The sequence below is a fragment of the Leptodactylus fuscus genome, chromosome 1 (assembly GCF_031893055.1).
Source record: "Leptodactylus fuscus isolate aLepFus1 chromosome 1, aLepFus1.hap2, whole genome shotgun sequence".
Classification (NCBI taxonomy): domain Eukaryota; kingdom Metazoa; phylum Chordata; class Amphibia; order Anura; family Leptodactylidae; genus Leptodactylus; species Leptodactylus fuscus.
The window spans coordinates 281,975,401-282,552,116 of NC_134265.1; the positions used below are offsets into that span (position 1 = coordinate 281,975,401).

At 41.2% G+C, this 576,716-nt stretch overlaps 1 protein-coding gene and 1 non-coding gene across 3 annotated transcripts; both read right to left on the reverse strand.

Annotated features, from left to right (window-relative positions):
- Positions 1-37,794: 37,794 nt before the first annotated feature.
- NR3C2 (nuclear receptor subfamily 3 group C member 2) lies at positions 37,795-332,072 on the reverse strand. Of its 2 annotated transcripts, none has more exons than XM_075288112.1 (9): positions 331,519-332,072; positions 320,603-322,376; positions 153,258-153,397; positions 115,296-115,412; positions 91,042-91,392; positions 89,228-89,372; positions 75,678-75,808; positions 70,268-70,425; positions 37,795-40,580 (listed from the first exon to the last, which is right to left on the reverse strand). In XM_075288112.1, the coding sequence occupies exons 2-9, from the start codon at positions 322,372-322,374 to the stop codon at positions 40,425-40,427; spliced, it is 2,970 nt and encodes a 989-aa protein (XP_075144213.1). In that variant the 5' UTR covers positions 322,375-322,376; positions 331,519-332,072; the 3' UTR covers positions 37,795-40,424. The 2 variants fall into 2 exon arrangements, with proteins under 2 accessions (XP_075144213.1, XP_075144206.1); XM_075288105.1 differs by having other exon boundaries at positions 153,246-153,397.
- Positions 332,073-551,734: 219,662 nt separating this feature from the next.
- Positions 551,735-551,816, reverse strand: TRNAS-CGA (transfer RNA serine (anticodon CGA)). Its single transcript has one exon. It is a non-coding gene; the product is annotated as a tRNA-Ser (tRNA).
- Positions 551,817-576,716: the final 24,900 nt, after the last annotated feature.

The window sequence follows — 576,716 nt, forward strand, 5'->3', positions numbered from 1 at the left end:
CTGTTTTAAACGTAGGAATCACCTTTATAAAGGCTATATATCCTTACCTTTATCTTGAAGGTCCACACTGCCATTTTTGAATCTTTTTCTTTATGCTAATAGCGCTCAGACAGCACATGGGGCGTGCCCTCTGTATTATGAGTGCAGCATTCTTGTGCCGCCTTTCTTCTGCTCTGTCCGGCATTCTCCTCCTCTTCACTCCTCTTCATGCAGGAGACTACCACAAAATAGCCGCCAAAACAGCCAACTGCACATGTCCGTTGGGCCATTTTGCAGTGGTCTCGCGGAGAAGGCAAGAAGGTGGAGAATTAAATGTACCCTTTTTCCTTTCCTATCAGAAAAAATGACCAGAAGACAATGTCAGATGTGCTGTCACTCCTCTCCTCTCCATAGACTTAAGCCATCATCATGCGACCTGTAATCTTGAGACAAGGATTTTATCAATTAAAGTCATTTTTGCTGAGGAAGGGAGAGCATAGAAACAGTCTGGTAATAGCAGAAAGATGTATTCCTCTCTGATGAGATATATGACAACGTTTTCTACAATTGCCCGTTCATTTATGCAAAGTTGGTGGAAACAACAATGCCGCCCCTGCATATATGTATACAAGTAAAAGAAGTCTACCGTAGTCATCCTGTTTCCAAACTGATAATCCTGATTTTTGTAGCCTTTATAAGAAATCTCCTTCTCCCAGCCTTTATACCATTACTAGCTTTCCTACATCCTTTTCAGAATGAGGACTCCACAAAATGAATGTGATATTTATAGCAGGACAATATCACTTGACTTTTTATGTTTTGGTTTTTGTTTTTGTTTTTTTTTGTTTTTTTTATATATAAACTCTCTAAACTTGTGTTTGCTTCTTGGCATTGAGTGCTGCTCCCTGACTTACTTGTATCCAGAATACCAAAATCTGTTATCCCCACTGTTCTCCATGTAAAGTATACACATTTATATGGTAACTGTAGCCTAGTACATTAACCCCTTCCCGACATGCGCCGTAATAGTACGGCGCATGTCGGGTCTGTAACTATGGCGGCCGCCATAGCCGCCGGGTGTCTACTGCTTTAAGCAGTAGACATCCGGCTCTAATGCCTCCGATCGGTCCCCGGACCGATCGGAGGCATTAAAACCTCCGGCGCCGCGGGCAGAGGCGCCATTTTCCCGGCGGCGCATGGGCGCTACCATTTTGGCCGGGATCGCCGGCTCCTGGAGCATGCTCCAGGGCTGACGTCCCGTTGCCATGACAGCCGGGAGCCTTGTACAGGCTCCCAGGCTTGTCTGCAAAGCCTCTCTTTTCAGGCTGGTCTATGCAGCCTGCAAAAGAAAGGATGCTTTTTTGCAATGCATTGCATTAGTGATCAGACCCCCTGGGGTTCAACACCCCTAGGGGGTCTAATAAATGCAAAAAAAAAAAATTAAAAAAGTTAAAAAAAAATATAAAAAAATATAAAAAGAATTAAAAGTTCAAATCACCCCCCTTTCCCTAGAACACATATAAAAGTAGTTAAAAACTGTGAAACATATACATGTTACGTATCCCCGCGTCCGAAATCGCCCGCTCTATAAATCTATAAAAATATTTTTCCTGTTCGGTAAACGCCGTAGCGGGAAAAATAGTCGAAAGTGCCATACCGCCGTTTTTTCACTGTTTTGATTCTGATAAAAATTTGAATAAAAAGTGATCAAAGCAATAACATTTCCCGAAAATGGTAGAACTAAAAAGTACACCCGACCCCGCAAAAAAAGACGCCCTATGCATCCCCGTACACTTACGTATAAAAAAGTTACGGCCGTCGGAATATGGTGACTTTTAGAAAAAAAAAATTTAACACCGTTTTGGAATTTTTTTTAGGGGTCAAAATGTAAATAAAACCATATAAATTTGGTATCCCTGGAACCGTACCGAAACACAGAATATAGGGGACATGTCATTTTGGCTGCACAGTGAACGCCGTAAAACCAAAGCCCGTAAAAGTCGCAGAAATGCATTTTTTCTTCAAATCCACCCCATTCTGAATTTTTTTCCTGCTTCCCAGTACATTATATAGAATAATTAATGGTAGCATCATGAAGAAAAATTTGTCCCGCAAAAATTAAGACCTCATATGGCTCTGGGAGCGGAGAAATAAAAAAAGTTATGGGGTTTAGAAGGAGGGGAGTCAAAAACGAAAAACGAAAATCAAAAAATGCCATCGGCGGGAAGGGGTTAATAATGTAATCTTCCATGGCCTTGCCCATGCTGCCAGATTATCTAGGGCTTTCTGTTATGTTTTATAATCATGTTTTAAGTGTTTCTACAAATTTTCTATTGGCAAAAACTGACCCTTTACTCAAACTCAGACACAATTATTATTAGAGATTGAAAGGAATTGTTCCTACACACATCCTTGTGGTATCCTTAGTCATACAATAGTTACATAATAAAGGCCAACACTGGATTGTCCGTACTTAATATACGTTCTTCCCTGAGATGAATACTACCCGCTGACTTACTGGTTTTTAAATATGAATGTAGAAAATGTCCTATTTTATGCCCTTTCTGAGCCAGAGAACAGACTGATCATTATTAGCTAGGCAAGGGATATGACACAAGCTCGGTTGACGGGGTACTTTTAATGACACTCATAAGCCAGTTCTGAGGCATATTCTTGTACATGTGACAATATACCTCATGCACTGAATATATCATTATTAATGGATGTAAGTACAGAACATGGAATTGACATCAACCATCTTTCTCTCAGTTTTTCTGCAAGATTTTCATTGTCATAACCCTTACACAACAGATACACATAACTGTCATGTTCTGATGGGCTCGATAGGAATAATTATACTACTGTATCCAGACTATAAATTATGCATTTGGTGCAAGGGATTAAGTATTTCTTGTCTTCTAATCATTTGTGACCTCTCAAATAGTGGCAGAGATAAAACCAGTTGCCGGTGGTGTGTGACTTACTTTTCAATGGGTTGGAGGACAACATACGTCTGAAGACCGACAATACTGTACAGAGCGGAGCAATAACAGCTAATAAAACTTCAGAATTTAAAGAGGACCTTTCGCCTCCTGGGGCACATGTGGTGTAATACACAGCTAGAAAGCCAACAGTGCACTGAATTCAGTGGCTTTCAAGCAGTATATAATACCGCACACCCCTGAAGACATGAAAGGTTCTCTTTAAATGCACTTCACCTGCATCAGTTTTCTGGTTGTCCAGAACCATCGTCCAGCCAAGAACCTGCAGAGGTGCCATGTATGTCATTGTAAGGTGCTGGCACTCAACAGTGAGTAGTACACAGCTCCTAGGAACAACCTAGCAGCGTATTATTACAGTGCAGGGCAGGAAGAGGTTAATTGCTGGCTGGCATTATGAGGGGCATCTGCAAATAGAAGGGGGTAGTTGTGTTCTTCATATGGGGAATGAAGGAAACTGTGCTAGTAGTGAAGTGTTGAGGCGCTATGAGGGGGACATTATACAGTAAAAGCAGCTATTTGTGGATTGTATTATGAGAGCAGAGGGGAGTCTGGCAGTAAGTGGCTGATGTGACAGTATTTAGTCCTGGTATAGCGGTTAGTGATTGATGTGACAGTATTTAGTCCTGGTATAGCGGTCAGTGATTGATGTGACAGTATTTAGTCCTGGCATAGCGGTCAGTGGGTGACATTACAGTATTTAGTCCTGGTATAGCGGTCAGTGGGTGATATGACAGAATTTAGTCCTGGTATAGTGGTCAGCGAGTGACGTGACAGTATTTAGTTCTGGTACAGTGGTGAGAACGTGACATGATAATATTTAGTCCTGGTATAGCAGTAAGTGGCTGAGGTGACAGAATTTGGTCCTGGTACAGCGGTCAGCAGGTGACATGATAGTATTTAGTCCTGGTATAGTGGGAAGTGGCTGATGTGACAGTATTTAGTCCTGTATAGCAGCCAGTGGCTGATGTGACAGTATTTAGTCTTGGTACAGCGGTCAGCAGGTGACGTGATAGTATTTAGTCCTGGTATAGAAGTCAGTGGGTGATATGACGGTATTTAGTCCTTGTATAGCAGTCAGCAAGTGATATGACAGTATTTAGTCTTAGTATAGCGGTCCTATTTGATAACACTGTATATAAAATATTTTTTTAGTGTGGGGAAGAGCATATGCCTTGTTCCTTGTGCACCTGCTCTTTAAAGATAAGGATCACAAGTTTGACTAGGCAATTTTTTTTTACAAACAACCTTTAAAAAAACATTAAGAACACCCCTGTAGGTGGTGTTTGGATTGGATTAACATAATGTGACTATGTGGTAGGTACAATATTTCAGCATTTGGGGCCCCACTTTTAATTTTACCCAGGACCCCATTTTGTCTAAAACCGGCCCAGAGTATAAGCAGGAGTGCAAGCACAGTCCAAGTACATACTCACCAGCGGAGGCTATGGCCATATGACCCTGGGTATTTGAGGCCGTCTTGCACGAATATACTAGATAGTTATATATTTCATTAGAGATTCACATTGAAAATGTCTTCATGTCCTCTGTGCTAGACTGAGATGAGCCTAAATTATTAAAGGGGTTGTCCGAATCCCAGGTATCATGGATACTCATGACCTATACACGGTATCAAATTGGTGGGGGTCCGACACCGATCAGCTGACTCAGACACTGGAAGTTGTTTACAAGGGCCATTTAGATGAATAGGAGCAGAGCTGCAGTTCCTCAGCACCAAAAGCTGCAGCGGCCATCATTATCCTTCATGTCTGGATCTCAGACAACCCCTCTAACAGCCTCTTAGTAACTCAGGTAAGTTTCTATGGCAGCTATGTGTAGGACTACATTTCAGCTATAGTATACAAAAGTTTTTGGCATAAATTATACTAAATTTGTTGGACTACAGGAGTCAAAAATTTTTGTGCCCATTTTTTCAAAATAGCGCTGTGGCCAGTAGAACATGGCAAAATGGTGCAAATGTTTGTGCAAAAATAGGTTTACAGCAATACTTGAAACGTTTTCTTCCATTCTGATGTATGGAGAATGATAAATTACCCCCGAGGTCTATTGGTAATGTAAGTATGACTTTGTCATTGTCTAGACATTTCCTTTAGAAACACTTTTTTACTGGCAGAATAAAGTCTTTTCTTTTATGTGTAAATTCACATGTAACATATTTGTATAATATGAAAAGATCCTTCAGTAATATATGTGCTTACACCATAAACACACAGAACATGAATATGGGTAAAGACACTCGCTCAGGTTTATTGATGAGGTAGACAAAACCTTCTCTATATTGAAGATACTCAGGAAATTACCATCTGTCCTTACTAGGTTCCCAGGTCACATCCTTTCTTATCCATGTCTAGTTTTGGCTTCAGAAATTGCATAAATATAAACTGCAACTACTTTGGGAAGAAATGGTGAGGAATCCTCTTATTAGAATATAAGGAGATGACTGTGCCAAGGGCCACCATAAGAAATCCCTGGGCCATGTACAGCCAAATGACCCAGAACTCTATAATATGTTCTTCAGTCTCCATCTTGTACAGCATTGTGCACATGTGCTGATACCTATAAAGGCCGACAACCAGATATACAGAACATTTCCTTATCATGTAATGACTGGTGGACAGGTGAGATATAACCTAACACATAGGTGAAGAATCTCTCCTAGATGTATAGGACGTGCACATCTTGACTTTTGGAGAAGACGACATTAGGGACGATTACTCATTTATCAGAATAATATATGGACATCTAATAGCAATAAAGACACAGACACAAAGATGTAAGTGGTAAAAATAACATTATATTTCTAGTTAGTAGTGGAGGGGGGGTTGAGGCTGAGTTATAGCCAGTACTTAACCTATAGTAATGAAAATAGGGTGCCTCTGCATTTATTTTTTTTTACTGATATTATCTAATACTTTAAGAAACTAAACCTAAGAAAAGATAAAAAGAACAGGTAAAACGTTTTTTGATATTTTTTAATCAATTATTTTAAGAATTTTTTTTTTTTAAAGCTCAACCTGTTTGTTTCTTATTTATATCCATTGACATTACTATTTAGATAATATATAAGATAAAACACAACTTATTTTTTTTCTTTATTTTCAGTATTATATATGTTAATTATACTATGTTATTTATGTACCGTATATACTCGAGTATAAGCCATGGTGGAGGGACCAGTTCTCGAGCTCAGGGAAGGGGCAGTCAGACAACCAAAATACCCCCTCCCCTTCCCCAGCAGCTACTGCACCCAAAAACTCCGACCATTTTAATTTTTGAAATTTTCCAGTAGCTGCTGCATTCCCCCTCCTTGGCTTATACGCGAGTCAATAAGTTTTCCCAGTTTTTGTGGTAAAATTAGGGGCCTCGGCTTATATTCGAGTTGGCTTATACTCGAGTATCTACAGTAAATACTTAGATAATAAATTAAACTACAGTCAAAATACTTTACAGATCTAAGAATTAAATCTATTTGAGGCTGTTGATCCAGATGAAGGCGAAAACCCCCTTGAGGAAAGAGCCAATTGTCCTCATGTAAGGGGGGGAAATTCCTTCCTGACCCCAAATATGGCAGTCAGAGCAAGTCCCAGGATCAAAAGCCGATACCTAACCTATTAGATTTATTTCCTATATATGAAGTACCTAACCTACACTGTAACTGGTATGGAATTTTTTTTTTATATATTTTGCTTACCTACATCCTACACAGCTACACCTATGTTTTCTATATTTATTTTATATGAATAATTACTTATACATTTTAAAGCTCTAACACACTAAACCTATTTAAGGCTAAGTTGATCCAGAGGAAGGCAAAAGCCTCCTTTTGGAATGAGCCTATTGTCCTCAAAGGGAAAAATTCCTTCCTGACCCCAAATGTGACTATGAGGACAAGTCCCAGGATCAAAGCCGACATCTACATCTATCTGTTCTCTCTATGTATTTGTGTCTATACATGTATATATTTATGTGTCTATTTCTATCTATATCTCTATACTTATATCTATGTATGTGTCTATACTACTGTATGTGTATGTACTATGAGTATATATGTGAGGTGTGTAATTTACCTGGCCTGGAGTTGGAATATGTGCACAGGCCACTCCTGGCTATGTGGAGACTCTTCAGGAGAAGGTGATGTTTGATGCCGGCCAGATATTGAAGGATGTATTGTCAAGGTGCAGGCAACAACTTGGTGGAACACTTGCAGCATACAGATGGTATATAGAGATGTTGTAGGCAGCCGAGGTCTCATACAGTAGCAGAGGCATGGGTCAGGGTCATTTATAAGAGTGTGAACGTCTACAAATGTCATATATATATATATATATATATATATATATATATATATATATATACATACCGTATTTTTCGGACTATAAGACGCACCGGACCATAAGACGCACTAAGGTTTTAGAGGAGGAAAATAGGGAAAAAAAAATTTTTAAGGAAAAAAAAATTGGTGAAATATTTAATAACCTAATAATATAATATTTCACCAATGTAAATAGAACCAGGGGCTTTCGGACACAGGGATACCAAATGTGTATGTGTTTCACAGTAATGTTTTTGTTTTATATGTATTCTAGGGATATGGGGGTGATTTGAACATATCTATCTATCTAATCTGTCTGTCTGTCTGTCTATCTGTCTATCTATCTAATCTCATCCATGGATGGAAAGAGACACCCTGCAGTGAAGCTATGCAAGAAGAGAAAAAGGGGCAGGCCAGACGGGTGAAGGAGGTGTGGTTTTCTAAGCAAACTTGAAAACACACCTCTTTCACCCGTCTGGCTCGTCCCTCCTTCACTGCCTCTCAGATCTTGCTCCTGCAATGAAGCCACACAGGCAGGGAAGTAGGGGCGGGCCAGACGGGTGAAGGAGGCGTGGTTTCAAGCTTGCCGAGAAAACCACGCCTCCTCCTCCCGTTTGGCCCGCCCCTCCTTCCCTGTCTGTGTCGCATGTTTGCAGGAGCCAGATCTGAGAGGCAGTGAAGGAGGGACGGGCCAGACGGGAGAAAGAGGCGTGGTTTTCTCGGCAAGCTTGAAACCACGCTTCCTTCACCTGTCTGGCCCGCCCCTACTTCCCTGCCTCTCGTATCTCGCTCCTGCAAACACGCGACACAGACAGGGAAGGAGGGGCAGAGCAGGCAGGCACCGTGCTGCTCTCCTTTTGATTCTCATAGACAGGACACAGACGCTGCACACGCTGCATTCGGACTATAAGACGCACACACATTTTCCTCCCATATTGGGAGGAAAAAAAGTGCGTCTTATAGTCCGAAAAATACGGTATATATATAATTCTATATTGCAAGTTTTGAAAGTCTGGGGTCCAAAATGTTGGCTGTATTATTTTATTGGTTGCCAGATTTACCAATAGCAGATATAACTAAGGAGTGGAAAAGACTTTTGTTATTTTTGAAGAAATGTTCTTTATTATGAACTTTCCCAATTATATAAAATGGTTTTACAATGTATTTATCCATATGGAGTAAATAAATTTTATATAATTGGGAAAGTTTATAATAAAGAACATTTCCTGTATATATAGGTGTATAAATATGTATGTATAGGTGGAAGTAGTGGATACTCACTAGATGGTCGTGAACTCCTTCACAGTTGAGATCTTTCCATCAAACTAAGAAGAAGAAGAGACTTAGTAACTGGTAGGAGCAATGAGAACAAAGTACAGGAGGAAGAAGACTGAGGAACAGAAATGATCATCACTACATGTACAGTAAGCACTAATGGATATCATCACTAGAGGAGGATCTTACCAGGTCCAACTTGGTGACATATAGTTGAACTCATCCTTGGGGGTGAAGGGTTTGGTTCTCCAGCCACAGCAGGTCTTCATTCTCCAGAACGGCCTTGAACGGTATGAAAGGTGGCTGTGCTCTCCTCCCCTCCAGATCCTCCCAGCAGATGGTGTTGAAAAATGGATGGTCTCTGATATTACTATTCACATCCAGCCACTTCTCAGGGTTTATCTCCAGCAGGTTTAGTAGAAGATCTTTTAGGTCGGTATCCAGCCAAGATGGAAGGTTTGGCTTGTCTGTGGTGATGTTGCCGCCATGATAAAATGGGGAGAATCCGATGGACATCCTGGACACAACAATCCCCAGGCTCCACCAGTCAACTGCTGTATTGTATTCCTGCCTGAGAAGCACCATGGGGGCCTTATAACCTGGTGTGCCCGCCTTTCCTCAGATCTTACTGGTGGAGGTGACACCATCGCGGGCAATCCCCAGGTCAATGAGGCAGATGTGACCATTTCCATCCAACATTATATTTGCTGGCTTGATATCTCTGCAATGGAAGAAGACAGATGATACATTAAAAAAGTGAATGGCAAATCTATCCAGGGAGGTGGTGACATGGGAGACATGGCATGTACTATTGCAAAACCAGGTATCAATCAGGACTCTGGGAAAGCTGAGTACATAATTTCCACAATTACAATGGAAGTTTCTGCTTACCTGTGGATGATGTTGTGTCTATGGAGGAACTGGACACACATGCTATCTGTGCTGTGTAGAATCTGAGGACAGAGTATAGAGTCAGTGACATGAAATCTTCTCTAGTACTTCTTTAATATCACATTAATATTAAAGTGCCAGTCACCAGCAGGATAGAGGAGGCGCTGTATATGGCCGCTTGTATTCCCTCCAGTCCTTGCATTCTTCTATACCTGATCTGTCATGTCACCCTATACTTTCCTCCCTTCAGTCCACTTTCAGTGTTTTTCCCCGTCTCCTGATACGTCATTTACTTGCCTTACGCTGTCGATGTTCAGACTGCCGCACATTCTAAGTAAATCCTCCAGGCTGCCGCCAGACAGATACTCCGTGATGAAATACGCGGCATCATGAGACTGGTGTGCGGCATACAGGTGGCAAAGAAATGGGCAGTGTCGGACCTTCAGCAGTTCTGATGAGAGTATCTGCCGCTCTCTCATCAGAACTGCTGCGTTGCAACCTGTCTTGGTGACAACCTTGACGGCCATGAAGGTGTTTCGGCCGGGTAATGATGCCAGGAACACCTGAAGAAAAAGATTTTAAAAAATTATTAGAACTGGTTACAGGGGAAATTCTATAACATTTATTACATTGGGGATTTATCTGCAGGGGTTTCTGGCTATTCTGCTGCCTGTGACAGAGGGATGGACTGAATGGTCGGTCAGTCAGGGGGCATCCAGACCCTACAGGAGAAGTGAGCAAATATAACGTGGTGTCTGCTCTTGGGGACTTTATGGGAATGACCAAATATTATCAAATATACAACAGGCCCTTCATTCCCTGAGACGAGCTTTCCATCACACTGGAGATAGACCTTTCTAGCAGACTAGACCTAATATGGAGGCTTATTATACTGCAATGGTATATACAGACACATATGGATGTAACATTACTGGAGATATGAGATATAAAGAAGGAGTGAACAGGACATTTCTGGACATCCTAACATTCATGCAATTGGTAGAAACTACAGTTAGACTGATATATATTCATTGGCTGATAACAGGAAACAATAGCTTACATACAGATGAACAACAAATGAAATACAAAATTATTTCTTTCCCTGGTACTTACTTGTTATCCTACTACATTCCGTTATCCTACTACATTCTAGTACGCGGTACTAGAGGCTCTGTGGTGACTATGACGACTAGAGATGAGCGAACAGTGTTCTATCGAACACATGTTCGATCGGATATCAGGGTGTTCGCCATGTTCGAATCGAATCGAACACCGCGTGGTAAAGTGCGCCAAAATTCGATTCCCCTCCCACCTTCCCTGGCGCCTTTTTTGCACCAATAACAGCGCAGGGGAGGTGGGACAGGAACTACGACACCGGGGGCATTGAAAAAAATTGGAAAAAGTCATTGGCTGCCGAAATCAGGTGACCTCCATTTTAGACGAATAGTGGATTTCAAATCCGGGTCATATGAGAATGTGAACTTTGTGACTATGAGACAGGGATAGCTGTACAGGCAGGGATAGCTAGGGATAACCTTTATTTAGGGGGGAATGTTATTAAAAATAACTTTTTGGGGCTCTATCGGGTGTGTAATTATGATTTTTGTGAGATAAACTTTTTCCCATAGGGATGCATTGGCCAGCGCTGATTGGCCGAATTCCGTACTCTGGCCAATCAGTGCTGGCCAATGCATTCTATTAGCTTGATGAAGCAGAGTGTGCACAAGGGTTCAAGCGCACCTTCGGCTCTGATGTAGCAGAGCCGAGGCTGCACAAGGGTTCAAGCGCACCCTCGGCTCTGATGTAGGAGAGCCGAGGGTGCACTTGAACCCTTGTGCAGCCTCGGCTCTGCTACATCAGAGCCGAGGGTGCGCTTGAACCCTTGTGCACCCTCGGCTCTGCTACATCAGAGCCGAGGGTGCGCTTGAACCCTTGTGCACACTCTGCTTCATCAAGCTAATAGAATGCATTGGCCAGCGCTGATTGGCCAATGCATTCTATTAGCCCGATGAAGTAGAGCTGAATGTGTGTGCTAAGCACACACATTCAGCTCTACTTCATCGGGCTAATAGAATGCATTGGCCAGAGTACGAAATTCGGCCAATCAGCGCTGGCTCTGCTGGAGGAGGCGGAGTCTAAGATCGCTCCACACCAGTCTCCATTCAGGTCCGACCTTAGACTCCGCCTCCTCCAGCAGAGCCAGCGCTAATTGGCCGAATTCCGTACTCTGGCCAATCAGCACTGGCTAATGCATTGTATTGGCGTGATGAAGCAGTGCTGAATGTGTGTGCTTAGCACACACATTCAGCTCTACTTCATCGGGCTAATAGAATGCATTGGCCAGCGCTGATTGGCCAGAGTACGGAATTCGGCCAATTAGCGCTGGCTCTGCTGGAGGAGGCGGAGTCTAAGATCGCTCCACACCAGTCTCCATTCAGGTCCGACCTTAGACTCCGCCTCCTCCAGCAGAGCCAGCGCTGATTGGCCGAATTCCGTACTCTGGCCAATCAGCACTGGCTAATGCATTGTATTGGCGTGATGAAGCAGTGCTGAATGTGTGTGCTTAGCACACACATTCAGCTCTACTTCATCGGGCTAATAGAATGCATTGGCCAATCAGCGCTGGCCAATGCATTCTATTAGCGTGAACTGAGTTTGCACAGGGGTTCTAGTGCACCCTCGGCTCTGCTACATCAGATTGCTACATCTGATGTAGCAGTGCCGAGTGTGCATCAGATGTGTAGTTGAGCAAAACTGACTCAGCACTGCTAAGTCTCTGCATTCGCATAGGAATGCATTGGCCAGCCTTCGGCCAATCAGCGCTGGCTCTGCCGGAGGAGGCGGAGTCTAAGGTCGGACCTGAATGGAGACTGGTGTGGAGCAATCTTAGACTCCGCCTCCTCCAGCAGAGCCAGCGCTGATTGGTCGAGTTCCGTACTCTGGCCAATCAGCACTGGCCAATGCATTTCTATGGGGAAAAGTTAGCTTGCGAAAATCGCAAACTGACAGGGATTTCCATGAAATAAAGTGACTTTTATGCCCCCAGACATGCTTCCCCTGCTGTCCCAGTGTCATTCCAGGGTGTTGGTATCATTTCCTGGGGTGTCATAGTGGACTTGGTGACCCTCCAGACACGAATTTGGGTTTCCCCCTTAACGAGTTTATGTTCCCCATAGACTATAATGGGGTTCGAAACCCATTCGAACACTCGAACAGTGAGCGGCTGTTCGAATCAAATTTCGAACCTCGAACATTTTAGTGTTCGCTCATCTCTAATGACGACTGATTTTGGGTTATTAGAGGTGACCATAGCGACCAATCAGCTTGCTGCTTTCACTTTCCCTTATGAGTATTATCTGTAATCTGGTTGCCTTGGGCAACAGGTGGGAATATGTGTAAGTCTTGCACTGACTCACAAGCGTTCACTCCCTGCGGAGGGCGGGGGTTAGGGGTACTTATTCGTGCCCAGAATGGAATAAAATGAAGATATGGGATTTACCTGGTACGGAGGAGGCCGCCGTACAGCTTTTCCAGAGGAAAGGGTTATTGCCGTCAGAGAGGAGATGCGGCAACGGTCATCAAATGAACTTGAAATTCAACAGGTCCGGCGCCCGGTGGATTTGCGCGAAGACCAAGTGCCGTACAAGTTACGGGTTGAGGTCGGGTAATTGGTTCGAGGGATCCTGCCTTACTTTCGTCACGATCCTCCGTTTCATGTACTGCTGTTGTAAGGAGCTGACGTCAGTTGCCTGGTGCGAGGAACAACTAGAGATGTCGATCTCGGCAACTGTCAATTGGAACAACTACATGAGGCAGGCATGTGCGGTGGAACTAGCAAGCTGTTCCGTAAACCAGGTAGGCGGCGCAAATAAGGTAGTCGAGGTCGACGAGAGCGTCTTCACAAAGAGGAAAAACAACGTTGGCAGAGTACTACCTCAGCAATGGGTGTTTGGTGGAATATGCAGGGAGACGAAAGAGTGTTTCCTCGAATTGGTGCCGGACAGAAGTGCCTCTACCCTGGCATCAGTCATTAGGAAAAACGTGGCCCCGGACTCCATACTACATTCCGACTGCTGGAAGGAATACGACACCGAGGCCCTCCGGCAAGCCGGCTACCGACATACCACTGTCAACCATTCGCGGAATTTCGTCAATCCTGAGACGGGTACGCACACGCAGACCGTCGAAAGGATGTGGGGTTTGGTGAAGTGAAGAAATAAGAGGCACCGGGGCACAGCCAGGCACCACTTACAATCATACCTGGTGGAATTCATGTGGCGACAGGACCACGCCGGAGAGGACCTGCTGAACTGTTTACTGGTGACAATTGCTACGCACTGGTCACCGCAGCTAACACCCATCATGCACGGATAACGAATAAACATAACGAAGTATTGGAATGTAGTAGGATAATGAATAGGTTAACGAATAAAATGTAGTAGGATAAAAAGGCATGTAGTAGGATAAAAAGTATTGGCAAGTAGTAGGATAATGAATAAAATGTAGTAGGATAACAAATAAAATGTAGTAGAATAACAAATAAGTACCCTTTCCCTTTATCAAAAAATAAGAAGTTACTTTGCCGAAGCCGCCCCTACCCAACACCTGGTGAATGGTGAGACGACCGATGTAAAAGTCAGGGTAGGGGCTGGATGTTGTAGGGTCCTTGCTGCTGCCCGGTCTTGGCCCATCATCCTCCAATATTCTGGCCTCTTCTTCTCTCCTCTTCTTTATATCTCTTGATCCATTCATGTCATCCTATTCTCTCTTCCTCTTTTCCTCTTTCTTCCCTTCTTCTCTCTTCTCCTCTCCTCTCTTCCTCGCTCTTCTCTTCTTCTCTCTTCCTTTTGCCTTCTCCTCCTTGTCCAGTGGACGCCAATTTCTATAGATCCGCAGGTAATCCTGTAGTTCAGTCCTATCTCCGCCATCGACAGTTGAGACTAACTGTCAGTTAGTCGTGTGCAGGTCACATGATGCCACCTGCCTGCTAGTACTACATGTACCAGCTCTGCCATATAGGATGTGGGCATCATGACTGATAGCCCAGTGTCCAGAGGAATGGAGACCTTCATGGCTGGTTCTTGTAATGCTTTATTATCTGATGATGGGGCAGAGGATGTGACTTTATGTTTGGGTTGGCAGTGATGCCCATAGTCCACCAGAATCACTGCTGGCATTTCAGAATAAGTGTAGTTGTGTAGAAACCCAAATAATCCAGATATATTACTGTATGTTTATCTCCATAGCTTTCAATGGGCAGTGCCCTTCATCTATGTATCTGGGTGTAAAGGGGAGGAGATGTTTCTTTGGTGTTCTTTCACTGTAATATGTTAGAAAGGTTTGAGTGGTCAGATATCTATGGTGGCCATTATTGGCTTATTTTAGGGGGAGATGCACTGGCATCGTTAGCGGGAGTGGGCAGTTGCCCTGGGGCTGCCATTAAAACATGCTTTACTCTTTACTAGAGATGAGCGAACAGTGTTCTATCGAACACGTTTGATCGGATATCAGGCTGTTCGATGTGTTCGATTCGAATCGAACATCACGTGGCAAACCCCCAAAAAATTCGATTCCCCTCCCACCTTCCCTGGCGCTTTTTTTGCACCAATAACAGCGCAGGGGAGGTGGGACAGGAACTACGACAACGGAGGCATTGAAAAAAATCGGAAAAAGTCATTGGCTGCCGAAATCAGGTGACCCCCATTTTAGACGAATAGTGGATTTCAGATCCCGGTCATAGGAGACTGTGAACTTTGTGACTATGAGACAGGGATAGCTGTACAGGCAGGGATAGCTAGGGATAACCTTTATTTATGTGGGAATGTTATTAAAAATAACTTTTTGGGGCTCTATCGGGTGTGTAATTGTGATTTTTTTTTTAGATAAACTTTTTCCCATAGGATTGCATTGAGCAGCGTTGATTGGCCAGTCTACGGAATTCGGAAATCAGCGCTGGCTCTGCTTGAGGAGGCGGAGTCTAAGATCGCTCTACACCAGTCTCCATTCAGGTCCGACCTTAGACTCCGCCTCCTCCGACAGAGCCAGCGTTGATTGGCCGAATTCTGTAAACTGGCCAATCAGCGCTGGCCAATGCATTCTATTGGCGTGATGAAGCAGAGCTGAATGTGTGTGCTGAGCTCAACTACGCCGGTGGTGTAGTCGAGAGTTCAGTGCACAGCCAGCTCTGCTATGCCGGAGATTGAACTCTCAACTACGACGGTGGCATAGCCGAGAGTTCAGTGCACGGCCAGCTCTGCTATGCCGAGATTGAACTCTCAACTACGCCGGTGGCGTAGCCAAGAATTCAATGTAGCAGAGCCAAGGGTGCAGAAGGGTTCAAGTGCACCCTCGGCTCTGATGTAGCAGAGCCAAGTGTGCACAAGGGTTCAAGTGCACCCTCGTGCTCTGATATAGCAGAGCCGAGGGTGCAGAATGGTTCAAGTGCACCCTCGGCTCTGATGATGGAGTCCACAGCAGTCTCCATTGTGTTCCGATATCAGATGTAGCAGTGTTGACCGCATCAGCACGGCTACATCTCCGAACGGAGTGTGCGCTTGAACCCTTGTGCACACTCAGCTCTGCTACATCAGAGCCGAGGGTGCATTTGAACCCTTCCTCACCCTCGGCTCTGCTACACCACCGGAGCTCATGGCCAACTCTGCTCAATCTCCGGCATAGCAGAGCTGGCCGTGCACTGAACTCTTGGCTACACCACCGGCGTAGTTGAGCTCAGCACACACATTCAGCTCTGCTTCATCACGCCAATAGAATGCATTGGCCAGCGCTGATTGGCCAGTTTACAGAATTCGGCCAATCAACGCTGGCTCTGTCGGAGGAGGCGGAGTCTAAGGTCGGACCTGAATGGAGACTGGTATGGAGCGATCTTAGACTCCGCCTCCTCCGGCAGAGCCAGCGCTGATTGGCCAAATTCTGTAAACTGGCCAATCAGCGCTGGCCAATGCTTTCCTATTGGAAAAAGTTAGCTTGCGAAAATCGCAAGCTGACAGGGATTTCCATGTAATAAAGTGACTTATATGCCCCCAGACATGCTTCCCCTGCTGTCCCAGTGTCATTCCAGGGTGTTGGCATCATTTCCTGGGGTGTCATAGTGGACTTGGTGACCCTCCAGAGACGGATTTGGGTTTCCCCCTTAACGAGTATATGTTCCCCATAGACTATAATGGGGTTCGAAACCCGTTCGAACAGTCGAACAGTGAGCGACTGTTCGAATCGGATTTCGAACTTCGAACATTTTGGTGTTCGCTCATCTCTACTCTTTACTTTATCAATGTCTGCAGACACCAATGTAGTTAAAACACATTCTGCAACGAACTGTCTTGAAACCACAAGCCACTTCAGACCTGCGGTTTATAATATGCTAAGACCTCACACAGAATATGTCTGCTTCTCGGCACAGGCAGGCGCGATGACGTCATAGCGTCTCCTGCGCTGAAACCCAGACGTACTGTGTGTGGACAATGCACGTAGCGCGCGGGTCAAGAAGAGGAGGCTGCGGCTCCATTCATCAGGATCGCAGGTAGGTGAGTATAACATATATATATATATATACTAGCTGTTACCCGTGACTTCGTCTGCGGTGATTGTAGAAGTGGGTATATACAGGCGCGGGTAAGGTTTTCGTACTGTGTATAAGGGATGGGATATGAAATGTAACTTTGTATCTTGTTGTTGCTGTAATTCAGAGAATACGTGAGACTTTTGTGTTGAAGGTAATTTGTATTTGAGCTGCTATACGGTGTTGTAAGAAACTGTACATAGTGACTTTGGGACAGAAGTATTTGAAGTTCCCGCCGATGGCATTTTTTGATTTTCGTTTTTGACTCCCCTCCTTCTAAACCCCATAACTTTTTTATTTCTCCACTCCCAGAGCCATATGAGGTCTTAATTTTTCCTGGGACAAATTTTTCTTCATGATGCCACCATTATTTATTCTATACTAGAGGGAGGACCCGGCTTCGCACGGGTATATTACATTTTATGTTTGTGTAGTGGCCCCATAAGAATTGTCCAATTTTGCATTGGTGTATTTTGTATGTGGTTTGTGTGTATGTCCATAAGCGTCATGTGATTATGTGTATCTCATTTTGGATGTCAGTGAAAAACCTGTGATTAGTTGTTATGGATACCTGGAGTAAAGCTGTATCTAATCCTTCCCCATGTAGTACTGTGTTTAGATGCAAGTATCTAATCCTACGGCATGTGGTACTGTGTGCAGACGTGTGTATCTAATCCTATGGCGTGTACAACTGTGTGAAGACACGTGTATCTAATCCTCCCCTGTGTGGTATTGTGTGAAGAGGCGCGTATCTAATCCTATGGCATGTGGTACTGTGTGTAGACGCACGTATCTAATCCTCCCCCGTGTGGTACTGTGTGCAGACGCGCGTATCTAATCCTCCCCCGTGTGGTACTGTGTGCAGACGCGCGTATCTAATCCTCCCCCGTGTGGTACTGTGTGCAGACGCGTGTATCTAATCCTCCCCCGTGTGGTACTGTGTGCAGACGCGCGTATCTAATCCTCCCCCATGTGGTACTGTGTGCGGAGACGCGTATCTAATTCTCTGACTTGTGGTACTGTTTGCAGAGGCATGTATCTAATCCTCCAAAGTGTGGCACTGTGTGCACACACACACGTATCTAATCCTCCCCTGTGTGGTATTGTGTGAAGAGGCGCGTATCTAATCCTTCGGTGTGTGGAACTATGTGTAGATGCACGTATCTAATCCTTTGGCATGTCGAACGTGTGCAGGCGCACGTATCAAATCCTTCAGTGTGTGGAACTGTGTGCAGAAGTGCGTATTTAATCCTCTGGTGTGTGGGACTGTGTGCAGACCCGTTTATCTAATTCTACGGCATGTGGTACTGTGTGTAGACGCGCGTATCTAATCCTATGGCGTCTACAACTGTGTGAAGACATGTGTATCTAATCCTCCCCTTTATGGTATTGTGTGAAAAGGCACGTATCTAATCCTACGGCATGTGGTACTGTGTGCATACGCGTGTATCTAATCCTATGGCGTGTACAACTGTGTGAAGACACGTGTATCTAATCCTCCCCTGTGTGGTATTGTGTGAAGGGGCGTGTATCTAATCCTTCGGCGTGTGGAACTATGTGTAGACGCGCGTATCTAATCTCCCGGCATGTGGTACTGTGTGCAGACGCACGTATCTAATCCTATGGCGTGTGGAACTGTGTGTAGACGCGCGTATCCAATCCCCCGGCATGTGGTACTGTGTGTAGACGCGCGTATCCAATCCCCCAGCATGTGGTACTGTGTGCAGACGCGCGTATCTAATCCTATGGCATGTGGTACTGTGTGCACACACACGTATCTAATCCTCCCCTGTGTGGTATTGTGTGAAGAGGCGTGTATCTAATCCTTCGGCGTGTGGAACTATGTGTAGACGCGCGTATCTAATCCTACTGCATGTGGTACTGTGTGCAGACGCGTGTATCTAATCCTATGGCGTGTGCAGACACGCGTATCTAATCCTCTGGAGTGTGGAACTGTGTGTAGACGCGTGTATCTAATCCTAAGGCCTGTGGTACTCTGTGCAGATGCGTGTATCTAATCCTATGGCGTGTACAAATATGTGCAGATGCGCGTATCTAATCCTCTGGAGTGTGGAACTGTGTGTAGATGCCTGTATCTAATCCTTCAGCATGTGGAACCGTGTGCAGACGCACTTATCAAATCCTTCAGTGTGTGGAACTGTGTGCAGAAGTGCGTATTTAATCCTCTGGTGTGTGGGACTGTGTGCAGACCCGTGTATCTAATCCTCTGGCGTGTGATACTGTGTGCTGATCTGTGTATCTAATCCTATGGTGTGTACAACTGTGTGAAGACACGTGTATCTAATCCTCCCCTGTGTGGTAGTGTGAAGAGGCGCGTATCTAATCCTACGGCATATGGTACTGTGTGAAGACACGTGTATCTAATCCTCCCCTGTGTGGTATTGTGTGAAGAGGTGCATATCTAATCCTACGGCATATGGTACTGTGTGCAGACGCGTGTATCTAATCCTATGGCGTGTACAACTGTGTGAAGACACGTGTATCTAATCCTCCCCTGTGTGGTATTGTGTGAAGAGGCGCGTATCTAATCCTACGGCATGTGGTACTGTGTGCAGACGCGCGTATGTAATCCTATGGCATGTGGTACTGTGTGTAGACGCGCGTATCTAATCCTCTGGAGTGTGGAACTGTGTGTAGACGCCTGTATCTAATCCTTCGGCATGTGGAACCGTGTGCAGACGCACTTATCTAATCCTTCAGTGTGTGGAACTGTGTGCAGAAGTGCGTATTTAATCCTCTGGTGTGTGGGACTGTGTGCAGACCCGTGTATCTAATCCTCTGGCGTGTGATACTGTGTGCTGATCTGTGTATCTAATCCTCTGATGCATGTATCTCAGTTTGGATATCAGTGTTGTATTGTGCATGTGGAGTGACCGTGTGTATTGCAGTTAGAATATGAGTGAAAGTCTTGCAGGTTTGTATTGGCTAAGGGGGGGCACTGTGTTTGGAATGCTGTATCTCAGCAACGGTACGTCCGAGCGAGTTGGAGTCTCGTCTTAAACCTTCCCGGATACCTGAAGTGTCTCTGTACCAAATTTGGTGAAGATCGGTCCAGTCGTTTGGTTCGCATTAGAGCACAGACAGACAGACAGACAGACAGAAATTCATTTTTATAATATAGGGAGATAATGTACTGGGAAGCAGGGAAAAAATTCTGAATGGGGTGGATTTGAAGAAAAAATGCAGTTCTGCGACTTTCTTACGGGCTTTGGTTTTACGGCGTTCACTGTGCAACCAAAATGACATGTCCCCTGTATTCTGTGTTTCGTTACGACTCCAGGGATACCAAATTTATATGGTTTTATTTACATTTTGACCCCTTAAAAAAATCCCAAACTGTGTTAAAAAATTATTTTTTGAAAAGTCGCCATATTCTGACAGCCGTAACTTTTTTATACGTGCGTGTACGGGGATGTATGGGGCGTCTTTTTTTGCGGGACCGGGTGTACTTTGTAGTTCTACCATTTTCGGGAAATGTTATTGCTTTGATCACTTTTTATTCAATTTTTTATCAGAATAAAAACAGTGAAAAAATGGCGGTTTGGCAGTTTTGACCATTTTTCCCGCTACGGCGTTTACCGAACAGGAAAAATATTTGTATATCTTTGTAGAGCGGGCGATTTCGGACGCGGGGATACCTAACATGTATGTGTTTCACAGTATTTAACTACTTTTATATGTGTTCTAGGGAAAGGGGGGTGATTTTAATTTTTAATCCTTTTTATTTATTTTTTTTATATTTTTTTTACTTTTTGTAAACTTTTTTTTTTTGCATTTATTAGACCGCCTAGGGGTATTGACATGGGTGGGCAGTGTCGCGGATTGTCAGAGCGGTGGGGGTCGGCAAACATGGCTGCTCCGGAGCGTTAAAGAGAGCCTCCTGGAGTATCGTTAAGGTGAGGGGCAAAGTGGTAAAATATATGTATATGTGATTGTGTGGGGTTAGGGGCTAGGCTGCAGAGGGCAATATGAATTTTGTGGCTTGCTATGGTCCAAAGTGTGTGAGATTGCAGAGATGGTGGTGTGAGTTTGGGTTTTGTGGGGGTCCTGGCACAAACATATGTGCGCTATTGTGACAAAAAGTAGCCTATTGCGCAATCGGGTGTATTAACTATGTTTGTGGAAAATTTCAGCCAAATCGGTGGAGTGGTTTTTCCGTGATTGAGGAACAAACATCCGAACATCCAAACTCACAAACCCACAAACTTTCACATTTATAATATTAATAGGATATATATATATATATATATATATATATATATATATATATATATGTGTATTTTTGTGTGTATTTTAGTAGTATAAGGCGGTCATTTGGAGGGGGAATAACTATAAGGGAGGATTCATTGGGGGCTTTACCATGATGGGGGGGTCATTTAAATAAGGAGGTATTATGAATACAAGGGGTGGAGGTTATATAAGGGACATTGGGGGTATCATTTATATAAGGGGTCATTAAAGGGGTTGTCCCATAACAAGGATCCTATCTATACTGCTAGTTTATGTGGATTTAAGACTTTTCCTAAATGCATTGCTTTATCAAAACTGCTTTGTTTGGCCGCTATCTTAATTAATTTATTCACTTCATTGTTGACACTGGTCCTTGGGATTATCTGCTCATTTGTCAAGTGAAGTAGCGACCTGCTCTCAGGGGGGGGAGGGGCTGACAAGCCATGCAACAGAGCTCCTCATATAGAGGAGGGGGGAGGTGAAAGCTCCAGGATTACTGTGCTGTCTATCTTCAGCTTTTCCACTTACCAGCCTGTTTATTTGAATTTGGCTGATAAGGGCTGAGATAAGGAGTCCGTTATCTCTGTATGTAATGCAAGCTGACTCAAATCCAGCTCTGCTACATCAGCTTCCACATCAACATCATACTGTGGATCATAGCAGATAGCAGAGCAAGTGAAACCCCGCCCACCAATGTGCGAGAAATCCAGGAAGTGAGAGTACAGAGCCTTCAGGCTGCAGAACAAGAGTTATGGGAATACCCCTTTAAGGAGTATTATGAACAAAAGGGGGTAGTCATTTATATAAGGGGTCATTGGGGTACAGTATTTATGTCAGGGGCAATCAGGGGCATAATATAAGGGGGTAATTAATTTAATTAAGGTGGCGATTCGGCTTTATTAAGGCTAAGGCCCCATGTAGCAAACTGCAAAAAAATACTGCTGCAGGAAACACTGCGGCAGTAACACCTCACATTTTTTCGTGTATTGCTTTTCACAGGAGGAGACCTCTGCGGACTATCTGCTTCCATTATATCTATAGGGAAACCACCAGTGTTGCTGTAGGTATAATTGATATACTGTGATTTCCAAACCACAATGGTTTTGGAAATCACATTGTGTCTGCTGAACCTATTTCTCCGCAATGTGTGGATGGGATTCTCTAGTCTTATCCCCTTTGCAGGAACTGTAAAAGGCTGCAGAAAAAAACGTTTCCACCACGTGCGGCCCCGAGCTTAAGGAGTTTTCCAGATCATTTTTATTGATGGTCATTCCTCAGAATAGATTATCAATAAGAGATCAGTGCCCCCCTCTGATCAGATGTATGAAAGGGCTATGGCGCCTCTTTATATCACATGCTGTCTGTTTATAGTGACCGTGTGATGTAATTCCAGCCTTGTCACATAGATGTGTATAGGACCAGGCTGTAGTTACATTACATGAATGACACTATATGTAAACAGAGAAGTGGTCACAGCGCATACATAGGTACCACAGTTTATTCAAGCAGCTTATCATGGGGGTCCCGGGTATTGGAATCCCACTAATTTCTTTGTTACCTTTTATTTAGGAAACTCCTGGGGCATTGTTTATAAGGGGCACTACTTAAAGGGGGTACACAGGAAAGTTATTAATATAAAGGTGCACTTGGGGGTATTATTCATTATAGGGGGGGGTTATATTATATATTTTATAATTGGGGGTAGCAGTAAGATGGGTTTGCAGGTGAGGACAATGTGGGTCAGGTGCCTTGAAAAGTGAGGAGCCAAAGATGTCTGTGCTGCAAACTGCAAAGAGAAGAAGAAAAGAAACTGCAAAGAAAAGAAGCGGTCATGGCGGTCCAGATGGAAGAGATGGGAAAGGTGATCGATTATTCAGAGACACCTCCTGTAAGTCAGTAAATATTACTGCACCGTATTCACCTAAATGGTCTGCAAAGCACTGTATAGAGTCGATATCTACCGCTATACAGTCACTGTCTCATGATAATATTGCTATACCTGAGTTGGGGGCCCATTTGGGCTTGTTCGACCCCCCCATGCTGAACCCCTAGCTACACCTCTGGGGAGATGATGTTAAACAGTCATGGTAATGCACAGTATATTCTGCATTATAAGGATTGACAATAACTAAGATCTAATATTTAGGCTGATTCCTATAAAAAAAAAAAAAAAGTATTATACAAATCCGTAGGTGTCCAAACTACATTATGAGAGGAAAGATATAGCCTGGTATATAGTTGTTGTTATTTATGTACGGCCATAGTCAGGGCCACCATTGGGGAGAGGGGTAAACTAGGCCCGACCATATCAAAAAAACTGCGTCATGTGCCGCAGGGCCCCTTTCCAAGGTGAGTAAAACCGTACCCATTGAGGCCCAATGAAAGGTCTCAGCAGTGACACCCAGAACCTGAAGCATCCTCCCTTTACAGCAGTAGCAGGTCCCAGTCTTCAGCTTACAGGTCCCGCGGTTATTTGTATCAGGTCATCACTGCAGCCAATCACAATCAATCTTCACAAATGACACATCAGAGCAGGTCATCACTGAGGCCTAGCATTGGCTGCAGTAGTCACCTAGCACAAACAGGACGCCATTGGTCACGTCAGCTGTGGGGGGCTTTTTATACAGAAGACTGGAGATACTGCTGATCCCTGTAGCAGCGCTGTCAGAACATCCCTTTAACATTAGTAACTACTGAAGCAAGACAAATTAACATAAGGGTCCATTTTTTTGTTGTTGTTTTTTTTGTCTTTAAAAAAAACAAAAACTGGGTGTAGTACCAGCTTCTACCTGAAGATGTCACTGTTGGAACTATGGTTTATAGAAGACTTGACCTATATCTGTATGGCACATGCTGCAGTATTTCATATTAATTGATTTAGGCCAGCATTAATTGTGCAACACATAGTGAAAGAATTATATCAGGTCCTCATGAAATAATTCAGGTTCTTAAGAATTTCAGCTGCAGCCCACATTTAGTAGAATGTAAAGAAATAAAATCACTTCCCAAACTAGAGGTGGCAGTTTATATAGGAAAAAGTATGGAAACCTTGTATTGACGCAGATTTGTCAGCATTATAAAATATACTGCACCTTTCTCCTAAATCAGCATAAACAGATTATTTCTGTATACTGTAGATCCTAACCATTACACAAGTACCAAATGGCTGCATGGTACTCGGCTGTACTGCAGTAGTTACATAAACTACACACATTATCGCACACCGATATGCGTGAAATCACACACAGTTTTGAGGATTTTGAGGTGGAATCTGCCTTAACCCCTTCCCGCCGATGGCATTTTTTGATTTTCGTTTTTCGTTTTTGACTCCCCTCCTTCTAAACCCCATAACTTTTTTATTTCTCCGCTCCCAGAGCCATATGAGGTCTTAATTTTTGCGGGACAAATTTTTCTTCATGATGCTGCCATTAATTATTCTATATAATGTACTGGGAAGCTGGAAAAAAATTCAGAATGGGGTGGATTTGAAGAAAAAATGTATTTCTGCGACTTTCTTACGGGCTTTGGTTTTACGGCGTTCACTGTGCAGCCAAAATGACATGTCCCCTATATTCTCTGTTTCGGTACGGTTCCAGGGATACCAAATTTATATGGTTTTATTTACATTTGACCCCTTAAAAAAAATTCAAAACTGTGTTAAAAATTTTTTTTTCTAAAAGTCGCCATATTCCGACGGCCGTAACTTTTTTATACGTAAGTGTACAGGGATGCATAGGGCGTCTTTTTTTGCGGGGCCGGGTGTACTTTTTAGTTCTACCATTTTCGGGAAATGTTATTGCTTTGATCATTTTTTATTCAAATTTTTATCAGAATCAAAACAGTGAAAAAACGGCGGTTTGGCACTTTTAACTATTTTTCCCACTATGGCGTTTACCGAACAGGAAAAATATTTTTATAGATTTGTAGAGCGGGCGATTTCGGATGCGGGGATACCTAACGTATATGTTTCACAGTTTTTAACTACTTTTATATGTGTTCTAGGGAAAGGGGGTTGATTTGAACTTTTAATACTTTTTATATTTTTTTATATTTTTTTATATTTTTTTTACTTTTTTAAAAAATTTTTTTGCATTTATTAGACCCCCTAGGGGTGTTGAACCCCAGGGGGTTTGATCACTAATGCAATGCATTACAATGCTAATGCATTGCAAAAAATCATCCTCTCTTTTGCAGGCTGCATAGACCAGCCTGCAAAAGAGACAATTTGCAGACAAGCCTGGGAGCCTTGTACAGGCTCCCGGCTGTCATGGCAACATGACGCCGGCCCTGGAGCATGCTCCAGGAGCCGGCGACCCCGGGCAAAATGGCGGCGCCTTTGACCGCAGCGCCGGAGGGGTTAATGCCTCCGATCGGTCCGGGGACCGATCGGAGGCATTAGAGACGGTTGTCTACTGCTTAAAGCAGTAGACACCCGGCGGCTATGGCTATGGCTATGATTCCACCTCAAAATCCGTCTGCTAAAAACTCTGTGTGAACTAGCCCTAAGAGCTCTGCAGCTACTGGCTGAGATTTCACTTCACAGACTGCCTGCACCTAACACTAGCAATACCTCCCAACTTTTGAACAACAGAAAGAGGGACAAAATGTGCAGCGTACGTAGCGCGCTACAGCAAATTTGGCCCCGCCCACTTTTATGTTGACTCCGCCCGTTCTTTTTCATTTTTCATGTCCCCCAACACAGTATAATCCTCCTACAGTCACCCGTACATTATATGTCTCCACATTGTAATGTTCCCTTCCAACTGCCCCACAGTATTAAGTCCCTCTCCTGGTGCCCCAGTTTAATCATGAAACTGGTCCATCTGGAGGGGGACATTAGCAATGGGGATAGTTGGAGGGGGCAATAAATAAATGGCAGATGAAGTGGGACATTAAACGGTGGGCAACTAGAAGCAGACATTAAACTGTAGGGCTAGCTGGAGGGTGACATTAAACTGGGGGCAACTAGAGGCAGACAGGTCCCCCTCCAGCTCCTCCCATGGTTTAATGCCCTCTCCAGTTGTCCCCCAGTTTAAGTGCCCCCTTTATCTGCTCCATTTTATGTCCCCTCCTCCATTTCTGCCCCCAGTTTCATCTCCCCCCTCCATTTCTCCCTCAGTTTCATATCCCCTTTCATCTGCCCCCAGTTTCATGTCCCCCCTCCATCTCTGCCCCCAGTATAATGACAAACACAGACACACACACACACACAGACATTCTCTCTCTCCATCCTGCATCTCAGAACCCCTTTCCCCCTCCCTTCTCAGTACCTTACACGGATGTCTTCTCTCTTCACTGCACGGGACAGACACACCCACCTAGTCACGTGACCGTGTGATGTCACACAAGGTCCTTGAACCATAGTAAAGCGTTCCTCCGATCACTGCAGCCTCTTATCTGTTATAAGAGCAGGCGGTGATCGGAGGAATGATTGATCAGTAAATCATTAAAGGGACAAAGTGGGACATGTAGGGAGCAGCGTGGGATGGCGGGACAGGGGTAGGAAAGCGTGAGTGTCCCACAGAAATCGGGACGGTTGGGCGGTATGACATTCATTCTCTATTTAAGGTTAATTTTTTTGTTTTCTGGGACCTTCTGCAAGTGCTCTCAGCAGTATTATATGCAGAATGTATGCAGAAGGTGGGCAAAGCAGGAAGTCAGTGTGGTGATGCTTCAGCCAATGGCTACAGAACAGGAAGTGATGTCAGAGGAGGACATGTCATTTCAGTATCTTCTCCTGTGCAATCCAGTAACATGCTACTCTGTTTTATTTCCTCTGGTTATTAAAGATCTATAGCAAGCTCTGCAGAGACTTGACTTTGGGAGATTATAACGAATTAATACATATATGTATCTATATATGTTTACTATTAATATTAATGTGCTGAGTATTGCCTATTCCTATCTCGTCTATTCCTTTATGTAAATGTAACTTTCAATACACCGCAAAGAAATTGTTCACACAGTAAAAATTTGAGGCAGAGGAAGCTGTCGCTTAACAATATTCTGGTCAGTATTTTGCATCAATATTTGTTAGCCATATCCTGGAGAAGGACCAAAAAGCAGAAGAAGGAGAAATCTTTCCATTCCACTTTCTCTCCTAATTTTCACTTATAAATGTACACAATTGACCAAGTACTGTCTAGTTAGAGGGATCTATGAATGTATTGGCTTATTGAATATCACAAAGACTTTATAAAGGAACCATCCTCTGGCGGTGTTTGAGTCTGTAATGTTTGTCTTCGTCTATATGCAGAATATTCTTCCACTGAACAAGATTATTGGAAATGTCTCCCTGTATATGCAGCACAGTCCCATGCTTGATTTCTACCTACTACATTTAATATCACCAGGTAAGGATGTTAGAAGGGTAATACAAAATATAAGCCAAGACATGGTTATTAGAGGTTTATTCGAGTTCTGTTTAACTATGAATTTTTAGAGTTGTGGTACAAGAATCAATCCATAATGTTCATCTACTTCATACCATCTAGTGTTCCATACCATGTGGTCGCCATGTTCTGATGAACCAGTAAAAGGGGCACCAGCTCAGACAGACAGACATGCCTCTTATTCTTTTTTATAGACTTCAGGGTTCACTAGTGATTCCTATGATTAACACTGGTATTCTAGAAAATAGCAAATCAACATCATTAGTATGATAAATCAATGTTTTTGGTAGAAACTATATTTATACAGCAAATCATTTACTTGTAGGTAGAATAGAGTGAAAAAAACAGATGCATGACACTCATTGTGAGTAATCGAATCATTCATTGTAAGGGGTTTTGTTTATAATAATAGTTGTGAGGAGTAAATGACATTGGTCATGTCATTTATTCTGAGGGGCAACACGGTGGCTCAGTGGTTAGCAGAGTTTGTATGTGCTCCCCAGGTTTGCGTGGGTTTCCTCCCATTCTGCAAAAAAAGACATACTAATAGGAAAAAAAAAAAAAAAAGTCATTTATTCTGTGGAATATTGGCCCTTATATAAAGTAGGAGGGTGACAGATGGTACACTTGTTGGTTATAGTGGTTTCTTTCTGAAATACTGGATCACATGGGCAGCTCTGACGTTGTCCTGATGATAAATATTAGAGATGAGCGAGTACTGTTCGGATCAGCCGCTCCGAACAGCACGCTCGCATAGAAATGAATGGACGTAGCCGGCACGTGGGGGGTTAAGCGGCCGGCCACCGTCAAAGCGGAAGTACCAGGTGCATTCATTCATTTCTATGGAGCGTGCTGTTCGGATCGGCTGATCTGAACAGTACTCGCTCATCTCTAATAAATATACTTTCATTACAGGTTTTTTTTTCTCTCCAATCAACTTTTTAGAGAAGTGCAGCAAATTATAGGCTGCTCAGCTAAAATTATGTGAAACGTCTTGTAGTGCCCACGGAAGCTGGAAAGACGTGGAAGGAACCGGGTAATACTGCTCGAATGGAACAAAGAATAGCCAAAATGCCAAAAGCTCAGCCAATGATCACCTCCAGAAAGCTCAAAGATCTGAAGTTAGTGGTGAGTACTACTAAACTCAGAAGACAAATAAGTGAAGCCAAAGTAATGGGCAAGAGCTCCCTGCAAGTTCCTCTTGTTGAGTAATGGACAGGTGCTTAATAGGTTAAAATTTGCCAAGAAACACATTAGCTGGCCCACAGAGAAATGGTGCAACATTTTGTGGACTGTAAACTGACAAAAGCAAATGTTTTTGGGGGGTTTAGTGGCCACAGACAGTACACCAGACAACTCCTGAGCAATGAATTCAAGGCACCGTCCACTGTGAAGACAGTAAGGCAAAGTAGTGGAAAAATCATGTTGTTGTTTCTCGTACCATGGTGTTCATATTTATCACATATGAGGGATCGTGAATGTAATAAAATGCTTGATGAGATCATGTTTCCCTATGCTGAAGAAGAAAAGTAAAAAATGAAAACACAAAAACAGTAAAAAACAAAAACACAAAAATGTCTGCATCTCCTAAGGTTTAAAATGGGTGATTCAACATGACAATGACCCAAAACACACCTGAAAGCGAAAAACATCTTGAGAATGGAGTGGCAAACCCAATCTCTTACAACAGTGTTTCTCAATCTTTTCAAGCTAAGTATCCCCTCATGAAAACAGTTCCAACCAAGTACCCCCAACACACACTATGGTGTCTGTCATGTGACAGATCCTTCTCCTGATCTCAAGAGGGGAAAAAAAAAACTTGCATGCAAAGGACGCCAAGCAAGTACTTTTGCTTATGGGGATTGCTGTAGTACAGAGAAACTACCCACTGTTGAGACCTCTACATGATGTCTTGTGACTAGGGTTGAGTGATCGGGATCGGAAAAGATCGGATTCCGATTGGCGATCGAGTAAATTTCGCGATCGGAATTCCGATCCTGATCTTTCTAGGCGGGATAGAGGTCAGAGGTTATTTCCCACAATGCTTTGCTACTGTTCAAGCGTTGTGGGAAAAGCTAACAATGTTAGCTAGTCTAGAGATGAGCGAGTACTATTCGAAACTGCCGTTTCGAAAAGCACGCTCCCATAGGAATGAATGGAGCCTGTGCCGGCGTCCGGCCGCTTAACCCCCTGTGGAGATGTAGCAGAGTCCAGAGTCTGTTTCCTCCCTACTGTGCCGTATACTGGACTCTGCTACATCTGCATTAGAGATGAGCGAACAGTGTTCTATCGAACACATGTTCGATCGGATATCAGGGTGTTCGCCATGTTCGAATCGAATCGAACACCGCGTGGTAAAGTGCGCCAAAATTCGATTCCCCTCCCACCTTCCCTGGCGCCTTTTTTGCACCAATAACAGCGCAGGGGAGGTGGGACAGGAACTACGACACCGGGGGCATTGAAAAAAATTGGAAAAAGTCATTGGCTGCCGAAATCAGGTGACCTCCATTTTAGACGAATAGTGGATTTCAAATCCGGGTCATATGAGAATGTGAACTTTGTGACTATGAGACAGGGATAGCTGTACAGGCAGGGATAGCTAGGGATAACCTTTATTTAGGGGGGAATGTTATTAAAAATAACTTTTTGGGGCTCTATCGGGTGTGTAATTGTGATTTTTGTGAGATAAACTTTTTCCCATAGGGATGCATTGGCCAGCGCTGATTGGCCGAATTCCGTACTCTGGCCAATCAGTGCTGGCCAATGCATTCTATTAGCTTGATGAAGCAGAGTGTGCACAAGGGTTCAAGCGCACCCTCGGCTCTGCGCACTGGCTAGTGGCTAATGCATTGTATTGGCGTGATGAAGCAGTGCTGAATGTGTGTGCTTAGCACACACATTCAGCTCTACTTCATCGGGCTAATAGAATGCATTGGCCAGCGCTGATTGGCCAGAGTACGGAATTCGGCCAATCAGCGCTGGCTCTGCTGGAGGAGGCGGAGTCTAAGATCGCTCCACACCAGTCTCCATTCAGGTCCGACCTTAGACTCCGCCTCCTCCAGCAGAGCCAGCGCTGATTGGCCGAATTCCGTACTCTGGCCAATCAGCACTGGCTAATGCATTGTATTGGCGTGATGAAGCAGTGCTGAATGTGTGTGCTTAGCACACACATTCAGCTCTACTTCATCGGGCTAATAGAATGCATTGGCCAGCGCTGATTGGCCGAATTCCGTACTCTGGCCAATCAGCACTGGCTAATGCATTGTATTGGCGTGATGAAGCAGTGCTGAATGAGTGTGCTTAGCACACACATTCAGCTCTACTTCATCGGGCTAATAGAATGCATTGGCCAATCAGCGCTGGCCAATGCATTCTATTAGCGTGAACTGAGTTTGCACAGGGGTTCTAGTGCACCCTCGGCTCTGCTACATCAGATTGCTACATCTGATGTAGCAGTGCCGAGTGTGCATCAGATGTGTAGTTGAGCAAAACTGACTCAGCACTGCTAAGTCTCTGCATTCGCATAGGAATGCATTGGCCAGCCTTCGGCCAATCAGCGCTGGCTCTGCCGGAGAGGCGGAGTCTAAGGTCGGACCTGAATGGAGACTGGTGTGGAGCGATCTTAGACTCCGCCTCCTCCAGCAGAGCCAGCGCTGATTGGTCGAGTTCCGTACTCTGGCCAATCAGCACTGGCCAATGCATTTCTATGGGGAAAAGTTAGCTTGCGAAAATCGCAAACTGACAGGGATTTCCATGAAATAAAGTGACTTTTATGCCCCCAGACATGCTTCCCCTGCTGTCCCAGTGTCATTCCAGGGTGTTGGTATCATTTCCTGGGGTGTCATAGTGGACTTGGTGACCCTCCAGACACGAATTTGGGTTTCCCCCTTAACGAGTTTATGTTCCCCATAGACTATAATGGGGTTCGAAACCCATTCGAACACTCGAACAGTGAGCGGCTGTTCGAATCGAATTTCGAACCTCGAACATTTTAGTGTTCGCTCATCTCTAATCTGCATTATTGCACATTGACTTGTCTATGTACTCTTCTGCTTCGTCCCTGCTTTACCGTATACTCAGCTCTGCTACATCTGAGATCTACATCTACATTGCCCATGAAGCCCACCCCCCAGGGTACATGTACCACAGGTTCAAAACCACTGCCTAGAGCACTTATGGGGTGACATCAAAACTGAGAATTGTAGAATGTAATCCAATCTTCCTGGACTGGAATACTTAGGTTCATAGATACCAGACATTGGTCGACTTCATGCAAAAGAGATGTTAAGCAGATCTCAGAACCAATGGTTATGACACTAAATATTAATTTGGTAATTCAAGGTAAAGTGAAATCCATTATTACATTTTTTTGTTTTTATAGAAAAGGTTTGACATTGCTGTTTTTTGAAAGAACATTTTTTGGAAGATTCATTTGTCTCTACTTTCTGTAAAGGATTAACACAAACTGGATAAATGTTGTTATTGCTCTGATGTGAAAGTGCATGTGTAGTATTTCCAGCACATTTGCATTCGTGCAAATTAAAGTTATTACAATGATCTTGCACTTTATTTGCCTTTTTTAACACTACTATATCTATAGACCAGCCCAGGATCAAGCTAGCACCAACACAGGTTCTCTGCATTCATTCCTGGGCAGTGTCCTCACTCACTTTTATTATTATTATTTATTATTAGGTGTACTATATAAAAGTTAGTTTCATTATTACATTTTTATATACATTTACTGTGCTTTCTTCCAGTTATTCCTCCTAGTAATTTCAAGAACAATACAATGCAGATCTATAAGAAAAAAACTGAAAATAAAACATAGAATACTGATAATTATTTTTGTAACATTAGTTATTGTAGTTGCCTTGCTTTGTCTTTACTAGCTAGCAGAAAGAGAATCAAGCAAAAAGGGTAACTAACTAACTTCATTCACTGTCCTTAGTGTAGTCAGCACCTCTCTATTGTCTGTGCACAGTGGTTTGTCCCAGGGGTGTAACTACTAGGGTAGCAGCATAGCGACTGCCACAGGGCCCGGGACATTAGGGGGCCCGGCGGCAGCTGCTACCACTGTGAAGACTGAGAGAGGATTTAATGGCTATCTATAAATATTTGAAAGGTTGTCACAGAGGGACACAGGCACAGGGTAGTACAAGGAGTAATGGTATGAAATTAATGGGTAAGAGATTTAGATGAAATATTAGAGAAAACTTTTTGACAGTGAGGGTGTTAATCGAGTAGGATAGGCTGCCACGGGAAGTGGTGAGCTCGCCATCAATGGAAACCTTTAAGCGAATGCTGGATAAGTACTTAGCTGGGACGTTTTAGGGAAACCTGCATTTGCAGGGGGTTGGACTCGATGGCCCTTGTGGTCCCTTCCAACTTCCAAGACTATGAACTATGAATTATAAAAACACTGTTACTTACCTTTCCTGGCTCTGGAAGGCTTCAGGCCTACTTGTGTGATGACACAGACATCACGTGGGCTGGGATTGTGTCCTTATGCATTGCGACGCAAGCCCCTGCTCACCTGACGACCTGTACATCAATTAGGATGGCCGACACCTGCAAGAAGTGCGCCGGAGCCAGGGAGAGGTAAGTAACAGTGTTTTTTTGTGTTTGTATCCTCCTCTGGGTCTTCAATTATTATACTCTGTGGTCTGAGAAGTTTGCTACGGGGCCCCACAATTTCTAGTTTTACCACTGGTCTGTCCCACCACATGTGGGCATCTCTCAGCAACTGACAGTCTTACAGTAGAATATCCTACTGTCAGTAAAGACATTCTGGCTATAGAAATCATGATGTCAGATGTTACCTAATGATTTTCTTGTTGGATGCCTGTGATGCTTTCCTGTTTGGGAAGACGGGTCTGCTGACAAATGCAGAGGTACAACAATGGAAATCATGTTTCAACTCGTTTCAATTAAAAAGGGAATTTCAGGATTTCTATGTTCTATGATATTCATCAGTCCTGGAGCTGCAATCGCCTGAAAATTGTGAAGCTGCAGCTAATAATAGACTAAAACTATCAAAGTATAAAATGAAGACTTCCATATCTTCTGTTATTCAGAAGCCTGACATGAAAAGTGGTGTGCTCAAAGGTAATGACAGATAAACGGCGATTAACAGGAAACAAAGGAAATAATGCAAGGAGTTTTTATTAGTAAAAAATGTCAAAATAAAAATGGAGTTTGGTTTTCAACAAAAACAAGTGACACAATTTCCATGATGTTTTATACCGCCACCACTTGAAATGACTTTGCAGTACAAATACGGCGGTAACTAGTATCAGTTCAATAAATCTATAAAATAATTCCAAGAGCAGGAGGAGATTATCAAATACTCATTCTGCTGCTTTATACATTCTGGGGCCCTGTATAAAACAAGTACCAAGGACCCGTGACTTACCCTCCGGCTGGATGCCTGCTATATATCCAAATATTCAGATTTATTGTGGTTGCAGACATAAATGCTAGGAAAAAAAAACTAAAAAAAAAGTCATCAATTCTGAATAGAGCATAGAAATGGTGATTTTCAGCAGATTTCCTAATGGAAGTGGTAAAAACAACAAGAAAACACATGATCAGATATTATTGTCCATGGTGAAATGATAACAGGTTAGTGACTAGTACAGTATTATCAGACCCTGCTTCATTACAAATAGTAAGATAGACAACCATAATGAAATGTATTCAATCCATTGATATACAACATGGTGTCATACATGGCACATCCCGACAGAGAGCCAGCATGCCACGTAACACAAGACTTCATCCTGGAGTCTCAAGAGTAAAAGCTCCCATCTCTGGGCTCCTTTTAGCACCTTAGGGACACTGAAGCCCCTTTCCTTATATGCAAGCGATAAACAGAAGTATTTTTGCCATAAACATAAGCTTTTTGCCTCACAGGGATAAAGAGATATTTCTGTTCACCAGTGTTATACCCACTGAATACAATGTACACCTCCAGTTAGAGAGCCTTCATCCAATCTACCACCCAGAAAGATGAAGACTGCACATTAACATACAGCTTTACTCCTTCCTTTGAGCATCTTCTAGGCCACTTACATAGTGTTCCCATAGAACAGTCTGCTCCAGTATATATATATATATATTCAAGAATTTGCTTGACACCTACTACCATATATAAGGATATTGAATTAATGTATCTGAGGCTAATGCCATACATTGCAAAAAAATTTTGTTGCAGACCACAATAGTATTGAGCAAATGGGGGAAGTATAGGGCACTTTTCCCACGGAGTAACGCGCCGCTCATTTAGACACGTAAACACGTGTCAGAGCGAGGCGCTTCAAAACAGATCTCATTGACTTCAATGGGTGCCAGATTACGCGCGATACACATTGAAATCAATGGGAGGCTTTATAACCCATTGATTTCAATGTGTAGTGCACGTAAGCCGGCACCCATTGAAGTCAATGGCATCTGTTTTGAAGCTCCTCGCTCTGACATGTGTTTACGCGTGTAAATGAGCGGCGCGTTACTCCGTGGGAACGGGGTCTAAGAGCTTCCATTATATTTCTCATTCCTTTTGTAGCCAGTCCTGGGTTTGACTCAAAAAAACTGCTGGAAAATCTGCAACAAAAAAGAAAACACTTTTCTGCAATGTGGCGCCTTAGCCTCAAAGTGTTTTTCAAGATGGGATGATCTGCACTAAGACATGTTGAAAGTCATCAAACTACATGTCTTATTATCTTTAGTGAGAACCAGGTCAGTTTACATTGGTCATCTCCAGTCACCATAGAAGAGCACTGATAGACTTTCATAAGTTCTGATAACCATAAGTTAAAAATGTCGGCCTTTTTAGTAGTATTTATGCTCCAAGCCACTTTATTCTGTACCAAGGTAACAATGTCAAGACTGTTTTATCCTTAAGTTGGTCATACAAATAAAATAAATGTCAGCCAAACCCACCAATCCCATCAGGATCAGAAAACATGCTGGACATTATGGAGTTTGGTAGTTTCCCATTCTACTCTTCCATTTAATATAAACATGGGCACTACTTGTAGCTGAAAGCGCATGCTTATGGTGGAGTCACAAGGAATAGGGATCATATGTGTGTGCTTTTCCTGTGTTCACTGACATCCCCTGCTAAGTAAGGTGAGTTCTCATGAGGCAGAAAAACATGTGCTACCTGCCAACATAACTTCATTCAGATGAATGGAAGTCTCACTGCCATATGTGACCATCCCCTTATGCACTCTGTAGGTATATTCCATATCTGATAGGAATTGCTCTTTAAATAATTATTTTCATGGTATTTAATTAAAGTGCAAGTCACGAATAAAACACTTTCATGACAGATCTTTGGTACAAATATTGTAGGAAAATTTATAAGGGAATTCCACTTTACCGTCACTACCATTCTGTCTATTCCATAATATAAAATGATATTTTACTATATTTCCACCTATATTACCATTCTTTCCAACCCCCAAACACATGCACACTCAGCTTGGCTGTGTTATTATAGGGAAGAAGGAGTAAAATGCTTCCAGACACCTTTGGATGTAGCTTTTTCTCCCTGAGAACAAAGATTTGGGATGTTGAAATCCAACTGCCTAAACCTTGTGTCCCTCAAAATCTGCTGACGAAGCAATAAGGGGAGCCCCCATACAGACTAGATGGTTGTCCAAAGCCACCAAAATCTGCAGGTCTGGCGAGTGTTAATGTAACATGTATGACCGGCTTTACTTTGGAAACCCCCAATAATATTACACTAACATTTAAAGGGCAACTGTAGGAAGGTCTGAAAAGTCCAATGTTATAGATCATCTGATAGGCGCCGTTACACAGATAGGAGCCCTTTTAGGGTAGATGCAAATTAGGATATACTAGCCAAGTGGGTGGTAACACTGAATGACATACAGCACAGAGTCCCCTCCCGAACGTAAACATTGTTACCGCCCACTTGGTTGCTTTACCTAATTTACATAGACACTAAAAGGGCTTATATCTATGGAATAGAAGAATGGATTTTGATAAACAAAACAGCAAACTGCACAGAGTGACGGCACCTATCAGAGGACATATGTCATTGGCCTTTTCAGACCTTGTGACAGACCCTCTTTAAGGCTCTGGCTAAAATTTCATATCCTCCAACATCTGAAGAACAAACGTATTTCTTTGCAAACAGTCCAGTTTTAAGTAATACTGTGTGTCTTATTGGCTAGAAAAGTTTCCCAACATAATAAAGTGTTTATTTACTGGGATTGGCCACAGCTCAGAGAAAAGGAAATTTTTACCTGATTCCCATCAACGAATTTCCCATATTATTGAGGTGCAGGCCTAGATGTGTCTAAGACTAGAGAAAGGACTAACGTGTAATCTGTTGTAGACATCTCTTTCTTTCTTGAGATAATAAAGATTCTTATTAGAGGTCAACCTCTGCCTAAACCTATCATATTAAGGCCAGGGCCCCATGTTGCGGAAATGCCACAGCAAAATAAATACGCCGCATTTTACAGTACCTGCAAAGTGGATGGGATTCTGGCTAATCCCATCCTCACATTGCAGAAAAAAATCTGTAGCGGAAATGCTTTGATTTAAAAAATGCGTGTCAATTATACCTGCGGAAATGCTGGCATTTTCCACATAGGTATAATAGAGACAGAAAGTCTTTTCCACAGTGTTTTTTGGCAGCGATTTACTGCATGGGGCCTTCGCCTAAAGGAGTTTTCCAATCCGTATGGATGTTCTTTCCTTAGGATAGCATGGTACAGAAGGAACTGAGTAGATTGATATATAGTTTTATGGGAAAAGAGTCTGTATAACTTTCCTTGCTCTAAATCTTTGTTCATTCTGGACTCCAGTGAATGGTTTTAGGAAAGGCTTCTAATAACTAAATCAGACAGCCCACTGGACTCCTAAACCCAGAATGAACAGGAATTTAAATGAATGAATTACAAGTTATACTGAATCTTCCCCCCCCCCCAAAAAAATGATACCTCAGTCTACTCAGATTCTCCTGCTCTTTAACATGACAGGTTCACTTTTAATACCAAACTTGAACTTTTAACCAATGTCATAAAACTTGGAAGAAGAATTAAAAAATATTACAGGCTAGGATTTCTGGCAATCTACATTAATAAATAAATCTGAAAATGTTGGAGGGTATGAAATATTCTTTTCCATTAGATCTGCTAGCCTGTGGGGTTAGGATGGAGAAGACTGTACACATATCTAATCTCATACGAAGAAAGAGAAAACATTTCATCTAGAAAGAATGTTAAATGACTATAGAATTGTTTATTCTCATAACAAAGCATGGTCATTTTAAGGATAACACAAAGACACGATGACAAAGTTTATACATCCTAATTTTTTGTTAATAGAAAACTGTGTAAAATTGTATAGATGTTCCATCAAAAACATTTGATAACATTGTAAGATTCCATTTGTAGTTCTAGAATACCACTTATTGAGCCAACACATTACTCAATTGGTATTCGAAGATTGATGCCAGGCAGTATGCCACTTCCCTGTGTCATGTTCTGAATACCCATACGATAAAAAAATTACTCAAAGAGCTGTCATGTTGTCACTAGTCAGCAGCGTAAGACTATCCTGGATCTATGAAAATGACTCTTCTGCTCTGGGACTCGCTTGCACCAGGTTAACGTTCTCTATTCTCTACCTTATAGGGAAACAAAGTGTATAAAGTGCCATTCACCTGGCCTTCAGGCAACAGAGAAGAAATGTGCAGGTATAATAAGCACCAGCACTCTCATCATCGAAGGTCAAGGTCTAAGAGATTGTAGCTTCAAACTACTTTGACGCCGACTGCACATCATGTTTTACAGTTACATTTTTTCCATAAATTTGCTATTTATTAAATTTGTGTTTGAATTATTTCTATAGAAACATGCAAGAATCTGAGCAGCACAAGCTCAATAGTCAGTACCGAATTCTCTTCTACTTTACTTTTTTTTATTGCCAAAAGTATAATCTTGTGTGAGAGCAGGGGGCATGTCTCATATATGAACATTATTTGGTAAGTGCAAACTTAGCCATACTATATGGTAATGCCATATATTAAAAAAATTAAATTTTATTTTTTAAATATATCCGCTCTCTAGCAAAATACATATCATTCTCAGAAACCACTCCGTGCCAGCCTAAGTCTTCCACAGTACAGTTCAGGCATGGCAGCCAGTACTATTGACTGAGCCCCAATAAACTCTAGATATTGTAGATTTGGGGGTTTTGGATTAAGTGATACAGCAAGTAAAGTGCACTCTAGAAAGTTAATTTTTGGCATGCCTCATCACACCTCGCTTTCTCATAAACCTAACAACTGATGCACAGAGACATTTTACTTCCTCTCATAACAAGCATATCTTAAAAACCATAACGTGGGTCCTTGGGATCCCATAAGAAGGCTTTGTGTTCAGTACATTTCTCAGGAAGCCTCATCTATGATTTAGCTAATTTCAAGATACTTACAGTAACTCCACCTTGAAGGTTAAACTAGTGTAATTCACAAGGAAAGAGGAAGGGTTCCTAGAAAGTGTGCTCCAATATTTCTTGCAAGCAGTACACAAAAAGTAGAACATTTTCCTTTTTACAGAAAAGTAGAAAAGCTTAAATAGAACTGAAAAAGGGGGTTAAAGTTGTGTCTATTTACAAACAGATATTGCAAAATGGTAAATTAGATATGATGCTAAAAAGGCACAGCTTTCCCTTCCTTAAATACACTGTAAACAGTTCAGAATCCATGCAAAACATTTTCACTTTACAAAAAGAAAAAAAAAAAAAATTACCTTATTTAGACAAAGATAGTACTTAAATATTCTCCATCAAAATAGAATTCTTTCAAAAATACTTTCCTATGCTTTCCATTCATCCGTAGTCATTAAAGATTGTTTGTCTCATTTACAAAATTTCCGTACATTTTTGATCCAGGTCCTTCACAATTTATACATATACAGCAATATACAGTACAGCATAGACTGCGTAAAGCCAGCACAATTTAACGCATAAAAAAATCTAGACGGGGCGTTTATTTTAGCATCTTTCTAGCTTCCTTTTAATTAAATAAATGTCTACATTACACACTAGGTTTTGTGGGGAAATTGCTGCATGCGTATACGGCAGAAAATATCTGACTATACCCTGGGGCAATGCTCATGGCGCACATCTCATCTCTCTGCAGCAAACATTAACAAGGGGCCACAGCCTTCATCCTGCAACATGATGACATGGGACAACTAATTCCACAAATGGGTAGTGATATTCAACATCAAATGTTCCTTAATATTTTATACAATAGCTTTTTATTTTTCTTTTTGATACAAGAAAAGAATATTTAATGCCCCATAATGACCAAACACGTTGTGTGCAAACCAAGAATAACCTTTTAAAAAGTCTTTCTGAGTCCATAAACCCGATTAAAACAAACAAAACCAGAAACTCCATGGCATATTTTAAAATTTCATTGTTAAAATATCAAAATGAATCAGTTATTGACTAGATATGGCTTTTTATCCATAGGAATTGGAGTAATTTTCAAGCGCTTGGGGTGCTGGCGGCAACTCTCTTATTCCTGGCATGTCTTCTGTGCCCGAACAGTGCGATTTATTTTCATCATTTAATGTTTGTCCTTGTTTTTGAATGAAAAGAGTCATTTCTTGGAACCAGCTTGGGTATGGAACATCAGAGGAAACTTAAGGCAAAGTTCTCCTGTAAGACTCTTCCAGTTACTTTCTATGAAAGTACAAAGGCTTGGCGTTCCCAGATTCCACCTTTGGTAGTTGATCACTAATTATTTCCACAAGCATTGCAGGAAACTCCACTTTGAGTGCCTGAGATTCCCTAAATGTGTAGAAGCAGAATTCCAACAAGTCGCCGACCACCTGTAATAGAAGGGACACAATTGTTACATCAAGGTTGCAGACATTGCAAATCGTACAGTTTGCAGTTATATTTCTATATACAAAACACACTGGTGCTATTATCTTCCTGCTATGTAGCACAGCAAACAATGGAACAACATTATGTATTTTTAATGCCACAATTTGAAGGCACTGTATTAAATTTTAAGGAAGGCTACTGATAGCCCAAAATATTTAGGAGTGGTTAACCCAACAACTACCCAAGGCTCACATTTGATAGGGATTCCCATTAATTTACCACTGACCTCCTTCAATGCCTTAGACCACCAAGGTACATAACATAAACCTACGCCACCAGGAATTTTGAAATGTCTAAAAATGTGGGGTTCCTAACTTACACCCCTGGTTGCCCAGATCCCCATTTTTTTTTATAAAGCCAGGCCTGTCTTTGAGCATGTTCACTTTTCTTGTAGCCATATTTATGAGACTGATAAGAACACCATGACTCAAGAATCTTCAAGTCTCTATTGATTTTGAAGCCTGCCGTTTCATTCCTTTAAAGGTGATATTTAATTCCTAAAATATCTTTTTTTTTCCCAGAGATATATAATACAGGTTCAATAAACTGTTCAGTCAATTACTTCCAAAGAGATTTGGTAAGTGTGCAAAAAGTCAAAAGTGAATCAGAAATATGGCATCCTACATCCTAATGGTTGACAAAAATCACAAACATTTCACAAATCAATGCAACCCCCATCACAATGAAAGGTTTTTCAGCAGTTCTAGAAAACATAGTAATAGTAGTAGTATAAGTAATAGGGTATAAGTAAGTAAATAAGTGTTAAAGGTAGGTGGGAGAAGTCAAGACGTATAGTAGGTGTAGAAGACGCAATGGCAGCACTATAAATAATGTAATAGAACAGTATTGGTTATAAATAGTATAATATAGCAGAAATAAGTCTGAAGAATAGCAGAAGTAGTCTAGCCAATAAAACTGTTGTACTACGGGGAATTAAGTCGTAAAAGCAGAAGTAATGTAATACTTATATTAGAATAATAGAACTAACATAAATCATTTAGTGATAGTATATAATAATGTCTTATTAGTACTAAAGTGACGCGCCATATACTTAAGCAGTAGAAGTAATAAATAAGGTAAAGTAGTTGTAATGAAAATAGTACTACATATAGGAAAAGAAATCCTAGTAATGGTCATTATTCAGACATTTTTTGGTTTACCTTTTTTGTACACATGACCAAATTTATCAGTAGCTTACTATTATACTACAGACTACGTAACATATGTAAAACTTTCAATCCTGTCATGTTGTACATACATGCACATCCAGTTTTCCTCTTCGTTATACAGCCAATGACAAAACTTAATTTCTCGACAAATGACTAATATTCTTTCCTTGAACGACAGTCAAGTATCTGCCATGACACATGCTCCTTACTAATATACACGTGCACAATCTGACTACTTACACCCACTCAGCATCTTATAGAACAGTACTCGGACTAACCTCAAGGGGCCAAGAGAGTAACGTATAGCAGGGAGAGCAGGTATGACCAGGCTTATACTACTCTCCAGAAACAAACATCTCTTCCAAATGTAAAACAATAATCCAGGAAGGAAGAAGATTCATGACACATACTGTACATACAATGTAGAATTTAAGCAGTGCTGATATGTCTTACGCCTTACAGGGGCATTAACATCACAAAGGCGGGGATAGGCGGAGAGGGAACAAGTTTTAGACTGTTTAGTACTGTCGTAACACTTCATCTCAGCACTTGAAAGCTATAAATATATTCATCCTAACCTTGTCTTTATAGGGGTTAATATACCAATGTATAGCTGGTACTTGTAACCTTGCTGCTGGCATATTCATGTCATAGAGTGATGAATGATCTCATGATAGTAATGGCAGGGGTGGGGGACACGGCTAGTTTCAGTGATAGTTATTTCAGTTTTATATCTCTATAATTATAGCTCTTGGAGATAACCAGTCTGGGTGGATTTTACCTTGGATGTAAATGCTTTGTTATTGGTTACTCAGAAATGATGCACACACTACATGACCTCATATACACTACAGTTTTTATGGCAAACTGAAACAAGAAAGGTACTGTATAAAGTAGTTATAGTCCACCATCATAGTGTGCAATATAACCCCGCAATACTGACTGTTAGTAATATGACAACTTTCATGAGGCTACGTTTGGAGAGAGAGAGGAGATCTGGAAATGATGCAATCTGTTTGCTGACATTTCTCATTTGGTCCCTGCAGTTATGACATTACCAGTAAGTTGATTTATAGCATTATACAGTGTGAGATTTACTTCATTCACGGTCCTGTAAGATAGGACGGGTGAGACATTACAAGCAATAAACCCCACTTATCCATTTCTAGGGTACCTTTCTTAATCCACAAGCTTGAGTTATATGAACTGCTTGTTACACTGAAGGTGATTGGTTGACACAATGATCAGTTCTTATTACAAGACATATGGCCGCACAGATGTAGCAAACGTTAACATGACATAGCAAATATTAAGTTGACCATCGCCTGCAGCATTAATAAATACATGGATGGCTCAGAATGTCCAGTGCTAGCCATTGTGTTCTGGTTTATAAAGTAGGATCCTGAGCAAGGTACTTAGCTCTATGATGTGCACAATTCCTAACAAGGTATAAGGCCAGGGTCAACCATTTTGACCCTGAAAACTGCATAAAGAGTTAATCACACCAATGGTAGGCAATCAATACAACCACAGTCCTATGCTGTGATTTAATCATCAGATGTATAAGCATACAGATCAACATGAAATTGCTGCATATTGATAAATATTATAATTTACACCAATTACACTTGCTATTTGTGTTACCATCGCTCTGAATACTAAGCATGTGCTGACATTTTCTGCCATTTTGAACTGAAGCATCACAAGAAGGTCACAATAATTCAGAATGGTAAGGCGGCTGGAATATTATTGACATTCTTCAGTGGGAGGAACCACCATTATTCTACATTGAATACTAATATAAATTGGTTCAAGAAAATAAAGCTTTCAAATCTTAAACTTGACACTTCCGATTACATTCAATGAGAAATAATTACCAATGAATAATAATGGGGTATCTTTTCCTAAAACCCTGCAGTAAGGTATTCCTCCACCTGGCAATATATAACCACATTGACAACCTAATACTACTATTTCCCTTATCCCATGAATGTGGGCCTAAACGGTCTCAAATTGTCAACACGGGAAATGGTGAGTCCACATGTCAATACAGTTCTAGGACAGAGCAGTGTATATTTCTCAAAAGAGGGTTGATTTTAATGCAGAATGCTACTATATCATTTTAAATTTGTATTTTTGAAGAATGCTTCATCTATCTGCATACAACAAAAGTACAAACATGCTGATCAAAATTGAGCCATAATATGTCACGTAAATATTGAATGGTAGTAAGAAAGTAGTAATGAAGCCTGAAAACCACAGTAAGTTTAAGGAGAATAAAAATCATATACATCATATACCCTACCCCATCATGTACTCTACCCCAGCTAAAACTAGTCTGGAGGACCAATGTATTAATATACTATAATATATTCATATGTGAAAATAATATTGACTATCCTCCACTGAATAGTATAGGAAGTATTTCTATTATCCAACCCATAGCCATAGTCTTTCCAGCTATGAATAGGACTTCACAAAGAAAAACCTTTCATGATGTGATCAATCCTTCACTTACCGTATATAAAGTGTAATAGTCATAGGATCAGCCTATCCAGTACCTCTGTATGAGGATTAACAACCTCTATCCAACAGGAGGACACAAAGGGACAAACCCAAAGAAGATGATCAGAATCATCATGTTGAGTAGCACATTGATGGCATCGGTAAGTGGACCTACCCATACCGTAGAGTCACAGTGGTGTCAAATGACAATGAGGAATAATAATACGTTTTATTAGCTTATTGTTGGCTTCTGGTGATAATAATACATGTGTTACATACAGTCTTCAATAGACAAAGAGAAAATCAATTATTTTCATTTAGCCTCATATCATTATATAACAGATGCTAACCTGTCCCTTCATATGCCCATGGAGCTAAGTGGTACTAAACATGAACACAACGTCGATGCTACCACCAGTGACCGTCATCTGAACGAATAGTAAAAGGCTTTAGACAGGTGAAACTTTCCAACAATGCAAAGGACTAAGTGCCTGAGACTACAAGAAATATTGTATAGTTAGGAAATAACAGTATCGGCTTGTCTTCATTGTTGTCACTCTTACTTGACTCTTTTAAAGCGGTAGCAGGAAACCTTACATAAAGAGACGCACAAGACTCCTTCCCACATCAGTCACAAATAAGTCATTATTATCTCATCACGCATCTACCTTTCTCACGAACAGGAAGCATGACTCACCCCGGCTTTCTGCAAGCATACAATATGCCAAGCAAGTTTTTTTTTATTGATTTGTGTGAAATATTATGTATTATTTTGGTATCTTCCCACTGTATTTATATGACAACAGTACAAAAGGTGCCTTCTCGAAGAAATCTGCCAAGGGTAAAGCCAGTAATTTCTTCAAGTCTATGTTCAATTCACTCAGTTTCCCAGCTCTTCAGAAATAATAAGTGAAAAATATGGCACATTCTGAAAGTCACTCGGTGGCAAACAATTTATTGGAATTCTTCAGCTCTCATAGTGTAATGCTTAAAATGGGATAAACAACAATCCATTATATATTCAGTGCAAATCGAGAGACATTTCTTATAGTAATGGTAGTCACATTTTCATATAAACTTACTATATGTGTGACATCTATGCCTAACTACTAAATAAAGGCCTAATCTGATAACACAGCAGGCCGATTGGTGCTTATATGAAAGGTCTATACACAGGATGCAGACAACCCCTATACATTGGCATTATGTCAGCAGCACGGCCACTTTTACACAGGAAGATGTACTGTTAACCAGCAAGCAGTTTTATGTCCACATAAATGATCATATCCCATGTCCCCTGTATGAATAGAGTGGAAGATGAAGCAAGTGTGCTGGTGGTCCATTTATCTCTATAAAACTGCCCAAAATAGTCAAGAGCTGTACTGTCCTTCCCCCGTGGAGATACATAGAGCAGCAGCGTCCTTGCTTGATCTTATGCTCTATTCACCAAGGGGAAAGGGTATGCTGTTAGCACCTAGGCACCCTGTAGTGGTACAAATGAAGCTTTAGTACAATGGGGTGTACCAGACCCTCCAAGGGCTCAATTTGGCGGACGTGTGGGAATTTAACAAGATACATTAGAGTTGTAGGATAGGAAGAGACTGTCAAAGAAGTGTACAGAACAAGTGAATCAAACCAGCAGATGGAGTACTTGGAGTCTCTGACTCTGGTACATCTGTGCCTCATTTGCATAATTCTAAAAACTGATTTTTCAAGGAAATGGTGGATTTATTGGTCTGTCTAAAGATATGATGCCGTTCAGCATAGTGTCCCCTACCATACACTGTGGATGGTGTTATATTGAGTTTCCTTTAAGAAATTAATCATCTTAGTTTTTTTAAGTTATTTAAATAGAAAAAATGGCATACCTCAGAAGTGTTTTTCAATTGTGATGGTAAGGTCCGTAACAAAATACCAGGATGCAGCGGATTTATGTGAACATACCTTAAGACTGGACTCACTATACCAGGGGTCAGCAACCTCTAGCTGCTATGAAACTACAACTCCCAACATGCTCCATTCACTTTCATGAGCGTTCCAAGAACAGTAGAGCAAGTATGTATGCTGGGAATAAAAGTGTTACAACAGCTGGAGTGCCGAAGGTTGCCTACCCCTGCACTATACTATACATCCAAATTATAAGGACTGTATTACTGCCACAAATGATGTCCTAGGTCATGCGGCTGATGATAAAAAGTTACAGCATTAAATGTGCCTATGATACTGCTAGCTCCGTTCATAGGACCTACAGCTTGGACGCGATGTGTGGCACTATTTTATGGCCATGTGACTCCAGCCTAGGTAAGTAAAGAGACAGTGGAGCAAGCGAATGAGGATACATAGCACACAGGTCTAAGGAACAGTGCAAACAGTGATGCTCAGACCGGACTGTGGTCCATGTACTGGAACCACAGACTTTTATTATTGAACTGCCTTCCCATTATTGGCCACTGCTGAGAATTTGGTGATCAGGATTTTTTTTTTTTAGTGTTAATAAAGTGTCAATACCAAATATCGTGATTTACCACATTTTACTAAATGAGGACAGAAGCTATAGTAAATGTCCTGAATGTCATAGTATTGCTGAATAACTATGTGACAGTGAATTATTATTTCAGAAAGTAAGTACTGGCTAACGCAGATAATAATGTTGAAACCAATTTTGGCAACAAGCCCCTAATCGGCACTACAGGATCCATCCTATAAAGAAGGGACTTTGTTATGTTCATTGCAACATAAAGAGCCGGAGTCTAAAAATGAAATTAGGACATAATGTTTTGCCAACAAACTAAAGCGCTTCCTCTATCTAAACATGGAGACCAATGAGCACACCTTTGTGCCAGTCTCCCAGGACACTGCAGTTTTGTCGTTGGACACTTTACTGAAGTGAGGCAAATAAGTCAATGGGAATTCTAAACTGTAACAACCAACGCGGCTGCCATATCTAGAAATATAAATGTTTCTAGAATTAAAAGGCTCAGAATTCAAAACTGACTCTCAAATTGTATGTAATGAGAGACCCTGAAGCAAAGAGTTGGCTCCTGCTGGGCCCAGGTTCAGACAAAGCAATGATATCTGGTTAAGCACAGAAATAGGATCAGTTCTTACTGATATGACCCGTGTGCAGAAAAAACAGTCCCATTTGGACTTGATACTGAACACTTATTATCTATGTGAGACACTATCATCTTAGAGTCATAAATATGGCTTCAGATATTCATATAGTGTGAAAGACATTCACAGTTGCTGAATTTGACAGGATGTTTATTAGAAAGTGTCAACCCTACAAGTTCTCACAATATCAAAGGTATTATCATGGTTATGTAGAACACCTTTAACTGTCAGCTTGTTATGGCAGCCTGTGTCTGCTGCTCCTTAGATACAATGCAAAAAGTCTCAGCTTTAAAATAAATGGTAAGTGATTTCTGCAGGACATAATGGAGGGGAAAAGCAGAGCTCTGTGATGTACAGATTTATATGACTTGGACACAGTAAATTCTAACAAGATTCCAAGAAAATACAATTGAGAGTCCTTCTTATGTCACCTATACACTGTGATTATACAGAAGGCTGTCAGTCTCTGTGTGTAGGTGGGGTGAGCAGGACTCTCGCTGTTCATACTAGGAGTCCTGTCAGAATTTACTCTGCTTTTTACCATAAGACTAACCTCCCTCTACCCTCCACTTATACAGATGTGTCCTTCCCTACCTGTCCTCCTCACTAGACATGTCCAAATATACACTATGTGATCAAAAGTATCCGGACACCTGGCTGAAAATGACTTACAAGTTCGTAGCGCCCTCCATCGGTAATGCTGGAATTTAATATGGTGTTGGATCACCCTTAGCCTTGATGACAGCTTCCACTCTTGCAGACATACGTTCAATCAGGTGCTGGAAGGTTTCTTGGGGAATGGCAGCCCATTCTTCACGGAGTGCTGCACTGAGGAGAGGTATCGATGTAGGTCGGTGAGGCCTGGCACGAAGTCGGCGTTCCAAAACATCTCAAAGGTGTTCTATAGGATTCAAGTCAGGACTCTGCGCAGGCCAGTCCATTACAGAGATGTTATTGTCATGTAACCACTCCGCCACAGGCCGTGCTGTATGAACAGGAGCTCGATCGTGTTGAAAGATGCAATCGCCATCCCCGAATTGCTCTCCAACAGTGGGAAGCAAGAAGGTGTTTAAAACATCAATGTACTGTAGGCCTGTGCTGTGATAGAGCCACGAAAAACAACAAGGGGTGCAAGCCCCCATCATGAAAAACACGGCCACACCATAACACCACCGCTTCCGAATTTTACTGTTGGCACTGCACACACTGGAAGATGACGTTCACCAGGTATTCGTCATACCCAAACCCTGCCATCGGATTGCCACATTGTGTACCGAGATTCGTCACTCCACACAACGTTTTTCCACTGTTCAATCGTCCAATGTTTACGCTCCTTACACCAAGCGAGGCGTCGTTTGGCATTGACCTGCGTGAAATGTGGCACCCAATCACCTGACCACGTTCGAAGTCCGTGAGTTCCACGGAGCGCCCCATTCTGCTCTCTCACGATGTCTAATTTCTACTGAGGTCCCTGATATGGAGTACCTGGCAGTAGGTGGCAGTACAATGCACCTAATATGAAAAACGGATGTTTTGGGGGGGGTGTCTGGATACTTTTGTTCACATAGTGTATGTGTTACAAGTTTTTTTTATAAGCAACTGTGATGTTGTTATAAGTATGTTCTGTATGTTCTGTTCTGCTTACTTATTCTGCTTTGTCTGCCTAGCAACAGTGAGGTAGTAATGGAGGAGGAGCTGAGCTTAGGGGGAGGAGTTGTTATACAGGGAGCGATGATGGAAGCATGGAATAAAGTGTTCTGATCTACAAGAGTAACCATCTCATAGTGGACTTATTCCAGAAGACCTCCATCCTCACTACAACACTACAATTGGCGACGAGGATTAAGAATAATCAGCTAAAGGTATTTCACTGCTACAGAAAACTGTTTACAAGACTGCAATCCTAGCACCAGCCATGGCCTGCTTACCCTCCTTTGCTGTATTTGATGTGCACCAGCCCCAAGCAAATTTAGCAGCATGCTGGAATAAATGGCTGAAACGCTTTGAGATATTCCTGCAAGCAATGAACATTACTGACAATACAAGAAAGAAAGCCATGTTATTACACTATGCAGGGGAGCAAGTCTATGATATCTTCACAACTCTGCCCAATACAGGGGAGGACAGTGACTATGATCTATGCACAGCAGCACTAACTAAGCATTTCTCTCCATACATAAATGCAGCTTTTGAAATTTTCAAGTTAGACAGTCAAAACAGTCAGCAACAGAAACCATTGATGAATATCATGTCCGCTTAAGACAACTTGCAGCTTACTGTGAATTTGCTGATAAAGACAAGGAAATTCTGATGCAAATCATACAAGGATGTGTGTCCTCTAAGTTAAGGAGACAAGCACTCAGAGATCCCACCATGACTTTAGCAAAGCTACTGGACATTGCACGTATTCATGATGCAGCAGAGAATCAAGCTAAACTTATAGAGAACACAGACTGTATACCAGAGCAGCCATCTTCTGTAGCAAAGCTCACTCAGAAGCCACATGTGCCTCACACACAGGCTGCAGCCTGCTACAACTGTGGAGGTCCTTATCCTCATCAGAAACCATGCCCAGCAAAGGGAGTAACTTGTCATAACTGTGGCAAACAAAATCACTTTGCAAAAGTCTGCAGATCAAAATCACAATCTTCTCTCTCTGCTAAACAAGCCTTGCCACAGAAAGTCCAGGCAGTGCAGTCAGTGTCCCCTGCTGATGAGCCCTGCAGCACCTGCTTATTCTCAGTGACTGAGGGGTCTCGCAATGTGCATGCAATGTTTAATCCCAAACAAGTCATCTTAATACATGGCAATCCGGTGGAGACACTGGTAGATACAGCGGCGTCTGTCAATGTTATTAGTCATGCCACTTATAATCAGCTAAAGAACAAACCTGCTTTGCAATGTACTAACCTGAAGATATATCCTTATGGTTCAGCTACTGCATTACCCCTATGTGGCAAATTTCAGGCATTACTAACGGCTGATGGGAAATCCATCACGGACACTTTCTATGTAGTGGAGTGTTCTGCAGACACTCTTCTCAGCTGCAATAGTGCGGTATCTCTGGGCGTAGTGAAACTGGCAAACAGCGTAACACACTCTTCTGTCCAGACTATTATGCAGAAATATCCTCAACTCTTTCAAGGCCTAGGAAAGCTGAAAGACTTTCAAGTGAAATTACACATTGACCAGTCAGTCCAGCCGTCAGTTCAACCTCACAGGCGCATCCCATTCCATGTCCGCAAGCTAGTGGAGAAAGAGCTACGAGACCTTGAGACAGATGATGTTATTGAACGTGTCGAGGGCCCAACTCCCTGGGTCTCACCAATTGTTGTTTCGCCTAAACCTAAACAGCCTGGTAAAATCAGGTTATGTGTGGATATGCGACATGCCAATCGAGCCACTCAAAGAGAAAGGCACATTATGCCTACCATTGATGACATTCTCACAGATCTAAATGGTGCAAAAGTATTCTCAAAAATTGATCTAAAATCTGGTTATCATCAGCTTGAATTGCATCCAGACTCCAGATATATCACAACTTTTAGCACTCATGTCGGTCTAAGAAGGTTCAAGAGGCTGAACGTTGGCATTTCATCGGCTGCAGAAATCTTTCAGAATGTTATCAGGCAGGTTCTTTCAGGAATACCTGGAGTCCTCAATGTTAGTGATGACATCCTTATCTTTGGCACAACCCAAGAGGAACATGACAATCACCTAGAACAAGTCTTTCAGAGACTGCAAACCTGCAATTTAACTGTTAATCCATCAAAATGCGAGTTCAACAAGACGTCATTGAACTTTTTTGGCTACATTTTTTCTGAAAATGGTGTTTCTGCAGACCCTGAGAAAGTAGCTGCCATAACCTCTGCTAGCCAGCCACAAAATGTCTCAGATGTTCGAAGTTTTCTTGGTCTGGTCACATACTGTGGATGACTTATACCTGATCTGGCTACTGTTTCTGAACCCCTACAACAACTCACTAAAAAGGATACTCCTTGGTCATGGACAGTTGAACATCAATCAGCATTTGACACACTAAAGTCCAGTCTTTCTAGTGACACAGTCATGGCCTATTTTGACCCACTAAAGTCTACTGAGCTCATTGTGGATGCCAGTCCTGTAGGCCTTGGTGCAATTTTAACTCAGGTGTCCAAAACTGGCAGTATCTCCACAGTCTCCTATGCGAGCAAGGCTTTAACAGAAACGGAACAGCGCTATTCTCAAACTGAGAGGGAAGCTCTCGCAGTTGTATGGGGATGCCTTCATTTTCATCTTTACCTCTTTGGTCGTCCATTCACAGTGGTCAGTGATCATAAACCACTCATTCCAATCTTCAATAAACATTCATCAAAGCCACCCCCACGACTCGAACGCTGGCTACTCCGCCTGCAGAACTATCGCTTTCACTTGAGATATGAGGCAGGAGCTGGGAACCCTGCAGACTATTTTTCAAGACACCCTTCACCACAGTCTACCAAAGACGACTTGCCTGCCACTGTCTTAGCTGAGGAGCATGTAAATTTCATTGTTACACATTCTGTGCCAAGAGCAATGACCCTCGAAGAAATTAAACATGCGGTGGATTCTGATCCCCAACTTCAGTTGGTAATTGACACTGTTCGGTCTAAGAACTGGAACTCTTTTCTAGCTGAGACTCGTCTTCAACCGCAGGGCCAAACAGCATATTTACAGGCCTTCTTTGATCGATCTGGCCCATGAGGCCCATCAAGGTATAGTTAAAACAAAGCAATTACTTAGGGAGAAAGTATGGTTTCCTGGACTAGATAAACAAGTGGAAGCACTTATTGCCACATGTATACCTTGCCAAGCAACTACGGTGGACCATAGCCGAGCACCAGTACAGTACATATATATGTAACCTCTGTGCAGGCTGTAAGCAGTCTGGATAACATTAAAAATAGAGATGAGCGAACACTAAAATGTTCGAGGTTCGAAATTCGATTCGAACAGCCGCTCAATGTTCGTGTGTTTGAACGGGTTTCGAACCCCATTATAGTCTATGGGGAACAGATACTCGTTAAGGGGGAAACCCAAATCCGTGTCTGGAGGGTCACCAAGTCCACTATGACACCCCAGGAAATGATGCCAACACCTCTGGAATGACACTGGGACAGCAGGGGAAGCATGTCTGGGGGCATCTAACACACCAAAGACCCTCTATTACCCCAACATCACAGCCTAACAACTACACACTTTACACACTCAATACCACCTCTCTGACAGTAGGAAAACACCTTGAAACATGTGTATTTGGCACTTGCAGTGAGGAGAGCTTGTCACCAGCAGTGAATTTGGCCCTTGTAGTAAGTTGAGGTTGGCACCAACATTTGTTTTGAAAATCAGGGTGGATTGAGCCTCTAACCAGCAGAGTTTGGGCAAATTCATGGTGGAGGGAGCCTCTAAAAACCCCAGTTTGGACCAATTCATGGTGGAGGGAGCCTCTAACCAGCCCAGTTTGGGCAAATTCATGGTGGAGGGAGCCTCTAAAAAACCCAGTTTGGACCAATTCATGGTGGAGGGAGCCTCTAACCAGCCCAGTTTGGGCAAATTCATGGTGGAGGGAGCCTCTAACCAGCCCAGTTTGGACCAATTAATGGTGGAGGGAGCCTCTAACCAGCCCAGTTTGGACCAATTAATGGTGGAGGGAGCCTCTAACCACCCCAGTTTGGACCAATTCATGGTGGAGGGAGCCTCTAACCAGCCCAGTTTGGGCAAATTCATGGTGGAGGGAGCCTCTAACCAGCCCAGTTTGGACCAATTAATGGTGGAGGGAGCCTCTAACCACCCCAGTTTGGACCAATTCATGGTGGAGGGAGCCTCTAAACAGCCAAGTTTGGACCAATTCATGGTGAAGGGAGCCTCTAAAAACCCGTTTGGACCAATTCATGGTGGAGGGAGCCTCTAACCAGCCCAGTTTGGGCAAATTCATGGTGGAGGGAGCCTCTAAACAGCCCAGTTTGGGCAAATTCATGGTGGAGGGAGCCTCTAACCAGCCCAGTTTGGACCAATTAATGGTGGAGGGAGCCTCTAACCACCCCAGTTTGGACCAATTCATGGTGGAGGGAGCCTCTAAACAGCCAAGTTTGGACCAATTCATGGTGAAGGGAGCCTCTAAAAACCCGTTTGGACCAATTCATGGTGGAGGGAGCCTCTAACCAGCCCAGTTTGGGCAAATTCATGGTGGAGGGAGCCTCTAAACAGCCCAGTTTGGGCAAATTCATGGTGGAGGGAGCCTCTAACCAGCCCAGTTTGGACCAATTAATGGTGGAGGGAGCCTCTAACCAGCCCAGTTTGGACCAATTCATGGTGGAGGGAGCCTCTAAACAGCCAAGTTTTGGGAAATTCATGGTGGAGGGAGCCTCTAACCAGCCCAGTTTGGACCAATTCATGGTGGAGGGAGCCTCTAAAAAACCCAGTTTGGACCAATTCATGGTGGAGGGAGCCTAGTATTAGCAGAATTGTGCAACGCTTATGGTGGATGAGTATGAGGATGCGGAGGAATTGGAGAGGTTGAGTACAGACATGGAGTTTCATGTTGGGGTGCTTTACACAGGTGGGCACAAAAATGACGGCTCTACCCAGTGGTGGTTCATTTTTATCAAAGTGAGCCGGTCGGCACTCTCAGCTGACAGACGGGTGCGCTTGTCAGTGATGATGCCACCGGCTGCACTGAACACCCTCTCAGATAGGACGCTGGCGGCAGGACAGGACAGCACCTCCAAGGCATATAGGGCAAGTTCAAGCCACAGGTCCAACTTCGACACCCAATACGTGTAGGGCGCAGAGGGGTCGGAGAGGACAGGGCTGTGGTCGGAAAGGTATTCCCGCAACATGCGCCTATACTTCTCACGCCTGGTGACACTAGGACCCTCCGTGGCGGCACTTTGGCGAGGGGGTGCCATCAAGGTGTCCCAGACCTTAGACAGTGTGCCCCTCGTTTGTGTGGACCGGTGAGAACTTGGTTGCCTACTGGAGGAACTGCCCTCCCTGCCGCCACTGTCACATGCTGGAAACATCTCCATCATATTCTGCACCAATTGCCTGTGGCAAGCATTGATGCGATTGGCCCTCCCCTCTACCGGAATAAAAGACGAGATGTTGTTTTTATACCGGGGGTCAAGGATAGCAAAGATCCAGTACTGGTTGTCCTCCATGATTTTGACAATACGCTTGTCGGTTGTAAAGCACCCCAACATGAACTCAGCCATGTCTGCCACAGTGTTAGTTGGCATGACTCCTCTGGCCCCACCGGAAAGTTCAATCTCCATTTCCTCCTCATCCTCCATGTCTACCCATCCGCGCTGCAACAATGGGACGATTCGAAGTTGCCCGGAAGCCTCCTGTATCACCATCACATCATCGGACAACTCTTCTTCCTCCTCCTCCTCCTCCTCCTCCTCCTCCATTAAACGCAGTGAAGCGGACAGATGTGTGGACCTACTCTCCAGCTGTGACGGATCGGATGCTATCCCTAACTCCTCTGTGTGATCTGAGTTATCCCTGATGTCAATCAGGGATTCTCTCAGAACACACAAGAGCGGGATTGTAAGGCTCACCATCGCATCCTCAGAGCTCACCCTCCTTGTGGACTCCTCAAAGACCCGTAGGATGTCACAAAGGTCTCTCATCCATGGCCACTCATGGATGTGAAACTGAGGCAGCTGACTTTGTGGCACCCTAGGGTTTTGTAGCTGGTATTCCATCAAAGGTCTCTGCTGCTCAACCACTCTATTCAACATCTGAAACGTTGAGTTCCAGCGTGTGGGGACGTCGCACAAAAGCCGGTGTTGTGGCACATGCAGGCGTTGCTGGAGAGATTTTAAGCTAGCAGCGGCTACTGTCGACTTGCGAAAGTGGGCGCACATGCGCCGCACTTTCACCAGTAGCTCTGGAACATTGGGGTAGCTCTTTAGGAAACGTTGCACCACTAGGTTGAAGACGTGGGCCAGGCATGGAACATGTTGGAGTCCGGCAAGCTCCAGAGCTGCTACCAGGTTCCGGCCGTTATCACAAACGACCATGCCTGGGCCCAGGTGCAGCGGCTCAAACCATATTGCCGTCTCATCGAGGAGGGCATCCCTCACCTCGGAGGCAGTGTGCTGTCTGTCCCCCAAGCTGATCAGCTTCAGCACAGCCTGCTGACGTCTACCAACGCCAGTGCTGCAACGTTTCCAACTCGTAGCTGGGGTCAATCTAACAGCGGAGGAGGAGGCGGTGGCGGAGGAGGAGGCGGTGGCGGAGGAGGAGGCGGTAGAGGAGGAGGAGGAGGGGGGTGTTCTTCTCGTGTCCCTGCCAGGAATGTTAGGCGGGGAGACGAGGTACACCGGGCCAGTTTGGGAAGCAGTCCCAGCCTCAACTACATTCACCCAGTGTGCCGTCAGTGAAATGTAGCGTCCCTGTCCGCATGCACTTGTCCACGCGTCGGTGGTCAAGTGGACCTTTGTGCAAAGCGCGGAACTAAGGGCCCGCCTGATGTTGAGTGACACGTGCTGGTGCAAGGCGGGGACGGCACACCGGGAGAAGTAGTGACGGCTAGGGACGGCATAGCGAGGTGCCGCAGTTGCCATCAGGTCCAGGAAGGCGGGAGTTTCAACAAGCCGGAACGCCAACATCTCCTGGGCCAGCAGTTTAGCGATGTTGGCGTTCAAGGCTTGCGCGTGTGGGTGGTTAGCAGTGTATTTCTGCCGCCGCTCCAATGTCTGAGAGATGGTGGGTTGTTGTAAAGAAACGCCTGATGGTGCCTTTGATGGTGCAGGAGAAGGAGATAAGACAGGACCAGGGGAGGATGAGGTAGAAGTCAACAAAGTGGCGGAGGCAGATGAAGTGGTGTCCTGGCTCGTCCTCTGGAGTGCATCGCCAGCACAGTCAGCAGTGGCAGTGGCAGAGGCAGAGGCAGTGGCAGTGGCGTGAACGGCAGGCGGCCTTTGTCCTGCCGTTGCTGCCTGCCACTGATTCCAGTGCTTGGATTCCAAATGACGGCGCATTGAAGTGGTGGACAGGTTGCTCTTCTCAGAGCCCCTAATCAATTTCGAGAGGCAAATTGTGCAGACAACACTATATCTGTCCTCGGCGCATTCCTTGAAAAAACTCCACACCTTCGAGAAACGTGCCCTCGAGGTGGGAGTTTTTCGGGGCTGGGTACGAACTGGAACATCTTGGGAGATTCCGGGTGTGGCCTGGCTTCGCCTAAGCTGCTGACCTCTGCCTCTGCCTCTAGCTACCCTTTTTGGTGCTGCACCTGCCTCAACATCCACACTACTTTCCCCGCTTGACATCCCCCCTGTCCAGGTCGGGTCAGTGTCCTCATCATCCACCACTTCCTCTTCCAACTCCTGTCTCATCTCCTCCTCCCGCACAATGCGCCAGTCAACTGGATGCCCTGACGGCAACTGCGTCACATCATCGTCGATGAGGGTGGGTTGCTGGTCATCCACCACCAAATCGAACGGAGATGGAGGAGACTCTAGTGTTTGAGCATCTGGACACAGATGCTCCTCTGTTAGGTTCGTGGAATCGTGACGTGGAGAGGCAGGTTGAGGGACAATGAAAGGAGCGGAGAACAGCTCTGGGGAGCAGGGACAGTTTGGGTTATTGTTCTGTAAAGCTTCGGAATTTTGGGAGGAAGGAAGACAAGACTGTTGGGTAATAGGAGGAGAGGAGGCAGAGTCTGACTGGCTGCTGGACAATGTGCTGTAAGCGTTCTCTGACAGCCATTGCAAGACCTGTTCCTGGTTCTCGGGCCTACTAAGGTTTGTACCCTGCAGTTTAGTTAATGTGGCAAGCAACCCTGGCACTGTGGAGTGGCGCAATGCTTGCTGCCCCACAGGAGTAGGCACGGGACGCCCTGTGGCTTCACTGCTACCTTGCTCCCCAGAACCATTCCCCCGACCTCGCCCACGGCCTCGTCCACGTCCCTTTCCGGGAGCCTTGCGCATTTTGAATTCCTAGTTAGAAATTGGCACTGTATACCAGTAGTAAAAATTGTGGGTGCACGTAACCCCAATATATTCTTTGAATTCCCAGTCAGACACTGGCACTATATGGCAGTAGCAAGAAATGAGGGTATTTGTATTCCCAATATATTCTTTGAATTCCCAGTCAGACAATGGCACTGTATACCAGTAGTAAAAATTGTGGGTGCACGTAACCCCAATATATTCTTTGAATTACCAGTCAGAAACTGGCACTATATGGCAGTAGCAAGAAATGAGGGTATTTATAACCCCAATATATTCTTTGAATTCCCAGTCAGACAATGGCACTGTATACCAGTAGTAAAAATTGTGGGTGCACGTAACCCCAATATATTCTTTGAATTCCCAGTCAGACACTGGCACTATATGGCAGTAGCAAGAAATGAGGGTATTTGTATTCCCAATATATTCTTTGAATTCCCAGTCAGACAATGGCACTGTATACCAGTAGTAAAAATTGTGGGTGCACGTAACCCCAATATATTCTTTGAATTCCCAGTCAGACACTGGCACTATATGGCAGTAGCAAGAAATGAGGGTATTTGTATTCCCAATATATTCTTTGAATTCCCAGTCAGACAATGGCACTGTATACCAGTAGTAAAAATTGTGGGTGCACGTAACCCCAATATATTCTTTGAATTCCCAGTCAGACACTGGCACTATATGGCAGTAGCAAGAAATGAGGGTATTTGTATTCCCAATATATTCTTTGAATTCCCAGTCATACAATGGCACTGTATACCAGTAGTAAAAATTGTGGGTGCACGTAACCCCAATATATTCTTTGAATTACCAGTCAGAAACTGGCACTATATGGCAGTAGCAAGAAATGAGGGTATTTGTATTCCCAATATACTCTTTGAATTCCCAGTCAGACAATGGCACTGTATACCAGTAGTAAAAATTGTGGGTGCACGTAACCCCAATATATTCTTTGAATTACCAGTCAGAAACTGGCACTATATGGCAGTAGCAAGAAATGAGGGTATTTATAACCCCAATATATTCTTTGAATTCCCAGTCAGACAATGGCACTGTATACCAGTAGTAAAAATTGTGGGTGCACGTAACCCCAATATATTCTTTGAATTCCCAGTCAGACACTGGCACTATATGGCAGTAGCAAGAAATGAGGGTATTTGTATTCCCAATATATTCTTTGAATTCCCAGTCAGACACTGGCACTATATGGCAGTAGCAAGAAATGAGGGTATTTGTATTCCCAATATATTCTTTGAATTCCCAGTCAGACAATGGCACTGTATACCAGTAGTAAAAATTGTGGGTGCACGTAACCCCAATATATTCTTTGAATTCCCAGTCAGACACTGGCACTATATGGCAGTAGCAAGAAATGAGGGTATTTGTATTCCCAATATATTCTTTGAATTCCCAGTCAGACAATGGCACTGTATACCAGTAGTAAAAATTGTGGGTGCACGTAACCCCAATATATTCTTTGAATTCCCAGTCAGACACTGGCACTATATGGCAGTAGCAAGAAATGAGGGTATTTGTATTCCCAATATATTCTTTGAATTCCCAGTCAGACAATGGCACTGTATACCAGTAGTAAAAATTGTGGGTGCACGTAACCCCAATATATTCTTTGAATTCCCAGTCAGACACTGGCACTATATGGCAGTAGCAAGAAATGAGGGTATTTGTATTCCCAATATACTCTTTGAATTCCCAGTCAGACAATGGCACTGTATACCAGTAGTAAAAATTGTGGGTGCACGTAACCCCAATATATTCTTTGAATTACCAGACAGAAACTGGCACTATATGGCAGTAGCAAGAAATGAGGGTATTTATAACCCCAATATATTCTTTGAATTCCCAGTCAGACAATGGCACTGTATACCAGTAGTAAAAATTGTGGGTGCACGTAACCCCAATATATTCTTTGAATTCCCAGTCAGACACTGGCACTATATGGCAGTAGCAAGAAATGAGGGTATTTGTATTCCCAATATATTCTTTGAATTCCCAGTCAGACAATGGCACTGTATACCAGTAGTAAAAATTGTGGGTGCACGTAACCCCAATATATTCTTTGAATTCCCAGTCAGACACTGGCACTATATGGCAGTAGCAAGAAATGAGGGTATTTGTATTCCCAATATATTCTTTGAATTCCCAGTCAGACAATGGCACTGTATACCAGTAGTAAAAATTGTGGGTGCACGTAACCCCAATATATTCTTTGAATTCCCAGTCAGACACTGGCACTATATGGCAGTAGCAAGAAATGAGGGTATTTGTATTCCCAATATATTCTTTGAATTCCCAGTCAGACAATGGCACTGTATACCAGTAGTAAAAATTGTGGGTGCACGTAACCCCAATATATTCTTTGAATTCCCAGTCAGACACTGGCACTATATGGCAGTAGCAAGAAATGAGGGTATTTGTATTCCCAATATATTCTTTGAATTCCCAGTCAGACAATGGCACTGTATACCAGTAGTAAAAATTGTGGGTGCACGTAACCCCAATATATTCTTTGAATTACCAGTCAGAAACTGGCACTATATGGCAGTAGCAAGAAATGAGGGTATTTGTATTCCCAATATATTCTTTGAATTCCCAGTCAGACAATGGCACTGTATACCAGTAGTAAAAATTGTGGGTGCACGTAACCCCAATATATTCTTTGAATTCCCAGTCAGACACTGGCACTATATGGCAGTAGCAAGAAATGAGGGTATTTGTATTCCCAATATATTCTTTGAATTCCCAGTCAGACAATGGCACTGTATACCAGTAGTAAAAATTGTGGGTGCACGTAACCCCAATATATTCTTTGAATTCCCAGTCAGACACTGGCACTATATGGCAGTAGCAAGAAATGAGGGTATTTGTATTCCCAATATATTCTTTGAATTCCCAGTCAGACAATGGCACTGTATACCAGTAGTAAAAATTGTGGGTGCACGTAACCCCAATATATTCTTTGAATTCCCAGTCAGACACTGGCACTATATGGCAGTAGCAAGAAATGAGGGTATTTGTATTCCCAATATATTCTTTGAATTCCCAGTCAGACAATGGCACTGTATACCAGTAGTAAAAATTGTGGGTGCACGTAACCCCAATATATTCTTTGAATTCCCAGTCAGACACTGGCACTATATGGCAGTAGCAAGAAATGAGGGTATTTGTATTCCCAATATATTCTTTGAATTCCCAGTCAGACAATGGCACTGTATACCAGTAGTAAAAATTGTGGGTGCACGTAACCCCAATATATTCTTTGAATTACCAGTCAGAAACTGGCACTATATGGCAGTAGCAAGAAATGAGGGTATTTGTATTCCCAATATACTCTTTGAATTCCCAGTCAGACAATGGCACTGTATACCAGTAGTAAAAATTGTGGGTGCACGTAACCCCAATATATTCTTTGAATTACCAGTCAGAAACTGGCACTATATGGCAGTAGCAAGAAATGAGGGTATTTGTATTCCCAATATATTCTTTGAATTCCCAGTCAGACAATGGCACTGTATACCAGTAGTAAAAATTGTGGGTGTATATAGCCCCAATTCTATTGCTAGGGGACTTGCAGGGTATTTCTGGGGTGAAGGTGGGGGGGCACACCGTTGGAACGGGTATCGGGGTATATATCGGGTATACGGGAATACACTGACAGTGTATTCCATTCAGGATCCTGGGAAAGCTGGGTTGCGGCGATTGAGCCCGTCAGTGCCACGTTACACTGACAAGCTTCTCCCTGGAATTTAGCTCTTACAAGAGCTGTTGGTTGTCTTCTCCTTCCTATCCTAGCCTGTCCCTGCCTACCCAGAATCTAAGCCCTAGCTAGCTGGACGGAAACCTCCGTCCTCGGTGAATTGCAAGCTCAGAATGACGCGAAGCTGGGCGTCGCTGTTCTTTTAAATTAGAGGTCACATGTTTTCGGCAGCCAATGGGTTTTGCCTACTTTTTTCAACGTCACCGGTGTCGTAGTTCCTGTCCCACCTACCCTGCGCTGTTATTGGAGCAAAAAAGGCGCCAGGGAAGGTGGGAGGGGAATCGAGTAATGGCGCACTTTACTACGCGGTGTTCGATTCGATTCGAACATGCCGAACAGCCTAATATCCGATCGAACATGAGTTCGATAGAACACTGTTCGCTCATCTCTAATTAAAAACAATCTAGATTTGATCTATTTTGATCTCTACACTTGATATTATCATATCTCTTTTACACAATCATTTACAATGTTTATGCTTCTATTTAGTCCACATGAAATCTACAATCGCACACACAATCCACAATAAGCATTGACAGGTCTATCAGTATATTACACATAATCTAGGAGTTTTTATTCTTCAAAGAAAAGCCTTTTTTTTCATACAATGTTTTAGATTTCCTCAGTACGGTAATTTGACTTTATTTACTAGCTGAGAAATTTCCTGACACTAAAGTTTACTAGACTACCAGGCTAGTGATTCACTCTTGCAAGTGCAAGCCATATGAAAGTCACAGTCACAATGTGAATTTTATTACCTTCTATAGAAAAAAAAAACCTTGCACGTGACATTGTGACTAATGCAGAAATTTCAGTAAGGATATAATAGAAGTCCTACTCCAGCTGTGACTTTGATGCACCTAGCATATGACTTTAAGTAGCTGTGCAGCCTCATGTTAGGATTTTCAACTGTGATTTTTAATTCAATCTTAACTTTTTACAGGGATTTTATATCATCTTTATAAAAGGGGAATAAGCCTATAACGCAAAGCTTTTAAATATACATTGCTAATCCTACTCACACATAGGACTGCTACTGTCATCTTCTGCTCAGATGGAGGTGGCTAAGATGTATCTTTACAGCAAATGTAAATACCATTCACGACAGGTTTATAGCCGTTTAACCTCATTGCAGAATCACAGGATACAAAGTTGCTCACATGTACTGCAATAATTGCCACTAGAGGTCACTCTTCCAGTATATCAGCCACTGCACTCACCATCCATGTAGGACATGTTGAGCTGCATACACATAAAAAGAGCAATATTTCTGCACATATGTAACTGCTCATAGAAGATGAACAGTACATTATAACTAATATCATAATACGTGTGTTGTGGAACCAAGAACAATCTAGATATGGTTTTATCTGTTCGAAAAAAAAAAAAAATTATATATATATATATATATATATATATATATATATATATATATATATTAATATTATAAATGTGAAAGTTTGTGGGTTTGTGTGTTTGGATGTTCGGATGTTTGTTCCTCAATCACGGAAAAACCGCTCCACCGATTTGGCTCAAATTTTCCACAAACATAGCTAATACACAGGATTGTGCAATAGGCTACTTTTCGTCACAATAACGCACATACGTTTTTCCCAAGATCCACAGAAACATCCAACTCACATCACCATCTCGGCAAAATCACACACTTTGGCCCAAAACTTCACATTCCTCTCTACAGCCTAGCCCCTAACCACACACAATCACATTCACATATACTTCAGCACTTTCACACTCACCTTCACCATCCTGCAGGAGCCGACCTGTTTCACTCTCCGGCTCAGCCATCTTCACCGACCCCCACCACTGGGAGGATCCGCGGCTCCGCCCACCAGACTACTCCACTCTCTTCAAACACTGTCATGAACATGGCGGCTGGCCGCATGGTTCCGTACGCCGCTCATATGCCGGCCGCCACACATTGCCTCAGGCCGGCATACCATACAGAAGCGGAACCCGGCCGAACACGGCCAGCCGCACGTAATCCCCGTACTCTGCAGCTGGGAACACAGACGCCTCGGGTAACACCACGCATGACTGCTGAAGCTGCAGCCGCGACACACACAGCTCCCCGGCATCATCATGGTAAGTGTTGTGGGGACACTGATCGGCAGGTTGCTTAGCGGAGACGGGGGGGTTACAACAGGTGGTGTGTAATGGGGGGTGGGATTGGGGGAGGTGGTAGTGGTTAGGGAGGGGTTCTGTTGGGGGGGAAATGGTACCACAGGGCCGAGGGTGAGTAGAGGGGGGGGGCCCAGATTGCACATGTGGAAGGGAGGGGGGGTTACAGTCACGGGTGGCTGGTGCTGGGGCGAAGGGGGAGATATAGGAGGTCACTGTAATCTCTATATGGGGGCAGGGGGCCGAGGGAGCGGGTGGTGGGTAAGGGCAGGGCTGGGGACACAGGTAGCTGGAAAGAGGGGGGGCCGAGGCGCAGCAGCAAGGCCGTTGCCTCCCGACCCACCATCCTGTAGGAGGGGCCCGCCACAGCCGCAAGGAAAGGGATGTGGGGGGCCGTGGGCCGTGCTGCAGGTGGTTCGCACCAGGGTCAGGGGGGCTGCGGAGGAAGTCGCGGGTAGGAGGGGACAACAAACTGAGGGCAGAGATGGGGGAACAAGAAATATAAGCAGTTCACCGCCACCGCCAACCTATAGACGAAGTCGCGGGTAACTGCTAATATATATATATATGTATATATATACATACAGTCCTATGAAAAAGTTTGGGCACCCCTATTAATCTTAATCATTTTTAGTTCTAAATATTTTGGTGTTTGCAGCAGCCATTTCAGTTTGATATATCTAATAACTGATGGACACAGTAATATTTCAGGATTGAAATGAGGTTTATTGTACTAACAGAAAATGTGCAATATGCATTAAACCAAAATTTGACCGGTGCAAAAGTATGGGCACCTCAACAGAAAAGTGGCATTAATATTTAGTAGATCCTCCTTTTGCAAAGATAACAGCCTCTAGTCGCTTCCTGTAGCTTTTAATCAGTTCCTGGATAAAGGTATTTTGGACAAACAATTCAAGTTCAGTTAAGTTAGATGGTCGCCGAGCATGGACAGCCCGCTTCAAATCATCCCACAGATGTTCAATGATATTCAGGTCTGGGGACTGGGATGGCCATTCCAGAACATTGTAATTGTTCCTCTGCATGAATGCCTGAGGATTTGGAGCGGTGTTTTGGATCATTGTCTTGCTGAAATATCCATCCCCGGCGTAACTTCAACTTCGTCACTGATTCTTGAACATTATTCTCAAGAATCTGCTGATACTGAGTGGAATCCATGCGACTCTCAACTTTAACAAGATTTCCGATGCCGGCATTGGCCACACAGCCCCAAAGCATGATGGAACCTCCACCAAATTTTACAGTGGGTAGCATGTGTTTTTCTTGGAATGCTGTTTCTTTTTGGACGCCATGCATAACGCCTTTTTTTTATAACCAAACAACTCAATTTTTGTTTCCAAAATGAAGCTGCCTTGTCCAAATGTGCTTTTTCATACCTCAGGCAACTCTATTTGTGGCGTACGTGCAGAAACGGCTTCTTTCTCATCACTCTCCCATACAGCTTCTATTTGTGCAAAGTGCGCTGTATAGTTGACCGATGCACAGTGACACCATCTGCAGCAAGATGATGCTGCAGCTCTTTGGAGGTGGTCTGTGGATTGTCCTTGACTGTTCTCACCATTCTTCTTCTCTGCCTTTCTGATATTTTTCTTGGCCTGCCACTTCTGGGCTTAACAAGAACTGTCCCTGTGGTCTTCCATTTCCTTACTATGTTCCTCACAGTGGAAACTGACAGGTTAAATCTCTGAGACAGCTTTTTGTATCCTTCCCCTGAACAACTATGTTGAACAATCTTTGTTTTCAGATCATTTGAGAGTTGTTTTGAGTAGCCCATGATGCCACTCTTCAGAGGAGATTCAAATAGGAGATCAACTTGCAATTGGCCACCTTAAATACCTTTTCTTATGATTGGATACATCTGGCTATGAAGTTCAAAGCTCACTGAGGTTACAAAACCAATTTTGTGCTTCAGTAAGTCAGTAAAAAGTAGTTAGGGGAATTCAAATCAATAAAATGATAAGGGTGCCCATACTTTTGCACCGGTCAAATTTTGGTTTAATGCATATTGCACATTTTCTGTTAGTACAATAAACCTCATTTCAATCCTGAAATATTACTGTGTCCATCAGTTATTAGATATATCAAACTGAAATGGCTGTTGCAAACACCAAAATATTTAGAACAAAAAATGATTAAGATTAATAGGGGTGACCAAACTTTTTCATAGGACTGTATATATGTATATATATATATATATATATATACACACACACACACACTATCTCAAAACACGCTACGTTTTATTGAACCCTTATAAATATCAGCACGGTTGCTCAGTGGTTAGCACTACAGCCTTGCAGCACTGGATTCCTGGGTTCTAATCCTGCCAAGGACAACATCTGTAAGGAGTTTGTATGTTCTCCTCGTGTTTGTGTGGATTTCCTCCGGGTACTCCGGTTTCCTCCCACACTCCAAAGACATACTGATAGGGAATGTAGATTGTGAGCCCTATATGGGACAGTGACTGACAATATCTGTAAAGCGCTGCGGAATATGATGGTGCTATATAACTAAGCAATAATATATGTATTTCTATATTATACATTTAACTCCTTTTTTCCAGTAAGGTCTCATGTATACAAAAGAATCTGTCACTATACTACCTCCTTACAGCACCTGATGGAACACACCACTTCCTTTTATTCTGTCAGATTTTATATAAGATGACAAATTTCTGATTTTCTCAGATTGATGGGTCAGTTGAATGATTTCTGAAAAAATTAGCCTTGTGGGAATTAAATTTGACATACTGCATACAGCGGTATATTCTCGAAGGGTAGGTTCATACTCATGTTTTTAATGTCTGTTTCAGATGCAGCCCCCTCTGTCAGGGGTCCATCTACACTCACTCCCATGTTAATAATCATGATGGTAGCTTTCTTCCTTCATGTCTTAAGCTTTTCTGACCCCCCCCCCCCCAGTAATACATGTAGGACTTTTTTTTTCCATTACAAAAGTAATAAACATGACAATAGATAGCTTCTGTATGTTGTGCACATAAGTCAATAGAAACGACGCAGAGTTGTTGCTCTCATCCTATGACGGAGGAGTGTAATGGACATTCACAATGGGGACTGTTTTACCTTAGGACATGTTCACACACACTTATGTTCACATAGAAGAGCTGTACTTTTTTATTACATAAAAAGTCAAAACCAAAAGTGGATTCTACAGAGAGGAAAAGTATAAAGCTGCTTATATTTGCCCTCTTTTCTGGATCCAGTCGTGGTTCTGACACAAATCTGCTCTTCTGTTATTGCTGCTGGTTGTACTTCAAGGGAACGGTTTCAGCGTTATCTATTAATTGTCAAAATATTGATATCACAACAATTAGCAGCGCAGATGTAAGAACACTTTTATAATGGTCCCCAATGAGTGCGAATACGATTTTCCACAGAAGTGATAATGATAAGAATCGCACCTTCAGTTTATCCAGACACCCAGCAGATATTTGCAAGCCACTATCTATCAGCACACTACATTGCCCTAATGCAGGCATTTTCTGATGCTCTTATTAACAATGACATGCTCAACAATCCAATTTTATTCCTAATGAAGGAGAACTGGAGAGACCCACATATTTAAAGAGAACCCATCACCTCTCCTGACATGTCTATTTTAGTTATTTCTTGTATTCCCCAAGAAATAGGAATTCAGAAATGCTTTTTTCTTAATTTAATTTTGTGTTGTATTATTATTACGGTTATTTCATCTCCTGCAAATTCATGAATAAATTGACAAATGGGTGTTACCATTCCCTTTGTCACTTGGGGGTTTCCCTTGACAGTCTGGCATTGTAAGCACTGGGAATGTGCAGAAACACACCCCAAACTGGTAAACTGCAGTCGTCAATTTATTTGTCAGACGAGCAGTACAGGGTTACCCCTCATTCACATCTGCGTTTGTATTCTGTTTGAGGGACTCCGCATGGGGAACGGAATACCAAATGCATTTGCAAGCACTGTGCAGTAAAAGCACACAGACCCCATAGACTATAATGGGGTCCATGTGCTTGCAGCGTGCTGCCCACATGAATCATGTGGACAGGAAAGTAGATTGTGAAGTACTTTCCTGTCCGCATGTTCTGTGAGGAGATCTGGCGGCAAGCACACGGACCCCATTATAGTCTATGGGGATGCATATGCTTTCACTGCACAGCGCTTGCAATCGCATTTGGTATTCCGTTCAGGAGGGTCCCCATGCGGACTCCCCCAGATGGAATACCAATGCAGATGTTAACCAACCCCTAAACGAAAAGGTGTTCCAGATGTAAGAATGTCAGGAGAGTGAACAGGTCCTTTATAACTGTATGCACAAAGCACACAATCATCGGATATACTACGCTTAACATTTAGCACTGTAGCCTTGCAGCACTGGAGTCCTGGGACATCTGATGGAGGCTTTGTATGTTCTCCCCATGTTTGTGTGGGTTTCCTCCGCCACTCCTTACTGACAGGGACCTTACATTATCTGCCCACTTAGGACAGTGACTTGCAATGTCCGTAAAGTGATGTGGAATATGATGCGATATAAGTAAGCAAACTACAATAAATAAATTATCAGAAAACAAGGAAACCATAATATTATGCAGATGGACATATAACCAGCTAGCCTGTAACTAATGGGAGATCATAATACCAATGAATTATAGGGTCCAAATAACCACTAGTAGGCCTAATGCTCTATTAGAGACATATACATTCTAAGTATACTGTATATACTACAACCTGACCAGGTGCACATACCCCAGACTTTTGCAAGTTGGCAAGCTATTCCTTTCATGTAACGTGTACGACTAAGTGCCTGACTCTGGCATTGTATAAGAAAGATGTGCTTTTAGCAAAATATATCATTGCCAGGGGAATACTGTCTTCTGCCTCCCACAGCGCTTCTCCAAGAAAAGGAGCAAAAAACACTTCAGAAAAATAATTCCATATGTAAGTTCTTTAAACAACACCAAGCTGTAGTATTCCGGCATGTCCTGAAGTGCCCTCCTCTCACCCTATGATGGAGTATGAAACATAAATAATGAACGCACATTGGAGTCAGAGGTACTCTCACATGCCAGCAGCAATATAACAAGCCTCAGTACAGGCAAAAGTTGAGCTCAGCATCAAATAAAGTGACCACATATTGCTTCAACTAGACAGACACAGATCACTTCTGCCTGCTCCAAGATATAGATTGCTACATTTTTTTTTCCAGCCTCATAAAAAGTAAAAATACAGTGAAATAAAACAGTTTTAGAACCATGTACACGGAAATAAAGGGTCTTAGCACATCATTTCAACTTGGCAATGTCAAGCCGATCAGGTAGTACAGTCAAAACTTTTACAGTCAAGTGTAGTCACAAATGAGTTTTTTAGTCTTTACTATGCTTTGTAATAAATAGCCGTATCGGAGAGGTCTGAACAATTCATGTAATCTTCCAAAGATATAAATCATTTCAATGAGCTGCGTATACCAGGTAAGATAAGGTTACCCAAATATCTAAAGCTGAAGCATGGTAATAGTTCACTCCAGTACTTACGGTATAACAGAGAGCAAAATCATCTATCTATCTATCTATCCTCCTATCTATCTATCTCCTATCTATCTATCTATCTATCTATCTATCTCCTATCTATCTATCTATCTATCTATCTATCTATCTATCTATCTATCTATCTATCTATCCATCCATCCACATCTAAGATTATCAGTATAGCGTGTACATGTCATGTGTCTGTCTCCAGCCTCTGCACACTGTGTCTCAGCTAGTGCAGTCAGTGTTGGGCGTGGTGACATCATTATGTTACCCCATCAGCAGGCTGATGTCATCTCTAATAACTGTAAGGGAACCAGAGGGACATCTAGAAATTAATACCGCACTCTTAATAAAACAAGTACTGGAGCTTAGACTTCAATTGCTTTTAATATTTTATAATTCTCCATATTATATTTTTTCATTTTAATTTGAAGTTTGAGACCAGAGCCAATAAGGGAAATGTGAACGCTAGTATATTATTAGAAAAGTGATCATAAGCTGCACTTTCTACCTGCTGGTAAAGAGCTCAGGGCACAGTCCCTCAGGAGCAGTGATCAAAGTAATGTCTGGTACTTGCGTCTCACTTCCTAAATATTCATCATTCATTTGGTCACTTTCTTAAAGTGTTGCTGCCATTTTATAAGATTTCTGATGTGTTATAGTGGAATGGCTGAAGTTTCAACTGATTGGAGTCAAACTCCTGAGACTCTCTACTATCAGAAGAATTAAAAGGGTCTATACACTCCGCTTTAAAATGTACTAAATAGGCCACCTCACCATTTGTTGACTAAGGCTGAGTTCACACGGGGTATTTTGCACCAGATTTGATGCGGAGGCCTCCGTTCCACAATACGGGTAGCCATGACTGGATGCGGTGCAATGTACCGGTATCCAGTCGTGGCACTCCAATCCGGATTAGCCCCAAATGAATGGGCCTAGTCGGGAGTGTCTTCAGGCGAATCCGCCTGAAGAATGAGCATGTCCCTTCTTTTTTCCAGGAGCTGGAACAAATGGCTCCCAGAAAAAAGAACTGACCGACTCCCATTGATTTCAGAATCTGCAACCTGCAAACCATTTGATAGAATCTGCAACTTGAAGCTCCCAATGGAGATGTGAACACAGTCTAAAGTATAGAACCTGAACATGACTTTGTGATGAGAGCGGACAAGTGCTCCTGAGAATCAGCAGCGTGCGCTGAGAAATGGCAATTTCTCTGTTGTAGTTTCTGGTATGGGTTTCAGGACCTAGAGACACTGGTCAAACACCTGCTTCTACTACAATGCAAAGTGGCCTAAACTCTAGCACTTTCAAGAATGGAAGACATATCTATGTTATAATGAAGTCTATGTATGATTTCTATTAGAATACTAAGTAGTCACAGAGTAAGAATGACACTTACATCATGCATGGAGTCAAGGAGTTTAGTTAAGTGGAAATATCGCTGCCAGCTCTGTCCAGCACTATGTGGACTCTTCATTAATATTTTCCTTAGTTCTTTAATATAATTCAGTCTCATTTCTTCAAACGCAGCTTGGCATTTAAGTCCATCTTTAGGAACTAGGTTGGAAAAAAACAGGAAGAAGTCAATGAGCAAAACATTAAGTGGTAAATCATGTCACAAAAATCTATATACTAGTAGCATAAGATGATGGTAAAAATGCATATCTATCTATCTATCTATCTATCTATCTATCTATCTATCTATCTATCTATCTATCTAGTCACTTTTCCCTTGGCTCAAGAAAACAGACAGCAAATTAGATGACACTGGCCCATCATTCACTATAAACAGTAGTAAGCGTTAGGTAAGATGGAAAAAAAGGAACCGCTAAAAATGGATCCTGATCTACAGTATGCAGGAAATGTTTTCAACCACAGAATTTGGCCTCTATTTCAGCATTTTCAGATCCCTCAGTCCTCAGAGTAATGTTCACTATACTTCTCTGCTTTTACCGTACGGTTTAATGTTGCACCAACATCATTTACACTGGAAAATAAAATAGAAGGAAATTCTACAAACAAACTGAACTAAACTGAAACACAAACATTTTGGAGAAGTGCCCAGATTCTTGGATTGGGTTTATTAAACACAGTCGTACTATCGATCTGGAAAGTTTCCAATTCCCTATGGGTTAGGAAGTATATGAAATACTGTATGAAAATGGAAGAGAACACACGACCTGTTGCCACTGGTAATTCACAGTTTGCAACTAGAGATAGAACTTTACAACTAATATGTCACAACCAACAATTCTGAGCAATACCTCCATACTGAGCACTGTATGCTCAGAAAAGCTGCACACAACATGTTCATGCACTGCCATGTGCTGCCACTAGATCTCACATTGACATGTTGGCATTAATATTGCCATTTCCTCCACAGTAAATATTACGAGAGAGTAGATTGTGGATTTTAATAGCTAATTCATATCCATAAATATCTTTGTACAGTAATATAATGCCATATATATTAGCAATTCTAAAGTTCCCATTTACGTATAAGTGTTGACATCATAAATCATGGCTTGCCATACTTTTTATTTTCATATATATATCACACCAGTTTTTTTTTTTTTAAATAAATTGTACCCTGGATAATCAACACTGTAAGGGATTGTAGGGTTATAGGTTGGATGGACTGATGTCTTCATCCAACCTCATCTACTATGTAACTATATATGCTCCATCACACTACATATGGACAAGTACTGCTTCTATGGTTATAGCTCTGTATACCCGACAGCTCATGAAGCTTGAACAGCAGTGGACAGAGGATCCAAGCCTTTGGGCTTAAGGTTATAGGTGGAAAAAAAATGTTTTAAATATTTTCACCAAAAATCTCTGCATACATTTGTAACTTATAATAGAAATTAGGGCAGGGTTTTCAGGTCCAGGATACGGTGCAAATTGTCATTGTGGATTCCACAAGAGATTTCCAATATCAAATTGTAATGCAAAAATCTGTTCAGACTTTAAGACATGCAGTGGAATGTAAAATATGAAACCTGTCCTATCCAGTTAAAATGATGTGGAGAAATTACAATTAAAAGAGATTTATAGTGTGAAAAAATATCTGTGCAGATACCTGATGGATTCTTTATCTACTGCAAGTAAAAATACTCTTATGCTTTATTACTATCACCCTGTACAATAGTCTGGTGATTTTAGTGCCGTTTCCTTGATCACTTTAGAAGCTAAACTACACCTAGTAAGGGTGCACGTAAGGGGTTAAACCCACCAAAACAATGCAAGACATGTTGGCTACTGTGCCACGGCATGATATAAATCGATATGCAGATAAGATGTACTGCTTCTTTTGGCTGAGTCAGCTACCCATATTTTCTGTAAGTGTGTTATTACAGAAGTGGGGTTTCTGAAAAGCAGTCAGATTACAAGTCTATTTACAAGATAAAAGGCCCTTTATAAGCTTATCGCCGCAAAAATAGCTTGAACAAGTTCCATTTAACTTTGCCCTTTTCATCCCACCCACATGCCTCACAGAGAAAACACTCATTAGCTTTCTCTTTTGATGCGACATAAGATTATTTTTCTCCTTTAAGATTTGCAAAATGGTAAAAGTATACTAAGCTAATGTTTACTGAAGACTACCAGCAGAACTCGACACAAAAAAGAAGTTTCCTTGCTCCTGGACCGACGAATGTGAAGAGTGAAGCTAGGCATACGCTTTAGGTAGCTTTCCCTTATAGACATACTTGTATGAATTGACAAAGCAAGCATGGTGACTTCAACAGTAAGATTGCCAAATGGTGGTGTTTTTTTGCAATGTGGGGTCCTGACGTAAGGCTAAGATCCCACATTGTGGAACATAGCCAAAAAAACACTCAGCATTGGAAAAGTATCTAGTTTTTTTCGGCAGCATTTTTCATAGCGTTTTTCTCTGTGGTTTTTGTCCCCTTATTAAATCTATAGGGAAGCATGAGCATTTCCGCAGGTATAATTGACAGCATTTCCACAGCATTTCTTTTCTGCAATGTGTGGATGGGATTAGCCAGACTCTCATTCACTTTGCTGGTACGGTAAAACGCAGCGTTTTTTCCTGCTGTATTTCCGCAACATCAGGCCTTAGCCTAAAGCATATCTGCAAAGTTTCAGAACTGAATCAGAACTTTTGTTACCATAGAGACAAGACACAACTGATTACCTTCACAAATGTCACTTATCAGGTATTTTACTATATGCCTAGCTTCAATTGTTCCTTCTACAGAAAACTAAAAAAAAAATCTTATAATGAGCAAAAATGAGGTCTAATCCACAACAAGTAGGTATTATTTTTAACTTTCTGTCTAGTGGAAAAAAAATGATCAAATAATAGCGTACTTGTCCTACAGTATGTGATGTAAGGTAACACAACTACAGAGGAAATTGGGTGAATGAAATCTAGTTAGAAAAATGCTTCTGTTTTACAATCATTGTATCTATCTAGCAATATCTGCATGGAATATGGGCGCAAATCAGCGGCAAAGACACATCTGTTACATGCAAAAGTGGAATTTGCAGCAAAAATTGAGAAGAAATGTGCAGCACCCTAAATCAATGCAGATATTTCTCTTTTAAGTTTTTAAACACAGAGGCTAAGGGAGCGTTCACACTAGTGTCGGTGTCTGACAGCTAGTGTCCGCTGCTAATGTTTGTTCAAAATCTTGTGTGGACATTAGCAGCGGACACTAGCTGTGTCCATGACATTTTGTATTGATTTAAATGGACATCGGGTGCGTTCTTTTACTGTCCGTGGGTATCCTTAACTGTCCGTTCCCAAAGATGTCAAGCGGACAGAAAAAACCTACATGTTGGGTTTTGCTGTCCGCTTGAAAAGTCGGACATCTTTGGGAACGGACAGTTAAGGACACCCACGGACAGTAAAAGAACGCACCCGATGTCCATTTAAATCAATACAAAATGTCACGGACACAGCTAGTGTCTGCTGCTAATGTCCGCAAGATTTTGAACAGACATTAGCAGCGGACACTACCTGTCAGACACCTACGGTAGTGTGAACGCCGCCTTAGGCCCCATGCAGAGACCATGGTGGTTTTTCCTGCAGCGCTTTTCACAAAAAGTCCATAAAATTTTCCTCTGTAGATTTTCTGCTTAATTTATACCTATAAGGAAACTGCAGGCATTTCCTTATGGCATAACTGACATGCTGTAATTTCTAAAAACGCAACGGTTTATGCCACATGGAGTACCGGCCTAAGGCTCTATCCAGATGACCATGCTGAAAAACAGCAATGACAGACAGACTTTCCACAACCGTTTTGTATCCATGGAGCACCCGTTTACACAGATTTCTAGACTTAAAGGGATTGCCCAGTTTCAGACTAATATTGAGAGACAAATAATATTGTTTGTATAAGAAAAAGATATAATTTTCCAATTTACTTTCTGTATCAATTCCTCATGGTTTTATAGATCTCTACTTGCTGTGATTCACTCTTATTTCCATTGGATATAAATCAGTCCATGGTCATGTGATCTGCAGTCCATGGTCATGTGATGAGTGCACAGGTGCACAGCTCGTTACCAGGCAGATGTCTGATTACTGGGCTGTGACTATAACAATTTATGCACCTGTGTGTACATCACATGACCATGGACCGTATATATCACATGACCACGGACTGATTGTTATTCACTGGGAGTAAGCAAAATCAATGACAGCAAGCAGAGATCTGGAAAACCCTTAGGAATTCACACAGAAAATATTGAATTGTAGAACTTTTTCTTATACAAACTATAACATTTGTCTCTTAATTTTTGTCTGTAACTGGACAACCCCGTTATCACTACTGAGAGATCCAAGAACACGGACACTTTATAACAGCTGTCATATGAATAGCTCCAATGAAACTCACTGATTTTAATGTAGGCGGTTTAACAGATTTGTGTGAATAAAGCCTAAACCTAAAATGAAAGCTAAAAGTAAAGAAATATGGCGGCTATCACTGTCTTGTAGAGATCCAATAGAATGTACAAGGGTTAATCTCCTGCTTGAGAAAAAAGAAAAAAACACAGCTTACGCATTTCAGGCATTAATGACTAAGGGATCGTTCATTAACGCCCGAAACGCGTAAGCTGGGTTTTTTTCTTTTTTTCTCATGTCTGGATCCATGTTCATGTAGATGTTTTTAATCATCCTTAGTAAAAGTTAATTTTTATTTATTCACTGGCATGCTGGAGTAATTTTTTCCTTTTGTATACCATTTTACCTCTTGCAACAGTCTGGGGGCTCTCCGTGCAGCCTGTATTCATGCTCATAACATTATTTGGAGGTCGCTCTGATATGGTTGTAGCAACTCATTTTTGTATTTAATCTCCTGCTGTCCCACTCCACTAACACTGAGGCAGACTAATGTAGGGGGCTTAGCCAAGGGTCAAGGCTTATCTATATTTTTGTTCTATTGCAGACAGGGCACAGGAAGGAGACTTCTGTTCCAGCCAGTTGTCTTACAGCCAGACACAAACAATGAGGTGGAGGGGGAACATATCTGAGCTACATGGAGTATTTTTCTATAGATTTCTCAGCTATAACTGTAATATGAGAAAAAAAAGAAGGATCAATGATACGGAGAAGATGAAGTGCTGGGATCTCGTGTCCATTTGTTCGAGTGCTTTCTGGGCTTAGGGCTCCTTTATTGGGGTTTTGAGTATGCAATAGTTTTTCACAGTGATCAGAAATCTGACTGAATGAGACATCTGAACAGTTTTGTTTTTTTGGTTGGGTATCATTATCCATCACAGTAACAATGAGAAGTAATGAGAATCAGTAACAATAAGTACACATAGTTTACCTGTGCTAAGCAGCAACAAAACTTTCATGATTGTGTATTCCTCAAAAGTTAGCTGCAAACGGTTGAACTCCAGACTTATCTGCTGCATACTTTGGCACAGCTCATACATGGCAGACTGGCGCATCCTCTCTCTGCAAAAGAACAAAGCATGCAAAATCAGGAATACCTGTACATAGATCTGTACTGTCACAATAAAAATGAATAATTTCTAAAAAATAAAAAAAAATGTTATATAAAAAACTGATAAATAAGAACGCAAAGAGTGTGGCTTAAACAGGCACTAACAAAGTTAACTTAACTGGAACCAGATAGTCCTAAAGCAAAATCTGGTAAAATATTGCAAATTAGATTACATATCCAGAAATGTCTGTGTATTTGAGAAATGGTTTTGAGAGAGGAGGGGCAGCAGAAGAGCAGAGGACTCCTAGATCAGAGAAATGGCAAGAGAAGAGGCATCTATAGAGCTGTGAACGATACATCAATGTGATTGTAGAGTGGTGGATCCTACAAAGTGCACTGATATATAATACTGATCTAGAAATGTACATCTTCCTACAAGGTTTACAAGCGTCATAAAATAATGATAACCCTCCCAACATGTTAGCTTGATGCATGTGGGATTATTGGGAATCTTGCTGTATATGACAGTCCTTCTAAAGTACTTTTCACCACATTGTTTTGTATCATCTGTGCGCCAATCTGAAATACTTGCTGAGAAAAACTCAAGTCATAAAATCCATATTGACCTCTAAAAGATCAATGAATGAACTTGTTTGGTTTGTGAAGCAGCAGAGGGCAGAGCGCTTCAGCTACTTGACAGTAATAGATATCACCACAAACCACACAATTACTTTATTTAAATAAAGCCATAGAGAAATCATGTCAGAAATTGACTTTTCTATGCAGAAAATAGCTAGGTTACTTTGTACTGCCCCATGGACACATCCTTCCAATGTCAGTACGTGTTTATCCTTGTGTTTCATATACAGTTTATGGAAAGACATGCGAGAATAATGAGATTCATTGAGGGATTCTCACATACTTTCTAGGTTGCAAATTATTCATTTATTAAGAATACAAATTATACTTGTGAGGTCTCAAGAATATGGTCTACAATACTTTATTACAATAGTGGATTATGTAAGTATTGCTGCTGTCAAGTGACATCTGCATCATCCATTAGTCTCTTTTTATCTCCACTAAAAGCTTTAATATCAGTCTTCATTGTGGTCATAGACGTGTCAATAAAACAACTGATCCAACTGATAATGAGCAGTCAGACAGGTAATTGGTATGTCTATAATGACAAAGAAAATCTGCTGAGAGTGATGAAAATCTTTATGGAAAGATCATCGAAGCTGCTTAATAATTATGGAAATTATTCCTGGTCTTTAGTCTTTATCATGGCAGCTGTAGTGTTCTCTAACTGAGCGCAGTATTATTATTATGTTATATGAAATATCTTAGATCATTATTTCATCAATTTGAGGATTTTATATTTTGTTAATATGTTTATAAATTTTCCTGAAATTTTTCAGTTTTCATACTGACCATTGAATTGCAGACTGTAGCTTCCTATTCTCTAGAAATCATTTCTTACTAGTCATTTCACTATCAGGACAGGCAGAATAATAAGGAACAGTAGCAAATAACATATACTCCACCACTGAAAATAGGTGATGGTCACCGCTCTCTTTCTCCACTTCCCTGGACAGCAACCATTGCACATTATAGAAAGCATGCCCACAGCAAGGCTTGGACTGGTCTATAGGTGAACCCCTCCAATGGGTCTCTAGATCACCGTGGCATGGAAAAGTACACTCACTATACTTCATACAGATGCTTATCATACAGCATCTCAACTAGCCCATATTTCAGTATAAGATATTGGGTAGATGATTTAAGAAAATACAGATTTTTTTAATATCCTGTAGACACACTGGCTGGTTGATATGACATGTACATACAATGTCATGCCGACCGGTATCCTTCCTTCCTGAGTCCCTTTATCACACTCACTCTACAGGGGCCCATGTCGCCAGTCATCTTGCATAGTCTAGGCCTGAGGCCTACTGCTGTGAGAGCTCATTTTCCTAACTCACAGAGGGACAAGTCCAGGACAAGAGCTAGGCGGCACATTACTGACTGGACCCAGAACAGAAATAATCAGAGACAAGGGTTAGGCATCAAACTAGTGCTGAAAAAATATGTTAGCGACATTGTAAGAATTTGTGAATGAGTGTAACAAGGGTAATATTTACATGTAGCTGTATAGTGAGCCCCCAGAATGAACTATATTGGTGGACTCTAGGCACTTCAGCCTGACACTGCCCATAGCACTCACCCACAAAGAAAAAGAAAAGACAATTATTTTGATGAAGTTTTTTACATTCATGTGGTTACTGTAAAGCAATTCTCAAACAACATTTGGTTCAAGAGCAATGCAGAAGTTCTAAAGATAATATTACATTGGAAAAGAATCAGAATGTAAGTTTAGGTTGAACATTGTCGTGTACAGTTTCTATGTGTAAGTCTGCCCTTTTATATAGTATAATAGCTAGACTACTGTCTTCTGCCCTGTAAACCAGTTTGGTCTGTTTTTCTTCATGATTATGTCAAATATAAATATCCAGATCAATACCCCAGTTATATAATAAAACTCCTATTTAAACCAGTAATAGGGAAATCCAGTATTACTGTACAGCAATTTATTTTGTAAATACAAATATTAAGGATGTAGGCAGCAGGTATGCAAGGCGGTGAGCGGCGAGCGCATGAATCATTCCATCTATGACTTAAACCTAATGCTTTTCATTGTAGAATTTCTATTCTTAAGCCACAAAATATAACAAATAAGTCTAAAAAAAGAATGTCCGTAGCAGACAGCTGAGTTCACTATGCAGAAGATATTTCTTTAGCACAGTTTTTACTGTGGACTCCGTCCTTGATTAATTCTTTTAGTGGGTCAGTCCCTTCTTTATGCATCATTTCCTCTGAGTTACAGTCAGCAGATGCCAGTGTTGTTTGGAATGAAATCTGTTGTTGAAAGAGTGAATTATTCTGCATGTTCTTGTTTTAAGTTTCTACATCAGTCCAGGGGATGAACATCCATCACAATACATTTCATGTGTTTCCTGATTATGTTCAGCTCCTTGCACCATGGGTATGAAGGAGCCTTAATACAGGAGTCCAATTTATGGATTTACACAAATTTTCTATCTGGGCACTAATGTTATATCATTGTATACAAATGCAACAATAAATTATGAGGGTCTGATCCACTGTGTGTTGTATTACAGTGGTGGTCTTCTCTACAAACACTGCTTCTACAACTGAACACAAAGTGCCTAAGGCTTTCTAATACTGATCTGTATACAGTATATGTCTGTCTGGGCACCCCTGTCTTTCCTACTGATCCCCTGTCCTTCAGCTGAGGGACACAGCCCAGAACATTAATCTTCCACAGTAATCTGTATTTTATCAAACTAAATTGCACAATTGAATTGTTAAATATGATATTATGACTTTAGAATGGTGTGTATTTATGCTCCACACATCTCAAGTGATTCTTTATAAAAATCCTGCCAAAATATGCTTTACAACTTTATTATAACCAGGGGCATAGCTGTAGGGGCTGCAGAGGTTGACCATGAGCTTTGGTGACTGAGATTTTATATCTGGCCCAGGACTTTAAGGTGATGCCTCCAATGAAGGTCATTACAAAATGCCCTCATACACAAAGGATGCAATGAATGTCACAATGCAACAGAAAAGCTAACATGTGCGTGATAACAAAACTGTTATAGAAGCAAATAGTTACATTATTTCAGAAAACAATGCAAAGCATAACATCTCACATACAGTATGTCAGATAAGTGATGTAAAAAACAACTATCAAGTCAATATATCACTCAATCACATTAGACCTAAACAGGTAAGCAGACATGATGTTCACACTGAGAAAACACACCATTAACCATACAGCTTGTTGTGTGAATTTATCCTGCTTACCGTTACTATAGAAATCAGAATACCAAGAAGAATTACAGGCTTTATAACTAAAAGGTCATTAAGAGGTAGCTGCAGTCTTACAGAACATTATGCAATGCTAATCCCAAATTTCTGAGGCTGCAAACAAATTACCTTCTCAAAACACAGGCAAGTGAATGGTGAATATCATATTTACTGTGGCTGAATCAGTCTGTAAGGTTATATCAGCTTGGAGAGTTTGCTATGTATTAGCTGGGTGTTATATTGCCTTTGTAGACTTAACAGTTTTAGGATGAAGACTGATCGGTAAAGACACAGGTAGACATTGTCCATCTACCACCAAACCCCTGAATATCTTACCAAAATTAAAATGTGACAATATAAAAGTTATAGTACAGTTCCTCAGCAAGCCCTCTTCTAAGTCCATATGGCCCTGGTTCTGTCTGTGCCCTGGCCCTATTCACCCTAACCATAGGGGGTTTTGTTTCATTGAAATCGCCATTCATATCCCTGTGAGGTCGTATACATGAACTGTCACCATTTATGTAAGTTAGAATGTAGATTCTGACATGGATGTTGAGGTGGATCCCTAGTATGAACAAGGCAGAACTAATTCAGGCAGGGTGTCAGAAACATATTACTACAGATATACTGATACTTTAGGCCTATAACTTGAAGCATCCACTGTATAAAACATCAATAAGCAAGCTTGAAAAACATCTACATACAGGTACTCTATATTACAGTAAGGCCTTATTCACATGACAGTGCCGTTCCTCAGAAACCTAAGGTCTGTGGAAAAACAGCTGCGTTGGTCCACTAAAATCTGTTGAAACATGACATATGTGAATAACGGCTTATCTATATGGGGAATGGCAGCGTTTCCTTGTATAATTGACAGACTGTAATTTACAAAAATGCAACTTTTTTGAAATCACATATAGATACTTTCTTGGAAGACTTACAAAATCACAGCAGAGCTGATCTATAATGTCTATCTGTACATGCTGTAAGCCGATGGCTGGTCAGGTAATGGAGGGGGTGTACATCTCACCCAGACAACTAAAGTGGGTGAGAAAACTCCAGAAAGAACGTTTCTCAGCACATAACTATTGTCTGCTGAGGGTTATTTCCAGTTACTGGGCTGGATTTTTAGGAATGGCAGGTAGGGGTGGTAGTGGGACCTGTCACTCCAACCCCTCCAGTCCACACTTTGGGGATGTTCCGGCATTGACTCATTTGCAGAGAGTCTCCTCATCAAGGAAGGCTTAAGAAGCCAGCTCCAGCAGCAGACTGAGGGCAGAGATTGGCTGGAGAGCCAAAGAGAGAGGTCATATTTTTGGAGCTGTGTCCTGAGTGATTCTACTGGCTTTGGGTTTCTGTTATTCTAGGTGAGGTAACCTATTCTATGTTTAGTTAGAGCCTAGCTGGGCAGATATTTATTTTTGTATTGTTTCCTTTTGTTGCTACACTATATTTTTGAGTGGAAATAAGCTCTACCTTTGTTTTGGACTAAAGAAACTGGACTTGTGTGTCTATGCCACCCCACCTAGCAACCCCAGACCCTGACAATGTATAGAGTGAAAGAAATGTTTCCCCATATAGAAGGGACGGTTCATCCAAGTTCATTTCTCTAATAATTACACCATGTTATATTTCCTCTCATTCTCGACAGACCCAGTGACTCAATCTAGTGCAGTCAATTGCTTTGAATATTAGGAAGTTATTTTAGGAAGCTAAAACCACATTGAAGCAGAGTGCTTACAAATATCCATATGTCTATGATGATTATGCCATATGTGATCTATGGAATTAAAGAATGACTAGTTGCAGAAAAACAGAACAAAGATTAAAGCGTATATCCAAATGTAAAACAAATTTTCATGAATGAATATTACAGGTGAATACAAGAAACTTGGTTACATATCTTTTGAAAGAAATATGTTTCCTTGTCCATTTGTCAGATGAAGTTACTTTTTACATAGATGTCTAAGGAGAGGGAAGGAGGAAATAACTGCAGCTGCTCCACTCTGCAGGAGGGAGAAATCTTTAGACATTGCCATCTTTCGAGCTGTGCAGAGGTGGATTCTGTAAAAATAATCCAGTCTTGGTCTCCCTTTAACCAGCTTAAGATGCATCTGATTTATTAAGAGGATCATGCTGCTTTATAAATTAGGTGCAGTATCCTGCTCTCCGTGTTTCTCTGTACCTCAAATCTACATCGTTAATAGCAGGTGTAGATTTGACCAATCAATTACTCTAGTTCCTGGAATAAATTATAGTAACTGTGTGGGGCTGGGGAAATCCCACCCATTTTTGTAAGCCCCACCCACCATTTGGAAACGTGGCATTCAGAACGCAAATGGTGCAAAAGTCCACAAAAAGTATGCAGCATGAGGTGGCACTACTGTGAATATCTGATAAAATCAGCAGTCAAATAAATGGAAGAAATTTCTTATAGCAGACTGGTGACGCTAATATAGAAGTAGGTGGTGCTCAACTGCTAAATACCAAGAGTGCGTATAACAGCAAAAAAAAGAAAAATGAAAAGCAGGGCACTCACCCAAAGCGTCTGTAAAAACTCACAAAGTCTTCAATAAAGTATCAACATAGTCAGGAGGAGGAACGCCTAGTACGTAAGGGCGGGTTCACATCTGTGCCCCGGTCTTCTCCTGCCGACAGGAGACGGAAACCTGGCAGTTAGTGTCTGCCTGTGAGCGTTTTGTGGTCTCCATGGTGAAACCGTTTTTTTTTAAGCGGACACAAAGTCCTGCATGTCCGACTTTGTGTCTAGATAAACAAAAACTGTTTTGCCACGGAGAGGCAGAAGACGCTCACGGCCAGACACTTTGCAGACCCATTCATTTGAATGAGTTTGAAAAGTGACTGCCGGTTTCCGTCTCCTGTCCAGTTTCTTGGGCAGAAGATGGAAACCTGAAAGTGGAGACCGGGACGCAGATGTGAACTCGCCCTAAGCAGATGTTTTTGTGCCCTACAGGCACTTTTTCAAGCTCACACACTTTGATAAATCTGGATTTACTGTTCCTACATTTAACAACAAGTATGACAAAAGATATAAACATAACAGTTCATACAGCCCAGCACTTATGGAAGTTCTTTACCATCTCATATTGTCAGAGAATAGTCGGTGTACTACACAATAGTTAACCTGAATTAACCTCGATCTGTTAGGTTTTACATGGACATACATTTGTACAGACTGACACCTTATTTCATTCAATAATGCGAGCAATGTCTACAAATATTCAAGTCCTCATATCACTTATTTAGGTACCATCAGCATCTTTCAGACGGTGCTAATGTGTATCTGACAATTTTCACATGAGAAAGCAGGATGTGGAATTGTTATGACTTGTCTATGCATCATCTTATAAGTGACAGTAATAGATATAGGCTTGACCACTTGGATATAAAAAGAATAATAACTGTAGAAACTAGGAGTCAAATAGACAAACTGGAGCGTCAAAAGAAAAACAGACAAGGAACATTAGGGGAATACTGTAATACTAAAATGCAGACCACTGTATACTGAGGCTAAGCACCCACGTAGCAAAACGCAGAGTTGGCGACACTACAGTCAGCCAGAGTCCTGGCAGAAGCTCAGCGCAGAGACTTCCAGCCCCTTGTTGTCCTCTATAACGCTACAAACAGGGGTGCCCAGGGACCTGGATAATTATTAGTAGGTAGTAGCTTTTTTTCTCCTGCATAACCCCATTAACCCCTTAGCGACCCTTGACGTAACTGTACGTCATGGGTCGCATGGGGATGTATGGAGCGAGCTCACACGCTGAGCTCCCTCCATACACGGCAGATGCCGGCTGTATCATACAGCCAGGACCTGCCAATAACAGCAGTGGTCGGTGCCCGAGCCGATCGCTGCTGTTAACCCTTTACACACTGCGGTCAAACGCGACCGCAGCGTGTAAACAGCGCAGGCGGCATGGGCGCCGCCATGTTTCCCCGATCGCCGCCCTCCTGAACGTCACATGAGGGCGGTGATCGGTTGCTATGACAGCCGGAAGCCTATTGAAGGCTTCCAGGCTTGTCTCTGCACAAGATCTATTAGACGATGCCAGAGGCGATTTTGCGATTTTGCTATTCACTGCAATACTGTAGTATTGCAGTGAATAGTATGGGCGATCAGACCCCCTAGGTTTCAAGGTACCTAAGGGGTCTGATCATAAATGTAACAGAAGAAAAAAAAAAGTTTTTAAAAGTATTAAAAAAATAATGTGTCTCTGCACAAGATGTATTAGACGATGCCAGAGGCATTGTCTAATAGAAGTGCTGCGATTTTGCTATTCACTGCAATACTGTAGTATTGCAGTGAATAGTATGGGCGATCAGACCCCCTAGGTTTCAAGGTACCTAAGGGGTCTGATCATAAATGTAACAGAAGAAAAAAAAAAGTTTTTAAAAGTATTAAAAAAATAAAAAAAATATAAAAGTTCAAATCACCCCCCTTTCCCTAGATTAGCTATAAAAGTAATTAAAGAACATTAAACATAAACATATTAGGTATCCCCGCGCTCCAAAATGCCCGAACTATTAGAATATTAAAACATTTATCCCGTACTGCGAACAACGTAGCGGCAAAAAAAATAAAAACAGCCAAAAAGCGTATATTTCAACACTTTGCCTCTTATAAAAAATTGAATAAAAAGTGATCAAACCATCAGATCTTTCCCCAAATGGTATCAATAGAAACGTCATCTTGTCCCGCATAAAAAGACACCACAACCAGCTCCATACATGGAAATATGAAAAAGTTACAGGTGTTAGAACATGATGACACAAATTTTTTTTTCTATTTTGCAAAGTTTATCATTTTTTTAAAAGTATCAAAACATTTCAAATACTATAAAAATTTGGTATCACCGCGTTCGTACTGACACGTAGAACACAGGTAACATGTCATTTGTACCAAACAGTGAACGCTGTAAAAATTAAACCCATAAGAAAATGGCGCAAATGCATTTTTTCTCCAATTGCACCTCATTCTGAATTTTTTTCCAGCTTCCCAGTACATTGCACAGCATATTGAATGGTGCCATTACAAAGTACAATTTGTCCCGCAAACAATAAGCCATCATGTGACTCTGTGAACTGAAAAATGAAAAAGTTATGGCTCTTGAAATGTGAGGAGGGAAAAACGAAAATGCGAAACCAAAAAATGGCCTGGTCCTTAAGGGGTTAAATGTAAATAAATTGCTATATTTATTCAATTATAAAGGTTCCTTAGGAAAATAAAACAAAGGGTGTGTTCTTTACTTTCAAATATCTATTTATCTTCACATTCCTTTTACTATCTATTCAAGTCTATCGACTCATTTATCTATCTTATTGATATAAATGAAAAAAGTTGTAGCACTTCAGCAAAATTCCAGTGAAAAATAAGGTTTATTGTTTGTGTTTCTTTGGATTTTTACTGGAGTACCACAAATTAATTTCATTTTTTTTTAGAGTAGATGTATTAGGGTAAGTTCACATGGGTTTTTTTGGGTCCAGAACCTGAGGTGGCAAAATATGTGTAGCACTGCACCAGCATCCAGTCGCACACTCTGCTCCAGATTAGGCCCAAATGAATGAGCCTAGTCGGGAGGGAGTGTCTTCAGGGGGATGTCGTGAGGCGAATCCACCTGAAACAATGAGCATCTCGCTTCTTTTTCCGGGAGCCGGAACAAACCGGCTCCCGGAAAAAAGAAATGACCATCTTTTTGGTTGGGATTTTGAGGTGGATACGTCCTTAAAATCCTGACCAAAAACCCCATGTGAACTTATCCTTAGAGTTAACTTCTAGACACCTCCAGCAATGCATCAGAAGTTATATCAGGAACTGGCCATCAATTCAAATTAATTGCCAGGCACTGTTTGTTTCCTCCTCCCCTCCTGCCCCCCTCCACTATCACTGTGTTACAATACATGGATTAATCATCATGCCACCAATGTTTTTATATGTACAACATTGGTGGTGCATTCTAAAAAAAACTACAACCTTATATCAGGCTTAACTTGCTGAAATTCACCACTCTTCAAAGAGTATTGCTTAGTCTTGCGTTCTTTGTTTGCATTATCTATCAGTCTATCTCTATATATCAGTCTATCTATCTATCTATCTATCTATCTATCTATCTATCTATCTATCGTATGCTAACATACCACAATGTACTTAAATTCATTGCTGCCTAAGGCAGTAGGCTTTTCACAGTTCCAGTAACTGAATAGGATTTAATACATACAAGTTAACTTGTGGGAAAACCAATTTCAATCACGAGAGACTTTTTTTCCCCCTCTTTCTTACATGTTAAATATTTGTACTAAAGAGCATCCCACTCAAGGGAATGAGAAATGAAAATAGTGAATAAGCAATAAAACGTCTATGCTACTCGGATAAATGGAAAAATAAAAATCTGCACTGAGGAAATATCTCAGCTCGGCAAGATTACTTTATACAGAAAAGAGCAAAATTAACTGGAATATATTGGTTTAAAAAGATAAATGCCTATCCACTCCTCTTAGGATTCTGAAGAAATGAAAAATAATGTTCTTTTAGGACACATTTTCTGACTTTATGTTTTGGGGTGAGAGAAAGATGATGATTTCAAAGGCATCACAGAAACAAAGTTCTTTCTGAGAAATGAGATGAATGTTATAGTGTTATTTCAATGAAAACAAATAATGTATTATGGGGGAAGTTATATGAAGTAGGCAATGGATAATATTTGATAGGTTGCATATAGCTTCGGGCTCGTTCACATCCGCGCCCATACTCCTTTCTGCAGGTTTCCGTTTCCTGCATAAAACAGGGGCAGGAGACGGAAACCTGCCGGCATGAAAAGTCTCCGTCCGTGTGCGCCGGTGAGCGTTTTATGCTCTCCGCAGCTAAACTGTTTTTTTTAACCAGACACAGAGTCGGACATGCAGTACTCTGTGTCCGGTTTAAAAAAAACGGTTTCACCGCAGAGCGCATAAAATGCTAACCGGCGCTCATGACCGGACTCGGCATGACAGGTTTCCGTCTTCTGCATGCAGAAGACAGAAACCTGAAAACGGAGATCGAACGCTGGTGTGAACCCAGCGTTCCTAGTACAAGGAACAATGGTGAAGCTGAAGTGTCATCCCTATGACTGACACACTTCATTTACACTTAAAGTAGTTGACGTATCCCAGACAACCCCATAAAAATCTGCATGAATCCTCAGATCAACAATGATGAACAATTGACTTTTTAGGGAAAAAGTTGCGGCTGAACACAAATCCCCCCTGCAGCGGCAGCTACAAAGGAAGTGTATAACTAAGCAGCTATGCAAATGTTGCCATCTCTCTATTTAGGCTCGTAGACGAGAAACCTGAGCAGGGAACATGCTCTACAATATCCATATTCCCCAATGTAGAATAGAAAGGGGTTGCTAAGATGAATCAACTACTATAAGGCCTTAAAAAGTCAATTTAAACAGTGGGATCTCATGATCAGGAGAACATCTGTCATGTCATATGTATGGTGAAATGGCTTGGCATTGGGATTTATTCAAACAAACCAGAAATTGCTGACATAAAATGCTACCCATCTCTTTTTGTATACAAAAGGTAAAGGTTAGCTTTCCAGGTCCTCATTCTACAGGCTCTCATAGTGTGCAAAGAGTCATCTGCCCCTTTATGGCCACCTTAACAAACCTCTTCCATATAATCATATGCTGACTCCAATATAATATCATCCACATTACATTATATATATATATATATATATATATATATATATATATATATATATATATATATATATATATATTTTGAGGGGAAGGTAGCTAAGATAGCAGCAGTGGTGCAGACCCAACCAGTCAAAGACAGGGACACAAACTATGCAGGAAACAGGTTTACTTGGAAAAAAACTGCAAAATAAATAAACCTTGAATTCAGGCACAAAATGATCAAAATAAAATACAGCCTTAACTTCAAGCAAAACAATAAGAAAAAATCCTGCTCGTCTGAGCAACTAACTAAGCAGAAATAAACTAACTATACGTGTGACATACAAACAAACCAATAAGCACAATACACAATCCGTCTCACCGGATTCAGAGCAACAGGATAGACCAAGTCGCCTCCTCTCACTCCCTGGATCTGCCATGAACTGCAAGCTCTGTAGTCTTTTATGGGCGAGTAATGAGCCTATGATCCCTAACTGGGCTGAAGCCTGCCCCAGACCCACACTGGACCACACATAGGTCAGAAACCTGGGGCTGATATAGTGGGACTCCAGCACTCTGCCTGTCACCTTCTCACAATATATAAATATATGTAAAACAAGGTACTTGTTGGATTATTCAGGTAAACCTGTCTGTGTTGCTGTATGTCAGTGCATTTTTTAGACTTCTTCTCTGAAAAAGCTTACACATTGGCTGACAAAATATATGTTTTGGAATATGACAAAACTAAAGAATTTTCAAATAAACACCAAAATAATATAAACCAGAAAATAAATTTAGGGTATAACACACAAATCAGATTTTTTCAATGTGATGCTTGGAATCTGTCAGCTTAATAGAAAGTATCCTCCTTGTTTTTCTAAAGCCAGACTTACAATAGACACATTCAGTCATTTATGAAACACACAAATCTTCTAGATCTGATTTAAAGAGGACCTGTCACATTTTCCCTTTTTGTTTACAAAGCAAGAACACTGTCTTGCATACATTTAGCCATTTTTTTTTTCTCAAAAGATTGGGTCTTTGAGCACATGCATAAAGACTTAGGTTATCTTATGTTATTTCCCTGTCTCTCCTGACCTATCCTTTGCAGTGGAGCAACTATGGCTGTATAAGTCTCCACACACCTGAGAAGGTGGTCTCTCCCTAAGGAAAGACGTTATCCCCACAATCTCCTGACCTAGGTCACTAAAGAAGAGCCCGGAACCATCCAGTAGTATATGTATTTAAAGGAAGTCATATGTAGTCAAAAGGTCATTGAGAAAATTATTCCAGGGATAATGTGTATGATAAATACTATGCCAATGTTGCAAAAAGATTAAGAGAAAATTGAAGGTGAGAACCTTATTGTAAGGTTGTTACCCTGAATTAAAAAAAACATGTCTGCTTTCTTAAAAAAAAACAAAAACACATCTGCCCTCATGTTGTGTGTGACAATGCAGCTTAGCCCTATTCAATTCAATGGAGCTGAGCTGCAATACTAAAACACAACCCATTGACAGGTATGGCACGGTTTCAGGAAGAAAACAGACATCTTGGACAACCCCTGGACAAAGTTCAAGTTTATGGCCAATGAAATGTACTTCACAGTATACTGTATGCCCAAATATTATGTGTGGTTGCTGTTATTGTTGCACTACAGCCCCGATTTATGGACCATCATGTAATACCAGATTAAAAATTGAACTATGGAAATCTCATTGCATAAAACTGTAAACTTCCATAATAAAAGATGTTGCATCAAGACTGCCCAGAGACATAAAATTACATGAATGACATAGAATGTGTATGAAAACTCAACCGCTATTTTTTGGGGGTACATGTAATACTTACTCATTAAATATCAGGTCTGGAGCAAAATATAAGTATTGGCTGTTTGCATGTTTATATGATCTCCAGCTCAAGGCAAACGATGACAGGCACATCCAGGAGTACTGAATTAAAGTAATTTGGTCCTCAAGAGGCAGGTTTCTAAATCCTGCAGAAAAGGAATAATCACACATATAAAAGCATTATTAATAAGGTATACTGAACTACACAACGTAGCAAAACCATAAAGTTGAGTAACTTGTACTCGTGATTGACCCTAATCCAAAATTTTGCTTTATAGGAACAGTTGAAGCTAAGGTCAGGACATGGTAGTTTGCTGCCCTTGGCAGACAACTGATGGCTAGAGTCGCTTAAACGTAAACTATCCATCCTTCATCCTTGTCTAATGCCTGACCTGCATACAATATATGTGTACATATGTATAGTGTTCCCAGCACTTTGAAGAAATTATAATAGCACAGGGGCACAGACATCAGCAGAGTATACTATGTGGGTGTGCGCAGTTTTGACAATTAACAATCCAACTGCTAAGAGAATTGTAAACTAAGAATGCAACTCATCTGAATGGCCTGGCAGATCATCAGCAATTTATTAAAATGGCCTAAAACACCAAATAATGGGGAAAAAACAAAGCTAGTTCCACAATGCTCAGCAATTCCAGGCAGTAATGTTGAACATTCTCATGTTGTGCAGGGAGAAGAGAATTAATGTTTATATAATGTCTTCCCAGTCCTACCGCTGCTAAATGTGGAATATAGAGATGACTACAGCAAACTAATAAAGCTCTTCCCTGCTAGGGTCTCGAACAGCAGAGGGACACTTCCTAAATACTTTATTATAAAACAGGAAAAGGCATCTCTTTAATCTCAATGTGAGTAAAACACAAAGCTCAATAGGAGCACACAGAAGAACTTTATGAAAGTAAATAATAGCAAAAAGCAACAGCAAAACCATTTCTGCCTTTGGAACTTTGAGACAAACTTTGTTATATTATTTTGCTTTTATTTTTTGCTTTTTTACTTTTCATTTTTTAATTCTCTGCATGGGAATATTAAATATGGGTCTGTGAATTTATTAAAATATGAATTTATTTATAAGATTTTTTGTGTGGTTTCCATTCCAAAAATCTGCAAAAGATTTCAGTGCATGCACCTATGCCAAAAACATGATAAATTCCACATTACTACTTTTCTGACCAAGGACTAAACATATCTATCGTAAAATGGCAGATAGATATAAAAGAAACTTTGGGCAAAAAGTACAATTCTGACTGTTCATACCAATTAATTATTTCTAATCTATGATGTACTACAGCTTTATTGCAATTTTTAATACAGTAGTTAATTATAATCTAAATATTATATTACAAATGGCTATTCTGCAGCTGACTGGACCTATAAAAGAGCACCTACAGGGTGTTTCATTGTTATATCTGGTGTTCTTTGTCAGTGCATGTCCATATATGTTTAACCACTAGCTCATGAGCTCATGTCTTTATATAGTCTACTAGCAGACGTGTAATAAAGCGCCTGGACCCCAATGCAAAATCTGTCATGGAGTTCCTAAATACCATGTTCCATTTAGAATATGAATATATATATATATTTCATAAGGAATAGAGACCTTTAGGGACCCCTCAGGTTCCATGGCCTGGTAGCTATTGCTACCTCAACACCCACTCTAGCGATGCCCCTTTCTACTAGAAAGGTCAGTATCTCCTTATATATATATATATATATATATTTACGCAGAGAAAAAAAAAGGACTAGAGATTGGAAGAATCAAGAAATAGAAACCTGCACAGTTAGTTTATTTACCTGGAATTACTTTTGCCCATTTCACCACCTGTATCATTTGCTTTCCAGCCAGACGGTTGAGGCTGGACAAGAGGTGCTCCGCTGTGTCGGGCTGAGCACTGTCATATCCTGCATACACTATGTCAGGTTCAATGTTTTCAAGTATCACAGTAGCTGACAGGGAAAGTCCAGGGGATACAGCAGATATAATTGGAACGATAGTTGTGTTTGTGGAAACAGAGGTCTCTTTTGAGGTGGATGTGAATGTAGGTTCCTCTTTAGGACTCTGTGGAGTAGGCTGTTGATGTGGTGGTGGTTGCTGGTGTTCTTCATGGACTCCTTTTAATTTTCCTAACTTTTTTGACTTCCGAGCTGAAATGACAAAAACACAATGAGAATTAGATTATAGAGACATGTATGTGACCAAACTTTCTGTAAGAAATGACTGATATTGAAGCTCTATGAAATGATGATAACTATTGAGGGTACAATTAGATGTACAAGACTGTCTGTGCTGAGTAATATTATACTGATTCGTCAGTTTTGCATATTTTTGCCCATTTTGTGCAGATGGAACACATTTTCATAGAAATTATACAAAGTCATAGAATTTCAGCCTTAATCTCTGCATTCTTTGAAGAGTGACTGGTTCGATGAAGCAAATGGCCATCAGAGACTTTTTAAATTTTTTTACCCTGACCATATCTGATATGATTAGTTTGTCTTATTATTCATAAGGAATGACCTAAGAAAGACCTCTAATATTTCCAAAACCCAACCCCTTTGGCAGAGGTCAGGGTTGGCATCACTGAGATTCTGACACAACCACATCTAAACAAAGTGCTATTTAAATCAACATAGGTTTGTTTTTTTTGTTTTTTTACAAAGTTCTGTCAGATTTCAAAAATGTCAAAAGTTTGAGCAGAGCTGAAGGGTTTAAAAGGTCCTGTTCATTCTTCAAATTGGTTGTGGTCAGGGAATTCAGTTCCAGATATAGATGACTACTATACAGTTACACATACAATTTATTTGCTTTGCCACAACCGTCTGCTACAATGTAACTTTGTAACTGTCTTTTTTCCCTTTTTTTTTTTTTTTTAAGAGTCTTACAATTGTATTTTAACCTACAATTTTCACCAAAAACACACTGAATCAGAAATCCCACAGAAGCAAACACATAACTTATATGGATATCCTGAACAAAATAAACAAAAACAATTTCTATAAATATAAATATTGTATTCAATAGCAAAAATAGTTCTAAGAATAAGATTACATAAAAAACAACAAGATTAATCATGGTAGAGGTCCCACCCAAACCAGAGGCATGGCAGCCATTCCTCTGCCAGTAAAAAGCATATATATATATATATATATATATATATATATATATATATATATATATATATATATATATATATATATATATATATACACACACACTCACCGGCCACTTTATTAGGTACACCATGCTAGTAACGGGTTGGACCCCCTTTTGCCTTCAGAACTGCCTCAATTCTTCGTGGCATAGATTCAACAAGGTGCTGGAAGCATTCCTCAGAGATTTTGGTCCATATTGACATGATGGCATCACACAGTTGCCGCAGATTTGTCGGCTGCACATCCATGATGCGAATCTCCCGTTCCACCACATCCCAAAGATGCTCTATTGGATTGAGATCTGGTGACTGTGGAGGCCATTGGAGTACAGTGAACTCATTGTCATGTTCAAGAAACCAGTCTGAGATGATTCCAGCTTTATGACATGGCGCATTATCCTGCTGAAAGTAGCCATCAGATGTTGGGTACATTGTGGTCATAAAGGGATGGACATGGTCAGCAACAATACTCAGGTAGGCTTTGGCGTTGCAACGATGCTCAATTGGTACCAAGGGGCCCAAAGAGTGCCAAGAAAATATTCTCCACACCATGACACCACCACCACCAGCCTGAACCGTTGATACAAGGCAGGATGGATCCATGCTTTCATGTTGTTGACGCCAAATTCTGACCCTACCATCCGAATGTGGCAGCAGAAATCGAGACTCATCAGACCAGGCAACGTTTTTCCAATCTTCAATTGTCCAATTTCGATGAGCTTGTGCAAATTGTAGCCTCAGTTTCCTGTTCTTAGCTGAAAGGAGTGGCACCCGGTGTGGTCTTCTACTGCTGTAGCCCATCTGCCTCAAAGTTCGACGTACTGTGCATTCAGAGATGCTCTTCTGGCTACCTTTGTTGTAACGGGTGGCTATTTGAGTCACTGTTGCCTTTCTATCAGCTCGAACCAGTCTGGCCATTCTCCTCTGACCTCTGGCATCAACAACGCATTTCCGCCCACAGAACTGCCGCTCACTGGATGTTTTTTCTTTTTCGGACCATTCTCTGTAAACCCTAGAGATGGTTGTGCGTGAAAATCCCAGTAGATCAGCAGTTTCTGAAATACTCAGACCAGCCCTTCTGGCACCAACAACCATGCCACGTTCAAAGGCACTCAAATCACCTTTCTTCCCCATACTGATGCTCGGTTTGAACTGCAGGAGATTGTCTTGACCATGTCTACATGCCTAAATGCACTGAGTTGCCGCCATGTGATTGGCTGATTAGAAATTAAGTGTTAATGAGCAGTTGGACAGGTGTACCTAATAAAGTGGCCGGTGAGTGTATATATAACGTCTACAGGAGGATCTAATAACAATGTACAAATAGATGAAGAGACAGCACAAAGAACATTGTAAGGATCTTTGTAAGGTGATGGTGGATTCATTGAAGAGGTTCAAAGAGGGCCTGGATGCCTTTCTCGAACAGAACAATATTACTGGTTCTAGATTTTAAGGACAAGTTGATCCAGGGTTTTATACTGACTGCCAGATTGAAGTCAGGAAGGAATTTTTTTAACCCCTGAAATGGGGAAATTGGCATAAGCCGCATGTGTTTTTTTTTTTTTGCCTTCCTCTGGATCAAAACTGTAGGGGACTGTAGGGTTATAGGTTGGACTTTATGGACTAATGTCTTCATCCAACCTCATCTACTACGTATACTGTCAAGGAGGGATTAGGTGGGGGAGGCTGTGGCACAAAAGGGAGAAATATTACTATGTGGGGTACAGACAGTGGATGGGAATGATGAGAAGCCTGTATACACACACATGGTGAGAACAAGACAAGTCCCTATGGTACTCCATACCCACATATAGAAAGAAAGGGAAATGTAAATGTTCCCAAAATATATAGATGGGATGTGCCTAACAGTCATGAGAGGAAGTTGCCCAGGGAGGCCCAAGCTGACCTATTGCACCTAGGACCATGAACCTTTAGTTGCACCCCTGGTTTCATTCATCTAATTTAGCTTGTTTAGTGACAAGAACATGGATTTCTGGCAGCCCCACTTGGACGAACACAATTCTGTAACGGATGTCGTACATGTGAAAATATTCTATGTAAGAAGTGAATAGTGAAGGGCACTAATGGAGGGCAACCATGGGACTGTATTTGCGGTATTATGGTACTCTGTTGGCACTAATGGAGGAACAATGAGAAACTGGCAGCAATCAGAAGTTCTTCCAAAAGACATGAGAGCCTTAACAAACAATACCAAAATGCAAGAAAAGGAATAACAATCAAAACCAAATTAGAAATCTGTGCAAATCTCTATAACTTAATGTCACAAAAACACGCCACATTATATAACATACATATTTGCTTCTGAAACCTGCAAATCAACCACTGCAATAGCTATACAGCTATACTGCACATACGGTACAAACTTCTAACCTTGACAATATTGTCTAGATATAAGCTGTCCTCCATAGGGCTGCTCTAATTGATTTGCGATTTTGGGAGAAAGTACATTAGTCGTCTACCTGGTAGGCAATCATAGACAATCATGTAAAACAGCTTAGTGGCATATTTTCATTTCTCCTGTGTGAACCGCTACGTCTGCATTTCTTTTCTACAGTGTGATTCTAATGGATTCAAATGAGAGTTCTTCGAAACTTTACAAGGGCTAAACGCTTATGACTACAGTGTTTAGCACACGGCATCTTCACTGGTCACAACATTAGATATTTCATGATAAACTTGTAAAAATTAACGCAGTATATTAAGAAAGCTGATGTACAGCATTAGTTAGAGACGTGGTGCCTTCCATATTAGAGGAAATCAAAGCCAATGACTGTCTGGAAATATGCTGCCGTGATCAGGAATATTCATGCTGCAGAGCTGTCGCTCTCTTTTACCTTTTGAGCCATTTTAAAGGCAAATGATTTTTGAAAACGCTCCGACTGCAATGTTCTTACTGTCGCTACCTGTAATTAAATAGGTCAGCACCGCTCAACTACTATTTCCACTAGCAAAACCCGATTTCTCATCTAATTATAAGTCTGTGTGACAAGGACGACGTAGACTATCAGCTGGACCACTCAGACACCAGTGATTAAGGGAATATTGTGTTCTCAGCCAATAAAGTGTCTTCATTATATAATGATGCAGTATTACAAATATAAATCTATTTTTATAAATATACGTAGAAAACAAATAGCATTTTTTTCATTCTCTTGTTTATATAACACCAACACATTCTGGAGCGTTTCAAATAACTCACTATTGCCAGTATAGCTCACAATGTAAATTCAATATCAGAACTGAAAGAAACCAGAGTACACAGAGCAATCCCACACAAATACACCTATAAACTTCATTCAGATGTTGCCCCTGGCCAGACTGAAACCCACCTACCATGCTTGTCTATTTATTTCTCATGATATCTATAGTCAAATGTATATTACTGTATTTGGCATGCATGGGGGAGGGTCACACAGATGACAGCTCCGTCCAGTGCATCAAGTCTATCTCTTGTAACAAGCCATATGACAAGGACCAATTTTTATCCTCCAAATATAAACAATTAAAGTTCACAAGTTAGCTATAAGTTTATTAACTATATTTTCTGTGAGCATAAAACTGGAAGGAGTTTGTATGTTGTCCCTGCGTTGGCATGGGTTAGATCGTGGTACTCCGGTTTGCTCCCACACTCCAAAGACATACTGATAGGGAATTTAGATTTTGTATCCTACTTGATAATAATGTTATTTAAAGAGGAAATTTCAGCAACTTCAACTTTTTGTGCTGTTTTTGGAATTGTTTTCTCTACTCCCCCCATCATGTTTCAGCACATGTTATTTAGGCTCTGTAGTGTTGAAGAAATGGTCATGGGTTGATGTTGGGAGTCTGTTCCCAGCTGATATGATCTTGGTTACGTATCCTATGGATAGTTCATAAATGTTATTGTCCTGGAAAACCCCTTTAAGGCTAAAGCCCCATGTTGCGGAAACACAGCTTTTTTGTTGCAGTTTTTTGAGCCAAAACCAGGGGTGGATTGAGCAGAAGGTAAAATCATAAATACTTCCTATATATGTCCCATTCCTCTTGTAGCCATTCTTGGCTTTGGCTCAAAAAACCAAAACAAAATCTGCAACAAAAAAAGCTGAGTTTCTGCAATGAGGGGCCTGAGCCTAAGAAATGTTTTGAAGATCTACAATATTGCAAAAATGTAATTCTTATTTTTAAATTTCACCTGAAAAACATAATGTTTGCCACAGTTAAGAGTTTTCTCACAAATGTCTAGGTCAGGGGTAGGCCGCCTTTGGCACTCCAGAAAAACTACAACTCCCAGCATGCATACTTGCTCTGTTGTTCTTGGAACGCCCATGGAAAGTGAATGGAGCATGTTGGGAGTTGGAGTTTCACAGCAGCGGGAGTGCCGGAGGTTGTTGACCCCTGTTCTAGGTCAATCCTAATATAACAGAAAGCGTGTACTACCGTATGAGGACAGTCAATTGAGCAGATTTTGTAAAGACTGGTGTATCGTATGCCAGTCTTAAAAAAAGGCCCCAAGTGGCCTTTTCATAAATCACTCCTTTGCAACAGAATGGGGATTTGCAGTAGTGAGGAGCTGGCGTAGATACTTCCATTGTATCTCATGCCATAAAACTGGTGTGCGATATAATGAATATATACCCTGCCCTATTCCACCCTGCCCAATGTAGTGAGCGAGGCACATCATGGGGGTGCAAGGACCTTGTGCCAAGTGTGTACCACAGTATTATACCTCTACACCAGGGGGGCTGATAAATCTCCCTAATGAGTCTTCACAGACTTTGTTGACAGTTTAGCAAATATTATAAATGCTAACTTTCTTTTCATTTTGTTTTCAGTACAATGACAGCCACAACCAGGTCTCTGGCAATGCAGTAGATTCCTTAGACACACAGAAACTCACTTAAATAGAGAAATATTGAAATGACTGTGATCTTGAAACTGTTACCTAGGTGACCGATAAGTGTGTGTGGAAGTTAGAAGCCCATATTGAAGGTCAGGTAAGATAGTATTAGTGCTGCTTTATGAAAAGACCTTCTGCTGCCGACAACCATTGCAGTGTCATAGACGTCTCAATATTATTGTTTGTAAACGGAGGTCTACAATGTTGCCAAGGAACCGATTAACTATATAGACAAAGCAGATACATCAGACTTCTACTGTATTCATCTGCTAATGTTTCGCATGCCTAAAATAACAGAAAGTCCTAGAATCTAATGAAAACATTTCCATTAATATAGAAAGCAGGACAATTAATGGAAAAGCACCAAAGAACATACATTCATCCTCACATGAAATTGGTACCTAAAGACATCCTCTATTTAGGTTAATGTATGCTAAATCATTTTATTTCTCCATATCGATGTTTCCCTTTCTTCCTTACAGAACTGAAAGTAGAATGGCTGCTACTGAACAAAAGCATACGACAAATGATAGAAAAGATCTGACACCTGCCAGTCTGAAGATACCATTGAGCTTGTAAAAAGCTGCAGACCAAAACCCTCACAGTGGTCTTGAGTTTTCAGTTCTAGGTTAAACCCCACAGTGCGGAAACGCATAGTGTTTGGCTCCTGCGAAAACATGTTTTAAAGTACCAGCAATGCGAATGAGATATTTGTAAGTTTCATTCCGCACATTGTGGGAAAAAAAAGAACTGCGGAAAAGAATTGTGAGTATTTTCCCTATAGCTTTAATAGGGGAAGGATAAAAACAGAGAATAAGGCAGCAAAAACTCAAAAAAAAAATGCTGCATATAAAACGCAATGCGTTTTCGGTACATGGAGCCTTAACTTTAGGGAGCCTTCACACAGAGTAAACGCGCGTGTATTTTTGCAAAATACATGTGTAAAAATAAGACTCCCATTGACTTCAATGATATTTTTTACGCCTGTAAAAATACGCCTGTAAAAATACGCCTGTAAAATGTCATTGAAGTCAATGGGAGTCTTATTTTTACATGTGTATTTTGCAAAAATACACACGTGTTTACTCCGTGTGAAGGCTCCCTCAAAAGCGTTTTCTGGGCTTTTATGACTGAAGATCAGTGGGGGTCCAGAACCCGAGACATTAATTCACCACATTACTTGTGAACTGCTCAGCTCCTTTTAAGTAATTTGCACAACTGCTATACAATGTAGAGCACCATCTTAGGTTTTCAGTGAAGAGACTGTAGAGCAGGTTCTTCCCAAATGTAACTCAGACAGATTTTGTTACAGATCTTTTTTTTTCTCGTTGTGAATGTGTTTCATATCACACCTCGATGTACCCATAGGCTAAGGCCCCACAGAATGTCCCGCAGCAATAAAGCGCTGCGGGAAAAACTGCGGGATCAATGTATCGCTGTTCTTCTCGCAGCACTTTAAACAGAAAGGTTTCCTCTGCGGACTTTGTTACAATCATATCTATGGGGAAACTGCTGGCGTTTCCGTAGATATAATTGACATGCTGCAATTTACAAAAATTTTAGAGAATTGAGGCGTCTGCGCCACTTTTTTTTACCGATCTTCAAGTCCATATGGGGAAACCCTGTTCACTTAAAAAGCAGTAACACGAATACCCCATACTCTACAATGGGGTTCACTGAGTTTCCATCCATTTTATACTGAAACCATCTGACTTTTCTCTCTGCAGATTTTAGGCGGATTCAGCGGCAGAGACTCCACTAGTGTGAATCCAACCTTAGTGACCAATATATATTCTACACAAGCTTTAATCATGAGTGAATGTACTGTGTTATCTGTCCATCTCTTGTATAGACCTTTAGAGGGTAGTGGGATATGACATTATTCAGAAAAGTGTGCAATTGTTTAGGGTTAAATTGAAAGTATGAAATTTGGGAGCATTAGTTTGAAGAAACACCCAAAATTGCCATGATTGATTTGATACCAGGGAAGGTGGTAGTAGGAATCAGCCCAACATCTACAGTCCTATGAAAAAGTTTGGGCACCCCTATTAATCTTAATCATTTTTAGTTCTAAATATTTTGGTGTTTGCAGCAGCCATTTCAGTTTGATATATCTAATAACTGATGGACACAGTAATATTTCAGGATTGAAATGAGGTTTATTCTACTAACAGAAAATGTGCAAGATGCATTAAACCAAAATTTGACCGGTGCAAAAGTATGGGCACCTCAACAGAAAAGTGGCATTAATATTTAGTAGATCCTCCTTTTGCAAAGATAACAGCCTCTAGTCGTTTCCTGTAGCTTTTAATCAGTTCCTGGATCCTGGATGAAGGTATTTTGGACCATTCCTCTTTCAAAACAATTCAAGTTCAGGTAAGTTTGATGGTCGCCGAGCATGGACAGCCCGCTTCAAATCATCCCACAGATGTTCAATGATATTCAGGTGTGGGGACTGGGATGGCCATTCCAGAACATTGTAATTGTTCGTCTGCATGAATGCCTGAGTCGATTGGAGCGGTGTTTTGGATCATTGTCATGCTGAAATATCCATCCCCGGAGTAACTTCAACTTTGTCACTGATTCTTGGACATTATTCTCAAGAATCTGCTGATACTGAGTGAAATCCATGCGACCCTCAACTTTAACAAGATTCCCGGTGCCGGCATTGGCCACACAGCCCCAAAGCATGATGGAACCTCCACCAAATTTTGCAGTGGGTAGCAAGTGTTTTTCTTGGAATGCTGTTATTTTTTGGACGCCATGCATAATGCCTTTTTGTATGACCAAACAACTCAATCTTTGTTTCATCAGTCCAAAGGACCTTCTTCCAAAATGAAGCTGGCTTGTCCAAATGTGCTTTTACATACCTCAGGCGACTCTGTTTGTGGCGTGCTTGCAGAAACGGCTTCTTTCTCATCACTCTCCCATACAGCTTCTCTTTGTGCAAAGTGCGCTGTATTGTTGACCGATGCACAGTGACACCATCTGCAGCAAGATGATGCTACAGCTCTTTGGAGGTGGTCTGTGGATTGTCCTTGACTGTTCTCACCATTCTTCTTCTCTGCCTTTCTGATATTTTTCTTGGCCTGCCACTTCTGGGCTTAACAAGAACTGTCCCTGTGGTCTTCCATTTCCTTACTATGTTCCTCACAGTGGAAACTGACAGGTTAAATCTCTGAGACAACTTTTTGTATCCTTCCCCTGAACAACTATGTTGAACAATCTTTGTTTTCAGATCATTTGAGAGAGGGCTGTCTATGCTCGGCGACCATCAAACGTAACTGAACTTGAATTGTTTTGTAAAAAGGAATGGTCCAAAATACCTTCATCCAGTATCCAGGAACTGATTAAAAGCTACAGGAAGCGACTAGAGGCTGTTATCTTTGTAAAAGGAGGATCTACTAAATTTTAATGTCACTTTTCTGTTGAGGTGCCCATACTTTTACACCGGTCAAATTTTGGTTTAATACATACTGCACATTTTCTGTTAGTACAATAAACCTCATTTCAATCCAGAAATATTACTGTGTCCATCAGTTATTAGATATATCAAACTGAAATGGCTGTTGCAAACACCAAAATATTTAGAACTAAAAATGATTAAGATTAATAGGGGTGCCCAAACTTTTTCATAGGACTGTAAATTGTATGTTGTAAGATAAACATGATACTTCTGTTATGTATGTTATTTTTGTAGATTTGGAGAAAAACAGCTTTGAAGTCTTATGCATAAGAGGCAGTTGGTGCACTGGGGGCGGGCCAGTTGGTTATCACTGTAATGTGCTCTGTAACATGGTGGAGACCACTGAATATGCTTGGGAGAGCTGGTAGACTCCCTTTAATTTAAATAAATATTTTTCAGTCATGCAAAATAAATGAGATGCATTCTGAATAGTTCAATTCTACACCCCCGTGTTTCTTCCCTGATTGTACTATTCAATACACTGGTGATTGTAACATTGTTAAATAGTTTAATAGAGTAAGGTCCTAATAAATGCAGTTTCCTATGCGTGCTGCCTCCTCTCAGCAGTAGCTCCTGATTTTATAGCATAGGAAGTTGGTTGGGTCAATAAGTACAGTCATCAGTCAGGACTAACCTATAAACCAAAGTTCCATAATAACATAGCTGCTGGAAATATGAGGTTATTCTGAACGTTCCTTTCCTTCCACCACAGACTATTACTTGTGAAGACTCAACTACTAATTTAATCCATACAATATATACAGAGGTGTCCACTATTACATGTCATGCAGGAGTCCGGCTTCTAACTACAAATTCAATAACACATTATCGTGACATGCTAGAAAAACCTTTGATGTGGCAATTTACATCAGAATCTCTGGTTGGCCACACATAAACACATAACGCATTAACAATTCCTAACCCATTATTGCAAAATCAGATTTAGTTTTTTTGACTATACATGCCAGATATCTTAGGATACATTGTGTTAAGCCAACGGTATAGGTAAAGAAAGACACGCCTGAATAACACAGTAGATTTTATAGCATTATCAGCAAACTTTACATCTTAGGCTGCTGTCACACTAGCGTTTAGTAACTGTGCAGGGACTCCTGTAAGCAGAATTTCAGTCGGAAACCTGGCGGAACCCATTATAGTCTATGGAGTCTGCGGCTTTCCATGGGTAACTGCTTTTTAAGCGGATAGGGTTTCCGTTTTTGGGTTCCTGAGCGGACCTGAAGAATGGGAACTTGAATGTTAATGTGAACCTAGCGTTAGTCAATATTCTCTACATAGAACATGAAAGACTGGACATTCCAGATAGCAAACACTAATGAATAAAGTACAGTCACTACACTAGTGTATGGTGAGTATTGTATGCACAATGCTGTAGTATTATTTTTGATAAATGAAAAATAAAATTGTTTATTTGAAATGCTGAATTTATTACATTTTATAATTATAGACTGCAAATAACATAAACCTAAAAAAAAATAGCTTGCTTCCATTGTGAATCAGCACAATCTTCTTCTTTTTTTTTTTGTGACAGATGGAATTATCTCCTTGGGCTACGCCTGGTTGATTTCACAGGACAGACCATATGGTGTCTATCCCTCAGTCTTGTACACAGAGCCAGGCATTTGGGAGGGAGTTGTATGAGTTTAGAAAATCAGTCATCTACAGTTTTCTCATTTCTATACATTTTCATTGCCCTTGCTGTGGCTTGGTTATTAGAAAAAAAATATATTATAAGAATGTTCAGAAAATCAAACTAGTTCTCTTAAGTCGTGTTATTGAGAACTTTCTTGGATTGTAAAAGGCTATACTGTATTTATTTCTCTGATGTGTTGGGGTAACTGGTCACAATATTGCGCTAGTGTTCAGAATTGTGGTATAATTCTATAACTGTAGCATTATTTGGTCCATTGCGGTATTACCTGTTCACCATAAGACTAAAATATAGAGAAAAGAATAATATATATATATATATATGTGTGTGTGTGTGTGTGTGTGTGTGTGTATAGTGGCCAGTTATAATAGCCTCAGTCACTGCTGATCTGCGAATCATGCCCTAGACTGACAGTACAGTACTCCAAGTTCTTTACTGTCCTCTACTTGTGTCAGAAAGGGCTACTCCTTTGGACAGCAGCTGAGGACAGCTCCATTTATTTTTCAGGTAGACTGGGTGTACAGGTCACTGAAGAAGCTCATGTTGTCTGCATAGAAACTAACTTATAGTTTTCAACAGCCATTTCTGACTTTTATATGTAAAGAATTGTTTTACCTGTATTTTACAATAATTTTAAGTTATAATGGTTACTGCACCTTGAAGGACCACTTCCGCTACTAGTGGACAACCAGTGCCCCAAATGTTTTCAATGTCTATCAGCGTCGTTGAATGATAGACTGAATTGTTCAAAAATTTCACCTTAACAACTAAACTAAGTACTCCCATTGGACACAATTATGGCATATCAATGACACTGATTGTTTACATAATTGACAGGCAATCTAACTGGTGCAGCCTAATAGGCATATGCAGATGGCAGACCTGGGGTCTTTCATTATGATACAGCCTACAATGTAAACCCATTGGCACCCGGTGATTGTGTTTGCAGGGGTGCTGATGACAGAGAACGCCTCCTCACACTGAAAACATTTAGCTGTCACAGTCACTATTTAACCCTTTCGATGACTTTTTCACATTAGCACAGTACCGACAGTCACCTGTACAAGTACCATAAAAAGTGTATATCGAAGTTTAAGTCCTCTTAGTCATGACCATAGAAAGGAGTATAGATAGAGCCTAAGAGGTTCTAAAGTATTTTGAGTGGACAATTCTTCCAATTTAAAGGGTCTTTTTTTTCTACAAATAATAATTTCAGATTTCATTTTGTGTTTCTGAATCAAATTGACATACCTAACAAAATATAGTGAGTCCTCTCCAGCTACCAATGGTTTGTTACATGCCAAGTACTGTAATATTATTGCCAAAGCAAATATAGAGGTTACAATGCTTTAGCAAAAGCTTTTAAGAAGGGATTCATATATACAGCCTTCAACAATGAAATGTTTACCAATTATAGAAGGCAACTGCACATTCACTGACAGTATAAAGACTAACCCTACCGATGGCAATGGGAAGCATGGCGTAGTCACCAATTACAAGTTGCAAATTGAATGTGTAGGTTCCTTGAAGAAACACTTTAGATGTTCTTTCTGCCTTTTTACGGTTTGTCTCTGAACATTTGCTGAAACACATTAAACTTTCCCAAACTTAAATCTGCAGAACGCAGCAAAGTACAGTGTAAAATAAATTATACTAATTTAATTAGATCCACCGAGGTATTCATCTTCACATTATGTTATTTATTTATTATATATAGGAATTCCGATTTAATAGGTCTAAAAAAGACACAAATCGCATGAAAGACAGGAAAAAGAACATGTAAAAGTCTTCTTTCATACTAATGCCCAAGTATTCATCTTACTCAGCCCTAGTCGGAGAGGGCATTTAAGGTGACCTCCTAAGAGATAATAAGGGATATTATATTAAAGCAGGGACGGGGAAAACGTATTTCAGGTTTCTGCCTCATTAATAAAATAGACAGTTTCATGACTGTGGCTGAATCACTGATCCACTTCTGTGTATTGTAAGAAAGATCATTCAGGCCATGCCAACACTATCCTTTCAATTGTTGCACAAATAAAGACTTTCTTAAAATGAAGCCTCGAGTAAGTGGTCAGTCAGCAAATTGCATCTCTTTTGCAGTAGGCTTTGTGGTTATACTATGGGCGAATAGAAGTTGGCTTTATAAGATATAGTTTTCAAGGTGGGATGAAATATGCTTTCTCCATTAAAGAAAAACTTTATACAAAGGGAATTTTTGATGTCCATAAACGGATTTGCTGGGGCTATGATATTCAGCTCCACTTACTCTTCTCAGGCTGCTACCGGGTTTCCCCGAAAGTAGGACACCCCCCAAAAGTAAGGCATGCGGGGGTTTCTGTTGAATTGCCTAATATAAGGCACCCCCGAAAATAAGGCATGCCCAAAAATCTTTGCAGCCGACTGAACACTGTGCGATGTGCTCGGTGTGCACAGGAAATCCGGCTGCTGCCTCTGCTGTTGTGTCCACTGTCCCTGCTGCTGTAGGATGAGCTCTCCCAGCTCATCCCAGAGGAAGAGGCAGCAGCCGGCATACAGAAGAGGCAGCTGTGTCAGTGAAGTAAGGATCGCTAAGCCCCGCCCCCTGAAGGCTCGCTAAGTCCCGCCCACCACTGCCGGGACGAACAGCAGCACCAGCGCTACTATGAAGATGGGAAAGGTAAGTATGATACCTTCCCCCCCTCCCCTACCTACAACCGGCAGTCATGCTGACACTCCGCTAAGTTAGTGCCGGCATGACTGCTAGTTGTCATAAGACGTCCCCCGAAAATAAGATAGCTCCTATATTTTGGACGACAATTTAATATAAGACACTGTCTTATTTTCAGGGAAACTCGGTAGTAACATGATGTCCATTTGTCTCATGCTCATCCTGCAGATGAAAAGGGATGAGCTGCAATACCAAGTACAGCCACTATACAATGTACAGCACTCCAATGTAAACACCAAAGAGTTAGGGCTGGGCAATATAAATCAAAAAAATAATCAAAAATGAAAATCAGCTTAATTAATCGTTGTGAAATTTGCTCACATTGCTTATACCAATTACTTTACATCTATGCTTTCCTGTCTCACAATGACATTGGTTAAAGAATATAGTCACTAACTATCCAATCAGGATTACTGATATGTGAATAACCAAAAGTCAAGTCAGTGGCACGGTGAGGCATATAAATAGAGGTGTGGCATGCATAAGGGGAGTGTCCCAAAATAATTGTTCACTAATCGTAAAAATAAAACATTCAATGAATTGTGATTCTGATTTAGGTCATAATTACCCCACAGTAATTAATATTATAATCCCAAAAAACATCTTTAAAAGGGTTATATGGGGATGAAATTTTTATTTTATAAATTTGCTTACTATATAGCAGAGCACAACGGGGGGGGATAAGTCTCATTTCTCAAGCTTCGCTGCTGCCACTCTGGCTCTCTATGATATCACCAACTCCACTCTACTTTGGATTAAGGTCCGATTGGAGTCACTCATGTAATCAAGAGTCAGAGTGTCAGCAAGGAAAGCTGGGGAAAGAGACTCTTGTTTTCCTATGGACCTGACACTTCACAAACCAATTACTTCAAAATTGTTTCATCAATGTAATAAATAAAATCTGTTATAGATGTGCCCTCCTTTATTTTCTTCTTCTCTGGAAATGTCCTGATATGTGTGCAATGAGACAATTAACTTTTCAAGACAATATTGTTTTATGATGCATTGTAAAGTTGCATGACTTATGGCCACCACTCTTAATTCCCTTCATCTATGTGGACAACTCGTGGTTATGTTGTGTGTTGCAACCTGTCATAGCCTATGTTAGAATGTTGTGTTATTATATTGAAATGGTTTCATGAGAAATTAGAACCTTTAAAGGGGATATCTAGCTTCCAGAAATGCAAATACATCCACAACAGAGCTAGATACTGTTCCCTTGTGCACCTGCACCCTATGCTTGGCTTTATTTTACTTGCTGCTCCTTGTATCACTGTAATTTACATGCAGTGAATTTGTGGACAAACTACATTTCCCATGATTCATCTGCCTGCTCTCACTCTGTGTACCCCCCTCCTCCTGCAACAGGTCTGCTTTGTGTCACAGTGTCTGTATTGTGTTTCACTTCTTCAGTCCATGCAGCATTGTACTCCTCTGCACACCTGACCAGGCTATAAATCACTCCAAGGAGTGACTTCAAGGGGCAAGTAGGTCACATGCTGTGATGTTTCAATTGGGGGGGGGGGGGCTAATGGGTTTGCAAATGAAACATAACAGCAATGTTCAATGACCAGAAAATAAATCAGGTGCTGACTTTAAACAGGATATATATATTAGGAAGTGTTTAATATTTGTGCAATCTGTTATTTGGCCCACATTTTTTAAAAACTGGACACGCCCTTTAATCAAATTTGAGACAAATTAAAGGTGGCAAAATAAGGGGGAAATAAGTAATCTGTGACCAGAAGTACATTTCTAATAATAAGGTCCATTAATTGTTAGGATTTTTACAATTCTGTAAATATCTAAATCTAATTTTTGTGTTACTTACAGTAAGTCTTTCTAATTTCATCATCTTCCCAACAGCTATGTTGTCCCCCGCCCCCCTTCGCTATGTTATACTTGTTTGTTTTAGGGCAATTTAAGAATACACTGGTACTTGGTCCATTGTTTCAGTATCTATTGCATAAAAGTCTAATAAGAAAATTCACATGTGAAGAAGATAAATATAATTATATAAAATCACTGCTTAGTGTGATTTCAGTCCAAACCCTGCTGTATATAGCAGAGATATGATCGACATGCCTAGGAGAAGATTAATGGTTACTATAAATATGATTTAAGTGGTTATTCTGAGCATGTTATTATGTGCATACATTTTATGGGTTGTGAAACTCCACCTAGTTAAACTTGAGTCTAGGCAGACTTACTGACATACAATGTTGAACGCCTTTCCACAAAGTGTATCAGTTAGATATATTGTATCACACATACATTAGGTTTTTTTTTTGCTATAACAAGGCAGTATAGGTGAAGTACGGATTCTTTAAGAGGCAGGAGAGTTAAATACACAGCTGTCCATTGCCACTAACAGCGAGCATATCTGTACACAGCGGTATTCAGCTATATTTGCCCCAAACTGGAGTAGCATCTTAAAGAGGACCTTTCATGTCCTCATTGATGTGTGATATTATGAATTCAGCGCATTGTCAGCTTTCCTGGTATGTGACCCGCTACTGGAGATGTCGGTGCAGGTAATTTTGGCATGAATATCTCCCCACTGTCAGAAGGGCCAAAAGGCCTAGAGTCATCACTGGGCAGTGTGCAAGCCCTCCCCCTCCCTGACATGCTGTAAAGCCCGCCCTTTTGACAAAGGGGAAAGGCACCAATATCTCCAGCATTGTGATATGGATGCAAAAGGTCCTCTTTAAATGGCCTCTGGGGTCAGCAACAGGCAGCTAAGAGTTTACCTTCCCTTTTTCATGTATATTGTAAAAATATGATAAAAATTATGGATGAACAAAAGGTAAACTTTTAGGCAGGTGCAGAACTATAGCGTCACCAGAATGGCTAACACCGATTATAATAGAACTAAAATTAAAACTGTTTTCATAAAAAAATTCACAGTTTAAAATAACGGTGCTCATTCTAAACACCAAGATGATTTATTAAAACTGGCATACAGTCTAGTATGAACCGCAATACTAATACACTTTCTGTATCAGTTCCTCAAGGTTTCCTAGATCTCTGCTTGTTGTCATTTATTCTCCTCCCAGTGAAAAAAAAATCAGTCCAAGGTCATGTGATCTGCAGTCCATGGTCATGTGATGAACACACAGGTGCACAGCTCGTTACCAGGCAGATGCACCTGTGTGTCCATCACATGACCATGGACTGTATATCACATGACCATGGACTGACTTTTATCCACTGGGTGTAAGCATAAAGGACAGCAAGCAGAGATCTAGAAAACTTTGAGGAATTGATACAGAAAGTATATTGGAAAATTGTACAACTTTTTATTATACAAACAATAACATTGGTCTCTCAATATTGGTCTGAAAGTGTCTGACCCCTTTAAGAGGTTTAAAACTCTTAATAATTTTAGCTTATCTTAGGTGATCCACACTACAGAAACTAACACTGAGGTGAGTATGATCTCCTGACAAAGAAAAACCACACAGTTATGAATAATGTCCTTTAGTTGTGGTTGCAAAATAAGCAAATGCATTGACAAACATTTCACATTTAGCCTTCATGTTAACCCCACACTGGATGCCAGCATTGATTCTGGCCATAATTTGCCAATATAGAGCTACATACTGTACATTGGAATGAATCTCCACTGATGTGCCCATGTAGAAGTGCAGAAGTGTTATCCATTAGAGCCCCAACTAAATAATTTGTCAATAACAGTGCCCAGACAGATTTAGCAATATAATTGACTAAACATGTACAGCAGCCACTACAGTGTAAGTACCAATCCGCTAGTCACAGTGCTCCTATAATACAACACATCGATCATCCTTTTATAATCTCTGCAGAATTTAGCATTAAAGAAAACAATTTTGGGAATAATATGACAGATCTGTGGCTTACAAGCAACTGCCAAGAGTCCAGGACTGTCTCACTTAAATCCTGGCCAGTTGTTTAGCAAGGGGATGTGTACTCACCAGCCACATGAAAGAGACCAATAACTCACACATTGTCCTGAAGCCACAATGCGGCCAGCATGGTTATTCAAAATATACTGTAAATCTACAATTTTTTTTTTATTTTTACCATAACAATCATAAATAATGTCTTAGACTCCATTCATATATTTTCTTTAATTTAACCCTCTTAATTGATTCACTAGTAATGGATGCAAATAGGGTTGAGCGATCGGGATCAGAAAAGATCGGATTCTGATCGGCGATCGCGTAAATTTCACGATCGCGATCGGAATTCCGATCCTGATCTTTTTAGGCGGGATCGAGGTCAGAGGTTATTTCCCACAATGCTTTGCTACTGGCCAAGCATTGTGGGAAAAGCTAACAATGTTATCTAGGTCCCATGGGAATGAATGGATGCAGCTGGCGTCCGGCCGCTTAACCTCCTGCGCGCCGGCTAAGTCCATTCATTCTAATGGGAGCTAGCTAACATCTCTAGTAGCTGCACAGATTGCTACCGCTCCCCGCTGTTCTCGCTCCTCTTCTTGCCTCGCTGTCCCCACCTCCCAGCTAAGTGTTACAGACCTAGGAAGAAGGCGGGGCTTGTGGCCCTTTACCCACCCACACTCTCCTAAGCCACAAGCCCCGCTGTCTTCCTAGGTCTGTAACACTAACCTGGAAGGCAGGGCAGCGAGGTGAGAAAAGGAGCGAAAAGAGGAGCGAGAACAGCGGGGACCGGACCAGCGGTAGCGCTTCTGTGCAGGTAAGTGGACACCAGGCGAGACTAAGTAGCCAGATGATTTTTTTAAATCACTACACAGCATGGAGTCTAACAATTAAAGCGTTCAATTTTTAGACTCCATGCTGTGTAGTGAATAGGATCGTTTTTAAAATCCGATCTTCGATTATTAGAAAAATCCCATTGACTTGCATTGGGATTGGAATTGGGATCAGGATCGGGTTCGAATGGAAAATGATCAGAAATCGGATTTAAAAATGATCCTGAAATCTCAAGTTCAGCTCAACCCAGATGCAAACTGATGCCAATGGAAGGCAATACATTTACAAAGAAAACAGTAAGTAACAGATCTGTGTATTTAGCAGTGTCCCTCTATGCAAACAGATGACCTTCTGTTGACACCCATTTTTAGTGGACTTGTTTAACAGACGCAAAGAAACATGATGTGAATGTGCCCTTACAAGCATTGGGTACAAAAAGAAATTATTGTATTTAATCCTATAATATTGATATGCAAAGTGCTGCGGAATATGTTGGTGCTATATAAATTAAAACTATTATTACTGCAATTATTCTCATTACGATTGCCCTACTCGTCGGCCATGGAGGAAAAACTGACTGGTAATTTAATGTGAAAATTGTTAATTTCTGTGAGGCAACACAAAATAAATAAGTTGTGAAGCTTCTAGAATTGTGCTCAATTTACTGCCTTCAAATGCTACTTAATAGTTATTACCAATCATTAGGAAATTTGACAATTCCAGCAGAACTTTTAAGGACATGGATCACTTAGTTATGAGAATTAATTATTATCTAATAGCAACAGACATTTATTTAATCACGGTCTCAGCGTGAGTCAGGCGAAAAGTATAGTTCTTCATCAACCAAAACTAAAAAGTAATAATATGTTATGCTGTTATCAAAGCTAATAAAAGGCGCTGTCTTTTTCTGCAAACCTGATATAGAACAATGTAGTGTTACAATAAAGATAAATCTACTGTTCAGCCATGCAGTACGCATCAGTATGGCTGATATGATACTATAAAGGAGAAGAAGAGTAGAAGGCAGAGCCTGTAATCTGCCCCACCATGGGACTAGAGGGGTATCTACAGCATTAACAATGCACTTCCACATGGGTAAAGAACAACTTCAGCTCTGCTATATATAGTGTATAAAAGAACCTCTAATTTATGGATATTGTTGACACCTATTGAGTACTCATACTGCTTTACAGGGTATCTAGATCTGCTATCAGTGTATTTCCCTCTGCTCATTTACCTTTGCAAGGAACTATGGGAAGAATATGCAAATCCGCCTTCCATGATGTAATTAGGAAGACAGTTGCTGCCTCATTGTTGCAAACCAATAGAGGGCGCTCACTGGAATGTGCAAGCCTGTCTTAAGACAGGATTCCAGTGAAATAACCCAATAATGGCTGCTCCCTTTAGCCTCATGCCCGACCTTCCAAGAGGCCTTTGTTTAGCAATGACGCTGGGATTATTACCAGGTTATAGTCTCTCAATCGAGGACAGCTGTTTCGATCTGGTTGGATCTCATCAGCCCAATGTAGAGAGGACTATAACCTGGTAGAGGTGAGAGGCTTAGACAGGGTTCGGGGGATATTGTCACTCCTTAGGGAGAGACCACCATATAGGTGTGTGGAGACTTGTTAAGCCTTTAGCACTCCACTTTGCAAGGAACTATGGGAAGAATATGCAAATCCGCCTTCCATGATGTAATTAGGAAGACAGTTGCTGCCTCATTGTTGCAAACCAATAGAGGGCGCTCACTGGAATGTGCAAGCCTGTCTTAAGACAGGATTCCAGTGAAATAACCCAATAATGGCTGCTCCCTTTAGCCTCATGCCCGACCTTCCAAGAGGCCTTTGTTTAGCAATGACGCTGGGATTATTACCAGGTTATAGTCTCTCAATCGAGGACAGCCTCCTTTATTCTTTGCTCATAGCAGATTTACAACATGCAGGACGCTCCTGGTACATGTCTTCTGGCCCCAGATGAAGTGTAATAGAGGAGCATCTTGTATGTAGTAAACCTGCTATGTGAGCAAAGAATAAAGGAGGATTATTTTCCACAAACAGTGAGTGCCGCTACCCTGTGGTCTTTTCCTCCTTTGTATTTTAATAGTGGGCTGTGCATCTTTTTCACTGCTGAGCACCATGAATAATAATATGGAAAGCGGACGTCTGGTACATGCCCTATTTTTTTTCATAAGGATCTGAGCAATAAAAAATTGTTTCCAACTTTCCTATATTGTAGTTTGTTTTAATTATGTTATATCTCTGCGTTGTGTAGTTTCTCTGTTATTCCTCCTAGAAATCTATGAACAAATTGATAACTGGGTGTTACCATTTTTCTTTTCCAACTGGTGTGTTTCTGCACTGGCTCTGTTAACACTGGCTGGACAATGTTGGGGCCCGTTCTCACAAAGTAATGCAGTGTTCATTCTGACACATAAACACGTGTCAGAGTGAGCGATTCAAAACAAAATCCCATTGACTTCAATGGGTGCCGTCTTACGCACGCTATGCTATCAATGGGAGGCTTTTTAAGCCATTGATTTCAATGTGTAGCTCGTAAGACGGCACCCATTGAAGTCAATGGAATTCTGTTTTGAAGCGCTCACTCTGACACGTGTTTACGTGTCAGAATGAGTGCCGTGTTACTTTGTGATAACGGGCCCTTAGGGTGCATTCACACTGAGTATACGCTGACTGATTCTGAACGTTAAAACACGTTCAGAATCAGCGCGTACAAAGCAGATCCCATTCATTTCAATGGGAGCCGGCATACGTGCGCTTCCCATAGAAATGAATGGGCTGCTTTTTTTCCCTATTGGTTTCAATGTGTGTGGGATCTGCTTTGTACGCGCTGATTCTGAACGTGTTTTAACGTTCAGAATCAGTCAGCGTATACTCAGTGTGAATGCATCCTAAGACTGGTTTCGGCCAAGTTCCCAACTAGTAACACCCAGTTATTGATTTATTTATAGTTTTTTTTGTTTTGTTTTTAGATAAGATAAGATAATCCTTTCATAGTTCCTCCATGGGGAAATTCAGAGTTACAGCAGCATAGATAATACAGTAATATATTACAAGAAAGAACACATACAAGCTCATTGCAGATAGAAAAAGATACTAGGAGTTATAACAACTAAAAATAAAGACTTCAGGATCATTTAGTTCTCTATGCGGAGTGATTTTTGCTTAGCCTGATGTAGATTATATAGCCTGACTGCAGTTGGGAGGAAGGATCTTCAATAACACTCCTTCTCACACTTGGGGTGAAGCACTGACAGTACGACCCAGTATTATCACGGTCCCTACATGGGATGGGAGTTGTTCTCCAGCATGGAGCTCACCACGGACAGTATCCTTCTATCACCCACCACCTGTACTGGGTCCAGGGGGCTCCTCAGGACAGAGCTGGCCCTTCTGATCAGCCTGTCAAGTCTATTTCTATCCCTGACTGGTATGCTACTCCCCCAGCAGACCACTCTGAGGAACATGGCTGATGCTACCATAGAGTTGAAAAAGGCCCTAAGAAGTGGCCCCTGGACTCCAAAGGTCCTCAGCCTCCTGAGCAGGTAGAGCCTGCTGTGACCCTTTCTGTGCAGCGCATCCATGTGCTCAGTGCAGTCCAGCTTATTATTGAGGAGCACACCCAGGTACTTATACTGTAGGTTTAGGAGGAATAACAGAGGAACGGTACAACATTTAATTATAACAGAATTGTTATATTAAAATTGCGTAGAAACATAATTATCCCCAAATTTCCAGGAGGAATCACAGAGGATCATAACAACTCTAGAGTTCTATATCAGTGCTTCAGGTGTGATATTTCATTAAGAATGCAAACATTTACTAAAATAGACAAGTTAAGACAGGCTGACAGGATGTCTCCAAAGAGTTTGCAAAGTCACAAAGACTAGAGCTCATAGGTTCTCGTAATACCAAATGTCATATTTGAAGCTTCTACTATTTGTGTCTGCATTGAACTCAGCAGTAAGATATGTAATTTATGAGCCTCAGTGCTATGTGCACTGTGTGAAGTCCATAGACCTACAGCATATAACAGATATTTAGCTATACTTCTTGGCAGGACAGCTGAGATTCCTTTCCTTATGGGCACAGCCGACCAGCTAACTAGTGTGGAATATAATATGGCCTTTTACTTGGGCATTACTGCATTGTGGCCAATGGTAGAACAATCAATTCTATTTCTGCGCTGGATGCTCTTGCTCTATAAACTGTTGTGTCAGGTTTAGTGAGATATAAGGTATGTCCCAATATCACCTTCCCTCAAGGGTGCCATTATTGCACCAGTCAATATTTCCAAATCTATTTGATTCTAGGTCATGTATATGCCAGTGGTGACCTCAGGTCCTTTACACAATTACAGGAAACCTTTCATCTCTCATTATACAGATATTTACAGTTGGGCCCTGTACTTAAAAACCAGTTTACAGACACCATGCCCTACGTCGCAGTATCCTCTGTTTGGGATTTCCACCTCCTGGGAGCCAGGATCATCTCCATGCAACTGACTGTGGAAAACAATAATGTGTAATCTATCTGCTGAAGATTGGAAAGAAGCTTAAAAATCTCCATTCAGTGTATCCCCAACAATAAGCAACCATACAACACAACTGTATTTCTACACCACTGTTCTCATTCCCCAACACACCTGCACAAACTAGGTAGATTCCTGCCTAACAGGTGCCATCGCTGTACCAGGCCACAAACTAGGTTTTGGCATATAAGAATCTACCTACGTTAGCTCATTTTTGGATGAGGTATATCTACGTTATCTGGCTTACTTATGATATCTGTACCAATAAAGTGTGCTTGCTAGGTCTCTTTGAGGAATCAGCAAGGCCACATCATATCTGTGTCTTCCTGAGAGACATCATTTTTTACTAGAAAGTCTATAAGCGATTGGTGGAATGGAAGATAAATGACCCTTTGTGTACCAGTGGAGGAAACCAGTCAACAGAACCATTCCATTTGGAATGGCGTATAAGAATAGGGGCTGCCTTAAGCCTTGAAAGTCTGGGATGTCTGGTGCGAATCCCTGTTGACTCTCTATTAGCCTGGCTCCATGAGATCAGGTCTCTCCTCAATACTTGTGGGAATTTGTAGATGGGACTATATAGGTTATTTAGAGCAATATACTGTATTATTCACATTATTCTTATATAATTGTTTATTTCTCTGCCTTAAAGCTGTCTAGGCAATTTCATTTATATGCCATGTTCAATAAACACTTGCAGAGTTTCCTTGTGACTTTTTTGATATGCTTGCAATGTTTATTGCAGTATACACTGTATTACATAGTGAGCTCAATAAACCGAATAAAAAAAAATAAAAAGTTATTCAGTCATGTATGATAATTTGCTCCAGTCCGCTGACAAACATGTATATGTAGGCTAACACACAATGTGCAAGGCTTTGTATTGCTCCTTACCTCCTAAATTCATCCCAGCCTGGAGACACTTCTGTAATCTGCATGCAGGACAATTCTTCCTCCGAATCTTGTCAATAATGCAGTCATTCCTTCCTGCACAGAGATAGCTGTGCTGCCCTGAAAATACACAAAGAGGAATTATTTTCCATCTCAATGCTTTCACATTTGAAGTACATACATTGCTTTGTAAATCTTCACTTCAAGATTAATACGATTAAAAAAGATGAGGCAGTCAAAACTGATGAGAAATGTGGAATGTGGTGACATCGAAGCAAGAACTTGGACACAGTACAGAAAAATATACTGACATTGATGGATACAGCGCAGATTGCAATGAAATATATATGTTTGAGGGATTGTAATTTACATTTCTTACAATGATGTCATTCACTGAGCAGCTATCTCAATTATCCCTTTCTACTTTCAGCAGGATAAACAGCTATAATGTACATCTAAGTGGCACACATGCAGGGGCAAACACAATCACCTAAAAAAGCAGCATAATGACTAGATAACATAGGTACCCCTGGAAGCCTTGTTATATACTACACTGAATATGTCGGCATACATCAGCCCTTACATTGTAAGGGTATATCCAAATGATGGAATTTACAGTGGAAGCCGGGTGGAATCTGCTTTCCATTGTTTTGTTTTTTTAAAAGAAGAAGCATACTACTCAATCTTTTGTGGCTGAATCAACAGGGAATTTGTGGTGTGAGGCCTCATACTTGCAAACCCGCTGTGAAAAGCTAAGGCTGGGCTTTGGGACTGCCCCAGGTTCCCCAGAAGATGGAAGACCATACCCTAATGTTTCATTTCCTTGACGGAATTAATAAAGTATTATCTACACTGCCCAAAAATATTTTTCAAATAAAAACTTGTTCTGTTCAAAATCTTTGTGTATTCCCAGAATCCTCCTTTAAACGTTAGAGAATGACATATTCTAGATGCTGACAACTGCTTTGTGACATATGTTTCCATATTCCTCATATTTCTAAAAATTAACATAAATGTCCACCTTTTAATACAGTGTCATTTTTAGCTTTCACATTTTGCGCTTACAATCTCTCAATACATCATTATAGTGGCTGAATATAGTGCGATACAAGGCTCCAAATCAGCTGCATAGATGTAGCTTACAGGCTTGTCGCACTCTGTTTTATTGTTGAATTCAATGTATACCAATATGATACATGTTCCTAGGTTTCCCCTAAAAGTGACAGGGGACTGGCAGGATTTTATAATTTATAGTACCAGTCAAGCAAAAAACAAAACAAAAAAACAACAACCGATTTCCATCTGTGTGCCACCTGACTGTCTTTCATACTCTGCACTTCTTCTTTGTATACTGCACTTATACCCATGTAGTTCAGATTCCTTCCTCCCTGATCAGTCTTGATTTTTTATTCTAATTCTATGTGCTCTGATATTCATCTCATGAAGTTTTAGCACAACATCATATGGGCAGCTAGACACAGTACCATCTCTGCCTGCTGCAGAATAGTTCAATAATGCTTCTATATAATCTAAGAGACCATAAGTATATTATTAAGGAGGCCAAATTGTCTTCATCATAATGGTTTCTCCTTTTTTTAAAAAAAATATAGATTGTGAGCCCCATATAGGGCTTAGAATGTACATTTTTCCCTATCACTATATGTTTGGAGTATGGAAGGAAATCCACGCAAACACGGGTAGAATATGCAAACTCCTTGCAGATGTTGTCCTTGGTAGGATTTGAACCTAAGACTCCAGCGCTGCAAGACTGCAGTGCTAACCACTGAGCCACCGTGTTGCCCCCTCATCATAACCATTTCTAATCATAATCAGTAACTGAAGTGTGAGAGTACTTTGCCTTCCCTCCCCGGGGTAGCATGTGTATAAGAGCCTATGAATTTTCATCATACTAGAAGTGAGACTGTAATTTTTGGAGAGCACAGAAAGGCATCTATTTCCCAGCAGGTCAGAATGAAATCACATGACCATGACGGCTCAGATAGAAAGCAATAACTATGCTAAATAAGGTAATACCAGCTGAATTATACATATTGGCAGAATATATACCTAACGAAAAAAATAATTAACTGTTACTCGTATAAATTCTGTAGACGGCAAATAATATTTTCCTGTCAGGAAGGGAGGTACAGTAACTACCATTTACACTAATGTAACAAAAATTAGGAAACAGTAAGAAAGCATGCTCAACTAAGTAGAATGGGTTGAAAGGGAAAGTCCTCTGCTTTTTTCCCAGTTTTATTTTTAACCCACTGACAATATAACGTCTACCATCTACCAGTAACTGAACAGGAAGAGGAATCTCTACTAATGGTTGGAGGAGAGGCAAACTCATGGACATAGTGCTATAATGTCACGATACTTTGGTTACTAATCTTGTTGTCTTTAATATATTTACACCAACATCTGACTACCTAAATTGGAAGGTAAGGGTAAGTTCACACGGGGATTTTTGGTCAGGATTTTGAGGCCATATCTGCCTCAAAAACCTGACCTAAAAAATGGCTCCCATTGATTAGTTCTGGCTCCCGGAAAAAAGAAGCGACATGCTAATTTTTCATGCCGATTCGCCTCGTGATTCGGTCTGAAGACACTCCCTCCTCCCGACTAGGCCCTTTCATTGAGCCTAATCCGGAGCGGAGTGTGTGAGTGGATGCCGATGCAGTGCACCGGCATTCAGTCGCAGCTACCCAAAAAACCCCATGTGAACTTACCCTTAGGAATCTGCTTCAAAGCCTGAACATGATACTACAATACTAACTTACAAGGTACCAAACAATACCGCTAAGTAGTAGATATAGTGCTGAGCCTGCAAGCACGAGGGCACCAGACAGAACAATTTCTGCCACTGCATCAAGGGGTCTTCCATTTGGAAATGTGAACCCCGCAGCTTTGTCATAAGTAAAAGAGCACTACTGCTAAAGCTGACCTGGCTTGAAGAAGGGCCATTATAAGCTACGTTCACATGTCTGAATTTGCAACTGATTTTGAGGTGTATTCCTTCTCAAAAGCAGCTTGAAATTCCATCTGGAATCTGTCATTGTTGTGGCATCGACGCTTCTTTTTCCAGGATGGAAAAATAAGGAAATGTTCTGTTGGATATTCCCATGGACTCTGGAGCTGATCCAGCTGCAGAATCTGTGACTCAAGGCTCAAGCTGATTAGATTTACTATGTCTGGGGTTAATCATCAAGCAAAGCCGTGGTGGAAATAAGGAATCCACAGGGCTGGAATTTGGGACAAATCTTAGGCATAAGACCATCTCACATTTATCTCCATATACCATGGCGTGAAGCAAGTCATACGGTACCATCTATCACTCATCATCTACCAGGAAGATGCTCTATACTAATAGGGAAACCTAGCAGAGACAAGTGGTAAGACCATAACATCTTCAGTCAAAACATAGCTCAGCTTGTGAAATAATTCAATGAGCTCAGTGATACACTTGTTTAATTCTTTAATATAGATTATCAAATACTGGCATAAAGATAATATTGCAGAAAAGTGATTACATTTCCAGATCTTCTCATGGTTGGCTGCTTTTTGTCTTTGTTTTGTTTCAGTGCAGCATAAACGTGCTGAAACTAGAGTGAAGGAGTTTATTATCCAGAGCTTCAATCTCACCTAATAATAAGTGACCAATTAAAAAAAAGGTTACCAAGCAGCAAGAGGTGGCGGGCAAAAGGCCAATACCATAGACTTGGCATGGTGACTTTTATGGGCGCTGCCCAAATCTGTTTCCTGGCTTATTGAAGGAGTGGAGCGACAGTAAAACAGTGTTATGTAACTAAAGTGATGTAGCCTTAAAGTAGGACTGCCGTTGCTGGGCACTTTCTCCAGTCTCTGAGAAAAATCCTAAAAGCCTCCAGGAGGAAATGTTTCACAAACAAGACTGCAAACATTACAATGACTGCTCTTTAGATAATATACAAGGCACATTGATCACTTTCATACTAGTAAAACCCAAAAAGTATGACGTTAAAGAGGACCTGTCACCAATTCTGAAAATCCCATAGACATAGCTCATCTGATAGGCGCAGTCACCTTGAACATTTTGGAGTTTTGTTTATCCAAATGGTGACAATATAATCCCTTTTAGTGTTGATACAAATTATGGTATACTAGCCAAGTGTATGGTAACACTGCGTAGCATGCAGCACACAGGGACCTCGTCCCCAGGGAAACCACAATGCTGCCGCCCACTTGGCAAAAGCTTATATCCTTGGAAAGGCTAAACTGATCTGGTTAGACAAAACCCCAAAACACGCTATCTGACAGCACCTATCAGATGATATTGGGATTTTAAGACCTGGTAACAAGTTTTCTTTAAGCTGGGCCCCATACTGTGAAAATGCAGTGTTTTGGCTGAGGTGGAAACAAAAAACATTGTGTTATACAGTGCCTGAAAAGTGGATGGGGTTCTGGCTAATCCCATCCAAACATGGTAGAAAAAAATCTGCAGCAGAAAAACTGCATTTTCAAAAACACCAACATTTTTGAAAATCTCAACATTTCAGTTATATCTGTAGAAACATTGGCGGTTTCCATATACTGTAGGTATAATGGGGCAGAGTCCGCAGAGGAAAACTGCAAAAATGTAATGAAAAACACTGTGTAAAAAAAGTGGATGTGTTTCTGCTGCAGTTTTTCTGCAACTTTTTTTTTTTTTGCTGCATTTTGCTACATGGGGCCTTAGCCTTAAATACAAATTTTACTTGTGAAATGACTTAAGTGTATTCTGTTAGGAATAAAGTATTTTACCTCTGCTGCTGTGTCTTTATTCCTTACTTCCCAGTTTTTAATGTTTACCCTCTGTGAGCTGTTAAAGGGGTTGTTCACATCATTTTTATTGATGACCTGTCCTCAGGATAGGTCATCAGAAAAAGATCAGTGAAGGTGCAAACTGTGCTAGTCAGCTGTTTGAAGGTGCTACAGCCCTTGCATGAGTGCTATGACCCCTTCATGGTTAACATCACATGCCATCTGTTTCACTTCTATAGTAAGAGGCTATAATTACATAGCATGGTTGCTATAAGGGTACAATCATGTTAATACAGTGCATATAACAACATATATTAATGTCAATTTTCTGTTGAGGTGCCCATACTTTTGCACTGGCCAAATTTTGGTTTAATGCATATTGCACATTTTCTGTTAGTACAATAAACCTCATTTCAATCCTGAAATATTACTGTGTCCATCAGTTATTAGATATATCAAACTGAAATGGCTGTTGCAAACACCAAAATATTTACAACTAAAAATGATTAAGATTAATAGGGGTGCCCAAACTTTTTCATAGGACTGTATATAGTCAGGGTCTGGGGTTGCTAGGTGGGGTGACGTAGACACACAAGTCCAGTTTCTTTAGTCCAAAAACAAAGGTAGAGTTTTATTTTCACTCAAAAATATAGTGCAGCAACGAAAGGAAACAATACAAAAATAAATACTTGCCCGGCTAGGCTCTAACTAAACATAGAATAGGTTACCTCACCTATAATAACAGAAATCAAAAGCCAGCAGAATCATTCAGGACACAACTCCCAAAAACGACCTCTCTGTTTGGCACTCCAGCCAAGCTCTGGCAAAGTGTTGCTGCTGGAGCTGACTTCTTAAGCTTCCTTGATGAGGAGACTCTCTGCAGCTGAGTCGCTGCCAGAACATCCCCAAAGTGTGGACTGGAGGGGGGCTGGTATGACAGGTCCCACTACCAATCCTACCTGTCATCCTAAAAATCCAGCCCAATACTGAGCATTTACCAAAATGCTCAGCAGACGAAAGTTGTCTGCTGAGAACAAACATTCCTGGAGTTTTCTCATCTCACCCACCTGAATAGTCTGGGTGAGATGTACTCCCCCCTCCATTACCTGACCAGCCATCGGCTTACTATATATATATATATATATATATATATATATATATATATATATATATAGTGACTTACACTGTAATAGTGGGTAAAGGGCCAGATAAGTAGAAAAGTTCACTTTTTAAGATAAAAACATCCATTTTTCTTATTGCAACTGGTAAACCAACTGTGGAAACTAAATCATATCACCAATGCTTTTCTCGTGTCTTCTATCTAATCTGATGAGCACATCCTTTCCCTCTTTAATAATAGATTGTGACAAAACTTTACACTAAATGTCCCCATGAAATTCTTCTGCAATTACTTTACATTTATCTTTATTGATTTAAAATGTGCATCATATGCCAATGATACTCATTCATCTTCATCCATCAGTTTCCAAGGTACAGCTCTCCAGACAACTAAGGATTTCAGGAAAAATCATACATTCCAAATATATTTCTATGAATATGGCATACAATATTGTGCAAAAGTTTTTGAAGGTGTGGATAAAATGCTCCAAAGTTAGAAAATGGTTTATTTTTTTTTATCAATTAACAGAATTAAGTGAATGAACTATCTAAATATATAGTGTGGTCACCCTTTGAACCCCCTCACACACACAAAGCCCTGATCTCAACATAATCCAGTCTGTCTGGGATTAAATGAAGAGACAGAAGGATTCGAGCAAGTTTACATTCCCATAAATTCTGTGGTTCATTTCCCAAAATATCTGAAAGAAGCTTTCTTCTGAGTTCCTACAAAAACTGCAGGAGTGTATCTAGAAGAATTGATGCTGTTTTAATGACAAAGGACGCTGACACCAATTATGTGATTTACATTTCTCTTTTCTTAATTCATTTTGCATTTTGTTCATTGAAAAAATTAATTATTAACACTTCTATTTTTGAAAAAATTCTTACTTTGAAGTATTTTTTTCCTTACATCTAAAACTTTTGCACAGTACTATACACCCACCAGAGGAGGGTCAAGCAGGAAGGAGAAGTAGTAAGTTGGCAACACAACACATTGGGTGAACAATGGATGCTTCACTGAAAGCCGCAATGACAAAACCCACCCAAATTTGGTTTGTTTTTTTGCGGTGGCATACATGAAGGAATATCTGGTGGAAGTCTCCTGAGCCTATCAACTTTTGCTTGCTTTGAACTACAGGTATTTGTTGCAGCATGTAGATATGATTTGTCTAAATCTCATTCAATATGCCGCTACTGTACATCACAGCAACATATAGTTCTGCGTGTCCCCAGCATAAGTTTTTCCTTTACATTCTTATTCCTTTTGAATATATGTTCTTTTCTCCACCTGGTTGGATGGAGAAAAATGGAGGATTATGAATGCTGTTTACTGAAATATGGAGTTCTGTTGTGTATGTCGGAAGAACACCCGCTTTGTACTATATATGACGATGCCTCCATTTGTTCCCTTAAATAAAATTATAATCATACAAAGGTTAAGCAAAGCCTTGTAGAACTATATAGGTGGCATATGGCAGCTCGGTACACTCTGGACGGACTATGAAGCTGTGACCTGGCCATGTTCAGAGGGTTTTAGTATGTGTAGGGAGTATAATTAGATGAACATGCTCATGTTAAAAAGCAGAGGTACTAGGATTTTTTTCCCTTCACTTTTTGACCTTTGCAAACAATGTGAGTTTAATTTTATAAGATCTTGTCTAACATGGCAACCCGCCTGAGGCAGCAATATATAACATTTTATTAAGTGAGTTAAGAGAGTAGATGATGCATCTGAGGCGTCAATGGAAATAGACTATGGTTAAGGAAACAATGATACTTCCAGGTCTAAGTGCGCTACATCTTAGGTGTGATACTAAATACAAACACTTTATTTCTGTGTATATTGTCTTTCTTAATGTTATTTTACACTATGGCAAGAAAATGAGCAGAGACGTCACCAGGCACAGCTAAATGACATTTGATTGAGTAGTCTGTGTGGGTGGAAAGCTTGTTTTTCCTTTTTAACTCCCTCTCTCTGCTTAGCAGCAAATTGTCTTAAAAATATCAGGCAGTGTCACGTCAGTAAATAACTTAATGTAGCTGTTTATATGTAGCATGTGCTAAATTTTGCAGATTAGGGACGTATGTTCAACTACATATATAAAAGACGACCTGAAATTGCTTGTCAGTTTTCTAATTACAAGACATTTCATTATTTCTCATGACTAGGCTGTGGATATCTGTAACAGAGAAATGTTTTTGCTGTGCATCTTCTCTGTGTCTGGATTCATTGTATAACACAAGCTTATGATACAGGGAATACATTCTAAAACACAACCGAAGAGATTCAGAAAAACTACGGCTATGGCCCCACATTGCGGAAAGGCTGCTGAATTTGTTGCTGATTTTTTTTTTTTTTTTTTTTTTTAATGTAGATTGTGAGCCCACGTAGAGCTCACAATGTACATTTTTTTCCCCTATCAGTATGTCTTTGGAGTATGGGATGGAAATCCACGCAAACACGGGGAGAACATACAAACTCCTTGCAGATGGTATTTTGCCCTTGGCGGGATTTGAACCAAGGAATCCAGCACTGCAAGGCTTCATACAGGGTTTTTTGGTCTGGAACCTGAGGTGGAGGTCTACTCAGATTCCAGACCAAAAACCGGGTAGCCATGACTGAAAGCAGGTGCACTGCACTGACATCCAGCCGCGCACTCTTTTCCGGATTAGGCCCAATGAATGGGCCTAGTCTGGAGGATGGAGAGTCTTCAGGCCGAATCGCGAGGCAAAACGGCCTGAAGAATAAGCATCTCGCTTCTTTTCTGATTTCAATGGGAGCCGTCTTTTTGGTCAGGATTTTGAGGCGGATATGGCCTCAAAATCCTGACCAAAATTGCCCGTGTGAACTTACTCTAACAACTTCCTATATATTTCCCTTTCCATTTGTAGCCATTCTTAGCTTTGGCTAAAAAAGCTATGTTGAAATTGAATGGAATTTTATATGGGTGAATGTAGAGATGGTATATGTGATTACAATATTAATTATTGAAAAAAAAAAATAATAGTAGAAGTTTATTGGAGACAGTATAATAGAAAGAAGGCTCTAATAACCTGTTCAGCAGCCTCTAGTCTAGTTAAGATTAGATATCGTTGTGCATTGAGGCATACATATGGCATCCTTCAGCACATTTGCCCACAATTGCCAATAAATCTAGCAACCAGGCAGCTGAGAAAGTGTTGCTATCTAGTGGAGACATTCCTAGTAAATTCTTGCTGTGTGTGAATGAGCATTATCCTGCTGCAAAATACCTTTGAGGGTAAGTTCACACGGGGTTTTTTGGTTAGATTTCAGTTGCGGCTACCCGTTTTTTGGTCCGGAATCCTAAGAAGCCATGCCTTGAGAGGCAAGACATGTGGCTGCAGGATGTCTTGCATTTATTGCTGAGCTGTTGGGGTAAGTTCACATTGGTTTTTTGGACCAGATTTTGACGTGGAAGCCGCCTCAGAATCCGGCTCCAAAGCACACCTCCCATTGACTTCAATGGAAGCTGTTCACTCCTTTTTTCCACTAGCGTTTTTTTGCCATTCGCGGAAAAAAGAAGCGAGCTGCCCTTTTTTGCCGTGGATTCTGCGGCGGAATCCGCTGCTGTATCCGTGATGCGACACTCCCTCCCGACTAGGCCCATTCTTTTGGGCCTAATCCGGAGCGTAATGCACTGCACCGGCATCCAGTTGGGGCTATCCGTTTTTGGACCGGATTCTGAGGTGGCCTCCAAAATCCGGTCCAAAAAAACCCATGTGAACTTACCCTTAGTGTAGCTCATATCTCTACTAGGGATGGCTGACTGTTGTATGTCATGGCTCCCCACATCATCACACTAGCAGTTGGGGCAGTGTGTAACTCCACATCAAATAAAGGAAGAAGCACTCACCACAAGGGCTCCATACTGGAAATCAAATGTTGCCAGATCCCAAACAGAAGCTGGATTATACGGTTCAGGTCTATAGCAGTTCAGATTTCTTGTCCACAACAAAACTGCAAATAAAGTCTATGGTGATGGCTGCCCAATTTTTTTCCTGCTAAGTATATGGAACTGGTGCAGTCACAGACAGGGGTATGTGATGAAGGTGCAACATGTGCATGGATGATGAAAAACGAAACTATGGGATTCTTCAAAATGACCATCCTGCTTCTCTCATTCTAATGACGCACCCCTTTTCAAGGTCTGTCAAGTGGGCAAAAATGTTTTTGAGGGAATCGAAGCATGTTTAGCAGTCAACAAGTACTATTACCAAGAAGTACACTATACAAAAGTAGCCTTTGAAACTCTTTATTTTTGTTTTTTAGGGCAGCAGGAGAAGCTCTTTATGTGCTTTTGTGGCAGTCCCAGTGTCTCATGAGACATTTACGTATCTACCTGAGACTGCTTGCTGAGTTTTACAGCACTCCGACATTTCTATGTGGCTGTATTATTATTTTGTTGGTGAGGATATGCACTCAATGACATAAAAAATACATGGAACGTTTTTCACAATTGTGCTATCGGACTTCATATGCACAAAAGTCTTCGTCATCTCAGCAGTGCTTCTAGGAGGGAATATCTCTGTAGAGATAGAGTCTTTTTGACAATCACCAACTCTCTAGTTAAGATGAGCCCTAAGACTGTCCTTATCATTGTGTTTAAGCACTGTAAACAGGCTGAAGCTAGGCTGGCCGTACACAGCTGGATTCTCTGCTCACATCAGCACGAATGAGGCCACATATGGGGAGATAACCAGCCTCTCTACTTGTTACAAGTACAGTCTTTTGCTTTTCTCATCTCTCAGCATAAACTGATACATTTTTAATTTGCTAAGTAAATCAGCGCAAGCGATTCTACGCCATGCACAATTCTAAAACCAAACATAACAATAGGCATATTTCCTAGGTGCCCCATTACCTGCTATAAGTGTCTACAATTCCCATTGCCTATGGTGGTTTCTGATATTATCTCTGGTGGACTTGTTAAAGAGGGCCTTTCATGTCCTCCGAGATGTGCGGTATTATATACTGCTAGAAAGCTGAGATTGTGCTGATTTCAGTGCACTGTTGGCTTTCCCAATATGTGCCCCGATGCTGGAGATATTGGTGCAGTTATTTCGGCACCAATATCTCTCCACGGTAAAAAGGCAGGCGTTACAGCCTAACATCATTGCTGGGCTGTGAGGTACGCCCCTCTGACTGTATTCTTCCATAATGCTGGGTGGGAGGCCATCGATCACAGCTCAGGGTGTAGGGCCCACCTAGTGCATTGGAGAGATATCAGTGCAGAAAATAACTGGACCAATAGCTCCAGCACCAGGACGCATACTGGGAAAGCCAACAGTGGGCTGAATTCTGAGCATTGTCAGCTTTCTAGTGGTATATAACACCGCACATCTCGGAGGACATGAAAGGCCCATCTTTAACAAGTCTACAAGAGATAATACCGTGTTTCCCCGATAGTAAGACACCCCCATTAGTAAGACGTAGTGGGGTTTTAGGGGGTGGGCTAATGTAAAACGTACCCCGAAAGTAAGACATAGTAAACCAGGGGTCGGCAACCCCTGGCACGCATGCCGCTCTTGGCATGTGAGGCATATCTGACTGGCACGGCAGCAGCTGCAGCAGAGGAGCGTCCCTTCAGTGCTTTCAGGACGCTCCTCTTTCTCTGGTTGCAACTCTGCCCACCAATGAGAGGAGAGAAGTGAGCTCAGGGGGCAGAGCTTATCCCTATAGAGATCCAGGTCCCGCTTGCAGTGAGGGCTCCTGCCGTCTCCATACGGCACACAAGAGACGGAGCAGAGCAGAGGGAAAGAGAAGCTCCCAGCAAAGTGAAAAAAGAAAACACCAGGTACAGGCTGTACTCTGCCTATTAATGTCAGGCATTTAGAGTTATTAATTTAGTTTCAGTAACTCCATGTGCCTGACATTAATAGCAGTTAACCCCATCATGTCCTCCCTCACATTAACCCCTGTCGACATTTTTTTTTCCAAGACATACCCCGAAAGTAAGACATAGTGGGACTTTTGAGGGTAAAAAGAATGTAGGACACTGTCTTACTTTTGGGGAAACATGGGTAGTGTTGGGGGGTCTTGAGCCCCCAAAAAATAGCAAAAACCACCACAGGCAGTGGGAATTGTAGACACTTATAGAATATAATGGGGCACCTAGGAAATATCCCTATTGTCATGTTTGATTTTAGAATTGTATGTGGCATAGAATTGTCTGTGCTGGGGCAATGGAAACCTCCCTTGGTGCCCCAGATTTTTCATTTGCATATTCTGAAATTAATTAATCTCGACGGAGAAAACGTGTTACATTGAGGTGAGCATGACCTATATAACTGTTTTGTTGGTATCATATGCTTCACCCTGGTGACAGACTCCCTTTATTGTATATCATAAAATGTGAATATACTGTAGCCTGTGATTTGATTAATTGGCATAAGGTACAGCACCTTATTTAGTGGTCACGTAGAGTATAATAGTCCTTAGGAACTACTCTAATGTGCATTATTTAATACAATTATAAATGGCTTTTTCTTCTTTGCAGATGGAAGAATTAATGAGAGATCTTTATCACAGGAACTACATCATCCAAGATCAGCTAAAATAGTCCTAGTTAAAGGAGCACTGCTAGATCACCCCTGTGGTGAATTTAAAATTTTATCTTACCGCAGAAAAAAATAAGAGCGTCAGATTTTGGCAGTACTGGAATCTTATATGTGTGCGGGCCTCCCAGCTTTCCCCCATTTATGACAGAGAAAAGGGGAGAAAAAAATGTAAATGTTATCTATGACACACAGTCGACTGAACTGAGTATATACGAATCTGTATAGAGGAGTCTGGCATTATAGGCGATGGCTGAACAAGTATTGGGTGAACAACTATTGAAGGCATATGGGCAGCTTAAAGAGGACCTTCCACGTCCTCAGGGCACATGAGGTGTAATACACCACTAGAAAGCCGGCAGTGCGTTGAATTCAGCGCATTATCGACTTTCCCGTTCTGTGCCCCCAGTGAAGAGCTATCGGTGCTGTTACCGTAGCTCTTCAGTGTCAGAATGCTTCTCCTCACAGTAGTGTCTATTGCGCTGTACTGTGAGAGGAGTCGTTCCATGACGCGCTCTCAGTTCTTGTCTATAGATGAGTACTATCAGGAGTAGGGGAGGTGTTCCTAACCGCTCAGTGTCATGGCTGGGCAATAAGGAACGCCCCCTCTCACAGTACAGCGCCATAGACGCTACTGTGAGGAGGAGCGTTCCTGACAGGCTGTCAGAAACGCCCTTCTGACACTGAAGATCTACGGTAATGGCACTGATAGCGGGGGCACAGAACGGGAAAGATGATAGTGTGATGAATTCAGAGCACTGTCGGCTTTCTAGCGGTGTATTACCCGCATGTGCCATGAGGTCCTCTTTAAGTGTGTGTCTGATATACGGAATCTAGATTGTGAGCCCAGGAGACAGTCAGTAAATGGTGAAATTCACTGAATTGTTACACGTGTTGTACATGTGTACATTCTTATCAGGTCTTATTAAAACGGCTCTTTGGTATTTTTCTAGTCAATTCTAACCCAGAGGTTTTAGCAGCTAGGCAAAACAGAACAGACGCTTTGACCTTGAAACACGTGCAGGCATGGAATTTTGGGTTTTGCCAAACCTCTAAGTAATGTGTTTTCCTTCTTCATTAAAAAAGCTCTCAGTAATTCTCTTTAAGGACTCTGTACTTTTTTAATGTCTCTGTATACCAGGTACTAGATCACATACAAGAAGTAAATTAAATTCACAATAGCAGTAATACTTCAAAAAGCTGTCAGTAAACAGTCTACTGTCTTTTTCCTCAGGGACCTCAGATTCTGATAAGAAACCGCTTTTCTTACTTTTCCATTTCAAAACTATCTGTGATGATACGAGTTATCTGGAGAGTTATAAAATGCCTTCTCCTAAAAGAAACGTACATTCATTTGTGCTGATAAAAACTGTTTATGTGATCTATTGTGAGGATAAATCTGATTTATGCTCCTGTAAATGCAACATTTACATATGCGAGGAACGGTGCAATGTAACATCTCAGCAAGACATTTCAGAGCCCAGCAATGATTCAGTTCTCCCGCACTTTCAGTACTGTATTTGTTAAGGCTAAATTGAATTACTAGAATTCTTAACTGGCTACAGACTCCTGGATGAATTCTCTCATACACATGATCAGAGCCATGCAAATCATGGAAATAATGCTATTATTCCATACCGACTGACTTGACTTAGATACAGAGACAGAAATTTGTTGACAGTGTGTGTACTTTATAGAGACAAGGTTTTATAGCACAGAACTCATAAGGCAGGTCAATCGCAAGAAGAACACAGCATAAACACTGTATAGAGACAGGTGTCATTGTTAATATCAGTGGCAATGCAGAGATATTCCTCCAGTCTATCACAGTCTAGACAATATTGCTGCCATGATAAAAAGATCATTTACAGCTGTAATAAAGTCAAAGGGCAGAAATAATGTGAAAGCCTAAACTATACAAGGTCATCTACTGTGTCTAAGGCTTCTCTAAAACCTCCATATCTTTAGTTTTTGATGCATTTTCAAATTCATGTAAAAACTCCAATACGTTGAAGCCTTTATAATCATTTATAGTATTTATATTTTTAATAGTTCTTTTTGGGCTGTCAGGCTGACCAGGGCGATCACACACGTAGAGGGTTGTATGTCTAAAAGGACATACAACCAGTATAGCTATTGGTGTCTAGGGGAAGGAGATTGATGTTGGGGGATCTGCTCCTCCACTAAGAGAAGGACTTAGACATGACTTTAGGCTACTGCACATTATATCATATAAACCCCCCAGTGTAATAGTGCAGTTAGTAATATTAGGAATTGAAAACAGAAACACAGAAGTGGGAAAGGGTCCATTGTGGAAGTGGGGAGGACAGTGAGGTATTATACTGAGTGAAGACTGTAGGAAGGTGTTATATGGAGAGTGGGTGGGACAGTGTGACATTATACAGAGGGGGGAAGTGAAGCAGTACATGAGGGCACTGATGTTTTACATCAAGAGAGAATGATGACAATGGTACAGCATAGAGAGGGAGGACAGTTGAATGCAATATAGAGGGAAGCAGTGGAGTAGCATATACCAGTAGAACAGTGGTACAGGATATGAAGGGAGGACAGTGGTATTACATATAGAGAGGGTCAGTGGGGTAGCATATGGAAGGAGAACAGTGATATGACACATAGATGGAGGGTAGTCTTGTAGCTTATAGAAGGAGGACAGTGGTATATCATATAGAGGGAGGACAGTGGTACAGGATATGAAGGGCGGATAGTAGTTAATAATATAAAGGGAAGAGAGTGGTACAGGATATGAAGGGAGGAAGTGGTATGGAATATAAAGGGAGGACATTGGTATATCATATAGAGGGAAGACAGTGATATGACACATGAAGGGAGGACAATGGTATGGCACATGGAGTGAGGACTGTAGTGTAACACATAGAGGGGGAACACTGATATGGCACATGTAGAGAGGACCATGGTATGAAATATGGAGGGAAGTCTTTACATAGCATGTGTGAAGATGTACTGTAGCATCTACAGAGAAAATGTACAGTACTGGGCTCTGATAATATATTATATTGTGGCTGTATATTTACAGGGTCTCTTCTGGGGTTTAAAAGTAATTCAGAGGTCTGGGGTCTAAATTAATGTGCAGTAAGGATCATCTAGGGCCAGGCAATGACACAGCTGCCTGAACACTGTATATTTAGCCATGCCTCTTCTTTTTGTGTAACCAATATATCAAATAACACCATATACCATGAATAACTCCCAGGTTGATAACTCTATATTTTGTACATATATACTGTATATATATATATATATATATATATATATATATATATTTTCTGCACTTTTGAAGTTCTATTGCGAAATATGTGGGGAGAAGAAAATTCCTACATTTTGATAAGTCTACCACTGATCCCAAAAGTAGTAGTAATATACCACAAAACTACTAAAATGTTGTATATGTAGACATTTTATATTACAAACCATTAGAAAACATCTAGAAAAAATAAGTGTAGTCTCAGGATCAATGCTCAATATTTCATATTTCTCTTCTTGACTCCCCAGAACAAAGGATTACAACACTGCTATTTCTCTGTATGCCATATTCCACATACAATACATACATTTTTATGGAGGTTGGTGCTGACACCATACATACCTATAACAGGATAGATCACTGTAACAGAAAAATAAAGTTGCTGGGAAATTAGCCAGCTTTGGCCAGATATATGTAATCTACAGTCTAAATATACTAATATGCCAATCATAACACCAGATAGCATAAAACAACAGTAGACTGCTCAATACATAGCTGCAGAAAGAATATGTTTTACAACCTTGTGTGCCAACTGTGGCAAGAAACCTTTGAAGACTTCACGTACATTAAAAAGAATTCAACTTTGGAAACAGGAAAACTTTTCTCTCGAGTTTTCTCTATCTTTGCAGATTTTGGCAATACATTTCCTGACTACGATGTTAATTATTCAGACATCATAACTAATTGAATGTCAAAATGATTAAGAGTTACTTTCCAATGGAATGGAAAGAACAGACAAATACAAGGCAGTGAAAACTGCAACCCTCTGTGTCATAGAGAAATGAAAAGTGGTTTAATTGCCTATTAAAAATGGTCTAAGTCTGTAAAAGAAGAAAAGATAAGGCCATTTGGAAAAGAAGAATTTTGGGGTACATGGATGAAGAGGTCACATGGAGGTTGTCATCATCTGACTGCGGAAATGGCATGCTTTGGGTTTAAGGAGGATTTAATTTGTTCAGTGATTTTATTACATAGGATTTGAGCTGCCCATACAGTGTACACTTACATAAAGTAGTTTGATATAACGGATTTAAGCTGACTATCGTTTGGATTTAAATGCAAATAATATTCGACAATAGAAAAAGTGATCTGTCAGGTTGGATCTGTAAAGCCTTGGTTTCCTGAAAGTACAAGTGATCTGCATTGCCCGATTCTCACAATGAGGATAATCATTTGCCACTTTGCATAAGCCTACTGTGTTGTTTTACTTTTTTCTATGCTGGTGTTTCTCAACCTTGTCAAACCAAGTACCCTGTCATGAAAAAAGTTTCAACCTAGTACAACCCAGCCCAATAGACACTGTGGTGTCCATCATGTGACAGATCCTGCTCCCAATCTCAAGTGGGGAAGAAAAACTGGCATGCATAACACGCACAGCAAATTTGGAAATTTCAGCGACACTAGACCCCCAGGAGATCAGAACTTGAGCACTTACTAAAGCTGCCACTTCCATAGTAGTGGCTCACGGGCATGGCGCGTAACCTAGGCTGAGAGAATGGCTTGCTCTTAAGAGGTACAGTGCTCTTGGGAGGGGGTTCACAATATCAAACCTACACAGAACTTTGTTTATAAAAATAAACATCCATATTATCTAGATAAGAATAGATCCATTCGAGCATGAAGTTTATTCCTGACATCATTACAGTACTATACAGTACAATGGACTATAAAGTATTTATTTTAAAAGGGAGTCTGTCAGTAGAAAAAAGAGCATCAAACTCATGATAGTATCTTGTAGGGCTACATCTACACTTTCCAAAGATGCCTTTCTTATTCTACATTGCATCTTCATCAAGATTTTATTCTTATACAAATTTAAAGGGAGTCGATCACTTATACTTATAGGATGAGTCTTCTCCTGCCTGGGCTTCACTCTCCACTCTAGATAATTGACTAACTGCAGTTAAAGTGTGACAAAGTGGAAGATATCACTCACGTAATGAGGGGAGGAACTGGGCAGTAGTTGGGGTCCATTATCTAGAAAAGAGAGCAAAGCCACAGCAGGAGAAGAAACATCCCTAAATCCCCTTTCAGCTAATTTGCATAAGAGTAACTTTCATGAAAATTCAGCTGCAATCCTATTAATATTATAAATGTGAAAGTTTGTGGGTTTGTGTGTTTGGATGTTTGCATGTTCGGATGTTTGTTCCTCAATCACGGAAAAACCGCTCCACCGATTTGGCTGAAATTTTCCACAAACATAGTTAATACACCCGATTAAACAATAGGCTACTTTTTGTCACAATAGCGCACATACGTTTGTGCCAGGACCCCCACAAAACCCAAACTCACACCACCATCTCTGCAATCTCACACACTTTGGACCATAGCAAGCCCCAAAATTCATATTGCCCTCTACAGCCTCGCCCCTAACCCCACACAATCACATTTACATATACTTTACCACTTTGCCCCTCACCTTAACGATACTCCAGGAGGCTCTCTTTAACGCTCCGGAGCAGCCATGTTTGCCGACCCCCACCACTCTGACAATCCGTGACACCGCCCACCCATGTCAATACCCCTAGGTGGTCCAATAAGTGCAAAAAAAAAGTTTAAAAAAATTAAAAAATATATTAAAAAAATAAATAAAAAGGATTAAAAATTCAAATCACCCCCCTTTCCCTAGAACACATATAAAAGTAGTTAAAAACTGTGAAACACATACATATTAGGTATCCTCACGTCCGAAATCGCCCGCTCTGCAAAGCTATACAAATATTTTTCCTGTTCGGTAAACGCCGTAGCGGGAAAAATGGTCAAAAGTGCCAAACCGCCATTTTTTCACTGTTTTGATTCTGATAAAAATTTGAATAAAAAGTGATCAAAGCAATAACATTTCCTGAAAATTGTAGAACTACAAAGTACACCCGGTCCCGCAAAAAAAAAAAACGCCCTATACATCCCCGTACACGCATGTATAAAAAAGTTACGGATGTCGGAATATGGCGACTTTTCAAAAAATAATTTTTTAACACAGTTTTGGATTTTTTTTAAGGGGTCAAAATGTAAATAAAACCATATAAATTTGGTATCCCCGGAATCGTAACAAAACACAGAATACAGGGGACATGTCAATTTGGTTGCACAGTGAACACAGTAAAACCAAAACCCGTAAGAAAGTCGCAGAAATGCATTTTTTCTTCAAATCCACCCCATTCTGAATTTTTTCCCTGCTTCCCAGTACATTATATAGAATAAATAATGGTGGCATCATGAAGAAAAATTTGTCCCAGGAAAAATTAAGACCTCATATGGCTCTGGGAGCGGAGAAATAAAAAAGTTATGGGGTTTAGAAGGAGGGGAGTCAGAAACGAAAATCAAAAAATGCCATCGGGAGGAAAGGGTTAACTTCAAATTATTCTGTCCCAAAGACACTATGTAAAGTTTCTCACAACACCGTATAGCAGCTCAAATACAAAATAACTTCAACACAAAAGCCTCACGTATTCTCTGAATTACAGCAAAAACAAGATACAAACTTACATTTCATATCCCATACCTTATACACACTACGAAAACCTTACCCGCGCCTGTATATACCCACTTCTACAATCACCGCAGACGAAGTCGCGGGTACCAGCTAGTACAGAATAATAAAGGCATTTTTGTCAAGTGTAGAAGCAGCACTACAAGGTCTGATACCCATTTTCCTACTGACAGACTCCCTTTAAGGCGAATGTCTGTTTTGGCCATTTTACTGTGGCCACTTACAGGAACAGTACACTCACCCACAGTAAAATGACTGCACAGACATGCACAGTCGGCTCTGCCTGAAACCCGATGGCGGAGCAGACTGCGCACGCGCCGGATTTACATCCCGAAGAGAGGATCGCTGGAAGAAGATGTAGAAGATGTAGGCAATGCTGGAGAGTTTTCAAGCAGCACAGGGTACGCCCCAGTGCTATTTGAGCAGAACGCCCCCTGTGCTGTCTGGAGACTCATTAGCATACCGAGAAAAGCTGGGATATCTACGGAATGGCAGCGTGGAGATGAATAGGGAAGGGGGGGGGGGAATAGCCTATCTTAAGGCTATTTCTATATGGTATTAGGTAAAAAAAAGGGATTCTAATGATAGAATCCCTTTAACGGCCAGAAAGTGCCTCATTTCTACTCTTCTAAATGCACCTCTGTATCCCTGACTGTCAGAATGTGCTGACTGGGGTCACTGTCAGGAACACTAGGAGGTAAGATACAATTCTCCACTGGTGTACACGTAAGATTTGACAGGTCAGAGATGACGAATAACAGCTGGATTTCATTTACATGTTACACGTTTACAGTCCAGGAGACACATGTAAAAATAAAAAAAAAAAGTGAGAAAACTGAACTGATTTTGACCCCGGAAATCTCACTAAGGTCTGCACTGGAAAATGTCTTTTATATGAGCAGGATGCTTCACGGTGATCACTTGCATACAGTGAGCCTGCAGCAAAGTATGGCATGCTAAGGCAGCCTAATCCGGACACATTCAATTTAGCCCTGTCACACTCTTTAATAAGTGCCCATTGCTATATCAAGCTTTACATTTCTACAGCTTCATGTATATTATACCTGACATTAGCTAACATGGCAACATAAACCCTAGGACTGGTTATGGACAGGTGCAAGATGGCTATGTGTCAAGCACTGACAGCATCACTCAGAGGCCCAATACTATGCCCTGTCTTATTATATGGGTAAAAGTCAGGCGGTGATCTTCATCAGGTTCTGGGTATTTGGGTGCTGTATGATAAACTGACTGCTTATACCTGACGTGGCAGATATACTGGAGGAAGTAAACAGTAAATGTTAGTGTTTGCCTTAGGGATAAAGTTTTATGGGGCTCTGTTCCATATGGCAGTATACTAAGGTATTGCAAATACATCTTGTAATTGTGGCATGCTCCATCAGATACAGTATGATGTATTACTTACAGTATTAATGGTTTAATACCAGACCATAATAAACACCATTTGCTGACACACATTTTTTGATCATCTCAAGAAGTAGTTCTCGGAAATCATATCTATATGGAGTGGATATTATATATATGATCCTGATATGGATCGCTGCTGTAGTCCCGTCCCTGTTGCTGCACACTTTCAACAAAGTGACTGTAACCCTTGCTCTCCCATCAATTTATTTGAGAACAGACCATGGTAGGGGGCAGTCTCGGATATCACATTTTACAGTATCGTTGTTTTAATATATATTAAACTTTGAAATAAAGGATACGTTTTAATATATCACTCGCTTTTCTGCAATCTGATGGCACATAAGGCAGCCTCCATACTGCCTTCTGCTCACGGTGTGAGTACTCTCTTGCAATAATGGTGGCAAATAACATGAAGGGTGCAGCTAATAGCCTTCCATCCACTCTATGTGAAGCCTTCACAGATACAGCCAGTTTTACAGCACTAGGATTTGCTGTTCTGTACTTATTAATACCCAGCTTTAAAAAGTAAACCTCACACTGCTCTCTATACATCATGCCAATACCAGCAAAATGGAGAGAGTGCCTTGAGGCGGTGGGTGGCATAACTACTATCCATTTGAAATAAGACCTTGGTTTGATTTATTTCTCCAAATAAATAAAAAAAAGTCAACTGAGATCTTTATAGGAGTTTTTCTTTCCTTTCAAGAAAAAAAAAAAACAGCTTTTAAATAAAATGCAAACCCACACACATCAATTCGCACATTTTTCCTCCATCATTCCTTTCACAATAAATGGAGTAAGCAATCGAATGGAAAAGGCTGACCTTATTTTTTCTGTGTATGTGTGTTTTTTTTTTTTTAATAAAGTGAATTATTGATTAAAACATTACAGACTTGGCTGAGCACTGCGGCAATGATTACTGCTAAGAAATGGACCTTCTCCAACTTATTGAGACTTTAATTGTGTCCTTATGAAATATTCTTTTCAGCAAGCCCTTTCCTTCTATCGTGCTTCACGAACATGAAATACATACAGAAAGATGTCATGTAACTGCAGATGACAGGGATAATTATTATTAGACATGGTATTTTTACACTCAACACATGCTCAGTATGCCCACCATATGCAAGCAAGTGACTGTATAAAGAGTACGTCCCCCTAGGCTACACATAGATGTGTCAATCTGCCCATGATCTGCCCATGATCTTCCAATAGTCATGAAAGGGGTTATAAATGACAGATAGCTACGTTACATGCATATTCCTTAGTTTCTCCTATTATCTCAGGTCAAATGCTTGTTCTATCAGCGATGTCTGAGATACAACCTAATTACTACAGGTGAATTATGGAACACATTTCTAGTGGTTGGACCAGGTCTTAGTCCCCTGCAACATATCATTACCTTGCACCTTTGGACATATAGAACACTAGCTTTTACCCGCGACTTCGTCTGCGGTGATTTGAGAATTGGGCGGACACAGACGTGTGAAACTGTAAAAGTGCTTTAAAAAGTTTGGTGGGCTAGCAAATATGATTTGATGTGTTATATTGTGTATGTTGTGATACAGACAATGTGATGTGTTATACAGCCTGTGTTCAGGAGTATATATGTATCAGGTACTGTATATAGCAGTGATAGGTAATACATGTAATTATATAGTATATACAGCCTGTGTACAGGAGTATATATGTATCAGGCACTGTATATAGCAGTGATAGGTAATACATGAAATATATAGTATATACAGCCTGTGTACAGGAGTATATATGTATCAGGCACTGTATATAGCAGTGATAGGAGATACATGTAATTATATAGTATATACAGTCTGTGTACAGGGGTATATATGTATCAGGTACTGTATATAGCAGTGATAGGAGATACATGTAATTATATAGTATATACAGCCTGTGTACAGGAGTATATATGTATCAGGTACTGTATATAGCAGTGATAGGAGATACATGTAATTATATAGTATATACAGCCTGTGTACAGGAGTATATATGTATCAGGTACTGTATATAGCAGTGATAGGAGATACATGTAATTACAATGTGATGTGTTGTATTGTGTATGTATAGTGGAAAGCTACTGTATATGTAAATGTGAGTGAGTAGAGTGAGGGCTACTCCTGAGGAGACAGTAAGGAGTGTGCAGGCAGGTTGAGGCAGGAAATGCCAGGCAGTGTGTGTGACGCTGGGTTCACACCTGCGTTTGGGGTCTCCGTTCTATGGTTTCCGTCTTCTGCATGCCAGAAGACGGAAACCATAGACCAGGTCCGGCCGTGCGCGGCGGTGAGCGTTTTAGGCTCTCCGCCGCGAAACCGGATTTTTTTATCCGGACACAGAGTACTGCATGTCCGACTCTGTGTCCGGATTATAAAACCCGGTTTCGCGGCGGAGAGCCTAAAACGCTCACCGCCGCGCACGGCCGGACATCTCTCTCACCCATTCAAATGAATGGGTGAGAGAGACTCCTGCAGGTTTCCGTCTCCTGCCTGTGTTTTAGGCAGGAAACGGAAACCTAAGTACGGAGTGCCGGGCCGCAGATGTGAACGAGCCCTCTGTCTATAGCTGGGGCTAGGAGTCCTGCTTTTGTGAGTCTCCTGCTAGGAAGCCATGTTGTTTAGTGGCACCAAAAGTAGCCTGTGACTCAATCCTGAGGGAAAACTATGTTTGTGGAAAATTGCACGCAAATCCGTCCAGGCGTTTTAGCGTGATTGAGGAACAAACATCCAAACTCACAAACATCCAAACACACAAACTTTCACATTTATAATATTAGTACGATTATTGTACCAATTAGTGCTTAGAATCTTAGGAGGTCAAAAGTGACAAGTGATGAGGAATCTCTCTCTTTTTACGGTTTCTATGTGGAATACAATGTCCTTTCACACGAGGAAACTAAAAGTATGGAGTTTGTATGCTCTCCCTTTCTTGTCATATTTCCTTATTGTTATTTACCTACCTTACTTATATAGCGCCATCCTGTTCTTCAGCACTTTACAGACATTGTCAGTCACTGTCCCATATAGGGCTCACAATCTACATTCCCTATCAGTATGTCTTTGGAGTGTGGGAGGAAACCGGAGCGCCCGGAGGAAACCCATGCAAACATGGGAAGAACATACAAACTCCTTGCAGATGTAAATTTTCCTTGTACACTACTAAAATAAAACATACTGATAGAGTAAGGTCCTATTAAACCAGCCCTAGTGTGTCTGAGATAAGAAAATAAGACTCCAATCCCGTCTGAGATAAGAAAATAAGACTGCAAGCTGCTGTACCGTACTGCAGCATATGTTAGCACTATAACTTCCTTCATACTTTCTCTTCTCCTATTATCCTTGGTCAGAAGTCTGTTCTGTCAGCAAAGACTGAGAAATACTGTAGGAATAACTTATAAGAGATTAATGAAACACTCTTCTAGCAGGTGGTGCCAAATTTTAGCCTTTGTAAACATTTCATTATTGTTCATCTTCATTTAAACCACTGGGTTTTTTAATAAGTTTTTATTTTATTTTTTTTTTTAAATGTGGATTGTGAGCCCCACATAGAGCTCACAATGTACATTTTCCCTATCGGTATGTCTTTGGAATATGGGATGGAAATCCATGCAAACACGGGGAGAACATACAAACTCCTTGCAGATGGTTTTTTGCCCTTGGCGGGATTTGAACACCAGGACTCCAGTGCTGCAAGGCTGCAGTGCTAACCACTGAGCCACCGTGTGGCCCCTTAAGTTTTTATTTTTGTGATCCAAAATGCAGCTGCTACTTTAACAACTCAATGAGGTTTTTCATGACTTACATATGGATGAGGAATCCTTAGGATAAGTCCTCAATATGTGATTGGTAAAGACCTACCAGTCAGCTGTTGGACAAGACTGCAGCACTCACATCTGCCTCTTCCCTCTACCTGTTGTCATAGTCATCAGTAACATGGTACTGCAGCAGCTCAATCCCATTAAAGTGAATTGGGTTAAGCTGCAATACCAAGTGCAGTCCCTACTCAATGTATGGCACTCTGCTTGGTATTTAGGGAAGAGGACGCCATGCTCATCTAAACACTTTAATCAGCTGATCAATGGAGTGCCAGATATTAGATCCTCTCCAATCACATATCAATTGCATTGAGGCAATTCTCTTTTAGTCAATGGTCAACAGAGAGCTTAATATAACATTAGCAATGCCTGAGTGGCCTTTTTAAAGGCTATTCACGCATATGTGGGGCTCTATCAGCATAATTTTGCTGATAGAGTCCCTTTAAGTGTATAGTTAGTGGTCAGACAACCAGAATTTGTTTGAAAATGTAATCATTTTTTGCCACCAGTATTGAATACCTGCTGGCTGTGGATGGAGAATTCAATCTGAGATAGGTTACTTTAAACCTGTGGGACAGAAGTTCTTGGCGGGCCAACCATCTTATGCTTTTGCTGGGTATGGCGATTCTGTGAGCTAATTAACCCCAAATTGTCACAGGCAGATTTACTAAGGAAATTGTGCCAGAAATCTGTGGCAATCTGCGCCAACGATACCACATTATTTTAGTCATAATAGCTGGAAACAAAAACCAAGAGGCCGCGCTCTTTGAAACGGAACCTATAATGTCAGTTGTGAGATAGCAAACGGTCAACCTGCACATGGAATCCAACTATAGACAGCAGGTTGATGGGTGGGAAATGGCCGTGTTATGGTGAAAGCAGTGTCCACTGGTATGAGTCTGCCAGTTGAAGTGGAGATGTAGGATTCCAAATGTGTGTTGGGAAAACACCCCCCAAAAAGCCCCAGGATGCACACTTTTTACATGATGACACCATAGTCAATAACGCTCATGGTACTTGATAACAACGTAGAATTTATTGATATAGGATAATGTGTTTTGGGGCAATTACACGCTCCTTAGAATCTACCCCTTCATCAGATCCAATTAACTCAAGCAGAGTTCTGCAGCCACGTGCTAAAGAAGCTACAAGCACTCTGATGCCTAAGGATCAGGCTACGAGTAGAGTTCTGCAGCCACGTGCTGAAGAAGCTACTAGCACTCTGATGCCCAAGGATCAGGCCACAAGCAGAGTTCAGCAGCCACGTGCTGAAGAAGCTACCAGCACTCTGATGCCCAAGGATCAGGCCACAAGCAGAGTTCTGCAGCCACGTGCTGAAGAATCTACCAGCACTCTGATGCCCAAGGATCAGGCCACAAGCAGAGTTCTGCAGCCATGTGCTGAAGAAGCTACCAGCACTCTGTTGCCCAAGGATCAGGCCACAAGCAGAGATCTACAGCCACGTGTTGAAGAAGCTACTAGTACTCTGATGCCCAAGGATCAGGCCACAAGCAGAGTTCTGCAGCCACGTGCTGAAGAAGCTACCAGCACTCTGATGTCCAAGGATCAGGCCACAAACAGATTTCTGCAGCCGTGTGCTGAAGAAGCTACCAGCACTCTGATGCCCAAGGATCAGGCCACAAGCAGAGTTCTGCAGCCATGTGCTGAAGAAGCTACCAGCACTCTGATGCCCAAGGATCAAGCCACAAACAGAGTTCTGCAGCCATGTGCTGAAGAAGCTACCAGCACTCTGTTGCCCAAGGATCAGGCCACAAGCAGAGTTCTACAGCCACATGTTGAAGAAGCTACTAGTACTCTGATGCCCAAGGATCAGGCCACAAGCAGAGTTCTGCAGCCACGTGCTGAAGAAGCTACCAGCACTCTGATGTTCAAGGATCAGGCCACAAGCAGAGTTCTACAGCCACATGTTGAAGAAGCTACTAGTACTCTGATGCCCAAGGATCAGGCCACAAGCAGAGTTCTGCAGCCATGTGCTGAAGAAGCTACTAGCACTCTGATGCCCAAGGATTATGCCACAAGCAGAGTTCTGCAGCCACGTGCTGAAGAAGCTACTAGCACTCTGATGCCCAAGGATTATGCCACAAGCAGAGTTCTGCAGCCACGTGCTGCAGAGGCCATCACAGCATACAGATTATTTTAGCCATCAACTTTTTTTACACATTTTTTTGCACTTTCTTCAGCAAATGAATGATGCATAGCAGAAATAAGGCAGGACTTAAGATGTGACACAGTGCACCAAATTATGTGCCAATATTCGCCCAACTACTAGGTATTACAAACTTAGACTAAATAGTTTAAAAGGGATGTCGAAGACCCAGGGGTCACAGGATATGTCATTAATATCACATCATCTGATTCGGCTGCCAGCTGGCTGGAAGCAGCACTGCCCCTATTTAAGTGAATGGGAGCAGAGGTGCAAGTCCCTGACAATGTATTTGCAAATGTGATCCCAAATCTCTGCAGTCCATATTGTATAAGATCTTATGTAACAGCAATTCTCTCCATGACAAGATTGAGTGCAGTTCTGCTGTATGGCTTTAGTGGGGGCAGTTCATGACTATCCCACTCTGACTGATATGCATTAATAAATAAAAGTGTTTTCTTTTTTTTTAACGTATTTATTTGTAACAAACCGTCATATCTAATAATCATGCTAAGCCATGATTAAGGGGTTATATCTCCGAAACGCATAGGCTTATTTGTCCCTTTATCCCGTCTGCACAAGAACAAATCTACCTGTTACTTTTCCAAGAATGAGATATATATATATATATATATATTTTTTTTTAACTTGGAGCATATCTCCACAATAAAATTTTGGATTTTTTTTAAAAAAACGAATCATCCGGCGTGCTGAGACTACTTCAACTTGCTGCTTCTATTGTGGCTGTGCCGGACATGACGTCCTGGGCATCCGGATGACTACAAGCACCTATTACTCCTGCATAAACAGTAAGAGACATTTATCATTTTTGTAATACGGGCTGAGACAAATTTTTCTTCTTTGCATAAAACCGTCATATCCGCTGATGTGCTATATGAATGAATCATTTAATATTTTGTTAAGGTAACATGCATGGGCAAGTTCACAAATCAAATTTTACCTCGATAGCTTTTACATTAAAGAAAAAAATCAAGAGATTTGTTGTCAGCTTCATAAACTCCAAGCTCTCGCAGAAAAGAGAGACTGTACTATTAGGATTAGCATATGGAAAGTGCAGTTAATCCTGCTGACCCCAGTACACAGTTTCCTGAGAGAACACACCTGTTCTAAAATGACAAATGTCAGGAATACAGCAGTCTTAATATGCCATAGGCTGATCAGTCTCTCCTTCTATGAAAATATAACTTAAAGGAGTCGTCCAGTTTTAGCAAATAAATATTATTGTTTTGTATACTAAAAAGTGATACAATTTTCCAATATACTGTGGTTTTGTAGATCTCTTCTTGTCATTCTGCTTGCTTCCAGGGGATAAAGAGGAGTCCATGGTCATGTGAGTGTCCACAGGTGTCCCTTGACTGTAACGCGCAGTGCACCCCGTCCATCACATAACCATGAGCTGAATTCTATCCACTGGAATTAAACAATGAATGACAGAAAGCAGAGATCTAGAAGACCATAAACAATAGATGCAGAAAGTTTATTGAAAAATTACATTTTCTTTTCATTCTATAAAACAATAACATTTATTTGCTGACACTGGACAACCCCTTTTAAAGCTTCTGTTCGGGAAAGATAAATGCTGATGGATGTGTCAATGTCTTGTGAAATTCTATATGTAAAGTAGCACTTTCATTCATTCTCATCATATGCAAAGCGCACAGTAACTATAGTGATGAAATGATAGTAAGAGGCATATAGAAAAGGTGATGGCCCATCAATGAGGCAGTATTTATCTAATGTCTTTAGCAACATGTCCTGTAAATCAGGAAGGAATATGCAGTAGACCTCTAGGAGTCTAGATGCAGTGAAATTCAGGAGACGGCAAGGTGTTTTAAGGACACCCTATGATTTATAAGAATCTAATAACTATGTATAACCGTGCTGCCGCTATTAGCAGAGCTGGATTAAGTTTACCTTGGGTCAGTGGCTCTTCACAATATGGGTCTCCTATTAAATTTTTATAACTGTTCATGTGAACCCTGAGACTTTCTCTATTTTCTGTGTACAACATTATCACAGTGTCATTTGATCATTGCCTTAAATGTAGAACAAGATAGAACATCTACCAAAAACCCACAGATTAGCCCATATGTAAGACTATAAAGGAAGACAATTTATAATAACAAATGTAATGAAGGAATTTTACTGTATATGAAATATCACAATAGCAGCCTTTGCAAAGTCAATATATCTTTGTACATTAACTCATATCACATATACGGTTAATATTTTCACAGTGTACACACATACTTTGACTTTCAGGCTCCATATCTCACCATCCATCACAGCTTAGAACATGAGACTACTATCATTTTATAGACAATCATCTTGGCTATCTCATACATAAATTTGATTTGAAACTATTTAGTTATTGAGATTCATGTCATGTAACTGCATTGTTACTGTTTTGCTCCTAAAAATCTAAATTTTAATTATTTTGAAAATCCACCTTTGGCTTTCAACACCGCCTGAATCCTTCGGGGCATATTCGTGATCAGATTCAAACATATCTTGGCTGAAATTTGAGCCCAGTTCTCTTCTACACATTCCCAATGTTGGTGCCCACTGGCCGACTCACTTGGGTACAAATACAGTTTATCTTCAACTCTCCCCACAAGTGTTCAATTAGCTTGAAGTCTGGGGACTGTGGGGGCCAATCCAGCACCTCTACTTCATTGCAATTGCACAATTTCTTCACTAATTTTGATGTATACTTTGGGTTGTTGTCCTGATGGAACACTATGTCATCCTTTTTCTAACCTTAGTACTCATGTGTATGACTTAACTCGTCTTGTAGGATACTCAGCACTGAGACCATCATTGCTTCTGGTCATCTACCTTATCCCCCATATCATCAGGCTGTCTCCACTAAACTTGAAAGTTTTCTTCACTTTCTTGACACACTAGCCCCTTTTTCCCTGGTTTCTTCCAGACCCAATTGCACCCATCAGCCCAGTCTATTGACTTTCATCTCATCACTCCAAATCATCAGTTTTCAGTCTTCTACTGTTGACTTTTTGTACTTTTTTTGCAAACCCAAACTTATGCTTCTCATGACAAAACTGATGCCAAGGCTTCTTCATTTTTTGGCAACAAATTCCAGACTTGTGTAACATGTGTCGCACGGTGCTTGCATGGACGTCTGTGATGTCACTATTATGAAACATATGAGCCACCTCCACTACCGTGTTTGTTACATCAGAACTAATAGACCTTATGATGAGTTGACTTGTAAACATCTGCTTGAGGCCTTATATACATTTGCATATCACGTGTGTGGTGCCTTTTTTGTGTAGATTCCATATGTACGCATTCATTTCAATGTGTTTATCCTGATGTCTGAGGGGTTTTTTTTGCAGTCACAAAAAAAACAATGGAAAGACGTCATACTCAAATGCTGATACATTATGGATGCATGACACCAAAGAAATTCTATGGGTCGTTGAAAAAAAGAAACGCATGACATCCATGACATCCATTTTTCACAGACTCCGTATAGAATACAAAGTATAGAAAATGAAAGTGAAAAAAAATTTCAGTCATGAAAAGCGTATCACCAATGCATAGCACACCCCACAAATGAGCAGGGTTTGGTGCGGTTAGTGAACAATAGCCAAAGATTACTCACATAGAAGACATATGCTACTCACACCTGCAATGTATAATGGCATGCAGTTCTTCACGAAATAAGTAGAACAGTATAATCCCAGCCTTACAAGTAAGGAGTTAAGGTCACCTTATTTATTCCGGTGCTGCGCACACCTTTCTAGCTGTCACCTGTGTTCATAATTGTCTGTTGTGAAATCACCCATAAAAATAGACATAAAAAGAAACTCTAATGAGACAATTGATAAACTATAATTAGCGTGATTTCTGCCCAAAAAGATTACAGAATGACATACATCACAGGCAGAAATCTCAGAGGAGGACACATTGGTAATTTATTGTAACCACAAAGAAGCATAATCTCTAAACACACACTTCCAGGCAGCGACTGCATGATTTATCTAATGAGTGGGGCCGTACTGCCTGCTCATCGAAATCAGACCACGGGAGTTCTCCTTTTATCTACTGGCCAGAGTAGACACAACTTACAACTATTAGTTTTCTTTGAAAGATCTCTACAAAACAAGAGTAAATAAAGGTAATCACACAAAAAAAGACAAAATACCGGTACTAACACGTGATACTATCTGCAACCACATGCCAAGACGAAACGCATACCAATGACCAAAGTAAAAATTATCTTTATTAGAAAAGATGTACAAAATGCAAATTTGCTTGAGGTAAATGGTACATGGGCCCCTTATAGCATAGCTATTCCTTGGTTTGGCCAGATTACGGGATAAGCACATAGGTACAATTTAATACTCATCATCATCACTTGTAGAGAACTGGACAGGAAAAAATAGAGATGAGCGAACACTAAAATGTTCAGGGTTCGAAATCCGATTTGAACAGCTGCACACTGTTCGACTGTTCGAACGGGTTTCGAACCCCATTATAGTCTATGGGGGGGAAATGCTCGTTTCAGGGGTAGGCAACATTCGATCAAATTCTACTTACCAAGTCCATGAGTGAGGGTCGGGCTGGATTCTTCTCCCTGCGCAGCATCCCCCGTCCTCTTCCGGCCTTGAATTCACTCTGCTAGGCATCGGGCCTGGGCAGAGACGACTGCGCATGTCCGCTTGTAGTGCGGGCATGCGCAGTCGGCTCTGCCCAGGCCCGATGCCTAGCAGAGTGAATTCAAGGCCGGAAGAGGACGGGGGACGCTGCGCAGGGAGAACACTTCTAAAGGTAAGAGAAGAACCAGCGTTGATTGGAAATGTATAGCATTCTGCCAATCAACGCTGGTTCTGCATCGAATCTTAACTTCGAACAGCTAGTAGTACTCGATCAAGTACGAGTATTTCGAATACCGTAGTATTCGATCGAATACCTACTCGATCGAGTACTACTCGCTCATCTCTAGAAAAAAAATACATGCTACGCTCTGGTGGAATCTATGTGTACAGTAATACAGTGTACGGTGTAATGAAAGACAGTCACAGTCCACAGTAATTTAGGCCATTACACAGATACATGAAATTACACCAATGTAAGTGTATGGGTCTGTTAAAATCATGGACAGCTCAGAGATGCCATTCGAGTGCTGTTTGGAGAACCAAAGACATAAAATTATAGGAGTTTTGTTCATAACATGGTTGATCCATTTTTCACTGGTTAAGTCCATAAAGTTAATAAGACTGTAGAGAACACAGGCACGCACATTTATGAAAAACAAGGCCTAAGGGCCCATTCACACGGGCACAGAGGGGGCGGATTATGGCGCGGAATCCATGTCATGATCTGCCCCCTCACAATGATGGTCTATGGAGACCGCTAGCGTTCGTCCTTTCTCAAGAGCTTTTTTGCCACTAGCGGAAAAAAGAAGCGACGTGACCTTTCTTGAGGCGAATTCCGCCTCAGGAAGTCAATAGAAGTGAATGGGAGGCAAAAACCGTGACTAAAAACCGCAACACTGTTTTTTACGGACCATTCACTGTCCAGGAGGGAAAAACCCTTCCAAAAACCGATCCAAAAAACACCTCAAGGTCCAAAAACTGCTTCCTAATTAGGAAGCGTTTTTTTTCCGGACCAAATTAAGCCACATGGTATTCACATATGAACTAAGACTTAGGGCTCCTGCACATGCTTGTGCAGTCTCGGGGTCAGTAACAATGGCACGGATGTCACACGGATACCAATGACGGGTTTCACTGACCCATACAATCTAATGAAATGACAGACCTTAGTCTCAACTCCTTGCAGTCCAACTCCTGCATAAACCACAGACAAACCAAATGCCAACATGACTACATTTTATGTAGTCAGAGATTAGATCAAAATTTTTTGAAACTTCACAATCAGAAGCTGTGGAAGACTAAATAAAGCCATTACTTTCCCAGCCAGCTCTTTTTATAAATTTTTAAGAACATTAATATTTATTCAGATTTATAGGAAAACATTACTTTTAATGACCTATCATTACATAGTTATGCCACTCCAAATATACTAAATCAAAAACAAATAAAATAATATTAAAAACACATGTGGAAGCGTTCTGAGCCATTTTATCTTATAAAGGTGAAGATAGAGTGCTGCAAGTATCACGGGCAGAGTCACAAGTATGGCTGGTTTCATTATTTTTCTTGTAAAGTAATAGACAATCACATTTTTGTTTCCAGGAGACTGTAACCATTCCATAAAATAACAGCATTTCTCTTTATATTCTCTCCAACCTAACAAGACACAGAGAGGTATACTCAATTTAACTCAATTGACATACCATTACCTCGTAATACGAAAGCATGGATATTTTTCTTGGAAAGCCATAACATTTGTATAGAAATCTGGATATGTTTCCTTGGCATTTAGGAGAAAAGGGAGGAAATACCAAATCAATTAAATGATTCCAACCACATTCTCTCATTAAATTTTCCTTGATGTGCGAAGTCTTTCATCTGTTCAATATGAATCACTCACTGTATGCTATCAGACCACTGTGCGCTCATTCACAGAGTCAATTAAAATCAAGTGAAAAAAGAGCACGTGGTGCAAAAAAGCCAGAAATGAGCGTAAGAACACAATTATTCATTAACCCGGCATCACATCATAATTTATACTTCATGGAGTGATGGACATCCAAGAGTTATGAATCGGTGTTGTAAATAACCCAAACCAACGTCTCAACTGAGGTCATCAATTCAGGACTGAAAAAACCAAGGCGGACTGAGCTATGTGCAATTTAGGGTGGCATATATTACTGCTTCTGAGAAACAGATTCATTTAACTGGAGACGGTACGTCAGAAAGGTAACAATAAGCAGAGAGCGGTGACCTATTCCAATAATACCGGTTCCTTGGATTTTATGTTTGCTTAACGTACTAAGACAACTTTCCCTTAAGTCTTTCTTAACATCTTAATTTCCAACATGTTCATTTGGTGAAAAACATCTTTCAGTGAGAGATGCTATTCCCCTGCCATACATGAAGCATTGTAGCAACTCTAATGGAGCTGTCAATAAACTCCAGGAAAACTCCAGTCAAAATGCCTAATTGTCTTTCTCAGAGTATTTCTATGTGTCCTTTCGCTGCATTCATTCATTGTATTCATTGTTACTGTATGGTTTATGCTGCTTGTGGATGATCTTACCATAGGAGATTAATTTTCACGTGCTAAGGGAGCCTTCACACGGAGTTTATGCTCCGCTGAGACAGATGCGTAAACACGTGTCAAAGTGACCGCTGAAAAATACAATCCCATAGACTTCAATGTGTGTCACTCTTACGCGCACTACACATTGAAATCAATAGGAGGCTTTTAAACCCATTGATTTCAATGTGTAGCGCGCGTAAGACCAGCACACAGTGAAGTCTATGGGATTGTGTTTTACAGCGGTCAGTTTGACACGTGTTTATGCGTGTGATTGAACGGAGCGTAAACTCTGTCTGAAGGCTCACTAAGAAGGTGTGAGTTGCATCATTTGATCTAAATAAATACAGCCTCAATTCCAAAAAAGGTGGGATGCAAAGTAAGATGTAAAGAAAACAAGAACGCATTGGTTTAGAGATTCACTGATGAGACAGCGTTAGCAAAAGGTTAGAAAAGTAATTGGTACTTATGAAAAACTGCTGGAAGGTCAATTTTCAACTAAGTCACATGGCTAAGTATTAAAAAAAGAACATGTTAAAGAAGCAGAGTCACAAGAGACAAAGATAGCCAGAAGTTCACCAGTCTGTGAAAAACAATGTGAAATTGCATATTGAAAATCACACCACCTACAGTATACAATATGAACAAATTCTGAGAATATGGAGCAATTCATGTGCACAATGGTCAAGACCTACAATCAATACTGAATGTTCGTGATCTACTAGCCCTCAGCCGGAACAGGCATGAATCAGTAATGCACATCAGTGCATGGGCTCAGGAATATTTCCAGAAATCATTGTCTGTGAACACAGTTTGCTGTGCAATCCACAAAAGCAATTTAAAGCTGTATCATGCAAAGAAGAAATCATATATCAACAAAATCCAGAAACTCTGCCGTCTTCTCTGAGCCAAAACTCATTCTGAATAGATTGAAGCAAGCTGGAAAACTGTTTTGTGGTCAGATGAATCAAAATTTGGCGTTCTTTATGAAAATCATGGATGCCAAGATTAAGGCATAATCCAGATTGGCATGAGCGAACAGTTAAAAAGCCTGTATCTCTGATGGTATGGGGTTACATTAGTGTCTATAGCACCGTCAGCTTACAGATCTTGAATGGCACTACCAATGCTGAGCAGTACAGAGGTTGTAGAACAACAAATGATCCCATACAGACAATGTCACTTTTAGGGAAAGTCTTGCATATTTCAGCATTACAATGCTAAACCACATAACACATGCATCACAACAGAATGGCTTCACAGAAGAAGAGTCTGGGTGCTGAGTTAGCCTTCATGCAGTCCAGAACTTTCACCAATAGTAGACATTTAACAAATTAAGAAACACAAAAAATGTAGAAAAGGGGAAAAATTTATAAAATAGGACTAAGTGATGAATGCCACCATATGGAATCCATCAGAGACATCTGTTTAATGTGTATGTGCCACTTATAGATGTTAAATAGAGCTTATGAATGTGATGTGAGCAAGTCCTAGGAAGCATCCTGTATGGAAAGAGAGTTGCTGATCACTACAGAAATGGCTAAGACATATTTAACAATAACTGGTTCTAAAGTTTTAGTAAATTTTGTAAGTTACAGTGGAAAGTCTGAAAATCCTATTCACATTAGCACCTGGCATTCACATTAATTTATTGCAGTACAAATGGTCATTCCTCAAACAGACAAGACATATGTAATTTATGTTCATTCCTCTTTGCCTTGCCATTCCATAAATTGTTCCAGACGTGATTTTGAGAGGCATTGGATTGTTGCTGTTTGTTAGTGTTTTGTTATTTTGCTGCCTTTTCAATCTTTCCTGCTTGAGGGGCCGGTAATGATTAAGTGCTCAGCTAATTGGCTAAGCTATCTAAACTATCATTACTCAACCTTGGACACATATAAGCATTGTGAGCATCATATATTGATGTTTTCCTGGGTATTTTAATGGGATTTGTTATATAGGCTATTAGGATGTTTATACCACGTTAATTGTATATATGTGTATAGAGCAGAAGAGAAAGGACAATATATACAGTATGAATTTAGGATTTTTCCATATAGTCTACTAAACTGATTATTATTCTTGTTAAAGTGTGTCCAACATTTAATTCAATTTTTCAGGATTATTTGCAGTGTGTGTACATGAGAATCAACACAATTTCTGGTCATTATATGGCTTATAGTCTGCAGTTTTTAGCAGTAAAGAGTAGCTGCAATACATTGCAAACTTAGTAGTTTATTTCTATATCTATAAATTGTTGCCGAAATGGGAATACCTGCACCCCATCCCAGTCCTTGAAGCCAAACAAGCAAACAGATCTGTTCTACATTGTTCCCATACTTCTCAAACACCAGAAGTCACAGTTGCATAAATAGGATAGCTAGATGTACTATGCTGTTTCTGTAGCTTCCATTTTCCTCCATAGGAGTTACAGGAACAGCGTAGAACAGCAATGCCCAGCAGTTCCAATAGGTCCCATACGTCTTAGGTGCTAGTACATGGGGAAGGTAGGTCAGTTAGCAGCAATGGTGTGAACCCAACTAGTCAGAGACAGGGACACAACAACTGTAGCAAACAGGTTTATTGAAAAAAAAAACCCAGCAAAATAAGTAAACCTTGACTTCAGGCATAAAAGGAGCAAAGTAAAATACAGCCTTAACTTCAGGCAAAAAATAATGTGAAACAAAACCCTGCTCATCTGAGCAGTAACTAAACAATAGGTACTAACTGTACATGTGGCTTGCTACCAGCCACACGAATCAACCAAAAAGACACAATACACTCTCAGCAGACTCACAGTGTCAGGACAGACCCCGGCACCTCCACTCACTCCCAGCATCTGCTCTGAAGTGCAGACTCTGCAGCTTTTTATGGCTCAGTAACCTACTGTACACCTGGTGCTGAAGTCTATTCAAGAACCGCCCTGTACTACACATAGGTCAGAAATCTGAGGGAGATATACCATGACACCAGCACTTTGCCTGTCACCTTCTTCATAGCTTAAAAAGGCTGTTACCAGAGGAAACCCATCGTCCCCATAGACTATAATGGAGTCTGCAGGTTTCCACCCCAAAAATGTGGAAAAATACCGAAAGGGGAACGGAATCACCAAGCAGAGATCAGGTGCAGGTGTGAACCTAGCCTCTTTCTGAAAAAAGCATCCTATCCACAGGCTGTGTGTGGTATTGCAGCTTGGCCCCATTCACTTTAATGGGGTTGCAATACCAGGCACAATCCCTGGAAGGGTGGGGCAGTGTTTCTGGCAGAAACCAGCAGTGTTTCGCTAGCTATGTACAATTCCTTTAAATTAAACAAATGCATAGTAAACCAGCACACTACAACTAAAAGCAGTTTAAAGAAAATTAATTGTCAACAGAACTGACTGTAGAATTTTCTCCAAAACACTGCAGCATTTCAGAGTAAAACTTAGTTCTCTGTCATCAATGGCCCTTTTGGCATTTCAGAGGAACTGAACCTATTTTTATTTACAAAAAAATTTCTGGGGGCTGGTATATGCTGTGATCAGCTTAATTTAATGGGCCCGTCTAAGATTAAAGGATTGTACAAATTGACCAAACCCTTTCATTTTAGTTATAGATTACATTTATTATTATTGTTGTTGCATCATTATCATCATCATCATCATCATCGGCAACATCATCATCATCATCATTATCACCACAAATGGAATACTATCTTCTTCATTTACATCTAAAGTCACTGCCATGTCATTGAAGATAGCTGACAGTTCCTTCTGGTAACTAATGCTTTATTAGAGTGGTCTAAAGAGACATTTTATTCATTACTCAGATGACTGATATTTTAAGAGAAATAAGCATATAAACCTTCACAAATCTCCAACTGATGCAAGGAAAAAGCAGAATGTGCAGGGGTGAATGCAGACAATGGTCATCACAGAACAATGCATCTCACACATATACAATGGACAATGTTACCAATTTAAAAGTGGCACAATGGACAACACTGTAGACAGGCTGGCACATAAATGTTCTGAAATCACAGAAAACAACTAAACATTGAGTATATAATAAAAAGTAATCACCCACTTGAACATTTACCTTCCACTGCTCTTTTGAAGAAGACTTTGCAGCTTCCACAGGTGACTACTCCATAATGGCATCCAGATGCCTCGTCCCCACAAACCAAACAAACTTTGGAAGGTCTAGAAGACCCAGTTGACATGGTCCGTAGTGCAGAACTAGGAAAGAACAAAAGAGAATCAGTGACAATCCTACATACTCACTAGTCAGCAACAACATCAACAGATAAACATTCTTCACATAGGTTAGATGGATGATTCAACCACTAAACCAGGTACTGTGTGTCCTTCTATGGGTACATTCACGCATTTCACAGAAATTGTGGCGATTGAAAAATCAGTTCCATGCATCTTAGGCCCTGTTCACTTCCACTTGTGGACCCCCCCTAATCTGCAAAAAAACCTAGTTATTTTAAGAAACCCAAGGACTCCATAGACTATAATGGGGTCCATGTGGTTTCCGCACAAAAAATGCAGAAAGAAATGTTCTGCTTGCAGCGCTTTTCTCATGCGGAGATGGGAACGGAATGGCCCAAACGGAGATGTGAACCGGGCCTAAGAACGGCACGTGCATGGATTTCTGCAAACCCTGATGAATAGAACAGTCACTATGTTCCTATGCCCTACTGCTAGTTGTGCTATTATACTGCTATGCACTGTGTTAGGGCTGGGGGTGAGTCAGAACAAACCCTGGAATTGCAGAGAGAACTGGGGGGCGCACAGTTCATTACATAGTAAATAAGTAATAATTCCATAAAGCTATTGTTTACACACCATCTAATGCTTTTATGGAGACATTTATACCATGATTCTGTACTGTATTAATGATCTATTCATTAGTTCATTAGCATATATAGAAGAAGGCTTTTGCAACAAAGTCAAGGTCACAACTGTATCAACTATTTCTTGCAAAAACAAATGCTCACAGCTAACAAAATGGTTTTCATGTTGCCCTTTATGTACTAAAAGAAAATGAAATTATTATTTTGTAACAGCATTAAATCTCTGCACTTTAACTTGAAATTCAGTCAGTCTGTTCAAGAAAGCTGTTTCTTGCACAACATGTATACACAGATGGCTGGAAATGAAATTCTCTTGCATCAAGTCTGCGGCATGCTGTCAGATAAATTCCCAATCACTTCACTTGACCATAACTGCCGACATAATGAGATGAACAGAACAGACTATCTACTTCACTCCCACAGAACGCATGGGTGATGGACTCTTTTGAACTTTTTTTAATTGATGACTTTTTTCATTTTGTTTGAGACCTTGTGCATAGAGCTCTATTATGGATCTGCGTTGCGTAATTCCATAATACACCAGTAAATGCTTCATGTGGGTCCACACTGTACCTCCCTGTCCCCCAACTATCCCAGTACACAGATGGTTATTTATTGTATTATACTTTCTTACTGAATCTGTGAGAAAAAAACAGATATGTTCCTTGACATGCCCTAAAATTAGAGGACCAAAATTTTAACACTTTGGACTTTTTTTTAGGCGCTCAAGAAGAAAACCTTTCTTTGGCTTTGTAATATGTGATTAAACATTTACCCTCGTGTGCCGACCATAACAATGCTAACAAAATACTAATGGAAATACAATATATTTATAGATCATAATCTAAAAACAACACAAAGTCTTAACCACAGGTACAAACAGCACAATATACTTCCATTTCTAGGGCACCCCATTATCCACTCAACGTACCTCTCCTTTATTTATTGTATATCAGTTAGTTATATTATTAATCCCCTGGAAGCCATGCAATGCTTGACTCCCACCTTAAATGTAGAGTACTCTCTCTCTCAATATATATATATATATATATATATATATATATATATATATATATATATATATATATATACATTCACCGGCCACTTTATTAGGTACACCATGCTAGTAACGGGTTGGACCCCCTTTTGCCTTCAGAACTGCCTCAATTCTTCGTGGCATAGATTCAACAAGGTGCTGGAAGCATTCCTCAGAGATTTTGGTCCATATTGACATGATGGCATCACACAGTTGCCGCAGATTTGTCGGCTGCACATCCATGCGAATCTCCCGTTCCACCACATCCCAAAGATGCTCTATTGGATTGAGATCTGGTGACTGTGGAGGCCATTGGAGTACAGTGAACTCATTGTCATGTTCAAGAAACCAGTCTGAGATGATTCCAGCTTTATGACATGGCATTGCATTATCCTGCTGAAAGTAGCCATCAGATGTTGGGAACATTGAGGTCATAAAGGGATGGACATGGTCAGCAACAATACTCAGGTAGGCTTTGGCGTTGCAACGATGCTCAATTGGTACCAAGGGGCCCAAAGAGTGCCAAGAAAATATTCCCCACACCATGACACCACCACCACCACCCTGAACCGTTGATACAAGGCAGGATGGATCCATGCTTTCATGTTGTTGACGTCAAATTCTGACCCTACCATCCGAATGTCGCAGCAGAAATCGAGACTCATCAGACCAGGCAACGTTTTTCCAATCTTCAATTGTCCAATTTCGATGCGCTTGTGCAAATTGTAGCCTCAGTTTCCTGTTCTTAGCTGAAAGGAGTGGCACCCGGTGTGGTCTTCTGCTGCTGTAGCCCATCTGCCTCAAAGTTCGACGTACTGTGCGTTCAGAGATGCTCTTCTGGCTACCTTGGTTGTAACGGGTGGCTATTTGAGTCACTGTTGCCTTTCTATCAGCTCGAACCAGTCTGGCCATTCTCCTCTGACCTCTGGCATCAACAACGCATTTCCGCCCACAGAACTGCCGCTCACTGGATGTTTTTTCTTTTTCGGACCATTCTCTGTAAACCCTAGAGATGGTTGTGCGTGAAAATCCCAGTAGATCAGCAGTTTCTGAAATACTCAGACCAGCCCTTCTGGCACCAACAACCATGCCACGTTCAAAGGCACTCAAATCACCTTTCTTCCCCATACTGATGCTCGGTTTGAACTGCAGGAGATTGTCTTGACCATGTCTACATGCCTAAATGCACTGAGTTGCCGCCATGTGATTGGCTGATTAGAAATTAAGTGTTAACGAGCAGTTGGACCGGTGTACCTAATAAAGTGGCCGGTGAGTGTGTATATATATATATATATATATATATATATATATATATATATATATTTATATCTTTGTTTCATATCAAGATCCGTACCCCATAGCCTAATGAAGTGGACAGGCACACAAAAGTAGCAACTTCTTTGAGAAGTCTTTAAAAAACTACCAGTAAGCCTAAATATCTTAAATGAATCAGAGGCACTACTAGTCTACAAATAGAGATGAGCGAGTACTATTCGAAATGGCAGTTTGGAATAGCATGCACCTATAGGAATGAATTGACACGGCTGGCAAGCAGGGGGTTAAGTGGCAGGACGCCGGCCCTGTCTGCATGCCGGCCGGTTCCATTAATTGCTATGGGTGTGTGCTACTCGAAACTGCCATTTTGATTAGTACTCGCTCATCTCTAGTCTACAATACTACTGTGTGAACATGGCTCAAGTCCCATAAAATTAAAACTGGACAGGACTAAGTCCCTTAAACAAAATTGATCCTAGCAAAAGTAAGGCTAAGGCCCACGCATCAAATCGCTGCAAAAAAAGTGCTGCAGAAACGTGTCACTTTTTTTTCTGCAGAGTTTTTCACAGAAAGTCTGTCTCTATTATACCTATACAAAAAATGCCAGCATTTCCTTAGGTATAATTGACATGCTGCGTTTTTGAAATTGCAGCATTTCTGCTGTGGATTTTTTTCTGCAATGTGTGGATGGGATTATTCAGAATTCACTTTGCAGGTAATATAATGTTTTCGCAACGTGGGGATCCGTCCCAAAATATATTTACTTTGCATTTGATTCAGTGCTATAGAAATGACCAGAATATGTCAATGGAACAATCACGATCTGCTTTTTAGTCTTACAAAGTGAAAAAAATATATAGAGTACAAAAAAAAATCTCATTGTTAACACTGGCGCAAGAGAAAATCTACCGGAGATAACAACAAAGTGTACACGAGAAAAATGATATCGAAATCTTTCTAATAAAGTTAGAGGCATAGCCACTTGGATGTTATATATAGCTTCTTCAGGCACTAGAGACCCCGGGTATTGGGCCATTGATTTAAAACTTTAATTGCACCATGAACATTAAGTTAAACAAAGTAACTGGTTAAAAGCAGTTTCCAAGGCTTGGATGATTAAACAGACACGATTTAGCTGTGTTTATGAGGTCTCCTTAGACCTATCTATTGTCTCAATGACTACAGATCTCATACGTTGAGGGATCATCAAAGTCAGTGTTGGCCCTTTAGGTGCAACGGTAAACCTATACAGCGGTTTATGGTATATGCGAATAGAAAAGAAATTTATCGTTAGAAGTACGACTCCTACAAATGTTACTGAGCGTAGTTGTGAGAACACCTTCACATACAGTATTCTTACGGTCAATCCATAATTTTTTTTTTTCCTAATAGAATATGCTATATAAAATCTCCAGAGTGTAATAGTTAAACAGCTAAACCTTTTTGAGATGATCCTCAAAAATTGTACTTAAGACTAAAGGCCGCATGTAGCGAAGCACTGCAACCCCCCCCCCCATAACACTGTGTTTTCCTCTGCGGATTTACTGTCCCTATTATACAGTACTTATATGGAAAGAGACAGTGTTTTTGAAAACACAGCTTTTCCCATGTGGATTTTTCTGTGTCTATAAGATTAGCCAGAATTGTATCCACAGAATTGTATTGAGGGTGTTGTAAAATGGAACATTGTCGCAATGTGTGGCCCTGGCCCAAATGTGGCCTTTGAGGGGGTTGGTCTTCTCAGAGGTGATGGCTAGTATGCATAATATTAGATGGAGCAGGGAATCTGGAGTTGGAGTGGAATTTGCCAATCTTTTGGAAAGTGCACAGTATATGGAATTGTGTGTCACAAAAATAGGGGAACATCCACAAAATAAATAAACGCATCAGTCATTTTTAGTTAATATTCTGTGCCTTAAAATAAAAAGTGGGGTGGTTGCCCATAGGAACCAGCGGGGCAACAACTTAGTTGCTTGTTAATGGGTTGCAACCGGATTGGTAGGCAACACAAACATTTTTCAATCAATAACAAAACGACAATCATAACCTCTGAATAACCCAGAACACATGAACACTTGTCTTTATACAAAGGCCTCTTGTATTAATTTTAGTGGAAAATCCAGCAATCTTGGCATTCACACTCCTATGTACTACAGTATCATCTGGCTGACAGCCAAGTCTGATGTTACTTTTCTTTTTATGCTATTTTGTTGCTACTAATCTGTAAAAAAACAAATGCTAGGGTCACGTTGGCACAGTGTTCACTTCCAGTATTGTCAAAATTTTACTGAAACAATGGAATATCGTCTTTTTGCTGCTGAATATTACAAATAGCTAAAACTAGGATACATCACATCAGGGCATTGTGTCACCTTTGTATTGCATTGCAGTATTAAGAAGTTGTGTAAGAGACAATGCATAGTCTATGGGAACAACATAATCCAAAGTTGGTGTACACTGAAGCTGCATCATATAAGAGAGTGGTTTGACAACCTTAAATGGGATTTCACACTAGATGCTAATCCTATTCTAAAGGTAAGAACATTGGTAAAGAGGATTTTTAAACTTTCCCTTTGTCTGGACCAATCAAAAGCTGAACTGTAGGAGCAACACCTTAACAGGGGCACAAAAGAGAGTTCCATGTTATAGAAGACCTTTCGCCACCTACAACAATTCCAAGTTTTGCATTCTTCAATAGGCGCTGTTCCACTGATTCTGCCACAGTTGGAATTTTTTTCGATAGCCCCCACCATTCCTGAGCAATCATTGTTGCTAATTGCAGCACAGTTATGCCCTCTACTGTCAGATGGGCAGTCCCTGTCTTTCTGTGCCAGCCCACCTGACAGTAGAGAGCATAATTATTCTGAAACTAACAGCACCGACTGCTCTAGAATGGTAGGAACCGGAGGAAAATTTCCAATGGCTTCAAAATCAGTGGAGCGGCACCTGTTCAAGGATGCAAAGAACTAGACTTAATAGAGATGTTGAAAAATCCCCTTTAAGGCTGGGGCCCTGCGTGGAGTAAATAGGGCGATTTGTCCGCAATGTCCACGGCATTTTACAGTACCTACAAGTTGGATGGGAAACTGGCTAATCTCATCCACAGTTAGGATTCTGAAATCTGATATTGATGATCTTTCCTAAGGATATGACGATCTATATCAAAGCTTTGGGACACCCCTTTAAATATATTCACTGAAGGTGTACTGCATTAATGTACTATATACAATTAACTGGGAACAAATAGAATCCTATAGCTGTAACACAACAAATTCTAAGAACAGATACTGTATGCTATTTAGGATGTGTGAGATTTTTACTGGGAAAATTGATAAATTATTTCATTTACTTGGAATAAATTTGAGACAAGTGAAATATGTTTTCTACATCACAGAGAAACTCATAAGACATCAATATACAAATTTCTTTTTCAAATAAACCAAAAACTTTTTGATGAATTAAAGCGATGTTATGCAGGAAGATCAAGTAAGAATAATTTCTTATTCTAAGATGAGCGTGGTTATGGAGCTAATACAAATTGTGTCTCTTTCCCGAAATCCTGACTTGTTCACAGAAACAAATCTGCTTTGATTTTTTTTTCTCCATATCTCGTAATAAATTTATAGATACTGAGGTTTAGTAAGAATGTAATAATACATTCTAACTGTTGCGGCTCTGCAGGGTAGGCCTGATGGGGAGAAACTCACAGCAGCTGCCAATGTGCCCAGTCTTTGAGCACCCCACTCCTGAGCTATATCCTCCCACACTCCTCAGCAGGTACTACATCGATCTATCACAACTCTCAGCATTGACAGGGTTCACCCACAACAAAGAGTGTAGTAGCATGTTATCACATCATAATATATCGCATGGATGGATTGTGCACAGGAAGAGAACAGCGTCGAATGACTAAGAAATCTTCAGGTCGCTGTAGTTCTAATACAGCGGTGATGCTGGATAACTGGTGTAGCCGCAGCTGGATATAACATCTGGTCGGTATGCATTACCTGCTCTGTTACTTACTCTGTTTCACTAGATATATCAAAGCCACAAAGAAAAAACAGCCTAGCAGTATGACAAGTAACAAGCCACGGCATTCATAGCCAAACCACTACAAACAGCCAGCACTTCATAAATGAGTACAATTCTATATTCTGTATGTAAGTTTTGGTTTCTATTATTGGGAAGTAAAAAAATACAATTAACAAATCATTGACTATTATAGTATTACAGATTTCTAAAGAACTGAAGTTTTGGAGTTGCCTTGATCTACCTTGAGCTAGCACACTGTTAAAGCAGACCACAGCTTTCATGTCTATTACAGTAAATAATTGTACCCTCATAACATAACACTTCTTTAATATTTAATATTTCATTAGAGCTCTGTGTTATGACATCCCTCTGTTATTCCTCCCAGAAATATATGAATAGATTGAGAACTAGGGGTTACCAGTAGATTGTAAATTGCACACAGATCAGTCAGGACTGACAGTGTCAGGCCCAGTTCACATCTGCGTTTAGGCCATTCCGTTCCCCTCTTCGCATGAAAAAATGCAGAGAAAAAAGTCCTGCAAGAAGCACTTTTCTCTCTGCATCTTTCACGGGAAAACTGAGCGGAAACCACACGGACCCCATTATAGTCTAAGGGGTCTGTGGCTTTCCTTAGGTAACCACTTTTTATGCAAATCAAGTTTCCATTTGGGGGTCCCTAAGTGGACTCCCCGAATGGAAATCCACAGATGTGAACCAGGCGTAGAGACACACCCATTGACAAAAATAATGATGGCCGCTTATTCATACATTTCTGGGAGGAGTAATAGAGAAATGGCAGAAAATATGCTCCAAAATTATTATTTCATGGAGAATACAAGTACAGTATTTACTGAAACAGACAGGTCCAATGCGTTAACAAGTCCGGTTTAATGCCAAGCATGTGTCTATGGTAAAACAATCTGGACAGTTGCAGAGTTTCACAATGTAAGCAGCTTCAATACCAGGTAGGGACTACCAAAAAGAAGACTGCTGTGCCTGGTCAACTTAGAAGAGAAAGGGTGACAGGAGACTGATAACAGACATCAATGGTGGTTACACATATCCCTTTAAAAAAAACGTGACTATAGTTATTGATACTTTTCTTGTGCAAACATCGGAAGTAAGTTCTAAAGAAAGTGAAAATATAAAGCAAGGACAGAAATACTTAGCTTGAAGTGAAAGGTAAATTTAGTGAAGTATGACTGCAATTTTTACAATATATTTTGCACCTTCATATGCACCTCTATGTTCATGAAAAAGAAGGCGCCAAGTACAACAATACTATGTATCAGCGGCGGCCTCTCCCTGCCGGCATTAATACGTATCTTGGACATTCAGTTGTTAATTTACACTGATTAAATGAGAGAACCCAGCGGTGATTTACTACCGTAATTACACCGCACAATACAGTGTCTTTTCCTGCTATTCATAACCAGTTTCTACCATTTCAGAGCAGTATTTTATGAATAACCTACTCTGTGATGTCTGCAGGTAGCTGAGCCAGTGAATGTCACTCCAGCCATCTTTTGCCAAACCCCTCTGGCCATCAACACTAAAGTGAAAAAAGAGCTAGAGGCGACATCCAGTCCTTAACTTGGAAGGAACAATAACACCTGGACTTTACTGGCGAGGATTCAAAGGCAACATTTTATTCTCCCCATAGTTTTTGAAGCACTTAAATAAATAATGGCTCTATTATTCTACAGTAATTTTTGCAACCACTACAATAGTGACACTATGTTATGCAGATAATCATCTATACATAAGACAATAAATACAACAAAAACACCGAGCAGTTGCTAGGCAACAAAATGAAAGTAGAACTTTTTCACAGGGGACTATGTTAAAAGGGCATGCCCAGAAATAACTGTCTCCGTTACACAATGTCGCACCGTTACAACAAAGCAGAAAAAAGCAACCGATGTGAACTGATCCGGTGAACGCTCGGCTTACTTCACAACACTGTCACATGCTGTAGACTTTGGTTTTTATAGGCATCGGTTACATCTGATGTTTAGTTTGCTACTATCATGGAATTGTTTATCCATATGCTTAGAATTGTCACCAAGGCTTAACATTAGCTCCAATATTTTAGCACTGTGACCATCTCATAGATAATGAAAATGGTGAGGAGGTTGTCACAGATCCGCCACTGTTAGCACGTAGCTTTTGTGTAGCAGTACAACACTGAGTATTTGGAATAGTTATATAGTTAATATTAATAGCGATGATCACCTAAAGCTTTTTGTAAAAATTATATCAGGTCGGACTTTTTGATTACTGACGCTAGGTTCACACCTGCATTCAGGGTCTCCGTTCTATGGTTTCCGTCTTCTGCATGCCAGAAGACGGAAACCATAGACCGGGTCCGGCCGTGAGCGGCGGTGAGCGTTTTAGGCTCTCCGCCGCGAAACTGGATTTTTTTATCCGGACACAGAGTACTGCATGTCCGACTCTGTGTCCGGATTATAAAACCCGGTTTCGCGGCAGAGAGCGCAAAACGCTCACCGCCGCTCACGGCCGGACAGCTTTCTCACCCATTCAAATGAATGGGTGAGAAAGAGTCTTGCAGGTTTCCGTCTCCTGCCTCTGTTTTAGGCAGGAAACGGAAACCTCAAGTACAGAGTGCCGGCGCAGATGTGAACGAGCCCTTACATGGCGCCATTGTATTCTGCGATGTTTTTCAGATATTGTCAACACTGTCTCAAGTAAGGCTCACAATCTAAATTTCCTATTAGGGCTAGTTCACACGGGGATTCCGTGTCGCGATGGGATGCCGGTGCATGTCATCCCGTTGCGGCTTTCCGCTCCAGATTAGGCACAAATGAATGGGCCTAGTCCGGAGGGTGCTGTCGCAAAGCGGACACTGCAGCTGAATCAGTCGCAGAATCCACTTGAAGAAAGGGCAGCTCGCTTCTTTTTTTATGCTAGTGGGAACGGATCGCTAGCGGAAAAAAAGATTGCTAGCGGTCTACATAGACCTCTATTGTGAAAGGGAGGATTTTGGTGCGGAATCCACGTCAAAATCCGCCCTCTTTCCCCGTGTGAACTAGCCCTCAGTATGTCTTTGGAGGGTGGGAGGACACCCACTCAAATACAGGGAGAACATACAAACTCCTTGCAAATACTGCCCTTTAACCCTAGGACTCCAGCACTGCAAGAAAACAGTACTAGTCAGGAATGGCCACCATTTTATTTTTTTGTATCACAGTAGATATAAAATATGATATTGCTGATATTGTAAGCCACGTCTAGCACATATACCCGTGTCTTGAACCTGTGCAGAGCTAATACTATAAGGCACCTTCCAGGACCTTAAACTGTTAAGATGATGTCTCCATAGGGCCTGGAGGCTGCACCAACTACTGCTGCTGATAATATTGGGGAAGGTAATGGGGACATAGTGACCTGACTGTAAGAGAGGGGGAACTATGGGCAGTATACAAATAGAGCTATATGGAGCAGATTCTTTGAGAGGCAGAGAAGACGCAGGAAGCAATATGGAAATATGACAAAGGAACAGGGGGGTGGGATGAAACTGAGGTCACATGGTACTCAATCGTACCTTCAGGCAGCAGAGAGAGACCTCCTGTATATACAGTAATCTATGGTAGAAATTAAGAGATCACACTGTGACCATGTGACTTATTGAAGAAGATGAAAGCAAGATAAGGAAATACACTGGGGGTAGATATCTATTCCCCTTTAATGTTTATATTGCAGCCAGTATTCTAACAGCCAGACATGAGATACTAAGGAGAAGGAGGAATAAATTGCTGATCTCCTAGGACATATCTAGAATTCATTTGCTTAAGACAGTTTGAGAAAAATATAGATTCAAAACAAAGTAAGAGATCACGGCAGGATTTAGTTCAATTTGTTGTGATTTTTGTACATTTAGGGATCCCCAAAAGAAAATGTTATGATTTTGTAGGAACAACATGATGGCTACAAATATTTTGTCTCCTATCCATATGAGCCTCAGTACGTAACAGGTCTGAAAACCCAATAAGGGTTACCACACTCACTTTTACGCCACAGGGTTGTATTCCAAGTATTAATTACCGATACAGAAAGGTGAAATGTGTAAAGTCCCAGCCTTGGTTACTCCCATTGAGGGATGTGAGTCAATGAATCTAGGGAGGACTCGTGTGCTTCCCTGAAATATGATGAGTAACAGGCTTCTCTAAACTTTAATTAAACTTAATTACACTGATGACTGACTTTAGCGGAGTTTCCTAAGGATAAGAGGGTCATTAGGAGTGCGGAAGTCTTCCAGTTAACCACAGTTATTTGGTAAATTGAAACAATACTAGATGTATCTTAACTGACCAAGGTCATATGGCAAAGACAGAAATACATCAAATTTTTGCATATAGATACCATTATATGGAATGTATGTCAGGAAAAAGTGCTGCTTAGTGGTAAGTCAGTTACAGCTGACATAGAGAAATGTACTGGAAGTGATAAGCATTAGCATTATATTATATTTAGTGCATACATTTACATACTGTATGTGAACATTATATTCACTTCTTAAAAATATGTCTACATGCAATTTATTTCCATACAGATTTCCCATCAGTTTTAGCAAGACTAATTCACTAACAACAGCAAATATGGCTATTCCTCCTGTTGTCACTTTTGCAAAACTGGCTACCACAACTAAACAGAAAATGCCAATATTTCTGTGCTGAGTAATAACATAACTACCATATTGTATTAAATAAACCCAAAATAACAGAGTTCTGACTGTAAGCCAATAATAGAGACCACTTTACCATTTGATCCTTGATCCCAGTCGCACTGTTGTGGCTAGATTTATCCATACTGTTTACCCTATGGAAGTTTTACCTATTCTGCAGAAAAGATACCGAAATAATTGTAGGGCGATAATGGAACTGAAGCAGACTGATGCTAGGCTCACCTCTATGTTGTTTGGATCTGTTTTTGTTGGACACTTGAAGCATTAGGCTACATTCACACAACCAAGGTGCAAAATACTCGAGGGGCATCCATTTTGATGGATCCTCCTTGCACTTAAATGTAGGGGGGGATATGTGTAAATGGATAAATAGGACATGACGAATTTTGACAGTCCACTAGAATGGGCGGTCAAAATAATGGTCATGTGAATGTCCCCTGTTCCAAGACATTGGATTTAAAGCTGTTGTGTGACCTCCATTAAAAACAGATGTCACACGGCCATTATTCACCGTCAGACCAAAATGATCTAAAACAAGGCTGCCATGCTGTATCGTTCAGCTATGTCCAGATATTGCACTCTACTTTGGAAGGTTAGATATTCAGTACTTTTCCATGACTTTTAATATGTTATTCTGTTCTTTACCTAAATAACCTTGACATGCAAACAGCATTACCATGTGCCAATAAATCAATATAATGCAGTTGAAATAAAGGCCATTTTGCTTTTCCTCTTACATTATATAATTAAAGATGGTCAAACAAGCAAAAACAAAAACAGAATTATCCCAATGATTTAATAGGCTATAATTTGATGTGACATTTTATTCTACATTTTAGACTCTGTACAAATAATGTTTTAAAAAAATACAGACATAATTCCCTGTGGACAAAATAACATAAGATAAAATAGGTCACAGACCTCTTGTATAGGTTAAAGCTAACGTACAGAAAACCTCTACTAGGTTTTACTTAAAATTGTACTAGATTAATATGACAAGAGTATAGAACCTATAGTGCAAATTTAAAGCAAAAAACCAATCACATTACAGCTTGTGAATTATAAAAAAGATGAGAAAGCTGCAATCTGATTGGTAGACTCCGCAACTACGTCACTACATTATACATGGCAGCTATTACTAATGTAATTGCACATTCCCTCTACAATATTGTTTTTAGAATATGATAAAATGTGTGTAATGCCTGTAGACAACAAGAACACGTGTAAGATGTGTAACAAATAGAGAGTTTCCAGTGACACAAATGTGAACAGTGTCCTTTATTACAGTACGTAACCCTACAAAAAGCACAAGGTGTTGGAAAGTAACTCACTGCTGAAAACAACTTGGAGTGTCACAAAACAACAAATGAAGTAATGGGGCCAATTTTGCAACATCTGCCATACGGCTGTTTTGACAACACATTGAAAATCAATGTGTATATTCACACAGCCAATTTTTTGACAGCCCATTTTTCATAGCCATTAAGAAAACATACGTGCACTAACAGACAGAAATAGAGCCATTGAAATGTACTGGTTATATAATGGCCACACGACCACAAGCAGCCATTCACTGCCATGTGAATAAGTAACAGCCACTTGCTTAGAAGGACACAGCCATGTGAATAAAGCTTTAAGGAAAAAGTATGTTTTTGTGCCGTGTTAGCCAGTGGGTATAAAATATAAAAAAAACAAAAAAACTTGAGAGTCTTCAGTAGTTGATACCTTTTTTAATGGCTATCATTATTAGTTAGCCATTAAAAAAGGTATCAGCTACTAAAGACTCTCAAGTTTTGTTGTTTTATTTTATATAATAAATCTTTAGGCTTACATTCACATGTAAGAGGTGCAAAACAGCCATGAAAAAAATCCCATTTTTCAATGCCATTTTCAGTATATGGAGGGATCTGTGAAAACAGCCACAAATAGTCAAAATAACGGTCATGGGTCATGTCATGCAAATGTAGCCTTAGACTAAGGCCCAACAAAGCGGGCTGCAGCAAAAAAACGCTGTGGGAAAAACTGCGGTGGCAACATATTGCAGCTTTTCACAGAAAGTCCACAGAGATTTCCTTCCTTTCTGTTTCCATTATACCTATAGGGAAACTGCCGGCATCTCCAAAGGTATAATTGACATGTTGCAATTTCCAAAACTACAAATTATATTCCTATGGCATGGGAGACTTGATAAAGCTTTGAGCCATCATCGTAACCAGCCAGCTTCCCCAATCCCTCTGCATGGGTGCCATACCAGCATCGAATCATAAGATTTGGGGTAAGGAAGGACGATAGGTGAGAGGAGGAAAAGGAGTCACAATAGAGTTAAAGCCTACAATGAAAGACCCCGATTATACCCTTTTCCGTCAGATCTCCGCTGTGTCTGTTGGAAGTGGCAGTCATATTTAAGGACCCAACATCTAGGAAAGCTGAAAAATATACTAACAAATTAAGACATGATCACTATAATTTTCACTCATTAGTCTTGAAGTTTGTTCTGATTTGTTATAACTTATTTTGCAGTTCCGGATGGAATATTAGACGCTCTGGATTACTTGATGCCACTTTAAAGGCATGTTAGTATATACTGAAAGTCTCTGTAAGCATAGCAGCAATATTAAATATTTTAGATATGTCAAGGTGCACTTATTCTTCTTTCCAAGACTTAAAAGTTAGAACGTCCATATCCATCAAATTGCTTTTCTGGCTATGAAAGGCCTTTTCAGTATTCCAAGAAGCCACTGTACTTTATCCATGCCAGTGCAACCTTCAGAGTGTTGTGCCACTAAAGGAGCATTGGTGCTGCATACTGAGCAGCATCTGGTGATTGATCTGATATATTATAAATGCATCTTCAGAAAAATGAAATTGACAAAAGAAGATGTAAGATTTTTTTCACAAAACCAGAAATCACAGCAGCGGCAACCTTACTAATAAGCTCATTAATTAAGAGTGAATGTGTTGCATAATGTTGTTTGGATTGTACTGTGTCTCTTTCATGGCAGTGACTTTCTTCTCAGATGAAAAGAAAAAATATGAAATTATGAAAAACGGGCAGAGAAATGCCTTGCTGTTGCCAAAGCAGACAAAAGAAGCCCACTGAAAGAATTTAATGAACATTTTTACAATGGTTTAAAGCTTCATATCGAATGAGGATTCCTTTAGAAACATAATAACCGGGATAATATAGATAGCATTGCTGTTATACTATTTGCAGCGTTTATGCTGATATCTTCCACAGCAAGGGAGAGAGATTGTCATCATTTTCGTCAGTCCCTGTCCCCAATGGGGCTCACAACCGTCCCTACTTCAGACACACATTCACTATAGGTTCATTTAAGATGATCAATCTATTAGTGTGCAAGATGAAAGAGAGTACCCAGAGGGGCATCTATACACACAGGGACATGACAAACACAAGATAGAGCAGGACCCTGCGTGGGCTGAGCTACTACCGTAAATGTACAATACTGTGTTTTTTGTATTTTGTAGTATATTTGTGTTTGCATTGCAGAATTCATGCCTTCCCATTTATTTCACTAGGTAGGAGTTGTGCCTCCATGCAGATGATATCACTGGTTAGATTGAACCCCAGGACCAGAATACTCCAAGGCAGCACTACTAACCACTGAAATATACTATATATCGGCCTATAGATAACTTCATGTATCTAAGCAGAATACTGGCTGAAACATTTGAAGGAGTCTGTCACCAGGACCCAGTACATAACCCCAGCTCTAAGTTAGGCCTGGTTCACATCTGCGTTTGGGCCATTCTGTTCCCCTCTCCGCATGAAAAATGTGAAGCGTAAAGTCTAGCAAGCAGCACTTTTCTCTTCATATTTTTTATGCAGAAACCGAGCAGAAGCCATATGGAGCCCATTATAGTCTACGCCAGGGGTCCTCAAACTGCGGCCCGAGGGCCACATGCGGCCCGCCAAGCACTTCTGTCTGGCCCCACCAACAACGCCGGCAGGTGTGCATTTATAATGAAGCTCCTGGGGAGCTCGGGCCAGGCCATGGAGGGCACCGCTCCCGATGTCTGTGCGACCTGCTCTGCCTCCGCCTACTGTTAAAAAGTTTGAGGACCCCTGGTCTATGCGGTCTGCGGGTCTCCTGAGGTAACTGCTTTTTTATGCGGATTAGGTTTCTGATCAGGGGGGTCCCCAAGTAGACCCACAAATGGAAATCCATGCACAGAAGTGAACCTGGCCTTAGGTTCGCGTGAATCAAATTGTGCTTCCCCTTGTGGATCAGTGCCTCCAGTACCAAGACATTACTGTTTGTCAATATGCAAATGAGCTATTTGGAGATACTAGAGGAAGGGGGCGGGGGGGGGGGGGGTAAGTGGCTCTTGTTGATCCTTGTTTGATATTGATAAAAACTGAGATATAGCAACTGATACAAAATGGATTTCAGCTTCTTTTTATGGAACAGTGTGACAATATCTGTAAAGTGCTATACAGTCCAGTTACATTAATATGACCACCTGTCAAAATCCAGAATAACCACCTTTCGCAGAGCGGACCGCTGCGAGACGTGCAGGAAGAGAGGGGATGTTGTGATGATGTTCACTGGGATGTTGAGCCATGCCGACTCCAGTGCCATGGCCAGCTGCGCTAGGTTACGCGGTTGAGCATCCATGGCGCGAACAACCCTAGCAAGGTGTTCCCACAGATTCTCGATTGGGTTCAAGTCCGGGGAGTATGCTGGCCAAGGGAGTACGGTAAACTTATCCTGATGCTCCTCAAACCACGCACGTATACTGTTAGCTTTAGGACACGTCGCATTGTCCTGTTGGTAGATGCCATCATCCTAAGAAAAAACTATTCACATGTAGGGGTGAACATGGTCCACAAGGATAGATGCACACTTGTTTTGATCCATCGTGCCTTCCACAATGATGAGTGCACCCAGATGGCTGAAGACACGTGCCTTCTGCAATTGGTTATTTAACGTTGACGTCAAAAGTAGGTGGTGGTCACATTAATATGACTGGACTGTATATATAACTAAGAAAAATAAATCAATGATACTTGCTTTGTTACTGCAAGAGTATCCCTTTTAAGAAAAACAAGATAATGTTTTGGAAGCTTATAAAGAGTGTACTCATTTCTTGTGATAAACATGTCTATGAATGCAACACATGTATTGACTCGAAGTATAATGTGAATTATTAGTTTAGGCCAGAATCGCCTGCCTCCACAAGGCAATAAGCACACTTAAAGACCTAGAATCATTATTATTCCTTCATTTCATATTGCATCCTGCACGACAAAACCTATTTTTCTGTTGTGTTGTAAAATCCCAATGATTCCAGAAGCAACACAAAACACATATCTATTTACACAACTTTATTCAAGTACCAAGGCTGGAACATGCTGTTTCGCTGAAATGAAAGGTGCATAATGTGTCAGATTAGTTGATAGGCAAAAAAGAGTTGAAAGGGGAAAATTATCATTCAAGGTTGACTGTAGAAAACAAACAAGGTTGAAAAACGTCATCGTCTAGGTACTATAGTTAACTTTTTTCCCGGCACAGCAGGTCACATAGACATTGTGGAGGCATATGAGCGCTACAAAAGCTAAAGTGTACAAAGTCAAAAGCAATCATTAGGCGCTGCAAGCAAAGGCAAATTAGCAAGCGTATATGCAGGCAGTCCCACTGGTGCACCACCCTGTGCACTACAAGCTTGCAGCTATGACCAGAAGATCCCAGCACTACTGATACTGCAGTTATCACTAGAGGTAAGTGCCAGAGTAACTAAATATCATCTAAAATGAATTTACAAAGCCAATTTCTTCATGTGTAAATTGAGAGAAATCGGCATAAGAGTGAAGCCTATTAACACCCGGTTAATGAAGCACGCCGATACATTTATTAGAATCAAACTTGACTTGGTTAATTATCCACTAATGGCTTTCATTGTTGAATTCAATCTAAAGTAATAGTTATTCCATCCCTGTGGAATTCTGCCTATATACCATCCCAATAATGTGTCTTTTAAGTGTTCTTCTATTATTTCTTCATTATATAGATAACAACAGGCAGCAGAGGGCAGGTCAGGCTGATGTCATATGTGATATATTACCTACAAGCACATAGAAACATGAAGAGTGGTAAAGCACGGAACTAAAGCAGTATCATATAATGAACATATAATGTATATGTACATAGAAACCTACAATACAAGAGAATGCCATACTAACATTCGTACAATGTAACAAGGAGCGGTACTGTGTATAGACAGTACAGAGGAGGGTAAACAAGGTGAAAATGCGTTATATCCAGTCTGAAGATAATCCAATTAACCAACAGTAGATCATCATTACCAATGATTGTAAGGTAACCCAGGATAGTGAGTGGAATCATGTGGAGATGGCAGAGACTGTGGTGATATGAGAAGAAATCACCTGACATTTTTAAATTTTACAGATTTCTACAAAAAATGTAATAAAATCACAGACCATGGGGGTAGATTAGGAGCACACAGTAAGCTTTTTGGCCACTTAGCTTTATAATAGAATGACACCACCTGTTCTGTAGAAATCACTTCTCTGTAGTCATCTCAATATCCTCACAATAAATATTATATTGGTAGCATCACCTATATATAGATAACATTGGAATCCACCATTCACAATAAGAAATAATCACAGCTTGCTCCCCCCGTGCACACGTCACAATGCATGTCACGCGAGAGATAGAACAGTACTTGTATCCTGTTCTGTATTATGAGTCATCTATGGCTGGAGTGAGTTCTCCTTCTCATGCAGCAGCGCTTATTTGCATACTTTTACCCATGGAGCACTGCCTGTAAATAAGTATTCATACAGCAGCTGAATTTTTTCAATAAGACGCAGCCCCTCTATCCCAAAGTACACAAATTAGAAAAGGTTTCATTAGTGAATGCTATTTAGTTCTAGACATCATCATAACCCAACCAAAAAGACAAATGAACCTACAGGAATCCAGCTTGGGTGACAGTTAACTTTACATCTATCGCATATCCTTCAGTTATGTGTCATATAATGATGAATAGCCCACCACCTGCCAGCAGACCATCCTTGTCATATTGAGAAATAATTACCCAGTTTATGATTTATACCGACAGTAGAGGATAAAGCTTCCTTACAGTACAGTGTAGAACTTCCCAAGTTTAGATCTTACATGACAAGACCGATGAAACTAATCACCACCATTCAGACATATCGTAAAAAGTCACCATGACCTTCCTCTTAATAAGGTGTGTAGTTGCAAATAATGTTCATTAATAATAGTTTAATAAATTAAATGCAAAATATACAGTGAATAAACGGTGCGTATGGTAGAGAATGCCCCAAACCACAACAGAGGTCAATATGTCACTTTCTCGCCAGGGCTACACATGATCAGTCATACTCTATACAGACTTGTAAGATACTTTATACAGATGTAATTTCATAAATCCCCTTAAACAATGATATTACACTCAATGGGCCATATTTACTACTGTGGTTACCACTAAATTTAGGTATAGAATGCTCCAAAATAGGGTGATCTCGGGGCATCCAGGTTGAAATGAAATTTTTTTCTACTTGATCAACAAGTCGGTGTGAAATCCTGAGTCAACTAAGATTAAAAATTCTAAAGATACACCAGATTTATCATCCAGCATCAGCAACTGTGATAAATCTGGTGCATTCTCAAACTGCCTAAGTTCACACTTTCTTCTTCAGTATCTATTAGGAAATATCGTCCTTGGCTCCAAAAAGTGCAATTTGTGGGAAAGAAAACTACTGTTCATGCCTTGTACCATATTTATCATTAGTGTTAGATACTTTATGCCTTGTCTGACAAGTGGGTATCACTTAAAGAAGACCTTTCACCATCTGGGGCACATGCGGTTTGATACACCGCTGGAAAGCTGACAGTGCACTGAACTCAGTGCACTACCGTATTTCCTGTTCTGTGCCCCCAATGAAGAGCTATCGGTGCTGGTACTGTAGCTCTTCAGTGTCAGAAGACACTGACTGACTGTCAGAAACGCCCTTCTGACTGTGAAGAGCTACGGTACTAGCACCGATAGCCCTTCACCAGGGGCACAGAAAGGGAAAACCGACTGAATTCACTTTCTAGCAGGGTATTAAACTGCATGTGCCCCAGATGGTGAAAGGTCCTCTTTAAAGATGACCTTTTATGTCCTCTATCATTAGCGGAGTTATATACTGTTAGAAAGGTGTTCCTTACCGGCCAGCGATGATGCTGAGCCATAAGGTAGGCCCCTCTGACAGTGCAGGACACCAATATCTCTGCAAATGGAGCACATACTGGCAAAGCTAACAGTGCACTGAATTTAGCTTACTGTCAGCTTTATAGCAGTATCTAACTCCTCTAATGTCAGAGTACATGGCTTAAAATATGCTCTAATGTGCCAAAATGAACCAAAATTTTAGCAATTTTTCTTTTTGTTTGAATTCAAGTAAGCCAACAAAGAAGTTGTGTGAAGTTAGACATCCTGAAGATGAGCCAAATTTATCATTGAAATATGGCACAATTTAAGATTGTCTAGGCTACGTTTGCACTGTCTAACTATTATATTATAAAATATTTGTAACTATGCCCCAATATGATTTAGAATAGTGTACGGCAGGGGTAGGCAACCTTCGGCACTCCAGCTGTTGTAAAACTACAACTCCCAGCATGTATACTTCTTCTGATGTTATTGGAACTCCCATGGAAGTGAATGGAGCATGTTGGGAGTTGTAGTTTCACAGCAGCTGGAGAGCCGAAGGTTGCTGACCCCTGGTGTAGGGCAATAGTGTGTAACCCCCACTTCCCCCTCCCCCAAGTATACACAGTATATATAATCCTGATTGTCTGGCACTGTAATTATATAGAAAGTGATACTTAAAGTCAAGTTTAATAGAGTACAGCTAGCTTACATCTGTGCCAAACATGACTGGAATCCATTTTGTTATAAACTAGCTTCCAAAACGTGAATAGGATAAACTAGTGAAAGTGATACCACACCAAACTATTCTTAGATCATGAAGTCAGTGCATTAAAATACCAAATTGCTGACATATTATTTCCAGGTTCATTTTTCCCTTATGCTAAAGAAAAAAAACTCAGCAATGAATGGACGTTATTGACCTTAAAGCTAAGGACACCACACGATTTCAATGATTTATGGAGAGGTTGGAATTGCAATCAAGAAAATATTAAGGTTTCAACTTTTTTTTAATGCAAAAGATTTCTCTAAAGAAATTAAACCCTGAGGAGCTTCCCATTTAGAAAGAAAAAGAAACAATATTCTTTGTTCATTTATTTAGGTGACTCAGTCTCCCGTAGAAACAGAACATGCAGAGCTGGCATTTTCTCTAAATTAGCAAGGTCTACACACCAAACACTCTCAGGAGCCTTCCTGTCCCTTTGTACCTGAAGTCACCTAGACATCACACCACGGTGAGGAACATGGGTAGTTCTCGGACGGCTAAACTAATGCATATATATCAGACTGAAGTTGGTGAAAATGGATGATTTCAACTATTACAAGTCTTCATCGGGTCAAATCTAACAATGAACAATCGGTTCACCTGACCACTGACATAAAGTCTTCTGGAAAGAAGTCAGCCATGTTTGAAATTTTTGTTACATAGTTGGATAAAAGATCTTTAGCTGTTACAGAAGACCTTTCATCCACGAATGATCTTTCCTGGAAAGAATATTCTCAGAAAGATGTGACCATGTGTCACTGAATATGTATGTCCACTTTATACAGCCTGTATGGACGGGCCTGTATTATACGGCCTGTATGGATGTGTAGGATGAGTCTGCAAAAAAATTATTACCAATCATTGTGCATTGGTTCTTCAACTATCAACCTACTCATGTACTTATTTAATGTGCATGGTCACCATAAGGATAAAGCCCTACATTGCAAAAATGTGTGTGGGGGGGGTTGTTGCAGATTTTGCTGCAGTTTTTTGAGCCAACGCAAAGAATGGCTACAAAGGGAATGGAAACATATAACACATACTTATACTTCTCCCTTCTGCTCAATCCACTCCTGGATTTGACTCAAACAAACTCAACAAAATCTGTGACAAAAATAAGCTACGTTTCCCCAAGATGGGGCTGCTCGCTAACTATGGAAAATATATAAATATATAACACTATATTCTACATTACAGGTCTGTAATAAATAATGACCAATGTATGATATAATTCCCACTAAATAAATAACACGGAATTACAAATGAAAGGTGACCCCAATTTATTTCATATAAATCCTACAATGTATATCCCACTGGTTGACAAAATACATATTTTACAGTAGGTCAGGCATTCCCAACCAGCAAACCAAGTGTTCCCTAGAAAACAAGAGCAAATGCTGACACTTATAGAAATAGTAAAATGATTTCAGTCTGCTCAAAGTCACAGTACTTGACATGAGGGGGAGGCGATGCACTGAGCAAATCTTATAGAATGGACCTATCCCTACTCAAAGCATCTTTGAGTTGAGAATGTGAGTTGAGCTGCCCCAAGACTTGAACATTTTTTGTAGGGGACAACTCAGGAGGACATTTTAGTTGCAAAGACTAAAAAACTGGAAAATTAATGTACATGTTAAAAGTTAGGCACCAGCTGCAAGTTTCTTGGCACTTTGGCTTTTTGGAACTGTTCTTATATAAATATATGACTGTAGATACATTTTAGCCTAAATCCATAATGGATGAGATACATTGTTATCAGTCAGTTACTTTAAGTCTATGGCCCGATTCACATCTGCGCATGGGTTTCTGTTCAGGGGTCCACTTGGAGACCCTTGAACAGGCACCTAATCCGCATAAAAAAATTGGTTACCTTAGGAAACCCATAGACTCCATAGACTATAATGGGGTACGTGTGGTTTCCGCATGAAAAAAGTAGAGAGAAAAGTGCTGGTTGCAGCACTTTTCTCTCCGCATTTTTCATGTGGAGAGGAGAGTGGATGACCTGAACGCTGATGTGAACCGCTGGCGCTCCTAGTTAGAGGCAACAGGTATGACAGACGTCTGCTACCTATTTCCATCATTGAAGGAAACATCAGATCAAGGACAAATGTTACATGATGAATAGTCTCTAGAACCTGAATTTCTAGTATGGTAGTTGCATGAAACACTACATACAATAGTGAAAATGTCGTTATATTATAGAATTGCTATTTATGTGGTTTAACAATCATTTCTTTGAGGTTGACGGTGACCACAGAGTTATGGTAAAACTGATGTCGTCATTTTTCCTCTATAGAGTTACCTCAACTTCTGCAGTTGGTTAAATGTGATATCTGATCACAGAAGACATCAGAAACCAATGAAAAGTCACTGATAACTGTTTTTCCAATAACTTTTGATGGCTTTTTGTTGTCATCTGTGATAACATATCATGCTGTAGCTATTTAACCAATTTCAGAAGTTCAGGGCTGTTCTCTACATTGGCAGAAGCCCAGTGGATCCCATTATACTCGAATTGTTTGTGTGTGTAGGACTTGGTTAGGTCTTGGTTAGTGTCCCTTTAAGTGTAAAAAAAAAAGAAGTATACAGAATCGTGCATTATGATAAAGAAGACGGTGCAGCCTGAAACCCTGAAAGCTGGGGAAATCTAGCTGTATAAAGGAAGCAGCATCTCTGATTCTGAACGGCCCAAGCTGCCAATTTGGGCTGCCTTCCACATTTCCCAGCATACTGGCCATAGTTTACAGTTACTGCAGGCTCTGATTGAAGCTGCTAGTGTGTGTAATCAGCAATGGGACTGATTCTCCGCGCCGCCTCTCATCATATCCAAGGCTTCAATTGCTCACAGCCAATTTGTTCTTTGCCACAAAGTGGGAACTGAAAATTCGAAGGAAATAGAATAATGTGTATAGGCTCCAATTTAATTTCCAGGTTAAAGAATGGTGTTCCTTCACACTCCTGCCAAATTGATGGAATCATTTATCGTAGGTATTTACAAATCTTGTAAGGCTCACTGCACGCTATGGTTAAAATACCAAATTGTATAGAGTTCTAATCATAGTGTGAACAGAGCCTTAGAAACGTGTGCTACAACCTTGAAAAGACCTAAAAAGTAACTAACAACTCTATTATATAACAGGATATTAAGAATAATTATAGTAATTTACTCATTTGCTACCAAAGTTTCTTGGGAACTGTCTTCATAAGTTGAATACATGTGACAAACATGTTGTATGTGCCGGTAAGTTTAGCTAGAAATGTAAAATTCTGGTCATACAATTAGTAATCTAAAGAAGAGCAGGACAGGTTTTTTACTTCTTATAACACACGTTTCAATTCACTGACACCAAGCAGAGGCCTTAAAATGGTGGGAAAATGAAACTCAGTACTGTACATTATAGGCATTTCATTTTAGGGCTCGTTCACACGGGGCAAGAGGGGGCAGATTTTGGAGCTGAATCCACGTCATAATCCGCCCCCTCACAATAGAGGTCTATGTAGACCGCTAGCTTACTTTTTGCCGTGAGGAGGCATGTTGCCGCTCATGGAAAAAAAAGACGCGAGCTGCCCTTTCTTCAGGCGGATTTTGCAGCTGATTCAGCCCCGACGTCCACCTCGCGACAGCACCCTCCAGACTAGGCCCATTCATTTCGGCCTACTCCGGAGCAGGAAGCCGTGACTGTCGGAAGCCGTGACAGTCGTGGCAGGCGCATTTTGGCCCTATTCTTCCGTGGCTTCCCACGTCAGAATCAGGACCAAAGTCCGCCATTCCACACCCCGTGTGAACTAGCCCTTACGATGACTAGCTTTATGTATATAATACTAGACAAAAACTTTAAATTCTACATATAGGGGCAGCATGTAGATCGGCACATTTTTCCAATTTTCCCTCAACTTTCTAATATCTTTCAGAAACACCAAGATAATATGACAGGGTTGGTAATTCCACTATTATAGTAGTGATTTCAAAACTTCAATTATTTTATTATTTTTAATCCATTTTTAATATTTGCTCATTGAGCATAACAAAGCATGTGACTACAACACACAGGGTCAGCTTGGCCACGCTGACCGCAATTCTCAGGTGATCCCTGGTACTGCCATGATTTTATGAACCACCAGTAGAAGGATACTGCTTTTCCAAAAAAAAAAAAAAACTTTTAGGCTAAGGCCTCACGTATCAGGCTACAGCAAACACATTGTGGGTTTTCCCGCAGTGCTTTTCACATTGTTTGCTTGGCATTCAATTCGTTTTTTTACACCTTCACACCACGCGGGCCCCCCGGACTTAAAGCAAATCACTCACCAGGATAATGCCATTCAGTTCACTGGCAAAATGTTATAGAATCAGAGTAACTGAACAGGCTGATATATTCATATCAATGGGAGTCATTAGGCAGAATCTGCCAGAACATCCGGAAAGACGCTTTATTTTTTCTGGTAAGTGAATAAAATCAGTTCGAGGAAAAAAAAATCAGTGTCTGTTTCCCACTGAAGTGAATGTGAAGCAAACTTCAGATGGATTTTGGAACTAGCTTTGGGGCGGAATCAAATTTGGATCCAAATTCAGCCGTGCTTTTTGTATATTTTGGAGTCCAGTGGTTGGACTCAATGACTAACAATCTTCCAAATAAGTATACAGAGAACTCGGTGAATTACCAAGTAGGACTGCCCACAGGATTCTTAAATAGTAACACAATTGCCAGACCTTATAATGCTTATATTTTGGATTTACAACAGTTTTCTCTGTATGGGCCCTCTAAATTTCAGTTCTCCCTTAGCTGGTAGGAAGAGTCTACTGTTTCCATATAGAAATGTAGAATATAATTTCTAACTTCCTCTCACTCACTCAAAGTAGAAGAAACATATGGAAAAGCACTCAGCTGTACTGATGTGAAGAAAGCACTTGAGGTAAAATAGAAACTTTCTATAAACTGCTGTTTCTGTTTACTTGCGTCTCTCCTTCTCACTCCTCCACATCCCCTATCCAAAGACTTCTAATTACAGCTGTAGGTTAATATTTTTGTGAGTTGTCAGTTTTGAGATAACACAAAGGATTCATCAAAGATTTCCGAGTAAATGTCAGTTTAGGAGGATTGGGAAAGGAGCAGGAAAAAAGGGTAATAAGTGGTAAAAAAAAAATTTTTGGGAGATGTTTGCTGAGGTTCTAGAGCTGAACCCATGGCGAATAGCTAATGTTTCTTTTATACAGTATACTAAAGGAGTAATCTTTGATGAGACAACTCATTAATTGCATGATATGACATGACCTGTGTGTTGTAATAACAGCAAAGTACTATATACAGTGCAATTAAAAGAGGACACATATACTGTATATACTCGAGTATAAGCCAACCCGAATATAAGCCGAGGCCCCTAATTTTACCACAAAAAACTGGGAAAACTTATTGACTTGAATATAAGCCGAGGGATGGGGGGGGGGGGGGATGCAGCAGCTACTGGAAAATTTCAAAAATTAAAATGGTCGGAACTTTTGGGTGCAGTAGTTGCTAGGTGCTGGGGAAGGGGAGGGGGTGTTTTGGTTGTCTGTCTGCCCCTTCCCTGATCTTGAGGACTGAGAGTTTTTTCCCCCACTTGGAATTCAGCCTGGCTGAATATAGGGTATCTGCAGTGCTCCTATTAACCCCTTCCTGACGGTACAGGAACACTGCAGATACCCTATGTTCAGTAGACCGGCACTTTCAGACACAGGGATACCTAATGTGTTTGTGTTTCACAGTAATTTTCTACTTTTATATGTATTCTAGGGAAAGGAGGGATTTAGAACTTTTATTTCTTTTATTGTAGGAAGTAAATGCTATATATCTTTATAAGATAAGATAAGATAATCTTTTAATAGTCCCACATTGTTGCTTCAAGTCACACAAATATGAAGAATGACATGAAGTGATCTAAATAATATAACATAATAGGATTCTATATATTAAAATACCAGATTAGTAACTAGGAATAAAATATTTGCATTTTATACCATAAGTAACAAGCTTTATATGGTCCCTAAAATATCATAAAGCATAACTCGACTCTCACTACAGTAGGTATCACCTTGGCACAGCCAGCTTACAGTAAGGCATAAGGCACATCCATTTTGTTGATCAAGTCATCAATAAGTAAATGTGCTGAGAAGTTTGTGCTGCTCTACAAGGGATGTCCCCTTTAACATGAGCTCCAGGCACTGAATCCGCCCCCCTGCTGCTGAAAGCAGCTGGACTGCACTGTACATACAATCCACAAGGAGCTGTGTGGCTGGATCAGATACAGCCTTTGGCTCTGTCACATGGGCAAGCAGCTGAAATACATTTTCTGGTCCAATTGGAAATTTTTCTGCTTTTTGTTATGTCTGCTCCTTCAGGACATTTATAGTTAAATTCTATTTTCAGGGTCTAAGAATTTTTTTACAACTTTATTCCAGGGGCTTGTATACAACCTCTAAAGCTGAATTTCAATTAAACTAACTTTTGGCTGTAACGTGAACAGCGTGCCCAGGAACGCAGCAATGGGGGAGAGTTTCTACTTTGTAGTGGATACGTTTTCCTGCTGTCTAAAACATATATAAATATATTGGACTGTATTTTAGACATCAAAGAGGAACTGAAAGCTGCTTAGTAAGAACCATCTGACTTTTGGTGTTAAAAGGGATCTAAACCTTTTTTAAGTGAAAGTGCTCTCTCATGGCAGTACACAGATACAGTAGTGCTGAGGTTGTCATGTTGTACAATGTACTGCATGGAAATCTAGTCAGATATATTCAACTATATAACAAATTCCATTTCTACTTCACTTGCACATTGGGTTTCTCCTAAAGCTTGTTGCAAAGTGTGCTTAATGGGGCTCTATCACTAGATTTTTGTGTTTTTAGCTAAAGATATGCCTGAAAAGCCTTGAAAAAAGCTATTCAGGTGCTGCTAATCGTTTGTAGAAAGACCCTCCATTTTTGTTAATTACCGTGGAAATCGATATGCTAATCATCTCCAGGGTGCACGATGGGTGTTCCGCGCACCTCCTTACGTCATACCTTCTGGACGTCCACTGCTGTCTCCAAGCCTTCCTCCTCCTGCTTATTCACCGCCTCCATCGTCGTTGGTTTCTATTGAAATCACGTGCGTTCACAGTAGCGCTCCCTCCGAGCGTGCCACTGCGCACGCCACAGCACCTTTTCCCCGTAGAGAACATTGCGAGCTAACGCTGGAGCATGTGCAGTAGCGCTCCGGAGGGAGCTCTACTGCGCATTACTTCAATAGAAACTGCTGACAATGGAGGCGGTGAATAAGCAGGAGGAGGAGGGCACCCTGGAGTTGATTTACATATCAATTTCCACAGTAATTAGCAAAAACGGGGGGGGGGGGGGGGGGTGTATCTTTCTACAAATGATTAGCAGAACCTGAATAGCTTTTTTTAAAAGGCTATTCAGGCATATCTTTAGCTAAAAACACAAACATTTAGTGATAGAGCACCTTTAAGAGTATGGCACCTAGTTGTGGAAACGTAGCATTTTTCATTGTAGATTTTGCTGCAGTTTTTTGAGCCAAAGTAAAGAGAGGATTTAACTTTTCATAAATCAATAATATAAGTGAATATAACATTTTTAATTCGATTCTCTAGATGGAGAAAAATGCTTCTTTCTCCATCTACAAGCCTGCTCCTCCCCTTCAGTTTCTTATCACTGTGTACATCTCCTCTTCAGCAGGCAATAAAAGTGACTTAATATTTGCGTAAGGCTGACAGTCCATATCCATTCTCTGGATAGACATTTTATTAGTGATCACAGAGTAAGTGATGGGAGGGGAATGAAAGCACCCTGATGAATTGTGAAATACGCATGTTCTTTAATAGTATATGAGACAAGTTTTCTTATTGATTTGTACTATTTAATTTATGAAATTCTATTTTACACCTGAAGGTACACTTCAAATACAGAAAGCCCATTCATTGAACCATTGCGCACTGAAAGTAGTATACAGTGATGAAAAAAACATAACAGATGCACAACAGACTGGTGATAGCATCCAACAATAACAGGAGATTGCACGATTTTACAATTGCTATCAATGAGTATAGAATAATAAGACTGGATTATATACTGTGATATCCATGCCATGGCTTGTTTCCAGATAAATATATTACTGATTTTGTTATTATTCACTCATCTAGCTGCCGCTCTCTGTTATGTGAAATCTGTAGCCTATTCCATCTCTGTAGTGTACGGACTATCTTCATAGATTGTGAGCAGGGCCCTCAGTCCCATTGTGTGAAATGACGTTCTTTGTAATGTATCTTTCTGTCTGTATTTGAACCCTACAAATTGTACAGCGCTGTGGAATGTGTTGGCGCTATATAAATAAAAATTATTATTATTATCTCCAGTCTCTGGGTCCAGGCATGCACTCATTGTCTTCCTAAAGCAGTGTCTGCTATATTACCACCAGTACTATACACAGCAGACAGTAACTGGCTGTAATCTGTGCACTCCAGAGTCCTGGCTATGATATCTGGCAGAAAGTAAGTGCACCATGGTGACATCACATTCACCGGGGAGATACTGCAATGTAACCCCCCTCCCCAGCACAGCTTCTGAAGACTTTTGAACATGAGGATGTTGAGTCTGGACTACAACAGGGGCAAAAGCAGATCCTGCAGAATGGGTTATGTTGTCGATGTGAAGTATTACAGTCTTTAGGCCACAAAAGGTCCTGCAATTTCACCCCCCAAATTTCCTTTTCACCTAATTTCCCTTGTATCCCCCTGAGCCCCACTGGTAATCTGTGCATCTGTGGACAATATGTCTAAGCTTTGCTTTACATTAAGACTCTGGGCATAAAACATGTCCATATTTTAATACCCAATTTAAACACCCAAGTAGTGCCCGTTTTCACAGATCCCTTATACATTGCAATGTATGGCGACATCTGAGGGAACTGACAAAAATAGAGCATGTCTTATATTTTAAAAGCCCGTCACAACTACATCAAAATATCAGTCACGTGAATGGCTCCCATTCACAGACAGAAAAATTAATGCGCACCCAATTTTCACGGTCGTGTGAATATAGGGTAACGCTCTGCTCCTTCCTTGACAAGGAGGCCAAAAGCAATCTGTATCAGGCGCTGTTCAGTGAACAGAGGATCACTATGGGTAAGTTCACACGGGATTCGACATGCAAAATCTGTAGCGTAAATCTTATTTTTGTTGGCAGAAGAGTTTTCTATATCTATTTAGTTACATGTGAGGTTCAGTAAATGTAATAATTTTTCAATTTATTTCTTTATTTTTTTAATTTTTGCAATGCATAGAAATTGGAAACATTGTTATTTTAGAGATCTATACAAAAAAACTGAAAGTTTTAAAGTTTGATAATGTAGGAGACCTATTTAAAACAGTCATACTGTTAGGCCTGGTTCACATCTGCGTACAGTATTGGAGACCCCCCCCCCCGAACAGAATACTGAACCCATCAAAAAGTGGTGAGCAATGAAAGCACACGGACCCCATTATAGTCTACAGTCAGTGTCTGCATGAGTCATGCGGAGAGAAAAGTAGTTCATGAAGTACAGCGCGGAAAACACATGGGCCCCATTATAGTCTATGGGGTCCGTGTGTTTTCATTGCTCACCGCTTTTTAACAAGTTCTCTGAAGCGGACTCCCTGATCGGAAAACCGAACGCAGATGTGAACTGGGCCTTACGGTTACCTAGTAACACGTTCCCTAGCCTTCGGATGACTAAGTTGAATTTCTATGTTCATGTAGTCACTCACTATATTGTATAAAGGTAAGCATGAGTAACAATGCCTGTCAGTTTTTTCAAGGTGCCTTGGAGGAGGGGGGCATTTAGTAGAGACATTAAAGTCTCTCTGTTGGAGACATTTGGAAAGGGTAAAACAACCTAATTTGTATTAAATAATAGAATAAACAAATCAACAAATAATGAAATATTTCAGCCATAAAAAGTGACTTGCTGCAAAATTAAGCAAACACAAAAATGAATTTCACCATTGCTTCATTTTATAATTCATGGAAGGAGCTGCAGAAACTGTACATATGGGAAGTGGGTGGAAGTGGCAGAGAATAACTGAAAGGAAAAGGATGTTTTATGTGTTTCTTCAAGGGCATGGCAGATTGATTTAGAGGACAGAAGCAGAGCAGGCAACTGCAATGTGCACAAGCCTTCACATGAAGCAAATAGCATTATATATCTTATGCAAATCCTTTTTGTAAATGAACAGGATACTGCAGGAGCATGTACAATATATATATATATATATATATATATATATATATATATATATATATATATATATATATACAAATATACCCTGTGTATATGTATACACACACATACGTAGCTTACACACTCCAATGTATAGTCAACTGCACATTTACTGTACACTAGTGATGACCAAGAATAGATTTGTCTGCACAACAAATTCCAAAGTGAAGTGTCACGGTCACTTCTCAATTGCTATATTCGCCTGAAGAAGGTTTTCTAAATAGCACCACCGATACAAATAGTATCTGACCGCCATAATAGTATTCAAGTAGCAAAACTCATCCACAAAAGTTGTAGGAGTACATGCAGAAAGGAGAAAGAATGAAGAAATGATACCACCTTCCTCTGTTTACCTAATACAGGGGCTTGTAGCATTTCTGTCAATCAGGAAGAGGCAACTCAAATGCCATTTCTGAACTCAGGGGCCGCAGATCAGGACCCAAATTAGACTGAGGCCCCACAGTACGGAAACGCAGCTTTTTTGTTACAAATTTTGTTGCGTTTTTTTGAGCCAAAGCCAGGAGTGGATTGAGCAAAAAGGGAGAAGTATAAGAACTTCCTCTATATTTCCCATTCGTTTTGTAGTCATTCTTGGCTTTGACTCAAAAAAAGGCAACAAAATCTGCATCAAAAAAAGCTGTGTTTCTGCAATGTGGGGCCTTAGCCTAAAAGAGGATGTCAAATATTACTAAAATTCATCTAAAAACCATTTTATTCTCTTTCAAAACAAGGATTCAAAAGATTTATGAAAACTACAATAGTTACCCATAGCTACCAAATATTATACTGAACTAAATGTAAACTTTTGGTTTATATTATTTGTCATCCTTTCATTTCCATGGACCACAATTTCAGGTCTTATACAGAAGTTCTCCCCTATATAAAATACCACTAAAAGATGAGAATTTTTTTTATATAAATTCCATTAGGGGCATTTCCCAGAAACAGGATTACATTTGGCATTTTTGTAAGGTAGGTTTGAAATAAAAGCTGCAATGCTCTAAACATAAAAATATTTAAGACCAAAACCTATGGAACTTCTTATACACAACAATCACATACATCCTTTATCTATCTATACTATTTTAATGACTTAGAAGAAAAACAGAAATACGTTTTCTATGGCAAGTAACTACAACAAAATTGGGTGAGGTTTTTCAATGCTATATCTCACCATTTTCACACTGACTTGATGCAGGGTTGTGGATCCTCTCTCTCAATTATTGCCATGTAAGATGCACCGCCATTGAGAACCATTCGTGGTTTTTATAGCCTCCATGTACAGTGTTTCCATGAAGAAGCAAGAAACCAAACCTGATAATCCTTGCTCATAAAATCGATGGGAATCCAACTGGGCAGCCTCCAACAACGATAGTTTTTTTCTATAATCAACATGCTATAAAACCAGATAAACGCCCTTTCATACAATATAAAAAAAACCACACAAACGAAAACAGATTTCCATGTTTTCTGTTCACTTTACTGCGCCCTCCAGCAGTAAAGTGAACAGGAAACATGGAAATCTGCCCAGAAAAAGATAAACTTGTCTGCCAGTTTCTGCTTACAAATTGTTCACCTGTTTCTGAGAGCTGTACTCGCTAGACACAATAGAGTTCACAAGACAAGGGGCTATACTCTTATAGCAGTCACTAAGGCTCCGTTCTCACGGAGTAACGCGCCGCTCATTTAGACACGTATACACGTGTCAGAACGCGGTGCTTCAAAACAGATCCCATAGATTTCAATGTGTGCCAGCTTACGCGTGTAACACATTGAAGGAGGCTTTGTAACCCATTGATTTCAATGTGTATCGCACGTAAGCCAGGACACATCTTAGTCTATGGGATCTGTTTTGAAGCGCTCTGACACGTGTATACGTGTCTAAATGGACGGCGCGTTACTCCGTGAGAACGGAGCCTTATACTGTATAAACAGGGCACTGGCATATCTCAAGGATTCTAAGTTTTGCTTGTAGAAAATTGACATCTTCTGGTTTTTCTCGCTGCATTTTTTTGCGTAATATAAGGCATCACAGATACAATGTGGTACACTTCAGAATGGAGCTTCTCAAGCACACTTCAGGCCAAAGCAGCAGGTGCACAAACAGGTGTTCTGCTGAAAGTTTATTAACTTTTTTATTTTTTTAGGAGAAAGTAACATAAGTCTCTGCTACAACAAATAACCAATGATTTAAGAACACCTCAGCTATTCAAATGGCTGAATAATGGCAAGCAAACAAGATCAGTTTTAGGATAAGTCCTCACGTATCCGGCCACAGCAAACAGCAATGCATCGCATATTTTCCTGCAGTGTTTTTCACTGAAAGTTTGCTGAAACCTATATTGAAACCTATAGTGAAACCTCTGGGGTTTCTGTAGGTAAAATTGACATGCTGTGTTTTCCAAAACCACAACAGTTTTGGAAATCACAGCATGTCTGCTACATGTATTTTTCCATAATGTGTGGATGGAATTTGCTAGAATCCTCTATATGGATAATGTAAAACACTGCGAAATCAATGGGTATGTATGGCGTATGTGAATTGTGTGATTGAGGCCCAAATCCTAGGAACTAAATATAATAGTATAATAACAAGTTGTACCTGTATTTAATAACATTCCTGTATGAAGATAGTACCTGTCACCCTCAGTTTGGGGGCCTGGATTCCTTCATTGTAAGTGTGCAAAAGTATCTAAAGTCTTCAAAAAATGATGACCTGCCTATGCAGGCCAGACTAATCTTGGACAGCACTAAAGCGTTAAAAATTGAATATGTGTCAACTCACTCACGTGTCCCTTTAGAAACAAAGTCCACTGTATAGATGGTCGATTAGGATGGGAGATACAAGGATGTCGAAAAGCCCCTCGGCCCAGGGTTGAAATCCAGTGAAACGAAAATATATCCAGCAATCGATCTCGGTTTAAAACGTAACCTTTATTCATGAAATTCAGGAACTTGACATAGTCCAATAAAAATAGATTCAATAGTCCAAGATGGTGGGAAGAAAATCGTCTGGCTGACGCATTTCGGAGCCGAAAAAACGCTCCTTACTCATAGCTATGTCTTCCATGTCTTCCCACCATCATGGACTATTGAATCTATTTTTATTGGACTATGCCAAGTTCCTGAATTTCATGAATAAGGGTTAACTTGGACAGCACTAGGCTTATCAGCACTTGGGTCAAAGTTACAGTCCTATGAAAAAGTTTGGGCACCCCTATTAATCTTAATCATTTTTAGTTCTAAATATTTTGGTGTTTATAACAGCCATTTCAGTTTGATATATCTAATAACTGATGGACACAGTAATATTTCAGGATTGAAATGAGGTTTATTGTACTAACAGAAAATGTGCAATATGCATTAAACCAAAATTTGACCGGTGCAAAAGTATGGGCACCTCAACAGAAAAGTGACATTAATATTTAGTAGATCCTCCTTTTGCAAAGATAACAGCCTCTAGTCGCTTCCTGTAGCTTTTAATCAGTTCCTGGATCCTGGATGAAGGTATTTTGGACAAACAATTCAAGTTCAGTTAAGTTAGATGGTCGCCGAGCATGGACAGCCCGCTTCAAATCATTTCACAGATGTTCAATGATATTCAGGTCTGGGGACTGGGATGGCCATTCCAGAACATTGTAATTGTTTCTCTGCATGAATGCCTGAGGATTTGGAGCGGTGTTTTGGATCAATGTCTTGCTGAAATATCCATCCCCGGCGTAACTTCAACTTCGTCACTGATTCTTGAACATTATTCTCAAGAATCTGCTGATACTGAGTGGAATCCATGCGATTCTCAACTTTAACAAGATTCCCGATGCCGGCATTGGCCACACAGCCCCAAAGCATGATGGAACCTCCACCAAATTTTACAGTGGGTAGCATGTGTTTTTCTTGGAATGCTGTTTCTTTTTGGACGCCATGCATAACGCCTTTTTTTATAACCAAACAACTCAATTTTTGTTTCCAAAATGAAGCTGCCTTGTCCAAATGTGCTTTTTCATACCTCAGGCAACTCTATTTGTGGCGTACGTGCAGAAACGGCTTCTTTCTCATCACTCTCCCATACAGCTTCTATTTGTGCAAAGTGCGCTGTATAGTTGACCGATGCACAGTGACACCATCTGCAGCAAGATGATGCTGCAGCTCTTTGGAGGTGGTCTGTGGATTGTCCTTGACTGTTCTCACCATTCTTCTTCTCTGCCTTTCGGATATTTTTCTTGGCCTGCCACTTCTGGGCTTAACAAGAACTGTCCCTGTGGTCTTCCATTTCCTTACTATGTTCCTCACAGTGGAAACTGACACTTTAAATCTCTGAGACAACTTTTTGTATCCTTCCCCTGAACAACTATGTTGAACAATCTTTGTTTTCAGATCATTTGAGAGTTGTTTTGAGTAGCCCATGATGCCACTCTTCAGAGGAGATTCAAATAGGAGATCAACTTGCAATTGGCCACCTTAAATACCTTTTCTTATGATTGGATACATCTGGCTATGAAGTTCAAAGCTCACTGAGGTTACAAAACCAATTTTGTGCTTCAGTAAGTCAGTAAAAAGTAGTTAGGGGAATTCAAATCAATAAAATGATAAGGGTGCCCATACTTTTACACCGGTCAAATTTTGGTTTAATGCATATTGCACATTTTCTGTTAGTACAATAAACCTCATTTCAATCCTGAAATATTACTGTGTCCATCAGTTATTAGATATATCAAACTGAAATGGCTGTTGCAAACACCAAAATATTTAGAACAAAAAATGATTAAGATTAATAGGGGTGCCCAAACTTTTTCATAGGACTGTACATACAGTATGGCATGCACCAACATGAAAATGCTGCAGGTCCTATTCATGATAATAAGGGTCTATTCATTATTCATGCTGCAGGCCCTATTCATTAAGATAATGAGAGTTTAGTAAATGTCTACAATATATTATGCCAGGCAGTCTTTACATTCACATATGGAGTGTTTCCCAATCTTTATTGCTAAGATACAGAAAAGGAAACCTTCAGTAAGCAGGTACTAAGGATTTGGAAATGTACCAGATGAGTTGGAGTTGAAAACTGAAGTTTACGAATTATCAGAAGCAAAATGTTGAATATAGTTCCCATCTGTCAGTTCCCCTTTTCATATGATACCATATCTCCTGAGAAGATATTCATTTCACTAAACGCACTTAGGTTCTGACTTCTTATGAATATTCAGGCTTATATTACATTTATATTATATTTATGAATATTCAGGAAGCCACTCTCCAACACTGTGTGTAATGAAACAGTGCCGTGCTACTGTAATAATGGTCACACCGATTAAACGTAGGTCGCATTTTATGCTGGGAGGATCGAAAAAAATATTTTCAAAGTATGTTTCTAGACAAAGGTAACTTTTTAGACACAAGCCATACCCCAACTTACAAAATCCAAAAACCTCACAATACTTTCTGACAATAATGAGAACTGCTCCGATCCCTCAGACTGACATATACGTGCCCTCCAAACCCCATCACAAAATCCACCCACAGGCTGCTTAATGTTATATAGGAGTTAATTTCTTTGGCGGTTTGTTTTTCTTTGCTGGTTCTTTGTTATTCACATAGAATGCTGCCAGAGCCTTTTCCCCTCCACATTCTGCGCACAACTCTGTAACTGCATTGCAGAGAAGAAAAATGAGGAGTCATATCTACAACTCCAAGCTTGCTTCCTAAATATTTTATAAACTCGCCGCTTTAGAATTCAAGACTACACTGTGCTTTGGATTCACAAATGTCTGACTAGACTTTGATTGCAGAAATACTAATAACTTTTTTTTTTCCTAGGGCTTTACACTCAACCAACTGAGAGATAAAGTCTGGTGCGAGTATATTGTCCTCCATGCACGAGATCAGTCGAACTGTGATTACTTTGAAAGTAAATACTTAGGTGTACATGTAGTTCAAAGGATGTAAAGAGGAGCTCAAACTTTCCAATAAAATATGCATCCCATTGATTTTCCTAAGATGTTTTCTAGTAATTGCTGTCATTAACCACAAAGAAGAGCCCATTATTGCCTTCAGTTACTGGGGAAATATATGTTGTATTGGAAACATTTACTGTAATGAAGTTGTATCAATTTCTTAAAGGGCTGCGGAATATTGTACTGTTGTGATTTCACACCACACTTTGATCAAGATGTCAATAACACTTGGAGTATACCTTTATATCAGGTCTTCTCGTACAGAAACCTGGAGGTAGAGATCAAATCTGGGAAGTTACAAGACATCTCTGATCGTGGTTAGCAGTATAGGAAGGGTGAAGTTTCCGTAACTGCCTCACTTATCTGCACTTGACTATACCTTAAAAGAATACGCCAGGAACACAAATTCAGGTTAAGCACCCCATGTAGCGAAACGTAGCTTAAAAACACAGAGAAAAAAAAGTAGCAATAACACCTTGTATTTTCATTTTTTAGCTAAAATTAACACGTGCAATTTCCAAAACTGTAAACATTTTTGAAAAATGCAGATTTTCGCAGCTCTTTTTTTCCCCACAATGTGTAGATGAGATTAATTAAATTTCATGTAGTTTACTAGTATTGTTTTTTTTCCACAACGTTTCTGCAGCAGCCAAAAACACTGGGTTTCTGAAAAAGTGTCCTTTAATGTTGTCTACATAAAGTGTATTACAACAGGAAAATGAATTGTTACTATTACATAGCTGGGTAATCGCACAAACAGCTATTTCCTTCACAAATATGGGCATCAAAGATCACATTATAACACAAGAGCAAAAGCTTGGGACTCAATCACTGTTGCTCTTTGCATAAATTCTGTAATCTGCATACAAGGTATAGAACATAACACAATCTGCCTGCTAAAAGAATGTCATGTAGGGCACCTTCTTTAATCTGATGCTTTTCAGACTGTGCAACTTCAGATTAAGGGCCTGTAAAGTGGGTAATGTGCTTGTTGAACATTTTAACTCTTCATCCTCATTAATAAAGATGTCCTAATAAAAAATAAAATACTATCTCAAGATAGTGGAAGTGTTTCATGGGAAAACATTTTTAACAAGAGTCTGCTTCTTGGTCCTTCTCGAAACAAAGAAAATCACTGGTTGAGATGGATCAATGTCTAAAAAGCATTGAAATAGAAGGTGAGGTTAAGTATGCCTTATGATATGTTCCATTTTTAATCCTTGTTGGAGAACCCCTTTAAGGAAAATGGAAAGTGTAAGGTAATACAAAATATTGTAGAATTTAGAAGCCACTAAACTTGGTCATGGAAAAACTTCAGCCTGACAGAAAGGTTATTCTAGACCCTATTTTTTTAAGGATAGGTCATCATTTTCCGAACAGTAGAGGTCGGACACCAAACATCACCACCAATCTGATGTTTGTATCAGGAAAAACACAGAGAGTGAAGCAGGAAGCAGACAGCTCTGTTCTTAGTGTAGTGGTCAGATCGGTGCAGATCAGCTGCCATTCATATAACTGCAAAGATGTCATATAACTGCAAAGAGTTGTCTGCTTCTTGCTCCATTCTCTGTTTATCAGCTGATCGTTGGATTACCAGGTGTCAGACCCCCACCAATCTGATATCTATGGAAAGGTTTATATGCTTTAGTTCCGTTAGTCAATGTCTTGTACAGTTGTTGGAAAGCTGTTCCTGTCATTTGTCAGAACAGCTTCCCATCAATAGAAACCCAGACGATGCCACAGATCAAGGCAAAGAATAGTGAATTTTATGCATTAACTAATGTCACTATCATCCAGAATGAGAGGCTTACCAGACCAATAAGATGGGAAAAAAAGATCAAAGACACCATTACAGAAACAATCCAAAAAATTAGGTTCTAAGCAAATTTTTAGGACCATTGCCTACATTCTTAGAATATGTGTCTAATATGTTAACTGTCAGAACCAAGCCTAACGTTTGACTGAAATCATTAGCTAATTGGCTAGAACCGTATAACCAGTCAATAAAAATATCTTGTTGAGAACTCCGCCAACTTCTCCAACCTGGAAGATTCAGACGTTCCACGCTTTCACAATGTTTATTATAATGTGTTTTTTTATTCTTTCCGTTGAAATCAGCATTCCATAATGTATGAATTAGCATAAAATGATTATGCTGTCTGGAAATGTAGCATTGATGCCGCACACTAATCAAACAATTATATCACAGGGAAAGAGATGGGAGCGGAAAACAAAGCTAATTAGCTCTACAGCTATACATTGCACAATGCACAAATCCTTCATCTGCGGCACAAGAACTGCTGACCTAAAGGTTAGACGCACCTAAATAAACAGAAAAGAAGTATCCAAAAGTAATTAGAGGCCTCGACTACAAGAAACCTCAAGAGTGCCGGGTTCACAGTTTGGCTTGTGCTTGTGTTTTGAGCCACGGTTAGAAGGGTATGATAAAAAGAAATCACATTCTGCATGGCTCCTTTGACCAAGCAAAGATAATAACTCTACTGTAACTACCTACTGAGCACCAGATAAAAGGACCTGCATGGTTACTAGAATATATTACAAGGCAGAACAGTCCTGCTAGGAAACAAGTGGTATTAAAAAATGAGGTACTAGCTGTGGTGTGTGCTCTTTAGTGGCATCCTGCCAGCCGCAGTCTGCGTAAATGATAAGCAGCAATCTTACAACATGTACTGTCGTCCCTCCTGTACAAAGCGTCCATCTGTATTCACCTAAGGAAGCAGTCTGTAACCTCTGGGTGTCCAGCTGCTGTCAGACTACAAACCTCAGCATGTCCTATAGTTGCCATATGGCCTGCCAGAAAAACTCATGCGGAGACCTGTAGTCCTAAACTAGCTGCAACATCCTAAGTTGCTAAAGGATATATAACTCACAAAAGGACAATGCAGCCACTTTATACCTAGCAGAATATCTTTTCATTAAAAGTAATAATGATACATTTCCATGTAAAACATGCCTTTGATGTTGCTCTAAAATGTAACTAAACTTTAGAAAAACTTTTGATTTTCTGGCAGCATTTGTGTCATTAATAAATCTTGTAATATACTTTAATAAATTTTGTTTCTTTTCTGAAAAATTCTGCATTTCTTTACTCTCTCCCGTGTTACTCTATTGAGGGCTGCCCCCTGATACTCACTGTTTATGGTGTACAGGCTTGTGTATAATGCAGGGAAAATTAGGGTGGGGAAGGGTCACTTCAAACAATTATATCTTGGCCATAGTAAAATGTAGGAACATGCCTCTGATGTCATATGGAAAAAAGAGATTGTAGTTCCTCCTGTAATATTTCCAGATATCAGGGTTCATTCACACGGACTTCAATAGGTTCCTTTTTCTGCTAGTAGAAAAAGCAACCCATTGAAGTCAATGGGAGGCTTTTTTTTCAGCACTGAAATTCCACACCAAATTCCTCACCATTTTCCTCCGTGTGAATGGACCCTCACAATCGGGATTGGGAGAAGTTGTATATAAAGTATCCCAATCACAAATATGTTTTCAATTGATGATATCTCTGAGGAAAAAAAAACTGATAGAACTGCTTAGTGTCATATAACAGAAGAGAATCTCCTCTTTCATAGGACACCAGAAGCACCTTTCTACATTTTGCAATGCTCTTACCTGCAGTATGATATAAGATCTAACTGTACAAAGTGCAAAGCAAGGTACAGTTCTTAATAGAGAAGGAATTCATGAAGAAATGTTGGATTTATTTATTTTATTTTACTTATATAGTGCCAACATATGCTGTAGCGCTTTAAAGATATTGTCATTACTCACTGTCCTATGTAGGGTTTGCAATCTAAATTCCCTATCAGTATGTCTTTGGAGTGTGGGAGAAAATTCAGACATAAAAACTTGCTTAATATGTTGTCCTAAGTTGGGTATAAAGCCATGGCTACAGCGCTGCAAGGCAACAGTGCTAACCAATGAGCTGCCATGCTGCGCCAAAGAACAGGTAAATAATAAAGTATATTACAAGTTTTATTAATGACCGAAATGCTGCCAGAAAATCAAAAGTTGTACAAAAGTTTAGTTAGGCTCTATAGGAAATATTCTGAACATTCTTTAGTAAATTTCATATTCCCTTTTAGGATTATAACAAACCCTTGGCAAACCTTAGCTTACTGAAGGAAGATTGATGTTAGGGATTCCCTATGAAACCTGAAATATGATTCTGTCCCACAATAACTTTATGGGTTTACAGCTAAAAAGAAGCCTGAATTATAGTAACAAAGGCTACTCCCATGTTAGACTTATAGAAAAAAAAATGTTTCGGTGTTAGAAAATGGGATGAAACAACAAAAGAACATTAAATGCCAGTTTATTCCACTGCCACTTATAGCACCATCTCTTCCATGCCAGCGTTTGTTTACAGTGATGTGCCCAGTGGCATAACTAAAGTCGTGTGGGGCCCGGTGCAAACTTTTTGGGGCCCCCTACCCCATCCCTACAGCGAATTTTTGATAGTGACAGTTATGGGTGCTTAGGAGTTTTACTCAACCTTAGTGTAGTTGATGTAAACTGTGAGTCTCCTTGGCTTATGGGCCAGATAGAAGCTGCAAGCTCAATACTGATTCCAGTGCTTATGGGCCCCCTAAGGCTCCTGGCCTCGCTGTGACTTCACCCTCTGCACCCCTTCAGGTTACTTCCCTGGATGTACCTATATACATCACATCACCCCCAAAGCCATTCACTGGTCTCAGCAGTCACATACTGTATACAAATGAGATGAGCCACACAGTGGCATGGTATATATGGGCACATATTTGTTGCAGGACCAGAGTGGTGGCACTAAAAGCGCCAGGTGAGTAAAGCTGTCACAACAAAATACAAGGGTTAGAACACCCCTTTAAATTTTTCTCATTCTAGACAACTCCTTTATGGTGTTGTCCAATACAAACAATGTCTTGAAGTATAATAATATGTTCTGTATTTTTCATCATGATCAATAATGCCCATACTTATCATGACCTGACCTACGTTTCCAGTTACTTTCCAGCCACACACAAATGTGTCCTGCAATGGCTCTCAGTTTCCAAAGCCGTCTTTTATGAATGTGAACTGGAAATGTAGGATGCGCACAATGGCCATAATTATTACAGCCCATTAAACAAAGTCTGGCCACCATTTTCAACATGGCTAGGGTAGATTTGCCAATATTGCAATAATCCTGCAAATGAATGGCATGTGTAATCAGTGTGCATTCTATTCCCGATCTAGAATGCTTCATTTCACTGGCATTGTGTGCATGTTTGTGTGGGATGGCATTAAGGGTGTTCCTGAATATAAAATCCCACTTTAAGTTAAAGATACATTTGTTTACTGCCTGCTCTCAATCAGTCGCACATTTATACTAAATGGCGCCTTTGGATGAAGAAGAAACTTATTAAGTGGCTATTCAGAGGCGTGTAGTGATTTAAAATAGGCTCATATAAGTCTATAAAAACTTCAATTGATTCCTCTCTTTTCAGTTTTATCAATAGGGGGTAAAATACAGCAGCATGATGCAAAAGACAAGGATAATTTATCACAGATTACAAGGTCTTTGGTATTTGTTAAAGCCCAGGGCTAGCGTTCTTCAGTACATAATTTCTTTTTAGCTAGAAGTAGTACTTACAAAGATATGAAACAGAGATTCCACAGACTTAACTAGGCAGGGGAACCATTTTCCACTCCAGCCTTCCTGCAATTAATCAGATAATCAAACCTTTCTGCTGTGCCTGTGAACTGAAAATCCAGCACGTATGAAAGCGCGACATGTACAGTGCGCCAGCCTGTATTCACTACAGATACCGCAACCGCAAACACTGATACTATGGAGCATGTGCTGCAGCTCCCTCACTCTTAAAGGGATTCTGTCCCCTGTATACTATATCATATCAGCCACAGGGGACTGTAGAAGACATTATGCTGTCATACCTTCAGATAAGTAAATAGATGCACAATTTTTTTAAACATTTTTTTAGATATCCAAATGAGGCTCTAATGCAACAATGTGGACATGTCAGAGCCTGTTTATTTTAAAACCCTGCTGCACTTTAGACTCATTTGCAAATGTACTTTTCAAGAAAATGGTGCACCTACTGCCTTCAGCGTAATGTCCCTTACAATCAGGGTCGGACTGGCCCACCGGTGTACCGGTGAATCCCCCGGTGGGCCCCAGGCCCCGACTGTTAAATCCTCATTGTACTAATGCAGATACATTGGTCGGGGCCCCCAATCGAGCACCTGACCAATGCATCTGCATTTGCCTCAGAACACAGGGGCCTCCATTAGCTGATGCTGCACATAGTGTCCTCCCGATATATAGGGAAAGTATATACCGGAGGACACGTGTGCAGCTTCAGCCTCAGCTATAATGGCTGCTCGTACTCCTGTCACTGACCTGCTGCTCTCCTATGAGGACCTGCTGTGCTGCCCGGACTTCCTGCTTCCCTCCCCCTCCCCTCACAGTGAGTCGTCCCTCACATCGGATCGTGTGGGGAAGACAGGAGCAGTCTCATGCAATGCTGTGCTCTTCTGGAAAATGTAAGTATATCCTTTTGGTAAAATCTGTCTATGTAATATGTATATATGTGTACATTTATGTACTGTATGTGTGTTGTATATTGTGTGAGTACTGTATCTTTGTATACAGGTATATATACAGGTATGTATACTGTATACAGGTATGTATACAGTATACTACAATAATGTTTATGGGTGAGTGTATGTATGTATATATGTGAGTATATATAGTATTCATACATTCATATAAGTATATATATGACATATATGGTATCAGGGGCGTAACTACCGTAGAGGCAGCGGAGGCGGCTGCCACAGGGCCCGGGCCATTAGGGGGCCTGGTGACAGCCGATACCGCTGCGTTTTTGTTTTTTTTTAATAGGCTGTTACGGGCCCTATTCACTTGCCTGTCCTGGCTGGGCTGGGATCGGTAAGTGACACTGCGGGTCCCACAAATACCATCATTATACTCGGGGGTCTTTGCAGACCCCCGAGTATAATGATCGGCGGATCGGGAGAGGTAAGGGAACATAACAAACAGTGTTACTTACCTCTCCACGATCCTGCCAGGCCTCCTTCCTGACGTCTCTGACGTCACATGAACCCGGCCTGCGTCCCGGGTCATGTGACGTCTGACGTCATTTCAGAAGGAGGGCAGCGGAGAAGACAGCGTTGGAGTCGGGGACAGGTGAGAAACAGTAATTTTTTATGTTTTTATTCCCCCGGGTCTCCGATTATTATACTCTGGGGTCTGAAAAGACCCCAGAGTATAATAACTGTTTATGGGTGTCCACAGTGGGACATAATACTGTGTGCAGGGGCCACTATGGGACATAATACTGTGTGCAGGGGCCACTATGGGACATAATACTGTGTGCAGGGGCCAGTAAGGGACATAATACTGTGTGCAGGGGCCAGTAAGGGACATAATACTGTGTGCAGGGGCCAGTAAGGGACATAATACTGTGTGCAGGGGCCACTATGGGACATAATACTGTGTACAGGGGCCACTATGGGGGATGATACTGTGTGCTGGGGCCAGTAAGGGACATAATACTGTGTGCAGGGGCCAGTAAGGGACATAATACTGTGTGCAGGGGCCACTATGGGACATAATACTGTGTACAGGGGCCACTATGGGGGATGATACTGTGTGCAGGGGCCAGTAAGGGACATAATACTGTGTGCAGGGGCCAGTAAGGGACATAATACTGTGTGCAGGGGCCAGTAAGGGACATAATACTGTGTGCAGGGGCCACTATGGGACATAATACTGTGTGCAGGGGCCACTATGGGACATAATACTGTGTGCAGGGACCACTATGGGGCATAATACTGTGTGCAGGGGCCACTATGGGGCATAATACTGTGTGCAGGGGCCACTATGGGGGATGATACTTTGTACAGGGGCCACTATGGGGGATAATACTGTGTGCAGGGGCCACTATGAGGCATAATACTGTGTGCAGGGGCCACTATGAGGCATAATACTGTGTGCTGGGGCCAGTAAGGGACATAATACTGTGTGCAGGGGCCAGTAAGGGACATAATACTGTGTGCAGGGGCCAGTAAGGGACATAATACTGTGTGCAGGGGCCACTATGGGACATAATACTGTGTACAGGGGCCACTATGGGGGATGATACTGTGTGCTGGGGCCAGTAAGGGACATAATACTGTGTGCAGGGGCCAGTAAGGGACATAATACTGTGTGCAGGGGCCACTATGGGACATAATACTGTGTACAGGGGCCACTATGGGGGATGATACTGTGTGCAGGGGCCAGTAAGGGACATAATACTGTGTGCAGGGGCCAGTAAGGGACATAATACTGTGTGCAGGGGCCAGTAAGGGACATAATACTGTGTGCAGGGGCCACTATGGGGGATAATACTTTGTGCAGGGGCCACTATGGGGTATAATACTGTGTGCAGGGGCCACTAAGGGTCATAATACTGTGTGCAGGGGCCATTATAGGGGAAAATACTGTGTGCCCCCATAGATTAGATTTCCGCGCGGTCTCTGTACGGAACATGTGGACAGGAAAGTAGATCATAAAGTACTTTTCTGTCCGCATGTTCCGTGTGGACACCGCACCGAAAGCACACGGACTCCATTATAATCTATGGGGTCCAGATGCTTTCACTGCACACCGCTTGCTAATGCGTTCAGTAGTCTGTTCGGGGGCCACCATGCGGACTCCCCAAATGGATTACTGAATGCAGATGTGAACCAGGCCTGAGTGTGTAGGTATACAGTGTGTGAAATCCCATCCACACATTGCAGAAAAATACATGCAGTAGAGGTGTAAAAAAAAAAAAAAAAAAGTATACTCACCTGTCCCCAGCACCCTGTTGTCCCCGCCTGTGTCTGTTCGGTCTCACGGTCTCATTTCTGGAAATTCTTTACCTAACTAGTCTCAGCGATCACATGACGTGCAGGACTCCCAGCAAGGAGGCGCCAGTACGAGACTGAATGGACACTGGCAGCGCACAACGGAGTAACGGGGACAGATGAGTATGCTTTTTTATTTATTTGTTTTTTATTTTACACTTCCCATCCGGGACATGAGTTGCTCCAATTCCTGGACAACCACTTTAAGGGCTAGTTCACACGGGAAAGTTGGCAGCGGATTTTGAGCTGGAATCCGCCTCAAAATCCGCTGCCAAAAATGACTCCCAATGACTTCAATGGGAGCTGCTCGCTTCTTTTTTCCGCTAGCTAGTAGCGGAAAAAAGAAGCGAGCTGCCCTATCTTGCCGCAGATTCCGCGGCTGAATCAATCTCAGCATCTGCGGCACGAGGCTCCGGCCCATTCATTTGGGTCTAATCCGGAGCGGAATGCCACGACGGGATGCCTGGCATCTCGACAGAATGTTCACACGCAGAGTTCATGTATCTCCATGTGAACTAGCTCTAAAGGATTTATTCATCTTTCTAATATTGATGGTCTGTCCTTAGGATAAGCCATCAATATTACATCTGCGATGATACAACAGCCAGGACCTCTGCAGATCAGCCTTTTCCAGAACCGAGCAGCTACAGGGAATAGTAGCATTTCTAGGAGCCGCGCTGTTCACTTGCCATACAAGGTGTAGCAATACATTTAGGTAGTGCACATGGTATAGTGGGTGAGCAGCATGGCTCCCGACATGTTATTACTTTTAGACGTCGTGTTTTGGTACCGCTGATCTGCAGGGTCCTGGGGGTGGGCCCCTAGAAACAATTCCACTGGTGGGCCCTAGACACCCCAGTCCGACCCTGCTTACAATGTACGGTAGCTGATTTGATACAGAGTTTCCTGGTGACAGACTCCCTTAAGCAGAAACTTACTTATACTGTGGAGTAACTAAAGTCTTGTGGGCTCCAGTGTAATCTTTTGTCCGGGGTCCCTACCTTATCCCTATAGCGAATTCTTGATAGTGATGGTTGCGGGTGCTAAGGAGTTTAAGGAGTGTGGTTAGGGTAATCTGTGAGTCTCCTTGGTCTATTGGCCAGAAGGAAGCTGCAATCTGAATACTGTGTTAATGCGTATAGGCCCCTTAAGGCTCCTGGAACCCAATGCAACTGCACCCTCTGTAGCCCCTCAAGTTACGCCCCTGTACTTACAGTAGTACTTAGTGCTCATATGGGAGAGATTATACACACACAGAGATAAATATATATATATGTTTGTACATCTTGAGTCTATCCATGTACCCAGTGACTGAACTCGTAATATCTGAAAGTCTACTCAAGGTCTGTTTTAAGATATTTAAAGCTCCTGTATTTTTGACAGATTGAATAGTGTAGTTTGCAATGCTATTCTTGTCATCAATACACTGGAACTAAGACGCCATTATATGACAGAGTTGCGGTCTATTTGAAAACACTTCCATCATAGCAGTCAAGACGTGTGAACAGAGCCTTTGTCATTCACTTTGGACTGAAAGGTGGCAGAGAGCTTGAACACAATGGAAGCCATTTAGTCAGTAATAATGGTTTGCTCTCTGCCCATACAGATGGTTGTTCTATGATTAGTGGTAATCAGATTTCCCCTGCAGAGCGAGCCTGGTGACTCAGGGGATTCAACAAACCAGCCCTTACCTTCAATATCAGAACAGGACTGACATACACGTACAGTACTATACCCCAAAGAAGTACTGTGCCAGCCACCCACCACGCAATCTATAAGTAGTAATTCTAAAACATTCAACACATAACCATTAGCATTGTACTCTAAGGCTTACTATTGTGGAAGAAGACAACTTGATCAGTCCCATTCCCACATCTGATGATTTTCTCCTGATCTGAGACTACAGTCACTGGGATAAGATATGGAAGTGCCAAATGTTTACATTATCAATTCAGTTGATCTGTGACCACCCATCAGGGCTTTTGCTCCAAAATCCTATTTGGTGCACTTGTGAAATCAGGCTTAGCCAGTGAATTTACAATATCTGTGCCTTGCAAGCTCACTTGTACAAGATGGATGCTGTATTCACAGGGGACACATATAATCTTATCAGTTATTGTTCGGTGATTGGCTTAGATAAAAAAAACTATTATTGAGCATGCATTAAAAATACAAACCCCAGGTATAAAAGTAAAAAAAAATACAACACCTAGGTAGGCAATCTTATCTCAAAGACAAAGCATTCCTAGTGACTCATCTTATAAGGCAAGTGGGAAGGATGAGTTAACCCCTCCAACCCCAAATGTACTGAAGAACATGATCATCCCTGAGAGGGGTCCCATTACCATGCATAACAACCTTGCTCACATAACTAGCTTGAGAAAACCCTGAACAAGGTCCTGCGTTGAAAGTGCGCTTCCCGCCATACATTGGAATAAAAATGGTGCTGCCAACTGGTATAGTACACCTATCGAAGAGAACTCTAAATCTCTTCCTAGGCAAATATATCAGTAACAGTAGTGGTTTTACAATGCATTCATTATTTTACAGGCAATATTCTGGCGGTGTAACACACTCATATTCATATTTAAAGATACAGCAATTGTAAATCTTCATCTGACAGTATTCCCATACATATTTAGCCAACACTTGCACTAGGACAGCACAAAACTAAGGCAGGTTGTCCTGTTGTACCAGCAACAACATACAACAATAATGTTGTCAAAACAATATTTCCAGGGTTGCATCTGGCACCGCTTAGCGTAGAGACCTGGAAATGAAACCATAATCCCGAGGGAAAGTATCTTACACCAGCAGAACCTTGCTTCTGCTCCAGCCTCTTAATATTAAAAAAGTGTGGGTGGTCTTGTGCACCAAAACTTAAATCTATCTGGACTCCCTTCATCCCTGCAGTTTTCTGATATAATTTATAGCCCACCTTGATCTCTGACCACTCCACCCACTTTAGTAGAAAGTGGCAGATGCGGCACAGAACCATCAAAAAAGGACTGCGTGCCAAAAATGCACCACATCTACACCTATCTGTAACTGGAAACAGTTAGTAAATTCCCCCACTTTGTTATTAAAGAAAGGTTTGGAGCCTGCAGGCTGAGGTAGGGGTGTTACACACTTCATATACTGCCGATTTATTCTTTGAAAGAGGTTGTCCAGGATGAGAAAAAACAGCACCACACCTGTTATGTGCTACTGTAATAGAGCTGGGTTGCAAAACTACATCCATGGGCAAGTATGGTGCAATTATTGCAAGAAAAATTGAAGACTAATAGTTGTGACAAAGCAGAGGTAAGGGATTGGTGACATTGGTGAAATGAACAAGGTGTATTCATTATTCATTATTATTTAGCTTATTACATAGCGCCATCATATTTTGTAACACTTTACAGAGATATTGTCCAAAGTAGAGCTTACAATCTAAATTCCCTATTAGTACGTCTTTCGGGAGGAAAGCTGAGTACCCGGAGGAGACCAATCAAACGCTGCAAGGCATTAGTGTTAACCAACACTGCCTATATGTGTATGACTTATTTCAGTACAGCTCCACACCGCTACACCCACTCAGCCCAGCTATAGAAAGACAACATTTACAGAAAACAATGCGCTCTAATGAGAATGAAGAAAAACATTTAGATGTTTTCCAGGATTATCAATTGATCACTTGATAGATCATCAATTTAACGGTTGGTTGGAGGTCTGATAACTTCTGTATGAGTATGTCAGCCTCCTCACACAAAACCAAGCAAAGCATTGCACATTTTACAGCAGCTGTGCCTAGTATTGCAACTCAGCCCCATTCGCTTGAAATGGATTGCGCTGAGAACAGGTCATGTGACAGATGAGTGTGACATCACATGAGCTGTGAAGCAGAAATGGTGCTCAAAAAACTTCAATCAATTGATCCATGGGGGCCTCAGGTGTCATCTCCGGTTCATCTTCAACTGGTGAACTATCTGAAGGAATAGGTCATCATTTGATAGACCTGGAAGACCCCTTTAATGATAGATAGATAGATAGATAGATAGTAATTTATTAACATATTGGGGTTTTCACATCAGATAGAAATAGCTAAGTACAATGCTTCACCAGTCCCACTAAGTGGTGGTCATGTATGGCTCCATTCACACGTGGTACTTGGGGACCCTTGTTCTCATGATTGTTGAGGATCTCAGACCCCCAAGGGTCAGACATTTTGAGGGAAAAACTCTTTATGGGAAAAAAAAAGCAGCATTTCACGTGGCACCAGATCATCTCATAAGAATTAAATAAAAATAACAAGCCATATCACTTGACTTCAATGGAGGCTGCATGTAAATGTAATTGCAAGCAATTTGTCACCGAGTTCCTACCATTTCACTAATAGGAGCTGAAATGAGTGCCAGTTACTGCATCTTATTTAAGAAAGCATCTGAATGATAGCATGTGATTCTCAAACATTCTCTTTTAACAAGATTACCTACATATTTAAAGAGCGCCAGGAATATGTGGCATTGATCTGTCTCAGCTCTTGTGTGATGTTCTGGCATGTCATAAATATATTTCAGAACAAGCCTAATCTTGCGGCAATGTAAATGCCCAGAGGACACAACTCGTATTTCAATGTTAGAATCTCTCAGGTTCCGCACACTGATATTTCTGGAACACAAAACTAACTACTAAAAATTTCAGGCAAATTTATCAAGCCATTTTCCTGTCATGTTATTTTTATGATGTGAAAAAAAAAAAAGGGAAAGAAATAGACCAAGTGAAATAAGCTTTTATCCTATTTAAGTGATGTACCTTCAACAGTCTGGAGTTTACATTTTGTTTGATCACCCTGGCATGTGCACGCAAATCCTAGGGAAGATGTTTACAGTTAAATAGATGGTAATAAAACAGTATGCACCAATTTTCCTAACAAGCAAACTCACTGACAGCTTTCTTTTTGGCAGATAATATTTTCGATTCGCTCCAATCTAAGGTAAACGTAAACCTCACCAAAAATGGATTTGACATGTAGTAAATGAGGGCGGAATGGTAGGATCTCGCCTCACGGAGAACGTCTGATCATTTCTTGTCTCTTACAATATCAATCTATGACTGTGTTTTCAAGAAAAAATATTTTACATTACTGATAGAAATGCTGTATTATCAGCAATGTGAGAATCTACATAGTGTGAAGAAGAATCCGGCATAGAACATACGGCAAAGTGTTTAAAAATGGATGTTGAAGCGGATGTAATAATATCAAAACCTACCAGATATGGAAAGAAGTGAAATTCATCAAGCTAGGCAGACTCCAGCGGGATATGTAATGGATAAGGCTTCCTCAGTGACTATGGCTGCACAACTGCCTTCAAGGTCTCCATACATCAAGGGACAACTCCAAAAACAAAATTCTTGTTACATATTGCCTGCTACTCTTGTTTCCTCATAAGGAAGAAAGTTTGTACAACAATCTTAGTAACCGCTATTTTATCACAACGGTTCTGGAGCCCAGGATGGGGGATGAACATTAAGGGGCTGTTTTATGGTAGGTTCAAAGGATAGTAAGAGACACGAATGACACATAACACTAACTTATGTGTTCTTAATAAAAGAAAAGAAAAAAGCAAGAACATAAGTAGTCACTTATCTTCAGGTAGTGAACTTGTTCATAATGCTTGTCAACACCTCAAGATGTTGCCTATACATGCAATTCAAAGATGGGAAATGCCTACTGAGCTCATATACCCCCCAGCCCACTACCTAATGCAAAAATAATAGAAACCCTTCCAGTAGTTTGGTCACTAGTTTGGAATGTGACCTCTCACCCCTGTACCTCACAGTACCAAGACCTTCCTCTCCAATGCAGTGCCTAGATCAGGATAAAGGAAAATCATGAAGTGAAAGTAAACACATGTAGTGGCACTTAAGGAACTATTTACAGTGTAAAAGAAGGAGTGGTGAAGGGTACGCTTTTGCACATTTCTGGAGCTGCTTTGCGCTGAGAGATTTCTGGGACGGTGTTCACAGATTGCTTTCCCAAATTTTCCAGACTCCCCTTCCCTATGCGCTAGCCCTCTTCCTGCTCCACCTTTTGGACTTTTCCTTCGTGCCTACCACAGGTCAGCATTGCTGCACATGATTAATGCCGCCAGGGCGTGTATCCCTGCGCTCTGGAAATCATCCAATCCACTCTCTCTCTGTCACTGGATCCGTAAAGCAGAGGACATTCAGAGCATGGAGGTTCTTATGGTGTCCCTTAGAGACGCTCGGGGGGCGTTTATGGATGCATGGACACCTTGGATCCTTTTCCAGGGCTTACAATCATACAGAAATGTAATGGGTTGAGGCCATGTCGGGGGCCGGTGTGCCCGTCTTTGGGGGTCAGAGTTCCTCTCCCCCCTCTTCTTCTCTCCTCCTTATCCCCCTCCCCCTTTTTCCCTACTTCCTTTTTCTTCCTTTCCCCTCTTCTCCTGATTCTGAGGTTGTTTTGGGATGTCATTCTACATGATTCTGCTTTTAATGCCCTGTTTTATTGCTGTCTACTCTGCAGCACTGCACCTCCCATGAGGCGACCTGAAGCGACCGCTTCAGGCGTCGCTATGCCAGGGCCCAGGGGAGGGCAGCATTTTTGCTTACCTAAGCCAGTCCAGGACAAGCTTTCCTGGACTGGCTTAGCGTCACCGAGTGGTGGATTGGGGAGGCCGCTGGAGCAGCGCTGCTCCAGCGGCCTCCCCTCACGCTCAGGCAGAGAGCAGGTCCTCTCCCTGCCTGCTCCGCCACGCCCCCTTTGCTCCGCCCCGCCCCCTGCTCCAGGGGGGGGGGTGCTTTCTGTCGTCCGCCTCGGGTGGCGAAAAAGGCAGGCTCACCCCTGCTACTCTGGTCTGTTCCGCGTATGATTCCTTTATTTGATCCTCGGGCCCTGCTACGCTACTGGTCTGTGCTGTGTCTTTTCTTTTTGCTTTGTTTATTGTTATTCTTGTTATAAATAAAGAATTTATAATAAAAAAAAAAAAAAAGAAGTGGTGGTGGAAAATCAGAAAGATGCCAAAGAACAGGAGCATTTGATAAATGATAGTAACACAATATAAGTACTTGGAAGTATATTAATGAGACAAAGTTTTAGTGTTACATAATAGAAAGAAGAAGCCATAGCATCCAATATATAAAGGCATTGATTTACATTGCACATGGAGGACCAATATCTATTTATGTATTGGATGCTTCAGGCTCTTGTTGCCATTGTGGCAGATTGGATTAATTTCCAGACAGCTTTGTGAATTTGCAATATTACATACATTATTATAGTGCTGTGCTAATCACTAGGACATATTCAGGTTTTATAGTAAGAAGAAATACAATTTATGCTTAATGGTGGTAAAGCCCCTTATTTATATGGCCCCTTTGCTACAGCTTAGGATGCAAATATGGCATGTACAGCCCCGCTTGGTATAATTCATATTTCAGCATTTACGATAGTAATACACAGTTTCTCAATTTTCCAAAGACTGGTGGGCCATTACTTTTAAGTGATCACACTGATGGCAGGGGAGAAAGGATCAGTCAAGTTGGTCTAGTACCGTGGCGGCAAACCTATGGCATGAATGCAAGAGGGGGTACTCAGAGCCCTCTCTGTGGGCACCTGCACTGTTGCCCCAGTCAGGCTCCTAAATCACTCAGGACAGCTGTCCAAGCTCTTCTTTCACTGCGGAACCACGGCTTACACTGACAGTTTGTTAACTCTGTACCAGACGAAGGCACGATGATGCTTTGTGTTACTGTAAATTAGTGGGATTTGGGTTGCAGTTTGGGCACTCGGTCTCTAAAAGTTCGCCCTCACTGGTCTAGTAGATTATTTCCCTGCTTATTCAGAACCCAGTGCGCATGTGTGTTGGAAAGTCAGGAGGGATAACTGTTTGTCGAATGTTTTCTGTAGGTAATACAAGTACCACATGAAATATAATATCCATTCTCCTCCAGGATATCTTCTCTAACATAAAGGTGCTTTATTTCTTGCAGGACATAATCTCAAAATACAAACTATTCACCATAGAAAAAAAAATACCAAAATGAGTAAAAGTTTTACAAGATAAATTCCTAAACCCATAGACTACAGAATGTAACTAGCATCCTAAAATATTTTCCTCTGCAGTAACTGCAATACATTGAGACATATTTTTGCAGAGCCTCAGACTTTCCTGTTTATCCCCAAATGATGCAGAATACAGATGCTCTAAGCAATTTCCAGGATGGAGGGCACGTTTATGTATTAATACAGCGTTTAACTCAGGTAGAAATGTATTCTCAAAGATGATTTCTCATTTTTCATTCTTGGTTTAAAAACTACTTGTGGTGCCTAAATATAATGTTGGTAATTTCTTCCAGCAAGTCCTATATTTTAAGCAGATTAAAGGGGTGCCATAGGCAAAATGTCAAAAGCCACAGGGAACAACATAATAATTGATAGGACAGGCAGGAATCAGTGTACTAGCCTGGTGGGAATGAAGGAGGTTTGTACACATGCAGGGTGAAATGGAGAGTTAATGGAAAATTACAGTATTTAGTCCCACTTCTCCGTAAAGCAAAATATATCTGATGTTAAAGGGAAAAAAAGACAAACATGAGCAAAATGTGTGCCATTGGCTGAAGACGTCTCTGGTCAGAGAAGTGTATACAAGTTTATTTAGGAAGCTAATTGTATGATAAAAAAATGTTTGTATGTGAAAGAGGGTCTAGTTAGGCATACACATGAAAGTGTACATGTAAACTGATATATAATTTACCAAGGACAGCTTCTCAACAACAAATTAAAAGGTTATAGCCTAGCACAAGAAGCAGTTAGTCACCACACTTTATATAACATGAAAGACTGCCAGCTAATAATATGCAATAAAAATAACTAGCACACATGCTCCATCTGAACATCACAGACATAAATGTGTGTCTCGCACCAATTCCATATATATAAGCTTTCATCTTTAGATAATAGATAAGAATATTTACCAGACATATATCTTTAATGTGATATGTGCTGCGTTATTCTATATGTTTATTATAATCATAGAAGAACATGCATTAAAGTACATTATCAACCTCATCATTTCACATGACATCAGTCTTCTCTCTATTACAGATCTTCTTATGTGTGGGAGAATCAGTAGTTGTAAGGCCTCATGTACACAACAGAGAAGGATCCCTTGAATTTTCATATACTGTATAAAGAAATAACTAAATAAAGTAATATTCAATGGATTATATAAAATGGAATAACAGGTACATAATGAAAGAGGAAAAAATGCCATATTGTTGCCTAAGAGAATTATCTGTTTTCTTGATTTAATAACATACTTCACAATAGGAGGTAACAGGTGATTTAAGCACAAGTATGGTAAAGCAGGGAGCTGCCTGTTCCCTGCTTCACCATTCTGCCCCTGTCTCTGCTATGGGAGTATTAAGTATGCTACAGTAATGTCACTTACATTGTATCTGCAGGAGCACATTAAGTTGAAGGTAGCTGGGGAGCAGCCATAGGGGGACATTATACTGTGGGAGCAATTGGAGGGAGACATTACTTCGAGGGCAATTGGAGGGGGACATTATGCAGTGAGGACAACTGCAGGGCACTGTAGGGGTGTTATAATGTGTGGGGGCATAAAGATAAATGTATGAGAATGGGTGGAGTTAAAGTGGGAGCTCAGTTGGCGGGGATAAACTTGCCTTGTCACGCTGTGTCCCTGTTTCTGTCCTTTGAAAATTGGGAGGTATGTAAATAGGATCTCTGATTTGGGACATAATGAACTAAAGAAAACTATAGCATGGCCATATGATCATTAGATATGATGTCATTGCCTGAGAAGAGGAATTGAACTGAACAGTTGCTGATAACTGATGGGAGTCTCAAGAGCTGGACAAGCTATGATGAGCTTCCTTCCCTACACTGTGTAACAAATATTCATTCCTATACCGTATATAGCAATTATTTTTCCAATTTGCACCATTTTCTCCAGTTTCATTACAATGAAGTTCTGTTATGTGAATTAAATGAGAGCCTATTTGTATATACCATATTGTGCCATGCAAAATGTATAGTTTATCTTCTGAAGCATCTCCATAATAAATATTGCCTGCTCACAAATACAGCCATAAGTCCAGCTGCAATACAGTGCCTCCTAGTGGGTGAAGGCTGAAGCCAAAACCTCTTTCTCATCCACATAAAGAGCAGACTTTGTAAAGGGAAGGTTCACTCTTTAGAACAAATGAATAGCAGCTAAAAGAGAGAGGCCAAAATGTACAGTTTGAGGCGCTGTGTGTGTGTGTGTGTGTGTGTGTGTGTGTGTGTGTGTGTGTGTGTGTGTGTGTATATATATATATATATATATATATATATATATATATAATTTCCTGACATTACAAAGCTGTCAGTCTTATTGTTCAGGTGCAGCCTTAGCGCTGACTCATGTACAATGTTTTTGCCTAAAAATAGGTCACAAAGTATTGGATCTAGAACAGAGCAAGCAGCCTGCCAAAAAGTCATTTTTAGAAAGCGCCACTTGCCAACTACAGTAATGGTAACTCAATACCACTCTTCATATACCTCTAAATGAACTCTAAGCATGGCGCTTCTTTTATAAATAAGTAGTGACAGAGCTAGGTGTAAGCAGAAAGAAAGCCATGATATAAATATACACGTGGGGATGTGGACACAGAAGAAGGTCAGATGATGAGGTTTCACAGTATTTATTAGGGGGAGGAGAACCAGTGGCAGCAGAAGGAATAAAGTGGAGATGACAAAAAGAGAACCTTTCCCACCAATATTAAACTGGCCATACACATTACATTTTAGATTACCACCCTGAAATGAATGGTCAGACACATAAACAATCACGCAGCTTTTCACTTGGAAGATTTACAGATCGAAGTCCTTCAATGCTAATGAAGAGCTGAAAATGGGAAATGGCGGAAAGTATGGTTTTCCCATAAGCAACATTTTTCCGCTATCCACAAAACAGGAAATACATATATAATTGCAACATTCATTAATACATCAAGTGTATAGCTGATAAGTGTTGATAATGGGAAAAACCCCTAATGGAAAAAACTTCAAAGCCTCAAAGCCATGTGAGACTAGGTTCGCACTAGAGCTGAGCGGATCCAAAAGATGGAGAGCCTGTCTGCTAAAACAGCGGTTACCTGCAGACACCTGCGGATGTCTGTGCAAGACTTTCTTCTCCGCCAGTTAACAGTGGAATCTATGGCAGAGTCTACTACAGAGACTCTGACACATGGAAGCTAGCCCATGTTTTACATGTTTTACTATTTGCAATAATTTGCTAAGATTTCCAGCTGTGATCTGGACTGCGTTGGTCAGAAGTGTTCCCTGTATATAAATTTTAAATTAGGAATGCTAATGCATAGTCCAGGAATGTCTCCAAAACTGCCTGTGATACTTTTAGGCTAAGGCTCCACTTAGAGGTTTCCTGTGCAGACTTTCTGCTTCCCTTATACCTATAGGGAAAAAGCCAGCGTTTCTGTAGATATAATTGACAAGCTGCGATTTCCAATACCGCAATGGTTTTGGAAATCAATAGTGTCCACTGCACATATTTTTCTGCAGTACATTGAAGGAATTTGCTAGAATCCCATCTACTATGCAGGGTCTATAAAATGCTGTGTTTTTTTCCTGTATCGTTTCCACCATGTGTGGACCCAGCCAAATGCAGATAAGTAAAATCCCCAGCACTGTGTGGTTTGGGTGTCAACTTTAGTGTAAAAGAAGAACATTGGTATGGATGCCATAGTAAAGAAAGGTGACAAATTCTGCAGTAGTTGCCATTGCCTATGTCTCAGATATGGCCAACTCTAAGAAAAGGATAAATATACAGTATTTTTTAAGTAGTGAACAGGATAAGTTAACTGAGGCTAATGCCCCACGTGGCGAAACACATTTAAAAAACACTGCAACACTGTTTTTGCTGCGTTTTTTTCTTCCCTTATTAAATCTATAGGGAAATGCTCACAATTCCTCAACTAAAATCAACAAGGTGGCTTATTCAAAAGTCAGCTCTCCTATAGCTTTTTTTCCTGCAATGTGTGGATGAGATTAACCAAAATCACATTCACTTTGTTGGCTCTGTAAAGTGCAGCATTTTTTCCCTGCTGCATTTCTGCAATGTGGGGCCTTCGCTTAAAAGGGGTTTTCTGGGATTGAAACTCTGATAACCTATCATAACTTTAGGCCATCGATATCACAGAAAATGGGACTGTGACTAAAATTCTGATGACCTATCTTTAGGACAGATCATTGATGTCAAAGGACGTATGTATCACATAAATATCATATTCCTGAATTGATTTCTACTACTGAGTTCTTCATTTCTGTTATAGCTAGAACTGCAGTATTGTCAGCATGTGAAAGCTAATTCCCCACTTCCAAAAGACATCAGAATCACCTTCCTAGGGAGGTATACAGCTATTTTAAATGATCCCCCTTTGCTATATCTGTATATAGTGGCAATACAAGGTGAATACGGACAGACCTTAGCATCGCTTAGATAGAGCGTTACTAGAGAACTTTAGAACCGGTTTTCTGCTAAAAGAAAGTACAATAAGTTGATAAAGTATATTACAAAAATCGTCAGCAAATCTCTCCTTATAAAATACTATATAAAAAAGTGCACCGACAGCTTTAGTTAAAGGGAAGATTCTCTTTCATTATTATTAGGAGACACTGTATATGGCAGCTTGAATACTTCCTTATATGTTCAGGGCTTTTCCTATATAATAAGTCAACATTTATTGTTCTACATAACCACAAAACCAACTAAAATAGCTCCTAATTGTTTAATACTGCGCTGCTTTCTTCTAAGCAGAAACGCGTTTCAAGAAAAAGCAATAATTAATGGCACTAATGTGATGCACAAGAGTAGATATAAAATGCTTTACATATTCATTAGCTGCCCCTTGCTTTATATAGCAGCACAACAGAAAAACACTACAGTATTAAGCAAACAGACGTCATTCATATTTATGCTTTATTCTGCACTAATTTTTAGCATTGAATGGGCCCACGCGTACTGGGAATTTAACTGTGAGTGCTAAATGCCTCTCTAGGTTAAAAGCTTTATTTTCTCATTTAAATGATAAAGGACTGAAATCCAAAGAAAAAAATATATAATAAGGGTAAATGTAATAAAACATCAATGTCAAGTAAAAGTGTTCATACATTATTTATATCACCCATTTCATATTCCCACTAATTCTATATCAAACAAGGTTATTTTACAAGGGTGTGCATTTACGGAAGGGTGAAAGGGCGGTGATGGGGCAGTAAGTTTATGGGAACCCTACCATCCATCAAAATATATAACAGATTTCTGTTTTGAATCATAATTTAGGGAAAAATAATATTACACCATTCCTAAGCCTGTCATATTGTTATTAAAGGGGATGTGTTATTAACCAGGGTCACTGTAGGGGATGAATTCTTACCGAACCCCTGCCCAATTCTCTACTAGGACATATGGCATGATAGTTGGAGCCGCACCTGAACCATGTCGCTGCAAGGGAAATATATGGCTATAATAGTTAATCACGGGGGAAAAAGGTATTTCTGAAACTGAACTGTCATCGATCCCCTGAATGTGCATCACATCATATCGCATAAATGATCAGCCGACAGCAACATCACCTGACAGCTCTCATATTATTACAGGCGAAGTTTATGACAAACCCTTTAAGCAAAATATCTTACATAGTATTATAACCTCATGCTCTGTTGAATACAAATATTGCTACCATGGTCACAAAGTAAAAGCTTTTATACTGCATGTGTGCTTCTAAAGTGTAAAACATCTTCTTTAGCTGATGAGAGATGCAGATATTGCCAAATTTATTTTTAAGACTAAGATTTAAATAGAAGCCGTCCCTTTTTACAGGTTCTGCTATCTGGTGACAGTGAACTTTCCCTATTGAAGGTCACACTATTCATGCCTTCATGAATCATATATATACAACGTGTTATCATCTGGCAAAGTAGTTTGACCTCCTACAATAGAGATTATTGGGGGTAACTACCAATTTAGACTGCTGTCATATAATAGTAAAGCATGCAGATAAGTCAATAATGCATACCAACACCTACTCTAATACATGACTCCAGGATCACACCACACGCAAGGTATACACTGTCTACCAATAAGTATTTGGACACCCATGCAAATGAAGGTATCAGTAGTCATGATGTACGTTACATCTTCCGCTGTTAAATAGGAAACAGCATTGGCATTAGTTGCAAGCAAGATGCCACGAAGTGGCACCTAACTGATGGCTCACATACACTAGGAGTTTCATCAGGCATCTGAGAGTATTGTGTCAATCAATACCATTCGTAAGGAAGCATCTGCTGGATTCCACCAACTATTGAATATGAATAAATGTTGTCCCGCTTAGACTACTGCAACACCCTTCTCCATGGACTCCCAGAAAACACCCTCGCCCCCCTCCAGTCCACCTTAAACTGTGCTGCTCACTTAATTCACCTCGCCCCCCGTTCCTCATCGGCTGCTCCCCTCTGCCAATCACTTCATTGGCTACCCATTGCCCAGCGTATTGAGTTGACGCTAGTAACGTTATCATACAAAGCCATCCACAACCTGTCCCCTCCATATATCTCCAACCTAATCACCTGCTACCTGCCCACACGTAACCTCAGATCCTCCTACTCCACTCTACTCTTATCCCCTCCTCTCCAAGATTTCTCTCGTATATTCTGGAACTCCTTACCAAGACACATAAGACTGACCCCCACAATCACAAACTTCAAGAAGGCCCTACAGAGACTCACCTATTCAGGAAGGCCTACAACTCTCAATAACACTACTGTCACCACACCGCCATCTGAACAGTCTCCCCCCTCTCCTTCTGTCTCTACCCCCTTCCCCCATAGATTGTAAGCCCTCACAGGCAGGGCCCTCTACCCCACTGTGCCAGTCAGTCACTGTTAGTATTATATCTACCTGTATATTTGTGTACTGTATGTAACCCCCAAATGTAAAGCACCATGAAAATAATGGTGCTATATAAATAAACAATAATAATAATAATAATAATTAGAGATGAGCGAACAGTGAAATATTCGAGATTCGATATTCGTTTCGAGTAGAGCCTCAGCTTGCTGTTACAAGGGAGCTTACTTTTTCTCGTAGGAATGAATTGACCGGCATTGATTGGCCAGTGTACAGCATTCGGCCAATTAATGCTGGTTCTGCCGGAGGCTCGTCTGTGAGGAGGCGGAATCTAAAATCGGACCACAATGGAGACTGCTGTGGTCCTATCTTAGACTCCGCCTCCTCACAGACGAGCCTCTGGGAGAACCAGCATTAATTGGCCGAATGTTGTACACTGGCCAATCAACGCTGGTCAATTAATTCCTATGAAAAAAAGTCAGCTCCCTCGTAACAGCAAGCTGCCAGCTCTCCTGATTAGCAAGGACGAGCCTGCTGCAGAACCAGCGTTGTACAGCATTCAGCCAATCAATGCTGGCTCTGAATCGAATATTTACTGCGAATAGCTAGTAGAATTCGATCGAGTACGAATATTTCAAATACCATAGTATTCGATCAAATAACTACTCAATCGAATACTACTCGCTCATCTCTAATAATAATGTTTTTCTGTTCTATCACAGGTGTCCAAATACTTATTGGTAGACAGTGTATTTGTATTGGAGAACACAATCATTTGCTCCTACCCACATCTATACACTCTCAGCACATCCTTACAGTGAAAGATAGACATGCTCCTGTAGCAGCTAATAGTTTTCTAGCTCACCCCTAGTGCTTCACTCACATTTATACTCAGTACTCTTCTGCAATTTCTTACATGATGCTTCTGAGTAATACGAGAAAGTAAAGGAGCAGAATCTCCTGTTTGTTTTCCATGTACTGTAACGATAACCTCACAGAAACTTAGTTTCCTGCCACTAGCTAATATAAAATGGAGAAGTAGAGTAAATCCTCATACATACAGCAGAGTTTGGTGCCAAGGGGGACTTTGATGCTTTGTTCCTATCCGATAATTTTAGAGCAGGTCCTCTCCTGCTACATGAAATTGGAAACCCACAAAGAAATAAATGTAGCACGAAGGCACTTGGAAGACACTCGGATGTCATCTGCGTATGATATGTGTGCGTCCCACTTGGCTTGCTTACTTAGTCGTGTGCATGAGGCCATATGGTCTGCAAAGAGGAACAGTATGGAAAAATGAAGCATACATGTCATATAATGGCTAGAAAAAAGTGTTATTTCTCATGGACGTATATGGCAGCTTATCTTTAAGTCATCTAAAAGTTTAGGTACACTTTCAGACACTGCAACAGATAGGCAGAAACAGCAAATCTCTTTCATGTCTGTTTTTCTCAGCAACATTCTCCTTCCTCCAATGGTAAATTGCTCAATTAGCTAAAAGCTTAATTAACACTGACAAGAGAGCTTTCCAAATTTCTGTCTCTTTGAAAGAAATTTTTCAGCATTGTCGCTAATTCAAACAGAGCGTTTGTACTTTTGCTCAATTACATAAGCAATTAGAAATCTTTAATAGAGGCCTGGACCTGACAGATGCATTAAGAGGTGAATACAGGATGCAAGAGGTTAATGTTTATGAAACAACCTCTCTTTAGTGTCACTTAGTATTGTACAGTTACATCTTATTAACCACATGCAACCTTGTGACAGAGTTACTGGGTGGCAGAGCAGAACCAATGTGACAGGCGCATGGATAATGGGATAGTGAAACTGATCCAAATAAATATTTCCTGCGTTCAGCAGCAGAGAGATATAGCGTATGAATTCTGAAATTCATTACTCACAGCATCATGCCACCCTTACATACACATAGACACTTTGTTGCCCTGGTTTATGATGTGAAGCATGGGGTCCAAGCGTGACTGTTGAATTTCCTCTCAGTCATTCAATCACCTACAGATAAAGAAGTAACTAACTAGAGCAAATGCATTTAGTAGCATCAAACACACAAACTAGATTATCAATGATGAGCCACCTACTGTACGTATAAAGTCACTCGCCATATCACAACTGTGGCTGGAGAGTGTTAGCATGATACGGTCACATGGTTTTATAACATGCGGAAACACATATAGTTTTAGTATTGTTTCCCACAAATTATTAAATCATTTAACTGACCAATCAGATGGTGAAATACAATCTACAAAATGGTGAAATAACCAACACTATAGAGGTTACAAAGGCTGATAAATATATGTCATTTATATTATGTATTACTGACATTATTTTAGTGGTCAGAAAAAATTGATAAGGAAGATAAGCAATTCCTTTATGGGTTGCTTGAAGATATTAACCATCTACATCAAGGGTCTCAAACTCGCGGCCCACGGGCTAACTAGGGCCCTCGGGACTATAGTTTGCGGCCCCCAGCCGCCTTCCCGACATCCGCCGTAATAGTACGGCGCATTCCGGGTGTGTAACTATGGCAACCACCATAGCTGCCGGGTATCTACTGGCTACATGGCTTTAAGCAGTAGACAATCGGCGTTAATGTCTCCGATCGGTTCCCGGATCGATTTGGGGCATTAACCCCTCCAGCGCCACAGTCAAAGGCGCCTGAGGAGTCATTTTCCCGGCGCCGCCATTTTGCCAGTGATCGCCGGTGCCTGGAGCATGCTCCGGGGCCAACGTCACGTTGCCATGACAGCCGGGAACCTTGTTAAAGGCTCCCGACCGGTCTGCAATCTCTTTCTTTTGCAGGCTGGTCTACGCTAACAATACTGAGCAAGCAGCCATTTTCCCGTGGCCTGTGTGCATGCGCAGTCTGCTCTGCTCAAGGCCTGAGTCCTAGAAGTTACGAGCCTGCGCCGGAAGAAGATATTGAAGATGACGCTGAAGAAGGAGGTGGCGCTTGGAGACACTTCTCTGGCAGCGGTGGGGACGCCCCCATCACTGTTTGAGCGCTGGGGCCCACCCCCATTGCTGCGAGAGAACTCATTTGCATACCGGTAAAAAACAGTATTTGTAAGGAACGGCACAGCGGAGACCACGTCTAAAGGTAAGAGACGAATAGCCTTTCTAAAGGCTATTCCGACGTCTTATCCACAAAAAAAGGTTTTAATGGTAGAATCCCTTTAATAGGGTCACGTAGTGAAACCCCACTGAGATCCATAGCCACAATTTCTACGGTAGTAAAAAAAAAAAATGTCCATTATAGGATGGTTCCCTTAAAGAAGAAGGACAACATTCATAGTACATGATGGATTGTTGCTGTGCTACGTTTACTCTTATTTTTTCTTTTTATTGGATTCTTCATTATTGAATAGTGCCCAGCACACAGCCAAAAAAAAAGACAAGATTCCACCAAGTTGTCACCCTCTTCCTATATGAATATCATTGCCGCATACTTTCCTATTTTTGTCTAAGTGCCATCTGTCTTGGTTGGATGTTATTTAATTTGTACACAAACCAAATCTATTATAGGAACTTGCTGTGATGTCCCCTTTAAAATGCTGTGAGCAAAACTACAGAAAAACTGTACATTTGTGTAGGGTCCTCAGACAAAGATACTGAACAAAACAGATTATCTATGGAGTAAGAGGTGGCAGGGGTTCTCTTAATGCAGGACAATAACAACTATGTACTCTTGCTGACCTTCTGCTAATGTCCCCGAGTACCATATAAAACACACTATTCCTGCTTTCAACAACATAGCTGCTTTAGCAGTGATTATAGGTGCTCAGACGTAACCAATGACCACACAGCTTATAAAGGACAAAGAACCACAAGCACTGGGATACTTTCACCTACTCTGTACTTAAAATGGCTACAAAAGAATTCTTCCATTCTTACAATTATGGCCAGTTGGAAGGCATTTCATTAATCCGTGGCTAATACAACATTACAAAAGGATATATTGTTCTGTAGGATGAGGGACCTTCAGTCATAGGGTGGGGAGAAAGACTGGACGATATAGAAAATGTATATAGGAGACAATTCTTACCCTATATTATATGTCTACGGTATATTGTCTAAAGTACAGTGGCAAGTATATGGAAAAAAAACAAATGGGTTCAAATGAGTAATAGTTTGTATCCAGAAATGAACGTAGCTGGTTTTGTACTGTGGTTTCGTACAGATCATGACATCAATCTGCTACACCAGATTATGATATCATGATCTGTTATCAGAGGTTTTACAGAACCACATAGTACCATATAGCCATCATGTTTTAATTTTGCTTGCAGCCATTCTGTATAGAGTATATAAAAAATCCTGACATATTGCAATTTTACACTTGGCCTCACAATAGGACAATACTTCCTATTTTATAGAGATCACTTCACTACAATTATTTTATTATAATCACATGCAAAATTACAATTGAAGTTAATGCCTCCACCATATATCTAAATGTAGATAATGTGGAATCCACCAGTGACATAGTTGATGGTCACAGTGTACTTTTTTCTTGCTCCTATCTGCACTGTGACTACTGCACATGTAGCAGGGCACACGTAACACTCACCCATAAAAATCAATAGGTTGTTTTTTGGTTAAAGCCTCTGTATACTCTTCACCTTTTTAAGCCACCAAGAGTGGTTTGAAAGGTTTGGGAGGGCCTGATGGATATGTCTATCATGATGATCCTTGTACATGGTCAGGTGGAGACTCCTCTCCTCCAGGCAAGGAATGCCATTGATGCCTAGTTATTGTCTGAAACAATACCTATGACTGGTTATGCCACCAACTACTGTCTTTTCAATGACTCAAACAATGAATATGAATGATAAATAGCAGCTTGACTGCTCATCTTCTAAATTTACAGTACATTGGAAAACTATGGATATGATGACAGTGACAGATGTAAGTAGTCTTCTGCTATACAGGTGAGTATGTTTTTTTTTGTTTGTTTTTTTCACCTTCTCTCTGCCTCCAGGAAAAAAAAGTATTTCCTGAACTCACCCTTTAAAGAGAGTCTGCCAAGTTGACAGCATCAAGTAATGACTTTGGTGCCCCCAACTAAGCTTTCTGTTGCTGAAAACTCATTTAAGGCTGGATTTACATGGAGCACTTTTAAAAAATGCATGCAATTTTTTAAAAAACACGTTATTTATTTTATTTTAAAGCAAAAGGGCATATGGTAAACCCATTTTTTAAAACCTTATACAAATATACCTTAACTGGGCACAGGGGGCAGGAGTAGTTTTTTCTAGTCATGAGGTCAATGTATGGTGTGACTGGCATGCCCTCACTATTGGACATCAGCCTGACACCCGACTGATTTTGCGCAATGACTGCATGACTAGATGAAGATGCTTCCGCCCCCTGTGACTAGTTCAGGTAAATTTGCATAAGGTTGTAAAAGTTTTTTTAACTTGATTTTTAAGCAGTACAAAGCTTAGTTTGGAGCACCATAGGAAACATCATCAGATAAGGATGGGGAAAACCACCCGACAGGTTCCCTTTAGTTGACAAATTCAGATCTGCTGCACGAGTGGTCTGAACATTAACAATATGTTTTTGTATTTACAAAAATGGCAATTATTAACCTCATATTATACAGGCACAACACATTCTGGCTGAGCTCTGTGAGCTATACATGACAATAAACAATTGCATATGGTTAACAGGTTAGGAAGCATCTGAGGTGAGCATGCTGCTGTCTGCACTTGCTCACTAGCTGGAAGCAAATCATTATCTGTGTCAATAGAAAGCTAAATATAGCAGCAACTGAGACAGAGGAAGTTGAATAATAGTAATAAAAACAGAGTGATTTTCTCTTGGTACTTCACCAGGGGTGGTCTATATGGCAGACTGATCCGGACATCTAACCACTCCACCTAACAACTTAGCGCCCTTGCTTGTTGTACCTACAGACTCTCCCATAAGATTTCCATCAGGACAGATAAGTAAGGATGAATATGTAATAGATTTTTGAAGGATACATGAAGTGATTTGTCGTGAGGTTTTACGTCATGATACTTTCTTCATGTAGATGCACGCACGCAGCCAACAATTATTTCCTAATGATAAACATTACCGGTTGTTTATACTCCAGCCAATGAGAACGCCAGAGAACAGGTATAGACACAGCAGAGCTGGATGGAACACGAATTGTCTCCTCTCCCTCTACAGATCATGTCAATGTGGGACTGTCCTCTCACACAAAGAGGCCACTTATTGCTCTGACCCTTTGGTTCTGCTCAATTCTACCCCACAAAAAATGCAAGGATAGAATAACAGATTCTTAGAAGCCCAGACCCAGGTTGTCCTGCTCTCTGAGAAAAGTCAAACACATTTGAACTTAACGGGACCATGACATTAAAATGGCCTAGATTTTAAACCAAGTTTTTTTGTGGAACACATTCTTAGGAAGAATTGAAGATTTTATTTTTAATTTTCAATTTCACTATTCGAAAAACAAACAAGCAAAAAAACAAAAAACAAACAAACAAAAATATCCTGCAATTTCACTCTGGCCCCTTATTTATTTCTTGAACAAAACAAACAGGCTTACAATAGAAGATCATGCCTCTACAAATTACACCCATAGTGCCCCATCACTGCACCCACTACTGACAATAGACAAGGTCACACAGCAAATCTAGAAAACTCTGCAAAAGCAAAAAGATACAAAAATGGTGGAATATTTTATATTTTCACATATCTAGTTTTAATAAATAAATAGTGACACATTCCTTATAAGAGGCACAGCAACCACTATGCGAATATGACATTTCATAGTTATGTGAAAACTACTCAGTATAATTCTCTACATGACCTCCTTGGACTCACTGATTCCAAAAGACATAAATAGGGATATTAATGTGATCTAGTCTAATTAGCATATGAATAAAAACGGACTTATTCAGAAACCACTGAGGCAATCTACATACTATAGGTAGGTGTGAAATAGCCTTTCTAAAGGCTATGCAAAGGTGTGATTAGTTAAAAATGACTTTTCCTAGTGATAGAGCCCCTTTAAAAAATAAAAAAAGTTAAACATACAATAACCAAACTGTACTTATAAAACCGGTCAGGAGTCTAGATGTGTTGGTTATGCCTTATAAGAAATTGCAATAAAGTGCAGGATGATCTTGCTGAGAAGGCCACATGATGAATAGACCTCAACTTTATTGTTTTATACTCTGAAAACCATACATAGGATCTAATGACAAAAGCAGAGTTAGTGCAGTAGGATAAAGCCATAAAACCTGATCTCAGATAAACTAGGCTTTGGGTCAGTATTGATACATTTATGTTTTCGAGCTCAAATCGTTTCCATCACTCTATAAAACTTTTAGGGTATGTCCACAAAGGATGTACTGACTGTGAATGAGCCACTGCGGACTTGCCAGCAGCTAATTCACTGTGATATACAGTTCCAAATAAATTACATCCACATACTGCGCTAAAACAGAACGCATTGCGAAGTGACCTGTGGTGCAGGTTTTCAAGTCACAGTATGTCAATCTGCACCGCATTGCATTGCACAGGGTGAAACCAGCGACTAGCCCGCCTCCATTATCCTTTGTGCTGCAAAAATTCTCCCCACTTTGGGAGGTGAAAACGGAAGTCAGCAACGAACATGTCTCATGTGGACAAAATCCTAAAGAGACCTTGTAGGATTTACAGATATTTATTATTACATTTTAGGCTGAAGAACCTTTTAATGAAAATGGAATTTGTTGCATCTATAGATACACAGACCACAAAACTCAGATCAGACCAATCTATTGTTATCAGACATCTTTCTCCAGCAGGAACCCCACAGCTCAGTGACACCAATATGCAGTGAAGTTTTTACTTTTGTATTTTTGTTTTTGTTTCTAAACATGCAGGGGCCTCACACATGGCATAAACGCTGCAGAAAAAAAACGCAGAGTTTTGCAATCAGTGTAAAGTGATTCTAGCGATTCCCCTCCACACGTTGCAGGAAATCGCAGCATGTGTATTATACCTACGGAAACGCCGGCAATATCCCTATAGGTATAATGAAGCAGAAAGACTTTCTATGATATGCGCCGCAGGATAAAATGCGATGTGTTGGCGCCACAATTTTTTCTGCAGCGCTTTTCTCTCTGCGGCCCACTACGCGGGGCCTTAGCCTAAAGGAGATTAGTACAATCTAGCTGCAATGCTCACCTAAAAAAATGTGCCCTGCAAGCAGTCAGCCTGTACATTTTATTTGACTTCCGGGATTATGTATTGATCCACAAGTGAATGTTCTTATTCGCCTCTCACCCTTTAGGAACAAAAGGTTTGCATGTACAATATGTGGTATGCACATTAGATATTGCTGTGTCTTTCTGCAAGCTGCAAGTGAAGAAAAAAAGACACAAGGGTCAGATGAGGATGAAAATAAAATGAAAAGAAAAAAAAAAAGAATACATTCCCTTTTCCTTTAAAAAAACACACCATGATTTTCCACAGTGCCGTACAAGTAATGAATACACAATCAGCACATGCTGACATATACAAATGGCACAGACAGCTTTGCTCATGAAATCCTAAATCAATCTGGCTAAATGATGACGTTTATTCGCCCCAACCCTCTCCCACACACAGGTTCAGGATTGATGCCACAGCCAGGACTCGGCTCTACTGTATATAAAATGAACTCAGCTCAATAATGCAATACAAATCAAGTGAATGAAAAGGTGCGGAACCCACACCCCCTAGACTTTAGCTAAGCCCCACATCACCGGCACACCCTGCCAGCGACACACCTGTAGTATAATCTGCAAATACAGGAATAAAAAAAAAATAATCTGCTCATATTTAAGTCGAAAATGATCTGCCAGATGCCTGAAGAGCTGAGGGCTGATCCGGTTAAATGCAGGCACCCTTAAAATGCTCCAGTGGCGCTCCCTATGCTAAGCAGTCTTCACGTATCCTTAACTGGCAAGGCAAACAATGATAATGAAAGGTCAGTACAGAAAGAAAACACAAGCTGATTTTTTTTCCTTCTTACAAAAATAATATTTGTTAGTAAAAGCAGGGTTTGTATACTGTACATTGACAAAAGCTTCTCAAATTTTTTTCTGTTGGTTCATTCGTAACAGACATTGACACTATGTAAATAATCCTGATTCATGCTGCTTTGTTCGGTATCATCAAGTATACTGTACATGGCAGAAATCCAGAATGAGTAGTTGTCCTTAAATGACTTCCACTCAGCCCTGCCAGATACTGTGGCTCCGAAGCAATTCAAAGGCAGAACACTGTAGCAAATGAGAACTAATGTAAAACAGAGCATGCTCTCTCCCTCTTCACACTGCACCCGCACATACATGAACAGCACTGTGCCAGCTCATTACAGATCACCACTTACATGAGGGACAAATACACTATCTAATCTGTAGTGGATTATTTCACAGATTTGCTTTTTTAGACAAGTCCGATTCTTTGAAAATCCACAGAAACATTGCCTGTATTGTATTAAACGCGTGATGTGGTTATCAAGCATTTCGCTTTGTTTATCTTCTTGGACCTTCGCATTTTCTCCCTGCGGTTCTAAACCGTTTGCCATGGTCACTTGTTAGCCTGTTCCAGAGTTTCTCTCTAACTGGGGCATGTATTTCATTTTAGGCAATGAAAAGGACGGAGCTGTGAGCTTACCTTCACAGGTTCTAAGAGGGCAATTTACTTTCTGCTTTTACATTAAAAATAATACCAGAATATTTTAGTTTCTATAGATGCAGATGGTTCAGAGTTTGCCAATGCAGCAGAGCTGAGCTTGTCATTGCAGCAGGGTTGAGTGTTTCCAAATATTGTACTCTGACATCACATGTGCATGTCAATATACAGATTTAATTTAAGACAGTGAATATGAGAGACACTCCAGTGACATTGTATCTTACAGAATGAAAACCAAAAGGATAAGTATTTCTTTTAGTAATTTTATAGCACCAACCTATTCTACAGCACTGTGCAGAGATTGTTCACAAACAGACGTATTCACAAAGCGTAAGAGTTGCAATAAACAATAAGGCTCGACTCTGAAAGGCTCCTATGTAGATACCAACTTTCACATAGATTTTAATAGACAAAACAGTGTCCTAATGGGATATCCCAAACCACTATATCATAGGATTGCTCGGCTCTATCTTTAGAACAGTAGACAGTGTTTTCTACAGAACTGTATACAAAACCCCAATACGACACTATGTATCGTTATTAATGGAAGCAAATGGCAAACAATTGGCACTCTATAGGTATACCGTGGCACATGTTCCGCTATGCATCTGGTGAAACAGTCAAACAGTCCTGCAACTGAAAGGATTTGAGCAACTTTGACAATGGCCAAATTATGGTAGGAAGATAAAAAGGTCAAAGCATCTCCACCTCAGCAGGCCTAGTGAGATGTTTGTGGCATGCAGTAGTTAGTACCTACAAAAACGTGGTCTAAAGAGGGACAACTGGTGTACTGTCAACAGGGTCACATGAAGGGAGTGAAATGATGTCACAGAAATGTAAATACAGGGGGCAACATGGCGGCTCAGTGGTTAGTACTGCAGCCTTTCAGCGCTGGAGTCTTGGGTTTGTATCCCGCCAGGAATAACATCCGCAAGGAGTTTGTATGTTCTCCCCGTGTTTGCATGGATTTCCTCCCATTCTACAAAGACATACTGATAGGGAAAAAATGTACATTGTGATCCCTATATGGGGTTCACAATCTACATTTAGAAAAAAAGAAATGTAAATACAGCACAAATTTCTGAAAAAGTTACTATTGGCCATGATAAAACAGTAAAATTTATATGACCAAACAGCTGCACAATATGAGGTCCACAATATATATATATATATATATATATATATATATATATATATATATATATATATATATTACAGCATTACTCTATTTACTAAACAACTTTTCTTAAGTGGATATAAGAAACTTTGTAGTATGTCTTATTAAAGTCATATGTTTCCTTTTCCACAGATTTCACTGCTATTCTCACCCTACTCATGTTCACTCTGACTTCTTGTCTATATCCAGCTCACACACAGAAGTCTATGGAGTAAGAGGAGGAAGCAATGAACTGATGTAATGCCTTATTCTGTACTCTATCCCTCACTTACAATATAGCAGCAGCAGCAGCAGCAGTTATTTGTATGTCTTTTCTAGCAGCCTCTTCCCATCGCCTTAGACTTCTATATAAAACGTAATTCAGACTGATAAGTGGAAAAGAAAACATTAATTTATTTTGATATATAACAATTAGAGATGAGCGAACACTGTTCAGATCAGCCGATCCGAACAGCACGCACCCATAGAAATGAATGGAAGCACCTGTGACGCTGACTTTGCCATGAGGATTAAAGGGGCTGTCCAGACAACCCTTTTCAAGTTGAAATAAGCTGGGGGCAGTGAAAAAAAAATGCATATTCACCTGTCTCTGTTCCACTGATGTCTTCCCACACCTCCCACTTTATCTTGCCTGGCAGCGTCTTCTCGTGTTTTGTTCTGAAGCCACTGACTGGCCTCAGTGGTCACGTGACCATTAAGGTCAATCACCAAAGGGATTTAATATCACTACCATGTGATATGTGAATATGCATTTTTTTTTTTCATTGCCCCCGGCAGATTTTAGCTTTAAAAGTTTTGCCTGGACAACCCCTTTAAACAGATCACACAGTAAACTGCAGTTAGTTTTATAGGCACTGACCTATCAGAGTACCCGTGCTGACCCTGTCTACTGACAAAATCGCCTACCAAGAGGCACTATGGGAAGAAGGCCATCAGGTGGAGGAAGTGTGATGCAATGTTCTGTCAGGAAACCTTAGGTCCTGCAATTTATGTGAATGTTACTTTGACATCTACCACCTACCAAACAACGTTGCCCTCATTCCTTCATGGCAACAGTATTCCCTAATAGCAGTGGCCTCTTTTAGCAGGATAATGTGTCCTGCCACAGCACAACCATTGTTCAGAAAGGGTTTAAGGACCATGACGAAAATTTCAGGGCATTGCCTTGTACCTCATATTCCCCAATTTTTAGTAGGATCAAGCAAATATGGGATGTGCTGGAAAAACAAAGCCCATTCATTGAGGCACCACCTTGCGGGTTACAGGACTTAGGGCATCTGAGGCTAGCATCTAGGTGCAAAATACGAGATGAGACCTTCAGAGGTCTTCTGGAGTCCAAGCCTCCATGGGTCAGAACTGGTTTTTGGGCATGAGATATATGTACACAATATGAGACACAATGTCAAATACAAGCACTTCTGTCACAGGCTTCTATCCATAGAGCGCACTTTAAAATGATGGACTACTAAAGCAGAAACAAGAGGACATATCTTCCTTATAATTACCATGTGTTTTATAGTAGTGTTTAGCTTCTAACTGCTCAAATAAAAGAGCAGATTAAAGTAGTATATTGCAGAATGCACTCCATGGCGACCGGCTGTGTAAATATAGATGCAATTTTATAAGGAAGGGTGTTAAAAGCACAGAAAATCTGGTGTCAGTGTCTCGTGTTACATGAGTGTTGCAGCACGAGAGGGTAAAGAATATACTTTACTTTTTGTTTTTTGAAATATTTAGCTTTGAACTTCATAGGTTGGCACGAAAGGACTATGGATCACGGACCGGTCTGCTGAGATTTAGTATAAGTTGGCAAAGTCAGTTCAAGCAGTACTGAGCAAGCGCCCTAGCAGGTCATGCTTTTATAATGTCCTGTACAAGATAACTTTTGGTTCACCGGAGTACAGCAAAATCTGCTCTACTATTTTTATTCTCACTTCTTTCAGAAGATTGATGGCAACCTCTATAAGCCCTGTAGGTTACTGCACACAACTGCGATACAAAACATTTCTCCTACAGTATAGATCTATGGCATATGCCAACGCATTCCCTCCACACATACAGTATGTCATAAGGACACTCTTTTTAGAATATGCCTCAATAACGGAAGTCTATACATATACTTGGACGCTGCAAACAACGTGAATGACACCGTAAAATATGGTACCTCTGTTATGTAGTAAAAACACCATTACTGAAGTCTGTCAGGTAGACACGGCCGTAATGTAAGTCCACAAATGGTCCGCAATTGAGGGGTTTCAATTGTGGACCATTTGCGGACACATTATATTCAATACAGCCTCTTTCACCACCGGATATTTTATTTCTGGTGTGCCGGGCCGCAACCGTGGTCCGCACTTTATAGAGCAGGTCCGTAAAGACCGTGCATTCACGGCACTGCACAGACTCACCCATAGAACTCTATGGGTGAGTGCGGCAGTTCACGGGCGCCTGCAGTGTCTCTGTTGATGATCAGCAGCTTGCGAACCGTAAAATCATTACGGTCGTGTAAGACCAGCCTTAATAGTGATCTAGTGAGGGCATGCTGGGAGTTGTAGTTTCTCAGCATAACACAACTGTTGTAGGGTCTAGGATTCACCTGCCTGTAGTTACTGATCCATTTATTAAAGCGATACATGGAAAAGCTATGATACTATACTACCTTATACAGCAATACATATTAGTTATAAAAATAGCAAATATTAATTTTAAAAATCCAAGTTGCCAAGGTCTTGCTTCATTGTAAATACAATATAAAAATATCTGTATCATCAGAAAGTCATCGGTCTAAAGGGCACAAGTGTCACTTAGTTCAATATTTCTGAGTGAACTGAAATGGCTTCCTACACAATAGCAATAAAAATGAAACAAAGCAAAATAGTGATAAAAATATTAGTGTCTAGCACGCCCCTGATGGAGAGTCTGGCCTATTTCTACATGTCACCTAAATTGTCACCTTATCTGGGACTAGCTTGGGCTGCTGTCCTCTGATGACTTTCCCTCTTTTCTCATTAGGTACTGCAGCATTCAGCACGGCTGTCTAGACTGTCTACTGTACTCCACAAGGCTTCCCACTCAGAAACGCTCTGTCACTGTCAGCTACTGTACGGAATACATAGCAGCTGCTATCACACCATCTCCACACATCTTTCCCTGTATTTTTACATCCCTATCCATAAGTTCCATATGTCTATCACATAAAAATACTGTAAAAGCTGCATGATAACCGACAACATTCATAGGGAAGAAAGCTGGGTAAAATCGACCATCGTGCATACAGGGTTGCACGTATGAAAGCATTTGTTGCAGTAAAGCATTGGTTGAGGCAACTTTAGATATTGTATTATGGAAGTACTTTATAAGCAATTCCATGGGGTTGTGAGAATACCTCCCTCCCTTCATAACCATTCAGTGGTTCCATGTAGACACAACATACAGCAGCACCCTTTATTCTGTGAACGTTACAATGTTGTCCAGTAAGTCACAACCTACCGGTTATGAGAGGTCTAGTCACTGAATACATGGTGCTGTAAATGTGCCTGTATTATGCTGACAGCACCTGCAGTGAAGCAGCAAGCAAGATGATTTCCCCTCGGCCCTCCAGACTTATTACTAAAATCACCACCGCTTGTAAAGGAGACATTCTGATAATAACATCATAGCAGAGAACGTCTCATACTGCCATTACTTAGCATAAAGGTTAAAATGGCTCCACAGTCCACTTAAAGGAAATGACAGTGTCTCTTCATATAAGGGCTCCTATAAGATGCCCATAAAAGGGTTAAACAGTATTGACAATAATGATGAGATGAGAGTCGGTCACTGACTGAAGGACCTGCCTGGCACTTTATAGAAGACTAGCAGGAGTGGCGTTCAGCACCTCTGTTTTTTTTTTTCCTATTAGTATGTCTTTGTAGAATCCATGCAAACACAGGGAGAACATACAAACTCCTTGCAGATGTTGTCCCTGGTGGGATTTGAACCAAGGACTCCAGCGCTGCAAGTTTGTAGTGCTAACCACTGAGCCACCACGTTGCCCCTAAACCAAGCTGTTACTACCCGTGGCTTCACTGTAGATTCAGAACTATCATATCGTTTTATTACCACAAATTTTATTAATCAGATCATACAGGTTAAGGGTTAAAGGGGTGTTCTGATAATTACAAAGTATTTACTATCTATAGCATGGGGAATAACTGATCAGTGGTGGGGAGTGGGAGGTGTCTGACCACTGAAAACCCACATACCCCCTATGAATGGAGCAACAGGTTGCACATGCAGGTTGTAACTCAGTGGCGTAACTAGGAATGGCGGGGCCCCGTGGCGAACTTTTGACATGGGCCCCCCCCCCCATCCCAAAAATGCAACAGCTTTGGAAATCGCAGAATTTCCGCTGTGGGTATTTTTTTGCAATTTGTTGATGAGATTTGCTAGAATCCCATGCACTTTGCAGTGACTGTTAGGCTGCATTCACACTCAGTAACGCTGGCGTTTTTTGTGCTTATTTTTGCACATAGCGCCGCGTTAACGCCGTGTTAACGCCGTGTTTGCGCCATTCAACGCGAACGCAAAATAGCACGGCGCAAATGCGGCGTATACGTGGCGTTAACGCGGCGTTAACGCGGCGCTATGTGCAAAAATAAGCACAAAAAACGCCAGCGTTACTCAGTGTGAATGCAGCCTAACACTGTTTTTGCCATGGCGTTTATGCCACCTGGTCTAGTAGAAGAAAGCAATTGGTTTTCATATTGTTTGTTCACAGAAGGCTATACAGTCCAATATCAGAAGATCACAGATTCCCACTTCAAGCATAAAACTTCCTACTACTTTAATCTAAGAAGTTTGCCTAACAGAAGTTTTCCTGCCAATAAAATAACATGGGAGAATAAGGCTGCGTATAACCTGCAGGGAGCTGGGTATAAGAAAAAATACATGTAACTGCTGAAGTATAAACTATCTTAACATTGTATGACTGAAGGATTTGGCGCTAGGCACAGTACAGTAAACCTGACTTTATAAATGATTTAGAAGAGATGGCACAAGTCTTTGTAGGAGCTAAAATGCAGATGTGGTTTCGTTTACTCTCTCAGGGCACATTGGCACATCATTCAAGAGACAGTTTTATTGCATATGCTGTACCTGCAGTCTAGGTCAAGACTGGACCAGCTACATCAGTCTAGCAGCAGTCGATGTTATTTTTCAAGGATGCGTCACGTCTGAACAATAGCTATTCTGCATAGTTTCCCAGCCCTGACCTAGGATGACACTACTAACCTTTCATCCCCTGTGCTAACTGAGGACAATGGTAGAAAACCTCCTTTCTATATTACAAACAGATGGTTTCAGGAATTTCTATAATGATAAGCATTTGTCAAGTTTTACTCAAATTATCTTCCTTATAGCCATGTATAGTGATATGCAAAGGTTTTAGCCAGGTGAGGAAGAAAGAATGGAATACAAATATAAAAGTGTTATGTGAATGAACAGAAGAGAAATCTATATCACATCAATATTGGTTATGACCACCCTTTGGAGGAGAAGTCCTGGAAGTGATGATATGGCCCCACTGAGCTCTGATCTCAACATCATCCAGTCTGTCTGGGATTACATGAAGAGACAGAAGACTTTTGGCTGACACTTGGATGTCATCTGAGTGTGATCTGAATGCTTTCTATTACAAAATTGGCAATCACTTGGGGTGCATACATAGTCAAGAGTATGAAGTCTTAGGCTGGCCTTACACGAACGTAAGTTAAGTCCGCAAATGGTCCGAAATTGTGGGTTCTCAATTGCGGACTATTTGCGGATACATTGTATTCAGTGCGGCCTATTACACCACCGGATATTTTATCCGTGGTGTGTTGTGCCGGCACGGACTGTCCCATAGAACTCTATGGGCGCGTGCGGAGATTGTTCTTCTACTTTATATAAATACTGGAGAAAATTCTGGTTATTCACAATGACCCAATGAATAAGGCGTGGTCAAAGTGTATATTGAGGTGCTTGGTCTTGAGTTACCAATATACTTAACCTTGTGGGTAACACATATTAGCCTATTCCGAATGAAGATCAAAAGATAATATTCTCACTTCACAATATACTAAGGTAAAAACGTGTAAAACATAAAACCTAGCAATAAAATACTGAGACACCAAAAGAAAGCATGAAAACGTTGACCACGCATCATTACTTTAGGTTCTCAGTAGACACAGTTTATTGCAATTATCACTACCAACCGTAAGCAATGGCTTCATTGATCTGTTTCCTTAAATGCTGCATTGCTACAAAGTACAGGTGAAAATTACAATGTGCTTGAAAGACTACCATGTAGAGCCGCGCTGTACTCGATGTCACAATGATGGCTCTCCACATTTATAGCGTTTTTTTGTTTAGAAGTTTACATTACTAGTTAAGAATAGATGAAGGCAGTTATTTGGTTGTTCTAAGGGTGGGGTAACGCATGTACTTAGCCCCACATCAGCTCTGGCGGGCACAACATGCTGGTTCTATCAAAGATAATTAAACGGGTTACAACTCAAACATAAAACGTTTCCCCAATCCCCCCGTTTCCAGCAGTGGCAACTTTGCTGACATCACCAGTAAAGTGCCGTTTGTTCTAGGTGAGTCTGCAGCGGTGACCTCTTGAAAATGGAAATTATTGCACCAGTAATTTGAGCGCAGATATCTGACTTTTTGCAGTTTTCTGCCAAACACACAACTTTTCCTAAAAGTCAGCAGGGCTTAAGCGGAGGTATGTGATTTGAGTCTACCACTTTCCCCAAGCATATTCAACTGATACCACTGCAGTGATAAACAATGTAGTTTTGTAGATTCTGAGAAAAACAACTCTGAAGTCTTATGCAAATGAGATAGTTGATACTCTATGGGTTCCCCTTTACCCCTGGGAGCACTGCTCTTGTTTCTCAAGTACAATGGGTGATGTCACAGCAGTGGGATGAGCAGCTCTCACTAAACGGGTTGGCACAGGTAAGAGATAGTAGGCAAGAGCGGCAAGAGCAGTGTCCTAGGGAGCCAATCAGTTTTGTTACATTACCCCAAAGAAGAACATTGTATGATGAAAATAATTTATTCTGAAGCCACTGTAACTTTTGGGACTACTGTTCTAGAATAAGACTATTTATATATTTGACTTATAACTCAGTCAATAGTCATTTTTGCTTAAAGGGATTTTCTGGGATCTGATGCTGATGACCATTCCTTAGGATAGGTGATCAATATTAGATCAGTGGGGGCTTCACACCCGGCATTCCTACAATCAGCTGCATAAAGAGGTTGTAGCATTCAGATGAGCACTGCGGCCTCTTCACTGCTTACCATGTACAGAGCCATAAGGGCCATACATTGTTTAGGGACTGTGCTTGGTACTGCATCTCAGTCCGTAGCTGTAAACATATTACGTGACAGATGAATATGATGTTGCTGACACGTGTGGCACAGTACTATGACTGCTTCAAACAACTGATCTAAAGACAGGACATCAATATCAGAGCCCTGGAAAACCTATTTACAGAACTTGTAGGTATATCATTTATACCCATATCAGGTTAAGTATTTTTGGAAAAGAGCAACCATATGCTTCAGTAGTAATGTCATGCAAATTGGGGCATAGATAAACACTGTGTACCTAATTTGGTAAAGATGGCGGGAAAAGTAATATGGAGCAGGTTACATGGTTACTGATTAACAAACACAGTATGTAACCTTTGTGATAGTTGGGAATCACTGTATATTGCAGTTATGTATTAAATTCCCAATAATCCAAGCAAAAGCCATTCATACCATTCAATAAAGTAATTTCCCATCACTTCTGAACTTTCTGGTTAATCATCAATAGTTTTCATTTAACATGCATACAAAAATAAAGCGTCATTGAGGTTGACTATCGACCTATTATAAACTTAATTATGTGCTCCTTGCAATGGTATACATAAACAAGACTTTTATGAGGGGGCAGGAGAAAAAGGGGAGGAACAAGAAGGCATTTATCTAACATTCTCCCCCAGGGAAGCAGGAAAACAAACATGAGCATGTCACATAGCATTTGATATCAACATTATACGTTACATATTAGCCAGAGCCATATAAAAGTCTGACTTACAGCTTATATTTTACCATGACCTCTGCTTATCCATGATCAAGAATGTGAAATCAAAAGCAATCAAGTTTTATGTGATACTGTCCAACTAACTCAATGTAATAAATCTGCTCAAGTACATTCACGCTACACAAGCCCTACATCAACATGCAGGCCACAGATGAGAGAGAGGACTGGATCATCATACAACATGTGCGAATACCTGAATCTCTCCATTTACGGTTTGACAAATGCATCTAAAAATTTCCAACTGTCGCCTAAACCTTTGGGTGGTTCCGTATTGATATGTATGGACATTTTCAGTGACTGTTCACTAAAGACATATAATTCATTCCTAGACAAGGGTTAAACTAAAGGTAGTCAGAAAATGACCCATTGTTAAAAGTCTAATGATAAAGGAATTTGTGTCATTTTTAATATAAATTTCCCATTTTACTATGTTAAAAATTTCCAGAAACTCATGCAGTTTTCATACTGTCATTGGTCTCAAACAAAGTTGCCATTTCCTGCTCTATAGAAATCACTTCTCAGTAGTTATCTCATTGTTATCAAAGGCAATATTACAATGAGGTGAAAAACCTCACTTATAAAGCCTGAATTAGATACCTTATTATCCAACCTAACGGCTAGTTCACACGAAGCACAGTATGGTGTATTTTGGTCCTGTTTGTGACGTGGGAAGCTGCGTCAGAATAGGGCCAAAATGCGCCTGGCACGGCTTCCGACAGTTGTGGCTTCCCAGTCTGGAGTAGGCCCAAATGAATGGGCCTAGTCCGGAGGGTGCTGCTGCGAGGCGAACGCTGGGGCTGAATCAGCCGCGGAATCTGCCTGAAGAAAGGGCAGCTCGCTTCTTTCTTCCGTGAGCAGGAACATGCCGCTCACGGAAAAAAGTAAGCTACCAGTCTACATAGACCTCTATTGTGAGGGGCGGATTATGACGTGAATTCAGCGCTAAAATCCTTGCCCCGTGTGAACAAGCCCTAATTCTTTCACTCTCTGCACAAGTCACAGATCATGCTCAGACTACTTTCCCATAGATTGTTTTCTGTACATGTGTTTTGTTACATTCCAAGTAACTGCCATTCAGTAAATTTCTACAGCTTCTGTTCACCATGTAGAGGAGAAGCTGAAGTACTATGGTTGTGCCCATAACCATGTAAAGAGACCTGAATAAGGCATAGGCATTTAGAATTTGGAGCAGGATTTCTGAGCAAAGCGCACAATACATTTAGAAGAGAGACAATGACTGCTGACTATGACCACAAAGACTAACTGACAGCCTCCTGTCTATACACATTAAGTCAAGGAAAGTTGTCAGCCACTGTGTGTAGGTAGGGTGAGCATGACTCTTACTGTCTCTCCTAGGAGTCCTGTCACAATTTACTATGCTTTTTACTCAGAAATCCTGCTCCAAATGATATAAACGTATATGTCATATATAATGATTGCAGATGAGAAACAACAGACTAACGCTAATTTTACGTGTCGGAGCAACCACAGAAACCACCAGAAATGCTGCACAAAGGAGTTTTCTATCCACTACTGTTAATATAAAAACAGTTAACACCTTTTGGACCCTATTACACACAGTCCAGTCACATTAATGTAACCACCTGTCAAAATCCAGAATAACCACCTTTCGCAGAGCGAACCGCTGCGAGAGATGCAGGAAGAGAGGGGATGTTGTGATGATGTTCACTGGGATGTTGAGCCATGCCGACTCCAGTGCTGTGTCCAGCTGCACTAGGTTACGCGGTTAAGCATCCATGGCACAAACAACCCGATCGAGATGGTCCCACAGATTTTCGGTTGGGTTCAAGTCCGAGGAATTTGCTGGCCAAGGGAGCACAGTAAACTCATCCTGGTTTTCCTTGAACCACGCACGTACACTGCGAGCTTTATGACACATCGCATTGTCCTGCTGGTAGATGCCATCATCCTGAGGAAAAACATTTCGCATGTAGGGGTGAACATGGTTCGCAAGGATAGATCCATACTTGTGTTGATCCATTGTACCCTCCACAATGATGAGTGCACCCAGATGGCTGATGACACGTGCCTTCTGCGATTGGTTATTTAATGTTGACGTCAAAAGTAGGCGGTGGTCACATTAATATGAATGGACTGTGTAGTATATGGAGTCCGCCAGTGTCTATGGGTAACCGCTGAGTGCCGGGCACAGATGTGAACCAAGCCTGACTATTTGAATGGCTGCACTATAAGCTGCTATATTAAAGACAATTTATTAGACACTGTATCTACATAAACCCCAGCACTAAAGAATTAATATTAATAATAACACTGCATGTTCCTTTAAAGCACTGATATGAAATGTATATAAAAGTTATAACACATAAAAAAGCTGGTATTTTAGCTTGATAAATATATGTACAGAAAAACTTTCTTCTGATGTTGCAATAACAGGTATGCTATTTATAAAAGTGAAAACTGAAGACGCATATACTAATGTGTGATCATTTCTTCTGCTGATCTTCATATATTTTCCCTGTTCAGATGTCCATGGGTTACTGGCAATTATATTTTAGTAATTGCTTTTCAAGTGCTGCTTGGTGCCTAGGAGGTGGAAAGCACATTTAGAAGTGGCTTGTCTCCAATAAATGAGAACCCGGAAAGTTAGACATGATACCTGAGCCTCCTGAAGGAAATGAACTGCAGCCCTAATGTGCCTTATGGCGGTTCCTTTTGTTCACCAAACTAAATAGGCTATTTGAGTCTCGCTGTCTCCTGCTATTCTGTTGTGGTGGAGCTAAAAATAACTGTAGAGCTCAGCTCAGTTTGGGATGCAGATGGCTGAATATTTATGACAAAAAAATGCATTTTGAATACAAATCATTACGCTTCTCTAATTGAAGGACAGAGAAGGAGCACGGATTAACTTTTCATAGCACAAACCAACCAGACTGGCATCTTAGTAAGTGGTCATGCACACTGTGTTCTGTCCAGGAAATGTGGTCCATGTGTGATACAGTGAGCTCCCGAATGACCCACTGTACTGTACTAAGCGCACAGCTTTATGGGAGATTACTGTATCATAACTATGATGAGCCGGGGTGGTCTCCATGACTAAAAGGGCTTGAGCACCAAGAGTCCACAGGGGCTTCACCTTGGAGCAGTTCAGGCTGAATATTCTGGTCTGGGGAGAAAAGGCAGTATAGTCTGGCACTGGTGGCAAGAGGTTCATCTCTTATCTCATATCTTTGTTATGTGGATGCCCCTGGCAGAAAGAATTGCTGAAAGTCTGCAGGTTGCTGCTGCCAATGGGCTAGAGGTGGAGAGAGGGAAACTTTACCTGCCTTTAGAAGAGGGGAAGGTTGTTGCTACCAGTAGTGCTCGGGGCTTCTGCTTAGGAATTTTAGGCTATACAGTGGGATGAGATGTGCTGCAGCCCTGCGGTGTTTGTCAGAGGTATTTTGCCCTGCATGGTGGTATTTGTTTGGCACTGCTGGGTGAGATGCTGCGCTGTGGTGTGCGCTGTGGCACATTCGGATTAGTATTTTGGGCTGCACTGTCGTGTTTGGCTCTTGTGGGAAATATTTTCTGTTGGATGCTATTTCCACAGCATGAGAGGTAATTTTGTGCTGAAATATGGTATATGGTGTATCTACAGGTATTATGTGTTATGTACTATGGTATTTGGCAGTATTACAGATATTATGTGTACAGTGCTGGGGCATTTTTTGACACTCTGCGGTAGTATTTCTTTTCCAGTGAGGCTCTGGCACCACAACAGGTAGAGTGGAGATGCCAAAGCTGTTTTCTATTGGCGGAAGTCTCTGCCACACGTGACCAATGGAGGCCAATCAGGCACCTAAGGAAAGGGATGCGTCAGCAGAGCAGCAGGACTGGACCACACTCAGAGTCAACGAAGCATTCAGGGACAGGTAAGTACGTTTTTGGTTTTTTTCACCTTCCCCTGGCTAATTTAAAAAATATGTTTTATCCTGGACAACCTCACTATTGCACTACCAATAACACAACTTGATGAAAAGACTTACCTATGCTAATTGGGAAACTAAAGCTGCTATGATACTGTAATAGTCAGTTGCGTGCAGCGACACAATTGCAGCAGCGTAACTGTAACATGAAGGTTACACATAGTTTCACTACAGTGAGACCCAAGTTATTTTAGAGATTGATTTTATTACCTGTCACTGCACAAGTGTCCGGTGGTTGATGAAAATAGTGGCTGGTCTCATTACATGCTCCAGTTACTACAGAAGCACATTCATAATCTGACACTTTCATATGGCCTTCTGGTATGTTTTCTTAAGTAAACCAGGTGCCAAGTATCACTGAATATATAACTGGACAATTATGTTGACATGTGGTTTTGGGATTACTTTATTAGGTTTAATGTAAAGGCTACAATGGCAGAGGCTGGCCACACAGTGAGTACAGCTGACATTTCTGATTAGATTTTCACATTTGTAAAAAAAACAAAACAAAACCCAAATGTGCACAGAAAACACGAAGTTCTTTAAAGGGAGGCTGTTAGGTGATTTTTCCACCCCAAACTTGTCCCAGCATCAAGTGATGCCTTTTCCTATGCAGCCCCCACTAACATTTCTATTGGATAAGTTACAGGACCTATTGCAAATTTATCTTAACTAGTCACGGGGGGGGGGGGGGGGGCAGATTCATCTAGTCAGGCAGTCATCAAGCTAAATCGCACCCATAGGGTATTATGCCTATGCCCCACAGTGAGGGACATGTCAGTCGCACCATACAGGCATGGCTAGATGAAGGACCCCCCCACCCCCCACCCCCACCCTTTCCCAGCCCTCATCACTATCTAAGGTAAAATTTCATAAGGTTTTAAAAACTTGTAACATGAAATTGAGAAGAGCACAACAGGAAACATCATTACTTGACAGGTTCTCTTTAATAAGTTTAGGTAAGTATATCTTATTTTCTACAGAGCCAAATCATTGAAGATAAGGTTAAGACATACATTAGGGCTAAGGCTCCACATAGTCGGATGTTGCGAAAAAGAACTGCGGGAAAAACTGCGGCAAACGGAAACGCATTGTGGTTTTTATCACACCACTTTTCATAGAATGTCTGCAGAGGTTTCGTCTGTAGACTTTCTGCTTCCATTATACCTACAGGGTAAAGGCCAGAGTTTCCATAGGTATAACTGACATGCTGCAATTTCCAAAACTGCAACATATTTTTCTGCAATGTATGAATGGGATTCGCTAGTATCCCATCTACTTTTGCATGACCTGCAGGGGCTGTAAAACTGCAGTGTTTAGGCCATGTGGGGCCCCGGTCTCAAGAATACAAATCTAACTCTAAGTATTGTATAATATTTCGGTTCTATTCATACTTGTATCACTTTTGAGCCTTCCCTTAAGGGAAGCTTTTGAGACTTACCTAGTTTTTCTTAAAAAAATATATACGGATCTACAGGAAACTGTCATATCTAGAACACTTATAGACAAATTTCCTTGTTAGCCCCCTATCACTGAGCTCCCAATGCTCAGTTACTTGGAGTGACGTTTCATTTATTGGATAACACAAGAAAGAAGCGTGTGACCACTGCTTAGTCATTAAACCACAGAATTTCGGATGGTTGCGTTATTGATGGCAAGTGTGTGTATATATATATATATATATATATATATATATATATATATATATATATATATATTTATACATATTCCTGATTTTTTTACAGGTTGTGAAGAGTTTTTGAATACAATGGAAAACACATATCAGATAGACACAACCATTGCAAAATAATGAATCTATATTTTTAGTGCACAATCTATGACCTAAGATCAATGGAATACATTGGGTGCTAGTAAATCACTATCATTGCACTGTGCTGTAGAAACCAACTATATAGGACAACACAGCAGTCATAGACCTAAATGATCCTGCAATGTGGAGAAAATGATACTTCCTGTTGAAGTACTTACATAATAGGCCTATTGTCTTTAGCTTCCTGCCTCATCCAGATTACATGATTGATCACTTATACTGTAGCTGAATGCAAGATAAAAATACATATGTGGATACTAAACCTGTGGATTGGGTAACTCAGGGTCTGCTTTAGGATATGCTGACAAATGGCCCTGGTATTATACAGTATAAAGAAACAGTTAAAATATACACCACATAATGTGCTGCAGTTTATCCTCATATGCCCTACATTAGTCACCTCGCTGCTGTACTGAAATGTGCTTTTCTGCAGAAGTGTGAGTAGATGAGTATATGCTAGCAACTGAGGACTTGGGGGCTGGGGAGATACATGTACATAAGCATAGTAATATTAACTGATTTACAAGTAACTAGAAGTACAGTTATTGGATTGTATAGAGAAGCGTCTTAGAATACTGTCAATAAATCCATGGGTACACAAAGGTGCACTTCTAAAATAAATAGTGATTGTATGTTGTACAATTGTTATGACTCTCAATTGAATTTTTTCCCATTATGTAACTATTCCTCAAATAAGTAAAATATATAACTAATATATAACTAATCCTTCTTTTCAGTGGGGTGATGTGATCTCATGGTGACCAGCTGAGAATAACATGCCTTTCCGTTCTCTCAAGAAACTGAATAACTGTGGTCTCTTAGATGATCTGGGAGAATATGAAGACAGAAGGATAATGACATTGTCCTCCAGCAGACACAGATGGTACTGTCTCTAGCTACTGATGTGATGCTGTGCTGAGGTATCATGGGATGAATAGCAGAGCACAGAGAAAACAGTTAAAACTTAAGATATAGAGCAGAGGGGCCATTGACATTCTGTAATCATATAGCACAAAGGAACATGGAGTATTAGAAACATATCTGGTGTCATTTCATTATATTCTAACAAGACCACAATGAATCTGAATTCACTAGTAGTATAAACCAGTTTATAGTCTATACTCTAAACTATTGTATAAATCAGTGTATACTAGTTACCATTCACCCTGTGTGATTACTTTTAGTAGAGACATAATCACTACTTCTTGCTATATATAAGAGTGCGGGTACACAGCAGTTTATTAATTTTTCAACACCAATGACAAAGACTAACACCGATCAGAAGTGCCAACACCTATGTGGTTCCAAAAATACTGAGTTAACGTCAGTAAATACTCAAATATGTCATTTAGAATTATTAGAATGTAAATTGCTTCCAGTTTACTAATTTTTAAATAGTCATGGACAGAATTAGAAAGAATCTCAGTTTCCTTGATACCAATGCATCTTGTAAACCTTGTACATGATTTTCTGTTGAACTTATTAAATTTTTTAATATCTGGGCTACTAAAACAGTCAATACTGCTCCCAGTAAGCTCTCGTTCTGCGTTTGAATTCCATCCAGGGAAGTCCGCATGAGGAACCCCCCGAACTGAATACCGAATGCCCATTCATTATTTTGGTCACCTCTAACACTATAAAAATGAGCAAGTTATTCTACAAATAAATGAATGTTCTGATTGTTTAATTTACTTGTGTCTTCAGTCAACACAGTTTTTATACCACTGAAACAAATCTTGACAGATATTAGGATGTAATATATGAAAGGGCTGCTGTCACGTCCAGAGGAAATCAGCCATTCTCAGCCAATGCAACATCAATTTATCTTATTAATGAACTGAAATAATGATGTCGGTCCACATTAGTCAAGCCCCACTAAGGCTTGAAGTTCGTATGTTCTAAATCTCTACACTGAGATGTATGAACGCTATGAATAAAGTGGATTATATTAAAACAAATGTAACTGTCAGATTATTCCTAAAGAAAAACTTTATTGTACTAAAAAACACTGATGTTTGCAAATACAATTGTCCAGAGAGCAAAGCAGGCAGAAGCAATTACCCTGTAATGGTATTTATAAGGACAGTGCATCTCACAAATAGAAATCATTATGTGAATGAGTCAGAAAATAGTAGTAGCCTCAAAGATATAGAATGTAAACGCACCGCTGCAGAAAAGGTCAATCTTAATAGAAAAACCTTGTATTGTAAAAGTATAAGATGCTTTTGGTCTCAGGTTCTTGACCACAAACAATCTTACTGTCTCTTAAACTACATACAGTTCTTCCCCAAATTATCCGTCTACCTTGTTTAACTTTTGGCCAAATTGGTCATTATGCAACATTGGAAAACCAAACATGCTCCCAGTAAGCTCTCGTTCACATCTGTGTTTGAATTCCGTCCAGGGAAGTCCGCATGAGGAACCCCCCAAACTGAATACCGAAGGCAACTGCAAGCAATGTGCCAGTGAAAGCACGCCTACCCCTTAGACTATAATGGGGTCCGTGTGCTTGCCCCCAGATCTCCGCAGGGATCATGTGGACAGGAAAGTAATTCGCAATCTACTATCCTGCCCGCATGATTTGCATCCGTACGGGGACTCCCCGAACGGAATACCGAACACAGACGTGAACGAAGTTTTAGGGACTTTGCAATTTAGGATTGACCTGAGCACCTGATAGTAGAGTACGCACCACTCCTTAACCCAGGATTGACCACAGCACCTGGTACCACTCCTTTCTTTTGAATAGAGGGTGCCAGAGTTTGCAGGTGACTAATAGGACAACCAACTATCACCAAGTTACCCCCTATTTCTGGATAGGGGGGTAATTTGTGCTAACTTGAATACAACTTTAAGCTAGTTCTATTTGCATGCATTAGTTGGTCTAACAATTACACTTACTTTTACAATGCATATAGCGAAAACCATTTTATAGCAAATCTGAATATTTCTTTTCTAGGTTCACTTTGCTCTAGTTTGTTCTACCTTTGTTTCTTGTGATGCTTGTTCCATTTTGTGTTAATATAAAACTTCAATAAAAACCCAATAAGGCCTGTATTTCTGAATATATAGCACAGATGCCACAAGCATCAACCAAATTTTTGTATGCTATTTGTGTACTGTGGCAGCTCCAATACTAAGCTAATACACAGTGTGCTAAACAAATAATGTGGGCGCCCCACTAATGCATAGCGCACAGCGCTATTTAACACCAGGCTTTATACATCTGCATTGTACATTTTAAAATACAGAAAACATATATATATATCATTACTTTTAATCAATGTGAATATGAGGCATACATCAAGTATACTTTAATGTAGCAAAGGCACCGCTATGTGGTATATGCTATAAGACAACCTACTCTTGCCAAAAAAATCTTCCACTTGGCATGGCCAGCCAGTAAATGTAAAATACAAAGTCTATGGTAAGGCCAGGGCTGTGGTCGGAGTTGTGGAGTGACAGTCAATAAAACTGCACTAAAACCAATTCAGGCTCCGATATAAAAATGTAGATATTTACTCATTTACATGATGGCGAATAGCTGGATGCTTCCATTTTACTACAGCAAATTATTATACAAGAACTATTTATGAAGGTGTCTGAGCTGGAGACAGTGTTGGTGTGGAACGACAGAAGAGTTGCAAGATTGACTTAGCCGTGGTTCAGGCAACACTATGTTAAAAAAACAGAACAAAACAGGTGATATGAAATCACTGTCCAATCAATCTCTGGTCCGACGGCAATGAAGCAGTTATGACACTGCTGGCGGAGACAGGCATTAATAGTTGTCTTCCGTTTATTTGGCAACTACTTAAGACACACAGGAAATCTAGTCATTGACGTATTTATTAGTCATTTATTATATGTATAGCTCAAACATAGTCACTCGCTGTGCACACAGGACTTTACTTACATCGTTTTATGGATCTGCTTATCAGAATTGACAACAAAATGTATATATTTAGTATTTATTTAGATGAGTTTGACTTTAAAATATATAGGTATATTTCATTCTTTAGCACAATGTGAGGTTTATTTTGGTTTCTTGTCTTGCTAGATGTGTATTATTTTTGCATATGTTTTTTGGATGTGACAAATAACCGCATGTAACATTATTCAAACACTATTTATAACAGAAAGTCTGAAAATGTAAATTGAAGTTAAACACTTTAGAAATATTCCTCTCATAGATGCCCATGGGAATATCACAGTATCACTCGTACATTTTTTAGATGTCTTAATTGAAAGTAATGTGAACAGAGTCTTCAAAGCTGCGCATCAAACTTGTACAACTGTCCTATCAAAATATGCACGTATAAGGATTGCAAAATAGATATATCTAAAAGACCCGGCCTATAGTACAACATCAATATTATTCATATTACTTTACACAGTTTTCCATTGTCCCTTCAGGAGTATAATTAGAAAATGCTGGGCTCCAGAGCAAATGTTTGAGAGGACCCCCACAGAATTCACCAAAGTTAGGGCATTTCGGGGGATGCGGTATGCTTGTAATTAGAGATGAGCAAGTAGTATTCGATCGAGTAGGTATTCCATCGAATACTACGGTATTCGAAATACTCGTACTCGATCGAGTACCACTCGCTATTCGAATGGAAAAGTTCGATGCAGAACCAGCATTGATTGGCCGAATGCTATACAGTCGGCCAATCAACGCTGGTGCTTCTCCTACCTTTAGAAGTCTTCTCCGTGCAGCTTCCCCGTGGCATCTTCCGGCTCTTCATTCACTCTGCCAGGCATCGGGCCTGGGCAGAGCCAACTGCGCATCCCCACTTGTAGTGCGGACATGCGCAGTCGGCTCTGCCCAGGCCCGATGCCTGGCAGAGTGAATTCAGAGCCGGAAGACACCACGGGGACGCTGCAAGGAGAAGACTTTTCGGAGGATCCAGCCCGACCCTCACTCGTGGACTTGGTAAGTATAATTTGATCGAACGTTGCCTACCCCTGAAATGAGCATTTTCCCCCCATAAACTATAATAGGGTTCGATATTCGATTCGAGTAGTTGAATATTGAGGGGCTACTCGAAACGAATATCGAATCTCGAACGTTTTACTGTTCGCTCATCTCTACTTGTAATGTCTTCTACGGTTGTGGGACTGTTCTTCACTGCCCGGCACCTGGCCACTTGACAATACAATAGCAGACTAATGGCAGTAATACCTCTGCAATGGAAGCAGCTACCTAAAAAGCTAATTTATTGTTGGGTTCAGCGGAAGAGCGGCTGTCTAAAAGTTTTAACATTTAAGGGATTTGAGGATATGAAAGATCCTCTTTAAGTGACACTGTAAAGCAGGTATGAAATATACAGACTAGCCACTCTAAAAATTGTGCCTCAACTAGTAGGAAGCATATGGAGAAATATAGGTCATCAAGAAAGCATGGTGTTACATACTGTAAAATATTAGGTATCGCCACCAAATGATCACTTTTTGTAAGATTTTCTTTGAGAAGGCAATGGTACGCCAGAATTACATGTCATAGGTGTCCTTTCAAACAGTGCATAGAGTGGAAAAACAATTTTTGAACAGTCATTTTAAAGTGAAAGATCAATAGGTCAGTACAGTCCTATGAAAAAGTTTGGGCACCCCTATTAATCTTAATCATTTTTAGTTCTAAATATTTTGGTGTTTGCAACAGCCATTTCAGTTTGATATATCTAATAACTGATGGACACAGTAATATTTCAGGATTGAAATGAGGTTTATTGTACTAACAGAAAATGCGCAATATGCATTAAACCAAAATTTGACCGGTGCAAAAATATGGGCACCTCAACAGAAAAGTGACATTAATATTTAGTACATCCTCCTTTTGCAAAGATAACAGCCTCTAGTCACTTCCTGTAGCTTTTAATCAGTTCCTGGATCCTGGATGAAGGTATTTTGGACCATTTCTTTCTACAAAACAATTCAAGTTCAGTTAAGTTTGATGGTCGTCGAACATGGACAGCCCACTCTCAAATGATCTGAAAACAAAGATTGTTTAACATAGTTGTTCAGGGGAAGGATACAAAACGTTGTCTCAGAGATTTAACCTGTCAGTTTCCACTGTGAGGAACATAGTAAGGAAATGGAAGACCACAGGGACAGTTCTTGTTAAGCCCAGAAGTGGCAGGCCAAGAAAAATATCAGAAAGTCAGAGAAGAAGAATGGTGAGAACAGTCAAGGACAATCCACAGACCACCTCCAAAGAGCTGCAGCATCATCTTGCTGCAGATGGTGTCAAGATGTTTCTAGTACAGCGCACTTTGCACAAATAGAAGCTGTATGGGAGAGTGATGAGAAAGAAGCCGTTTTTGCACGTACGCCACAAATAGAGTTGCCTGAGGTATGAAAAAGCACATTTGGACAAGGCAGCTTCATTTTGGAAACAAAAATTGAGTTGTTTGGTTATAAAAAAAAAAGGCGTTATGCATGGCGTCCAAAAAGAAACAGCATTCCAAGAAAAACACATGCTACCCACTGTAAAATTTGGTGGAGGTTCCATCATGCTTTGGGGCTGTGTGGCCAATGCTGGCATCGGGAATCTTGTTAAAGTTGAGAGTCGCATGGATTCCACTCAGTATCAGCAGATTCTTGAGAATAATGTTCAAGAATCAGTGACGAAGTTGAAGTTACGCCGGGGATGGAGATTTCAGCAAGACAATGATCCAAAACACCGCTCCAAATCCTCAGGCATTCATGCAGAGGAACAATTACAATGTTCTGGAATGGCCATCCCAGTCCCCAGACCTGAATATCATTGAACATCTGTGGGATGATTTGAAGCGGGCTGTCCATGCTCGGCGACCATCTAACTTAACTGAACTTGAATTGTTTGTCCAAAATACCTTTATCCAGGATCCAGGAACTGATTAAAAGCTACAGGAAGCGACTAGAGGCTGTTATCTTTGCAAAAGGAGGATCTACTAAATATTAATGTCACTTTTCTGTTGAGGTGCCCATACTTTTGCACCGGTCAAATTTTGGTTTAATGCATATTGCACATTTTCTGTTAGTACAATAAACCTCATTTCAATCCTGAAATATTACTGTGTCCATCAGTTATTAGATATATCAAACTGAAATGGCTGTTGCAAATACCAAAATATTTAGAACTAAAAATGATTAAGATTAATAGGGGTGCCCAAACTTTTTCATAGGACTGTATATACTAGGACTAGTATTTCATATGCTAGGCTTAGTCCATAGTCTGTTGTAGCTGAGATATTGTGAGTTATTAAAAGGCCAATTCCATGTGCCAATGACAAATCTATTCCAGCTATGGGTTGGTGTAGATTTGTGATATAGATTTATTCCACCTTCCGGTGTAAATTATAGTACATCTATTGCCTTGTCCCCTCCCACTAAGTCGTAGCCACTTTTTGGAAAAGTGGAGAGAGCAAAATGTAAATGATGATCATTGTTTTAAGATTGTAAAATATTTAACAGTGAAAAATGCCTCTTTTTCCTCTGGCTGCTTTCCTCTCCCATCTCTCCCATCCAACTGACTTTTACTCTGAAATGTCTGTTATATTTGTCTCAAGACAGACTGCAGATCACATGCATCAGATTACACATGTTTATAGAAGTATATGGAGAGGGTAGTGGGGGGAGTAAGCAGAAGCTGAGGAAGACAAAAAAAGAGATAGAGGCCTAGGCCTCATTCACACGGCAGTGCTGTACACTCCAGAGTAATCAGTTTTCAGGGATCCCTTATAGACATTGGGTCAGTACAAATGTAAAATATATTGAGGGATCCGTGAAAATGACCCCAAAAATACCATTTTCATTTTATCTTGGATTGTTCACATGGACTGTTAAAACACTGGTTGGGTGAATAAATCTATCAAAGTATATAGGGACATGTGCTGGCCGTTAACACAATGGCCAGAATACAGTAGTGGAATTTTATTTAGCTAGGGAGCCCTTAGGCTGCTTTCACACACCAGTGTTTGGTCAGTGATTTTGTTCAGTGATTGTGAGCCAATATTAAGAGTGGAGACTACACAGAGATCAGATATAATAGAACTATGTATACCTTTTCTGTGTTTTTAACCCACTCCTAGTTTTAGCACACAATCACTGATGAAAATCACTGACCAAATACTGACTGTGTTAAAGGGAAGTTTCTAGTACAGCCCAAGTACTTTTTTCAAGTTAGTACAGGTCAGGACTTATCTATATATGTATTAAATGATCCTGAGACTGTTTCTGAGTAAGAGAGAATTAAGTAGCAGGTTTTTCTCTATAATAATAATAATAATAATAATAATAATAATAATAATAATACATTTTATTTATATAGCGCCAACATATTCCGCAGCACTGTACAATTTGTAGGATTCAAATACAGATAGATACATAACAAAGAACGTAATTTCACAAAATGGGACTGAGGGCCCTGCTCGCAAGAGCTTACAATCTATGAGGTAGAGGGGGTGACACAAGACGTAGCAGGGGCGGCATTGCTTATACAGTGGCCAGACAATTTTGTAATAGAGGTTACTGTCATTACACAAACAAAACTTTATGAGCCATCACTAGTGGTGTCCCGTAACATGTGGATGGAGCTTGGACAGATAAAGTTAGCCTGAAAAGACATCATATCATGTGGGGTAATGTCGGAATAGTATGTGCAGTGTATGGCAGCTAGTCTCCTCCCTCAGCTTAGAGAAAACGGTAAACTAAAGAGAGACCTACATAGGGGAAAACTGCTAAAAAATATTACAAAAATTCAAGTCTTACAATGGCCAAATATAATGCTACTCTTCAGGATAAGCTGCGACATGTGTGTGCATGAGAAGCCACCTGAAACGACAGGTACACTTTAAGGTGGGTCCACACTACCATTATTTAATGACTGTTGCTCTCATCTGTCACAGGATGAGATAAAAGGCCATTAAAAGACAAGAGCAAGAGGACCCCCCCCCCCCCAATTGATTTCTGTGTGAATTCACTCACATGTAAAACTAAAAAAGTGGAACCAGGACTTTTTCTTGTTTACAAAGTAAACAAGCATGACGAAAGTGCCCATCATGTTTTTTTAACGTTATATTCAATGGGAATGTACGCAGATGGTGGGACATGACAATAACAGACTGTAATAACAGTGGTGTGAACATAGCCTTTGTATTGAATACAGTCCTATGAAAAAGTTTGGGCACCCCTATTAATCTTAATCATTTTTTGTTCTAAATATTTTGGTGTTTGCAACAGCCATTTCAGTTTGATATATCTAATAACTGATGGACACAGTAATATTTCAGGATTGAAATGAGGTTTATTGTACTAACAGAAAATGTGCAATATGCATTAAACCAAAATTTGACCAGTGCAAAAGTATGGGCACCCTTATCATTTTATTGATTTGAATTCCCCTAACTACTTTTTACTGACTTACTGAAGCACAAAATTGGTTTTGTAACCTCAGTGAGCTTTGAACTTCATAGCCAGATGTATCCAATCATAAGAAAAGGTATTTAAGGTGGCCAATTGCAAGTTGATCTCCTATTTGAATCTCCTCTGAAGAGTGGCATCATGGGCTACTCAAAACAACTCTCAAATGATCTGAAAACAAAGATTGTTCAACATAGTTGTTCAGGGGAAGGATACAAAAAGTTGTCTCAGAGATTTAACCTGTCAGTTTCCACTGTGAGGAACATAGTAAGGAAATGGAAGACCACAGGGACAGTTCTTGTTAAGCCCAGAAGTGGCAGGCCAAGAAAAATATCAGAAAGGCAGAGAAGAAGAATGGTGAGAACAGTCAAGGACAATCCACAGACCACCTCCAAAGAGCTGCAGCATCATCTTGCTGCAGATGGTGTCACTGTGCATCGGTCAACTATACAGCGCACTTTGCACAAACAGAAGCTGTATGGGAGAGTGATGAGAAAGAAGCCGTTTCTGCACGTACGCCACAAATAGAGTTGCCTGAGGTATGAAAAAGCACATTTGGACAAGGCAGCTTCATTTTGGAAACAAAAATTGAGTTGTTTGGTTATAAAAAAAGGCGTTATGCATGGCGTCCAAAAAGAAACAGCATTCCAAGAAAAACACATGCTACCCACTGTAAAATTTGGTGGAGGTTCCATCATGCTTTGGGGCTGTGTGGCCAATGCCGGCATCGGGAATCTTGTTAAAGTTGAGGGTCGCATGGATTCCACTCAGTATCAGCAGATTCTTGAGAATAATGTTCAAGAATCAGTGACGAAGTTGAAGTTACGCCGGGGATGGAGATTTCAGCAAGACAATGATCCAAAACACCGCTCCAAATCCTCAGGCATTCATGCAGAGGAACAATGACAATGTTCTGGAATGGCCATCCCAGTCCCCAGACCTGAATATCATTGAACATCTGTGGGATGATTTGAAGCGGGCTGTCCATGCTCGGCGACCATCTAACTTAACTGAACTTGAATTGTTTGTCCAAAATACCTTTATCCAGGATCCAGGAACTGATTAAAAGCCACAGGAAGCGACTAGAGGCTGTTATCTTTGCAAAAGGAGGATCTACTAAATATTAATGTCACTTTTCTGTTGAGGTGCCCATACTTTTGCACCGGTCAAATTTTGGTTTAATGCATATTGCACATTTTCTGTTAGTACAATAAACCTCATTTCAATCCTGAAATATTACTGTGTCCATCAGTTATTAGATATATCAAACTGAAATGGCTGTTGCAAATACCAAAATATTTAGAACTAAAAATGATTAAGATTAATAGGGGTGCCCAAACTTTTTCATAGGACTGTATGTATATACATTTTTGAGTCCTATGTACAACCACACCTTTTACAGCCCCTATCTGGTCAATCATCATTCACAGAGTTTTACAAGAATGTTTATGGCCCCTACAGAAACCAGAAATCTACTAGTATTTGAAGAGCAATGTATGTTAGGCAGCAGATAATTCTCCATGATAAAATAGCTCATTTTTATTACAATAAGCTTGCACAACCCATTGGCGCCACAGAGATGCCTTTTTTAAAACAGTTTCACATCTTGCACATCTGGCTATTAAAAAGAATTATTGGGCTTTTTAAAGTTGATGTCCTATCCCTACGATAAGACATTCATTTTAGATCGATGGCGTTCAGAATGTTGGGACCCCCACCGATCAGCTGTTCCCCTCTACAGGCACAAGCTGCAGACCTGACTTGCCATACTTCTAAAAGAAGACATAATCCGGGGCTCCATGGGCCAGAAACGCTGCGCCAGGAAAAATCGCGGCTTTATACAGTAACTGGAAAGTGGATGGGATTCATGCGAATGCCATGCCCACTTTTTGTTTTAGACCGTAGCGTGGACACACTGCAATTTCCAAAACTGGGGCGGTTTTGGAAATCGCAGCATGTCAATAATATCTACGCAAACGCCGGCGGCTTTCCCGTAGATATAATGGCAACAGAAAGTACGCAGAGGAAAACTGTTCAAAGCACTGTGGGAAGAACTGTGATGCGTCCCGTGGAGCCTTAACCTTAGTTATTACTGCAGCAGTTGTCTCATTCAAGACTATAGGACAACCTTTGCAGTACTGACTACCCTATGGATAGGGCATCAAAGCTGCACAAACCTTTATAGGTAAATTAATGCAAAAAATTGTTAAGAAATCATATATTATCTCCTTAGTCTATATGCAATATCATTATTGTAGTGTTTTTCTGCGTAACAAATACAACAGCCTATACATTTTTAGTGTACTGCATAGTCACTGTACAGTATAAATCATTTGCTTACGCCCAAGGCCCCGAGCCTTCAGTGAATGGTACTGTTGACATCCAAAGGGTAAATAAACTTACTGCCATTCGCCTTCTGCTAAATCAACCCTCTGCAATATATGATTTGTGCTCTCTACACCCAGGTAAGACACACAGCTGTGAACGCAATGAGCTGGGTTCATGGTCAGCACTCATCCTATCACCCAAAGACAAGGCAGTAAAGTATATTACGAGGCAGCTAATGCCAGTCACTCAGTCTGTGTCTTCTTTTAATCTTTAACCAATCCTAAGACTACATTTTACTTCTTCCCACACTCAGAGTACTGACACTCTCAACCGAGGAAGAAAATAGAAACAAATAAGAAGCAGAACTGTAATTCTTGTCTTCACGCCAGGTTACAGTATTACAAGCACAAGAAGAAAAGGCTCTGCGCCACAGACTGGCAGCCAGCCATATTTACAGTAAGCTATTGGCTGGATAGGCCAACAGGAAGGACAAAACAACCGGTGTAGCTGTTACTGCTCTCTCTCACATCTCAGCCCTTCTGCTGGACTGAAATGCAATCCTCACTGCCCTTTGGCTGCCGAGAGGGCCTAAATTACATTGCAATGCGTTACTGGCTCGGATGACAGCTAAGAGATTAAGTAGTTAAGCAGAATAGAAAAAAAAGTTCTCATCAACACCTAACACTTTCTCCTACTGTGAGAATGACCTGAAATGATTCCACATAGGACTCCTCCGTCTACGGGGGAGGGGAAAATATCTGGAGTTACAAGCAACGGTCTGTTTTGTTTCATTTTTTTCTTTTATTCTATTACTTTTATTTTCTTAAGAAGGCGATTAAATGCGCTTTGCTGTCAGTTCTTCATGGTGTACAGATGTTCAGGAAACGACTACATTCCCATATTGTGAAAGCAGCTAGAAGCTTGGTAGTCATGCACGTTAAATAAATCACTTCAGCAGGCCTAACTTGACTATTTCATAAATCAGATTTATCTCTGAGGACACCACATCTCCTTCATTGACCCTAGTAAGTTCTCTACCTTGTTTGCTTGGGAGAAAACAAGGATTCTAACTCTAGATATTGATCAATATGAACTGGCCATTCACATTAGATAGCTGTCAGCCAAAATCTTGTTTGGTCAACAGCTATATTTCTTTTTTATCCAAGATAGACATGCACGGTCAGCTGAGCATACATGTGTTGTCAATGGGGAGAAAAGCTGCAAGATACTTCTGCTAGATTACCTCTACAAAAAGTGTACTGGAAGTCCCCAATACACATCAGATAGTTGGTGGATTCGGAAAATATTTATCTATATTTTATGGCTAGCTTTAGGACTGAACCGAACAACTCACATTTATCCCTTAAAAAAGAATCTAAATAGTTTCAATGATGTCGCAATATGCCACCAGAACAACATCACGACAACATTATTCTTGCAATAGGTTCGAAAATAATTTTCCCTGAACTGTTTACAAGAATCATTTTATCACTGGGACTCACTGATCGAGCCAATCACTTTGACTACGGATATATACAAAGTATTATGACTTGTATTTACTATCACCGATGGCTCCATATGGAACTAGGAATGTAGGAGACGATACACTTGTATCAAGTTACTAGACATGAGTTATATTAAAGCTTCTTTATTACAAGTCAATACAACCATAGTTTTACCATTTGCAAGCTATCAACACAAAAAATATTAATTCTGCTTTGTCCATATTTTCACACAAAGTAGGACAAAGCTATATTTATAAATGACAGCATATATGTGGCACCTACACAGTATGCCATAGCCACTGTTTGATTTATAACTACCATATTTATAGTGTTGTTAAAAGCAAACATAGGATTGGCTGCCAAGAGGAACATTGCTGGCTTTTGTAGTGAGCACTTAACTGTACACTCCGCTTATTAAAACTGCAAATAAGACAAACACAATTATAACAAGCTTCCAGTGATAAGTGAATGATGTACATTGCTAAGGGGTGGGAGCATGGGACAATCTATGCAAAATTAACTCCAAGATTGTTATAATGGCTGACAATGGCAGGATTCAAACAGGAGACCTCAGACAGAAGAAGTGTAGCTTACAAACAAGAAGACGACCAAGTATTGTTACTACATATGAGGATTCAGAAGCATAGTTACATTTTCATTTATGACTGGAGGTACTCTTTAAATAAATGACTATGAGTCTACACAGAGGTGCTTTTGATATTTTAGCCTTTTATTATCTGATGGAAAAGCAGTGTTGAGTCTCTCCTATATCCACAGCACTTCCTCATTGTCTGTAAGTCATACAGGGAAGGCCATTAAGGGCGATACTTAGTTAGGTATCAATAAACTGGCAGTGCTCTGTCCTCCACTTGGCACTGCTGACTTGCTGTGATTCGATGCTGCACTGACTTTCATCAAGGGCATACCGCTTAGAGGGTGGTACTGACAACAGTGTCTAAAATGGATTCTCGGGATGAATACTGCAAACCTACCCAACTCACAAGAAATTTGCTAATCCATTAAATTTAAAGAGGACGTTTGACTACCTTCACCTATTCAAGTACTTAGCATCTGTTAAAAGGTGGCGCCCCCCTGATTCCAGCAAATTTAGACTTTCTTCTCTAGCCTCCATTACACCTGAGCAACACAGGTAATTTTTGTGCCTGATTTGCTATGTAAGCTCTGCAATGTCAGAAAATCAGCTGTCAGACAAGGGGGCGTGATTCAAAGCTCCAATCATAGATAGCCAGTGTCAGAACTCAGAATCACACCCCTGCTCTTACCCAACTCCGCCCTCCTGACAGTATTTTTAAATGACGGTAAGATTTTAAATAGCAAATGAAGCACAAAAACTAACATCATTGACTGCTTGGGGATGGTGGGGGCTAGAGAAAAAAAATCCAATTGTGTCAGAATCAAAAGCAGAGCCTAAATTACGCAGAGTTGGACTTGTTGGAAGTGGTGTAAGGTCCTCTTTAATCTGTGACCAAGAATATTTATCCTCTTTTCATAGGATAGAGGATAAATATTTGATCAGTGGGGATCTAAATACTAAGATCCCCCAACAATCCTGAGAACACTTTCCATAGGATAGGTCATCAATACCAGATCCATTGGGGTCTGACCCTTGACACCCCTGTCAATCAGCTATGGAGGCCACTTGAGTGAACAATGTGGCCTCTTCTTACATCATCAATTTAGAAATAGGTCATTTAAGGATAAGCCATCGATATAAAAATCTGGGAAAATACTCACTATTTATATACATTGTCTTATTATTGTAAGACTCCGAGAAAGATTTGGGAAAAATGGAACATATGTGAAACTTTCTCTTATATAAGGGTTTAGCATGCTTTAATCGTGGTTTTAGTTATACTGCCAAGAACTCAGTAAAACCCTCAAGCATTATGAACCCAATTTGTGTCACTTACTTCAGAATATAATGAACGCTAACAAAAAACACAATACAAAAGATTATAAATACACTCTCATAGTGTCAATAATCCTATATATATACTAGATGCGCACCAGTCTAATTAGCATATGAATAAAAATGGACTTATTCAGAAACAACTGAGGCAAGCTACATACTAAAGGTAGGTGTGGAATAGCCTTTCTAAAGCCTATGCAAGCATGGGATTAGCTAAAAATGACTTTTCCCAATGATAAAGCCCCTTTAAGGTCTGGTATTTCTTAAAATCAAGTAAAAGTCCATCTTATTAGCAGCTATGTGCTAAAGGCTAAACATTCATCATAATAGACTGGAAAAAGGTGAGGTGAATCATAAAATTTGTTATCATGAATATTCTTACATAGAAACAATGGCACAGGTCAGGAACAAAAGTCAATAAAACTGGATTCAGACTAACTGACTTGCCATAAATTCTCAGAATCTGTTAAATATTCATCAAGACAGTTTGCTCTAGCAGAAGGGTTCTAAGTGCTGTAATATTACATGGCTATCAAGAAATATCTCAGCAATAATGACATAAAAAGCAATAGGGCTATAAACATACATACAGAAATAGTTTACAGAGTTAATTTAAGAACCAAGTTAAGGGCATGTGCATATCTTCCTCCAACACAGAGACTGACTAAATGGATGTACCAATACCCAACAAAATGACACTGATGTGACATTGCCCCCAAAAATGTAAAAATTAGATAAACATAGCCACAGAACTTAGCCAAAGGACCAAAAGTCCAAGTTTCTGCATGAATTTGTTTATGGATCTATTCCAATAAATGGACCTTATCAAAACAATGTATCATAAACCAATACTGATTACACCCCAAAAGTTTATAGTGCACACATTTGTTATGAAATCAGCTGTATAAGGGTAAGTTCACATGGGGTATTTTGGTCAGGATTTTGAGGCCGTATCCGCTTCAAAATCCTGACCAAAAAGACAGCTCCCATTGAAATCAGTGGGAGCCAGTCAGTTCTTTTTTCTGAGAGTCGTTTGTTCCGGCTTCTGGAAAAAGAAGCGAGATGCTCATTCTTTCAGGCAGATTCGCCTCGAGACATCCGCCTGAAGACACTCTCTCCGGACTAGGCCCATTCATTTGGGCCTAATTCGGAGCTGAATGCGCAACTGGATGCTGTTGCACTGCACCGGGATCCAGCCGCAGTGACCAGTATTTTGGACCGGAACCTGAGGCGGGGCTCCGGTCCAAAAAAACCCGTATGAACTTACTCTTATAGTATGCATAGGCTCAAAAACTGCAGTGATCAAATATTACCAATTTGTTATAGCTGTGCTAGAGATTTAGGTCATGTCCACACAGGATGTACCCACAGCAGATTGGACACTGATTTCCAGCACAACAATTAAAAAAAATACTGATGATGAACGGTCAATTCAGTTACCTACAAACCTCACCCACATAGTGTGCAAAACTGTACGGATTGGGAAAATCAACTGCTAATTTCCCTAGATGATCTTCCATTTGCCGAGCTCTCAGTCATGATACATCTGAGATAGGCTCTTTAAGGCTAAAGCCCCACGTTGCAGAAATGCAGCTTTTTTGCTACAGATTTTTGAGCCAAAGCCAGGAGTGAGTTGAGCAGAAGGTAGAAGTAGAAAAACTTCCTATATATTTCCCATCCCTTTTGTATCCATTCTTGGCTTTGGCTTAAAAAAAAAACAACAAAATTTGCAAAAAAGCTGCATTTCCGCAACATGGTGCTTCAGTCTAAGTCATAAAAAGGGACAAGATGCCATAAAAGACTCATGTTACATCAAAAAGGGCTAGGGATTCAGTAAAAGGAGGTGTGATCATATGAAAATCTATCCAAGTGCAAAGTTTTCTGGGTCTTCCAGAAACCAAATTCTAGAGGTTGGCAAATATGCTTTTAGAACAATGTCCATGTTATTTTCTATAGAGACTCAGTGGCATGTACATTTCATAGTACGTGATAAGATAATACCTGGTATAAATAAGTAGTCTATGTAGCATCAGTATTAGTATTATTCAACAATACCACTTTACCATTATGCTGAAGGCTGTTTTTGACAATGATTTCCACAATTGTATAACACAATCTATTGTATCATATAGGAAGCGCCACTTAACACAATCATCTGTGATTTCTTCTGATTGTAATGCCGTTTCAGTTAAGACTTTATACAAATTGGACTCTTCACACAACCAAATAAAAGATAATTAAATCCAGCACGGAGGTCTCTACACAATTCCGCAAGGTTAAATAAACAATGCTCTGTGTCAGAATCTGTTACAGTGTGTTATTTCCAACTTGTATTTTCTATAATGCTCTCTCGACCACCCGAGCGTATAGTAAGTCTAACATATCATCACATAAAGCAGGCTGTGATGGGATTAGCAACGTCTCAATAATCTGATGAGCACTACAGACAAAGATTTATACCTCCAGATGCTAATTAAACCGCTTAGTACTTCTCCATAAATAGATAAGCTTAATGCAGAAAAGAATGTTTATGTTTCCGAATAAAACAAGATTCACTAGACCAGAACGCTTTTCTCGATTACTCAGGAAACAAAAGAAGAGATTCAACACCTTGCTGAAATGTAAGGAAAATTAAATTAGTAGATAAGGCAGAGCAAATCTGGGGACTGGTTTCTGCTGAAAACTGAAAATATGGTAATGCCACCATCTCAGTAAAGATAATTAATACTTATTATCCAATTAACTATGAATCATATAGCAATAAAAAGTGTAGTGCTGCCTAATAAGACAGCAGTGGAAAGGCAGCTTCTAGCTTAAAAGGTGAAAGCCACGTCTAAATTTATATATACATATCAGTGTTGACAGAAATCATAATTGGTCGCCAGGAAAGCAATACTTCCCTCATTAAAATAAACGTAATATTTTGGCTCATACTCACAAATCCTAATTATATAGCAATGAAATGTATACACAGTATGTTTAATGCACAAATACATCTTTTTTATTTCTTAATTTTTTTCCCCTAATGCATCTTTCCTATACTGGTGGAGTTCCAGGAGCTGAACTGTCTAGAGTTATTCTAAATCACTTCTGGGACCTTCGATTCTGGATATTGATGAGAATCCCACAAGCTGACCTCTTGACATTAGAAAATATTAAACACGGAAAACCCCTTTTATATATTGAATCGTTAATTGACAAAATGCTTTATAAAGCTATGATATATATATATATATACAGTCCTATGAAAAAGTTTGGGCACCCCTATTAATCTTAATCATTTTTTGTTCTAAATATTTTGGTGTTTGCAACAGCCATTTCAGTTTGATATATCTAATAACTGATGGACACAGTAATATTTCAGGATTGAAATGAGGTTTATTGTACTAACAGAAAATGTGCAATATGCATTAAACCAAAATTTGACCGGTGCAAAAGTATGGGCACCCTTATCATTTTATTGATTTGAATTCCCCTAACTACTTTTTACTGACTTACTGAAGCACAAAATTGGTTTTGTAACCTCAGTGAGCTTTGAACTTCATAGCCAGATGTATCCAATCATAAGAAAAGGTATTTAAGGTGGCCAATTGCAAGTTGATCTCCTATTTGAATCTCCTCTGAAGAGTGGCATCATGGGCTACTCAAAACAACTCTCAAATGATCTGAAAACAAAGATTGTTCAACATAGTTGTTCAGGGGAAGGATACAAAAAGTTGTCTCAGAGATTTAACCTGTCAGTTTCCACTGTGAGGAACATAGTAAGGAAATGGAAGACCACAGGGACAGTTCTTGTTAAGCCCAGAAGTGGCAGGCCAAGAAAAATATCAGAAAGGCAGAGAAGAAGAATGGTGAGAACAGTCAAGGACAATCCATAGACCACCTCCAAAGAGCTGCAGCATCATCTTGCTGCAGATGGTGTCACTGTGCATCGGTCAACTATACAGCGCACTTTGCACAAACAGAAGCTGTATGGGAGAGTGATGAGAAAGAAGCCGTTTCTGCACGTACGCCACAAATAGAGTTGCCTGAGGTATGAAAAAGCACATTTGGACAAGGCAGCTTCATTTTGGAAACAAAAATTGAGTTGTTTGGTTATAAAAAAAAGGCGTTATGCATGGCGTCCAAAAAGAAACAGCATTCCAAGAAAAACACATGCTACCCACTGTAAAATTTGGTGGAGGTTCCATCATGCTTTGGGGCTGTGTGGCCAATGCCGGCATCGGGAATCTTGTTAAAGTTGAGAGTCGCATGGATTCCACTCAGTATCAGCAGATTCTTGAGAATAATGTTCAAGAATCAGTGACGAAGTTGAAGTTACGCCGGGGATGGATATTTCAGCAAGACAATGATCCAAAACACCGCTCCAAATCCTCAGGCATTCATGCAGAGGAACAATTACAATGTTCTGGAATGGCCATCCCAGTCCCCAGACCTGAATATCATTGAACATCTGTGGGATGATTTGAAGCGGGCTGTCCATGCTCGGCGACCATCTAACTTAACTGAACTTGAATTGTTTGTCCAAAATACCTTTATCCAGGATCCAGGAACTGATTAAAAGCTACAGGAAGCGACTAGAGGCTGTTATCTTTGCAAAAGGAGGATCTACTAAATATTAATGTCACTTTTCTGTTGAGGTGCCCATACTTTTGCACCGGTCAAATTTTGGTTTAATGCATATTGCACATTTTCTGTTAGTACAATAAACCTCATTTCAATCCTGAAATATTACTGTGTCCATCAGTTATTAGATATATCAAACTGAAATGGCTGTTGCAAATACCAAAATATTTAGAACTAAAAATGATTAAGATTAATAGGGGTGCCCAAACTTTTTCATAGGACTGTATATATATATATATATATATATATATATATATATATATATATATATATATATAAAATTGGTAAATAAATCTGAGTATCAACGCCGCTCTGGGACTGTACAACATGGCAGCAATCCAATTACAAAACAATCTTACTAAATTTATGGTATCTAAATAATGGACATTATTAACACTAAATTCTGTCTTTTGACACATTCAGTAGTTTGAGATTAGAATTATTTGTTTTCTTCTCTGCCAATAGGGTGGGAGATTTATATTCTGATATATAAACCATATACTGTACATAGATATAACTATGGATGTAGAATGTAAATGGCGTATCTGCGATAAAAATGTAGCACATTCGTATCCTACAAGAGCTGTACAAAAATGATTAGAATAATCAACCGTAATGGGATATATGGTTATTAGATTATATTATGGAACTCATGGAAAAGGGGTCACACGGAAGAACTGTCATTGCTACAAGGGAAATAGCCTGGTGACTAGATCTATGTTAAATTATTTTAGCAATTCACATCATGCACACCGGCTCAATAAAACTACAAGTTATAAAGGTTGTCCTCATTCAATATCCAATTCCTTCTGACTAACCCTTACAAGATGTACCAACACATACTGAATCTTCTTAGACAGTTACCGGCTGAGTTAAGCTAGACCTACACATTAGACAAATGTGGGCTCACCTGCCAAAGTCAGTGGGATGGACTGACCATCTAATAGATATGGAGGCTTTACCCTGATAGAAGATGGTGGAGAAAAGGAAGATATAGCAGGTTTGATTACAACATGCCTGATACCTTTTTCTCATAGGAGGCAAGTAACTGACAGAGGTCTGGCAGCAGCTTATTTCCCTCTCCCTACTGAGAACACATGGATACTCAGCCCTATATATGAAGAATGAGAACACTACCTGGGCCATTAGCTCAGGTGGATAGCCATCTGTATCATATCTAGCACAACAGGATGAAATAGGCCAAAGAATGCTTTAAGACCTGGTTCACAGTTCATGTTCCAATTCATCCTAAAGGTGTTGGATAAGATTGAAGTGATTGAGGGACATTTATGAAGACTGGTGTATGGAATGACTTTCTTCATGTTGTCGATGCTGGTGAAAGAGCCACCTCATTTATGACAAGAGGACCTTTCACCTCCTGGGTTACATCCGGTGTAATACACCGCTAGAAAGCCGACAGTGCACTGAATTCAGGCTTTCACATACTGTGCCCCCGGTGAAGAGCTATCGGTGCCGGTACCATAGCTCTTCACTGTCAGAAGGGCGTTTCTGACAGTCAGTCAGGAACTCCCTTCTTCACAATAACGTTTATTGTGCTGTACTGTGAAAGGGGGCGTTGCTTAGTCGGCTTTCTAGTGGTATATAAAACCGCTTGTGCCCCAGGAGGTAAAAGGTCCTCTTTAAATGTAGCAGCTCCCTACCAGGCTGTGCACTTGTGCTGTATCCTACACCAGCTTCTATACGGTTTAGGTTTCACTGATCATTTGTGTCAGTAAACTACTGTAAATGATGTTAAATGTTAATGATATTATTATTTATTTATTTATTTATTTTACCAAACTCACTTAGATTACTGACTTGTGGCACCTTCTCCCTAACCATTGAACTCACCATCAAACACTTTGTGTTAACTATCAAGTCCTTCAGTCTTACTTCCTTTTATTTCCTGGATTATACCACTATTCTATATAATTCAAGTAAAGTCAGATATCTATAAGAGAACTCTCCTTACTTACTTATCAGAATCACTAAACAGTCATATGGCATAATATTCTTGACTTGTTTAGCCTTGTGTGTAAAATTCAGATTTATATCAGCCAAATTATTTAATTTCTTTTTGGGTTCTATTCACACTGTCATTAAAGCTTCTACCTATAATAAAAGCCATGGAACTGTGCTGTATCCAAACAGTGACAGACGACTTTGTTACTTATAATGGGGTCCATTGGGATTTCATTGTGGTTTCTATCCTTCTGACAATATGAATACTGCACCGTGCTGCGCTATTCACACCATAAAAAGTGAAGTGTGACCAGAACTTTACTTTGTTTTCAAGATCATTGTTCAGAAGGGTAAATCTGTGGAGCAAAATGAAGTATTTTTCTGTTACATTACAATACTTACCTAGCTGCACAAGGAGACTCTTAAAGTAATCCTCAGCTAACTAGATGATGTATATGGATTTAACACTGTGGCATGGGGTAGTCTTAGGTCAGAAGTGGCCCAAATGTAAACACAGACCTTAAGAGACCTGTTTAGTCTAAATAGGAATGTACTGTGCACAAGACGTGAAATCACTGGCTATTTCAGCGCTCCATCAAACTGCAATGTGCATGATTCAGACCCAGTTTTGTAGGTTAAAATAAATTGTTTAAAATGCTTAAACAAATAGGATAATATATGCCAAGAAATTCACAAAGAATGGCTAATTTATTGTAAGTTAATACAGTCTATACTTCAGTGAGGTCCCCACTACACGGAGATACACACCACAGCAAGCCACTAATTACATTTAATATAGATCTTAAGAGAAAGATCAATACTTTCTGTAATTACATGAAAACTCCAGCAGTGCATACAAAATCTATTGCCAGTGCTCAACTTCGCTTACTTCTAAGACCCTCCTTTAAAAGAAATCAACAACTTTATGCCTTTCTTCTGGGTTTGCAACTGACAGCCGTCTTTGATACAGAAAGCAGTAAATGTCTCATCATCTATGGTTACACACACGTACAGCAATGCAGGATAGTCACCCCATCTTCAGTACAAGTATACAAACGTACTGGAGTACTAACCTGCAAAGATCACCATTATACTTTAAAGGTGTATTCCAGGTTTTACAGGCTGATGTTCCGTGGGGTCTGCTTGCTGTGATCCCCACTGATCACAAGAATGGAGGTCCCTTGTACCCCCCTAATGTCAGTTGCACAGAGAATGAATGGAGCAGCACTGATCTATTCAGACAGCGAAACAGTACCCCTATTGTCATGGTCCATGGGAGTCTCAAAGGCTGGACCCCCACTGATCAGCAATTTAGCCCCTATCCCATGGAGTATTATCAGGAAACTATATGCGTTTAAAGATCAGATCCTAAGTTCTTGGAACACATAGAAAAGATTTACTGTAGTATGAGACAAAATAAGACCAAGGGAAAAGACAATGTTGAAGGGATAACATTGAGATATTTTTCTTTTATTCACTTTATTTCACTTCCTCCTGTAAATGATGTTCTTTATTTTTCAGTTAATCGTCCAAGATCATATCCAGTAAGTCTGTTGAAATTAATTTGTATAAAGAATACACTATATGATTTATTGACATGTGTTAATGTTACGATCCGGTTTTGCTACCTCCACGTTATGACACTGTCACGAAAGGTTGTATCACCTAGATGACGTGTAATAGGGTGTGCCTCAAAACGTTCACTAACCATTACCCTACTTCTCCATACGCATTCATTTCACAATGTAGATGTAGGCTTCTACCTGCCTTCCTGTCCATTGAACTCAATTAGAACATCACTATTACTAATGTCATTGACTTTCTCTACCTTCAAGGTTAGCACATTCAGGCAATGCAGACAGACAGAAATACCCCCTAAAGACCACTGCTTTATAAAAAGAAACCTTATTTGTGAGAGGTGAAAGGGAAATTCCAGCCTACGCCCAGCAGCGTATTACTTACTGTAATTTATCCTGCTTTTGTAAGAGATCCTTTTATTAGATGCCATGTAAGGAAGGCACAGGGGTTGTTTTTAAATATTGTACTGTGGACCTTGCCAGCATGTTAACATAAGTATATAATGTGACAGTGACATGAAAAATTAACCATTTGAAAAACTACACTCGCAATGACAAAAACTAAAGCACATACGAGAACAAAGTAAGAGATGGTTTAACAAATATAGACATATACATTTAGATAAAGCTAATCCAATGGTTGCTTGGAATAAATGGAGTGAAACAAGTAAAATGCACAATGGAAAGAAACCAAGCCATGCTCTACTAGAGGTTCTCAATATACAGTACGTGAAAAAAAATCATGTCTTTTCCTCTATGAATTACTTTTTTGAATTTTTTTTTGTACTACTCCAATCTATTGTTTGCGTAGAATAATCAGTTGAAAAAGTTGCATTCATACTTGATGGAGTCTAGGCTAGATGCCTTTAAAGATACCCTATTGTAGGTGAATATTAGCACTGGACATACAAACGTGGAAAAAAAAAATCATGTGTTTGTGCTAGTAAGCATGATGTGTCTTTTCTTCTGTCCATTTAGTTTTCTATCCTGTCACAGTTTGGTACGTCCATAGTTATGGAATGGTGTATAGGACAGAAAAACAATATGATCAAAACACAGGTCAAAAACACAATGCAGTGCAATGGGAGTTATTTTTGTATCTATGATGTAGTCATTAAAATGTATTTAAGGGCGATGGTTTAAGCAGCTTAGTCTGACACAGTGTCATATCAAAGTTGATTTACGCATATATTTACTATGTAGATCAATAGAAATGCTAATAAAGGGATGACCGTGTTATCCAGACCTCCATGGCCATCAGAAATGAATCTTTTTGCACTAATAATGTAATGCAGTAGATGTTTGGCTTTCCATATTAATTCCTCAAAGGAAATGTTATCACATATTTAAATAGTTTTATTTATTAGTAGTAAGTATGTAGAAAAGGACTAATTTAATTCCTTTTGCAGCTGTTTTTTTGTATTTTCAATTCTAAGAACTTCTTTTGGTGGCGTCTTTATTTGGAGACATTCACCAATATCCAAGAAGAGATGGAATACAGCCCTTCTGACACACTGACTAGCAGGCAAAATGCATCATTTGTGTGCATACATTGTATAGTGTTGCCCTCTTATTACCACTTACAATACTGTGCAAGTGGCCATTTTCTCTTGGCCTGTGGGCATGCGCAGTCTGCTCTTCCCAAGGCCCGAGGGCTTTAAGTTACAAGCCACCACCGGAAGAAGAGGCTGAAGATGACGCTCCTGACGAAGAAGGAGGCGGAACTGGAGAGAGTTCTCTCGCAGTATTGGGGACACCCCCAGTGCTGTCTGAGCGCTGGGGCCTACCCCCAGTGCTGCGAGAGAGTAAATTTGCATACCAACAAGAACCAGGATTGTAGGTGAACGGTGGCACGGAGAAGACAACGAAAGGTAGGAGACAAATAGCCTTTCTTAAGGCTATTCTGATGGGGTACCTAGAAAATATAGTGTGTGAATTAGAGGATAAATGTTTTCTTCTAGTCTTCTGTGCACAGCACACTACAAAAATCCAGGCAGCATACATTATAGTGAACCTGTGTAGATAGGCCCTCTCTACCTACGTATTTATCTTGTACAGGAAGCTGAAACATAAGGCACATACTTTTCTTTGTGTACAATGCAGTATTTATGTCTGTAGTCTCAAGTGTTTCATCTAATTCTGCTTAATAACGTCTCATCTCCTACATTCCAACCAAGTGACTTTTTTAGTCATCCCTCCCACTCAATCTATTGTTAAGAAATGTCTTATCTATTTTTAATTAGTGACTTATTTCTTCCGTCAAATTATGAGAATTTCTTTAATATTCAACCTGCTATTAAATGCAACAAACATCACTTGTCCTTGTCATTATTGTATAAAGGCATGATGCTTGTTGTACAAAGCAATTTTTATTGCCCCTTTTTTGGAGCAACAGCTGTCTGAATTGACTACACATAGAGTAAGAGCTGTATGGACTGATCATACCTGGGAGTAACAGCTGTATGGACTGACTATACCTGATAGTAATAGCTGTCTGAACTATCCACAACTATACACAACTATACACAACTTCCATTCTAACTCTACTTAAGTGTCAGTCAAGCAGGCAAGGTTGAGTATATCATGCAATAGTGGGATCCAGCCAATGCCAGTCTAAGGGGGCGTTCACACTACCGTCGGTTTTCGACAGGTAGTGTCCGCTCCTAGTGTCCGCTCAAAATCTGTCACGGACACTAGGAGCGGACACTAGATGTGTCCGTGACACCTGTCATTCATCTCAATGGGCATCGGGTGCGTTCTTTTGCACTCCGTGCCCGTCCTTTCCTGTCCGCAAGAGAAGATGTCCGACTTCTCAAGCGGACAGAGGAACCCTGCATGCAGGGTTTTTCTGTCCGCTTGAGAAGTCGGACATCTTCTCTTGCGGACAGGAAAGGACGGGCACGGAGTGCAAAAGAACGCACCCGATGCCCATTCAAGTGAATGACAGGTGTCACGGACACATCTAGTGTCCGCTCCTAGTGTCCGTGACAGATTTTGAGCGGACACTAGGAGCGGACACTACATGTCGGACACTGACGGTAGTGTGAACGCTCCCTTACCATGGCATCAAGTAACACTCCAGAACTATGAACCATGACTGGCTAACAAGGAGCAATAGGCTCATAACATATTGCTCTCTTGTGAAGAGCCTCCATAGGAGCCATACTTTTTCAAGGAACCTTGTCCTTTTATATATCATATTGCACAGACAGCTGCCATTATCCTGATAATGTAAAGTAATAGCTTCCTTGCAATAAGCAGTAATCCCCCCAAGTTCTACATATTATCTTCCATTTACAAGCTGCATTATTATCATTTACTACTGTAAAGATGGAAAAATTACCTTGTTTTTAATCTCTATACCGTACATAGAGTATACCTGGCGCTGCATACATAAAATAACAGATGTCAAAAACAGATAATGCTTCTCCACTTACAAAACCTCTAGGCTGTATTTTATTTCATTGTGCTGCTGTCCATCTTCCTGCTACTATACTGTGACGGTCTATTGTGCATTCCTTGTTTTGGAAAAATGCTGGCCTGCCAAGAATACTTATCGATGCACATTATTGTAACAGTAAATTGCTGAAGTAAACATTTTGTCTGCAGGTAATGTTGAACTTTTTTTTTTTAATATTTCTGGTGAGATGAGAACAGCAATTTACAATTCCAAAAGTAGGTCACCAAGGATGCACATATATTTCTAAAACTGCACTGAAAGGGAACGCAAAGCTAGTGGTAAATTTATCATACTATCCAACAGGCAATTAGGGATCGTCATAACTCATTCATTACTTCCCAAATGCTTAACTTCTGTACCTTAAAGCCGACTTGGAAAGAGAGATTCTGATTTAATTGCTCACATTTCCACATTAAGTAGGTGAATGGATGTGTCTGCATAGACTATGAGATCTGCCAATCTACTACCTTGTATGACATCTGCCAACCTTGTTCTATGTTAAAGGAAAACTAAACTTAAGTGAAGGCACATTGTTAGGATAAGCCATTGCTTTGTGATTGGTGGGGGTCTGACATCTGGGACCCATAGTGAAGGTGACAGGGCTGCTGAACTGCAGCTTCTTCACTGTTGTTCCCTGTGTAGCTGGCCCTATTCACATGAATGGAGCTGTGTTGCAGCATCCCCGTGCAGTGGATGGATGGAGCATAAACCATTTAGAATGGGAATTACAAGTGTCTTGACCCAAGGGGGTAAATCAATTTATAATAAAAGTTTTTAGCCCATGTAAGAATTGCAAAGCCTCAGAAAATCTATGGTTAGCATAAAGTATATATTGCCATATACACACTCAGAACGACTGGACCTGGTGAAATCCATCATGCCAGAGCCTTTGTTAGAGCGGATAAGTTGCTACCGCAGGAATCTAGTAGTAGTTTATTCCAGGTCGCACATACAAGTACATCAGGAAGTCACAGGAAAGAAATGCAGACCAGTGATTTCCCAGATTCAGCAAACAAATGCCATTTTTTGCACAATAATAAGTTATACAATTTACCAGTGTCATTTCTGTATCAATTCCTCCAGATCTCTGTTTACTGTCATTCAATAGGTACCTTTATGTTTTACCTCCTGTCTCGTTCATGTGACACACAGGTGCGTGGTTCACTTCAGTTACACAACAGTTATCGGATATGTATCTTTGTAATGAGCTGGGTACCTGTGGGTCCATCACATGACCAGGACACATTTTTACCCTATGGAGTAAACAATGACAGGAAGTAGAGATCTTGAAAACGGAGAGAAATTTACACAAATTGTAAACTGTAGAACTACATAATTTTCTACTGTACAAAGTACATTTATTTGTGGAGACTACAATAGTGTTTTTAGTCATAAGCGACAAACAACACCGCAATCTATGGTTTATGATCATTGGATTGTCTTTGTAAAGCAAGGCAGGACAAGCCCTCTATCCGTATTCACTCTGGCCAAAGATACACAGTCCAGTCATATTAATGTGACCACCGCCTACTTTTGATGTCAACGTTAAATAACCAATCACAGAAGGCACGTGTCATCAGCCATCTGGGTGCACTCATCATTGTGGAAGGCACGATGGATGAACATAAGCATGTATCTATCCTTGCGGACCATGTTCACCCCTACATGCAAATAGTTTTTCCTCAGGATGATGGCATCTACCAGCAGGACAATGCGATGTGTCATAAAGCTCACAGTGTACGTGCATGGTTTGAGGAGCTCCAGGATGAGTTTACCGTACTCCCTTGGCCAGCAAATTCCCCGGACTTGAACCCAATCGAGAATCAGTGTGACCACCTCGATCAGGTTGTTCGCACCATGGATGCTCAACCCGCGTAACCTAGCGCAGCTGGACACGGCACTGGAGTCGGCATGGCTCAACATCCCAGTGAACATCATCACAACATCCCCTCTCTTCCCGCATGTCTTGCAGCGGTCCGCTCTGCCAAAGGTGGTTATTCCAGTTTTTAACAAGTGGTCACATTAATGTATCTGGACTGTGTATAAGGATTTCAGATCCCTCTCCATTACATTACAATTTCTCTAATAGTGAGACAATTAATTTATCTAAACTAGGAAACCCTTTAAGGTAATCCCAGTAATGGAGAGAATATAATGTCAGTAGCACGGCAGATAACACTTCTATATTGTAGGCCAGGATCCTTCAGGAAGTATCTGATGAGGTGGGTCAAACATTCAATTAACCTTCCTATATTTTTACCCAGTGTAATGACAACTTGATACAAAAGCAAAAATAATAGACTATAAAAACTCACTTGTTAAAAAGCGACTAATATTAAATTAGCTGTGGAAATGTAGTCTCATGCAGAGGCTTCACATGCCTTCAGTTAGTCAGGAGCCCCTCATTACTAAGGGAAAAACCCTAATTACATTTTTTTCAATAAACCATAACTATACTGTAATGAAGAGCTGACAGTCATTGCAGATATATAGAGAGCTACTCAAGACATATCAGGAACATCGTCTCGTGGCTTTCTTTTTTACAGCAGTCCTAACCAATATAGAAGATCTGTTCCAATGCATTTTTTTGACCACCAGGTCACACTGGCTTATAGTTGGTCTGTCAGGCTATTCTTTTCACTGATCGGTGATATAGTACACCATGACTTGATATTCTTGTCATTAATGAAGACATTTATATATCAACGAATGATATGTGAATACTCTGTGATATATGAATATATTCTTTGGGAATTTTTCTCACCCACTGTGACTTCATTAAAGAAGACCTTTCACCACCAATACTGGAGCAGCTGGAATTCGTTTCTATAGCTCTCACCATTTCCAAGCAATCAGTGCAGTTCATTTTGGTATTCGATAAGCTAATTAGTCTCTATACTGACAAGGGGGTGGTCTCAGACAGGAGAAAGTGCGATTCGGAGCTCGTTGACTCCGTCAATGTCCAAGGAGAGATCTGAGTCATGCCCCCTTACCTGCTCCTTCCTGGGAACAACTCGCCAACGCATGCATTTCCAATGTTATTGAATAAACTTCATGATCCAACAATCTATTGTCACAAGCAGAGGACCCAAAGAACTATAAAACATAACTTTTAATATACAGGACACAAACTCTCCTCTGCACCCAGGGTGGAACATCTACCTCTATAGCCCTACAACTAGCAAGCTCACTATGGAAAGATATGTTTGAGCAGCTTGAAGGGATTTCACTCCCCACTGGGGTCATATTTAGAAATCCCCTGAGGACTTCCCCTCCATCATGTTGGAATATGAAGGGATGAAGTCTCCATATACATCAGATACCTGTATACAGTGCTGTATTACTCGGAAGCTAAAATATAAACTGCTTACACTGCTATCGGATATCGTAGAATGCTTTACTCTAAAGAGCAACATGCTATACACACATTAATCTGGGCCTGCTGACAAGTTCATTTGGTAGGGATTTCCAACCAACATCCTGGGGACACACTTGTGTGTCTCTGTAACTATCTGGGTTTCTTATGCAATTTTAGGTGTCTATATTTGCATTCTAATAATCATATCCAGGGAAATCAAATATAAAACAAATATGTTTTGTTTCTCACTAGCAAAGATAGTGTTATATATTGCAATTCAAATATTGTATTTTTTAATATTGAAATGGATTAACCAGAATTAAAAAAAACAAAAAACCTCTTTAATGTTTGAGAAGTGTATCCATAGTAAATATAATGCATTAAAGTGATGATCAATTCAGTTAAAAGGGAGAAGGCTCATGCTATATGAAGACAAGAGTGAACAGCAGCCAAAATGTCTTGATGTGACTATATATTACATGGTTGACCACTGACTTATTTTGTCCGCCTGATATCTGTAGGTCTCTTCTGTCATATTCAGAGATAAGTTAACTAATCTTAATGAGGATTTGTCTCTTTTCCTGACATCTCTGTTTTAGTAAATACAAGTATTCCACATTAAATAGTAATTCTAGAGCATCTTTTCTTATAGCTCTGCAGAGTACGGTTACTCTTTTATTACTTGTAGAAATGTCTGAATAAATTGAGAATTGATTGTTACCGATCCCCTGATCTAAGGCTTGTGTTCATATATAGTCCAGCAATGGCAGTATCACCTGTGTATCCATCACATGACCATGGACCATCATATGTCCATGGATTGATTTTTATCCAGTGGAAGGGCTAGTTCACACGTTGTTAGGTGGTCAAGGAATTTGGTCAGGAATTAGGAAGCATTTTTTTGGAGTGGTTTTTGACATGAGGCGGTTTTTGGAGCATTTTTTGGAATGCTTTTGAGGCGTTTTTAGTTTCAGGTTTTTTCCTCCGGCACAGTGAACGCATCAAAAAACGCGACGTGGTTTTTCCGCCTCCCATAGAATCCCATTGGTTTCTTCAGGTGGAATCCACCTGAAGAAAGGTCATGTCGCTTCTTTTTTCTGCTAGCGGAAAAAAAACGCTAGCGGAAAAGAGAGCAGTAGCGGCTTCCCATAGGACTCTGTTGTGAGGAGGTGGATTGTGAGGCAGATTCCGTCTCAAAATCCTGACTATTTTCCTCCATGTGGGCTATTACAAAATAACTGAGCATCAATGGGATGTAAAACCAATAGATGAAATTATGTTTATTTCATGTTTGTCCATTATAAGATAATAAGAACGTTGTAACATTTTCTTTTACATGGGGGAAATTTATTAACCCATCAACACCAGCACTGTGTTTCCATCTTGCGCTAAACATACATCACATTGTTCTTACATCGCCCTGCTTTTATAAAAGAGAATGAAGCAAGGCAGAGACCACGGCAAGCTAGAGAAGGAACACCTCGACCCGACAAATTTAATATTACTCACTGGCATGAGTTATACCTGAAATCCAGAGTCTCTTAATAATTCAGGCAAAGTTAACTCCAGCGGGGTAATGGATTAAGAACAGTGTATAGAACACCAGTCTTAATAGTCTGGCAGGCGATTATGGTATAAAACCAATAAAATAGGTCCAATAACGGAGCAAAATGTTTGTAAAAGCTAAAAAGGTTACTACATCTGCATTCAATGAGCGCAAAAGTGTTATGTCTGTACTTGCACTCTGCATAATAATCTGTATTCTCTTAAAGTATTTCAATAAAGAGATAATCCAAAATGTCTACTGTAAAGAACACAGAGCTTACAGTACAGAGAGTTTGCCAGTAAAACTGTACTTCCAAGAGAGTAATAATATGCATTGCACGATGTTGACTGAGCACTTGCTAAACCCACAATTACGTCACACATGAGGGAGCAGCCACAGGAAATCAAACCCCTCCCAAGTCTAACTTCGAAAATGTATTTAAAATAACATACTTGCATATTTACAGCATAGCCAAACATGGTATTAAGACTGACATATTGCTTCTAGGAGACACGCTGTAAAATGTCCTACTTTATGTCTGATATTACGGCTCTTTGGTAATTGAGATGTATCTGAAATTTCTTGAACAATCTGAGAAGGGCTAAGCAGCATATGGTGCAAGGGCGATTGACCTTAACGCAAATACATAAAGCTGAAGAAGTATCCTTTTATTAAGTCCCACAGGATAAAATCTGTTTCATAAAACTTCCAGATGCAACAGTTCTTGAATCTTCCCATGCCAAGAGCTTCCCACACTGAGCTGCTTCTCGCTAGCATAACAATTTTGCACTCATTTACATTTTTAGTTCAGTCTCAAGGAGAAAAAAGTCATTTCTTCATTTATCCATAGGCTTTAAAGCCCTTTAAAGGGGAAAGTAAAGACTCCCAGCTAAAGATATGTTGTGTACATAATTTGTAATGTCCTATGTGTTTTCCCATTGTTAAGCACATTCTATAGGTGGAGATTAAGATACAGAGAGACTTGACCTGTTTACACTAACGTTTGGCTCTTTGTCATTCAGGTCCGCATGGGGAACAGAAAGACAGAGAGCCTGCCTGCTTAAAAAGCGGTTAAAAGACGGTAACCCTATTTGCAGGACTTTTCTCTCCCCTGATTTTAGGCCGAATCTGCGGAGACTTCAACGCAGATGTGAACCTGGCCTTACAGACATTCAGACTGATGATACATGGTTGCTTTACTATTCACCTTTGGTTTCTTTTATCCTACATTACAACGTATTACCTATTCAGAGAAGAGGCAATAAATGTCTGGTGAAGGTCCAACCGCTGGGACCCCCTCGTTTTATCGGTTTAATAGAATAGGGTCTCGTGCACAGCCATCTAAATCAAGAGGCGGTCATACAAGCTGACTGATACTCTATATACCTCTGTGAGACTACAGAAGTACAGGGCTAAATCTAAATCTATTCTGGCAATCTATAACTGGTATCATAACATCAATTTTTACAATGCTGATAACTCTATGGCCATGAAACCCATACCGATATAGAAGAGTAAAGAGCACTTCATAAATGGAGACTTTTTCACAATTCCATCTGATGGCCATGGCTACATTGCTATTGAAAAAGGGTACTCATAGAAAAACCTCTTGTGAGTCCCTTGAGATCTTATGGACAGGTTGTCGGAGCACAGGCACATGTGATCTGCTATGGGTGCCATTACATTGGGACTTACAGGATATACAATAGTGGATAAACCTATAGAAATCTATACCAGAAAATCTCATTGAGTTCTCTCCAGAATGCTCCTTTAAAATCCTGGCTTGCCACTACAAGGTGAATTAGAAGTAAGCTATCCCCTGAAGTGGCTTTATTCATGCAATGTTTAGTGGCAATCAGGACCTGAAGCGAGCCATCTCGGAATTAGGTTATTAGAGTATTTTTAAATGCAAACCTTTAATGTTTCTATGGCAACCAAGTGCGCTACAGCACTTTAACAATGCACATCCAATCTACCATGATAAAACCTGTGTTTTTCAACCCTGCACATTGTTAATGCCTGTGTATTCCTTTGTTTCCTGTCACAAAGTAACTATGGGTATTAACATTTACAAGCAGTGAAATGTTCCATGGTTTTCCCCAGACACATTACAAATAAATGGTTATTTTTGCCTAAGACAGGAAATGTCTTCACAGAATACTGTTATTAGTTATATAAAAGCATTTTATTATTATTATTGTTGTTGTTGTTATTATACGTTTCACAAAATAAAACAAATATCAAAACTATAATAATAAAAATAAAGTATAAATCTAATAAAAAAAGAAAATAATGGAGAGAACCTCGTACATCAAAATCTAAATCATAGAGACGAACATTAAAGCTTAGGCCCCACGTTGCGGAGAAGCTCCTTTATTTGTTGCAGATTTTGCTACAGTTTATTGAGCCAAAGCCTGGAGTGAATTGCGCAGGCTTGGGACTTCAATGTTTGTATGTTCCTTGTAATATATCACAAAAAGTGATAATAGTTTTAAGGCTCATTTACACATCAAAGCCTCGAGCACAAGTGTACAGTAGATGTTTTCATTCTGTTTGTCATAGTTATGTCCAGGGACCTGCATTGTGAAGCACAGACTTCCTGAATTTGTATACGGCGATGGATATCCCATAACGGTATTACAGTATACAGGTGAGCCTGAACATCTAGACCGTTCAATGTGACAAAGGAGTAACGTATCAAACAATAGTGAGTGTGTGATACTCAGTGCATGAAGTGCAGAGTAACTTCTAGATGGAGGAGTCAGGTTATGAGGAATATATATTTTCTGGGACTTAATCAAGTTCATTTTTCCACCAGTGATACTAAAGCCTGGTTTACACATGCGTTCAGTATTCCCAAGCAGACTCCCTGAACAGAATACCGAACGCATTGACAAGCGGTGAGCACTGAAAGCACACGGACCCCGTAGACTATAATGGGGTCCATGTGTTTTCTGCACAGTGTCTGCACGAGCCATGAAGAGAGAAAAGTTCTTCATACACTACTTTACGCTCCGCATGATTTGTGCGGACACTGCGTGGAAAACACACAGATCCCATTATAGTCTATATAGACCTCTAGCTTACTTTTTTTCCGTGAGCCACATGTTCCCGCTCACGGAAAAAAGAAGCAAGCTGGCCTTTCTTCAGGCGAATTCCACAGTTGATTCAGCCCCGGCGTCCGCCTCGCAGGAGCACCCTCCAGACTAGGCCCATTCATTTGAGCCTACTCCTACTTCCTGCATCAAAATCAGGACCAAAATACGTCTAACTGTGCCCCGTGTGAACTAGTCCTTACTCTGTTAACATCACTTGTACGCACATCCAGGGAATGAACACTATAAAATACATGTCAATGGACATAACCAAAATGAAGACAATTTTAGGCTGAAGCCACTCATTGTGGAAGTGTTTTGTTGCAGATTTTGCGGAAGTTTTTTAAGCCAAAGCCAGGAGTGGATCGAGAAGGAGTGAAAAGTATAAGTGCATCCTATTTATTTCATATTCCTTTTATAGCCATTCTTGGCTTTGGCTCAAAACACTGCAGAAAAATCTGCATCAAAAAAGCTGTTTCTGCAATGAGGCCCTGAGCTTTAAGGCTAAGGCCCCATGTAATGAAACACAGCAAATAAACATATTTTTTTCCGCAAGGTTTTTCATTGCGTTTTCTCAGAGTTTCCCTCTGTGGACTGCCTGCCTCCATTACATCTATACAGAAAATGCTGACGTTTCCGCAGGCATAACTGATATGCTGCAATTTTTAAAAAAATTTAAAGATTTTTTTTGCCATGTGGGGATGGGATTAGCCAGAATTCCATCCACTTTGCAGCTAATGTAAAATGAAACATGTTTGCAATGTAGGGCTTCAGCCTAAGGGGATTTTAGACTAATTCAGATGTCTGATGACATGACACACTAAACTACAATTCTATACAAGAATATGACCTAACACATTTTTTAAAGAATTTCTGTTGATGTTTCAAATTTCCATGCTATTATCTACTTAAAGTAAAAGTCCTAAAAATCTTGAAACTCCAGTCTAAAATAGACTGTTAGTTCCTGTTTCACGGGCCATAGACACAGGCCCTACTAACTTCTACAGGAAAGTATTCTAGGTACGATGTGTGTCCTGTGCTAAGGTCATTGTGCAGAAGGTAAGCCGACACCATCACCTATTGTGACTGGTTGATTCTCATACATCACAGCTGTAGTCATCGGTGTTTTAAGAAATGACTGCTACAAAGAAATCTCTTACAGAAGATAGGATATCAGCATATCACATCTCTTAGTGGTAACAAAACTTAACAGTTTTATCATAAAACTTAATTTTAAAAAATTTCTGGAGTCTCATTTCCTTTAAGGCTTAGGTGCCGCAGCACTTTTCACAGTTTTCCTCTGCAGTCTTTCTGCTATTATACGTAAAACGTCAGCATTTCCGTAGTTATAATTGACACGCTGCGATTTAAGAAAATGTGAGTATTTTTTAAATCAAAACATTTCCGCTGTGGATTTTTTTCTGCAATATATGGATGGGATCAGCCAGAATTCCATCCACTTTGCAGGTACTGTAAAACTCAGCGACAATACACTATGTGAGGCCTGGCCTAAGAATGTTTTGGGAAGATCAAGGCTAGAACCTGAGTGGTAATACATGAAATCCATCTAGATCAGTTCAAATGAGCAAAATAAAAAAAATAAAATAAATTCTGTTCTGTTGGATTCTCTGTCTCAGCAACATAAAATCTTAAGTGCCCCATATGGGCTAACATTACTATTCTAATAAAACTGGCAAAAAGCACAGTATTGCAAAACTAAAAACAAACTACTGAGATTGGGCGATATGATAATCACAGTGTATGACATCTTAGGTGAGTACAGGCCTTGAATGGAAGGGACTTAAAGAAAGTAAGGACTCAACCACATAACTATATTCCAACTCCATATACCATAAAAGGGGTGAAGTCTTATTACAGGAACAGTAATCTATAATAGAATGAATTCTCTGGCTAAAATAGAAATAGAGATTTAAAACACCTTTTCATTTTCCTCATAGCGTTAATAAAAAAAAAAAATCAAAAATATATAACACGGGAGGTGAACTTCACCTTTCACTTGTGGAAACTTGATCAACATGTGAAACCGGTTTGGTGATGATGAAGTCTACATAATCTGTATTCTCTTATTATACCACTAATAAAAACTATAGTCACACTTCCAAACAATACTCTTCATTAGGCATGAAAGCTGTATGCTGATGCCCTACCTGGAGAAGTGATAAAGGAAAATACAAAGGGACATTATAAAGTTGATATATGAGTTTGCCCTAGGCTGATATGCTTCAGAATAACTGTGCTGACAAATATTGGCCTATGTGGTTAAATGGCATCCTCAAGACACACCCCACATAGGTATACATCAAAGAGCCTGCTGTCGTGTGAAAAGATAAAACGTGCGGTTGCCTATGGCAATAAGTGGGATCCTAGGTGCATCTTTTCCGTCTTTGCTTGTGAAACGACTAGAATTGGATGGCCTTCCTTGCGCAACAGTACAATTATGTACAGGTATAATCTGATACAAAGAGGAAAAAATCACATTCCGGTTATGGCAGCGACAAAACTGTCATAATTGTGACCTAAGCATGTATTAATCTATTTAGAATTGGTTCGTACAAATCAGAATCTCCATTTCATCTCCATATGGTGGCTCGATGGTTAGCTCTGTTGCCTAGCAGCACTGAAGGCCTAGGTTTGGCATGGATATTGCATGTTCTCCCCGTGTTTGCATGGGCTTCCTCCCACATTCTAAGGAAATACTTTGGAATGTAGACTATGAGCCCTATAAGTGGCAGTGACTGACAATGTCTGTAGAAGGAATAGGTTGGTGTTTTATAAGTAAGAGAAATAAATAATATTACTACACTATGAAGTAGTATAGCGTGTTGTATGTTGAGGTCAGTGAACACCGATTATTGAATGTTGTCATGAATTATGGTAGATTGACCATCACTTTTCTGGTTATAGGGGTTAAGGAAATCTTTTACTTCAGATGTATCACGAATGGTAATATTCAACTATAGTTGTATAAAAAAAACCTGACATAAAGGGTCATAAATGGGATATGTTTACATTCAATAGGTTTTGTTAATGCATCTGCATGAGCATAAATGGGATATGTTTACATGCGGTAGGTTTTGTTAATGCATCTGCATGAGTTTATTTCCGCACCATGTACATGGCTTTCGACGATCTCTGTTAACATGAATGTTCAAATTTCTGCAACAAATCTGCTACATGTGAATATACCCTTAAATTAAATGAATAATTCCCAAGTTGTCTTTTTGATCATGGAGAAATATTTTTTTCAAGAGGAATTCTTACTGTTACCCCACCACAAATGTGGTTGGCCAGGAGATACACAAAGCATTCAATCATTTTTATCCAGTGCAGTCTGGTTGCATTTACTGTCTTCCATAGAATCCCTGACTATATTCCAAGGAATTCTACTTGGAATTTTTTTTTTTAGAAACGATTGAACTTTGTTGATCAAAAAGTCTTGACATGTGCAACCAAGACATATCAACCAAACACGGAGGACCTTATTGTATCTTATAACAGTGCAGCACATGCACTTCTTTTATGACTTACATGAATTATAAGACTCAGTTTTTTATTATAGCCCTATAATATGTCTCAGCACCCCTAATGGCACTCCAGTCCAAGATGGTGTTAAAACTAAAAACTTTGCTCAAGAAACCTTTTCCTGCTCCATCCAGACAGCATCCAAGACTGTCCTTGGCAATGAATGTACTGCAACTTTAGACTCAAGAATGTATGAAGTGAAGCTTCTGTTCTCCAAATATACCCAAAAGTGGATGTTCACTTTAAAATATTAAATGCAGCACTGCCTACTTATTGCTAATATAATAACCATATAGTTCTATTGATGTACAAATGGCAGGCCTTTGAGAATTGAAGACAAGAAATGTTTATTTATGGCAGAGAAAATGATAGCACATTCATACCCTGCTGCACGTTGAATGTATAATTTCTCTGCTCTCTAGTGATCTTGCCATCCTGTTCTCACTCTACATATCTTGGGAATATAAATTTATTGGAGAAAGATAAGCATTTATATATGAAATTAAAAATAAATGGACTCATTTAATGAACTAATTCTAAAGCTCAGTGTAGTACAGCAGACACAAGGATAGCAATATGCATACCAGTCTGCGGCTGAAAGAGTATTTCTCTGCTATTGACAGTAAAATGGCATATGCAAATACAGTCAAATTCTAAATGCTCTCTTTGGCGTCATTTGTGTTACGTCTAAAAGGTTTCTTGAAGCCCCACAGACAAAAATGAAAACACAGAAGAGCCCTCAAAGGGGGTAAAATACAACTCATTGACTAATAGTAAAAATCCCCATCATTGATGCATGGTAAAAGTATTATTTATTATAAGATGTTTCTGTTTTTCAGATATAAATCAGGAAGCTTAGGCTTTTAATTCCAGTTGGCACAAGAAAAGGCCCAAAGAACCAATTGGGAAACATATAAGAAAAATCTAGATTTAGTAGAGTTTTATTTTCATATCCCTGTGCTTCATACTGAAATTCAGGCGTTAAAAAATATAGTGTATAAAATGTTACCTCCTATTTCATGTAGGGACAAAGCAGCAATCCAAACAGATGTTTGTTAACCAGAAGTTGTTCTTAAATCTTGCATAGCATGTAACATGTGCTGTCTTTTTTTTTTAAGTTAGATACTCTGTTAGGACCTAGAGAGAGCTTTTCTTTAAATAATGCATATATTTTTGGAGTGCCAATTTGTTTCTATAGGAACCTGAATTATACAGCAGTCGCCAACCCCTCCAAGTTGCTGTTTCGATTCTTTGTTTGTTTTATTCATAACAGGAAAAGTTGTCTTCTATGTTTCTCTTCCATAATATATTATTCATATATAGATTTACAGTATACAGTATTTAGCAAGCAAAACTTATATCAACACATTGGAATGTATGGGCTGCTTACATATGGAGCCTGACAAGAGAAATAGCACGGAATATGCTACAGCTGTAAACAGGCATTTAACACACAGAATACTTCTATTGACTCATGATGGGAAAGAGTCATAAACCTAAAATGTTTGCAGGTTTCTTCTGCTGGCTGAGAGGATGCACAGTTGTTATAGCATGGAGTGTCTAATAAGCTTCAATAAGTTCTCCTCCATGTCAAAGCCATATGTTGTACATAAAGAATGTTGTACAGTAACGCAATCATTACACAAACTCAAAGCGCCCTGGAAAAAGCCCTAAGGCACAGGGAAGTTTATAGCGACTAGAAAGCATAACCCAAGAGGAACAGACAAAATATAGGAAAAGAACAAAGATATTTCCCTGAATGTAATCCTCCAGCGTCTAATGCAACAAAAATGATGGTAAATAAAACCCTGCTTGTAGGAGCATGCTACCTAAAAGGGTTCCCCTAGATCTTTGTTATACAGATTCACATTACATTGGTTTAAATGTAAATAAAGACCACAACAATGTTTCCATAAGTCTTATCTACTTAGGTTTCCATGTCACACAGATGTGCCAACTAGATGTTCATTGTATGTTTCTACACAAAGCAGCAAATAATAATAAAAACTGCATACAATAAAATTTACGTGGGAAGCTGCTTGGGAAAGGTCACCTAATAAGTGTCACAAAATTGAGATATAAATATTTCTTATTCATGACCATTGCTCCATTCTTGTAAAAATTGTCCTTTTATCCCGATGCATATGAGCAGAAAAAAGCTTTAGTGACTTTAGTGGGCTTCACTATCTGATGCTGCTAATTGCTGCTCAGTAGGGTTGATCCAATCTTGAGATTTCAGGATCAATTTTAAAATCCGATTTCCGATCATTTTCCAGCCGACCCCGATCGTGAAATTTGCTCGATCACCGATCGGAATCCATCTTTTCCGATCCTGATCACTCAACCCTAGTCAATGCTTCTCTATGGGAAAAGTCACTTTTAGGGTTGAGCTAATCTTGAGATAACCTCCGACCTCGATCCTGCTGGAAAAGATCAGGATTGGAATTCCAATCACGATCGTGAAATTTACTCGATTGCCGATCGGAATCCGATCTTTTCCACCCTCTAACTGTACTGTACTATACATGTCTGATGATGATGACACACTGCCCCCATCTGAAGCCTGATCCTTCACAAGACACAAAGAGAAATGTGACCAATGTCCCTGCCTAAAGCTTTCTTTCAAGCAATCCCATGGTTTGGAGCCACTTGAATTGTTATATTAGTGAATTACATTACAGAATAATTTAGTTTTTCCCTTTATAAGCAGAAATAAATTGAATTTCACATGACTACCCTCAAGGAATATTGCTACCCTTCAGCAGAATGCTACTGCCATTTACAACCAGCATGCTCTAATCTGTGACAAGGCTGACAGGGGCCATTACAAGACCTGTCAGCCTATCACCAAGGCATGTTCACAGAATACAGGCTACTAAGAACAGTGACTGTAGTATGGCGAGAGAGCTTGCATAAAAAAGGAAGAAATTTTTCTCTACGGTATACAGGCTTGTTATCGGAAACAATCCTGCATGTAAGTGGAGGGATTCTGATAACAGAAGATTAAGTTATAAAGTTTATGGTATAAAATTAACTTGTGAACCATACTATTTTTGCTTGAAGACATTCTCTGTATCTATGACATCTCTACTAAGTCTGCTGTCAAGGGTTATTGACCTGAAGAAACTCTTACTTCACATACACTTTTGAATAAATGTGTTTAATATAGTTTGTGTCACGGGTGGCCACAGCAGAAAAAAAGGAACTGAACTGGTCCAGGCATATTAATACATCTTTGTGTAGAACTTTTTAGAACACCTACTTATTCCGTTAGAATCTGTTCATGATGCAGTGCTGGATCTGGAACATACAGTGGAATGCAAAAGATTGGACACCCTGATTAAAATGACAGTTAAGCAAGGTGAAGATTAAATGATTTTAAGCAATATCCGTGTATTATTATGTTTGAGTACAATTTTTGAGTGAAAAAAGGGAAAATAATATCTTGCAAAACTTTGTGAAACTTTGCAGATTTGTGTGCTCAGATAACTTTGACCAAGGTGTCAGACCTTATATAGTCAGTTAGGGTTATGGCTTGTTCACTATCATTGTTAGGAAAGGCCAAGTGATGCCAATTTTACAGCTTTACCAAGCCTACTATAACTTTTGCCTAAAAACAGCAGTCATGGGTTCTTCTAAGCAGCTGCCTAGCACTCTGAAAATGAAAATGGTGGAAGCCACAAAGCAGGAGGAGGCTATAAGAAGATAGCAAAACATTCTCAAGTTGCCCTTTTATCAGTTCGAAATGTAATTAAGAAATGGTAGTTGGAACAATGGAGGTCTAGATAAGGTCTAGAACAACTTCAGAGACAGCAGCTCGTAGGATTGCCAGAGTGGCAAACAAGAACCTCCCGCTTGACTGCAAAAGACCTTCAGGAAGATTTAGCAAAGTCTGGTGTTGTGGTACATTGTTCTACTATACAGGGATACCTGCACAAATATGGCCTTCATGGAAAAGTCATCAGTAGAAAACCTCTCCTGCATTGTTACCATAAAATTCAGCATCAGAATTTTGCAAAAGAACATCTAAACAATCCTGAGGCATTTTGGAAACAAGTCCTGTGGACCGATGAGAATAAAACAGAAATCTTTGGCCACAATGATCAAAGGTATGTTTGGAGGAAAAAAGGGCACAGAATTTCAGGAAAAGAACATCTCTCCAACCATTAAGTATGGGGGTGGATTAATCATTCTTTGAGGTTGTGTTGCAGCCAATGGCACGGAAATATTTCATGGGTATAGAGTGGATTTAATGAAATTTCAGCAAATGCTTGAAGCAAACAAGACACCATCTGTAAAAAAAAAAAGCTGAAATTTAAAAGAACATGTATAATGATCCTAAACACACATCAAAATCCCCCATAGACTACCTAAAAAGGCGCAAGCTGAAGGTTTTACTATGGCCTTCACAGTCCCTTGATCTGAATATCATTGAAAATCTGGCTAGATCTCAAAAGAGCAGTGCATGCAAGAAGACCCAGGAATCTCACAGAACTGGAAGACTTTTCCAAGGATGAATGGATGAAAATCCCTCAAACAAGAATTGAAAGACTTTTGGCTAGCTAAAATAAGCATTTACAAGCTGTGGTACTTGCCGAAGGGGGCGCTACTAGATACTAACCATGTAGGTTGCCCAAACTTTTGGGCATTGGACCATTTTCATTTTTTGTTATTTTGAACATGTAAAATCTGAAAATATAGTTTTTTTCCCCAAAAAAATACCTTGAGAATTTCACATCTTAAATGTTATGCTTTTTGAAGATCATTTCATTTTCAACTTGCTTAACTGTTCAAAATAACAGTGATTTTGACCAGGGGTGTCCAAACTTTTGTATGCCACTGTTGGACATCAAGAGAGAACAACCAACTCTGACTTATGATGGGGTCTGTTGGGAACTAATGACAAAAATCTGCAATGGGAGCTCTTCATGGAGCTTCAAATGTACATGTCCACAACGCCTTAAACCGTTCGTACACATGAGATGTGTTGACAGTACACTTGACATTGCCATAAACTGGTTTCTCAAGACCCGGAATAAACTCTAGTTTGCATGCAACCTGCAATAATTAGATTTTCTATTTGCATATCACTACATGTAAGTACGTGCAGGACAGTAGACAAAATAGTTATAAAATGAAAAAGTTATGAAAGTCATGAGAATGTGCAGAATGAGATGAGAGATGATAAGGATTTCAACAGAATGACAACAAATCTAGACTGGGCCTCAAACCGGTTTTCTCACTTCAAATGTCAGTAATACAATCTTTGGGGCCACTCCTTTCTAGAAGAGCCAGCAGGGATTGTGAAAATAAAGCAGAAGAGCAAATAATCTATAAAGCTGTTAAAAATTTCAGACCTCCTCCCCCAACCTGGAAAAAAAAAATTATTGCGTTGAAAAAATGTGAGCGAGCTGCAGGCAGCACAAGTCTTCGTATGCATAAGAGAGTTTGCAGAGCAGAGCAAGGCAACAGTAACACCAACTCACTGGAACCTTCTGGCTCAGCAGATTTTAGAGAAACTGCACCTGAACACCTTTTATTTTTAGCAGACAAAAATGGACTTATAGAAAAGCATGAACCGCTGTCTCTGTAAAGCGCCTGATCTCCTTGAAGCTAAATGCAAGGAGTAAATTATGATTGTGAAACACAATTATGAGATCTTCAATGGAAAATTGAATGTCATATACGGATAAATATGGTGGCTCGCCCAATGCATAGACACAATGTAACAATATACACACCTTGTATCATAAGAGACAGGTCTAAAAATAAAAGCAAATGTATTACACAGTGAAGCAATAATAAGGATCGGAAACCTCTCCCATATCAAACAACAAACTAGATACTCCATATAAAGCAAAAACTATGCTGGGTTTATAAGCTACAGAGTCAGGATTTCACATATACACCTGTGTGATGATTCTGGATTGTACAATATAAGTATTAGTGGGCGTTCACACTTGCACCCATGTCCGTTTAGAGACTTTGTGTCCATCCACAAAAAACACTCTCCCCACGGAGAGGCTGTATAATGACACCGACTGTTTGCTTTAAAAACCTATTCAAATGAGGTTTTAAAACTGACTACCGGTAAGCCGTCCCATATCTAGTTTTCCTGGGGAATAGGATGGAGATCTGGCGGGCGGACACGGGCGCAAGTGTGAATGCCCATTAGTTTGCAGAGTTGAACTACTCCTTCTAGAAAACTTGCATAATGCTGCCTCCATTTTTCTAGTCTTCTTTTTGGCTATGGGCCACCCAAGCATTGAGGAAAAGCTGTAAGTGTAGCTTCTTCGGATCAAGCTTATAATGCATCAAGTGTATGTCAACATGTCTGTCATATATGTCTTTGCAATTCACTACAGTATTAACCATACTTCAAACATACAACTTGGTTTATGAGTGGGCAGATATGCCACATGTGCTCCCCGTGCGTTCTGTATGTGGTAACCACCACCGACTGCTATCTCCATATACGCTTTATTGACACTCCATAAAATGCCATAAAACTCATTTTATATTTACTTTAAGCTTTAAGGCGTTAGGGTGAATTCACACTGAGTAAACGCTAGCTTATTCTGAACGTAAAACACGTTCAGAATAAGCGGCGTCTAAAGCAGCTCCATTCATTTCTATGGGAGCGGGGATACGAGCGCTCCCCATAGAAATGAATGGGCTGCTTCTTTCACTCCGTGCAGTCCCATTGAAGTGAATGGGGAGTGCCGACGTATACGGCAAGCTCTGCTCATGCCGGAGCGTACACGCCGGCACTCCCCATTCACTTCAATGGGACTGCACGGAGTGAAAGAAGCAGCCCATTCATTTCTATGGGGAGCGCTCGTATCCCCGCTCCCATAGAAATGAATGGAGCTGCTTTAGACGCCGCTTATTCTGAACGTGTTTTACGTTCAGAATAAGCTAGCGTTCACTCAGTGTGAATGCACCCTAAGACTGCAACATAAGCAAGTCTAATGTTCAAGTGTCCCTCCAGGCATGCACTCCTGTCTGACATCGTATGTATAGAGATACATCTGCCCGCTTAGCGGTACAGTTACTGAGACAATTTCATTTTTAACAAATCTCATCAACAATGCGGAAACCAAGGATTTAATCATTGTCATTGTGAAGATCCACTGTGAATCCACCACAAAAACTGCAACAAAATTGACATATAATGCATCTTATACAATATTTCCAGCAAAATCCACAACTAATTATTTTTCTTGCCCGTGCAGATATATTTTAAAAATGGATTTTCTTTACTTGTCTTGATTCTTTATAGGCTGTTCAAAGTATATTTAGCATTCTGGCAGATTTTTTTTGCCTAGGTTCACCACCTCTGTTGTAAGAAGCACAGGTAATAACTAGTGTTGAGCGAGTAGTATTTGATTGAATACCTCGCCAGCATAGGAATGTATTTAATCGGCCAAACACCAAGGGGTTAAACACATCGAATATCCAAAGCGTTTAACTCTTTGGTGTTCGGCCGATTACACGCATTCCTATGCCGGGAGGTATTCAATCGAATACTACTCGCTCAACACTCGTGATAACAAATAACAGAATATAATTTACACAGGATCTTTAATGTTATCTATCCCTGGATTCAGTGCAGTTTCAGCTTTGTTTGTAGGTTCCCCAGCTCAAAAGACATTGGTGCCATTATTTTCAGCACCATTGCTGGGTGGTGGTGAATGTTCCATGACAATATACCTGCATACTGTACATGCACTTACATAGTGTACATATACTTACAGTTATACTGTTATGGGGGCAATCCCCACTGCCCAGCAATGCGACTGGTATCTCTAAAACAAGGGAACCTACAAATGAAACTGAAAGTGTGCTGAACACAGTGCACAGACAACTTTGTAATGGTATATAGCTAAAGGACATGAAAGGTCTTCTTTAAGCTCACACAAAGTGACTGAATGGTTTTGATCCACAAAAAACTGCAGTCATTGTCCCTTACTGCATATTATCTCTATGCGAATATCAGAATATAATCAGAGTAGACAAAACTGCTGAGATGTGTATTTATTATAAGGTCTGAGCGCACACATATATACAGGTGCTTCAGAAATTTACATTATTTTAGAATATATATTAGTTCAGCAACCACCATGTTAGAAAAAGCAGAAAATTGCACAACTCCTACTCACACAGTCTGGAGCCACCAGTCATACTTATAATTTCTATTTCTGGAAAGCTCCATCTGAACAATGACAATGTCAAACGAATGTTTGGAGGGGCTTAGCAATAATTTTGGCTAATACAGATTTTAACCCACACATGCAGCATGCAAGACACTGCAATCTTCCCCTGGAGAGCCCACAAAATAGGTAGAAGCAACAAAATCACGCTGGCATTTTCACAGAATATATAAGGCAACTGGATTTCTTTTTTCATCTTTAACCCCTTTCTTAGTATCTGTAGACGGAATCTAACAGATGAAACCAATGATATAAAAAACTATTAGAAGGGCTGTATATTTACTACAGACATACAGGTTTACCCCAAAGAGATTCTATAAGGTCCAAGCTGCCACCTTAACCAATAATAGTACAGTGAAGGGTCCGTTAATATAATATAAAAATAAGTGGACATTATTCATCATTGTACTAGCCTTGATACTAGATAGGTATATCAATGTGTTTTGAAGTATCTGTTGGCCATTAACTCTAGTGCTGAGTATTTGTAAGTTTATAAATGTAAAAATAAGTCGATGACGCACGACAGAGATTACCCGTATGGTTAATAGATATGCCATTCAGAAGATGGGCATGAGTTCCCAGATATGCCTACTGATACCAGTGACACAGGTACCAATCATAGATAAAGGGAAAGTGTTGGGCGGCAATTCTACATGTGAACTGGCACACTTCTGGCTGTCTGTAGGCAATTCTGGTAAAACGGCTCCGCCTTTGGCAAACTTATTCACTGATTTCATATCTACAAATAGAGGATTATCGCTGTATTTGTTCATTGGTTTTTGGCCACACAGATATGTTTCTGCTAATAACATAGGCACTATTATAGGTTTGGGAAGTATTTTAGGCCTAACAGAATCCTTTGTCAGAAACAAAAAATGGGCGAATTTGGAAATAAACTTACTGGAAGGAACAGCTATCAGTAAATGTATCCAAATAGTTTCCTAAGAAATGTTTCTTTGTTTTAATAGTGGTACTTCATGACTAAGAGAAACATGAAGAAGATGACTCTCATTCTACAGGCAATACTAAGATATTCACTTACTCCTGCTGAAGGGGAAATCCACCTTAGGGTGAGTTCACACGGAGTAAAGTGCCGCAAAATAGCGCTGCGTATACGATCCCGGCTCCCATTGAAATCAATGGGAGCGTGAACGGCCCACAAAAGCTCACGCAGCGTATACATGCCACATCACGCGGCACTTTACTCCCTGTGAACTCACCCTTAGGCCGAGACCTCACGTGGTGTAAGCAGTCATTGCAAAGTGGATGGGATTCTAGAGAATCCAATCCACACAATTCAGAAAAATACGGTCAGCAGTAATGCTGTGGTTTCCGAAACGGATTTTGGAAATTGCTGTATGTCAATTATACCTACAGAAATGCCGGCAGTTTCCCTATAGATATAATGGAAGCAGAAAGTCTGCTGAGGAAACCTCTGTCTGTGAAAAGCACTACGGGGAAAAAAAGCAGATTTTGTGGTGGTTTTTTTGAGCCAAAGTCAGGAATGGCTTGCAAAAGGAATGGAAAATATAAATGAAGCACCTAGACATTTCCTTTTTGTTAAATCTGCTCCTGACTTTGCCCCCCCCCCTCCCCCCAAAAAAAACCAAAAAAAAAAAAAACCACTGCAAAATATGCAACAAAAAGATCACTGCATTTCCATAACATGGGGCTTTAGCTTTACATAGGTTTTCTGGCAGCCCTAGGAACATGTTAGAAGATATCGTCATTGCGTTGTTGAAGGGGTCATCATGCTCTGCCATGTATCTGAATTCCTTGGCTGGAAGAGTCTACGAGCAGAAACCTGACAAGATTCTTGCATTACTCCAATTATTTAAGAGGTACAGTGGAACAGCAACTTTGGATTTGGTTGAAAAAAAGGTAGATTTCCTCTATAAAACAAAACTTCACCTTTGAACTCTTTGCTCTTTTTGTCTATCAGTATATCTAGCTACACAGGCAGGTACCTTTACTCTAACACTGTCAGCAAACAGGTCAAAGGCTAGGAATATCTATTTTTTTGCAGGATACAGGAAGTTCCTGCACATCTGTATCTTTATGTATATGGTCTGTGAAGCTGGTCTGCGTTTTTTTTGCCACCTTATATTTTCAATCTCCTATATAATGTATAATGAAAAATCTGTTGAAAAGAGCCCCCATATAAATGTATCAAGTAAGAAATTGTCAGCATACGGAGATCCAATAAAACCGAAAGCACTAGAATAGGAGCCCTATTACAGCACGGTACAGAAAGGAACAACAATACAACCATGGGCATGGATCCTAAATACTTATCTTAGCATATATATATTAATTTGGTTTGTAAACTGGATTATTCCAAGTAAGATGTGGACTAATTAAATTTATATAAGATCCTTCTACTTAAGCCTATCTGATAAAAGGCAAATTACCCTTTAAATTCTTCATCCATACCAAACACAAAAAAAGACAGCAAAATGTATAGTCTGTTTGCATCACAAGTCAGTAGATTATCTGTTTTAGGGCTAGTTCACATGGGGCAAAATGGTCAGGATTTTGATGCGGAATCTGCGTCAAAATCCTGCCGCCTCCCATTGAAATCAATGGGAGCCAGTCAATTCCTTTTTTCGCGAGCGGTTTCTTCAGGCGGATTCCATGGCTGAATCAGCCACGGAGGTCCGCCTCGTGACACTACCCTCCAGACTAGGCCCATTCATTTGGGCCTAATCTGGAGTGGAAAGCCGCGATGGAATGTGCACACGTGGAACCCCGTGTGAACTAGCCCTTATATATATAACATACATATTATGAACATGTCTGCACCCAAAAAATGATCTCTTATAGAAATGATCAAAACCTGTCCAGGAATCCAGTTTCTATATTTCATATAGCTACAACCAAGACTGCAAAATGAAAAAAATAAAATAAAATCAGTGATCCGACGCTTGTATACTGGAGTTACTCTATGCGAACATCAGCATTCAGCCATAAAAGTTTGTGTTGAAAACTGCCACCTTATTTTTCCAGCCCTTTCCTGATGCCAGCTAATTTATGTCATCTTCGGTCGCACTCGAGAAATGGCCTTTACAGATCAGAGATGAATTCAATTCGAGGCCGAAGTTTATCACGGCTATTTTAGTATTTACAAAATAAAGTAAAAGTGTACTGCGTGATCATGGACAGATACGGAAACTTGGTGTATATGGACTTCAGATGCTCTGCTCAAAATCCAGACAAAACGAGGCTGCAAGGCTCTGACAGGGAAAAAACTAGGTCAGAGAGGTTTCCAGAATGCACAGCCGAGAAACACTGAAAATAACAAACCTTGTTGTGAGAATGCATCATTCTGGATAATAATCATTTAAGAAATCTTCTCCTGTAAGGGTAAAGTACAGCTCGGAGCATGTATGCACTAATAAGGGCACGACTGTGCTTAGCCCTAGGAGAGTAGTTTCATACAAGGATCTACATACCTGCTCTAGCTCAGAGTTCTTGCAAACAGTAGTCAACATTTAATAAAACCAGAGGAAACCAGAGCAAAGGAAAACTTTTGTGTTGCCCCCGACGCTTATCTGTCCTAAATGACAGCGTTAAGTGGATTGCTTACTATGTAGCCCACCCCTGCTTTTCCATTGCACTAGCTGTACACGATCCCTAGTGTGCCCCGGCAGTATTATTATACATATTCCTAAAAATAGATGCTGAATAATAGATGGAGACACGAATGTTCACCAAGAGGAACATGTTTACCAGCAATGTAATCATCATAACTTTTATAGGGTACACTAACTTTCTTTATGGCGTAAACAATAATACGTATGTTCTGCCCACACAACATAATACATATTTTATCTTTTAACCTGTACCAGATAAACTGCACCCAAATTTGATGAGATGCCGTCATCACTACTTGGGTTTAATAAATCTTTCCCTCTTCATATCCCACTTTTATCTTGCTTATTTCAAGAAGTTGAACTTCCCTAGACATCGTCTTTTTCTAAGCTTATATACGGTATATTTAATTTGCAAATACTTATATACACTATACAGAGACCTTGAAATAAATGGCATTTCTAATAAAGGGAGAATCCACAGGCAGTAACACTTACTGAGCACCATATCACTATGGAATAACTGAGGGGCCAGTATCTCTTTCAGTACACGCTGTTATTATATGTGCTGTAGAAGAAGAGTAGGACTACAGTGAATACAGTTGACAAATGCAATAGAATTTTTTTTTTTCTTTTAAGCCATTCGGTTCTGGGCTGATGTAAAAATACAGTTGTCTGTGATGCCAATGAATAATTATAAGCTGTTCTAAAATGTGATGCCAGCTATTCTGAAGGCCCGAGAGACAATGAAAAAATACAAGTGATCTTACAGAGGGTGCTATGACAATATAACATTTCCAGTCTATAACAAAATAATGTCTAAAATCTTAGTCTCAAGATATCCCGAATCCATATGTGAGTGCATCCTCACTGTTTATACTCCAAATGGGTTGGCCTTCTGGGATAATATTGGTGTGTTTGATATTCATATGGATTTGGTCAGGTTAGTTTAGAGCAGGGGTAGGGAACGTATGGCTCTCCAGCTGTTGATCCCCATGCGCCGCCGGGAAAATGGCGCCTCCGGCGCCTTTGACCGCGGCGCCGGAGGGGTTAATGCCTACGATCGGTCCGGGGACCGATCGGAGGCATTAGAGCCGGGTGTCTACTGCTTAAAGCAGTAGACACCCGGCGGCTATGGCGGCCGCCCGGCTCCCGGGCGGTCGCCATAGTTACAGACCCGACATGCGCCGTACTATTACGGCGCATGTCGGGAAGGGGTTAAAGAGAGGATCCTAGAGGATCTGTCTTAGGAAAACAACTTTTTTTCTTATATTGAAGTATGTTACTAGCTACAATTTGGACAAAGAAAAACCTCCAGCACAAAAAGTCCTTGCATTTTTAGAAAATGTCTAACCTTTTTCATTTCAGTCCTCCCGAGAGTAGATTAAATTTTATTGGCATTAAAAAAAAAAAAAATCCACACCTAAACCTCTCTAAACCTCTTTGACTACTTCTTCCTAACATGGTCAATAGGAAAAAGCAGGCATCAGGAAAATGTGAAGGAGCAGACAACCAGTTTCCCAACATAGCGGTAGTATGTAAGTCACTATATAACATGTGTGACCATGACTGGACCATGCTACTGGATACAAGCAAGGCTACCAAAAAAAAGTATGTCAGTGATAAATACAGTTTTCCACTCCTGGAGTGATTTACAGGTCTAGCACAGAGATTATTTCCAGTAGCAAAACATGCTTCCGTATGTCTCCCTGACAGATCATTTTAGTTAATTATGCAATTTCCGTTTTGTTTCTCATTTTCCTCCAATGATGCTGGATTGTACTGGATTTTTATTGAGGTTTGTTACTTATTTTTAACATTTTTTAGGGGGACACTTTAATTATCAAAAAAAAAAAAAAACCTGCAATATCCCATTGAAATCAATGTAACTTGTAAATTTGTGGTTAACATGTCATACTTCAAAGAATAACATTTCTTACGGTAAGATTCCCAGCTGAACAGGAAAAATTGCTGTTAAAAACCTCTTTCCACATTAGCCTTTATCATGTATTGAAATGGCACACACATTTTAGCAGCACGATGAAATAAGATGTATAGTGTGAAAAATTATTCATACTTGTTATTAAAGAATTCTGTTTTATTATAATTGGAGAAACATCTAATTAGCTTTGATTCAGATAGTGTAATAGCCTAACAATTAGAGTCTCTGCTGTAAATTGTTTACAAGGTCATTAAACCAGATTTCTGATTTAATTCTGCTTAATCTAATATTGAAATGAGCTTAGCTTCCCCTCACGATGCATAATTAGTTACAATTCAATGGATCTTCTCTTAAAAGTTGATATTAATATTTATTGATCCATAGAATAGTTTATTTCAGATTTGTTTGGAAAAAGCTCCAGCATATTTGCATGCTGTCATCTCACTATTTAATTAAGCTCTCCCATGCGTGGTTACTTAGCTAGAACCATTTCTGAAATTATTATGGGTACAGGAAGAAGAGAAAAAGATAATCAACCAAAAGTTGTAGTCAGCCATTAGCACAAGTAGGATATTTAATGGAGCAAGCGCCCTAAAATAAAGAGTAACAATATACTGTATTTATATGTATTATTTATTTATTTTATCCCGGTACCACTACTACAGTATATGGGGTTTCAGGGTCTGAAACTGCAGCCCCACTCCCATTCACTTGAATAGGATACTAGTATATGACCAATGGGATGGGATGGGAACAGACCCCCAACCGATTGCATACGGATGACCTATTCTGTATCCAGTATCAATTTCAAGTCCTGGACAGCCCCTTTAATGAGTGTTATATATATCCAAGTGACTCCTCAAGGTCTATTGGCAGTAAAAATATAAATAAATACAAGTCTAAGTAAGTTTTTCTGGGCAGGGTCTGCTCTCTTCTTCCTCATCGTTGATATGTATTTGTTTTCATTCCTATTTTGCATGGGTTCACTGCTTCCTGTCATGGTAAAAGGCTGACAAATATGTTGATGCTATGTAAGTAAAGGTTATTACTTTATAATATCTACATAATAAATACATTTGTTGATTATATTTTTTATCAGGGGACAGCAAAATAAATGAAATGGAATGTATGAGCCATAGGACAGTATTCTCATGTACCGCTTCATCATCTTGAAGTCTGATGTGAATATAATGTATAATTATAATTGCGATGTTTCCTCCTGTTCACAAATCTCTGTTCACTTCCCCTTTCAGACCATATAACAGTGTTCACACGCTAACACCCCACCTGTCAGGGTCTGTCACTCTGACACAGTGTAAGAAGTGTAGCAAGCAGTATGGTTCTGATTCATGTGGAAGCAGCAGGGAAGATAGAGTACTGTGTGACCAGTGTCCAGTATGAATGCAAGGTCTGACGTGGAGTTGACTCAACAATTGATTTTATGGAAGGCAGCCAATCTGTGGACTAATATTGACAGGAAGAGCATAAAAGAGGAAGTAAACACACGTGCCTTAAAAGACTGGAAAAAACTGTGGCTGCATTTGGAGCCAGCAACGTGGCAAGCATTTTCAAGAAGTAGATGCTTTTTGCCACCCATAAGTCAGCGGTGCAGTTTCATCATAGTTCAGTTTTAGAAAGCAATTTCTAAAAAAAAAAAGGGGTTTTGCCCTGAAAATATAGACTATTATAAGTTAAATATTTTGTAAATTTGAATACTTCAAAATTTTGAAGATTTTCTCTAACCATTTAGTGGTGATAGTCTTATGTCTTGATAGATTGCCAAATGACACAACCATGAATGCAGGAACTTTCTATGGTCTGGAAAACTCAGCCATGATTTCCTTATTGTGGCCAGGTTATCTTCTCATACATGTAGTGTCCCTGCCTGAAACCCAACTACAAAAAGGAAATCGCAGCTGGGTTTTTCTTTTATGTAGGTGGTGAGTCCCATATAGGGCTCACAATATACATTTTTTTTTCCTATCAGTACATCTTTGTAATATGGGAGGAAATCCACACATACACAGGGAGAACATACTAACTCCTTGCAGATGTTGTTCCTGGCAGGATTCAAACCCAAGCCTCCAGTGCTGCAAGGTTGCAGTGTTAACCACCGACCCACTGTGTTGCCCCAGATCATGGCTGGGTTTTTGACAAGTCCCATAGAAAATTCCTGCATTCATGGTTGTAACCATTGGCATCTGATCAAAACAAAAGACTGTCACTACCAAGAAGTTTAGAACTTTGCAAACTTTTGAATTATTTCTGTATGTGAAAATGTTTAACTTTTAATTGTCTACGATTTTATAGAAGGATATGTTCACAGGCAAACACCTTCAACATTATTTAGGGATGCAGCCACTACAAGGAACTATATTTATATCCACCCCCGAGCTCCCGCAGGAAATAATAAAAGCAAAAAGTCCTGTTAGTTGACTTTCTTCAATTCACCATAAGCTCAACATACAAGTTTCTTTTTTAAATTGTCGATTGCGAGCCCCACATAGGGCTCACAACATACTTTTTCTCTCCCTATCAGTATGTCATTTTTGGAATATGGGATGGAAATCCACACAAAGACAGGGAGAACATACAAACTCCTTGCATATGGTTTTTTGCCCTTGGTGGGATTTGAACACCAAGACTCCAGTGCTACAGTGCTAACCACTGAGCCACCGTGAGGCTGCTGAACATGCAAGTGTCTCTAACATTAGAAAAACCTGCAGACTATGATCACTTTAGCCCAAATTAGTTTTTTCAGCTCACCGACTTCACATCATACACAGTAGCTCCTCTGACTTGTACAATATCAGTTATGTTGATGACATTTTCTCTCCACTGATTATTATTTATTTCTACAAATTCCATTTTTTTTTAAATTTTAGATGCGGCACAAGTAGTTGTATTATCACTCAGAATCTTATCGTCAGTGTCTAATAGTCCTTCCTCTTTGTTCACTGTAGAGACGCTCAACATAACATAACATTAACAATCATTCTTGTCTTCTACTGAGCTTTCTAAGAGCACTAGATATTCTACCATTTGTTCTAACATTGTGCTATACTGCATCAGCCACTAAACAAGTCTTCATTATTTTTGACGGGTAACTCTTATAAATTACTTTTACTGTCAAAAAGGCATATAAAATGCATAAAAACAAGTTCAGGATGGAGGTAAATGACAGCTGTTCTTGTTGGTGCCTATAATATATAAAAACTTCCTATGTATGCTTCTGAAGTTTTATGAGTTATATCACTCATACAACATACTGTAGCATCAGGTCAGAACTGGCTTAATATGTATTTGTTATGTAACTCGATCTTTAAGACATAAGTGGCAAGATGCTAAGCCTAGGTGTGTCAGGAGGAGTTGTATGGTAACAAAAGTGCTGCCATGTACACGCCAGACAAGTAGGGATACACCATAAAGATGAGGTCAGACAATAGGCTGTTCTAGGCACAGATCAGTGACAAACCATCATAAGCAATGGTTCTGCACTAGCCTATTACATAGGCTGATGCAGAGCATGTGCAGGAGCAATGATAGCTATAGAAATCATTCCCCCGGGGATGTACTTTCATTGTTTGTAGACAGGGTGATGTGCTGCTGGCAAACAATTTTCTTTTGTTCCGCTGTTAGCAAACAATCACAACAGCATAGTTGGACAATATTCTCAAGCTCCCGCTGTTTCTGAGCAGGACTGTTAGCTTTGGTGCCTGATATGCTATTTAGGCTCTGTACTGGCAGATGGGCAGTGTTGGACAGGAGCAAGCCAAGGCTTAGAGATTCTGTGTTCTGACAATGTCCGTCTCTGATTGGAGCTCTGAATCACACCCCCGCTTGTTCCTGTCTGACTCCACCCACTTGACAGTACAGAACCTAAACAGCATATCAGGCACCAAAACTAACAGCACTACTTGCTCAGGAACAATAAAGGCTAGAGAATTCCAACTGAGCTGGAATCAGTGGAGCATCGCCTGTTACCAGATGGTAAGAATTGGAGTTGGGGAAAGATCCAGATATATAACCAGGGTGGCATAAGACAAGTAGATTAAATAATTCTGAGGTGCCGCCAACTAGATACCATAAGTTTATGTGTATTGGAACTTGTTAACATTGTACTGAGAACATGCGAGTGTGCAGGTTTAAGAAAGACACTTCAGTGCAGAGACAAAGGTTACAGTTATATGGAATGAAATCTCATAAAGACTTGAAATTTACATAAAAAAGCATTTTAAAACCGTTTTAATTGCGGACAGACTCCTCACACTCAGATGTGAATATATCTACATGAGATGAATACAAAACTACACTGCAAGTAGCAGAATAATATGTGGAATAGAGAACTTCAGCCTTTTACCATAAAGCTTGGGTATAAAACGAATAAAGAGTTCGATGTAAGTATAGGATCCAGGAACCTACCTAATGTAACTCAGGAGGAGTAACGCACTGTCTAGGATAGTAATGATCTCTCCCATTTACGAGTGTTTGTTCCACTTCTCTTAAGTTTTGATAACTTATCAGACAATAACATAACTTTGCAACCTTTTGTAACTTATGCATGAGCAGAGCTTGCCGTATACGCCGGCACTCCCCATTCACTTCAATGGGACTGCACGGAGTGAAAGAAGCAGCCCATTCATTTCTATGGGGAGCGCTCGTATCCCCGCTCCCATAGAAATGAATGGAGCTGCTTTAGACGCCGCTTATTCTGAACGTGTTTTACGTTCAGAATAAGCTAGCGTTTACTCAGTGTGAATGCACCCTAAGGAAGGTTTAATACATATAATTTCATATAAATAAGGGTGGTTGTACATGTAGCCACATGATATGAATACAATTCCTATGAAGGTAAATGAGCACTGGCTGCAATAATCATATTAAATCAGTGGATAAATACAGCCAACCCAGAATCAAGGAATGTAAAGTAATGGATGCACATAGTGAGAAAAGACCTACCAAATACAAACGCACCTTGACGTGCATTTCGCCATGCCGACCTCGTCAGGGGCGCGAGGCCTAGAAGATTGAAACACAGGAGGGAAGAAGACACAGGGAGAGAGCATTCCAGAAGAAGATAGAGGCATCGCTGGAGAGTTCTCTCGCAGCATTGGGGACGTCCCCAATGCTGTTTGAGTGCTGGGGACTGCCCCCAGTGCTGCAAAAGAACTCATTTGCATACCGAAGCAAATCCTGGATTTCTACCGAACAGCCGCGCAGAGAAGACATCTAAAGGTAGGAGAAGAATAGCCTTTCCTAAAGCTATTCTTACGTGTTAGGGAGAAAAAAAGGGTATCCAATGATAGGATCCCTTTAATTCATTAATCCATAAACATAATAGTGTAGCTGGTTAGTCCATAGTTTTCTTAAATTCTTAAATATTATATGAAAACCAATTTTTGAATCTTGAAACAGGTGGAAAAAAAAATGTTCATCTTTATACTTGGGACCAGGGATATAGGTTGACAATCCCATAGACTGTTTATGCATATTATATGAATACATGTACAAGCAAAGTAGTTGTTTGGTGATATGAGCTTACTGGAGAACCCCTTTAATAATGTAAATATATTATGCACTGCATTATATTCTTGCATTACTGCCGAGATAATGAGACTTAGTGTTCTGTTAATAGGTAAGATCACAAAGTATGGAGCAGAAAAGCAGAAGATGATCTGTGTTAAATCATTCATCTGTTCATCATATCCAATAGCAACAAGTGAACCTGTAACCTCCTTGGAGTCATTCTACTCTGCCCCACTGAGAAGTAATTTAATTTCCAATTTGTATGTAAGTAAAGGTGATACGCTTCTGTCCTGTTGTGTTCACTTAGAAGAACTGGATCTCTCATACACGCTGCTATGACTGAATAAATACAAGTCAGATTCAAGTCTGAAGACACGCATGGTAATGGCATGGAAATATTGTTTTATCTGAGTAGTGGGCATTTTTGTATGATTAAGGAACCTTAAGCCTTCTGAATGTACAAATATCACAAAGCATAAGGCTGATACCGCCAGGCATAAAATTGTCATCTATAGAAATTTTATCATATTGCTTTTCTACCTGTCTCAGTGCTTTTATCTGGATAGGAACAATGCAGTTATATTTCTGTTATCTAATATTAAAGGTCTATACTAAGGTCCCAGATGTAGGACCTTCTTCAGTACAGTAGCAGCTGGGCATTAATCTGGTATAAATAATAGTCACAAGTGGCAGTTTGTTAGGTATAAAATGTCCATTAATTATATTATTAGGACGGGGTTAAATGTAGTTTCTAAAGACATTAATCCTACAGAAATTTCACTGGGCATAGCGCAGAAATAGCAACAGAGGTCATATTAAGGAGAAGAAGCTAATGTCTTGAAGAGATGGTATCATTTTGTTTCATTTTCACAGCATCTCTCTAGAAATTATAGGAATTAACAATTCATTCCACTTCAAAATAATCTGCGCTAATCTTCTCTTGCTCATTCTATATGTAGATCTCCTCTGGGGAGGCTAAGTGGAATTTCCCCTCTTCTGCCGTCTTACATTCCTATCATTTCTTATGCTGCACATTTGTTACAACATGTTTAAACAATATGTCATTTCTATTCCAAACTCAGCTGTGGATCCTTGTTCTTTCTACAGCCACAGAAGCGACCTGATACATAGAAGATCTCCACCAACCCTCAGTAAAGCCATGTGTGAAAGCTGAAAACAGTAGTGGAATGTTTTCATAAGGTCATGTGATATTAAACCATCGCTAGAGGTGACCAGAAATACTCTACATAGAGCGTGTCTAAACTCTCCAGGCTTCAGTGTACAATGCAGTTAGCTGATGCCAATGGGTGACCATTAGAGATGAGCGAACACTAAAATGTTCGAGGTTCGAAATTCGATTCGAACAGCCGCTCAATGTTCGTGTGTTCGAACGGGTTTCGAACCCCATTATAGTCTATGGGGAACAGATACTCGTTAAGGGGGAAACCCAAATCCGTGTCTGGAGGGTCACCAAGTCCACTATGACACCCCAGGAAATGATGCCAACACCTCTGGAATGACACTGGGACAGCAGGGGAAGCATGTCTGGGGGCATCTAACACACCAAAGACCCTCTATTACCCCAACATCACAGCCTAACAACTACACACTTTACACACTCAATACCACCTCTCTGACAGTAGGAAAACACCTTGAAACATGTGTATTTGGCACTTGCAGTGAGGAGAGCTTGTCACCAGCAGTGAATTTGGCCCTTGTAGTAAGTTGAGGTTGGCACCAACATTTGTTTTGAAAATCAGGGTGGATTGAGCCTCTAACCAGCAGAGTTTGGGCAAATTCATGGTGGAGGGAGCCTCTAAAAACCCCAGTTTGGACCAATTCATGGTGGAGGGAGCCTCTAACCAGCCCAGTTTGGGCAAATTCATGGTGGAGGGAGCCTCTAAAAAACCCAGTTTGGACCAATTCATGGTGGAGGGAGCCTCTAACCAGCCCAGTTTGGGCAAATTCATGGTGGAGGGAGCCTCTAACCAGCCCAGTTTGGACCAATTAATGGTGGAGGGAGCCTCTAACCAGCCCAGTTTGGACCAATTAATGGTGGAGGGAGCCTCTAACCACCCCAGTTTGGACCAATTCATGGTGGAGGGAGCCTCTAACCAGCCCAGTTTGGACCAATTCATGGTGGAGGGAGCCTCTAAAAAACCCAGTTTGGACCAATTCATGGTGGAGGGAGCCTCTAAACAGCCCAGTTTGGGCAAATTCATGGTGGAGGGAGCCTCTAAAAAACCCAGTTTGGACCAATTCATGGTGGAGGGAGCCTCTAACCAGCCCAGTTTGGACCAATTAATGGTGGAGGGAGCCTCTAAACAGCCAAGTTTGGACCAATTCATGGTGGAGGGAGCCTCTAAAAAACCCAGTTTGGACCAATTCATGGTGGAGGGAGCCTCTAAACAGCCCAGTTTGGGCAAATTCATGGTGGAGGGAGCCTCTAAAAAACCCAGTTTGGACCAATTCATGGTGGAGGGAGCCTCTAACCAGCCCAGTTTGGACCAATTAATGGTGGAGGGAGCCTCTAAACAGCCAAGTTTGGACCAATTCATGGTGGAGGGAGCCTCTAAAAACCCCAGTTTGGACCAATTCATGGTGGAGGGAGCCTCTAACCAGCCCAGTTTGGACCAATTAATGGTGGAGGGAGCCTCTAACCACCCCAGTTTGGACCAATTCATGGTGGAGGGAGCCTCTAAAAACCCCAGTTTGGACCAATTCATGGTGGAGGGAGCCTCTAACCAGCCCAGTTTGGGCAAATTCATGGTGGAGGGAGCCTCTAAACAGCCCAGTTTGGGCAAATTCATGGTGGAGGGAGCCTCTAACCAGCCCAGTTTGGACCAATTAATGGTGGAGGGAGCCTCTAACCAGCCCAGTTTGGACCAATTAATGGTGGAGGGAGCCTCTAACCACCCCAGTTTGGACCAATTCATGGTGGAGGGAGCCTCTAAAAACCCCAGTTTGGACCAATTCATGGTGGAGGGAGCCTCTAAAAACCCCAGTTTGGACCAATTCATGGTGGAGGGAGCCTCTAACCAGCCCAGTTTGGGCAAATTCATGGTGGAGGGAGCCTCTAAACAGCCCAGTTTGGGCAAATTCATGGTGGAGGGAGCCTCTAACCAGCCCAGTTTGGACCAATTAATGGTGGAGGGAGCCTCTAACCAGCCCAGTTTGGACCAATTAATGGTGGAGGGAGCCTCTAACCACCCCAGTTTGGACCAATTCATGGTGGAGGGAGCCTCTAACCAGCCCAGTTTGGGCAAATTCATGGTGGAGGGAGCCTCTAAACAGCCCAGTTTGGGCAAATTCATGGTGGAGGGAGCCTCTAACCAGCCCAGTTTGGACCAATTAATGGTGGAGGGAGCCTCTAACCAGCCCAGTTTGGACCAATTAATGGTGGAGGGAGCCTCTAACCAGCCCAGTTTGGACCAATTAATGGTGGAGGGAGCCTCTAACCACCCCAGTTTGGACCAATTCATGGTGGAGGGAGCCTCTAACCAGCCCAGTTTGGGCAAATTCATGGTGGAGGGAGCCTCTAACCAGCCCAGTTTGGACCAATTAATGGTGGAGGGAGCCTCTAACCAGCCCAGTTTGGACCAATTAATGGTGGAGGGAGCCTCTAACCACCCCAGTTTGGACCAATTCATGGTGGAGGGAGCCTCTAACCAGCCCAGTTTGGACCAATTCATGGTGGAGGGAGCCTCTAAAAAACCCAGTTTGGACCAATTCATGGTGGAGGGAGCCTCTAAACAGCCCAGTTTGGGCAAATTCATGGTGGAGGGAGCCTCTAAAAAACCCAGTTTGGACCAATTCATGGTGGAGGGAGCCTCTAACCAGCCCAGTTTGGACCAATTAATGGTGGAGGGAGCCTCTAACCACCCCAGTTTGGACCAATTCATGGTGGAGGGAGCCTCTAAACAGCCAAGTTTGGACCAATTCATGGTGAAGGGAGCCTCTAAAAACCCGTTTGGACCAATTCATGGTGGAGGGAGCCTCTAACCAGCCCAGTTTGGGCAAATTCATGGTGGAGGGAGCCTCTAAACAGCCCAGTTTGGGCAAATTCATGGTGGAGGGAGCCTCTAACCAGCCCAGTTTGGACCAATTAATGGTGGAGGGAGCCTCTAACCAGCCCAGTTTGGACCAATTCATGGTGGAGGGAGCCTCTAAACAGCCAAGTTTTGGGAAATTCATGGTGGAGGGAGCCTCTAACCAGCCCAGTTTGGACCAATTCATGGTGGAGGGAGCCTCTAAAAAACCCAGTTTGGACCAATTCATGGTGGAGGGAGCCTCTAAACAGCCCAGTTTGGGCAAATTCATGGTGGAGGGAGCCTCTAACCAGCCCAGTTTGGGCAAATTCATGGTGGAGGGAGCCTCTAACCAGCCCAGTTTGGACCAATTAATGGTGGAGGGAGCCTCTAACCAGCCCAGTTTGGACCAATTAATGGTGGAGGGAGCCTCTAACCAGCCCAGTTTGGACCAATTCATGGTGGAGGGAGCCTCTAACCAGCCCAGTTTGGACCAATTAATGGTGGAGGGAGCCTCTAAACAGCCAAGTTTTGGGAAATTCATGGTGGAGGGAGCCTCTAACCAGCCCAGTTTGGACCAATTAATGGTGGAGGGAGCCTCTAACCAGCCCAGTTTGGACCAATTCATGGTGGAGGGAGCCTCTAAACAGCCCAGTTTGGGCAAATTCATGGTGGAAGGAGCCTCTAACCAGCAGAGTTGTGGGAAAGCAGGGTGGAGGGAGCCTCTAACCAGCAGAGTTGGTGGAAATCAGGGTGGAGGGAGCCTCTAACCAGCAGAGTTGGGGGAAATCATGTTGGAGGGAGCCTAGTATTAGCAGAATTGTGCAACGCTTATGGTGGATGAGTATGAGGATGCGGAGGAATTGGAGAGGTTGAGTACAGACATGGAGTTTCATGTTGGGGTGCTTTACACAGGTGGGCACAAAAATGACGGCTCTACCCAGTGGTGGTTCATTTTTATCAAAGTGAGCCGGTCGGCACTCTCAGCTGACAGACGGGTGCGCTTGTCAGTGATGATGCCACCGGCTGCACTGAACACCCTCTCAGATAGGACGCTGGCGGCAGGACAGGACAGCACCTCCAAGGCATATAGGGCAAGTTCAAGCCACAGGTCCAACTTCGACACCCAATACGTGTAGGGCGCAGAGGGGTCGGAGAGGACAGGGCTGTGGTCGGAAAGGTATTCCCGCAACATGCGCCTATACTTCTCACGCCTGGTGACACTAGGACCCTCCGTGGCGGCACTTTGGCGAGGGGGTGCCATCAAGGTGTCCCAGACCTTAGACAGTGTGCCCCTCGTTTGTGTGGACCGGTGAGAACTTGGTTGCCTACTGGAGGAACTGCCCTCCCTGCCGCCACTGTCACATGCTGGAAACATCTCCATCATATTCTGCACCAATTGCCTGTGGCAAGCATTGATGCGATTGGCCCTCCCCTCTACCGGAATAAAAGACGAGATGTTGTTTTTATACCGGGGGTCAAGGATAGCAAAGATCCAGTACTGGTTGTCCTCCATGATTTTGACAATACGCTTGTCGGTTGTAAAGCACCCCAACATGAACTCAGCCATGTCTGCCACAGTGTTAGTTGGCATGACTCCTCTGGCCCCACCGGAAAGTTCAATCTCCATTTCCTCCTCATCCTCCATGTCTACCCATCCGCGCTGCAACAATGGGACGATTCGAAGTTGCCCGGAAGCCTCCTGTATCACCATCACATCATCGGACAACTCTTCTTCCTCCTCCTCCTCCTCCTCCTCCTCCTCCTCCTCCATTAAACGCAGTGAAGCGGACAGATGTGTGGACCTACTCTCCAGCTGTGACGGATCGGATGCTATCCCTAACTCCTCTGTGTGATCTGAGTTATCCCTGATGTCAATCAGGGATTCTCTCAGAACACACAAGAGCGGGATTGTAAGGCTCACCATCGCATCCTCAGAGCTCACCCTCCTTGTGGACTCCTCAAAGACCCGTAGGATGTCACAAAGGTCTCTCATCCATGGCCACTCATGGATGTGAAACTGAGGCAGCTGACTTTGTGGCACCCTAGGGTTTTGTAGCTGGTATTCCATCAAAGGTCTCTGCTGCTCAACCACTCTATTCAACATCTGAAACGTTGAGTTCCAGCGTGTGGGGACGTCGCACAAAAGCCGGTGTTGTGGCACATGCAGGCGTTGCTGGAGAGATTTTAAGCTAGCAGCGGCTACTGTCGACTTGCGAAAGTGGGCGCACATGCGCCGCACTTTCACCAGTAGCTCTGGAACATTGGGGTAGCTCTTTAGGAAACGTTGCACCACTAGGTTGAAGACGTGGGCCAGGCATGGAACATGTTGGAGTCCGGCAAGCTCCAGAGCTGCTACCAGGTTCCGGCCGTTATCACAAACGACCATGCCTGGGCCCAGGTGCAGCGGCTCAAACCATATTGCCGTCTCATCGAGGAGGGCATCCCTCACCTCGGAGGCAGTGTGCTGTCTGTCCCCCAAGCTGATCAGCTTCAGCACAGCCTGCTGACGTCTACCAACGCCAGTGCTGCAACGTTTCCAACTCGTAGCTGGGGTCAATCTAACAGCGGAGGAGGAGGCGGTGGCGGAGGAGGAGGCGGTGGCGGAGGAGGAGGCGGTAGAGGAGGAGGAGGAGGGGGGTGTTCTTCTCGTGTCCCTGCCAGGAATGTTAGGCGGGGAGACGAGGTACACCGGGCCAGTTTGGGAAGCAGTCCCAGCCTCAACTACATTCACCCAGTGTGCCGTCAGTGAAATGTAGCGTCCCTGTCCGCATGCACTTGTCCACGCGTCGGTGGTCAAGTGGACCTTTGTGCAAAGCGCGGAACTAAGGGCCCGCCTGATGTTGAGTGACACGTGCTGGTGCAAGGCGGGGACGGCACACCGGGAGAAGTAGTGACGGCTAGGGACGGCATAGCGAGGTGCCGCAGTTGCCATCAGGTCCAGGAAGGCGGGAGTTTCAACAAGCCGGAACGCCAACATCTCCTGGGCCAGCAGTTTAGCGATGTTGGCGTTCAAGGCTTGCGCGTGTGGGTGGTTAGCAGTGTATTTCTGCCGCCGCTCCAATGTCTGAGAGATGGTGGGTTGTTGTAAAGAAACGCCTGATGGTGCCTTTGATGGTGCAGGAGAAGGAGATAAGACAGGACCAGGGGAGGATGAGGTAGAAGTCAACAAAGTGGCGGAGGCAGATGAAGTGGTGTCCTGGCTCGTCCTCTGGAGTGCATCGCCAGCACAGTCAGCAGTGGCAGTGGCAGAGGCAGAGGCAGAGGCAGTGGCAGTGGCGTGAACGGCAGGCGGCCTTTGTCCTGCCGTTGCTGCCTGCCACTGATTCCAGTGCTTGGATTCCAAATGACGGCGCATTGAAGTGGTGGACAGGTTGCTCTTCTCAGAGCCCCTAATCAATTTCGAGAGGCAAATTGTGCAGACAACACTATATCTGTCCTCGGCGCATTCCTTGAAAAAACTCCACACCTTCGAGAAACGTGCCCTCGAGGTGGGAGTTTTTCGGGGCTGGGTACGAACTGGAACATCTTGGGAGATTCCGGGTGTGGCCTGGCTTCGCCTAAGCTGCTGACCTCTGCCTCTGCCTCTAGCTACCCTTTTTGGTGCTGCACCTGCCTCAACATCCACACTACTTTCCCCGCTTGACATCCCCCCTGTCCAGGTCGGGTCAGTGTCCTCATCATCCACCACTTCCTCTTCCAACTCCTGTCTCATCTCCTCCTCCCGCACAATGCGCCAGTCAACTGGATGCCCTGACGGCAACTGCGTCACATCATCGTCGATGAGGGTGGGTTGCTGGTCATCCACCACCAAATCGAACGGAGATGGAGGAGACTCTAGTGTTTGAGCATCTGGACACAGATGCTCCTCTGTTAGGTTCGTGGAATCGTGACGTGGAGAGGCAGGTTGAGGGACAATGAAAGGAGCGGAGAACAGCTCTGGGGAGCAGGGACAGTTTGGGTTATTGTTCTGTAAAGCTTCGGAATTTTGGGAGGAAGGAAGACAAGACTGTTGGGTAATAGGAGGAGAGGAGGCAGAGTCTGACTGGCTGCTGGACAATGTGCTGTAAGCGTTCTCTGACAGCCATTGCAAGACCTGTTCCTGGTTCTCGGGCCTACTAAGGTTTGTACCCTGCAGTTTAGTTAATGTGGCAAGCAACCCTGGCACTGTGGAGTGGCGCAATGCTTGCTGCCCCACAGGAGTAGGCACGGGACGCCCTGTGGCTTCACTGCTACCTTGCTCCCCAGAACCATTCCCCCGACCTCGCCCACGGCCTCGTCCACGTCCCTTTCCGGGAGCCTTGCGCATTTTGAATTCCTAGTTAGAAATTGGCACTGTATACCAGTAGTAAAAATTGTGGGTGCACGTAACCCCAATATATTCTTTGAATTCCCAGTCAGACACTGGCACTATATGGCAGTAGCAAGAAATGAGGGTATTTGTATTCCCAATATATTCTTTGAATTCCCAGTCAGACAATGGCACTGTATACCAGTAGTAAAAATTGTGGGTGCACGTAACCCCAATATATTCTTTGAATTCCCAGTCAGACACTGGCACTATATGGCAGTAGCAAGAAATGAGGGTATTTGTATTCCCAATATATTCTTTGAATTCCCAGTCAGACAATGGCACTGTATACCAGTAGTAAAAATTGTGGGTGCACGTAACCCCAATATATTCTTTGAATTCCCAGTCAGACACTGGCACTATATGGCAGTAGCAAGAAATGAGGGTATTTGTATTCCCAATATATTCTTTGAATTCCCAGTCAGACAATGGCACTGTATACCAGTAGTAAAAATTGTGGGTGCACGTAACCCCAATATATTCTTTGAATTCCCAGTCAGACACTGGCACTATATGGCAGTAGCAAGAAATGAGGGTATTTGTATTCCCAATATATTCTTTGAATTCCCAGTCAGACAATGGCACTGTATACCAGTAGTAAAAATTGTGGGTGCACGTAACCCCAATATATTCTTTGAATTCCCAGTCAGACACTGGCACTATATGGCAGTAGCAAGAAATGAGGGTATTTGTATTCCCAATATATTCTTTGAATTCCCAGTCAGACAATGGCACTGTATACCAGTAGTAAAAATTGTGGGTGCACGTAACCCCAATATATTCTTTGAATTCCCAGTCAGACACTGGCACTATATGGCAGTAGCAAGAAATGAGGGTATTTGTATTCCCAATATATTCTTTGAATTCCCAGTCAGACAATGGCACTGTATACCAGTAGTAAAAATTGTGGGTGCACGTAACCCCAATATATTCTTTGAATTCCCAGTCAGACACTGGCACTATATGGCAGTAGCAAGAAATGAGGGTATTTGTATTCCCAATATATTCTTTGAATTCCCAGTCAGACAATGGCACTGTATACCAGTAGTAAAAATTGTGGGTGCACGTAACCCCAATATATTCTTTGAATTCCCAGTCAGACACTGGCACTATATGGCAGTAGCAAGAAATGAGGGTATTTGTATTCCCAATATATTCTTTGAATTCCCAGTCAGACAATGGCACTGTATACCAGTAGTAAAAATTGTGGGTGCACGTAACCCCAATATATTCTTTGAATTCCCAGTCAGACACTGGCACTATATGGCAGTAGCAAGAAATGAGGGTATTTGTATTCCCAATATATTCTTTGAATTCCCAGTCAGACAATGGCACTGTATACCAGTAGTAAAAATTGTGGGTGCACGTAACCCCAATATATTCTTTGAATTACCAGTCAGAAACTGGCACTATATGGCAGTAGCAAGAAATGAGGGTATTTGTATTCCCAATATATTCTTTGAATTCCCAGTCAGACAATGGCACTGTATACCAGTAGTAAAAATTGTGGGTGTATATAGCCCCAATTCTATTGCTAGGGGACTTGCAGGGTATTTCTGGGGTGAAGGTGGGGGGGCACACCGTTGGAACGGGTATCGGGGTATATATCGGGTATACGGGAATACACTGACAGTGTATTCCATTCAGGATCCTGGGAAAGCTGGGTTGCGGCGATTGAGCCCGTCAGTGCCACGTTACACTGACAAGCTTCTCCCTGGAATTTAGCTCTTACAAGAGCTGTTGGTTGTCTTCTCCTTCCTATCCTAGCCTGTCCCTGCCTACCCAGAATCTAAGCCCTAGCTAGCTGGACGGAAACCTCCGTCCTCGGTGAATTGCAAGCTCAGAATGACGCGAAGCTGGGCGTCGCTGTTCTTTTAAATTAGAGGTCACATGTTTTCGGCAGCCAATGGGTTTTGCCTACTTTTTTCAACGTCACCGGTGTCGTAGTTCCTGTCCCACCTACCCTGCGCTGTTATTGGAGCAAAAAAGGCGCCAGGGAAGGTGGGAGGGGAATCGAGTAATGGCGCACTTTACCACGCGGTGTTCGATTCGATTCGAACATGCCGAACAGCCTAATATCCGATCGAACATGAGTTCGATAGAACACTGTTCGCTCATCTCTAGTGACCATATAATGTATGCTCGAGTTAAGCCCTCCACTCAACACACTTCCTTCTGTGACCTCCATATTCTGCAATAGGTCATATGCAAAGAAACTGTCCTGTGTGTATTACTCCTTAAATACGTATCAATGAAATACCCTGCTTACAAGACTTAATGGAGATCTCCAGAGGCAATGCGGTGGCTCAGTGGTTAGCACTGCTGCCTTACAGTGCTGGAATCCTGGGTTCAAATCCTGCCAGATACAACATCTGTAAGGAGTTTGTATGTTCTCCCTGTGTTTGTGTAGATTTCCTCCCATTCTACAAAGACATACTGATAGGAAATAAATGTACATTGTGAGTCCTATATGTGGCTCACGATCTGCAAAAAAGAAAAAATTTAATGGGTATCTCCATTATATTAAAGTAAATCTATAAAAATTTAAAAGCTAAAAGCTAAAAACAGGAAATACGGTATAATAAAAAGTAACCAAGAGTCACCTTTTAATTTCCTTGCCAGTGCAGCACGCTTGTCTTTCCTTACTACCCTACAGTGATGGTGTGCCATACATGTACATGAAAACTGAAACCAGTCACCAGTAATACAAGCGTGTAGGGCACGAGCATGCTGAGGCCAGTGACTGAATGCAGTATTCATATGGTTTATGTGATGCCATTAATGAAGGACAGGGAAATAAAAAGTTCCCAATTCCCCCATACACACACGGCATCAACTTGATCTGCACATGATCTGCACGTGTCCTCAAAATGTACCGAGAGAGCCACTGCCAAGCACCTTTAATATTCTGATTGGGGAGGTCCCAGAAGTTGGACCTCTGGCCACCGAACATGTTCACCACTGTATGCCAAATGAAGAGACATATAAAAAGTCCTGATGCGAACAGGATTGGTTCTGATACTAAGTTATATTCAGATGTATATGCAATTTGCATAGAAACTATCTGTCCATTTATATCGCACTACATGCATAATATAAAGAGGAATGGGAGGCCAACAGTGAAGGGGCGATATAGGGAGGAGGTTTCAGCAGCGAAGCCCAACTTCTTCATCATAAGTTAATTAAACTCCAATTTTCTTCTTGCTTGCTTTATTCAGAGAGAAGTGCTTATCAAATATTGTCACATAAGTATGGCTTAGTTTATAATGAATGTAATATTAGTCCTGAAATGTCAGTTGTCTGCAGCTATGTTTACCCTATGTCTAACAAGGGCGGGAATTCACTTCACAAAGCCTGTGTACATGGGCAGACGGAGGTTCCTTAGACTTATCAGTTTCAAATGTGGATTAACAAGAATTATTCATTTTACTCAAAATAATGAAATTTATGTATTCACATCTTTACAAAAAATATAAGCTTTCATACTTGAAATAATACAGAGGATCCTTAAAAATACTAAATCTGTGTACAATGAAGAGTGTTACATGCATGGTGTGAAGGCCAAACAGGTGCAGGAGTGCAGCTCACAGTTGTGACTCAAATAAACCAACAAGTAATCCAAAATTGTAAATTTCAGCATTCTGCTGAATGTTGAGTCTTAAAGAGATAAACAAGACAACTCTAGGCAGCCAGAAGAGCAGATCTGATACATAACAGATCCCTGAATTCTTATTTCCTAACCAAATATAGTGAAGCACAGCTTTCATAAGAATTAAATCTGAGAACGTTCCAATTATGAAGGCAAAAATAAACAAAAATACAGTATAATATTAGGGATCAAAAAGTGAAATACAGTCCCCCGCCAAGGGCCATTTAAATTAATGGGCAATAACATTTACTATGGCTTATTACATAATAAAAATATTAGTCAGAATATCACAAACTAGTATAAAAAACACAACATATTTTAAGATATAAATTACAAAACCATGAAACAGAAATATTTGCCTAATATCAGATTATAACTTATTACATGCAAAAATATAAACACTGGTCTCTGCCTTCACAACAACATGTCTGGTCTACTGTAATGCCCTACATATTGGCCTTCCAGACAAAGAAATAAATCGCCTTCAGCTACTCCAAAACCTTTAAATCCATAACAAACTTCAGCCCCAACTACTTAAAAGAACTTCTTTCCACCCTCTCAGAGTCTGCCTTAATATATTTGGACCCAGAGCCTTCTACCATGCAGCCCCCACTTTCTGGAACTCACTACCTGGACCAGTCAATGATCTTATTAGTGGACACTTTTATGTCAAGACTCAAAACACCTCTTTACAATTTAGCATTTGGTGGAAAATAATGCTCTTGCTATATATACACACAGTCCAGTCATATTAATGTGACCACCGCCTACTTTTGACGTCAACGTTAAATAACCAATTACAGAAGGCACGTGTCATCAGCCATCTGGGTGCACTCATCATTGTGGAAGGCATGATGGATCAACACAAGTATGCATCCATCCTTGGGGACCATGTTCACCCCTACATGCAAAATATTTTTCTGCAGGACGATGGCATCTACCAGAAGGGCAATGCGACGTGTCATAAAGCTCACAGTGTACGTGCATGGTTCGAGGAGCACCAGGATGAGTTTACCGTATTCCCTTGGCCAGTAAATTCCCTGGACTTGAACCCAATCGAGAATCTGTGGGACCACCTCTATCGGGTTGTTCGCGCCATGGATTCTCAACCGTGTAACCTAGTGCAGCTGGCCACGGCATTGGAGTCGACATGGCTCAACATCCCAATGAACATCATCACAACATCCCCTCTCTTCCTGCACGTCTCGCAGCGGTCCGCTCTGCCAAAGGTGGTTATTCTGGATTTTGACAGGTGGTCACATTAATGTGTCTGGTCTGTGTATGATATTCCAATATACCATTTAGCAAACCCCTGTGAAAAGTGCATTACAAAAGTTTACAATTGCTGTATATCTACATGTGACCAATACCCATTTGTATATTTTTCATTTAATATAAAGGAAAAGAGGTTTCAAATCTGTATTATAAAAAATGGAAAAGAATAATAAAGAATGGAAAAGAAGAGAAAAGAAATCAAACACATCCACAAGTAAGTTTATGAAAATCTATTTCTGAAGTGTGTTCTGGTTATGAATATTTCAATCTGGGTCATGAAGGGTTAAGCAACTTGTGAATATTAGAGAATGAGAGGAATGCATTACGTTACAGTGTTTGTTATGTGTCTGTTATACTTAAGGTTTCTTCCACGAGCCATACAGGAACATGATGCAGGAACAGAAGGAAGCTCAGCGCTCAATACACAAACTGTTCAGTTCTCCTTTTCCATTTAAACGCATTAACATCCAATATATCTTCTATAGGATTCTAATAGTAAACCAAGTTACAATACCTAAACTAATATATGTAGTGCTTAAAGACGATAACACTATTCGGGTAATATTCGGGAAAGGGAATGCATCCAGTTATACATTTTCCAATGAGGAAATTCTTCTCATCATCATCACCATAGTATTCCAATAAGGAAAAGCCTTGCCAAAAGGCCCCTGTGAGCCAAAAAAGAGAGATGGTGAAAAGCAGTAGCTCTGATCTGACACATAGATTGTTCTTGCTTAGGCCTATGTATTACATAACCAGACATTCACCTGAATAACTGCCATGTAATACTACATGAGAAATAACCAGCCGTCAGCAACTGCCTGTGGTAAAATCAATGGTTTATTGAGGATCTTGGGATATGGACCCAACGGTCACTACAGCTTCTATAGAAATGCTGTAGCCTGTAATATGACATCAGTCTTTGACCGTCGCTTCACCGCCTAATAAGTAATATCAATTATGTACAAATAAATGAAATCCTAATCAGAAATATAAAATTATTAATATAACTATGTCATAAACTTTGCAAATCTAACTTCTAACTCGCTAATATATGACCATGCTACGGTCTAGGTAGAAATGTGATTGCATAAGCAATGCTATTATTAACCAAGCAATGAAGGTCTGCACGCTAGCGTTACAATTCTGCGCCCATAAAGCATAGCTGTTACCTTGGGTACAAGAGAGACATTCTCAAACTAACTCACTTTTCACTGTATGCAATCCAAATAAAGGACCTGCCACTACAAGCCCAGAACCCTGAGGAAAACTCCTCGCCACCAACACACTTTCCAATTAATCCAGCTCTCAAGAGGACGCTGCAGAAAGTAAGGAGGATGCTAACTCCGCAGCCTCATATTATACTACTATTTACTAAACAACATTAAAACACAAGACACAATTGGAGACTGTCACACTGTTGAATAGTATGTTTCTCATCCTACCTCTGCTTATGTGTACAACTACTGTAGTGTGAGTCATAAAGCATTATACATGTGCTGCAGGACTGTCCTGACATTGCATCATTTCCATCAAGTGCTGCATCATTTCCTTCAGCGATGACTCTCACAAGCTGTTTATACTGTACATAGATGCTACAGGTAGGCAAGGCAAACATTAGACAAACAGGTACAACACAGATACAGAATGACTCATAAGATGGCAGTATCTCCATGTAAAACAAAAAAAAAAACCCAGATAGCTGTCCAATGGACTGAAAGTGCATTATATGGGGGAAACCATTTTAATGTAAAATGTAGTGACGGAAGTGTGAAAGAAGTTCCAGAGCTGTAACTCAGAATCAGCATAAGCTAAGAAGGGTGATGTGTTCACAAACATGCTCAAAACTTTTATTTTTTTATTATTTTATATACATAAACTGTAATATTATGTTTAAATGTGGACAAACACTTTTATATATTACAAATTCATTTGGCCATTGGGTTCATAATACTTGGTACTCTCGACTGATCCAGAGGAAGTCAAAAAACACCATAAGGTCGGGTTCACACGGAGTATTGTGGCTCGTCATTTGGTACGTAGACCCCACGGGATCTTTTGTGGGCTATATACGCTCCCATTGTTTTCAATGGGAGCCGGTACCGTACACGTGGCGCTATTTTGCGGCCGCCGCAAAATCACGGCCGCAAAATAGCGCCGCGTGTACGGTACCGGCTCCCATTGAAAACAATGGGAGCGTATACGGCCCACAAAAGATCCCGTGGCGTCTATGTGCTACGTGGCGTCTAGGTGCTTGAAAACAATGGGAACGTATACGGCCGCAAAAGATTCCGCGGTGTTTACGTACCAAATGACGAGCCACAATACTCCGTGTGAACCCGGCCTAAGAATGAGATAACGTGTTGTATAAGGGATATTGCCATGCACCAGATTTGTAGCAACTATTTCTCTGACTAGGGCTGAAGCCACACATTGCAGAAATGCAGCTTTTTTTGTTGCAGATTTTGTTGAGTAGAAGGTAGAAGTGTAAGAGCTTTCTATATATTTCCCATTCCTTTTATAGCCATTCTTGACTTTGGCTCAAAAAACAGCAGCAAAATCTGCAACAAAAAAAGCTGCCTTTCCGCAACGTGGGGCCTCAGCCTACAAATCATATGCATGGATTTCTTTATACTCCATTCAGATGAATGGGACTGACAAAATAATTTCCCTTCCAATCCCAAGAGGCGATCAAATTGGATGAACATTCATATAAGGATTTCATACATTTACATGCACCAAATAAGGTAAACCACCAAACAATAAAGGACAAAAGCCAGTCTAAAAAGACATGATACGTTTATTCCATCCCTGCACTAATATTGCATGTAGGTGCTTAGCAGGACTTTTATGTAGCTATTACTGTATTGTGTTAAGGGTTGGTTTCATCCACTACAGCCTCAGCACCTTTTCTGTGACCTTTCACCAGTGTATCTTTTTATCTATACATTTTATGACTCATGTCAATGATATAATCTGTATTTTAATCATGGATTGTGTGTGACATTTTTTGTTCATGCGCTGTTGTGCCAGCAAAGCCACGTTGGCCAAAACACATAACTCAGGTGCTGAACTATGGCACAGAATAAGAAGGTGCCAGATTAATGGAATTAAGCTGTATTTTTGCCAATATCTACAATTGCATGCTTGAGTCTTCTGGTCACCCCACCCCATCTGTTTTTATTACTTCAAAGCCTGGTGAAATTTCCTTCACGTTCAAAGCTCCAAGGTTTTTCGTTGCTTAAGTAATAATTAATCTCCTCAAGCTTAAACCAACCAATACTTTTCTTTATTCTACATAATTCATTTTTATGAGTACTTATAAAGATAAATAGATAGCTTTGGTTGTAGCCTTTGATAAAAAAAAAAGAATCCAATATGTGGCTTGGAAAGAGGTTTCAATAAGATAGATGTAAAGTGTCTCGCTCCTGGATGCGACACAATAAAGGTCAGTGTTTTCGGTTGTACTGCTTTTCTAAGCAGCTCTGACATTTTCCAACAGTATTTGGAAAATTACAACTAGCACAATTCATAAAACTGTTCCTTGACACACGGCCAACCATGTACTTATAAGTGAACTGAACCTGAACTAAGTTCGGCTTAATTGTTAGTGTAACATGCCGGCTCCATTGACAAAGTTCTTATTACCCTGAATTATTTTTGCTATAAATAGCAGCGATATATATTAACTAGGACTATGACAGTCTGAAGTCTTTGCAACTGTTTAGCAAGTGTAGAGAAAGCAGGTCAAGTCGTGAAAGACACCGGGACGAGTACAAGGTCCAGCAAATGTTCTCTAAACTTTCTAACAAGTTTTGATTTGATTTGCATCATTTATGTTATTAATAAATTTCGTATTAGACGTAATACACAAATTTTGGCTCGTTTCTCGGATATTCTGCATTTCTTTATGCTTTATCTTGCTTATCTCCTCAGCAATACACTGCTTCACCCTGCGTATGTTATACAGGCTTGTGTATAATGTGGAGATGATGACTTTAAACAGTGGTATCTCAGAAATTATAAAACTGCTTGAGGCTGGGCCCCACGTTGCGGAAACGCAGCTTCTTTTGTTGCAGATTTTGCTGCGGTTTTTTGAGGCAAAGCCAAGAATCGCTGCAAAGGGAATTGGAAAAACATAAGAAGTTCTCATACTTCTACCTTCTATTCAATCCACTCCTGGCTTTGGCTCAAAAAAATACACAGCAAAATCCTCAACAAAAAACGCTGCATTTCCACAATGTGAGGCCTTAGATTGAAAACACATTAAGGCCGAGGCCCCACGTTGCAGAAACACAGCTTTTTTGTTGCAGATTTTGTTACAGTTTTTTTGAGCCAAAATCAGGAGTGGATTGAACAGAAGGGAGAACTACAAGTACTTGATATATTTCTCCCATTCTTCTTGTAGCCATTCTTAGATTTGGCTCAAAAAACTGCAACAAAATCTGGAATACAAAAAGCTGTATTTCTGCAATGTGGGGTCTTAGCCTTAGAATTGGGAGTAGGTGCATATAGATAACTCAATCCTGACTGTGTTTTCATCAAGGGACATCTCTAAATAGTGTCATATGAAAGAAGAGAATTGCCTCATTCATACAACACTAGAGGCACTTTTCTAAGTTTTAAAATGTCTGAGATATAGATGTTAAAATGTACCCCCCACACCCTTATCCTCGATGCATTACACACAAGCCAATGCACCATACACAGTGAGAAACAAGGGACAGATTAATTAAATAGTTAATATACAAAAAAAAACTAGTAGCACATGTAAATGCACAGGTACATTTGATACCTTAACGTGAAATAGGCTACAAAAGGAGGGAAGTATGACTGCAGAGGTTTGTAACCATAGATATACATAAGTCTTTATAGGAGCCGTAGCCCTACACTCAAAAAGATGTAGATTGACTACAACTAAGCTTTTTGTTATGGATACATTTGGGCAGACGTAATAATTTACTTTTCTAAAAGTAGAAATTAGATTAGACAATGGTGAACCGCATCAGATTCATCATAATGTCTGATGTTGGAGGGTTAAGGCTATGTTCGCGTCTGCGCCCAAGTCTCTGTTCACCTGAAAATCGCTGGAGGAAAAAGCCCTGCACAGAGTTTTCACATGAAGGACACCTCAAAAAACCCCATTATAGTCTATTTCAGCTGTCGGTCTCACTAGTGGACTCCATTATAATCTATTTTAGCGGTCCGCAGTTATGGACCAGAACACGGAGAGGCAACGGTAGTGTGAACCTAGCACAATCTGTACATAAAACATTGCAACCATTTTAAAGAGGACTCATGACTTCTCCTAACGTGTCTGTTTTAGTAACCCCTTGAAATCTCCATTAAATAATTTTGGAGCATCTTTTCTCAAAACTCAGCCTGGGCGTTACTGTTCTCCTTGTGGAAATGTTATGTCCCTAGCCGGTCTGGCACTGTGTGCAGTGACATCCGCAATACTGCTAACATTCACCTGTCAATTTATTAATGGAACATTATGCAGAATTCTAAGAAAAGATGCTCTAGCATTATAACTGGAAGAGTTTAAGAATTTACTAAAACAGGCATGTCAGAATTGATAATAGATCTTCTTTTAGACACACAAAAGTGTTGGGTTTTAATAGAGCTGCATATAGTATCTATGGTTAAACGTTGAAGGAGCAGACATTCTTCATAAATGTGTGGAATTTGACAGAATCTAAGGAACTATCAGTGCAAAGACAATAATAATATGCAAGGTAGATCTGGATGTGCCCAGCACTTACATGCCTGTGAAACTAAAGATGTCTATATTGTGTAGTAATAATATAGAACTGAACACACCAGGGATGAGTACATATACACAATGACAACATAAAAAGAATGAAAACCATAATAAAACACCCTGTAAAAAGTTACAACCAAAAGAGGACGAGGTCAGTGACATGTAACATCGAACTATCCTCATGGCTGAATATGTTTACATGTGCTAATGCTTTTACTGTAATGCAGTAAAGAGTTCCTATGCGTGTGCTTTGTGATGTTGTAATGTCATATGACACGCTACAGTGTTACTAGTCGTCAAATACAAGAGTGCATGGATGAGGACATATTTAGGTTGATACAAAAAAAAAGACTGAAGTCTGGAATAAAAAGTGGAGATCCCCTGGGATTTAGTCATAGGGGAATCCTTCAAATTCTCTCATTTAAAAAAAAAATAATAATAAAAAAAAAAAAGTTCTGCTGTTTGCTAAAACCTGAATAGGTTCAGGCTGTTGCATAGCAACACAAGGAATTGCCAGTCGCTGTACTTCCGCTCCTTTGCCAGAGAGGGAGTAAAATGGCCACTGCTCTCCAACACTGGAGGGACTGTAACAAGATGAATACACAAAACTTGTTTGGTAATGAATCTGGCAGGAAACTTCTTGTCTCCTGCTGAGGTTAATCCTTAGCATCCAAAAAATGTTAGGATCACATATTACGAGCGTTTATGTCTCTTTCTCTTTGCACAGATATAGAAATTCTATATTATTCCTTTGTCAGCACTGAATTGGTTTTTCACTCAGGCAAACCTTTTTTTTTTTTTTCAATTCATCTTAAAATATCAAGACGCTGGCCAAGATCTGGCATACTCCTTGATCTGAAATCTGACAGCTAGGAATAACATTCATTTGAAACAGTCTACAAGAACAAACACATTCTCCAAGGCTGAGCTTTCTGGGCAAGCATGTTATATTCATTAAAACCAACTACAAAGTTTTTATCCTGTTGTCATACAAACCAAGGCAAAAGTTGGTAAAATGTGATTTATTTACCCTGCTCTACTGCTCGATCCAATACACCTAAACTGCATATATGTATATATATGGCATCAAATAGAGTATCATTCAGATGGTCAAATGAAAAGACATAAAGAAAGCTAAATCGCAGCTTCACTCATAGGGCACCTTTACCTGACCATATGATGAAGGGTTAAGTAACAATTACAATATGCTAGTTGGATGTGTAAGAGGTCCCCGATACCTTTGATAGATCCCCCCAATAGCTCCACCTATAAAATACGGATAGCACTACAACCACTACACGCATAATACTGCTCTTTGGGAGACTGCTAATTGGTTAAATTGTGATCATGTGACTTAATGAACAAGGTGTAAAGCAGGATAAGGAAAAACACTGTCTAAAGTACCATCCTCATTGCTATTAAGGCTATGGTATTTTGGATAATATAAGAAAAAAAGTGTCCCTTTAAAACTTTAAGTTCATAATAACATAATTAGAAAAGACTGAACAAGTGGTGGGATCTGTTGTGCACTGTTGTTCATCTAAGGTTGGAATTAACTACTTGTAAGTCCTTCTAAGGACCTGATGTTTTTTTAATGTTCATAAAACCATACAATTTATAGAGTATGTACTTTTGCAAAAAAAAAAAATAAATAAAAAAATGCTTAGCCTGGACAACCCCTTTAACAGGTTTGATACAACTGGGCCAAATTTTAGGATTTTATTATCGTTGCAACAAGTGGATCCCCCAAAGGTTCTACTCAAAAACCCAATGTGAGCTGTTAGAGTTTAAGGCTACGTTTGTAACATAGTCAAAAAATGTGGCCATTTTATAGTCATGTGAGTAAAATTTTCCTCTTCATGCATCTAGATAAACAAATAGGACATATGTTTATCGTTTTTTAATAGAAAGGTGAAAATACATGTTAATTTCTATGACAAAAATCCATTGTATGCACCTGACTAATGCTTCATAAAAGCTGAAACTCAAATAAAGAAACCATAGTGGAGTTGCTGTGCAGCAGATGTCAGTGACGTGTTTATCGATGACTTGTTGAGCTATGGTTTATACTACTTGGCAAGTTAACTATTAACATATTTAGGTTACACTTATATGGGGCAAAACGAAAACTTAGGATATTAGCATCAGGCTTATACACTTGTCCTTATCATACTTCACATACATAGCACACAAGTCTATATAAAATAACATTTTACTTTACAGATGTATAGTGTTTGGCTCATACATACTATACAGTATTTAGGTACATTTGCCACTAAAAGACGTATTATCTATCAGTATAACTTTGAATTGCTGGGAACCCATGTAATCCTACTCTGTATTACACAGTCATGCAGGTGGACAGGTCACAACAAAGCTCAAAATAATCTAAGCTGCTGAGAGTCATTCCATGACCTTAATTCTGTGAAGATCTCCTACTGGGGCCATCTACAAAACTTGAGACATACTTAAAGAAAAAAAAAAAAACGTATAAGGAGGATGTCTTTGTTACATCCACTGGTTTTCAATGATTACACAACCCCCCAACCCACCCTTCAAGAAATATATCAACTAAGTACTAACCAGTCTGCTTAGACAACATGTCGCTCAGTTAAGAAAATTGTCCAATAGGGAAAGCTAAGACTGAGCAAATAATCACAAAAGTCAACGCAGTTAATCATTGTGAACTTATTTCCATTATTTTGCAGCCATGCCATCTGTCTCGCACTGCCACTGCCTATATGTCATCAACTGTACGCTATATAGTTAGGATTGCTGATACGTGAATAACCCGTCCGAAAATTTGGTGGTTACCATGGTATATAAACAGGGGATGATATACAAAAATGAGAGAGTCTCAAAATAATTGCTCTTTTATCGTAATAAAATAAAATGTTAAATTTTGCCCTAAGAAGAGCAATTGTCGTCATATAAAAGATGACCTTTAACTCTTTTTCAGAGCGAATGGATTTAATATGTATATAATATAAAAAAAGGGGGGTAGAAGGGAAAGAGGGTCATGGTATGTGTTAAACTCAGACTTACGAAGAACAGGTGATATGTGACCTTTCAGAAGACCATTCACTATAGTCAAAGCAATTTGTAATCTGAATAGGACTATATGCTACCCTTACCGAGATGCATGCTTTCCATACCTTCCTTAAATGAATTATGTTTTTGGATCCTGCAACATGCGAGACTACAAGGTAACTGGCGAGGTACAAGCACTTACGCATAGCCAAAGAATCCAACACACTGGCATTCTAGACATGCTATACACGAACTGCAAATTTACACAAGGACATCCAAAAAGTAAGAGAGTGACAATAACACAATTATTTGTGGCATCTTCCACAAGTTTTCGCGCACAGTATAAGGTATATTATTATCCAGCAGAGTATACCTCATAGTAACTAGGCACAAACTGTGGAACCATTATCATGAAACTTTATCGGGAGTCTGTCACCATGAACTAGCATATCATCCCAGCCCCACAGATAGTTTCATTCAGGGAACCCAAAACTATGTTTTCTCCTTGTAAGTCAGTGCCACCATTACTGAGATGTCACTGTTTTTGTTAATATGTAAATAAGCTCCAAGTGGTAAGCGGTAATGGCCTTGTTGTTCTAAAGAGTCTAACCTATCTATCTGTGGGGCTGGGCTGATATACTTGTTCTTGGCGACAGGCACCTTTTCGCTGGCCATACAACTTAGTGGCCAAGCTCAACTGGCCAACAGCAATTCCTTCCAAGACCCCCATAAACATTCATGTATGTGGGGGAGGGGGAATAAACTACTGACAGAATCTTCTAGCAGCCGCTCATCTCCCAAATTCAATGAGCCCCTGGCAATTGTTATTTGGGGAAAAATCCAATGGACAATGATGGTTCCTCCAGGCCTGCCAAAATTGGAAGATTTTCTAGACATTCATCTAACGTGTATGTCCACCTACCTATCTAGTTAGTATCTATCTGATCTATTCAGTATATACCCATCTATTTGCTATGTACATATGTAAATATATATCTAATCTACTTAGCATTTCTATCAACATTTGCAATGTCAGACAAAATTATACAAACGGACTGTAAATCTTACACTATTAAGTCAGATCAAAGCATCCAAAAGTAAAGAATTGGTTGTTTGTGCAGTCCTGGCATCATGTCAGTGTGATGTCAGATTAAAGTTTTTGAACACTACCGCATTTGTAATATAAATGAGCCAAATCTATCACAAATCTGCAGATAATTAGCACAGATTATTAGAATAATTCCATAACAGGCCATTATATACAGTTGTTTCTACTGTTACATCATTTTTAAACATACAATTTCATAAGATAAAATATTTAATTATAACATATATATTTTATACCAAGCCGAGTATTGCATTCATGATTTATTTCTCAAATTTATGTGTGATGCAATGAAACCTCTTACACAATGACAATGTCTACATTAAATGTGTATGCTAGACTGATTCTTGCCACCCCCACCGATCAGCAGTTAGATGGCTTCTTCAGTGCTCAAACTTGTTAAACGATATTACTGTCCATAGTGACTCAGCGACAGAGAGGTTTTAGATTTATATCAATCACTTCATTGGGGAAACTAGAATACTATGCACAGCCACTACAGATTGTGACTCCATTTTGCAGATCTGAACATTGAAGAGGCCAAAGCATATTCTTAGGCAGAACATCAACTTTATCTGGCTGGAAAACCTCTTTAAATTTGACAGTTCTTCAAGTAAAGTCACAGGTAAAAAAAAATTGTATTTCACTTCTGTATACCAAGAAATACCACAAAGTTGATGGCAAGTACAGTTGTAAAACCAAAAGCACTAATTCCTAAAGACACATCTTCTCATCACTATGAACCATACATGAACTAATCCAAGATACAAATCAGCACTTATACCTACAGCTTTCCTAAGCATATCTCATTCATTTCCTAACTGGTTGATCTATGTATGTGGCAACAACATTAACAACGTGATTACTCTCTTACTCACCTTGACACGTTTTCTGGAATGTATCCTGGACCCGGAAAACCATCATTTCTTCTGGATGACAAAGAGCTTTGAGACAATTCAGAATGTGATTTCCAATTTTCGACCAGTGAACTAACTGGAGGGAATGAGCTCAAATGCTGGAAAGGCTGCTCTCTATTGACAGGTCTGGTTAAAGAGATAGTGCCTTGAGCTCCAATCCTATAATGAAATGACTGTCCACCTGAGTTAACGCCCACTATAGCTGAGGAAGGCATAGAGTTTTCTTGAAAAAAGTTCTCATCAGCTTCCTGTTTAATCCCCATAGCGAGGCCTTGGTTAGAAAATCCATTACCTTCACAGCTGCCAACAAATGATGAAACAGGTGGTCCTAGTATTCCAGATAGGGAATAGTAATCTTTGTCATCCATAAAAGTGAAGTAGGAGCCATCCATAAATGGAAATGGATTCGTAGATTGAGTTGTTTTAAATAGTGAACTAGAACAATTGCTTTTACCTTGCTCTTGCTTTATAGAGATTGGAAACGTTGTATCAGAAGCAACCTTACCACGATCTCCAAAACAGGAGTCAATAAAAGTGGCATCAGGGTCTGGCTTAATAAACTTGACCAAGGTGCTTGTACCACTGTCACTAATTTCATTATCCATTGTTTCCATTTTGGGAAATATGAGTTGCTGAGGAATTTTGTCTTTAGTATCTGTACTGATATTGGTGGCATCAGTTCGACATTCTGTGGGCAAGACAGCAGAAGGAAATCCCAAAGTGTTGTGTGGTGGGCTGCAGATAGAGGATCCCATAGAACTTGCAGCAGGACTAGAAATAGTGGACCTATTATTGACATTGGAAGGACTGGAGAGAGAACATCTCGTGTTTATATTCCCAGGACTAGACACATTGGGCCTCACTGCCATATTTAATGGACTTGATACTGGGGATTTTATACTGCAGTGACTCGGTGGGCTTGATATGGGTGATCTCAAACTACTCAACGGGCTTGACAAAGGAGACTCTACCGTACTAGTATGCGCAGGACTATGGGAAATAGAACATCTATTATCAACATTTGGTGAGCATGAAACAGAAGTTCCCTGGTTAACTGAACTGTGTACTGTAAAATTTCCAAAGTTAGTGGAACAAGTAGTTGAAGAGACAGAGTCAATTCCAGTAGGGCTACAAACAGAAAGTCCCATGTTAGATGGGCTATTAGTTGTTGAACATTTCTCATTGCATGATGAGGGGCTCCTTAAAGTATTACTATTCACTTTACCATTCATGGAATTGTCAGCTTCCAAAATAGAGCTCACAGATTGGTTTTGGCAGTTTAATGGAAAAGTGCCACAAGCATTTTGCTTGTAAAATTTCACAAAGTGCTCCATATTTGGGTAAATATTTCCAGTACCAATCACTCCTTGCTGGTTTTGCTGTTCATATGCAAATTCGGGATCCCGTACTGAATCCATATATAATCCCATAGACTCTGCTACAGTTGCAGAAAGTTCTTTTGACTCCAATTCAGGCTTAATTTCTTGTGTTAAAACACCAGACTGGTTACTATCTTGCTGCAGGCAAGGGGGCAGAGCTTGTTTGTCTTTCTCTTCACTTTCTGTGACACTTTGTGGAAAGGTCCCGGGTACGCAGCTCACATTTACAATTTCCATGTAAGACTCTGCACCCTCCTGTCTAGAAGATGACAGTTCCATAGGCTGTGGCACCTGACCCCATCGTCTCTCCATATCTCCTCCTTCCTGGAATCCGTGATATCCTTTGGTTTCCATACCTACAAAATGTAATAAAAAAGTCAATGTTCAACTTTTTCACTTTTTATCAATAATTCTCACTGTGAATATTTTCAATGTAGACTTTTAATATGTTTGAATATCTATCAACTTATGCACATTTACTATTAATAACCTCTACAACAATAATATATTGTATACATGCTGCATCTATTGTCTAGAACAGTGATTCCCAAAGTGGTCCAGGTGGACCCCCAGGGAACTCAGCTGCAATGCAAATTTCCATCGTTAGATCTAATCTTGACATTTTTTGACGAATTTTGGGAATATGGTAGAAATGTAGCAGCAGGGGGTCCACCTAAACCAGTAAAATTTTGAAAGTGGTCTACGAGAAAAAAAGTTTGGGAACCTCTGGTCTAGAACAATCTTATTTGATAATATAATGAATGAGAAATTAAACAGGAAGTATTATAGTAGCTGCCACACTTGCAGAATAACCATCATCAAAAACATTTCATTTAGATTTTAGTGGATTTTGAAGGCTCTATCAGAAGGCACCATCACAGATTCCATCACATTGGTTGGGAAAGTAGCACTGCACGCAACAACATTTTTTCTGTGACAGACAGAAAACTTATTGAACCCTATAAGAGTTGCGAGCATATTGATGTTATGATGTAACAGACAAACTGAATTCCTATCACAGACACACAATGTCAGTCTAACTTCCTTTAGTTAGTATCCGACAGTGAAAAGAGAACCTCTAAGTTGTACCATGTTGTACCAATGCAAAGCTGACTGTGCGCTGAATTCAGCACACTTTAAGTTTTGAAGGTTTGTGCCTCAGTGGCAGAAATATCATGGCACATCGCTGGGCAGTAGGAAACACACCCTTTTATAGTACAAGTTTATAGAACAGTACCATAGTCTTTCTCTAACACTCAGGGATGAATCTGAGTAGTAAGACCCTGAAATTGGTAATCGATACTAAAAGCACCAATATCTCTGCCACCAGGGCACATACAGTCATGGCTGTAAGTGTTGGCAACCCTGAATTTTTTCCAGAAAAAGTATTTCTCCCAGAGAATTATTAAAATATAAAGAAAAAAAGGCAAAAATTATATATTTTCACGCAAAACTCCAATAATGGGTCAGACAAAATTACTGGCACCCTCAACTTAATATTCAGTTGCACACCTTTTGGAAAAAATAACTGAAATCAATTACTTCCTATAACCATCAACAAGCATCTTACATCTCTCAATTGGAATTTTGGACCCCTCTTCTTTTGCAAACTGCTCCAGGTCTCCCATATTTGAAGGGTGCTTTCTCACCAACAACAATTTTAAGAGCTCTCCCCAGGGGTTCAATGAGATTTAGATCCAGACTCATTGCTGGCCACTTCAGAGCGTTGAAGCTCTTTGTTTACATCCATTTCTGGGCGCTTTTTGAAGTATATTTGAGGTCATTGTCCTGCTGGAAGACCCATGACTTAGGACGAAAACCCAGCTTTCTGACACTGGGCCCTACATTGCAACTCAAAATCCTTTGGAAATATTCAGATTTCATGATGCCTTGCACACAGTTAAAGCATCCAGTCCAGAGGCCAAAAAACAATCCCAAAACATCTTTGAACCTCCACCATATTTGACTGTTGGTACATTGTTTTCTTTGTATGCCTCATTCTGTTTTCCAGAATCAGAATCATGTGCTTTTTTCTGTCTCTGTGTCAGCAGTGGGGTCCTCCTGGGTCTCCTGCCATAGTGTTTCACTTCATTCAAATTTGACGGTTAGTTCGCTCTGACACTGATGCATCCTGAGCCTGAAGGACGGCTCGAATTTCTCTGGAACTTGATTGGGGCTGCTTACCCACCATCTGGACTATCCTCAATTACAACCTTTCATCAATTTTTCTTTTCCATCCAAGTCCAGGGAGATTAGCTACAGTGTCATGGGTTGTAAACTTCTTGATTATATTGCGCTCAGTTGACAAAGGAACATGAAGATCTCTGGATATGGACTTGTAACCTTGAGATTGTTGATATTTTTCCACAATCTTTGTTCTCAAGTTCTCAGACAGTTCTCTTCTCCTCTTTCTGCTATCCAAGCTTAGTATGACACACAGAGACACACAATGCAAAGATTGAGTTAACGTCTCTTCTTTTATCTGGTTTCAGGTGTACTTTTTATATTGCCCACACCTGTTACTTGTCACAGGTGAGTTTCAACTAGCATCACAAGCTTGAAACATAGTTATTTACTCACAATTATGAAAGGTGCCAACAATTTTGTCCAGATCATTTTTGGAGTTGCGGGAAATTATGTCCTATTTACCTTTTTTCAGTTTTTTTGTGTTTCCATACACATAAAGAAAATAAACATGTGTATAACAAAACATGAGTATTTGTAATAATTTTAAGGCAGAAATACTTCATTTTTTAGAAAAACTTCATGGGTGCCAACACTTACGGCCCTAATGTTACCTGCAAAAGAGAAAGTCTGAATTCAGGGCATGTCCGCTTTGCAGTGGTAATAAGCCACATTGTAGAGGACATGAAAGGCCCACTTTAATGGAAATACCTGACTACCAGGACTATACACAAGTTCAAAGAACCTGGGCTTATTCCCCTTGGAGTTATTATACTGAAGTATTAAATAGGACTTTTTAGAAGGTATACATATCGTCTATTTAGTTTTGGTGCTTTATGTGTTTGCTATCCCTTAGACATTTAACAGAAACTTTGCACATTGGACATGTAAGCAAATGAGGAGCATATGTAAGGAAAAGGGGACCTGACAGAAAAACAAAACAAAAGATACAATATACTCAGTAGGCCTTTGGGATTCATGGCAGGTTGGGATCCCTACACTTTGAATTGTAAGCTATTACTTCATTGAGATGATTTCTGCAGAATAGTACATGCTGAAATAATCTTCAATATCCAAGTCTGACTGAGATATTCTGTCTCACAGCATTGAAAGTGTCTTTGCAATGCAACACCCACTGCAAACAATGTTATTTCCAATGTTCCAAATCTAATATGAAATAATTTTGAAAGTTGTCATAATTTTATTTATTATATGTGTACAGCTCCTTTACAAGTCTATATGTTTCGATGGTAGAAAACAACAAAAACCCATTGTGGTCTTTTGACAAATAGGGATCATACTGATGTAATATTACAACATAAATATGATGATAATACCCAGGGATTATTTATTGTCTAGTACCATGGAAACATATAGTTCTGTGCAGGGGTTTCTATACTGCATAATTCAGGTATGTTTACATGTTGCAAGTTTATTCCAGAAATTTTTGCAACTATTCTATTCATCTAAATAGGATTACAGATATCTGTGCACACACTCCAAACCGGGCTCCATTGAGACGTATGGATAAAAATTTCTGAAACATCTCTGCCACAAAGTGGACCTCGACAAATACAAAGTTAGGGAGCCTGCACACGGAGTTTACGCTCGCTCATTCTGAACGTAAAACTCGTTCAGAGTGAGCGGCATAAAAAACAGATCCCATTGACTTGAATGGGTGCCGGCATATGCGCGCTCCCCATTGAAATCAATGGAAGGCTTTTTTTACCTATTGCTTTCAATGTGATACACGCGTATGCCGGCACCCATTCAAGTCAATGGGATCTGTTTTATACGCCGCTCACTCTGAACGAGTTTTACGTTCAGAATGTTCGAGGGTAAACTCCGTGTGAAGGCTCCCTGATAGTGATCTTTCATTTTCACTGTTCTTGAAATATTATTTAGCTGATGTTTAAAAAAAGAACTTTACACAATGTTTCACCCTTTTCACAGGTATAATACAAAGTAACACAGGTGCTAATAATGATGAATAGCGCTCCATTATGGCAGTACACAGCGGCACACCTAATGCCATCCAGTAAGTTAGTGGCAGCTCTCCACATCATGTCGGAGGCTTTCAGAAATGCCTTGTTGGGTTAAGTCATATTACTTCCAGCTTCTTAATCATTATACTGTGAGTATGTGCACATGTTTTTTCATATCTTTCCTATATAAGAAATGTTTTCTCCACCATTATCTTAAAATGCTATGCTGACTTCATATAGTGATGGAAAAATACATACTAAACATATACCATAAGGTGTGAACAATGTCATTGACACTAAACGTATTGGATTTTCCATGACTTTTTCTTAAAGTCCCATGCATGGAGTATGTCTGCAGGTCAATTCACCACGATAACTGAGCTGTAGCACTGTAGCTATCTGTAAGTAACACTGGCAAGTTAGGCCTGACCCCAGTGCAACTAAAGGATGATTTTTATACCCATAAAAAGGTGATTTTATCTGCATTGCTTCCTCAGTTTTTGGCACAAATATTGGTTTGGAAGGCACTCTGGACAGACCCTCTGCACTCAATGCAGGCAGCATGTTATAGAGCAGGGGGAGTTGAGCAGATTGAGAAGTCTAGTTAATAGTCTTATCAGTGACTGACAGAATACCTGTATCAGTGTGCATAGTCAGTAACTATTTAACCCCTAAGGACATGGGACATGGAATGTTTTGGTCTTCAGGACACTGTATCTTTTGGGTTTTTTTCATTCCCTTCTTCTCCATAACTTTTTTATTTTTCCATCGACATAGTCATAAGGTTGCTTTTTTTTCTTTAAAAAGAGAAAGTTGTACCATATAAACTTTAATTTGGGGGGAGGGGAATACAATCTAAATAGTAATGCTGTAATTTTTTGGGGGGGAGGGTTTTTACAGCAATGTTATCGTCATTCTGCAGGTCGGTAGGATTAGAGTGATATCCAATGTATGAATTGTACTAGAAAAACACTAAATATTATACATTTTTTGTGTTACCATATTCTGAGAGCCATAACATTACTTTTTTCAGTTGATCAAGCTGGGTTGAGTGATACTTTCTAACAAGTCCTAAAAATATGTCTTAATTGAAAAGGGTGATTGTTGGGTGATTTTATTTTACATTTTCTAAAAAAAACCTTAACATTTTAGTCTTATTTTTTATTTTACATTTTTTTATTTGTTCCAATAGGGGACTTAACAATGCAATTGGCTTATCACTTGTATAACACACTGCATTAGTTATGTATTGAAGTCTATTAAATCGGTGAATTTTATATTTACAACCTATCTATTAAACCCATCTTCTGGCTGGGTCTAAAATGCTTTTGTACAAGGCAGATCCGGAGGCCACTGTCTGCTCTCTGGCTGCCATGGGAAACCAAGCGGCTGCCAGTGGGAACACCTTCCCTCTGTCTTAACTGCTCAGATCTCAATAACACATACATCGGTTTTGGAGCAAAAACTGACCTCCATTATGACGTATATATATGTTATAGAGCGTTAAGGGGTTAAATAAAGTTCAAGTTATAGTAAAGCTTTTCCTACAAAACTATTTCATTCATTTGCTCAGCTCTTCCTGCTCTATAACATGCTGACTCCAAACTGCACTGCATTTTCGATATAACTGGTCCCCCTTGAGTAGGAGCGCCCTAAGAAACCTTTAATTCTGCCAATGATGGTCAATAACAAAATGACAAGTGCTTTAAAAGTTTTGAAAAGAACTGGGAGATCTCTATGGTATGTTAACCTTAAAGATGCTGGAAAAAGTTCTATAAACTTTTAAACTCCTGACTCTCTGTGTAGTATATCACCTAGCCAACACATACTATACTGGCAAGTCCTTAGGCACTGTTATATGATTAACTCCTAGTGGTGGCAAGAAAAATGAATTTCATTCTGTGTGGTGAGATGATCAAGTCCTCGCATCCGCACACAAAGCAAATGTGCTGAGAGCGTATATTATGCAAGAGTTTGCAGTTCTTGCAAAAACATGTAAAACATGAAATCCTTAATGTATTTAGTGCTACTGCATGTAAGTGTTTAACCTTTTCACATAGCGTAGTAGAAGAGTGTGATCTCAGCATTACAGAGCTGTACTGCAATATATTGTGGTGAGGACATGTGAAAAAGATTAATGAGCCTTACTAATGAATATTGTTCTATTTACCACGTCGGAGAAGGGACTACCACTAAAGTTTGACATTTCCAAACTGTAAGTCATTTAAGGGAAAGCTATAGTGATCCTTCTTGTGGCTGAGGAGCCCCACAGCAAGCCCCGGTACACCCCAAGGAGATATCCTACAGCACATCTTTCTTGCAGATGAGGAACCTTCAAAGCTCATGTAAATCCAAGCCACAAACACTAGATTCAGGCTGTTTGACACCATATATGACTTCATATTGGAAACAGATTCTACAATTTACACTAAGGTATATGCCAGCTTTCTAATCTTACTGTCATATGTTATCAATGCACAACCACACGGTAGATGACATAGTTCAATACTGTAGCCCAGCAGCGACTGGCACTGTAGTTCACTTATGAGGTCTGACATTTGCACCTGCTCCCTACCTGCATTAATTCCTACTTGGCATTTGTCCTCTTTCCTCCCCTCCTATCTATTTATCCGCTTTCTTATATCCTCCAGGTGCTGTAGGTACAGTAGTGGAGAGAGATTAGCACTAGTATGTAAACAGCAGAACTGGCATTAGCTTGCCATTGTATACCCAGAGGTGGAAGCAGCATCAGGGCTAGGGTAAAGTCTGACAGCACTAGACGTGACAGTATTGCACATGTTGCTTACAGCTCTCAAGCTTAGAGCAGACAATAGCACACTTTTTCACTGTTTAATGACAGACCACAACTCTTTGCACATGAATGGTTAAGCACTTTGTCTGTCACATGGCAAGTGCTAGTTGGACCCTGCCCTGCTCCTCTCCCATTGACACTCCTTCAATGCTCTAAGCCATCTCACTGGTTCGACTGACCTGTCAGTTATGAGGAGGGTGGCATGACTGATATTAAGTTGCTGCGACACAAAAGATAACCCTTTACATGCTGAATAGACGAGAAAACTGAGTCCTGATCACTTTTCAACGTGAAAAGTGCAAGTTTAATACCAGCTGTCAAGTAGGAAAGCCATGCAACAACTCAGAGCTGACAAAGCTACAGTAGTGAAGTATACGTGCAGGGATATATAGATCTTCAGAGGTGATACGTGTTACATGTACGTTAGCACAGGTGATAGCAATGACCTCTGCAAATGCAAAAGGTATTAGGACGTATTCCTATGTCTGCTCCTCTATATAAGAAAGAGCAGTGGTTATGTAATCTAGAATATTTGTAATATCCATCATTCTATCTCATATGTAATATTTATTCAATTACCCATCTAATACGCATCTACAAATCGAATATCTACTGTATTTAGTTATCTACGTAAACTATTTTCACACCTTTAAGATCCGGAATAAGATGCTTTATTTAACATGTTTTTAGTATATAACCTAACAACAAATTGTAACTTGATACAGAAAAGTAGCACTCTTGCTTTTACGTCACTACCTCATATTTCATCCAATAACCTGAAATACTTTTGCCACCCTTGTCACACCCAAAAAGTATTTCCATGCCAATGCATCGTTCTAAAAAAAAAAAAAAAAAAAAAAAGATCAGGTTATTGGAAGGTTATTTGGAAAATCCACTACTGACCTAGCAGGTATAACAAGGAACAGAAAAGGGCAAAGATGATTTAAATGAAAACATTGACAGTCTCTAGGAGACTGTGCTGGGAGCTCCACCTGCACCACACTGAGCCACATAGGCCTGCAGCTATTTGGCATGCAGCCTGGTGCCCTGTGTGGTTTATTCAGCATTACCTGGCAAAGCATCATTCTGTATCAAGTTCAAACCCACTCTCTACTTGTTTGCAATAATGCATGACATACACGTATATAGAGGACTGGAAATTTCCATAAATTCACAACGCATTGCTCACTAAGTTTAAAACTGAAAAGAAAACTGTGGATACTTTAACATCTTAAGTTATCTCTAAGCTGAGGCTGGTTCACCATAATAAGCAATTATTTAATATGTTCTCGAAAGGATAGGGGGCACCTTGACAGACTGTACTCTAAATCCAGCCAAACAAATTACAGTAAGTCTAGTGACTGGTAACATTGCCAACACCCCCATCCACATAAGACTGCATTGTCCATTGAAGATGGCCAGTGACGACACAGGCACACAAGCGTGCACAAATACTTTAGAAGCAGATGTAAAATGTTGTTTGTCACTTGGCCAGCAGCCCCATAAACAGGTGATCGCCTGCAAGCAATGCCTTGTTCAACACTTCTGATCCATTTATGGGCAGACTTGTGGCTGGTACCATCAAGAAGTATCGTTTTAGTTGGTTTAGTTGGCAGTTTTATGTTTTTATCTCACGTTATATAGCAGACGCATTCTGAATGTTACAATGTAGCAAGTGCTGGTGCAATGTGACTTTGGCTCATGGAAAGTTACATTGATGGCACATGAAAGTGACCTGAGTCACTGGTATTTATGTGAATAGTGTATGTAACTGGGCGGTGACTGCTCTCTAAAAAAAGTTCACATTAAAAGCCTGTGGGCAGTTTCTGAGCTGAAGTAAATATGGGGTAGAATGAGTTTTTTGTTTGCTAGATATAAATGATTATTATTAGTGGGGTAGGTGGATGGGGTCAAAAATACCCCTTGAATTCTGAGATATGGAATACAATGAACCCAGACATAAGCAGGCAGTGAAGATGGGGAGAGCAAGGTGAAGAATAAGCAATATAAGTAGAGCACATACATTCATCAGCAGGAACCCATATGTATTCTGTGCTGACCAAAATAAAGAATGTCATGGGGCAGGGCACATATAGGCACAATTCTGTATATACATCCAGCAAGAAAACAACAAACCTATGGAGCAGCTAAGTGCACGGCAGCCTATAGCAATGTTGTGTCTGAGACTATGTCTGGCTCCTCAGCATATAACATTATTGGCGGCCCCCTCCTTCCTATACAGAGCAGATGAGATGGACAGGTGACAAGTGCACACGATGCGTTTTCAGCTAGACACGTATGAGCCCTTCGTTCACCTGTGCTGTTAACCCCTTGCACGCAGGGATGAATGAATGACTGCCTGCAGGAAGGAGTTGGGCTGTAGTTTAGGGAAGAGTCGGGAGTACAGTAAGTAGTGGCAGGAGCTGGCGGTGGTCGTGCAGGAAGGAGTTAATAGCAGTCTGAGCTGCCGCCTGGACTTTGCTCTGCCGCCTGGCTGGGTGTCCATGCCTCACTCACCTTTCCTATGACATGGTAGGCGGGGGACGGTGAGCTGCTCCCTCCTGACAGGTCTCCACAGAACAAGAAGTGAAGGTAATAATCCCCAGTCACTGGCCCCCACTGCCCCCAGGAAAAAGGCTCTTCAGCGGGTGACAGCTCCACAAACGTGTCCAGTCACACCCTCCAGCCACAGACTGGGGAGCCCGGGTGTCTGGAGCAAGGTCACCCCACATACAAGTGGTCGCCGCTCCCTGCACACTCCAGTGGGGGGACCCTACAGAGTTACAAAACTTTTCCTCCTTTTCGTCAATCAGCCCCGTCCTCTCATCCCTGCTCGTCCAGCCTGTCACATTCCCCCGTTCCCCGGAGCTCGGCGGCGAGTGTCTGGCAGCTGCTCAAGAGGCTTACAGGCGGGCTACAGGGCTGTGGGCACGGCTATGGGCTACCAGCGGAGCCGTCCAGAGGAGTGTGAGCGCTGACAGGCAGGCACCGTGCAGCCCAGACAGCAGCACTATGGGAAGCGGCAGCGGCAGCAGCTGAGTGACAGGCAGACTGAGCACCGTGCTGTCTAGTTCCCATGCAGAGCGAGGAGCTAGTGATGTCAGCGTGACATCAGCGCGTCACATGACTGCAAGCCGGCTGGCTGCATAAGCTAGCTGGATATTGAGCGTCTGTCCGTGTGTGTATGGGAATCCCTTCCCCCTTCTCCTCTGCTGGCTTACCATTCATTGGTTGGCTCTGGGAGGGGGCGGGGCCTCTCACAGGCTTATCCAGTGCAGAGAGGAAGCTACTTGAAGGACAGGAGACTTGCTTAGAGGGAAGGCCAAGCCGGGCAGGATCTACAAGACCAGGAACAAGGAGCAGCCAGCCGGCATCAGCAGCTCAATGAGCTGCTGCATCAAAACAAAGGTAAGGGAAACAGCAAGCAAGCTGTCTGGCATCCTTGCTCAAGCTGAGCAGGGCACCAGTACAGGGCTCCTTTTCCCCTTACAGATTCCCTAGAGCTGGCTGGCTGTCTTCCCCCTCCTCTAATGATTTCTGCTTCTAAATGGGGAAAAAACTTAGACAATAGTTTATGTTGTTCAGCCTAAACTTGTACCCAGGAGAGGAAGGATTTACACATGTGGTAGGGAGAGGAGCAGCTGCAATGTAGAAACAGCATCCCCCCTCCAAAACACTTTTGTAATTGGCTTTGCAGAATTTACTAAATCACTGATAGTAGCAAGTTTACAAAAGTTGTAGCACAGTCTGCTAGTTCCCTGCTGTGTCACATGTTGTTGCTGTTGTGTAGCTCACCTCCTCCCCCTCAGTTAAGGTCTCTGTTCAGATTGAGGTTAGATGTGTATCAGGAGGCTGCTGTACTGGACAGGCAGGGAGATTCATTGCCTTTAGTTCCCCATAACCTTGTTAATGTCTAGTCACTGAACCAGGTGATTGCATAGGTTTTGTGGGACAAAATTAAATCCTCATATTGGGACCAGTTTATTTATTCTGTACATTGTACTGGGATACATTAATTTGGAAACTTGGTCTGTGCATTGCATAATCTCCAGATGTGATCAATGGGTGAGGTAGATAGGCAAAGTGATGTATACTGGATGTGACATAGTCAGTGACTAAGGGTAGTGGATATGCGGTGTCCAGGTGATGAGGGATCATTTGGTTGCTTACAATAAGGTCTCTGTTATAAGACACTGGTCCCATTAAGAGCGCAGAATAGGGAGTGTATAGGAGACATGATGGTATGCTATATACATGGAGAACAGTGGCTGCCCGGTAGCTCAGGCGCTACTTACTCATTGGTAGACCCTGCCAGAGTAACATCTTGTAAGCTGGCCATACATATTGGATTACATTAGCTGTACATCAATGCAAGGGTCAGCTACCTATATTATGCATATGGGGGGCTCCTCGCTCTCACATAAGGCTTCATGTAGGTGAAGACAGGCAGCAGAACTCTAATTTACACAGGGAGGCGTAACACCTAGGGCCTTTTGATCAGCATGTGCAAAATAAAATAAAGGAATAAATAAATACAAAATAATAATAATACGGCAGCCTAGGACACGACTGGTGACGGCTCATAAAGTTTTATGTTTGTGTAATGAAAGTAACCCCTATTACAAAATTGTCTGACCACTGTATAAGCAATGCTACCTCCGATGCCACCCCTGCTACCTCTTGTGTCACCCCCTCTACCTCATAGATTGTAAGGTCTTGTGAGCAGGGCCCTCAGTCCCATTGTGTGAAATGACTATTTCTTTGTAATGTATCTTTTTGTCGGTTTTTGAACCCTACAAATTGTACAGCGCTGCGGAATATGTTGGCGCTAGATAAATAATTTTTTTTATTATTATTAGCTATCATGGCTTCCAGCCCACCAAAACCTTGTGAGAAGGAGGAAAAGGCCAACATCGTAAAGTAGCAAGTACATGGCTACATCACATACACGGTAACAAGTTTACAGAGAAGCTACAGCTCAACTTGCTTTGCTATACTATGTTTATTATATTATGTTCAGCCATCTCCAGCTGTAATGGCTTAAACCCCTCTTTTAGCACTTTTGTAATTACGGCAGTTCACCATTTTTATTATAATATTTCGGGATATTCCTTTCTTTGTTACAGACATGCTCACAGTATCATCACAGCATTAGTATAACACTACGAGTATACCTGCCTTAACCACTTCACACTGGTCTTAACTAGAGATGAGCGAACAGTGTTCTATCGAACTCATGTTCGATCGGATATTAGGCTGTTCGGCATGTTCGAATCGAATCGAACACCGCGTGGTAAAGTGCGCCATTACTCGATTCCCCTCCCACCTTCCCTGGCGCCTTTTTTGCTCCAATAACAGCGCAGGGTAGGTGGGACAGGAACTACGACACCGGTGACGTTGAAAAAAGTAGGCAAAACCCATTGGCTGCCGAAAACATGTGACCTCTAATTTAAAAGAACAGCGCCGCCCAGCTTCGCGTCATTCTGAGCTTGCAATTCACCGAGGACGGAGGTTTCCGTCCAGCTAGCTAGGGCTTAGATTCTGGGTAGGCAGGGACAGGCTAGGATAGGAAGGAGAAGACAACCAACAGCTCTTGTAAGAGCTAAATTCCAGGGAGAAGCTTGTCAGTGTAACGTGGCACTGACGGGCTCAATCGCCGCAACCCAGCTTTCCCAGGATCCTGAATGGAATACACTGTCAGTGTATTCCCGTATACCCGATATATACCCCGATACCCGTTCCAACGGTGTGCCCCCCCACCTTCACCCCAGAAATACCCTGCAAGTCCCCTAGCAATAGAATTGGGGCTATATACACCCACAATTTTTACTACTGGTATACAGTGCCATTGTCTGACTGGGAATTCAAAGAATATATTGGGAATACAAATACCCTCATTTCTTGCTACTGCCATATAGTGCCAGTGTCTGACTGGGAATTCAAAGAATATATTGGGGTTACGTGCACCCACAATTTTTACTACTGGTATACAGTGCCATTGTCTGACTGGGAATTCAAAGAATATATTGGGAATACAAATACCCTCATTTCTTGCTACTGCCATATAGTGCCAGTTTCTGACTGGTAATTCAAAGAATATATTGGGGTTACGTGCACCCACAATTTTTACTACTGGTATACAGTGCCATTGTCTGACTGGGAATTCAAAGAATATATTGGGAATACAAATACCCTCATTTCTTGCTACTGCCATATAGTGCCAGTGTCTGACTGGGAATTCAAAGAATATATTGGGGTTACGTGCACCCACAATTTTTACTACTGGTATACAGTGCCATTGTCTGACTGGGAATTCAAAGAATATATTGGGAATACAAATACCCTCATTTCTTGCTACTGCCATATAGTGCCAGTGTCTGACTGGGAATTCAAAGAATATATTGGGGTTACGTGCACCCACAATTTTTACTACTGGTATACAGTGCCATTGTCTGACTGGGAATTCAAAGAATATATTGGGAATACAAATACCCTCATTTCTTGCTACTGCCATATAGTGCCAGTGTCTGACTGGTAATTCAAAGAATATATTGGGGTTACGTGCACCCACAATTTTTACTACTGGTATACAGTGCCATTGTCTGACTGGGAATTCAAAGAATATATTGGGAATACAAATACCCTCATTTCTTGCTACTGCCATATAGTGCCAGTGTCTGACTGGGAATTCAAAGAATATATTGGGGTTACGTGCACCCACAATTTTTACTACTGGTATACAGTGCCATTGTCTGACTGGGAATTCAAAGAGTATATTGGGAATACAAATACCCTCATTTCTTGCTACTGCCATATAGTGCCAGTTTCTGACTGGGAATTCAAAGAATATATTGGGGTTACGTGCACCCACAATTTTTACTACTGGTATACAGTGCCATTGTCTGACTGGGAATTCAAAGAATATATTGGGGTTATAAATACCCTCATTTCTTGCTACTGCCATATAGTGCCAGTTTCTGACTGGTAATTCAAAGAATATATTGGGGTTACGTGCACCCACAATTTTTACTACTGGTATACAGTGCCATTGTCTGACTGGGAATTCAAAGAGTATATTGGGAATACAAATACCCTCATTTCTTGCTACTGCCATATAGTGCCAGTTTCTGACTGGGAATTCAAAGAATATATTGGGGTTACGTGCACCCACAATTTTTACTACTGGTATACAGTGCCATTGTCTGACTGGGAATTCAAAGAATATATTGGGGTTATAAATACCCTCATTTCTTGCTACTGCCATATAGTGCCAGTTTCTGACTGGTAATTCAAAGAATATATTGGGGTTACGTGCACCCACAATTTTTACTACTGGTATACAGTGCCATTGTCTGACTGGGAATTCAAAGAGTATATTGGGAATACAAATACCCTCATTTCTTGCTACTGCCATATAGTGCCAGTTTCTGACTGGGAATTCAAAGAATATATTGGGGTTACGTGCACCCACAATTTTTACTACTGGTATACAGTGCCATTGTCTGACTGGGAATTCAAAGAATATATTGGGGTTATAAATACCCTCATTTCTTGCTACTGCCATATAGTGCCAGTTTCTGACTGGTAATTCAAAGAATATATTGGGGTTACGTGCACCCACAATTTTTACTACTGGTATACAGTGCCATTGTCTGACTGGGAATTCAAAGAGTATATTGGGAATACAAATACCCTCATTTCTTGCTACTGCCATATAGTGCCAGTTTCTGACTGGGAATTCAAAGAATATATTGGGGTTACGTGCACCCACAATTTTTACTACTGGTATACAGTGCCATTGTCTGACTGGGAATTCAAAGAATATATTGGGGTTATAAATACCCTCATTTCTTGCTACTGCCATATAGTGCCAGTTTCTGACTGGTAATTCAAAGAATATATTGTGGTTACGTGCACCCACAATTTTTACTACTGGTATACAGTGCCATTGTCTGACTGGGAATTCAAAGAGTATATTGGGAATACAAATACCCTCATTTCTTGCTACTGCCATATAGTGCCAGTTTCTGACTGGGAATTCAAAGAATATATTGGGGTTACGTGCACCCACAATTTTTACTACTGGTATACAGTGCCATTGTCTGACTGGGAATTCAAAGAATATATTGGGGTTATAAATACCCTCATTTCTTGCTACTGCCATATAGTGCCAGTTTCTGACTGGTAATTCAAAGAATATATTGGGGTTACGTGCACCCACAATTTTTACTACTGGTATACAGTGCCATTGTCTGACTGGGAATTCAAAGAGTATATTGGGAATACAAATACCCTCATTTCTTGCTACTGCCATATAGTGCCAGTTTCTGACTGGGAATTCAAAGAATATATTGGGGTTACGTGCACCCACAATTTTTACTACTGGTATACAGTGCCATTGTCTGACTGGGAATTCAAAGAATATATTGGGGTTATAAATACCCTCATTTCTTGCTACTGCCATATAGTGCCAGTTTCTGACTGGTAATTCAAAGAATATATTGTGGTTACGTGCACCCACAATTTTTACTACTGGTATACAGTGCCATTGTCTGACTGGGAATTCAAAGAGTATATTGGGAATACAAATACCCTCATTTCTTGCTACTGCCATATAGTGCCAGTTTCTGACTGGGAATTCAAAGAATATATTGGGGTTACGTGCACCCACAATTTTTACTACTGGTATACAGTGCCATTGTCTGACTGGGAATTCAAAGAATATATTGGGGTTATAAATACCCTCATTTCTTGCTACTGCCATATAGTGCCAGTTTCTGACTGGTAATTCAAAGAATATATTGGGGTTACGTGCACCCACAATTTTTACTACTGGTATACAGTGCCATTGTCTGACTGGGAATTCAAAGAGTATATTGGGAATACAAATACCCTCATTTCTTGCTACTGCCATATAGTGCCAGTTTCTGACTGGGAATTCAAAGAATATATTGGGGTTACGTGCACCCACAATTTTTACTACTGGTATACAGTGCCATTGTCTGACTGGGAATTCAAAGAATATATTGGGGTTATAAATACCCTCATTTCTTGCTACTGCCATATAGTGCCAGTTTCTGACTGGTAATTCAAAGAATATATTGGGGTTACGTGCACCCACAATTTTTACTACTGGTATACAGTGCCATTGTCTGACTGGGAATTCAAAGAGTATATTGGGAATACAAATACCCTCATTTCTTGCTACTGCCATATAGTGCCAGTTTCTGACTGGGAATTCAAAGAATATATTGGGGTTACGTGCACCCACAATTTTTACTACTGGTATACAGTGCCATTGTCTGACTGGGAATTCAAAGAATATATTGGGGTTATAAATACCCTCATTTCTTGCTACTGCCATATAGTGCCAGTTTCTGACTGGTAATTCAAAGAATATATTGTGGTTACGTGCACCCACAATTTTTACTACTGGTATACAGTGCCATTGTCTGACTGGGAATTCAAAGAGTATATTGGGAATACAAATACCCTCATTTCTTGCTACTGCCATATAGTGCCAGTTTCTGACTGGGAATTCAAAGAATATATTGGGGTTACGTGCACCCACAATTTTTACTACTGGTATACAGTGCCATTGTCTGACTGGGAATTCAAAGAGTATATTGGGAATACAAATACCCTCATTTCTTGCTACTGCCATATAGTGCCAGTGTCTGACTGGGAATTCAAAGAATATATTGGGGTTACGTGCACCCACAATTTTTACTACTGGTATACAGTGCCAATTTCTAACTAGGAATTCAAAATGCGCAAGGCTCCCGGAAAGGGACGTGGACGAGGCCGTGGGCGAGGTCGGGGGAATGGTTCTGGGGAGCAAGATAGCAGTGAAGCCACAGGGCGTCCCGTGCCTACTCCTGTGGGGCAGCAAGCATTGCGCCACTCCACAGTGCCAGGGTTGCTTGCCACATTAACTAAACTGCAGGGTACAAACCTTAGTAGGCCCGAGAACCAGGAACAGGTCTTGCAATGGCTGTCAGAGAACGCTTACAGCACATTGTCCAGCAGCCAGTCAGACTCTGCCTCCTCTCCTCCTATTACCCAACAGTCTTGTCTTCCTTCCTCCCAAAATTCCGAAGCTTTACAGAACAATAACCCAAACTGTCCCTGCTCCCCAGAGCTGTTCTCCGCTCCTTTCATTGTCCCTCAACCTGCCTCTCCACGTCACGATTCCACGAACCTAACAGAGGAGCATCTGTGTCCAGATGCTCAAACACTAGAGTCTCCTCCATCTCCGTTCGATTTGGTGGTGGATGACCAGCAACCCACCCTCATCGACGATGATGTGACGCAGTTGCCGTCAGGGCATCCAGTTGACCGGCGCATTGTGCGGGAGGAGGAGATGAGACAGGAGTTGGAAGAGGAAGTGGTGGATGATGAGGACACTGACCCGACCTGGACAGGGGGGATGTCAAGCGGGGAAAGTAGTGTGGATGTTGAGGCAGGTGCAGCACCAAAAAGGGTAGCTAGAGGCAGAGGCAGAGGTCAGCAGCTTAGGCGAAGCCAGGCCACACCCGGAATCTCCCAAGATGTTCCAGTTCGTACCCAGCCCCGAAAAACTCCCACCTCGAGGGCACGTTTCTCGAAGGTGTGGAGTTTTTTCAAGGAATGCGCCGAGGACAGATATAGTGTTGTCTGCACAATTTGCCTCTCGAAATTGATTAGGGGCTCTGAGAAGAGCAACCTGTCCACCACTTCAATGCGCCGTCATTTGGAATCCAAGCACTGGAATCAGTGGCAGGCAGCAACGGCAGGACAAAGGCCGCCTGCCGTTCACGCCACTGCCACTGCCACTGCCTCTGCCACTGCCTCTGCCTCTGCCACTGCCACTGCTGACTGTGCTGGCGATGCACTCCAGAGGACGAGCCAGGACACCACTTCATCTGCCTCCGCCACTTTGTTGACTTCTACCTCATCCTCCCCTGGTCCTGTCTTATCTCCTTCTCCTGCACCATCAAAGGCACCATCAGGCGTTTCTTTACAACAACCCACCATCTCTCAGACATTGGAGCGGCGGCAGAAATACACTGCTAACCACCCACACGCGCAAGCCTTGAACGCCAACATCGCTAAACTGCTGGCCCAGGAGATGTTGGCGTTCCGGCTTGTTGAAACTCCCGCCTTCCTGGACCTGATGGCAACTGCGGCACCTCGCTATGCCGTCCCTAGCCGTCACTACTTCTCCCGGTGTGCCGTCCCCGCCTTGCACCAGCACGTGTCACTCAACATCAGGCGGGCCCTTAGTTCCGCGCTTTGCACAAAGGTCCACTTGACCACCGACGCGTGGACAAGTGCATGCGGACAGGGACGCTACATTTCACTGACGGCACACTGGGTGAATGTAGTTGAGGCTGGGACTGCTTCCCAAACTGGCCCGGTGTACCTCGTCTCCCCGCCTAACATTCCTGGCAGGGACACGAGAAGAACACCCCCCTCCTCCTCCTCCTCTACCGCCTCCTCCTCCGCCACCGCCTCCTCCTCCGCCACCGCCTCCTCCTCCGCTGTTAGATTGACCCCAGCTACGAGTTGGAAACGTTGCAGCACTGGTGTTGGTAGACGTCAGCAGGCTGTGCTGAAGCTGATCAGCTTGGGGGACAGACAGCACACTGCCTCCGAGGTGAGGGATGCCCTCCTCGATGAGACGGCAATATGGTTTGAGCCGCTGCACCTGGGCCCAGGCATGGTCGTTTGTGATAACGGCCGGAACCTGGTAGCAGCTCTGGAGCTTGCCGGACTCCAACATGTTCCATGCCTGGCCCACGTCTTCAACCTAGTGGTGCAACGTTTCCTAAAGAGCTACCCCAATGTTCCAGAGCTACTGGTGAAAGTGCGGCGCATGTGCGCCCACTTTCGCAAGTCGACAGTAGCCGCTGCTAGCTTAAAATCTCTCCAGCAACGCCTGCATGTGCCACAACACCGGCTTTTGTGCGACGTCCCCACACGCTGGAACTCAACGTTTCAGATGTTGAATAGAGTGGTTGAGCAGCAGAGACCTTTGATGGAATACCAGCTACAAAACCCTAGGGTGCCACAAAGTCAGCTGCCTCAGTTTCACATCCATGAGTGGCCATGGATGAGAGACCTTTGTGACATCCTACGGGTCTTTGAGGAGTCCACAAGGAGGGTGAGCTCTGAGGATGCGATGGTGAGCCTTACAATCCCGCTCTTGTGTGTTCTGAGAGAATCCCTGATTGACATCAGGGATAACTCAGATCACACAGAGGAGTTAGGGATAGCATCCGATCCGTCACAGCTGGAGAGTAGGTCCACACATCTGTCCGCTTCACTGCGTTTAATGGAGGAGGAGGAGGAGGAGGAGGAAGAAGAGTTGTCCGATGATGTGATGGTGATACAGGAGGCTTCCGGGCAACTTCGAATCGTCCCATTGTTGCAGCGCGGATGGGTAGACATGGAGGATGAGGAGGAAATGGAGATTGAACTTTCCGGTGGGGCCAGAGGAGTCATGCCAACTAACACTGTGGCAGACATGGCTGAGTTCATGTTGGGGTGCTTTACAACCGACAAGCGTATTGTCAAAATCATGGAGGACAACCAGTACTGGATCTTTGCTATCCTTGACCCCCGGTATAAAAACAACATCTCGTCTTTTATTCCGGTAGAGGGGAGGGCCAATCGCATCAATGCTTGCCACAGGCAATTGGTGCAGAATATGATGGAGATGTTTCCAGCATGTGACGTTGGCGGCAGGGAGGGCAGTTCCTCCAGTAGGCAACCAAGTTCTCACCGGTCCACACAAACGAGGGGCACACTGTCTAAGGTCTGGGACACCTTGATGGCACCCCCTCGCCAAAGTGCCGCCACGGAGGGTCCTAGTGTCACCAGGCGTGAGAAGTATAGGCGCATGTTGCGGGAATACCTTTCCGACCACAGCCCTGTCCTCTCCGACCCCTCTGCGCCCTACACGTATTGGGTGTCGAAGTTGGACCTGTGGCTTGAACTTGCCCTATATGCCTTGGAGGTGCTGTCCTGTCCTGCCGCCAGCGTCCTATCTGAGAGGGTGTTCAGTGCAGCCGGTGGCATCATCACTGACAAGCGCACCCGTCTGTCAGCTGAGAGTGCCGACCGGCTCACTTTGATAAAAATGAACCACCACTGGATAGAGCCTTCATTTTTGTGCCCACCTGTGTAAAGCACCCCAACATGAAACTCCATGTCTGTACTCAACCTCTCCAATTCCTCCGCATCCTCATACTCATCCACCATAAGCGTTGCACAATTCTGCTAATACTAGGCTCCCTCCAACATGATTTCCCCCAACTCTGCTGGTTAGAGGCTCCCTCCACCCTGATTTCCACCAACTCTGCTGGTTAGAGGCTCCCTCCACCCTGCTTTCCCACAACTCTGCTGGTTAGAGGCTCCTTCCACCATGAATTTGCCCAAACTGGGCTGTTTAGAGGCTCCCTCCACCATGAATTGGTCCAAACTGGGCTGGTTAGAGGCTCCCTCCACCATTAATTGGTCCAAACTGGGCTGGTTAGAGGCTCCCTCCACCATGAATTTGCCCAAACTGGGCTGTTTAGAGGCTCCCTCCACCATGAATTTGCCCAAACTGGGCTGTTTAGAGGCTCCCTCCACCATGAATTGGTCCAAACTGGGTTTTTTAGAGGCTCCCTCCACCATGAATTGGTCCAAACTGGGCTGGTTAGAGGCTCCCTCCACCATGAATTTGCCCAAACTGGGCTGTTTAGAGGCTCCCTCCACCATGAATTTGCCCAAACTGGGCTGGTTAGAGGCTCCCTCCACCATGAATTGGTCCAAACGGGTTTTTAGAGGCTCCCTTCACCATGAATTGGTCCAAACTTGGCTGTTTAGAGGCTCCCTCCACCATGAATTGGTCCAAACTGGGGTGGTTAGAGGCTCCCTCCACCATTAATTGGTCCAAACTGGGCTGGTTAGAGGCTCCCTCCACCATTAATTGGTCCAAACTGGGCTGGTTAGAGGCTCCCTCCACCATTAATTGGTCCAAACTGGGCTGGTTAGAGGCTCCCTCCACCATGAATTTGCCCAAACTGGGCTGTTTAGAGGCTCCCTCCACCATGAATTTGCCCAAACTGGGCTGGTTAGAGGCTCCCTCCACCATGAATTGGTCCAAACTGGGGTTTTTAGAGGCTCCCTCCACCATGAATTGGTCCAAACTGGGGTGGTTAGAGGCTCCCTCCACCATTAATTGGTCCAAACTGGGCTGGTTAGAGGCTCCCTCCACCATTAATTGGTCCAAACTGGGCTGGTTAGAGGCTCCCTCCACCATGAATTTCCCAAAACTTGGCTGTTTAGAGGCTCCCTCCACCATTAATTGGTCCAAACTGGGCTGGTTAGAGGCTCCCTCCACCATTAATTGGTCCAAACTGGGCTGGTTAGAGGCTCCCTCCACCATGAATTTGCCCAAACTGGGCTGTTTAGAGGCTCCCTCCACCATGAATTGGTCCAAACTGGGGTTTTTAGAGGCTCCCTCCACCATGAATTGGTCCAAACTTGGCTGTTTAGAGGCTCCCTCCACCATGAATTGGTCCAAACTGGGGTGGTTAGAGGCTCCCTCCACCATTAATTGGTCCAAACTGGGCTGGTTAGAGGCTCCCTCCACCATTAATTGGTCCAAACTGGGCTGGTTAGAGGCTCCCTCCACCATTAATTGGTCCAAACTGGGCTGGTTAGAGGCTCCCTCCACCATTAATTGGTCCAAACTGGGCTGGTTAGAGGCTCCCTCCACCATGAATTTGCCCAAACTGGGCTGTTTAGAGGCTCCCTCCACCATGAATTGGTCCAAACTGGGGTTTTTAGAGGCTCCCTCCACCATGAATTGGTCCAAACTTGGCTGTTTAGAGGCTCCCTCCACCATGAATTGGTCCAAACTGGGGTGGTTAGAGGCTCCCTCCACCATTAATTGGTCCAAACTGGGCTGGTTAGAGGCTCCCTCCACCATGAATTGGTCCAAACTGGGTTTTTTAGAGGCTCCCTCCACCATGAATTTGCCCAAACTGGGCTGTTTAGAGGCTCCCTCCACCATGAATTTGCCCAAACTGGGCTGGTTAGAGGCTCCCTCCACCATGAATTGGTCCAAACTGGGGTTTTTAGAGGCTCCCTCCACCATGAATTGGTCCAAACTTGGCTGTTTAGAGGCTCCCTCCACCATGAATTGGTCCAAACTGGGGTGGTTAGAGGCTCCCTCCACCATTAATTGGTCCAAACTGGGCTGGTTAGAGGCTCCCTCCACCATTAATTGGTCCAAACTGGGCTGGTTAGAGGCTCCCTCCACCATGAATTGGTCCAAACTGGGTTTTTTAGAGGCTCCCTCCACCATGAATTTGCCCAAACTGGGCTGTTTAGAGGCTCCCTCCACCATGAATTGGTCCAAACTGGGCTGGTTAGAGGCTCCCTCCACCATGAATTTCCAAAAACTTGGCTGTTTAGAGGCTCCCTCCACCATTAATTGGTCCAAACTGGGCTGGTTAGAGGCTCCCTCCACCATGAATTGGTCCAAACTGGGGTTTTTAGAGGCTCTCTCCACCATGAATTGGTCCAAACTTGGCTGTTTAGAGGCTCCCTCCACCATGAATTGGTCCAAACTGGGGTGGTTAGAGGCTCCCTCCACCATTAATTGGTCCAAACTGGGCTGGTTAGAGGCTCCCTCCACCATTAATTGGTCCAAACTGGGCTGGTTAGAGGCTCCCTCCACCATGAATTTGCCCAAACTGGGCTGTTTAGAGGCTCCCTCCACCATGAATTTGCCCAAACTGGGCTGGTTAGAGGCTCCCTCCACCATGAATTGGTCCAAACGGGTTTTTAGAGGCTCCCTCCACCATGAATTGGTCCAAACTGGGGTGGTTAGAGGCTCCCTCCACCATTAATTGGTCCAAACTGGGCTGGTTAGAGGCTCCCTCCACCATTAATTGGTCCAAACTGGGCTGGTTAGAGGCTCCCTCCACCATGAATTGGTCCAAACTGGGGTTTTTAGAGGCTCCCTCCACCATGAATTGGTCCAAACTTGGCTGTTTAGAGGCTCCCTCCACCATTAATTGGTCCAAACTGGGCTGGTTAGAGGCTCCCTCCACCATGAATTGGTCCAAACTGGGTTTTTTAGAGGCTCCCTCCACCATGAATTGGTCCAAACTGGGTTTTTTAGAGGCTCCCTCCACCATGAATTGGTCCAAACTGGGCTGGTTAGAGGCTCCCTCCACCATGAATTGGTCCAAACTGGGGTGGTTAGAGGCTCCCTCCACCATTAATTGGTCCAAACTGGGCTGGTTAGAGGCTCCCTCCACCATTAATTGGTCCAAACTGGGCTGGTTAGAGGCTCCCTCCACCATTAATTGGTCCAAACTGGGCTGGTTAGAGGCTCCCTCCACCATGAATTTGCCCAAACTGGGCTGTTTAGAGGCTCCCTCCACCATGAATTTGCCCAAACTGGGCTGGTTAGAGGCTCCCTCCACCATGAATTGGTCCAAACTGGGGTTTTTAGAGGCTCCCTCCACCATGAATTGGTCCAAACTTGGCTGTTTAGAGGCTCCCTCCACCATTAATTGGTCCAAACTGGGCTGGTTAGAGGCTCCCTCCACCATGAATTGGTCCAAACTGGGTTTTTTAGAGGCTCCCTCCACCATGAATTTGCCCAAACTGGGCTGTTTAGAGGCTCCCTCCACCATTAATTGGTCCAAACTGGGGTGGTTAGAGGCTCCCTCCACCATTAATTGGTCCAAACTGGGCTGGTTAGAGGCTCCCTCCACCATTAATTGGTCCAAACTGGGCTGGTTAGAGGCTCCCTCCACCATGAATTTGCCCAAACTGGGCTGGTTAGAGGCTCCCTCCACCATGAATTGGTCCAAACTGGGTTTTTTAGAGGCTCCCTCCACCATGAATTTGCCCAAACTGGGCTGGTTAGAGGCTCCCTCCACCATGAATTGGTCCAAACTGGGGTTTTTAGAGGCTCCCTCCACCATGAATTTGCCCAAACTCTGCTGGTTAGAGGCTCAATCCACCCTGATTTTCAAAACAAATGTTGGTGCCAACCTCAACTTACTACAAGGGCCAAATTCACTGCTGGTGACAAGCTCTCCTCACTGCAAGTGCCAAATACACATGTTTCAAGGTGTTTTCCTACTGTCAGAGAGGTGGTATTGAGTGTGTAAAGTGTGTAGTTGTTAGGCTGTGATGTTGGGGTAATAGAGGGTCTTTGGTGTGTTAGATGCCCCCAGACATGCTTCCCCTGCTGTCCCAGTGTCATTCCAGAGGTGTTGGCATCATTTCCTGGGGTGTCATAGTGGACTTGGTGACCCTCCAGACACGGATTTGGGTTTCCCCCTTAACGAGTATCTGTTCCCCATAGACTATAATGGGGTTCGAAACCCGTTCGAACACACGAACATTGAGCGGCTGTTCGAATCGAATTTCGAACCTCGAACATTTTAGTGTTCGCTCATCTCTAGTCTTAACCCCTCAAAATAATAATAATAACAATTCACTTTATGCTACAGCTGCCGTGCAATTAGTAGGCCCCAAGTCGGACAGGGATGCGCTATGGTCACACAGAGGTTTTTTGGATAACCAGTTCCAGCCATCAAATGGAAAAGGTATGAGTACTGCCATATTCAGTTCAACTTTGGATTAACATAATTTCTGAAATTTATGCCATTCACTGTGGGTGATGAGGCTGGATATTATGCCATTTGCTGCAGGCGATGAGGCTGGATATTCCACAGGACAATGGTAAAGCGGAGAAGGGGGCGCCCTCAGGAAGCACCAAGTGAGGCTTGACCAAAGGCTGGGAGTAAAGGACAATTGGTAAGAGCCCCTGGGGGTGGCGGAGTCAAAGAATGTTCCCCTGCAATGGGTGACATTAGTGTGTTCCCGCCATAGTGGGATGGATGGCTGCAAAAGGAGGCGCCATGTGTCCTGGGAATAGTTAATAGGAGGATACTACGGCAATCTTAAAACCTCAAAAACACTAGTCACACACGCGGAAGCAAAGTCACCACCGGAGCCATGGAAAGGGACCAACACTGGCGTTAATGGGGGATAGTATACATATTTACTATTATAGAGTATACATATTTACCAGGACAGAAAGCTTATTATATAGTATACATAGCTATAATAATGATAGCCTCCTTCCCCAAAAGTAGATACCAATAATAATAATAGCCTCCTTCCTAAAAAGTAGATATTTTAGATGGGAACATCTACAGCGGGCAGAGGTCAGGCCGGCCGAAAGCAATAACAGATTTGTTGGCCCAGATATCCGAGTGATCCCAACAGTTCAGTTCAATTTTCTTTGGGTATCCAGGTTGTGCAGAAGGGGCTTGGTTCCAGGGGGTCTTACTAGAAGTTGTCAATGCCAGCAGAACCACCTAGACCCCGGTAATCCATGCAGGAGGTAACGACATGGTCTCCGTCTGGTGACCAGAGCTGATCATGATCGGACTTCGGCAGGTTTCCAACCCTTTTTTTTTCTAGCCTTAGTCGCTGTATGGTCTGAGATGATTCCAAGCTCACAATGACATGGAGTACGTGATCCGTCCGTGTTCGAGAGAACAAGGAAAGCACTCAACAGATTGGTGTTGCGCCACATATAAACGCTAGGCGGAGTAGCGGTCAGGCACTACCAGCTAGAGGGGGACAATTGGATGCTGCTGCAAAAGAATGGTGTACACCTAAATAACATTGGCCTGGACATTTTTCTTGCTGGTATCCAAGATGGAATAGAAAGAGCGCTGTTCTTGCTTGGGGAGGGGGTAGGTGGGTCGGACCTCGTTGTAGGCTTACACCGAGATCCGGTGGTATATAGCAGGACCTTAGCCCACTTTCTCAGTGATAAAGAGGACCAACGACGTGCCCAACCGGAGACAAATCCAACGTGTTCCCACTAGAAGGTGAGGCACATACCACAACGTTCGCTGAGTAGGAGGGTAACAGGGTTACTGCATATGTGTTAGATATGAGATATATATGTAATAAAGGTAACTTTTGTCTGTAATTATGTTGAAGGTCACACACAAAGGGGTTTATGGTGGATAGGAAGGGGTTTTGGTCCAGGGGAAAATGTTCAAGCAAGCTGGCTGCATAAGCTAGCTGGATATTGATCAGTTGTGTGTGTATGGGAATGGGGTATGGGACCTCCCACAGGCTTATCCAGTGCAGTGCAGGACGGGGAAGTCCTCTTGGATCTCTGCCAGCGCCGACAAAGCAACTTAACATCTGCTCACACCTAAGCTAAGTCATTTCTTTTTGATTTGATTGCTTGTACTTTGCAACTAGTGGTTAACTTTGGTTTTCTGTTAGTTAATGACATGATGTATATATATGTGTGTTAATTGTGTTGTCACAGCAGGCATATAGCAGGACCTTGGCCCCCTTTCTCAGCGATGAAGAGGACCAACGACATGCCCCACCGGAGAAAAATCCAACGCGTGCCCACCAGGAAGTGGGGCATTTAGGGGGGGACACACCACAACGTTCACTGCATATGTTTTAGATATGTGCTATATATGTAATAAAGCTGTGGCTGACCCCACCCATTCAAAGGTAACTTTTGTCTGTAATTATGTTGAAGGTCACACACAAAGGGGGTTTTGGTGGAGGGGAAGGGGTTTTGGTCCAGGGGAGAATGTTCAATATGACTGGTCTTGGCCATCACGTGGGATGGCGAGCTCTGAGTCTGGCTTGTGTCTGAGAAGGTGGCTGTCTGATGCGTCGGGCTGCAGACACTGTACTATACCTAGTCTCGGTGTCACGGCACACACCTGAGGGCCACGTCATATTTACATGCAGCTCCTCCATGGAGCAAACCGGCAGTGTCAAATGGAATAGACAGTGATAAACCGGCAGCTACTGGCCAGGACATGCGACAGGTGGTGGGACCACCACAACCATAGCAAGAGTGTTATCATGTAGTATAATAAGAGGTGTGAGAGAGATGACACCAATGGGAACCACTAAAAAGCCTTGAAAAAGATAAAAACAGTCATACATATAAGTACCGAGAGATGTAAGGGGGCGTTCACACTACCGTCTGTGTCCGACAAGTAGTGTCCGCTCCTAGTGTCCGCTCAAAATCTGGCACGGACATTAGGAGCGGACACTAGCTACATGTCGGGTTTTTCTGTCCGCTTGAGAAGTCGGACATCTTTACATGCGGACAGGGAAGAAAGGGCATGGAGTGCAAAAGAACGCACCCGATGCCCATTTAAATAAATGACAGGTGTCACGGACACAGCTAGTGTCTGCTCCTAATGTCCGTGCCAGATTTGGAGCGGACACTAGGAGCGGACACTACCTGTCGGACACAGATGGTAGTGTGAACGCTCCCTAACCTTTGTTGAAACTGGAGTAGCCATAAAAAGGGGTTAAATTAAGTAATCGTTATAGCAAAAGGTAAAGAGATAAGGCACAATACATATAGTAACAGGTGTAAAACTGCTTAAGATGAAGTAATAAGATAAGACTAAATAGGTATAGAAAATAAGGATAGATATAAGATTGCATGTCAGTGTGTATACAAATATGAAGCAGAAGTCATCTATAGCTATAGGGATCAGTAAGTACAAGTATAGACCTTGTAACATGGGAATACATATCAATAAATATAGCAATATCTAAAGATAAAAATGAAAACGCAATAAGAATAGAAAAGGTACTGGTAATTGTCAAAGGCCTGGATCAGTAGGTAAAGTTATTTGTCTTACAGTCTCTCTGAATAGTTTTCAATAGGTATAGAAATAAGTAAAAATAGGGAATACATCGGTAGGTAAAGGAATAGATAACAGGTTCTTAAAGGGGTTCTATCAGCAAAATTTTGCTGTATGAGCCCCACATATGCGTGAATAGCCTTTAAAAAGGCTATTCAGGCACCGGTAATCTTATTTTAAAACCCGCTCCCATTTTAAAATAAAACTATAAAAACATATATGTAAATCATACCTTTGCATGCACAGGGGGCAGTTGTGCATGATACGACGTCATCTTTGGGCACGCCTACCTCTTCTTTATTTTTCTTTCGGTGACGCCCTCCAGTCCTGGCTCTTCCCGGCGTCATCTTTATCTTCTTCCAGCGGTTCAAATAGGATTGGTTGAAATCCGGCGCGTGCGCAGTAGCGCTCCCTCCAGAGCTACTGCACACACTCCGGCGCCATTTTTCTCAATGGCAGTGCCACCGGAGTGTGCGCAGTAGCTCCGGAGTGAGCGCTACTGTGCACGCGCCAGATTTCAACCAATTGGATTTGAACCGCCGGAAGAAGATGAAGCCGGGGAAGAGTCAGGACTGGAGGGTGTCACCGAAAGAAGAAGAAAGAAGAGGTAGGCCTGCCAGAAGATGACGTCGGTGCACTTTCAGGTATGATTTACCTATATGTTTTTATAGTTTTATTTTAAAACGGGACGGGGGTTTAAAATAAGATTAGCGGTGCCTGAATAGACTTTTTAAAGGCTATTCACGCATATGTGGGGCTCATACAGCAAAATTTTGCTGATAGAGCCCCTTTAAACCTATAGTTGTAGGAATAGTTGCAAAAGGTGCTGGAATGTGTGTGATAGGTATATATATGTATAATATAGGATAGTTAACAATAAGTACAAGAAAATATAAAAAGTATAGCTATATGTATCATTAGTCTCCGCCATTATGTACTTGTACACCTGATCATACCTACAAAAGTTATGTGAATATGCAGCAACATAGACATAGGAAAAGGCAACAATAAGTTAAGAGATATCGACAGATAAAATGTGTAAAAGACATATCTAGATATAAACTGTTATATATTACTAAACATTCTTAATTACTAAAATATATCGCTATGCTTCAGTAGGTATGTAAAGATCACTGAGTAAGATCCATTAATAAGCAATGGAATAATATAAGTATGAATAGATAAACAAGCATAGGGGATTTCAAGTATAGGAGAAACCAAAGCATCGAAAGCCAGAGTTATAGGTATAGTTACAACATGTTGAAACCATGACTAAGAGGTAATACCTCGAAACGCGTCGGTTTTTGTCTTACCCATCCGACTTGTCTGTATTTGCACATGTTCTGTATATATGGATTTTAAAGGGAGTACGTCTCCGAAATAAATGCAACCTCTTTTAACTTTGAGAAGCCAAAGAGTGCTGGATTTTTACGTAGCTGCCATAGTTACAACACATGTAGAAGAGCGTATCACATACATACAACTAGGCAGCAGTAGGTATACAAATACCAAACAATGGTTATAGAAAGAGACATCCCTAGGTTTACAATATAGGTAGGTAGGGCTAGATAAAATGTATCTATATATAAGAATACTTGCCACAAAAATGTACTGCTTGTATTACTAGTTAAAGAAATAAGCATTTATAGAAATGGCTATAACTAAATATAGTAATAAGTGACAGGAAGTAGGTGGGTAGATTTCAATACGTCTACGGTATACGGCATATGAATAGGTAACAAAACATTGCAAGCATATCTTGCAAAAGGTATATATCAAAATATGAGTAGTAAAAGTACCAGCAAGTATGAAATAAAAAACGATAGAAATTGTTTTTATACAGTGTACTAACAGGTATCAATACCTATTTGTATAGCTCAGAATAGTATGATAACTATTGTACCAGGTATTAAAAATAATGGGTATATAAGTAGGTTTCGATGACTATAGGTGTGGGTAACTCTATAGAATGGCTTGCAAAATTATTCATACCCCTTGAACTTTTTCACCTTACAACCACTACTAGTTGTAGAATATTTTTCCCATTTTTGGATTATGGATTGAACAGGGCTCCTTGGGATGCTCAAAGCTTGGGAAATGTTTTTGTAACCTAAACCTGCTTTAAACTTCTCCACCGCTTTATCTCTGACCTGTCTGGTGAGTTTCTTGATCTTGGTGATGCTGTTTGTTCAATAGTGTTCTCTAACAAACCACTGAGGCCTTCACAGAACAGGTGTATTTATACTGAGACTAAATTACACACAACTGGACTCTATTAATAAAGTGACTTCTAAAGGCAATTCTATGCACTGGATTTTATTTAGGGGTGTCAGAGTACACAGGGCTGAATAGTTTTGCACGTCACACTTTTCAGATTTTTATTTGATTGAAATTTTGAAAGCCAGGTATCATTTTTGTTCCACTTCACAATTATCTGCTAATTTGTATTGCTCTATCATTTAAAATCTCAATACAACACATTTAAGTTTGTGGCTGTAGGGTGACAAAATGTGAAAAGTTCAAGGGATATGAATACTTTTGCAAGCTACTGTATATGTGTATAGATCATATTATTTGTGTAGGTAGCAATTGATATACAGTAAGTGTAGTAAAGCAGGTATAGTAATAGTTTTTAGTTTTTTGCTACCTTTTGTGTCACCCCCTTTACCTCATAGATTGTAAGCTCTTGTAAGCAGGGCTCTCAGTCCCATTGTGTGAATTGACTATTAATCTGTAATGTATCTTTCTATCTGTACTTGAACCCTACAATTTGTAAAGTGCTGTGGAATATGTTGGCGCTATATAAATAAAAATCTATTATTATTATTAGTAGTAGTAGGTAAGAAAAAACATAAGAATAAGCTACTCTATGTTTAAAAATAATAATTGAACAAGTTATAGTGTATCTATTGATAAACTCTTTTTCTTCAATCAACTGCATTTGCAAAGGTAATAAACATGATATATTTATGACATTATCGTTAGTTACTGTCCTAAGTGTGACTCACAATCTACATTCCTTACCTTGTTGAAGATTAATTTCGATACCCACCTTCCCTCTATAAATTCCTATTGCACAGTAAACAATTTACGCTTGAAAATTGACGTCTTACTAAGGGACCACATTACACAGAACAGAGGTGCAGAGGAGTGTGAAAGAGGGAGGGATAGCATGTAGTGACTATTATACTACAGTACTTTACTAAATGTGGGAGAATATCAGAGCAAATAGTTCCCATTCCTTCTAGAGCTGAGCTCGGGAAATTTAGAGACTATTATTACTCAAGTACATGAAACGATAACGATCTAACGATAGGTACAAATTATTGGTTTCAACATATTACACTTAAAGAGGACCTTTCATGGGTTGGGGCACAGGCAGTTCTATATACGCTGAATTTAGCGCACTGTCAGCTTTCCCGAACTGTGCCCCGGGTAAAGAGCTTTCGGTCCCGGTACCGTAGCTCTTTACAGTCAGAAGGGCATTCCTGACAGTCTGTCAAGAACGTCCTTCTGCCCAGCAGCGCCTATCACGCTGTACAGTGTGAGCGGGGAGGAACGCCCCCTCCCCTCCTGATACTACTCGTCTATGGACGAGCACTGTACACTGTACAGCGCGATAGGCGCTGCTGTGGAGAAGGACGTACCTGACTGACTGTCAGAAACGCCCTTCTGACTGTAAAGAGCTACGGTACCGGGACCGATAGCTCTTTACCCGGGGCACAGATCAGGAAAGCTGATAGTGCGCTGAATTCAGTACACTGTCACCTTTCCAGCAGTATATAGAACTGCCTGTGCCCCAAACCATGAAAGGTCCTCTTTAAAGCGTACCTGATTTTTCATGAAAAGTTTAAATATTTTTGCTCTGTTCTATCAGTTTTTTTTGCTGCTAATAATAACATCATGGCTACAGCACATTTTGAATTTGAATGACAGGGAACATGAACAATAAGGAGCAGTTTATCCCCTGCCCTATCCATTACTACTGCTACTACTAGTTATAAATTTAATTCTGCCATGAGTAACTGTACAATAGCAAGCCATCATATAGGACATCCAGGACCACTGAACTATAAATGTGGGACATGACACAGTAAAAGAGTTTCTTGCTGTCTATGAATAATATCTCATCTGTAATCACACAAGCAGCCTGAAGTAGATTTGAAAATCTGTGAGATTTGCAGAGTGTTCAGTCCTTTGCACAGAGAATCCTATTTGCAAACCTACTGTAAGGAGAATCAACCCCTCCTCTTTCTCTGAGGTCACTCATCTTCTGAAAAGTCCAGCAACTTGCTCTTATTGTAAAAAGAAAAGTCAATTCTCAGATGTCCATGCAGTATGTCCTAAAAGGTTATATGAAAAGTGTCTGCCTTTATATTTAGGTAAAGATAATAAATAAGGTAATAATGTAGTAAATGGTATAACTAGGAGTTTATTACACACATAACAGTAGGCATAAATAGTAGTAGGTTTACAAGTATGTAATGTCATATAAATAGCTTTAAGAATACAATACTATATTGTAAGCATAGGAATTGTTAAAAAAAAAAGTTAAATAAATAGAAATAGGTATGTATAGAAAATGGAGTAGTTGTCAAAAAGTATTAGATTCAGACGTGCACAGAATGTATCACTAGTTTTAAACATTCACACAATGGATATATTGTAGAAACATGTCTGTAAATAGCTTAGTAACCAGATGCTCCAGGTAATAATTCATCTTTCAACTCAGCCCAAGTCTGTTTATCTCAGGCAGAATCATATGATAATGCATAACACCAACATTGGTCCAGATTAATAATGACATCCTATGGCCAATGCTCCATACAATCCTGGTGAGCCATAATGAAAGGAGCAGGCAGTATATACTAGTGAGGTCTTCTCATTGTGGTACTACATACATTGTGATATGATATCTTTATGGTGGTAATTAGAGATGAGCGAACACTAAAATGTTCGAGGTTCGAAATTCGATTCGAACAGCCGCTCACTGTTCGAGTGTTCGAATGGGTTTCGAACCCCATTATAGTCTATGGGGAACATAAACTCGTTAAGGGGGAAACCCAAATTCGTGTCTGGAGGGTCACCAAGTCCACTATGACACCCCAGGAAATGATGCCAACACCCTGGAATGACACTGGGACAGCAGGGGAAGCATGTCTGGGGGCATAAAAGTCACTTTATTTCATGGAAATCCCTGTCAGTTTGCGATTTTCGCAAGCTAACTTTTCCCCATAGAAATGCATTGGCCAGTGCTGATTGGCCAGAGTACGGAACTCGACCAATCAGCGCTGGCTCTGCTGGAGGAGGCGGAGTCTAAGATAGCTCCACACCAGTCTCCATTCAGGTCCGACCTTAGACTCCGCCTCCTCCGGCAGAGCCAGCGCTGATTGGCCGAAGGCTGGCCAATGCATTCCTATGCGAATGCAGACTTAGCAGTGCTGAGTCAGTTTTGCTCAACTACACATCTGATGCACACTCGGCACTGCTACATCAGATGTAGCAATCTGATGTAGCAGAGCCGAGGGTGCACTAGAACCCCTGTGCAAACTCAGTTCACGCTAATAGAATGCATTGGCCAGCGCTGATTGGCCAATGCATTCTATTAGCCCGATGAAGTAGAGCTGAATGTGTGTGCTAAGCACACACATTCAGCACTGCTTCATCACGCCAATACAATGCATTAGCCAGTGCTGATTGGCCAGAGTACGGAATTCGGCCAATCAGCGCTGGCTCTGCTGGAGGAGGCGGAGTCTAAGATCGCTCCACACCAGTCTCCATTCAGGTCCGACCTTAGACTCCGCCTCCTCCGGCAGAGCCAGCGCTGATTGGCCGAAGGCTGGCCAATGCATTCCTATGCGAATGCAGACTTAGCAGTGCTGAGTCAGTTTTGCTCAACTACACATCTGATGCACACTCGGCACTGCTACATCAGATGTAGCAATCTGATGTAGCAGAGCCGAGGGTGCACTAGAACCCCTGTGCAAACTCAGTTCACGCTAATAGAATGCATTGGCCAGCGCTGATTGGCCAATGCATTCTATTAGCCCGATGAAGTAGAGCTGAATGTGTGTGCTAAGCACACTCATTCAGCACTGCTTCATCACGCCAATACAATGCATTAGCCAGTGCTGATTGGCCAGAGTACGGAATTCGGCCAATGCATTCTATTAGCCCGATGAAGTAGAGCTGAATGTGTGTGCTAAGCACACACATTCAGCACTGCTTCATCACGCCAATACAATGCATTAGCCAGTGCTGATTGGCCAGAGTACGGAATTCGGCCAATCAGCGCTGGCTCTGCTGGAGGAGGCGGAGTCTAAGGTCGGACCTGAATGGAGACTGGTGTGGAGCGATCTTAGACTCCGCCTCCTCCAGCAGAGCCAGCGCTGATTGGCCGAATTCCGTACTCTGGCCAATCAGCGCTGGCCAATGCATTCTATTAGCCCGATGAAGTAGAGCTGAATGTGTGTGCTAAGCACACACATTCAGCACTGCTTCATCACGCCAATACAATGCATTAGCCAGTGCTGATTGGCCAGAGTACGGAATTCGGCCAATCAGCACTGGCCAATGCATTCTATTAGCCCGATGAAGTAGAGCTGAATGTGTGTGCTAAGCACACACATTCAGCACTGCTTCATCACGCCAATACAATGCATTAGCCAGTGCTGATTGGCCAGAGTACGGAATTCGGCCAATCAGCGCTGGCTCTGCTGGAGGAGGCGGAGTCTAAGATCGCTCCACACCAGTCTCCATTCAGGTCCGACCTTAGACTCCGCCTCCTCCAGCAGAGCCAGCGCTGATTGGCCGAATTCCGTACTCTGGCCAATCAGCACTGGCTAATGCATTGTATTGGCGTGATGAAGCAGTGCTGAATGTGTGTGCTTAGCACACACATTCAGCTCTACTTCATCGGGCTAATAGAATGCATTGGCCAGCGCTGATTGGCCGAATTCCGTACTCTGGCCAATCAGCACTGGCTAATGCATTGTATTGGCGTGATGAAGCAGTGCTGAATGAGTGTGCTTAGCACACACATTCAGCTCTACTTCATCGGGCTAATAGAATGCATTGGCCAGCGCTGATTGGCCGAATTCCGTACTCTGGCCAATCAGCACTGGCTAATGCATTGTATTGGCGTGATGAAGCAGTGCTGAATGAGTGTGCTTAGCACACACATTCAGCTCTACTTCATCGGGCTAATAGAATGCATTGGCCAATCAGCGCTGGCCAATGCATTCTATTAGCGTGAACTGAGTTTGCACAGGGGTTCTAGTGCACCCTCGGCTCTGCTACATCAGATTGCTACATCTGATGTAGCAGTGCCGAGTGTGCATCAGATGTGTAGTTGAGCAAAACTGACTCAGCACTGCTAAGTCTGCATTCGCATAGGAATGCATTGGCCAGCCTTCGGCCAATCAGCGCTGGCTCTGCCGGAGGAGGCGGAGTCTAAGGTCGGACCTGAATGGAGACTGGTGTGGAGCAATCTTAGACTCCGCCTCCTCCAGCAGAGCCAGTGCTGATTGGCTGAATTCCGTACTCTGGCCAATCAGCACTGGCTAATGCATTGTATTGGCGTGATGAAGCAGTGCTGAATGTGTGTGCTTAGCACACACATTCAGCTCTACTTCATCGGGCTAATAGAATGCATTGGCCAATCAGCGCTGGCCAATGCATTCTATTAGCGTGAACTGAGTTTGCACAGGGGTTCTAGTGCACCCTCGGCTCTGCTACATCAGATTGCTACATCTGATGTAGCAGTGCCGAGTGTGCATCAGATGTGTAGTTGAGCAAAACTGACTCAGCACTGCTAAGTCTGCATTCGCATAGGAATGCATTGGCCAGCCTTCGGCCAATCAGCGCTGGCTCTGCCGGAGGAGGCGGAGTCTAAGGTCGGACCTGAATGGAGACTGGTGTGGAGCGATCTTAGACTCCGCCTCCTCCAGCAGAGCCAGCGCTGATTGGCCGAATTCCGTACTCTGGCCAATCAGCACTGGCTAATGCATTGTATTGGCGTGATGAAGCAGTGCTGAATGTGTGTGCTTAGCACACACATTCAGCTCTACTTCATCGGGCTAATAGAATGCATTGGCCAATCAGCGCTGGCCAATGCATTCTATTAGCGTGAACTGAGTTTGCACAGGGGTTCTAGTGCACCCTCGGCTCTGCTACATCAGATTGCTACATCTGATGTAGCAGTGCCGAGTGTGCATCAGATGTGTAGTTGAGCAAAACTGACTCAGCACTGCTAAGTCTCTGCATTCGCATAGGAATGCATTGGCCAGCCTTCGGCCAATCAGCGCTGGCTCTGCCGGAGGAGGCGGAGTCTAAGGTCGGACCTGAATGGAGACTGGTGTGGAGCGATCTTAGACTCCGCCTCCTCCAGCAGAGCCAGCGCTGATTGGTCGAGTTCCGTACTCTGGCCAATCAGCGCTGGCCAATGCATTCTATTAGCCCGATGAAGTAGAGCTGAATGTGTGTGCTTAGCACACACATTCAGCTCTACTTCATCAGGCTAATAGAATACATTGGCCAATCAGCGCTGGCCAATGCATTCTATTAGCTTGATGAAGCAGAGTGTGCACAAGGGTTCAAGCGCACCCTCGGCTCTGATGTAGCAGAGCTGAGGGTGCACAAGGGTTCAAGTGCACCCTCGGCTCTCCTACATCAGAGCCGAGGGTGCGCTTGAACCCTTGTGCAGCCTCGGCTCTGCTACATCAGAGCCGAGGGTGCGCTTGAACCCTTGTGCACACTCTGCTTCATCAAGCTAATAGAATGCATTGGCCAGCACTGATTGGCCAGAGTACGGAATTCGGCCAATCAGCGCTGGCCAATGCATCCCTATGGGAAAAAGTTTATCTCACAAAAATCACAATTACACACCCGATAGAGCCCCAAAAAGTTATTTTTAATAACATTCCCCCCTAAATAAAGGTTATCCCTAGCTATCCCTGCCTGTACAGCTATCCCTGTCTCATAGTCACAAAGTTCACATTCTCATATGACCCGGATTTGAAATCCACTATTCGTCTAAAATGGAGGTCACCTGATTTCGGCAGCCAATGACTTTTTCCAATTTTTTTCAATGCCCCCGGTGTCGTAGTTCCTGTCCCACCTCCCCTGCGCTGTTATTGGTGCAAAAAAGGCGCCAGGGAAGGTGGGAGGGGAATCGAATTTTGGCGCACTTTACCACGTGGTGTTCGATTCGATTCGAACATGGCGAACACCCTGATATCCGATCGAACATGTGTTCGATAGAACACTGTTCGCTCATCTCTAGTGGTAATATGTCATTATTGCAGTGATAAATATTATAGCATTGTAAACTCCTATGAGAATTCTAACTATTGCTACTGATACCTGTTAGATATAATTCATTTATGTTTTACTTACTTTTGGTTTGCTATTAGTAACAGAATGTGTTTCACAATTGATATGAATGAACTGTAGGAATAACACTGACCTCCACTAAACACTATTACAAGCCTTATCTCTGAATAAAGTACAAGAGCCACTCATTGTGTAAATATCAGTTATATGACATAGTTAATAATGATTTGTGGTTGAAATGTGATGTCACTGTTGCCATCATTTTTTTTTCTCTTACCAGTTCGTCTTTATAGAATGGGATGAAATCCACGAAAACACAGGTGAACATACAAACTCCTTGCAGATGTTGTTCCTGGTGGGATTCGAATCCAGGACTCCAGCACTGCAAGGCTACAGTGCTAACCACTGAGCCACTGTGGTGCCCCACTTTTGTCTTCATTTTATGAACATATCTTAGAACTTGCCCACCCTATTGGGTATTTTTGTTGTAATGTGCACTTCTATAATCCTGAGTGAAAATGTGCTAATGACATGGCTGTCACTGATATTTAAAGAGGACCTTTCACCAATTTGGGCACAGGCAGTTCAATATACTGCTGGAAAGCTGACAGTGCACTGAAAATACAGAAGCGATAGGCGCTGCTGTGGAGAAGGATGTACCTGACTGACTGTCAGAAACGCCCTTCTGACTTTAAAGAGCTACGGTACCGGGACCAATAGCTCACCAATTCAGCGCACTATCGGCTTTCCCGATCTGTGCCCCAGGTAAAGAGCTATTGGTCCCGGTACCTTACCTTTTTACAGTCAGAAGGGCGTTTCTGACAGTCAGTCAGGTACGTCCTTCTCCACAGCAGCGCCTATCGCGCTGTGCTGTGTGAGCGGAGAGGAACGCCCCCTCCCCTCCTGATAATACTCGTCTATGGACGAGCACTTTGAGCAGTGGGAGGGGGCATTCCTCCCCACTCACACTGTACAGCGCAATCGGCGCTGCTGTGGAGAAGGAAGCGACAGTTTTAAGGCGACTCTGCCATAAAACTGATGTGGAGAAGACTACTCCTATGTACAACCACCTGTACTTTATATAGCTGTAAGAGATTGTAATGTTTGATACCATAAATTATATAAGAAGGCTCACCAATTTTTTTTGTTGACAAAGCGCCTCAGGTTCCGGTCCAAAATACAGGTAGCTGCGACTGGATGGTGGTGCAGTGCATTGGCATCCAGTTGCACACTCCGCTCCGGATTAGGCCTAAATGAATAGGCCTAGTCGGGAGGAGGGAGTGTTTTCAGGTGGAATTGTGAGGCGACTCTGCCTGAAGAATAAGCATGTCTGTTCTTTTTTATGGGAGCTGGAACAAATGGTTCCCGTAAAAAAGAACTGACCGGCTCCCATTGATTTCAATGGGAGCCGTCTTCTTGGTCAGGATTTTGAGGCCGTATCAGCCTCAAAATCCTGACCAAGATACTCTGTGTGATCTCAGCCTTACTCTAGGTACTTGTGAATGGAGAAGAGATGCACATGTAGACCGACTTTGCCGTTCACTTCTATAGGACTGCTGTGTGTGGTTCCCATTCTCCATATTGCTGGGGTCTCAGAAGTTGGACACTTGTTAATAGGAGACAAGTGTTTGCTGGTGGAAATATTTTTTAAAGGTACAGTAGCTTTTAAAACCGCCATAATATTTTTTAAAGAATATTTTTAAAAAACTACAGTTTGATTCCTAGTAAACATAATAAAAGAAATATTAAATATAAATATGCATATGCATCTTTTTTGTAAACCAATCAATGGGCAGTGCTTTTCTAGGCATATTTGCTGTATGTCTTGGTAAAAAATGAATTAGAAAACCTTGAGTTTGATCACATGGCTTCTGTACAGTTGTCACTGTTGTCTCACCTGCAATAACAAGTACAGTATGTTGTTTTTGTTTGTTTTAACATATCACGGAAGGAAAATATTTTTTACATTTCATATCGCCCATATGAGTCATCTTGGCTACATCATGAGATGCCAATGTAACAAATCTATAACATCAAAGAAAAACAAGAAATACAACATACTATTATCTGTATTGACAGATTTGCATACATTTTTCAGCACAAGCAACACTTTGTTTTTATAGTCTCATTTTACCTTAAGATACCTAGTTTACATTTTGATCAAATTTATGCAATTTCTAATACAATATTGTCAATTATAGCAGGTAAACCATTGCTTTGACATCCTGTTGTATAAGGGTGCTTTCACACGGAGTAACGCTCCGCTCATTCTGACATGTAAACAGCTTACACGCACTACACATTGAAATCAATTGGTTTAAAAGCCTCCCATTGACTTCAATGTGTAGCGTGCGTAAGCTGGCACCCATTGAAGTCAATGGGATTCTGTTTTACAGCGGTCACTCTGACACGTGTTTACGTGTCAGAATGAGTGGAGCGTTACATCGTGTGAAAGCACCCTAAGGCTACATTCGCATGTCCAATGTTCAAACCAGCTGTGAAAAATGGACATTTTTCACCCAGGGGGTGCCTGTTTTCATGGATTCTTTGGAGCCTTGTGACAGGCTTAGGGTATGTTCACAAAGAGTTTTTTGCAGGCTGAAAAAATCTGTTTCAGGTATTAGGAAACATTTATTGACATATATTTTACATTATGTAGCATTTGATGTGGTTTTTGGCATAGTTTTTATAGGTGGCAGTTTACTCCAGAACACTGTATGGACCTGCAGACTTCACTGTGACAAAAAAATCACCACTTTTTTTCACCTATCAATGATTTCATTGGGTTTTTTAAGGTGGAATCCACCTGAAGATGGGCCATGATAAAGTCAACTAGAGGAAAAAATCTGCTATTGACTCACATTGAAATGAATGGGAGGTATTTTCTAAGGGTAAGTTCAGACAGAGTTTTTTGTACCGGATTTTGATGCGGAATCCGCGTCAGAATCTGGCTCCAAAAACCGCCTCCCATTGACTTCAATGACAGACGTTCACTTCTTTTTACCGCTAGCGGTTTTGTACCGCTTGAGGAAAAAAAAGAATTGACCTGACCTTTCTTGCAACAGCTCCCTCCCGACTTGGCCCATTTATTTGGGCTTAATCTGGAGCGGAATGCCGCGACTAGATGCCGGTGTACTGGAGTCTGAGGCGGCCTCTGCATCAAAATCCGGTCCAAACATACCCGTGTGAACTCAGCCTAAGGTGGATTCTAATAAATAGAAAAAATATAGTTCTGTTTACCTCCACATAAATGCTCGTTGGCTCAGAATTTCTTCGGGGTGGATTCTACCTCAAAATGCTCCTTCAAAAACACTTTGTGCTCACTCATACTTAGTCTAAGTTCACATGGCAGTAAATGAAGAGGAATTGCTCATCTTCTGCCACCTTTTTCAGTCCACTAGCCAAGACAGGACGCTAATGCAGGGCATAGGCATTTAGTCGCAGCTATCATCTGCTGATTAGACCCAGATGAATGGGACTAATCAGTTGGGAGTTTCAAGTCATGCAATTGACAGCAAAATTGAACAGTATGCTTATTTTTTCAGCGTCCTACTGTGATCTCTGCCACCCATCAAAAACAATTAGAGGCAAAATCTTACTTAAAACATTCTTCCAGTTATAAGAATCTTTTCATAAATAAATAGTACATATTAAGAAATGAAACTCTGTAATATAACTTATTAAACAAATATATTTTCTCCAATTTTCAGGCAGAATTACTTTCTACTTCGCAGTCTATGAAGAAGGGAGGGAGTAGAAAAGACACTCAAATAATTGCTGCTTTTACACACTGCTATTCCTTGCTTTTTATCACTGCTAGTACATAGAATAAAGCAATAAATCAATTAACCAGCTGTCAGAAGCCCCCTACTCAGGGGCGTAACTACTGTAGAGGCAGCGGAGGCGGCTGCCACAGGGCCCGGGCCATTAGGGGGCCCATTGACAGCAGCTACCGCTGTGTTTTTTGTTGTTTTTTTTTAATAGGCCGTTATGGGCCCTATTTACTTGGCGATCCTGAAAGGGCCGGGATCGGCAAGGGCCCCACAAATACTATCATTATACTCGGGGGTCTTTGCAGACCCCCCCAGTATAATGATCGGCGGACTGGGAGAGGTAAGGGAACGTAAAAAATACGATCCAGCCCGGCCTCCTTCATACTTGTCTGACGTCACATGAACCCGGCCTGCTTCCCGGGTCATGTGACGTCCGACGTCATTAAAGAAGGACGAGAGCGGTGGCCGACAGCATAGCAGCCGGGGGACAGGTAAGCAACTGTTTTTTTTTTAATGTTTTTATTCCCCCGGGTCTCCGATTATTATGCTCTGGGGTCTGAAAAGACCCCAGAGTATAATAATTGTTTATGGGTGTCCACAGTGGGACATAATACTGTGTGCAGGGGACACTATGGGGAATAATACTGTGTGCAGGGGCCACTATTGGGATTAATACTGTGTGCAGGGGCCACTATAGGGACATAATGTTGTGTGCAGAGGCCACTAAGGGACATAATACTGTGTGCAGGGGCTACTAATGGACATAATACTGTGTGCAGGGGCCACTAATGGACATAATACTGTGTGCAGGGGCCACTAATGGACATACTACTGTGTGCAGGGCTTACTAAGGGACATAATAGAGTGCAGAGGAGGGGCTCAGTCAAGGTCTTCGGCATCGGTGTCAGTTGGGGGGAGGGGCCCCATGTCAAATGTTCACCACGGGGCCCCGCCATTACTAGTTACGTGTTAGGATTGTGCAGAGACTGCGGCCATGATATGGGCGTCACTGTCTGTTCCTCTGCACAATCCAGAGTTGCAAGGGTTAACCTGCCTTGCAACAGCCGGGCGTGGTCGACTGGTTGATTGACATAGGAGTCGACCAATAGACGCTCGGATTGGGCAGCTGGGCTATTTGCTGGTGACCGCCCCTTGCCTATATAAGGGGGCTGGTCTGGATGCCTGGCGCTCTATGATCGCATTCCAAACCCGTAATGATGTGTGTGTGTATGTTTGGGTTCCAGCCTGTAAACATTGCCCTAGTTAGCAAAAGACCCCTGAGATAGCAATGCCACTGTTTGTCAGGCAGCATGCTGCCCTGTATGCGTGTGTTTGTGGTAAAAGTCAGTAGGGTCAGCTAGCAGTAATTCCCAGACAGGGTGACTGGGAGTGGGCTTGGCAATAGTTGCCTGGGTGGTTGGGTAGAACTACCACACACAGGGTTACTTGGTCTCTGGCTAGTCCTGGAGTTCAGGCTAGCCAGCTTGTTTATTTGTGCGGCTGCTCTGACTGCACAGAGCTCTGTGAATTGCAACAGAGCGCACCTGGTCATTTAATTTAGCTGGCAGTGACAGGAACTGTTAGTCTGTAGTCACACCAGGTTGGTTGCAGTAATGGCCCAGAGGGCTCCGTAGGGTTTTATTTGTTTATTTTTTTAATAAACCCTGCTGACCATAACAGTATCATAGAGCCAGAGCCCCACCGCAAAATGGCTTCAAAAACGCATTTAGTTAATCTTGTTGAGAGCCTGAATACACGCCTGGGAGCGGTGGAGCAACACTTGCAGCAATCTCCACCTGCTGCCCCAATTAATTTTTCTGACCTATCTCAAGGTTTAGTTCAGGCTCAGCTGGTTGGTAGTCTGCCGACCCCTGCAGCATCACCGTGTCCTCTCCTGCCTCCGGAGCGGTATGCGGGTGAGCCGCAGGGATGTCGGGGATTCATACACCAGTGTAAAACTTACATTGAAGCTTGTCCCAGTCTCTTCCCAGATGAGAAATCTAAAGTAGCCTTTGTGGTTTCCTTGCTCACTGGGAGAGCATTGGCCTGGGTCACCCCGTTAAAAGAACGGGACGCAGCAGACTTGGCTACACTAGCCGCGCTGTGTGAAACACTACGCCTGGTGTTTCATGGCCCAGTGCCCCAGTCCACCTATGCCTCGCAGCTCTTACGTTTAAAGCAAGGCCAGAGCTCGGTAGCGGACTTTGCTATCGAGTTTCGAACCTTGGCATCCGAGCTGGATTGGCCAGATAAGGTACTGGTGGCAATTTTTTGGCAAGGTTTGTCCTCAAATATTAAGGACGAACTAGCAGGCCGAAAGCCTTCTACCTCCCTCTCTGCCCTAATAAATTCAGCTACTCGTGTGGATACACAGTTGTCTGATAGGAGAGTGGAGCGGGGGCTTGAGCATAACCTCATGTCTCTGAGGGGGGTCATAAAATCTGCCACTGCCTCGCCCGTTGTGGAGTCCACTGAACCTATGGACACCTCCCGTGCTTCCACTCCTGGTGGCAGCAGGAGTAGGAAAATTAAGGGTGTAATTTGTTACCGTTGCAACAGGCCAGGGCATATTGCCCCTCAATGCTCGACTCCATTAGAAAAGAAGGCTAGCCAAGTGTCCATTGGGGGTGGGCAACTTGGTACACAAGAGTCCCGTAATCGTGTCCATTTCCCAGTAGCCCTTAAGCTGGGTAATGGTTGGGTAAACAGTAGAGCAATGATAGACTCTGGGGCCATGGGGAATTTCATGTCAGCCAAATTCTCCCAGCAAAATGGTATTCCCATGAGAGCTCTTAAGACCCCCATTAACGTTACGGTGGTAGATGGGTCTCAAATTCGGCCGCAGATCTGATTTGAGACGCCACCGTTGCTTCTGCAGAGTGGAACACTGCATACAGAGAAGCTCTCTTTCCAAATTTTGGAGGGCTTATCTGACGCAGTAATCCTAGGTCTCATAATCACTCCACTGACCTGTTGCCAAGGGCAACGCCACCTCAAGGCAGAAGCAGGAGGCTTAAATCTGCAAACAAGTCTTTTTGTTCCATGCCATCAGGTGCCAGGGAGGGTTTTTGCCCGCAAGAGAAAGCTAGGGAAAAAACCTAACACTAAGCAGAGTGTTGGCACAGTTTCTGGGCAGAATAAAGGGACTAGACTTGTATACACCCCTGACTTGCCAAATTTTTTTTTAAATGGCAAGGCTCCACGGCCTGTGCACTCTACCATGAGTCAGGCCAAGGCCAGGAGCAGAGCAACAGCTGACATCAGACATAGGTCAGGGACGGAGTTGTCCCCAAGGGATCGTGTCTGGCTCACTCCTCGCCATTTTCGTCTCCGACCCAGAGACGCATGGCGTCGTTGCGCCGTGGAGGGGGGGGTAGTGTTAGGATTGTGCAGAGACTGCGGCCATGATATGGGCGTTGCTGTATGTTCCTCTGCACAATCCAGGGTTGCAAGGGTTAACCTGCCTTGCAACAGCTGGGCGTGGTCGACTGGTTGATTGACATAGGAGTCGACCAATAGACGCTCGGATTGGGCAGCTGGGCTATTTGCTGGTGACCGCCCCTTGCCTATATAAGGGGGCTGGTCTGGACGCCTGGCGCTCTATGATCGCATTCCAAACCCGTAATGATGTGTGTATGTATGTTTGGGTTCCAGCCTGTAGACATTGCCCTAGTTAGCAAAAGACCCCTGAGATAGCAATGCCACTGTTTGTCAGGCAGTATGCTGCCCTGTATGCGTGTGTTTGTGGTACAAGTCAGTAGGGTCAGCTAGCAGTAATTCCCAGACAGGGTGACTGGGAGTGGGCTTGGCAATAGTTGCCTGGGTGGTTGGGTAGAACTACCACACACAGGGTTACTTGGTCTCTGGCTAGTCCTGGAGTTCAGGCTAGCCAGCTTGTTTATTTGTGTGGCTGCTCTGACTGCACAGAGCTCTGTGAGTTTCAACAGAGCGCACCTGGTCATTTAATTTAGCTGGCAGTGACAGGAACTGTTAGTCTGTATTCACACCAGGTTGGTTGCAGTAATGGCCCAGAGGGCTCCGTAGGGTTTTATTTGTTTATTTTTTTAATAAACCCTGCTGACCATAACATTACGCCACTGCCCCTACTCAATCCTTCCCTGCTTCATAGAGCTCTGTGTGTAAGGTTGAATATGGAGACTGATATAATCAGGGGCGTAACTACCATAGAGGCAGCGGAGGCGGCTGCCACAGGGCCCGGGCCATTTAGGGGGCCCGGTGATAGCCGCTACCGCTGTGTTTTTTATTTTTATTTTTAAATTGGCCGTTACGGGCCCTATTTACTTGCCGATCCTGGACATAATACTGTGTGCAGGGGCCACTATGGGGGATAATACTGTGTGCAGGGGCCATTATTGGGTATAATACTGTGTGCAGGGGCCACTATGGAACATAATAGAGTGCGGAGGAGGGGGTCTGTCGAGGTCTTCAGTGTCGGTTGGGGGGGCCCCATGTCAAAAATTTGCCACGGGGCCCCGCCATTCCTAGTTACGCCACTGTATATAATGTAAATAAACCTTCAGAATATAACATCTTAATAAGTGCTGAAGGAAACAGATAATAAGATATATTACAACGCTTCTTATATTTAAATATACTATACATTTATGAAAAGGAGGTACGCTTTAAAGCATTTTAAGCCCACAGAGTGTCTTGGATACATACTGTTGCTGCTCTGACAAAATTGACAGTATTGCCCACCAATAGAGAATGTTGAAATGTAAATAATGCAATAATATAAATCATTTGCCAACATTTACATTTGTATAAGTGGTATCAATATAAGCAATTATAAGAACGTTGTTTTCACAGCATGCTCTAGGTTTCAATGTCATTTGCTTCTACTGTGCAAAAAATGAGTATTGCAGGGTCATAGCAATGGTTTCAGTAGAAACAGTTCATAAAAATTTCCTAGAGCTTCCTCTTTGAAAAAAAAAAAATATCCCACCATAGGTCATGATGACCAATCCTCAGTTGTAACTGTGCTCACAAGAAGCCAAAATACTGCATATTAAGTCCTTTCACTCAGCGGTAAGTAGCATCGCCGTAATAATAAACACAGCACAGCGGCTTACTTCAGGACACTGCTGCACACTGACATCAAATTAATTTTCACTCTACTACAAGGAAATCCTTGTAATCAAATATTTCTTCAGTGCACTGATTGCTGAGGCTCATGTGAAGCCACTTTATTATCAGTTTCCTCTAAGCTTGAGGAAATCTGATTCACATCCAAGGCAGAAGCAAGTCCTAACTTTGGGGATGATAATTAAGTTTTTTCCTGTGAAATGGTTTAATAATAACTTAATCTGATTAAATTTGGACTTGATGGTTATTCCAATGGTAATTCACAGACCATGAAAGTGAGAAGGGCATTGTTTATCATGTGGTTCAATATCTGCCCTTCTTATCACCCTATGGAATATACGTACATTAGAGATGAGCGTATGCCATTCGATCGAATTGATATTCCATCGAATATCAGGCCATTCGAGGTATTCGATTACAATCGAATACCACGAGGCAAACGCACTAAAAATTCGTCTGCCCTCCCACCTTCCCTGGTGCTTTTTTTGCACCAATAACTGAGCAGGGGAGGTGGGACAGGAACTATGACAACGGAGGCATCAAAAAAAAAAAAAATCGGAAATAGTAATCGGCTGGCTAAATCAGGTGATCTCCAATTTATACGAATAGTAGATTTAATATCCGGATCACATCCAGAGATGTAGCAGAGCTGAGTGTGTGCTGAGCTCTGCTACACCAGAGATGCATCTCTGGTGTAGCAGAGCACAGCACACGGCCAGCTCTGCTACATCTCTGGTATAGCAGAGCTCAGCGCACACTCAGCTCTGCTACATCTCTGGATGTAGCAGAGCTCAGCGCACACTCAGAACTCTACAACGACCTTAGACTCTGCCTCCTCACAGACAAGCCTCCGGCAGATCCAGTGTTGATTGGCTAAATGCTGTACACTGGCCAATCAATGCTGGTCAATTCATTCCTATGAGAAACAGTAAGCTCACTCGTAACAGCAAGCTGCCAGCTCTCCTAACTCGCAAGGACGAGCCTGCTGCAGAATCAGTGTTGATTTGTCACAGGCTCGTCTGGAAGAGCTGGCAGTTTGCTGTTACGAGGGAACTGACTGCTCCTAGCAAGGACGAGCCTGCCTGAATCTAATATTTACTGCGAATAGCTAGTAGTATTCGATCGAGTACAAATATTTTGAATACCGTAGTATTTGATCGAATACTACTCGATCATCTCTAATAACTAATAAAGCTGGAGGAACTATCATATCATACAAGGGGGGATCTATTGTTAATAAAGGTAGGGGAACTAATCCCTCCCCCCATCCTTATATAATAGTCCCCCTATGATTAACAATAAGACCACTTTATACATAGCCCCCTCCCCTTATAAATTACCCTAGACTTATTAAATATAATCCCAGTTAGTAATTATGTGCCCCCTTATCAATAATAAAGCCTTTTAATTTGTCAGAAAAATAATAAACCTTTAGCTCACCTTCCCAGGCTGTCTCCATGCTGTGTCCTGACGCTGAAGTCTCTCTCCCTGCTGTGGACTATGCAGTAGGACCTGTGATGACATCATACACCATGCCCCCTAATGGGTCCTTGCTCCGGAGTTTTCTATACATTGATCTATGGAAAAGCAGGGACTACAGCTCCCTGGTCTATCATAGACATTTACAGTATTGGCGTGTAACTAGTGCTCCCCTGATTGGGAGCATCAGACCCTCCCCCCCCCCCCCCAACGCCGACCCTGCCAGCAGGATATTGCTCACGGTCACATAAAAAATAAAATATTTATTGGGCCAGGTAGGACATCAGTTTACATAACTTTGGAGTGTTCAGGGTCTATAAACCCAGCTGCAACATCCGTGGCCAAATGTGCCAAAGGATACCATATGGAACCTGTATACCTCCATGCTTATATCCAGGCTAAGGGTGGCCCAACAGGGTACTAGAGTTTCCATTCAATGGTATAGTTTTCGACACTAAACAAATCCTTTTTCTCTAATTTTGTAATCATTTACATAAATCATCATTACATTGACATAGAAAGTTTAATTTGATTCAAACAACTCCTTAACCAGATGTATGGTATATATTTGGGAAATACACATTGGAAAACCTTTGTGTCAACTACTTAGAAACAGAGTTGTTATCCCTTTTCATTACAATCATAAACAAACTAAATAAACAAAAATTATACCAGATGGTATACATTAAAGGGAATCAATAGCAAATGAACACAACAGAATAGTCATATTTTTGCAAATGTCTGGAGTATATATCAGCAAAGTATTTCAAATTGTTCCAAGAAACATAATGCACAAACAAGCTGAAAAGCTAGACTTAGACACACATTTTGTTAATCAAAATTACTGGTTGTCCCTACACAATCAAGCACAAGTTACAGAGTGTCTGGCCTATCATACAGGTATAATAGTGGCAAAAAATCAGCAGACTTCTTGTGAAAAACGCTGCTGAGAAAACAAGATGTATTTCCGCCATGGTCTTTTCCGCAGCATTTCACATAGAGCTCCATATTTAAATATCCGACATCTGCCGTACTGTTACAGCAGTTAACCACTTCAGTACCAGGTCAATTTGTGGTCCAGGACCAGACACATTTTAGGTTTATTATGTATGTGCGGTTTTGAGGTCTGTAAATTTTTTCTCGTATATCTTGGTCAACAAATTTTTGCGTCTTTTTTCGGGGACACATAGGGCTTTATTTTTATGTTATTTTTATTTTCAAATGTGTTTAAATTTTTTTATATCCAGGAAAATATAAACAAAATAGGAGGGAAATTGTGTCTGGTTTTCAATTTATAATTTTTTTTTAATTTAATAACACAAAGTGTCACTGAAAAACTTTATAAAATAGTTTTTCCTCTCCATTACGGTAATTTTTATTTTGTATGGTGTCGTCGGGGGCGGAGCTATAACTTTTAATGACGGCGTTTTATTAGCGTATTATTTATTTATTTTTTACTAGCTGTTACCCGTGACTTCGTCTGCGGTGATTGTAGGAGTGGGTATATACAGGCGCGGGTAGGGTTTTCGTACTGTGTATAAGGGATGGGATATGAAATGTAACTTTGTATCTTGTTGTTGCTGTAATTCAGAGAATACGTGAGACTTTTGTGTTGAAGTTACTTTGTATTTCAGCTGCTATACGGTGTTGTGAGAAACTTTACATAGTGACTTTGGGACAGAAGTATTTGAAGTTAACCCTTTCCCGCCGATGGCATTTTTTGATTTTCGTTTTTGACTCCCCTCCTTCTAAACCCCATAACTTTTTTATTTCTCCGCTCCCAGAGCCATATGAGGTCTTAATTTTTCTTGGGACAAATTTTTCTTCACGATGCCACCATTATTTATTCTATATAATGTACTGGGAAGCAGGGAAAAAAATCTGAATGGGGTGGATTTGAAGAAAAAATGCAGTTCTGCGACTTTCTTACGGGCTTTGGTTTTACGGCGTTCACTGTGCAACCAAAATGACCTGTCCCCTGTATTCTGTGTTTCGTTACGACTCCGGAGATACCAAATTTATATGGTTTTATTTACATTTTGACCCCTTAAAAAAATCCCAAACTGTGTTAAATTATTTTTTGAAAAGTCGCCATATTCTGACAGCCGTAACTTTTTTATACGTGCGTGTACGGGGATGTATAGGGCGTCTTTTTTTGCGGGGTCGGGTGTACTTTTTAGTTCTACCATTTTCGGGAAATGTTATTGCTTTGATCACTTTTTATTCAATTTTTTATCAGAATCAAAACAGTGAAAAAATGGTGGTTTGGCACAATTGACCATTTTTCCCGCTACGGCGTTTACCGAACAGGAAAAATATTTGTATATCTTTGTAGAGCGGGCGATTTCGGACGTGGGGATACCTAACATGTATGTGTTTCACAGTATTTGACTACTTTTATATGTGTTCTAGGGAAAGGGGGGGTGATTTGAATTTTTAATCCTTTTTATTTATTTTTTTATATTTTTTTACTTTTTGTAAACTTTTTTTTTTCATTTATTAGACCGCCTAGGGGTATTGACATGGGTGGGCGGTGTCGCGGATTGTCAGAGCGGTGGGGGTCGGCAAACATGCCTGCTCCGGAGCGTTAAAGAGAGCCTCCTGGAGTATCGTTAAGGTGAGGGGCAAAGTGGTAAAGTATATGTATATGAGATTGTGTGGGGTTAGGGGCTAGGCTGAAGAGGGCAATATGAATTTTGTGGCTTGCTATGGTCCAAAGTGTGTGAGATTGCAGAGATGGTGGTGTGAGTTTGGGTTTTGTGGGGGTCCTGGCACAAACGTATGTGTGCTATTGTGACAAAAAGCTATTGCGCAATTGGGTGTATTAACTATGTTTGTGGAAAATTTCAGCCAAATCGGTGGAGCGGTTTTTCCGTGATTGAGGAACAAACATCCGAACATCCAAACTCACAAACCCACAAACTTTCACGTTTATAATATTAATAGGATTATTATTTTATTTAATTTTTTTTTTAAACTTTATTATATTTTTATTTTATTTTTTTTCCAGATTGTGTCCCCATAAGGTTATAAGAGACCTTTGGGGACATCTGATCACTTTTTTTTTTGTACTTGAGGCTGATTTCTCCTATAACTGGGGCTGGTACATTTAACCTCAGTTACAGGAGGAATCCAGCCTCCTGCACACTGTATATACAGCTTACTGAGCTGATCTGAGTCCTGTAGGACCCAGCAGCTCTGGCAGGACACTGAGCCCGGCGGATCACGTGTCTGCCGGGTCAGAGGGCAGCTGGTTTATGGCTGCGTCCATAGCCGTGTATACAGCGCTCATTGAGTGCTGTATACACAGCGATCGAGAAGGCAGGGGAGGTAATAAATCTGCCCTGTCTTCTCTCTAGGAGCTCCGGCTGAAGTTACAGCCGGCTCCTAGTGAAAGCAGCTACACGATCTCCGTGCAGCTGCTGTGTTCTGGTGAACGTACAGGTACGTCCTGGCAGAACTAGACAACCACTTCCCGGACGTATATAGTCTATGGGCGGTCCAGAAGTGGTTAAGGAAGACAGGATCAGTTTCGGTTACCATCATACATTTGCAGATCTCCTAAGGTGCCAGTGCAATGCAAAATACCAATGGTGTAAAATGAAAATTAAAAGTTTCCCAGATACAGCTGTGCTAAAAAGCTTTCAAAATGACCTTGTTTAAAAGTTCAAGTACCCTGGTGATTTTGGCCTAATAACATGCCCAGAGGTTTACATAGTTGTCCACGGATCTATGGGAAAAGGAAGTTGAACTGTATAAAACAGGAAAGGGATACAAAAAGATATCCAAGGAATTGATAATGCCAGTCAGCAGTGTTCAAACTGTGATTAACAAAAAGAAACTCAGGGGCTCTGTAAAAACCAAAACCACGGTCAGGTAGACCAACCAAAATCTTGTCCACACCTGCCCAGAAAATTGTTTGGGATGTAAAGAAAAACCCACACATAACATCAGCTAAAATACAGGACTCTCTGAAAACTATCGTTGTGGGTGTTTCAAGATGCACAATAAGGAGGCACTTGAAAAAAAATGGGCTGAATGGTTGAGTATCCAGAAGAAAGCCATTACTGCGCAAATGCCACAAAGAATCTTGCCTTCAATAAGCCAAACAGAACAGAGACAAGACTCAAAACGTTTGGTAATTTGGAGGGATGAGACAAAAATCAAACTTTTTGGCCAAAACCATAAATGTTACATTTGAAAAGGTGTCAAAAAGGCCTATGATGAGGAAAGGAATACCATTTCTACTGTAAAGCATGGAGGTGGATGATGTGGGGTTGTGTGAGCAAAGGCATCGGAAACATGGTCAAAGTAGAAGGAAATATGGAAATATGAATGCAGCAAAAACTGGAGGCAACTTTGCACTCATCAGCCAGGAAGCTGTGCATGGGATGTACTTGGATGTTCCAACATGGCAACATCCAAAACACAAGGCCAAGTCGACCTGTCATTGGCTACAGCAGAAGAAAGTGAAGGTTCTGGAGTGGCCATCTCAGTCTCCTGACTCAATATCATTGAGGCACTCTGGGGAGATCTCAAGCACACAAGATATGCAAGACAGCCTGGGAATTTACAGGAACTGGAGACTTTTTGCCAAGAAGAATGGGCAGCTTTACTCTCTGAGGAAATAAAGAACCTCTTCCACAACTATCACAAAAGACTTCAAGCTGACATTGATGTTAGAGGGGGTAATACATGGAATTAAGAACTGAGGTTTGTGAATTTTGACTATTGGTATTTGGTTGTCATTATGATTTAAAAAAAAAAAAAAAAAAAAAACAGACGTTTGACAATAAATTTCTTCAACCAACCACTATCTATGAGTGGAGAAAAAGTTTATGTGTTATCATTCATATTTTCTAATTAAAGGCCAAAAAAACAAAAAATCTGCAGGGGTATGTAAACTTTTTAGCACAACTGTATTTGTTAGTTCAGTGTCCGAAGTGCCATGCCCAGCTTGTGGCACTGAGAAAAGTCAGCTCTCCAGATTTTATGCCTAGTTTGGAAGCACCCTACATTCAACCCTTATCTTTTGCCTGGAAATACAATAGATCTCTTAGACTGAGTTCAGATGGGTTTTTTTGGTCAGGATTTTGAGGCGGAAATCCTGACCAAAAATCCTGTTCAAAAAAATGGCTCCCATTAAAATCAATGGGAGCTGGTCATTTCTTTTTCCCGCAAGCGGTTTGTCCCGGCTCCCGGAAAGAAGAAGCAACATGCTCATTCTTCAGGCACATGCCGCGGCCAGACATCCGCCTGAAGACACTCCATCCCTACTAGGCCCATTCATTTGGGCCTAATCCGGAGCGGAGTTCTGCAACTGGATACCGGTGCACTGCACTGGCATCCATTCATGGTTATCTCTTTTGGACTGGAATCTGGTCCAAAATACCCTGTGTGAACCCGGCCTTAAGTGAAAGAGCACCATTTGCATTTGAAGTCTAATGTTATGTACACTGCATTGATGGATAATTGCAGAGGTTCTGAGGTAAAATTACAATTGCCCCTCAAAATATGACTTCGTTTTAAAAAATTAAACCTCTCAAGAAATTTATCAAGTATTATAATGAGCATCTGAGCCCAAGAGTGCCTCCCAAAAATTAATAAGCAAAATGAAAATTAAAATTTTGAAATAAACATATTTCAGTGCCGTATATGTTGTGCCCACTTTGTGTCAACACAGAAATACTTTGAAAATTTTTTAAGTGGGTTATCAAAAAAGTTGAATATGTAGTTGTAAACTGCTGTTTAGGCACAGAAGGATCGAATGTTGTGCTTTTTGGCTTTTGAAGTGTAGATTTAGAGGGACTGGTTTTTGGGCGCCATGTCACTTTTGCAGAGCTCCGGAGCTGCAATAAGTGGAGTTCCCCAAGAAGTGACTCCATTTCTACCAACTTCAAGAATTTGTCATAACAGTTAGCTCCTCCCTACAACATGTGACTTTCCGAGAAGAAGCCATTGGTTGACTACAATACTACCGCCCATAAATAAACCTATGAATACTCAACACTAGAGTTAATGGGCAACAGATACTTCAAAACACATTGATATACCTATCTAGTATCAAGGCTAGTAAAATAATGAATAATGTCCACAAAAATATAAACTGTACAAAAATATACTTTATTTATTAGCTACTTGAGCAGAAAAAGAATTTGTTCAAAAACAATTAAAAACATAGAAAACAATACATAAGTGGGAGTCACAGTGAAAAGAGCACTTAGGGGGAGTTCACACGGAGTAACGTGCCGCGTGATGTGGCACGTATACGCCGTTTGAGATTTTGCGGGCCGTATACGCTCCCATTGATTTCAATGGGAGCGTATACGGCCCGCAAAATCTCACACGGCGTATACGTGCCACATCACGCGGCACGTTACCTATGTGAACTCCCCCTAAGAATACAAAGAGTAATCATGATACACACATATACCATAGAGGGGTCAGAGGAGCTGAGGTGTGTACTGTTATAATTCACCAAATATATAAAAGTATGTACAATAATTTAAAGATTGTGGATCCAAAATGTAAGCTGCAATAATGCAAGTGCAAAAAAATATAAATTCATAGGTCAGAATACATCAACCACAAAGTGGAGCATTTTACTTAAGATGTATCTAGCTTCATGAAAAAATAAATAGATATAGTGCAAGATTAGCATGTGCAAATAGCAAATGAAACACCAGCCACAATTATATATGCTTGCATACATAAAGGTATACTCTAACTCCCCAGATACAAGTATATAGAGGTTTGTACTCACCACTGTGACTCCTACTCAGAGCCCTGACATACGCTTCGCACCCTTCGTCAGGGGGCTACTTCCCATAAACCTCACTAAAACGTTCACTGATGTTGCCCCTGTAAGAAAATTTACAGTTAAGTAAGACAAGGAAATAAATGGGAATAACATAGGAATAACATGGGAAAAACCACATACTGTATATACTCAAGTATAAGCCGAAATTTTCAGCACAGTTTTTGTGCTGAAAAAGCCCCCTCGGCCTATACTCCAGTCAAGCAAAAAAAAAAAATAAAAAAATAAATAAATAAATATATATATATATATATATATATATATATATATATATTTTGGGAGGGGGTTCTATGACTAATAATAATAATGTATAGAATCTCCCATTAAATAGTGAAGAAAATAAAAACTTAAAAAAATATAATAAAAAAATAAAGTAAATAAAAGTTCTAAATCACTCCTTTCCCTAGAATACATATAAAAGGTGAAACTTCGCCAAACAGAGCGTACAGCGCAGGCGTCCGACAGGCGGCGCTGGAGTCGGTTTTCGAGCAGGAATGGTGATGCCCCCATCGCATCTCCTGCGCTGGGGGACGCCCCCATCGATGCGAGAGAACTAATTAGCATACCGGTACAAACCGGTATTTCGAACGAACGGCGCGTCAGAGATCACTTCCAAAGGTAGGAGACGAATAGCCTTTCTAAAGGCTATTCCGACGTGTTACCTAGAAAAAAAAGTTTTTTAATGGTAGAATCCCTTTAAACTCCATAAAAAAGACATATTACCTTTGTTGATTTTTTGTTTTATGTTGACCAGTGTTATTGCATCCCTTCAACAAAGCAAAACTTTTTAGAAACATTTTCCTGCTATGTCCTGGTGGGATCCAATCTCATACTGGGCACTATATAAGAGGGGTAGGCAACCTTGCTCTGCTGTTTTTGGAACTCCCATGATAGTGAATGCTGTGCAACAATCAGCCATAACATTAAAACTTCAAAAGTCTAATAGATCTCCATTGTGCCACAGGAACAGTTCTGACTTGTCAAACATTGATTACACAAGATCTCACAAAATGTTAGCAGCAGATCCTTTAAGTCCTATTAGTTGCTCCATTGAATTGAGATCTGAGGAATTTGAATCAAGTTCACACCTTGAATGCTTTCTCACCTTTCTCAGACATTTTTTTGCAGTCTGATAAGAGGTTACTGCTATAGTCCTGGGTTTGCAACAATGTTTATGTATGTTCAGGTATGTTATGTATGTTTAGTTGTTTCATGTCAAGTAACAAAGTAACATCCACCTGAATGTCAGACCCAAGGTTTGCAAGCAGAATAGTTGTCAAAACATCTCACTGCCTCTGCTGGCTTGATTTTCCTCACATATTGCATCCTGGTGCCATCTTTTCCACAGGTATGTCAGCCTAGCCAACCACATGATGTGAATTTCCGGTGGTAGATAAGTCAGTATTTTACTTTTCTGTGGGTACTCTGGATACTTTTCTACTATGATTACTCTGACTTTTCTGTGGCTATGTAGTGTATGTGTCCTGGTGTGTGTGTGTGTGTGTGTGTGTGTGTGTGTGTGTGTGTGTGTGTGTGTGTGTGTGGATAGATAGATAGATAGATAGATAGATAGATAGATAGATAGATAGATAGATAGATAGATTAGAAAGCATTAACTTTTTTTCTTTGCATCAATCAATGAGCCTTGGGCACCCGTGACCCAGTTGTTGGATCACCGTTTGTCCTTCCTTGGTGCTATGGTTTGCTGTACAAGTAAATCAATAGTATCTCATTTGTGTTTAGAGCAGTAAAGACCTTGAAACAATATACGATATTCAGACATGCTTATATATATTTGTTCAGAATTACTGAATGCTAATATTAACCTTTGGTAACTAGATCCTAAATTCTAAATCAATGAGGTGCTCTATATTCCAAGCAGTCATGGACATAATTTTATTACTTTAGTGCAACAATTACCTTACGTCTTTTCATTATTGCCAGAAACAAATTGGTTTGGCAGAATGAATTAACTCCTAGAATTTATGAACTGCTTATAATTAATTTCTGTTTGTTTTCCGTACCATCTTTCAGATTTCTTCTAATAAAAAGTCTGTTAATTGGCAAAATCCTGTTGTCCGGCATTACCATCTAATGAAATATTCCTGTCTCCATACTGAAATGCTATGAAGTAAACCGATATGAGACTTGTGTCCTACATGTTATCCTCGGTCACAAACTACATGAAATGACTGAGCTATATAGTATACATATAATTTATACCAGCACATTATTGATAGATTATAACCCTCTTATGATTTCTGCAAATTATCTTCTGTCTTTGTTGCTTAAATAAACCAGTGAGAGTGCAGCATCAATTTGTTTTTTTATTATTTTTGTAAAATTCAAGCTGCCTTTGGTGGTGGGAAACAAAGAGGTTCATAATTCTCCCCCAGTTTGTGAATTTAAAGTGTAAGTCCAGTCATGAGCTCAAAAGTAATATATGAATATATGTTACATAGATATTAAAGTTAAAAAAAAAAAAGACTGTATTTTTTTTTGAGTGGACACAAAACTACTAATACTAAGTTTATGTGTCTGCCCAAAAAACCCCCCAAACAGAAACAGATTTTTTTTTCAACATTGATACATGGATATCTATGTCCATCTGTTTACATAATCACTGCAGTTTGCCCACGGAGTAAACACAGCAGAAAAAATTGGGGCGTTTTACAGTACCTGCGCATGAATCCTACCCCCACATTGCAGAAAAATACACACTGCCAACATGCTGCAATTTCCAAAACCGTTGGAGCAGAAAGTCTACCAAGAACAACTCTTGCTTTTGTGAAAAGTGCTGCACAAAAAACTGCAATGTGTTTCTGTTATGGTTTTTCCCACTTTTCGTGGCCTTACGGGCTTTAGACTTACACAAATCCTTTTCTTCCTTCTGTAATCCCCAGATTCATTGTTGGACTGAGATGGTATGCATATTACACATTTGCACCTTATCCTGGGACACCATAGTTTAGGACCTTGAAGGCTGGGTTCACACGGGGTTTTTTGGTCCGGAACCTGAGGCGGTCTTCCGGTCCAAAATACGGGTAGCTGCGACTGGATGCCGGTGCAATGCACCAGCATCCAGTCGCGCACTCCGCTTCGGATTAGGCTCAAATGAATGGGCCTAGTCAGGAGAAGGGAGTGTCTTCAGGTGGATTCGTGAGGTGACTCAGCCTGAAGAATGAGCATGTCCGTTCTCTTTTCTGGGGGCCGGAACAAACCATTCCCGGGAAAAAGAACTGACCGTCTCCCATTGATTTCAATGGGAGCCGTGTTTTTGGTCAGGATTTTGAGGCGAATTCGGTCTCAAAATCCTGACCAAAAAACTCTGTGTGAACTCAGCCTAATAGATATACACACATTTTCAAAACGAAGATTTTACATAAAGCATTATTTGCTGTAATCAACAAAGATTTTAATACAATTCTGCTCAGTCACAGGATAGCATTTCTCCTTGGGAGTGTGATCAAATTGGGAAAGAATCTTATGATATAAGAAAACTGACAATGATTATAATACGGTATATTTAATTATTCTTTCATATTTTTTAAACACTGATCCTACAAGGCTTATTGCACCACCAGAAGATGATATAATGTGAAAGTAATTGAACTTTACTTTGTTGGTACGTACCTGCCTCTTGTATAGGATGATTTTCTGCTGGCCATTCTGGCATGAAAGCTTATCTGAACTGTCTGATACAGAACAGTTCTGCGCCTGGAACTCTGAATCTTTATAGCCAATAACACAGTTAACTTCTTAATAAGCTAAGTATAATATTTAGTTCTAAGAAATTAAGTTAATATGTTTTATAGAATACTTTGCCTAAATCTTAAAAAAAAAAAAAAAAAACATAAAAAAATAAATCTAGGTTAAAGCCCAACGTAGTGGGCTGCAGCGGAAAAAATGTTGCAGCAAAAACCATGGTGGAAACGCATTGCAGTTTTTCCTGCAGCGCTCTTCACAGAAAGTCCGCAAAGGTTTCCTTTACAAACTTACTTATTATACCTATAGGGAAATTAACAGCATTTCCATATAATTGGCATGCTGCGATTTCTGCTGCGCGTATTTTCTGCAATGTGTGGATGGGATTTCCTAGAATCCCATTCTACTTTGCAGTGACTGTAAAATGCCTCATTTACAGCACGTGGAGCCCCAGCCTTAAAGATTTCAATTTTCAATACATTGGTTGTAGCTGCCTTTTCTTAGTCCTGGTTCAAATCTGCATTTGGTATTCTGTTGAGGGAGTCCACAGGGGGGCCCCCAAACAGAATACTGAACGCATTGACAAGCGATGTGCATTGAAAGCACACAGACCCCATACACTATAATGGGATTCATGTGTTTTTCGTATGGTGTCCATACATGTAATGTGGAGAGGAAAGTAGTTCATGAAGTACTTTTCTCTCCGCATGACTCATTATAGTCTTTGGGGTCCATGTGCTTTCAGTGATCACTGCTTGTCATTGTGTTCGGTATTCCATTCATTGGGTCCCCATGCAGACTCCCCGAACTGAATACCGAAAGTAGATGTGAACCAGGCATAAGGGCTAGTTCACACGGGGCAAAAATGGTCAGGATTTTAATGCCGAATCCACGTCAAAATCCTGCCGCCTCTCATTGAAATCCATGGGAGCCAGTCATTTACTTTTTCCATGAGCGGTTTGTTCTTGCTTGCAGAAAAAGAAGGGAGCTGCCCTTTCTTCAGTCAATTCTGCGGCTGATTCAGTCGCCATTTCCGCCTTCCGACACCACCCCTGGGACTAGGCCCATTAATTTGGGCCTAATCCGGAGCGGAAAGCCGCGATGCAATGTGTTCAAGCAAAACCCCGTGTGAACTAGCCCTTAGGGTGATTACATGGCTTTTATCTGTGGCAAGCCTTGTACACTAAAAACTAAAAAAAAAAATGACAATCACCAGTTCTGTATACATATTGGTAAAACCATCTTTTGGGGAAGGGCTCAATATACTGCAGAAATACTGCTAAAACCCTATGTTTTAAACTCATTAGGAAAAGTAAAAAAAAAAAATAGAAAAAGTTAAAAAAAAAAATTTCAGTTTAAAAAAAAATATAAAATTTTAAATCAACCACAATCCTCATCTTAAAAATAAAAATAAATTATCAAAGAATCAACAGTGCTGTGTCGAAAATGGCCAAACTACCTGTCGATCTACGAATATTAAACATTTCCTTTGAGATTTGTATGTCAATGCCAAACGATTGTAATATTTCTATTACTGAGGTCCTTATGTGACCTTATGTTATATTTTGTTGTACTTATTAGAGATGAGCGAACACTAAAATGTTCGAGGTTCGAAATTCGATTCGAACAGCCGCTCAATGTTCGTGTGTTCGAACGGGTTTCGAACCCCATTATAGTCTATGGGGAACAGATACTCGTTAAGGGGGAAACCCAAATCCGTGTCTGGAGGGTCACCAAGTCCACTATGACACTCCAGGAAATGATGCCAACACCTCTGGAATGACACTGGGACAGCAGGGGAAGCATGTCTGGGGGCATCTAACACACCAAAGACCCTCTATTACCCCAACATCACTGCCTAACAACTACACACTTTCCACATTCAAAAAAACCTCTATCAAAGTGGGAAAATACCTGGAAACCTTCTTTACTCCCCAAATGGATGGACACAAACCCCAATTTAAGCTCAACAAACAGTAACAACCACCCCTTTAAATCACGTTCCCCATGACAACCACAAATGGAATAGGCAATGGGAATTCCAAAAGCCCTCACCCTTAACTGTCATTTTGAGTGTGTGTGTGTGATGTGGTAAGACCTTCCAAAATTCACTTTTCTAGCCCTTAACATGAGCCCTTCCAAACAAAGTTACAGGACCTTAAGCTGAGCTACCAGCAGAGATTGAGGCCCTTGGCATGAGTAGAGCCTTGCACCAGCAGTGTTTTTGGCACTTAGGGTGAGTTGAGCCTTGTACCAGCGTGTGTCCCTTAACATCAGGCGGGCCCTAAATTCTGCGCTTTGCACAAAAGTTCCACATTAACTAGGCTGAATGGTACAAAGATTAGTAGGCCCGAGAACCAGGAACAGGTCTTGCAATGGCTGTCGGATAACGCTTAAAGCACATTGTCCACCAGCCAGTCAGCCTCTACCTCCTCTTACCCAACAGTCTTGTCCTCCTTCCACCCAAAATTCCCAATCTTCCCAGAACAATAACCCTAACTGTCCCTGCTCCCCAGAGCTGTTCTCCCTTCCTTTGACTGTACCGCAACCTGCCCCTCCATTTCGCGATTCCACGGACCTAACAGACGAGTATCTGTGTCCAGATGCTCAAACACTAGAGTCTCCTCCATCTCCGGTCGATTTGGTGGCGGATGACCAGCAACCCACCCTCATTGACGACGATGAGATGCAGTTGCTGTCAGGGCAGCCAGTTGACATGCGCATTGTGCAGGAGGAGGAGGCGAGACAGGAGTTGGAAGAGGAGGTGGTGGACGACGAGGACACCGACCCAACCTGGACAAGGCGGATGTCAAGCTGGGAAAGTAGTGTGGATGTTGAGGCAGGTGCAGCACCAAAAAAGGTAGCTAGAGGCAGAGGTCAACAGCTTCGCCGAAGCCAGGCCAGACCCGGAATGTCCGAAGATGTTCCCTTTTGTACCCAGCCCAGAAAAACTCCCCCATCGAGGGCACGTTTCTCGAAGGTGTAGAGTTTTTTCAAGGAATGCGCCGAGGACAGATATAGTGTCGTCTACACAATTTGCCTCTCGAAATCGAGTAGGGGCCCTGAGAAGAGCAACCTGTCCACCACTTCAATGCACCGTCATTTGGAATCCAAGCAATGGAATCAGTGGCAGGCAGCAACGGCAGGACAAACGTCGCCCGCCGTTCATGCCACTGCCTCTGCTCACAGTGCTGGCGATGCACTCCAGAGGACGAGCCAGGACATCACTTCATCTGCCTCCGCCACTTTGTTGACTTCTCCCTCATCCTCCCCTGTTTCTGTCTTATCTCCTTCTCCTGCACCATCAAAGGCACCATCAGGCGCTTCTTTACAACAACCCACCATCTCTCAGACATTAGAGCGCCGGCAGAAATACACCGCTAACCACCCACCCACGCAAGCCTAGAACGCCAACATCGCTAAACTGCTGGCCCAGGAGAGGTTGGCGTTCCGGCTTGTTGAAACTCCCGCCTTCCCGGACCTGATGGCAACTGTGGCACCTCACTATGCCGTCCCTAGCCGTCTCAACTTCTCCCGGTGTGGCGTCCCCGCCTTGCACCAGCACGTGTCACTCAACATCAGGTGGGCCCTTAGTTCCGCGCTTTGCTGCAAGGTCCACTTGACCACCGACACTTGGACAAGCGCCTGTGGTCAGGGATGCTGCAGTGCTTATCTTTAATGACAGGCAGGGTGAATGTGGTGGAGTCTGTTCCCCGGGTGCAAACTGGGGTGGCCTATCTCCTCTCCCAGGCCAAAATTCATGGCAGGAGTAGACTGAAACCCTACGACGCTGCAACCTCCACCACAGCTACTAGCGGCAAACGCTAAAACACTGGTGTGGGGAGACGTCAGCAGGCGGTGCTGAAGCTCATCAGCTTGGGGGACAGACAGCACAGTGCCTCCGAGGTCAGGGATGCCATCCTGGCTGAGATGGCATTTTTTTTTCCCTGCTACACCTGGGGCCTGGCATTTTTACGCCTGTGATAATGGCTGGAACCTGGTAGCGGCTCTGGAGCTTGCCAGCCTCCAACACGTTCCATGTTTGGCCCACGTCTAACCTAGTGGTGCAAAGTTTTTTAAAAACATACCCAAATGTACCGAAGCTACTGTTGAAAATGCGGCGCTTGTGCGCCCACTTTTGCAAGTGCACAGGAGTCGCTGCTAGCCTAAAAACACTCTAGCAAGGCCTACATCTGTCCAAACACAGGCTGTTGTCCGTCATTCACACACGCTGAAACCCTACAATACCATATCTTGAGCAGGGTGTGTGAGCTGCACAGACCTTTGATGGAGTTCCATCTACAAAACCCAAGGGTTCCTCAAAGTCAGCAACCAAAGTTTCTGCACCATGAGTTTCCAGGGGTGGCAGAGTTATGGCTAGGGGAAGAGGCATGGATAGGGATGATGTCTAGGGGCAAAAGCAGTGTGGATGTGGAGGCAAGCTAAGCAGGAAAAACTGGGGGTACAAGCTAAGGCATGGACTGGGGTGATGTCTAGGGGCAAAAGCAGTGTGGATGTGGAGGCAAGCTAAGCAGGAAAAACTGGGGGTACAAGCTAAGGCATGGACTGGGGTGATGTCTAGGGGCAAAAGCAGTGTGGATGTGGAGGCAAGCTAAGCAGGAAAAACTGGGGGTACAAGCTAAGGCATGGACTGGGGTGATGTCTAGGGGCAAAAGCAGTGTGGATGTGGAGGCAAGCAAAGCAGGGAAAATGGTGGCTAGAGGCAAAGGGATGTCCATAGGCAGCAAGGGCAAAGATGCAAAACTCTCCCCTGTTTCAAGAATTTTCCTGACTTGTCTCCCCACAAAACATTCCTGGGAGGAGGGCTGAAACACCACCCTCCTCCTCCTCCGCTGTTAGATTGACCCCAGCTATGAGCTGAAAACGCTGCAACACTGGTGTGGGGAGACGTCAGCAGGCTGGGCTGAAGCTCATCAGCTTGGGAGACGGACAGCACACTGCCTCTGAGGTCAGGGATGCCATCCTGGATGAGATGGCAATTTGTTTATCCCCGCTGCCCCAGGGGCCAGGCTTTTTTGTCTTGTTGGAGGGCTCTGGAGCTTGCCAGCCTCCAACACGTTCCATGCCTGGCCCACGTGTTCAATGTAGTGGTGCAATGATTTTTAAAAACATACCCCAAATTAGCTGAGCTAAGGGTGAAAGTGCGGCACTTGGACACCCACTTTCCCAAGTCTACAGTACCTGGAGCTAGCCGCAATACACTCCAGCAAGACCTACATCTGCCTGAAGCACCTACTGTTGTGCGAGGTCACCACACGCTCTAACCCTAGATACCGTATGTTCAGCAGGGTGTGTGAGCAGCAGAGACCTTTGATGGAGTACCAGCTACAAAACCCAAGGGTTCCTCAGAGTCAGCTCCCTCACTTTCTGCACCATGAGTTTCCATGGGTGGCAGACTTATGGCTAGAGGCACAGGCATGGATAGGGGTGATGTGTAGGGGCAAAAGCAGTGTGGATGTGGAGGCAAGCTAAGCAGCAAAAACTGGGGGTACAAGCAGCCGGTGGCATCATCACTGACAAGCACAGCTGTCTGTCAGCTGACAGGCTGACTTTCACCAAAATGAACAGACAATGGATAGACTCATCATATACATGTCAGTTACATGACAAATTTAGTGCAATTTGCAAGTCCAAGATGGGTTGGAGATCTGCGGAGAGGAATCTCACCACCTCTTGCGGGTGCCATCATTTGGAAGGCAAGCCCTGGGCTCAGTGGGTGAGAGCAAGCGCAGGATAATCGTCGTTTGGCCTGGTGGCCACTGCCTCTCCCACTGTTGACAGGGCTGGCGCTGCAGTCCAGACCAGCAACCAGGACACCTCCACATCTGCCTGTGACACTTTGGGGAGTTCATCCTTATCCTCACCTTTTCCTGCCATTTCTCCTTTTGCCCGCGCCATCATGCGCCTCTTCCCAGCAACTCCCCATCTCCCAAGCCTTTCATTTCATGCTAAAGTACAGCGCAACCCACCCACATGCCCAAGGCTTCAACGGCCTCATCTCAAGAAATCTGGCCCAGGAGATGTTGGAATCCCGGCTGGGGGACACTCTGCCCTTTTTGGGCAGAGTGTCTACTGCGCCACCGCACTGTGCCGTCCACACCAGCACTTTCCCCCAAACATGAGGCGGTCCCTAAATTCAGCGCTTAGCCCTAAAGTTCCATGTGACCAGTTACGAATGGACAAGTGCATGCGGACAGGGACGCTACCTTTCAATTTGGGCACAATGGTTGAATGTAGTTGAGGCGTGGACCGGGTCGCAAAATGTGGTGGCCTGACTCGTCTCCCCACACAACATTCCTGGGAGGAGGGCTGAAACACCACCCTCCTCCGCTGTTAAATTGACCCCAGCTACGAGCTGGAAACGCTGCAACACTGGTGTGGGGAGACGTCAGCGGGCCGTGCTGAAGCTCATCAGCTTGGGGGCCAGACAGCACACTGCCTACAAAGTGAGTCATGCCATCCTCGATGAGACGGCAATGTGGTTTTTGCCACTGCACCTGGGCCCAGGCATGTTGTCATGTGTGATAATGGCCGTAACCTGGGATTGGCTCTGTAGCTTGGCAGCCTGCAACATATTCCATGCCTGGGCCACGTTTTTAACTCATTGCTGCTAATCATTTTAAAAAGGTACCCCAATGTTCCTGAGCTACTGGTGAAAGTGTGGCGCTTGTGCGGATAGTTTTTAAAGTCTATAGTTGCCGCTGCTAGCCTCTATGCACTCCTACAACGCCTGTACCTGCTGGAACAACGGCTGTTGTGCGACGTCTCCACACTGCTGGCACTAAACATATGTGTTGAGCAGAGTGTGTGAGCAGCACAGACCTTTGATGTAGTTCCAACTCCAAAACCCTCGGGTTCGTCAAAGTCAACTCCCTCAGTTGCTCAACCATGAGTGGCCATGGGTGGCAAACTTATGTGAAATCCCATCCCATCCATTGCACTGGACACGAAACATTAGCATGCGCTCAGCACAACTTTGGATATGGCAGCTGCGTTAAGCAGGGTGCAGGGTACAACACAGACCAGGCCCGAGCACCAGGAACAGGTGTTAGAAATACTGCAGCATCCGCCATTTCCTTCCAATTTTGGGGTTTTGGACCCGCCACCGACTTGTCTGGACCTAAGTGGGGATCATGAGACACAGTTGCCATCAGGGCAAGCTGTGGTCATGTGCGGTTTGCAGTAAGGGGCCAGTGCGCAATTGGAAGAGGAGTTGGTGGATGACGAGGCCACCGACCCCACATGGACAGGGGTGATGTCTAGGGGCTAAAGCAGTGTAGATGTAGAGGGAAGCTAAATCAACAAAAAACCTGGGTAGAAGCAAAGGCATAAACTGGGGTGATGTTTAGGGGCTAAAGCAGTGTAGATGTGGAGGGAAGCTAATTCAACAAAAAAAAACAGGGTAGAAGCAAAGGCATAAACTGGGGTGATGTTTAGGGGCTAAAGCAGTGTAGATGTGGAGGGAAGCTAATTCAACAAAAAAAACAGGGTAGAAACAAAGGCATAAACTGGGGTTATGTTTAGGGGTGAAAGCAGTGTAGATGTGGAGGGAAGCTAAGCAGCAAAAACAGTGGGTAGAAGCAAAGGCATGCAAAACTCTACCCTGTTGGAAGACTTATTCCTAGGTCTGGAACACGTTAATGGCCCCCCTGGACAAATTACTGCCACTCAGGGGCCTAGTGTCACCAGGAGGGACAAGTATAGGCGCATGTTGTGGGAATACCTGGCCGACACCAGCTCTGTCCTCTCCGATCCCTCTGTGCTCTACAGCCTACACTTATTTTCTCATCTTTTTTTCTGCACTGCACATCTCTTGCCTGCTTCCTTTGGGATCTTACAAGTGGTGGTCCACTTCCAAAGATGGTAATTTCACTAGACAGTGTAACGGGAGTAGCTGAGGGATCGCTGTCTTAACCACTTTTTGGCACAAAATTAACTTCCAAAGCCAAATATGGTGCAAGTATATGATGCAAGGACACCTACACACCTATCTCTGACACATTGGGGAGTTCACCCTCATGCGCCCTTTTGGCCTGCACCATCATGCGCCTCTTCCCAGCCACTCCACATTTCCCAAGCTTTTCATTGCAGGCAGAAATACAACACAACCCACCCCCATGCCCAAGCCTTTAACAGCCTCATCGATAAACTGCTGGCCCTGGAGATGTTGGTGTTTGTTTATGCTTCTGGAGACCCAGGCCTTCCGTCAGCAGATGGCAGCTGGGGCACCTCCCTATGCTGGGCCTAGCCGTTACTACTTCTCTTGGTGTGCTGTCCCTGCCTTGCGCCTGCATGTGTCCCATTACATCAGTCGGGCCCAGAGCTCTGCGCTTTGCTGCAAGGTCCACTTGACCACCGACACATGGACAAGCGCCTGTGGTCAGGGATGCTGCAGTGCTTATCTTTAATGACAGGCAGGGTGAATGTGGTGGAGTCTGTTCCCCGGGTGCAAACTGGGGTGGCCTATCTCCTCTCCCAGGCCAAAATTCATGGCAGGAGTAGACTGAAACCCTACGATGCTGCAACCTCCACCCCAGCTACTAGCGGAAAACACTGTAACACTGGCATGGGGAGATGTCAGCAGGCCGTGCTGAAACTGATCAGCTTGGGGGACAGACAGCACAGTGCCTCCGAGGTCAGGGATGCCATCCTGGCTGAGATGGCATTTTTTTTTCCCTGCTACACCTGGGGCCTGGCATTTTTGCGCCTGTGATAATGGCTGGAACCTGGTAGCAGATCTGGAGCTTGCCAGACTCAAACACGGTCCACGCATGGCCCACGTTTTTCAACTTGTTGGTGCCATGTTTCTTTGAAACCTACACCATTGTGCCTGATATACAGGTCAAAGTGGGGCCATTTTCGTAAGTGAGAACTAGCCTCTGCTAGGCAGAAAACATTCAGAGCACACTCCTCTCATCTTCGCACCGTTGGCTGGCGGAGGAAGATGAGGGGGTTGGAGTGGCATCTGATGTCCCTGTCCCACACGAGGCTAGAGGGTGCACTTCAGTGCATCCCATTGCTTCACCAAAAATGGTGTGAAGGGGAGTGGAAAATGGAGGAAATGGAGAGTGACCCTTACAGTTGGGGCCAGCAAAGGCATGCCAAGTAACACACTGGCACACATGGCTGACTTCATCTTGGGTTGCTTTTCAACACATATTTCACATCATGAAGAACAAATAATACTGGATCTTTACAAGCCTCGAACCCCGGTCTAGGTCTAATGTCTGTTCCTTTCTTATATTAGGGGAGAGGGAAAAAAAATTACTTCAGTGATACGTTTAGCGTACATAGACTGACTATTAATGTGCATCCCACTTAGTGTTGTTAGGGTTACACTCCGTCACAACCTGGCTAAAGCTTCTATAGCTGTTAATAAAGTCAACATAACTTTACGGTATCCAAAAAGACAGCTGGTACCGACAGAGAGCAAGACAAATGTCAACCAAAGCTGTGAGCTCTGAACACCCACAGTGACTTTGGCGTCATCATCATTATAAGGGAGCGGGTGGTAATAAATAACTTGGCAGTGCCTAAAACCCAAAAAGCTTATACAACTATATTTACATTAAGATACACAAATGACACTTTTCAGTAGCATGTCATGAGACAAGCTGATAAGCTCTTCCTTTGTGCAGTGCTATTTGAAAGTTAAACGCTGCCTTTATTTTAATTCTGGAGAAGGTGCAGACATTAGATTTAGAACATGTTGTCTTCATTGTCCAAATCCTCTATATAGGTAACGTGTTTTTCGGGCCGAGCTGTCTGGGAACGAGCTGGTGCAGCACTGACAACCTGGGTGAATATGGCAAGAACCTGAGATGTAGGGTGAATGAATCCCCAAATTATTTGTGGAATTCCCAGTGAGACAATGGCACTATCTACCAGTAGCAAAAATTGTGGGTGCACGTAACCCCAATATATTCTTTGAATTCCCAGTCAGACAATGGCACTGTATAGCAGTAGCAAAAATTGTGGGTGCACGTAACCCCAATATATTCTTTGAATTCCCAGTGAGACAATGGCACTGTATAGCAGTAGCAAAAATTGTGGGTGCACGTAACCCCCATATATTCTTTGAATTCCCAGTCAGACAATGGCACTATATACCAGTAGCAAAAATTGTGGGTGCACGTAACCCCAATATATTCTTTGAATTCCCAGTGAGACAATGGCACTGTATAGCAGTAGCAAAAATTGTGGGTGCACGTAACCCCCATATATTCTTTGAACTCCCAGTCAGACAATGGCACTATATACCAGTAGCAAAAATTGTGTGTGCACATAACCCCAATATATTCTTTGAATTCCCAGTGAGACAATGGCACTGTATAGCAGTAGCAAAAATTGTGGGTGGGATACATAACCCCCATATATTCTTTGAATTCCCAGTCAGACAATGGCACTATATACCAGTAGCAAAAATTGTGGGTGCAAGTAACCCCAATATATTCTTTGAATTCCCAGTGAGACAATGGCACTGTAAAGCAGTAGCAAAAATTGTGGGTGCACGTAACCCCCATATATTCTTTGAATTCCCAGTCAGACAATGGCACTATATACCAGTAGCAAAAATTGTGGGTGCACGTAACCCCAATATATTCTTTGAATTCCCAGTGAGACAATGGCACTGTATAGCAGTAGCAAAAATTGTGGGTGCACGTAACCCCCATATATTCTTTGAATTCCCAGTCAGACAATGGCACTATATACCAGTAGCAAAAATTGTGGGTGCACGTAACCCCAATATATTCTTTGAATTCCCAGTGAGACAATGGCACTGTATAGCAGTAGCAAAAATTGTGGTTGCACGTAACCCCCATATATTCTTTGAATTCCCAGTGAGACAATGGCACTATATACCAGTAGCAAAAATTGTGGGTGCACGTAACCCCCATATATTCTTTGAATTCCCAGTCAGACAATGGCACTATATACCAGTAGCAAAAATTGTGGGTGCACGTAACCCCAATATATTCTTTGAATTCCCAGTCAGACAATGGCACTATATACCAGTAGCAAAAATAGTGGGTGTATATAGCCCCAATTCTATTGCTAGGGGACTTGCAGGGTATTTCTGAGGTGAAGGTGGGGGGGGCACACCGTTGGAACGGGGATTTGGGGTGTATATATGGGGTATACGGGAATACACTGTCAGTGTGTTCCATTCAGGATCCTGGGAAAGCTGGGTTGCGGCGATTGAGCCCATCAGTACCACGTTACACTGACAAGCTTCTTCCTGGAATTGAAGTTATATGTAAGCCCAATATATTCTTTGAATTCCCAGTGAGACAATGGCACTATATACAAGTAGCAAAAATTGTGGGTGCACGTAACCCCAATATATTCTTTGAATTCCCAGTGAGACAATGGCACTATCTACCAGTAGCAAAAATTGTGGGTGCACGTAACCCCAATATATTCTTTGAATTCCCAGTCAGACAATGGCACTGTATAGCAGTAGCAAAAATTGTGGGTGCACGTAACCCCAATATATTCTTTGAATTCCCAGTGAGACAATGGCACTGTATACCAGTAGCAAAAATTGTGGGTGCACATAACCCCCATATATTCTTTGAATTCCCAGTGAGACAATGGCACTATATACCAGTAGCAAAAATTGTGGGTGCACGTAACCCCCATATATATGCTTTGAATTCCCAGTGAGACAATGGCACTATATAGCAGTAGCAAAAATTGTGGGTGCACGTAACCCCCATATATTCTTTGAATTCTCAGTCAGAAACTGGCACTATATACCAGTAGCAAAAATTGTGGGTGCACGTAACCCCAATATATTCTTTGAATTACCAGTCAGAAACTGGCACTATATAGCAGTAGCAAAAATTGTGGGTGCACATAACCCCAATATATTCTTTGAATTCCCAGTGAGACAATGGCACTATATACCAGTAGCAAAAATTGTGGGTGCACGTAACCCCAATATATTCTTTGAATTCCCAGTGAGACAATGGCACTATATACCAGTAGCAAAAATTGTGGGTGCACATAACCCCCATATATTCTTTGAATTCCCAGTGAGACAATGGCACTATCTACCAGTAGCAAAAATTGTGGGTGCACGTAACCCCAATATATTCTTTGAATTCCCAGTGAGACAATGGCACTGTATAGCAGTAGCAAAAATTGTGGGTGCACGTAACCCCCATATATTCTTTGAATTCCCAGTCAGACAATGGCACTATATACCAGTAGCAAAAATTGTGGGTGCACGTAACCCCCATATATTCTTTGAATTCCCAGTGAGACAATGGCACTATATAGCAGTAGCAAAAATTGTGGGTGCACGTAACCCCCATATATTCTTTGAATTCCCAGTCAGAAACTGGCACTATATACCAGTAGCAAAAATTGTGGGTGCACGTAACCCCAATATATTCTTTGAATTACCAGTCAGAAACTGGCACTATATAGCAGTAGCAAAAATTGTGGGTGCACATAACCCCAATATATTCTTTGAATTCCCAGTGAGACAATGGCACTATATACCAGTAGCAAAAATTGTGGGTGCACGTAACCCCAATATATTCTTTGAATTCCCAGTGAGACAATGGCACTGTATAGCAGTAGCAAAAATTGTGGGTGCACGTAACCCCCATATATTCTTTGAATTCCCAGTCAGACAATGGCACTATATACCAGTAGCAAAAATTGTGGGTGCACGTAACCCCAATATATTCTTTGAATTACCAGTCAGAAACTGGCACTGTATAGCTGTAGCAAAAATTGTGGGTGCACATAACCCCAATATATTCTTTGAATTCCCAGTGAGACAATGGCACTATATACCAGTAGCAAAAATTGTGGGTGCACGTAACCCCAATATATTCTTTGAATTCCCAGTCAGACAATGGCACTATATACCAGTAGCAAGAAATGAGGGTATTTGTAACCCCAATATATTCTTTGAATTCCCAGTCAGACAATGGCACTATATACCAGTAGCAAAAATTGTGGGTGCACGTAACCCCAATATATTCTTTGAATTACCAGTTAGAAACTGGCACTATATGGCAGTAGCAAGAAATGAGGGTATTTGTAACCCCAATATATTCTTTGAATTCCCAGTCAGACAATGGCACTATATACCAGTAGCAAAAATTGTGGGTGCACGTAACCCCAATATATTCTTTGAATTCCCAGTGAGACAATGGCACTGTATAGCAGTAGCAAAAATTGTGGGTGCACGTAACCCCCATATATTCTTTGAATTCCCAGTCAGACAATGGCACTATATACCAGTAGCAAAAATTGTGGGTGCACGTAACCCCAATATATTCTTTGAATTCCCAGTGAGACAATGGCACTGTATAGCAGTAGCAAAAATTGTGGGTGCACGTAACCCCCATATATTCTTTGAATTCCCAGTCAGACAATGGCACTATATACCAGTAGCAAAAATTGTGGGTGCACGTAACCCCAATATATTCTTTGAATTACCAGTCAGAAACTGGCACTATATAGCAGTAGCAAAAATTGTGGGTGCACGTAACCCCAATATATTCTTTGAATTACCAGTCAGAAACTGGCACTATATGGCAGTAGCAAGAAATGAGGGTATTTGTAACCCCAATATATTCTTTGAATTCCCAGTGAGACAATGGCACTGTATAGCAGTAGCAAAAATTGTGGGTGCACGTAACCCCCATATATTCTTTGAATACCCAGTGAGACAATGGCACTATATACCAGTAGCAAAAATTGTGGGTGGGATACATAACCCCCATATATTCTTTGAATTCCCAGTCAGACAATGGCACTATATACCAGTAGCAAAAATTGTGGGTGCACGTAACCCCAATATATTCTTTGAATTCCCAGTGAGACAATGGCACTGTATAGCAGTAGCAAAAATTGTGGGTGCACGTAACCCCCATATATTCTTTGAATTCCCAGTCAGACAATGGCACTATATACCAGTAGCAAAAATTGTGGGTGCATGTAACCCCAATATATTCTTTGAATTCCCAGTGAGACAATGGCACTGTATAGCAGTAGCAAAAATTGTGGGTGCACGTAACCCCCATATATTCTTTGAATTCCCAGTCAGACAATGGCACTATATACCAGTAGCAAAAATTGTGGGTGCACGTAACCCCAATATATTCTTTGAATTACCAGTCAGAAACTGGCACTATATAGCAGTAGCAAAAATTGTGGGTGCACATAACCCCAATATATTCTTTGAATTCCCAGTCAGACAATGGCACTATATACCAGTAGCAAGAAATGAGGGTATTTGTAACCCCAATATATTCTTTGAATTCCCAGTCAGACAATGGCACTATATACCAGTAGCAAAAATTGTGGGTGCACGTAACCCCAATATATTCTTTGAATTACCAGTCAGAAACTGGCACTATATGGCAGTAGCAAGAAATGAGAGTATTTGTGGGTGCACATAACCCCAATATATTCTTTGAATTCCCAGTGAGACAATGGCACTGTATAGCAGTAGCAAAAATTGTGGGTGCACGTAACCCCCATATATTCTTTGAATTCCCAGTCAGACAATGGCACTATATACTAGTAGCAAAAATTGTGGGTGCACGTAACCCCAATATATTCTTTGAATTACCAGTCAGAAACTGGCACTATATAGCAGTAGCAAAAATTGTGGGTGCACATAACCCCAATATATTCTTTGAATTCCCAGTGAGACAATGGCACTATATACCAGTAGCAAAAATTGTGGGTGCACGTAACCCCAATATATTCTTTGAATTCCCAGTGAGACAATGGCACTATATACCAGTAGCAAAAATTGTGGGTGCACATAACCCCCATATATTCTTTGAATTCCCAGTGAGACAATGGCACTATCTACCAGTAGCAAAAATTGTGGGTGCACGTAACCCCAATATATTCTTTGAATTCCCAGTGAGACAATGGCACTGTATAGCAGTAGCAAAAATTGTGGGTGCACGTAACCCCCATATATTCTTTGAATTCCCAGTCAGACAATGGCACTATATACCAGTAGCAAAAATTGTGGGTGCACGTAACCCCCATATATTCTTTGAATTCCCAGTGAGACAATGGCACTATATAGCAGTAGCAAAAATTGTGGGTGCACGTAACCCCCATATATTCTTTGAATTCCCAGTCAGAAACTGGCACTATATACCAGTAGCAAAAATTGTGGGTGCACGTAACCCCAATATATTCTTTGAATTACCAGTCAGAAACTGGCACTATATGGCAGTAGCAAGAAATGAGGGTATTTGTAACCCCAATATATTCTTTGAATTCCCAGTCAGACAATGGCACTATATACCAGTAGCAAAAATTGTGGGTGCACATAACCCCAATATATTCTTTGAATTCCCAGTGAGACAATGGCACTGTATAGCAGTAGCAAAAATTGTGGGTGCACGTAACCCCCATATATTCTTTGAATTCCCAGTGAGACAATGGCACTATATACCAGTAGCAAAAATTGTGGGTGGGATACATAACCCCCATATATTCTTTGAATTCCCAGTCAGACAATGGCACTATATACCAGTAGCAAAAATTGTGGGTGCACGTAACCCCAATATATTCTTTGAATTCCCAGTGAGACAATGGCACTGTATAGCAGTAGCAAAAATTGTGGGTGCACGTAACCCCCATATATTCTTTGAATTCCCAGTCAGACAATGGCACTATATACCAGTAGCAAAAATTGTGGGTGCACGTAACCCCAATATATTCTTTGAATTCCCAGTCAGACAATGGCACTATATACCAGTAGCAAGAAATGAGGGTATTTGTAACCCCAATATATTCTTTGAATTCCCAGTCAGACAATGGCACTATATACCAGTAGCAAAAATTGTGGGTGCACGTAACCCCAATATATTCTTTGAATTACCAGTTAGAAACTGGCACTATATGGCAGTAGCAAGAAATGAGGGTATTTGTAACCCCAATATATTCTTTGAATTCCCAGTCAGACAATGGCACTATATACCAGTAGCAAAAATTGTGGGTGCACATAACCCCAATATATTCTTTGAATTCCCAGTGAGACAATGGCACTGTATAGCAGTAGCAAAAATTGTGGGTGCACGTAACCCCCATATATTCTTTGAATTCCCAGTGAGACAATGGCACTATATACCAGTAGCAAAAATTGTGGGTGGGATACATAACCCCCATATATTCTTTGAATTCCCAGTCAGACAATGGCACTATATACCAGTAGCAAAAATTGTGGGTGCACGTAACCCCAATATATTCTTTGAATTCCCAGTGAGACAATGGCACTGTATAGCAGTAGCAAAAATTGTGGGTGCACGTAACCCCCATATATTCTTTGAATTCCCAGTCAGACAATGGCACTATATACCAGTAGCAAAAATTGTGGGTGCACGTAACCCCAATATATTCTTTGAATTCCCAGTGAGACAATGGCACTGTATAGCAGTAGCAAAAATTGTGGGTGCACGTAACCCCCATATATTCTTTGAATTCCCAGTCAGACAATGGCACTATATACCAGTAGCAAAAATTGTGGGTGCACGTAACCCCAATATATTCTTTGAATTACCAGTCAGAAACTGGCACTATATAGCAGTAGCAAAAATTGTGGGTGCACGTAACCCCAATATATTCTTTGAATTCCCAGTGAGACAATGGCACTATATACCAGTAGCAAAAATTGTGGGTGCACGTAACCCCAATATATTCTTTGAATTCCCAGTGAGACAATGGCACTATATACCAGTAGCAAAAATTGTGGGTGCACATAACCCCCATATATTCTTTGAATTCCCAGTGAGACAATGGCACTATCTACCAGTAGCAAAAATTGTGGGTGCACGTAACCCCAATATATTCTTTGAATTCCCAGTGAGACAATGGCACTGTATAGCAGTAGCAAAAATTGTGGGTGCACGTAACCCCCATATATTCTTTGAATTCCCAGTCAGACAATGGCACTATATACCAGTAGCAAAAATTGTGGGTGCACGTAACCCCAATATATTCTTTGAATTACCAGTCAGAAACTGGCACTGTATAGCTGTAGCAAAAATTGTGGGTGCACATAACCCCAATATATTCTTTGAATTCCCAGTGAGACAATGGCACTATATACCAGTAGCAAAAATTGTGGGTGCACGTAACCCCAATATATTCTTTGAATTCCCAGTCAGACAATGGCACTATATACCAGTAGCAAGAAATGAGGGTATTTGTAACCCCAATATATTCTTTGAATTCCCAGTCAGACAATGGCACTATATACCAGTAGCAAAAATTGTGGGTGCACGTAACCCCAATATATTCTTTGAATTACCAGTCAGAAACTGGCACTATATGGCAGTAGCAAGAAATGAGGGTATTTGTAACCCCAATATATTCTTTGAATTCCCAGTCAGACAATGGCACTATATACCAGTAGCAAAAATTGTGGGTGCACATAACCCCAATATATTCTTTGAATTCCCAGTGAGACAATGGCACTGTATAGCAGTAGCAAAAATTGTGGGTGCACGTAACCCCCATATATTCTTTGAATACCCAGTGAGACAATGGCACTATATACCAGTAGCAAAAATTGTGGGTGGGATACATAACCCCCATATATTCTTTGAATTCCCAGTCAGACAATGGCACTATATACCAGTAGCAAAAATTGTGGGTGCACGTAACCCCAATATATTCTTTGAATTCCCAGTGAGACAATGGCACTTTATAGCAGTAGCAAAAATTGTGGGTGCACGTAACCCCCATATATTCTTTGAATTCCCAGTCAGACAATGGCACTATATACCAGTAGCAAAAATTGTGGGTGCACGTAACCCCAATATATTCTTTGAATTCCCAGTGAGACAATGGCACTGTATAGCAGTAGCAAAAATTGTGGGTGCACGTAACCCCCATATATTCTTTGAATTCCCAGTCAGACAATGGCACTATATACCAGTAGCAAAAATTGTGGGTGCACGTAACCCCAATATATTCTTTGAATTACCAGTCAGAAACTGGCACTATATAGCAGTAGCAAAAATTGTGGGTGCACATAACCCCAATATATTCTTTGAATTCCCAGTCAGACAATGGCACTATATACCAGTAGCAAGAAATGAGGGTATTTGTAACCCCAATATATTCTTTGAATTCCCAGTCAGACAATGGCACTATATACCAATAGCAAAAATTGTGGGTGCACGTAACCCCAATATATTCTTTGAATTACCAGTCAGAAACTGGCACTATATGGCAGTAGCAAGAAATGAGGGTATTTGTGGGTGCACATAACCCCAATATATTCTTTGAATTCCCAGTGAGACAATGGCACTGTATAGCAGTAGCAAAAATTGTGGGTGCACGTAACCCCCATATATTCTTTGAATTCCCAGTCAGACAATGGCACTATATACCAGTAGCAAAAATTGTGGGTGCACGTAACCCCAATATATTCTTTGAATTACCAGTCAGAAACTGGCACTATATAGCAGTAGCAAAAATTGTGGGTGCACATAACCCCAATATATTCTTTGAATTCCCAGTGAGACAATGGCACTATATACCAGTAGCAAAAATTGTGGGTGCACGTAACCCCAATATATTCTTTGAATTCCCAGTGAGACAATGGCACTATATACCAGTAGCAAAAATTGTGGGTGCACATAACCCCCATATATTCTTTGAATTCCCAGTGAGACAATGGCACTATCTACCAGTAGCAAAAATTGTGGGTGCACGTAACCCCAATATATTCTTTGAATTCCCAGTGAGACAATGGCACTGTATAGCAGTAGCAAAAATTGTGGGTGCACGTAACCCCCATATATTCTTTGAATTCCCAGTCAGACAATGGCACTATATACCAGTAGCAAAAATTGTGGGTGCACGTAACCCCAATATATTCTTTGAATTACCAGTCAGAAACTGGCACTGTATAGCTGTAGCAAAAATTGTGGGTGCACATAACCCCAATATATTCTTTGAATTCCCAGTGAGACAATGGCACTATATACCAGTAGCAAAAATTGTGGGTGCACGTAACCCCAATATATTCTTTGAATTCCCAGTCAGACAATGGCACTATATACCAGTAGCAAGAAATGAGGGTATTTGTAACCCCAATATATTCTTTGAATTCCCAGTCAGACAATGGCACTATATACCAGTAGCAAAAATTGTGGGTGCACGTAACCCCAATATATTCTTTGAATTACCAGTCAGAAACTGGCACTATATGGCAGTAGCAAGAAATGAGGGTATTTGTAACCCCAATATATTCTTTGAATTCCCAGTCAGACAATGGCACTATATACCAGTAGCAAAAATTGTGGGTGCACATAACCCCAATATATTCTTTGAATTCCCAGTGAGACAATGGCACTGTATAGCAGTAGCAAAAATTGTGGGTGCACGTAACCCCCATATATTCTTTGAATACCCAGTGAGACAATGGCACTATATACCAGTAGCAAAAATTGTGGGTGGGATACATAACCCCCATATATTCTTTGAATTCCCAGTCAGACAATGGCACTATATACCAGTAGCAAAAATTGTGGGTGCACGTAACCCCAATATATTCTTTGAATTCCCAGTGAGACAATGGCACTGTATAGCAGTAGCAAAAATTGTGGGTGCACGTAACCCCCATATATTCTTTGAATTCCCAGTCAGACAATGGCACTATATACCAGTAGCAAAAATTGTGGGTGCACGTAACCCCAATATATTCTTTGAATTCCCAGTGAGACAATGGCACTGTATAGCAGTAGCAAAAATTGTGGGTGCACGTAACCCCCATATATTCTTTGAATTCCCAGTCAGACAATGGCACTATATACCAGTAGCAAAAATTGTGGGTGCACGTAACCCCAATATATTCTTTGAATTACCAGTCAGAAACTGGCACTATATAGCAGTAGCAAAAATTGTGGGTGCACATAACCCCAATATATTCTTTGAATTCCCAGTCAGACAATGGCACTATATACCAGTAGCAAGAAATGAGGGTATTTGTAACCCCAATATATTCTTTGAATTCCCAGTCAGACAATGGCACTATATACCAATAGCAAAAATTGTGGGTGCACGTAACCCCAATATATTCTTTGAATTACCAGTCAGAAACTGGCACTATATGGCAGTAGCAAGAAATGAGGGTATTTGTGGGTGCACATAACCCCAATATATTCTTTGAATTCCCAGTGAGACAATGGCACTGTATAGCAGTAGCAAAAATTGTGGGTGCACGTAACCCCCATATATTCTTTGAATTCCCAATCAGACAATGGCACTATATACCAGTAGCAAAAATTGTGGGTGCACGTAACCCCAATATATTCTTTGAATTACCAGTCAGAAACTGGCACTATATAGCAGTAGCAAAAATTGTGGGTGCACATAACCCCAATATATTCTTTGAATTCCCAGTGAGACAATGGCACTATATACCAGTAGCAAAAATTGTGGGTGCACGTAACCCCAATATATTCTTTGAATTCCCAGTGAGACAATGGCACTATATACCAGTAGCAAAAATTGTGGGTGCACATAACCCCCATATATTCTTTGAATTCCCAGTGAGACAATGGCACTATCTACCAGTAGCAAAAATTGTGGGTGCACGTAACCCCAATATATTCTTTGAATTCCCAGTGAGACAATGGCACTGTATAGCAGTAGCAAAAATTGTGGGTGCACGTAACCCCCATATATTCTTTGAATTCCCAGTCAGACAATGGCACTATATACCAGTAGCAAAAATTGTGGGTGCACGTAACCCCCATATATTCTTTGAATTCCCAGTGAGACAATGGCACTATATAGCAGTAGCAAAAATTGTGGGTGCACGTAACCCCCATATATTCTTTGAATTCCCAGTCAGAAACTGGCACTATATACCAGTAGCAAAAATTGTGGGTGCACGTAACCCCAATATATTCTTTGAATTACCAGTCAGAAACTGGCACTATATAGCAGTAGCAAAAATTGTGGGTGCACATAACCCCAATATATTCTTTGAATTCCCAGTGAGACAATGGCACTATATACCAGTAGCAAAAATTGTGGGTGCACATAACCCCCATATATTCTTTGAATTCCCAGTGAGACAATGGCACTATCTACCAGTAGCAAAAATTGTGGGTGCACGTAACCCCAATATATTCTTTGAATTCCCAGTGAGACAATGGCACTGTATAGCAGTAGCAAAAATTGTGGGTGCACGTAACCCCCATATATTCTTTGAATTCCCAGTCAGACAATGGCACTATATACCAGTAGCAAAAATTGTGGGTGCACGTAACCCCAATATATTCTTTGAATTACCAGTCAGAAACTGGCACTGTATAGCTGTAGCAAAAATTGTGGGTGCACATAACCCCAATATATTCTTTGAATTCCCAGTGAGACAATGGCACTATATACCAGTAGCAAAAATTGTGGGTGCACGTAACCCCAATATATTCTTTGAATTCCCAGTCAGACAATGGCACTATATACCAGTAGCAAGAAATGAGGGTATTTGTAACCCCAATATATTCTTTGAATTCCCAGTCAGACAATGGCACTATATACCAGTAGCAAAAATTGTGGGTGCACGTAACCCCAATATATTCTTTGAATTACCAGTCAGAAACTGGCACTATATGGCAGTAGCAAGAAATGAGGGTATTTGTAACCCCAATATATTCTTTGAATTCCCAGTCAGACAATGGCACTATATACCAGTAGCAAAAATTGTGGGTGCACATAACCCCAATATATTCTTTGAATTCCCAGTGAGACAATGGCACTGTATAGCAGTAGCAAAAATTGTGGGTGCACGTAACCCCCATATATTCTTTGAATTCCCAGTGAGACAATGGCACTATATACCAGTAGCAAAAATTGTGGGTGGGATACATAACCCCCATATATTCTTTGAATTCCCAGTCAGACAATGGCACTATCTACCAGTAGCAAAAATTGTGGGTGCACGTAACCCCAATATATTCTTTGAATTCCCAGTGAGACAATGGCACTGTATAGCAGTAGCAAAAATTGTGGGTGCACGTAACCCCCATATATTCTTTGAATTCCCAGTCAGACAATGGCACTATATACCAGTAGCAAAAATTGTGGGTGCACGTAACCCCAATATATTCTTTGAATTCCCAGTGAGACAATGGCACTGTATAGCAGTAGCAAAAATTGTGGGTGCACGTAACCCCCATATATTCTTTGAATTCCCAGTCAGACAACGGCACTATATACCAGTAGCAAAAATTGTGGGTGCACGTAACCCCAATATATTCCTTGAATTACCAGTCAGAAACTGGCACTATATAGCAGTAGCAAAAATTGTGGGTGCACGTAACCCCAATATATTCTTTGAATTCCCAGTGAGACAATGGCACTATATACCAGTAGCAAAAATTGTGGGTGCACATAACCCCCATATATTCTTTGAATTCCCAGTGAGACAATGGCACTATCTACCAGTAGCAAAAATTGTGGGTGCACGTAACCCCAATATATTCTTTGAATTCCCAGTGAGACAATGGCACTGTATAGCAGTAGCAAAAATTGTGGGTGCACGTAACCCCCATATATTCTTTGAATTCCCAGTCAGACAATGGCACTATATACCAGTAGCAAAAATTGTGGGTGCACGTAACCCCAATATATTCTTTGAATTACCAGTCAGAAACTGGCACTGTATAGCTGTAGCAAAAATTGTGGGTGCACATAACCCCAATATATTCTTTGAATTCCCAGTGAGACAATGGCACTATATACCAGTAGCAAAAATTGTGGGTGCACGTAACCCCAATATATTCTTTGAATTCCCAGTCAGACAATGGCACTATATACCAGTAGCAAGAAATGAGGGTATTTGTAACCCCAATATATTCTTTGAATTCCCAGTCAGACAATGGCACTATATACCAGTAGCAAAAATTGTGGGTGCACATAACCCCAATATATTCTTTGAATTCCCAGTGAGACAATGGCACTGTATAGCAGTAGCGAAAATTGTGGGTGCACGTAACCCCCATATATTCTTTGAATTCCCAGTGAGACAATGGCACTATATACCAGTAGCAAAAATTGTGGGTGGGATACATAACCCCCATATATTCTTTGAATTCCCAGTCAGACAATGGCACTATATACCAGTAGCAAAAATTGTGGGTGCACGTAACCCCAATATATTCTTTGAATTCCCAGTGAGACAATGGCACTGTATAGCAGTAGCAAAAATTGTGGGTGCACGTAACCCCCATATATTCTTTGAATTCCCAGTCAGACAATGGCACTATATACCAGTAGCAAAAATTGTGGGTGCACGTAACCCCAATATATTCTTTGAATTCCCAGTGAGACAATGGCACTGTATAGCAGTAGCAAAAATTGTGGGTGCACGTAACCCCCATATATTCTTTGAATTCCCAGTCAGACAATGGCACTATATACCAGTAGCAAAAATTGTGGGTGCACGTAACCCCAATATATTCTTTGAATTACCAGTCAGAAACTGGCACTATATAGCAGTAGCAAAAATTGTGGGTGCACATAACCCCAATATATTCTTTGAATTCCCAGTCAGACAATGGCACTATATACCAGTAGCAAGAAATGAGGGTATTTGTAACCCCAATATATTCTTTGAATTCCCAGTCAGACAATGGCACTATATACCAGTAGCAAAAATTGTGGGTGCACGTAACCCCAATATATTCTTTGAATTACCAGTCAGAAACTGGCACTATATGGCAGTAGCAAGAAATGAGGGTATTTGTGGGTGCACATAACCCCAATATATTCTTTGAATTCCCAGTGAGACAATGGCACTGTATAGCAGTAGCAAAAATTGTGGGTGCACGTAACCCCCATATATTCTTTGAATTCCCAGTCAGACAATGGCACTATATACCAGTAGCAAAAATTGTGGGTGCACGTAACCCCAATATATTCTTTGAATTCCCAGTGAGACAATGGCACTGTATAGCAGTAGCAAAAATTGTGGGTGCACGTAACCCCCATATATTCTTTGAATTCCCAGTCAGACAATGGCACTATATACCAGTAGCAAAAATTGTGGGTGCACGTAACCCCAATATATTCTTTGAATTACCAGTCAGAAACTGGCACTATATAGCAGTAGCAAAAATTGTGGGTGCACATAACCCCAATATATTCTTTGAATTCCCAGTCAGACAATGGCACTATATACCAGTAGCAAGAAATGAGGGTATTTGTAACCCCAATATATTCTTTGAATTCCCAGTCAGACAATGGCACTATATACCAGTAGCAAAAATTGTGGGTGCACGTAACCCCAATATATTCTTTGAATTACCAGTCAGAAACTGGCACTATATGGCAGTAGCAAGAAATGAGGGTATTTGTGGGTGCACATAACCCCAATATATTCTTTGAATTCCCAGTGAGACAATGGCACTGTATAGCAGTAGCAAAAATTGTGGGTGCACGTAACCCCCATATATTCTTTGAATTCCCAGTCAGACAATGGCACTATATACCAGTAGCAAAAATTGTGGGTGCACGTAACCCCAATATATTCTTTGAATTACCAGTCAGAAACTGGCACTATATAGCAGTAGCAAAAATTGTGGGTGCACATAACCCCAATATATTCTTTGAATTCCCAGTGAGACAATGGCACTATCTACCAGTAGCAAAAATTGTGGGTGCACGTAACCCCAATATATTCTTTGAATTCCCAGTCAGACAATGGCACTGTATAGCAGTAGCAAAAATTGTGGGTGCACGTAACCCCAATATATTCTTTGAATTCCCAGTGAGACAATGGCACTGTATACCAGTAACAAAAATTGTGGGTGCACATAACCCCCATATATTCTTTGAATTCCCAGTGAGACAATGGCACTATATACCAGTAGCAAAAATTGTGGGTGCACGTAACCCCCATATATTCTTTGAATTCCCAGTCAGACAATGGCACTATATACCAGTAGCAAAAATTGTGGGTGCACGTAACCCCAATATATTCTTTGAATTCCCAGTGAGACAATGGCACTGTATAGCAGTAGCAAAAATTGTGGGTGCACGTAACCCCCATATATTCTTTGAATTCCCAGTCAGACAATGGCACTATATACCAGTAGCAAAAATTGTGGGTGCACGTAACCCCAATATATTCTTTGAATTCCCAGTGAGACAATGGCACTGTATAGCAGTAGCAAAAATTGTGGGTGCACGTAACCCCCATATATTCTTTGAATTCCCAGTCAGACAATGGCACTATATACCAGTAGCAAAAATTGTGGGTGCACGTAACCCCAATATATTCTTTGAATTACCAGTCAGAAACTGGCACTATATAGCAGTAGCAAAAATTGTGGGTGCACATAACCCCAATATATTCTTTGAATTCCCAGTCAGACAATGGCACTATATACCAGTAGCAAGAAATGAGGGTATTTGTAACCCCAATATATTCTTTGAATTCCCAGTCAGACAATGGCACTATATACCAGTAGCAAAAATTGTGGGTGCACGTAACCCCAATATATTCTTTGAATTACCAGTCAGAAACTGGCACTATATGGCAGTAGCAAGAAATGAGGGTATTTGTGGGTGCACATAACCCCAATATATTCTTTGAATTCCCAGTGAGACAATGGCACTGTATAGCAGTAGCAAAAATTGTGGGTGCACGTAACCCCCATATATTCTTTGAATTCCCAGTCAGACAATGGCACTATATACCAGTAGCAAAAATTGTGGGTGCACGTAACCCCAATATATTCTTTGAATTACCAGTCAGAAACTGGCACTATATAGCAGTAGCAAAAATTGTGGGTGCACATAACCCCAATATATTCTTTGAATTCCCAGTGAGACAATGGCACTATCTACCAGTAGCAAAAATTGTGGGTGCACGTAACCCCAATATATTCTTTGAATTCCCAGTCAGACAATGGCACTGTATAGCAGTAGCAAAAATTGTGGGTGCACGTAACCCCAATATATTCTTTGAATTCCCAGTGAGACAATGGCACTGTATACCAGTAACAAAAATTGTGGGTGCACATAACCCCCATATATTCTTTGAATTCCCAGTGAGACAATGGCACTATATACCAGTAGCAAAAATTGTGGGTGCACGTAACCCCCATATATTCTTTGAATTCCCAGTCAGACAATGGCACTATATACCAGTAGCAAAAATTGTGGGTGCACGTAACCCCAATATATTCTTTGAATTCCCAGTCAGACAATGGCACTATATACCAGTAGCAAAAATAGTGGGTGTATATAGCCCCAATTCTATTGCTAGGGGACTTGCAGGGTATTTCTGAGGTGAAGGTGGGGGGGTACACCGTTGGAACGGGGATTTGGGGTGTATATATGGGGTATACGGGAATACACTGTTAGTGTGTTCCATTCAGGATCCTGGGAAAGCTGGGTTGCGGCGATTGAGCCCGTCAGTGCCACGTTACACTGACAAGCTTCTCCCTGGAATTTAGCTCTTACAAGAGCTGTTGGTTGTCTTCTCCTTCCTATCCTAGCCTGTCCCTGCCTACCCAGAATCTAAGCCCTAGCTAGCTGGACGGAAACCTCCGTCCTCGGTGAATTGCAAGCTCAGAATGACGCGAAGCTGGGCGTCGCTGTTCTTTTAAATTAGAGGTCACATGTTTTCGGCAGCCAATGGGTTTTGCCTACTTTTTTCAACGTCAACGGTGTCGTAGTTCCTGTCCCACCTACCCTGCGCTGTTATTGGAGCAAAAAAGATGCCAGGGAAGGTGGGAGGGGAATCGAGTAATGGCGCACTTTACCACGCGGTGTTCGATTCGATTCGAACATGCCGAACAGCCTAATATCCGATCGAACATGAGTTCGATAGAACACTGTTCGCTCATCTCTAGTACTTATTATTCTTTGAAAATTTCAATAAAAATTATTGAAAAGAAAAATGGCCAGACTGTCAAAATATAAGTGTATTTTCCTGTACCATGAACACAGCAACAGATAAAAAATAATAAAACACAGAAATAGTTGTTTTTTGATCACTTCAAAAATCAGAATTAGGAGCGGTGAAATAGTCACATGTTCCCATGATGGTGTCAATAAATAGCGTCAGCTCATCCACAACAAAGTTACCCTTTCCCAGCTCTATAACGCGTTATTTTGAAAAAAGTTTTCCATTTTTAAAGCCATTAAAACATAACAAAAACGATAAAAATTGATAAACCTTTGACCGTGCCTATCCACAGAATAAAGATAATATTAAATGGTGGCAATAGTTAGAACAATTTGTTCCACAGAAAACAATCTACTATACATGTGTAAATGGAAAAATATAAAAGTTACATTATTTTGAAGGTGAGGAAGATTAAATGAAAAACTGATGTGGTGGATGTTATGTCAGTCCAGGTAGCTGCAACGGGGCTAAGGAATAGCAGTAGGAAACCTCGCCCTACACTACTCCCACTAGCTATCCCGGTCCCTGCCTCACGGGTGTGGGTCGGCTGTTCTCAGGCTAAGCCTGACCCCGACAGCTCCTCTCTCACTGATTCCGTAGGCCTAGAGGGAAGTGGGAGAAGGAATGCCCTATAAGATCTCTAGGGACTGGAGACTAAAGGGGGTCACCCCTAATGAACAAGTGAAGCTGCTACTGACAGGGACTGACAAGGGTGTGCGCTGACTAACAACACAAGCAGCACACAGGAAAAATGTGGGAAAGGATTCCCCCAAACCAATATGGGAAGGAACCATACACTAGGAAACAAACACAGGGAAACTGAGTAGAAATCAAAGGATAAGGCAATTCACTCACACAGTCAATTATACACAGAGGGAGGATTGGTGAACACAGAAGGGAAAACACACAAACCAACTCGTTCACCCAAACCTCCCAAAAACCAACCACGGAACTTCCTCTATCCATGATAACCACCTACTCCTCCTGCTAAGGCCTAGCTCTGTAAAAGCGACACTCAGCACAGAACCATGGGAGGCATGGGTTTAAATACAGAGTAGAGACCACTCCTCCCAGGTGCAAATGGGAGGACAGACTAATCCACCAGGAGATAAAGCTGCCTACCAGCAGTGCGCACATGCAAGTCAGAAGGTGTGCACCAATACCCACGACAGGACAACCCCGCAGCGCCAGGATGCCACCCCAGACACTGCGCAGCCAAAAACTCCCCAGGTAAGAAAAATAGAAAGTAATGAACCTAAATACTCCTAACAGTGGAAGGGGTGAATGTCATTTTGCATTTGTCCATTTATGTGTTTGACATTTGGTAATTCAATGCCACTAGTTTTCTATGTTTACTGTTCTATTTCTTTGAGGTGCATTATGCACTTTATTGAATACCAGTATTTATAAGGGCGTTATTTACTTATTTCTTTATTTTTTATGTATGTTGTCCATCTTCGTATTGTACTTATATTGGATTGCTGTCACCTTCGAAGTGCTCTTTCCCTTTGATGACACCTCTGTCCACTATGAATGTGATGTTTTTGATATTTTGTAACTTTTGGCTAATCAGGATCATATTGTTTGTTGATTTATAGATTTATTATCAAAATTTTACTCAAGTACTCTTGGGTATATCAACACTCCCATTCATAATTTTTGACTGATGGTGGTAAATCATATGCTATAGATCTGTAATGGGTATATTTGTTCTTCTTATATACTGTAATTGGAATACCATTCATTTGTGTCCAGTTGGTCTGGGTAGAGCAGACTTCCATTAATTTTCAGATCTGAAGAGGCGGAGCTGCAGGGAGGAAGAACAGAAACCTTACCCTATTATAATGCAGGAGTTGAGTTTCTGACTTCCTCTTACTCTCAGTAGGCACTGTAGCTAAACGGCAGTCACATAGCCTAGTCCTGTTGTAGGTACTGTACTGGCTGACGCTAGGTTCACACTAGCGTTCGGGTCTCCGTTCTCAGCTTTCCATCTTCTGCATGCAGAAGACGGAAAGCTATCAGATCGGGTCCGGCGGTGAGTTTTATGCTCTCCGCCGCAAAACCGTTTTTTTTAAATTGGACACAGAGTACTGCATGTCCAACTCTGTGTCCGATTCTTAAAAAATGGTTTTGCGGCGGAGAGCATAAAACGCTCACCGCCGCTCACGGCTGGACATCTTTCAAACCCTTTCAAATGAATGAGTGTGAAAGAGTCCTGCAGGTTTCCATCTCCTGCCTCTGTTTTGTGCAGGAAACGGAAACCTGCAGAACGGAGACCGGGCGCAGATGTGAACGAACCCTTACATATTATTACTAAGCTCACATCTGGAAATCTGCATTAAATACATCATGACGATATTTGATGATATCCTGTTCATCTGTTGGCGGTACATCATTGGGATATTATCCTCCTAGGTACAATTAGAAGAAACAGGTTAACAAATTAATCAATCAATCAATCGATCAGGACCTGCTTATAAGAGGCCTACTGACCCACTGAGCACTTCTATTTGGAATTCTCTGTAGACACAAAGTACAGGTTAAACCACTAGTGGGTTTATATTAAGTTTTATTTTTGTTTGTTCATTTTTTTAGATACTTTAATTTTTTATTTTTATTACAGGATTTTTATAACATTATAAATATATACATTATACCTTTCTTTTTCCTTTTTTGTATTTTTTTCTAACTTCTTTTTAACCCCTTCACGACATGCACCGTAATAGTATGGCGCATGTCGGGTCTGTAACTATGGCGACCGCCCGGAAGTCGGATGGCCGCCATAGCTGCCGGGTGTCTACTGCTTTAAGCAGTTGACAACCGGCTCTAATGCCTCCGATCGGTCCCCGGACCGATTTTGCCCGGGATCGCTGGCTCCTGGAGCATGCTCCAGGCCCGACGTCATGTTGCCATGACAGCTGGGAGCCTGTACAAGGCTCCCAGGCTTGTCTGCAAATTGTCTCTTTTGCAGGCTGGTCTATGCAGCCAGCAAAAGAGAGGATGATTTTTTGCAATGCATTGCAATGCATTAGCATTGTAATGCATTGCATTAGTGATCAGACCCCCTGGGGTTCAACACCCCTAGGGGGTCTAATAAATGCAAAAAAAAAAAATTAAAAAAATAGTAAAAAAAATATAAAAAAATATAAAAAGTATTAAAAGTTCAAATCACCCCCCTTTCCCTAGAACACATATAAAAGTAGTTAAAAACTGTGAAACATATACATGTTAGGTATCCCCGTGTCTGAAATCGCCCGCTCTACAAATCTATAAAAATATTTTTCCTGTTCGGTAAACGCCATAGCGGGAAAAATAGTAAAAGTGCCAAACCGCCATTTTTTCACGGTTTTGATACTGATAAAAATTTTAATAAAAAGTGATCAAAGCAATAACATTTCCCAAAAATGGTAGAACTAAAAAGTACACCCGGCCCCGCAAAAAAAGAAAAGACGCCCTATACATCCCTGTACACTTACGTATGAAAAAGTTACGGCCGTCGGAATATGGCGACTTTTAGAAAAAAAAATTTTTAACACAGTTTTGGATTTTTTTTAAGGGGTCAAATTAAATAAAACCATATAAATTTGGTATCCCTGGAACCGTACCGAAACACAGAATATAGGGGACATGTCATTTTGGCTGCACAGTGAACGCCGTAAAACCAAAGCCCGTAAGAAAGTCGTAGAAATGCATTTTTTCTTCAAATCCACCCCATTCTGAATTTTTTTCCTGCTTCCCAGTACATTATATAGAATAATTAACGGTGGCATCATGAAGAAAAGTTTGTCCCGCAAAAATTAAGACCTCATATGACTCTGGGAGCGGAGAAATAAAAAAGTTATGGGGTTTAGAAGGAGGGGAGTCAAAAACGAAAAACGAAAATCAAAAAATGCCATCGGCGGGAAGGGGTTAATATAAGAAAGGAAGTTTGTTCTTACCCTCCGGAAGCTTTGTACACTAGAAGATTTTCTAGTCCTTCAGAGAAAAATAGTTTACTTATTGAAAGACTTTTTACCTCAAATAAAGAAAGGGTAAAGATGGTAAAGAAATCCCAGGAAGACTATCATTACAGTCGCCTCTGAGAAATATTAATATCCTGAGCCTGAAGGGAGTTCAGGGATGGAGTATCTCACTGTAGCGGTCCTGAAGCCAGAATGCGCATGCGCAGCCTGCTGGAAAAGGAAAGAGTAATCAGTATGGTGCATACACAGGTGGGAATTACTGCAAGATCTCAGAGGTGATTTAAACCTCTCCGATCTGTCAATGTCTACACACCATTTGCCAAAGAAGCAGGATCTACAGACGCAGACTGTGAGTACAACAGCAAGGCCACTGGGGAAAACTCTGCATGTTACATTACCAGCAAAGTGGATGGGGTACTGGCTAATCCCATTCATACATTGCAGAAAAAAATTCAGAAAAAAATGGAAAAGTCATTGATACCTACCTATACTTATAGGTGTGATAAGTCCAGAAATTCCACAAATGAAAACTTTGTGGACACTCTTTGAAAAACACTGCATAAAAAACCACAATGTGTTTCTGCCACGTTTTTTTTTCCATAGCGTTTTTTGGAAGTCATCGAATGATGGGTGTATATCAGTGTCTGATATACAAAGGGGATCCCTATCCAGTGAGCTATTACATCATTTGTAACCATAACTAAGTATTATCTATTTTCACTTATTAAACACATATTATTTTATTATGTTGTGGTGTGATTATAGTCATTCTTTGATCATCTATAAGTTAACCTGTTTTTTTTTTTTTTTTTTTTTAAAAAAACAAAACTGTCTAAAGATTTAAAAGAAATCCAAGATACCAAATTAAACAAGGAGGGTACAGACATCGACAGTGACAGATGGTCTGTCAATAAGCTGGTTCAGCCATCTGATTTATGATTTTCCTCCAATCTCTCTCATCCTGAGGATTCTGAGAAAAATCCTGGCCGAGAAAGCAGAGGCGATTGCAGTAATGCCTTATTGGCCCCGTTGGGCATGGTTTTCTCTCTCATTATATTTTTCAAAAGGTAAATTCTGGAGATTTCCAGTCTGAGAAAACTTACTTCTACAGAACAGGCTCTTCCATCTTCAAGTTCACAGTCTACAATTGATGGCTGGAAACTGACAGGGAAGCCTTGAAGAACTCTGGCCTTTCAGATGCTGTAACAACAACACTGATGTCTGCACAAATGCCCTTTACTGTTTCAGTATATAATAGTATATGGAACATCTATAAATCTTGGTGCTCCAGACATCATTTCATCTATCCTCCAATTTCTTAAAGATGGCCTTAATAAAGTCCTAAAATATAACACACTGAAGGTCCATTTCACAGCCATCAATGCACAACTACATCATTTTATTCAGGCCATTCTCTTGTCAGGAGATTCATTAAGGCAATCAGAAATATAAATCCAGTAGTACATAAGTTAGTTCCAGCCAGGACTTACTACTGGTCCTGAAAGTCTTAATGGGTCCCACATTTGAACCCATTTTTCAAGCTAGCTTGAAACATATATAATTTAAAACCTTCTTTTTAGTTGCCCGAAGGATTAGTGATTTACAAGCCCTCTCTGCAAATCCGGGATAACTGTGTGACCATGAGAACATTGTCAGAAATTATTCCAAAAGTTTCTTCTACTGCTAACATGAATCAGGAAATAACTTTACCTGTGTTGTGGCCTTATCCTGACATACAGTATATGTAAGAAGAGCTGCCCTGTCTTACCTACAAGTTTCAGAAAATCAGAATCCTTATTTGTTCAGTTTCATGGCCGTTCCAAGAGCTGCAAAAACAGTAAATCAAAATTAGCAATTTAGATCAAGGGCACCATTAGGATCTGCTATGACATCTCAGAATAGCCCTCACCAGAATCTTTTAAAGGCATACCCTACTCAAGTCACTTCAGCAGCACAGGAAAAGTTTGGCAGAGTACTGTTGGACCAGATATGCAAAGCAGTAACATGATCATCTCTTACTACAAAGATTGGACATAATGACCTCTGAGGATTTGGGTTTTGGCAAACTGCTGCTCAAAGAGGCAACAAAATCCCCACCCAAATAAGGGAGCCTTCACACGATGTAACACTGTGCTCATTCTGATCGTAAAAACACGTTCAGAACGAGTGCGTAAAAAGCAGCTCCCATTGACTTGAATGGGAGCCGGCATACGTGCGCTCCCCATTGAAATCAATGGGAGGCTTTTTTCCCCTATTGCTTTCAATTTTCAAATTTCAGCTACTCTTATTAAAATGTTAAAGTGTGTCCATTCTTTTCCTTTTCCTATTCCATTAGTTAAGTATTCACAATGATTCTTCAGGAATATGGTGTTCTCTATGGCACAACTTATTTTTCTAACTGTATCTGTACGTTATAATTTGAAGTAATTAACTTTTTACTTTTTATAAGTTGCATACTTGGAACATGTCCATTTTATTTATTAGTTTTGTTCTGTTGCAGACTATATTTTATTAAATGGTAGTAATGTCCACTCCTTTTCAGTGGCATGAAGATGTTTGGGATCAGAGAGTGGGAATACAAGATATATTCATTAGAGATGAGCGAACAGTGTTCTATCGAACACATGTTCGATCGGATATCAGGGTGTTCGCCATGTTCGAATCGAATCGAACACCGCGTGGTAAAGTGCGCCAAAATTCGATTGCCCTCCCACCTTCCCTGGCGCCTTTTTTGCACCAATAACAGCGCAGGGGAGGTGGGACAGGAACTACGACACCGGGGGCATTGAAAAAAATTGGAAAAAGTCATTGGCTGCCGAAATCAGGTGACCTCCATTTTAGACGAATAGTGGATTTCAAATCCGGGTCATATGAGAATGTGAACTTTGTGACTATGAGACAGGGATAGCTGTACAGGCAGGGATAGCTAGGGAGAACCTTTATTTAGGGGGGAATGTTATTAAAAATAACTTTTTGGGGCTCTATCGGGTGTGTAATTGTGATTTTTGTGAGATAAACTTTTTCCCATAGGGATGCATTGGCCAGCGCTGATTGGCCGAATTCCGTACTCTGGCCAATCAGTGCTGGCCAATGCATTCTATTAGCTTGATGAAGCAGAGTGTGCACAAGGGTTCAAGCGCACCCTCGGCTCTGATGTAGCAGAGCCGAGGCTGCACAAGGGTTCAAGCGCACCCTCGGCTCTGATGTAGGAGAGCCGAGGGTGCACTTGAACCCTCACTCTGCTTCATCAAGCTAATAGAATGCATTGGCCAGCGCTGATTGGCCAATGTATTCTATTAGCCTGATGAAGTAGAGCTGAATGTGTGTGCTAAGCACACACATTCAGCTCTACTTCATCGGGCTAATAGAATGCATTGGCCAGCGCTGATTGGCCAGAGTACGGAACTCGACCAATCAGCGCTGGCTCTGCTGGAGGAGGCGGAGTCTAAGATCGCTCCACACCAGTCTCCATTCAGGTCCGACCTTAGACTCCGCCTCCTCCGGCACAGCCAGCGCTGATTGGCCGAAGGCTGGCCAATGCATTCCTATGCGAATGCAGAGACTTAGCATTGCTGAGTCAGTTTTGCTCAACTACACATCTGATGCACACTCGGCACTGCTACATCAGATGTAGCAATCTGATGTAGCAGAGCCGAGGGTGCACTAGAACCCCTGTGCAAACTCAGTTCACGCTAATAGAATGCATTGGCCAGCGCTGATTGGCCAATGCATTCTATTAGCCCGATGAAGTAGAGCTGAATGTGTGTGCTAAGCACACACATTCAGCACTGCTTCATCACGCCAATACAATGCATTAGCCAGTGCTGATTGGCCAGAGTACGGAATTCGGCCAATCAGCGCTGGCTCTGCTGGAGGAGGCGGAGTCTAAGGTCGGACCTGAATGGAGACTGGTGTGGAGCGATCTTAGACTCCGCCTCCTCCAGCAGAGCCAGCGCTGATTGGTCGAGTTCCGTACTCTGGCCAATCAGCACTGGCTAATGCATTGTATTGGCGTGATGAAGCAGTGCTGAATGTGTGTGTGCTTAGCACACACATTCAGCTCTACTTCATCGGGCTAATAGAATGCATTGGCCAGCGCTGATTGGCCGAATTCCGTACTCTGGCCAATCAGCACTGGCTAATGCATTGTATTGGCGTGATGAAGCAGTGCTGAATTTGTGTGCTTAGCACACACATTCAGCTCTACTTCATCGGGCTAATAGAATGCATTGGCCAGCGCTGATTGGCCAGAGTACGGAATTCGGCCAATCAGCGCTGGCTCTGCTGGAGGAGGCGGAGTCTAAGGTCGGACCTGAATGGAGACTGGTGTGGAGCGATCTTAGACTCCGCCTCCTCCAGCAGAGCCAGCGCTGATTGGTCGAGTTCCGTACTCTGGCCAATCAGCACTGGCTAATGCATTGTATTGGCGTGATGAAGCAGTGCTGAATGTGTGTGTGCTTAGCACACACATTCAGCTCTACTTCATCGGGCTAATAGAATGCATTGGCCAGCGCTGATTGGCCAGAGTACGGAATTCGGCCAATCAGCGCTGGCTCTGCTGGAGGAGGCGGAGTCTAAGGTCGGACCTGAATGGAGACTGGTGTGGAGCGATCTTAGACTCCGCCTCCTCCAGCAGAGCCAGCGCTGATTGGTCGAGTTCCGTACTCTGGCCAATCAGCACTGGCTAATGCATTGTATTGGCGTGATGAAGCAGTGCTGAATGAGTGTGCTTAGCACACACATTCAGCTCTACTTCATCGGGCTAATAGAATGCATTGGCCAATCAGCGCTGGCCAATGCATTCTATTAGCGTGAACTGAGTTTGCACAGGGGTTCTAGTGCACCCTCGGCTCTGCTACATCAGAATGCTACATCTGATGTAGCAGTGCCGAGTGTGCATCAGATGTGTAGTTGAGCAAAACTGACTCAGCACTGCTAAGTCTCTGCATTCGCATAGGAATGCATTGGCCAGCCTTCGGCCAATCAGCGCTGGCTCTGCCGGAGGAGGCGGAGTCTAAGGTCGGACCTGAATGGAGACTGGTGTGGAGCGATCTTAGACTCCGCCTCCTCCAGCAGAGCCAGCGCTGATTGGTCGAGTTCCGTACTCTGGCCAATCAGCACTGGCCAATGCATTTCTATGGGGAAAAGTTAGCTTGCGAAAATCGCAAACTGACAGGGATTTCCATTAAATAAAGTGACTTTTATGCCCCCAGACATGCTTCCCCTGCTGTCCCAGTGTCATTCCAGGGTGTTGGTATCATTTCCTGGGGTGTCATAGTGGACTTGGTGACCCTCCAGACACGAATTTGGGTTTCCCCCTTAACGAGTTTATGTTCCCCATAGACTATAATGGGGTTCGAAACCCATTCGAACACTCGAACAGTGAGCGGCTGTTCGAATCGAATTTCGAACCTCGAACATTTTAGTGTTCGCTCATCTCTAATATTCATTGAAGAGTCTAAGGACCTCCACATCTGTGCATATAACAATCACACTCATGGTTATAAAGCATGTCCTCTTGTTTAGCAATGAGACACATATGTCTCCAGCAGTGATTTCCATATGTGTGGTGTGTACACTGGAGGTCAGATTGCTAGGTGCGTGCTGCAGTATGTTAACTCTTTACCATCGCTTAAGGCATTGCATATGCCTGCATGTTAATTTGCCATGTGTTTTGAACATAAATGAACAGATCCTTTGGCAGATCTCATTTATTGCTATGGAAGTATTTGACAGGATGTATTTGTATCAATTCAATAAGGATCTGTTTTGCTAGAGGGTTCAAAATTATATACAGACACTAAACACCTTTGGACTTTTTACAGTCTGGTCCAAAATCATGTTAAAAATACAAAACTTCAAAAACTCAGTTAATATCCTTGTCTAACTTTTTTCTCTGCATTAAAAAATGAATATTCTAATATTTCTTTATGATTTCTGAACTATACTGAGATTACCATAAATGCCCTTCAAATATTCATATGGTACCCCAAGTAAGATGTGTATAAAGGATCCCTAACTATTGATAATATACTCATTGACCAAAAATATTGCACTAAGGAGTTTGTGGATTTAAATGAAACCTTCTATGTTTAAATACAATGAAGATATACAGTATATTAGTGATTACAATACTAGTGTGAACAAATCTGCTTAATGGGGAATACAATTAAATGGAGGCTTTAGTACCCTGTTTGGCCACTTCTAGCATGGATTCTATATGTGATATGTTTGGACATGGAGACATACTTCAACCCTATTCAGAACCTTTTGGGTATCTTCAAGCAAAAGATCTTTGAGGGTGGGAGGCAGTTGACATCAAAACATCAGGTCTGTGGCTATTCTGATATCCTATCATAAAATTCAAGCAGAAACTATCAAAAATCTCACAAGTTCAATTGGTGCAAGAATTATGAAGGTGATATCAAAGAAGGAATTTTATGTTAACATGTAACCTGACCTGTTAAGGTGCTTTAGAATGATAAAATCTTCTCATTTCTCAAAATAATTAAATATAATATATTATCATTGGGAGGTATGTCCAATAAATTTGATTTATTTTCTAATGGTTGAAGAGTTGAACCTTATACTGTCATTTTTGATAAATTTTATGAAAATTAGAGAAAACTATAATTTGTATAATAATTTGTAAACCAGAGCAAAGAAGAAATGGAAAAGCCTTAAAAGCAGCAAGTACTAAGAGAATAGTTTCAAATTGTATTTTGGGCCCCATGTTGTGTAGGGGCATTACACTGCATGGGAGCTGTAGACATAATATGGCATGGGGGCTGGACTGAGGCACTCAGAGGGCATTATAATGTCTACAGATACTTCAGGAACAATATACTGTGTGCAGAGCTCCATAGATCCCCACGGTGATCCTCCTCTGGAAAGTTGTGCTTACATCCCTGTGTACAGGTATACATATGTAGGGAGTTCTGTCCACACTTGAACTGAAGTGGGGAAACTAAAAAGTTAGTAGGCTACAGGGGGAACCATTAACTATAGAAGCCCATTGATTAATTATATATACGTATTCCTTTGTGTGCTCTCGTCGACATAGTCATTCGACAAAAATAGTGAAGCCTTGGCAACTTTGATAGGGCGATCTTGAGCTTAAAAGTATTGGAAGATCATCCACCAGTAGGAGGTCATTTGGAAGTAGCCATATAGTATAGTCATTACTTTACTCACAAAGACAACATGTTATTGAAACTCTCGCAATATTTAAAGAATTTCTCCACATGTTTGCCTTCTGACTGGCGTCCTTTACCCACAAATGAGAGGTTTTTTTTTTTTTTTTTTAAAGAGAAGGGTGGGTCTTTCCATGTATGAAGAATAGTCTTAATACCTGCATCCTTAACCATAACATTTTCCTTCTTCCTAGTATATGTGGTGTCATTTCTGCATGGTATCATTTCTGTATCCAGAAATCTCCTATATGGGCTTAAAAGGAGTAGCAGAGGTTGTAGAAAATCTGTGGACCCATTACCAAATTTTTGCACCCTAGGTCTGTAACTCTTGCACCCTAGGCCTGGTTTCAGCATATGTACTATGGTCAATTTGGAGGACCATTTCAGTATAACAGCTAAAAGGAAAGCATTGCATGTATACTGTCCAATGCATTGCAAAAGGGGGAGAGATAATAGTTACAGTATAGTATTATTGATCAGCAGCAGATCACTGTTTATTCATAAAGCATGCCATCGGCCGACAAATAGGCATTGCAAAAGTCCCTTGCCAATCTACTCCACATAGTCAATAAAATCTTGAAAGAGTTCTTTATGTGCAAGCAATCCCCAAAATATTCCTCCTACATTTCATTAGGCATATATTGTGTAAAACTTATCAAGTCTTTTCTGTAGTTTTATTGTATGATTTTCGAATTTTCCTTTTAGAATGAACATATTTTTTACCCATGTACTCTTTGGACTCTTTACTCTTGCTGTTATTCTTCATTCTGTCCCATATTTTTGTCAAAATTTTATTTTCAACATGTCAAAAAACAAGACACATTATTATTGCCCTGGAAAATGACAAAGCTGCATCCTGCAAAAATGATAAACAAGAGGCTTAGGTTTGATATTATGGTCAAAACAAACAAGTTCGCATCAAGAGTCTTCATTGTCTTTAGCATGAAAGTCTTAAATTAATTGTTCATGGCTAGGCATTGCATAAAATATTTATCATACACAGGCATTAATTCTGTAAAATAAAAACTATTAAAGGGGTGTACAACAAGAAACAAAATAAAAACAATAATTCTCACCCTTTCTGTGCTGGAACGGCCAGTTCAAACTGGGTTTTTTGGACTGGATTTTGACACGGAATCCACTTCAGAATCAGTCTCCAAAAAACACCTCCCATTGACGTCAATGGGAGCCGTTCACTTCTTCCACTAGCATTTTTGTCCCGCTTGTAGAAAAAAAAGCGAGCTGCTCAATCTTGGCGCGGATTCCGCGGTGTATGGGCGCGAGACTCCTTCCCAACTAGGTCCATTCATTTGGGCCTAATCTGGAGCAGAATGCCGTGACTGGATGCCAGTGTACTCCACCAGCATCCAGTCGCGGCTTGCACGGGGGGTGTTTTTTGGAGGCGGATTCTGCGTCAAAATGCAGTGCAAAAAACTCCATGTGAACTCAGCATTACAGTTCTTTCTGTTTCTTCTCATGGTCTCTACGTCCTGGTAGCTCTCAACACTCAGGAAATGACTGTGCAAACTCATCTTCTTACCTTCCTTAGTGGCGACCCAGACAACTCATTAAAATCTTTTTACAGCTTTATTGTATTGGTGGTTATTCTTGCTTGTTCTCTTCCATTATATTTTGCATTATTGTGGCCTTTGGATACTTATACTTAGAAAATAATTCAAGTATATCAGACAAAAAACAAATACACCTAATAAGCATGAATTAAATAGGTAGCTGAATAGTAGGGAGAAGACCCTGCCCACAAGAACTTATAGTCTACTAGAGATGAGCGAACACTAAAATGTTCGAGGTTCGAAATTCGATTCGAACAGCCGCTCACTGTTCGAGTGTTCGAATGGGTTTCGAACCCCATTATAGTCTATGGGGAACATAAACTCGTTAAGGGGGAAACCCAAATTCGTGTCTGGAGGGTCACCAAGTCCACTATGACACCCCAGGAAATGATACCAACACCCTGGAATGACACTGGGACAGCAGGGGAAGCATGTCTGGGGGCATAAAAGTCACTTTATTTCATGGAAATCCCTGTCAGTTTGCGATTTTCGCAAGCTAACTTTTCCCCATAGAAATGCATTGGCCAGTGCTGATTGGCCAGAGTACGGAACTCGACCAATCAGCGCTGGCTCTGATGGAGGAGGCGGAGTCTAAGATCGCTCCACACCAGTCTCCATTCAGGTCCGACCTTAGACTCCGCCTCCTCCGGCAGAGCCAGCGCTGATTGGCCGAAGGCTGGCCAATGCATTCCTATGCGAATGCAGAGACTTAGCAGTGCTGAGTCAGTTTTGCTCAACTACACATCTGATGCACACTCGGCACTGCTACATCAGATGTAGCAATCTGATGTAGCAGAGCCGAGGGTGCACTAGAACCCCTGTGCAAACTCAGTTCACGCTAATAGAATGCATTGGCCAGCGCTGATTGGCCGAATTCCGTACTCTGGCCAATCAGCACTGGCTAATGCATTGTATTGGCGTGTATTGGCTAAGCACACACATTCAGCACTGCTTCATCACGCCAATACAATGCATTAGCCAGTGCTGATTGGCCAGAGTACGGAATTCGGCCAATCAGCGCTGGCTCTGCTGGAGGAGGCGGAGTCTAAGATCGCTCCACACCAGTCTCCATTCAGGTCCGACCTTAGACTCCGCCTCCTCCAGCAGAGCCAGCGCTGATTGGTCGAGTTCCGTACTCTGGCCAATCAGCGCTGGCCAATGCATTCTATTAGCCCGATGAAGTAGAGCTGAATGTGTGTGCTTAGCACACACATTCAGCTCTACTTCATCAGGCTAATAGAATACATTGGCCAATCAGCGCTGGCCAATGCATTCTATTAGCTTGATGAAGCAGAGTGTGCACAAGGGTTCAAGCGCACCCTCGGCTCTGATGTAGCAGAGCTGAGGGTGCACAAGGGTTCAAGTGCACCCTCGGCTCTCCTACATCAGAGCCGAGGGTGCGCTTGAACCCTTGTGCAGCCTCGGCTCTGCTACATCAGAGCCGAGGGTGCGCTTGAACCCTTGTGCACACTCTGCTTCATCAAGCTAATAGAATGCATTGGCCAGCACTGATTGGCCAGAGTACGGAATTCGGCCAATCAGCGCTGGCCAATGCATCCCTATGGGAAAAAGTTTATCTCACAAAAATCACAATTACACACCCGATAGAGCCCCAAAAAGTTATTTTTAATAACATTCCCCCCTAAATAAAGGTTATCCCTAGCTATCCCTGCCTGTACAGCTATCCCTGTCTCATAGTCACAAAGTTCACATTCTCATATGACCCGGATTTGAAATCCACTATTCGTCTAAAATGGAGGTCACCTGATTTCGGCAGCCAATGACTTTTTCCAATTTTTTTCAATGCCCCCGGTGTCGTAGTTCCTGTCCCACCTCCCCTGCGCTGTTATTGGTGCAAAAAAGGCGCCAGGGAAGGTGGGAGGGGAATCGAATTTTGGCGCACTTTACCACGCGGTGTTCGATTCGATCATGGCGAACACCCTGATATCCGATCGAACATGTGTTCGATAGAACACTGTTCGCTCATCTCTATAGTCTACAATTGACTTTACTTTTGTTATTTTTTATTTCTTTCTCTATTTCTGTTAGAATTTTAGTTGTAAATGGAAAGGCTTCTGTATAAAAAGATATTCTTTGTAGTAGGTCCATTAGCAGTGACCAGGAACTGATTCATCTCATAGTGGTTTATTAGATGCTGTGTTCTGTATACTAGACATCTGCAGTTTTTCAATAAAACTATTGAAAGAATACGCTACTGAGCACTTTATTTAATATAACTGTGAAAAAAACACTATTCATGTATTTCACAAAGTTGTTTTATTTTGTTACAGTGTTGTAAGGTTCAGTGCACAGGTTGGATAAAAAGATAGACAAAAAAAATCTCAATCATGTAGCAAACTGGAGAGGTATACAAGGAAAGAATATTACTCATAAGAATCTAAAGTATGTAAGCTTAAATAGTTTGTTCGAAACTGGAAAACATTCTAAACATAGGTCATGCCCGATATAATAGCTCATCTCTATTCACTTAATGGGACTAAGATGTGGACAAAAATGGTACTATATATTTTTTTAAAAACTCTGACAAAGTTCAACAAAGCATTAGGCTGAAGCCGCACATTGCGGAAATGCAGTGTTTTACAATACCTGCAAAGTGAATTGGATTCTGGCTAACCCATTCACATGTTACAAAAAAAAAACAAAAAAAACCTGCATCGGAAAAGCTATGTTTTTCAAAACACTGAGTTTTTGAAATTTGCAGCATGTCAATTATACCTGCGAAAATGTTTTAATAAGTATAATAAAGGCAGAGAGTCTGCAGGGAAAAACTGCGATAAGGCAATGAAAAATATTGCAGAAAAAAACTTTGTGTTTCCGCTTTTTTCCAAAGCATTTTTTTTTTTTATGCATTTTGCTGCATGGGGGCCATAGCTTTATACTGGAATTGGACTTTGTTTCTAATGTCTTAATTAGAATTAGGTGAACTGATTCATTACAATCTGGTTTCAACCTGAATATTAATAATTGTTGTCGCAGCGACTTGTATTGTGCAGGAAGAATATAGAAGAGACGTGTCTTGTGAGTCACTGTGAATTCCTGGCACCACCTGACATTAGTTGATAGCATCTCTGCCAAAAATCAGTGGTAGGTGGATACCTGATGTCATATACGTTATATGAAGTGCTGTGGGGTTGAGCATAAGAATTTCAGAGATGGTGGATGCAGGGATGGATCTGTTATTCATCTCACTGCTTGATACAGAAATCATGGATAGAACTAAAGGAGAATATCTGTGCTGTTGTGAGCCTGATTGTAGCATCCTGGAGTAATACAGACAGGCCCACAAAGGGCAGTTATCCCTTTCATTGACAGTAATCTAATTTTCTCTAAGTTTGTTGTACAATAGAGCAGTTTTATCTGTTTACAGAGTGTTTAAACATAGTTTTTACTGACAGTCCTGTTAGAGAAACATCTTTTGTTAAGGGTTTTTTGGGCAAGAGTTTAAAGTTTTGTATCCCCCATACTCTGGAACTCCTTACCACGACACATAAGACCGACCCCCACAATCACAGGATTCAAGAAGGCTCTGAAGACTCACCTATTCGGGAAGGCCTACAACCTCCTATAACACTATCACCTCACTGCCATCTGAACTGTCTCCCCCTTCCCCCATAGATTGTAAGCCCTCGCGGCAGGGCCCTCTATCCCACTGTGCCATTCGGTCATTGCTAGTATTATATCTACCTGTATATTTTGTGCATTGTATGTAAACCCTCAAATGTAAAGCACCATGGAATTAATGGTGATATTATATATATAAAATTATTATTATTATTATTATTATTAAATACATACAAACAAACAGCTGTTCTAACATCAAAATGATAATTCTACCTGCACTAATCTGAAAGATATCTCGTTCTTTAAACATTTTATTTGTAGCTCACCCAATATAGTCATGCAGACTATGTTAATCTCAAAAAGTCTCTTATTTAAGGGTATTTTTGTGCTCACCCAATAAACAGTCTCACAGCCTGTGTTAATGTGAATCAATTACCATTGCTAAGTGTTTTTTTTGGTTACCTAATATACATAAAAAAAAAAAATCTGATTGACCCAGGTCTAGTTTAAGGCTAATGCCCCCAGCAAAAAAAAAAAAAAAAAGCACTGTGGGAAAAACTGTAGTGGCAATGCATTACGTTTTTTCCTGCAGTGCTTTTCACAGAATGACTTTCTGCTTCCATTATACCTATATGGAAAACCCTGGCATTTCCGTAGATGTAATTGGTTTTGCAAATCACAGCGTAACCGCAGCGCATATTGTGCACCCTTTTAGTGTTTTCTGCATTTTTTATGGAATAGTTTTTTTGTAAAAAACAAGAGAACATTTACACAGTATGAGAATTGTTGCCAATTGCTATTGTAATTATGCAATGTAGTGTGCAATAACAAATGACTGCAAAATAAACAGGACAGGAAACACTCACGCAAGTACCAACAATAAGAATGTGGGTGTCAACAGCAATACTAATTCTAATTTTGGTGGCACTACAGTGGCTGCAGGATTTATGCATTGTACGACCTTTCCCTGACTATGTCAGTCTGGGGAAATAGAGCACGCCACCATCAACACATGGAGCAGCAAATATGGATATAGACAATACATGTTTTTCACATGCCACTGGGTTAATGTTTTTAATGGCAGTGGCCACAGTCCAGAAACACAAGAACTGGTGCTAAGCCTCCCCCTTCTCTGGATCTTCCTCTTTGAACTGTTTCCTACCACCCTCTTCACCAGGACAAGGCATTGCTTCCACTCCTCCTCCTTGTTTTATGGATGTGAGGTGAAGTGCTGACATACCTGTTTTACTGTTAATGAGCCTGGATAAGAAGAGACACTTTTAGAAGAATGAAAATGCACAGTGGTAGTGTACAGAAAACCGGAGTTAGAACTTACCGGTAACTATTTCCATGTAATCCACCATGACGGCTACACAAGGAGGTTGACCTCTGACCCGCTGTAGGGACAGGAACTGAGAGACTCTGTTAAATACACCACTCCCACCACCATTCACCAGTGTTTACCAAATTACAAAGGAAAGGTGCGAAATATAAACTACAGTATGTTGTCTTACATAAAGATATTAACTAGGGAGGGTAATTAGACGCCGTCATGGTGGATTACATGGAAATAGAGTTACCGGTAAGTTCTAACTCCAGTTTTCCATTACATCCACCATGACGGCTACACAAGGAGATATACCAGATTACAACTCCTAGGGTGGGATTACCGCCGAAAGGACCTTACGTCCAAAGGCTAAATCACTTACCGAACCCAACCTGTAGTGTTTAGCAAAGGTCCGCGAACTAGCCCAAGTGGGAGCCCTGCATATCTGCTCCCGGGAAGCCTCCCGTCTCTCATTCCAAGAAGAGGAAGCTGCCCCAGTTGAATGAGCTTTGATGTTCCCTGGCTCTGGTAGATTCCTTAACAGGAAAGCCTGCAGGATTGGCACATTAATCCCCCGGCAATGGTGGTTTTGGAAGCCTTATGACCTTTATTTTGGTACCCACAAATTTAATTTAATAAATTTACATCCTTTCTCCAGGAGGAGGTAGTTTCCAGGTAGGCGACCACTGCCCTTCTGACGTCCATGGCCTGCTACTCCCTCTCTTTTGAAGAAGAGGGATTTGAGCAAAAGGAGGTAGTTCTCTGAGGAACTCTTCCCCTGCCTCCGGCATAAAATTTTGGCACCGGCCTTAAAGAATCCTCTTCAATGTTCATGGCTTTACCTAATGGCATTGAATCCTTCATCCTTGTCCTCAGGAGTGGAATTTCTTTTTGAGACTGATAGGATAAGGATCCATAGATATAATCATTTGCTCAGAATCCAAGAAGGATAGAATGAGAACCTTCTCTCCGTAGAAAAGATCTGGACACTGACCCTGCTGCAGAACAGGCAGAATGAATATAGGCCATTATCCGGACCTGCCCCAAAATCTACGAACATACCCCTTCATCCGAACAGGCATAAAGTGTAACCTACATACACTATTATCAGAACAGGCCGTCTGTATAATAACATACACTATTATCAGAACAGACGGATCTATTAAAAACCGCAGAAGACTGTAGCCATTTGCACTGTTGTCAGAAAGGGGTTTTATTCTCCAATCAATAGAGATCTGCCCTGATATAAGCAGGAACCTGTAACGAATATTATGTCCTTGCGCAATAGGCATAGACCATTCGACAATGGCGTCAGTCCTATATACACCGATCAATGTGTACCATTCCACAATGGCGTTATGCGTGCCATATACATAAGTAAATATATATATATATATATATATATATATATATATATATATACATACACACACACACCACCGCATATATCTCCATACCATATACTATTCAATGATGGTGTTAAGCATGCTATATCTCTATCTGTATATATTGTTCAGTACTGATGTACTGTATCCCTTATACCATTCGCCAATGGTGTTTATGCATGTTAGCTACACCTATCTATATACCACATAATATACCCTTCAATAATGGCATTATGTATGCTATATCATTATATACCACTCCGCAGTGGTGTTAAGCATGTTATACCTCTATGCATATATACCATTCCATACTGGTGTAATGCAACCATTATATACCATTCAACAATGGTGTTATGCAAGCCACATACACATATATGCATATATCTCTACACACACACACACACACATTATATATATATATATATATATATATATATATATATATATATATATATATATATACACACACACATACATACACTATATATCATTCAGTAATGGTGTTATGCATGCCATATCATTATGTACCGTTCAAAGATGGTATTGAGCATGCTCTAACTTTCCGTATATATTACATTTAATACTGGCATATTGCATCCATTATATACCATTCGACAATGGTGTTATGTAAGCTATATACCCATACACAGTTATATATCATTCAGTAATGGTGTTATGCATGCTATATCATTATATACCGTTCAAAAATGGTATTGAGCATGCTATATCTTTTCGTATATACAGCATTCAATACTGGTGTATTGCATCCGTTATATACCATTCAACAATGGTGTCATGCATGCTATATATACACACCTATCTGTAGCCCACATTATATACCATTCCACAATGGTGTTATGTATGCCATATGTGCCCTGCACACACACATATATATATATATATATATATATATATATATATATATATATATATATATATATATATATATATATCTCTTTATCATTATATAATATTCAATAGTGGAGTTATGTTGCCATATGTGCCATGCGCACGTATCTATATATCTACATATTCATCATTATATACCAGTTAGTATGCAGCTATACCGGTTAGTAAATACCTTTTAGCCCGCCGGCCATACAGGTTAGTAAATACCTTTTAGCCCTCCGGCCATACAGGTTAGTAAATACCTTTTAGCCCTCCGGCCATACAGGTTAGTAAATACCTTTTAGCCCTCCGGCCATACAGGTTAGTAAATACCTTTTAGCCCTCCGGCCATACAGGTTAGTAAATACCTTTTAGCCCTCCGGCCATACAGGTTAGTAAATACCTTTTAGCCCTCCGGCCATACAAGTTAGTAAATACCTTTTAGCCCTCCGGCCATACAGGTTAGTAAATACCTTTTAGCCTTCCGGCCATACAGGTTAGTAAATACCTTTTAGCCCTCCGGCCATACAGGTTAGTAAATGCCTTTTAGCCATGCGGCCATACAGGTTAGTAAATGCCTTTTAGCCATGCGGCCATACAGGTTAGTAAATGCCTTTTAGCCATGCGGCCATACAGGTTAGTAAATGCCTTTTAGCCATGCGGCCATACAGGTTAGTAAATACCTTTTAGCCATGCGGCCTAGTAAATGGCTTGTATTCATCCAGTTAATTTTTGCCTTTGTTCACATGTCAAAGAGCATATAACAAGCACAGTCCCGGGACTCTGTAAGAACTCATTCCAAAATGGCACACCCTGGCCTACCACCTTCAGCACATATTGTTCCAAAAGGAACCACATATCAACCAGCAATGGTGTTATGCATGCTATCGGTACATATGACTCCACAATGGGATTAACCCACACCGCAAAGAGCTATGCCTGCCATATCTATATACACACACATATATATATATATACACATACATATATCAGTGTACACTATACCTACATATACACCTACACCCATGCATCAATGAGCATTGGCATTATCCATATATCATAAGGCAAAGGTATCATCAGTATCTACCATTAACAATGGTGTTATGCCTGCTATATATCACTTAGTATATATCATCCAGCACTGACAATCTTTTAGGATGTGGCAGGTAGTGATCAGACCAGACCAAATTTTAACTGAGGCCACGCCAGACAATGTTGCACCTGTGCAAACCGTTTTGTCAGAATCCCAGCTAGCAAGGCTTCACCTGAGATAAGCCTTTCACCTTGGGCGTTTCCCCCCAGCAGGATAATCAGCAAACTGCTACCAAGGTTTACTCTGTTATACACTAGCCATCCTGGGAATTTGCCTCTCAATAGAAGTTTACCCCCTCTTTCCCTGGCTAAGCTTTTTAAGAGAAATAAACCTACTTTTCCTTCTGTCATCTAGACAGGGCGCAAGGCTAGAACTGGAGGACTGGACTTCTTTATACTGAAAGGCCTAAGTCCTCCCAAGTTGGCTTACCCCCTTAAGGGCCTTCGCCGTACTTCCTGAGCATAGGGCTTCTAGAACAGGAATGCCAACTCCTTCCCTCAAAGTGGTCATTCTCTGGAGTTTTTAATACACCCTTGCTCCTATGGGAACCTTCCGTCTCCGATCACAATTGGAGACTGGAAGCCCAAATTACCCTCTGCCCCATAAAAAGGAAAAATAAATAAATAAATTCTCAGGTACAGAGCCGCTGTTCCAAGTACTCACAACACCAAGGGAGCTGGAACAGCCAGGGGATCTGTGATCAACAGCTGTGCCTCAGAGAGCAACATGCTGGAACATACAGTGATACATCACATACCTTGCAGGAATGTTGCCTAGTTCACTCACCGCCCGGCATTCATCACTTGTGTAGCCAGAAATTCCTTGATCCTGCCGCCTCAGCGGAAGCTGCGACGCACGCCACTGTGCCTGGCTATGTCACATACTGGAACGCCAGTACGCCTAGGTTGGCCGTTCCTCCCCTGTGTGCTGGCCGAAGCCGGCATCAACTCTACCCCCTGCATTAGCCATAACAGACCGCTGGAAGGGGGGAGTTTTCCACCCGGGGGCAGGCCAGAGCGATACCCCCGTGTCCTTAATGGCCCAGGGAGGCAGGCGCCTTTGACTACGACCGAGGGCCGGACGGTGGTAATACTTACCTATTCCCCCAGATGGAGGAGAGCCTCTCATTCCGACCCTGTGTAGGGACAGGAAACACTGGTGAATGGTGGTGGGAGTGGTGTATTTAACAGAGTCTCTCAGTTCCTGTCCCTACAGCGGGTCAGAGGTCAACCTCCTTGTGTAGCCGTCATGGTGGATGTAATGGAAAACTATTTTTTGTTAAAATGACTCAGGCATGGATCTGTGAAGACTTTCACTTATCTTCGGCTGATGCCTCCAAATACTGGAGCCAAGGTCTCCCATCCTGTGCCAATAACTGTACTGCTGATGCTACTCCTAAATACCTATCACCAATGTCACCACTCATCCAGACAAGACCTGTGGCTTGATCCATCATATCATTCCATGCCATATTGTCAATCATATTACATACTACAGCTGCTAACACTCAGCCAGACATGTCATGTGGCCTGGTCCATCACATTCCACTATACTACACTTTTGGGGTCACCAAAACCATTTTTATTTCTCATCTGCTCCTATAAAAGGAGCTTTTTTTTTTTTTTTTTAAGAAAAGCCAATTCTCCATCACTTTTCTACTTGGCTTACAGCCATAAATTTGTTTCCCAAATACCAACTAGCCTATAGTACTTCCAATTCATCAAACTGACTAATTTTTCTACAAAACCACTGCTTTTTGCAATATAACCTCTATGTGTGCCTGGCATACATTATCAAGTAACTTTCTCCAAAAAAGGGTCATTCTTGCAGCATTTTAAATGTTGAAATGCATAAAAGGGAGTGGACGTGCAGTATATAGTTAAAGCCTGACATTGTATCCACTGCTTGCTATCTGTTTTTCCATAGACATGCATGCCACATAACTTTAGTTAGGTTTGCCTTAGAGAGTTATAAATTGGATAGATAGGTTCTTAAAAGCCCTGGCAGTGTTATATACTATATCGTAAGCCAATTTAAGTTGTGGTTTGTACCAAATTTATTTGACCCAAAATAAATCTGGGACCTGAGCCACCTGAGCCTGAAACAAAGGTTCACTAAACCCTAGTCTTAAAGATTTATTTTAATTCCTGTATTTGGGATAAGAGGACATGAATGTGTAAGACATGACATTATAGGCAGCAGCACTCCTTCTAACCACAAGTTTTTATAATTGTTCACCATTGTATTTCATTTTGCTATTCTGTAATTCTCTAAATATTGTTCTCTGCGTAGTAAATGATAGAACTGTCGTACAAAATTGTTATCTGCAACCTGACGTATACTGCATGATGTCAGCTAGCTTACTGACACCTTGTGGATAAATAGGACTAGTAATATTGTTGAAAGAAGCCTACAGTTCCCACTTAATAATATGACATTATTGAAGTGTGTTACTTTGTATATTTGCATTAACATTCTGATGGCTTTTCTATGCCTTTACCCATTTGAGGTTCTTTCACTCACAGTCCATTTCAAATGTTCAATTCAGAGTTTTGATTAAAAAAAATAAATTATACATATATATATATATATATATATATATATATATATATATATATAATTAATGCATACCAGGGAAATATAAAGTATAGTTCAGATTGTCAGCTCTTTGATTTTCATCTTTAGAGACTTAGCTAGATTTCACTTTTTAAGACCTAATCTACACAAGGCGAAAGTCAGACCTGGGGTGTAAAACTTTCAACATCCATAGGAAAAAAGAAAATGAATGATGAAGATCATGCAATGTATTATCTAAGAATCAATAAGGGAGCTAGATAATATTAGTTTAAAGAAGAGGAGTGAAATTAGAAGAAAATAAAAAGAAAAAAGAAAGCTTCATTGATTTAAACCCCTTTCCAACATCCGTCGTACTAGTTGGGTGTTTAAATATGGCGGCCACTCGGGAATCTGGCGGCCACCATAGCTGTCGGGTCTCTGTTTTATACAGCAGACACTCGGGGCTAATGCTTGCAATCGGTGCCCGCACTGATTGTGTGCATTAACCCATCTGACGCCTCGGTTGCCATGACAGCCGGGAGCCTTGTGAAGGCTTCCAGGCCTATCTTTAATTATTTTCTATTGCAGGCTACTCTACGATAAATGCTGTAGTGGGGGAAAAAATCTTTTGTACCAAACTGCTATTTCTTCCACATTTTTGCCTCTGATAAAAATTTCTGTAAAAAGTGATCAATGTAATAGCAATTTCCCAAAATGATATAACTGAAAAGTACACCTGGTCCCACAAAAAGACGCCCTATGCATCTATGTACATGGAAGTATAAAAAAAGTTACAAGTGTCGGAATTTGCAACTTTTTGAAAAATTATTTTTTTGCCCAGTTTTGGATTTTTGTTAAGGGGTTAAAATGTAAATACAACCATATAAATTTGGTATCCTCAGAATTGTACAAAAACATAGAATACAGAAAACATGTCATTTTAGCTTCAGTGAACGTCGTAAAAATGAAACCCGTAAGAAAATCGCACAAATGAAAAATTTGTTCTGCAAACATTAAGACCACATATGGTTCTGAGAGAGGAAAAATAAAAAAGCTATGGGCTTTGGAAGGGGGGTCAAAAATAAATAAATGCCTAAAGAAGGAAGGGGTTAATGGTTTCTATTGGTATTGCAATTTAACCTTGTCCAAGGGTATAGGGCTGAAATACAATACCAAACAAAACCAATGAACAAGAAAACTTAATTTATCTGAAGAAAATACAAGCTCTTCTTGCTAATCTTGGTTCCATTCTATAAGAGGCTATATCATCATAGTAATTTTTTTTTTTTAAACAGAATTATACATATACAATATCCAATATAAGTACACAGTGTTATTAACAGTGAAGGTATCCTTTCAAATCCACCACAGTTCACTACCAACAAAGATGATTTCAGCCTACACAACTCTAATCTTTTTTTGGGATGGGAATACAAGTTTACATGAATCTTGAATACCTCATGATAGCCTGAGTTTTGAAGGAAGTCAAGAGTTTTTCCAGTACAAGATTTAAGTCTTTGGCCACCATTCCTAAGCAATCAGGTTCATGATTTACAAATATTTCTTTGTGTATTGCAGCTGCATGCACTGTTTGCCATTGTTTGTATACCACTTGCATGCCATGTCTGTGAAAGGATAGAATTTATAATTTATTATATTTTTTCCTGCTTATCTTCCAGATTTCCATCTTTTTTGATAGAATCTGTAATGTAAGCTCCTAAACAAGCTTCTGATACAAGTATGAACAGAGCCATATATAGTATTTTTTCATAAATCAATAAATCAAGTGAATGCAATAAATAGTGTAATAGTTGTTATTAAGGAAGTTTTCATTTCCTTCCAGCCTCCTAATCTGCTCAATTCTCTGCTCAAATTTGTATTCAGGAAAGATAGACTGCAGCCTATAGAAGCTTATTGAGAGACAAGATGGAGGAAATAGAGGAGCGTAGTGAGTTTTTAGCATAACTGAGTGAATAAAACTTACTATTAGCTACAGCAGCAAGTTTTTCACGCCGTTCCTTTTCTTTCTCTATTCTTCTCTCTCCATAGGCTTCAGTCGATCTTCACTAAATATCAATTTGAGTAGTCAACTGAGCAGTTTCGGAGGAAAAGGAATGAAGTCTGAAGGCTAGTTAACCCCTTCCCGCCATTCACCATACTATTACAGTGGATGTTGGGTTTTTAAAGATGGCGGACACTCTGCTGCAAAGCAGCCAAAATAGCTACTGGGTCTCCACTGTAATGTACAGCCAGCGCTAATCCCCACAATCAGAGACTATTCTAATCACGGACATTGTGTGCCAATACCTCCGCACTCAAATTAAAAAATTATACCCCAGGACTGGTCCCAGTGGTCCCCATACGTTATATGCTACAGGACAGCTTCTACGTCATTGCAGGAGCCATCCTGTTCCTATGGTAGCTAGGCAGGCCTGACATACAGTAGGAACATGACTATTGATAGTTATGTACAATATCCAAGTAGTGAAAGTCCTATAAATAAACTGTAATATAGTTGTACTGCAGTCTTTTGGGCTTATACTTAGAAGATTGCAGGTTCAAGCCCCATAGTGTGGCTAACAAAATAGTTAAAAATAATAAAAAGCTTTTTAAAATATAAAAAAACCAATAAAAACCTAAAAATTGTAATCACTCCTTTCCCTAGATTAGAAATAAAGATAAACAAAAACAAACAAACTAATTATAGATCCTCATGGCCCAAATTGCCCAAACTACAATCATACAAAAATATTTTTCCTATCCAATGAACGCCAGGAAAAAAAAAAAAATGAAAGGAGCCATGTGGATGTGATTATTTAACAAAAACAACAACTTGACTTTCCCCCTCTCTTTACCCTCCATTCTCCCAGTCCCTCCCTACCCATATCCCGACACTCGGTCACACATATTTTTATTCTGACTTCATAAAGTTTATATCTGTTTTAAAAAAATTCAGAAAATTTAATAATGACTGTAAAAAAATTCAAAAGAGCAAAACCTCCATTTTTTTTGCCATTACACCTGACGTAATTTTTTTTTATAAAATTTGATCAAAACTTTAAACCAAAATGATATAACTAGAAAGCACATCCGACCCCGAGATACATATTGGTCGCTCATTACATAAGCAGCTGACTATAATTTGAGTGTTCCTTTAAGGCTCCTTTCTCTGAATAGTATAGATGGACTTCACAGTAAAGCTAGTTGTGAATATAAAAGGCTTTATTGATAAAGTCATGAGGTATGTGTAAACACATGAAGGTCAAATGTGATTCGTCGTGTATTGGATGCCATCAATTAAGCCTTGTAGCCTTATGTGCTTAAACAGCTCGAGAATCTATTAAAACCCTTTTTTTCTGAAGCAGAAGAAACAATCTTTAATAATGCATTCTAAAAGAACATTGCATTTCTACAGATCGGAGGCTTTTCTGTTTGTTGATGCTAATCTGCTTTTAATGTGACATGGTTATTTTTCCTCTAATTGACTGTTGATATATTTGTATTAACACAATTATTGCTAACAGATTTTTATGACTAGTTTTCTTTATTTGACCTACAGGGAACAGACATTGATCTATTATTGTGTCACATTCATTCAGCGGAGGAATTATTTTACAAATAATGCAAAATTCCTGTTTAAGTTGTTAAAATGTTGACTCATAAAGACCACATGGCTGCAATATTTTATATTAAAAATGATTTCTGATTGTAGTGATATACTATATAGGAGATATGGTAACTCGATAGTTAGTATTGTTGACCTTCAGCGATAGTACCTGGAGTTGGAATCTGATAGCACCTGGAGTTTATATGTTTCCCCATCTTCTCGTGTTCTTACTCTATGTACTCTAGATTACTCTTACATTACTATTATATGTTTAGAGAAATAACAAGATAATAATATAAAGGTTCCATAGCTGATTATTAAAGATGGAAAATATTTTCTTAACACTTGGGTTAAGGTGCAATTACATTCCTGAACATAATAGTATACATTAATTGGCTTAAGTAGCAGTAAGTGGAAGGTGATGTTAGTGGGTTATCCCATGACAAACATCATCATCTATCCAACGTATGACCACTTGGGTACCCCACCGAGGAATTAGAATATACAGCAGTGGATACTCATGTGTACCCTCACTCTGTTCATGTTCAATGAAGTTTGAATAAAGTGGCAGTGTGCATGTGTGACCGCCACTCGAGTCAAAGCCTTGCATGTGTGACCGCCACTTGAGTCAAATCTTGCCTGGATCAAGGGGCATAGAACACCAATTTTCATGATTGGAGGTGGTGCCCTCAACAATCATTTATTCATCTTGAGGATAGATGATACATATTTCTTGTGAGAGCATGTCATACAAATGTTTTCTTGGTTGTGATATTCTTTCTATGGCTGATTTTTTTGTATCCTGTAATCTCATCCTATCAAATCTCCTTACCTAATATTCACTTTGTGGAAAAAGTACCTATAAGAGCTTTTATGACATCCAATTCTAAATCCATAACTATTGATATGGATTAGGTCACCCCTTTATTCTAAAATAACTTCAACTCTTTTGGGAAAGCTTTCTCCAAGATTCTAGAGTTTGAAGGCATTTTTGCACACTAGGGCATTTGTAAGTTCACACACTGATATTGGATTAGAAGTAGTCCTCCACACCAAACTCTCCCAACCAGTCATGCTGGAACAGAAAAGGACCTTCCTCAAACTGTTTCCACAAAGATGGAAGCATGTAGTTTCCCAAAATGTCTTGCGGAACTAAAGAGCCTAAACCAAACCCTAGAAAATCCATACAGTTGACATAATGGTGGCAAGTTGCAAACATTATCCTGCCGTTCGCCAAACCCAAACACATCCATTAAACTAGAACAAAAAACTTGTAATTCAGCAACGATGGCCATGAGTAAGGGGCTTCAGCCTTGAAACGCATAGGCGGCATTCGTGTCTCACTTATCCTGTGTCTTTTTACATGTAGTAAGTGCGTTTTTTGCTGATTTTTTCCTGGTTTCTTGTGTAGTATGGATTTTATGAATTTTTTTCGATTAAAAGTTATTTTTTATTAACTATCATTGTTCTGGTTGGTGAATTACAATGTAAGGATTGGAGTCAGGGGCAGGCAGTGCAAAGTGACACAGATAGGAAAGCAACACTGTGCAACTAATGACAAAAGGGGTCGCAGGCCCTGCAGCTATAACTATGCTGTAATATCTGAGATGAGGCAGACCAATGCACTTCCTAATTGAAGTGCGCCTACCAAGGCTCCTGACACTTCTATCTGGCGGCTAGGATAAGGGGAGAGGAGGCCCTGAAAGTCCTAGGGACTGGAGTCACGGGGGTCACACCTAAACAGAAAGCACAGTGTAACTGCAATGCAAAACAAAAGACTAAAACAGCATGGAACCAGGGAGGACCACAAGTCCCAGCAAGACACAGAAGAGAAGGCGAGGTCAGACGAGCAAGAGGTCGAGCCAGGAGATATAATAAAGGTACCAAATCAAAAGACAAGGGATAGTCAAAAATACAAGACGGGCAGATCAACCAAGAAAACAGACCGAATATTAACAGACAGGGAATCAGACTGAGCAGGGGGACCAGGAAACCCAAAGTGAATGGCTGGCAAGGATCCATACCTGGGTGGGGATTAAATAGCAGCAGAGAAACACACCTGATGGCTAACAGCATGGAGACTGAAGGCAAGGAAAAGATTAACCCTTAATGACCTAAGCACACCCAATAGAACTCCTAACACGTCTCCCAGGGAGACGCCGCGCAGCAAGGAGACCGCGGCGACTCCGTATCCTGACATACAAGTTTTTTGTTCTATGTTACATTTGACCTGGCCCAGGAGGTTTGTGGTTTTTCGTGCACCAGAATTTTGTATATATACTGATATCCACTTATATTTACATGGGCTGTGGAGCACGTTTCTCATTTTTCCACATCCATTAAACTGCCCGATAAAGAAGTGTGCTTTGTCATTCCACAAAACACATATCCACTGCTCCACAGTCCAGTGATAGCATGCTTACCACCACTCCATATGATGTTTGGCATTGTGCTTGGTGATGTGATACTTGCATGCAGCTGCTTAACCATAGAAACCAATGCCATGAAGCTCCCAGCACAGATATTAATGTCAGAGAAGCTTTGGACTCTGCAATTATTGAGCCAGCAGAGAGTGCTGACTTTTATATGCTATGGGTTCTCTACCTCTACACCAGTTTTCTGATGTAGAGGGATGATATTGTGGCATACATTTGACACAAGGCCCTATCTATCACCAAATATACACCACAGTCCCCATTCTACACCTCGCTTATCACATTGTGTGAATGTGGGTGGATCATCAGTGATTTATGAAAAAAGGCTGGAGCCTCTTCATAAATCACTTGTTCAGAGCCCTTGTTACGACTAGCCTATAACATGCCAGTCTTAATAAATCTGCCCCTATGTGCCTCAGTGACCCTGTTCTGTAACTTTACATGATATGCCACTTTATGGCTGAGTTGCTGTGATTCCTAAATGCTTTTGCTTTTCGAAAATACCTATCAAAGGTGATCATGGAATATCTAAGAGGAAAGAAATTTTGTGAACTGACTTATTCCAGTGACTTGTAGTGTAAGCATCCTATTACAGCACCATGCTGGAATTCAATGAGCTCTATAGAGGTATTCTTTCATAATTATATGTGAAGGCAAACTGTATGGCTGGGTGCTGGATTACATACAGTGTATTGCGAAAGTATTCGGCCCCCTTGAACTTTTCAACCTTTTGCCACATTTCAGGTTTCAAACATAGATATAAAATTTTAATTTTGGTGGGAAGAATCAACAACAAGTGGGACACAATTGTGAAGTGGAACGAAATTTATTGGATATTTTAAACTTATTTAACAAAGAAAAAACTGAAAAGTGGGGCGTGCAATATTATTCCGCCCCTCTACTTTCAGTGCAGCAAACTCACTCCAGAAGTGACCAGTGCTAGGAGCCACATGGTGGCTCAGTGGTTAGCATTGCAGCCTTGCAGCGCTACAGTCCTGGTGTTCAAATCCCACCAAGGATATAAAACCGTTTGCAAGGAGTTTGTATGCTCTCCCCGTGTTTGCATGGATTTCCATTCCATATTCCAAAGACATTCTGATAGGGAAAAATGTGCATTGTGAGCTCTATGTGGGGCTCTCAATCTACATTAAAAAAAAAAAAAAAAAAAAGTGACCAGTGCCTTGGTCAAAGCTGACCAAAGCACCATTTTCCTGATCAGCCTGCCATTCACTGGCTTCTATTGCAGGGTACTCTATGTAGCCTGCAATAGAAGCCCCAGTATTTTGTAATCCATTGCATTAGCGATCAGACCCCTGGAGTTCAAGACTCCTAACAAATGCATAACAATTTTTTTTTTTTAAGTGAAAAAAAAATAAATAAAAAATTCAAATCACCCCCTTTCCCTAGAAAACATCTAAAAGTATGTAAATACTGTGAAACACATACATGTTAAGTATCCCTGTATCCGAAAACACCTGCTATACAAATGTATAAAAATAAATTTTCCCACATGGTAAACGTCATAGCGGGAAAAAAAAAGTCAAAAGTGCCAAATCGGCATTTTTTCACTGTTTTGCCTGTGATAAAAATTTGAATAAAAAGTGATCAAAGCAATACCAATTCCCCAAAATGGTATAACTAAAAATTACACCCGGCCCTGCAAAAAAGACGCCCTATGCATCCCTATACACGGAAGTATAAAAAAATTACGGCTGTCGGAATATGGCTACTTTTAGAAAAAAAAAATTTGTCACAGTTTTGGATTTTTGTTAAGGGGTTAAAATGTAAATAAAACCATATAAGTTAGGTATCCCTGGAATCGTACCAAAACATAGAATACAGGTGACATGTCATTTTGGCTGCACAGTGAACACCATAAAAATGAAGCCTGTAAAAATCGCACAAATGCACTTTTTCTTCAAATCCACCCCATTCTGAATTTTTTTCCAGCTTGCCACTACATTGTACAGAATAATTAACGGCAGTATCAAGAAGAAAAATTTGTCCCGCAAACATTAAACATCATATGGCTCTGAGAGCGGAGAAATAAAAAAGTTATGAGGTTTGGAGGGGGGGGGGGGGGTCGTCAAAAACAAAAATCAAAAAATGCTATCGATGGGAAGGGGTTAATATCACGGTGCAGTATGGCAGAATTTAGAGTGCATCCGTGTTTTTTGGCAGAGTAGATGTCAGAGAGCTGTCTCAGAAACAGTTTTCAAATAAGAATTTAAATATAATTTCTGTATTGATAAGCATTTATTTTATACTTTATCATCATAGAGAATGTTTGGTGGTTTTCTATAAGAAAAGCAATAAATACTACTGTGATGTGATTTTCAATGTCTGTAATGCAGCAGGGTGTATTTGTCAGGATACGGAGTCGCCGCGGTCTCCTTGCTGCGCGGCGTCTCCCTGGGAGACGTGTTAGGAGTTCTATTGGGTGTGCTTAGGTCATTAAGGGTTAATCTTTTCCTTGCCTTCAGTCTCCATGTCATTAGCCATCAGGTGTGTTCTCTGCTGCTATTTAATCCCCACCCAGGCATGGATCCTTGCCAGCCATTCACTTTGTGTTTCCTGGTCCCCCTGCTCAGTCTGATTCCCTGTCTGTTTGTATTCCATATGTTTCTTGGTTTTAGACCCGGCTTGTATTTTTGACTAACCCTTGTCTTTTGATTTGGTACCTTTTATTATATCTCCTGGCTTGACCTCTTGCTCGTCTGACCTCGCCTTCTCTTCTGTGTCTTGCTGGGACTTGTGGTCCTCCCTGATTCCATGCTGTTTAGCCTTTTGTTTTGCATTGCATTTACACTGTGCTTTCTGTTTAGGTGTGACCCCGTGACTCCAGTCCCTAGGACTTTCAGGGCCTCCTCTCCCCTTATCCTAGCCGCCGGATAGAAGGTTAGGAGCAGTGGTAGGCGCACTTCAATTACGAAGTGCATGGGTCTGCCTCATCTCAGATATTACAGCATAGTTATAGCTGCAGGGCCTGCGACCCCTTTTGTCATTAGTTGCACAGTGTTGCTTTCTCAGCTGTGTCACTTTGCACTGCCTGACCCTGACTCCAATCCTTACAGTATTATTCTACTCCAAGAGGCAACTACCTTTAGGAACATAATTGCCATGAAGGATGTCGGCAACAATGTTCAGAATCCAAGGTTTTACAGGTGAATATTGCACAAAGCATCATACTGCCTCTGCCAGCTTGCCGCCTTCTTCATCCTAGTACTATCTTTTCCAAAGGTAAAAGATAAAAATCATATACTGGTAAAATAAAATTTTATTTCTTCTCCTACTTCATAGTTTTTTTTAAGGCTTAGTTCACATGGAGTTATTTGGTCAGGAATCCGCCTCAAAATCAGCCTCCGAAAAAAGTCTCCCAATAGAATTCGATTGGGAGCCTTTTTTTGGAGGCGGTTTCCTGACCAAATTCCTGACCAAAAAACTCTGTGTGAACTCAGCCTAAGGGTAAATTCACACTGGCTTTTTCAGTCCGGAACCTGAGGCAGAGGCCAAACTCAGGCTCCGGGCCAAAAAATGGCTAGCCGCGACTGAATACTGGTGCACTGTACTGGCATCCAGTTGCACACTCCATTCTGGATTAGGACCAATGAATGGGCCTAGTCAGGAGGAGGGAGTGTTGGCCTGAAGTTGCAAGGCGAATCAGCCTGAAGAATGAGCATGTCTGTTCTTTTTCTGGGAGCCGGAACAAACGAATCACAGAAAAAAGACCTGACTGGCTCCCATTGATTTCAATGGGAGCCACCTTTTTGATCAGGATTTTGAGGTGAATACAGCCTCAAAATCCTGACCAAAAAAACCCTGTGTGAACTTACCCTAATAGTCACTTGCCTAGTGTAAGTGCTTTTCAGCTTCTTTAATTGACCAGAGTAGATAATACAAAAACACAGGGTGGATTGTAGGACAAATCCACTAATATATTGCTATATTCACAGAAAAAAAGGTTGTACTTTAAGTCTATATGCAAAATGCTCAACCAAGCATAAGAAATCCAGAAAACAAAGACATTCCTTGAATAAAATAAGATGTAAATATTTTGAAACAAAGCTATATACCACCCACATGATATATCGGTGGTATATATTTACACATCTATTGTTTGCTAAACATCGTTATCCTTATTATTGTTTATTGTGATGAATATGAAAGCTGCAAATTCTGATTGTCTTAAGTTTTGTTAATCTATTCTAATAAAAATCTTTTGTACAATAGTTAACTTTTGCTTTTTTTTTTATTTATTTTATTTTTATTGAAGAATTTTTACCAATATAATACATGAAATGGAAAAAAAGCGGAATGACAAGGAGATGGACAAAGCGTGGTGCATGAAATGCAAAAAACAGCTTAACAATACAGTTTGCAAGGTATACTGAAAGGTAAGTGTTAATAGTAAACATAAACATATGAAATATGTTAATGATTTCAAAGAGTTAGGTGGTTTGATTCCTAGGGGAGGGAGGGGAAGAGAGGAATTGAGGTAGGTATGGAGGGAGGGAGGTAGTATGAGAAGGGAGAATAGATTGGGGGGGGGGAAGGGGGGGGAAGCAAGGAAAGAGAAAGAGAGGTGTTGGCCCCAGGGGGGGGGGGGCCACGGGCATCCCGCTAACCGAAACAGTCACGAGAATCGCCTTCTCCAGGGCGACCATAGTTTCACAAAGTTGTGATGGGATCTATGTTTCCAACTTGAAATTTCTTCAAATCTCGAGATTTGATTAACTTTCTCTATCCATTCTGCCTTTGTGGGGGGGTCTTGTGAGAGCCATTTGGTAGGGATCAAAGAGTTAGCTGCCAGGATTAGCAAGGATATTAAGTTTTTCCTAGAGGGTGTATATGAGGAAGAGGGTAGGGCTAGGAGAACCATGGAGTGTGTAAGGTCAATATGTTGCGTGTAGAGGCCAGAGATCGTGTCTTGCACATCAGCCCAGAATGTAGTGATCTTGGGGCAGAACCACCATATATGAGATAGGGTGCCATCGTGTTGGTCACATCTCCAACATCTGTTGCTGTCTGAAAGTTTCCTATCGAACAACCACTGAGGCGTACGGTACCACCGTGTTAGAAGTTTATAGTGTGTTTCTTGCAAGCGAACACAAGGTGAGAATCCATGGGAGGTATTGAGAACTTGTTGCACTTGTTCTTCCGTCAGCGGAAGGTTTAATTCCCACTCCCAGGCCACTAGAAAGGAAGGTTTCTGGATTTGCAGAGGACTTACAAAACTGGGGAGGACAAAGGCAGTTTTCTTTAAGCGTTTATTCTTGGCTAAGACAAAACGCTCAAAGTTAGTGAATTCCATTCTTATTTGGCCAAGGGCTATTGCCTGTCTAACAACTTCAGTCGTGTGTGCCTTATGTAAGAAGGATGGATGTGAATCATTTGGGAGTAAAGTAGAAAGGCCTTCCTCATCGAGCCTACGTTCTTGATTGACAACGTCCATGAGGCGGTGCGGGAGAAGTTTAGACCAGAGAGAGAGATTGATAGAGACTGATTTCCCCAGAAGTTCAGGAAGAATGCCTAGTGGAAGGATGGGTGAGGGATGGGGTGATAATGTGGACCTCAGGTCCTTCCAAACTTCACATGCCCCTCGGAGAAGAGAGGGTATATTAGTGGACTTATAGTTAGGAGTGCCATGTAGCCAAAGGGTCGCTATTGCAGGTAGGCCAAAGGAGTCTAGTGTGAAATCTGCCAGGTGAGAGTCAGAGTCGAAAGTTGTAAGTTCAACCCATCTCTTAAGCTGGACTGCCTTATAATAATCTTGAACATCTGGAACCCCCAGGCCTCCTTCTTGTCTCTTTTTCATCATAAGCGACATTGCTAATCTAGGACATTTGTCTCTCCATAAAAAGTCTGTACAAGATTTTAGGCATCGCATATGCTTTTAACAATTTTTTCCTGCCAAACCAGGAGAAGGGAATACCTTTATATGAAAGAATCATTTTCTTGATTTCTGTTAAGAGAGGTGGGAAGTTGGCACTGTAAATGCTATCGACAGTTGGGGTTAGGAATATTCCTAGGTACTTGATTTTCTCGTGGGCCCAGTGAAAAGGGGTGGAGGTGGCAAGTCGTGATGCCTTGTTACGGGGAAGGGATATATTGAGAACTTCCGACTTGTCTATATTAGCCTTGTATCCCGAGACTGAGCCATATTCTTGTAGGATCGATACTACGGCGGGGAGACCTATTTCGGGATTACTGACAAAAAGTAAGACATCATCAGCAAAGGCTGCAGACTGAAGGGTATGTCCGCCTATTTTTAAGCACTGAATGTCTGCGTTATTTCTAATTGATTGGAGGAGGGGCTCCAGGGTCATGATGAAGAGGGAAGGGGAAAGAGGGCAGCCCTGACGTGTGCCATTAGAGATTGTGAAGGTGGGAGATAGAGTGTTGTTGACTTTGAGTTTGGCATGTGGTTTATCGTATAGGGAGTATATTGCTTCAATGAACGTGGAAGGGAAATTGAACTTCTGCAATGTGGCTTTCATAAAATGCCAATCTACTCTATCGAACGCTTTTTCAGCGTCTAGTCCTAACAGGACTAAGTCGATGTTGTGTTTCTTAACATGGGAGATAGCATGGAGAATGCGATGCGCGTTGTCTTTCCCTTCTCTGCCTTTGACGAAACCTGTCTGCTCAATGTGAAGAAGTTTGGGAATGAGATCCCTGATACGGAAAGCGAGGACTTTCGCCCACACCTTAAGATCCACGTTGAGCAACGAAATAGGTCTATAACTCCCACACAATAACGGATCTTTACCGTCTTTAGGGAGCAAGGTTATATGTGCTTCCTGGGCTTGGAGAGGAAGTTTTTTGCCTGAAAGTAATGCATTACAAGAGTTGGAAAGATGGGGAACAAGAATGGATTGGAAAGTTTTATAATATTGTAATGGGAACCCGTCAGGGCCTGGACTCTTCCCCTTCGGGAAGCTATTTAGGACTTGTTTGATCTCTGAGTGCAAGATGGGGTCTGTCAGAGAGGCTGACTCCACTTCTGAAAGGGAGGGCAGGGCAACGGACGATAAAAAGTTATCAATTTTATGGAGGTGAGCTGCCGTGTCTGCTGGGGTGCGTTGGGGGGCCAAATTGTATAAATCAGAATAATATTTTTGGAAGGCGGAGGCAATGTTTTCTGTAAGTTTCTGAGATTGACCCCTATGATCCCTAACTTCTGAGATAAAACACTTAGATTGTCTTTGTCGAACGAGAGAAGTCATGAGTTTTCCACATTTATCCCCGTGTGCATAAATCCTGTGTTGAAAGTGAAGATACTGCTTGGCCGAGCGGACGTTAATGTGATTTTTCAATTTTTCTCGAAGGGAGCGTAACTCGTCATCCCTATTGTGTCTCAGAGTAGCTTTCCTTAGTCTCTCAATTCTTGTAATGTTCACTAAGAGTTCATCTAGCTCTTTTTGAGACTCCTTTTTAATCTTGGAAGCTAGGGATATGAAGATGCTTCTAATTACTGATTTGTGGGCCTCCCAAGTGATAGTGGGACAAGTATCAGGGTTTGCGTTAATTTTAAAGTAAGAGTTTAACTGTTGAGAGATCTGTTCAGTCACTTCCTTTCTATCCAGTAGGGCTTCATTTAGTCTCCAGTTCCATTCTGGTCTGGGGAGTTGGGAAAATGAGAGACAAACCCAAGTCGGGGCATGGTCTGAGATTGTGATCGATTCGATCTTGGACCGGATGGATCTAGTGGCTAGATCTTTTGAGAGAAAAATGTAATCCAATCTTTGGTAAGATTTTCTCGGATTGGAATAAAAGGAATAATCCTTCACAGAAGGGTTAAGGGTGCGCCAAATATCCATCAGGTTCAAGTCGGAAAAATCTTGTGAAACCTTACCTAGAGCTTTTTGGGAAGTGGAGGAAACACCAGAAGAGGAGTCTAAACGTGGGTCCATAGTTAGGTTTAGATCTCCAGCCAAGATAATGGAGCCTTCAGCAAAGAGTTCCAATTTTTTCAGTACCTCTGCAATCCAAGCAACCTGGTTGTGGTTTGGAGCGTATAGGTTTGCAAACGTGAATTTAGAGGAAGAGATGGTGCCTTTCAGGAACAGAAACCTACCCTCCGAGTCCTCATACAATTGGGTGCACTGGAATGGGATGCTATGATGGAACAGGATAGAGACGCCTCTCGTGGCTGCAGAAGGATTGGTGGCATGGAAGCTAAGAGAGAAGTATTTACTAGATATACGTGGGACTCTCCCTGTCTTAAAATGCGTTTCTTGTGAGAAAGCAATTTGGGTTTTGAGTTTGCGTAGTAACGTAAAAGTCTGTGATCTTTTGTTCGGAGAATTTAGACCGTGAGTATTGAAGGAGGTGACGGTAACATCCGCCATTGCAGAGAGACCCGTGGCCCCCAGAGGCAGTCAGGAAAAGAAGAAGAGTGAAAGGGAGATGGGGAGACGAAGAGACAGAAGAGTCGAGAGTCAGGTGGTAGGAGGAGAACAGGAGAGAAGGCTTGAGAAGTGTTAGATAAAGGGAGAAAGGGAGAGGACCAGGTAAAAGGGTTAGGTGAGGAAAAGGGGTGGGAATGTAGAGAGGAATCAAATACACTTATAAACAGTTCTGAATCAAAATGGAGGTAAGTTGGCGAGAGAGCCTGACACTCGCCGCTATTTAGATAACGGGTGTTAAACAACCAAAAAACAGAGGGAGGAAACGATACAAAATCCTGATCGTGACCGAGCCCAAACGCCATCCTCGTTACATTGAGGATGATAACAAATGAACAAACAACCGCATCATATATCTTAGCAACAACCAGTGGGTAGTAGCGTTAATCGGGTGTACCTGGGAAGAATATGGAATAAAGCGACATAAAGCAAAAGGTCAGTGACCTAGGTTGTACAAAGGAGGTTGAAGAGAAGACAAGGATCCGAAGGGAGGAGGAGAAAGGATGAAGAGACGGTGAAGGTTGACATGAAACATAGAAAATAAGGATGACCTCTTATAAATCCGGGTAATTTTACGTAGGGCCTTCACAGAGGAGGAGGAGGGGGGAGAGAGAGGGAGGAACAGAGAGGTGGGTAGAGGTAAGAGGAGACAGTGGATGAGATGAGATAAAAGAAAATGCAGTCTAGCTACGGAATATGTATGGCAAGTGAACAAGAAATACTGCTAGACTACACATAATACAAGCCAATGTGAATAGGCCTGGGTAAGGAGAGATAACACAACAAAAAGTGATGCGATGGACCTCTGATCGTTAGACGACCATCTGGTCGGTGATTACATTGACCGAGCATTTATGTTAGAGATACGATGTTGGGATCAGATGGGGAGAAGGGAGATGGGGGAGGGGGGGTGTAGAGGAGTAGGGAGAGGGGAGTAGGGAGTGGGGACCCCCCGTCACCTAGGGCCGCGGGGCACCTACCTGCAAGGAGGCCCCAGGGCCCCGGGCGAGAGGAGGAACCCAAAATACAGCGAGTCAACCATAAGGGAAGAGAAGTGATACGGGCATTCATATCAGCAAGTTAGTAAGCACTTAAGTAGAACATGAGGCTACAATCAGATAAGGCAATCAGGGGTAGGGTAAGGGGGGGATATGGCAGAGTATATTCGCTAGTCAAGGACCCCCCATCCCCCGCCGCCACGGGGCCGGCCCCCAATATGGGGGGGTGACCCCGAAGCGCCGGAGAAGGGAGTAAGCTCAGAGCACAATAGAACTGAAAAGATGAGAAGAAAAATAAAATAAATTTGACTGTATAATATATGGGAGTCCATGGCAAGATAATGAAAACAGCTCCGTCTTCCATACGAGAAGGAGAGTTGCGACAGTAGGAAACAAATTGACCTGTCAATTTGCAATGCAGTTATATTACTTATCTGAAATCATTTCCAATCGAGAGTCTTACAAGCCAAAAATCCCAGGGTTAGAAGTGGCATCAGGAAAGGAAGGAATGGCAAAAAATGGCAAAAAAGAAAACAATCCAGTCTGGGGTGGAACAGTAGCGATGCAAGAGTCCTTGAGAGGTTAATCTTGGTCTGAGATTAGTCTCCTGGGGTTGCCTTTTTTTGGTTTGGGAGATTTAAGTCTATGCTGCTGTTCTTGGTGTACTAAACCAGGAATGTCTGGCCAAGCAGTCACGTCCTCAGGGACCTGAAGCCATGAGGGAAGTTGAACAGGGGCTATATCCAGCTGGGCCCAGGCAAACTCCAAGTCTTCCGGGGAACGAATATTAATTCTGCGGCCTTGTTTGACCACGGAAAGGCCAAAAGGAAATAGCCATGTATATGGAAGACCTTTTTCTCTTAATGCTTCCAGCAAGGGCCGAAGAATTCTACGCTTAGCTAGCGTTGTGGGTGAAAGGTCCTGATATAATTGGACTTCAGAGCCCTCATGCGAAATGGGTCTCTTGTCTCTTGCGGCATTTAATATGGCTGTGGTGTCGATAGAGGAGAGAAGCCCGCATATAATGTCTCTGGGTGGGTCATTTGTTGCTGGTTTGGCTCTGAGGGAACGGTGAACCCTTTCAATTTGAACAGAAGCTGCTCTCTCTGAGCCTAATAGTGAAACAAAGATGGCGGACATCACCTCTCTCAGGGATTCTGGCGGGAGGGATTCTGGTAAGCCTTTCAATCTAATATTGCGTCTCCTATTTCTATTTTCAAGATCTTCTATCATATCATACATTTTGTTGAGATGGGAGTGATGGTTAGAGATATGTAAGGCAGCAGTGGTAGTATGTGCTGCTAAAGCTGTGCTTGTCGATTCCAGGGATTCCACTCTCCCCATCATGGCCTGCATGTCTGTTCTCATGCCCGCTATTTCAGACAAAACTGGGGCTATGGCTTGGGCTAATGCCTTTCTGAAGAAAGCCTTAGTACTAGCGTGTAAAGGGGGTTCTTGCTGGTCCATACCTGATAGACTGTCCATGTCTGAGTCCTCTGCCGTCTCTCTGGAAGGTGCGTCTGTCGGCGCCATTTTGTGAGAGGGGCCGGGAGAATGCAGGGTCTTCTTTCTGAAGAATTTGTGGACCTCCGCCGAGTGAAGTCTGTTCGAGGGGGTGCCAGGCTGTTCCCCCGGTCTTTCTTTGTTGTTTTTGCCCATTTGTAGGCGCTGGTAGAGGCTGTGAGGATGGTTTTGGGCTCTATGTCGGACGGAGCTCCAGGCTCAAGCTTCCATCCGCATCGACGGTCAGGCTCCGCCCCCCTTAACTTTTGCTTTGTGGGGTAATATTCATATTATAGTAGTACTGCATTACATATGATACTTTATATTATTATGTTTCCTTTTATTGATGGTTTTGCTTGTTATGATGTTTTTTTATTTGCAGATTATTGAAATACGTGTGTTTTTATCCCATACTGCAGGACAGAAAACAAAGATATTAACTAATAAAATGACAAGTGGATAAGTTTGTTTTGTCAAGAGTCTTAGGGAACAGAATTTTCACATGTAATAGATTTGTTTCATAAATATCTCCAACTATCCCATTCTAAGTAAGGTTTGCAAAAATATATATGCTACAGAAACAACCCCATTCCGATGTATAGGATGGATTTTCAGTTGTAGAAATTTCTCCAGTAAATCTGTCATGAATATACCCATAGGTGGTCACACATTAATCCTATATCTAAGCACAGATATCATAGGTAAGTAGAGAAGGCAATGCATTTTCTTGTCTGTTGAAGACCTAAAAAAATTACAAAAAACTTTCAAAAGTGTTATTTCCCCATATAGCATTCGTAAAAACATCAGGTTTTAGGGAATTGCCCTTTAAGCTATTCCCCAGTAACTGCTGCAGGAACCTGGAAAGGTGAACAACAGAGACAGTGAGTCCTAATGCTAGACCTACCCCAATCCCTACCTATATGCCTCAACTACCCTAGGTGGTAGAGGACAACTAAGCAACAGTCCCTTCCTATAATACAAGTGGAACACAAAACGCAGACAAGATAAACAAACAGTTACAGATAATCAAGAGATCCAGGGGTCAGAACCAATCATGCAGAGACGTACAGAATCAGAACCTGAAGAATTGTCAAAGGGAAAAGGTCAAGGTCAGAAATATAATATCAGCAAACAGATTATAACCAGCACACTCTGAGAAGCTGATAGCAAGCATCCAAGAGAGGGCTGGAAAACTATTTAAAGGGAATAAGGAATCCGCCCCAGGCTCGATTGGATAGGCAGGATGTCAATCAAATAGCTACTAACATTAACGCCTTAGTAACTAGAGGGACTAATAGCACTGGCTGGACTGACACACTGCAACAAACTCTCAGCTGTGCTAAACAACAGGAGCAGAGGGTCACAAATGGACATGCCTCCTACGCTCTAGCACACAGAGGCCCAAATGGGCAAAGATGTTAAATCAGGTTCTCCCACAAAAAATAAGCCTTCACACAATTCCGTTGGAACAAAAATAATTAAGTTATGTGCCTTGAAAAGTAGCAATGAAAAACAAAATTATTTCAAAAAGGGTTTTTTACATAAAAATAAATATACAAAAATAAAACATACACATTTAGTATGAATGTCATGTTTGGATATCCTTCCAAAAGCTTCTCACAATAGTTGGTAGGAATATGGGCCGATTCCTCCTGACAGAACTGGTGTATCTGAGCCATATTTGCACCTGCCTTTTCAGCTTTTTCCATTAACATAAATCAACATAAACATTAATCCGGCTTTTTATGTTTCTTTTGGAGATATGGCTTCTTCCTGGCAGAGTGACTTTCAGCCCATGTTGATACAGTACTCGTTTCACTATGGATAATGACACACTCTTACCAGCTTCAGCCAGAATATTCATAAGGTCTTTTGCTTTTGTTCTTGGGTTGATATGCACATTTTGTACCAAAGCACATTCATCTCTATGACACAGAACCCATCTCCTTACTGAGCTGAATGATGGCTGGATAATTCCATCTTGTTTATACTTGTGTATCATTTTTTTGTACAGTTGAACAAGGCACCTTCAGGTATATGGAAATTGCACCCAAGGATGAACCACACTTGTGCAAGTACACAATTATCTCCCTGATATCTTGGCTGATTTCTTTAGACATTCCCATGAGGTTACAAAATGGAGCAGTGTTTCAGATGTTGCCTTAAAATACATCCAAAGGTTTTAATGAACTCAGATTTAGCCAATAAACCTATGATAAGCTTCCAAAGACATGACATCCTCATATGGGCTATCCTATCGTGCACATAAACTTTTGACTTTGTAGAAAGTAATAAAAATGCCTTCAAAAAAATTCTCTCTCTCTGTAAGGGAATTGCTAGGACAGCAATCCCCCATTAACTGTTTGAATCCTGGGACGGGACACAAGAGACTCTGAGCCCTAAGCTGAAGCCCCCAACAGACCCATCCTATTGCCAGGCCCTATCCTACGTAATAGGCGGCAACCACAAAGACAGTCCCTTCATATATAGGTGAGACACAAAACGCAGACAAGATGGACAACAAGAAAGAGAGGTCAGCTAGCCAAGGGTCAGTAACAGTCGAGCGATACAGTGCCAAATCGGAGTCCAAAGAATAGTCAGTGAGGAAAGCCAAAGGTCAAGGATAAGAATGCAAGCAGAAATAGTGACAGTACGGAGCAAGTATGCAAGGCAATAGCAAGCACTGGTGTGAATGAGAGCCAAGGTTAAATAGGGAGGAAGAACATGGAGTTGACAGAAAGGCAGCTGTCAATCACAGGGCAAGGCCAGATTAACCATTAGAGGAGCAGAGACAAACAAGGGCAAAAGACGAGTGTGGTGCAAATACAATCTCAGAACTAGAGCCGTGTTCACACAGTGCGACCAAAAACTTTAAGCCATGAACCAAACTGCACATGCCCCCTGTGCCACAGAACGCAAGCAGAGGGTGGCGCAGAGACCCGAACAGGCAGAGATGTTACACTCTCGTTATTCTGGCATTTGGTAAATGTAAATAATTTTGCTAATTTTAATTGACCTAAAATGAGAAAGGTTTATTCTGATTTCATGTCACATAGTGAGAAAAACTTGGATAGGTGTCTTTTTATATTGTGTATGTAAACTTCTCGTTTCAACTGTATCTACCCCAAAACACAAGACCATTAAGCACTATAACTTGTCCCATATAAAAACTGACCCTCATACAGTTAAATTGTTGGAAAAATAAAAAAGTTATTGAGTTATAACTTAGTATGTGATGGTGGTAGAACATAAAAATGATTTTGCCATTAATCCATAAAACAGGTTGGTTACTAAGTGGTTAATGTTGCCCCACCAATCCTTTAAAGAGGCTCAGCATCAACAAGATACCCACTGTTTCTTCTCCTGATCACTTATATTTACTGGTTGCAGTCCCACTGCTAAGGGCAATTGTTCATAAAGGGATTATGGATGTTGTATCTCTTTCACATCATCCATGAAGATGAATATACATATAACATAATACCTATTTTACTTGTATTTTCTTTTATGCTGAGAAAGGCTTTCTTGACTTGTTTTTTTCTTGAGAAACTCACAAAGTGAAATCTAGCCATCTTTAACTTGAACCCTAGATTCAGTTTTCTGCACTGGCCTTGCATTTAAATACTCAAGTCTTGACTTGTTGGTGCCTCATTTGGCATCTGGTACCTGCCCCTAGAACATCCCTTAAAGAGGACCTTTCACCACTTTTGGGCACATGCAGTGTTATATACTGCTGGAAAGCTGACAGTGCGCTGAATTCAGCGCACTGTCGGCTTTCCCGATCTGTGCCCGGTGTAAAGAGCTTACGGTGCCGGTACCGTAGTGCTCTATGGTCAGAAGGGCGTTTCTGACCATTAGCCAGAGACGTCCTTCTGCCTCGCGGCGCCAATCACGCTGTGCTGTGGAGCGGGGAGGAACGCCCCCTCCCTCCCTGATAATACTCGTCTATGGACGAGCTGTGTGAGCAGAGGGAGGGGGCGTTCCTCCCGGCTCCACAGCACAGCGCGATAGGCGCCGCGAGGCAGAAGGACGTCTCTGGCTAATGGTCAGAAACGCCCTTCTGACCATAGAGCACTACGGTACCGGCACCGTAAGCTCTTTACACCGGGCACAGATCGGGAAAGCCGACAGTGCGCTTAATTCAGCGCACTGTCAGCTTTCCAGCAGTATATAACACTGCATGTGCCCAAAAGTGGTGAAAGGTCCTCTTTAACAACTTTCTCTAAAGTTATGGCTCTGCAGAGCTCACTGAGTTACAAAGACCTTTAGAGAAAGTACTACTTTAAGGCATAACTGCAATTGTCATAGATTTACAGTAGATACATTGCATCATGGCAGACTTGGCCATAGATTTGACAATAGACTAAATACAAGTGTGGCCTAAAGTGGTTGCTTAAGATTAGTAGACGAAGGTTTTACTTTTTTTCAAGAATCAATTTATCTAGTTTTGCTTACATAGTGCTGGCGTAATAGTGCTTTTGCAAACCTAATCATAACTCACTGTCCCATGGAGGACACAATCTAAATTCCCTATCAATATGTCTCTGTAGTGTCATAGTAAACCCACACAATCATGTAGAGAACATATGGAGTCCTTACTTTGTCTGGATTTAAACTCAGGACTCCAGTGCTGTAAGTTAACACTTTTAACCACTGAGCCACCACTTAACATTGCAGCTTAAGTAACAGAATGACAAACCAATTAACTGTAACTAAGACTATTATAAATAACAACCAAAAATGATCTAAAGCCTGATAAAGGACACTGGAATTTAGATTGACTTGCATGTCACTTGGTTACCCAATAAAAGGTACATTAACAGAGGTTTAACCTGTAAGTGTTGGTGCAAATTCTGTATTGAGGCCCCTCAATATACTATTCTTTTAATGTGGCATCATGACCTGGGTGTGCCTGCAATCTCTGCACCCGTAATAGCTATGCTCCTGATTACTTAACTATGACCCTATTATGGCTAATGTTACGTAATACTCTGCTAGTAACTCCACATCTTCTTGAAAATTCAACCATGGGGTCTTAATAATAAAGAAAAATCTCTTGGCACCTATTAGCCTAGCTGGCGATGAACTGTAGAACGGATTAGCATACATATGGTTTTTGTCATATTACCTTTTATTTAAGTAAGTTATTTTGCTTCATTACTTATTTAGGTAATCTTGTCATCATTTATTGACTTCATGCCAAGAAATTGATACATTATTAAACTGTATGGAATGTTGTTGACAATTTATGACGAATGATAACTAGTGAAAGTTAAGAAGTTGTTCTAAAATCAGACAGACCAATAGTTTTAATGGCCAAGTTTCCAACTTGCTGCTTATTTGGTAGAAATTGTTTTGTTTAGTTTTTTATTTAATTTACAAACTCAAATTCCTATGTGAAAATTCACTTCATATTTGTGACTCAAACTTTGTGCATTATTCATGAATTTTCCAACTATTTACCATCAGTTTGCAATAAAATTCCACATCTGTTTTCAATTTGTGCCCATATTTGCTTACTCTTCACTGTCAGATTGTCCAACAGTGTTTTCTTTCATTCTCTCATCTATTTTTTCACTGCTTTCTTTGCGTGTAAAATTATTAACATCTTCACTTTTACAGTATGCGGTTTTAACCAATAAATAACCAAGCAACTTGTCAATCACACATCCAGAAAGAAAACATATGTTAAAGGAACTAACTTCTCACAAAATGGGAGTTTTTCTCCGTTGACTCGAATTCTATACATAATGGTTTAAATTTGCTTAAGTATAATTTAAGCTAAAATATGTGCTACAATATAATGCAAAACTGGCATAGAAAATGACATCACTTGTGTATAAATGCTTCCATCTGCAAGATATGTGCCGATGAAGAAAGGAGTCAGCGTTTCCAGTGACAACAATTTAGCAAAATATTGTATTTAACATATCCCGGGTTATTTATTAAAGAAAAATCTCAATGTCAAATGGTTTATTCTGTGCTTGATGCTTTTTATATTTAGGCCAACTTGAAATGATATTAAAGAATGTATTAGCAGTTCCCAAACATAATATTAAACAAAAATTGTTTAATTCTGTAGCAGAAATAATCTAATACTAACATGGAACTACCAATTACATTAGGAAATTGCTGCTTATGCGGTTGCACAATTTTCCATCCAAACAGGAGTAGACTGATCACTTAAGTATTAGGAAGTTGCACAAGAGCTTATACAAAACCGCAGCTAGGCTTTTTCTTAACCTTTGGCAAATATGCAATTTTGTGTCCCCTCTTCGTATCTGAAACTGAACACTGGTCAGTGGTTCCACAAAAATTGTTTCCAATTTTAGTTTTTTTTTTTTTTTTTGCTGTCTGAGGGTCATGTGACCAAATATCATATCATATTTGAGAGCTAGAGGAACAAGATTCCCCACCTCCCCAGCTACTCTCTTCACACTACTCTTAGGGTCCATTCACACGGAGGAATTTGGCGCTGATTCTGGCTTTGATTTCACGTCAGAATCAGTGCTGAAAAATAAGCCTCCCATTCACTTCAATTGGTTCCGTTTTCTTGGCAGAACCCATTGAAATCAATGGGAAAAAAAGCCTCCCATTGATTTTAATGGGTTCCGCGTAGAAAACGGAACCCATTGGCTTTTTTTTTCAGCACTGATTCTCACATGGATTCCACGCCAGAATCAGTGAATGGACCCATGTGAATGGACCCTTAGGAGCTTCAAGAAAGCAGGTTATATATTACTGGTTAAGTTATATCACTCGCTAGATATTCCCTTTTTGGAGGAGCATATTCTGTTGAATCCTCTCAAGGAAATCAGCAGTGTGTTTTACTGTGAGCTGCTGTGACAAATGTGAGCGCAATATACACAGCTATGGGCACCGCCATGATGTGGCCATGTGATCTGCCAGGAGTGGCATGAGTAAGAGCTGTTGGGTGCTACAGGACCCAGAACAGCCCTATTAGTCCTACAGTTATGTGAAGGAGGCTATATTTCTCCTGCAACTAGGGCTAAATGTACCGGCCCCAGTTACAGGAAAGATCAGCCTCCCCCACAAAACAGTGATTAGATGTTCCCAAGGGTCTATTATGACTAGAGATGAGCGAGTACTGTTCGGAACAGCACGCTCGCATAGAAATGAATGGACGTAGCCGGCACGCGGGGGGTTAAGCGGCCGGCCGCCGTCAAAGTGAAAGTACCAGGTGCATCCATTCATTTCTATGGAGCGTGCTGTTCGGATCGGCTGATCCGAACAGTACTCGCTCATCTCTAATTATGACCTTATGGGAACACAATGTGAAAAAAACACCCTCGCTACAGGCTCTAGCCCCACCCCTGATGACTCCACACAAAACAAAAATTACTGTAACGAAGAGGAAAAACTATTTTATGCTAAGGTTCAAATGCTTTGGCTAAAAAAAAATTTGCAATAAAAGAATCTACGTTTCCACAATGTGGAGCCTTAACCGCAAAAAGTTTTAGTAGCACTTTGTGCTATTAATTAAAAAAAGTGAAAAGTGAAAAGTGAAAAACAGATACATTTTCCCTCCTCTTTTGTTTATATTTTCCTGGATATAAAATAAATAAAAAAAACATACACAAATAAAAACAACATAAAAATAAAGCTCTATGTGTCACCAAAAAAATTAGTTGAATAATGCAAATGATAACCTGCTCAGTATGCTGTTCTCCAGAGAACTATACCAAAATGGCTGCTTGGACAGTACTGGGCATGTCTGGTGTAGATCTCTGGAGAACTGAGCTTTGAACTGAGAACTGAGGAGGAGGGCAGATGGAGGTAGAGGAGTATCCTGGGAGCAGGGGTGAACCTACCCCTTTTGCCGCTCTCTGCCTGAGCGTGAGGGGAGGCTGCTGGAGCAGCACTGCTCCAGTGGCCTCCCCAAACCAACGCTCAGTGCTAAGCCAGTCCAGGACAGCTTGTCCTGGACTGGCTTAGGTAATCAAAAATGCCGCCCTCCCTGGGGTCCTGACATAGCGCCACCTGAAGCGCTCGCTTCAGGTCGCCTCATGGGAGATGCGGCGCTGCCTGGGAGGAGGAGGGCAGACGGAAGTAGAGGAGTATCCTGGGAGGAGGACAGATGGAGGAGGAGGAGTATCCTGGGAGGAGGAGGGCAGATGGAGGAGGAGGTGTATCCAAGGAGGAGGAGGGCAGATGGACGAGGAGGAGTATCTGCGGAGGAGGGCAGATGGAGCACAAGCACTGGAGGGGCGGTATTAAAGTTATGGGGGGGGGGTGCTCAGAGGCCTTGGGGAACACCCAGGGTGCTCTGTGGGTTAATTAGCATAAAGAAATAAAGTGGTTTGAAAAGAAATTACAGGAACAATAGAAGAAGTAAAGGTTGTAGTAGAAGAGCCATTTTAAAGGCTATTCAGACATATGTTTAGCTCAAAAGCACTTTTTCTAATGATAGACTCCCTTTAAGACAAAATAATATTTTAAAGCAATGTTGAATGTATGTGCTTAACTTGCTGTTGACTTATAGGCTTATAGGTTATAACATACATTACTGTATATTGAATAGAAGGAAGGGCACACATAATGGTAGTGAATAGGATAATGAGTTTAAAATATATGTGTAAAAATGTACAGATACAAATACTTTATGCTTTATATTTATATTTTAGGTAAAAAAAAAAAAAAAAAAAACCTGTCAAAAGATCATTGCTGCTTTGTAGTCAGGTCTGTGAGAAGTGTTTATGTAGAAAGATGGAACATGTAATTTCTGTATATACTTATGTATGTGACCTTTATGCTTTGTACGTGTTTATCGCTTTCCACTATGTCTTGGCTAGTGCCCTTCTCTGCATAAATTTACCTGCTGCCTATTCATTCTTGGACGGGTCATAAATTCATAACATCCATTACTAGTAATAATCATCAATATTACACATTTGATTAGTCAGTTTACTATATCATCCATTATTCCCAGGCTTTCATATCATCCATCATACAATTAATCAATTGCTTTCTTCAGGTCATCTTAATATTTCTGTTCACTATTTTGTACTGTGTACACTCAAATTCTTTCTATTGCTGTTTCTTATCATCTAGGAAAGATCTTCACATGTCATATTATATTTATTACCTGTAGCCCATGACTTGGCTCACGTAACTGATCGAGCATTTATCTTCTTTGTTTCTACTTTTTTTTAGTCCTTATAACAGTCTATTATTGTGCTGTATTTTGTGACGCACTGGCCACTATTGTAAGATAATTTTATGCTTTGCTGGGGTGCCGGTACATTTCTGTGATAGTACCTAGAAAATCAATGCTTATAATTGCCATATTTACATTTCAGGGTTTTAGGAAAGCTGGGTAACAAAGTATAGAGAGCTGTAACAGAGTAATGGATAGTAAATCGGTGCTATACCTTCCTGGGAAAAATATTAGATATACTTAAATATATCTTCCTCTTATCTTTAAAGTGGACCAACAAGCTCAGCTCTTACACAAATAACCCCTTAACCCCTTCCCGCCGATGGCATTTTTAGATTTTTGTTTTTCGTTTTTTACTCCCCTCCTTCTAAACCCCATAACTTTTTTATTTCTCCGCTCCCAGAGCCATATGAGGTCTTAATTTTTGCGGGACAAATTTTTCTTCATGATGCCACCATTAATTATTCTATATAATGTACTGGGAAGCAGGAAAAAAATTCAGAATTGGGTGGATTTGAAGAAAAAATGCATTTCTGCGACTTTCTTACGGGCTTCGGTTTTACGGTGTTCACTGTGCAGCCAAAATTATGTGTCCCCTGTATTCTGTGTTTCGGTACGGTTCCAGGGATACCAAATTTATATGGTTTTATTTACATTTTGACCCCTTAAAAAAAATCCAAAACTGTATAAAAAAAATTTTTTCTAAAAGTCGCCATATTCTGACAGCCGTAACTTTTTTATACGTCACCGTTCGGGGATGCATATGGCATCTTTTTTTTTGCGGGGCCGGGTGTACTTTTTAGTTCTACAATTTTTGGGAAATGTTATTGCTTTGATCACTTTTTATTCAAATTTTTATCAGAATCAAAACAGTGAAAAAACGGCGGTTTGGCACTTTTGACTATTTTTCCCGCTACGGCATTTACCGAACAGGAAAAATATTTGTATAGCTTTGTAGAGCGGGCGATTTTGGACGCGGGGATACCTAACATGTATGTGTTTCACAGTTTTTAACTACGTTTATATGTGTTCTAGGGAAAGGGGGGTGATTTGAATTTTTAATACTTTTTATATTTTTTTATATCTTTTTTTTACTTTTTTTTTTTGCATTTATTAGACCCCCTAGGGGTGTTGAACCCAAGGGGGTCTGATCACTAATTCAATGCATTACAATGCTAATGCATTGCAAAAAAATCATCCTTTCTTTTGCAGGCTGCATAGACCAGCCTGCAAAAGAGAGAAATTGCAGACAAGCCTGGGAGCCTTGAAAAGGCTCCCCGCTGTCATGCCAACGTGATGTTGGCCCTGGAACATGCTCCAGGAGCTGGCGATCACTGGCAAAATGGCACCCATGCGCCGCCGGGAAAATGGCGCTGCCAGCGCCTTTGACCGTGGCGCCGGAGGGGTTAATGCCTCCGATCGGTCCGTGGACCGATCGGAGGCATTAGAGCCGGTTGTCTACTGCTTAAAGCAGTAGACACCCAGCGGCTATGGTGGTCGCCCGGCTCCCGGGCGGTCGCCATAGTTACAGAGCCAACATGCGCCGTACTATAGCTTGCTCCAGGTGCCAGCGATCACCAACAAAATGGCGGAGCCCATGCGCCGCTGGGAAAATGGCGCCTCTGGCACCATTGACCGTGGCGCCGGAGGGGTTAATGCCTCCGATCGATCCGGGGACCGATCGGAGACATTAACGATGGTTGTCTACTGCTTAAAGCTCCCCGGCGGTTGCCATAGTTACACACCAGACATTACGGCGGATGTCGGGAAGGAGTTAACCACATCATCTAAAGTGTTAATAGCTGCGATCTGTGTCAGTTGGCATTTACTTTGTATGGAGAGGTTATCTCCTGAGCTCTCTCCATACATCCCAACGTGACCAATGATGTACTAATACATCTTTGGTCGTTAATGGGTTAATAAGCACTGCTCCACAGGTTCCAGCACAGTGTGATCTTTTTTCTCTAGCCTCCACTCTTCCTGTTATCTGTGGTTCCTAATATGCTATTTAGTCTCTGTATTGTCAGGAGGGCGGTGTCAGGCAGGAGCAGGCAGGGGGTCTAATTCTGAACTCTGACACTGGCTACTTTGATTGAAACTCTGAATTACACCTCTGCCTGACACTACCCATTTGACATTACAGTGTCTAAATAGCACATTACGTGCCAATGTTAACTGAACTTGTTGCTCGGGAACAGTGGGGTCTAGAAAAAACTATTCTAACTGTGCTGGAATCAATGGAGCATCTCCTATTAACAGATGCCAAGAACTTAAATTGGTGAAGGGGGTGAAAAATTCTCTTTAATCATTCTATAACTTGCCTTTCAGGGTCCTGTGATAGCTGGGTAACATAAGTTATTGAGCTGTAATAGAGAATAATGAATCATAAACTCCTCTCTTTCTTTCCAAATTATGCCAATTTTGCCATCCAGAAACCTGTGAGTGCTGTATGTAACACCCAAATGTAAAGCATTTGTTATATAAACAATAATAAACAATATTAATGTAAACAAACATGTAATATTCATCTCTCCTAGGTGTAATTCATGCCCTGAACTGCACTAATTCCTTCCTTCTTACGGGCGCCATTATAGTGTCATGAGGGTTTTCCAATCTAAACTGACCACAACATGGGCAGCATCACATAATGACCTATTGTGCCTTTCAATAAGATTTCAGTTGCTGAAAAATCACATAGGGTAGGAGCAGATTCATGTAGTCATGCAGTCATCACGCTTACACCCTGTGTGGCCGGCAGTTAGGTATTCTGCTAATGTCAATCACACTGCACAGGGTGTAATTGAGAACAGCGCCTGCAAGACTAGGTGAAGCTTCTTCAGGCTCCCTGCAACTAGTTCAGGTAAATTTACCTATGCCGATCTCCGGTTTTAATATCTTATAAGTTGACTTTTCAGCAACAGATAGCTTAGTGAGGGGTAGTGTGTAATGGTCCTACACATGCTGGAGCCAATTTAGGAAGGAAAAACCTCATCTCCTTTCCAGAGCTTGTTTGCATTTGTGACATATGTGCACCTGGCCAGTCCGTAGTCAAAGTTTCAGAGGGCAGTGTGGCAAAAGTTATTTCCATCCGTTCCCATCAGAGGAATTTTTTTATTTTACTTTTTGACTCCCCACCTTACAAATCCTATAACTTTTATATTTTTTCCTTCTCAGAGCCATATGGGGGTTTAATATTTGTGGAAAAAATTGTTCTTCATGATGCTACCATTTATTATTCTGTACAATGTACTGGGAAGTAGGAAAAAAATTCAGAATTGGGTTGTGAAGAAAAAGTGCATTTGTGTGACTTTCTTGCCGTCTTTGATTTTACAGCACTCACTCTGGAGCCAAAATGGCATGTCACCTGTATTCTATGTTTCAGTACGCTACTGGGGATACCAAATTTATATAGTTTTATTTACATTTTAATCCCTTAACAAAAATCTAAAACTTTACAAAAGCAATTTTTTTCTAAAAGTCGTCATATTCTGACACCAATAATTTTTCTATATTTACATTTATGGGGATATATAGTACATCTTTATTTTGCAGAGACAGATGTACTTTTTGGTTATGCCATTTTGGTGATGGCTATTGCTTTGATCACTTTTTATAAAAAATTTTTTATCAGGGGCTAAACAGGGAACAAAATGGTGGCTTGGCACACTTGATTTTTTTTCCCCGCTACAGTATTTACCGTATGCAAAAACTATTTTTATAGGTTTGTAAACCAGGCATTTTCGGCCACAATGATACCTAATGTGTATGTTTCAAAGTAATATTCTACTTTTATATGTATCCTAGGGAAAGGGGGATGATTTGAGCTTTACTTTTGTTTTGTTTTTTAATGTTTTATAAAACTTTTTTTTTACTACTTAATTCGTCCCCATAGGTGGCTTGAACCTGCAACTTTGCTACATAACTATTGAGGCTTGTCATAGACAACAACTTTAGTGCAGTGACAAGTCACAAACAAGATCAACACTGCCAAACAATGTGAACAAGAAATGTAGCTGCAATACAATTGCGAAAAAATTGCAACAGCACTCTGCTTTTCTGTATTTGTTGACTTCTTGATAATATAATCTATGTATCAGGTACAATATAGTGTGCAAGATTATTGTATTATAGTTTTTTTATGATTCCCAGGTGAAGGTTGTATATATATGAATCACAAAAACATTGTTATCCTTAATATTAAATGCAGTATAATTACTTATGTTTGAAACTGAATATATTACATAACAAGATGGCCTCTATGGTGTGCTCTGACCATGTGGATACAAGGAGACTCTACAGGGTCTCCTATGCTCTCATGGGAGGGCCTAGCACATCCACAGAAAGTGACATCAACGAAGCGACATCACAGGAAACCACATCACAGGAAGGGCATAGCAGAAGGTCGCTGCCTTCCTGGAGGTAGTGCCCTGGAGCTGATGTCACAGAAGGAGGATACCCCGACCAACCAATCAGACCCATCATAGAGATTGGTGTTGTTTAATTCCTGTATTTGGATATAAAAACCTGCACATTTGTAATAAAGGTCTCTTTGTGCGCATTGCTGAGGATAAGAGAGGAGCTCTTAGACCAACTCTTGTGTGGTGTGAAATCTTCATTGCTAGCAACTTAGTCTTTGAATTTGGCCAGTCACTCACTGCGCAGTGTCCCCGCGTCCTCTTCTGGCTCTGTATTCACTCTGCTTAGGCATCGGGCCTAGGCAGAGCCAACTACGCATGTCCGCTTGTAGTGCGGGCATGCGCAGTCGGCTCTGCCTAGGCCCGATGCCTAGCAGAGTGAATTCAAGGCCGGAAGAGGACGTGGGGACGCTGCGCAGGAGAGGAATCCAGCCCGACCCTCACTCATGGACTTGGTAAGTAGAATTTGATCGAATGTTGCCTACCCCTGAAACGAGCATTTCCCCCCATAGACTATAATGGGGTTCGAAACCCGTTCGAACGGTCGAACAGTGTGCAGCTGTTCGAATCGGATTTCGAACCTCAAACATTTTAAGGACTATCAGTCATTGGGGTGGGGCTCCTAGTTGGAAGGAGTAATTATTATTATTATTAATAATAATAATAATAATAATAATAATTTTATATAGTGCCGACATATTCCGCAGCACTTTACAAATCAGAGGACACATGAACAGACAATATGAGAAATTACAATGTGCCAAAGAAATTAATATATCAAACAATAGGAGTCGAGAGAGCTTACATTCTATGATATGTGATTGAAGGAGGTCACTGAAAGCAGATTAGAACGGAAGTGTAATTTGTGAGTTCAATCAATGAAACAATACATCTGTACACAGAAAGAAGATTTAACCAGACTTAACCAGGTATTGTTAACCACTGAGTGTCCAATAATTAATACAGTATTTTTGGGGGAAACATCTCTAAGTATCACCTGTTCCCACCCTTTTGCTTGATATTATAAACTTGCTATGTGCCTTTTGATAAAAATAAATAAAATAAAAATATGAGCGAATGCTATACATAAATCCCTAATATCTTGCGACCCATCCCCCCGCTTTATCCCTCCAGCTCTTTGGCTGCAGTGATCACATACTGGCCGCTTCTTTTTCAAACGCCATTTAACCCTTTAGCATATTCCAAGGTGAATCTTCAATGCCATGCTGATGTAAGGGGATAGTAAAATCACAACCCTCTCTGAAAACACTCTAACTTTCCATCCAGGATTTTGCAGTCTAATTAAGATGCCTATTCAGATTTCTCTTGAAAGCCTCAGATGTGTAGTGGTTCACGTTTACTTTAGGGGTTCATTGTTACCTAGCAACAGACTGTCACTGTCTACAGTAGAGGAAACAGATGGCAGTAAAGTAGTAAAGGACCAGGAATAATCAGTTGCTTTTTTATAAATTAGCTTACATAATGCTTTTAAGTTACTGTACACATTACTGTATGAAACATCATTTAGATAAGATAATGCTTTAGAATATTTACGTGCAGAATTTCTCAGACTAGAAAGCTTGCTGTATAGAGTTATAAAACAAGATCATTTGTTTAAAATTCTTTCCTTGCAAAATGTTTCGATTTTACTTGCAATGAAAGAAGTATATGTCAAAAGACATGATTTAAACATAACATCTGTCACTACCACTTCTCCATCTAACACAATGATTCTGAAGCCAATCAGTCTTTCACGCACTACATTAGTCTACTGTCAAATCGCCAAGAAAGACTTCTCAGTTTGAGATGTTGTGTACAATGAGAGGGGAACAACACTGTGACGTGATGCACATCAAAAGAAACATGGATGACCTGTCAGTTCCAGCTAAAGTAGAGAAATCACTGAAACAGCAGTCTAGGTACTACAAGACTGGTACCAAGGCTGGAAGCCATGGACATAATAATCTTTTGATCAAAGCTGGATTGCTTTAAGGGGTTAATTTAAAATAGCTTTAAATATAAAATAATTCAGCTTGCTAAGGCAAATTGTTCTCTGTTCTGTACCATATCTATGAGCAAAGCAACATTTCATTGTAAGCAAACTTTGCTTTCTTTCTGTAACTGATGGATGTATTCCTGGACAATCATATTTAAAACAGTCTTATAACATACAGTATGTGCTATGGGAATATGTGCTAAGATAACATAAAATAACATCTAAGTGTTCTATTAAAGGGAGTTTGTAGATTTGATCCCTCAAAACTGGGGGGCAGCACTATGGTCTTGCAAGCTGCATGACCATAAAATCCATATTTTAATGTCCTATCCCTGGCTTCTGGAAGGTTTCTGGAAACTGGTTTGTGTGATGTCCTGTACAGGCAGAATGCAGTTGCACCTAAGAGTTGTGATAGGAAAAAAAAAAATATGACTGATGGCATAGGGGATCTAGATATCTAGACTCCTGTCTGGTAACTGAGTCCTGGTTGTGAGTTTTAGTATAAATAAGGAGCAAGCAAAGTGCCTATAGTGCGCCAATTTTCATGTAAGTCCTACATCTGTATAATTACAATATTAACAATAAAAAGAAAAATAACATGATCTAATGATGGAAGAATTAATAACACCTTTTACTTGATTCATACAGACTTCATCTGAGAGGTATAGAAATCATTGGTCTGATCAGGCATCCATTTTTCAATAGCACTAAACTTTACAAATACGCACATTCTATGCTACTAAAATGGTTTCATAACTGTAGTAATTAGAATATACAGGCATAGCTAATACTATTAATTATAGTTATTAAAAAATATTTCTAAGAAAAATATACAGCAACTATTAGATTTAGCATATTTTAAAAACAAAAATATTTCTTACCAAATATTTTTGTTCTTAAAACTATCACAAAAGTAATTAAATATAATATAATAATTTCTGCATCACCCATTCCATTGGCCAGCCTCCTTCTCCCCATTACTGCTCTCTCTCCACATCACTCATTGCTTCACAAATGTCCTTTATGTTCCAGAATTCTGTAAATTTGTTTGTTGCTGTCCTTCTTCCACCTGTCCTGACCTCTGCCTGTCTACTGCTTACTATCAAATTCTTTGTGCCAGAACCCAACCCATCTTAACCTGTCTCTCTGCTGCTTATAATCAAACTCTTGATGTGACTTGGCGTCTACAGTCCATCAATGCACCAGCAATTGCTTAAAAAAGACTAGCGTAGTGTAGGATTCACAGTCCTTGAGAGTCCATTCCCTGGTTTAGTCCTAAGATGAATCCATTACCAATGTAAAGAGTCTACATGTCGTGCTGGCTTTGGTATACTGAATTGTCTATTTTGTAATCTGTTTCTGGATACAAAAGTGACAACTTTTTCAATTTTGACCATGCATCTTCTTTACACCCCACCAAAAATCACACACAAAATCCATGGCAAAAATACAATTTTTTTTTTTTAAACAGTAATCATAAAGTGTATAGATAAAGAGAAGAAAAATGACACGTCACAAATGTGTCACATGACAGGAGACGTACTGAGACTGTACTGTATCAAAGCCAATTACATAGAATACAGCCCAAACAATAATAACTACATTAAAGCTGTGCTAAGCACATACATGCAATATTAGTACAAGGATGGAATAGATGTATACTGAGTAATACGGTAGCACATGCAAACAACATAGCCCTGCCCCACTGCTACATTTTATGATTAATTTTGAAATTAAGATTTGTATTTTAACCATGGATCTTTTGTGTCATTTGTGGTGATCTATGTATACTTGGCACAAAATAACATTGATAGTTATATTATGCTTTTGTTTTTTATTGGTTCTATAGACACCAGGCTCCTGTGATAGGCAGCTGATTCTGAGCTCATTGTGCTACCAAGGGCCTTGTCTAGGCAGAGTTCAGTGCTCAGCATATTAAACTGTGTTGGTCATTGTGCAGTATATTATGCTATGTGTGGGGCCACTATGCAGCATATTATACTGTATGGGGGCCACTGTTGAGCATATTATTCTGTGTAAGGGCCACTGCAGAGCATATTATTCTTTGTGGGGTCACTGTACAGCATATTATACTATGTTGGGGTCATTATGCAGCATATTATGCTGTGTGGGGGCCACTGTGCAGTATATTATACTTTGTATGGCCACTGCGGAACATATTATACTGTGTGTGGGCCACTGTGCAGCACATACTACTGTGTGGGGGCCACTTTGGAGCATATTGTACTGTGTGGAGACCACCGTGGTGCTTTATACTGTGTGGGGGCCACCATGAACCATATTATACTGCATGAGGACTATGGTGAAGCATATTACACTGTGTAGTACCCCTTCCTTATTTACAACACACCCCATCTATGTTATAGCAGACAGCATATTATAACAGGCTGTAATTACATTTCAGAGTCACTATAAAACAGATGTGTGCAATGTAAACGAAAGGGTGAGGGCGCATACATAAGCACCATGGTCTCTTCAAACAGTGGAATAACAGGGACCTTGGGTGTTAAACCCCCACTGATCTCTTAGATCTTTTATACTGTTAGGACCCCACACATCTGTTGTTTACCAGATCACATAGCTCCCAGTATTGTTTATATACTGGGCATTGTGCTGCTTACCCACCATATTCTTGATAACAGCAGTTGTGGGTACAATAGATGTATAAACCATGTTAATGTCAACAAATTCAGGAGCCACAGTGCTCGCTTGCCATATGTAGTGTAGAGATGGTTCAGGTAGTGCAGTGATGGATATCGTATGGCGAGTAAGTAGCATGGCATTGTTATTACCTGAAGCTGAGGTGTGTCGGTACAGCTGATCTACAGAGGTCCTGGCAGTGGGCCACTAGAAACAATTCCACTGGTGGGCCCTAGACATCCCAGTCTGACATTGATTAGTACAGTTTCTTGATCATTGCCACTGGATGTAAATCCAGAGATAACTGTGAAGCTTACAATAAGCACACCCCCTGCTTCTCTCCCTGTCTCCTGATTGAACTGAATACCTTGAAGTGGAGGAGGAAAGAGACATGAGGATAGATAAAATCCTGCGAGGAGAAAACTCCTTTAATAAATTGTCCCAATGTGTATTGTTCAGGACCCTGAAGAAGATTCCAATAGACTGTGATTTATTGCTTTCAGCAGCTCTTTTTGACTTTGTAAAGTATATGTAATCTGTTTATTTGTCTTTCATCCTTATTTTCTAATTATTTTGGATTTATATTTTAGGAACTTCAGAACTAATTACTACTTTGTAGAACAGTTATGATTATCACAATGGTCACCCACAAATTAGTATTGTACTTTGAGAGGGAATGGTATGAAATTATGACATTAAATTAAATGACAATGGAACAGGATTATTACAGCAGAGCACTGCTTGTCTACATACACATCAGTAAACGCTACTTGCTTACGATTTAAGTTTGTTAAAGAAGTACACCTGGAATACTTCCTGAAAGTGGAGCAATTCTGTTTGAAAATGGACAGAAGAATTTAAGAAAAAGAAGGGATTGCCTTTCTATAGGGAATTTGTTAGGGAATTGCAATAGGAGCAATTCCCCAGTAGCTGCTGGAAATCCTGGGAAAGGGGCACAAGAGACAGTGAGCCCTAAACTGAATCCCCCCACTGTCCCTTCCTGCTTGCCTGGTCTTATCCTACATAATAGGTGTCAACTTGGAGACGGGCCCTTCCTATATATGTGAAACACAAAACGCAGACAAATCAACAACAAAGGGAGGTCAGCAAGCCAAGGGTTTGGTAACAGTCGAGATATGCAGTGTTAAAATCGATATCCAAAAGAGTAGTCTATAGGGAAAGCCAGAGGTCAAGAATCAGAATACAAGAATAAACAGCAAGAGAAAAGTCAGCACGCACAATGCAATAGCAAGCATCAATGTGAATGAGAGCCAAGAATAAATAGGGAGGAAGAACCCACCCCAGACTTGATAGGAAGGCTGGCTGTCAACCACAGGGCAAGACTAGAATTAACCACTTCTTGAACAAAGACAACCAAGGTGCAGAAGTTGGGTGTGGTGGAAACTCAATCACAGAACTAGAGCCGTGTTCACACAATGCAACAAAAAACTTTACGCAAGGAACAAAACTGCACACGCCTCCTGCACCGCCGCATGTGAGCAGAGGGTGGTGCAGTGACCCTAACAGGCAGAGATGTTACAGAATTATTCTAATAATATTTACATGGTTATCTTGTCTAACTCCAAAAACGACAGCTTTCTCTAACCTATTCCCATCATCTACTATAATAGTTTGTTGGGTATTTAAATATGTCAGTCACACAGGAGTTGAGTGATCGACATCTGATGATTCATTGCCTTGACAGCCGAAAGCCACCCAGTCTTCTCTGGCTTTACCTTCCATTGAAGGATGCTCTATGCTCTATATTTTGCAATGCATTTCAGTGCATTAGCATTGTAATGCATTGCAATAGTGATCATACCCACTGGGGTTCAAGACAAAAAAATACAGTATTTACAATAAAGAAAAAAACTAAAAAATATAATTTTTTTGATGTTTTGCACCGGGCCCCACAAAAAATATACCCTCTGCATCGCTGTACATGGAAATATAAAAAAAGTGTCAATTTAGCATAAAGGTTTCTATAAATAAATAAATAAATAAACCATAAATAAAGGTTTGGATTTTTGTTAAAGAGGACCTTTCACCACCCCAAGCCTGTGCAGCTTTCTGCCTCATGTTATAGACACTGCTGCACAGACTCTGGTGCACTTTGAATTATCTCCCTAGCCCCCCTCGTTTTGGAGCTCTGAGCCTCGTTAATTCTGGCGCCCTGTATGTTAATGAAGCCATTCAGTGTCAGAAGGGCGTTTCTGACTATAAAGACAAGAGCTACGTCAGTCTGACACTGTCCAATTACAATTGGACAGTGTCGGAAGCTGCTTCCAGCTGCGTGTTCTCGTGAGTTCTCCGGAGATCAGGCAGTCCTCTCTTCACAGGGCTGCACAGAAGCCGTAGGCAATGCTAATTGGACAGTGTCAGACTAACGTAGCTCTTGTCTTTATAGTCAGAAACGCCCTTCTGACACTGAATGGCTTCATTAACATACAGGGCGCCAGAATTAACAGGGCTCAGAGCTGCAAAATGAGGGGGGCTAGGGAAATAATTCAAAGTGCACCAGAGTCTGTGCAGCAGCGCCTATAACATGGGGCAGAAAGATGCACAGGCTTGGAGTGGTGAAAGGTCCTCTTTAAGGGGTTAAAATGTAAATGAAACTATATACATTGGGTATCCCTAGAATTGTTCTGAAACATAGAATACAGGTGACATGTCATTTTGGCCGCACAGTGAACGTTGTCAATACAAAGCCTGTAAGAAAGTCACACAAATGCACTCTTTCTCCAATTCCACCCCATTCTGAATTTATTTTCAGCTTCCCAGTAAATTGTACAGACTAATAAATGGTAGCATCATGAATAACAATTTATTATGCACACAGTAAGCCTTCATGTGCCTCTGTAAACAGAAAAATAAAAAAGTTATGGGGAGTTAAAAACAAAAATCAAAAAGTGCCCTCAGTGGGAAGGGGTTAAACTGTCCATAAACTCTGTAATAAACCCTGATTAATTACTGAAACCAGTGTGAATTCTTGTCTATTGTACATGAGAATTTATAATGATTTTTTGGAAAAACTGTTGTTTAGATCTTCTAAGAATAGGTAATGCAGCCCAGAAATTTCGGCACTCTACCATGCTTACCAAATGACCAACTGACGTTGTCTGAGATCCAGATTTTTGGATAAGCTACAGTGTGGTTTAAATATGCCTTAGTAGACCAGCCGCTACCTGTCTCCAGCCATATGTCTCTTTTTTTCTCCTATGCAGCTTTCTATTTTATTTTCTGTAGTGTACAGGCTCCATTTGTGTTTTTGTGAACTTGCAGTAACATTACCCCTGCTTTTCTCCCTTCCTCTCAGCTATCTCTGCTATTGCCCTCAAAATACATGTGTCTTGTATCTTATTCACTGCACCTGCCAGCACCATGTTTGGCCCAATGATAGACCTGTAGAGTACAAAAAGGAGGACGGAAATTGTATCGGTGGGTGCAGTGGATGGGCTAAAGATATGTATTGCTGAGATAAGAATGCTACCAAGAAAAGGGGGCAAGGAGCAAGGGAATACCACCAAACGTTCTCAAAAATGCAACTGGAGACTGTATACTAATGGAAAATGAAAGAGCCAGCTGTAAAGGAGAGTCTGCAGAAGCAATCACTAGGAAAACCTATACCAAGCAGTATGCAATTTTTTCACTATGGGAGCCTAAGGGCGACATTTCCCTCTGCTGGAAGGTTCCTGCAATGTTAACCAAGCCTTATTTGGATCTCTTAGAAATAAAAGTGTATTTCACAGTCTTTTCTGTGCAATGATCAGCTACACATCATTTCTAGCAACAAAGAGAAAATAAAAAGTCATAAAAACTTGGCTCTGTGAAACTTGTTTCATTATGTGATATAAAGTTTCTGCCTAAAGAAAGTTTTCTTCAAGGACATAATTTACTCATCCAGTGTCAAATCTATAGTTTCTCATTGTTTTAGATGACATCTTGCTGCCATGGAAAATGAACCTAAAAAAGAATATGGGACTACTCATCATAGACAAGTTATCAAGATTCTCTGTAAGGGATTTCAGTGATGACTCACATGTGTACTTGACTATATTTAATGACAATCGCTCGCTACCTTTACAATTAGCCACTTAAGATTTTCAGGAAAAAGAACATACAGCTGTATAGCTTTCAGGTATTTGTTTCCTGTGGAGTACTATTAGTGTTAATATATATATATATATATATATATATATATATATATATATATATATATATATGTATATATAACTCAAAATCTGTAGTAGTCCACTGTATACAAAAACCACAGTTCTCGCCCGATTTGGGTGAAATTTCGCACGCCCCCTCTCCATATATATATATATGTATATTTTTTTTTATGTATTTATTTGTCTTTTTCATCTCTGTTCGCAGGAGATTGTTTTTTTTTTCTACTTAACTAATTTATTTTCCTTATGATGATGCAAGATCCATAATATGATGGATACTTATCCATATCATACTGTATAATAGACATTATTATCCAGTAAGCAGCTCCTTTATATTTGTTATCATGGGGTAAAAATGCAATGCTAAAACACTAGGAACAGTAGAATTCCAGATAGTCTGTGATCATAAAGGGGTAGAATTGGGAGATGGCAGATGAGAGTAATAACTTTAGGAAGAAAGGACATTAGATCAAGATGGGGGTTCTGGAAAGCAAGAAGAAATGAGCCGAAAGACAAATAATAGGGCATAAAATAGGCTAAAACATTTACATTTGGCTTGAGTTGGTTTATTGCTGTGCCCCACCCCCTAACCTGTCCCTTGTCGTGAAAGGGGGTTGTTGACTAGTTACTGTGACAACCCATGGTCCGATCAAGACCCTGGGATCCGCCATCTTCATTGTACTATCTGTAAATTAGCACTGCAGTGTATTCTATTAGGGATCAGTTGATCCCATAGTCTAGTTCCCTAATGTGACTAAAAAATGTAAAGCTCACAAAGACAAAAATAGACAGGAAACAGAGTGACACTATGGTGTAGATCCGTGTGGAGATAAGCGTTGACAAATACGAACAACAAATCTGACCAGTTGGCCTCTCATCTGCTGGCGATCACCCAACAAGCTAATGCTCATCTGACAGTCTATGCACTTGAAAAAGGCCCTCATCGTCTGAAACGTATTGTGCTACTTACATTGATAAGAGGTTTAGTGAACACACCCGATCGTTCTTTCATTCCTTGACCAGAGAGCGCAGTCCACTTTTGTTTTGGTTCTTCCTCCCTATTCCCCGCCTAAAAATTGGAAAAGAAAAGATATTAAAGTGATAAAAAGGTATACAGTTAATTATAGAATGCAATTAAAAATATCTTCATATTTTTATTGTTTACATCATTATGTAAACAAATTTCTATCACTATAAAAACAAAACATGTTCACTATTGTTGTGATCATAATGACCAGTGCCGCACCTCCCATGAGGCGACCTGAAGCGACCGCTTCAGGCGGCGCTATGCCAGGGCCTCGGGAGGGCAGCATTTTCGCCACATTATTTATACAACATGCTGAAAGCTGTATAACAAAAAACTAAATATTCACTGTTCATTTTGTTCAAAATGAGTGAAATACCCCCCCCCCCAAGAAAAAAAAAAAGTTTGGTATCACCATAACTGTACTCTAGAGATGAGCGAGTAGTATTCGTTTGAATATCAAATCCTATTATAGTCTATGGCTTCCATGGAAACCAAAGTTCGACACCTTGGATCCTCCAAGTTCCGGAAGTAGCAGGATGAGGAGCACGAGGAGGTTTTTGCATTGAATTCAATGCATTTTTCCGGCGTGGTATTCGACCAATACAAGTATTCGATCAAATAGTCGTATTCAATCGAATACTACTCGCTCATCTCTACTGTACTCACCCATAGAATTAGAATAATGGTTTTTTTTATACTGTATAGTGAAAGGTGGAAAATTAACAAAAAAAACCTGTTTCATAATTAGGGTTTTTTTTTCCCATTCTTCCCAGAAAGAGTTTTTCATCCTTATGAGAATAAAATTCAGACAATATGTTTTGTGAAAGAATGTTGTTGGTGGAGTAACTTGTCATGAGTCTTGATCTTGTTGTTATCTATGTTTTTAGGTGTCAATGTTTGAGCTTTGATTCTTACATCAAATCTCTTGTATTTTGTGTGTTTTTCATTGTTTAGGGTTTATACTTACCTTTATACTTACCTACAAATCTAGTAGAGGACAAGGAAAGGTTATAATGATGAATAAATCTGGGAAAAAAGAAACATTAGAAGTTTTTAGCTGAAGATTTTAAGATAACATTTCCTTATAATTATAGTATCTTGGTAAATGGTCAGTCATTTCTTCACTACTAACTGCAGTAATTTCTCAAGGAGACACTTCGAGAAATGGCCGCTAGATGTAGTAATAAAAGACTAAATATCACCTAAACAATACAAAAAACTCTGCTTTTAACAAAACAGCATTGCAATCCTAGTCCAGATTAGACCCTTTTTGTGGAGTAGCCCTACCTACAGTAATTCTGGTTGCTACCTTTTTTTGTAGTTCATATAAAAGAATTGTAAGACATAAGTCAGTCTTGTTTGCAAAGAAAGCAATTCTTGATATCAGTATCCATTTTTTTTCATGACTTGGCATTCCTGTTTCCTATGATAGGGGACAAGGGTAGAGGAGTCATTGAGCTCCATTTAGTGCTATGCTCGGGTGGGACTGTAACTACTGCACTCTTTATTGCCACGCTTGTAGTAACACACCGTGTATGTAACCATAATAGGTGATCTCACACGTGGCATACTGCATATATCAACAGATAAATGTATATATGGCATCGCTGATGTACATGTATCATCTTACACGAAGATAATCCCTGTTATCGTATGTTAATTCATGTTTTTTCTGATAATAGGGTCATCCATTATAACCATAGCTAAGTGTTTAATGTATGACAAGAAGAGATTGTAACACTAGAGCTGCTGTATAACACGATTCAAAGGTCAACATACATCTGAGTATCTGTATTTGTAATTGTAACTATTATTTTCATCAGTCCAGATGTTGATTTATGAATGTACTTTAGATAAGATTGTCCTATTTCCCTAGTATATGTGTGATATATTATTTATATACTGAAACCTCTGAATTTTCCTACAAAAATGTACAGTTCAATGCCTATTACTAGTTTTCTCTCCCTAGTAGCTTGAGTTCCTGCGGCACTGTATAAATATCCTGTACATTGCAGTCTCTTTTAGAATAAAATGGTTTCATTGTGTATTTACATTAATCACATGTATGATGCAATGCTCAAAGTGATGAAGCCCAAATATCTCCCAGATGGACAGCTGCTTTCCTCAGAAGAATCACTAATATCTACAGCACCAAATCCAACACAGCTGCAGTGCACATATTATAGCATTTAGAATTAGCTAAATAATCTATATATGGCATCTTTCATATGCATACAGTATTCTGAGGAAGGATTCAAAGCGTTCACCTACAGTAAATCTTATCATTACAGGAATGCAATCAGGGCTAAATGAACACATATGGAATGTATTATGGCAATGGCAAGGGAAAACATACTTTGTATAACATCATTGTTTGGCATATACTGTATATATATTTTAGAAACGCATATTTGCTATTAGCAGAAAATCATATTGGTCTATGGCATGGCTATATGTAGCTGAGCAATCATCGTTGGACCTATATACCGTAAAAAGAGCGCATGTTGGACTACTGAACCACTTAACTGGGAGGACTGTTTTCCGGGTTGATTGTTGTCTCAGGGTCAGACATTATTCATCTACCCTGTGGACAGGTGATATGTTTTGACTATGGTAAAAGCCTTGAGGCTAATGCCCTGTTCACATTTGCTTTTGTATTCCGTCCAGGGAAAGTCTGCATGGAGACCACCCCAAATGGAATACAAATGCAATTGCAAGCACTGTGCTGTAAAAGCACATGGACCCATAGATTATAATGGGGTCCGTGTGCTTGCCGTGCACTGCCCACATGAATCATGTCCGCTAATATGCTGAAATGCATTTTTTCCTGCTAGCAGAAAAAGGAACCCATTGAAGTCAATGGAAGGCTTTTTTTTCAGCGCGGAAATTCCACACCAAATTCCTCATCATTTTCCTCTGTATGAATGCACCCATAGACTTTATTAAGCATCCGCATTTCATGTATGTATAGAGTCTGCATGCATTTCAATGTGATTATTGAGATGTCAATTTTTTTATGAGGACCATTCTTTTCTTTTCATAGATGTTGATGCATTATGGATGCTTTATATTATTAAAAGGTTTATGAAAAAAAGTCTGTGAAAAAATTGAATGACATCCATGTCTCATCTGTTTTTAACTAACTATAAAAAAAACACGGATCTGTCTGGGTTTACATGGTGTTTTTTTTTTTTTTTTTTTCTTTTTTTTACTGAAGAACAGCTTTTAGTATTTAAAGGGATACTACCATTAAAACCCTTTTTTTTGTGGGTAAGACATTGGAATAGCCTTTAGAAAGTCTATTCGTCTCTTACCTGTAGACGTGGTCTCCGCTGTGCTGTTCCTTACACATTTTGTTCTTTACCAGTATGCAAATAAGTTCTCTCGCAGCGATGGGGGCGGTCCCCAGCGTTCCAAAAGCGATGGGGGCATCCCCACCACTGCCAGAGAAGTATCTCCAAGCGCCGCCTCCTTCTTCGTCCGCCGTGTCCGCGTGTCATCTTCAATGTCTTCTTCCGGCACAGGCTCGTAACTTCTAGCAGAGCAGAGCAGACTGCGCAGGTGCATAAGCCACGGGAAAATGGCCGCTAACAATACTGCGCAAGCGGCCATTTTCCCATGACCTGTGTGCCTGTGCAGTCTGCTCTGCCCAAGGCCCGAGGCCTAGAAGTTATGAAGAAGACATTGAAGATGACGCTGCAGACAAAGAAGGAGGCGGCGCTTGGAGACGCTTCTCTGGCAGGGGTGGGGACGCCCTCATCACTTTTTGAGCACTGGGGACCGCCCCCATCGCTGCGAGAGAACTCCTTTGCATACTGGTAAAAACCAGTATTTCTAAGGAACGGCGCAGTGGAGACAACGTCTACAAGTAAGAGATGAATAATCTTTCTAAAGGCTATTCCGACATCTTATCCACACAAAAAAAAAGGGTTTTAACCCTTTCACTGCCAGGCACGTACACTGTACATGCTCCCACGGTGGCACTTCAGTAGCCGAGGACGTACTTAGTACGTCCTCCCTACTAATGCCGATATCTCTGGACTGCATCAACATATCTTGATGCTTTAAAATGCATTTTAAAGAAGAGACTCTCATCTTTAAAATTATACCAGGGACTTGATGATTTTACTTACAGTCTTGGAGGGATTCACTGTTGAAAACACTATTTGGCATTGAGATCCAACTGCAGATCTCAATTCCCGACAGCATTTCAACAGTGAATTTCTCCAAAACTGTACATCCAATTATCAAGTATTTGATATCATTTTAAAGATGAGATTCTCCTCTTTAAAATGCAATTGAAAGCATCAAGATATGTTGATGCAGTCCAAAGATATAAAGCTCCAAATTGTCCCCCCCCCTCCTGTCTAAGCAAGCAATTTGCGATCTAAAGAAAGGGAGAGGGACACGGAGCAGCCCAGCAGAGAGAGAGAGAGACACAGAAACGATCTCTCTCTCTGCATAACTTGTATGTGACAGCAGGAGGGGGGTGGCAGGGACTCTGTTGTCCCTATTAACCCTTCTCCTGCCAATCAGAGAGTATACTATACATTTGTCTCTGATTGTCACATACAGTTATAATGTAATTCCCCCCTGAGCTTTTCTAGTGGGGTATTCTTATGTTATACCTCCTGAACATAACCAGGAGGTTTATTGGCACTGTGACCCAGACGTTTACCATTGTCCAGGTCGCAAGCCAAAAAAAAAAGTCGCACCAAACACTTACACAACATATAAATAAAGTCGCAAATAAAGTTTACATTTCACCCAATCCCTGTCCTGTCTATACCTGAGCTTTTTACAGTAAAATACGTCTCTAGTGATATCCGTTACACACTAAAATAATAGTAATAACGATTATCACTAGAGATGAACGTATAGATTGCTAAAATTTTTATAGGGGGATGGAAAATAAAATTTTTATGTAAATTCCTATTTAATTTGCATGCACAAAATGGGATGGCACATTTCTGCGATTTTGGCGATTCTTTAACACCCGCCCCTGTAAATATATACATGTGTGGTATGTATGAACTCCTCACATATTGCAGTTTTATGGACAGTACATTATGTTTGCAGAAAGGGATTTCTTGAGCCGCACTTTAGTGGAAAATTTGAATTTTTGCGCAATTTTTGCTAGCAATCTCTGTTTGCGGCAAAGTTGAATGAAGGTGGTTGTATATATAAACTATTAAATTGTGTTTTTATATACGGTATGCTGTGTACTCTGAAAAAAGTTAGATTTTGGTATCACAGTCACAGTTTGGTAGGTGCAGTATAGCTTTTTAACATATTAGTGAACAACAGCAAAATCCTGCTTGTCTTCTGTATTTGTGTTTTTGGGAGTCCGAGCTCTTGTTGTAGTTGATGTTTGCGGTACATATCCTATTAATATTATAAATGTGAAAGTTCGTGAGTTTGTGGGTTTGTGTGTTTGGATGTTTGCATGTTCGGATGTTTGTTCCTCAATCACGGAAAAACCGCTCCACCGATTTGGCTGAAATTTTCCACAAACATAGTTAATACACCCGATTAAACAATAGGCTACTTTTCGTCACAATAGCACACATACGTTTGTGCCAGGACCCCCACAAAACCCAAACTCGCACCACCATCTCTGCAATCTCACACACTTTGGACCATAGCAAGCCCCAAAATTCATATTGCCCTCTACAGCCTAGCCCCTAACCCCACACAATCTCATATACATATACTTTACCACTTTGCCCCTCACCTTAACGATACTCTAGGAGGCTCTCTTTAACCCCTTCCCGCCAATGGCATTTTTTGATTTTTGTTTTTCGTTTTTGACTCCCCTCCTTCTAAACCCCATAACTTTTTTATTTCTCCGCTCCCAGAGCCATATGAGGTCTTAATTTTTGCGGGACAAATTTTTCTTGATGATGCTACCATTAATTATTCTATATAATGTACTGGGAAGCAGGAAAAAAATTCAGAATGGCGTGGATTTGAAGAAAAAATGCATTTCTGCGACTTTCTTACGGGCTTTGGTTTTACGGCGTTCACTGTGCAGCCAAAATGACATGTCCCCTATATTCTGTGTTTCGGTACGGTTCCAGGGATACCAAATTTATATGGTTTTATTTACATTTTGACCCCTAAAAAAATTTCCAAAACGGTGTTAAAAATTTTTTTTCTCTAAAAGTCGCCATATTCCGACGGCCGTAACTTTTTTATACATAGGTGTACGGGGATGCATAGGGCGTCTTTTTTTTCGGGGCCGGGTGTACTTTGTAGTTCTACCATTTTCGGGAAATGTTATTGCTTTGATCACTTTTTATTCAAATTTTTATCAGAATCAAAACAGTGAAAAAACGGCGGTTTGGCACTTTTGACTATTTTTCCTGCTACGGCGTTTACCGAACAGGAAAAATATTTTTATAGATTTGTAGAGCAGGCGATTTCGGACGTGGGGATACCTAACATGTATATGTTTCACAATTTTTAACTACTTTTAGCGCCGGAGGGGTTAATGCCTCCGATTGGTCCGGGGACCGATCGGAGGCATTAGAGCCGGTTGTCTACTGCTTAAAGCAGTAGACACCCGGCGGCTATTGCGGCCGCCCGGCTCCTGGGCGGTCGCCATAGTTACAGACCCGACATGCGCCGTACTATTACGGCGCATGTTGGGAAGGGGTTAACACTCCAGAGCAGCCATGTTTGCCGACCCCCACTGCTCTGACAATCCGTGACACCGCCCACCCATGTCAATACCCCTAGGCGGTCTAATAAATGCAAAAAAAAAAGTTTAAAAAAAGTTAAAAAAATATAAAAAAAATAAATAAAAAGGATTAAAAATTCAAATCACCCCCCTTTCCCTAGAACACATATAAAAGTAGTTAAAAACTGTGAAACACGTACATGTTAGGTATCCCCACATCCGAAATCGCCCGCTCTACAAAGCTATACAAATATTTTTCCTGTTCGGTAAACGCCGTAGCGGGAAAAATGGTCAAAAGTGCCAAACCGACATTTTTTCACTGTTTTGATTCTGATAAAAATTTGAATAAAAAGTGATCAAAGCAATAATATTTCCCGAAAATGGTAGAAATACAAAGTACAACCAGTCCCGCAAAAAAAGACGCCCTATACATCCCCATACACGGACGTATAAAAAAGTTACGGCTGTCGGAATATGGTGACTTTTCAAAAAATAATTTTTTAACACAGTTTTGGATTTTTTTTAAGGGGTCAAAATGTAAATAAAACCATAGAAATTTGGTATCCCCGGAATCGTAACGAAACACAGAATACAGGGGACATGTCATTTTGGTTGCACAGTGAATGCCGTAAAACCAAAGCCCGTAAGAAAGTTGCAGAAATGCATTTTTTCTTCAAATCCACCCCATTCTGAATTTTTTCCCTGCTTCCCAGTACATTATATAGAATAAATAATGGTGGCATCATGAAGAAAAATTTGTCCCAGGAAAAATTAAGACCTCATATGACTCTGGGAGCGGAGAAATAAAAAAGTTATGGGTTTAGAAGGAGGGGAATCAAAAACGAAAATCAAAAAATGCCATCGGCGGGAAAGGGTTAACTTCAAATACTTCTGTCCCAAAGTCACTATGTAAAGTTTCTCAGAACACCGTATAGCAGCTCAAATACAAAATAACTTCAACACAAAAGTCTCACGTATTCTCTGAATTATAGCAAAAACAAGATACAAAGTTACATTTCATATCCCATACCTTATACACACTACGAAAACCTTACCCATGCCTGTATATACCCACTTCTACAATCACCGCAGACGAAGAACAGCTAGTAGTATATATACACATTGTATACACCATAAGCTATTATTTTAAAAGTATTTTGTATATGAATGTGAGATTGAACATGAGTTTTAGGTGCAAATATGTGTTTTAGCGTATTTTTTCAAAAAATTATTTGTGTTGGTCGCAAAGTTGCATGAAGGTGGATGTGGCTATCGATAACCCATTAAGACATTTGTAATCTTCAGATTGTCTACTTTCAAAAAATATATAGGGTTTAGGGGTTCACTTACTTTTCATGGTGTGTAATCCCTACATTTTATAGGATGATACTTTTTTAACATTTCCAGCTTCAAAGCAGAATTTTGTTCCTTCCAGTTCTAGCGATTTTCTGAAGACATGTGCATGCGGGTTCAGGCCATAGTGATATGTATGAACTCTGCACATGTTGAACTCTTATTTTTAGGAGGTTTGGTGCATTTAATTTTTTGTTTGGTTTCCGCTTTTAACAACTAATATACATTTATTTGCATTTTTTCATAAAACATTCACTTTAAATCAAAATTGCATGAAGGTACCTGTTCGTACACAGTACCAAGTGGCATTCTGACAATGCTGCAGGTGTCTACTTTAAGAAAATATATAGGTATGGGGGGGTTGGATGCTTTTTTAATGTTGCAATTTAGGTTTGATTTGTCCATCTCAAAACTGTGAAAATTGCTCTGGCTACTGGAGGTGCAAAATTTCCAGAGACCCTTGGCAGCGAAAAGGTTAATGGTAGAATCCCTTTAATTGCAGTTATGAGTGGCACTTGTTGCATGAACACTTACTCCATTAACACATTTGCCATAATAGTACAGCAGATGTCGGGTCACCAGCAAGCCTCAGAAGTTATCTTTCTATGTCAGACCTGCAAGCTTTCAGAAAGTTCCCATGGTCTAGGGGCATGCAAGGTATACAAGATGATAATGGTATAAAGTAGATAAGGTTGGTTTGCGACACTCCTTCAATAAAAAATAACCTTTCTTTTATTTAATCCATTTAAAAAAGAAACATGTAACAAAAAAAAGAGGGGTGCAAAAAACACACAAGAGGGGTGAATTTAAAAGAAACCGCTTACGCGTTTCGGGGACATCACTGCCCCTTAGTCATAGCCACTAAGGGGCTATGACTAAGGGGCAGTGCTGTCCCCGAAACGCGTAAGCGGTTTCTTTTAAACGCACCCCTCTTGTGTGTTTTTTGCAGCCCTCATTTTTTTGTTACATGTGTCTTTTTTTAATGGATTAAATAAAAGAAAGGTTATTTGTTATTGAAGGAGTGTCGCAAACCAACCTTTTCTACTTTATACCATTGCTGGCTTGTCCTCTACTAGCCCGGAGGCTAGGTTTGGCACCTCCCGAAATTGTCTCTTCATATACGGTAAGAAAACAGTCATTCTCTCTTTATTTGTATCGCATACAAGATGATAACCAAAGGGGGACATACAGAGGATCACCATCCAAAGTTATAAATAATGCTCATGGTCAGAGAGGACTCGGACATTACCGTTGGTTAACTGATGTGTAAAACCATCATAGTACCTGAGTTGGTACCATGTTTAAAGACCCGACATCCACCACACTGTACATCAAAGGCATGAAGGAGTTAATGGAATAAGTATTCATGCAATTGGCCATGGTCTTGTGCAGGCCCATGAGAAACAGAATAGATGCGTTAGTCATTAGACTAGATGAAACCTATGTGTGCATAGGGCCATAGAATAAATAGATCCAAATGCTATCCATTATTACATGTCCATAATAATAGCATATATGCCAAAACTATAGTTGTGTACAATGAACCTTAAAAACATGGAAGTTTTTAGATATTGATGCAATTCTGGACAGATACTTCCCTTTTCAATTTGATCATACATGTGGGGGGGGGGGGGTTTGGTACCCTGATCATGCTGTATTCCCAGCATCTAAAAAAACCAAAAACACTATGCACAATATTTTTTAGGAAGTTCACGTCATCAGACAATGTATTATCCTATAAGTTACCACGTGCTAAACTTACAAACTACATGAAACATGAAACTTATTGTTCCTTAAAACATTTTTTAAATTAATTTTATCTGAGTAACAATTAAGAAACATAATAAAAATGATGCAGATTAAAAGATGTTGGACGGAACCCCGGATATGTACTAACCATGATCTTACAAACATAATTCCATCCTTTGGAGGCAAGCCCATATTAGATCAAGTGATTGCTTCAGATTCAGGAGAGAAAAATATACCCAGTATAAAGTGCCTAAGTCGGATACATTGATATACAGTCCTATGAAAAAGTTTGGGCACCCCTATTAATCTTAATCATTTTTAGTTCTAAATATTTTGGTGTTTGCAGCAGCCATTTCAGTTTGATATATCTAATAACTGATGGACACAGTAATATTTCAGGATTGAAATGAGGTTTATTGTACTAACAGAAAATGTGCAATATGCATTAAACCAAAATTTGACCGGTGCAAAAGTATGGGCACCTCAACAGAAAAGTGACATTAATATTTAGTAGATCCTCCTTTTGCAAAGATAACAGCCTCTAGTCGCTTCCTGTAGCTTTTAATCAGTTCCTGGATCCTGGATAAAGGTATTTTGGACAAACAATTCAAGTTCAGTTAAGTTAGATGGTCGCCGAGCATGGACAGCCCGCTTCAAATCATCCCACAGATGTTCAATGATATTCAGGTCTGGGGACTGGGATGGCCATTGTAATTGTTCCTCTGCATGAATGCCTGAGTTGATTTGGAGCAGTGTTTTGGATCATTGTCTTGCTGAAATATCCATCCCCAGCGTAACTTCAACTTCGTCACTGATTCTTGAACATTATTCTCAAGAATCTGCTGATACTGAATGGAATCCATGCGACCCTCAACTTTAACAAGATTCCCGGTGCCGGCATTGGCCACACAGCCCCAAAGCATGATGGAAACTCCACCAAATTTTACAGTGGGTAGCAAGTGTTTTTCTTGGAATGCTGTTTCTTTTTGGACGCCATGCATAACGCCTTTTTTTATAACCAAACAACTCAATCTTTGTTTCCAAAATGAAGTTGGCTTCTCCAAATGTGCTTTTGCATACCTCAGGCAACTCTATTTGTGGCGTACGTGCAGAAACGGCTTCTTTCTCATCACTCTCCCATACAGCTTCTCCTTGTGCAAAGTGCGCTGTATTGCTGACTGATGCACAGTGACACCATCTGCAGCAAGATGATGCTGCAGCTCTTTGGAGGTGGTCTGTGGATTGTCCTTGACTGTTCTCACCATTCTTCTTCTCTGCCTTTCTGATATTTTTCTTGGCCTGCCACTTCTGGGCTTAACAAGAACTGTCCCTGTGGTCTTCCATTTCCTTACTATGTTCCTCACAGTGGAAACTGACAGGTTAAATCTCTGAGACAACGTTTTGTATCCTTCCCCTGAACAACTATGTTGAACAATCTTTGTTTTCAGATCATTTGAGAGCGGGCTGTCCATGTTTGGCGACCATCAAACTTAACTGAACTTGAATTGTTTTGTAGAAAGAAATGGTCCAAAATACCTTCATCCAGGATCCAGGAACTGATTAAAAGCTACAGGAAGCGACTAGAGGCTGTTATCTTTGCAAAAGGAGGATCTACTAAATATTAATGTCACTTTTCTGTTGAGGTGTCCATACTTTTGCACCGGTCAAATTTTGGTTTAATGCATATTGCACATTTTCTGTTAGTACAATAAACCTCATTTCAATCCTGAAATATTACTGTGTCCATCAGTTATTAGATATATCAAACTGCAATGGCTGTTGCAAACACCAAAATATTTAGAACTAAAAATGATTAAGATTAATAGGGGTGCCCAAACTTTTTCATAGGACTGTATATAGTGTATAATCTCCTCTGAAACAAAAAACTAGGCTTTAAAATATTAAGAAGAACATGATTAGAAAACCTAAACTGAGAACCTCACCTCATGGGTAATGGGCAGCATGGTGGCTCAGAGGTCAGCACTGTTGCCTTACAATGCTGGGTCCAGCCAAGGACAACATCTGCATAGAGTTGGCATGGGAGACTTAGCACACTCCAAAGACATACTGTTCAGACATTTAGATTGAGAGCCTCATATGGGACAGTGTTCACACTATCTGTAAAGCACTGTGGAATATTATGCTGCTATGTAAGTAAGCAAAATACATAACTAAAATTAGGTCGTAACCTCATAGATTAAGATTTATAAAAGTCAGTGGCGTAACTACCACGGTAGCAGTGGTAGCAGCTACCACAGGGCCCGACACCTTAGGGGGCCCGGGCCCCCTCACTAGTTAATATGTCAAAAAATAAATAAACAATAAATTTTACTTTTTAAGGCCCGAGGCCACCTGAGGTGCTGGGTTTCGGGCGGTGGAGAGTCTCAGCGTGTGTCCTGACAGTGGGGGAGGGGTGGAGACATCGTGCAGGAAGAAGATAGAGCCAGGGGATGGAGTGAGCAGCGCTGAGGACTTATGGAGAGTGAGGGAAAGCATAGGGACCTCTCTTTATTGCACCCTTCAAGAGTTAATCAATTCTTCTTAACACATAAAGTTATACTTGACAATATTAGATCCACCAAGTCACTTTTCAGAATAAACTAGGTACATCCTGTTTGTGGATCTGAGAACATTTTTATTGTTACTATAGTAACCTAATGGACTCCTTGTGAGACTATTAGAACTGGTTTGAGTTCATATATCAAATGCAATATTCTCTTGTAGGCTACTTCAAAAAGGTTTCTTACATCAGGTCCAAGATCACTAAAAGGATACCCAAGTTAACTCAGGAAAGTCTCTTCAAATTACAGTAGGATGGGTGGTTGATAAAATTTCAGGTGAAGTTTCAGGCCCAGTTCACACATCTTGGTTACGTAAGTCCTAGGTGTCCTAGTTTCAGAACACAGACCTGCTGTTCCATTGATCTCTTTCTTGACCCACAGAGTCTTGAAAGTTCTTACAGGTCAGAAGACTATTAATATACTAGAATAATGTTGTAGAGGAGACATAATAGTTGCAGCCAAGTGAAGAAGATGGAGATAAAATATGTTTTCTACTTGGATACAGATGTGAGAGCAGATAACTGGCACCTAGTGAAAGATGTTTCCATATGTAAATGTTGAGGGCATGTAGCTGATCTTTATTGGAGAGGAGGGTTTGTGCCTATAGGGGCATGTGCTTCACACTGTTTCTGTGAGGATATGTTGTAGACACTGTGTATGTATGTAAATACTGTATGTAATGTGTCTGACTCTTATTAGAGGTCATGTGGTAGGCACTTTGCATGGTGTAAAATTGGATAATGTGATATCTGTCACTTTGTCTGGTGTATCATTGGTAGTAGGCCTTGTATTAGGAGTCTTAACTGTATTTGCGATCAAGCGGTTGTTGTTCAAGGTGCTGTGACTGTCACTTTTGCCACCCTATAAAACAAAAATATATTTAAAAATATGCAGCCCCAATTCTTATATAGTTACACAATACAGTTGAGAACTCTACTCCCAATAAGACAAGAGCCAAACTAACCTAATAGGGAATTCGTATTTCCCTATCATAGAAAGCAATCAAACTTGACTTAGAATGCTGAATATGTACAAGAATTGTTCTGTTAAGACATTACATATGCATACCTCCCAACCGTCCCGATTTCCGCGGGACAGTCACGATTTGGGTGACATGTCCCGCGGTCCCGGCTCCTGGCTTCTAGACGCGATGTACAAGCCAGGAGCCGGCGGCAGCGGCGAAGCAAGGAGCTGACACAGGTCAGCTCCTCGCTTCAGCCGCATGTGTCAGCGAGAGAGAGACGCAGCGGCGAAGCGAGCACGCGAGCAGCTTCAGCCGCATGTGTCAGGGAGAGAGGCGGGCAGCGGCGAAGCGAGGAGCTGACCCGTGTCAGCTCCTTCCTTCAGCCGCATGTGTCAGCGAGAGAGGCGGGCCGAGAGCGGCGAGGGAGCGGAGGAGAAGGTAAGTTTAATGTGGAGGTGGAACGTGAATCTGGGGGCAGATGAAGGAGAGGACGGCATGACACTGGGGGCAGAGATGGAGAGGATGGCATGACACTGGGGGCAGAGATGTGGGGACATGAATCTGGGGGCAGAGATGGAGAGGACATGAATCTGGGGGCAGAGATGGAGGGACAGGAATCTGGGGGCAGAGATGTGGGACATGAATCTGAGGGCAGAGATGGAGGGGACATGAATCTGGGGGCAGAGATGTGGGGACATGAATCTGGGGGCAGATATGGAGGGACATGAATCTGGGGGCAGAGATGGAGTGGACATGAAACTGGGGCAGAGATGTGGGGACATGAATCTAGGGGCAGAGATGGGGGGACATGAATCTGGGGGCAGAGATGGGGGACATGAATCTGGGGGAAGAGATGGGGGGCATGAATCTGGGGGAAGAGATGGAGAGGACATGAATCTGGGGGCAGAGATGGGGGACATGAATCTGGGGGCAGAGATGGAGAGGACATGAATCTGGGGGCAGAGATGGAGGGACAGGAATCTGGGGGCAGAGATGTGGGACATGAATCTGGGGGCAGAGATGGAGGGGACATGAATCTGGGGGCAGATATGGAGGGACATGAATCTGGGGGCAGAGATGGAGTGGACATGAAACTGGGGGCAGAGATGTGGGGACATGAATCTGGGGGCAGAGATGGAGGGACATGAATCTGGGGGCAGAGATGGAGTGGACATGAAACTGGGGGCAGAGATGTGGGGACATGAATCTAGGGGCAGAGATGGGGGGACATGAATCTGGGGGCAGAGATGGGGGACATGAATCTGGGGGCAGAGATGGAGAGGACATGAATCTGGGGGCAGAGATGGGGGACATGAATCTGGGGGCAGAGATGGAGAGGACATGAATCTGGGGGCAGAGATGTGGGGACATGAATCTGGGGGCAGAGATGGGGGACATGAATCTGGGGGCAGAGATGTGGGGACATGAATCTGGGGGCAGAGATGGAGAGGACATGAATCTGGGGGCAGAGATGGAGGGACATGAATCTGGGGGCAGAGATGGAGGGACATGAAACTGGGGCAGATGAAGGGTGTATATGAAACTGGGGGAGAGATAGAGGGGGGACATGTAATTTACGGGTGACTGTAGGAGGATTATACTGTGTGCGGGCACATGAAAAATTAACGAGTGGGCGGAGTCAACACAAAAGTGGGCGGGGCTAAATTTGCCGCGGCGCGCTATGCGCGCCACACATTTTGTCCCTCTCAGTTCTTCAAAAGTTGGGAGGTATGCATATGACATCGGGTTAGCAACCTTTGGCACTCCAGCTGTTGTGAAAGTACAACTCCCAGCATGACCCATTCACTTCTATGGCCTATTGCCTATACCTAATATATGCCATAAAGCCATGAACTGTTACTGCTGTGACCAGCTCATGAGAGATTATGCCACAGTCTTCTGAAAGAATATGCCACAGATTTACAGGTGATAAAGAGGCCTTGGTGCCTCTGGAGATTAAACTATGTTGTCTTCAGAAGGGGGATGCCCAGTAGTCCTTTGAGGGGCGTTTTCATATTAAACCACTTTTCATTATATTATGTCCAAGTATATTGTAAACCGGTAAGTGGTTGATGGCAGATATGTGCCACTGACATTTCTGGTCTCAGTGAGGTAAGTGAGTGGACTTTGGGTTTGGGACTTAGTAGTTACTGAAGGTCCTGTATAGGAAGTTTACTTCTGATGTGACCTGCACTTGCTACCTCAGGTGTAAGCATGGATGCTGCCAAAGAATAGTGGTGTGTGTTGGTCTGGAGGAAGAACACTACATCAGGGTGCTAAGCCTGAAAATACAATGCCGCAGAGATAAGTGGAAGGCAAGCTTAAATTGAACCCACAGCATCTGGTAAGAAGCTCGGAACGTTACATTGTTTATTTGTACCTGTGTATTAAGAACATTGTATTTTACTGTTGATTATCCTGCTGAAGCTGCTTTAAGTTGTTGTTTGTGACTGTGCACAATAAACCGTTACATCTGCCAATGTGTGACAGTGTTGTTTGGCGACAAGACGTATTAGAGGGTCCTGCGTTCACATTATATATTTGACCTTTAGCAGTTTTGTGGCTTGTTTTTGTTCTTTTTCTATTCCAGGGCAGAATAATATGAACTGTTGCCAGGAACTGAACTGCACATTTTAGATGAGGCCGCACTAATGCTTTGTTTAGTGGTAATATTATGCCCCCTGTCCTAAGAGCACATGACTTTTTCAATACATGACAGATATCCCACTATCCTTACTTACAAGTATCTTACTAACACTACGTGCTTTCATTTAGTCTATTTTATAGATGTGGAGTCCCTGGATGCATCACTGACATATAATGGATATACTGTACACATGTTCATGGCTCTGTGTACAGTAGTGTGTATTATGATTGTGACAAAAGTAATAATATACTTATATATACACTCACCGGCCACTTTATTAGGTACACCTGTCCAACTGCTCGTTAACACTTAATTTCTAATCAGCCAATCACATGGCGGCAACTCAGTGCATTTAGGCATGTAGACATGGTCAAGACAATCTCCTGCAGTTCAAACCGAGCATCAGTATGGGGAAGAAAGGTGATTTGAGTGCCTTTGAACGTGGCATGGTTGTTGGTGCCAGAAGGGCTGGTCTGAGTATTTCAGAAACTGCTGATCTACTGGGATTTTCACGCACAACCATCTCTAGGGCTTACAGAGAATGGTCCGAAAAAGAAAAAACATCCAGTGAGCGGCAGTTCTGTGGGCGGAAATGCGTTGTTGATGCCAGAAGTCAGAGGAGAATGGCCAGACTGGTTCGAGCTGATAGAAAGGCAACAGTGACTCAAATAGCCACCCATTACAACCAAGGTAGCCAGAAGAGCATCTCTGAATGCACAGTACGTTGAACTTTGAGGCAGATGGGCTACAGCAGCAGAAGACCACACCGGGTGCCACTCCTTTCAGCTAAGAACAGGAAACTGAGGCTACAATTTGCACAAGCTCATCGAAATTGGACAATTGAAGATTGGAAAAACGTTGCTTGGTCTGATGAGTCTCGATTTCTGCTGCAACATTCGGATGGTAGGGTCAGAATTTGGCGTCAACAACATGAAAGCATGGATCCATCCTGCCTTGTATCAACTGTTCAGGCTGGTGGTGGTGCTGTCATGGTGTGGCAAATATTTTCTTGGCACTCTTTGGGCCCCTTGGTACCAATTGAGCATCGTTGCAACGCCAAAGCCTACCTGAGTATTGTTACTGACCATGTCCATCCCTTTATGACCACAATGTACCCAACATCTGATGGCTACTTTCAGCAGGATAATGCGCCATGTCATAAAGCTGGAATCATCTCAGACTGGTTTCTTGAACATGACAATGAGTTCACTGTACTCCAATGGCCTCCACAGTCACCAGATCTCAATCCAATAGAGCATCTTTGGGATGTGGTGGAACGGGAGATTCGCATCATGGATGTGCAGCCGACAAATCTGCGGCAACTGTGTGATGCCATCATGTCAATATGGACCAAAATCTCTGAGGAATGCTTCCAGCACCTTGTTGAATCTATGCCACGAAGAATTGAGGCAGTTCTGAAGGCAAAAGGGGGTCCAACCCGTTACTAGCATGGTGTACCTAATAAAGTGGCCGGTGAGTGTACATATAAGTTACAATAATGAACCAATAAAAGTAATACTAACATAAAATCTATCTAGCAGTCCGCACTAATTTCTAGACTTGAGTTACAATGATCTGTTCCACATACAATGACCTGAGACATTCCAATACAGATGTATCTTTACAATAAAACTTATTGCTGGCTCTTAAACTTCTAAAATCTGATCTTGACTATAGCACTTGGAGACAATCGTTGAGCAAACATTTGTAAGCTCGATTACCTATGTATAATTAGAGGCATTTTCCTGGTACAATGCCGTTTTGTGATATTATTTTTCCAGGAAGACTTAGAACTTAAAGTGCTTTTATTTTCTCTATATTTTTCCAAGTGAAAGATGAATTGTTGAAACATTTAATTTAGTTAAAGTGACTTACTGAAGGTCCAAGATTAGAATCCTATTTGCATTATTAATAATGGAAAAAAGTCTAATTTTCCTTCTACAATATATGGCTTAATCCACTGAAAATGAGTCATTTGAAATCATTAAAGCTGCAGTGGAGCTACTATATATATTAATAGATTTCATTAGCAGCATTACTTTGAAGTAAAATTAGGGTCAATGAACTGTCAAAAACTCTGTAAACATTTCTCAAGTACAGTACTACTTTTGTCATATGTCTTCCTTTCCTATTATGATTGGGGAGTCTAATATTAGTTCATCTCTAAATAGGTGACTGTTCATCTGTCTATGTATACTGTACAGTGAGAATACAATATATAAGGACAATTGTAATGCTTTGAAAGCCTAATGTTATCAGTAAAAACTAAAAAAACACAAAAAAAAACTGTTGGCCCTGTTACAGATAATGTATTAGGGGCCATGGAGCTTCTCGTTCAGCCTCTAGTCTGCATGTTTAATCAATAACACATCCAGTCAAGTGACTATAGTGCTGTTATAGGGGGACCCTGACTTACAGCCTGAATGCTGTTATAGGGTAACCCTGGCTACATAGCCAGACTTCTATTGTAGGGTTATTCTGACTATACAGCAAGATTGCTGTTATGGGGTCACACTGACTACATGACCAGACTGCAGTTATAGGATCCTGATATAGGTTCTGTGTCTATTATTACTTAATCTATCTATCTATCTATCTATCTATCTATCTATCTATCTTTCTATCTATCTATACTGTATATATAATTAATATGATATGTTAGTGAATGCTTTGTGCTAAGGAATTGCTAGGACAGCAATTCCCCAGAGCCTGTTGAACCCTGGGACGGGACACAAGAGACAGTGAGCCCTGAGCTGAAGCCCCCAAGCGTCCCTTCCTATTGCCAGGCCCTATCCTACGTAATAGGCGGCAACCATGAAGACGTTCCCTTCCTGTATATGTGAGACACAAAACGCAGACAGACAACAACAAAGGGAGGTCAGCTAGCCAAGGGTCAGTAACAGTCGTGCAATGCAGTGCCAAATCGGAGTCCAAAGAGTTGAAAGCCAAAGGTCAAGGATTAGAATGCAAGCAAAAATAGTGACAGCAAGGAGCAAGTACGCACAAGGTAATAGCAAGCACTGGTGTGAATGAGAGCCAAGACTAAATAGAGGAGGAAGAACCCGCCTTGAACCTGACAGGAAGGCAGTCTGTCGATCACAGGGCAAGACAAAATTTAACCACTTAATGGACAGAGGCAACAAGGGCAGAAGACTGGTGTGGTACAAATACAATCATAGAACTAGAGCCATGTTCACACAGTGCAACTAAAAACTTTAAGCAAATTATCAAACTGCACACGCCTCCTGCGCTGCAGCACGCGAGCAGAGGGTGGCGCAGAGACCCGAACAGGCAGAGATGTTACACTTTGTTCATGTTTGTGTTATCAATCTGCCTCAGTGATATGTGTGTATACAAAGGGTAGAGGGTCAGAGGTAAAATTCTTCTCATGCCTGGTATGAAATGTCCAGTTTTATTATTGTTTTATGACATCTTGGTTGGACAGATAGCAGAAGGAGTTGCAGTGACCCTGAGCTAACCTCCAGAGCCCAGAAGGTACACAGCTCTACAAGGCAAAAAAAAGAATACATTTTTCCCAGATGAAGATAATTCCTGTAGTAAGAGGAGGGGGGGTACCCTAGCAAGGAGGTTTGGCTAAATACAAACCTTAAAAAAATATGATACCTTACAACTGATGTCAGCAAGAGAGCTGTAAGTGTTGATTTCCATCAGAAGATCCCAAGATTCCTAGGGATCTTCTGTTTTTATCTAATTTACTGTACTTTAAGGCTGTTTGCAATTTGTGTCATGTGTTATGTTTTATTGTGTATATGTAGTACTGAATCATTTGAGTATTATATTGTTAAATTTAAGGTTACTTTGTATGTGGTCTATGAAACCATTACCTGTTTTGAGGTGTGCTTGTGTCTGTGGGAGAGACGCCTGCATATGTTAGTTTGGTTTCTGCTGAGCCATCAAATCAGTGGTGGTGGCAGCATGTATTTAGGGTTCATGGACTGTGTTGGGATGTGATTTATGCTCAATTTTTAGCCTGAGTGAAAGGTGAGATCAAGGTTGAGTGAGTGTAGTGAGTTGACCCCTGACAGCCGCACTTGCATCACGTACTAGGATGACCCGTATGTGAAAAGCTCATAATAACTGCACAGCCAGACTGCTGTTGTAAGTTGATCCTGGCTACACAGCTAGACTCCTGCTATAGAGTCATGCTGACTACACAGCCAGTATGATGACTGGGCCATCCTGATTACACAGCCATATCACTGTTAAAGGGTGACCCTGAATACACAGCCAGACTGCTGTTCTAGAGCAGGGGTGCTCACACTTTTTCAGTGTGTGAGCTTTTAGCTGACCAAGGCAAAAGATCTACTAGGGCGGGCCGGGGCGGGCCTGTGGCCGGGGCTGGGGCAGGCCTATGGGCGGGACCGGATGGGCTTGTTGGTGGGGTGGGTGTGTCGGTGGGTGGGGCCTGACATGTGGGCGGAGCCAGGCAGATCGTGACAGCCGTTCTGTGGCTGTCGAGACAGCGGCGTTCTGTGGCTGCCCAGGGATCCCCACTGTCTGCTTCTTCACACCGCAGGCTGAGAGTTATCTCTGGACACTGGTAGGCTGGGGCTGCGGCAGCCCCGCCTGCCAGTGTCCGGAGATGACTCTCAGCCTGTACTGTGAACAAGCAGACACCGGGCATCCCTGCATCCCGCGATCGACCCATACGTCTTTTCCTATCTACCAGTAGATCGCGATCAACGTATTGGGCACCCCTGTTCTAGAGTGTACCTGACAACACATCTTGGCAGGTGTTTTGGGGTCATCCTGACCACACTGCAGATTGCTGTTATAGTGTGTTCTTGGCTACACAACCAGACTCCTTTTCTGTGGTTATCCTGAATACATGGAAAAAGTTCTGTTTTGTGGTGAACATGGCTCTTGTTCTGGGATCATTCTAACCAATGGGAAACCTAGCCTCTCTGCTGCCTGAGGCGGACGATCAAAAGGTGATGACGCCACCTGCACTGAGACACAGACGTCTAAACCAACGCAGGAGAAGGCCGCTCGGGTTGATTTAAGAGTGTCACTCTCCTGCTTTATTTTAGGCAAAAAAAGTTTTTAAAAAATCGCCGGGGTTGCCGCCCCCTTCCAGAGCACCGCCTGAGTCAGTCACCTCAACTCACCTCATTAGAAGTGTGGCGCTGATTCTAACTACAAAACCAGGCAGTTGTTATAGGGTCATCCTGACTACACAACCAGGCTCCTTTTCTACGGTTATCATGACTATAACGAAAGATTGCTGTTATTGGGTAAACCTGGCTACAGACTCTTGTTCTGGGATCATCCTGACTACAAAGCCAGACAGCTATTATAGGATCATACTGACTATACAGCAAGACTGCTGTTATAGGGTCATACTGACTACACAACCAGACAACCAGACTCCTCTTATAGGTTCATATTCTTTGGGGTCATCCTAAATACACAACAACACTGCTGTTATAGGATGATCCTTACTACACAGCCAGACTCCTATTCTGGGGAAATCTTGACTACAAAGCCAGACCACTGCTTTGGTGTCAGCCTGAACACACAGCTGGACTGCTGTTATAGGGTCATTCTGACTACACAACCAGACTGTGATTAAAATTATTCTCAAAACACAACCAAACTACCATTTTAAATGAGACCTAGACGAAACAACCAGACTGATGTTTTAAGGAAACAAACTGTGAATTGAACCTTACTGGTGAAATGCAACAAAATCACTATTATGTAGGGCCTCTGTATTGTACACATACAGACATTTATTATGCAGTGCACAAAAGGCTACCCGTATAAAATAAATTCATCAACAGTCAAGGCCAGAAAGTGGTTAAAGTGTTCTCAGTTACACAATCATAATGGTTTTTATAGAAGGCATTCAGACTACATAGATTGCTGTAAGATATGATCTAAACTACTTATCTAGACTGTTGTTATATAGTGTAGTCCAGTTTACATAGCCACACTGTTAAAAGTAAAATCCAGACTTTATAACCACACAGTTACTATAGAGATACAGTATGCATATTATAAGGTGTAGCCTCAACTACAGTCATGGCCCTATGTGTTGGCACCCATGATACTTTACCAGAAAATGAAGTATTTCTCCCAGAGAATTATTGCAATTACACGTGTTTGGTTATACACATCTTTATTTCCTTTTTGTGTGTTGAAACAACACAAAAACAAAGAAAAAAGAAACAAAATTATATAATTTCATGTAAAACTCCAAAAATTGGCCGTACCAAATTACTGGTACCAACTTAGTATTTGGTTGCACACACTTTGGAAAAATAACTTAAATCATTTGCTTCCTATTACCATCAACAAGCTGGAATTTTGGACCACATCCAGGGAGATTAGCTACAGTGCCATGGCTTGTAAACTTTTTGATTATGTTGCGCACAGTAGACAAAGGAACCTCAAAATCTCTGGACATGGACTTGTAAACTTGAGATTGTTGATATTTTTCTACAATCTTGGTTCTGAAGTCCTCAGACGGTTCTCTTCTCCTCTTTCTGTTATCCATTCTTAATGTGGCACACACAGACATACAATCCAAAGATTGAGTCAACTTCTCTCGATTTTTTTCTGGTTTCAGGTGTGACCTTGATATTGCCCACACCTGTTACTTGCCACAGCTGAGTTTGAATGATCATAACATGCTTGAAATATAGTTATTTACCACAAATTATGTATTTTTGTGTGAAATTAGATACAATATGTTTTTTTTTTAGTGTCGTTCCGATACACATAAAGGAAATAAACATTAAAGAAAGAGGAAATATACACGTGTAATTGCAATAATATTCTAGGGGAAACACTTCATTTTCTGGAAAAATTTCAGGGCTGCCAACACTTACGGCCATGACTATACATGATTATAAGAAATGCTTCAAGCTACATAGCCAGACTGCTGTTATAGAGGTTGGTACAAACTTTATAGTCAGATTTCTTTAATAGGGGGCGGTCCAGACTACACAATCAATTAGTGGTATTAGGAGGAAGTTCCATCCAGACTACAGATATAGGTCATCTAGAGGTAAGACAGATTACAATCACTACACAGGTTTTTATCCCACTTGTTATTTGAGAATTCTGTTAATAACAAAAGTTAATACAGTTGACAGTGATAAACTATAAAGAATATCTGAAAGTGAAGCTTCAATTAAGTTAAGTATTTTACCACATTGTTAAAATGCACATGTAAAACCTGAGCAAAGGCAAATATTACATATCCTCACAACAGATTGTGAACCATGTGAGAACTTGGGAAACATTTGTAGCGTTCTCATATGTATGACTTTAGACTGTATATGACATGCTGTGTAATATACTAGCATGGACATCTTTATAGACTCATCTTTCTGATTTATGTTGGAAGTAACTGAATACCTGTAAAACTGTAAGATAACCATTTTGCATACAAGAATAATATACAATGATTGGAACAAAAAAGCAAGAAGGAAGCGATTATTTTCCTATGATTGGTGATCATGTGAAAGGAGCAGCATCTCTCACATAGAAGTGCTACCAAGCTCTATTAACAGTCAATTAATTTTAAAAGCCACTTACTCCATATATGAGGTTGTGTTGTGAAGATACGTTAATGCAGTTACTTATTACAGAACATTCATACCATGCATGTAATCTCTGTCTGAGTTAATTATCTATTAATTATTATGCACTTAACCAGTTTTTTGTCTTCTGTATTATAATCAGTGGACAATTATATTACCTACTTGGATAAAAGCTAGGGAACATAAGCACATTCATTTTCTAAAATCCAACTACTAGGAAGCAATTCACATCACATTTTGAACTCACTTTGATAGCATTTTTGTTTATGTAATATGATTAATTTGCACCAACTATAAAAGTTTTTCTGAGGATTAAAACATGTACATCTCTATATCTGTTAGCAAATTTCTAGACACAACTTGAAATGATCCTATTCTCCATCGAACCTGTCTGCTCCCTTTACTTCTATGATGATGTATACATCTGTATTCAATACGATTTTTGTGATTGTTATTGGAGGATGCACCCATGTGACATCATAAGAACAAAATGAGAATGATGGAGCACTATTTTAGTTTTAACTTTCGTTTTTGCATTTCTATATCCCCCCCTGCATTTCAAGAGTCTCATGAGGGCTTATTTTTTTGTAGAACAAATTGTATTTTCTGATGTCACAATTTAACATTCTATACAATGTAGTGGGACGCTACCCAAAAAATTAACAGGGTAAATTGGAAAAACAACACATTTATGCCAATTTCTTGCCATTTCAATTTTTAGAGCATTTGTGGTGAAGTCAATTTTGTATTTTTCATGTTTTATTACCTCAAAATAATTAAACACCTTGAAAAATAGAAAAATTCTTTATTCAACATATTTTTATTTTTATTTATATGTGATCTTTGGGAAAGTGTAGTGATTTGATTTTTTTTTTTCCTTTTTTGTGCTTTTTAACAGGATTTTTTTTTTCATAAATAATGTTTTGTATTTTCTTACTTTTCTTTTTAGATCACTAAGGGGACTTGAACCCTAGGGGGTATGGTGATTCATACAATATACTGTGCTATACATAAAAAAGTAATTATTATTATTATTGGGTACTTCAACTATGTGGAAATAATTTGGGAGGCAGAAATCTGTGGGCCCAACAAAGGCAATAGGTTATTGTTAAAAAGAAGATACTTAACTTTGGGATATAGACCCAACCAATTGTCAAAAGTGGAGGTTGTGGGTCATCCTGGTAATAACATAATAAGTTTTCATGTGCAGTATAACAAGATGTGAATGAGACATTTTCAAAAACAACCAACATATACCCAGTTAAAAAAAACAAACTTATTTAAGTATGTCAGCATATAAGCATGTTAGAAACTAACTATAATGTAAGAAGTGCAATGGTTAAAAAAGGTAGTGACGCAGCACAACAAATTCTAATGAGAAAAATAAATTTAGTAAAAAACAAAGACAGCAAAGATCAAAGAAAAAAATGTATTGCCACGTAAAGTAAAAATAATCCCAAATAATAATTTTTCAACTACATAAGATGCTAAAAACTGACAGTGGGCACTCTCAAAAATAATCTGGGTCTATTGGTGGAGAAGGATGATGAAAAGGCAGATATGATAAAAGCCTCCTCCTCTACGATACTAATATCTATGTATGTATGCTATCTACCTAGCTGATCAGCTTTTACCAAGAGGTTAGTTTGTGACTGGACTTGAGTAATGTTGTGGATATGGTGTATCTGGACTCTCCAAATGCATTTGATACAGTACCACATAAAAGGTTGATACATAAAATAGGAATACTGAGACTAAAGGAAAATATATAGAACTGGGTTAATCTTACAGAAAGGAAACGGGATGATTTTAATGATCTATACTCTTATTGAGTTATTGTCACCAGTGGGGTATAGCAGGGGTCAGTACTTTGTGTGTGTGTGGGGGGGGGGGGGTTTATTAGTAACTAGAGATGGGCCTCCCAAGATTAATTTTGTTCACGTTTGGATGGTTCAGAACCATGATTAATTTCGGGTTCAACAAATTTGGTATGAACCACACTAGGGGAAAGAGATTGCCCAGCAGGTGCTACATCACTACCAGGGATCTGTGTATATACAAATAATGTAAATAAATGATGCACAGATTAGACAATTTCCAGAGAAAAACTGAGCAATAAATATGAAATTAATAGATCAATAAATATATCATGTAGGTAGATAACAGAGATATGACTAGAGTGCCCAGCTTTCTAGTAGAGTATGAACAAGTTGCAGTCTACGGAAAAAAAAGTCCAGAGAGGCCTGAGCAATCTTACAAGATATTGAAGAGAAATGAAGGAGCTTAAACATAGTGCATAAGGGTAGAAGGGTAAACAGACTACTAGGCCCAGAAGAAGTTACTGGAATACAAATGTGACGGTTTACTTTCCCTTTTTAAACTGAGCCACACTTGTATCCCAGTAACTTCTCCTGGGCCTGGTGACCTGTTTAACCTTCTACCCTTATGCAATATGTTTGAGCTCCTCTATTTCTCATCCACGATAAACATTTAAGAATGCCACAGTTTTTCTTTCATTATTTGGGTGCAAGGCATGTGTCTGATTTAGGCTGGTTGCACCTGTGCACCAGCCATGCTTTCTCGGTCCCTTTCATAAAGTGAAAAGGAGCCAAGGAAGCAGGGCCGCAACATAGGACAGGAATAGGATATGTTCTATATTTTGCAGCCCGAACTGTCCGACCGCACAAGTGACTGTGTAATTCATGGTCATGTGTACGGGCACATAGAAATGAATGAGTCAGTGTGCAATCCGGGAAAAACACAGATATTACACTGATTTCGGCTACAGTCATCTGCAAGAGGCCTTACTAAGAGGCCATATTATCTCGAGGAATTAGGTGCATCTTACACCTGTTAGGGCCTTTATTAAGATTGGCGTACAAAACACCAGTCTTTATAAATCTGCACCAATGTATTTACTTTTTCCAAAAGGACAGTAGTTGCTTTGTATGCACACCAGCTGGAAGCTCTCCCTAGAATATAAAGGAAAATGTAGTTACTAGATCATGAAATGTAACCAGTATTTATGACTGTAACATGCACTATACTGTAGTTTTATAAATAACAAAATAACCAGGTTGTTATTGGAAGGATGTCATAAAACAAAGGTCAATGAGCAATGTAAGAGTGTTTTATTTAAGAGCAGATCCAATTTACAAATGGTATCAATGAAACATAAGGTGTAAGTGCTCTAGAATATATATGCTGTACTTTTTCGTCTGAGGAAACTCAAAGAATACAACATTTTTCACATAGTAGTTGAAAAGGGACAAACATCTGAGGCACAGCTGTCTCTGGGAAATCAAAAACAATCAAGTATTACAGTTCAATACTTTAATACTACACAATCTTAGGCCGTTTGCAGATGACTGTGTTGAAACCGGCCTGCCGTGTTTTAAAAGCATGGGCGGCAAACGGGGGACATGGGGATGTCCCTGTATGCCGCCTGAGCACGGGCTGTGCTTCTGTGGCTCCTTTCATTAAATAGGAGCCACGGAAGCACGGGCTGCAAAATAGGACAGGAATAGGACCTGTCCTATCTCATACGGCCCAGACTATCAGCCCGAACACACAAAAATCACAGTTGTGTATATGGGCCGAAAGAAAAGAATGGATCAGTGTTCTATCTGTCACATACACGGATAGCACACTGACACACAGCACGGTCGTCTGCAATCGGCCTTACAGTCATAGTTAGATCACACATTATTAGTGGAAGTAAATATTTTAATAATTTGTTTTATTAAGTATACTCAATGAGAGTGATACCTCATCTATTCCTTTTTTGGCCATACTTCTTGCCTTTTTTTAGCCTAATTTTACTGTGGTGTTTGTTTATGATGTCAGCGCATCTCTTTGTTAAATAATATTATTATTATTATTATTATTATTATTATTATTATTATTATTATTTATATAGCACCATTAATTCCATGGTGCTTTACATTTGGGGGTTACATACAATTTGGGGGTTACATACAATACACAGAATATACAGGTAGATATAAGAGATAAGAAGAGATAAGATAAGATAATCCTTTAATAGTCCCACCTTGGGGAAATTTCAGAGCAGTGACCTACTGGCACAGTGGGGTAGAGGGCCCTGCCCGCGAGGGCTTACAATCTATGAGGGAAGGGGCGTAGAGATAGAAGGAGAGGGGAGAGACTGTACAGATGGCAGTGCGGTGATAGCGTTATTGGAGTTATGTTGTGCACATATTAGTTAGTTTAGATTAGTTAGTTTTTATCCCTGTGTCATTGGTCAAAAAGGTGCAAAGAAAGGGTCTACTATCTAATGCATTCTAACCTAATAAGCTCTTTTACGCTGTCCATGGACTGGCGTCCATTTGCGCTTTGTATGCCTTGTTTTAAAAAGACGCAAGAGAACAACATTACAGTGTGAAAATCAGTGTACTCAGTGCAGGAGACTGTTCTTGTTCAGAATTGTTCAGACTCTTGTAATAATAAAATCACCAGATCCTTCTTTGACTTTCACTATTCTCTCCCACAATCAGTATGGATTGGCATGCATTGTAATGTATCTGGCAACATTTATTGGATTTGAGGGGGATCAACAGTCTATAATCTCTGGCAGGTCTACTGATGTTAAGAAGACCACCAACAGCAAATCTGGAAGAGAAATTCTGTATCCACCCTCTGGTTTTCTCCTAGCAGGTCACACCAGAACGCACTGATAATAAGATGCTCAAGGCCACGATCCAATGTGGGGATGTTGGCAAACAAGGCGCTGAAGGCAGGTCCAGTCAAACTCGCAAAATCAAGTCAAGCAGGCTGCAAACGTGCCATCAGCATGGACCTGAATGCTCTATGTAACATCCTCATGCCCCTTCTTGTTGGACATCATTTAAGACATTTTAAAATGTTGGGAAAGTCTATCCTGCTTAGAGGCCTGGTCCTGTAAGAATGAAGCCACAAGTTAAATGTCTTTCCTATATATCAAAAAGACATTTTATTTTTTTCTTAGGGCCCCTTCACACGGCATAAGCACACCGCTCATTTAGACACGTATACACATGTCCGAGCGCGGCGCTTCAAAACAGAGCCCATTGATTTCAATGGGAAGCGTGTGTATATGGTTTGGAGCGCCGCGCTCGGACACGTGTATACGTGTCTAAATGAGCCACGCGCTTACGCCGTGTGAAGGGGCCCTTACTTCTTCCACCAATAAACAGAATTATTGAAGATGATATTTTTATGTTTTTTTGTAATTAGTTATTAGTTGTAACATTATTATTATTATTATTACTTGTTGGGGATTGGGTGGCAACTTGCCATTTTGTCTTGGCAAGTGTATTCAGAGTTAGGCTAGTAAGCTAAAACTTTGCTGAGGGTGAAGAGATATTTCCTAAATAAACATTTATGTAAATATAAATAACTCAAAATTTTGCACAATTTTAAACATTTTCTGTAATTATCTTGGTGGTTGCAATCTAGTGTTTTGATTGGTTGCCAACGGATATGATCATGAATGCAGGAACTTTCTATGGTTTAGCACTTGTCACAAACCCAACCGTGATTTCTTTATTGTGGCCAGGTTATCAGTCAGGGATACTACGTGCACAAGATAATCTAGCCACAAAAAGAAAATTATTGCTGTGTTTCAGAATATAGAAAGTTCCAACATTCATGGTGGCATCCACTGGCAACTGATCGAGATGGTTACAGAATGAAACGGAGCGGGACCCTGCTTTAAAATCAGTGCTGGACAGTTGAACACCTGTTAATACATTGGAACTCCCTTGGCCAGTTATCTGCGTGAAGCCTTAGAGGGTAGAAACTTTTTCTCAAATATGTGAATCATTTTGATAACTTAATACAGAAAATATACATTACAATGGTTTTATGGCATGAAGTATCCACCAGTAATTGCCAGCTACCTTTTCACAACATGAATAAAATCTGGTTTACTTAATGGAACGCTATTCATGGTGTAATTAGAATATGACCACTTTCAGACAGACCACATAAGTATCCGCACTACAGCTACAGCACCCGGACCACCCATGATTCTACTAAACTGAAATTAAATCAGCATGTTCTTCTAAGGTGATTTAAGTTCCCGTCAAAGGAAGTTTGGGTATTGTGACTATAATTCAGGCGCTAAAATGTGGCTGCCTTATGTCTAACTGAACTGGTCTAAGGCTGGATTTACATACAAATTTTTGTGCATTTTTTAAAGCCAAAATGCTGCGACCAGATGTTTTTCTATTTATCTATAGGAACATCTAAATATCTCTGCACAAATAGTATATTTATTAGTAGTGTTTTACACAGTTTTTCCAGTTTTTAATGCAGTATGCTATGTTTATGCATATAAAACATGAAAAAGCTTTAAGAAGTTATAGGAGACTGCAGGAGTTTTTTGTGCCATTTTATAATTTTAAACACACAAGACAAAGCAATTGTAGACCATTTTTATGCAGCAAAGTTAAGAGTAAACTCTAAGAGTAATTCCATTTTATGACCGGTCTAACCACGATAGGATGCCAAGCCGCAAGTCTGTGGTATTTGCAGCAAAGTGAAGCAGGGTGCTTATTTTTTCAGTGTCATGTTGCGATTTCTGCCCCCTATTGACTGGGAGGAATCTGCCATGGATTCGGGGATGGAATGCACCCCCAAATTCAAGGCAAATTCTTCCATGTGAACTTACCCTAATTATAAGGGTACTGCTATGTTTATGTTCACATTGGAATCACTATCAGTAGAAATCGATGGATGCTATGATGGAACTTTATAGAACTCATATAAACCATGATGCAGATACAGACAGAGCCTAGGGAAGGGGTCAGCAACTTTCGGCACTCCAGCTACTGTGAAACTACAACTCCCAACATGCTCCATTCACTTTCATGGGAGTTTCAAGAACAGGAGAGCAAGTATGCATGCTGGGAGTTGTAGTTTTACAACAATTGGAATGCGGAAGGTTGCCTAACCCTGGCTTGGGGGCTTCTATGCACTGGCAGGGAGACTCTATAACTTCTATGTACTGCGGTACAGGCTGTGTACATGTGCAACGAAAATATCTCAAATTTCACTGTTATTACCAGTGGTGGTTCCGTTATCACCTGTGATTGGTCCAATTGAATTTAGTGCCAAAGAGAGTGCTTTAGTGCTAGATTCAAATGGGCCATTCACAGAAGAACCTGTGGCTACCACTGAGTCACTATTCTTTGAATGGTTCATCTGCACAGGGCTAGCTATATTTGTAAGCTCTGCTGCAGTATATTACGTGCAGGCAAATGCAGCCAGCCCATTGCACTCACTATGGGTTAGTTCATACAGATTTTTTTTGCCGGTAGATTTTTGAGGTGGAAACTGCTTCCCAACACTCCCATTGATTTTTTTTCCAGCTAGAGTAAAATAAGAAGCATCAGGACTAGAGATGAGCGAACACTATTCAAAACGGCCGTTTCAAATAGCACGCACCCATAGGAATGAATGGAAGCGGCCGGCATGCAGACTTTATCAGCGGCCGGCTGCTTAACCCCCTGCATGCCGGCTGTGTCCATTCATTCCTATGAGTGCGTACTATTTGGAACGGGAGTTTCGAATAGTGTTCGCTCATCTCTAATCAGGACCTATCTTCAGATGGATTCTGCCTTGAATAAGAGGCAGAAAAAAAATGCCAACAGTTTTTTGTAGCAATTTTTGCAAAAAACTTCTCCAAAAAAGTTCTAAGGTTTTTTTTTATGCCTTTCAATGGAGTTTGCAAGACAGAATCTGTCTGATGCTTTGTTTTTCTTTTAGCTGAAGAAGGAGGAGGTATACAGAATACTGGGAAAAGGGAAGAGAAGAGAATGAAGGCAGAACAGAGGAGGTAACATGGGACGGAACATCATCAGACAGAGTGGTTGCAAGGGACAGGGCTAAAGATGCAGGAGGGTGGAATACAAGGCACTTTGGGTCAACTAGATTATCTGGGCCAGTAAAACAGCGGCAGGACTACAGAATATGATAGAGGTGGAAAAAGCAAAGGAACCTAGGTCAAAGGAGAATTCAGGGACTTGACAAGAAAAGAAAAGATCCTCCTCCTCCATACCAAGAAGCTCTTTGGCAGTGCAGCCAACAGGGATATGGAAAACAGCACATATAAATTGCAAATGGAAAACTTGCCTCTTAGCATTGCGAGACATGCAGATAAACAGCATGCATTCAATAGTTATTTGTAACAGTCCCTGGGGGAACCCTTTAAGTGCAGATTGATGGGGAAATTCATTTTTTATTTTATTTTAATACAAGTTCTCAATGGAACAAAATTTGAAAAAAAGTGTAAGGGTCTAAAGACTCGAAATCCATTGTATTTACCCTTCTCAATCAACCCTTGTGTTTAGTTACAGAAAACTACATGAAAAATTGCATACAGTGTACAGTGCTAGTTAAATTAGGTTTAATACATACAGTAAGGCATACCAAGGATAATATTAGTTAACATTTTTTTTCTTGCTGTTTTTTCATGAATTATTTTGGGCTTATTTGTATTGACCAGACAGTCAATACAAACTACATAGGGGGAGGAATGATCTACACAGCGATCCTTCCCCCAAACATCTCTATGGATTATGAAAAGCTCATCCTTGTTTACAGAGTTTATTGTACTGTTGATAATTCTGTATTTTTACTAATAAAATAAAACTAATAAATAAACTAATAAAAATGTTCAAGAATTATGTCGTAATTTGCACCAAAAATAGGCATACTTACTTTACACGTATTTTAGTATTTGAGAGACTTTCTAATAACATTTTCTGCACCTTGTCTGACAAGTAGGAGGGTCTTAACTGGGAATGAGGTGAGGCTTGTGGAAAGGGCAGTAGGAATTATTATGCAACAACATGCACAAAAAAATTTGGTTTGGTGCAATTTACCGCAACCAGACAGTATAATCTACATCAAACCAAGCGAAGATCACTCCACACAGAGAACTAATGATTATGACGATGAAGTCTTCCTACTTTCTCTTCCGTCTCCTTAGCTGCTATGGACTCCTAGTATATCTTCTCTTCTCAGCATATGTGTGTCTATGTCTGTATTATATTACTGTGTATTATCCTGTACCTGTATTACTATGCTGCTGTAACATGCTGAAATTTCCCCAATGTGGGACTATTAAAGGAGTATCTTATCTTATTTAGCTGGAATTCCATTCACTTTGAAGGTTCTGTAAAATGCAGCAACATTTGTAGTGCTGTTTCCAAGGTGGCAATATCGCTGTGTTTTCGCAATGTGGGGCTTCAGCCTGAGACTAATGCCACACATGGCATCCCACAGCAAAAAAGTTCTTCTTGCAGCACTTTGGACAGAAAATTCGCAAAGGTTTCCTCTGCAGACTTTCTGCTTCAATTATACCTATAGAGGAACTGCTGGCTTCTCCGTAGGTATAACGGACATGCTGCGATTTCCAATGATTTTGGAAATCGCCACTTATCTACAGCACGTTTTTTTTAGAGATGGGACTTGCTATGTGGGGCTCCAGCCTAAATCGGCGTCTAAAATAAGTTGATCTTTTTTAAATTCTGGGTTTTTTTAAGGATATTTTCTCTCTTTTGTAGCACTGTCTATTACCAATTTTATCTCCAGATTTATCTAATAACACAGTTGTCTACTCTTTGCAATGACTTTTTTTTATTTGTCAAGGGTTCCATAGTTTTGTTTGTGAATTTAACATTAATACTTCCTATGTCGGACTTGAAAGGATACAATGTATGATATAAAATAAAACTTCATTCTTTCTTTTATTTTGGAAACTAAAAATATATGTGACCCTTTTCATCTCTTAAATGCCATATTTTTTCCACTCACTGGAGCATCTTTTGGAGAAGCTCCTGGTAATATGGTAATAAACTAAGTAGAATTAAAAGGGTAATTGGATCTCTAATTAATGATGATAACATTGGCTTTACTAAGAATAGACCCTCAATAGCTAGCATTCACTGGCTAATTAACATATAATATACTGCCAACAATGCAAAATCACCATCTGCCTGCTCCTGCTTTCAACAGAATAATCAGCACATGGATGACCCTATATGTTTGAGCAAATGAAAAAGGAGAATTTAATGGGATCCATAAAAATATCGTCCATATTCACTGTTTTGCTGTGAACTATGAATGAGTCCTTGAATTGATTTTATTCATTGAATTGATTACAGTAACTATGGTTATAATACGTAAAATAATAAGCTTAGCATCCCAATTATTGTGCACGATATTACAAGCAATATCAATGTGGTTATGTTTTTAAATGTTTGCTGTTGTATTCATGTGCATGTGCAACACAAGGTCTTACAAAAAATTTTTTATTTCATTACACAGCCATAACTTTTTTTTCCCATCAAAGTATCTGTATAAGTGCTTGTTTTCTTTTTTTGGAATAAATTACATTTTCAATTTTGGTTCATATAATTTACTAGCTTCTGCCCGCAACTTCGTCTGCGGGCTGTTGGAGTTTTGGCAGCTCTTAACCCCTTCCCGACATGCGCCGACATGCTTTAAGCAGTAGACAACCGGCTCTAATGCCTCCGAACGGTCCGGAGGCGCCATTTTCCCGGCAGCGCGTGGGCGCCGCCATTTTGCCCGGGATCGCCGGCTCCTGGAGCATGCTCCAGGGCCGACATCACGTTGCCATGACAGCCAGGAGCCTTTACAAGGCTCCCAGGCTTGTCTGGAAACTCTCTCTTTTGCAGGCTGGTCTATGCAGCCTGCAAAAGAAAGGATGATTTTTTGTAATGCATTGCAATGCATTAGCATTGTAATTAGAGATGAGCGAACACTAAAATGTTCGAGGTTCGAAATTCGATTCGAACAGCCGCTCACTGTTCGAGTGTTCGAATGGGTTTCGAACCCCATTATAGTCTATGGGGAACATAAACTCGTTAAGGGGGAAACCCAAATTCGTGTCTGGAGGGTCACCAAGTCCACTATGACACCCCAGGAAATGATACCAACACCCTGGAATGACACTGGGACAGCAGGGGAAGCATGTCTGGGGGCATAAAAGTCACTTTATTTCATGGAAATCCCTGTCAGTTTGCGATTTTCGCAAGCTAACTTTTCCCCATAGAAATGCATTGGCCAGTGCTGATTGGCCAGAGTACGGAACTCGACCAATCAGCGCTGGCTCTGCTGGAGGAGGCGGAGTCTAAGATAGCTCCACACCAGTCTCCATTCAGGTCCGACCTTAGACTCCGCCTCCTCCGGCAGAGCCAGCGCTGATTGGCCGAAGGCTGGCCAATGCATTCCTATGCGAATGCAGACTTAGCAGTGCTGAGTCAGTTTTGCTCAACTACACATCTGATGCACACTCGGCACTGCTACATCAGATGTAGCAATCTGATGTAGCAGAGCCGAGGGTGCACTAGAACCCCTGTGCAAACTCAGTTCACGCTAATAGAATGCATTGGCCAGCGCTGATTGGCCAATGCATTCTATTAGCCCGATGAAGTAGAGCTGAATGTGTGTGCTAAGCACACACATTCAGCACTGCTTCATCAAGCCAATACAATGCATTAGCCAGTGCTGATTGGCCAGAGTACGGAATTCGGCCAATCAGCGCTGGCTCTGCTGGAGGAGGCGGAGTCTAAGGTCGCTCCACACCAGTCTCCATTCAGGTCCGACCTTAGACTCCGCCTCCTCCGGCAGAGCCAGCGCTGATTGGCCGAAGGCTGGCCAATGCATTCCTATGCGAATGCAGACTTAGCAGTGCTGAGTCAGTTTTGCTCAACTACACATCTGATGCACACTCGGCACTGCTACATCAGATGTAGCAATCTGATGTAGCAGAGCCGAGGGTGCACTAGAACCCCTGTGCAAACTCAGTTCACGCTAATAGAATGCATTGGCCAGCGCTGATTGGCCAATGCATTCTATTAGCCCGATGAAGTAGAGCTGAATGTGTGTGCTAAGCACACACATTCAGCACTGCTTCATCAAGCCAATACAATGCATTAGCCAGTGCTGATTGGCCAGAGTACGGAATTCGGCCAATCAGCGCTGGCTCTGCTGGAGGAGGCGGAGTCTAAGGTCGGACCTGAATGGAGACTGGTGTGGAGCGATCTTAGACTCCGCCTCCTCCAGCAGAGCCAGCGCTGATTGGCCGAATTCCGTACTCTGGCCAATCAGCACTGGCTAATGCATTGTATTGGCGTGATGAAGCAGTGCTGAATGTGTGTGCTTAGCACACACATTCAGCTCTACTTCATCGGGCTAATAGAATGCATTGGCCAGCGCTGATTGGCCGAATTCCGTACTCTGGCCAATCAGTGCTGGCCAATGCATTCTATTAGCTTGATGAAGCAGAGTGTGCACAAGGGTTCAAGCGCACCCTCGGCTCTGATGTAGCAGAGCCGAGGCTGCACAAGGGTTCAAGCGCACCCTCGGCTCTGATGTAGGAGAGCCGAGGGTGCACTTGAACCCTTGTGCAGCCTCGGCTCTGCTACATCAGAGCCGAGGGTGCGCTTGAACCCTTGTGCACACTCTGCTTCATCAAGCTAATAGAATGCATTGGCCAGCGCTGATTGGCCAATGTATTCTATTAGCCTGATGAAGTAGAGCTGAATGTGTGTGCTAAGCACACACATTCAGCTCTACTTCATCGGGCTAATAGAATGCATTGGCCAGCGCTGATTGGCCAGAGTACGGAACTCGACCAATCAGCGCTGGCTCTGCTGGAGGAGGCGGAGTCTAAGATCGCTCCACACCAGTCTCCATTCAGGTCCGACCTTAGACTCCGCCTCCTCCAGCAGAGCCAGCGCTGATTGGCCGAATTCCGTACTCTGGCCAATCAGCACTGGCTAATGCATTGTATTGGCGTGATGAAGCAGTGCTGAATGTGTGTGCTTAGCACACACATTCAGCTCTACTTCATCGGGCTAATAGAATGCATTGGCCAATCAGCGCTGGCCAATGCATTCTATTAGCGTGAACTGAGTTTGCACAGGGGTTCTAGTGCACCCTCGGCTCTGCTACATCAGATTGCTACATCTGATGTAGCAGTGCCGAGTGTGCATCAGATGTGTAGTTGAGCAAAACTGACTCAGCACTGCTAAGTCTCTGCATTCGCATAGGAATGCATTGGCCAGCCTTCGGCCAATCAGCGCTGGCTCTGCCGGAGGAGGCGGAGTCTAAGGTCGGACCTGAATGGAGACTGGTGTGGAGCGATCTTAGACTCCGCCTCCTCCAGCAGAGCCAGCGCTGATTGGTCGAGTTCCGTACTCTGGCCAATCAGCGCTGGCCAATGCATTCTATTAGCCCGATGAAGTAGAGCTGAATGTGTGTGCTTAGCACACACATTCAGCTCTACTTCATCAGGCTAATAGAATACATTGGCCAATCAGCGCTGGCCAATGCATTCTATTAGCTTGATGAAGCAGAGTGTGCACAAGGGTTCAAGCGCACCCTCGGCTCTGATGTAGCAGAGCCGAGGCTGCACAAGGGTTCAAGTGCACCCTCGGCTCTCCTACATCAGAGCCGAGGGTGCGCTTGAACCCTTGTGCAGCCTCGGCTCTGCTACATCAGAGCCGAGGGTGCGCTTGAACCCTTGTGCACACTCTGCTTCATCAAGCTAATAGAATGCATTGGCCAGCACTGATTGGCCAGAGTACGGAATTCGGCCAATCAGCGCTGGCCAATGCATCCCTATGGGAAAAAGTTTATCTCACAAAAATCACAATTACACACCCGATAGAGCCCCAAAAAGTTATTTTTAATAACATTCCCCCCTAAATAAAGGTTATCCCTAGCTATCCCTGCCTGTACAGCTATCCCTGTCTCATAGTCACAAAGTTCACATTCTCATATGACCCGGATTTGAAATCCACTATTCGTCTAAAATGGAGGTCACCTGATTTCGGCAGCCAATGACTTTTTCCAATTTTTTTCAATGCCCCCAGTGTCGTAGTTCCTGTCCCACCTCCCCTGCGCTGTTATTGGTGCAAAAAAGGCGCCAGGGAAGGTGGGAGGGGAATCGAATTTTGGCGCACTTTACCACGTGGTGTTCGATTCGATTCGAACATGGCGAACACCCTGATATCCGATCGAACATGTGTTCGATAGAACACTGTTCGCTCATCTCTAATTGTAATGCATTGCATTAGTGATCAGACCCCCTGGGGCTCAACACCCCTAGGGGGTCTAAGAAATGCAAAAAAAATTTTTTAAAAAAAGTTAAAAAAAATATAAAAAAATATAAAAAGTATTAAAAGTTCAAATCACCCCCCTTTCCCTAGAACATCTATAAAAATATTTTTCCTGTTTGGTAAACGCAGTAGCGGGAAAAATAGTCAAAAGTGCCAAACCGCCGTTTTTTCACTGTTTTGATTCTGATAAAAATTTGAATAAAAAGTGATCAAAGCAATAACATTTCCCGAAAATGGTAGAACTAAAAAGTACACCCGGCCCCGTAAAAAAATACACCCTATGCATCCCCATACACTTACGTATAAAAAAGTTATGGCCGTCGGAATATGGCAACTTTTAGAAAAAAAATTTTTTTATACAGTTTTGGATTTTTTTTAAGGGGTCAAAATGTAAATAAAACCATATAAATTTGGTATCCCTGGAACCGTACCGAAACACAGAATACAGAGGACATGTCATTTTGGCTGCACAGTGAATGCCGTAAAACCAAAGCCCGTAAGAAAGTCGCAGAAATGCATTTTTTCTTCAAATCCACCCCATTCTGATTTTTTTTCCTGCTTCCCAGTACATTATATAGAATAATTAATGGTTGCATCATGAAGAAAAATTTGTCCCGCAAAAATTAAGACCTCATATGGCTCTGGGAGCAGAGAAATAAAAAAGTTATGGGGTTTAGAAGGAGGGGAGTCAAAAACGAAAAATGAAAATCAAAAAATGCCATCGGTGGGAGGGGGTTAAGCTGTCCTACTGCTGAACTTGTTACTCGCACCGTGCTTGCGATTGTTCCAGCATCTCAGCAGCTCGCTGGGATGCCATATAATGTGCGTGTTGTTGGTATTGATGATCTACCTGCTCTGGCATTTTGACAGCTGTCAAGCTGGCCTGTTGCTGAACGCATTCCTCGTGCTGTGCCCGGGATTGTTCTGGCATCTCAGCAGCTCGCTGGGAAGCCATATAATGAGTGTGTTGTTGGCATTGATGATCCACCTGCTCCAGCGTTTCGGCAGCTCTCAAGCTGACCTGTCATTGAATTTGTTCCTTGCACTGTGCCAAATGATTGTTCCGGCATCTCAGCAGCTCTCTGGGAAACCATATAATGAGCGTGTTTCACATATATAATAGTAGGATTAACTCAATTGTTGGTCTTGGAAAGGAGGACAGGAAAAAAAAGCAGTTGTGTATTTTTTTTCACCAGTTTTTACTACATAGTAAAAATATTGTTGCGGCGGTGCCAAAGATGTTTTTTTTTTTTTATAATATTGGACTATTTTTGTTGTGAGGGTTGTATTACATGCTAAGGTAAGATAATTTTATTTAACAACACAGTTTTAGAGCTAAATATCTAATGTGGTTTACTGTATTTGTACTATGTATATAATGTACTTTTTATAACAGAAGCTTTTCATTTCTCATTAGTTGCCTGTAAAAATCAGTCTCCTCTCTCAGCTGACTGACAGGAGAATGAAGGAGTCTGAAAGACGCAGGGCAGCAGCTTTATATAGTGATCTGATCATCACGACTGGCAAATGCTGGGGAAGATGTTGGATTTTTTATACTAACAAACCCAAGATTTTACATGATTTCTGTACTAACTAATGTTAGGGGTTAAAGATTATTTCAGTTATGACTTTTTAGTTTCTATCAAATATTATTCCATCCAATGGCATAATTATAAAAGGCTGGGCCCAAGGTGAACATTTCACCTGCCCCCCCCAACCCTCCCCTTACTGCACAAACTGCATTCCTGTAAACACTGTTATGCTCCATATTGGCCCCTACACCACTATTTTGCACTATTGTGGCCCCTGCATACACTATTATGCACCATAGTGGCCCCTCAACAAGTATTATGCCTCATAGTGGCCCCTGCACTCACTAATATGCCCCATAGTGGCCCCTGCACTCACTATTATGCCCCATAGTGGCCCTTTCACACAGTATTATGCCCCATTGTGAACCACCCTTGAACAATTATATCTTTTCAGACCCCAGAGTATAATGATTGGAGCCCCAGAGGAGGATACAAACATAAAAATAACAATGCTACTTACCTCTCCCTGGCTCTGCCACACTCCCCACTATTTTTGACCATCTTCAAAATTTTTTTTAATGTTTCCTTACCTCCCTTGGCCCTCTGAAAAGACCATGGAGCATAATGATAGTAGTGTTTGTGGGGTTTGCGGGCTGCAGTCTCACTTACCAATCCTTGCTCCTAATCACAGTGCCTCCACTTCCGCAGAAGGGGAAGCGCAGACAGCCATGAGCAGGAGCGAGGATTGGAAAGTAAATAGGGCCTGTTACCTGTTGGGGTTACTCCAGCAGGTAACAGCCTATGAAAAAATCAGGGGCCGATGGTCCCCCTAATTTCCCGGGCCCTGTGGCAACCACTACCGCAGCTAGCCTGGTGTTTACACCAGTGATTCCATCAACTTCCCTACCCTGTTGATTACAATAGGTTACAGTCTCAGCCGACCTTAGAGTAAGGATTTAGTTCTAATTGGAGAACAAGAGTGGATATCAAAAATAATGTTCGTATATGCTTCCTTATAGGAATAATTGAAGCAGAAAGTCTGCCAAGGAAACCTCTGAAAAAAACACAATTCATTGCTGCTGTGATTTTTCCCGCAGACTTTTTTTGTTGCCACATTTTGTTCCACATTGTGGAAAAGCAGCTTTTTTTGTTGCAGAATTTGTTGCATTTTTTTGAGCCAAAGCCAGGAGTGGATTGAGCAGAACGGAGTAGTGTAAGAGCCATTTGTGGCCATTGTTGGCTTTATCTAAAAAAAAAACAGTACAAAATCTGCAATAAAAAATACTACACTTCTGTAATGTGGGGTCTTAACCATTATGAAAATACTGATATTATGTATATATATATACATATATATATATACACTGTATGTGTAGCACTAGCACTCGGCTTGTGTTTCTGGTAATACAGCCATTACGTTTGTAGAGGGAATGTTTATCGCCTATTTCATCTGACTTTCTTACATGACATATATTTCACTATTCCATTAGAATTTTGCAAAGCATGCTTTGTGAGTCTTGAGTAGGACTCAACAAACGACTTCTAAATAAAAGCTCACTTTTTATTTTTAATATAATATTTAGCTGAGTACATTTTGTCTGAAATGAATTGTACTCATTTTAATAGTTTACTGTCAGGATATAATAAAAGTACAATAACAACATGTATACTAATCTTATTTAAACAAACAATTGCTTTGGCTTCTATGCTGTACAATGGACAATACTTTGTCAGTTAATTTGTGTAGTTGGTGCAGGAAATATTATGTAACAGTTCCCATGAACCAAATCACTAGCAATTGATGTTTACAAGGACTTCTAGAAAATTGATATTTTTTATATGCTCTAGTTTTTGCTTTTGAAAAATGAAAACCATGCAGTTTTATCCTCATGACTAATAACATTTATATATCCCTTATCTGCAGGAAGGCTCTCTTGCCTCCACAATAACAAATCTTTTTAATAAAACTGTCTGGTACAGAAAGACATGGTTGCTAGGTAGCCAGTGTCATGATTCCAGAAAATACTATAGAAGCATCTGTAGGTGATTTCCTAATAATATAGTAAATTTAGCTTTTTGGCTTCTTCTGATTGCAGGCATTCGGAATATACTGTATACTCAAATCTGCACTCTGTAATCTGTAAATTCTGATGGGGACGGGGAGTAATGCAACAAATGCATCAGACGTACAGAACAATGGATTGCTGTTGTTTGTAACTTCACTTCTAGTAATAACTAAATTACTGTCAAAATGATTAGAAGCAGAATCCTTTTTTCAACCAAATACATGGATAACTTTGCTTATGGACGTTTTTACCGATTCATTTATGAAATAGGAAAATTAATAGGGGTATTGCAATAAGATTAAGGTCTGTGTAAAACATTGTGAGGTTGTCCCCTCCATCTCCATACACAGTAACAATGGATATTATTCAGACTCCATCGCAAATTAGGTTTATTAGAAACATTTACAAACTTTCACCTAGTTTCAAAAACAATCAAACAATTTTAATAGCACGAGCAATATTACAAGAGCCACTCGAATTATCTTCTGCCGTCTCAGAATTTTTCAACCCCTTGAAAAAAAGTGTTTCATAACAGCACAGACATGCACATCAGGTGTTGTCTCAAGTTCAAGGACTTCATTAGTTGAATCACGTGTGCTTGAGATAAAAAGTAACTGGATTGGCTAGAGGTTTGGCTAGAGGTTAAGATATTGCTACATTAAGAGAGAGGCCCAAAAAGTTGAGAAGAAATCAATTCCTTGAACAAAGAAGAAAAAGTATCTAAAAGATAGCTAAGGTACTGATTATGTCTAGATAAACATTTGGAAGTGCAGTTAAAGAAACATTGGCTACTGGCCATCTGGATGTGGCAGAAGAGGAAGCTATCATGAACTGCTATCAGATTCCTGTGGAGGCAAGTGGTCAAAAATCCTCGAGTCGCTGAAAGATTTGGTGTCAGAAAGCACAAAGGTTTCAGTTTGTACAGGAAGGTGTATACTCCAAAACTCTGGTCTAGTGTTCCAAAAGCACTACTGATTCCAGTATGCTCAAAGCCATATAAATAAGCCACAGTGACTTTATGATTCTGTTCTATGGAGTAATGAAACAAAATGGAACTTTTCAGAACTATGGATGGCATGTCTAAAGAAGGATAAATGACATATGGCAGTGACTCAATGATATTTTGAGGTTGCTTCCTCTGCCACCAGAAACCTACAGTATGGGAAAGGCAGGATGGCTTCAATGAAGGTTAAAGAATCCTAACATTATGCCTATTGTAAGGAAGCTGAAACTTGGATGTCAATGGACCTTACAACAGGACAATGATCCCAAGTATGCCTCAAAGTCCACCAAAAGGACTATGGAAAATTCACCAAGGAATCACAAGAAGGACCCCGCTTCACCAGGCAGTGGTAGAATAAACATCTTCTTTATTAATGTTGCAACGATTATTCTATAACTGCCTGGTGAAGCGCGGTCCTTCTGGCGATTCCTTGGTGAATTTTCCATTGTGTTTTTGGTATATCCTGTGACACCTCCGGGTGTAAGGGCCTTGCTGCTTTCGCCATCCAGAGAGGAAACCTCTGTTCATTTGTTCTATCGCCTGTACAGTAGTTATCAACTTTTCACAACTTTATAAGATGAGAATTTTACTTACTCAGTCACTCCCCTTGGTCTCCTAAGGTATTACAACATATGCAGCTCGGTGCTGTTTTCTGTTTTATTTTTGAGCCAGTCTACCAAGGCTGGGTTACAGTAGAAGTATTGGAAGATTCCTGAGAGGCCATCACAGTCTCCTGACTTGAACTGCACAGAAAATCTTTCGTGGAATTTGAAGAAGGTGGTTGCAGCACACAAGCATATTAGTTAACTGGAGCTCAATGAGCTAAGATTCCTCAGAATCGCTGCCAGGAGTTGATGTCTGGCTATGCATCACATTTTCATCAGGTTAGAGGAGCAAAATGACACCATTTTAATGGGTACCTGGGTTTTCATTATAAGATGAAATATGTGCAGAGTATTTCTGTGCATTTTGTTCCATGACTGTATAAGCCTTCATACATAATGTCCCATCAGTTTCTCTGGAGGGACACTTTAAATTGATCCTGTTTGATTGGTCTATTGCAAACATCTGACAGTTTGTACATTCTTCAAGTAAATCTAATATGCAATGGGGTTGAATAATTGTGCTATACGGAGGGCGTGGCCTGCGTCTGGATGGAGTAGGACGTGTGTTAGAGCTGCTCCTGCCCTGCCTGCTATAAATTAGCCTGAGTGAGCTCCAAACTCTCCTCCATGAGGAATGAAACCTCCTCTGCAGCTTCCTCCCGGGCCCCGATTCACTCCCTAAGCCTTGGACAAGCCGGCATCTCCACCTACCTGGTCCCCGCTCCTGGATCCACCCAGTCCTCAGCGTGGCGGTGGCCATCTTTGCAGGCCACGTCGGCACCTCCGGCGCTGCTCCCTGCCGCCTCCTCTGTAGCCCGACGTCCCGCTGCCACCACTGCTGGAGTGCCGGATCCTGCAGCTCCACCGCTGTCCTCCTTCACGAGCTCCGGTGTCCTAGCCTCCTGGAGTGCCATTGCAGGTGGCTCCCAGGCTTCCTCCGGCCCCTCCAAGATGGCGGATGCCGCGGCGCCTTCTCTCTCTGCCTCCCAGGACATTAGAGGTATGGGTGCTGCCCCTTCTGTGCCCCCCTTGCTCTCCCAGGCTCCTGACCCTCAGTTTGTGCACCTGATTAATGTATCTGACACAGGAGTGCTTTTGACTCCTGCTGGCCATAGCTCAGAACATGTGGCCCCATCCCCCCCCCCCCTCAGCTCCAGTTCCTGGGGGCTCCTTCACCTGTACAACTAGCGGGAACAGAGATGGACATTTGTGCTACCCCCTCCATGTCCCCATATACAGCTGTATCTAACCACTCACCTCCGCCTGTCTCTCAAGTCTCACACTTTCTTGGAGCGGACATCCTGCAGCCGTCCCTTCCTCTGGAATGGCTCCAATTCCTCACCAGGTCCCTGGTTACCGAAGCCTGCCGCAGGGAAATTCGTACTGAAATTCGTGCCGAGATCTCTGCACTCAGGCAGGCTATCCACCACATTGCAACCTGAGTGGACACCTTGGAAGATGACCATGACCAGACCCGGGCCTATATTGCTAGCTTACAGGACTCGGTTTCTTCTCAGCATCGTGTGGCTCCCGTGCCTCATTGTCAATGACTCTGGTTCCTCCTTTGATTGTGTTATGCATACTTGATTTCCTTGAGCTTTTTACTACTAATCTTGTTTTCTCTCCCTGAGTAGGTTTTTTCTTCAGATCTCCTAACTCTGCTTCATCTGGCAGCAGGCAGGGTAGAGGGCCGTTTCCCCTCTGCCCTCTTTGCTCTTTGTTTTTTTGCAGGTTTGATACTGGTCTGCCTACTGACGGACTCGTCCCAGCCCCTCATTACTGGGGCGTTTTACAGTTGTGGGTCTTGTTACTGGACCCTTTTGGTTGTTCTGTCATGGTCTGTTGTAGTCATGAATTCTCGGCCCTGGAGAGGAGAGTTAGTCCTGTCCTCGATACTTTTACTCTCCTTTTTTTGTATTACTGTTTTCTGTTTACTCATGCAGATTTTGTTTTTCCCTCCCTTCTCCCCCAAACTAACTGTACTAGCTGGTACCTCGAGTGCCCTACAGACTCGCTTAGCTAAGGAGTTCCACAGACTTATTAGATCCTCGGTCTTATATGATCTTTGGCGAGTCAATAACCCCACGGCAAGATCCTATATGTTTTACTCTCACCCACATAAAACACATTCTAGGGTGGATTATTTCTTCGGCAATACCCTGACTCTTAGACTTTTGGTAGATGCAGAAATAGGTCCTATTTCTTGGTCCGATCATGCCCGTCTCTCTCTCGCGGTCCTCTGCCTCCGACACCTCTAAAAGGTGTTACTGGCGTTTAAACGAATCCGTGCTCAGACCCGACGCGCGTTTCGCCCGATCCAGTATGAGGGTATTACCTATGATTGTATGGAGTATGTGCTTGTGATATACATGGCACTTTATATGTGTTAGGGTCTTATAGGGTCACATTTGATGTGCTTTGCATACATTTACCATGACTATACCTTTATGCCTGTACCTGAATATACATAATGCATATTATTCCAGTTACATCATTTTACATGTGTGTATTTATACACCTCTCCCTCACAGTGCTCCTTTGGGTTGTATCTGTTCCCTTATTTAAATTGTGTGTTATTGTGTTTGTCTATCTATGTGTAATTTTATCTAATAAAAGTGTATATTTTTTATATATTTTTTTGCCCGGTGTTTTTCTGTATATTTGATTCTACTATACACCTGGTGTTTCACCATTTTTTGGTGTTTTGTATAATACTGATCACTAATACCATGCATTGCGACGCATTGTAAAATCACAGCACTTCTATTACAGGCTGCACAGAGCTACCTATAATAGAAGTCTATACCTGACAAGCCTGGAAGCCTAAAATAGCCTCCAAGATGTCATGGCAATGGATTGTCAGCCCCAGATCTCATTGTAAGGACGATTCACTCCATAATTGTGGCAGTCTTATGTTGCTGAGAAAATGGTGCCTTGGTCAGTCTTGATCGAGGTGCCAGGGGCGTTATTGCGAGCAATCACATAGCAGATATGCGGTGGTTATGGCAGCCACTCAGCTCCTGTACTAATACTGCAGATATCGAGAGAGTTAAAACAGTAAGGAAATATACTAGAAGAAAGAGAGAGGTTAAATATTGTGGCTAGATACTGCTCGGAAACGTAGGCGATTCGGAATGGCTGGGAAACTATTCAGCTAATAGTCAGCAGTCACCAAATGATACCACCATATGCCAAAATCCACAACCAAAAAAGTCTATCTCTAGCAAAGGAACCACATCTTTGTACTGGAACCAAATCCTTATTTATGAGTTGTGTTAACATTCTGACAAGTAATACAACATATAATTCTAATTAACAAATTTCATTGCGTCTTCTATTATACTATAATATATTTGTCCTGCAAATGATATTGAAATACAAAAAGATGTGTTAAACAGTTATGGATGGAATGAAAACAGCACAAACATTTCTACAGCTGCGCTTCTTTAATATTCCACACCAAACATTTTTTTTTTGCATTTGTCATCCAGTGAGTAACGATTTGTTATTCTGAAATAAATAGAAACATCAGAGTTTCTGGATCTAGAATGGGGTCAGCCGCTGATCAGCAAACACAGGGAAATTGGATTAGGAGAATTTTGTGCTGAATTCTAGTTATTGTTTTCTTCCTAATCTTCCATGCTGCTCACATTAAAAGTAATCACAAAGCACAAAGGTAGCAAAAATCATCCGCATTCTCAATACAAGAGATAGATATTTAATACTGTAATCGCTTTAATCACTCTGATAAATTCTATCTTCTGTAATACTTGGCAAGTGTTTTATACAGTATGCGTGACATTAACATGGATGCCAACAATGCTAATTATTAGTTTCAATGAGAATGTGGTGGATGAACATTTCCTATGACACATCAGCTTGATGAATACTTAGATAGTTATGATCTTCTGTTTGTTAGCATTATACTAAACTTGCGGCATTTGTATATTCTACAGTAAATTGATGTATATTTGCAATAACCTCGGGTTGCTATGTCTTTGCTGTACTAAGATGCTAGATTTAAACCTTTGCAAAACTTAACTTGTTGATGTTTGGGGTGTGCTTTATTTTTGAAGTTTTAATATGCACTTATTATAGTACCAGTGGTGAACCCAGCTTTCCTGCGGACAATCAAAAGGCGGACAATCAAAAGACACCCCCCCCCCCCCCTCGCCTGAATACTGAGGGAAGATTTCATCTTCTGATCGTCTGCCTCAGGCGGGGGGAGGAGGGAGGGTTGGGGTTGCTAGTGGTAACATTACAGTGAATACAGTGCAGTAATATGTTGTGCAGTAATACTTACAGGAGGACACATTCTTCCCACATTTCCCGTCACTTCCCTTTGGACTGCCATGTGGCTCCTCTTCCTTTGGGACATATATGCAGGGCCAGTTTTAGACAAAGTGGGGCCCTGGGAAAAATTATAAGTGGGGCCCCAAATGTTTAAATATTGTACCTACTACATAATCACATTGTTAAGTTGATGTACTGCACTGCCTATCACTGCTGTTTACTAGGGTGTTCCTAAGGTCTTTAAAGACGCTACTGTGAGGGAGTTCCTGACTGACTGTCAGAAATGCCCTTCTGACAGTGAAGAGCTACAGTAACGGCATGAATAGATCTTCACCTGGGGCACAGAACAGGAAAGCCGATAGTGCGCTGAATTCAGCGCACTGTCGGCTTTCTAACAGTATGTAAAACTGCATGTGCCCCAGGTGGTGAGAGGTTCTCTTTAAGGCCAGGGCCCCACATTGCGAAAACGCAGCATTTTGGCCACAGCGAAAACACTGCAGCAAAAAACGGGGCATTTTACAGTACCTGCAAAGTGGAGGGGATTCCGGCTAATCCCATACACACATTGCACAAAAAAATGCAGCAAAATCCACAACAAAAAAAAAAATCTGATTTTCCGTAATATGACACACAGTGTTTATGGCAGCTGCAGAAAGTGACAGCAAAGTGAACAAAATGTAATTATCCACATGGACTTCATTATAGTCTATGGAGCCCGCGGGTTTCTTGAAGGTTACTGCTTTTTAATGCGTATAGGTTTCCGTATAGGGGGTTCCCAATTAGACTCCATGAACAGAAACCTGAACGCAGATGAGAATCGGGCCTAAACATCACATTATAAAAGAGTATGTATAATGGTAGACATGTATGGAAGCAAACACACATTGATAGATAGATCGATCGATCGATCGATCGATAGATAGACATTGGTATGCTGTATATACTTACACATATACACATCTATTCACACACATACATTCATATATAACATACACACACCCCTATCTACACACATACAAGACTCACACAGTATATAAAACACATAATGTACACACATATACACATCTATACATATTTTACCCAAGAATATACACTCACATTTGGGTGTCTTGCTGGGTGCACAGGACATGGGAGAAGGGTCATGTGCAGCTCTGCCTGGCAGTGGAGAAAGCAGCTAATCGCACAGGATGTCTCCCCTCACACTCCAATCCTGAGGGGGAGGGGCGGCACAGGAAGCTGCTCAGTGCCGGGAAACTTTTAGAAGCAGCAAGTAGCGATCAGCAGCCCTTGCATCTGCCCGTGATTTATCTGCTGCCAATCTAGTCCTGAGTATCACAGCACCAGAACTGTCCACATGCTGCAGCATGATCCGGACACTTGCTTTCCTTGTATGGGACTGTCTTCTTTACCAAGTGCGTGGCCTGGTTGCAAGAGACAGCAGCTCAGCAGCGCAGTCCCATCCAAGGAAAGCAAGTGTCCAGATCACGCTGCAGCATGGGAGCCTCAGAAGGCGGACAAGATGGTGGATACGGCTGTGACTGTAGAGACCGGTCAGGAGAGCCGCAGAGGTCTAAACTAGTACAGAGAGGGCCGCCCGGCCGCTCAGTTTGTTTTCAGGACAGTCCTCTCCTGCGCTAATTTAGAAAAAAAAATCTAATTGCCTAGGCTGCCACCCCCTCCAAAGTGCCGCCTGATGCCACTGCCTCACCTCACCTCATTACAGGTGCAGCCCTGTATAGTACAGTATATATGAAAAATATTCATCCCTTTCATTGAGAAACACTGGTGGGATCAGAGTGAATTCAAGCACGGTCAACAAAAAATGATGTTTAAGATTACAGTTAAAACTAATCTCATAAAATAATAAGAATTATGACATAATGCACATGAGGAGGCACTAACATCCTGGAGACTTGTAAACTCATGACCAGACCTGCCGCCACTGGTAATAGAGGCCCAGGGAAAGGTGAAATTTCTTTGTTGGTAATCAATAGTTTGGTCCATTCAAACTGAGTTTTTTGGCGAGGATTTTGGTGCTGAATCCACGTGGAAAAAATGCCTCCCCATAGAGTTCTATGGGTTCCGCTAGCTTTTTTTTCCACTAGTGGATTTTTTCCACTAGCGGAAAAAAAGCTTCCTTTTGGGGCCATTCACATGGAGGAAAATGGTAAGGAATTTGGTTTGGAATTTCAGCGCTGAAAAAAAAGCCTCCTATTGACTTCAATGGGTCCCTTTTGCTGCTAGCAGCAAAAGGAACCCATTGAAGTCAATGGAAGGCTTTTTATTCAGCGCTGAAATTCCACACCAAATTCCTCACCATTTTCCTCCGTGTGAATGGACCCTTAGGCGGATTCCGCCTGCAAAAACCAACACAGTCAATGGGAGATAGAAAATCCACATGGAATTGGCAAAAACAGCTAGCATTTTTTTCAAGGTCCATACACTGTGCTGGAGGAAAAAATAATTTCCTAATTCCCGAAGCGGATTTTTTCCTTGCCAATATCCTTGCCAAAAAACTCTATGTGAATGGACCCTAAGGGTGCATTCACATGGAGGAAAATGGCGCAAATGCTGTGTGGATTTTCGCATGAATCTGCGTAGAATTTGCACGGAATCCATGTTAGATTCTGCAAACAAAAAAAAGCCTCCCCATAGAGTCCCCATAGAATCCGTGCAGTATCTGTGCCATTTTGCTCTGTTTGAATGCACCCTAAGAGCACCCTCAGTCCACACGGAATTTTTTGATGCTGAATCTGCCTCTAAATCAGCCTCCAAAAAAAACCTCCCAATAGAACTCTATAGGGAGGCTTTCTTTGGAGGCTGATTTTGAGGAAGATTCAGCGCCAAAAAACTCTGTGTGCACTGTCCCTAATACATTTCATTAAATATGTGATTTTCCAGATTCCAAAGGTTATTGATTATTAATTGTCAAAGAATTTGGGTTATTGAGAAATCTAAGTAGTAAATAATACTAGTTAGTAAATTATCTAAGAGAAATTCAGATTATATGTTATAATAATACTTTATTTTGTATAATGCTTGTTTGGAAATCAAGGAATTGACTGAATAAGTGAATCGAGAATTGACAAATCAAAGATTTGCAGCAATGAAAAGATCAAGAAGGATAAAATATGCTGTTTTTATGAATAATGTTGTGTATATACTGCAGACATAGTGGAATCTTATTTCACAGTACAAAAAGTTAAGTAAACTAGGGAAGGGGTTGTTGTCTCTTGAGTCCTTGTGGTGACGTGGTTAGCCTTCTCATATACAGGTCAAGTGAAGGAATTTGTGTTTTTAGTCCAAAAAGGTGAGAAAATCAAAGTTAAGCCTTTTACAGCATTTTTTCATTGATGTTGTGCTAGGCGAAATCATGTTTGAATGTTTCTGGCACTCTCATCAATCAAACCTAAGTCTTTGGCACCACATTGACCTTTGGTGTCCAAACTATCAAGCAGTTTCCTTCATGCTGTTCACAAGACAATCCAGTGAATAAATATAAGTCCAGTTGAACTGATTCCAAATACTTTGGAAACTACTATTCTATACTTTAAAGGGAATGTGTCACCAAAAAATAACCTATTATTTAAACAAAGATTTTATGTTAAACATATTTTTAAAGAGTTTTTAATAATTAAAAAAAGTCACAAAATTTTTTAAAAAGTACAATATCCGGCATTTTTATTTTTTTTTACTATGGTCACCAATCTTTACAACAGACGAACACTTGACAATTCTTTTCTTTGCAGCAGTCATCTTATTTACATCATAGACAACACAAACAGGACTCCAATACATAATATCACTTGTATAGATAACACATGACACTTTTCATTGCATCCACTACTGACAATAAATTATGTCACAGCTTATCTACTCCCACTCTGTGTTTAGAACTTGCCTAGAAAACTCGCCCATAGACCTCAATGAGTCGGCTTTAGTCTATTGCAGCCTATGGCCGTGACTATACTATAAAAGCATACCACTATATGCTGGTAACAGGACAGAACAGCTCAGGAGAGATGTCAGCATCCACAAGCATGTACAGAAAATTTATATATATATATATATATATATATATATATATATATATATATTACTAGCTTTTACCCGCGACTTCTTCTGCGGTGATTTGAGAACTGGGCGGACACAGACGTGTGAAAGTGTAAAAGTGCTTTAAAAATTTTGGTGGGATAGCAGATGTGATATGTTATGTTGTATATATAGTAATACAGACAATTTGTTGTTATTTTTGGAGGCTTTTTATTTTTTTACTTTCAGCTGGTATATGGTAAAGTAGACATGTACATACTGGACCTTTTTTATGCTCTCCGCTGCAAAACCTTTTTTTTTTTAAACCAGACACAGAGTCGGACATGCAGTACTCTGTGTCTGATTTTAAAAAAAAAACGGTTTTGCGGTGGTGAGCATAAAACGCTTATTGCCGTTCATGGCCGGACCCAGTCTGACAGGTTTCCGGCTTCTGCATGCAGAAGATGGAAACCTAATATGGAGTGCGAATGGTAGTGTGAACCCAGCATCAGCCGCGCTTAGGGGCTAACTGTGTGACAAAAGAAGATGGAACCGCAAGAACGGAGAGCAGAGGTGTGAACTGAGTGTACGGGAGCCTTGACACGGAGCGAACGCGTGTGTATTTGTGCAAAATACACGTGTAAAAATAAGACTCCTATTGACTTCAATGACATTTTACAGGCGTGTAAAAAATATCATTGAAGTGAATGGGAGTCTTATTTTTACACGTGTATTTTGGCAAAATACACGCACGTTGTGAAGGCTCCCTAAGGGTTTTTTTTGCAACCACAATATGGCGGGGCCAGAGTAACGGTAGACATAGCATTCTGGAGAATGTGTATTGGTTGGATCAGTGATTTTCAACCAGTGTGCCGCGACACACTAGTGTGCCGCGACACATGGTCGGGTGTGCCGCGGGGAAAGTTCCCCAAACTCATGCCGACCTATTTTGCTGGCACAGCAGCCAGTCCCCGACGTTCGTGTACTTGTAAATATAGACGGAGCGTCCCTTCACTGCTCTGCTAGAGCTGAGGTGTAGGACACGCCCCCTTCTCTCCCTGCCCACCAATCAGAGGTGAGCCTCTCACTGTACAGGTTAAGGGCTCCCTGGACCTGCTGCTACATGTGAGGAGGAGCTCCTGCCGTCTGCAGCCCTGAATAGGAGAGGAGGAGAGGAAGCTGAACAAAGTGAAAGTAAAAGAAAACACCAGGTTAGTAACTATTCTTATGAATGTCAGGCATTTGGGGTTATTACTTTAGTTTTAGTAACTCCATGTGCCTCACATTAATAGCAGTTAACCCCATCATGTCCCTCATATTAACCCCTGTGTGGCTCACATAAGAGTTAATAACAGGTGTGACATATGGGGGTACTATATAATGAAGATATTTACTTAATTATTACCTCCATATGTCTCACATATCAGTATCCCTTATGTAAAGCACACAAGGGGTTAATGTGAGAGACATGATGGGGTTCACTGCTATTAATATGAGGCACATTGAGTTGTAACCTGTAATATACATGACCAGACTTTTTATACACAACTGTGGATAAAAGTACAGACCTATACATTTCTAAGGACCCATATATACAGCCATTCGTTTTGTGGCTGTGTATCTGGGCCAAATTGAAGAGCTGAAAATTATAGAGCAGGTCCTATATCTGTCCTATACGTACCCTATATCTGTCCTTTACCTACCCTATATCTGTCCTATACCTACCCTATATCTGTCCTATATATACCCTATATCTGTCTGCATTTGTGGCCCTGTCAATTAATTTTTAATGTTTATATCAGTGAAAACCACATGCGTGCCACTTGTATGCAGGAGGCGTAAGGATGAGGCCCCACGTTGCATAAACGCAGCGTTTTTGTTGCAGATTTTGCTGCAGTTTATTTCAACCAAAGAATCAACCATTTAGAATCTATATTATTAACTATATGTATAATATGTACTGTTTTAGAGTCATTTTATGCCATTTTGGTTGGTGGTGTGCCCCGGGATTTTTTAAGTGTAAAAAGTGTGCCGCGGCTCAAAAAAGGTTGAAAATCACTGGGTTAGATGAGCTTTTATTGAAATGATAGTCCAAAGTGTGAACCAAAATGGTGTTTTGTTACGTGTGAGTGTGACGTTGAGGGAGTAGGGCAAATAGTTTATTAGTAGACGGGGCATTTTTGGGCGGAATGGTAACTAATATGTATATGTATCACAGTAGTTTGGAGTTTTATATGTGTTGTTGGATGATTTTTTGATCGTTTTCTTTTTTTTACTTTTTTCTTCGTTCCACTGAGGGGTGTGAACCTGCAATCATTTGATTGCAAGCCTCCATAGACGGCAATCTAAGTGTATTGCCGTCTATGAGAGATTGTTTGCCTTACTATCTGCACTGTCCATAGCCCAGCTGCGATAGTAGGATTGTAAACACAGGCGTGGGAGCATTCAGTATAGAACAGGTCGGCTCCTGTGAGGTCAGCAGGCAGGAGCCGGTCTGCAACGTTGAAGGCAAGGGGTGTTTGAGGGGGAGGGGGGTAAAGTGTTAATGCCTGCAATCCCAGACCATTTTAATTGCAGGCAGGAGCAAAGGGCCTCCGTGTGTAGTGGAAATCTTTATGTAAATGTGAGTGAGTAGAGTGAGGGCTACTCCGTGAAGGAGTGTGCAGACAGTTTGTGGCAGGATAGCTGGGGCTAGGAGTCCTGATTTTGTGAGTCTCCTGCTAGGAAGCCATGTTATTTAGTGGCACCAAAAGTAGCCTATGTTTCAATACCAAGGGAAAACTATGTTTGTGGAAAATTGCACGCAAATCCGTTCAGGCGTTTTAGCGCGATTGAGGAACAAACATGCAAACTCGCAAACATCCAAACACACAAACTTTCACATTTATAATATTAGTAGGATATATATATATATATATATATATATATATATATATATATATATACTGTATATATATATATATATATATATATATATATATATATATATCCAAACTGCCAGCAACTTAGGCTGAGTTCACACTGAGTTTTTTGGAGGCTGATTTTGAGGCAGATTCCTGACCAAAAAACTCTGTCTAGATTGATGGAAGATGTCCATTATTTGGAAGTAGCAGTACACCATGTATTGACCCACACAGGGGCCTTTCTCAAGTGGATTGGATTTCTTCCAAGACGTCACGTCTCCCCGCCCTGTACCCGCCCACACTCTCCTAAGCCACAAGCCCCGCCTACCTAGCGCTTTAAACACTAACCTGGGAGGCGGGGCAGCGAGGCAAGAAGAAGGAGGGCACCGGAGCAGCCATCTCTAGAGGTAAGTAGCTGCTAGAGATGTTTAGCTTAGCCTTCCATTCGAATGAATGGAGGTAGCCGGCGCACAGGGGGTTAAGGCTGTGTGCCGGCTGCTTCCATTCATTCCTATGGAACTGCAGCGGAGCCTTCACACTGAGTATACAGCGTATACTCAGTGTGAAGGCTAAGCAATGCATTGTGGGAAAAGATCACCGATCTTGATCCCACATAAAAAGATCGTGTTCGGAATTCCGATGGCAATCGTGAAATTTTCTCGATCGCCGATCGGAATCCGATCTTTTCCGAACACAATCGCTCAACCCTAGTGGCCATCATAAAATGCACCCTTGACAGGGCATCAGCATTTACCAATAATTTCCCTGGCCTGTGTTCTACATCAAACACAACCATCGGGTAACCCTAGCATTTCTGTCCTTATTTATTTTCATCCATGTAAGAGGAGCATGGTCAATGATCAATTTAAACTTTCACCCCAGGAGGTAATGCCTCAGAGCATCCAGCACCCACTTAATGGCCAAACATTCCCTTTCTACAATGGCGTAGTTTTTCTCTGCAGGGGAGAGCTTCCTGCTCAGGTACATTACTGGATGCTCCTCACCATTTACAACCTGGGACAGCACTGCTCCTAGACCTGCATTTGAGGCATCTGTCTGCACCAGGAACTCCTTCCTAAAGTCAGGAGCTATCAGCACTGGCTGCTGGCATAGAACTTGCTTTAACCTCTGCAATTCCACCTCTGCCTCTGGTGTCCAGTGGATCATCACTGACTTCCCCCCTTTCGTCAGGTCAGTGAGAGGAGCTGCAATAGAGGCAAAGTTTGGCACAAACCTCCGATAGTAGCCCGCAATGCCAAGAAATGCCCTGACTTGCTTCTTGGTCAGCGGTCTTGGCCAACTTTGTATTGCCTCCACCTTATTGATTTGGGGCTTTATTACCCCTTTGCCCATGACATAGTCCAGGTACTTGGCTTCCTCCAGCCCTAAAGCACATTTCTCAGGGTTGATAGTAAGGCCTGCCTCACAGTCTTCTACTGCCTGCACCTTACAGAGGTGACTTCCCCAGTCTGGGCTATGAATGACCACATCGTCCAGGTAAGCTGCTGCGTAGTCACGATGTGGCCATAAGATCTGGTCCATCAACCTCTGAAAGGTAGCAGGAGCTCCATGCAAACCAAATGGCATAACCCTGTACTGGAACAGATCTTCCGGAACAACAAAGGCAGTTTTCTCCTTGGCTTCTTTAGACAAAGGTATTTGCCAGTAACCTTTTGTCAGGTCCAGTGTGGTTATGTACCTGGTATTACCCAACTTCTCAATCAGCTCATCAACCCTGGGCATGGGATAAGTGTCAAACTTGGAAATGTCATTAAATTTTCTAAAATCATTGCAGAACCGCCAAGTACCATTGGACTTTGGTATCAATACAATTGGGTCAGACCACTCACTTCTGGATTCCTCAATTACACCTAACTCCAGCGTACGTTTAACCTCAGCTGACACTACCTCCCTACGTGCCTCTGGTTTTCTGTAGAGTTTGAAGTTTACTTTCCGCCCAGGTTCTGTCTCTACATGGTGCTCTATCAGGTGTGTGCACCCTGGTAGATCAGAGAACTTGCGTCTATTCTTCTGCAGGAACTCTTTTGCCTCTTGGTGTTGAGGCACTGAGACGGTCTCATTCACACGGACTGGAGGGATTGGTGGCAACGAATCACCCACCTGTGTATTTGAGGCCACCAAGGATTCCCTCTGGTTCCAGGGCTTAATCAAATTCACATGGTAGATTTTAAAAGGCTTCCTTTTCCCAGGTTGGTAAACCTTATAGTTGACTGGCCCTACTTTTTCCACAATTTCATATTGCCATTTTGCTAAGAACTTGCTCTCCACAGTAGGCACCAAAATAAGGACTCTGTCTCCTGGGTTAAACTCTCAGACTCTGGCAGAACGATTGTAAATTCTGCTTTGGGCCTCTTGTGCTCTCTGCAGATGTTCTTTTACAATTGACATGACTATTGAAATGTGGTCCTGCATTTGAGCTACATGCTTTATGACACTACAGTATGGGGAAGCCTCCATTTCCCAGGTTTCTTTGGCTATATCTAGTAAGCCCCTGGCGTGTCTACCATAGACTAATTCAAAAGGAGAAAAACCTGTAGACACTTGTGGAACCTCTCTAATAGAGAACATCAGGTATGGCAACAGGCAATCCCAGTCACAACCATCTTTTTCTACCACGTTTTTAAGCATATGCTTAAGAGTCTTATTAAAGTGCTCCACTAACCCATCTGTCTTTGGGTGATACACAGAGGTCCGTATGTGGGTAATTTTAAACCGCTTGCATAGCTCTTTCATAACCTTTGAAATGAACGGTGTGCCTTGGTCAGTCAGTATCTCTTTAGGTATGCCTGTTCTTGATAACATATAGAATAACTCACGGTCAATACTCTTTGATGCCGTATTATGCAAGGGAACTGCCTCAGGATAGCGAGTAGTGTAATCTAAGACAACCAGAATATATTGGTGACCTGTAGCTGACTTGACTATTGGAGCGACCAAGTCCATACCAATCCTTTCAAAAGGCACTTCAATGATGGGCAGGGGAACCAAGGGACTACAGAAATGTGGGGCTGGGGCATGTACCTGACACGTAGGACAGGACACACAGTAGTCCTTCACTTCCCTGTACACGCTTGGCCAATAAAATCTTTGGAGATTCCTCTCCTGTGTTTTCTCCGACCCTAGGTGTACAAGAAGCTGCTCCACAATTTCCCCATTACTTTTTGCAACCCGATACAAGAGGTCATTATTCATAGCCAAATGTGGGAATTGGTGGTCAGCATCAGGTTCCTGAGGCACATTGTTAACAACTGTCACATTATCACGAGCATTAGCAAGAGTGGGATCTCTCAACTATGCAGTACCAAAATTATCCAGTAAGACCTCTAATTCAGGTATGTTAGACTCAGGTGCTGGAAAAGAGGCATCATCCTCCTCTCCAGCTAGGACCTGTAACGGAAAGGTGTCGCCCTCCTCATGCACTTTGGCCGTAGGTGGGGTTTCCACATTTGGCTGTGTGGTTGTACCTTTTCTCCACAAATCCCAGAACAAAGGGAAATCATGTCCCAAAATCACATTATGCATAAGGTTTTTTACAACACCCACTTCATAATAAACAGATCCTACTATAGTCTATTTTGACCTTGGACATGGGGTAGTCCTTGACATCCCCATGGATGCAACAAACACTCATACATTTGTGCGGGATAAAGTCCCCAGCTATCAAGCTGGCATGCACCAGAGTGACCAGGCTACAAGAGTCCAACAATGCCTGGACAGAATGGCCATTCACCTCAACTTGACAAACCTGAGGCCCAGTATCTAGTCCCAGTGCCGCGGCACACACCAGCGTCACAGTCCATTTGCTCAGAGGTGACTGGGCACTGGGCAGCAATATGTCCCCGCTCATGGCATCTCCAACACTGTACCAGCCCTGATTTCTCCAGCAGAGAGTCCCTTCTTGGGCTGGTGGACTGCCTAGAAAACACATCTCCAGCTCTCATATAACGGAATAGTCTTACCGGGAGGTGCCCTCCGCCGGGTGTTCCTGGGGGATGGTCACGCTGTAGGGTCATCACGGAGTTCCGCCTCAGTCGCCAGGTACCTTTCCAGTAGGCTGACAAGCTGGTTGGCATCTTTGGGGTCTCCATGTCCAACCCAGCGCTGCAACGCAGCAGGAAGAGCTCTGGTGAACCGGTCTAGGACCACCTTCTCCACCATCTTTGCAGGGGTACAGGTGTCTGGTTCCAGCCACTTTTTCACCAGGTGAATCAGGTCGTACATCTGGGATCTGGCAGGCTTGTCCATATGGTAGCTCCAGGTATGTACCCGCCGGGCACGGACAGCAGTGGTTACCCCCAGCCAAGCAAGAATTTCCGCCTTTAACTTATCATAGTCCCGGACATCTTGCTGGCAGAAGTCATAATAGGCCTTCTGGGGTTCACCGGTCAAATAGGGTGCAATGACGTCTGCCCAGTCAGCAGCTGGCAGTTTCTCCCATTCGGCCACTCTCTCAAACACAGTCAGGAAGGCCTCCACGTCATCATCTGGGGTCATCTTTTGCAAAGCTCTTTGCACAGTCCGCTTCTGATCTCTGTGCTCCACAGGTCTCTGCAGGTCAGTGACACCAGTCTCTTTAAGGAGCATAATCTGCTCCAACAGCAAATGGTTGGTCTCCTGTTGCTGCACATTGGATTGTACAAGATGCTTAAGTATCTCCTCCATAGTCTTGGTCTGTATAGATACGCGCATCTGCACACAGTTCCACATGCCAGAAGATTAGATACATGCGTCTGCACAACGTACCACATGCTGGAGGATTAGATACACAGGTCAGCACACAGTATCACACGGCAGAGGATTAGATACATGCATCTGCATAAAGTTCTACACACCAAAGGATTAGATGTGCGCGCTTGCACAAAGTAACACATGCCAAAAGATTAGATACGTGCGTCTGCACACAGTTCCACATGCCAGAGGATTAGATACACGCATCTGCACACAGTGCCACATGCCAGAGGATTAAATATGCACGACTGCACAAACTACCACACGCCAGAGGATTAAATAAACAAGTCAGCACACAGTATCACACGCCAGAGGATTAGATACATGCGTCTTCACACAGTACCACACACCGGCCGGAGGGTTAGATATATACGTCTGCACACAGTACCACACGTTGGAGGATTAGATACGCACGTCTTCACACAGTACCACATGCCAGAGGATTAGATATGCACCACTTCACACAATACCACATGCAGGAGGATTAGATACGCAAATCTGCACACAGTTCCACACGCCACATGATTAGTTATGCGCAACTGCACACAATGCCACACACCAGAGGATTGGATATGCGCCAATGCACACAGTTACACACGCCACAGAATTAGATATGCGCATCTACACACAGTTCCACATGTCGGAGGATTAGATAGGCGCGTCTTCACACAGTTTTAGACGCCAGAGGATTAGATATGTGCATCTATACACAGTTACACATGCCACAGGATTAGATATGCACGTCTTTACACAATACCACATGCTGAAGGATTAAATACGCACATCTGTACATAGTTCCACATGCTGCAGGATTAGATACACCCGTCTGCGCACAGTTCCACACGCCGGATGATTAGATACATAATTATCATTATTAGTGAAATGGCAAGATGTTTCCTTGCTGAGAATTCAAGGTGAGAGGTCTAGAGGAGGTTTAAAGAATGGATTTTAGTAGTTAAAGGGATTATCTATTTTGTAATCATGATGCCCCTGCAGATCCCCTGTGCTGTGCTCAATCTCCAAACTGTAGCAGCAAGTGTAGGTACTGCAACACTGTCCCACTGAAGTCTTAGGGTACCTGAAATTGTTGGAAAATTTGCAACAAGAAAAGGCTTGGTCACCCCTATTTATGTTGGATTTTTAAAATGCTATTAACATGGGGTCAGTATTGAATATTATACTATGGGGAGGACCACTGTGGTTCATTATGCTACATAGAGGGCCACAACTGAGCAGTATACTGTGTAGGGACTGCTGTGAGACATTATACTGCATGATGGGCCGCTATGGGACATTATTATAAGGGTTTATAAAAGTTAATGTTTTTTTCTAACTCAAATTTGTACCCTGCAAAAGACACTTTGATCTTGGTAAAAAATATTATGATCTTGCATAAAAAAGAATGCTTGTTCCTAAATTTCCATAATGTCCTGGTCCTAAGGGGGTCAAAAATGAGCATCTACCTCTGTAAATGATAGCAAGATAAAATATTATCACTGTTTTCTGCCCTCCAATATTCTGCACAGTAACTTCTGCTCATAGCAATAAACATGCTTCGCTTTTTGCTAATAGACTGTTATTCTTGTGCAATGGTTAGGTTTCTTGTTTGCTATGAGCAAACTTTTACTTCCCTTAAAGGGATGTTCAGGTGTCATTTATTGTAAAATGAAAAGTTATCCAATTTTCCAATATACTTTTCTGCTTGCAGTCATTCAGTAAGAATTTCAATTATTTACTTACAGAAGTTAAAAATTTGTCTTTGGACATGTGATGGAATCAGGTGAATGTCTTGAATGATACACATATTATAGAGGTATAATAACATGTAGCAGATATGTTGTAGATTTTCTGTTCAGTTGTGAACCATGAGGCATCAGTAGTACTGTATATTGGACAATAGTCCTATGTTTCACATACTGTACTTGTTCCTATAATTGCTATCCTTTTTACATTCATTATTTTATATTTATTCTTTGTAACATTATAAATTCTGCAAATGAAAGCAATGAACCCTATACAGCAGTAGTAGTTTGTAATATTACAAGAGACAAGTTCTGAAAATTGATTTCTCAAATTTCTAGTGAATAAATAGACTAAGAATTTATTTCAGTTATAATTTACTATTGTTACTTTTTATTATATGGAATAAAGTTAAGCTTTACACATATTATATAACAGTTTCTTAATCCTTTCCATCCAACTCACAAGTCCCATCGGCACTCTAAAAACTTTTCAAGAAGATATATGAAATCCAATTTTAGCCCAACCAAGTAAATATACTGTGAGTGACAGTAAAACCCAATTAGAAGTAGAACAAACACACTGGTGTTGCCTGTTGGGGTTACCTGTGCCAGTAAACAAAGTACTGACACATATCAGTCTACCAGCTGAATGCTTGTTACTGGGAAATCGAAAACTAGCCTGTGCTTGTATATTACCTCGCAACTTGAAGTTAAGTTTTCAGTTCAGAAAATTTTGTCTCCTACATATTGTGAATACAAAATAAGTTGTAGGATATCGTAATGATTTCCAATTAATGGAATAGACTTTAATGTAGATATAAGCTTGGTTCTTTCTATTTAAAGTGCAACTGAACAAAAAGGTTAAAAAGCCAAATAAACTCAAAGACAATCGAGGACATCTTAGAAACGTGACTGTTCCTGTCTTATTGCAATACTAAATTAATAAATACATATAATTTTACAATAATCTGTATAATCCAGAGATGTGATAACAAAGAGATGAAATGTTTAATATCTGTATTAAACTTTCAATTTATTTTAACAGAGGGATATTAAAAAGCAATTCTGCCATTGATTTTTATTATAGTGCTCACGGTGTCATACAAATTGCATATTAAATTTATTGTACAGGGTGTTTCGATTATGGCGATACTTTTATTACATTACAAAGCTGTTAATCAAAAGAAAACATGTTGTTTCTTTTTCACTTATGTAGATTTTTTTCTATTGTTCCACTAAGGCTGAGGCCCCACATTGCGGAAATGCAGCTTTTTTTGTTGCAGATTTTGCTCTTTTTTTTTTGCCAAAGCCATGAGTGGATTGAACAGAAGATAGAAGTATAAGAACTCCCTATATATTTTCTATTCCTTTTGTAGCCATTCTTGACTTTGGCTCAAAAAAACTAAGTAACATCTGAAACAAAAAAAGCTGCATTTCTGCAACATGGAGCCTTAGCCTAAGTGAATTTTCTTTGCTGAAATTTTGTTTCAAATATTGCAGTGTATTATTGCCTGTCAGTGTAATACTGATGGGCATCTAGTAGAGTCTTCCCGATTGCTGGCCTTAGTGATCCTCCTACTAATTGCTTAATCTAGGGCCTCCTGCAGACGAATGCAATCTCTGGTTCAGTGAAAACAACATGAAAAACACATGGATTGGTATCTGTGTGTCATATATTTTTCACTGACCTATACGATCCAAATAAATTGACAAAGCTAAAATAACGTACAGATATAGGACCTGCTCCATAATTTGTGGTTCTTCAATTTGCCCCAGACACACAACCCCTAAAACAATGGCTTTGTGTCTGGGCCCATTAAAAAGCAAGTGTCTGTACTTCAAACCAGTATTACTGCAGGATGTTAGCTGTTAGATATTCACTAGGGAACTCCTATAGGTGGTAGTAAGGACACACGGTTTAAAAACCCCTGGTTTCACAAAGCTGTACATTTATGGTGGGTGTGTACATTTATGATAAGTTACAGCTATAGTGTAATGCACCGTGATAAATGAGGTTTTGGCTATGTGCAGCAAAATTTCAGATTTGGGCATCTTTTTAATCTTGTAGATATATATAAAAATAAGTTTCTGTCTGTTTGTTCTTTATGCATGACCAAACAACTAGACCAATCTTCACCAAATTTAGCACACAGATACATCAGGTGTCCGGGAATGTTTTAGACCCGGTCTCAACTCTCTCAGAAGTACTGTACATGCCAGAGGATTAGATATGTGGCTCTGCACACAGTTCCACGTGCCAGAGGATTAGATATGTGCATCTGTATATAGTACCACATGACAGAGGATTAGATACACGTGTCTGCACACAGTACTACACACAGGAGGATTAGATACACACGTCTGCAGTAGACACTCAGTGTCTATGTTCCCGAGCTCCCGAGCGGTCGCCATGTTTAAACATCCTGAATCATCGTAATAGTAGAGCGGATGTCGGTAAGAGGTTAATCTTATACGGATAAGTATAAGAACTTTCTTTTATATTTGCCATCCATTTTCAAGCCACTCTTGACTTTGGCTCAAAAGAATGTAGCAAAATCTATAAAAACAAACAAAAACAAAAATACACTGTGTTTCTGCAATGTGAGACCTTAGTCTTAAAGGGGTTGTCTGGGATAAAATACAAATTAACCCCTAAACTAAACCCTGTCCCCTAGCCTAACTTCTAATTTACTTGTATTAAAAAAAAAAAATATGATTACCCATATTCCCATCAATACCTTATGTCTTGGATTTGCTCCTCCCCTCTTCCTTTCGTCAAGTACTTGCTGGAAGCTGGAGATGCTATGTCTGCGAGACATGCGTAGTAGAGATGACACTCCATCTGTACTGTGCAGGCCTCATGGATACTTCCATTTAGTGCTCAGTCACTCCAGCTATTGGGTGGGGTAGATTAGCTAGGGAGACAGGGTGCGGGGGGAGGATGCTAGTAGTGTGTTGGATAACCTAGCTAGGGAGACAGGGAGGGGGTGTAACGGAGTGAGAGAGGAGGGGTGAGCAGTGACAGGAATGTAGTGTGAAAGGTACACAGGAAACCACATAGCAGGGAGCTAATACCTTGTAAACAAATGCAGAAGATGCCAGGAATTCCCAGAGACACCCACAAATAACTAAAAACACCGCTAAAAGTATATGGGTGTACTTTTAACCCATTAATAGCACTAACAGACTTTTTTAAAAAAAAAAAATTAAAAATCGTCTGGGAAACCCTTTAATAAGAGAGAAAAAAATCATGTAAGCCTTGAAACATATATGTGATCAACTTTCTTGCTTTCTCAGCTTTCTTAAGAACCTAATTAAACTATTAAGCAATACTATGACAATTGTTACATGCGTTGAAGATAGACATATTTTTAAGTAAAGAAAATATGTCATGAACCCAAAGCATGTCTGATTTCTCTGAAACATGTTGGCAAATTGTTCCTACAGTAAATGTTGTGACTCAGTCCTCAGTAATTGATAATGACTCATTAGCAGTACAGGGAGGGTTATGCGATTGCATCTGGGAAGTTTACTGTTTAGCAATATCTGATACATACAATTTGCTGTTTGAATTTGCCTGTCTGAAATAAATTTAATAAACCGCTTCCAAAAGTATGAATTGGCGAGACTGAATTCAACTGGGCAATGGCAGCCTTCAGTCTCCATACCCATGACAAAGACATCTTCACAAACACTGTATAACAGTAAATGGAGGCTCGGTTATATCCTCTATAAAAGCTTTGCACATAAAATATATTATTGTATAAGGCATTTTGTATGAAATCATGATAAAATACTGATAAATGTTGACTCAGAAGTCAAAAGTACATGATATGGATGGATGCTTATTGATTATAGATATGTGGATGGATGGTCTTCAGTGTTTTGCAGCTAGGCAGCTGGTACCTTGTACCAGGTACATATGGCCTGATTTCAATTCATTTGTTTGGTTTTAATGCAGTGACATACAAGACATTGAGGACGTATAATGCTAATTGCAAATTTGCATGTTTTGACCTAAATATCAACTAATACCTAATGTTTATTTATCTTTTCCTCAATATGGGGCCAGGATTTGTCATGTTGTTATTGGAAAATGGGGTGCCAGTTATTGTGGGGTGTATGAATATAGGTATACTGGACTCTGTCTGATCTGATCTTATGGACATCAATAGGCACCAGCATTGTACACCTACACATGTGTGACTAGCACATTATGGAATCCTCCTCTATGTGTAAATGGAATACCAAGAATTAATCCCCTTCATGGATAATTGGTGACTTGATCTCAGTGACATATTTGCAAAAGAAGAGGTGAATACTGTCTATTTTGTTCTACAAAATTTGCAGGAGTTTTCAATATTATTTTGTGTAATTGTAAGGTTGATAGCCTCTTTAAGGCTACGGCCCCACACAGTAGGCCTCAGCAAAAAAGTGCAGCAGGAAAATCCGCAGTGGCAAGGCATATCGGTTTTTCCCACAGAGCTTTTCTCAAAAAATCCACAGAGATTTCCTCAGCTGCATTGTCTTTTGCATTTTACATCTGCGTCTTGCTCTGTCTTGTGGCCATTTTTCTGGAGTACGCTGGTGTAAGAAACTAAACAAAAATGGCCGACAGAGCATACTCCGTCTGCCTTGCAACTTCGAGTTCCAGCAGAGCTGATGGTGCACCATTTTTGTTTAGTGTCTTACACAAACGTACTCCAGAAAAATGATGGGGTGTGGCGGCAACGATGGAGTGCACAGGGGGAAGACCGCCTATGCTCCCTGAGCATCATTTACATGAGAGTAAATGTTTTTTTGACAAACGGTGGCAAGGAAAAGAATAGAAAAGGTAGGATATCCTTTATAAAGGCTATTCCAACATTGCTTCAGTTAAAATCATGTTTCCCCAATGATAGAATCCCTTTAAAAGTGATATTGACGTGTGCACATCATACTGGTAAATACACAATTGGTAAATACATTTCTTATTTTCCAAGGCTCCTTACTTCCAGCTGAGATGGTGCAATGCATACTTAAAGCAGAAAATATTGGATATAATAAATGACCCTGGTGTATTTAACTCTGGTTAAGTATAAAAAGAAGTTATCTACTTAATATATCGCCATCAAGAGTATACTGCAGCATAGTACCCATGGCTTGACATCCAACCCTTCTCAATTCCCATTGGTTACCCTGGAAGGAGCGTCCCTGCAGTCTGATTGGCTGCATGCTCCGGTAGTAGGTTATCTGAGTGTACTTATCAATCATGGAGCAGAAAGAAGCATAAAGTGACCCTCGCTACCTCCAAAGATCCATTTAGGTTTATTTTACCTCATCATTTTGTATCCTACATCTGGTTTTATATCTATGATGACATCAGCTGTTATGATACAACTATAGTCTCATGACCTATCAATTGCCTGCTCACCTTTCTCCCCTCCCTTGACACTCGGCAATTGGACATTCACACTAGGCATTTTTGATGCCATTTTGAGCATTTTAAATACAGTTGTTATGTTGTGTGTTACTTTTAGGCACTTAGTTTGTTTGACAAAGGGGTCCATGTCCCTTGAAACGCTTTTCCATGAAGATGACTCAATAAACCCAAATTATCCAACATTTTCTGCTTAGAGAGTGGTTCTGTACCATATTTGGGTGTGCACTACAGCGTCTAGTGGGGTCTCTTGAAAAAGCAGTTTTCTCAAAAGCATAGAGTAAACGCAGCAGTTTTACAGTCACTGCAAAAAGCAGAAAAATACAAGCGGTTTTGGAAGTTGCAATTTTACTTATTTCCATAAAACTGCTTTAAAGTATAAATGCTGTTCACATAGATGAGGCAAGATTTCATTCCCCTTAATCATGTACAGAAAATAGAATGAAATAAAACTACAATCAAAAACTAAAAAAATGAAATTAGTATAAAGTAATATAAATTAATATAAGTCACTATCTGGTTTTTCAACAAATAAATATTGAAGATGGTGATACACACAAACTAATAAGGAATGATGGGTCTGAAACCTATAGAATGGTGAATGCAGCTCAAGATTATAATTAGAGATGAGCGAACACTGTTCGGAACAGCCGTTCCGAACAGCACGCTCCCATAGAAATGAATGGAAGCGGCCGGCACGCGGGGGGTTAAGTAGCCAGCCACCGGCAAAGTCTGCGTGCCAGATGCTTCCATTCATTTCTATGGGAGTGTGCTGTTCGGATCGGCTGATCCGAACAGTGTTTGCTCATCTCTAATTATAATGAATGTTAGAATTAAGACCCGGTACCAGATACATAATGTAAAATGAGATAATTTCTATTTTTCTAATTTAGAAGTAAAGTGACATAAGGTACGTTTCTATTTTAGAACATAAAATCTTACCATGTAGAGTATAGGCAGCTCTCCCCTAATCCAATCATTGCTGTAAAAATAGTGAACATATTTTAATGGCTTTTTTGATCTGAAAATAAAAACGTATGAAATACAGATTTTTTTAGTTATATAACTGAAGAAAGAAGTATTTCAATATTAATAAACACTGAAATTTACTGGCACCTCTAAAAGCACAAATATCAGTTTTTTGCAAATAATTAACTTTGTCATTGTTACTTCTAAGGCTTTTCACTTACCGCATCTAAATTCTTGTGGTACATTGAGAAAAATACTGTGATGCCGAAATATTCCCTGACACATAGGTTGTGAATCACTGAACTATACCTTATTTTAAATTGGTAGCTCAGAAAGTACTGTAATCATACGGCAAAACAATATGTCTGTAATGGCACCTTAAATCTCGGCATCAATCTCTTGGTTGTCTCTTCATTGTACGATCTTTAATAGGCATAAATCAAGTGTAAATGGCATTTGCTTATATATCACTTCTACTTTGAAGTATTATTGTTACTTTGAAAGATATATTCTTATATTATCTATTTGTATGGTTTTTGAAACAATGAAAAACACCTACAAAATCTCTAAAACAGAGCTCTTTAGATGCGTGTATCAGTGAGACATTGTAATAGAACTGTTACAGGAAATGTAAAAAGTATTCTATAGAATGCAACATATAACATAAATTATTTATACACACCTCCAAAGATTCCATTACATAGTAAACCAACATTTCAATCCCAAAGCCCGCGTGTGCACAAACTCATTGAGGTATACACAGTGTTTCAGTGCCAATCTCTAAAGTGAGAATGACCACATTGCACCTGAAATTTCCCCATTGTAGGACTATTAAAGGATTATCTTATCTCAATTATAATACATTTTTGAATTAAATAATGAAATAATTGAAATGGCATAATTGGAATATTACTTTAGCAGTGGGGTGCATCTTATCTACCACTAGTTTCCCTTATAATGGGAAATTATTACTATTATTGTTCAAATGCGGAACCAAAAAAACATCAGAACATAAGGACAATTGTTTAAAAAGAGGGAATTCTGCTGCTTGCAGTTGGTCCGACATCTGGAATTTCTTGATGCCCCTTGGTACCTTGGCAGTGGTGTGGATCCAGCAGCTCTGAGACCCAGGATTACGCTACAGGCTCTTAGCACAATTTAAAAAGGTGAGAGGCCAACCTGAATTATTCTGGCCAACCTCCTGTATATATCATTGTACGCCAATAGTATTTTGCTATGCACTGTGCGGTGCTTTCTACTTCCTCTCATGTGAAGATAACATTGGGCGGTGAAAAGGGAGATCAACAGCATTTTCCTCTGTAAGGGCTAAGGCTCCACATTGCGGAAATGCAGCTTTTTTTGTTGTAGATTTTTATACAGTTTTTTTTTTTTTTTTTTTTTTTTTAGCCAAAATTAGGAGTGGATTGAGCAGAAGGGAGAAATATATAAGAATTTCCTAGGTATTTCCCATTCCTTTTATAGCCACTCTTACGTGACTCAAAAAGCTGCAACAAAATCTACAATAAAAGAAAGCTGCTTTTACACAAAATGAGGTCTTAGCTTAAAATTGTTGTTGGAAAAAGCACCCAAAATCAGATGGTTTCAATTGAGACTCACCTGCAGATTTCTGTGTGGTCTCTTAGTAGGGTACAATTATCTTTTTAATCTAAGCTACCCACACCCTTCCTGCCTTCTAAATTGCTAAGGTTAAGGCAGTGTTAGCTGAGTAGCAGGTGCGGCCATGATATCAGGGTCACAGCCTCTTCCACTGTAACTGTTCAGTCCAGCATGCATGGGGTTAATCCCCTTGCAGCCAATAGGCGTGGTCGGTCTGCTGACTGACACTGGTGTCAGCCTATCAACGTCTGGCTTGAGCACCTGGGCTGATTGTTCAGGCCCACCTTCCTTCCATTTAAGGAGGTTTGGGCTGTCCGTGCTCTAGCCTCATAAGCCAAATCTCAATTGTTACATGTGCTGTGGCTGTGTGTTTGGCCCAGCACTGTTATATGTTTGTGTATGTCTTATATGTTTGTGGAAGTGAGTCTACCTTTCGGAAATGGTAGCTTTGTGTAGGACATAGTTCACACAGTCTGTTTGTTACTTTAGGCAGGCTCTTACCTGTGGTACTCCACAGCAGGGGGCTGTGGTGTGAGTGCGGCCCAGTAAGCTGCTGGGCGCACACGCTTATAGTTTAGTTTATGTTAGTCTTGCAGTGCAGTAACTGCAAGACTTTGAAATTCATTTAAGCAGCTGATTTGTGCTGCAGTGGCAGCTTCCTTGTGAGGTAACAGGGAGCACCTAGTTTTATGGTGTAGCCCGGCAGTGAGGTTAACTGTCGGGCCTTGTTCACAGCAGTACGCCCTGCAGTTCTGAGCCCAGTGGGCTTTGCAGGATATATTTATTATTTCGTTTTTTTTTTTAATATATCTTGCCAGTCATAACAAGCAGGCACCTTTTCCGATTTTCCAGTGATGTTCCGTTTTCCCATTTCCGGAAACAGAACATTATCAATACTAACATCATATTTACCTATCTTCTTGTCCAGATCTTTTGGGCACAGTACATCACGGCCAACACCTTCTCTTCTTAATGTCTGCCGGCCAACAACACCTGCGCAATAGAGCCTGAATGCCGGCTACTGCGCATGTCGGCACTCCAGCTCTATTGCACAGGCATGGGAGGCCAGCAGATTTCAATTAGATGAGGTGCCAGCCTTACAGAAACAGTGAAACCCCATGCCGAGAAGATCCTACCTGGAAAACAGGTAAATATGATGGGGTGAGGGGTGATTGTTAGGAAGGGCTAGTAGTGGGCTGACTAGATTTGCAAACATGGAGGAGGATCAGCTCTGAATTAAGTGCAAGGCATCATAGCTTTGGCTCAAAAAAAACAACAAAATCTGCAATAAGAAAAGCTGTGTTTCCATAATGTGGGGCTTTAGTCTAATACTCACAACTTAATAAATGTTTTTAAAAGGATATAAAAATATGGTCTTGAGGCGCTGCATTATAACATCAGCTTCAAACTCCTGACTTTATTATTGGCAGTGTGTTCAGCTTTCACTCTTTGTAGTCATTCCATGGGACCTGTGCAATAACCCTATTATCCATGTTCTAGCTAAGATCCATGACCAGAGTCTTTTGATTCCACATTCTAGAGACACGACCAGATATGGTAACAGGTCTACAGATAAATAATAATAAAGGTTGTCCTTTCAGCACTATAGACAAAATATAAGTGCCATTTATGATGGAAAAAGTTTTGACTGTTTGTCAAATGTGGCAGATAGTGCTTTCAATATTATTTTTTTCCCTATTAGTATGTCTTTGGAGTATGGGAGGAAACCCAACAAACATGACGAGAACATACAATCCCCTTGCCAATGTTGTCCATGGCAGGATTTGAACCCAGGACTCCAGTGCTGAGAAGCTGCAGTGCTAACCCCTGAGCCACAATGCTGTCTGCGCTTTGTTATTTTTAACTGTAGAATGACTACATTGTATATGTTAGTTTTGTCACTTTTGTACAGTATGTAACTCATCAAAATGTCCACTAAAGGTACTGTAGGTGACATGAGTTGCTAACTAGTAAAACGGCATAATAAGCTACAAAACCTATATAACCACATCAATATCTTTTCTCTTTTTCCTTCAGAGAAGAGTGAAAAAAATAACTTTAATTTCCTTTAAGATTATTTTACTTCATATTCCCACTGGGTGAACCACATATGCTATCTAAATTTAAATGAAAATTCAAATGAGGTTTGCAATGTTACCAGGAAGCATCTTGCGGATATTCCTCCCAGAGATGAACAGCTGAACATTTTTTTTTTTATAAAACACCTGGTCAATATGCAAATCCAAGATTTAAGCAAACTTATACAAAACATTTAAAGTAAATATTAACAGTGGCAGTCAAATATTCATCAGTTTCATAATAGAATAATTTCTGTTAGATAAGGCAAGAAAAATCTCAAAACTGTTAGATCTGTAACAACTGGTATTATTGTATGAGCACAGATGTACCGTATGTTTGTTAAATAACATAACAAGTCTGATATTTCTTACTAATTGTGAATGACGAAATAAGATGATAATCCACTATACTTTAAAGCTAGTATTTATACATTTATGTAAACCTTTACAGTGTTCTAAACCCCAATAATTGATGTTGCAATTTATTTATTAGTCTAAATAATAATGCTAATGAAAGATATATTATAATGAAGATCATTATAACTACATATTTCTAATGAATTTCCCTGCTCTGTCTACTTGGACATAGGACTAATAAATTGCATTGTGTGTAACAATTAGAGACTATATTATTTTTACAGTGGTATTGATGTACCTTATATTAATTAAAAATTGCAGCCAAAGCTAAAAATTTAGTCTTAGATGAAGTTTTTATCCATTATCTACCTCACTGATACTAAATGGCAAAATCCTGCTGCCTAGACCTATAATTTATTTTCCCTTGGGCAAAGACATTGTCAATCTTGACTAGCTCCCTTACACTAATAATATAGAAAACTTTAGAATCCCTTTTTTAACTGAGTACACATCAGAATAGCCTTAAGAAAGGCTATTCTTCTCTTACCTTTCTTTTTCTGATCTGCACCGCCATTCCTGAGAAATATCTTCCTTATATAAATGAGTTTTCTTGCAGTACTGGGGTTGTTCCCCTTTGCTCAAACAACACTGGGGGCATCCCCTGTGCTGTCCAAAAACTCTCCAGTGACGCCTCTGTCTTCTTCTCTTGACCACCTCTTTGCCAGGTCATCAGTCACATCTTCAGCCAAATGTGCCAACGGGCGCTTGTGTAAGAGGTCAATGGAAAATGGCCAATGGACATGCACAATCAGCGCTTTTGGCTGAAGATGCGACCGATGACCCGGCGAAGAGGTGGTCGGGAGAAGAAGACAGAGGCATCACTGAATAGTTTTTGGACAGCACAGGGGATACCCCCTGTGGTGTTTGAGTGCAGGGGAACGCCCCCAGTGCTGTCTGAAAACTTATTTACATATGGAATAAGTAAGAAATTTCACAGGAATGACCGCACAGATCAGAAAAAGAAAGGTAAGAAAAGAATAGCCTTTTGTAAGGCTATTCCGAGGTGTGCTTAGTTATAAAATGGATTCTAATGATAGAATCCCTTTAAGAACCTAAAATAACACTATTTTCACCATCATATTTCACACTTCTTTTTAGAAAACATTTTACAGGTTTTTAAGTAGTTAATGGGCAATCCCTGTTCAGAATTCCTATTTCATGGCCACCAAGAATGGTTACAAAGAGGGATTTAAACAAAAATAGCTTAATTCCCAAGTAGTTGTCAAATCACAAACATCCACAGGACCAGTGAACACTGGATTACAACATAATAAATAGTATATGTATACCAAGAAGTACAAAAGCATGGGGAAAGGGAAGGAGATAACAGGTCAAAAGGATTATTGAAAGGAAGACACACCAAGGGAAAGGGGAAAAGGGTATCAATTAGAGATGAGCGAACACTGTTCGGATCAGCCGATCCGAACAGCACGCTCCCATAGAAATGAATGGAAGCTCCTGTGACGCCGGCTTGCCGCTGGCAAAGTCAGCGTCACAGGTGCTTCCATTCATTTCTATGGGTGCGTGCTGTTCGGATCGGCTGATCCGAACAGTGTTCGCTCATCTCTAGTATCAATCTTGTCTTCGTCAATATATGGACTGTCCATGATTAAATAGTCTCTGAGCAAACTGTGGACTAGCCTGTGGCAGTCCTAGATAGATATCTTCTACCAGTTTACAACCAGGCATTTCTTGGCAAACCAAAAAGTATCCTTACCACACTTCAACTATTCTACTCCATTGTTTTAAAAATGAGCCGAACAAAAAATGATTGACTGGTTTTGTATTGATTTTAAAGCTTTGAGAAGGTTAATAGTTTTGTATAAACCAAACCCCACCCAGAAATAAATCAGGTGCAGTCATAACTTAATATGGAAAAAAAAAAACATTCATTTTTGGAGCAGCTTATGTGTAGTTGTGCCTATATCAGTAGCTTTCTGGACCAAATTATACAGGTGTATTTTTGGGAAACTCTGTGACATCATCAAAATACCAAAGTAATATAATACGTTTAAGTAGACCATACACATTAATTTTGGTACTGCTGAAGTGGAATATATATATATATATATATATATATATATATATTTTTATTTTTTTTTTATTTTTTTTAATGTATATTGTGAGCCGCATATAGGGCTCACAAACTACATTTTTCCCTATCAGTATGTCTTTGGAGTATGGAAAGAAATCCAGACAAGCATGGGGAGAACATAGAAACTCCTTGCAGATGTTATCTTTGGCAGAATTCGAATCCAGGACTCCAGTGCTGCAGTGCTAACCACTGAGCCACCGTGTTGCCCCAAAGCGGCAGATTTCAGACTGTTGATTGGTCATACTTAAACCTACAACAGTCTGTCCCATGCAACCAATCATCAGCTAAGGTAGGTTCTGTTGTGTTAGATTTTTTCTGCAATCTGTCTGCTATGACCTCTTGTATATGGGCTAGACTGATAAACCTGGTGTCCGTCATTGGCTGTTTCAGCACTTCATTAGTATTGAATGACTTTCAATCATTCAGTGCATTGGATAGTTAAACTCTCATTGAAAGGTTTGTGGTTATTCATGTGTGGGGGACAGTTGGTCCCAACCAACCAACCACAGTTCATTCCAGATGAGTGATGGCAGTCTAAAATCTAATGTATATGGGTAGCTTTCGTTTGATATATTTGGTTTACCTTCCTCATTGAAAACAATGCTGTGGAAGTGCTGATAATTCCTCAATCCTTGACTGCAAACTGCAGCAAACTGAGAAGCTGTTTGCTTCATATAATGAAGGGGGCATCCCAATGATAAGCGGATTTCAGCAGCTTTCCATTGTGTATGATAAAGGGGATTAGGAGAAGTCCTGCAGTGTAATCCACATGCAAACTGGTGCTCAATCATAGACAAGTGAGTCATAAATATTTGACCAGTCAGGGATCCCTGTAAGCCAGGACCTCCACACATTGATCCAGAGATAGGTTATGGGCCCCCACCTTTTATGGCACATCTTACAACACATTCATTTCCTGCTTTATCTCTTTCAAGTCATTATTGATTAAGAACAAATTAAGATATTTACATGAAATCTTACAATTGCTGTGAAATTTGCTGCTTTGTCAACTTTGAGATGACCACCACAAGTTTTTGCTGCCATGTATTTGCAAATAACAAGACAGATTGTTCACGACAAGTGGGAGAAAAATCAACAGAGAGAGATATATAGCTAGATCACTATTAATGAAGTACATTGCCTTACGACTATGGAAAAAATGCTGTGTAACAAATGAGTCACTGATGACTTTCAGCCAAAACAGCACAGGTTGGGCCCAAGAGAAAAAAATAAGGTGATCTTGTATAAGATTAACACATTTTCAAATGTTTTCATTCATTATAAAATACTGGCAGAAAACACTGGACCAGAGCCCATGTCCTTGTTGTATGTGCTGTAGGTTACATCTCATTGTGCTGGCTTGTTGCCTAGGGAAATTATCACTGGGATCCTCGGAAAGAGGAAATGTGTCCAGCCGAAGAACAGACTGTAAAAAGTCATAAAAAAGTCAAACTATTAAAATGTTTTAAACTGTTTTGTTAAATTATGGCCTGTAGTGAAGCGCAATGGATTCTACTGGCTGTAAACCTTTAATAGATTTATTCAGACAATACATGAAATGGTTTGGGCCACTTTTAACAATTTTCACTTTAATAACAAATTATAGGTTAGGGGTTCTAAAGTTCATTTCATCCATAAATTGGATAATGTACAAAAATGCACATCAGGATATAGAGTCATAGCTACGGTTTGTTCAGATTCTTATCTCAATGCTGCTGTATGTTTCTTCTTTAACCTTCTTCTTTTAACCTGTAAAGCCATCATAATGATCATACAGGACTTGCAGATTTCCAGGTATAACAACAGTTTTTTTTAAAAAAAGAAAAATCTTGTGTAGCATGACCTCAACATCACCATTCTTTAATCCACATGTTCAGTCTAGGCCGTAATTCGATTTGCTCCCATGTTCGTTGCTTCAGTGATTAGTCTTGTAATTTCAGTATGATAATAAAAAGAAAAATTGTATTTGTGCTTTTAATCTTTGTCCTTTGTGAAGCAGCTGGTAGAGAATGAAGTAAGACTGGCATACAGAATACTAGTCTTAATAAATTCCACACAATGTTCTTTAGGTGCCTTTGTAGCCTATACTAGAGGAGAGAGAGATTTGCATGTAAGCAGGAAGAAAGAAGGAGCGTAGCCTTCGCTGGACAAAAGAGAATCTGTTGTGTGTCGTATTGCATAAAGCCATAGAGATTTTTTCTGCAGACCTGAAAAAAGGAGCAAGAAAAGGAGCCAAGCTGCAAGGAGCTCGTCTAATTAATCCTGAGTTTTTTGGCCCCAAGTTGTGAGCCTATGGTTAGTGTATAGTTAATCAAAAAGTAAGAAATCTGCATTGGAAGCAGAGAATATTTGGTTTAATGACAGTAGTTGTAACCAGAAGGGGTTTGCATAGCATTGTTTTCTAGGCACTCTCCGTGCCTACTTCTATGTTCCTGCACGAGCAACTATCATGGTCACAATAACAAATTTATGGCTGGATTTCTGGCAAGTGCCGACCATAGAAAGTTCCTCCCATACATGGTCATATCCATTGGCAACCTATCAAGAAACAAGTCTGTCACTGTCAGAATAAGAGAAAATCTTTAAGGCCAGGGCCCCATGTGGCATAAACACTGCGGCAAAAAACATGGCAATATACAGTCCCTGCAAAGTGAATCGGATTCTAGCAAATCTCATCCACACAATGCTGAAAAATATAGGGGGCAACACGGTGGCTCAGCATTTAGCACTACAGCCTTGCAGTGCTGGAGTCCTGGGTTCGAAACCTGCCAGGAACAAAATCTGCAATGAGTTTTTATGTTTTCCCAGTGTTTGCACGGATTTCCTCCCATTCTACGAAAAAACATACTGATAGAGGGAAAAAACGAGTGATTATGAAGATAATCTTGTTTCCCTTAGTCCTAACAGCGGCACAATGTGGGGTATTTCTGCCCCTGTGTGCTGGTAGGACAGGCGGATATTTAATTAGCCAATCAAATGCGTGGCAGGCCCTATAAGAGGGCACAAGAACCTCCCCTCTGCGTGTAAATACAAAAGTACCTCCATTACATTTATATACAGTTTTATACATAAGATATGATTCCCAGGGTGGGAAATCTTGTGCCGCTGTTAGGACTAAGGGAAACAAGATTATCTTCATAATCACTTGTTCCCTGTCGTCCGTACCAGCGGCACAATGTGGGGATATAGCAAGCAGGTCCCCAAGATGGGTGGGACAAACCCATGACCGAACTTAAAACGGTCTGGGCAAAGGCAGTGGAATCTGCCACTTGGTCCTTCAGGCAGTAATGCCGAATGAAGGTGGATTCAGATGCCCAAGAGGCAGCTGCGCATATTTGGTCCACAGACAAAGCACTTCTTTCTGCCCGTGAAGTGGACACTGCCCTGGTTGAATGGGCATGAAGGAAAGATGGAGCCGACAGCCCTTGGGTGGTATAGGCGACTCTAATAGTCTCGGTAACCCACCGGGATATTGTAGCTTTGGCGGCTTTGGCGCCCTTGTTTTTCCCCGTGTAGATGACCAACAGGTTTTCAGTCCGCCTAAAGGGGCGAGTGCGCTGCAAGTAGATCTGCAGGCATCTAACCACATCCAGCTTGTGCCATCTTTCTTCTTCAGCAGAAGAAGGGAACGGAAAAAATACTGGAAGGGAAATCAGTTGGTTCCTGCTTACAGCAGATGGCACCTTGGGATGAAACCCAGGGAGGAACCTAAGCTGTACATGATCAGAGAAAAAGGTGGTATATGGCTCCTCAGCGGACAAAGCTTATAGTTCACTAACGCGTTTGGCAGTTGTGACTGCCAATAGCAGCGCCATTTTGCCGGTTAGCGACTTGAGGGAGACCTCTTCCAGAGGTTCAAATGGCTGGCCACATAGGGCGTTCAGGACCGGAATAAGGTCCCATTGGTGGACAGGGGTGTTTACCACCGGTCTCAGCCTAGTTGCCCCTTTAATAAAGGTGCTCACTAAAGGATCCTGAGACAAACGCCTCCCCAGATAGGCGGACAGGGCCGCTACGTGTACCTTGAGTGTGGCCGCAGCAAGACCTCTGTCTAGTTCGTCTTGAAGGAAGTCCAGGATCGCCTCCGTAGGGGGATCGGTGGAGTCCACTTGATGCTGCAGACACCAGGCATTAAAGATGTTACCTATTCGACGGTAGTTCCTGTTAGTCGAATCTGCTCTGGCGCTGGATAGGGTCTTCAAGACGGCTTGTGACAGTCCTCTATTTCTCAATAGGGACTGGTCAACCTCCAGGCTGTCAGGTTGAGTCTCCTCAGATCCTGGCATCTCAGCTCTCCTTGGGTTACCAGGTCTGGGAGTGGGGGAAGCCTCCAATATATGCCCTGACTCATTTGTATGAGCTGAGCAAACCAAGCCCTTTTTGGCCAGAACGGGATTATGGCTATTCCCGAGGCTTGGTCCTGTCTTATTTTTATCAATACCTTCGGTATGATTGGAATTGGAGGGAATATGTAAAACAGCCTGAACCTCCATGGGATGGACAGGGCATCCACCGCCAAGGGATTGTCCTCCTGGTACAGAGAGCAGAAGGTCCCCACCTTGGCGTTGAGTCGGGTAGCCATAAGATCGACCTCCGGGAGACCCCATCTCTGGACGATCTGTTGAAATACGTCTGGATTGAGAGACCATTCTCCTGATACGGTAATACCCTGACTCAGCTGATCCGCTACTATGTTCAGGGAGCCCTTTATGTGAACAGCGGATAACTGGACCAGATTCTTCTCCGCCTAGGCAAATATGAGATTCGTCTCTCTCAGCAAGGTTGGTGACCTGGTGCCCCCTTGTTTGTTTATATAGACTACCACCATCATATTGTCTGACCGGTTTTTGACAGACTTGCCTTTCAATTCTGGGGCAAAGCTTTTTTGTACTAGGGCCAGGTACACTGCTCTGAGTTCCTTGAGATTGGATGACCCCAGCTCCGGACATCTCCATCGTCCTTGTACAGTTTTGTCTTGACAATGGGCTCCCCATCCCCACTGGGATGCATCTGTTGTCAACAGGGTCCACACTGTCGGGACCGTGGACCTTCCGTCTTTCAGGTGTATCCACCATCTGAGGGAAAGACGGGTAGCGGGAGAAAGGCAGATCTTCTTGTGCAATCCCCGTGGAGACCTGTTCCAGGTTCTCAACACTTCCATCTGCAGGGGACGCAAATGCCATAAAGTCCAAGGCACCGCCCTGGCCGAGGATGACATCAGGCCCAGGACTCTCATGGCGGTCCGGATGGTTACCTGCCGAGTGCGCAATAGGAATCGTGCACTGGCTAGGATTCTTTCCTTCCTTGGACTGGAGAGGAAGATCTGCATCGCTTCTGAATCCACTATAAATCCGAGGAATTTTCTTCAGGTGGATGGAACGATTTCGGACTTCTCCCAATTGATAATCCTAACTCCTGTAGGAAGTTGATGGCAAGGTTGAGCTGCTGGAGGAGGGCAGCAGGAGACTGAGCTTTCAGTAGCCAGTCGTCTAGATAAGGGACGATGAAAAGACCCTGAAGTCTGAGGGCCGCGGCGACCGGAGAAATCACCTTGGTGAATACCAGTGGGGCGGATGTGATGCCGAATGGCAGAGCTGTGAATTGATAGTGCTCCCTGTGGCCGGCCATAGCGACGGCAATCCTGAGGAACTTCCTGTGGAAATGAGCAATGGGGACATGTAGATAGGCGTCCTTCAAATCGAGGGTAACCATCACCTCTCCTGGCTGAAGAAACACAGCCACGGAATCCACGGTTTCCATTCGAAATGACCTCTTCCTGATAAACCGATTGAGGTACCTCAGATCTATTATCATCCTCCAGCCCCCGGTGAACTTGGGGACCAGAAAGACGGGGGAGTAGACTCCCAGACCGAGGTCTGAGGCTGGTACCTTCTCCAGGGCGCCCTTGGTAACATATTCGGCAACCAAGGCTTCTAGACTGGCCTGCTGAGAAGGTGGAAGAGTTTGGGTGGAAACGAACCGATCTGGAGGTGGAAGATGAAAGTCGATGTGATACCCGTGTTGTATGATCTTCAACACCCATGGGTCTTGGATATGGGTGAACCATGCTCTGGAAAAGGAGGAAAGACGTCCTCCCACAGGAAGGGGGGCCACAGGGAGCTGCCCCACGTCAAAACTCAGGCTTCCTCTTGGTGTCCTCCTTGGAAGCGCCACGACCAGCTCCCCTAGGGCGATATCTAAAACGCTGTTGTTGGGAAGGGCGTCTATAATTAGAGGAAGAACCTCTGCCTCTAGAGGGAGCACGTCTGCCCCTGGATGCTTGAGGTAGGGACCTTACCCTACCTTCAGCTAATCCCTCCATAATGGCGTCTAAGCTTTGGCCAGACACCCTTCCCGGCTCAAAGGGGAGAGCACAGAGTGCTGCTTTAGACGCAAAATCTGCCCGCCAAGGCTTTAGCCAAAGGGGTCTACGGGCCGCAGTAGACAACGCCATAGATTTGGCGGAGATTTTTAATTGATGGCAGGAGGATTCCGCCAAATAATCTGCAGCCCTATGAACTCTTTTCATAGAGGCCAGAATCTCATCTCTGTCTACGCCCAAGTCTATATCCCGCTCCAAGGCGGCTAAGCGGTTGCGCAAAAAGTCACCAACCATAGAGGAGGCTATGGCCACAGAGGCTTGCGCGGAGGAAGCTGAGTAGACCTTCTTCAGAACGGAGTCCGCCCTACGATCCAGAGGGTCCTGAAGATTTGAACCATCTTCCAAGGGCACCAGGGTTCTGCGGGACAGCTTTGCTACGGCCAAATCCACCTTCGGGGGAGGCCCCCAGGAATCCCACTGGGTAGTGTTAATAGGAAACAAACTGTTGAAGATCCTGGAAAGCGAATGTCCTTTCTCTGGCTGTTTCCACTGCTGCGCCATAAGGTCGGTCAGCGTGGCGTCCGCATGGAAGGCAATAAGTCCCCCAGAGGCAGACGTGGAGGCTTCCCCGTCAACATCTCGGCCCACTGTAGACCGGATGGACTTCAGCAGCCTGCCCGTCTGTTCATAATGGAACGCAGTTCTGCTGGAATAACTGAGTCGTCCTCGGAGGAATCATCCTCTGCCACCCGCAGGTGTTACAAGGGGGGGGGGGAGAGACGAGGAACGGAGCTCAGAGCATGGTCTCCTGGTGAGCTGAGACAAGGTGCAATGGATCCCTTTGAGGGAATCATCCTGCAAAACAAAAAGGAGAGTACAAGCAAGGGAAAAACTATTTACCCAAGCGATGCCCAAACTCACCATCTCCTTGACCCATGCCATCATATCTCTGGGAGAGGGCTCCACAGGTGGAGGACCTCTGCACCCGCGACAACGGGCCCACTCATAGCCTGAAAATAGGCAAGTTATAGGACCAGTAGTACCCCGCAGGGCACAACCTTTCAAGCCGCTACCTACCATCAGGGAGTGGTGTGTCGCAATCGAAGCAGGAAAGATGTTTCCTCTTGGAAGAGGTTTTCCTCCTACCATCCCCAGGAGGGGTAGTAGAGGATGACATATCCTACAGAGAGAGATAATAGACCATGCAACACTGTCACCATGACATCATACCAGCTTTTAAAAAAAGGGTAAATCTTACCAGGTCCTGTAGACCGGACAGCGAGGTGACTTGGCGCCCAACGTGCGACTCGAACCCACGACCTTGAGATTAAGAGTCTCATGCTCTACCGACTGAGCTAGCCGGGCTGGCGCTGTGAACAGGATCTGAACCTGTGCGGGGAGACCCCATTGGATTTCGAGTCCAAAACCTTAACCACTCGGCCATCACAGCCGGTTCCCAATAAAGTTTGCAAACTGGAAAAGAGTTCAAGATCAATGAACACCACAATCGCACGCCTTCAGCAGATACTGCAGGAAGGTCTCTGACACCAGGCCAGCCAGCCTCTTAATTCTGGCCGGCTGGAAGTGGGCGGAGCCACAATCAAAGCAGGTGAGGCAACCTGCCCAGACAACTAACCCTGTAATCAGGGGTCTGCAAAGATATACATTCCCCCCCACCAAGAGGCCCTTAACACGGGCACTTACCCCCACATCTCCCCGTCTTTTCCGGCCTTTAATAAGGCCTGAATCTTCCCTGAGTGAGCGGCCGCCAGCGCCAGGCCGTTGCCATGGCGCTATGATACTTCCGGCGAAACCGGAAGTGCGCGCTTACAGCGGCCGGCGGGGAACAGGATACACAACAGTGTGGTTCCACCCGCCGGCAGTCCGCGCGGCCACCAGAGGCGGCATGCGGAGTCCCCAGACTCTCACCAAAATGTCAGGTAAGTCACAAGGAGCAGGGGAAGCGGAGGAGAGGGGGGGCAGGGGGATAGAGGGGGGTAGCCACACATGGCTAACAAGCACCTTCTCCCCGCAGGGCACAGAAGGTGACAAGAAGAAAACAACCGCTCAGGAGGTGAGTGATCCTGCTGAGCTTCTCAAAGAGGACACAAGTCCTCCCACCTGTCCTCTGTCCACACAGGACAGAAAAAAACACGCAGAGGGGAGGTTCTTGTGCCCTCTTATAGGGCCTGCCACGCATTTGATTGGCTAATTAAATATCCGCCTGTCCTACCAGCACACAGGGGCAGAAATACCCCACATTGTGCCGCTGTTGAGGACGACAGGGAAATGTACATTGTGATCCCTATATTAGGTTCACAATCTACAAAAAAAAAATGCTGAAAAATATGTGCAGCAGAAATGCTGCGATTTCCATAACCGCTGCAGTTTTAAAATCACAGTATGTCACTTATACCAATGTAAGCACTGTTGCTTTCCCTATTGGTATAACTGAAGCAGAAAGTCCACAGAAGAAAATTCCTTCTGTGAACAGCGCTGCAAGGAAAACTGCAAAGACTTTCTGCCATGGTTTTTCCATATGTCCGGCCTTCGCCTAAAACTGAAAATTTGTAATTCAATTTTACTTCTCTGAGAACATAAGTCCAGCGTAGACCATGAGTATTTCTAGTGGGATAATTCTTGAGTATGTGTTTAATCTTAAAAGTTTTTCAACAAATTTGTTCAGTTTTGTAAACTTTATAGCTTATTCACATGACTGAGCCTTGAAAAACTGACTGAAAAGTCTGTTTTCATGGCCAGTTTACATGAATTCAGCAAGCTGTTGGCTTTCCCAGTATATGCCCTGGTACTCTCAAAAGGGTGGGCTTTACAGTTCAGCATCATTGCTGGACAGTAAGGAACGCCCCCTCTGACAGTACAAGTCTATGGAAGAGTACTGTGGGGGGAGGGGGGTACGGACAGACGTTCCTCAAGGCCCAACCATGATGTTAGGGTGTAAGGCCATCCTTCTGACTGTGGGGAGATATCAGTGCCGAAATCAAAGGCACTAATATCTCCAGCACTGGGGCGGACACTGGAAAAGCTGACAGTATGCTGAATTCAATCAGCTTTCTAGCAGTATATAATGCTGAATATCTATTAGGGCATGAAAGGTCCTCTTTAACCACATGAGGACCGCCGTACGTAAATTTACGGCCTCATGTGCTGGTACCTAAAGACCGGACTATTGTCGAAATACGTCCGGTCTTTAGGTGCCATTTCGGAGCAGATCGCGCCCCCCCCTGGTAACAGTCCCGCCCCTACCTCTAGCCCGGGACTTGGTGAAGATGCCGGGGACCGATCTGATTGGTCCCCGGTCATGTGATCGCTGTGACAGCAAGTCACAGCGATCTCTTTTATTTACAGTACAGGCAGCGTCTCAAGTCTCCTCCCTCTCCTCTTCTCCTTACACATTGTTACTTTGTGAGGAGAAGAGAAGAAGGAGAGAGACTTGAGACATTGCTTGCTAAAAAACACCCATATACACAGTTTCCACTGCCCGATCCTGCCCCCAAACCCATCGATCCCCTAATTCCTAATCCCCTATCCCCAAATCTATATATAGATCATATATATATATATATATATATATATATATATATATATATATATAAAAAAATAAATATATATATATATATCTGTGTATATCAGAGCTAGATAGGGAGATATATATATATATATACCCACCATATAGGTATATATATATATTTCTGTCACTTGTATAGCGCTAACATATTCTGTGGCGCTTTACAGAAAGTGTCAGTCACCGTACCCTATAGGGCTCACAATAAATTGCTCTCTAGCACCATATATATATATATATCTACCGTATAAATTTTAGATATATATATATACATATATATATATATATATATATACCCGCCATATAGGTATATATATATATCTGTGACTTGTATAGCGCTAACATATTCTGCGGCGCTTTACAGCCACTCTACCAAAGAGGGCTCACAATAATCAGCTCTCTAGCACTATATATATATCTACCGTATAAATTTTAGATATATATATATATATACATATATATATACCCGCCATATAGGTATATATATATATATCTGTGACTTGTATAGCGCTAACATATTCTGCGGCACTTTACAGCCACTCTACCAAAGAGGGCTCACAATAATCAGCTCTCTAGCACTATATATATATCTACCGTATAAATTTTAGATATATATATACATATATATATACCCGCCATATAGGTATATATATATATATCTGTGACTTGTATAGCGCTAACATATTCTGCGGCGCTTTACAGCCACTCTACCAAAGAGGGCTCACAATAATCAGCTCTCTAGCACTATATATATATCTACCGTATAAATTTTATATATATATATACATATATATATATATATATATATATATATACCCACCATATAGGTATATATATATATATATATATATATATATATATATATATATATGTGACTTGTATAGCGCTAACATATTCTGCGGCGCTTTACAGCCACTCTACCAAAGAGGGCTCGCAATCAGTGACATTATGGCGAGGAGGTTTTATACTAGTGAGGAGGCATACGCCATTCTTTGGTCAGATGCATCAGATGCGTCTGACACTGAAACATTTGCAGACAATGAAAATGACAATACAAGTGTCATTTCAGATTTGTCTTCAGGGGACGTTCTCCCTGATGACATTGACTCTTCAGATGGTGAAGGTGCCGGAACTAGCAGTGCGGCAGCAGACAGTGACACTTTCCCACTAATTGATGTGCGTTCCCTCCAGTGGGCACCTGCTCCATCTTTTGCCCCTAGAGTCCACCCATTTACTGCATTTCCTGGCATAACAGTGGATGATTCCCAATTTACCCACATGAATTATTTTAGTTTATTTATAAGCGATGACCTCCTCAATGAAATTGTCCTTCAAACGAATTTATATGCCACCCAGTACATAACCCAAAAACCTTCCTCTGCCCATGCCAAAGATTGGACACCCACAGATCTGGTGGAAATGAAAAAATTTTGGGGCCTCACCCTAAATATGGGTATTGTAAAAAAGCCCTCAATCAGATCATATTGGTCAAAAAGTCCCACACAGTCAACCCCAATATATTCGGCAGTCATGTCCAGGCTTCGCTATGAGCGAATAATGAGGTTCCTTCACTTCAGTGATAATTCACAGGCCCCCCCAAGTGATGATCCAAACCGTGATCGGTTATTCAAACTGAGACCCCTCATAAATTATTTGAACCACTCCTTTTTACAACATTACACCCCAGAGCAAAACGTCAGTGTGGACGAATCCCTCCTTAGTTTTCACGGTAGACTGAGCTTTCGCCAATATCTCCCTTCCAAACGGGCAAGATATGGCATAAAGCTATATAAGCTTTGCGAAAGCAGTTCTGGCTACACCGCCGCCTTCAGAATATATGAGGGACGAGATAAAAAAATTAATTCCCCAGGATGCCCCCCAAATTTTCCCATCAGTAGTAAAATAGTGGTGGAGATAATGCAGCCCCTGCTACACAAAGGGTACCACTTGTATTGTGACAACTTCTATTCAGGTGTGGCCCTATTTAGACACTTGCATTGTGCAAGCACAGGAGCATGTGGAACCATGCGCAAAAACCGAATTGGTTTTCCGCAGCAGCTAGTGGGGAAGGGCATACAAAAGGGGGAGTCCTGTTCTTATTCTTGTGAGGAGCTGTTGGCGGTGAAATACAGAGATCGGAGAGATGTCTATTTGTTGAGCACAATACACCCCACAGGAACAGTGGCAGTGAGGGAAAGAGGGGCAACAGCAGACAAGCATAAGCCAATAAGTGTGTCCGAGTATAACAAACACATGGGGGGGGTGGATTTAAGTGATCAAATCTTACAGCCCTATTTAGTAAAAAGAAAAACCAAAACCTGGTATAAAAAAGTGGCCATTTACCTCTTTCAAATTGGAATCCAAAATGCCTTTTTACTTTATAAAAAGAAGGGAGGCACCGACAAATATCTGGATTTCCAGGAAAAAATAATTCACAACCTCCTTTTTGACCCTCAGGACCCCATAGAGACCCCCCAGTCTGAAGATGTCAAACGACTCACTGAAAGGCATTTTATTAGTCTACTTCCCTCCACAACAACACGAGCTAACGCGCAAAAAAAATGCAGTGTCTGCACCAAAAATGGGCGACGCAGAGATACCCGTTACCATTGTCCCTCATGCCCCTCAAAACCAGGCCTGTGTATTGTCCCTTGCTTTGAGAGATACCACACTGTTCTTCATTATTAGATCTCTTCCCCAGAAAATTCCACTTCTAATTTTGTGATTGCCACCAAGCCCCATCTTTTGCATAAACCTGCAAATTCCTATTGTTATAAACTCTAAATTCCCTAAATTATACCCCTAGATGAATACATTGGGGAACAAAAATACTAATTACATTTTTTTGCATCTTTTTCAACATTTCACAAAAAATCTGGATACTCTAAGAAGATGCTAAAGCACTTATTGAATGCCTGCAAACTATTCTAGCAAAATGTGGCCTACAAAATCCAATTAGCGCTCCATCCGTTCTGAGAGCGACCGTGTGCCCGTACATTCGGGTACCAGCACATATGGGGTATTGTCACGTTCGGGAGAAATTGGGTAACAAAATGTGGGGTGCAATTTCTCCTTTAACCCCTTGTGGAAATGCAAAATTTGGGGTAAAGCAACATTTTATAGCAAAAAATGTCATTTTCCCATTTGCTGGGCCAATTCTGTGAAACAACTGTAGGGTCAAAGTGCTCAATATACCCCTTGATAAATTCCTTGAAGGGTCTAGTTTCCAAAATGGGGTGATATTTTGGGGGTTTCCACTGTTTTGGCACTTTGGGGGCTCTGCAAAAGGGACATGATGCCTGCAAACTATTCTAGCAAAATCTGGCCTACAAAAACCAATTAGCGCTCCATCCATTCGTACATTAGATTACCAGCACATATGGGGTATTGTCACGTTCGGGAGAAATTGTGTAACAAAATGTGGGTGCAATTTCTCCTTTAACCCCTTGTGGAAATGCAAAATTTTGGGTTAAAGCAACATTTTATAGCAAAAAATGTCATTTTCCAATTTGCTGGGCCAATTCTGTGAAACTCCTGTAGGGTCAAAGTGCTCACTATACCCCTTGATAAATTCCTTGAGGAGTCTAGTTTCCAAAATGGGGTCATTTTTGGGGTGTTTCTACTGTTCTGGCACTTCAGGGGCTCTCCAAATGCAACATGGTGCCTGAAAGATATTCCAGCTAAATTTGCCCTCCAAAATCCCAATAGCGATCTTTACATTCTGGACCTCACAGCATGCCCATACATCACTTTACAGCCACATATGGGGCATTTCTGTAGTTGGGGGAAAATGCGTAACAAATTGTGGGGTGCATTTTCTCCTTTAACCCCTTGTGGAAATGCAAAATTTTGGGTTAAAGCAACATTTTATAGCAAAAAATGTCATTTTCCAATTTGCTGGGCCAATTCTGTGAAACTCCTGTAGGGTCAAAGTGCTCACTATACCCCTTGATAAATTCCTTGAAGGGTCTAGTTTCCAAAATGGGGTGACATTTTGGGGGTTTCCACTGTTTTGGCACCTTGGGAGCTCTGCAAATGGGACATGGTGCCTGAAAAGTATTCTAGCAAAATCTGGCCTACAAAATCCAATTAGCGCTCCATCCGTTCTGAGAGCGACCATGTGCCCGTACTTTACGGTAACAGCACATATGTGGTATTGTCGTGTTCGGAAGAAATTGTGTAACAAAATATGGGGTGTAGTTTCTCCTTTAACCCCTTGTAAAGATGAAAAATGTGGGGCTACAGTAACATTTTATTATGAAAAAAGTAATTTTTCATTTTCACGTCTAAATGGTAAAAAAATCTGTGAGACACCTGTAGGGTCAAAGGGCTCACTATACCCCTTGATAAATTCCTTGAGGGGTCTAGTTTCCAAAATGGGGTCACATTTGGGGGGTTTCCACTATTTTGGCACCTTGGGAGCTCTGCAAATGGGACATGGTGCCTGCAAACTATTTTATCAAAATCTGGCCTACAAAATCCAATTAGCGCTCCATCCGTTCTGAGAGCGACCGTGTGCCCGTACATTAGGGTACCAGCACATATGGGGTATTGTTGTGTTCGGGAGAAATTGTGCAACAAAATATGGAGTGCAGTTTCTCCTTTAACCCCTTGTAAAGATGAAAAATTTGGGGCTACAGTAACATTTTATTACGAAAAAAGTAATTTTTCATTTTCACGTCTAAATGGTAAAAAAATCTGTGAGACACCTGTAGGGTCAAAGGGCTCACTATACCCCTTGATAAATTCCTTGAGGGGTCTAGTTTCCAAAATGGGGTCACATTTGGGGGGTTTCCACTATTTTGGCACCTTGGGAGCTCTGCAAATGGGACATGGTGCCTGCAAACTATTTTATCAAAATCTGGCCTACAAAATCCCATTAGCGCTCCATCCGCTCTGAGAGCGACCGTGTGCCCGTACATTAGGGTACCAGCACATATGGGGTATTGTTGTGTTCGGGAGAAATTGTGCAACAAAATATGGGGTGCATTTTCTCCTTTAACCCCTTGTAAAGATGAAAAATTTGGGGCTACAGTAACATTTTATTACGAAAAAAGTAATTTTTCATTTTCACGTCTAAATGGTAAATAAATCTGTGAGACACCTGTAGGGTCAAAGGGCTCACTATACCCCTTGATAAATTCCTTGAGGGGTCTAGTTTCCAAAATGGGGTCACATTTGGGGGGTTTCCACTATTTTGGCACCTTGGGAGCTCTGCAAATGGGACATGGTGCCTGCAAACTATTTTATCAAAATCTGGCCTACAAAATCCAATTAGCGCTCCATCCGTTCTGAGAGCGACCGTGTGCCCGTACATTAGGGTACCAGCACATATGGGGTATTGTTGTGTTCGGGAGAAATTGTGCAACAAAATATGGGGTGCAGTTTCTCCTTTAACCCCTTGTAAAGATGAAAAATTTGGGGCTACAGTAACATTTTATTATGAAAAAAGTAATTTTTCATTTTCACGTCTAAATGGTAAAAAAATCTGTGAGACACCTGTAGGGTCAAAGGGCTCACTATACCCCTTGATAAATTCCTTGAGGGGTCTAGTTTCCAAAATGGGGTCACATTTGGGGGGTTTCCACTATTTTGGCACCTTGGGAGCTCTGCAAATGGGACATGGTGCCTGCAAACTATTTTATCAAAATCTGGCCTACAAAATCCAATTAGCGCTCCATCCGTTCTGAGAGCGATTGTGTGCCCGTACATTAGGGTAACAGCACTTATGGGGTATTGTCGTGTTCGGAAGAAATTGTGCAACAAAATGTGGGGTGCATTTCCTCTTTTAACTCTTAGTAAATGTGTAAATTCTAGGGCTAAATGAATATATTAGTGATAGGAATTGAAAAATGTAAATTTGACCTCCATTTTGTTTTAATTGCTGTGAAATGCTGAAAGGGTTAAAAAACTTTCTACCTGCTGTTTTGGATTCTTTCAGGAGTGCAGTTTTTAGAATGGGGTGACTTATGGGGGTTTTTATTACAGAGGTCTTTCAATTTCCCTTCTGAACTGAACTGGTCCCTTGAAAAATGTGTTTTGGAAATATTCTTGAAAATTTTGAAAATTACTGCTTGATTTGTAAGCCTTATAATATCTGAAAAAAATTAAAGAGTGATTAAAATTTGATTGCTACATAAATGAAAGACATGGTTAATTATATTTATGAAAAAATTTGGGTGGTATGACTTTCTATTTGAAAGACATGCAATTTCAAAGTTTGAAAACTGCATTTTTTTCCAAATTTTCGCCAAATTTCATATTTTTTAATAATCAAAGACATAACATACCGACCAAAATTTACTACTGACATGAAGTACAAGGTGTTACGAAAAAAACAATCTCAGAATCACTTGTCTATGTTAAAGCGTCTCAAAGTTATTGCCATTTAAAGTGACACATGTCAGTTTTGAAAAAAAAGGCCTGGTCTTTAACATACTTTTGGGCCCGGTCCTTAACCGGTTAAATCTGTAGTAATAGACTCATTGCAGATCATATTAGTTTAAACTGACTCAACCCAATGCATAATTCCCATTGCTTCATAATTTAATCTATACTATAGAGCTTTTTTTCCCATCTTTTCCCTTTTAAATTTAGAGACCGCAAAATGATAATATTTGCAATATACTCATTCAGATCCAAATACACATTGAATAAATTCATATTATAAGAGAGGCAAAAAGAGAGTCCTTCCAAAAGGACTTCCTTGTCTTCCCAGGTTCCCAGGTTAGTATATGTGCACACAATGTAAATATAAAAAAACAAAATCTTATGCCACAAAAAATAAGATAGGCTGAAAAACAAAAAAAATTGCTGTGTTCTTTGAGCTGAAAATAGATGCGTTCTTGAAGGGCAACTCTATATCATAAGGTTAGTTTCCATGTTTTATAGTAAACAGTATCAGGTCAGTTATAAGTTATGTGTATGCTCATATAACAGTTCTATATTAGCTCTTACAAGTACTGTACATGTCATCTAGCACAAGATGTGCAAACACTGTATATTTATGATGAGCAGTAGTATTCTCTTATATGTATATGTACTGTATATATATATATATATATATATATATATATATATATATATACATACAGTGTTGGCCAAAAGTATTGGCACCCCTGCAATTCTGTCAGATAATGCTCATGTTCTTCCAGAAAATGATTGCAAGGACAAACTCTTTGGTATTAATATCTTCATTTATTTTGCTTGCAATGAAAAAACACAAAAAGAGAATGAAAAAAAGTCAAATCATTGATCATTTTACACAAAACTCCAAACTCCAACTCAGCCTAATACTTGGTAGCACAACCTTTAGACAAAATAACTGCGTTCAACCGCTTCCGGTAATCATCAATGAGTTTCTTACAATGCTCTGCTGGAATTTTAGACCATTCTTCTTTGGCAAACTGCTCCAGGTCCCTGAGATTTGAAGGGTGCCTTCTCCAAACTGCCATTTTGAGATCTCTCCACGGGTGTTCTATGGGATTCAGGTCTGGACTCATTGCTGGCCACTTTAGAAGTCTCCAGTGCTTTCTCTCAAACCATTTTCTAGTGCTTTTTGAAGTGTGTTTTGGGTCATTGTCCTGCTGGAAGACCCATGACCTCTGAGGGAGACCCAGCTTTCTCACACTGGGCCCTACATTATGCTGCAAAATTTGTTGGTAGTTTTCAGACTTCATAATACCATGCACACGGTCAAGCAGTCCAGTGCCAGAGGCAGCAAAGCAACCCAAAACATCAGGGAACCTCCGCCATGTTTGACTGTAGGGACCGTGTTCTTTTCTTTGAAGGCCTCTTTTTTTTTCCTGTAAACTTTATGTTGATGCCTTTTTCCAAAAAGCCCTACTTTTGTCTCATCTGACCAGAGAACATTCTTTCAAATTGGCTTTCTCAGGTAAGTTTTGGCAAACTCCAGCCTGGCTTTTTTATGTCTCTGGGTAAGAAGTGGGGTCTTCCTTGGTATCCTACCATACAGTCCCTTTTCATTCAGACGCCGACAGATAGTACGGGTTGATACTGTTGTACCCTCGGACTGCAGGGCAGCTTGAACTTCTTTGGATGTTAGTTGAGGTTCTTTATCCACCATCCACACAATATTGCGTTTCTTTTCCGTCCACATCTAGGGAGGTTAGCCACAGTGCCATGGGCTTTAAACTTCTTGATGACACTGCGCACGGTAGACACAGGAACATTCAGGTCTTTGGAGATGGATTTGTAGCCTTGAGATTGCTCATGCTTCCTCATAATTTTGTTTCTCAAGTCCTCAGACAGTTCTTTGGTCTTCTTTCTTTTCTCCATGCTCAATGTGGTACACACAAGGACACAGGACAGAGGTTGAGTCAACTTTAATCCATTTCAACTGGCTGCAAGTGTGACTTAGTTATTGCCACCACCTGTTAGGTGCCTCAGGTAAGTAACAGGTGCTGTTAATTACACAAATTAGAGAAGCATCACATGATTCTTCAAACAGTGCCAATACTTTTGTCCACCAACTTTTTTATGTTTGCTGTGGAATTATATCCAATTTGGCTTTTTGACAATTCTTTTTGTGGTTTTCCATTGAAGACAAATTAAATGAAGATAATAATACCAAAGAATTTGTGATTGCAATCATTTTCTGGAAGAAAATGAGTATTATCTGACAGAATTGCAGGGGTGCCAATACTTTTGGCCAGCATTGTATATATATATTTGAAAATATATATTTTCTATCAGTGTATATACATTTTGAACTTTGAAGAGAATTTTCTTGGTATTTTCTATGTCTAATTATTAAAGCTTACAGTTGGCCTATACTGGCAAGCTTGTCAGTTCACTTACAGCTCAAGATTGCATCAAAATGAGAGTTTCTTTGCCAAGCTGCTTGTCAAGCACTATAGAACAGACGGCACTCTTTGTCTCAAAGGCCCCTAAGACTGGAGCTGAGTGCAAATGTACCATAGTGCAGAAAGCTTGGAAAATGGAAGTAGGAGTTTTTGGAGACAGAAACCACATTGAGTAGGAGGAGATAAGGGAGCAATCATTAAAACTTTGCAACCTGCTGTCATGCCTCACTTATTTATTTCCTTTAAATATTGTACTTTATGTATGCACCAAGAAGTGGAAAAATCAGTAGCTTGAAATGTAATTAGAATAAAGAATCCATTTAGTTATACAAGCTTATTTAAATACTCTAGGCATGACAAGTGCGGAAAATATTGAATTATACGAAGTAGAGTTTTGTATGTGAAATGTGGTTTAAATTATTATTATAAATTAAAAGGCAACAAGCATTTTTCACATTTACAATAAACAGAATGCAATTTGGTAAGTAAATCAACATATGTTTTATATTGAATTTTCTGTTACTTTGATGGATAAGATTAGTGCATACTAATGAGTAGTTAAATAGAGAAATAGATCTGGACTGAGCCTTGCCAATTTCCTAGGTTGCAGCTTAAAGTATAATTGCTGCGATATGGTTATTAACAGAGCACACGAATAGCCATGTAAATATACCCATTAATAATATGCTGGCTTATTTTTCTTTATCTTGTTTTTATTACTTTTTGCTCTAGGCTATATACCTTGTTACTTATCGCTTTAAGCATTGTGGTGGTTATAGAAATTACATAGTCATAGGTTTTCTGTTGGACAGGTCAGGTCGTATTACATTAAAGAAAGAGCACAGAAAAGAAATAAAGAGTAGAAATAAGAATGGTTTCCCTTCTATGCAACGTTCACTCATTTGATGCCAATCAGCTTGCCGGAAATTTGGGTTGGTTCACATCTGCTTTTGTATTCTGTCCGGTTAGAGTTCGCATGGAGACCTCCGAAAGGAATACAAACACAATTCCAAGCACTGTGCTGTAAAAGCACACGGACCCTATAGACTATAATGGGATCTGTGTGACATGATTTGTGCGGGCAGTGCGCAGCAACCGCACAGACCCCATTATAGTCTATGGGGTCCGTGTGCTTTTACAGTACAGCTCTTGTAATTGCATTTGTATTCCGTTCGAGGGGTCTCCATGCGGACTCTTGCTGGATGGAATACAAAAGCAGATGTGAATAGGGCATTACTGTAAGACTTTACTGTAAGATCCATTGGTAGAAATAATACTTCAGGCAAATTTAAAGTGGATGATTCAGATCTTTTATTTCTAAGGTTAGCAAAGGATAGATGAGACATTGATCTTGAGGTTATATAGTATTTTCATAGATAAAGCTGTGGGTCCTTCTTTCCATATCCATATTGGGTGAATTAAAGTAAATCTATCACCTTCCCTAGTCAAACTCTTCTGCCTCCACTATTTTACAGATTACAGTAATAAGCATAATACCTTGGTTACATATGTCAATTTTGGGAAATACAACTTTGAAGTTTTGTGCAAATGAGGCAGTTGGTGCACTGGGCGCAAGCTTACATCTCCCAAAGTACGCTTTTGCCCGCTCAATGCCCTACCGTCACCCGCCTGCACCATTCCCTGCACCCCACTGCTATAGCATCACCCATCCTACTTAAGCAGTTACAGCAGTGCTTCAAGAGATGAAGACCAGCCCCCAGTCCACCAACTTCCTCATTTGCATAAAACGTCAAAGTTGTTCTCCTCCAAAACTACAGATCTGATATACATAGCAGAAGTATGTTGTTAATTTCAGAAATGTGTTCTGTAATGTGGTGGTGAGAGCTGAATATACTTTGGGAGGTGGTAGAGAGTTCATTTATAATATGGTGGTATCAGTTTGTATACAGAGAAAGCTTTCAATCAACAGTGAGTGTTGTATGTTCTCCCTGTGTTTGCATAGATTTCCTCCCATTCTACAAAGACATACTGATAGGAAAATAAATGTACATTGTAATTCCTATATGGGGCTCACAATCTACATAAAAAAAAAAAAAAAATCAACAGTGAGTGGACAGGGGAAGCCATTTCTATTTTCCTTATTACTAGAAATGAGCGAACAGCGTTCGATCAAATAGGTATTTGATCGAATATCAGGCTATTCGATATATTCAATTAGAATCGAATACCACGCGGCAACCTCAGTAAAAATTCGTATCCCCTCCCACCTTCCCTGGCACCTGGGGCAAGTGACAACTCCAAGAGCGGGGTAAAAGAATTAATCCTGGGGGTGGCACGGCTGAATTGGCACCAATGGGCACAAAATAACATCTCTGTTTATGGGCTGAAGCTGAATGGGGCATAAACTTAAAATGCAGGGGCCCCAATCTATATCTAACTCAAGAGAGCATAGACACGCAGGCTCTATCATGCAGTTACAAGTGGCTCAGCAAGTGACAGTTGGGGTTCATTATATATATTCTATGCCACCAAAAAGGCTAATTGCGGGGCATACTTGCACCCCCTCGCCAAACTCACCCAAACTTCAGCTGGGGGAAGCCTCCACTCACTCCAAGGGCCACAGGTCCAACTTTTACACCCAATACGTGTAAGGCGCAGAGGGATCAGAGAGGACAGGGCTGTGGTTGGCCAGGTACTCACACGACATGTGCCTATACTTTTCCCTCCTGATGACACTATGCCCCTCAGTGGTGGTAGTTTGGCCGGGATGGGGGAGCATTAATGTGTCCCAGACCTTGGAGAGTGTTCCCCTGGTGGTTGTTGACTGGATGGCAGTTGTTAGCCTCTTGGAGGAAATCTCTCTACTGCCAGCGAGGGTTTACGGAAACATTTCCATCATATTCTGCACCAGTTGCTTGTGGCAATCATTTATGCAATTTTTCCTCTTCCCTACCAGAATGAAGGACAAGATTTTTTTCTTATACCGGGGGTTGAGGATTACAAAAATCCAGTATTGTTTGCTATCCATGATGTGAACAATGCCTTTGTCTCTTGAAAAGCAACCCAACATGGAGTCAGCCATGTGTGCCAGAATGTTACTTGGCATGACTTCGCTGCCCCCAACTGTAAGGGTCACTCTCCATTTCCTCCATTTCCTCCCGAACATAGATCCTGGGAGGGGGCAAGGGTAGGATGACTCTGCTGGGAAGATTGGGCATGTTGGGAGGAAGGAGGGGCAGACTCTTGGTGTCTTGGAACATGACTAGAGGTAGTGGCTGACTGGCTGGTGGAAAAGCAGCTGGAAGCATTATCTGCTAGCCATTGTAACACCTGTTCCTGGTGCTCGGGCCTGGTCTGCGTTGTACCCAGCACCCTGCTTAACGCAGCTGTCAAATCAGAAATTGTGATGAGCGCATGCTAATGTTTCTTTCGGTTTAAAGTTAGGTTTCTGTCCATATTAATGTAAAGGAAAGAAGGTTTCCAATTATTTATCCACTTTCATAGAGGTTCTAGTGAGTTTGTAAAGTGTCCAGTGGAAAGGATGGGATAGGATTTCATATAAGTCTGCCATCCATGGGCACTCATGGTTGAGAAACTGAGCGAGCTGACTTTGATGAACCCTTGGGTTTTGGATTTGGAACTCCATCAAAGGTCTCTGCTGCTCACACACCCTGCTCAACATAGGATATATAGGGTTTCAGCATGTGGTGACCTAGAAAAAACTGCCGGTGCTTCAGGCAGATGTAGGTGTTGCTGGAGTGTATTGAGACTAGCAGCGGCTACTGTAGACTTTCCAAAGTGGGCGCATAAGCGCCGCACTTTCACCAGTAGCTCGAGAACATTGGGGTACGTTTTTAAAGACCGTCCCACCAATAAGTTGAAAACGTGGGCCAGGTATGGACCGTGCTGGAGACTGGCAAGCTCCAGAGCCGCTACCAGGTTTCGCCCATTATCACACACGAAAACATGCTTTGGCCCAGGTATAGCAGCGAAAACCACATTGCCATCTCATCCAGGATGGCATCCCTCACCTTGGAGGCAGTGTGCTGTCTGTCCCCCAAGCTGATGAGCTGCAGCATGGCCTGCTCACGTCTCCCCACTCCAGTGTTGCAGCAGGGGTCGATTTAACGGCGGTGGAGGAGGAGGAGGGTGATGTTTCAGCACTCCTGCCAGAAATATTGGGTGGGGAGACAAGGCAGGCTGATGCAGTTTGCGACCTGGTCCCAGCCTCAACTAAATTCACCCAGTGTGCCGTGATTGAGATGTAGCGTCCCTGGCTACATGCACTTGTCCACGCCTCGGTGGTCAAGTGGAACTTTGTTCAAAGCGTGGAACTTGAGGCCCACCTGATGTTATGAGACACGTGCTAGTGCAAGGCGTGGACGACACATCGAGAGAAGTAGGGATGGCATAGCGAGGTGCCGCAGTTGCCAGCAGGTCACAGAAGGCCTGAGTCTCCACAAGCCAGGACGGCAACATCTCCTGGGCCAGTAGTTTTAAGATGAGGCCGTTGAAGACTTGGGCATGTGGGTGGGTTGCGCTGTACTTCTGCTGGTGATGAAAGGCCTGGGAGATCAGAAGTTGCTGGGAAGAGGCGCATGATGGTGCAGGCAAAAGGAACAGTGGCAGGAAAAGGGGAGGATGAGGGTGAACTCCCCAAAGTGTCAGAGGCAGATGTGGAGGTGACCTGGCTGGTGGTCTGGATTGCAGCACCAGCACTGGCGTCACTGAGGACGGGTTGCTGGTCCACAACAACTAAATCACCCGGAGATGGCGGATGCTCCAGTGTTTGGGCATCAGGACACACAAAGTCATCTGGTAGCTCCTGGGATTGGTGAAGTGGTTGGACAGAGTGAGGGACAGTTAAAGGACCTGAAAACATCTCCTGGGAGGGGGGAAATGTGGGATGACTTTGCTGGGAATATTGGACATGTTGGGAGGAGGCTGACCAGACATTTGGCAAGGAAGAGGACTTGAGATAGTGGCTGACTGACTGGTGGATAAGGAGCTGTAAGCATTATCCACTAGCCATTGTAACACCTGTTCCTGGTGCTCGGTCCTGTTCAGTGTGGTACCCTGCTTAATGCAGCTATCAAGTCAGGGATTGTGATGAGCGCATGCTGTTTCTTTAGCTTAAAATTTGGGTTTCTGTCCATACAATTGGGGAGGAAAGAAGGTTTCCAGGTACTTTTCCACTTTCATAGAGGTTTTTTTGAGTGTGTAAAGTGTTTAGTTGATAGGCTGTGATAGTGGGGTAAAACTGTGACTTGGGCATGTTAGATGCCCCAGGTATGCTTATCCTCCTGTCCCAGTTGCATTCCAGAGGTGTTATCATTTGCTGAGGTGCCATAGTGGACTTGGGGACTCTCCTTAGTCGAATAGTGGTTTCCCCTGAAACTAACATTTTTTTTCCCCATAGACTATAATGGGATTCGATATTTGTTCGAATAGTCGAATATTGAGGGGCTATTCGAATCAAATATCGAATATTTCACTGTTGGCTCATCTCTACTTATTACCAATATTCACTCATGTAACCATCTTGATATTCATCATTCCTACTGTATATCCAACAGTGTCTTATAAAACTATATAAAATAAAACTAGTAAACCCCAAACTCAAGAGTTGACATTCGGACATTACTTTTTTCTGTGGTCACATGGATAGTCAAATCTGTGGTTTTTATTGCCAAACCAATTGACCAAACAAATTAATGCCACTGATTTGCAAACAGTGCTAGAGACAAATGTTTACTAGTGCATCTGAAGGACTTCCAAGTAGATGCTTATTATGGGAAAGTGTGTTTATTGCCAATGGTTTTATGCAGCACACTATATTTTTACACAACTTTATGTTGGTATAAAGCCCCAGTGTTCTCTGTTCAGTCATAAAATGCAAAATTGGAACATAAACCACTGACTAGTAACTTATGTTTACATGTTAGTGACAGTGGAAATTGGTATGGTCATTTAGGTATTATTAATAAGTAGGAAAATGTTAAAAAATAAAAGACACATTTTGTATTGTTCTTTTTTTTTAATGTGATGCATATTTACACTGGTTAAACAGTCACTCTGTTGTTTTAAGTTGGGAAGTCTGAAGCTATAAACTATAAGCTATACGCTATAAGCTACAAGCTATACCAAGAATTTTTAAGCGAGAATCTATTCTCTTCCTTCATTACTGTGTATAGTTATATTCTGGGAAATACTGTATAAGCAGGAAACATCATGTTGGTGTCATATGGGTAAAATCTGTCTAATGGTTGTAGTTAATCTAAGATACATTGAGCAGCGCTTTATTAATCTCTAAGTGGGGGTGGGGGTAGGATGGAGTTTAACAGGTGAATAAACTGGACTCACTAGCTCCTTCACATTTTATTTGGATGGAGATGGGAAAAATTTCAGAAAAGAGTATACAGTCATTTACTGGTCATATGCAAAAAACAGAGGTGTGGTATACAAATACATAAGCATATATGACTGAGGCAAAATAAGCTGGAAAAACCTTCCCCCAAATACCCAAAAAACAATAAAGCAGAGTACAACAACAGTATATACAATATGTGATCAAAAGTATCCGGACACCTGGCTGAAAATGACTTACAAGTTCGTGGCGCCCTCCATCGGTAATGCTGGAATTCAATATGGTGTTGGTCCACCCTTAGCCTTGATGACAGCTTCTACTCTCGCAGGCATACGTTCAATCAGGTGCTGGAAAGTTTACTTGGGGAATGGCAGCCTATTCTTCACGGAGTGCTGCACTGAGGAGAGGTATCGATGTAGGTCAGTGAGGCCTGGCATGAAGTCGGCGTTCCAAAACATCCTAAAGGTGTTCTACAGGATTCAACTCAGGACTCTGCGCAGGCCAGTCCATTACAGAGATATTATTGTCGTGTAACCACTCCGCCACAGGCCGTGCAGTATGAATAGGTGCTCGATCGTGTTGAAAGATGCAATCGCCATCCCCGAATTGCTCTTCAACAGTGGGAAGCAAGAAGGTGTTTAAAATATCAATGTAGGCCTGTGCTGTGATAGTGCCACGCAAAAAAACAAGGGGTGCAAGCCCCCTCCATGAAAAACACGGCCACACCATAACACCACAGCCTCCGAATTTTACTGTTGGCACTACACACGCTGGCAGATGACGTTCACCGGGCATTTGCCATACCCACACCCTGCCATCGGATCACCACATTGTGTACCGTGATTCGTCACTCCACACAACGTTTTTCCACTGTTCAATCATTCAATGTTTAGGCTCCTTACACCAAGCGAGGCTGCGTTTGGCATTGATCTGCGTGATGTGTGGCACCCAATCACCTGACCACATTCGAAGTCCGTGAGTTCCGCAGAGTGCCCCATTCTGTTCTCTCACGATGTCTAATGTCTACTGAGGTCGCTGATATGGAGTACCTAGCAGTAGGTGGCAGCACAATGCACCTAATATGAAAAAACGTATGTTTTTGGGAGTGTCTGGATACTTTTGATCACATAGTGTATGTGTATTTCTCAGGATTTGGTAATGTTCCCATTCCCATTGCTTAGTCTAATGTTGGTTAGGCTAGGTTCACACTTGTGCTGTACTATCCACCGTTCGTATCCTCCATGGGACCTAAGCAATCAGGAGTCTGGCTGTTAAAACAGCAGTTACATCCAGAACCCATTGACTAGAATGGTTTTACAGAGAGAAAAGTCCTCCTTACAGATGTGAAAGAAGCTTTACTCTAATGTTAAAACAAAGATAGAAGCTTCTTTCTGTCTGTTTTCAAATAGAAGATAAGGGAGAAATGTATCTTTCATTTAAAAGAATAACAACAAAAAAAGCTTCCTTCTTAGTTTTAACATTAGAGAGAATGATGAAGGATTCATAGGTAAGGTGTTCCTTCTGTATCCTTTACCAAGCCAAGGACATGAATGGATGCTGCTAAATGATACAGTTTTTGAAACCGTAGCATGCCCACGGTGGATATTTTTCTACAATATATGAATGGATCAGCCAGAATCCCATCCACTTTGCAGGTACTGTAAAACTCTGTGGTTTTTGCTCCAGCATTTCCTCCATGGTCAAATTGCAGCGTTTTTGCAATGCGGGGGCCACGGCAGTTGACAATGAACTGAATTCAGCCGATCTGTGCCCAGGTAAAGGGCTATCAGTCCTGGTACAGTAGCTCTTTACAGTCAGAAGGGCGTTCCTGACAGTCAGTCAGGTACGTCCTTCTCCACAGCAGCGCCTATAGCCCTGTACAGTGTGAGCGGGGAGGAACGCCCCCTCCCCTCCTGACAATACTCATCTATGGACGAGTACTGTGAACTGATATTTTTGCATTTCTCTTTTTATGGTGTCTAACCATGTGGTGTAATAATAACATGTGAACTTCATTGTTTGGATTATTGTAATAGCAGGAACTCTATATGTGTTGTTTTTAAAAATCATTTCATTTTATTCACTTTATTTCCACTATGTGATTATTTTTTAATCCCAAACGGCAATGTGACAATGCAATTCTATAATGCTCTTATAATGAATACTGATATAATGCTTTAGTAAATTTTGTATACCAAGAATTATTGTTGGTTAGTGAAATATTGATCTGTTAGTCTGTGCATTTGTCTATGTTAGATTAGGACATCAGTCTGAGGCCCACAGCTGTCATGACAAACATTAACACCCCACAACCGTTTTTGGGGACAACAAGGGAGCTTCCACCTTCTGTTATACTTCTTAAAAGTTGCAGTCAGGATTTACTGCAGCCTATAACTCATTAAATTGCTGAGATTCTAATTATTTAGTAAAATATCCTTCTTAACCCCCTAATTAGTCTTTATGAACATCTCCTCACCAACAACTCTGTTGGTTATGACAGATGTTAATCCCCCATTCTTGGCTCAGTAGACACTCACCTACTACTTTAATCTATGTGGATTAATATCACCAGCTAGAAGAATTATTCATTATATTGGCTGTTACAGCAGTTGGATGTAGTGGGCACAAACATACTGTTGTGTCAAAGTGCAAGAAAGGGTTAAACTACATTAATACTCTATTTACTGAGTTCCATCTCTTCTGCATATTTGCATGTGTTGGCCTAACAAAGTAGTTTTAACAGATTAAACACAGAGATTTTTTTCTAAATATAGTTTTGAATTTAAATGAATAAATATTAAATAAAATTTGCTAAGCCTATTATCTTCACCAATTTCAGTATTGCAATATCAAATGACCCCAGAAATGCTATATGGATTACAGGTACAATTGGTGGAATGTGTTGATGATCAGCTATGCCTAGGAAATATATAGTTTCTTCCTTTTCACATATGTACTGTAGCATACACTGATATCTTGATCTTTTTATTGATCTCTTATTATCTTGATCCTTTGATTATCTTCAATATCCACTTTGGGAACATTTCAGCTTTATGATCAAGTAATGTATCACTTTATAAATAAGAAGGGGCTCACATCAAGATCTGAAATCTGAATATTGTAGAAAATACAAGAAATTGCTATATTTATATCATTATGGAAATACATCATTTTATGTATTAAATATATGCCATATAAAGTTTCCTTTACATGTGTGAATGCTTTAAATGTTGCCTTTTCAATACATTAAAGCAGGTCGTCACTTCAGCTATACAAACAAGTGGTTTAATCCCCATCTTATGCTTCGTTCACACTTACGCGCCTGTCCAGTGTTTGCCATTCCACCGGTTTCCATCCTCAGCCCCGGCATAACTGGACAGGGGACAATTTCCTCATAGGCCGTAGGTGGACACCAGCAGTCACCTTTACAAACCCATTCAAGTGAATGGTTTTTAAAGCTGACTACCAGGTTTCCATCCCCTGTCCAGTTTCACCATGGCTGCGGACAGAAACCCAGCGGAATGGGGGCAACATGGTGGCCCAGTGGTTAGCACTGCAGCCTTGCAGCGCTGTAGTCCTGGGTTTGAATCCCGCCAGCAACAACATCTGCAAGGAGTTTGTATGTTCTCCGCATGTTTGTGCGGATTTCCTCCCATTCTACAAAGACATACTGATAGGAAAAAAAAAAAGTACATTATGATCCCCATATGGGGCTCACAATCTACATTATAAAAATGTACAGAATGGACTCAGTGTTATCTGTGTGTTTACATAGACAGATAATAGACTGGGCTTTGTCAGCAAACTGCAATTAACAGACTGAAAAACAGTGAGTAAGTGACATCACTTTTCCTATAGGTCCATGGTTATAGCAACGCTGTGTAAACAATGGGAGGAATAAGGTCACATAGCAGGCAAACAAAGCAGAATTTCTAAAGCAATATATTTAGGAATAGTCTTCAATTTTCATAAGTTACCAGTATAGATAGGATCATTGAGATGGGACAACCCCTTTAAAAGACCATGGTCTGAATTGTGAGAAGAAGCACCTAATACCTGACAGGAATTGCTATAGGGAACCCTAAAGCAGTTAGGGCAGGTTGCTATGTACCTATGATGTCAAAGTAGGCTATCATTGCATCCTTTAGTCAATTGTCCATTTAGTGGCAGAATTACAGTAGGTGTCAGGGCATTTATGAAAGGAAACTGGAATTCTTTGGGACTGGCTTATGGCATTGGAAAAAGTATAAAAGGAAATATTTACTGCAGTTTAGAAAGAGAAAAGTAAGACACTAGAGATGAGCGAGAAGTATTCGATCAAGTAGGTATTCAATCGAATACTACGGTATTCAAAATACTTGTACTCGATCGAGTACCACTCGCTATTCGAATGTAAAAGTTCGATGCAGAACCAGCATTGATTGGCCGAATGTTATACAGTCAGCCAATCAACGCTGGTTCTTCTCCTACCTTTAGAAGTCTTCTCCGTGCAGCTTCCCCGTGGCATCTTCTGGCTCTGAATTCACTCTGCCAGGCATTGGGCCTGGGCAGAGCCGACTGCGCATGCCCGCACTACAAGAAAATGGCCGCTTTGACTGTAAGCGACCATTTTCTTGTAGTGCGGGCATGCACAGTCGGCTCTGCCCAGGCCTGATGCCTGGCAGAGTGAATTCAGAGCCGGAAGATGCTGCGGGGACGCTGCACAGAGAAGACTTCTCGGAGGATCCAGCCCGACCCTCACTCATGGACTTGGTAAGTGTAATTTGATCAAATGTTGCCTACCCCTAAAACGAGCATTTTCCCCCCATAGACTATAATAGGATTCGATATTCGATTCGAGTAGTCGAATATTGAGCGGCTACTCGGAACAAATATTGAATATCGAACATGTTACTGTTCGCTCATCTCTATAAGACACTTCTTGGAACTTAAAAAACCATAAAGAAGAAATACAGCCCAAACCTAACAGTAAACAGCAATGTTAAATTATTTATATGGGGATGTAAAGAAATAGGGGCTGCTGTTCAGGACCTCTCCCTATAAAAGATGCTGCTGTGTAATACACTTTAGTTTACTAGCAATGATAGTTGATTGGGAAGAGGGTGAGGGCTTCTGAAAAGGGGTTATCTAAAGAAAGCAACCACTTTATCTATAATTTATTGTCTTCTAGCAAATCTAAGTCTGATAACTATAGTTTGACCTAGACTAGAGCATAATGAAACTTGGTGAAAACATTAAATTTACATTTTCTTGTGAACTCTGGAATTGTTGCAAACACTGTCAAGCTACAATCACAGAGATATCATTTGTACCCAGCATGCAACAATTACTGTTAAATACTTTTCTAAATGTTTTCTGTAATTTTGCTCTCAAAATATGCTTTGATAATGGCTATAGTGCAAGTGACTTCCAAACACAACAGAATATATTACCAAACCAGCACATTTCAGATAATTATTCCCTTTAAGAACATTTTAGCTTGTTTTTACATTATGTATTTCTCAGCTACACTTAACTGGAATACATTTCAATCTAACAAATATGTCGAGTTTATTGTTTTGAAAACATTGCATCTACTTCATTCCATTCAAAGCACAAAACTGATATTAAACTAAGTATTATACTAAGTTTATCCACCTTTTTATTAGTCATAGAAATTGTTATTGCTCCCTGTTTGGAAGTGTGCGGTGATTTATATTAGAAGCTATAACTTACAACTAATTATGGCAACCAAGTAATTACATGATTAAAAAATTCTACATTCAGGTGTTTCTCACAAAAATCTTCTAAAATACCATAACCAGCGCTTCAAAATGTTTGTTATTAAGTTAAAAATAACCAAACTTTATTTCATGGATATACAAGGAATGTGTATATGTGAGAGCAATAGGTATACATGAGGAAACTGAGCCAGACCTGTGCCTCGCCACAATACTGTCTCTGAGCTCCTTGGGCAGTTCCTTTGACCTCATTTGCTCTGACATGCACTGTGAGCTGTAAGGTCTTACTGTATATAGACAGACATGTGCCTTTCCTAATCGATTCCTATCAGTTTAATTAAACACGGCTGGACTCCAATGAAGGAATAGAAGAATCTCAAGGAGGATCAGAAGGAAATGGACAGCATGTGAGTAAGATAAGATAAGATAATCCTTTAATAGTCCCACAGTGGGGAAATTTCAGTATGCAAATATGAGTGTTACAGCAAAGGGTCTGAATACTTATGACCATGTGATATTTCAGTTTTTCTTTTTAACCCCTTAGTGACCCTACATCATGAATTGCATGGGTATGGGTATGTAGCTGAGCTCTCACCATACAGGGCAGATGCCAGCTGTATAATACAGCCAGGACCTGCTGCTAATAGCAGCGGTTAGTGCCCGCACCAATCGCTGCTGTTAGCCCTTTAGATGCTGTGGTCAAACAGGATCACAGCATCTAAACTGCAGAGGCGGCACGAGCGCTGCCATTTTCCGCCGATTGCCGCCATCCTGAACGTCACCGGAGGGTGGCGATCGGTTGCTATGACAGCCAGAAGCCTATTGAAGGCTACCAGGCTTGTCATAGCATTGGTTCTATTGCACGATGCCAGAGGCATCTCCTGTCATTTTGCTATTCACTGTAATACTGTAGTATTACAGTGAATAGTATGAGCGATTAGACCCCCTAGGTTTCAAGGTACCTATAGGGGGTCTGATCATAAATGTAAAAGAAGAGAAAAAAAGTTTTTAAAAGTATTAAAAAAATACAAAATTTCAAATCACCCCCCTTTCCCTAGATCAGATATAAAAGTAAATAAAGAAAATTTATCCCTTCGCCGATGGCATTTTTTGATTTTCGTTTTTCGTTTTTGACTCCCCTCCTTCTAAACCTCATAACTTTTTTTTATTTCTCCGCTCCCAGAGCCATATGAGGTCTTAATCTTTGTGGGACAAATTTTTCTTCATGATGCCACCATTAATTATTCTGTATAATGTACTGGGAAGCTGGAAAAAAATTCAGAATGGGGTGGATTTGAAGAAAAAAAGCATTTCTGCGACATTCTTACGGGCTTCAGTTTTACGGCATTCACTGTGCAGCAAAATGACATGTCCCCTGTATTCTGTGTTTTGGTACGATTCCGGGGATACCAAATTTATATGGTTTTATTAACATTTTAACCCCTTAAAAAAATCCAAAACTGTGTTAAAAATCAAACTTAACTGAACTTGAATTGTTTTGTAAAGAGGAATGGTCCAAAATACCTTCATCCAGGATCCAGGAACTGATTAAAAGCTACAGGAAGCGACTAGAGGCTGTTATCTTTGCAAAAGGAGGATCTACTAAATAGTAATGTCACTTTTCTGTTGAGGTGCCCATACTTTTGCACCTGTCAAATTTTGGTTTAATGCATATTGCACATTTTCTGTTAGTACAATAAACCTCATTTCAGTCCTGAAATATTACTGTGTCCATCAGTTATTAGATATATCAAACTGAAATGGCTGTTGCAAACACCAAAATATTTAGAACTAAAAATGATTAAGATTAATAGGGGTGCCCAAACTTTTTCATAGGACTGTATATTTCAAGCCCAGTCATCAGTTCCTGTATACACTCTATAGACAGTGACCA

Excerpts from the sequence above, each read along its gene's own strand:
- NR3C2 (XM_075288105.1), bottom strand. The coding sequence starts at position 322,374 with ATGGAAACCAAAGGATATCACGGATTCCAGGAAGGAGGAGATATGGAG. Across the intron at positions 75,809-89,227 it reads CCAGACCTGATATTTAATGA|AGAGAGGATGCGCCAGTCTG; the intron begins GTAAGTATTACA and ends GTTCTTTTGCAG. Across the intron at positions 40,581-70,267 it reads TCCTTGACTCCATGCATGAT|GTGGTCGGCGACTTGTTGGA; the intron begins GTAAGTGTCATT and ends CTTCTATTACAG.